Below are 576,716 nucleotides of genomic sequence, written 5' to 3'. Positions count from 1 at the left end.
CTGGAGAGAGATGCACTCCCTCTACTGAGCCATCCAGAGGGTTGCTATGCAGCAAATCAGGAAGGGGCTCACTTACATCCTCGTCTTGCTCTGAAGCTAGCAGAAGGAATTAGACCTCCTCGCGCCTGTGGAAAGGCTTAAGCCTGTTATATAAGTTATTTATAACGCGCTGAACCCAGAGGTTCCTAAGCGCGGACCCGGGGATCGAACCGGTGTTGCTCTGTGTTGGCTTGCTTCCAAGGTGAGCATGTTGTCCCTAAGCTACCCTCATGAGAGGAATGTTGACGTGGAATACCTGAGGGGCTACCCCAGGGACTCCCATTTCAACCAGATAATTGACTTCGCCCATCTTGGAGATTATCCTGAAGGGTCCAGTCCACTTATCTGCCAAAGCTCGAGGCTTGGTAGGCTCCATCACAAGGACCTCCTGTCCTGGAGTCCAATCCACTTGTGATGCTTTAAGGCTGTGCCAGTACTTGTTCAAGTCCTGGCTGGTCTAACGATTCAGTCCACCTGGCCCATCATCTGTGTCATTCTCCGCCCGAGGCCTAACACATAGTCCCCCACTTGCTTCACAGGACCTGGAGGGGTGGCTTCCAAACCTTCTTTGATCAAGGCAAGGGGGCCCCTTCACGGGATGTTCAAAGAGAAGCTCAAAGGGGCTGAAACCAACACCCCTTGAGTCACTTCTCTGTAGGCGAACAGCAGGCGCGGTAGGAGGAGATTCCATTTCCTCCTTAGGGGCTCTTCAAAAGGACCCAGCATGCCCTTGAGAGTGTTATTAAATCTCTCAACCAGTCCATTGGTCTGGAGATGGTAGGAGGTGGAGAATTTACAAGTTACTCTGCATTCCTACCACATCTCTTGCATGTAAATAGATAAAGTTGGATCCTCTGTCAGAGACTACCTCTTTAAGGAATCCAACTCTGGAAAAAATGCCCAGGGGAGCCCTGGCAACCACCTTGGCTGTAATGGTCCGAAGGGGTATAGCCTCAGGGTACCTGGTGGCATGATCAACCAGGACCAGGATGAACCGGTGTCCACCTAATGTGGGAGGGTCAAGGGGACCGACAATGTTGATGCCAACCCTCTCAAATGGTGTGCCAACCACTGGCAAAGGCTGCAGTGGGGCAATGACACTGCATCCTTTCTTGCCAGACAACTGAGAAGTGGGACAGGTCCGGCAGTGGAGCTCCACTTCTACTCCCATCCGGGCCAGTAGAAATGGGCAGAGAGCCTCTGCTTAGTCTTCTTGGTCCCAAGATGACCAGCTAAGGGCACCTCATGCGCCAACTGCAGCAGGAAGGACCTGTAAACCTGGGGTACCACCAACCTCTTGAGGGCACCAGGTTCAGTGGGCTCGCTACAAAGGAGCTCACCCTGCCAATAGATATTGAAAAACCTAGGCACTTCACCCTGTGCCTGGGCCTGTTTTCTAAGGCCCTCGAGAGAGGGACACTCTCTCTGACCCTTACAGAAGTCCCACCTAGAGGGCACCCCTTCAGCCAGCAGGCATTAAAGGTCAGGGTGATCCTATGGGTTGAGCACCTTCCCCACAGGATGGTTGTCTGGCTCTTATCCCTCAGGAGTTGAGTATTGGGTTACCACTGGACCCAGCGCGTCTGGAGCCTGAATCCCAGCAGGTACTGCTTAAGCAGCAGGAAGAGAAGTAGCCCCCTTCACAGAAGTTGCCTTCTTAAATTTCCATCTTACCTTGGGTCTCTGCTTTGGCCTGGGTACCTGACTATCAGTCAGATCCGGTGTGACCTGAGACCTAGAGACTGCAGCAGCAGTCAGGGGTAGTCCATCTGAGATCAACCCCAACCCAACTAGATAATTTCCCAATGTTGGCAGGTACATTGTCCTGAGCCAGGACAGGAAGCTTTGCTGTCTTGTCCGCAACCGTGATTGTGACTAGGGCAACAGGAGATAATTTGGGAGGCCCACCTGCTAACCTGGTAGTTCTCAGAGGAGCACCTACATAGTCCTCCGGCATGAGCAGGGCCCTGTCCACCACTCTCATACTTGCCCCAGTGTCTCTCAAACCAGTAGAAGGCTGGCCATTCAAGAGGACACTTCTCAAAAACCTACGGGTGTTCTGTGGGATAGTCGCCAGTACTTCTGCATACTGGTCCCAGGCCCCAAGGGACACTAATGAAATCTCTACTGGAGCACCAAATGTGATTCCTGTAGAGGAGGAGAGGACAGTGGCCTCCACCTCAGACATGGGGTAAGGGTAGGTCAGGCTGACAGCCTGTACTCCAAGTGCCTTACCTTTACACTTGGAGTCACCCATTCTGTGATCCAGAGCCCCACAATCCCAACAAGTTCTGGGAGTGCGGGGTACGGTATTGGATCCACTGGGAGCTTGCTTTGCAGCAGGAGGAACACTACTCTTACTCCCACCCCCATAAGACTCGGGTCTTAGGAGAGGAAGGTTTTGGTTTACTCGACTGTGATTGCTTCTGGAACTCCTCAGCTTTCTGAGAGTTCCCCTTTTCTTTGTCCTCGTCCTTCCCAGTGGAGTCCTTAGGGGACACCCGGTGGGAGAACCACTTGTCCGCCAGCCTAGCCAGCTTAAAGGGATCCAAAATGTTCTGGTCAGCAACATACTAACACAGCTCTTGTGAACAGGCTTCTGAAAAACGCTCAAAAAACAAAAAGGTGGGACAATTCAACTAACGTTTTTACCTCATATCCATCAATCCACCCCATCATGTTCATATGCGCAGCACGCGCCCAGTCAACCCACGACACATTCTCTCTCTTTTTATAATCCCTGAACCTTTTAAAGGTATTGGGCGGGTGTCTTGCCAAACTTAGCAATCAAAGCAGACTTCATGCACTTATACTGACCCCTTTCTTCCACACTCAGTTTCAGAATACCTTCATAACCAGTCATAGGCACTCTACTTAATAAACACTTAACCCAATCTCTTTTATCAACATCATGAATTGCACAAGCCATTTCAAACGCTTCAATCCATTGGAGGATATGAGAACCCTCCACATAAACAGCAACCAAATCTTTCATAAACTTAGGGGCTGGGGACCTGGCACTCTCAACTGGTTTTGCTGAAGTCTCCACTCTAGCTTTCTATAGCTGGATAATCTGACATTCAGTGTCCTTGTTTTTAAGTTCAAGATCCCTATTTTTGAGTATCACTTGCTGTGCCAACTCCTCCTCTTAAGTTCAGCTTCAGTTTCCAACTTTTTATATTCAAAAGCCAATTTCATCCTTCCTTAATAATTCAAGTTCCAAGAAATCCCCTGAAGAATCAATGCTGGGTCTCGGAATAGAGGCAGCAGGAGTGGTGGCACCCCCAGAAACAGATTCAATAACAACCCCAGGGGCAGGGTCCTCAATGGTTGCATCCCCCCTTCATCAAGATCATCACCATCAGTCTCGTAGTCGACCAGGGCAGCTATCAGATCAGCCCTAGACGTATCCACAAAGTCTAACTCCCTGGCTTCACAAGCACTCTGGAGAGCCTCTAAGCTCATCCTAGTCAATTTACCATTCACAATAGATTCCATTGCTTGTAATGCAGTTATCTTAGCACACAACTAGACCTCAATTTACCAAAGTGTGGATATTTTGTAAGTGGCAAGTTACACACAGATTCTTAAAACCATTAGCATCCCACCACTGCAACCAGTGTAAAGACTGGGGGGGGGAGGGTATCTGTACTCCTGCCCTCTATATGGCAGAGTAGAAGCACAGAGCACCCCAGCCAAGATTCTCTATTGTTGGTAGCAATGGACGAGCAATCAAGGCTTAGCTTAGCTCAGGAGGTGATGCAGGCTGGTTCTTAAGAACAGTGTAGTCCTCAAGCCCCCACAAAGGAAGTCCACAAACTATGTCATGTGATAACACTGTTCTTTATATAAATAAGGTTGAGAATATACACAATCAATAACACACTGTGTACTTTGGCAATACTAATATGATAAATATGTACAATGTCTATGTGGTACCACAGTTAACTCTTTACTCCTTTAAAATGCACCAACTGCTGACAGTTTCAATGGCATACAAATCAAATAGTAAAGTGAATTAACATTAGACATAGGGAGGAAGACAAGTTGGGTTAGACAATGGCAGAATACGTTGTCCCTACCCAAGACACAGTTCTGTGTGAGGATCCCCCCACCTGGGCAACCTGTAAATAAAGTCCATCAACAAGCCCAGTCCATATATGTTTAAATTAGTCTTGTTTCTTTCTAAAATGTTCTATTACCCCAATGTACCTGAGTTTAGCAGAGTTCTTCAATGGGTCGTTGACGGATCCCTCTTGAGTGGACTCCCTTTAAGCCAGGAGCCACAGGTCGTCGAGCTTCCTCGAAGAAAAGGTGAATAATGTCTTCGAGGCAGCGGCTTCGGCCTTTGCGATGCTCGTCGACGATCGGTCGTGCATGTCCTGCGAAGATGAGGCGCGCGGTGCACCTTGATGACAAGAGTAAGTTGCCGCAAAGCAGATCGATGAAGAACGTGGGCCCAGCAAGGGTGTCGGGGATCGGGACTCGACCGCGGCTGGCTTTCGGATATTCGTCAGCATCTGTGGACTTTGGGTGATATGGTATGATATGGCATTTATTGCGCACCTATACACAAGTGTTTCAAGGTGCGATGAGGCAAGGGAGGGGGAACAGAGGGAAGACAGAGACAGCGATCTTACTAGATCAGGTGACATTGAGATTGCGCAAGTGGAGGGGAGGGGGAAGGGGAGAAGTGCAGGGGTAAGGGGGGCAGTGCAGTACGTAAATAAAGATGAATAAATAAAATAAAGACAATAAATAAGAAGTGCAGCCAGCTGGTGTCAGGTGCAAGGGTAAGGGCAGACATCAGGTGTCAAGTGCTGGTAGCGGGCTTTAGGGATAAAAAAAAACAGTCCCCGAGTGCAAGGATTGCCAGGGAGGCAGTGCAGGTGTGAACTGTTGGGAAGGGGACCTGGGCCTGAGTTCGGAGGGTAGCCAGGTAACCAGCACAGTTTCAGTCTCAACCAGGAGATCAGCAGGGAAGCAGAGGAGAGAAAGCAGAAGCAAAGAGGAAGGTCTTAAGGTGCTTCCGGAAACCGGAGATGGTTTTCCTCAAGTTTCAGAGAGGCAGGGAGGCTGTTCCAGAGGGAAGCCCCAGCAGAAGAAAGAGATCTACCACCAACTACCACCAACTCGTTGCTTGGAGAAGCGACTACCCTGAGGGAGTTGGAGGCGGATGAGCGAAGAGCTTGAGAAGGTAGATATTTAGGAAGAGGGAGTTGAAGGTATTGAGGGCCCTGGTCCGAGAAGGCCTTATGGACAATGCAAAGGGTTTTGAACTTAATCCTCGCCGCCACTGGGAGACAGTGCAAAGACTTCAGTCCTGGAGAGATACGATCCCTGGGCTTGAGGCCAAGGACAAGTCTTGCAGTCCTGGTTTGGATGAGTTGCAGAGGGTGGACAGTAGAGAAGGGCAGATTTAGAAAGAGGCTGTTGCAATAGTCCAGTCTAGAGAGAACCAGAGCTCTGCAGAGAGTGAGCTTCTGGTGGAAGGAGAGGAAAGGAAGAATACCTCTGAGGAGGTGCAGCTGGTGGTGTGACTTCTTAGAGACATCAGAGATGTGAGGAGAGAAAGAGAGTGTGGAGTCGAAGATAGCCCAGATTTTTTTAGCCTCACAGGTCGGAGTAGGAAGAGGGCCAAGAGAGGCCAGCCAGACAAGGTGGCGAGAAACCCACCGGTGGATTCGCCTTGGTTCGTCAGCGACCTCTACTTTCTCTGGCGGGACAAAGTGGTTGGCAGTGATGGAAAAGGAGTCCTTGATTTCAAAGTGTCTTAGGCTATGGAGCATTCGGCTCCGGTCGACGAAGGTTACAGCAGTCCTCCAAACTTCAGTCGGCGGTGATGGTCGTCGACGCCTCAACGTCCTGGTGCTTACTTCACTGTTTTTCGGAGGACCCCCGTCTCCGGTCGACAGCCGTTTGGGTCTGACTACCAGAGTACCCTGATGAAGATGAGCTGGTGCACGATGTACCCTCGTAGCTCGGCAAGAGGTCTCCTAGCCAGGTCCTCTCTTGGATCAGTTCTTGGAGACAGCTTTCGGATTGTGTCGAAGGAAAGCAGAAGCAAAAGCCTTCTTCGTCCAGCTGGGCTTCAAGGTTAAGCAACAAGTTTCGACTTCAGCTTCTGAACAATTCTGGTGAGTGAGAGGTCCCCAGATAGCCCCCATCACCATACATGGCCCATCTCTACCATCGCAAAAACTCCTGCAAAAGACACATTCATCAAAGCAGCCTTGGTGAATGTGAGGTCCCTATCCGCCCACGCACTGGACATCGCCGACTTCATAACTCATGGAAAGCTTGATCTCCTCGCAGTTACGGAAACCTGGCTTAATTCAGCCTCTGGACCATCTCTGGCCCTTGCTATACCAAATGACAATGCTATCATAAGATGCGATAGAAACACCAACCGAGTGAAGTGAGGCGGACTTGCCCTCATCTTCAGAAATACCTACGACATTAGTGTCATGCAGGATGCTCAAATTCCCTCTGCCGAATCCCTGTCCATCAAACTGTCACTATCATTTAACCACACAGCAACAGTGCACCTTATCTACCGACCAACAGGACCCATTTCCTCATTCATAGAGGATATTGTATCCCTTGTATCCACCGACACTAAACCTAATTCATAAACTATCCTACTAGGGGACTTCAACCTTGGTTTTAATGACCCCACGAATAATAATGCCCGTGATCTAGCTAAGGCCCTATCAGACTTGGGTCATACCCATATTATTCATGAGCCCACACATATCAAAGGAAGAACATTGGACTGGCTCAACCTTAACTGCTCGATCGATCTTCTATCCAATGATCCATGTATTTGGTCGATCATCATAAAATAACCTTTTCCATCAAAGCCAACACACAACACTCTGCTCCTATCATCGCTCCAGCCACCCGCACTAGAAATAAGAAAGACATTACACCAGATAAACTCCTACCGCTATTACTTCCCCTTCTTGACAACGTGGCCACCTCCGACCCCACAGTCTTAGTAGACATTTACAATCAGGCAATACTGAAAGCCTTGAATACCATTGCCCCCCTAAAATTGCGGAAACCTAAACCACAACGTCACCTGAATACATGGTTCATCTTAGAGAACTACGTAAAACTAAGAACTGCAGAAGCACACTGGAAAAAGGGCCCTTCAGTAAATAATAAAAATGAACCAATTCTAGCAACTTCTAGCTATAAACAAGCTATTATACTTGCCAAAAATGACACCTATAACAAAAGGATAAAACAAGCGGAATCTAATACAAAAGAACTTTTTAAGAGTCTAAAAGAATTAGAATCCCCGATTGCCCCTATTGATAAATGTGTCACAGATGCACTATGGTGCAGCAACATCCAGAAGGCACTTCTAGATAAAATAGCCCGTTTACAATCTAAAATCAATGCGAAAAAAGACCTGTTACCCTGATCACAAACAACTTCCTAACAAGTCACCTACCTTTGAGCCAACCTGTAAACCATTTAGCTTCTCACCCCTCTCAATTTGGGAAGTAGAAAACATCATTAAGAAACTTAAACCATCGAATTGCCAAGGGGACGCTTGTCCTGCTCCGATTATCAAAGCAGCAGCTCATGAACTGGCACCATTAATTACTAACCTTATCAACGCCTCCTTCAAATCGGGAGTAGTGCCTGATAACCTAAAAAGACACCCGGGTCATCCCACTAATCAAAAAACCCACTCTTGACCCAGCCAACCCGTCTAACTATAGGCCGATAACAACTGTACCCTTCTTACTAAAGATACTAGATAGAGCAGCCTACCTGCAAATACAGGCTTATCTAGAAACAAACAATCTCCTGGGACTAAGGCAATCCGGCTTCCGACCTAGACATGGCACGGAAATTGCCCTAATAGATCTCACTACTCAGATTCAAATTTTAAAAGACAATGCCAAACTAGCACTGCTCTTATTGCTTGATCTGTCAGCAGCTTTTGACTTGGTCAACCACCAAACGCTTTGCCACCACCTGAAATCTGCAGCTCACTTTTCCGACGCAGCCACTGCCTGGATCAGCTCCTTCTTGGCTAACAGAACCATGAGGGTCTTTTCTCCTACTGACTCGGCTGAACCCTCACCACTCCCGTGTGGTGTCCCGCAAGGCTCTTGCGTGGCCCCAATGCTCTATAATGTATTTACGAAGCCCCTTTTCGATATCCTTGACTATCTGGGTGTCACGTATACTAATTATGCGGATGACACCCAGATACTCATTCCTATCTCTGGCGATTATGAAACTGATAGCAAAACCCTCAATGAAATATACGCAGTAATACAAGTGTGGATGGCACACCATGGACTTTGTCTCAATGACGAAAAAACTGAGTTGATTATCCTTGGTACTCACGCTAAACTAAAAAAACTAAATACTGCTTTCAAATCGTTCACTATCGATGGTAACCCCCATCCCTGTCTCTAATAATACTAAAACCCTTGGTATCTACCTCAATGCCACATTATCCTTCACCAAACAAACCAATGCAGTAGCGTCTTCAGCCGCCTACACATGTAAACTTATTACCGCATGCAGGCCGTTTATCTCCACTCCCAACTGCATTACTGTTGCTAGAACGTTAGTCTTGTCCAAAGTAGATTATTGTAATGCCCTCTACTTAGGCCCTAGCCGCAAAAATATTCACAAACTACAAGTAACTCAAAATAACGCCATTAGGGCAGCCCTCAACATCCCTAAGAAGTTGCATATCTCTGAGACTAGACGTAATCTGCATTGGCTCCCTATAGAGCACAGAATATCCCTCAAAGCTCTTGCCCTTACCCACAAAGCCAGGGCTAACCTCGCACCATCCTACATCTCTAACCAACTTACCCCACACACATCTACAAGACCACTTAGAGCAGCTCAAGTTAACACGATGTTTATACCAAGATTCAAACTCCATAACTCGGGAGCTGTTAGTTTCCCTGTACAAGCCTCAAAGCTATGGAACACTCAGGTCTGTAACCTCCTTCAACCTATTTAAACGCAACACCAAACGTTGGCTTCATGACCTGGACACATTGACAGTTTAACATCTTAGAGCTTAGATTTACTGCCTACCCACTGTACATATTGTAAATAATATTATCTGTCTCACCTTCGGCCCACCGCCTTAATTGCAACATGTATGCTTGTACCTGTAATACCAACGTATGTATTTATTTGTAACCGCAACTATTGTAACTGTTGCCACTGCTTGCTAATGTAACTGTACTCTTATGTAACATGATCAAAAAACGTACGCGCCCGTATGTCCCTGGGCCTGGTTGCGCTTTATAAATAAACCAAATACAAATACAAATACAGATAAACTGGTCTGTCTCTCATTCACACTGCTGAGCCGAGCTCAGGCAGCCAATCATTCATAAGGGCATTAATGCAGACAGGCAGGCAATCAGGCTCACAGTGCATTCAGGCCATTCACATCCACCCAGACACCCATAACACAGAATGTGGATTGGGGCAAGTACCCAGCCTTTCAGCACACCACACTGCATTCATACCAGTTTCGTGCAGAGGTGTCACACAACAGAAACCAGACACCCATAACATGAAATGTATATTGGACACACACTCCATTCAACCAGGTCTCACCCCACAACATACAGTAATTAGGTAGGCTCCAGCCAGTCTGGTCTGGACTGGACTTCCCCCACAATACCATATATGGAACCTCCACCCAACAAACAGTCAGGGGAAGGGACAGAGTCAGGGCTTCCCAGGACTTTGGGAAAACAAGGCAACAGGCAATAGAAAGTAAGAGGCCACAGGGGCCATCTTGTCGCCTATCAGGAATCCAATGATTCCTATGGCAGGGCCTCGGTATCCCTAAATGGAAGGCTATCAGGGCATCTGTTAATTCAGCACAGAGCTTCCACCAGCCCCTACCCTGCTCTGTGGGCCACACACAGGTGCCCAAAAACATACACTAGGGCTACATGCTTGTACCCCCACCCATGGGTGCCAATAGGATATCCCAAGGGTCTGTTCACCATAACCAAAAAGAGGAAGAGCTGCACTGGCAGGAGTCCCACATGGACTCCTGTGCAGAAAATAACACAGACCACACGATAAAAGGAACACTGGACAAGGACATGGCGACCCTGTCCCTCCAATACATTTCCAGCATCACAGTTGGTTCGGTTCATTCATTTAGTTTGTGGTGCTCTTAAATATTTCTGCACATTTTTGAGATTTATACTGTAGTTATTGCTTATGCCTTTCACACCTTGTCTATGATTTAGAAATAAATACATTATTATATTTTACTGAAAAGCAACAGCCAAACGTGTAACAAAAGGACTACTGCTCTGCAGGAGTATAGGGAATGAGTAATGGCTAAAATGCCTACTCTGCCTTACACTGCTACTAAACCAACAGTGATCACAAATTATAAAAGTAAACAAGGCACAACAGAAGAGAATACCCCCTTCACCTATTTTCGTAAAGTGTGCTCTTAGGAGGGGAAGTGAGCTGGTAATGGTAGCAACCCAAACAGCATTGATACAAAGAATCCAAAATGCAGGAATATTTAATGGAATTTCTATAACAGTAGGCCCTTTAGTCAGACACAAAATGCACACAACACTAACAGCCCATCTCTGTTGGAGAGAAGACGGGGAATGCAGACTTTTGTAGTGAAAGTGCAGCGTGTCTTCAAGTCAGGGGTACGCCTGAAATCAGTTCAGCAGCAATGTCTGTAAGAAGAATGTCACTCTGGAAAAAGGTAGAGCATGAGGTCTTACGAGTCACAGGGGAATAGACAGGGGGGTTTATGAGTCACAGGGGTAGAGAGCGGGGGGGGGTCCTACAAGTCAAAAGAGCCCGACCATTACGACAGAACCACTGCAAAAACCTTTCACCGTTTGCACCACCAGGCCCTTAATAGACACTGTTATGGTTGAAGGAGTGTCTTTCACTACAACGGAAATCCCCGGCCTTCTTTGAGACGTGGGCTCTAGCACGCTGTGATTTTGAACCAGCTCTGGGGCTACTGAAAGCAGTTTCAGAGGCTGTCAGGAGACCGTCCTAGCAAAGTCCCATGGGTGCACTATGCTTTCCTAGCATGCAGCATTAAGATGTTGTGGTCTGATTAGCAGGCCTCACCTCCAGAAACAGAACTACCTGTATCAGGTTATTGATATAACAATCAAAAATGCTCAGGCTTTGCCGCTCTCACAGATGGTGCTCTGTGCCAATGCCTTCATGGCTCATGAGTCTATATTTTCTAGAAATCATCGCCACCTCAATGGTAACTCACAGGACTCATGTAAGAACGAGGCAGTGCTACATTTCAAGAATAAGGACTATCTTGTCAAAGTACTCATTAAAACTCGTAGTAGGAAGAGAAAATCGACACTTCAGCATTCAGAGAAATGCATTTCGCAGGAGATGCAGCCGCATGGGATGCACACCACCTTGGTGTCACACAAGCATCCACTTTGACATTCAGAAATGATACATATCAGTGTTGCATACTCAGGCAGATGACGATTGGAGGAAATGCAGAAAGGGTCGAGATTTCTGTTTCAATGAGATCTAGAGAGGATGCCGACATCCCCTTTAAGTACTACTTTTACTCACTCGTACTTGTAGTAGGTGTGGTGGAGTCCGAGAAGTCATGCTGCGTCCTAACACCCAATTCATGGCCTCCTAGTGCGAGAGGATGCAGATATTTCCAACATGCTCTAGAATTTCATTGGTTTAAAGATGCTACTTAATAAAGCATAACTCTACAGCAACAAGGGTAAACATAAAAGGCTTGGTCCCTGCTAATTGGGCAAAGTATACTTGGGATGACCAGGAGCCTGGCCGAGCTGATCCCGAGATTCCTGGGTGAAAATAGTGGGTTCATATCTTTCTCTGTAATGGTGGAGCATTGTTAAGGAATGCATATGGGATCACACAGTGCCTTAATAGGAACGTGCCCATCTGTCTTCAGTAAGTAGATCTGTGGACCATGCAGGGTGCAGTACATGTGGGTATCAGTCAGCCGGTGGATAGCAGGAATCGAGGTCATTACTGCGACCCCTTTACTGAGACCTCGAAAATGCAGACTTATTTTTCCTTATTTCTACCCCTTTTCCATCACATAAATATGTGGGGGAAGACCCCCCGCAGCCCACCTTCTTTTATTATATACCATACCCCCCTCCCACATATATGTGGTGTAATGGGGGTTGGAAAAAGAAAAGTTTGCATTTTCAACAGTCGCAGGTATGGGGCGCAGTAATGGTATTATTCTGATAGCAGTGGTCTGTAGCTGCTGCAGTCTTTGCCACTTCACTTCTTGGGCTCTGAAATACTCTCTATTGGCAAACGTTCACAGGTCACAATTTCAATCACAGCCTGGATGTGATGTGGGATCGTCAAGAGTGGAAACATTATTTTAAGTTGAAGTGATGGGAGGATGAGTTCCCCTTCTAAGATCTTCCAGATTCTTCCCAATGGTAACTCTGCATTTTGAAATAATGAACCCTTATGGGTGAAGGCCTTGTCATGTTGAGAATATTTATATATTTATCTGCCCCCAGAGGCAGTTCTCTGATGTTCGAGGAAAGCATTCATTTGGCTGCAAGTGGTCACATTCCGAATAGGTGTACGCTTTCTAACAAGGGGAAGTGTTGCACCCTTATGCTGGAAACCACTCTTGCAGTAACAGCAGCTTTATGGTTTCTCACTAGTGTGAGTTTTCTGGTGATACAATAGACTGCCCCTTTTTATGTAAGCCTTGCCACATTCAGAACATGTATATGGTTTTTCCCCAGTGTGTGTTCTCTGATGTACTAATAGGACACCCTTTTGAAGGAAAGCCTTGTCACAGTCAGAGCATTTATATGGTCTCACACCAGCATGGATTCTCTCATGTCTTGATAAATCGCCTTTTTGCCTAAAGCCACTGTTGCATTTGGAACATTTATATGGTTTCTCACCAGTGTGAGTTTTCTGATGGTACAACAGGCCACCAATTTGCATGAAAGCCAGGTCACATTCAGAACACATATATGGTTTTACCCCAGTGTGAGTTCTCCGATGTAATAACAGAGTACCCTTTTGCCTGAAAGCCCTGTCACAATCAGAACATGTATATGGTCTCTCATCAGTGTGGATTCTTTCATGTTTTGATAGCTCACCCTTTTGCTTGAATCCAATGTTGCATTTAGTACATGTATAAGGCTTTTCACCAGTGTGAGTTCTCCGATGGTATAAAAGTCCACCTTTTTGCATGAAAGCCATGTCACATTGAGAACATTTATATGGTCTCTCCTCAGCGTGAATTTTCTCATGTTTTGATAGATCGCCCTTTTGCTTGAAACCACTGTCGCATTTAGTACACGTATAAGGCTTCTCGCCAGTATGAGTTCTCTGATGGTACGACAGACCACCAATTTGCATGAAAGCCATGCCACATTGAGAACATTTATATGGCTTTTCCCCAGTGTGAGTTCGCTGATGTACTAATAGAGTAGCCTTTAGCCTGAAAGCCTTGTCACATTCAGAACATGTATATGGTCTCTCACCAGTGTGAATTCGCTCATGTTTTAATAGATCGCCCTTCTGCCTGAAGCCCCTGCTGCATTTAGAACACGTATAAGGCTTCTCGCCAGTGTGAGTTCTCTGATGATATAATAGACTGCCTTTCTGCATGAAAGTCATGTCACACTCAGAACATGTATATGACTCCCCAGTGTGAATTCTCTCATGTTTTGATAGCTCGCCTTTTTCCTTGAAGCCCATTTTGCATACAGAACATATGTATGGTTTTTCATCAGTGCGAGTTCCCTGTTGTTGCAATAAACCACCCCTTCGCATGGAAGCCTTCTCCCCTTCTGAACATTTGTATGGTTTATCCACAGAAAATTCATGCAGCCCCTCCATTTATCTCCTAGTAAAAAAATCCTTATAAATGCCAGAATATTTATACAACCCTCCCCTTGCACGTGTCTTGGTCAGTCAGTCCCAGCACTTTACTCTCCCCATGCACGTGTCGTGGTCGGTCAGTGCTAGCACTTTAGGCCCATTTCCCATACATGCAATTTTAGGAATTAATGTAAGCAATGCATGGCATTATTATCAGCAGAAATCATGCTCTTTTCACTTTCACATTTTCAGTTTCTAACCATGTGGTTTTTAGATCTTAAGTTTATCAGCAGCCGGAGGTGAACAAGGTATATTACTGACACTGAGGCATCAGCACTGTTACAAACACTTCAATCTATTGGTAGGATAAAGTAGGCGTCGAGCATCATTTTAGGGTGACTGTGGCACACCAGATTAAGAAAGGATTTTGTACAATTATTCCAACTGCATGAAACTGCTCAGAGTGATTTGAGTGTGACAGCCATCTCTCCAGGCAGATTCCCTCCAGGCAGACTTCCTCCTCTCTCCCGCAGACTCCCTCCTCTCTCCAGGCAGACTCCCTCGTCGCTCCAGGCAGACTCCCTCCTCGCTCCAGGCAGACTCCCTCCTCGCTCCAGGCAGACTCCCTCTTCTCTCCCGAAGGCAGACTCCCTTCTCTCCCGAAGGCAGACTCCCTTCTCGCCCGAAGGCAGACTCCCTTCTCGCCCGAAGGCAGACTCCCTTCTCTCCCGAAGGCAGACTTCCTCCTCTCTCCCGAAGGCAGACTTCCTCCTCTCTCCCGAAGGCAGACTTCCTCCTCTCTCCCGAAGGCAGACTTCCTCCTCTCTCCAGGCAGACTCCCTCCAGACTCCCTCCTCTCTCCAGGAAGACGCCCTCCTCTCTCCAGGAAAGACGCCCTCCTCTCTCCAGGAAAGACGCCCTCCTCTCTCCAGGAAAGACGCCCTCCTCTCTCCAGGAAAGACGCCCTCCTCTCTCCAGGAAAGACGCCCTCCTCTCTCCAGGAAGACGCCCGCCCTCCTCTCTCCAGAAAAGATGCCCTCCTCTCTTCACTCTCCGAGCGTGGATTCAATAGTGCAGTATTAGATGGCGCTTTCTCATAGAAGGCTTTTCACACTCAGTGCATGGACACAATGCTGATCCCGTTTGGCACACAGGGCGTGTCTTTAGATGGCCCGTTCTATGGAGATTCGGTACAGTGAAGCTCTCCTCTCTTCCAGCGCATCTCTCCTCATTGGATTATTTAAGGCCTTCAAGGAATCTCACCTGCAGCTTCTCCTGCAATTAGCGTCCCCAGAGTGGACTTTCTGATATCAGGTTGTTTATTTTACCTGGGCAAAAAGCTACAACCTTAACAATAGTGTGTCCGTTCGGATGAGTGTAGAAAGCCTGGGTAAAGCAATTCCATCCAGACATGATGCACAGCACCTCTTCAGCGAATGTTACGGACTGGACAGACGAAAACACGCTTTAACAATCATACACCTTAGTGTGGCACAGTTTCCAGATTGTAGGATATATTTTGAAAGGGTCCATTTTCTAATTTAGGAATGGTCTGCATTGACCCCAAGAGAACGTTGATGAGACCAGTGCTGTCCTGGGAGGAGGTTTCTTCCACAAACACTTGGGTTCTCCTTTTTCCAGGTTTCCTGCTGTTGCCTTCTGTTGAAATGAAAATAGAAGTGTAGAATTAGTGTTTCATGAGCTGAACATTCAGAAGTATTTTGCATAGTGAATAAGAAAAGGAAGAAGGCGGCATGATTTGACTTTACAAAACTGCATGCACAAGAACCTGGCATAAAAATGAAATGTCCAATTAGCCTCCCCCAGTTCATGCCCAAATATATGTGAAAGTCGCTGTTAATGGTATCATCTCTTGCCCTGTGTGTGAATAACTCATACCCCCATAGTGTCGCACACCCGTGTCTAGTAGGCGGTGGTGTGCCGCCTACAAGTGTATGGGAATCCTTGCCCTCAACTCTCTCACTACTTTCCTCAGTCTGAATAGTAGGTGCACTTAGTTTATTAATACCGCCTCCATTCTATGTGTCTTATGGTTAAGATAAAATGATTTGACCAAGGGGGTCAAGTCAAACACTAAAATGAAACTAAAACAGAAGTGTTCTATCAATCAATAAGGGGACTTCATATTGTTTTGATAGAGTTAAAATGATGTGATATAGTTCTTCGAGCCCATTCCTCAAATTGTTGTAGGGTCTCGGAGTTGCGGTCATCAACCTAGCAACTCTTAATAATAGTCAACCGATTTCAGCGGTCCTTGTCACTAGCCGCTTTCTCCAGGACGGAGAATGTTGCATTCTCATTGACAAAATGATTTCTTCACATGTCTCCACATCTTGGAGGGTTTTGAGAGGTGCTTCGGGTTACCCACGGGCGTTTTTGCTTGTGTACCGATCCCTGTGGTTTTACTTTCTGTTCTCTGGTCATGGCGGATGCCCCTATGTTCATGGTGACTTCCTGCGTCAACAACCTGTAAAGTAGAATTGTCTCAAGTTCTGTGGCTAATGGGTCTGGAAGCTGGATACTTGAATAGTTCAGTCTTCTTCTTGAACTGTTATTGGGTACCTCTGCTGCACGCTAAATGTTGTCTCTCGCGTTTGGGCTGCTCATTAGTCAGGGCCACCATGCCTCCTCTTCTTGTATTCTGTAATCGACTGTAACTGGGCGCAGGTATGCTTTCCTGATTTCTTTAATTTTTGTACAGTTCATCAGAAGGTGGCGCACGGTTTTCATTTTGTCGCGTGTTGGAGTCCGGCTGACCTCTGATGTGGAGAATTTCATTTGTGTAGAGCAGATTTAGTCGGGCTCTTAGGAAGGTTTGGCGAAGTGGTCTGTTTGGAAATCTTTTGAGGTATTGTTGCTGTTCATTCAGTTTCATTTGCTGAGCTAGCAAGTGCTTCAGAAGTTTGTTTTCGTTTGCTATTTCTGAAGTGTTAATCCAGTCTAGCTCTGCTAGCTTTCTTTTAATTTTGCAGGGGTTTTTGATAAATTCCTCTTCGGAGCAGGCGATTTGACTGAGCGGTTGGTTGATTTGGGTTGCCCATTTTGTTAGTACACTGCATCGTTCCGATTTCCTTTCTGTGTCAATCATTTTGTATAGTCGAGGCCCATCAGGGAGTCTCGTTTTTCTGAAAAGGGAGATGCTGTTAAAGTTCACTGTGGCTTTGAGTGAAGTCAGGCCCAGTTCTCTCCAGATTGTTGCACCGTTCTCCAAAAGAAGCTTTCTAGTTTTGACCAAAGTGAGTCCGGAATTGTTGGAATTGTTTCACCACCGTACGTTAAGGCTGGGACGACTTTGCCTTATAGAATTTTAACGTTGGGATTAGGGAGAATTGTCTGAATTTCTTTTCGAGCATGCGGGCCTGAGTTGTTAAGGATTGTGTTTTCGCCCAGAGGTGCTTTTGCATGCTTGCTTCCGTTGGTGAACTGTCCATGATTACACCAAGATATGTGAAGTTAGCCACTGTTTCGATCTGCACCTTTTCCAGATTCCATTTGAAGGTTTTTGAACTTTTCACATTTTTCTCCAGAATCAGAATCTTTGTCTTCGATTTGTTTATCACCAGGTTTGTTAATGTACTCTGAGAGGTGGTTCAGCTGTCTTTGGAGGCCAATCTGCGTCTGGTCTATCAATGTTATGTCGTCAGCATACATGAGGTGCGGTACGAGTGTTCCCCCTATTTTTGGGGGGGGGGGAGACTCTGGTGTTAGGGCACTCGTCTTTGTAATCCCCCAAAAAGGCGACAAACAGTGCTGGAGCAAGAGGGCAGCCCTGCTTAACACCTCTGCAGGTTTGCATTTCTGATAAGAGTAGACAGTTTCTGTTTAATTTTACTCTCATAGTAGTAGACGTGTGGTGGGCTCGGATCGGAGTGAGGATGTTAGTTGGGCAGTTCCACGAGTTGAGTTTAGACCATAACTGCTCTCTGTCAACCAGGTCGAAAGCTTGGGTTAGATCTTTAAACACCATGAACATTCTGGAGGAGCTCGCTAGAGTTTTGTTTTTGATAATGCTTAGCAGCATTATGTTGAATGTCGTCGCTAAGTTTTTTTTAAAGCCTGCTTGAAGTGGGTCTGAGCAGGGTGCTGATGATGTCCAGAGTTGGAATCCGTTTAGGAGGAGCATTCCGAAAATCTTGCCAATAGTGTCCAGGAGGGCTATTGGGCGATAGTTACCTGGATCGGATCTGTCTCCTTTTTTGTAAATGGGGACTACTGTTGCAGTAGTCTATGATCTGGGAATCGATCTTGAGCTTGCGCATCTGTTGAAAACTAGGCTGATGAATGGGGCCCATTTTGTCAGAATGTTTTTAAGGTCGACGTTGGTAACTCCATCGGGACCTGAGGCTCTCGAGGCTTTCAATTTGCTGATGATTGTAGTTATGTCCTCTGTGTTGGAGACAGACGCCTGCCCATGCGGTGTCAAAGGTGTCCAGAGATGTAGTTGCAGAAGTTATGGGAGCTTGAAATAGTGACTCAAAATGTTCTTTCCATCGCTCCTCGCTTACACTGTTTGACGGGACGGTTTCGCTCTGGTCAGCTGGCGATTTCATAAGGGCCCAGAATTCCCTGGTGTTTCTGCCAGCTCCTTTTCTGAATATAGCTTCTGAGTTGTTTTGGTAAAGAAGTGCACGGTGATGTTTTAACCATGCTTTGTATTTTTTTGTTTCAATCATTAGTTCAAGTTGGAGGGCCGGAGATTTGAGGTTTCTAGCTCTTCTTTTGAGTTTTCTTAAGGCAGCACGTTTGGAGACCACCTGTTTGTCGTACTGATGGGTGCCGCTATTGCGATGTCCATTGTCTGGCCATGGTTTGTCTTTGAAGGGGATTAAGAGGGGCTGGTAATCAGCTTCCGCTGTTACGCCATCTTAGGCGTCAAGTTTGAGCTGGTAATTCCTGGTAAGTTGTTCAACTCGCGCAGCAGTTATTCTCAGACGGTTGCCCTGAGTGGTGCGTTCTATGTCTTCCTTCATTGATATTTAGGTTGTTGAGAATTCCATGTAGCTCGCAAAAGGTTGTGATCACTTGCATCGGTTCGGATTACTTCAAACGTTGTTATTAATTTCAGCATAGCATCTGTGACAAAGATGTAGTCTATTGTTCCTGTTAGATTGGCTCTCTCATGTGGGGGGGCCTGCCTTTGTTCCGGGAGGGCCAGGTCGATGTTGTGGAAACCGTGCAAGTTCATCAGGTTGTTCCATAGAGTGCCTCTGTTCTCCGATGCAGTTTTTTGTCTCGGCTGCTGGTCTGCAGATGTGTTTGGCTTGCATTTAGCATTGAGGTCGCCGCAGATGATGATATGTGCGATGTCATTTTCTACATAGATGAAGTCTATGGCTTTTTTGATCAGTTTCAGGAAAGTTTGCTCCTTAATCGCCTGTGGGTTCCAATAGGTGTTGATTATTTCCAGATGGGTGGTCCATTTTTTTGCTGAGGACCGGTTGTAGTGCACCCAGCTGGTTATTACCGCCAGGTGGTGGGTTGAAGCCGATATTGTTTCCTGAATTTCAATGCTGCTGCCCACACGTAATGCCAATAGCAGGCCGGAGGAAGGGCGGCCCAACCTGTTCTTGGCGGCTGGTTCAAAGGCGATGTCAAAACCGTCTAGGTGTGGTTTTTCAAACAGCCACAATTCCTGTAAGGCGATTAGGTCGAACTGGCCAAGGTCCATGCCTCCCGTGGTCATCAGATGTCTGTAGCCGCAGGTATTCCACGAAGCAATTTCAGGGTCTTTGCGGGTGTGTTGAAGAAGGGTGCTGTAGTCATTTGCGGTGGCCCATTTTTCTGGGCCTCTAGTTGCTATTTTTTTGTAGTGATGGATAAGGCTTTCGGGAGCCAGGCTCACAGTTGTTTCAGCGGTATTGGTGTGCAAGCCTTTTGCGATGTAGTGAGGGGGGGTCACTTCTGGCATGTCTGGAGTGGGTCTTTCCGATCGGTTTCCCTGTGTTGGTGAGTCTTGAATCTCGAGGGCGCCCCTTTTTGCGACTTCTTCTGTTCCTCCCAGTTATTTTCCGCTTCTTGTGTTGGTCTTGGGTGCTGAATCGGAGTGCTTGTTTGGTCTGGTTTGAGGAGTAATCTTGCATTCTTTCTCTGATCATGTGTCATGGTTTACTTTATTGAGTCTCTCCTCTCTGTATAGGCTTTCTGTTCTTAATATGTATGTGCTGTTTATTTCCTCCCGACACTATTGTTAGTTTTATTTCGTTGTGGAGCAAGTCCGCTTGGTCTTCGCTTGATGGGAAGAATAGTTTTCTTGTTTTTATCTGTAGGTAGAATTTTGCTTTAGCTTCTTTATGATATGGTTCAACTAAGAGTAGATTGCCGGAGTAAAGATGTTGGAAAGCCTTGCTCCGGTTGAGTATTTTTAGTACTGCACCTCTGTTCAGTACTGTGGCCACCCCATTTCTGCCAGTTTGTTCTAATTTTAGGATTGTAGTTGGTGAGTTTTTTCTCCCATTTCTGCTCGTTGCGGGTTTGGCGTGGGCTCTTGGTTTGTATTGATCTGACCGATCTTCCCCCCCCCCCCCAAGTCATCTTGATGTCTGCTCTTGCCGTGATGTTGGCTGTGCGTCTTGTGATGTCGCCGAGGCGATGGTCGTTGTGCGCTTGATGAAGCTCTTTGGGGATGTTGCTCTGGTTTTCCCTCCTGGGTCCGAGAGTGTTTCCCCCAAAATTCTGCTTCTTGGGTTTGCTTTGGACTTGGCAGTCGAGTTATTTTTTATTGGTTCTCGTGTAGTTATTCTTTTATCGTATGGCGGCTCTTTGATTTTTAGTACTGCTTGTGTGTTGATGGCAGCTCGCAGCGTTTTTTGGAGGTGTGTCTTCGGGGATGCAGAGCATTGGGTTGATTTGAATATGAACAGGCCCGGCAGGGTCGCTGTAGTATGAGGGCAGCTGGCTAGTTTGTTAATAAATATGCTGAAAGTTTCTTTCATTTGAGGTACTGGTTGCTTTGCAAAATTAGCGGAGGCACTGCTCGCAGCTGTTGGTGATGTCTGGGTACCTGCATGGCAAGCGACTTTGTCGTTGGTTGGATATGTTGATACGCTTGGGAGTTCTTGTGGAGGAGCTTGAGTCTTTTGTAAATCGTTAGCGTTTCTGTATGTCTGCCTTGTTTTGTCCATGGCAGTCAAGGTAGATCAATTTTGTGTGCATCATGGCAGTTAAGGTGGTATGATCTTTCAAGGTTTTGTTTATCGACTCATAGTTTTCCGAAAGGTGCAAGAGTGATTGTGATTGTGGACATGATGGTGAGCATATCTGGTCTTTTAGATGGAGCTTCCTTTTGTGTGGTGTTCAGTGCTTCAGTTCTGCTTCTGCTCGTTATCAGGGTGTTTGGGAACAGGTTGTGAGTCTTTCGACAGGGTGAGGTCTGACTTATGTTGAGGTCACAAGGTTTGGGGTTTGGCTCCGTGTTTTGGAATGCAGAGCCCATTTCGTGGGTGATTGCCGCTGGCCCGGTGTTCGCTAACGTCAAATAGCCCTCTGGATACGTCGTTCTGCATTTGCCTCTTTAGTGGAGATGAAGTAGCCCCTTTCTAGGGGACAGCGAAGCGTCTGTGCTTTTGCACTGCCGGAAGCAGATTGTGTGTCGTTGATTGGGTGTGCTTGCAGAGTTGGGAGCGTTGAGGGGCAAGAGGCTGGCAAGCTTGGCGAGCTGACTGCGGAGGTCTTAGAAGTAGGAGTGGAATCATCTTCTGTAAGATCTGCCTCGCTGAGTGCTGGGCTTTCCTCTGGGAGTTGGTCGACGTCGAATGATTCAGTAACCACAGGGCACCTTGTATCTGGGTCGGTCGCTGGCGCAGATTCCCGGGAGTCGCCCGTTTTGCAGGTCTTGCGGGGGAGGAAGAGGGTCTTGAATAGCTTCAAGCATCTCAGCGTCCGACAGTTCTAACAGAGAGTATTTCCTCTTGCTCTGTTTTTTAAAGAGGTCTTTCAATGAGTTGCTTTGTGAAGGTTTTGCGAATAGTATTTTTTTTTTTACAATTGTTGGTTTCCTCGGTTTCTTGTGAAGTTGTGTTCCTACTTTTTTTCTACCTGCTCCCGAAGGTTGTCAGGTTTTATGATGTCCATGCTCGATGGTTGAGATTGTACTTGCTCATCTTGTGGCGCGTGTGGTCTCTCTGTGCTTTTTTTCTTTGTGTTTTTATTATTTTTCTTGCTAAACCTTCGTTTGGGGTTTGGCGTGTCTTTGTTCTTGGCCAAAGAGTTGGAGTTATTGGTTGTAAGAGTAGGCTGGGTATTTTCTTTATTGCATTCAAGATCAATCCATTCGTCCTCCTGAGCGGCTTTCTTGAGAGTTGCCGAATTTTCCCCAATTGTAGATTTCTTTTCAGTGGCACTGGTTGCAGTAACCGCTTTGGCCACTTGGGGGCAATCGTCTGGGCCAGCGTGGATCAGTGCAGCGGTGACCACCCGCTTGGAGGGTTCCATGTAATCATGTTGCCACAAAAATCTCGCCGAAAAATGGCCGTTTTTTGTGGCGACATTATTGCATGGAACATGCGGGGGGCACCCCCGCAACCCCCAATCTTTTCTTTTTTTACATTTTTTTTTTGCCCCTGTCGCCATATATATGGTCACCCAAATAATATCGCCACGACATTTTCCCGGCAATATTATTTACGGCGACCATATATATGGGGATAATATTACCTGATACCACTTGGAGGGCGTTGTCTGTGTTCCTTCAGCGGGGAGTTGTTGATGCGGGGGGAGAGCCCGGTTTCTCCTGATGGCTCGGGGAGGCAGCGTGCCCTTTCCGAGCGGCAGGCAAGATCTCCAGCAGCGTGGCACCGTTTCCACTTGGGCGCTGGATCCCTATGGCGTTGTCCTTCTCCGAGGTAAGCGGGTCTGGGAGCAATGGAGGTGGAGTTTTCTCTCGCGACCCACTCACGCTCTCTGAACCCCCCCCCCAAACCGCCCTGCTACCTCCCCTGGGCAGAACCCGGCTCCGTCAGCCCTTCGGTTGGCGGAGGAGGGGGCGAACACGCGACGGATCAGATGAAGGGAGAGGGGGTCAAGGCACTTATGTGAGGTAATTGGCGGCACTGAGGCTGTCCTGTGGGCGTCCAGGGCGCTGGCAGGGGCATCAGGCCTCAGTCTCTCCTGGCGCTGTTTTTTGGTTGTGTCGGCAGGTTTAAGGTCTCGAAATCTTAAGATCGGAGATTTCTGCCCCGTGGACAGTTGCAAAGGCAGGAGTCCAGCTGCCTGACTCCTTGATTCTTCGTAGATGTCCTTGGAGAGGAAAGCAGGCGAGGGCGCTCCAAAGTGGACCCTTGCCTTATATGCATGCCTCGAGCGCTTCTCAGCGATCTTTTTTCCGCCAGGCCTTCTGGCATGATGTTAATGCTCGCCCTGGGCGTTAGTGCATGCTTCTATGTATCTGCCATCTGGCTATTAGGCCTGTCAGGGACTGCAGAGACTACAACTCCCTCAGCGACTGGCTCTGCGGCTGGCTGGTGTCTTATGTAGGTCCTCCCACACTGCTGGTGAGTGGAGCTCGTTGGGAGAGAGTAAACTGCAGAGACTGCGACTCCCTCAGTGACTGGCTCTGCGGCTGGCTGGTGTCTTATGTAGGTCCTCCCACACAGGATTGAATGGAGGCTGTAGAAAGACTGCTGGTGAGTGGAGCTCGTTGGGAGAGAGTAAACTGCAGAGACTGCGACTCCCTCAGTGACTGGCTCCGCACTGATGTCCTTTGTGAACTGCTTGTTGGCCTCATCAAAGAAAACACTGTTGATGGCAGATGCTTTCTCAAAGTGCACAGGGCGGGAGGAAAGCTGCAGGAATAGTATATATATATATGAAAAGAAAGGGTTGGGCTGACAAGCAGTCCAGAACGCAGCGGCACTCAGGCTGGAATTATTCTGTGTTTTAAAGGCTTGATCGAGAGCATAGACGAACAGCAGGGCACGTGTGTGCACCAGACTTAACACACTCAGCTCAATATATTAACACATCCACACATTCCATTTAAAGAAGCCCAAAAGCAGGCATTAAAGACTATAGCGATAGGTAGCGCTTTTGATATTTCGAAGTGTAAATAATGCATGAACATTTGTGGGTGGAGGTGTTCTGTGCATGTGTTCAACATAAAATGCCGACATGTGTAATTCTGCATTCGGATTCCTATGGAATCCACCTGCTTTTTGCAGATGCAAACGGCACGAGGATTGCAAAAGGAATCCAAAGCTCACCTGTCTGTATCAAAATCAGATGTGGGTGGAGATGCTGTCACATTCATGACGTGTGGAGCAGGCAGTCATTCTGACCGTGCCCCGTCCTGCTCCGTCACATATTAACATTGAACAGATGGTCTGTAAAACCCATGTGTTGGGGGCGTGGCCACCTAGTTGCGCAGCTCCGCGTCCAGTGTCATTAAATCACAGAATATGCGATAAAGAAACAAAGACAACATGATGCCAATGCCCTTTCAGGGGCAGCAAGCATCCAGGATTCCAGTGGCATAATGACTGCAGGCCCAGATGTTCCTCGTTTATTGTGTGGAGAAGTGAGGCTTATGAGCCCTGAGGCTACCAGGGCACAGCAGACCGCTGATTCCCGCCGGTGGTGAAGAGACGACCACCCGACCTGGGTGACTGCCCTGGTGACCGTACCTCCGAGGGCTACGGCAGAAGGAGAAGGAGGGCGAGGCTCTGTGGGACATCAGTGTGTGGCCTGCAGTGACAAGCATGATCAAGGCGCAGAGCGGGGGAGATCTAAGAGGCAGAGCGGGGGGAGATCAAGCAGGCAGAGCGGGGGGAGGTCAAGCAGGCAGAGCGGGGGGGGGTCAAGCAGGCAGAGCGGGGGGGGGGTCAAGCAGGCAGAGCGGGGGAGATCAAAGAGGCAGAGCGGGGGAGATCAAGCAGGCAGAGCGGGGGAGATCAAAGAGGCAGAGCGGGGGAGATCAAAGAGGCAGAGCGGGGGAGATCAAAGAGGCAGAGCGGGGGAGATCAAAGAGGCAGAGCGGGGGAGATCTAAGAGGCAGAGCGGGGGAGATCAAAGAGGCAGAGCGGGGGAGATCTAAGAGGCAGAGCGGGGGAGATCTAAGAGGCAGAGCGGGGGAGATCTAAGAGGCAGAGCGGGGGAGATCTAAGAGGCAGAGCGGGGGAGATCTAAGAGGCAGAGCGGGGGGGAGATCAAGCAGGCAGAGCGGGGGAGATCAAGCAGGCAGAGCGGGGGGGAGATCAAGCAGGCAGAGCGGGGGGGGAGATCAAGCAGGCAGAGCGGGGGGGGAGATCAAGCAGGCAGAGCGGGGGGGGGGAGATCAAGCAGGCAGAGCGGGGGGGGAGATCAAGCAGGCAGAGCGGGGGGGGAGATCAAGCAGGCAGAGCGGGGGGGGAGATCAAGCAGGCAGAGCGGGGGGGGAGATCAAGCAGGCAGAGCGGGGGGGGAGATCAAGCAGGCAGAGCGGGGGGGGAGATCAAGCAGGCAGAGCGGGGGGGGAGATCAAGCAGGCAGAGCGGGGGGGGGAGATCAAGCAGGCAGAGCGGGGGGGGGGTCAAGCAGGCAGAGCGGGAGGGGGGGTCAAGCAGGCAGAGCGGGGGAGATCTAAGAGGCAGAGCGGGGGAGATCTAAGAGGCAGAGCGGGGGAGATCTAAGAGGCAGAGCGGGGGAGATCTAAGAGGCAGAGCGGGGGAGATCTAAGAGGCAGAGCGGGGGAGATCTAAGAGGCAGAGCGGGGGAGATCTAAGAGGCAGAGCGGGGGAGATCTAAGAGGCAGAGCGGGGGAGATCTAAGAGGCAGAGCGGGGGAGATCTAAGAGGCAGAGCGGGGGAGATCTAAGAGGCAGAGCGGGGGAGATCTAAGAGGCAGAGCGGGGGAGATCTAAGAGGCAGAGCGGGGGAGATCTAAGAGGCAGAGCGGGGGAGATCTAAGAGGCAGAGCGGGGGAGATCTAAGAGGCAGAGCGGGGGAGATCTAAGAGGCAGAGCGGGGGAGATCTAAGAGGCAGAGCGGGGGAGATCTAAGAGGCAGAGCGGGGGAGATCTAAGAGGCAGAGCGGGGGAGATCTAAGAGGCAGAGCGGGGGAGATCTAAGAGGCAGAGCGGGGGAGATCTAAGAGGCAGAGCGGGGGAGATCTAAGAGGCAGAGCGGGGGAGATCTAAGAGGCAGAGCGGGGGAGATCTAAGAGGCAGAGCGGGGGAGATCAAGCAGGCAGAGCGGGGGAGATCAAGCAGGCAGAGCGGGGGAGATCAAGCAGGCAGAGCGGGGGAGATCAAGCAGGCAGAGCGGGGGAGATCAAGCAGGCAGAGCGGGGGAGATCAAGCAGGCAGAGCGGGGGAGATCAAGCAGGCAGAGCGGGGGAGATCAAGCAGGCAGAGCGGGGGAGATCAAGCAGGCAGAGCGGGGGAGATCAAGCAGGCAGAGCGGGGGAGATCAAGCAGGCAGAGCGGGGGAGATCAAGCAGGCAGAGCGGGGGAGATCAAGCAGGCAGAGCGGGGGAGATCAAGCAGGCAGAGCGGGGGAGATCAAGCAGGCAGAGCGGGGGAGATCAAGCAGGCAGAGCGGGGGAGATCAAGCAGGCAGAGCGGGGGAGATCAAGCAGGCAGAGCGGGGGAGATCAAGCAGGCAGAGCGGGGGAGATCAAGCAGGCAGAGCGGGGGAGATCAAGCAGGCAGAGCGGGGGAGATCAAGCAGGCAGAGCGGGGGAGATCAAGCAGGCAGAGCGGGGGAGATCAAGCAGGCAGAGCGGGGGAGATCAAGCAGGCAGACACGATGGAAAAAGCACCTGGCACGCGGGGCCGCTAAGAAAACTGTACAATCTATTCTTGAGGATTGCGCCCCGATTGCTCCGCTAGCAGAAATTATTAATAAAAAAAAAAAGAAAGACAGGACTAGACCTACCACACAGCTGAACTAGTACAGCACGTCAAGGGGGGCCATATTGGAAGGATCAGTATGTAGGCAGAATAACTCGGAATAGCCCAGTTTATTAGTCGGATGCGGCCTGCATCCAAAGACTTAAAATATCTCAGGAAGACAACATCCTACACGAACAGCTAATAAAACGTTTAGTGGGAAATGAACATAGCAGCGTACAAACTATTTCAAAATAAAAAAGAAAGGGGAGCACCATGGTGGGCAACCATAACAAGCAGGATCACGCACGCCTGAACTGCCCACCCCCAGCAGACTGACACAACATCGTGAAAATCCTGCGAGACCTTGCTGAAATTAAGCAGGTCACTACCGCTGTAGACCAAAGAATGATACACATGCAAAACGGAATAAAAAGTCAGAGAGGACATGCAAAATCACAGTGGCAGGAGATATGGAAGATAGAATGGAAGGCACATATGGATCAGAGAGCTGGAATTAATATGCACACAGGTGGCGCAAAGATGTGACAACATCCATATCTTCGGTCTTCCGGAGAAGTCAGAAGGGACAAACACAGTAAAATTCATGGAGAAATGGATCCATTCACTACTACATATACATAGCTTGGGATTCCATCTCCGGACTGGGAATGCCGGGAGACTATCCCTCATCCGCATAGCTTGGGGATTCCATCTCTGGACTGGGCATGCCGGGACTATCCCTCATCCGCATAGCTTGGGGATTCCATCTCTGGACTGGGCATGCCGGGACTATCCCTCATCCGCATAGCTTGGGGATTCCATCTGTGGACTGGGCATGCCGGGACTATCCCTCATCCGCATAGCTTGGGGATTCCATCTGTGGACTGGGAATGCCGTGACTATCCCTCATCCGCATAGCTTGGGGATTCCATCTCTGGACTGGGCATGCCAGGAATATCCCTCATCCGCATAGCTTGGGGATTCCATCTCTGGACTGGGCTTGCCGGGAATATCCCTCAACCGCATAGTTTGGGATTCCATCTCCGGACTAGGAATGCAGGGACTATCCCTCATCCGCATAGCTTGTGGATTCTATGTTTGGACTGGGCTTGCCGGGAATATCCCTCAACCGCATAGTTTGGGATTCCATCTCCGGACTAGGAATGCAGGGACTATCCCTCATCCACATAGCTTGGGGATTCTATCTTTGGACTGGGCATGGTTGGAATATCCCTCATCCGCATAATTTGGGATTCCATCTCTGGACTGGGAATGCCGGGACTATCCCTCATCCGCATAGCTTGGGGATTCCATCTCTGGACTGGGCATGATGGGAATATTCCTCATATACATAGCTTGGGATTCCATCTCTGGACTGTGAATACCGGGAACATTCCTCATATGCATATCTTGGGGATTCCATCTCTGGATTGGGAATACCAGCAATATTCCTCATAGCATCGCTTGTGATTCCATCTCTGGACTGTGAATACCGGGAACATTCCTCATTGGCATAGCTTGGGGATTCCATCTATGGACTGGGCATGCTGGGAACATTCCTCATATGCATAGCTCAGGATTCCATCGCTGGACGGGGAATACTGGGAATATCCCTCATTCGCATAGCTGGGGATTCCATCTCTGGACCGGGAATGTCAGGAATATCCCTCATATGCATAGTTCAGGATTCCATCTCTGGACGGGGAATGCCAGGAATATCCCTCATACACATGCCTCAGGATTCCATCGCTGGACGGGGAATACTGGGAATATCCCTCATTCGCATAGCTGGGGATTCCATCTCTGGACCGGGAATGTCAGGAATATCCCTCATATGCATAGCTCAGGATTCCATCTCTGGACGGGGAATGTCAGGAATATCCCTCATATGCATAGCTCAGGATTCCATCTCTGGACGGGGAATACCAGGAATATCCCTCATATGCATAGTTCAGGATTCCATCTCTGGACGGGGAATGCCAGGAATATCCCTCATACGCATGCCTCAGGATTCCATCGCTGGACGGGGAATGCTGGGAATATCCCTCATTCGCATAGCTGGGGATTCCATCTCTGCACGGGGCGTGCTTTGTTGATTAGTGTCTTGCACAGGCTTAGCTTAGTATGTGGATTCTTTACTGCTAACTAACTTTATATTCCGAGAAAGGAAGTCATCTCAGACAACTCAAGGTTTCAAAAATGTTAGTGCTAATTTACATGCATGTTGACATCACATGTTGTGGCATCCACTGACATCCCTGTAAGCGATGCCACTGGAAACGACTGAAAACACCCAAAATAACCCTCTATGATATATATAAACAAAATGAAAAAAGCTTTAAAATGTACACTTACATACGATATGACTCAATTCTAGAGTCATGGATTGCGTCAGCAATTTTTTAATTTTGGGGAAGTTTGAAACCGCATAGGAATGTCACTTTTTCAGACGTTAATAATGGTGCCATTAACCGTAGAGTTCTCCGACTGGCACGGACTTCTTTTGAAGTTCAAATTTACAATAATCTTTAGCAGTTTCTCTTAAAATACGGTCAATAAAAATCCAGAAAACGGACCATAAATAGTACGCTTTACATAAGTAAGGGGTGGTTTATAGTGATAGCCTCGAATGCAAAAGCATGCAAAAGCATCGAATGCAAAAGCCTTGGAAAAAAATGCATCGGAAAATGCATTTGTTTTTCTTTTTTTTTATTTTTATTTTTTAATGGGGGGGGTCCCGCGCAACCCCCGTTTTTTTTACCCCTCAACACCCATTATAATAAAAATTGGAATGTACAGGTGCACCAGATGCTTAGCGGGTGAGTGAACCGATTACAGGGCAGGTGACTAAGAGCAAAAGCATGCGAGTTGAGAGGTATGATAAAACTTGAACACATGGGTTTTAAACACCATCTGATCAAGATTAATTTGCGACACAGAGCAAAGGCACGATCAGAATAACTGAATCCTCTGCGTGTGACGAATGCAACAGCATCTCCACCCGCATCTCACTTTCATGCGCTCAGACGAGCTTTGGATTCCTCTGAAATCCACATTTTTTGCACCTGGAAAAAGCAGGTGGATTCCATAAGAATCCCAACGCCTCTCACCATGCGCGTAAATTGCGGGCAACATTTACAAATGTGTGCATTTTAAGGTCAAAACATGCACAGAACACATCGACCCACAGAATTTCATGCATTCTTTTATTTATAATGGATTTGTATTACAATGTATGTATAAAGAAACCTGAAGGTATTCTCTCACCTACTCCCCTGGGATTTTCCATACAGGTGGCCAGGGAAGCACCATCGCTTTTGGATCCCGACCTTGCGGCGGAAAAGTGAGGGAGGATTCACCTGAGTGGAGGGTCTCTGGGGATTGGGAAGAGCATACCAGAGGGCGAGACAGGGTACCCTCCCCTTTCCCAGCTATCCATCACCCCACTCTCCCTCAGCCTTTATGGATATTTCCAGTCTTGTCCCATTTCCCCGCCCCCTGAGACGAGGAAGAGGCGTCAGAGAGTAAGAAAGATCACCTATGGGAAGTGTCCCTATAGTACTGTGAGGAAGATGAATGAAGAGGTCTAATTCACTACACTACCAACATGTACCCTTAATGAAGTCAGGCACTTGACAACAACTATGCACACATGACTTTTATTGAACACTACCCAAAGTATAAAAGGTGGAGTTTTGCCAGAGAAGCTGAGTGAGCCATAGAAGCAGGAGACCGGTAAGCTGCAGCAGGAGGACCCCGAAGTGTCGGAGGAGAACGGGACGCCGATACGCTGACCCAGTGTTTTGTAAGGGTTGCAGTACAGTATCTCCAAAGAGCTGGATTGGGGCATGTAGAGTCCGTTGCCAGGCATAAACTCATTCCGCTGGGAGGCGGCCTGGTCCCAGGGGTATCTGAGGGGCAAGTGATGAGACCCTGACCTCAGCGCTGAAGCCGGCAAGCCTTCTTGACAGCATTGCGCTATCTGGTGAGTTTCTGAATAATTAGAAACCCAGTGAATGTGTGAGACTGGAGTGGGAGATTTGAAAGGAAAGAACAGAAGTTAAAGTGTGCAAGTGACATAAAGGAAATGAAAGAGGCTAAAGTGTGCGACTGGCACAGAAGAAAATGAGTCATTAAAAGAGTGGGAGTGACACGAAAAGCAAAAATTAAAGCGTGCAAGCGAACGACCAGAGAAAGGGAGAGAGAGAAAGAAAGCATGCAAGACGCATCAGGAGAAAAGGAAACGGAATGAAATATAGAGAGTATCAGAAAACCGCAAAGAATCAAAGTCCTAGGTGCTAGAGGCACAGAAGCAGCAAAAGAAAAAGAGAGAAGACATCAGGTATCAGAGTGGTCGCGCGTAGGGAAAAGTTAAGCGATGCACTCTCGAAAGTCTCGGGTACCGACCCATTATTGAAAGAATGATGCAGGCAGCATCACTGGAGAAAAGGATAGCTACATCGAAAGGCGAAGTGGGAGTAAAATCACCAAAGTGTTGTGAAAGAAAGTTTGGACACAAGAGGGAGAATTGTGTTTTGAAAAGTGACCCTTGAAAAGCAGAACTTTTGTGTTTTGTGAACTTTTTGGTGACTGAGCTTGAGAAAGGGGACCCTGCGAGGCCTAAAGACGTTGTGGACGTTTTGAAAACAGAGGGGCCTAAGCTTGGGGAAGAGAACCCCGAGAGGTCTAAAGAAGTCATCAACCTTTTGAAACCAGGGGGGCCTGAGCTTGGGGAAGGGAACCCTGCGAGGCCTAAAGAAGCTGTGGACCTTTTGAGACCAGACAGAGGGGCCTGAGCTTGGCAAAGGGAACTCTGCGAGGCCTAAAGAAGTTGTGGACCTTTTGAGACCAGACAGAGGGGCCCGAGCTTGGCAAAGGGAACTCTGCGAGGCCTAAAGAAGTTGTGTACCTTTTGAGACCAGACAGAGGGGCCTGAGCTTGGGCCTGAGCTTGGCGAAGGGAACCCTATTCATTTTATTTTATTTATTTGCATATGTATAGCGCACTTGCAGCCCAGAGGCATCAAGGCGCTGTTGCATGAAATTGTACGTAGGCTTTATTCAATGGATACATATGGGACAGGTGGTCTCTTGATTGCAAGGCCTAAAAGAACTGTGTGTGTCAAGAAGCTTGGAGATGGGAGTCCAAGCGAGCCTAGGAACATTTGTGAACTGAGTTGTTCTGATGCTACAGGAACCTTGCAAGTTGAACTATTTTTGCACTGACAACACTAATCCTGACAAGAAGACAACCTGAAGCCAGTCTTGGCTTATATTGTTTTTGGAACACCATTTTTCCTTCAGAGAAACCCTGCACAAAATTTGTTTCCAGAGTTAGGGCAAGCATAGGTTTGATACAGATTTTGTTTTGGGAGTTAAGGACCTCGACTACCATTAGAAACATCAGTTATGGGGAAACCCAAATTAGAGATAGGGCAAGTTAGGTATTACACTATCCCTAAATATATTGAATAAAGGTTTTTGAACTGTTATCTCTTGTGTCTGTGTCTCTCGTAATACCATGCCTGTCTCACAGCATATACAACAAATGGTGTTTCAAGGTGCTACAAGACAGATGGGGATGGGGGGACCTTGTGACATTCGGATCATGCAAGTGCAGAATAGGAAGTGCAATGGAGTGGGGGGGTAGGAGAGGAGCACCAGTCAGCGTGGAAAGCACTAGAGCTAAGGAGGGAAAGGAAGTACAGGTAGGAGCAGAGAGCACGCAATTGCTGGGGTGAGAGCAGGAAGGGGTGGGGGCCCGTAGGCTGGGTGAATGCTAAGGGGAGGCCAGGTGGACAAGTGCCAGAGGAAAGCAGAGTGCAAGTCCACAAGCAAGTGCCAGAACAGGGCTGAAAGGGCTCAGGGTGGTGCAGGACCAGCCAAGCTAGTGCATGGGAGGGTTCCCGGGAGGGCACGTGCAGGTTAGGGGACATGTCAGGGGCGAATAAAGTGCTGGGGTAGACTGGGCCAGGATGGCCTGGTGCCCTGTATGAATCGGAAGGAACCAGGCAGCCAGTCACAATGTGTCAGAGGGGGGACATCAGTAGGGGAGAGGGAAGGAAGAAGAGAAAAGGAGGGTCTTGAAAAGGTTCTGGAACTTAAGACAATCCATCTCAAGTCAGGGCTGAGAGGCCATTCCAGAAAGAGGCACCTACAGAAGAGAGAAATCTACCTCCCCACTCTCTGCTTTGAGAAGCGTCTGATCTGCAGAGAATTGGAGCTAGAAGACCGAATGGCTCTAGAGGGAGGTATTTAGTTAGGGAGAGTTGGATGTAGCGGGGCCCTGGCCCCAGAAAGCCTTGCGGATGATGCAGCGGGTCTTAAACTTGATCCTCGCAGCAACCGGGAGCCAGTGGAGAGATTTTCGGGCTGGAGAGATGTGTCCCTGGGCTTGAGGCCAAGGATAAGTCTTACAGTCCTATTCTGGATTAGTTGAAGGGGGCGAAGGGATGAATTAGGCAATGCAATGCAAAAAAATCAATGTGGCATGGAATAGTCTATTGAGCCCTTCTGTGGAATATAGGAAGTCTCCATCAAAATGGTCTTTTATATGATAACAGCAAAACAGTGGTGCCATCGCTCTGGTAGGTGATGAACCTTAAGTAAGCTGCTCTCTGGAAAAAAACAAAAACTTTGCCTCAGGAGTCACAGAATGTAGATTAGTCCTATCTTTTGCAATGTTCCCTGGAACTGGCAAGTCAATGGGCCTCATTAAGAGCATGGCGGTAGCCGTGCCTGTACCGCCAAGCTCGCTGCCGGCCACGCCACCCGCAATTGGGCAATAACCGCCCCATTACGAGTTGAATGGGCCGGTAATTGTCCATTCGCGGGTGGCGGTATTGCCGGGCTCCCGATCCCCATTCTGCCCTATAGGGCAGAATGGGGGTGGGGAGCATGGATGCAGCGGCAATCACGAGTTCTGCTTGCGGGTGCCGCACAGCCCGCCAGGCTGTCAGGAACCCGTGAGCAGAACTCGTAATGCAGCGGGACGGTGTGAACGGTGCCGGTGCCTTACCGGTACAGTTCATACCGTCACCGCCAGGGTCGTAATGAAGCCCAATGTCCTGGCAATATAGATACAGGCTCCGAGTCAGTAGACTTTTGGAATGAATTATCTCCAAGCCAAAGGTAAACACAAGCCAGAGACACTACAGGTAGTTAATTTCCTTCACTCGGTTTTACTGAACAGTACTCGTTTTGCTACTCCTAACACAGATGTGAAATCATGAGAAAAACTGTGAGGACTACAAGGGCAATGGCTTGAGTACAAACTTCCTTCCATATGTCCAACCTAATAATGCCAGTTCTATGTGAATGCTTCATTTGTGCATTCATATTATGTGAGCACAAGTAATGTCAACTGCACGGAAAGTGTTGCACATTCTACCGAATTATGCTGCTCACAGGACTTTGGCTAAACTAGGCGGCCATGTCAGGAGTCGGTGCTGCCAATGGCACAAAATGGAGGTTCAGGCTGCTTCAATGTATTTAGAGTTAGCACAAGCAATCTGGATATTGTTTGTTTTGCTTCTGGGCTATGTGATGTATGTCCTTGAACACTGAACGCGCCTTGTCTTCAGGATAACACCCCCCAATCGAATGGTCAGTCTAAACGCTTAAACAATAGAACAATATCTGTGCTGTTTTTCCTTGGAAACTCACGATTTCTGTCCAGACCTCCTTCCTACAGCCGACTTTTCCCATAACAATTTCTTACAGTCTTCAATTAAGATCAGCCCTTCCCCCTGTTATCACGGCATTCATCCTTGAGCCTTACCCATCAAACCTATCCCTGTAACAGCTACACCATAAGTCAACAAACACATCAAGGAGATCCAACAATGTCATAAGCAAGATATTCAAAATCTTACCACCCAAACTAATGCCAACTAATACGCTGAAAACCATCGTTCTGAAGCCTCGTAATATCACATGGTAGACGACCGTGTTTAACTTTCTGCTTCCAAGCAAGCTCCATGTTTTTTGGGTCCTTTTAAGATTGTCCGACAGATTAATCCTGTGACTGTTGAACTATTGTTACCAAATTCCTGGAGCCATGTGCATCCTGTTTTCCATGTTTCCTTGTTCAAGAAATGTCATCCTAATACCTTTTCTTTTCTCGTACTCGTGGCCCAAAGGCACCGATACTGCGAGGCAGATTGCCCAAGTATGTGACCGATGATCTGTGCGATACCCAGTATCAAAGAGGGACCTTTCAATACCTCGTCCACTGGAAAGGTTAAGACTTTAGTAAATGTACTCGGCGTCAGTGTCTCATAATCAGGCTGCTGCACTCCTTCAGCAGTTTCACAGTTTTCATCCTTGGAAACCCGGCACCTGGAAACTTGGGAGGGGTGCGTAATGTCAGGGAGTTGTCTCTGTGGTGCGACCGGTGCCCATCATCCAGGGTGGGTCCTGCGCTCCCTGCGCACGCCCATAGTAGATGTCGTCCCTGCACATACTAGATGCATCAGATGCTCTGGTATAATTGTTGGAGCTGGGGGCAGATGCGTTCTGGTTTTCTCTGTGTGGTGTGAGAAACCAGAACATGTCTCACCCACTGGTCCCCGGGGATCTGTCATCCAGGTGGCCAGACACGGCCATCACTTTTGGATCCAGTTCCTGGGGGTGGACCAGTGCGGGATGATCACCTGGGTGAGAGGTCTTCGGCGAGTGGAACACAGGATGGTGAGATGCGGTATCCCCTTCCGGATAACACCTTTACCCCATCCTACCAAGTAGGATATTTAGGAACTCTACCCCCTCCCTTTTACAACACGAACACGTTCTCACGTATAGCCCGCTCTGAAAGAAAATGGACTAACATCTGACCCATATTCCTGACATGTCCCAATACAATGGTCAGGCAATTACTGACCCTCACACACACCTGACTTCCATTAAGCTTCCCCACACAGATAAAAGGCGGAGCACGAGAGCACACCGAGCGAGGAAAGCACATGAGGAAACAGCAGTTTCGAGACGGCAGTTTACAAAGAAAGACAGCAAAACCTTGACCTTTTCGACAAGGAACCGTTACTTTCCAGAAACCTCAAGAATAGAAAGCGTAATACCAGGAAACCAGCCTGAAGAATTCTGCATAGTGTGTTAGAGATACCCGGGGCCCTCCTGCATCAATAATCAAGACAGGGAGAAGCATGAGCCACCATGGTACCGACCTTTGCTCCAAGAACAAAGCAGCGTCAATGAAATCAACACAGCTGGTGAGTTGGGGAGACCGATACAAGACCGGTCTGTGTTGAAGCCAAGGTTGCAAGCTGCTCTACTTCAAGCTTCCCTCAACTTCCTCCTCCCCTTCCTGGCTGTCTGGCTGCTATTCAGGCATAGTGTGCTGCTAATGATCTCTGCCTTAGTACCAGAAATACTGAGATCATTCTCATTGGGACCCCAGGTCCCTCCTTCCCCCTACTCTCTGGCCGTCTTCCATGGGCCTCTCCCCTCACCCTCTTGTGAGGCATAAAACATTGGTGTCATCTTATGCTCCTCTCTCTTCTTCTCTCCTCACATCGCGGACCTTGCCAAGAAGGCACACTTTCAGCTACACTTCCTCAGAGGCATTCTCCCTTTCCTCACCTTCCCCCAGATACTCATTCTCTCCAGAGCTCTGGTCCTCCCTAGGCTGGACTACTGCAACAGCCTCTTCCTCAATCCTCCCTTCGTCCCCTTCAGCTAATCCAGAATAGGACTGTAATACTTATCCTTGGCTTCAAGCTCAGGGACAGCATCTTTCAAGCCCTAAAATCTCTCCACTGTTGCGAGGATCAAATTCAAGGCCCTTTGCATCACCCACAACACTTTCTGGTGCCCGAGACCCTGCTGCAGATCAGACGCTTTTTCAAGCAGCGAGTGGGGGGGGGGGGGAGGTGGATAGATCTCTCTCTTCCGCAGGAGCCTCCCTCTGGAATGACTCCCCTTCCCCTCTCAGGCTTGAGCTGGATCTCCTTAAGTTCCAGAAGCTTCTCAAGACCATCATTTTCTCTGTCATTCCATCTCCCCCTCCCCTGCTAATGTCCCACTCGGCCGTAGGAAATTCCTAAACCTACATAATCAATGAGACTGCATCCTGAGCCATCATCAGCACACCTGTCTAGCCCCTCCCTACCTCAACAGCGTCCCGAGCCATCATCAGCACACCTGTCTAGCCCCTCCCTACGTCGATAGCCTCCCGAGCCATCATCATCACACCTGTCTAGCCCCTCCCTACATTGACAGTCTTCCGAGACATCATCATCACACCTGCATAGCCCCTCCCTACCTCGACAGCCTCCCGAGCCATCATCATCACACCTGTCTAGCCCCCCCTACCTCGACAGCCTCCCGAGCCATCATCAGCTCACCTGTCTAGGCCCTCCCTACCTCGACAGCCTCCCGGTCCATCATCAGCACACCTGTCTAGCCCATCCCTACCTCGACAGCCTCTTGAGCCATCATCATCACACCTGCCGAGCCCCTCCCTACCTCGACAGTCTCCCGAGCCATCATCATCACACCTGTCTAGTCCTCCCTACACCGACAGCCTCTAGAGCCATCATCAGCACACCCGTCTAGCCCCTCCACACCCCGACAGCCTCCAGAGCCATCATCAGCACACCTGCCTAGCCCCTCCCGACCTCGACAGCATCCTGAGCCATCATCGGCACACCTGTCTAGCCCTCCCTACCCTGACAGCCTCCAGAGCCATCATCAGCACACCTGCCTAGCCCCTCCCTACCTCGACAGCCTCCCAATTCTCATAAATGGTTGATTTCCTTTACCTAAAGAGTCCCCCAGCATCTTTGCTGGATTTCTAGGATTAATGTGTTCACCTGATAAGAGTGCGAGCCTTTTTTCCCACTCTTACATGTGTTTTGCTGTGTGTATTTCTACTTTCTGTGTGATCGTGGGCACGGTGGGCTTACCTACTCCGTGTGCATCAATTTTTGTGTTTGTTACACAGCACCTTCAGTGCAGTTACACAGGGTTGTCTTTGAGACTTCCCACTGACTCCATTTGTCTGGGCTGACTACTGTCCCCCATAAACAGGTAAAGTTGCCATTAACTTTATATAGTCACTTTAAACCACAGACCCAGTACACCCCATTTTACATGGAGTATTGGAAAGGGTTAACTCTTATCCCTTGTTTGTCTGTGCCTCTTGGGGCCTTGTTTCGCTCCCTTAACATTAAGACATGGCTGGTGGCAGTGGTAGCTACTCTAACTTTTCTACCGCGTTATCTTACATAACGTGGTAATGTTTTAGGCTATTATATTAGCCTCGAACATAAACCCGCTTGACCAAATACATTTTATTTTGGTTCCAGCTCGGTTTAGTCGCCATTTCTTTTTGTTAAAGTCTTTCTCGTGTTTTTCTCTGCGCGCCAAACCTGGGATGACTCCTTTGTTCGCTGTCTTTTTGCAGGCTTCTGCACAGAAGCTCTCCTTAAGGCGCCTGATAGTCTAGGTAGACAGGATGTGAGGGAGGGATCTTCGGACCCCTGCCATGGGTTCCCTTGGTAACTCAAGTCGCACTCTTGTCTGATGCCAGGTCAGCCACCCTGCTGTGTGATTGACAGCCAGGCTGTAAGAATGGGGGAAAACTGCACAACAAGCAGTTCTCTGGGACTGGAAGAGCAGAGTCGCCACTGGAACGAAAGAACCAACAAGGAACTGTAAGAAGAGGACCCCTACCACGACTGAACCGCCCGGTGAAGGCCTGCTGCAGGTCCAAATCCGACGACAGAGAAGATCCTCCAGGAAACTTCTTCCCTTGAGCTCATTGGACCAACCAGTGCGCCCAAACTATAAGCCAGGACCCCTCCTCTGGTCGAATCCGCTGTACAGAGCTAGAGTGGGCCGGATAGCCAGGAACATCGGACCCTGCTTGGGTTTTAAGGAGCGCACCTTTTATTTGTTATTTGTCGCTGCTGCTGCTTTCTTCCCTGGGTAGTGCAGGACAATCCAGTCTTCCTACGGCCGATCAGTCCGACAGTCACTTCAGGAACCGTGAGCCTGCAGGAACTACCAGGAATGTCTGCCTCAGCTACAGCCCCCTCTCCGTTTCAAGGTACTGCGCAAATCCGGTCGCGCGTTCACTCAGCCGCGGTGAAGGGGTTTGAAATCTTTCTCCAATCCGAGGGCTTGTCCTTCTCTTCTCTTTGAACTAAGTTTTCTACCAAACAACCTCTTCCGGAATCTGTGCCACAAATTTTACCGCAATTTACCCTGGACTGTGTGATCTTGAGCAAAAGAATTTTGACCCATTGACTTTGGCCTTAAGCCTTTTCTAGCTGATCTCCTCACTGTAGTTTCTCTTGGTCAATTGCTCAGAGTACTTACAAGTTGGTTTTGCCTAATTTCTAATAACTTAGTCTTTCCCTCCCTTTCAAATTGCTGGAGTGCCATTTTGCTCCCACTTCATTTTGTGAGCTTAACTTGTCTGGAATTTAAGGGAAGTGGTGTGGTGTATTTATGATTGTGGTTTTGACCCTGCTTAGAATAGTGAAATGTTATACAACTGTTGAGTAAATACATATATATTCTTTTACTTAGAAACCTTGAGTCAGTGTTTTCCTGAATCATAGTAATTGCTGTCTTTTGTGTAACTATCTGATACTGCTCACTTACTCTTGAGATAAGTCTGGCTGCTCAGCCATCGCTACCACTTTACTGTGTAGTACAGGCTTGTACCAAAGGTGAAATTGTACTGTCACTCGTAGTTTTAATTGGGTGTAGTGTTCCCAAAGTGTACTGCATATAATTCTGCCTAACACAGGCCATCATCGGCACACCTGCCTAGCCCCTCCCTACCTCGACAGCCTCCCGAGCCATCATCATCACACATGTCTATCCCCTCCCTACCTCTACAGCCTGCCGAGCCATCATCATCACACCTGTGTAGCACCCCCTACCTCGACAGCCTCCCGAGCCATCATCACACCTGTCTAACCCCTCCCTACCTCGACAGCCTCCAGAGCCATCATCATCACACCTGTATAGCACCCCCTACCTCGACAGCCTCCCGAGCTATCATCACACCTGTCTAGCCCCTCCCTACCTCGACAGCCTCCCGAGCCATCATCACACCTGTATTAGTTCCACGCTCGGGGTGGCGGTTGGCTTTTGAAAGGAAGGAGCTGGGAGGGGATGGATGTTTACGGTGTGCGGGTTGAAGAATAAAGCTGACTTCCACTTACCTGTTTCCTACGTTATTACACTGGCGACGAGGGTTCTTCAACCCTAACCCACGCGCCTTTCCAAGCCGTGAACATCATCTGGTGCCTCAGCTGGCCTTCCGGGCTGCGCTCCCGGACGAGGTCGAGCGCGGCCCTCGGCGTGATTGGTTTCAGCTGAGCCAGCGCTATCCTTCACTTTCAGCGATCCGGCCGGCCGCGCTCCCGGACGAGGTCGAGCGCGGCACACGGCGGAGAGTGCAGCCGTTGTCTACGGCTGAGCGGCCGCTGCCCTTAGCCACCGAGGATCCGGCCGAGCCGTGCTCCCGGACGAGGTTGAGCGCGGCTCGAGGAAGTGTGTGCGGCTGCCGCCTTGCGGCTTTTAGCAAGTCGGGGACTGAAGAGCAGAGCAGGTGAGAGGTGGACCCTGGGAGGGGGCACAGCCCTGCGGCTCCTCATAGCCGGGAAGGCGCTCGCATAGACCACGGGTGTTACGCTGTTCGGCTCCGCCCATTCCCTGAGGAAGCGAGCCTAGGGCTTTCGATTCATTGGTGGGCGTGTTTGCACTACATTGACAAGGAGAGGAAGGTTAACTCCTTGAGTGCGGACGTTGCAGGAACTGCAAATCTCTGTTGGCCACTTCTGTTCACAGAGGAGGAAGTGCCTGTTGACTGTCTGTGTAACCATATTGTGCAATCCATTCCACGTATTCTCTTCCAGTAAAGGTATTTTGAGTGGAGTAATCCATCATAAAAGTCTGCTGTTTAGAACAGGGTGTACGTGATAGCACCTTGTGCTCCAAGGAAGTTGTGCAGACATTTCCATCTGTTCCATTGCGCTTGACCTCAGTCAGTGGCTATGTCGGTTCCATTGACCATGCAGCACAGCAATGCTCGCCCACCTCCAGCCTTCCTTCCCAATCCAGGGGAGCCCCCCATTGCGTGGGAGCTTTGGGTGGACACTTTCAAGGTATACCTGAGAGCGTCAGGTGGTTCCAGAATGTCTGATGATGACAAGGAAGCGACCCTGCTCAATTGCCTTGGTACGGAGGGTTTGAGGGTCTTCAGGCACCTTCCGGGCCAGGATGTTTTGGCCTTGTCTTCAGGCGAAGGAGATGGAGAGGGGGGGCAGGCCGTGATTTTGGCATTTGAGACTGCTCTTAAGAAGCTAGAGACACGCTTTGGCAAGAGAGCTAACATTGTGCTGGAGAGGTATCATTTCTTCTCAAGGGCACAGGGTCCTGGCGAGAACATTGATTCGTATGTGACGGCACTGCGCACCCTCATTTCTACATGTAAGTTCACGGGCCTGGCGGATGAATACATTCGTGACCAGATCATGAGGAGGACTAGTGACTCAAAAGTAAGGGAGAGGTTATGGACGGAGAAGGATCCTCCGTTAGAGAAAGTGGTAGAAATAGCTCGTGCCCTGGAGGAGTCAAGGAAGAGCGTCAAGGAAGTGACAGAGAAGGCGGACATTGTACACATGGTTCAGCCACGCAAGAATGAAGAAAATCGTGCCAGGGACAAGGATCAAAGAGCGACGCCGAATAGCAGAGATTTCTGCAAGAAATGTGGTTGGAGGGGTCATGTTGCAGGAGCTAGGGAGTGTCCTGCTTCCGCTGTTGTATGCAGAAAATGCAAGGGAAGGGGACATTTTGCCCGCATGTGTAAGGCTGCTCCACAGAAGGAAGTTGTGCGGATGGTGGACCCTGAAGAAGATGATAGTAATGTAACGGTTGTAGGATATGTTAGTCCCTCTGCTATGGCGGATGTGCTTCCAAAGGAAGGTGCGCTGTTGAGTGTGGGACCGTCAAAAAAGAGTGCGTGGGATACCCTTAGTGTGAATGGAGTTCCCCTCAGTGTGTTGGTCGACACGGGTTCTCCTTACACCATGATTTCTCCTGAGATGTACAAGTCTAAGTTCCATAAGGAGGTATCTAGTTTGAATCCGTCTGACATTAATCCATGTGCGTATGGGCGTGTTCCGATTAAAGTATTGGGATACGAGTGGGTTGATATTGAATTTCATGGCCGGAAAACCAGAGGAAAACTCTATGTAGCTTGTAAGGGTGATCCAGTTATTGGGTGGGATGAGCAGGCTGCCCTGGAAATGGAGGTTCGCCCTAGCAAAGCTGTCCCTGTTTTGTGTGTGAGCAAGGGAAGAGAAGGTGGTTTGAGTCAAGGGAGTGCGTTGACAGCCAATACTCTCCAAGAGAGGTTTCCGTCAGTTTTCTCTTCTGTCCTGGGCAAGTTGCGGGGTTTCTCACACAAGATCGTGCTCAAGAGGAGTGCTGTTCCCGTTGTGCACAGAGTTAGGCGTGTACCCATCATGCCACGTGAAGGTCTCCAGACAGAACTTAAAAAACTGATGGAAGCTGGTGTAATAGAGGAGGTAGAATCTTCAGAGTGGTTAGCCCCGGTTGTATTGGCACGCAAATCCGATGGTGGTATGAGGATGTGCGTTGATCTAAGAGATTTAAATTCAAGCATCTGGATAGACAGGCATCCCTTACCGAATATACACGAAATGCTTTCACTTGTGGGAGGGGCATCTTGTTTCTCCACCTTAGATTTGTCCTCTGCCTATCACCAGGTGGATCTACACGTCGAATCACGCCCTCTTACTTTGTTCATTACGCCGTTTGGAGCCTTCCGTTTCTGGCGTATGCCATTTGGTTTGGCATCTGCCTCCGCTGTTTTCCAGCGAGTTATGCAAAAGTTGTTTTGTGGAGTGGATGGTGTGGAATATTTCCAGGACGATATCTTGGTGTGGGGCAGGTCACGTGAGGAACACGATGAGAGGATTCTACGAGTTTTGGGCATTTTGGAGAAGAGTGGTCTGACGGTCAAATTGAGTAAGTGTAAAATAGGGGTGGAGAGTGTGACTTATTTAGGACACACACTGGATGCCAAAGGGACACATCCCAAGGCTGAATTGGTGAAGGCGTTATGTGAAGTGTCTCCACCCACCAGTAAGGATCAATTACGGTCGTTTTTGGGATTGGCTGAATATTATAGCAGGTTTATTCCTACGTACTCCGACAAGACAGTTGCCATGAGAGCCTTGCTCAAAAAGGGTGTACGTTTTGAGTGGTCAGAGTCGTGCCAACTTGAGTTTGAAGGCTCAAGTGGACCAGGCTCCATCGTTAGCTTCCTTTTCTCCATCAAGGAAGACAGTTTTGACAGTGGATGCCAGTGAGTATGGGGTAGGGGCTGTTCTCGAGCAGTGTTTTGATGGATCGTACCGCCCTATTGCTTTTGCGTCCAGGGTTCTTAGTGAGGCAGAACGTAGGTATGCTGTCATAGAGAGGGAGGCCTTGGCTGCTGTCTGGGCATCCAAACATTTTAGAACATTCTTGTGGGGGGTGGAAAACACTATACGCACCGATCATAAACCCCTGGTGCATGTATTGACATCTAAAGGATTGTTCCAGGCATCCTCTAGGGTGATGCGCTGGATGGCAGACATGAGTGAGTATAATTTTAAAGTGGAGTATTTACCTGGCACTAAAAATATGGTTGCGGATTGTCTCTCTCGTTTTCCCCGCCACGATGTAAGTGTGGAAGACTCAACACGGGCTGTGACGGGTGATGAATATGTGTTGGTGGCCAAGGTGTTTCCGGCCGTCAATGAGCAGGAGTGGGGTAGAGAGTGTGCAATGGATCCTGTGTTAAACAGCATCAAGGCAGCTCTCGCTACCGGTGCTGGCATGGATGAATTGGATAAATCGTTCGGTCAAGTATGGTCTGAACTGTCTGTGGGTCCGTGGGGCATTGCCAGGGGTACCAGGTTAATACCACCTGAATCTCTTAAGGCCAAGTTGGTGGAGTTGGCTCATGAGGGGCACATCGGTAGATCTATGACGAAAAGAAGGCTTAGAGAAGGGTATTGGTGGCCCAAGATGGATGAGGAGGTTGAGAAAGTAGTTAAGGATTATGTGGCTTGTTCAATCAGTGATAAGAGTAGGACAACGTCGCCCCAACCCGTTCAGCCTGTGGAAGTGCCCCAAGATGTGTGGTCAAAGGTGGCCGTAGACATTATGGGTCCCATGGACACTTTGGGTGGAGGTTTCAGATATTTTGTAGTGTTGGTTGACTACACCTCTAGGTGGGTGGAGGCCACGGCCTTGTCCTCGATCACCACTGAGAAGGTGATTGACTTCTTGTCGGCGGTGTTTGACAGGGAGGGAGTTCCTGCTGGAGTAGTCACCGATAATGGTACCCAATTTGTGTTGGTTGCCATGCAAGAGTTCTTCTCCAAACTAGGGATTCATCACCATAGGGTGGCTTTGTACAATCCAGAGGCCAATGGATTAGTTGAGCGGATGAACCGGTTCGTGAAAGGGGCGGTTCAGTTGGCCCCCGCCAATGGTTTGCCGTGGTGCAGTGTAGTGACTGAGGCCCTAAAGGCTTATAGGGTTACCCCTTCATCATTTACTGGTGTGTCTCCGTTTGAATTAATGAGGGGTAGGAAACCAGGCTCTAAACTCCAGGTAGCCGCTCTTGGGGGTGGTGTGCAAAGTTGCATCAACATGCAGGAAGTTCTTGACAAGGTATGCATTAAACAATCCCGTTTTTGGGAATCTCAGCTTGCCAAGAGGAAACCCCTGCGTGTGCAAGTTGGTGATCTTGTGGTAGTGAAAAATCCAAGATTTGTAGCTAAGGGTTTGTCCAAATTTATGAAGCCATGTGTCGTGACCAAAGTAGGTCATGGTTACGTTAAACTGCAAGATGGTACCAGATGGAGTTTGAGGTGGGTGGTCCCTGTTAAAGGAAAGCTGGCGGATACTAAGGACCAGGGTTGTGAGGGTGGTGGTGCTACAGTTGGAGATGGTCCCGAGTGTGCGTCTGAGTGTGTGGTTCCCATACAGAGTGATAAGGGTTCCAGTAGTGCTGTGGCAGTTCCTGGGCAGGCTACTCGGGTGGGGCATGAAAGTGTGGAGGTGCCTGCCTCGGGGAGTGATGGTGTTGCGCCATTTGATGGAGCACCTTTTGCAAAGGGGGCGGATGAGTCTTCTGAGTGTGATTCTGATAATTTTGCTCTTGGCCCGACTCAGGTGGGAACAAGGGTTGCAGAGGAGTCTTCAGTGTTTGTGTCAGATAATTCGGTTTTAGTTCCACATGGAAGGGAACTATGTGAGGACTCTGCTTTAGCGGAAGCTTCCAACAAGGTGAATAATCGCCCGACCAGAATGAAGAAGATTCCAGCAAAGTACAAGGATTTTGTTTTAGAATTTGCAGATGATTAATTCTTGGACTACAGATATTTAGTAATCTTCTATATTATGTCTTCTTCTGCATGTTGCTTTGTTTCTTTCCTATTCCCCATTTTTCCTTCATTGATGTTCACGTGTGAATGTATTTTCATTTGTTTTGAGGTTTACAGGGGGAGATGTGTTGTAGTTGCTTGCGCTTCCGCGAGCCTTTGTCATAGGTTCCAGGCGCGTGGAATGTTTCTTAGTTCCACGCTCGGGGTGGCGGTTGGCTTTTGAAAGGAAGGAGCTGGGAGGGGATGGATGTTTACGGTGTGCGGGTTGAAGAATAAAGCTGACTTCCACTTACCTGTTTCCTACGTTATTACATATAGCACCCCCTACCTCTACAGCCTGCCGAGCCATCATCATCACACCTGTATAGCACCCCCTACCTCGACAGCCTCCCGAGCTATCATCACACCTGTCTAGCCCCTCCCTACCTCGACAGCCTCCCGAGCCATCATCACACCTGTATTGCACCCCCTACATCGACAGCCTCCCGAGCCATCATCACACCTGTCTAGCCCCCCCCTACCTCTTTGAGGAAATTATTCCTCTTCATAAAGTTTGTGAACATGTAATTTATTAAATGAAAAGTGTTCTTACACTGGAACAAATATTGGATGTGATCGCCTTGTTTCAGATTGGCAATAACCACTGGATTGCGACAAATATTTATAAATCGAAAATTCAGTGAATGCGGTTGAACTTAGAACAGGGTTGTTCTTGCAAGTCTGCTTTAAAGAAAATGTGTCATGAAGCAGCGTCCCGTGAAGACCTGCAGCGCAAGGAATGGGGGAAGGGAGATACTTTCCTACATGATGATTCTTAAACATCATAACTGAATCCACATAAATACTCTGAACATTTACAGGACATCTCTGGATCACAGATATTAGAGAAGCAGCTGGCAGGCTCGTCAGTTGCATTGGTGACAGCTCCAGCCAGTAAGATGCATGCTGGGACTTGTAGTTCCGCGTTTCCCATTTTAAGTGGGGTTCCACAAGTCCCAGCATGCAACAGAAGAGGCTTGCGGTGTCGCGAGGCCTCGTCCAGGCAAATGGTCTGTGCGGAGTAATGGGGCCAAAAAGAGGAACATAATGCAGTAAAATAACCACCTCATTCGGCAAGAGTCCGGGGTGGCAGCTGGTACTCACCTGAGGGCCCTCTCCTGCAGCGGGCGGGGTCCGTGTCAGCAGTGGGTGGACAAGAGGTGCCAGACAACACCCCCAAAACAAGTTCAGACTACGGTCGGGTACCTGCAAGAGAAAGGGCCCCCCTAAAACGGGGATCGGGAACACTTACTCGGGCAACACTAAACGGATTCACTCTAGAGCGCATGCGCGCAGAATAAATACTGCTTAGCGGAGCGCGCTCAGAACCAATTTCCTCTAGTGCGCATGCGCATACAACACATGGCACAGAATGTCACGCTCAGAACCAATTTCCTCTAGGGCGCATGCGCAGTGAGAGAATAGATACTGCTCAGCAGAGCATGTGCGGAACCAATTCACTCTAGTGCGCATGCGCGCAGAATAGATACTGCTCAGCGGAGTATGCTCAGAACCAATCCCCTCTAGTGCGCATGCGCATAGAACATATACGGCTCAGCATGTCACGTTCAGAATTCCCTCTAGTGCGCATGCGCAGAAAATAAATTCGGCTGAGGCTCAGCACAGCATGTTCAGAACGGATTCACGCTAAAGCGAGTGGGCACAGAGTGGCTACTGGTCACGGAACATGCAAAGAACACATTTGCTTTAAAACACATTCTCAACGAGGGAGCAGGCATAGAACGGGTTTGCACTTAAACGCATGCGCGTAGAGTCGATCCCTTTTCACGGGGCTTGTCTAGAACGGATCCCACCTCACAGAGCATGTTTAGAAGAGATTTATTCTAAAACGCGTGCACAAAAGCACAATCATGTGATACTATTTCAGCACTAATATGCCATAAGCAAAGTCTAGGGGCCTTCTTCCCACTTTAGAGGTAATTTTTAGTGGTAATTTCGCTGATTTATCATCAAAATCGGTTATCTTTCCCGTCACTTGCAATCCTGTGATAAAACCTCGGTACCACAAGTGGCGGAAAGGTGGTTGTGTGGACATCACATGATCGCAGGAGCGTGGTCTCGCGAGATCTCGGCATAACGAGATCTCGCGAACCCGTGCTCTGCGAGAAAACGTTCCCGCCAGTGTTGGCAAAGCGCCAGACCAAGTGGTCGACCCACAGCGCTGCTCCTGATAAGGAGCCATCAAACCGAGGCCCTGAAGAGCCTGATGATTCTACTTCCAGGGCATAAGTCCAAAGCCACAGGAGGCCACATGGGGGCCCTGGAAGCTTACAGCATGCCATCCTTGTGCACACCTAGCCCCAGTGAAGTAACTGAGAGGCCCTGAACTGTGAGTAATTCCCCTGCCTGCACAAGGAGTTTATGTTCACCTGTTTGTCTTGCAATAAAGACAGAACCCACTGAAGCTTCCTGTCGTCCTTAAAGGCCACTACAGTGGTGTTACTGCCCCTTTTCCTCCGATATGACTGTGGGAAGACTCCAACCCCATCACCCCATACATCACTAGCACAGAAATGCACCACCAACACCCACGGCACACCGGACAAAACAATGAAGTACTAATAATCAACAACCCAACCATTAACCTAACGGACTGATTCAATGAAGCCTCTGCTGATCTTCAATCAATTAGCATGAATGGGGAAGCACCGCTTTTGAACAGCCAAGCTTTCAATCTAACAGACCGCTTCAATAAAGATGCAGCCCTCACTGATCCTCATCCAATCAACACCAATACAGATGCACCGCGACCGAACAACTGCAAACCAAAATAAGGAACAACTAATAAGCAAAACCTCACCAAAAAGATTAATTGCAATTTAATCAATGCAATGTCAATGTCCAAACATGCCTCCGAAATATATAATCTCCTTTGCGACTGAGAGATCGACATCCTATTTGTAGCAGAAACATGGCTATATGACAACTACAAGATCAGCCTCAACAACTGCTTAACTGAAAACTTCAAATGCGTCCATGCGAACAGAAAAACCAAAAGAGGGGGGGGCTGGCAATCATCCCCAAGGAACACCTGGCTATCAAATCGGAAGAGCCACTAAACATCGATAAATGTGAATCCTTAATCATACGCCTATCAGTCAACCCGAAAACAAACCTGAAATTCATACTGATATACAGACCACCAACCTACAATGTAACCTTTGCAGATGCGTTCACGGAAGCAATAACCGTCCTGGCCATCAAACACAATCGCTTGATCGTCCTCAGAGATTTCAGCATCTGGTTTGAAGAAGAACCCACAACCACACAAAAAATCTCCAACCAACTAGCAGCAATGAATCTACAACAACTTGTCAAAGGAGCAACCCACTCGGCAGGGAATACACTTGATACAATCTTCGCGAGCAAATAACTAATTACCACGACACCTCCAATTCAAATACTCTAGAGTGACCCCCTCATCATTCCCTTCGAAATCAAAATGACCACTCCAGTAAATAGGCAACTAGACAAACCACTGACCACCATGAAATGAAACCGGAGAACCATCAAAAACTCCAACCTAATAGAACTCCTGGAGCTCAGCAAACCACACCCAACATTTATGGAAGAAGCAGACCTGAACAAAAAAGTAGCCCTGCTCCACACCTGGATTGTAACAACTATCGACAACATCACCAAAGAAAAACCTTTCACTCCTTCCCATAAAAGAGCAATGTTAAAACGGTTCAGCCCACTACTCAGCACCATGAAAAGAAAAAAAACGAAGACTAGAACTAGATTGGAGAATAAAAAACCAGACTGCGAATAAGCCGAAATTCCTGCAACATAACCGTGCATACAAAAAGGAAATACAAAAAGCAAAGAGGAAACACTATGACAACTGAATCTTCAAAGCACCAAACTCCCAAAAAGAACTCTTCAAAATCATAAATGAAATAAAAAATCCACCGGGCTGCAACAATACACCAATTCCTTCAACAAAACTATGCAATGACCTAGCAGACCACTTCAAAAACAAAATCATCAGCATCCAACAAACCATATAAAGCAGACCACCCGATCATACCACAACCCCCACCTACCCTCAGGAGGAACCCCTGAACAAACTACAAAGCTTTCCCAAAATATCAGTGGAGACTTTCGTCAAACTAGTAAATCAAAGCAACAACTCAGGTTCTCCTGAAGACCCCTGCCCCCCCGGACATATACAAATCAATTCTTAAACAAGGAACTCACAAGAATATCACAGGAACGTCCTCAACCTTTCAATCATGTCAGGCAAAGTGCCACACGCCTTCAAATCAGCGTACATCAGACCACTACTCAAAGATACAGCAGGAACCGTAGAGGACCTCTCCAACTACAGACCCATCTCTAGCATCCCGTACACAGCCAAGCTGCTCAAAACGTACATATACAAAACAACCCAAGAATTCATAGAAGAGCACTGCCTATTAGACTAGGCACAAGTTGGTTTCAGACCAATGAGAGGAATGGAATCAGCTCTCCTCTCAATACGGGACGACCTAAAAATAAACGCAGACACGGACAACAGTACTACCTTGATACTTCTAGACCTATCTGCAGCATTCGACACAGTTAATCACGACATCCTCATAACGAGATTAGAAAGACTTGGGAGTAGACAATAGAACTAACCTTACCAATATCTCCACCCTCTACAAAACTGAGATCACACGTGCTAAGAAAGAATCTCTTAATTCCAGGATCTCACAGGCAGGCTCCAGCACTAAAGAGCTCTTTAACATCTTAAAGGAATTAGAAAATCCCACTCCTCCCGAAGATACCTGCACAAAGGATAAACCTTGGTGCACAGGGATCCAGAATGCCCTTGCCAACAAAATTTCAGGGCTCCAAACTAAAATTGGAAACAAACGGCAACAGCTCACTCATGACCCCACCTCCAGATCCACCCATCCCCCACTCACCGCCACTAGCTCAGGCTTCACCTTCAAAAAGGTTACCATACCTGAAGCACAAAAAATTATAGCATCCTTGAAACCCTCGAACTGCAAGGGGGACAGTTGCCCCGCACAGATCATCAAGGCTGCTACCAGGGATCTCTCCCCCTTCATCACCAAATTAATAAACTTGTCTTTTTCTAACAACATGGTCCCAAGTAATCAGAAACAATCCTGGGTCCTACCCTTGCTAAAAAAACAGACCCTCGACCCAGACATACCCACAAATTATAGACCCATTACCACTGTCCCATTTTTACTAAAGATTCTTGACAGAGTGGCCTATTTACAATTCGATTACCTTGAAACTAACCTATTACTAGGTACTCGCCAATCTGGCTTTCGTCCCCAACATGGGACGGAAACGGCCCTTGTTGATCTCAAGAGCCAGATAGACGAAATCAAAGATAAAGGGAGGGCTGCCATCCTGCTTCTCCTCGACCTCTCCGCTGCCTTTGACCTGGTTGACCACAAAATCTTGTGCAACCACTTATCATCGGCAGCACACTTCTCCCACTCGGCCGTCACATGGATCCAATCCTTCCTGGACAACAGGACCATGCGAGTCTTCTCACCCATAGCAGCAGCCAACCCTATTCCCATTTCCTGCGGTGTCCCACAAGGATCTTGTGTTTCACCCACTTTGTATAATATATTTACAAAGCCCCTATTCGATAAACTGGACCATCTGGGTGTCACCTACACCAACTACGCAGATGACACCCAGATACTCCTCACTTTATCAGGCAACTGCAACGCGGACGCCAACAGGATCGGTGAAGTCTTTTCCATCATTCAGGCATGGATGGCCACACATGGCCTCTGCCTGAACGATGACAAGACTGAACTGCTCCTTTTCGGCTCACCCAATACTATCCGGAATCTCAGCCCTAGCTACTCTAGTTTCATCATTGACGGCAACACCATTCCCACTGCCAAAAGTGTAAAAACTCTTGGTTTCTATCTCGACACTAACACCAACTTCGCCAAACAAATTAATATGACCGCCTCAGCCACTGCTTACACTGGGAAACTAATCAGAGCCTGCAGACCCTTGATATCCCCCAACAATTGCCTTACTCTAGCCAGAGCACTTATACAATCCAAACTGGATTATTGCAACAGCCTGTATGTAGGTGCCAATAAAACGGTTGTCAATAAACTGCAAGTTCTACAAAAAAATCCACTCTGTGCCGCCCTTAATATTCCCAGAAGAGAACATATCTCAGCCACAAGAATCACATGCAAATGGCTCTCCATCCAACAAAAAATAGACCTAAAACTATCTGCCTCACCTACAAAGCTCTTAACCACCTGGTCCCACCTTATTTAACCGATAAATTCACCTTAAGACAGAATATTAGAAACACCAGATCCTCTAATACACTACAACTGACAGTGCCCAAATACTCCCTTAAAAGAGCCGGTGGATCCAGCTTCCCAGTTCTAGCCTCACAATTATGGAACACTATTCCATTGGACATCAAATCTACCCCTACATTTCAACCTTTCAGAACTAAGATCATCACCTGGTTACTCAACAAATAACTAGCACTGTATGTATGTATGTATGTATCCGCTACAATGTTACTAATTCTACTATAACTGCTTTCATAACTGCTTTTGTAACTATACATATGCTGCACAAATGTACAAATGTTCCTACCTATGCCTGTAACCTGATGCTTAAGCGCCCATATACCTCTGGGTCAGGAGCGCTATACAAAATAAATAAACAAACAAACAAACAAACCACCATACTGTGGATCAAATCCTTCCTAATAAATAGAACGGAAACTATATGAATGAAACCTTTCAAATCCAACCCGAGAGACTCCACATGTGGAGTACCACAAGGATCATCCTTCTCCCCACTATTATTCAACATCTACCTATCAAAATCATCAAAAGTCACGGCCTCACCTGCTACAACTATGCCGACAACACACAAATAAATTTCAAAATACAAGACACTCCAGAAATAAACTCAATGCTAGAAAACTGCCTCTGTGATGTATTCAACTGGATGAACTCTAACTACCTCAAAATCAACTCAGGCAAAACAGAAATAATGATCGTCACAAAAAATGGAAGATAAAACCACTTCATCCCTTGACCAAGGGAATTCGGGACAACCCCAGCAACTTCGCTGACTAAAAAACCTGGGGGTCCTGATGGACAATAATCTCACCCTAGAGCCACAAGTAAACGCTCTACTCAAGAAATGCTTCTTTCTCCTGCGAGCAGCAAAAAGGATCCTACTGTTTCTATTATTTTCCAACAAAATAACCACCATCATCGCTCTCGTCAGGTCCAGAGTAGACTACGCCCATAGCCTATACTTGAGTATGCCTGAACAACTTCTAAAAAAACTACAACGCATACAAAATGTGGCAGCCAGACTGCTTCTCAAACTACCCCAAAGAGAACACATCACACCTGTGCTAAAAACACTACATTGGCTACCAATAAAACAACAAATACAATTCAAAACAATGTGCATCACGCACAGAGCAGTACACAAACAAGACGCTGAATTCCCGAGAGACAAATTACACCTACATCAACCAACAAGAATGCTCACATCAAGCAACGAAATCTGCCTGGAACCGAAACCCTACAATAAAGGAACATTTGGAGGATCTTCTTTCTCTCAGCAAGCGCCGAAAACTCGGAACGACCTACCAAAGAACATACGCAACACAAGATACCACCTACTATTCAGGAAACTACTCAAAACCTGGCTCTTCTCTTCATAACTAGAAGACCACCCACAGGGACACACACACACAACCAAAACAACGATGAATGAAGAGACAGATTTCGACTCACACCAAGCAATCGACTGGGAAAAGATTCTAAGGAAGACATTCTACGAAATACCGAACGGCTAACTGAGAGATAGCCATGATAGAACACTAAAGACCGGATACATACCAAACCAAGACGGAAGTAATAGGACAAATCATCAATAGCACCCTGACCCTAAACCACTCCTAAACTCTAACAGACCCTTGTCACAATAGATAGCAAGGGACTAGGGAACACCCATCCCTAAGCTCTGAATCCAGAGGGGGAGGAATAGACATACCCAATCAAATTATACGAAGCTCATTAGGATACAGCTGGGATTGCGCTGCACCATCACACACAAACAACAACCAAACAATAGACTTTAAGGAAGACACCCCACAACATACCGAAAGACCAACTGAGAGATAGCCATGATTGGAGGACACAAAGGCTGAATACATGGGCTGACCAAGACGAAAGTACTAGGATGACTCTTCAATAGCACCTTGGACCTGAAACCACACCAAGCTCCAACAGACCAATGTCACAATAGATAGCAAGGGAATAGGGAGCACCCAACCTAAGCTCCCACAGCAGAGGGAGAGAAATTAGACAGACCCAATCACAGTATACAATGCTCATTAGGATACAGCTGGGACCGCACCATCACACAGAACAGTCAGACGGCCAATAAGAAATCAGCAACAATTCCACCCACAGGAATGCAACTCAAATGGAACAAGAAGTATTAGAACCAGGATACAGACCCCACTAACCCAACATTCAAATCTCTGCATACCCAACCTGCCCAAAACTCACACAACCATCTCTCACCCAGCAATCCACATGCACTTTACCACACTGCATCAACAACATACAAACAGCCCATAAAAAGCACCTACAGCACACAAGGTCTCACCCGGTCCGATACTCGCACCAAAGCTTAGTGCACAGTGTATACCGAACAGAAGCCGTCAACAGCACACCACTTCTCCCACTCTCCTACTCCCCCTCCACCCGACTAACCCTACACGCCCTCCTTGTTTACAGATCAGCCAGAGCACCTGGGGACCAATTCCGTTGGTGACGGTGCACTATATAAGTACCTTTAACATAACTTCACAAAGGGTTGCTATTACTGCAGGATGCATCCATTAGAGTGACAGGATGGGATGGCATTACTCCAGGATGTTTCCATACCAACGAGAAGATGGGATGGCATTACTACAGGATTATACCATAGGACCAACATTACTTCAGGGTGATTCCATAGGAACAACAGGATGGGATGGCATTACTCCAGGATGATTCCATAGGCACCACATGATGTCTTGGAATTTCTTCAGGATGATTCCGTAAAACCAACAGGATGGGATGGCATTACTTCAGGATTATACCATAGGGCCAACATTACTTCAGGATGATTCCATAGGGCCAACAGGATGGGATGGCATTACTCCAGGATGATTCCATGGGAACAACAGAATGGGATGGCATTACTCCAAGATGATTCCATAGGAACCACAGGATGGGATGGCATTACTCCAGGATGATGCTATAGGAATGACGGGATAGGATGGCATTACTCCAGGATGATTCCATAGGAACCACAGGATGGGATGTCATTACTTCAGGAAGATTCCATCGGAACCACAGGACACGGTGGCATTACTCCAGGATGATTCCATAGGAACCACAGGACACAATGGCATTATTTCAGGATGATTCCATCTGAACCACAAGACGCAATGGCATTACTTCAGGATGATTCCATCGGAACCACACGATGGGGTGGCATTACTTCAAGATGATTCTATCAGAACCACAGGATGGGATGGCATTACTCCAGGAGGATTCCATAGGAATGACAGGATGGGATGTCATTACCTCAAGATGATTCCATTAGAAGCACAGGACAGGGTGGAATTATTTCAGGATAATTCCTCAGGAACCACAGGGTGGGATTGCATTACCCCAGTATGATTCCATCAGAATCACATGGTGGGATTGCATTACCCCAGTATGATTCCATCAGAACCACAGGGTGGGATGGCATTAGTTCAAGATGATGCTATCAGAACCACCGGATGGGATTGCATTACTCCAGTATGATTCCAACAGAACCACAGGATGGGATGGAATTACTCCAGAATGACGCCATACGAACCACAGAGCTGGATGGTATTACCCCAGGATGATTCCATCAGAACCACAGGATGGGATGGCATTACTTCAGGACAATTCCATCAGAACCAAAGGACGGGATGGCATCACTCCAGGATGATTCCATCTGAACCACAGGATGGGATGGCATTACTTCAAGATGATTCCATCAGAACCACGGGATGGGATGGTATTACTCCAGGATAATGCCATAGGAACTACAGAATGGGATGACATTACTTCAGGATTATTACTTCAGAACCACAGGGTGGGATGGCATTACTCCAGGATGATTCCACCAGAACCACAGGATGGGATGGCATTACCCCAGGATGATTCCTTAAGAACTAGATGATGGGATGAGATGGCATTATTCCAGGATGTTCCAATCAGAACCACAGGATGGGATGGAATTACTCCAGGATGATTCCATAGATACTACTAAATGGGAGGGCATTAGTCCAGGATAATTCCATAGGAACCACAGGATAGGATGGCATTACTCCAGGATGAAGCCATGGGAACACAGGATGGGATGGCAGTATTTCAGGAGGATTCTATAGGAATGGCATGATGGGATGGCAGTACCCCAAGAGGATTCTATAGGAATGGCAGGATGGAATGGCAGTACCTCAGGAGGATTCTATAGGAATGACAGGGTGGGATGGCATTACTCCAGGTTGATTCCATAGGACCACAGGATGAGATGGTATTACTCCAGGATGATTGTATAGGCCCACAGGATGGGATGGCATTACTCCAGGATGATTCCATAGGACCACAGGATGGGATGGCATTACGCCAGGATGATTCCATACAACCACAGGATGGGATGGCATTACTTGATGATTTCTGAATTTGTTTGTATGACTTAATGATGATTCCAGGAGGAGTTCTGCATTAGACTTTCTATAACTGTCACTTTCGACCAACCAGGTCCTTCCGCTGTGGATTCTCAAATGTTAATGAGCAATTTGACAGATTGATTTATTGTGAATAACGAAAATTGTCCAATAGATAAATGATAGCAGGATGCCGTGTATGTATAGTCAAACACTTTTACCAATGCAAAATATTCATTTCATTTCCTTAAACAATTCAAATAGTTCTGAACCACAGGATGGGATGGCATTACTTCAAGATGATTCCATCAGAACCACGGGATGGGATGGTATTACTCCAGGATAATGCCATAGGAACTACAGAATGGGATGACATTACTTCAGGATTATTACTTCAGAACCACAGGGTGGGACGGCATTACTCCAGGATGATTCCATCAGAACCACGGGATGGGATGGTATTACTCCAGGATAATGCCATAGGAACTACAGAATGGGATGACATTACTTCAGGATTATTACTTCAGAACCACAGGATGGGATGGCATTACCCCAGGATGATTCTTTAAGAACCAGATGATGGGATGAGATGGCATTATTCCAGGATGTTCCAATCAGATCAGAACCACAGGATGGGATGGAATTACTCCAGGATGATTCCATAGAAACTACTAAATGGGAGGGCATTAGTCCAGGATAATTCCATAGGAACCACAGGATAGGATGGCATTACTCCAGGATGAAGCCATGGGAACACAGGATGGGATGGCAGTATTTCAGGAGGATTCTATAGGAATGGCATGATGGGATGGCAGTACCCCAAGAGGATTCTATAGGAATGGCAGGATGGAATGGCAGTATCTCAGGAGGATTCTATAGGAATGACAAGATGGGATGGCATTACTCCAGGTTGATTCCATAGGACCACAGGATGAGATGGTATTACTCCAGGATGATTGTATAGGCCCACAGGATGGGATGGCATTACTCCAGGATGATTCCATAGGACCACAGGATGGGATGGCATTACTCCAGGATGATTCCATAGGGACCACAGGATGGGATGTCATTACTCCAGGATGATTGTATAGGCCCACAGGATGGGATGGCATTACTCCAGGATTATTCCATAGGACCACAGGATGGGATGGCATTACTCGAGGATGATTCCATAGGAACCACAGGATGGGATGTCATTACTCCAGGATGATTGTATAGGCCCACAGGATGGGATGGCATTACTCCAGGATGATTCCATAAAACCACAGGATGGGATGGCATTACTCCAGGATGATTCCATAGGAACCACAGGATGGGATGGCATTACTTGATGATTTCTGAATTTGTTTGTATGACTTAATGATGATTCCAGGAGGAGTTCTGCATTAGACTTTCTATAACTGTCACTTTCGACCAACCAGGTCCTTCCGCTGTGGATTCTCAAATGTTAATGAGCAAATTGACAGATTGATTTATTGTGAATAACGAAAATTGACCAATAGATAAATGATAGCAGGATGCCGTGTATGTATAGTCAAACACTTTTACCAATACAAAATATTCATTTCATTTCCTTAAACAATTCAAATAGTTCATCAAAAAAAGGAAAATTCATCAACAAAAAAAAGATCACAGACCCAATTTCACAATTCTTTTCCATTCAAATGTTAATTCTTAACTCATACGTACCATATTCATACCAACACTCATACATTCATATCATATGATATGGCATTTATAACGCGCCAATACACAAGTGTTTCAAGGCGCGACGAGGCAAGGAAGGGGGAACAGAGGGAAGACAGACAACAATCCTACTAGGCCCGGTGTCATTCAGATCGCGCAAGTGCGTAGGAAGGGGATAGTGCGAGGAGAAGAGGGAGGGGACAGTGCAGTAAAAAGATAATACAATAAATAACAATAAGTAAAGTATGGCCAGCAGCTGGCAAGTGCAAGGGTAAAGGGTAAGTGCTGGCATTAAGTGCTGGTAAAGGACTATAGGGATACAGAAAAAACAGTCCCCAAGTGCAGGGCTGCAAGGAAGGCAGTGCAGGTGTGCAACAGTCAGGGGAGGGGACCTGGGCCCGAGATCAGAGGGTGGCCAGGTAGGCAGTGCAAGATCAGTTTCAGCCAGGAAATCTGCAGAAGAGAAAGCAGAAGCAACAAAGAGAAATGTTTTGGAGTGCTTCCGGAACCGGAGATGGTTCTCCTCAAGTTTCAGGGGGGCAGGAAGGCTGTTCCAGAGGGAGGCCCCCGCCGAAGAAAGAGATCTACTACCAACTCGTTACTTGGAGAAGCGACTGACCCAGAGCGAGTTGGAGGCGGAAGAGCGAAGAGCTAGAGAAGGAAAATATTTAAGAAGAGAGAGTTGAAGGTATTGAGGCCCAAGGCCCCACAAGGCCTTGTGGACAATGCAGAGGGTTTTGAAATTAATCATTGCAGCCACTGAGAGCCACTGCAGAGATTTCAGTCCTGGAGAGATACGATCCCTGGGCTTGAGGCCAAGGACAAGTCTTGCAGTCCTGTTCTGGATGAGTTGCAGAGGGCGGAGGGTGGAAGTAGGCAGATTTAGAAAAAGGCTGTTGCAATAGTCTAGCCGAAAGAGAACCAGAGCTCTGAAGACAGTGAGCTTCTGCGGGAAGGAGAGGAAAGGAAGAATACCCCTGAGGAGGTGCAGCTGGTAGTGTGACTTCTTAGAGACGTCAGAGATGTGAGGAGAGAAGGAGTGTGTGGAGTCGAAGATAACACCGAGGTGTTTTGCCTCACAGGTGTGAGGAGGTAGAGGGCCAAGAGAGGCCGGCCAGAGAGGGACAGGAAAGGAGGATGTGGGTGTGGCGATGAGGAGAATCTCGGTCTTACTGGCATTAAGGCAGAGATCATTGCCGGCACACCACTCCTGGATGGAGGAAAGACAGTCAGATATGAGAGAGGGAGAAGAGGTTGCTGAGGTCAGCCTGAAAATGAGCTGAGTGTCATCCGCATAGCACTGGAAGTTGGGGCATAGCACGGCAATGCGGTAGGCAAGAAGTGCCATGTATTGGTTGAACAGCCAGGGAGAGAGGTTAGAGCCCTGGGGGACACCACAGGTAGACATAGAGGAGAGGAAGAACCCAAGTTGAACCTGGGAGGGTCGATCAGAGAGAAAAGAAATCAGCCACGCCAGGGCCTGACAGGTGATTCCCCAGGTTATCACGGAGACGGTTGAGTGAGATGGCATGGTTGACTGTGTCGAAGGCAGAGGAGAGATCAAGTAAGTTGAGGACACAAGGGGTGTTGGAATCAAGGTTGGAGAGCAGGTTTTCACAGATGTTCAGGACAGCAGTTTCCGTGCTCCTGGCAGCTCTGAAGCCAGACTGATGATCATGGAGACAACCAACAGATTCAGTGTGAAGATTCAGCTGGGAGATGGCCAGCTTTTCCAAGAGTTTGCCCAGGAAAGGAGTAATGGAGATTGGGCGATAGTTAGCCGGACAGGATGGGTCAGTGGAGGGTTTCATATGGGTGTCTATTCTACCCATAGCCAATATTTTTGACACATTTCCTAAATTTCGACTTGTGTATTTTACAGATGTATCCCTCTGGCTCTATATAGGCGGTAACTGTTTTGACGACATGTGTTTCGGTTATATTCTAGTGGGTACAGATCATCTTTCCCCCGATTATTCAGCCAACCTTCCTCAGTACGGAGGACAACAAATAAGTGTTGTTTCCTCTATGATGGAATGGAATGGGCCTTGTGATCTACAAATATAATAATAAACTAATCACTATTTTTGGCATCCATGTCATCTCGAATTCATATACAGTTAATGTGAGCAATATGGTAATCAATCGAATTATTACCGATTCTGGTTCACCCAGGATGCAAATTCCAATGGTGATGCAATAGATAATGAATATGCTCTCCAACAGGTTGTATCACGTGATCGTGGTACACTGTACCAACTCCTACACAGTAGGAAGAAACAAACAAACACAGTGTCCTGTTTTAGGGGGTTGGTTGTGTATTCAATTGTCCATATTTGTAAGAAGAAGGCTACTTGGACATGGAGGCCAAAAATTGTAATTAGTTTATTATTATATTTGTAGATCACAAGGCCCATTCCATCATAGAGGAAACAACACTTATTTGTTGTCCTCCGTCATGAGGAAGATTGTCTGAATAATCGGGGGAAAGATGATCTGCACCCCCATGATCATACAACCGAAACACGTGTCGACAAAACAGTTACCCCCTATATAGAGATAGAGGGATACATCTGTAAAATACACAAGTCGAAATTTAGGAAATGTGTCATAAATCTTGGCTATGGGTAGACACCCATATGAATGTATGATTGTTGGTATGAATATGGTACGTATGAGTTAAGAATGAAAATTTGAATAGAAAAAATTGTGAAATTGGGTCTGTGATCTTTTTTTGATGAACTATTTGAATTGTTTAAGGAAATAAAATAAATATTTGTATTGGTAAAAGTTTTTCACTATACATACACGGCATCTTGTTATCATTTATCTATTGGTCAATATTTGTTATTCACATATTTTCTCACATGTAGAACCATAGATTTATACCAGGCACCCTTTAAGTCTATTTATGCAAAAGATTGATTTACTGGATATGTACAGTGCATTAGGACCAATAGGCAAACACAAGCGGTAGGACGGCCCTGATTACCTTCACTCGTGTGGCCAGTTAAGCTAAATTCAGAACACAGCTTGAATGAGGATACAAGTTACCCTACCCCGGGTGGGCTTTTGGCCGATTCAGCCTTGCTCAACAAATTTATGCTATCCACTCGTGGGGTCTTGCCTTTCTCAGTGAGCCAAGGTCAGTCACCAAGCCAAGCCATCCACCTTAAAGGGGTCCTGCCTATTAAAGACAGGATCACTGCCCACACACCCAACAAACACATGAGTCAGGTAAGGAGAGAGCGGTGGGTGTGGAACCATGACTTTGGTATTCCTTGTCCCCATATGGGGGTGTGACTCCCAGTGGGATACTGATTGACCTGCCCCTTAAGGGCCGTTAAGCTTACAAGGCTCTGCTCCCAGTGCCAATGGGGGTGGCTCCCCATTAGGGAGAAGGGTCAGATTCCCAGCATTTGTCTATTCTCAGTGGCCTTGAAAAATTCCAATGCACTCACGTTACCAAATCCTACAGAAAGCAGTGTACATACAGGAGTTCTGAAAATAAGGTTACTTCCATAGACTAGGTGCCCTATACAGTGCCCTCCTCTCCTCACAATGGCCTTCCCACTACCCCACAGTGGCAGAGCCAGGATTTCAGGGGGTATGTCCCAGGCGTGTCCATTGTGAATTATATGGGAAAATAAACATTTCAATTCCTTTCTTTTTTTAATGTCTCAATTTGTTTTTCTTAAATGAACGACTGGGAAGGCATTCTAATTTTTCATTTTTGCTGCTTGAATTCGTGTTTTAGAGGAGACTTCTCTGACAGTGCACCAGGTTGCGCTGGTGGTTACATCATGCATGGCGGGTAATGTCTGTTCATGAGGCAAGAAAAGATTGTGAGCAAGCTTCAATGTACAGTGCACCCACCAAGGACAGACACATTGCTACAAGATTAGGATTGGTAACAAGTGGAATATAAATCTCTTAGTCTAACGTAATAATGCAGCCAGACATACCACATCACTCACCTGCTTCAATCATATTCCTATACATTCAGGAAAAATAGCTTAGTGGTTAAAGTTCCTGCTGTGGCTATTGTGAGAAACCTGAAGGTGTCTCCCTGACTAGTACCCGGGGATCTGTTATCCAGGTGGCCAGGACATGGCCATCGCTATTGAATCCAGTTCCTGGGGGGTGACCAGTGAGGGAGGATCACCTGGTTGGGCGTCCTCGGGGAATGGAAGTGGGACACCGACGGGTGAGACTCGGTATCCCCTTCTTCTAACACCTTTTTCCCACACTACCATGTAGGATACTCAGAAACTCTAACCCCCCCCCTTTTTCCAACACAAACACATTCGCACATTACAAAAGACAACAGACTAACACCAGAGCCGTTTAACTGTCATGTTCCAGGCAAAGTCAGGCAATTGACCAGAATCTCACACACCTGATGGCCCTTTCCCTTCCCCACAGGGATTAAAGGTGGAGTATGAGAGCACACTATGAGCAAGGCAGACTGCACGATGAGACACTATCTAAGTACGGCAGTTCAAGAGGAGGAGAATGGTGTCGAGAACCAAAGGGGCAACAAGGAGAGACGCAACCTTGTCCTTTCCGGCCTCAACCGCTCTGTGAAAAGAATCACAATGTCACAATCACACCTTATTAGGGAAGAGAGTTCGACACTCCCTCCCGAACTACAGAAGCCGAATGAATCGACCCCTCCCACCGTGGTTGGCACAGGTACCTGATTGTATATACACATGATACCACGTGGCAGCCAATGGGGGGAAGAGGGATTAGGGAGAGGTTGTGGATAGGGTGGGGGAATTAGGAACACCGGAAAAAGGAGTAGGGAGCACCTAGGTTGGCTAGGAATGGGGAAGCACAGGGTAAAAACCTAATCTGCATACACCAGGGAAAATACCCTCCTAACACACCAATCCGTACTTGCTTCCTCGCACTCTTGCAAGGCATATGAACCTACCACCACACTGCTCCTGAGGTGGTTAGGTACACCTTAATACATGCAGCATATTTCATGAACACAGAAAGCAATAGGCTTTCAAGCGGAATGAAAACAAACAAGGGAATAATATCCCTGCATGAAAAGACAAACACATGGCCCTTTTGGGCAAAGCAGCAGAAGCACATTAACATACATAAAGGTTAGCACACTGTAGACAGTCCCAGTTCACAGCACTAGAACCATTGCCCAAACTTGTTTCGTGTCCACTAAGATACTTGTTCTCTGAGCCCAGGATTTTATGCAACCTTTCTCATGCCTAGTTCATGCCCCTTATCAAAGAACAATCAGCATTTCACATCAGAACTCAAAAACGTTTCTTTCTTAGCATGTGTGATCCAATAGAAGAAAACCTTGCTTTCACAAACAGACACCGTGATAATTGATTCCCAATACTCTTGCAATGAGAGAAAACTAGTAGGTCATAAATCACAGCGCCCGGTCCCCGTAGTACTTAGCTTTAGCCCAGGAGCCCTTTGGGACTACCCGGACGAAGAAGGCGCTGCATCAAAGAAACAGTCTGGCAGTGTGTCCCCTCTCCGACCTGCGTGTTCCTCCAGGTCCGTAAATCATCCAGCCGTCGGGCACAGCAAACTTCCTCCGTCCTCCTCCATGGCAAAATAAGCTGCACCGGTCTTGCGCCGTTGCCGGCTGATAAGCCTTCATGATTGTAATCAGCTGGCAACGCGCGCGAAAGACAGGACTACAAAAATGCCCAGGGGCTGCTGGGAATTGAAGTCTCTGCCCCTGTAGCTGCCCAACCATGTTCATCTCTCGCATTGCAGCAACCCACGTCTACCCCACCCTTTATTCCTGACAGTACCTCCTCACCTAGGGCTCTTCCCAGGACCCGGTTTCTTCGGATGTCACAAATGGAACTGTTTCACCAATCAGGGAGCATGTACCCCCTTGGAACACTTGTGGATAGGTGTGTTACAAATGCCATATCATATCATAGCATAGCTGGTTCCCATGAACAATCCTCAGGGCCATAACCTTTCCATTGGATTAAATACCATAGTTGTTGATGTATTCTTTTAGCATCCAAAATACGTCTTACTTCATATTCCATCTGACCTTCTTTTTCAATAGCCGGAGGTCGTTTAGTGATTACCCCTGGATCTGCGGGTTTAAGCAAAGACACATGGAACACTGGGTGTATGGGTAAAGTCTTTGGCAAACATAATTTCATTGCTGTGGCAGACACACATTGTATAATTTCATAAGGCCCAATAAATCAGAGCATGAACTTGCGAGACCCCACCAATGATAGGTTCTTAGTTGATAACCACACCATGTCTCCTACTTGATACTTAGGGCCCGCCTGCCGTTGTTTGTCAGCTTGTATCGTATATGCTTTTTTGGCTTGCTCCAAATTGGCGCATGCTTTCTGTCTGATTCCAAGAAGCAACTGTTTGCGCTCTTGTAACACAGGGATGTGTTCCATTTCCGGTAAATGTTCCAGTATCATGTTCTGTTCGTGGCCATCTAAACATTTGTTGGGTGCCATGCCTAAAGAGGCATGTTTGGTGTTATTATATGTAAATTCGGCCAACCATAATGCTTGAACCCAAGATTCCATACCATCTCCGAGATAACACCTTAAATATTGCTCGAGTTTCTGATTCACCCTTACCGTCTGGCCATCTGTTTGCGGGTGATAACTTGTGGATAAAGCACAGTTGATTCCCAACATCTTACAGAAAGCACGCTAGAATCTGGAAGTAAATTGGGGTCCTCTATCCGATACAATCTCTTTGGAAGACCATGCAACCTCAATACATGTTTAAGAAATAGTTCTGCTAATTTGCCTGCCCCTGGTATTCCCGCACACGGAATGAAATGGGCTTGTTTAGACAAGTAATCTACCACCACCCATATGGTATCGAACTGATGGTCGGGTGGGAGATACGTAAAGAAATCCATGGAAATGTACGTCCATGATTTCTCAGGAGTAGGTAAAGGTTGTAACAAACCCCTCTTTTTCACATGATCCGTGAATGTCCTGCGAGTGGAGAGTTATGGCACCAATACAAAGCTTTATTTTGCAACTCTTTAGTGGGTAAATACAATCGTCCATTATGATAAGGCAGCCCCTCCCACACTGTTCTGGCTGGATGACTGTCCTTCCATTTTCGCATCTGGGGTGGTCGCAAACCTTTCTTTACCTGATCCACTAGCTTCTTAGTGATAGTACCAATAACCTTTTCTGCAGGGATGATTGCATTTACTTCACCCACTATATTGTCTAGATTCTGTTGTCTGGTCAATGCATCAGCCTTTCCATTCCTGCTCCCAGGCTGCAATGTGATGACAAAGTCAAATTCATTAAAGTACTGAGACCAGCAGAGTTGCCTGGGACTCAGGGTTTGCGCAGTCTTAAAGTATTGCAGATTCTTGTGATCAGTCACCACCACCACCTGATGTCTGGCCCCCAACAGGTAATGTCTCCATTCCATAAATGCAGCTCGAATGGCCAGCAATTCTTTATCAGTGATGGGGTAATTCTGCTCACAGCTAGATAATTTCCAGGAGAAGAATGCTACTGGATACCATACTCCTTCCTCATCCTTCTGCGATAAGATGGCCCCTATCGCCACATTACTAGCATCGTTTCTACTTGGAATGCTCTTGCCGTGTCTGGATGTTTCAACACTGGGGCGGTAGTTAACGCCCCTTTCAATTCCTGAAAGGCTTTCTCTGCTTCGTGATTCCACTAATTTCACTGCTTTTTTGAGTAACTGGGTGATAGGTGTTACTATTTTTGAGAAATTGCTAATGAAATGCCTGTAAAAGTTGGCAAATCCTAAGAGGGATTGTATGTCCTTTATGCACTGAGGCGAAGGCCACTCTGTAACTGCCTGTATCTTCCTTGGGTCCATTACAATACCTGCAGGAGTCAGTATAAATCCTATAAATTCAACCTTACTGGTGTGGAAAGCACACTTTTCTAATTTCACATACAGTTGGTACTCCTGTAACCATTTTAACACTGCTCTTACATGGTTTACATGTTGCTCTTGAGATGTTGAATAAATCAAAATGTCGTCTATATAGACGATCACAAAAACATCAATGAATTCTCTCAAAACCTCTTGCATAAAAAACTGAAAAGCTGCTGGCGCATTACATAAAACAAAGGGCATGACCAGACATTCAAACAAACCGAACTTAGTCCGAAAAGCAGTCTTCCACTCATCCCCCTCTTTTACTCAAATCAAATTATATGCTCCCATGAAATCCAACTTAGTATAGCTCTGTGCTGATTTCACCTGATCTAACAAAACTGAAATTAATGGCAATGGAAATCTATTCTTTACTGTTACCTATTTAATGCTCGATAATCAATGCATGTCTGTAAGGTCCCTTCCTTCTTAGGAACAAAAAATAAAGGTGAAGAGACAGGGGAGGTCGAATGCCTAATGAATCCTTTTTCCAAAATGTCATCCAAATACTCCCTCAAATATTGATTTTCCTTTTCTGTGAGCGCGTAGATTCGACTGCACGGCAACTTGGCCCCAGCCTCTAATTCAATTACACAGTCATAAGATCGGTGGGGGGGTAACCTTTCCGCCCCATCCTTATCAAAGACTGTACCAAAATCCCTGTACTGTAGCGGAATCTCTGATCTTGTTGCTCCTACCACCTGCCCTCCATGACACTGGACCGCCAAAGAATCTGCAGGCCCCAATTCTGGCACCATGTGCAACTGACACTTTTGCTCATCAAACCCAACTGTCTGTTTTTCCCAATCAATCCTTGGATTATGTTATACCAACCATGGCATACCCAAAATCAAACCAAACTGCCGTGCTGCTATCAAATCAAAGATAATCTCCCTATGACCGAAGTCACATATCATGCGCAATGCCGAAGTCTGTTTCCTAATAGGGCCTGAAACTAAAGGAGACCCATCGACCGACTGAACTCCTTCCACCAGCTGTTTATCCTGGAGCGGCAATTCCAACTGTTCTGCCATGGTAATATCAATAAAATTGCCTGTAGCCCCGGAATCCACCATAGCTAGTACCACCTGCTTAGTCATTGCAAAACATAGCGTAACCAAAATGTACAAATGTGAGGTCTGCTTCCCCACCGTATTTGCCACACATCTTGGGAACCTTGCAGCTTTTGGACCTGTCACCTCTGTTCCCTCTAAGGCTGGCCCATGTTTCCTGCTTCCTTCTTACTCCTCTCTCCCCTCACACCTTTTTGAGGAGTATTAGGGCATGTGCGAATAAAATGACCTGCCTGTCCGCAATGTAGACACAAGTTGTTACACTTACGTTGCTCTTTTTCTGCAGCAGTCAAGGGCCCTCTTACACTCCCAATCTGCATTGGTTCCGCCTCTCCAGCCCTGCCACCCCGACTCCTGTCTAATCTTACAAAAGGTATTGGATCCGGTCTTTTCTTGTCTCCTTTCCTCGCACTCATTTGATGATCTAATCTCAAGGCCAGGTCTATCATGGCCATACAGTTACCTGGTCGTGGCTCTACCTGGGCGATGGCATCTTTCAACTCTTCCCGTAGGACCTGGTAAAAGACCACTGTCTGTTTTGCCACTGGCCAGTCTGTCTCAATCACCAACCTATTGAACTGGGTCACGTATGTTACCAGATCACGTGATCCCTGTCTTAATTCTAATAATTCTTTATCTTGTGCTAGGGATACCTCCCGCCTATCAAACAACCTTCCACCAGAAAACCATCCCAATTATATAACAAGGGGTCATCTTTTTGAACCAGTGGCATAGCCCAGGCCGCCGCATCTCCAGTTAAATAAGAGATAACAAATGCTGTTCTTGCCTGAATCATTTCAAACGCTGTAGGTTTACATAGGAAATGGAGTCAACATTGAGTGAGGAACATCATATATTTCCTGGGATCCCCGAGAATCGTTCAGGAGCTACCAATGGTACACTACTGCGAGGTTGCACAATTACAGTAGACCTTTGACTGGTAGAAGCTCCCCTAGCCAGCGGTGTTGCTAGGTCTGGAAAAGACCCAGGGCTACACTAATGTTGGAACTGTTGGGACTGGGGGCTAGCTAGCCTTTTGGTTGTAGCTCCTGAGATTCTATCCGGGGCTACAACCAAAAGACCAGGGGCTATAGCCTCCTTAGCCCCCCCCTAGCAACGCCTCTGTCCATAGCTGAAGTTTCACTAGTCCCCTCTAACGGAGTCCTTTGAGCTATTAGACTCTGTACTTGTGCCTTTAATGTGGTAGATTCTTGTCGAGCCTGAGCCAATTCAACCTGAATCTCCTGAAGAGCCTTTAGCACATCGGCCAAAGGCGGAGGAGTCGTATCCATTTGGCTTGGGTGGTTGTGAGTATCCCAATCTGGGGGCGGCTTATTATGTCACAATCACACCTTATTAGGGAAGAGAGTTTGACACTCTCTCCCGAACCACAGAAGCCGAATGAATCGACCCCTCCCACCGTGGTTGGCACAGGTACCTGATTGTATATACACAGGACACCACATGGCAGCCAATGGGGTGAAGAGGATTTAGGGAGAGGTTGTGAATAGGGTGGGGGAATTAGGAACACCAGAAAAAGGATGAGGGAAAACTTAGTTGGATAGGAATGGGGAAGCACAGGGTAAAACCTAACCTGCATACACATGGGAAAATACCCTCCTAACACACCAATCCGTACTTGCTTCCTCGCACTCTTGCAAGTTACATAAACCTACCCCCACACTGCTCCTGACATAGTTAGGTACACCATAATACATGTGCCACATTTCATGAACACATAGAGAGCAATAGGCTTTCAAGCGGAATGAAAACAAACAAGGGAATAATATCCCTGCATGAAAATACAAACACATGGCCCTTTTGGGCAAAGCAGCAGAAGCACATTAACATACATAAAGGTTAGCACACTGTAGACAGTCCCAGTTCACAGCACTAGAACCATTGCCAAACTTGTTTTGTGTCCACTAAGATACTTGTTCTCTGAGCCCAGGATTTTATGTAACCTTTCTCATGCCAAGTTCATGCCCCTTATCAAAGAATAATCAGCGTTTCATATCAGGACTCAAAAACATTTCTTTCTTAGCACGTGTGATCCAATAAAAGAAAACCTTGCTTTCACAAACAAACACCGTGATAATTGATTCCCAACACTCTTGCAATGGGAGAAAACTAGTAGGTCATAAATCACAGCGTCCGCTCCCCGTACTAATTAGCTTTAGCCCGGGAGCCCCTTGGGACTACCCGGACGAAAAAGGCGCTGCAACAAAGAAACAGCCTGGCAGCGTGTCCCAGCCATCGGGCACAGCAAAACCACCTCCGTCCTCCTCCACGCCAAAATAAGCTGCACCTGTCTTGCGCCGTTGCCGGCTGATAAGCCTTCCTGATTGTAATCAGCTGGCAACGTGTGCGAAAGACAGGACTACAAAAACACCAAGGGGCTGCTGGGAATTGAAGTCTCTGCCCCTGTAGCTGCCCGACCGTGTTCATCTCACGCATTGCAGCACCCCACGTCTACCCCATCCTTTATTCCTAACACATAAGACCGCAAACAATAGCCAGCGTGTGTTGCAGCAGATGTCAACAGTACACAGAGCCCTCCTAAACTGAAATTCAGGACAGGGAGAGACGCTTGCTACTGTGGTACTGTCCTTGACTCCAGAAACAAGAAAATCCAAGCAGTTCATCACAGCTATTGAGTCGAGGGGAGAACCGATAAGAAACCAAACTGTGTTGAACGAAAGTTGCAAATGGCAAAGTTAAAGGGAAATTAAAGAACTGTTAACTCTTCAGGGAAAAACCAGCTGCAGAGGGTCCGCCACCACGTGGGTCCTCACTCGGGATACTGTGGTTAATTCCCCCTACTGTTAAAACTAACGAAATCAGAAGGCTGTTGGAGAGCCACAAGGAAAAGGTCAAAGTGGTTATACAGGGCTCTAGCAAAATCCCCTGTACAGTCGAAAGTCTTTGAACGACAAATCTTTGGAAAACTAAGCGAAGCAAATCCTGCATAGTGAGAAAGTAGAAGGAACTGCAAGGCTGGCAAAAGTGAACCTGGCGGAGGGATGCCTGCTGAACCGGGGCGAAGTATAATGCCCAATGAACATTGTGTTGACAAAGAGTGAACCCGACAGAGGGCTGTCTGTAAAGACTTGAGGGGGGTGTCTGTACTTCTGCTCTATATATGGTAGATGAGAGGCACAGAGGACCCCAGCCAAGATTCTCTATTATTGGTACATGGTCGAGCAATCATGGCTTAGCTTCTCAGGAGGTGATGCAGGCTGATTCTTAAGTACAGTGTAGTCCCCAAGCCCCCACAAAGGAATGTCTACACACTGTATTATTTAAAACACAGTCTTTATATAATTAATATTCAAGGTTATGTACACTATCACAATAACTCACTTTGTGCTCTACAATGGCAAATATATACAGTTCTAAAGTGGTACCACAATTATTATCAGATCTCATTAAAGTGCATCAACTATACTCTGGTCAAATGTCACACAGATCAAGGAATAAAAGTGACCAACAATAGATATAAGAGGAAAGCAGTTGGTTAGAACAATAGGCAGAATACTGGCCCCTACCACTACACACAGTTCTGTGTGGAGATCCCCCCACCTGGGCAACCTGTAGAATAAAGATGTACCACAAGCTCAGTCCATATATTGTTTACAAGAATCTTTCCAATAGTTCAGCAACCCCAAAGTACCTGGTGTTGTTGAGTTCTTCTTTGGGAAAATCGACAGCCCTTCTATAGTGCACTCCCTTTAAGGCAGGAGCCACGGCTCGTTGAATGTCTGGCGAGAGGAAGGGTGAACTACGGCGGTGAAGTGGCAGCTTCGTTCCTGGCAGTGCTCGCCGTCGACGGAGCATAGGCGTCCTGCAAGGAAGAGGCGTGCGGGGCACCTCAGTGACAATAGTTCTGGACTGCAAAGAGTTTGAAGAACTGTGGCCCAGCAAGGACGTCGAGTCGTCAGCGTCTCTGTGGTTGGCGGGTGCCGGGAAACCCACCAGTGGATGTTCCTCGGTGCGTCAACGGCCTCAACTTTCTCCGGCGGCAAAAGTGGTCAACGGTGCGGACGAGAACGTCCTTGGATCAAATGCAGTTCAGCAGAGGGTATTGCCATGGATCGCAACAAGGTTCAAGCTATTCTTGACTGGCCTGCCCCTACTTCAGTTCGAGAAGTACAAAGATTCCTTGGCTTATCCAATTTCTACAGACGATTCAAACCAGACTTCTCTGCAGTGATGTATCCCATTGCCCGACTACTCAAAAAAGATGCTCTCCCTTTTCACTGGTCAACTGAAGCTGAACGTAGATTTTCCCTTCTCAAAAGACTCTTCTGTTCTGCCCCTATACTATGGCATCCGGACCAGACATTACCCTTCATCTTGGAGACAGATGCCTCTGCCATAGCCATTGGAGCAGTTTTGTTACAGACAGTTAATGAAGTGGAACATCCTGTGGCTTATCTGTCCAAAACCCTATCTCCCAGCCAACTAAACTACTTGGTTCTTGAAAAAGAACTATTGGCGATGAAGTTAACGTGCAAAGAGTGGTGGCATCTACTTATGGGGGCACGACATTGGTTTACCATTCGGACAGATCACAAGAATCTGAGGGTACTGCAAGACACAGAGTGTTCAAATTCACGACAGGCCCGGTGGGCCTATCTGTTTTCTCAATACGATTTTCACATCACCTACATTCCCAGAACTTTGAATCGCTTGGCCGACGCACTGTCCCGTAAGGATATGAGTAAGGAGAAGTCTTCAGATCGCTCGGACCACTGTTTCGGAGGAACCAAATCCTGGTTCTGGTAAGCTGTTTCCTTCAAGAAGTGAAAGCCGCGGTCAGACGGGAGTATGCTCAATTACCACTTCATCCTAATTCCCATTACCAGGCGAAAGATGGCTGGGTATTCTACAAGAATCGTCTATACATCCCATCTGGTCCATTACGCCAGACGATACTAAACTGGTGCCACAATCCTCGCACTGCAGGCCATAGAGGCTCGGAAGGTACCATGGAGCTGCTCTCAAGAGTATTCCTCTGGCCTAATCTGAGAAGAGACACATTGGATTACGTTCGAGCATGTCCCACCTGCGCCAGAGCCAAATACCCTACAAGCAAACCCCTTGGACTACTGACACAAGCGGAACTCCCCACTCGACCATGGGGACTTATATCCACGGACTTCATAGTGGATCTGCCTCTGTCCGAATCATGTACATGTATAATGGTCATGGTGGATACGTTTTAAAATATGGCACATTTATCTCCCCTTCCGGGTCTTCCCAGCGCAGCGAGAATGGCTGAGGTTTTTGCCAGAGACATCTTCAAATTACATGGCATCCCGGACAAGATTATTTCTGATCGAGGGAGCCAGTACATCTCGAAGTTTTGGAAGGCTCTTTGTATCAGACTAGGCATTGAAAGAGTGCTTTCCTCTGGATTTCATCCTCAAACCAACGGCCAGATCGAACGCCTCAATGCCACTTTGGAGCAGTACCTGAGATGTTACATCAATCAACACCAGGACAATTGGGTTTTTCCGCTTCCCACAGCAGAGTTCACATAAAACAACACCAAGCATTCTGCCATCGGTCTTTCCCCTTTCTAATGTACTTACAGAGTTCACCCCAAAGCATTTCTGCTCAATGTTCCAAGCCTCACCAATTCCCCGGCTGCAGAAGAAGTTCTACAGAATATTGCAGCAGCTCAGACCGCCGCTTTACGAAGCCTGGAAGACAGTAGAAGACACAATAAGGAGCAAGCTGACAAGCATCGCAAAGAATGCCTGAGTTGGAGGCAGGCGACAAGGTGTGGTTGTCCACCAGATTCTTACCCAAATGGACACATCCTTCTAAACTATCTCCTCATTTCTTGGGTCCTTTCCCTGTCCTCTCTAGAGTCAATCCTGTCACTTATAGGCTTCAGCTTCCTTCTACCCTCAGTTACATTCATCCAGTATTTCATTCTTCCCTCCTCAAACCCTTCATACCGGACCCCCACTGCAGAAAGGTTCCCCGTCAGGTTCTCTTTCCTGAGAAGAACAAGGATGAATTTGAGGTGTCTTCCATACGGGACTCTAGGTATTATAGAGTTTGTTTGGAATACTTACTGTCTTGGAAGGGTTACCCTGTGTCGGAGGACTCGTGGGAACCCGCTTCACAGGTACATGCCCCTAGGTTAATATCCAGATTCCACCACTTACACCCTGGTAAGCCGGGGTTTTCACACACTGGAGGGAGGCATACTGTCATCTGCCGCCGCCGAGACTGGCGGATACTTCCGCGGTATCGCTGGCAGTATGGGTTTAGAGACTGGTAGTCCTTTCTCTATTTTACAGCTCTAGCAGCCGTCCCAGTTCCCCCAGCACGGAGCCCGCTGGGAGTATTTATTCCTCCTCCTCCCGGTGGATGCTGCGTTGCAACCCCTCTGAATAGTGTTCCCAGCTTCCGGGTTTACGCTTGCTGCTGACACTCCGTCTGGATCGTCAGTGCTTTTGTTCTGTTACTAACTTCGTCCTCTGCACGAAGTTTTCCTTCTCTTCGTTTACTTTGCCTCTTACCGGTTTCATTCCGGTTCCTTCGCCCGGGTCGTGTCTCCCTCCTTCGAGACCCGGTGCCTTTGCTCTTTCTGCTTTCTCCTCTCCGTTTTACCCTGGGCTCCTCTCCAATTGGATTCCCAGTCTACTTCCTATTATTCAGCTTTCTCTTCTCTTACCTGAGTCCTTTACTTCCTGTGTCCTGCCGGGCTGCATTGGATACCAGCCACGCCTTCTGGCTTCATGTTTGCTACGATCCCTGCCGTTCTGAGTCTGCACCTCTTCCTGCTACATCCTTCATTTCTGTCTGCAACATCACTTCGGAAGTTCATACTTGGAGTCGGACAGAGTGCCGTTCGGCGCCTGACAAGGGTTTTTTCTGCCGTTTGGCTTTTTCCCTTGTGTATCGGCTTGCTCCCGGGGAGGGAGCCACAGGCGTGCTGTACCATCAGCATTCACTGTGGCTTCCCTCCGTGACAGGCAATTACCACCAAAAAAGGAGAAAGACTACCTCGCCAGGCGAAACCTGTCCACCGAAGGCTTCGACTCAAGCAGCTCAGGTGAGGAGAGTGTGGACGCAATGTGGGAAGTGGGAGAAAAAGGATCACAGAAAGGACAGTTATTTTGAACACATCAGACCCTCGGAGGCAAGAGACTTTTTGTAGAAAGAAGACTTAAACACTGGAGGTCCTGATACCTGAGAACTGAACTGTAGGCTCGTGCTGGGAAAGCTCCAGCGTGTGCTGTGCTCAGGAGTCCCACCTTGTCACATGCTCAAAACGTGGGGAAGGGAGACCCCCGGCTACCACATCCTGATTTATCATTTGTGAACACTTCTTTCTTTCTTGTGAACCCGATCCCAGACTCTTTTTGTATTTAGTTGTAAGGATTGGCAATAGGTTTTATTTAGCGTAGGCCTTTTTATTTGACAAGACGCCACTAGGACTGCCTTATTATTTGCTGGTCATCTTAGATTTAGGTTTAGATCAGACATTTTTCCAACCTATCTATACAGTTTAATAAACACCCTTGAACTGTGATCCCTTGTGTCTGTCTTTACTGTTGCCACCATGAGTTCCTTACATATGGTGAGGAGTGGCATGTGACTCAATTGAAACAAATTGGGGAACCCTACAATTTCAAAAACCTAGTTAGAGAGCTTCTAACCTTTCCATCGCAGCCAAGGAATCAATAGGGTTTGATATCTGCAGCAGTAGGGAAGCTATTAATCCCCTGGGGAAAAGAGAAATGATTCCTACAGACTTAGTTTTGATAGCCCCTCCCAGGTGCTACATAAGATTGGCCACGAAATCTGGCCTAGCGGGATAGACTTCTTAGCAGGCGTTATTGATCCCGACATTCAGGGAGATGTGAAGGTTCTCTTACAGAATCATGGTGAGATCCCCTTCGAGGTACGTCGTGGAGAACAAATTGCCCAGGAAATTTTGGAAAGAGCTCTGTTTCCTCAGTTTAAAAAAGTGAACCAGATAAAACAGAAAGAGGTACCTCAGGTTTTGGGGAAGCTGATAAATCTCTTAACATCAAAGAAAGGAAGGGAGAAGAGCCTACCATCTATCCCAACCTAGCCTTCACCCAGCTAAATGTCCAGCTCTCACTGAACCTTTTCTACAAGCAATTCCAGAAGGAGAAGGCTTAGAGAAGGGAAGTCCCTTTTTCTTTTTAAGACAAGGATTGCTTTATAGAAGAGAGACATCTGCAGAAGGTTTAGTAAAAACACAATTGGTAATACCCAAGAGCCACCGAAAGGTTGTACTGGAGATTGTGCATTCCCATCCTAACAGGGGACATTTTTATGACAATCTAAAACCCGGGTGCATATTAATGGGAAGTTTTACTGGCCCGTAATCCACTCCGATATAAAGACCTTCATCCAGACGTGCAAAATTTGTCAAAAGACCAGCATGCACATCCCATTACCTGCCCCTCTAAATCTGTTGCCAATCATACAAGTCCCCTTTTCAAGAATCGGTATGGATATAATTGGACCTCGAGAGACATCCAAACTAGGCAATAAATATGTCATTGTGATTGTGGATTATGCAACCTGATATCCTGGGTCATTCCCAATGCGAAATACTACCACACAACAAATCCTTGAACACCTATCGTATTTCTCATGGGGCGGGATTTACCAAGGAAATACTAACAGACTAGGGCTAGAATCTTATGAGTAAGCTTATGGCGGAAGTGAAAGAGCTAGTCCACATCACCACCTTGTGGACTTCTGTGTACCATCCCCAAACCGATGGTTTGGTAGAAAGATTCAATAAAACCCTGAGGCTAATTTTACGAAAATTGGTAGATAAGGGCGGGAAAAGCCGGCACCAAATGATCCCGTGGGCACTATTTGCTGTAAGGAAAACCACTCAATCATCCACAGGTTTTTCGCCTTTTGAACTACTCTGTGGTAGAGAGACCAGATATGTCCTGGACATGCTCCAGGACACATGGGAAAAAGCAGAGGAGGCCCTCATTTCCATCTCGCAAGACCGCCACCAGAATGTGAGAACATGTGAAATTAGTTCGAGACTTAGTTTGTACTCATATTTAAAAGGCCCAGAGCCAACAAAAGGCCACTTATGACAAAAAAGTGAACTTAAAATTATTCTCCATAGGACAAAAAGTACTGGTCCTCTTACCCACCTCAGAAAACAAACTTGTGTCCAAGTGCCACGGACCATATGAGATAATAGAATGAATGGGAACCTGTACTTTTAAAGTAGCCCAACCGTACAGTAAACAGAAGGTCCATTTGCATCATGTAAATCTCTTGAAAGAGTGGAGGGCGACACCGTTATACCATCATGAAAGTCTTCAGAACCGCTGGCCTAACTGCTAATCTAGCTAAGTACAGATTAGCCCAGTCAGCCGCAAAATACCTTGGCTTCTTCTTAGGGAATGGGAATGTACAACCCAAACATGAGAAGGTAAAAGCCGTCTTAGACACACCAACACCCAAGACCACACGAGATCTTAGAGCTTTTCTCGGCTTAATAGGATATTACCATAGGTTTATCCCCAACTTTTCAGACAAAACAGCCCAGCTAAGAGATAAAACTAAGAATGCAGAACCCCAGAAACTGGTCCCTCTGGGACCACTGCAAAAGATTTAGGACTACAGGTGTTTGGCAGTAAACCCACTTGGTAGCAGTCTGTACCACACAGATTCACTTGGTAGCTGTGGCTGAGCAGTCAGACTTCCCTCAAGAAGAGTTAGGCAGTATACAGAGTATTCACAATAGGTCAAGAGAGCACAACAAAACAAGTAAACACTGACCAGGGCTTGGTGTAAAAGAGATATAATTATGTATTTAAAACCACATCTAGAAAAACACACAGGCACTAATAGTAAGCAATTCAAAAACACGGTCACTAAAAGATGTACACTCCCTTAAAAGAATATTAGACAAGTCTTAAGTAAAGCCCCACTTATTTTCAGACAGCGGTGAGCCCTTAACGTAGATGGCACTCTAATCATTTGTTTTAAAAAGGGAGAGAAAAGCAGAGAATAAATTGAAACAGATCCCAACACTTTTTCACGAACACAACAAGAGAGGAAGGCAAAGTAACACCGTGAATTCAGAGTCAGTAGGCCGGATCCGCTTTAAGAGGATCAAAACGAAATGTGTCCAAGGTCACACAGTTGCAGTGCACAAAAGTCTTGTAACGGTTCAAAAAGGAGTTGGACCAAAGAAAGGGACCAGTTAGAGGGTCAAGGCGGCCAGCCCAGTCCAGAAGGTTAAGGGGTTATTATTACCTTGTAGCAATCTTTAGAAAGGGAGGCCTGGCGGACACGGTACCTTAAAGTGGTGAGAACACTCCAGCGGGGGCAGTTGTTCCTGGCAGCGGATGCAAGTCGGTGCTTCGTCCGGGGGAAGAGAGGATCTCGTCGGGGAGGAAGACAGGAGTCTGTTGCACTGCCAGGGAAGAAACCAGCCATGGAGTTTCTCAGGTACAAGGAGCAGTCCGTTGATTCGCGGTTCAGTGGTAAGTGGCTATCCGGCCGCCGGGGTGCTTTGCACGGGCAGTTAGACCACAAACCGGTCTGGGGTGCGAAGAAAAGAAGGTAAACTGGTTGTGCCCACTAGTCAGGGGAAAAAGCCTCTCCAGCCGGGAGATCTTCTCTGTCGTCGGGAAGTGGTGAGTCGGTTCTGCAGGGCTCCACCGGTGGTGTCGTCGTGGTAGGTTGGCTCAGCTTCTCCCTCGTCGGATTCTCAGGTCCTGTGGCGACTTCTGAAGTTCCAGTCCCCAAAGCCCTGCTTTTACGCACCATACCCCCATTCACTCAGCCTAGCTGTCAATCAAACATGCTAAGTGGTGAGCCGGCCGGCTCACCACTTGGGCCAATCACACAAGAGTGCGACTTGAGTTACGAAGCTAACTCAGTCCAGGGTGCCTAAACCCCCTCCCGCACCCCCTGTGGTACCCAGACAGAGTGGCACCACTTTTGGAGGCTTCTGTGGAGAAGCCTGCCAAAAAGCGGAACAAAGGGCTCGACTTGGGTTGGGGTCACAGAAGAGAACACAAATGCCATTTTAGAATCGAGTCCTGGCAAAAAATACCAACCTGCAAATCAATATTAATTAAATAAACTGGCGGTATGTTCGAGGCTATGAGAATTAAATAATTACAGTTGGTAGCCTCGAACAATGGGAAAATCCCATAGTGAAATATTTGCGGTCGAATATAAAAAGTAGTATCCACTGCCACCAGACAAAACTCGATCAGGGGGGACGGAGACGTGCCCCCCCCGACTAACAGACCCCGGGCCAATCGAATTACCCCGACCAGTACGTCCACAATATGATGGTTTGTACTGGTTTCTGTTAATAATTTGGGACTAGTAAAGCCAATGGTGACTTTACATGCTCTGGGAGACAGTAGTCAGTCCCAGGGTACGGAGTCTATGGTGGGGTGTCACTATGACACCCCTGTGTTACTGCACGGAGGGTGCTGTGTAACACGCATAGTAAAAACACATGAGACCCTATGGAGTAAAGGACCCCATAACCCAGAAAACACATTAACAGTCAAAGGAACACCATAAATCATGTCCAAGAGTGGGAGAAAGAGAGTCTCACTCTTGGCAGGAGAAAAAAATAAACCCGAAAAATCCAGCAAAGCTGCTGGGGGACTCACTATGTTAGGAAATTCAGCCTAAAGAGAGAATTCTCCCTAACACTGATTGGTTATAACACCTTGAAACAGACTCTGTGCAAGAACCCAATCCTATAGGTAGTCGACTTCTCTAAAGAATTTGTATTACAGACAGGTGCCTCCCTTACAGGGTTAGGAGTAGTCCTGTCCCAGGTTTGCGATGGATTGCAACACCCCATATTATTCACTAGTCGCAAACTGTTCCCACATGAAACAAATTACCCTGTGTTGGAACTAGAGGCTCTGGACATCAAGTGGGCCATAATCCATCTTAGATACTACCTCGTAGGACAAACGTTCACACTCGTTACAGATCACTCACCCCTAGTTTGGATTAGCCAACACAAAGACTCCAACTCTCAGGTTATGCAATGGTTCCTAGACCTACAACCCTATTGTTTCACTGTGGAAAGAAAAAGACCAGGGAAATGTAGATTTTCTTTCCAGGTTCCCTTGTGAAACAAATGTTGCTACATCACATGGAGGAAGGATATGTGAGAAACCTGAAGGTGTCTCCCTGACTAGGCCTCAGGGATCTGTCATCCCGGTGGCCAGGACACGGCCATCGCTATTGGATCCAGTTCCTGGGAGTGGACCAATGAGGGAGGATCACCTGGATACTCTGAAACTCTACCCCCCACCCCTTTCCAAGAAAAACACTTGTGCACATTACGAAAGACAACAGACTAACACCAGAGCTGTTTAACCCGACATGTCCCAACACAAGGGTCAGGCAAAGTCAGGCAATTGGGGAAATATGGGGGAGGGGCACTACAGGTTAAGCTATAATTCACGTTTTAAGTGTTGTGTAAATAACAAGATTACGTTCAGGGTTTACATGTAGTAAACTGAAATGTATTGTTGATTGGGTGTGTCCCCACCCAACAACCTCAAAACTAACCTCAAAAGTATATTTATATATTCACTTTTGCTCATGGGACTCCAGAGAAGGGTGTCAACAATTAGTTGCGGTTTACAGTATTTTTTCCTATAGACAATCAACTCCAATTTGGATTTAACATAATTGCTGACGCGTTTCGGTTATAAAATCCATCATCAGGGCATAGAGCTGTCATTTCATATCAATTCAGTAAAACAACATTATCATGTTCACCTGCAAACTATAATACATAACAGGTAAGAATTCCTAAACTTTTAAACTTGTCATTTGGAATCATCAAAATTCTATTAAAAAAACATTCTATTCAAAACAATGCACTCATTTTTGACAAATGTCACTTAACACTAACCTCAAACGCATATGGTGTGGCCTTGAAATATACCCAGCCTGTGTGACAGAATAAATAACAATTGTTTACCCTGCATGTTTCTGTCAATTTAAGTTAATAATTTCTCCTCATGTATTATGTAATGCTAGGCGTCATACTCACCCAGCGTCAGCCATGTTCCGTTTAGCCGCAAGGAAATTAGATGGCCGGATTGTTACTCATAGAGATCTCTTGTCACTCTGTAGGTAATTTAACATGGAAAAGCCATGTTATAGGTGATGTAGCATCGAATACGCGCGCTTCTAGGTGGCATGATACCATAAGTACTAGCATACATTTGTTATTTGTAATGCAGTGGGAAGGAATCTATCCACCGCTATGTCATCCAAAGTGAACTAATCTGCCGAGTAGAAAAGTGTCCCTGCAAGGTCATGGATCATTCGTCAAATCCAACCTGCGGTAACAGGGTGCTTAGCACATCACAGACCATGCGATCTGTCACTTATTAGCCATGTTATAGGTAATGTAGCATCGAATGCTGCTTTCTGTCACCTGCGAACACCTAGGAGTCTCTTGCCAGATCCTGGTGTTCCTACAATGTGTCCTGCTCATGCAGCAGCTTCTCTCTTCTTGATCTCCGAGCCGCCTGGCTCCACCACGCCAGTCTTCGCCTCCTGGGCACAGGTGTATGCAAGCAACAACTAGCACGCTCACTGTGCTTGTGGCCTCCTTCGCTCTGCATTGCTCGGTCCCTCTTCCTCGTCCCAGTATTTTGCCAATTCTGGGAAAAGTCTGTTTTGAATGATTGGTTCGAAAAAACTAGGATTATCCTTTTCAATGTTTTTAAATGGTAAATCAGTCCTGGATGATTGATAGGTGGAACCGGAGAAGGCGGTTTCATAAGTTTCAAAGGGCATACCAAATTTGGAATGTTGGCTTATAGGTCTGGGGATAAAGGTTTTTCCTATTTTTCATAGGTGGAAGAGTAGAGGTATGACAATAGGCCATGAGGGTATTAGACGTGGGAGGGTTATCTTCAAGGGAAAATGGGGGATTCCATGTCTCACCCGATGAAGCCATGACCTCTCTGTGAGGCAGGCATGGTATCACAAGTATGGACACAGACACAAAGGTACAGGTTTCCAAACCCTTTATTGAAATTGACTGGGGTTGGAGACTTCCCATCTTGCCCTATTTCTATAATGGGAGTAGTCTCGACCATCAAAGTAAACATAATGGGTCTAGTCAGTCAGTCAAACAAAAGAAAAGTCTGTGTCAGAACCCTATACTTGCCATCACGCTTCACAATAACTAAGTGTGGGAAAATGTATGAAAACAAAGAGTATCAAATGAATGTCAGAATGGCACTGAAATTGTCTCGCCACTCCCTTCCCAAAGTTCAGTTCACTGGGCTCCTGCAAGGTTCCTTCTAGGTGGGTAGCATGCACAGTTCAAAGATTTCTCAAATCTGTTAGGCTTCCCTCTCCTGTTTCAATGTCAATTCAACATGTATCAAAGATCTTCAATGGTTTCTTTCGGGCTTCCCTCACCCGGCTTTGTATTTCTTAAAGACACAGTTATTCACAAATCTCCTTTTCAAACACTTGCTCAGACCGCCATTGCCCGACTACAAACACTTAAACATGGCTCAAACATCTTCCAGCTAAACAGCCCCACTTAGTAGAGCTCGGGGAGAACTCCCTTCCCCAACCTTTGTACTTCACAATGTTCACCTGCCAGAGACCTTCCCAACCGCATAGTATTCTCATCCTTTTGCGTGACCACTCTGACAAAAGGGCTCTCATCTTAACTGTTGGTGCCTCTTGAACTTACTTAGCAGAATGGGCCCTTGGCCACTCTGTTCCTTATTTCTTCACAAACATAGTTCACTTTTGACAGTAGCCTTTCGGGTTTCTGCACGCTCTCTTTCCTTCGTGCCCTTCCCTTCAATGGCCTTGCAACATATTTCACTTTCTGTTTTCACTTGTTCGACTGTCTTTCAAGAAGCATTTCTTTCAACCACGTGCCTTCACACACGGCACCGCTCCGTTACTTTGTTTCTGGTCAGCTCCATCGCTGGTTTCAGTTCAATGTCTTCACTGCAATGCATAGCCTTGCGTGCAACACTGTAGCTTTTAAACAATAGCGCTTATCACAAACCAAGCTCTCCCTTGACCTGAACTCACCGGTTGTGATCGCTTTCACGTGTTATTTAATTTTCAGGTCGTCGAGGTCATGGTCTAGGCCCTGAAGACCCTTGCGTATGGAAACAAGGCACAATCACCATACACCGAGTGATACGACAGACACAAGGATCAATTTCCAAGTACTGGGGTTTATTGCAAAGCAAATATTCTCAGTCAGCCGACTGGGTCTAACGCCTTGCAACGTGTGATCACCCAGACCTCGTGAGTTGCAAGAGAGCGAACATTCTACAACAGTATCATATATATAAAAAGACAATCATACAATCTCTTTGTGACACATCAAAACCATCCATAATGTATCTTCTTGAGCTAGGGTTCGGTAATTGACAATTATGACAAATATGACACATTATGACACGTTTCTTTCTTAATCTATATTACTTGGTTTAGCAACAGTTGCAATTTGCAGCAAGCAGACATGGTTCTTTGTTATGGAGAACACAAAGCACTTGTTTAGCGAGCAAACTGTGTTCGTAGGAGAGACACATTCCAAAGCATGCTATCTTCTGGTTTCTATTCGTACACTAGGGGTCAGCCTGATCTAAAGAGGGCCCGAAAGGGGGGCTGCTAGGAAAGTATAATTCATGCCATAATGGCCCGTTTCTACAGTTTCAGCGACTCCAGCTGGCACCTGGCTTGGTGATTAAATGCCTTTCTGCTCGCCTTCAAGGACTGGCGAGGGAGGAAAACAATGTATTTCTGTACTGCTTGGCATTTCTGTCTGGGCCGGTCTCCGAACATGTAACTTGTGGCCTTGCTTTGTGTCTGAGCAGAATGAAGGAAATAAAATACATTTTGCAAAGCGTTTTAACAGAAAGGCAAAGAAAGCAAATGGCGGATCTAGGGCACAAAAATGGACGCTCTATGGGTATGCTGATGATTCTGTATTGGCGATGTAGGGCATATGATGTGATTGGTTTTCGGCCAACATAATATACTATCTATGCTTTGGTAGGGTCATTTCTGGACTCACAAACCCTCCTTTTGGCCGTAAACCAAGAGCATCATCCATACATCGCATCTTCCTCTGACCATGTATCTAGTTCTGAGCTATGTATACTACTGTAATCGTCATCATCAATATTAATCGACATTAACTCTGTCATAGTTTCTATTTCGTGGTTTGTATTCGTATCTAATTTGGAAGTTCTTTTTTCTGTTACCATGTGCATACATTCATTTGTTATTCCAGAGCAAACGATTGGCAGGCAGTGTATGCAACAACATGTAATGAGGATTCCGAGTAATGTACTAGGATTGCAATTAGTTTCCATCCCCATGAGTGCACTAACTCCCAAAACCAGGAACTTATATTCAGCTCCCAACCACCTGTTGGGATACGAAGGTCAGAGCTCAGAATGTAATTTCTTTATTGTCCCATAAATCGTAGGGGAGGAGTCACTTACAAATACACAGCACGCTGACCCCACGATTTTGCAAACACCTCCACAGTCGGCCAAAATTATATCAAGAGCCATTCTATTTTGGAGTGTCATTAATCTAACTGCCTTCTCTTCTAGGGTCATATTATACAATATGTCGGTCGTTCCATTTATCGTTTTTTCTAAAATTCGGGTCAATCTCTGTATATTCCAGGAATTTATTGCTTGGCCCGAAAATGGAATAAATGATTTTGCTATGTCTTCCACAATTAATCCTGTTTCATCCCGCCAGGGCCTGGATCTAGACAATTTCGATATGCCTGACATTCTGGAAAGGAATACACCTGGGAAAAGGATCCCTAAGTAACATGTCCCTCCCCAATTTCTAGGCAACCAGGGATAAGCTTTTTCTCAACATAAAATAAACGGGATCACCTACATCTAATGGGACAGTGCGAGGATTGTAATTTACTGTATACGAGGGGGGGGGCACTACATCCTTGTTCCCTACTGGGTTCATGTGAAACGTGATTATAGATGATTTATAAGGCACATACAGTCCATCTACTGGCCTTACCACTGTTTTTATCACTCTTGCGCTGTTAAATATGGAACCTACAGATTCCATTACCACTTTTTCAAACTCGTCTATGTTTGTTCTATCTAACTGATCCGTATCACTCTTATTCCACTTCCATAGAATAGTGCACTTAGTGATGCATAGCATGCTGTATTGAGGGGTAAGGGCTGTACATACCAATCCATTCCTTTCCCGCCATGCTGGGGTGAATGGGAGCAGACCCAGAAATTCGTTCTGTCTAGGATCGAGTGAGTCATATTCATTATCAAAAGCAGCGTGTTATTGCCATAACCTTCCCTGTGTCTCTCTTCTAATGGAGGGAGAGTATAAGAGAGTACATGGACTGGACTGTCTCTGGCAGGTGCATTGGTGACAGGCAAAAGAGGACTTAATGGATGCACGCTCTCCAAATACCATAATACTGGGATCAATGTACTCAGAATGCAAAGTAGTATTATAATCATTAGCATGAATTTTCTACAGCAAATTCTTCTAGAAATTTTTATAGTCTCTATATCTACTACATCATCAGCGTTGGTGCAGGAGGGAACAGAAGCGAGTATGGGCATTGTGTGCAATTCTTCTTCTCCAATAATATTCGTTGTGAATAATTCTTACAGCAGCGCCCGTTAAAACAGTAAAGTGTTCGAAGGGGTCAGCAAAACGTCTAGGCCATTTCTCGGCAGCCCAAATTGCTAAACATGTGGCAAGGTTATTGTGCCTCTGCACAGTGCTCCAAAGACTCCCGAGCAGGCATCAACTGTGTTTTCACCATATGTGCCCCACTTGTCCCCATGGGGTGATCATCATAGGTCATTCACTTTTTCAAAGATAGCACCGGGAAGCCACGTTCCAGAGCTCCCAAATTGATGCAGATTGGTACAGCTCCCACACTCCACTTCCCTAGGCCTCCGATTCCCAATTCATCCGTGTTGGGAATAGAGGCAAAAATGAAACATGTAGATCAGATCACTTCCGATTTTGAGAACCTAGGTTGTACCTTATCGCTCCAGGTACTGTGTGATCAATGAACAGTGCAGATGCAGGTTCAGTGTCAGCCTGTGATGCAATGAGTGATGATGCAGGCTTAGTGTCAGCCTGCGATGATGCAGGTTCAGCTGTGCAAAGTTGGGGCACCTTTAGCCCTTTCCCCTTTGTGGTAATCTTTTCAGGCTCTTTCTCACATTTAGGCAGTGTTTGTGGCAGAGAACTGGCGACCGTGTCTTTCAAATAAAGGGCAGCTGTTTCTTTCTTGTCATCTGGATCAGGCAGCTCTTTCAACAGAAATGGAATTCTTTTCGTGTGGGTGGCATGGATCCATGCCTTACGACCATCCACTCGGACTACAGTCTGCGTTGCCAGGAGAATTTGATACAGGCCCCTCCACCTGGGTGCGAGCGAGGATTTACTCTCAATGTTCTTCACCAGAACCCACTCTCCCGGCTGCAGACAATGCCCTGGGCCTGTGTATCTGACAGGAAGAGCCTCGTGCACGTGCTGATGAATCAAACAGAGTTTCCGAGTTAACACATTACAATAAGTGCTGAGCAAAGGGTATTCTACTTCATTCAAGCGCCTAGGCTGCGGGGCGCACCAAACATTTGCAGGTCTCCCCATGACAATTTCATAAGGTGAGAGTCCAGTCCTTGCTTGCACAGACGTGCACATGCACAACAAAGCTAAGGGCAGTGCATCAGGCCACCTCAATTGACTCCCTGTACAGATTTTGCTTAGTTTGTTGTTTAAGATTCCGTTCTGGCGATCAACAAGACCGGCACTCATTGGGTGTCTGGCCCAATGGAATCGTTAATCAATCTGAAGGCCTGCACAAATCTGTAATATTACGGCGGCAACAAAATGTGGGCCGTTGTCTGACCATATGACCAGTGGCAGGCCGAATCTAGAGAAGTAGTTTTTAGCACATATGTGTGTGGGACTGTAGGCCATGATGACCATCGCGGTTACATAGGAGTTGGGCAGCATCCACTTTCTACTTTCCTTCTCTACCCAGCAACCCTCTACGTCTAATTCTGCTGAACCCTCAAGCCCACGCTTTTATTTAATGTGCAGTTGCTTCCGTCTGCATCTCTTTGACTGTGGCAATCCTATTTTCTATCATGCAGGGCACTTCTTCTGACTGAGCTATAAACATTTTTGTATGTGGATCAGTGGCAGATTGTTTCGCAATTTTGTCAGCAAATGCTTTTCCTATTCCAACGTAACATGTTACTTTCTTATGCGCCTCGCATTTCATTATTGCTAGTCGCTTTGGAAACGTCAGTGCAGACAACAATCTTGCTATTAAAGCACCATGTTGAATCTTGGTTCCATGTGATGTTAGGAAACCCCTCTCAGCCCAGAGTCGACCAAAATTGTGTACCACCCCAAATCGTACTGACTGTCAGTATATATGTTTACATTCAAATTTTCAGAAATTTCACATGCTCTTGTCAATGCTATTATCTCTGCAGCCTGTGCTGAATTATATGGGATCCTTTTGCTCTCTACAATACTCTTTAGTGTCGTGACGACATATGCAGCAGTTGATGTGCCATCGGGCAATTTAAAACAGGAACCGTCACAAAACAGTTCTCCGTCTGGCTCTTTCTGTGGGGTGTCTGTTAGGTCAATTCTTCCTTTCGTTTCTTCTTCAGTAACCACTACACAATCATGGGGTGGTAGTTCCTTCTCACCCATTATTTCATTGGGAGGGGGCATAAACTCTGCAGGATTCAAAGCGCAACATCTCAGAATTTGAATATGTGGTGCAAACAGGAAAATTTCATATCTCGTTAGTCTGGCTGATGTAAGATGCTGCGTCTGCGTTCTATTTAAAAGAACGTCTACTGTGTGGGGCACCATCAAAGTTAAGGCGTGACCCAAAACAATTCCCTCGGTTTGTTTTACTGACATGGCAGCCGCAGCAACAGCTCATAAACAGCACGGCAAAGTTCATGCAACAGTATCCAACGCGGAAGAAAAATAACCGCATGGTCTATTTCTTCCTCCTTGTTCCCGAGTCAAAACAGCCATCGCACAGCCATTATTTTCATGCACAAATAATTTTAAATCCTTTTCATAATTTAGTGTGCCCAAAACTGGAGCTGTGCACAACGCAACTTTGAGCAGATCAAATGCATTCTGACATTCCTCGCTCCATGGTAAAGGCAAAGCAACATCCTTTTTTGTCAATGCCACCATAGGTTTCACAATCTTCGCAAAATTGGCAATCCAGTGCCTACAATATGAAGCCATGCCTATTATGGCTCTGACTTCCTTCTGTGTCTTTGGAATAGGCATACCAGAGATGCTTTCTATCCTTTCTGGTGTCAGTCTCCTTCCCTCTTTCGAAAGTAGGTAGCCCAAGTAGGCCACTTCCTTTCGACAATACTGGAATTTTTTTAATGTAGCTTTATGTCCATGGGCTGCCAAATGTGTCAACAATTTAACAGTACCCTCTTTGCAAATATCTTCTGTGTCGGCAGCAATCAATAGGTCATCGATGTACTGCAATAGTACACAACCCGTTGGCAATTCTAACACGTCTAGCTGTTCTTTTAGTGCTCTGCTATAAATACTCGGGCTCTCAGTGTAACCTTGTGGAATTTGTGTGAATGAGAAAGAACGTCCTCCTAACGTAAAAGCAAATAAATATCTGCTATCTGGATGTACTGTAATGCTAAAAAATGCATTCTTAAGATCTATGACACTAAAATGCGAAGCAGAGGCTGGAATCATTGTCAAAATGGTAGTGACATCTGGGACCAACGGAAATTGGGGATCAACTACTTTATTCAATTGACGCAAATCAATTATAAAACGATATGGTATTTCATTACCTCCTTTCTTATAAACTGGAAGAATGGGACTGTTGTAAGTGCTACCAGTAATCTCTTCTATCACACTTTGTTAAATCAAATCTGAAACAATGCATTTCAATGCTTTTTCACCTTCCACCGAAATGTTATACTGTGGGATACGTGGCAATGTAACTCCCTCTTTCAAAACAATTCTCACTGGCTCTATTTTCAAACAACCAACATCGTTGTCATCCATCACCCATATACAAGTCGGTATGTTACTTAATTCAGTTGGTAATGGTTTAGACAAAAATTGTGATACTGGCATCTTTTGTGGTGATATTGTCAAATACACTCCATCAGGAGAACAATGAATAAACGCACTTAATTTTTTCAATAAATTTAAACCCAATAAATTCACGCCGCAATTTTGTGTCAAAAGAAACAGGCAAGACTCAGTGAATGGTCCTAGTGTTATCGGTACTGACTGTGACACGGGACTAATTACTGGTGTGCCTGCGAACCATACTGAAACATTTTTTTGCCCTGACAGTGGTATCTCCGGAACCAAGTGATGGTCTATTGAGCACTTCTGTGCACCTGTGTCCACTAGAAAAGTGTGCTCTCTATTCCCAACTTTCATCTCTACGTAAGGCCCTTTCTAATCAACGGGAATAGATACTGGTTCCGACCCCTGTCTTGGGCTGTTCTAGTTGAATAATACATCATCCGATGTGAAGTCACCAGAATAGTATGAATTGGGCTGAGTATCAAAGACATTTCCTTCTCCTGCACTATTCTGCTGATGTTGGTTTTGGTTCTGACTCGGGTTATTATTTCCTTGGTTATTCTGATTTTGTGGCATTCTTGTGTTTCTATTTTGTCCTTGCGTTCCTGGGCGACCTCTATTCTGTCTTCTTGGGGCATTTCCATTCCTATTCTGTAAATGTGGGTGCGGTGCTCGCCAATGGCCTTCTTCCTTACAATATGCACATTGATTCAGTCCAACTGGACCTCCATCCATGTTGGAGAAATTCCCTCTCGTTTGTGCATTTCCTCGGCCCCTATTATTATTCGCTACCTTTTGCAGTAACACTCTCGTTTTTAGATTCACCCTTTGTCTCGCGTCTTTCTCTTTCTCTGTATTTACTCTATTCTCATAGTAATGTGCCATGTGTAATAGTTCACTCTGTGATTTTGCTTGCCACGCACTTTCAGACGTCATTATTAAATTTTAAATTTTCGGTAGCAACCCTCTTAAATATTTGTCAAGAAATAGTCTCTTCCCAGGTTCAGTGCTTAAATCTTGGCCACTAAAATCTGCAAACACTTCTTCAAATCTATTGACATAGTCAGTAGCCAATTCATCTTTGCCTTCCACGCATGCCGTTAATTTGTCCCAGATAATTCTCCTTGTTAGGCAGAAACCTGTGCAGTTCCCTTAGGGACCACTGCAAAAAGTTTACGACCACAGGAGTTAGCAGTAAACCCAATTGGTAGCAGTCTGTACCACCCAGATTTACCTGGTAGCTGTGGCTGAGCAGTCAGACTTCTCTCAAGAAGAGTTAGGCAGTATATAGAGTATACACAATAGGGCAAAAAATACAGTAGAACAAGCAAACACTGACCAGAGCTTTGGTATTAAAAGTATATAATTATTTATTTAAAACACACTTATGAAAATACACTGGCACTAATATGTCAAGCAAGTTCAAACACAGTCACTATAAGTATATACACCTCCCTAGTTAATTATTCGACAAGTCTAGGTTAAGACACCACTTATTAGCAAAACAGAGGTGAGCGCGTAACCTTAGATGGCACTCCAATAATTTGTTAAAAAAGGGAGGGAAAAGGCAGAGAATGGAAATAACACAGTACCAACACTTTTAAGAAACCACAGCAAGTCAAGAAAGGCAGGGTCTACTATAGAGCCAAAGTTCATAGGCCAGGCCCACTCTTGGAGAGAGCAAGGAGGAATGTGTCATATATCGCCCATGGAAAGTATGGAGCAGATGGGCGCTATGGAAGAAGGACTAGACTCTGAGTCACTGCAAGGTGCGGTCTGGTCTTTCTGTTGTACTGCCTACAAGTACCTGAAAATGGAGAACACCTGTGCGTTGCAACTTTCTTGCTGCCTACGTGAGTACACCACGCTTGTGCTCTACCTCCATTTGTTTCTCTGTGTTCCCCTTGCCTTCCTTCCCTGTTCGTCTGCCCGTGTCCTTCCGTTACCGCTGTTCGCGGTTTCCTCCTCCTGTTTTTTTTCCGCTTACCTGTTTGCTTTCTGCTTCCGCTGTTTACCCGCGCTCTGCGCTGCCTTCTAGTACTCACTCCTGCTTCAGCGTCTTATCTGCCATCGGATGCTCTCTGCTGGGAACACTTCGTTGTCCAAGTTCTTTGGAGTACTGTACTGTTTGTGCTGTTCCGCACTGGATCGTTATTTCCTTATCCACTAAGAACACTTACCAGTGCATTCTGGTTATTGAAGTACGGATACACGCCGACATCTTCCTGCCAACTACAACTACACAATCTTCCAGGGTTTTTCGGCAAGGCTTTTCCCTGGTTTGGGGTGGGCTCCCCGGAGTCCCTGCTGCTGGGCTAATTGCTTATAGGCAAAGTGGCCTCCGGGGGAGCTCGCTCCTATTTCGTCAAACAGAAGAACAAGATCGTCAAGACAAAGACAAAGACAAAGACAGCCTGGAGGGAAAAGCCGGAAAGCTCATCAGACGAATCCGTGAAGACCCACACAGAATCATCAGGTGAGGAGTGGGCTAGTGGAAAGGAAAGTGTGAGTGATAAACCTACAGAATCTGAGAGATTGCAACGCCAAGAGAAGATGGCTAGTCTTGAACAGTACCAGGAGATGGTTAATGCCATACAAGCTCTGAGGGTTGAAGTACAAACCCTAAAAACTGATAATGCCGCATTGAGGCAACAGAGAGAAGATTCCAGAGGAGAACTACCACCTTTATCCCTACCTTGCGGTAAATTTGAGGGAAACCCCAGGAAATTAAAGGAGTTTCTGGATGCCTGCACAATACACTATACTTTTCGGCCCAAGACATACGAGTTGGATCGAACAAAAGTGGGTTTTCTAATTTCGAACTTAGCTGGTAATGCCCTAGCCTTGGCCACCCCACTAGTGACAAACTCAGACCCAACTTTAAATAACTATGGTGCCTTTGTAGCACGTTTCAAAGAAAGATTCGAGAGACCTGAAGTCTTATTCTCCACCTTTGAAAACCTGTTAGACATACGCCAAGGAAACTCCGACATACAGACATATGTTACCTGTTTTCAGAAGGTGGCAAGTGAAGCAGGTTGCCCGGAAACGGCGCAACAGGCTATTTTCCGTCGGGGTCTGCATGAAGACATCAAGGACGAACTGGCTAGAGTAGCCAGACCTGCTTCATTTCAGGAACTCGTGTCATTGGTATTACAGATAGAATTCCGCATGTCGGAAAGGAAAGCTGAGAAGAAGAAGCCCCGATCTTTAGGACCTTTCACTAGCCTCCCCTCAGTCCCTGAAAGGGTTCGACACGAAGAACCAATGCAGATAGGAACTGCCAGAGGACCACTTACAGCCAACGAACGGAAGAGACGCAAGTATCTTGGGCTTTGCATGTATTGTGGGTCCAACACACATTTGCTGCGAGATTGCCCAGAAGTCCCTCCCAGAAAGCAGGGAAACGAAAGACCCCAACCTTGAACAGGGATAAGGAAGGGTAAACATCTATGCATCCCTGTGCTAGTGCTCAGCCAGCTTTGATCAGCAATAACACACTGATGGTGGTTAAGATTACGTTAGACTGGCACTCTACCAAACCCATTGAATGTTTAGTTATGCTGGACTGTGGAGCTGCGGGCAACTTTGTAGATGATAAGTGGGCTAATGAACACCACCTGCCTCTACGCCCTAAGATCAAACCGATTCCAGTAGAAGGCGTGGATGGCACATCTTTGACATCCGGACCCATTTGTCAGGAAACACAGGAATTACGGGTCAGAGTGTCAAATCATTCTGAGTACCTATCTTTCGATCTCATTCGAGCGGCTCATTTTCCAGTCATATTAGGCATACCATGGCTCAGAAAACACAACCCGGCAATTGACTGGCAACTTAACACAGTAGATTTCAGATCCACGTATTGCTCTCAACAGTGTTTGACTATTGAACCCGCTTTGTCCTGTGTGCTTCCAACAATACAAAATACCGTCCTCAGTGTTAATACAATTCCCATCCAGTACCTGGAATATGAGGACGTGTTCTTAGACACCCAACCGAGGAATCTTCCTCCTCATCGGAAAGAAGACTGCAAAATCGAACTAATTCCGGAGGCTGAAGTACCCTTTGGAAGGATGTTCCCTTTATCTCTACCTGAAAAGGAGGCATTGAGGGAATACTTGTCAACCAACCTACAGAATGGCCTCATACGGGAATCCTCATCGTCAGCAGGGGCATCTCTTTTCTTTATCTCGAAAAAAGGAACCACGGAACTAAGACCTTGCATAGACTACCGGGGTTTGAACAGTCTGACAATACGAGACAGGTATCCTATGCCCTTAATGAAAGACATTATTGAGGCAGTCCAAGGAGCACACCTCTTTACCAAATTAGATCTTCGAGGGGCTTATCACCTACTTCGTATTCGTGAAGGGGACGAATGGAAGACAGCTTTCAGGACTCCCTGGGACACTACGAGTACAGGGTTATGCCCTTTGGTTTGGTAAATGCACCGTCCCAGTTTCAACGCTTCATGGACAAGATATTCGCAGATATGTTGTATTCCTCAGTTGTGGTTTATTTGGACGACATTCTCATATTCTCAAACACTCTGACTGAACATCGTCAACACGTCAAAGAAGTTCTCCACAGGTTAAGACACAATAGTCTATTGGCCAAACCTGAAAAATGTGTTTTTGAAGTTACTACGGTACCCTACTTAGGATTCATCCTCTCCGAAGATCGGGTACAAATGGATCCAGCCAAAACTCAGGCTATAACACAGTGGTCCACACCCAATTCAGTTAAGAATATACAAAGGTTTTTGGGACTCGCAAACTTTTATGGTAAGTTTATACCAAACCTTTCGGACATCATCCTTCCAATTACAAATCTCCTTAAAAAAGGAGTCAAGTTTCTCTGGGACCAGAAGACGGATCAGGCATTCCAAAGGCTTAAGGAAGCATTTGTGACAGCTCCTATCCTGAGACAACCGGATCAATCCTTACCATTTATTGTGGAGACCGATGCTTCAGGAGGAGCGATTGGAGCTGCTTTGTTACAAAAGAAAGAGGATGGGTTGGAACACCCTATAGCTTATTATTCCAGAACCCTTAGTCCCAGTGAACGAAATTACTCAGTGCTGGAAAGAGAACTTCTGGCCATAAGACAGGCCTGTGAGGAGTGGAGGCACTTATTACAAGGAGCTGTTTGTCCTTTCCAAGTTCGTACAGATCACCAGAATTTAAAGGTGTTACAGAAAATGGAATGCCGAAATTCCAGACATGCCAGATGGGCTTATTTTTTTTCTCAATTTGATTTTGTAATCACCTATTTACCAGGAAAGGATAACTCATTAGCAGATGCCCTTTCCCGCAGTCAAGGGAATGACTGTGGAGGATATCAAGGTCCAGAAATTCTTCTAGCAGGGAAAAGGTTCATCAATATGGTTAATACGTTTCTTCAACAAGTACAGAAAGCCCAAAAGAATAACAGGAAGATAGACGACTATGGAATGACCCAAAGAGGAAATCTGAAGTTTATGAAAGAGGCTTTATTCTTACCCACTCAGGATCTACAAGAACAGGCCATGGCTTGGTGCCACGATATCCCATCAGCGGGACACAAAGGTCAAATTGCCACCATGGAACTGGTGTCTAGACAGTTTTGGTGGCCTACCATGAAAAAAGACATCAAAGAATATGTGGCTACGTGCCCCATATGTGCTCAGAATAAATATGCTTACTGTAAGCCATTGGGCTTACTTCAACAGGACGTTCTACCAGATCGGCCGTGGCAACACATTTCCACAGACTTTATTGTAGACCTACCAGTTTCCAATGGACATACGGCCATAATGGTCACTGTGGATTAATTCAGTAAACTAGCGCATTTTTCACCATTGAAAGGTCTACCGACAGCAAGTAGGACTGCGGAGGTGTTTCTGAAAGACGTGGTTAGGATACATGGTCTTCCGCAATCCATAGTCTCGGATAGAGGCTCACAATTCACCTCGAAGTTTTGGACTGCCTTGTGCAAGGCCTTGGGTATAAAAAGATCACTGTCATCAGGATTCCACCCTGAGAGCAATGGGCAAACTGAACGTCTTAATGCAACATTGGAACAATACATTAGGTGCTTCTGTAATCAGGAGCAAAACGATTGGTTTCACCTACTTCCCATGGCAGAATTCTCTTATAATAATACAAGACATTCCTCGACAGGCATGAGTCCCTTTTTCTGTACCTACGGTTTTCATCCTAGACACATTCCTCTGTTTGGTCCAGTGTCTACTAACATTCCCTCTGTGGACCATCTTTTGGACACCCTTCAGACCCTTCACAAAAGAACCAGGTCTAATCTTGAAACCTCCCGTCTAGAGAACAAGAAGTGGGCTGATCTCAAGCGAAGACCCAAACCACAATGGGACATTGGTACCAAGGTATGGTTATCCACCAAGTTTTTGCCCAGATGGGTACATCAAGGAAAGTTTTCTCCCCGTTTTATCGGACCTTTCAAGATTACTGCCAAAATCAATCCAGTTGCCTTTCGATTGGCTCTTCCTGCAAAGCTCCAAAGGATACATCCAGTGTTTCATACCTCTTTACTAAAGGAATATGTTGAAGATCCTCGAAAAATAAGGAAGAGAGGAACCGGTAACCTACCCATTGAAACATCGAAGGAGTATGAAGTATCCAGATTATTGGATTCAAGGTACAAGAAAGGCACCTTACAATATCTGGTATTATGGAAAGGATACCCAAGGTCAGAGAGTTCATGGGAACCGGTCAGTCATATCTCTGCAGCCCAACTTATCCGAAGGTTTCATCGGCTACACCCGGGTAAACCGGGAGGAGGATCGCTGAGAAGGGGTCATACTGTCATATATCGCCCATGGAAAGTATGGAGCAGATGAGCACTATGGAAGAAGGACTAGACTCCGAGTCACTGCAAGGTGCGGTCTAGTCTTTCTGTTGTACTGCCTACAAGTACCTGAAAATGGAGAACACCTGTGCGTTGAAAGCTTTCTTGCTGCCTACGTGAGTACACCACGCTTGTGCTCTGCCTCCAGTTGTTTCTCTGTGTTCCCCTTGCCTTCCTTCCCTGTTCGTCTGCTCGTGTCCTTCCGTTACTGCTGTTCGCGGTTTCCTCCTCCCGTTTTTCTTCCGCTTACCTGTTTGCTTTCTGCTTCCGCTGTTTACCCGCGCTCTGCGCTGCCTTCTAGTACTCACTCCTGCTTCAGCGTCTTATCTGCCATCGGACGCTCTCTGCTGGGAACACTTCGTTGTCCAAGTTCTTTGGAGTACTGTACTGTTTGTGCTGTTCCGCACTGGATCGTTCCTTATCCATTAAGAACACTTACCAGTGCATTCTGGTTATTGAAGTACGGATACACGCCGACAACTTCCTGCCAACTACAACTACACAATCTTCCAGGGTTTTTCGGCAAGGCTTTTCCCTGGTTTGGGGTGGGCTCCCCAGAGTCCCCGCTGCCGGCTAATTGCTTATAGGCAAAGTGGCCTCCGGGGGAGCTCGCTCCTATTTCGTCAAACAGAAGAATAAGATCGTCAAGACAAAGACAAAGACAGCCTGGAGGGAAAAGCCGGAAAGCTCATCAGACAAATCCGTGAAGACCCACACAGAATCATCAGGTGAGGAGTGGGCTAGTGGAAAGGAAAGTGTGAGTGATAAACCTACAGAATCTGAGAGAATGTGCCCAAGATCACACAGTGGAAATGCACTCGAAGTCTTTGCAGAAAATGTCAAAAGAGGTTGGATCAGTTCAGAAAGATGAAGTTAGAAGGTTTGGAGGCCAACCGAGTTGGAAAGTCAAGGATTTACGGGACACCTTGGGCAGTCCGTTGCAAGGGAGGCCAGGCGGGACACAGTACCTGAAATGATGAGAAAGCTCCAGCGGGGGCAGTTGTTCCTGGCAGCGGGTGCAAGTTGTGGCTTCAACCAGAGGAAGAGATGATATCGACGAGGAAGAAAGCTGGAGGTCGTTGCACTGCCAGGGAAGAAACCAGCCGTGGAGTTCCCGATTAAAAGGTACAACCCTTTTATTCGCGGTCAGTGGTGAAGCGTGGCTATCCGGCCGCCGGGGTACTTGGCACGGATGATTCGACCACGAGACATCCTGGAAGGCGAAAAAGGCGAACTGGTTGGTTCCACCAGCTCAAAGGGAAGAAGACTCTCCTGCAAGAAGATCTCCTCTGTTGTCGGGGAAGTGGTGAGTTCGTACAGCACGGCTCCACCGGTGGTGTCGTCGTTGTAGATGGCTCAGCTTCTCCCCTCTTCAGATTCTTTAGGTCCTGTGGCGACTTCTGAAGTTCCAGTCCCCAAAGCCCTGCTTTTATGCAGAAAAACCCCCATTCACCAGCCTAGCTGTCACTCAAACGTGGTAAGTGGTGAGCTAGGCGGCTCACCACTGGGCCAATCACACAAGAGTGCGACTTTGAGTTGCCAAGGCAACTCAGTCCAGGGTGCCTAATCCCCCCTCCCACACATCCTGTAGACCCCAGACAGAGTGGCACCATTTGGAGGGCTTCTGTGCAGAAGCCCGCCAAAAAGTGGAACAAAGGGCTCGACTTGGGTTAGAGTTTCAGAGGCGAACACAAACGCCATTTTAAAACCGAGTCCTGGCAAAAAGACCCAACTGGGGAATAAATCTTAAATAAATAACCCGGCGCTATCTTTAACATTGCACCAAAAAGTGGTGCGTTTAAATTCAATGGGAAAATCCCATAAGAAATATTTTGGTGGAATATTTCGCGTGGTATCCACTGCCACCAGCCAGAAACTCGTCAAGGGGGGACTGGACAGTGCCCCCTTGGAAAACAGACCCAGGGGCAATCGAATTACCCCTGCCAGTACTTCCACAATATGATGGTTTGTATTGGTTCTGTTCACAATTTGAGACTAGTAAAGCCAATGGTGACTTTACATGCCCGGGGAGACAGTAGTCAGTCCCAGGGTATGGTGTCTATGTTTGTGGGTCACTATGACACCCCTGTGTTACTGCACTGAGGGTGCTTTGTAACACACATACCAAAAACACATGAAGCCCTATGGAGTAAAAGACCCCATAGCCCATAAAACACATTCACAGTCAAAGGACATTCTCAAATCATGCCTAAGAGTGGGAGAAAAAGAGTCTCACTCTTAGCAGGAGAAAAAAATAAACCCCAAAAATCCAGCTGCTGGGGAACTCACTAGGTTTGGGAAATTAGCCTTAACAGAGAATTCTCCCTAACACTCCTTTCGGGTACTAAAATCTTTAATTTCTGTACTATTCACACTGGCTTCACGGCAGCCTTTCTGTCCGTATCCTCTTTTATTAAATGTTCCCACGTATCACCCAAAATATCAGTGTCATCTACATTGCTAATTAGCTTCCATATATCTACTGGGAGAATCACAGGAAATAATAAATCAATATCACTCGTTGTAAAAATGGACGATTTCAAATAGGACTCAATATCTTTATAGAATCCTGCTGGATTCTTTCTCAAATCAGAGATTGTTTGTTTTATATTATTCACCTCTTGTCTAGAAAAAGGGACATGCACGTACTGGGCTGTATAATGGGCTTCTGTTACCTGCGCTAGAGCTCCATCAACGCCAGGAACTTCTACTTTTGGCACAAAAGTGGGAGGGACTTCTCTCATGGAAAATATCAAACTGGCCCTTTCTTCGTTCTTTCTCTTATTAAGCACTATATCTAGATCGAGGGAAAGAGCAGTCTTTCCAGTTTCAGGTGAAAACGCTCTCTTGTATATTGTCATTAGTTCAGGGGGACAACAATATTGTTTCTTAATACATTCGTCTTGCAAATACTCAACCATCACCTGCAAAACCTTCCTTTGCATCTCTATCGTATACTGATCGAACGTATCATGCACCTCCATTGTAGGAATGCTAGCATCCGTGATCCACCTAATCGCCTCTCGTGTACATATTTTCATTTCTTCACTAACAGGTTTTGATGACAGAAAAAAATCGCTGCACGACATATGGTACCCACTCTTGCTTCCCTCTTTTCATTTCTGCATGCAATTCATTAAGTTCATCTTTAAACTCAAATAGCCTGTCTACGTGCTCTTTTATTTCTGCCGCACTTTCCCTCATACGTGAAAAAGCATTCAGATCCCGTAACTTTTGCGGTGCTAACATACCAGTTAATTTATTCCATCTGTCTATAAAATACTCCCGCATGCATTCTAACAATACCTGTTTTTCACCGAGCTTCTTATAGTCATACATTGCACTCAGTGTGGATCCCTCGTCATTTCCTTCAATATACATTTCTGCCCATACTTGTTCTTCTCCCCTCTCCCTGCTAACCGTACTATGGGTTACTCTGGTGCTTCCTCTCTGGGCAGGCCCCACCCCTGTAGAGCTGCCTTCTCCGGCAGCTGCTAATTCCTGGTCTGTCGGTGGTGGGGGAAATGGTGTCATGTGCGCAGGGGAAGATGGTGCAGTTGGAACAACAGGAATGGGGGTTGGCAACTGAGGTGGATCAATGGGTACTGGTGCAACCATGTGAATCTTACTTTGAGGGCGTTCTTGTGTTTTTTCATTCAAAATCTTATCTATTAGTTCATCTGATGCATGTAACTCTTGTTGTGGATATATTTTTTTGTATGCCTAATTGGATACTCCTATCCCCCTCTCCTGATATCCTCATCCCATTTTAGCTCTTCTAGTTCTATCGCTTTCTGTGTGTTTGATTTATGCCTTTGCGCATATTTCTCCCTACTTTTTAAATAAATGGAGGTTAGCTTCTTTCCTCCAGTCTCTTATAACGTCAAATGTCACGGGGTGTGCTTTCTTGCACAGCAGTACTGATTCTAAGTGTTCTATATGGGCCATCTCAAAAGTAGCGTCTTTCGCCACTGCAACTCTACTACATGTCTGGTCTGCCTATGCCAACTTTCATTAAACATTATCGCACCTATTCCATATTTCACATACATCTCAAACACTGGCGACCCTATGGGCGGCGCAGCCTGGCCAGTTTCCAAAGATTGTCTACCGCAGTGGAAAAAACCCACTAGACAGGAAGACAATTTCCCAGGCATGTTGATCTTATTCGTACCTTACCCTGGGCGTTTGATCTTGCAAGAGCAACACTGAACCAATATCAGGGCTGTTAAGAATCAGGGCACGATTCACCTGATCAATCTGTTCGTCTCCCAAGATGCATATACAGATGCAACCAAGAATCGTCGTGACTGCGCATCTGGCTCAATCTGCCTTGTTTCCGGACCCTCACCTTCTTGCTCTCTGGCCGTTGCTCGTCGATCAGGGACCGGTTGTGTACAGATCTGCAAAGGAGTCTCTCATCACTTTCACAGGGGCGCCCCGAACACCTTTCTATCCCGGTTAGACGGCCTTGTCCTCGATTCATTTTCGTCTTCTTCAAATTCAACGTACACGATGGAACAAATGGGGGAGGGTCCCAATTCGGGCACCATTTTTGCTAGGCCCTGAAGACCCTTGCGTATGGACACAAGGCACAATCACCATACACCCAGTGATACGACAGACACGAGGATCAATTTCCAAGTACTAGGGTTTATTGCAAAGCAAATATTCTCAGTTGGCCGACTGGGTCCAACGTCTCGCAACGTGTGATCACCCAGACCTCGTGAGGCGCAAGAGAGCGAACATTCTACAACAGTATCATATATAAAAAGACAATCATACAATCTCTTTGTGACACATCAAAACCGCCCATAATGTATCTTCTTGAGCTAGGGTTTGGTAATTGACAATTATGACAAATATGACACATTTCTTTCTTAATCTATATTACTTGGTTTAGCAACAGTTGCAATTTGCAGCAAGCAGACATGGTTCTTTGTTATGGAGAACACAAAGCACTTGTTTAGCGACCAAACTGTGTTCATAGGAGAGACACATTCCAAAGCATGCTATCTTCTGGTTTCTATTCGTGAACTAGGATAGGAGTCAGCTTGATCTAAAGAGGGCCCGAAAGGGTGGCTGCTAGGAAAGTATAATTCATGTCTTAACGGCCTGATTCTACAGTTTCAGCGACTCCAGCTGGCACCTGGCTTGATGATTAAATGCCTTTCTGTTCGCTTCAAGGACTTGTGAGGGAGGAAAACAATGTATTTCTGTATTGCTTGGCATTTCTGTCTGGGCCGGTCTCTCAACATGTAACTTGTGGCCTTGCTTCGTGTATGAGCATAATGAAGGAAATAAAATACATTTTGCAAAGTGTTTGAACAGAAAGGCAAAGAAAGCAAATGGCGGATCTAGGGCACAAAAATGGACGCTCTATGGTTATGCTGATGATTCTGTATTGGTGATGTAGGGCATATGGTGTGATTGGTTTTCGGCCAACATAATATACCATCTATGCTTTGGTAGGGTAATTTCTGGACTCACACACCTGCTCCTCAGACGGTTCTGGCTGAACTTGCAGGCTTGGGGGGGGGGGGGGCATCGAGCAATCTTCTGGCCTTTGGAGGGCAGGTTTAAACATGCCCCTCTCCTCCATTCTCGCAACTTTACCGGCTTCTTGGAGACACAGCTCCGGTCTCTACTGCCTTAACTTTCAGCCTGCCAGCGTCTCATTCTCCCTGGCCTGGTACTTGAAAGCTCTCGCTCAGCTGTTCTTCTGCTTCGCCATCCGACACTCTGTCATGACCTACAGAACGCGCCCCTTTTGGACTTCCTGGTACTTGTCTCAACGGGGCTTACACTCCCTGGTACTCCCAACATGGCCGGCCAGCGTGAAACACCTTCCTCGCTCTACACGTTGGACGTAGCGTGTTCTATTAATAGACCACGCCCCCCGCGGCTCCACACGTCTCAATGCTATTATGAAGTAGCGACCAGACGTGTGCTCAGTAGCTTGCGGTATTGTTTCCCTGATTCTGTCCCTACTAACTCCATTCCGAGTATCTCTCCTTTCCTTCTTACTTACTGGACTCGTGTACTGTGTAGTGCACTTTCTTAATTTCCCGGATTCCTGGATCGTTACATCCCGGAACTTTGAACGCACGCTGGAGTCAGAAGAGACTCGTGCAGCCTTATTCAAGACCCGATCCATCCGCAAGAAGGCATCGACCAAGAATGCAGCAAAGATCGGACTCAGGTGAGAAGGGGGGGGGGGGACTCCTTGACAGTTTGAGACGCCACCCGACCGATCTCGATATGGACATGGAAGCGGCCGTTCAGGGCCTGATGCGTGGCATGCGAGAACTATCAACCGAGGTACAGAATCTCAAGGTGGAAAACGCCGCGCTCAAACAATTGGTTCTATCCCGTGATTCTGCTACAAAAGAAAGTGTGTTGCTGGGCGGCATAGTTGACAAATAGGATGGGTCGGCAAAAGCCCTTCGTGGATTCCTGGATTCATGTTTGGTCCACTTTACTTTTAAGCCCTACTACTTTTCGACTCCCAGGGCTAAAGTGGGTTTCATAATTTCTCACCTTTAAGGAAATGTATTAACCTACGCCCCTCGTTAATTCTGGCGATGCTCTCCTAGATGACTATGATGGATTCATACAGGCCCTTAAAACCATGGTTGATCACCCAGAGCAGGTCTATGGTTCCCAGGAACGCCTGTTAGACTTTCAGCAGGCATCCCAGGATATGCTCACCTTTGTAACCCGATTCAAGCAATTAGCCAAGGAAGCTGATTGGTCCCCTGAGGCGAGTTTTACCCTTTTCAGGAGAGGACTGAATGAGGAGATTAAGGATGAGTTGGCCAGAGTGGCTCGCCCAAACTCATTCCAGGCACTAATGGACCTTGCCATGCAAATAGACTTTCGAATCCAGGAAAGGAAGGCTGAGAAGAAGAAATCCAGAGGAAATCCTCCGAAAGTGTCCTTTGAGAGTACCACCAAGACGGACACAAACCCAGGCTCAGTCACTGAACCAGAACCCATGCAGATAGGAGCCTTCCATGGACCTATATCCCCGCAAGAAAGGATGAGAAGGATTCATACGGGGTTGTGCATGTATTGTGCCTCAGATAAACACTTGGTTAGGGAGTGTCCTCTAGCCCCTCCTCAGCATTCGGGAAACACCAGCTCCCGATCCTAGATAGAGCAGAACTTCGGGAGAGAGATGTTTGCTCCACATCAATTACATCCTTGAACTCTCCTGGACAAAACAATTTGGTGATACTGCAGGCCTTCCTATCGCCCTCCAAGAATAAGACCTATTCCATTTTGGCCTTGGTAGACTGCGGAGCTATGGGGATTTTCATTGATCAAGATTGGGTTGTTAGTCATCATATTCCATACGAGATACGAAGCACCATGCTCCCGGTGGAAGCAATCGACGGAAGACCCCTCACTTCAGGGCCCATAAGCCTGCAGACTAAATAGATCCAGCTTTCTATAAACCATCACCAAGAGCGGATTAGATTCAACATCATTAAGTCAGCTCATTACCCCATGGTTTTGAGTATGACCTGGTTACAGGAGCACAATCGGTACATAAATTGGACAGCAGGATCACTATTCCTAGGCTCCTAGTTTTGTATGTCTCACTGTCTATTCCTGGATCCCTCCTTGACACCCCCTAAAGAACCACCAAGAGACCAGCAAACACCACTCATGGTTTCCAATATCATACAAGTCCCTGAGGCCTATCAGGGATATGCTGATGTATTTTCAACTGCCATAGTCCAGCCTTACCACTGCACAGACCTGAAGACTGCGCCATAAATACAGATCCCTCAGCAGTGATTCCCTTCGGCAGAATGTTCATCCTTTCCGAACCTGAGAAAAAGGCCCTCTGAGAATACCTGGATACCAACCTTGAAAATGGCACCATAAGACCTTCAAAATCTCCAGCGGGTGCTTGTTCTTTGTTCCCAAGAAGGACACCAAGGAACTCAGACCTTGCCTCGACTATCTTGGCTTAAATCAATGCACCCTCAAAGACCGGTACCCATTGCCCTTGATCTCGGATATCCTGGAAGCTGTGAGAGGCGGCGTAATATTCACGAAGTTGGATCTCCGGGGTGCCTACCATTTGATCCGTGTCCGGGAAGGAGACAAATGGAAAACGGCCTTTAGAACACCCTTTGGTCATTGTGAATATCTAGTCATGCCCTTTGGACTAGTTAATGCCCCCGCAGTTTTTCAACGTTTCATGGATAGGGTGTTCTCTGACACGTTATTCCTTTTCGTCATTGTCTATCTGGACGATATATTGATCTTTTCCAAGGACCTTCTAAAGCATGAAGAACATGTAAAGGCAGTATTACAACGACTCAGTGAACACAAACTTTTAGCCAAACCCGAAAAATGCTTGTTTCACGTTAATTCTGTTCACTACCTAGGATTCATCCTTAGCCCAGAAGGAATTGGTATGGACCCTTCAAAGGTAAAGGCCATACTGGCATGGCCCGCTCCCACGTCCGTGAAACAAGTTCAATCCTTCCTGGGGCTTGCCAATTTCTACCAGAAGTTCATATCCACCTTTTACGAGATCGTTCAGCCGATCGTTGCTCACTTGAAGAAAGACACCCCCTTCATCTGGTCTACACCGCAAGATAAGGCATTCCAACGTTTAAGGCATAGTTCACACAAGCCCCCATCTTAGCCCAACCCGACATAAATCGACCATTCCTAGTGGAAACGGATGCCTCTAACTACGCCATAGGAGTTGTGTTGAAGCAGGAATTTGAGGATAAACTGGAACACCCCATTGCTTACCTTTCACGAACCCTGACTCCCAATGAGACACACTACTCCGTCCTGGAAAAGGAACTGTTAGCCATCCGCCAATCCTTCACTGAATGGCGACATGTACTTCAGGGTGCTAAACATCCAATTCAGGTCCGCACGGACCATCGGAATCTTCAAATTCTACAGTCATTGGAGTGTAGAACAGTCGTCAGTCGCATTGGGCCTACTTCTTTGCCCAGTACCAGTTCCACTTCACTCATGTTCCCGGATCACAAAACCTGATTGCTGACGCCTTATCTCGACGTCCTGACTATGTAACTACTGAAGATAGGGCCTACCCTTAGATGTTTCCCCACACAATCTTTGTAGCTCAAGCAGTCAATCTCCTGGAAGAAATTCGAGTGCAAACCCAATGCTCTGATCTGTGGAAGGATATTTCAAGGAAGAATCAATGGAATCCAAGAGTCAAGGAAGGATATTTATTTAAGGACAATGCACTGGTCATTCTCACACAGAAACTACAACAAAGAATAATAAACCTCTGTCATGATACACTTGACTCCGGACATTGTGGCATAACCAACACCCTCCGCCTCATACAAAGACAGTTTTGGTGGCCTGGAATGAAGACCGACGTACAGCAGTACATCCAAGCATGTTCTACCTGTAGTCAAAATAAACATGATAACAAGAGACCGGCGGGTCTTCTACTGCAACCTACACTGCCAACAAGGCCATGGGAATTCATTGCTACAGACTTCATTGTGGAACTACCACCTTCCCGAGGATACACGACCATCATGGTTACCATTGATTTGTTCACTCATATGGCTCATTTTACACCCCTGTGTAAGCTACCATCCTCGTCCGAACTTGCTGGAATCTTTCTGGAACACATATTCCGTCTGCATGGACTTCCTTCCAAGATCATATCTGATCGAGGACCTCAATACATCTCACAATTCTGGAAATATCTCTGTCGCATTTCGGGAATCCAACGCACCCTCTCATCAGGTTATCATCCCCAAGAATCTTGGATGTTCTGGTTGAGATTGAATCTTCTCCTCTGTGGATTGGCCGGATCATCTAAGATTCCATGGTCTACTATCATGTCAGGGGACACAGAGTAGATGTCGGAGAGAACATTTAGCATACAGCAGAAGCAGAGTACATACCAGGCCGCTCAATGCTGGGATGGAAGGCCTGGGGAATTGCGGCTCGCAGGAGCTGGCTGTTCGCAAAAGAGACACAAAGGAGCTCTTTTTGAGCAAGCTAACCTGCAACAGGTAAGCACTCTTTCCTGCAGCACCCTGTCATGATGCCTACCTCCAAGGAGCCAGGCCGGGCCCAGCAACCCCAGAGGCAGACATCATTTTCCCCAGGGAAGTCTCAGCGGGCCCAAGTCGGGGCCCTTTGGACTCAGTCCTGGCGCCAGGCTCATAGCGGACCCCCGTCCTGGCGCCTTAGGCGCCAGGCTCATAGAAGAGGATATGTGTTTAAGTGCTTGGGTGCACACTTACCTGATGCAGACCTTGCTGCTTCATCCAGGCCCTCTTGAGGCCTGAATGGGACTACTTTACCTGTAGGACTACTTCACCACCCGGGTGTGGTCGGGGAAGGATACATACCTGATTGGTGGAAGGATACATACCAGGAACTTCTTCCAAGGCTATTTAAACCCCACCCGAACAGCCACACGTGCTTCGCGTTGTTCTGCACCTAGCAGCTGGACGCTCACCGTGTCAGCTCCTGCATCCTGACTTCAGCCACGCCTGCCAGCACCCTGGAACACCGGCAAGGGGAGAAAGGAAGAGAATAGGAGAAGAAAAGCCCTTACCTACTAAATCTGCATCCCGGAGTCATTTCTCCAACGGCCCTGAAAAGGAAGACATCATTTTAAAGGCATTTTGTTTCGATCGCTGCAGCGCTGCATTTTATTCACCTTTGCAAGTCGCTTCCATCTTCAGCAGCGATCTTCCGGATTCAGCTCCGCCCCGGCGCCTAGAGCAAAAAAGACAAGAACAAAGGTGAGAGGGAGAAAAGGAATAAGGAAAGCTCAGTTTCCTTTTAAGTCTTACCTGTTGGATTATTCCCACTGCATTTCGGGTCCTGCCGCTTCCTGGCATCTCCGGACCCCGGCCCCTATGGGGAAAAAAGACAAAGACATTGAATGAGCGAATGCAAAGACATTACCTGAGCGCTCATCCAGAACTGTTTCACTTCGGGTCGGCGCCATATCTCCGGCACTCCGAACCCCGGCCCCTAAGGGGAAAAAGACATAAGCATTAGCGCTTGCTGCAATTAGACAACGAACATTATTATTAAGCTTGAACTTTTGAACAGAACTTTTACAGCGCCTTACCTGAACAGTCAAGCTTACCTGAACTCCCATCAATCCTCAATCCAGTGAAGTAACTGGGTTTCAACGCGCCCCTGCATCAGAAGCAGGATGGAGAGCTCATCCTTCCAAACCCTAAGGAGGGTATCCAACGAGCCAGGGAAGCCAGAATAGAGGGGCCCTTCCTGTCCATCTTCAGAGTTCTGCGCCTTCGACGCCGCGCCTCCGTGAGAACCAGGTGAGCGTTACAGAACGCGAAGCCTTACCACAATTTCCCACCTGGGCGCTATGGAGACTTCCGAGACAGATCAGCTGGCCCATCTTTTAGGGGAATTACGGGCAGAAGTGCACTCAGCCCGCCAGGAGACTAATGCTCTCAGAAGGGAACTAATCCTATCCAAGGAAAGAACTGATGATCTGGCCAAAAGGTTATTGCAGGGCCAGGCAGAGCACACTCCTTTACCTGTTTCCGGAGATATTTCCACAACAATGGGTTCGAATAACCCGGTACAAATCAATCTACCTGGACACATGCCTTTGGCCCCGCCGGAACGTTTTGCGGGGGATCCCAAGAAATATGCCGTTTTTATGAACCAATGCAGTTTACACTTTTTATGCAGGCCCGGGGCCTTCCCCAATGACCAGACCAAAGTAGCCTTTGTACTATCTTACCTCAGTGGCTGTGCTGCCGATTGGTCTATTCCATTGGTAAATCAGGATGATCCCATTCTCCGGGATTTCCAGGGCTTCCAGGCCAGCATGGAAAGATTGTTCGCTCGACACTCGCAGGGACAGGCCCTTGACAACGAACTGCTATCCTTACGACAAGGTAATCAGGAGCTTTTGTCCTATATCGCCACCTTTAATAGACTAGTTGTGGAAACCGGATGGCCTGAAAATAAAAGGATCACATTGTTTCATCGAGGCCTGCGCGGAGAGCTTAAAGATGTTATAGCTCAGATAGTAGATCCACCCCAGGCCTGCGCAGACTACATAGACTTAGTGGTTCAACTTGATCACAGACTTCAAAATAGAAAAGCAGATCGGCTCAAGTATGAAACCAGAGTACCTATCAAGACCCACGTTAACTCCAAGAGTACTGACGTTTCCGAACCTATGCAAATTGGCAGTGTTAAAGGACCATTAACGCAGAAGGAACGAGAGAGAAGGCGACAAATGCAACTTTGTCTGTATTGCAGAACTTCCGGTCACTTTCTTCAAAGTTGTCCAGTTAAACCACCCAAGAAGGTGGTTGGAGCCACTGATAACGAGTTATTGACACCTGGTTCGGGAAACGACCTAGCCCGACAAGCGTAGGGGTCCGCTTGCCGAGCTTGAAAACAAACTCTTTGACCTCGCATTTTGTCATGCCAATGGTGCTTGTGAACCCAAAACAGCCTCAGCAGTTGCATGCTATAAAAGCATACATAGACAGTGGAGCTATTGGAAATTACATAGACCGTGAATTGGCTTCCAGGATTAAGTTTCCTCTCCGCCCGAAAGTAACCCAAGATGTAATTACTACAGTTGATGGAACCGAAATAGCCTCAGGGCCTGTAACGCATTCCACAGTTGAAATCACTCTGGTGGGTCAGGACGGACATCGGGAAGCAATCATGTTTGATGTGGTCAAGGCCCCACAATTTCAAGTACTTCTTGGTATCCCTTGGTTAGAAACACATAATCCGAGAATAGACTGGCGAGCAAAGAAGATAACTTTTCCTGATTGTGAACCAACCTGTTACCCAAGGAATCCAGCCATGGGTCTAGCCTCTGTAACTTCCACCCCTGTACAGATACCATCTGAATACCAAGAATTCCAAGACGTTTTTCAGAAAGAGCAGGCTAACACCTTACCTCCCCATCGATCTTACGATTGCCAAATCGACTTGGTACCCAATGCACAACTACCTTATAGTAGGATTTATGCGCTTACTGAACCTGAGAACCTGCATTTGCGCCAGTATTTGGATCAATACCTGGCCAATGGCTTCATTCGCCCATCAAAGTCACCAGTCTCTTCCGCTTTGTTCTTCGTACCTAAAAAGGAAGGAGACCTTAGGGCCTGTATTGACTACCGCGCCCTAAATCAGATAACGATTAAGAATCGTTACCCTTTGCCCCTGATACCGGAGCTTATCGACCAAGTAAAAGATGCTCGTGTGTACACCAAGCTAGATCTCCGAGGAGCTTACCACCTGGTACGTATAAAAGAGGGCGACGAGTGGAAGACTGCATTCCGCACCAAATTTGGGCTCTTCGAATATCAAGTAATGCCCTTCAGTTTGTGCAACGCACCTGCCGCCTTTCAGTACTTCATGAATGATGTTCTTCGGGAACTTATCGATGTTTGTGTCATCGTTTATATTGACGACATCCTGGTGTATTCCTCCTCAGAATCTGATCACAGAAACCATGTTAGGGCAGTTCTTGAGAAATTGCGCCAGCACAAATTATTTGCCAAGCTCGAAAAATGCGTTTTTCATACCACAGAAGTGGAGTTTCTCGGATTCATCCTGACACCTCAAGGAATCCGAATGGACTCGCGGAAAGTGGACGCCATTCTCAAATGGCCATCTCCTAGCTCTGTGAAGGGAGTGCAAAGCATGCTTGGCTTTGCCAATTTCTATCGAAGGTTCATCCCGGAATTTTCTCGAACTGTTCAACCCATCACAGCTCTCCTAAAGAAAAATAAACGCTTTGAATGGACTCTTGAGGCTGAACAATCCTTTCAGGACCTGAAAACCAAATTCACCTCTGCACCTGTATTGAAGCACCCGCGCCCAGATCTCCCTTACATCGTGGAAACCGATGCATCCAGTTCGGCCATGGGAGCTGTCCTGTCGCAAAGAGACCCAGAAACTAACCAACTACACCCTGTAGCCTTTTGGTCCAGAAAATTCTCTCCACCTGAACTCAATTACGCAATTACCGACAAAGAACTACTGGCTATTAAATCAGCTTTCAAGGCTTGGCGTCACTATCTTCTCGGTGCAAGACACACCATCACCGTAATTACGGACCACAGAAATTTGCAGTATTTAAAGACGGCCAAAGCTCAATCTTCGCGACAACTCCGATGGGCTTTATTCTTTGCGGAATTTGATTTTGTAATTACCTATCGCCCTGGCTGCAAGAATGGTAAGGCAGATGCCTTATCCCGGATAGGCATGGAAGAACCCAATTCGAGTTTAGAACCTGTGCCAATCATACCGGAACAAAGAATTCTGGGCTTGACTTCATTGCAAACCATTGAGGACATCCAAGCTCAAGTAAAACAGCTTTTTGACTCTTCTGCCTTACTGGAATGGAGTCAAAAGGGTCCTCACTACACCGTTAAGGATGATTTACCCTACTTCCAAGAGTGGTTATTTCTGCCAAGTAAAGAATTGCAGGAACTTGTCATTACCCGTCATCATGAATCATTAATGGAAGGACACCCCGGTATCGTGAAAACAGAAGAAAAGATCAAACGCCACTTCTGGTGGCCTTCTTGGAGAAAAGACATAAAGTCATTTGTGTTGTGTTGCGGAATCTGTGCCCAAAATAAGAGTCAAAAGAAAAGGCCAGCCGGCCTACTTCAACCTTTGGACATTCCACTAACACCTTGGCACACCTTGTCAATGGACTTTATAACTGACCTGCCTCCTTGTGGTGGTTACAACACGATTCTCGTAATAGTGGATCTATTCTCCAAAATGGCCCATTTTATCCCTTTAAAAGGATTGCCGTCAGCTTCCACCTTGGCCAAGGAATTTATGGAAAATATAGTGCGGTTACATGGTTTCCCTTCCATATTAGTCTCAGACCGTGGAAGTCAATTTATCTCCCACTTTTGGGAGAAATGTTGCCAACTAGCACAAATAGACGTGCGGGTATACACCAGCCACCACCCCCAGACCGACGGACAAACCGAGAGAACCAATCGGACTCTCGAGCAATATCTGCGGTGCATGTTACACCAATCCGAGTTAAATTGGAAAGACATCCTTTGGATTGCAGAATATGCATACAACAATTCAGTGCATTCTGGAACCGGACAGACTCCTTTTTATACCCTGTATGGTCACCATCCTCGGACCTCTGACCTAGATCCACCTCTGACCCTGGAGATGCCTGCAGTAAATCACCTACATTCCACAATAACCCAAGCCTTCAAAGAAGCTACAACCCACTTACAGCAAGCCAAGAAAAAGTATAAAGAAAACGCTGATTTGCACCGAAGTAAAACTCCTCCTTACCAAGTAGGAGATCAGGTATGGCTAGCAACTAAACATCTACCCCTCAAGGGTCAGCGAACTTTTAATCCCAGATTCATTGGGCCTTACCCCATCAAAGCTATTATCAACCCAGTGGCCTTTAAACTCGATTTACCATCCAACATGCGGATTCATCCCGTTTTTCACGCATCTCTTCTAAAACCAGTACAACCTGGAACCAGACTGTCTGAGCCCCCAGGCCCTGTCCAAATTGATGGAGAATTAGAATTCGAAGTGAAAGACATTTTAGATTCCAAGATAGTTAAGTCGAAACTCTTCTATCTTGTTGATTGGAAAGGATATGGACCTCAGGAAAGATCTTGGGAACCCAGTAACTATGTTCACGCACCACGATTAATTCAACGATTCCATCGAAGATTCCCGCACAAACCAAAACCCCCGGAGGAAAAGACCTTGGGAGGGGCCTTGAGGGGGGGTACTGTCATGATGCCTACCTCCAAGGAGCCAGGCCGGGCCCAGCAACCCCAGAGGCAGACATCATTTTCCCCAGGGAAGTCTCAGCGGGCCCAAGTCGGGGCCCTTTGGACTCAGTCCTGGCGCCTTAGGCGCCAGGCTCATAGCGGGCGCCAGGCTCATAGAAGAGGATATGTGTTTAAGTGCTTGGGTGCACACTTACCTGATGCAGACCTTGCTGCTTCATCCAGGCCCTCTTGAGGCCTGAATGGGACTACTTTACCTGTAGGACTACTTCACCACCCGGGTGTGGTCGGGAAAGGATACATACCTGATTGGTGGAAGGATACATACCAGGAACTTCTTCCAAGGCTATTTAAACCCCACCCGAACAGCCACACGTGCTTCGCGTTGTTCTGCACCTAGCAGCTGGACGCTCACCGTGTCAGCTCCTGCATCCTGACTTCAGCCACGCCTGCCAGCACCCTGGAACACCGGTAAGGGGAGAAAGGAAGAGAATAGGAGAAGAAAAGCCCTTACCTGCTAAATCTGCATCCCGGAGTCATTTCTCCAACGGCCCTGAAAAGGAAGACATCATTTTAAAGGCATTTTGTTTCGATCGCTGCAGCGCTGAATTTTATTCACCTTTGCAAGGCGCTTCCATCTTCAGCAGCGATCTTCCGGATTCAGCTACGCCCCGGCGCCTAGAGGAAAAAAGACAAGAACAAAGGTGAGAGGGAGAAAAGGAATAAGGAAAGCTCAATTTCCTTTTAAGTCTTACCTGTTGGATTATTCCCACTGCATTTCGGGTCCTGCCGCTTCCTGGCATCTCCGGACCCCGGCCCCTATGGGGAAAAAAGACAAAGACATTGAATGAGCGAATGCAAAGACATTACCTGAGCGCTCATCCAGAACTGTTTCACTTCGGGTCGGCGCCATATCTCCGGCACTCCGAACCCCGGCCCCTAAGAGGAAAAAGATATAAGCATTAGCGCTTGCTGCAATTAGACAACGAACATTATTATTAAGCTTGAACTTTTGAACAGAACTTTTACAGCACCTTACCTGAACAGTCAAGCTTACCTGAACTCCCATCAATCCTCAATCCAGTGAAGTAACTGGGTTTCAACGCGCCCCTGCATCAGAAGCAGGATGGAGAGCTCATCCTTCCAAACCCTAAGGAGAGTATCCAACGAGCCAGGGAAGCCAGAATAGAGGGGCCCTTCCTGTCCATCTTCAGAGTTCTGCGCCTTCGACACCGCGCCTCCGTGAGAACCAGGTGAGCGTTACACACCCATGCACTCCAAAATTGTTTCGCAACAAATACATTTCTAATGAAGTTCCGTGGTATTGGTAGTTAGGGCAAGAGTTCCTGGTGCAGAATAACATGGGTGACCTAAACAGGATATATGTCCCTGCCTTATGTTTAGCCAATACATAAATTCATATAATTGCAGACTCTGCTTGATTAGAGAGGCCAACTGTTTCTGTGAGCCTTTCCAATCCGGGACCTTAGCTGGGTTTAGTTTAACAAAATTGCACTTAGCACAGAGCCTAGGAGGAGTGACCTTTTGACAGCAGAAACCTAAGGAGTGTCGAATAGGTCTGTGGTACAGAACAAGTTCTATCAGCATTGTTAAGTGAAGTGTAGACTATGGACGCGGAGGACGGCGGGCAGCTTCACAGCTGGAGTGCCCGGATGGACATCCAGGGGCAGGCTTTTAGTGCTGCCGGGAGCAAATGCTTGCATCTTGGAATGCACTCATTCTCATACCCAGGTCCCTGCACCAGGCCACGGATCTGCTCCCTACTTCCCAACTGGCACTTCCCAGGCCACGGATCTGCTCCCTACTTCCCAACTGGCACTTCCCAGGCCACGGATCTGCTCCCTACTTCCCAGGCCACGGATCCTCTTTGCGCTACTTACCGCCCTGTGCCTATTCATGCGGTCATCCACTAGCCTACCTTACTGAATTTACTCTGCAGACACTAAACGTACCGGTGGGTTTCTGCCACTCGCCAGCCGCATCAACTACTTCTGGCATACACAGTCACCACCACTGATGCCCTGGCCTTTCCTCTCCGCTTGGTTCAGGTGGCCGTTCCTGGCTCATGTGGCCACCGTTCTCTTGCACTGCTTGCCTGACTGTGGCTGACAGACAGGCTTTCATTATAGAGATACTCTGTCCATAACCCGAGAGTGAGAGCCCACCAAGGCATTGCCCAGTCTTTGGCTTTTTGAGCCATTCCCGTACAGAAACAATGCTCTTTCACTTCTCGATATGAAGGGGTCTTACTTTTCCTGGTATCTAGTAATATGGTCGCTGAAATATTGCAGTTTTTACAAACAATCGCGACAAAAAGGCTGTGGTGTGACTCGGTAAAAGTGTTTCTATTATACCAAACAAGGGGAGCAAGGGTTGCAGGAGTGTCCCCCACACCACTTGTGCAGTAAAATGGGGTCAGGGGTTGTGAGGGTTTCCCCTGCATCCATTACATGGATTGCAGGGCCACACCACAGCACTTTTCAGGGCGACTTTATTACATGGAGCCCATTTCCTGCTCCTGTAGCTCTGACCTGCCTGGTCTTCACTATTCTTAGTCTCAGGCATACTCCAGATCCAGAACTGTCTCTATTAGAGGAGTTACCCACCAGAACCGCCCATCCTGCTGTCCCTGGGGTCCCTCAGGGTTGGGATGGCTGCTAAGGGATTGTAAACTGTGACACCTTGCTCCAAATGAGTCCCACAACAAGGACTCGTCTCAGCTTTTTATTAGGAAAAGAACCAGGAACTTTACCAATTTGAAATCATTTGGGGTTTTCAGACTAGGGGTGGTCCCCGGCGTGCCTCAACCTCCAAGGGGTCTCCCATCTCCCTAGCCCAGACATCCCTCTTCCACACCAATGCTTCTTCAGTCTCTGTGTACTACAGCCAGGGGACCCCTATAGACTGTGGCTATCCCTAAGGGGAGGTCTGAGGGCCATGCACCCAGGTTCATTCTGTGAGTTGCAGTTCTGAAAAAGAGGTGTGATGGGGATTGCAGCAGGGACTGTGGTACCAACATCCCCGCGCATACTCAAGCACCCTGAGGGGGTTACAGACTAGATTCCCTCTTAACACCCCCCTTTCCCTGGCCCCGTCACAATAGACTTTAGAACAGTCCTTTCTTGTTTCCTCAGCCCCACTACTCGACGGCAGCCCCGCTTAGCTTCGCCAGTAAGAAGTATTCACGCCCCACCCATGGAAGTTTTCTGCAGGCAGTTTGGCCCCTGGGTAGGCTACTCCTGCAGTTTGGCCAGCTTTGATTGTGTTCAGGGATTTGAACTGTACCATCATTGTTCCAACTTCCGGGGAGTCTATTCATAATGGGTAGCAATGGCATGGCTACACACTGGTCCATCCTGAAATCCTACAGAGAGCTTGACTCCAGGTGCGAGCTGTCATGATTCACCATTTCCACCCTTTCCGGAATGCGTGGTCTATTAAGCACCGTAGTATCATGTCCAGTATACTACCAACATGGCCGACACTGCTAGGCAAGCCACAGCCTAGTGTTCCAGCTATGTCTGCCACTTCCTCGAAAACAGACCCACCCCTGCGGCTATGCGCATCTCAACGCTAACTTTCCGTTTTGCTGTACCGGCAAGCCATTACTCTGTTATCCTTCCTTCTCCGCCTCCTTCTCCCTTTGGTTTCAGCTGTACCGTTCCCTTCCTTCCTGGTATCCAGTCTGTACCATTCCTCGCATTCTCCACCTCGCGGATTCGTGCGAGTCTCCTGCCCCTTCCTGGACCATGGGCTCAGTTCTGAACCGCTCCTTGCATTTCCGCCTTGCCGATCTGTGCAAGTCACCTGCTCATTCCTGGACCCTGGACTCTTCCTGGACATTTGCCCGATACCCACGAAATCCCTCCAGGAACTCTGAACGTTTCAAACCTTACCATCTTCCCAAGGCAGGAATCCGAACTGCATCCATACACCTGCATACTGGCGATGGAGGAGGATCGTCTTCCAGGATATACAATTCAAGATATAGGAGAGGTCGTCTTCAATGCCTGGTGGAATGGAAAGGTTATCCTCCCAGTGAACGAACACGGGAACCTGTGTCCAACATGAACGCCCCCAGTTTGATGCAGAGGTTCCATTTAACTCATCCAGCTAAACCTGGTGGATGTAACGCTCACCTGATTCTCGCAGAGGTGCCGGTCTTGACTGGGCGACTACCGTATCTTCAAAGGTGATGTGCAGCACCCGGTTGGCTCTTTGGGCTGGACCTCTGTGCCCTGTATGCCTGACGTGCAGAGTAAGATGTCTGCAGATAGAAAATACGGGGTTAATGAACTGGGGTTATTGGGGTGTCCCTATCTCTTTCCTCTTCTCCTCTCCTGTAGACCCCCACAGGTTAACGCTCTCACCTTAGGTAAGTGAATGCCGAGCTCTCCATCTGCCTCGGGGCAGGGTGCTGTAACCAGTTTCTTCACTGGATAGGTAGCGCAGGCCTCTTGACTTCAGAGGACTGCTGTCCGTCGTTTACAGCACGAACGGTAAGTTTCGAGTAACTCAAATGTCTTTAAAGTCTTTAATAATGATGTCTCTTGTTTTGCAGGGTTCCGGCGATGGCGGATGACGGGCTGAAGTGAGTTGAAGAAGGAGCCCGTGTGATGAATAGAAGCGCCTGGAAGCACGTGAGTAAGCGCTTGTTGCCAGCTTCACGATGCGCTCTAGCTGTCTTTTTATTTTGCAGGTACAAGTTCGGAGCGGCTTCAGGGTGCCGGGATACCCACTGGGTTAGATGTAGAAAGGAGTAATGGCACGTGAGTATTAAAGTTCCCCAATGTCTTTAAACGCACCTTGTTTTGTCTTTCAGATGCCGGAATGCAGTGTGAAGACCTCCGGAGCGCACGAAGGGTAGGTAAGCCTTTGCCTTTCAGATGCCGGAATGCTAACCTGTTCTTTCTTGTCTTTATAGGTGTTGCTGAAGACTGGATTCAGGATGGTAAGCCTTTGCCTTTCAGATGCCGGAATGCTAACCTGTTCTTTCTTGTCTTTATAGGTGTTGCTTAAGACTGGATTCAGGATGGTAAGCCTTTTCCCTTAGGCCCAGGATCAGATGCAGAAGACACGATGAGCGTTCTGCTGCAGAGGATGCAGAATAACGCAAAGCAAGATTCATCCACCGGGTGTGGTTTAAATAGCCTCCTGTAGTGCTTAGGTGTCTCCTTCCACAGCCACGCCTAAGTAAGAAAAGAGTTCCTGGTAAGAAAAGAGTTCCTGCCTTCCAGAAGAGTTCCAGTGTTCTGAATCTAGGGAGTGGCTCCAGCCCCACCCAACAGGAAAAGTAGTTCCAAACAGAAGAGGATCAGAGGCTCAACTGGCAGGCAAGTAAGCAGCATGGTCTGCTGCAGGTAAGTCCACCAAGCATTATGAGCCCGGCGCTTCCAGCGCTGGGACTGGGCATATTTATGAGCCTGGTGCCACTGGCGCCAGGACTGGGTCCAAAAGGTCCCAATTGGGACTGGTTGGCACTCGGAACCTGGGTTATGGATCTGCTTCCAAGGGAGTTGGGAAAACCCTGACCTTTTGGAAGCAGAGATCATGACAGTACCCCCCCTCAAGGCCCCTTCCAAACCGGGCTTCTCCGGGGGTTTTGGCTTGTCAGGAAATGTTCGGTGAAATCTTTTGATTAGGCGAGGAGCGTGGACATATTCAGCAGGTTCCCAGGATCTCTCTTGGGGGCCGTAGCCTTTCCAGTCAATTAGGTAGAATAGTTTAGATTTGGAGATCTTGGAGTCCAGAATGCTTTTGACTTCAAACTCGAGTTCTCCATCAACTAGGATAGGTTTTGGAGATTTGGTTAGTCGGGTTTGAGGTTGCACGGGTTTTAATAGAGAGACGTGGAAGACCGGATGTATCTTCATGTGCGGGGGCAAGTCCAACTTGACCGCTACTGGGTTTACTATGGTAGTGATGGAATAGGGACCAAGGTATCTTGGGTTGAATGTGCGTGGCCCTTTTAGAGATAGATATTTGGTGGATAACCAGACTTGATCCCCTACTTGATAGTGAGGGGCTTCCTTCCGATGTTGATCTGCTCCTTTCTTGTATTGTTCTTTAGCCCTTTGAAGGTGAGAAACAGCTTCCTTAAAGGCTTGGGTGATTGTAGAATGCAGGTAGTCTACTGCTGGTGTTTCAAGATCTTGGAGGGGATCCAACTCCGAGGTTCGAGGGTGACTGCCGTACAAAAGAAAAAACAGGGTTTTCCCAGTTCCCGAATGGACAGAGTTATTGTAGGCATACTCGGCTATCCAAAGGATATCTTTCCAAGTTTTTTCAGTTTGTTGCAGCATGCAGCGTAAATACTGTTCCAGAGTTTGATTGGTCCTCTCGGTTTGTCCGTCGGTCTGAGGGTGGTGACTGGTCGATAGTCTTACATCAATTTGAGCCGACCGACAGCAACTTCGCCAAAAATGAGAAATAAATTGACTACCTCGATCCGAAATTAGAACCGAAGGAAAACCGTGCAGTCGGAGGATGTTTTCGAGAAATTCTCGGGCCAGAGTTGCTGCTGTTGGCAAGCCTTTGAGCGGAATGAAATGCGCCATCTTGGAGAATAAGTCCACGATTACTAGAATCGTATTGTATCCGGAGCATGGAGGTAGATCGGTGATGAAGTCCATAGAAAGCGTATGCCAAGGGCGAGGTGGGATGTCAATAGGGCGTAAGAGGCCTGCTGGTCTTTCCTTTTGACTCTTGTTTTGGGCGCATACTCCACAGGACATTATAAAGTCTCTGATATCTTTTTTCCAAGACGGCCACCAGAAGTAGCGCTTGATCTTTTCTGAGGTCTTGGCTATACCAGGATGACCTTCCATTAAAGAGTCGTGATAACAAGAGATTACTTTTTTCTGTAAATCTGTGCTGGGTAGGTATAATCGTTCTTGGAAATACAATAAGTTGTCCTTTACTGCAAAGTCCTTTCCCTGCAGATGCCAATTCTGTATGTCTGCTGGAGTTACAAGTTGCCTGGCTTTATCCTTAACTTCCTCTATGGATTCTGTGGCGATTACACCCAGAATTCTTTGTTCGGGAATGATTGGTACAGGTTTAGGGTTGATCAAGTGTTCTTCCACTCCCATCCGAGAAAGGGCATCGGCTTTACCGTTCTTTGTACCAGGTCGATAGGTAATTATGAAGTCAAACTCGGCAAAGAATAATGCCCAACGGAGTTGTCTAGAGGATTGGGCTTTTGCAGTTTTCAAATATTGCAGGTTTCGGTGATCCGTAATCACAGTAACGGTGTGTCGGGCCCCCAGCAGATAATGCCGCCAAGCCTTAAAGGCAGACTTGATAGCCAGAAGTTCCTTGTCAGTAATCGTGTAATTGACTTCAGGAGGCGAGAATTTGCGGGACCAAAATGCCACGGGATGCAACTGATTGGTTACCGGGTCCTTTTGTGATAGAACTGCCCCCATGGCAAGGCTTGAAGCATCAGTTTCCACGATGTAGGGGAGTTCAGGGCGAGGGTGTTTTAAGATTGGTGCAGAGATAAATTTAGTCTTCAAATCCTGGAAAGCTTGTTCCGCCTCGGTAGACCATTCAAAACGTTTGTTTTTCTTTAACAAGGCAGTGATGGGCTGGACTATTCGAGAGAACTCGGGGATAAACCTGCGGTAAAAGTAAGCGAAGCCTAACATGCTTTGCACACCTTTTACGGAGGATGGTGATGGCCATTTGAGAACTGCATCGACCTTCTTTGAATCCATACGCACTCCGCCAGGTGATAATATGAATCCCAAGAATTCAACTTCAGTCACGTTGAAAACACATTTTTCCAACTTAGCGAAAAGTTTGTGTTGACGCAATCTTTCGAGGACCATTTTCACGTGTTTCCGATGTTCAGATTCCGATGAAGAATAAACAAGAATGTCGTCGATGTAAACAACAACACACACATCTATGAGCTCTCTGAGGACATCGTTCATAAAATATTGAAAGGCGGCCGGGGCATTGCAAAGTCCGAAGGGCATGACCTGATATTCAAATAGCCCATACTTGGTGCGGAAGGCCGTCTTCCATTCATCGCCCTCTTTTACTCGTACCAAGTGGTAAGCTCCTCTAAGATCCAGCTTTGTATATATGCATGCTTTTCTGACTTGGTCCAGGAGTTCAGGGATCAAAGGTAACGGATATCTATTCTTAACGGTGATCTGGTTCAGGGAGCGATAATCGATACAAGTTCTAAGGTCTCCTTCCTTTTTTGGAACGAAGAACAAAGCTGAAGAGGCAGGGGACTTGGAAGGACAAATAAACCCATTTGCCAGGTATTGTCGAAGGTGAAGGTTCTCAGGCTCGGTGAGGGCATAAATTCTACTACAAGGAGGAGTAGATCCAGGTATCAGGTCTATCTGGCAGTCATAAGACCTATGAGGAGGTAGAGAGTTAGCCTGCTCCTTCCGGAAAACATCTTGGTATTCTAGGTATTCGGGAGGTAACTGGGGAGTCTCTGAAGAAATTGCTGCCAGTGCAACACCAGGTGGAGGGTGACAAGTAGAGACACATTCTGGAAACTGGACCGTTCTTGCTCGCCAATCGATCAGAGGATTGTGTTTCTCTAACCAAGGTATTCCTAGAATAATCTGGAACTGAGGGGCCTTGATCACATCGAACACGATCTTCTCAGGGTGTCCATCTTGACTTACTAGCGTCACCTCTTGAGTGGTATGCGTTACTGGCCCGGAGGCTATCTCCGTACCATCCACCGTAGTAATGACGTCCTTTACAGCCTTGGGACAAAGAGTTAGATTCATCCTCAAAACCATTTCATGATCCACATAATTGCCGATGGCACCGCTGTCGACGTAAGCTTCAATTGCATGTAATCGATCCGGATTATCAGGGCTAATGAGGACCATAGGTATCACGAAATGCGAGGTCACGGAACTGGTTTTCACGCTCGGCAAGAGGACCTCTATTCTTGTCGGGCGAGGTCGTTTCCCTGCTCAGAGTTTGTAACTGTGGTAACCGCAGCTCCTACTGCCTTCTTGGCAGGTTTCACCAGACAGTCTCGAAGAAAGTGCCCTGAGTTTCCGCAATATAGGCATAATTGCAACTGTTTTCTCCTTTCCCGCTCCCTTTGTGTTAGAGGACCTTTCAGACCCCCTATTTGCATGGGTTCCCCGGAGTCTACTCCTTTGGAAGGAGTTGGCGGTTTGGAAAATACTCGAGCATCAAACTTGGAACGATCGGCCTTCCTGTTCTGCAGTCTGTAATCTATTTGAACGACCAAGTCTATATAATCCGAACAGTCTTGTGGGGGATTCACTACTTGGGCTAAAACGTCTTTGAGCTCTCCACGTAGACCTCTATAAAACAGCGTAATCCTTTTGTCCTCAGGCCATTGAGTTTCCACTATTAGTCTATTGAAAGATGCAATATAAGCCAAAAGGTCTTGATTACCCTGTCGCAACGAAAGAAGCTCATTGTCCAAGGCCTGCCCCTGTGCATGTCTTGCGAACAGTTTTTCCATACTAAGCTGAAAGGCTTGAAAATCATGGAGAACCGGATCATCTTGATTAACTAGAGGGATCGACCAGTCTGCCGCATTGCCACTAAGGTACGAAAGTACAAAAGCTACTTTAGCTTGATCAGTTGGAAAGGCTGCTGGCCGGCATAAGAAGTGCAACCAGCACTGATTGATAAATACCGCAAACCTCTTTGGGTCACCAGAAAATCGTTCGGGCGGAGCCAGAGGTACATTCCCAGGTAGGTTGATCTGCACTGGATTCATAGAGGATGTTGAAGGAAGATTTGCCCCTGATGCGGGTAGCGGGGTCTGTCCGGCTTGTGACTGTAGCAATTGTCTAGCAAGATCATCTGTTCTCTCCTTGGAAATGATTAGTTCCCTTCTTAGAGCGTTCGTTTCCTGACGAGCTGCATGCACTTCTGCCCTTAGTTCCCCAAGTAACCGGGCTAGGTGGTCAGTATCCGAGGTTTCCATAGCGCCTGGGCGAGAGTTTTGCGGTAGGCTTTGCGTTCTGTAACGCTCACCTGATTCTCGCAGAGGCGCCGGTCTTGACTGGGCGACTACCGTATCTTCAAAGGTGATGTGCAGCACCCGGTTGGCTCTTTGGGCTGGACCTCTGTGCCCTGTATGCCTGACGTGCAGAGTAAGTTGTCTGCAGATAGAAAGTACGGGGTTAATGAACTGGGGTTATTGGGGTGTCCCTATCTCTTTCCTCTTCTCCTCTCCTGTAGACCCCCACAGGTTAACGCTCTCACCTTAGGTAAGTGAATGCCGAGCTCTCCATCTGCCTCGGGGCAGGGTGCTGTAACCAGTTTCTTCACTGGATAGGTAGCGCAGGCCTCTTGACTTCAGAGGACTGCTGTCCGTCGTTTACAGCACGAACGGTAAGTTTCGAGTAACTCAAATGTCTTTAAAGTCTTTAATAATGATGTCTCTTGTTTTGCAGGGTTCCGGCGATGGCGGATGACGGGCTGAAGTGAGTTGAAGAAGGAGCCCGTGTGATGAATAGAAGCGCCTGGAAGCACGTGAGTAAGCGCTTGTTGCCAGCTTCACGATGCGCTCTAACTGTCATTTTGCAGGTACAAGTTCGGAGCGGCTGCAGGGTGCCGGGATACCCACTGGGTTAGATGTGGAAAGGAGTAATGGCACGTGAGTATTAAAGTTCCCCAATGTCTTTAAACGCACCTTGTTTTGTCTTTCAGATGCGGGATGCAGCGCCGAAGAGTAGGTAAGCCTTTGCCTTTCAGATGCCGGAATGCTAACCTGTTCTTTCTTGTCTTTATAGGTGTTGCTGAAGACTGGATTCAGGATGGTAAGCCTTTTCCCTTAGGCCCAGGATCAGATGCAGAAGACACGATGAGCGTTCTGCTGCAGAGGATGCAGAATAACGCAAAGCAAGATTCATCCACCGGGTTTGGTTTAAATAGCCTCCTGTAGTGCTTAGGTGTCTCCTTCCACAGCCACGCCTAAGTAAGAAAAGAGTTCCTGGTAAGAAAAGAGTTCCTGCCTTCCAGAAGAGTTCCAGTGTTCTGAATCTAGGGAGTGGCTCCAGCCCCACCCAACAGGAAAAGTAGTTCCAAACAGAAGAGGATCAGAGGCTCAACTGGCAGGCAAGTAAGCAGCATGGTCTGCTGCAGGTAAGTCCACCCAAGCATTATGAGCCCGGCACTTCCAGCGCTGGGACTGGGCATATTTATGAGCCTGGTGCCACTGGCACCAGGACTGGGTCCAAAAGGTCCCAATTGGGACTGGTTGGCACTCGGAACCTGGGTTATGGATCTGCTTCCAAGGGAGTTGGGAAAACCCTGACCTTTTGGAAGCAGAGATCATGACAGTGGATTAAGAGGGGGGCATGCTGTCATGATTCACTGTTTCCGCCCTTTCTGGAATACGTGGTCTATTAAGCACCGTAGTATCATGTCCAGTATACTACCAACATGGCCGACACTGTTAGGCAAGCCACAGCCTAGTGTTCCAGCTATGTCTGCCACTTCCTAGAAAACAGACATGCTCCGCGGCTCTGCACGTCTCATCGCTAACTGTTGTTGTACCGGCAAGCCATTATTCTGTTATCCTTCCTTATCTGCCTCCTTCTCCCTTGGGTTTCAGCAGTACCATTCCCTTCCTTCCTGGTATCCAGTCTGTACCGCTCCTCGCATTCTCCGCCACGCGGATTCGTGCAAGTCTCCTGCCCCTCCCCGGACCCTGGCTCAGTTCTGAACCGCTCCTCGCATTTCCGCCTCAGGTGCGACAAGAGCACGATTGTGACACGAGCCCCTATACACTGAGCAGCAACCATCTTCCTCTCTAGGATTACTGGGCGTGTAGGCAATAAGCAGTATAATCACAGGTTTAGACGCCAGTGCATTCCGAACAGTCCCTTTCTGTGGGGGGGAAAAGGGGTAACCCAATAGCTAGAAACAATGATTTTCCAACTATTGTCCACCCCACCAAGGAGACCCTACACAGCCAGTAATGGAAGACACAAGTCTTTCTCGATTAACTGACCTGTCCCCTAAGAGGCGGGATTCTTTTAATGAACTCTTCTGCCCCCATTTCCTGTGACGATGAACGTCCTATGACGTGGTAAGTCCCTCCCTCTTCACGTACAAACTTTGAAAATATAACACCTAGTTCAACACATCGGACCGGATTCTCAAACATTCATTTAGCGCTGTTGAGGTGATGCACTCGCTCATCTCCTCACTTGCACCCAAAAAAACGAGCAGCCAATTCACAAAGGGTATATGAAGGAGTCCGTTTTCCCCCCACTTTACACATTTGCACAAATAAGGGGGCGTTGCTGGGTATTTTAAAGTGAATCCACAGACAGGATGCTCGGACCCAGCACAGCTGCTACACTTGCATTTGCACCCCTCAAGCAGAGATGGAGATGCTTTGTTTTTTAATGGACATTTTGTCAAAGCGGGTCCTTTAGCCGCTTGGTTGCTGGGAGCCGGTCATGCATCTTTCTGCTCAGCGTCTCTGGCCCAATGTTCTTGCCATGAGGTTTCACCCCTCCAAGGTCTTTGCCAAGTGGTTGTATTCTTCTAAAGCAGCTTCAATTGCGGGTGATGCTTGCACCTGCCCATTCTGCTGTGAATATAATGCTTTCTTCCCAATCACTTTCCATGGGGTGGTCTCAAAGGCCAGGCACAGCTTGTGTCTCGGATATCTTGCTCGGATGAACACCTGGTCACAACCTGTCAGGTGTGTGTCTCGCAGTCCTCGGCGGACACTCTCCTTTTGGTTGTCGATCACCCGTCTCCTGCGCATCTCTCCCACCTTGATGGCCTGTGTCATAGGATGTTCTGGGATGGTTGATGCCAACGTTTGGTTTCACCCTGCCTTGGCTCAGGACATCCTGGTGGCCATCTGTGGTGTCTTGCACTATGCCATCAAGAAGGACAAGAGCGCCCAGTGGAGGAACTCCCTCTTCTCATGAGCTGTATAAAATATCTCATTTACTGTCCTCATGAACCTCTCGATACCCCGGTTGGGGGAAGGCCAAAAGGGATAGTTTTCCTATTGGTGATGCCAAAACCTTTGCAGTGGCCAAAGTCCACACCTCAGAAGGGTGGACCATTCTGTGATCTTATCAAATGAGGAATGCAATCTGTGGCAAAGATAGGTTTAGCAAGAGTATGACCACCTCTTCAGCCCTAAAAGATATGTATTGCACCTCCGGATACCTAGAAAATTCATCAAGGACCACCAAGAAGTGTTGAGATCTCAATAACACCCAAGTCTACACTGAGAACTTGCCATGGGGTCATGCTTGTCTGAGGTGAAGGATGGGGCATCGCTGGTACCACCTACAGCTTGCCAGGAAAGAATCCATCGTTTCCGAGAGCTGTAAATGAGAGCTTCTTAGCTTCCTCTTAGAAGCTCCTTGCGGCAGTATCTGCAGTCCCGTGGTATGAGATCCGGCAGTATCTGCATTCCCGTGGTATGAGATCCGGCAGTATCTGCAGTCCCGTGGTATGAGATCCGGCAGTATCTGCAGTCCCGTGGTATGAGATCCGGCAGCATCTGCAGTCCCGTGGTATGAGATCCGGCAGTATCTGCATTCCCGTGGTATGAGATCCGGCAGTATCTGCAGTCCAGTGGTATGAGATCCGGCAGTATCTGCAGTCCCGTGGTATGAGATCCGGCAGTATCTGCAGTCCTGTGGTATGAGATCCGGCAGTATCTGCAGTCTGGTATGAGATCTGGCAGTATCTGCCGTCCCGTGGTATGAGATCCGGCAGTATCTGCAGTCCCGTGGTATGAGCTCCGGCAGTATCTGCAATTACGTGATATGAGATCCGGCAGTATCTGCAGTCCCGTGGTATGAGATCCGGCAGTATCTGCAGTCTCATGGTATGAGATCCGGCAGTATCTGCAGTTCCATGGTGTGAGATCCGGCAGCATCTGCAATATCATTCTGTGCAGAATTATCCCTCCAGGGCTGGCTGACAGCTCCACTCTCACTCTCCAGAGGCTTTAGAGAAATGCTTGAAAACAAGGCAGTGTGGTCCACTAAGAAATTCCTGTGCTCCCCATTTTGTATCTGCTTTATACCATCTGCATGCCTTCGTGGTGAGTCGTAAGAGGTGTATGTCCTCTAGAGACATGGTTTTGGGAACTGATGCCTGCGTCGCCATCCTGCATCCACAAACCTATCAACTGTGAGGAGCTTGAGCAGTTGCCCTGCAAGGTAGTCCCGCTGGGTTATCACTGCCAGCGTAGAAGTAGGGTGCTACAGCTCCAAGATTATGGAGTTACGAAAACACCTCTTGAACCTCATGGGAGGTTGTGGTGCTGAGCGGCATGGAATAGCCATGGGAAGCTTGTGGTCGGTGGTAGAGCCTGCAGACCGGCGACCAGGGAGCTCCAAAGCACGCACCTGAGAACTTGCAGAGTGCAGCAGACCCCCATTTACAGACTGTGTTTATCACTGGACCGTCACTACAGAACTCCAGAGGATCAGCGTTTGAAATGGGGAAGGGGCTTCAGAGGCATTTTAAAGCCTTGCACCTATAAGACAAGACCCCAGGGAAAGAACAAGGTAGAGATTGGCTGGTGATCTTGGTGGGCACCAAGACCAATGCAAGGGGGAGGAGGCGTATAAAGGGGGACAATGGAAATGTGGGTTGTCTGGGTGAAGTCAAGGGAGGAGAAGGCAGACAGAGACCAGGTAGAGAGCGTGTGCATGGTAAGGTGAGTGAGACTAAATGGGAGTGAGGATGAGTGAGAAAGTGGAAGGAGGGAGACTGTAGTAGACATTATGGATGAACTGTAATGTTTAGTTCAGTAGGGAGTAGTGGGAGGAACGAGTAGTTGAGAGGTGTAGAAGAGATAGTAGTAGAGTGCAGAAGGGAGAGGAGTGGAGAGTAGGAGAAAGGTGCGAGAGGATAACCGTAGAGAGGAGACAAGTAATGTGAAGCAGGAGAATAGCATGCAGTAGAAGGGAGAGAAGTAGGAAGTGAACGAGAGGAGTAGTGGGTGGATGATCATTGGAAGGACAGAGAAGAAGAAAAAGGAGAGTACGAGGAAGAGAGGAGAGTAAAGGGAAAGGAAGGAGAGAACATCAGGGCAAGGAGTACAGGAGCATGAAAGGTAAAGACCAAGCGAGGTCTGGCTGATTGAGAGAGACCACGTCTTGGGATCTTTTCATTATTACTAAGGTATCTATTTAGCGTGGCCCTCGATTGGGGAAGCAACAGAGTGCTTTACAATCATAGGGAGAAAAACACAGTGAGAGAAAAAGAGACCAGGGAGCTAACGGGGGGGGGGGGGATGTTGAGGGGGAGGCAAGCAAGGCATCTACAAGCAACCAGGGGAGGAAACCATGGGAATCAGATCACCCAGTCTCAGGTGTGAGAAACCGGACGGTAATCGCCCACCTACTCCCCCGGGATCTTCCATTCAGGTGGCCAGGGAAGGGCCATTGCTTTTGGATCCGGACCCTGGGGGTGGACAAGCGAGGGAGGATCACCTGGGTAGAGGGTCACAGGGGATTTGGAGGAGAATAACCAAGGGCGAGACATGGTATTCCCCCTTTCCCAATTATACACCAACCCACTCCCCTTCAGTCTTACAGAGGTATTTCAATTACACCCCATTTCCAATAAGTACTGGGGGAAGAAGAGGTGATCGGGAGCAATGAAGATTACCCATAGAATCAACATAGGGATACAACGTGAGGCTTACCATCTAACACCTTTGAATTGTCCCACTAGTAGAGTCAGGCGAGGTCAGGCACTTTTCTCCAACTGTGCACACCTGACTCCAATTGACTGACCTGCATTATAAAAAGGGTGGTTCTGCCAGTATCATTGAGCAAGCTGGGGTTTCTGGATGGAACCAGGAGGCCAAGGAGCAGAAGGCTGCAATAAGAGGAGTCCAGAAGGACCGGTGGAATGCGGGATGCCGGGACACTAGCCCGGTGTGCACGAGGGGCTGCAGCATGGCGAGGGAGCCGTGCCTCCAGGAAGGAAGGAAGTCTATCAGCCTTGCCTAGGCCAGTGCTCCTTCCCCTAGGACGTGTGCGGATCCCAGGCGTGTCTGAAGGGCAGGTGGTAAGACCCTGACCTCGATCCAAACACATTTGACCTGATCGCCAGCGCAGCGCTGCTGTTTCACAAGACAGAGAGAAACGCTGTATCGTGCCGGTTGCTGGAGCAAGAGCATTGTGGAAAGAAGAGCTCGGTGAGAGAAAGCGGGAAGAAAGCAATTGAAAGCTGTAAAGCGGTGAAAGAAAGCAGAGGGGAATGACAGAAAAGGTGCGCTAGAGGCACGGAAGTTATGAAATACAGCAAAGTGCACTGGCGGCACGGAAACAGCCAAGAGTGGTTGGAATGGACAGAGAGGATGCAGGCACCCCGAAAGTGAGAAAAAGGGTGCAAACAACCCAAAAAAAGAGTGCAAGAGGCACGTTAAAGGGCAAATGAAGATGCAAGAGTGCACAGTGAGAACCTGTCGGTGCAAGTGAAGCATGGTGAAAAGCAAAGCTAAGTGTACAAGAGGCCCAGAAAGGTGGACAGAAGGTGCAAGAGTGCATGACAGGAAAAGAAGGTGTGCAGGAAGCACAGTAAAGTGGAAAAGGGACAGAGTGAAAAGAGGCACAGGAAGTAAAGGTGCCAGAGAATAAGAAGAGAGGTTGAAGGTCAGAGTGGTCATGCATGGGAGGAGCAAAGAAGCCGGCATTCTCGAAGGTCTCTGATACCACCCCCATGAAACACTTGTGTATAGGCGCGTTACAAATGCCATATCATATCATATCATGAAAGAACTGCACAGTCAAAGGTACATCCTGACAAGAGGAACATTGTTTGTTTGCGACCAGAGGGGCCTAGGCTTAGGGAAAGGATCCCTGAGAGGGCTAACAGGAACTGTGTCTTTTTGTTCGAAACTAGCAGAATGGAAGCTTGGGGATGGGCCGCCCCAGGACACCCAGAGACATTTTGAACTATCGACGTACTGCAAGTGTCCTACATGGAAGGGTCCAAGGGCAAGCCTTTTTGAGTTGAACTCCACCTATTGGTAAAACCACCTGAAACAAGCTGGGGTTTACATTTCTCTTCTTTTTAAGAAGACCCCCCATCACATTCGGTATAAGAGTGAGGGCAGGCATAGGTGTGGACACAAATTAATTTTGGTTTTGGACTTACAGACATTGATGGCCCTTAGAATCATCAGTTGAGGGAACAAAGTGTTACTTTTGAGTCTGTATCTCTCTTGATACCATGCCTGTCTCACAAGGGTCTGTGGAGCTAGGTGTTGGGGGCGGGGGGAGGGCATTCCTTGAATAGGTCTTGTGCTCTTTCCTGAGCTGTAGAAGGGATGGGGCGAGTCTGATGTTGACAGGTATGCAGTTCCAGAGCCTTTGAAGACATCTTTTCTGGGTCTTTCCCTCCTGCTCCAGAATGAAAGTCTGCACACGTCCTTGCTTCTGGTGGAACACAGTACTCCAGAGATGCTGAGTTTTTCAGAGAGGTGAAGTCTGCACATGTCCTTGCTTCTGGTGGAACGCAGTCCTCTGGAGATGTGGAGTTTCTCAGAGAAGTGAAGTCTGCACATGTCCTAGCTTCTGGTGGAACACAGTCCTCTGGAGATGTGGAGTTTCTCGGGGACTTCAGGGTGACAGCCTTGTTGATGATGCAACAGGATTTAAAGATGATACAGGCTTGCAGCGGGAGCCAGTGCAGTTCGATCAGATTTGGTGAGATATGGTTAAATTTGCAGAGTCCTTTGATGAGCTGTGCTGCTGCATGCAGAATACATCTCAGGGTAGTCGCCAAAAAGCCATCCAAATGACATTGCCTCCATCCAAGTGGAAGGGAACCAAGGCATGGACAGCGGACCTGAAGTTGTTTTCTAGGATGAAGGGCTTGATTTTCCACATGAGAGAAAGTGGGTACATTTGTGACACAGATCGCCCAAGTGCAGGGGGGAGGGGAATAAGTGCCAGGGAGCAGGGCAGTGCTGTACATGGGATCAAAACAATAAAAAGAAGTGCAGCCAGCAGGTGTCCAATAAGTGCAGGTAATGAGACTGTAGGTTTACAGTTACAGACCCAAGTGCAAGGGATGCCGGGAGGCGGTGCAGGTGTACAACTGGGTGGGTAAGGCCCTGGGCCCAAAATCAGAGTGTAGCCAGGTGTCAAGTGCAGTATCAGACAGGAAATCAGCAGGGGAGAGGAAGAGAGTAGGCAGAAGCAAAGAGAAAGGTCTTGAGGTGCTTCCAGAACCGGAGATGGTTCTCCTCAAGTTTCAGATAGGCAGGGAGGCTGTTCCAGAGGGAGGCCCCAGCTGAAGAAAGAGGTCTACCACCAATTCTTTGCTTGGAGAAGCGACTGACCCTGAGGGAATTGGAGGAGGATGAGCAAAGAGCTCGAGTGGGAAAGGATTTACGAAGAGTGAGTTGGAGGTATTGAGTACCCAGGCCACAGAAGGACTTGTGGACAATGCAGAGGGCCTTGAACTATTAGGGAGTATTCTCCAGAATGGCTAATTTCCCTTACCTTTTGAGTCCCCCAGCAGCTTTGCTAGATTTCTAGTGTTTAATTGTTTTAACCTGTAAGAGTGTGAGCCTTTTGTCCCCACTCTAACATGTGTTTTGCTGTGTGTTGTACATTTATCTGCTCATGGACTATGGAGTCTCACCCACCTCATAAGCATCATCTTTTTACTGTGCATCACACAGCACCCTCAGTGCAGTGACACAGGGTTGCTGTAACGCTCACCTGATTCCCGTAGAGGCGCCGGTCTTGACTGGGCGTATACCGTATCTTCAAAGGTGATGTGTAACACACGGCTGGCTCTTTGGGCTGGACCTCTGTGCACTGTATGTCTGACTCGAAGGGTAAGATGTCTGCAGATAGAAAATATGGGATTAAGGAACTGGGTTATTGAATGTCTCTCTCTTCTTCCCTTTCTCTTTTCCTGTAGAACCCCAAAGGTTAACGCTCTCACCTTAGGTAAGTGAACGCCGTGCTCTCCATCTGCCTCGGGGCAGGGTGCTGTAACCAGTTTCTTCACTGGATAAGGGGAGCAGGCCTCTTGACTTCAGAGGACTGCTGTCCGTCGTTTACTGCACGAACGGTAAGTTTTCGAGTAATTCTAATGTCTTTAAAGTCTTTAGTAATGATGTCTCTTGTTTTGCAGGGTTCCGGCGATGGCGGATGACGGGCTGAAGTGAGTTGAAAAATGGAGCCCGTGTGATGAATAGAAGCGCCTGGAAGCACGTAAGTAAGCGCTTGTTGCCTGCTTCACGATGCGCTCTAACTGTCTTTTTATTTTGCAGGTACAAGTTCGGAGCGGCTGCAGGATGCCGGAATACCCACTGGGTTAGATGTGGAAAGGAGTAATGGCACGTGAGTATTAAAGTTCCCCAATGTCTTTAAACGCACCTTGTTTTGTCTTTCAGATGCGGGATGCAGCGCCGAAGGCCTCCAGAGCGTGCGAAGAGTTGGTAAGCTTTTGTCTTTCAGATGCCGGAATGCAGTGTGAAGACCTCCGGAGCGCACGAAGAGTAGGTAAGCCTTTGTCTTTCAGATGCCGGAATGCAGCGCGAGGCGTTGGTGACAGCCGATGGACCAGGTAAGTGAAGAGCTGTCACTGAAGACCGTAATGCTAACTTGTTCTTTCTTGTCTTTATAGGTGTTGCTGAAGACTGGATTCAGGATGGTAAGCCTTTTCCCTTAGGCCCAGGATCAGATGCAGAAGATACGATGAGCGTTCTGCTGCAGAGGATGCAGAATAACGCAAAGCAAGATTCATCCATCGGGTGTGGTTTAAATAGCCTCCTGTAGTGCTTAGGTGTCTCCTTCCACAGCCACGCCTAGGTAAGAAAAGAGTTCCTGCTTTCCAGAAGAGTTCCAGTGTTCTGAATCTAGGGAGTGGCTCCTGCCCCACCCAACAGGAAAAGTAGTTCCAAACAGAAGAGGATCAGAGGCTCAACTGGCAGGCAAGTAAGCAGCATGGTCTGCTGCAGGTAAGTCCACCCAAGCATTATGAGCCCGGCGCTTCCAGCGCTGGGACTGGGCATATTTATGAGCCTGGTGCCACTGGCGCCAGGACTGGGTCCAAAAGGTCCCAATTGGGACTGGTTGGCACTCGGAACCTGGGTTATGGATCTGCTTCCAAGGGAGTTGGGAAAACCCTGACCTTTTGGAAGCAGAGATTATGACAGTTGCCTTTTCAGACTTCCCACTTGAAACTCCATTTTCTGGGACTGACTACTGTCTCCCAGAACATGTAAAGTTACCATTGACTTTACCAGTCTTTTTAAATGTACAGACCCAGTACACCCCATCTTCCAATAGAGTACTGGAGGGGTTAATAGTTTTCCCCTTTTGTCTGATTCTCATGGAACATTATTATGTTCCCCTTATGTACCCCTTTATCTAATATTTGGCAGGTGGGAGTAGTATTTACCATTTTTATTCCACCGCAGACTACGAAAATAGCCTTTGGGATCATTGAAGGCTATGGTGGTAGCCTCAAACTCAAACCCGGTAATCCACTTTTATTTTAAACTTCGTTCCGGCCAAATAAGGTGGGTACCAGGCATTTTTACGCATGAAAATCTTGCAAATACGACAGCTTTATTATTTTCCTGGGTACATTTACTGTAACGCTCACCTGGTATCCACGAGGACGTCACTCTTACGACCTTGAACCCTTCCCTGGAGGCTATTCGACTGGAGACTGGGCCTGAATGACAGGATTGGTAGAGTTTAACTCCCTATTGTCTCTGTGTGCTTGAACCCCTTCTTCCCCGGTGTCCAACCCTTCCCTTTAATCCACAGCTCACCTTGTTTTCTTGGATAGTGTGCTCTCCATCCTGCTTTCAGCGCAGGGGCACGTTGATTGATGCGGGCTCGTTGCTGCCTAGTTACTTCGCTGGCAAGAGTCCGACAAGTAAGTATAATGAGTCTTTTGAACAGTTCTCTAACTTCGTTCCTTTCCTTCCTTAGATGATGGCCGGCGTCCGGGGATGGCGGCATGCTGCTGAGATGAGTAGCGCTGAAGGTGAGTGAGAGCGCGATGCACCCCTTTCGTATTTGCATTGAACGGAGTTCTTTTTCTCTGTCTTTTAGGTGCCACGACGTTTTCAGCGTGGATGCCGGTTATGAAGAACAAATGCGCTGGGTAAGCGCGGTATGCAGCGCCTCTAGATGTTTCCACGCTAACCTGGAGTGTCTTTTCCCTCTTGCAGATGGATGAGAAGTTCCAGAGACAGAGTTCCCCCAGAGCGGCTGGGATTCAGGTAAGCGTTTGAAGCTCGTACAGCATTTAAAAATAAGCGAAGATTTGCTGAATGCTTACTAATGCCTTTTTTCTGTTCTTTTCCCTTTTCCTTAGGAAGCGGCATGCCGGGATGGGAAGGACACCGCCGAAGATGCCCGCAGAACAGAAGGAGCGATGAATGATGGGGAGAAGCGCCGCAAGGTAAGGCTGTTCCTAACAGTGTTCTTGTTGTTGCAGGAGCTGAGCGCAGAAGAAAGATGCAGACCTACTGGAGACCGATCCGAACACTGCGAGTGTCACGCTACAGGTGCAGAAAACGCAAAGCATGTTTCTCAGCCTGGGCGTGGCTTAAATTGTCTCTGGGTATCCCAGGTGTCTCTGGTGCTGTGTGCATAATCATGCGGAGGCAGATCATTTTTACACTGATAATTTCATTTACTCTCTAATTATAAGTGTGTAAAATGATGACTATGCACAGTCTAGATTACATCCATTCAACCTTGCAGTCAATGGGGTACATTACTACAAATGCTCAGTGGCATTAGAGTCTTTGCTCAAGGGTGAGTGATTGTCATTACCAATCACAGGTGTTCTAGCCTCTCAAATCTTCAAGACTACAATTAAAACATCCAAAACCTGACTCTCCAGGAAGTGCAAGCTCTTTCCAAAAATAAACAAGTGAAAGTTACATTTGTAATTGAAATATAAACTCAGCAAAACCTGTCCCTGTGATAATCCAGATAGGTATTAAACTTCATGTAGTGCTTCATAAATGGTTCGTCCAACATGTAGGTACTGTGATTATTATACCTCAGTCCATACTCAGTTTACCGACCTCTGAAGGATGTTAGCCAATAAGATAGCTCAGCCGGTTGAGCACTCATTGCTCCAATCTGTGCGTGATCTGTAGGTTGCATGCTCGAATCCCAGCCAGTCCAACTCAGCCTTTCATCCTTTCGAGGTCGATAAAGGAGTACCGACTTTGGTTTGGGGATAATTGTGATAAATATGTTCTATGTACAGCGCTTTGCCAAAAGTGCTATATAAATAACCATTTGACCATTAGATTAGATGTAGAATTTAGCATGGAGTCCTTGCCTCTCTGCACTGTGGTATCATAAGATTGGCGTTCCATTAGGTAGTAATAACTCCAGAAAATGAGGACTCATTAAACATCAAATGACAATTCTCCTATCGATCCTCAAAACACACAATACAATTCATGTTTGCCTTACTATGTATTTGGCTAGGTTTTTGTGATTTCAACATTTAAATATATGCAGTAGAGATCAAATGGCCAGACCTTAGAGAAATAATGAAAGGTGTATTCTGTCACAATGCAGAAAGATGCCGCACGGTAATGATTTCCATACAGTTTGAGCATGCGTCGGCTGGATGTCACACGCATTTTACTCTCTTGCAAAGGAAAAAAGTAATTTTTACTCTCTTAAAATCACATTTTCTCTCAAAGTTTAAAAACAGGGAATAAAATACTCCCACCTCAAAATCTTATTTGGAGCACTGCTTCCAGTCGAGTTTCTTTGCCATATCTTTTTATAAAGGTCTTTCTAGTGTTTTACTCTGTGCGCCAAACCAGGTTTGGTTCCTTTGTTCGCCGTCCTTTGGTGGGCTTCTGCACAGAAGCCCTCCTTAGGCGCCTGAGTGTCTGGGTGGACAGAATGTGAGGGAGGGGTTTGAGGCCCCTGCACAGGGTATCCTTGGAGACCCAAGTCGCACTCTTGTTTGATTGGCTAGGTGGCTGCCCTGTCAGGACAGCCACCCCGCTGTGTGATTGACAGCCAGGCTGTGTGAATGGAGGATTTGGTGCATAAAAAGCCACTGGAACAAGAGAACCAAAGAAGCTGAAGGAAGACGACTGCTGCAACTACTGGACACCTGGTGAAGCCCTGCTGCAGGTCCGAATCGCTTGAAACTTCAACAACAGAAGAGATCTGCAAGGCATCTTCTTCCCTTGAGCTTGGTGGGAACAACCAGCTCGCCAAACACCAGTCCTCATCCTGGTCGAATTTACTGTGCATCGCTGCAGTAGATCGGATAGCCAGTGGGAAGAGAACCAGTTTGGGTTTTAATAATAATAATAATAATTAGGCTTTTATATAGCGCTACAAACCCTCAGGTATCCGAGCGCTGCTTATTATTACCCACGGTGTGTGGTGCTCATTTATCGACCTCGGAAGGATGAAAGGCTGAGTTTGGCCCCGCCGGGATTCGAACCTGCGTTAACAGGCTCTGCACGGGTGTCAAAGCGAGCGCTCTACTCGCTGTGCCACTTGACCGGATCGCACCTTTTATTTGTCGTTTTGCCCCACTGCTGACTTTTTCCCTAGGCAGTGCAGGACCCTCCAGCCGTCCTTGTCACCACGACTGAAGCTTCAGGAACTGCAAGCCTGCAGGAACTGCCAGGAACAACTGCCTCAGCTACAGCATTCTTGTGCTTTAAAGGTACTGTGTAAATTTGGTTGTTCTTTGCGTCCTACCGCGGTAAAAGCGTAGGAAATCTTTTGCCTCTCTGAAGGCTCGTCCTTCTCGTCTCCTTTAAGTAACTTTTCCTCTGACCAACTTCGATTTGAACTCTTTGCAAAGACTTAACTGCAAACTACTTTGAACTGTGTGATCCTCTGCAAAGACTCTGAACCATTAACATTGGCCCTGACCTATTGACTTGAATCCTAGTTGTAGTAATCCTTTTCTAGATTGCCCTGCCTATAACTTGTTGGTGCTATTGATTTTGGATAACCTTGTCTTTTCTCCCTTTTAAATTGCTGGATGTTAGGTAAGATTTCCACAGAGCTGGTAAATCTTCCTTTCCTGGTTCAACCCCAGAACTTTTTGCTTTTCTAGTGGGATATTTTTCATTAATATCTCAGTGAGAGGGAAACTTTTCCACACTCAGCTAATCATTAACTCTTTTTATGGGTGTAATTTTAAGACTCTCATAGTGTCTTTTTAAAGTTATCATGTCTAACAACGTATTGGCAATAAGTGCTTGTCGTTGCTGGGTTGCCCCAGGGGCTCTCCATTTAACTTTCTTGTGCTAACCTTGAGAGAACTACAGTTCCCAAGGGTAGAAAGGATCTTTGGATCCCTTTTACATTTTGTTAGGTGAAACCAGCACACCCCACCTTATGTGGAGTGCTGGGGAGATACAATGTATCCCCTTTCACATTTAAACTGTAACAATTCTGTTACAGTGACAAACTTACCTTTAATGGCTGGTGGCAGTGATAACTTTTACTAACTTGGTGCACCTTTACCGCGAGCTGTGATCACAGCTGCAGTAAAGGCACCTAAGGGTGCTCATTTTACCAAAATGGCCCCAGTCATCTTTTTCTGCCATTTTAGTGTTTGTCGTTTCTTGTTCCTTCCCCTAACATCCAGGGTGGAAAATTCCTTTGTGCGATTTTTGTCTTCGGCAAGAGTCCCCTGGAAACCCCGCCCAGGCTCCAGTCAGTCTGTAAGCACAGGAAGTGGGGGAGGAGGCTAAAACTCGCCCATCATTTGTCTTACGCCTTGCTTTAACTGGCACAAATCCCAGTGGGGGGCTGTCTGTCCCGATTGGACAACCAGACGCCACTTTCTTGTAAAATGCAGGGAGAGAATGCAGAGGTTGTGTTGTAGTTCCTTATAAATACTGGAAACCTGGAAGCTGAAGTCATGTCAATCACTGGAACAGAAAACCGAAGAGGATGACGAAGGAAAAGCGGCGGAGATGATTTCCAGCGACTGGAGAGCCTGCTGTGTAACCAGAGCCTGCTGTAGCCCTTCCTTCCAATCGACCTGGGGTCTCCGGAAACAATGACCCAAACCCATAGCCTAATGAAACCCACTAGACACAAGAAGACCTGCACTTTGAGCCATCCCACGGGTTGCTGCGACCTTGCATTCTTGCAATACCCCAATACCCTCGGACCTCCAGCCACTGTGCGGTGCACAGTCTTCCAAATTCCGAATCTCGCTGAAACTTTGTGAGCATCGTGGTGTATCTCCAGATAGATGAATCGAGTCTGAAAAGTCCCCTCACAAGAGTCCTGGACCTTTGTAACAACAAGATTTTAACCGTGATATTCTGTTTTCTTCTGTGCTCCTTGAAAAGGTGCCAAATCCACAGAACCGCATTCAGCCATGAGGGAAACCTTGCCTAGAGCCTTCTTCATCGATCCCTGCTGCAAAGACCCTTCTGAGGTCTTGTGTTCAGTCTCCAGGACAAGGAATCCACTGACCAGGTATTTGGCTGCAGACCCCGAAGTTCTCCTGCTGCATCTCTTCTTCATTGCTGAGGTACTGTTACACTTACCTTAAGCCTGTTGGGATTTTTGTGTTGTCCTGGGGTGTTTTCTGTGATTGGGAGGTCCCTCGTCCAGTGCACCCAGTCCTACTGCTAGAATCCTGCTAGAGTGTCTTCTGTGAAGCCCCTGCACACTATTCTAACTCTAGAAGTAAAGTACTCACCTGTTTGACCAGTTTTCCTAAGGAACTCTGACTTTTCCTACTAAAGAACTTATTCTACCACTGCCTGTTGGTCACTAGTCCTAGTGACCCCCCTTCTGCCACTGAGAACACTCATGCTCCAAGAATAAGGGAAAGACTTTGAAGGGATTGGGACTTCTGCCTAGAAAAGAAATCAAGTGTTTTACTTACTTGTAAAGAGTTGGTGGGTAACTGTAATTCTAAGAGTGAACAGTTACAAAAGTTCTTACTGATCTTGAATTGTCATGACCACTATTAAGGGACACAAATTGTGCCACAATAGCCCTAAGGGCCTTAGAACTTCTGCAAAAGGGCTCCTGGAGCCAGTTCTGGCGCCTCTGGCACCAGGCTCATATGCTGTAAGCAGGTTTGCTTTCAATTATAAACATGAGAACTTTAAGTCCAACATGGAGGCCACGGCATAGCTCAGTTCTTAAGAACCAAGCCATGTGGTCTAGTGCTTTCGGTGTGGCTGGGCCTGGAACTACTTAACTGGGCTATTTAAACCACATCTAAACAGCAGAAAACGCTTCGTGTTATTCTGTATCTAGCAGCGTGATGCTCACCGTGTTCAGCTCCTGGTCTTCAGCAGCTCCCTGCAGTCCTGCAAGAACAAGATTACTCTGCCTTACCTGCGAGTACACAATCCAGCATCTCAACCATCCCTTGCTGGAAGACCGCAACCTGTGGAAATAAAAAGAGAAGAAAATCATCAACATCACTCACCTGTGAGTACTAGCTTGAGGAATTCCTGCAATCCGCTGTTGCAGCCTCCGCCCGAACATCGCGACCTGAAATAACAAGAAAGGGAATAATATTAAAACACGTGCGGTTTCAGAACATCGAATTTCATTATTCTTACCCAAATTCCATCGCGCTACGTTGCGCTTCCATCCAGAACACCACAGCAGCATCCTGCAAGGGAAAGGGAGAAATATTCAGGTTTGCTTTCAACATTTAACAAACGCGCTGCACTCAATGCATTACTTACCTTAACGGATGCCTGGGTCCAGGTTTCATCATTCTCTTGTCCACTCGTAGCTCCACAGTGACCTGTGAGGAGAAGAAGACAACACAGGTTAGCTTAAATAGACAATAAAAGAACGCTGCACTTTGCACTTTCTCTTACCTAAAGCGTGCATCTCCACCCGGCACGCCAGCACCAAAAGACTTTCACACCCGTAAAGAAGGAAATGAAGACATTAATGAAACTTCTGCAAACCACCATATAAGAGCAGATAAACACTGATAAAACATCAAACCTACCTATCTACAGCAGACTTGGGGTCACAGCAGGCCTGGACCCGAAGGAAGGCGCACTGCACCGGTGAAGTAATTCGGTCGGAGCGCCAGCAACCGCTAAGCGCCCCTGCACAAGAAACACAGGACGGATAGCTCACCATACTCGAAAATAAGGTGAGACAGACTCGGTGGGAGGGGGATCGGTTTTCCTACTTCTTGTCAATCCGACAGTCGCTTCAGGAACCGTGAGCCTGCGTTTGCCTCAGCTACAGCTTCCTCTCAGTTTTAAGGTACTGTGCAAATCCTTTTGTCTGTTTCGCTCAGCCTCAGTGAAAGTGTTTGAAATCTTTCTCCAATCCGAGGGCTTGTCCTCTTCTCTTTGAACTAACTTTTCTGCCAACCAACTTCGTCCGTAATCCATGGCACGAACTTTACAGCGAACTACCCTGAACCGTGTGATCTTGAGCAAAAGACTTTTCATCTATTGACTTTGGCCCTAAGCCTTTTTAACTGATTCTATCATTGTAGTTCCTCTTGTTCAACTACCCTGAGTACTTACCTGTTGGTGTGATCCAATTTTTATTAACTTCGTCTTTCCCTCCCTTTTAAATTGCTGGAGTGCCATTTTGCTCCCACTTCATTTTGTGAGCTTAACTTGTCTGGAACTTTTGGGAGTTGTGAGGTGTATTAAGAGTGTGATTTTTAAACTGCTTATAATAGTGAAATGTTATACAACTGAAGAGTAAAATAAATGTATATTCTTTTACTTGAAAGAGTCAGTGTTTGCCTGAATCATAGTAATTGCTGTCCTTTGTGTAACTATTTGATACTGCTCACTTACTCTTGAGATAAGTCTGGCTGATCAGCCATCGCTACCACTTTAACTGTGTAGTACAGGCTTGTACCAAAGGTGAAATTGTACTGTCACTTGTGGTCCTAATTGTGTGTGGTGTTCCCAAAGGGTACTGCATATAATTCCGCTTAACATGTACGTCATCACAAACAAAATGCGTTTGGCCTTCTTTAATTGTGGTGTTCAGGCGAGAGCCAGCATAACCTGAAGACAAAGAGATTGAATAAATGTCACTATTTGGCAAGTCCAAAACAGAATTAACAGTTTTTCCGATTTGCATGTAGGCAGACAATGTCCTCTGTACAGGGATTACCTTACAGGAATGACTCACCAAGAGGGGATTCACTCCCAGTGAGGTCCCACCAGCCTACACCACTAGGGAGAGTTTGGATGAGCAGGCCGCGCTCCCTAGCCTCAAAGGTCACAGAGACTAATCAAGTGAATCCTGAGAAATCGGAAGACTAAGAAACGTGAACAAGTAAATGCTGAGAAGATCGCGGTCTGTCAGAGACCTGAGCAGGTGAATGCTGAGAAGCTCGAGGTCTGTAAGAGACCTGAGCAGGTGAATGCTGAGAAGCTCGAGGTCTAGAAGAGATCTGAGCAGGTGAATGCCGAGAAGCTTCAGGTCTATAAGAGACCTGAGCAGGTGAATGCGGAGAAGCTCGAGGTCTGTAAGAGACCTGAACAGGTGAATGCTGAGAAGCTCGAGGTGCTGAGAAGCTCGAGGTCTGTAAGAGACCTGAGCAGGTGAATGCTGAGATACTTGAGGTCTATAAGAGACCTGAACAGTTGAATGCTGAGAAGCTCGAGGTCTATAAGAGAACTGAGCAGGTGAATGCTGAGAAGCTCGAGGTCTATAAGAGACCTGAACAGTTGAATGCTGAGAAGCTCGAGGTCTATAAGAGACCTGAGCAGGTGAATGCTGAGAAGCTCGAGGTCTATAAGAGACCTGAGCAGGTGAATGCCGAGAAGCTTGAGGTCTATAAGAGACCTGAGCAGGTGAATGCGGAGAAGCTCGAGGTCTATAAGAGAACTGAGCAGGTGAATGCGGAGAAGCTCGAGGTTTAAAAGAGACCTGAACAGGTGAATGCTGAGAAGCTCGAGGTGCTGAGAAGCTCGAGGTCTGTAAGAGACCCGAGCAGGTGTATGCTGAGAAGCTCGAGGTCTATAAGAGACCTGAGCAGGTGAATGCTGAGAAGCTCGAGGTGCTGAGAAGCTCAAGGTCTGTAAGAGACCTGAGCAGGTGAATGCTGAGATACTCGAGGTCTATAAGAGACCTGAGCAGGTGAATTCTGAGAAGCTCGAGGTCTATAAGAGACCTGAACAGTTGAACGCTGAGAAGCTCGAGGTCTATAAGAGACCTGAGCAGGTGAACGCTGAGAAGCTCGAGGTCTATAAGAGACCTGAGCAGGTGAATGCTGAGAAGCTTGGGGTCTATAAGAGACCTGAGCAGGTGAATGCTGAGAAGCTTGGGGCCTACAAGAGACCTGAGCAGGTGAACGCTGAGAAGCTCGAGGTCTATAAGAGACCTGAGCAGGTGAATGCTGAGAAGCTTGGGGTCTATAAGAGACCTGAGCAGGTGAACGCTGAGAAGCTCGGGGTGCTGAGAAGCTCGGGGTCTATAAGAGACCTGAGCAGGTGAATGCTGAGAAGCTCGGGGTCTATAAGAGACCTGAGCAGGTGAACGCTGAGAAGCTTGAGGTCTATAAGAGACCTGAGCAGGTGAATGCTGAGAAGCTCGAGGTCTATAAGAGACCTGAGCAGGTGAACGCTGAGAAGCTCGAGGTCTATAAGAGACCTGAGCAGGTGAATGCTGAGAAGCTCGAGGTCTATAAGAGACCTGAGCAGGTGAATGCGGAGAAGCTCGAGGTCTGTAAGAGACCTGAGCAGGTGAATGCTGAGAAGCTCGAGGTCTATAAGAGACCTGAGCAGGTGAATGCGGAGAAGCTGGAGGTCTATAAGAGACCTGAGCAGGTGAATTCTGAGATACTCGAGGTCTATAAGAGACCTGAGCAGGTGAATTCTGAGAAGCTCAAGGTCTATAAGAGACCTCAGCAGGTGAATGATGAGAAGCTTGGGGTCTATAAGAGACATGAGCAGGTGAACGCTGAGAAGCTCGAGGTCTATAAGAGACCTGAGCAGGTGAACGCTGAGAAGCTCGAGGTCTGTAAGCGACGTGAGCAGGTGAATGCTGAGAAGCTTGGGGTCTATAAGAGACCTGAGCAGGTGAACGCTGAGAAGCTCGAGGTCTATAAGAGACCTGAGCAGGTGAATGCTGAGAAGCTCAAGGTCCGTAAGAGACCTGAACAGGTGAATGCTGAGAAGCTTGGGGTCTATAAGAGACCTGAGCAGGTGAACGCTGAGAAGCTCGAGGTCTATAAGAGACCTGAGCAGGTGAATGCCGAGAAGCTCGAGGTCTATAAGAGACCTGAGCAGGTGAATGCTGAGAAGCTCGAGGTCCGTAAGAGACCTGAACAGGTGAATGCTGAGAAGCGTGGGGTCTATCAGAGACCTGAGCAGGTGAACGCTGAGAAGTTCGAGGTCTATAAGAGACCTGAGCAGGTGAATGCTGAGAAGCTCGAGGTCCGTAAGAGACCTGAACAGGTGAATGCTGAGAAGCTTGAGGTCTATAAGAGACCTGAGCAGGTGAATGCTGAGAAGCATGGGGTCTATAAGAGACCTGAGCAGGTGAACGCTGAGAAGCTCGAGGTCTATAAGAGACCTGAGCAGGTGAATGCCGAGAAGCTCGAGGTCTATAAGAGACCTGAGCAGGTGAATGCTGAGAAGCTCGAGATCCGTAAGAGACCTGAACAGGTGAATGCTGAGAAGCTCGGGCTCTATAAGAGACCTGCGCAGGTGAACGCTGAGAAGCTCGAGGTCTATAAGAGACCTGAGCAGGTGAATGCTGAGAAGCTCGAGGTCCATAAGAGACCTGAACAGGTGAATGCTGAGAAGCTTGGGGTCTATAAGAGACCTGAGCAGGTGAACGCTGAGAAGCTCGAGGTCTATAAGAGACCTGAACAGGTGAATGCTGAGAAGCTTGAGGTCCATAAGAAACCTGAGCAGGTGAACGCTGAGGAGCTCGAGGTCTATAAGAGACCTGAGCAGGTGAACGCTGAGAAGCTCGAGGTCTATAAGAGACCTGAGCAGGTGAACGCTGAGAAGCTCGAGGTCTGTAAGAGACCTGAGCAGGTGAATGCTCAGAAGCTTCAGGTGTATAAGAGACGGGAACAGGTGAATGCTGAAATCCAGAGGCGTATGTCATGAAGGTGGTAAAACCAGTCATGAATGCTAAGATTCAAGAAGTCTAGAACGGACTGAGCTGGTTTTGTGACAGACCGAAGCTTGGGGATCAACCCAGTGCAGCAAGGAGTGTTGAAGAACGGGCCAGTACAAACTGGAAAACAGAAGTTGAGGAGAAGCTTAAAAGATAAATCTGTCAGAGGTCTGAAGGTGCACTAGGACAGCGGGAAAAACAAAAAAGTGTCCAGACTGAGCAAGCTCTAGAAAAGCCTTCGAGGAGAGATTCCTTTCTTTTGAGGGATCTGCCCTAGGTGGCGGCCCACCCTGTAGGTATCAACCCGCCGCTCAAGTTAAGGGCCGAGCGTAGCAAGGGTCACTTAACAAGGGTGGTGGAATGCTACCTGCAGGGTGGGCCCACAACCGAGGGGCATATCGCCATTAGCACCTGTGTAGTTGTCTGGTGTACCTTAGAAGCGCGGCCCAACGCTGTGCAGGCCTGTTTGACAGGAAGTCCGTTTCTCGCATCGGGTCGCTCTTCTAAGGCAAGTTTCTTTTTTATTAAAAAAAAAAGAAAAACACTCTTAGCACCTGTAATTGTAATTAGTTATTTATTATGCACTTAATACCCAGGGGTTTCTACCCACAGACCCCGGGGACCGAACCTCTGTTGCTCTGTGTCGTCTTGCTTACAAGGCAAAGACATTGCCCTGAACTAAGCTTCTAGGATTGTGTAGGAAACTACGTGGGTCGTAGGAGATGAAGTGGGAGGGGAAGGGGCCGCCGGCTGCCCAGGCAGCTGGGAATGCTAATGTATTCTATGCTAGGACTGGAGATTTCAGAATAGTTCTCAACACTTCAGTTGGCCAAGGATTGGAACCTTTCGCATTTTAGCTTAGGTTCAGCTAGCGGGCTAAGGACCCGTTAAGACTGGGTTTGGATCTTTCTGTTGGCCACATCTGTGGACATTAATTGATAGACAAGGATGTCCCTGGAGGGGCAAGTAGGTCTAGGTTACAAATGTTATGATACTGAGACAGGAGTTGATGTTGACAGAGTGTGGATCCAGGTTGGCGATGCGGCATGAGACGGGCATTCGTCCAGGAATTGTCCTGGTTTTGTTTTGGCTTTGAGGTGATACAGTTGTCTTGGTTGATGGCATGAAATGTGTTCCATGTGTTGGAGGTTAAATAAGCACTGTAGAGGTTAGGGTGTGTCTTCTGTTGTGTATTTTGGAGTGGAAGTACTCCATAAAGGAGTTGCATATTGAGGTGTAGGGGTGTGTGCAATGGGCTGATAGTGGTTTGGCCAGGAACTGGACAATAAAACGTTTCTGTATGCGATTGGCGCAGACTGGAGCACTTGGAAGTAGTGTGCAGGTTTGGTGACGTGTATAGTCATCTTATATTTTGAGTGGCAGTCTGAGGGATGGCCCCATGGTGCGGTATGGATTATTTCGCCAGACTCTTCATAGTTGACTGGTTTCCTGTTGGATGATGAGGGGTAGTGTTGTAATTGTTGAGCAGTGTGGGGAGGGTGTGAGAGGAGGCTGTTATGAGTGGCGGTGGGGGGGCTGTATGGGGTCCGGTGGGCTGGGGGGGGGGGGGGGCACCAGGGTATCATACATGACCCTCAATCCTGGTTAGATATAAAATAGAAAGGAAGGTATATGAACACCCAAAGTATACACTCGAACATACAAGACACCAATTCTAAAAGTGGCGAAGAGAAAAAAATCAATTTGCTTCACTCCTTGTATAGTTACAGATCACATTAGGAAATGTATTAATAAAATCAATAAAAGATTTTTATAACCTTTATCAATAATAAAAGGCTAATCATTTAAAAAGAAATGTAATGATGGATTCATTTTTTGTTGAGTAATATGGGATATGTAATCTTGCCAGACTAGCTTATTTTATCTGTGAAAACACCTAGAGGTTTTATAGTTAATGCACAAATAATGTTTTCAGAGTGGTTAACCTTTTTTCAATATTAACAATCTTTTATTGAGTCTTATTAATGCGATTTGTAACTCTACAAGGAGTAAAGCGAATTGAGTTCTTTCTCGTCCCCACTTGGTTTAGATTTGGTTTCTTGTATATTAGTGCATACATTCGGTCTTCATACACCCTGTGTTGTTTGGGCGGGAACCATTAGGGTTGGAATTGGCAATATACATGCTTGTGAAGGGTGGGGATGCTCTCTGTGGTGGTTAGTATTGAGGTCAGGACATTCAGAGTGCAGGTAGGGAGTGCAGGACATTCAGAGTGCAGGTAGGGAGTGCAGGACATTCAGAGTGCAGGTAGGGAGTGCAGGACATTCAGAGTGCAGGACATTCAGAGTGCAGTTAGGGAGTGCAGGACATTCAGAGTGCAGGTAGGGAGTGCATGACATTCAGAGTGCAGGTAGGGAGTGCAGGACATTCAGAGTGCAGGTAGGGAGTGCAGGACATTCAGAGTGCAGGTAGGGAGTGCAGGACATTCAGAGTGCAGGTAGGGAGTGTGTGCGGGGGTATAAATGAGGTGGAAGCGTGTGGGATTGATGGAAGGAAGCTAGAGAGAGCACTTCAAAGGATATGTATGAGGGGTGTTTGGGGTTTGCCGAGTGTGAGCGAGTTGCTAGATTGTTTGGTGTGGATGAGGGAGTGTAGGGAGAGCATGACGGGAATCGGAGTAATGTGGTGGGGTTTGCGGCATGTGTCTGTGAGAAGGAGCATGCCCGGGCTGTATGTGTGCCTGTATCTTTGGTGCTTCTTCTCGCCTTTGCTCATCCTCCCAACTAAGACCCACGCACTGGAACTCGCACTGGAACTCTTTTCCTCTGACTGTCCGCTTCTCTCTGTTTTACCACATCTTTCACACTCGCTTAAAAGACTATCCCCTGATCTCTTCTCACCGGCGCTTCACTATTTGGTAACTTCTCTATTGTCACTATTATTGCACCGTTTTGCACTTCTCCTGTAAACTGTTTTGGTGAAAGAGCCATGCAAATAACACATACCCAGAGCATTACGGATCCGCGGGCAACTCCAGCCACCCCTTATATTGACATGTTGCCGGATTTCCACTGTGTGGTGCATGTCCTCATGGAGAACAGTGGATCCTTCACACAATCTGCTTTGCTCCTACAGAACATACAAATCTAAGAGTGTGCAGTAACATTCTCCTTTTTGTATTCAATTATGAAAACAATCTTTAATTCGCATAAGATTACAATAATTTCTACAAACTTGGTGACCGATCAAAGTGACTGTGGTGTGTCTTAGAAAATGCAGTGTCCACCTTGCAGTAGGTCTTGACATGAAGAAGGACCCAGTATGTTCGATATCTATTCTATGTCATCAGATCACAGGGAGAGTAGGTAGAGCTAAGAAAAAAAATCAACATGAATAAGAGCTTTACTTCCCCAAAAAACAGGACAATAGGAAGCAGTTCCTTGAGGTCAAACCATACCATTGCCGGGTCAGGATACACCAGCCTGGAGAGTACTACTGGAAACCACAAAGCCATCGTTGATGCCTAAAATGATTGTCTACAACCTGAAGCTTCGGTCACACCTCCCGGGCAGGCAGAGATTTGAAAGTAGAAGCTCATGATTGTAAATCCTGCTGGCAGCTTTTCCTGACTGCTCTGGTCACAATGCCATTGGGGTCTTCAGGCAGTGCTGTGTCTACGTAGACGTGCTTGTGTCGGCTTTGGAATTACTCAGTGGACTGCTGGTGATAATAATGACATTGGTGTCTTCACACAGCGCTGTGTGGACGTGCTTGTGTTGGCTTTGCTCCGTGGACATCTGGTGATCACAATTACATTGGTGTCTTCACGCAGTGCTGTGTGGACGTTGTTGTGTCAGCTTTGGAATTGCTCCGTGGACTGCTGGTGATCACAAGGACATTGGTGTCTTTACGCAGCACTGTGTAGACGTTGTGTCGGCTTTGGAATTGCTCAGTGGACTGGTGGTGATGACAATGACATTGGTGTCTTCACGCAGTGCTGTGTAGACGTGCTGGTGTCGGCTTTGGAATTGCTCAGTGGACTGGTGGTGATGACAATGACATTGGTGTCTTCACGCAGTGCTGTGTCTACGTGGGCGTTCTTGTGTCGGCTTTGCAATTGCTCAGTGCAGGTCAGGTTCATGGCCAATCTCTTCTGTGCTCAAGTTGAAAGATCCTTTGCTGGCAGCACATTTCTGGGAAAAGCGCAGGTTTATTCAACAGCAACCAGGGACATCAAATGGCACTTCACTTTAAACTGCCAGTTCCCTGAAAAGGAAACCATGTCACATTATTAAAGTGTAGAGTGCATGCAAAAATGCAAAGTAACTGATCTTTCAAATGGCATTAACAACTCTTCCTCATCACAGCCTTTATTCAAATAGTTGCTCCCGTGCCCTGGAGCCAGGCAGCCTGCTTGGGCACCCATTAAAACTCTCCCATCACGAGTCCTGTGCAATGAGCAGCCCCTTCATACCCCAGATTTTATTCTCTGAAGGGGTCTTTGCCATGGCAAGGCAGGCTGGGAAAGTGGATCCTGGCAAAGGTTGCGGAAGGCCCATTGGGACCCTCTTGGTAACAATGGTCCTCTGTGCAAGTTGTGTTACATGTGTGCCTGTCTGTTGGTAGCCCAAAGAGTCCCCCGGGGAGCGAGCATGAGGTGGTTGTTGGGTCTGATTTTGGGTTAACGTTTCTGTTGTGCCTTCTCCCTGGAGTTTCTAGAGCCGTCTCTGTGCGTCAAGTCAGAAACACAGGATGTGAGAGGCAGAGACATTGTTGTAATATAACAGATACAGGAAGGCGCTACAAACCAAACAGCATGTAAGTGCTACTTTCAGAATGATTCTTTTATAGGCGCGAGATTGCCATGGTGCAAAGACATGGTGCAAAGAGGTAGCCACAGGTGCAAGGAATCGGTTTAGAAAATCTTTATTCACAAAGAATGGGTTGGGGTAACTCCCATCTTGTCCTATTCTATATGGGAGTAATCTCAACCACAAAATAAAAAGAATAATTGTTCACAGCCTGTCCTGTTAAAACCAAAAGGAAGTCCGTGCCATGCCTCAGCAATGGCGTTTATGGAAGAGATGGACATATACCCGTTGAGTCTCTTCGGGAACCGGCAGACCAGCCTTCTGGAAGAACTATGTCTAACGGTCTAGTCCTCCACCAACATGGCCGCCACAAGATGGAGAACTGATCTATATCTGAATCACGTGACCAACGCTCTACGCGTTGTATCAGTCTCTGGTGCCCTCTGCCGTGACTACAGATCCCGGACTGTATCCCTGTTTTTTTTCCATTCTTCAGCCTCCCTTTGCCTTCCTTTTGCCTCCCTCTTGCTTCCAACCTTCGACCTCTCCTCGTAGAGTTTTCCGCTCTCTCTCCCACTGGCTTTTCGCGCTTCTGGCACCCGGCGCTACCTTTTCCTACCCGCTTCCGGGTTAGGTTGTCTGTCTCTCACCGTCTTACCACTACTTACTTCCCTCTTTGTTTCTGACCGGCTCCGCTGGGAATGGTTTGTTTCCGTCTGTCTGTTCCTATCCATTTCTTCCGCGGTCGGATTCACCCTTTTACTTACCTTCGATTCTTAGGGTCTTCGTTATCCTCCTCCGATTACCCTTCCTTCCGTTCTGCTGTGATTCACGTTCAGACTTTCCTCCGTTATTCCAACCCACTTCCTAATTCCGTTGCCACCGGACTTAAAGATACCGAAGAGTAAGCTGTGGCTGTTGGAGGACCTTACACAGGACTACATTCAGGGTTTTTTGGTGCCTCCAGCTTTTTCCCTGACTTGGGGTCGGCTCCCTGGAGTTCTCTTTGGCGTGGGTTCTCATCCCTACCAGTGCGGCATCCAGGGGACCTAGACCCTACCTCCACAACAAAAAGGACAAGAAACCTAAGGGCGATGAGAAAGAGGAGAAACGAAGAAGCAAGCAAAGGATATCTTCTGAGATTACAACAAGACTCTTCAAACACAGAAGGTGAGGAGAGGTCTCGGGAGGGTACGCCGGATCCTCCGATTCAGGACAGTATACAACCCCAAGAAACCACTATGGCCTCCATGGAACAATACCACAAGTTGGTAGCTCCCATCCAGGGGTTGACAGACGAGGTCCAGTCAATTTGCGCAGAAAACACAGCCTTAAGACAACAAGTGGTGGCCCGCAACCAGAGGAGATTTGCCCCATATGCCTCTGCCGTTCGGGAAGTACGATGGCAGTCCAAGAACACTTAAGGAATACATCGATGCATACCAGATGTATTTTACCTCCCGTGCCAAGGCATATGAGACAGATAAGGCCCAAGCAGGTTTTCTGATATCTAATCTGGTGGGGAATGCACTGGCCCGGGCCACCCCCATGATGACCAACAACGATGCCACACTGAACGATCCCAGTTCCTCCAACACTTCAAGGAGAGGTTTGATCGACCGGAAGTCTTATATGCATCCTACGAGGCAATGTTGGATGTCAAACATGGCTCCTCAGATGTCCAAACATATGTGGCCAAGTTCAAGAATCACCGGGTGGCCCGATTCTGCACAAATGACATTGTTCCGCAGGGGCCTCCAGGAAGATCTCAAGGACGAGCTGGCACGAGTAGCTCATCCCTAGTCTTTTCAAGAACTGGTCACCCTAACACTCCAGATAGAATACAGTTTAATGGAACGGTGACAGGAGAAAAGAAAGGGTCGGTTGGACCTTCCCCCGTATGACCTCCCACCACAAGTTAAAGACTCCTTGTCAGCTGAAGAACCCATGCAAACTGGAGCGGCTCGTGGTCCTCTCGACTCCGGAAGAACGTGCCCGCCGCCCCACACCCGGCCTATGTATGTATTTCAGATCATCTAAGCATCTACTACGGAACTGTCCAGAAGTTCCTCCAAGGAAAAAGGGAAACTCCTACCCCCGATCTTATGCAGGAGAGAGATCGGGAGAGGCAGTAGCAGTCCCTGCAACCAAACCCAGCCAGCCAATGAGCAGAGAAGAAGATGCCAGACTGATGGTATTCCAGGTTGAACTCCTGGTATCCCCAGGTCAGACTCTAAGTGTGCTAGCTATGCTGGACTGTGGAGCCGCCGGCAATTTCGTTGACACTACATGGACAGAGGACCCGGGTATCCCCTTGGTGCCAAAATCGAAGCCCGTACCTGTTGAGGGGGTTGATGGGTTACCCCTTTCCTCTGGTGCCATAATTATGGAAACAAGGGTGCTACAGATCAGCCCAGGGGAGCACCAAGAGGAAATAGCATTCAACATAATAAGGGCTGCATACTTCCCGGTCATTCTGGGAATGCCATGGCTAAGAAGGCATAACCCAAGTATCGACTGGAATCTCTACACAGTGACCTTCAACTCCTCTTATTGTCAACCTTGTGTACAACAGATCGTGCAGAAGAAGCAGGAAGGTATGCCCGTAATGGTCAATGTGGTGGGTGCCTTGATCCCTTCTCATTACTTGGAATTCGCTGAGGTATTTGAGGACAAGAAACCTCGGTTGCGGCCTCCACATAGGCCAAAAGACTGTTCCATCTCGCTGCTGCCAGACAATCCAGTTCCCTCTGGACGAATGTTACCCCTTTCTCTCCCGGAAAGACATGCCTTAAAGAGTTATCTAGAGGAATACATGCAGAAATGACTCACCGAGGAGTCCCGGTCTTCTCAATGAGCCTCCTTGTTCTTCATTCCGAAGAAAAGATCAACAGAATTAAGGCCCTGCATTGACTACCGCGGTCTCAACCACATAACTGTGAGGGATTGTTATCCCATGCCCTTGATCCAGGACATCCTAGAGGCAGTACAAGGGGCTATGGTATTCACTAAGCTGGACCTTAGAGCAGCCTACCACCTTCTGACGGTAAAAAGGGGAGAAGAGTGGAAGACAGCTTTCTGGACCCCTTTGGGATTATATGAATACCAGGTCATGTCCTTTGGGCTATCAAATGCACCTGCGGTTTTCCAAAGATTTATCGATAAGATCTTCTCAGACTTGCTATACTTGTCGGTAGTTGTCCATCTTGATGACATTTTGGTGTTTTCCTCGAACATTACCAAACACCACCAACATGTGAAGGAGGCGTTACGTCACCTCCAGACCAACCATCTACATGCCAAACCAGAAAAATGCTAGTTCGACGTTGCCAAGGTCTCCTATCTTGGGTATGTCCTTTCATCCGAAGGAATACAAAATGGACCCAAGCAAGGTCTCAGCCATTTTAAATGGGTAGAACGCCGAAATGTCAAGGAACTCCAGAGATTCCTGGGGGTGGCACCTTTTTACCGCCGATTCATCCCAAACTTTGCGGAGGTCATGTTGCCCTTGGTAGCCCCCCTTAAGAAAGGAAGGTCTTTCAAGATGGATACGGCAGCCAAACAAGCAGTTGCCTACTTGAAGACGCTGTTCACTACTACCCCATCTTGATGTAGCCAGACCTTTACCTTTATCCTGGAAACAGACGCCTTCGATAAGAGCACTGCTCCGAGTGCCCTTACAGATGGTAAGTGATGCTACCCTTCCTTCCGTTCTGCTGTGATTCACATTCAGACTTTCCCTCGTTATTCCAACCCACTTCCTCATTCCGCTGCGACCAGACTTACAGACACCGAAGAGTAAGCTGTGGCTGTTGAAAGAATTTCCACAGGACTACATTCAGGGTTTTTTGGTGCCTCTGGCTTTTTCCCTGACTTGGGGTCAGCGCTCTGGGGTTCCCTTTGGCGTGGGTTCTCATCCCTGCCATGGTGGCCTCCAGGGGAGCTAGACCCTACCTCCACGACAAAAAGGTCAAGAAACCTAAGGGCGAGAAGAAAGAGGAGAAACGAAGAAGCAAGCAAAGGGTATCTTCTGAGATCCAACAAGACTCTTCAAACACAGAAGGTGAGGAGAGGCCTCGGGAGGGAATGCCGGATCCTCTGATTCAGGACAGTCAGTGTCTAGCCTAAGCTTGTAAAGTGTTCAGGTTTGGCCAACATAAAATAGGGTGCAGCAAAGTAATGTCAGGATAGCACTGCAGTAGCTCTGCAGCTTTCTTCTGCAACATTCTTTCAACGATAATCGAGCTGCCAGAGATCACCAAAGTTCTGTAGACTCAAATAATTCTCATAACTTGCTTTTGGGCTTCTCCAGGTTTTAGTGCTCCCCTCATTCAACAGCCCTCTTGGGTTTACAATTTACAGTCCCAATATTCTTCAGATGCTTTAGCCGTCAATCAATGTTTCACACTTAAAAGTTTTACCACAAGATTCTTTCACTTTTGCTTCAACAGGTGGTCCCTTCCCCTACAATTGCACCACTTATCCCAGTTCACCAAGTCTTCGTGTCAGAGACTTTCGAGTGCGCACAGTTTACTTGGCTCTTTGCGTGACCACTCCAACACCTCAGCTCTTATGGAATGGTTCCCTCAGCACAATTTTTGATATTTCGGGTCTCAGCATGCTCTTTCTTTCTCGATCAGCTCCCCACTCAGACTTTACTTTTAACTCCACTTTGAGCCTCACACAGCTCCCCGGAACATCAAAGAGATTTCAACACAGTCTTTTCATAATGTGTCAATGTACACGCTACCATTTTGTTTCCTTCACTTTCTTTCTTAAACACATTTACAGCTCATATCGGACAATTGTAGCTTTCTCTTCAATGCATCTTTCATCCTACACTTGTCCTTCTGAGGCTACATTTTATCTCTCACACTTCACGTCTTTCACCAACCAGGTTCGCTTCTAACTCTAGACTCAACGGTTGTGATTAGCATAGCTGTTACAGTTACTGATGTCGAGGTCACGGACTCCTCGCTTGCCCCTCCGACACTCCAACAATTCAACACTCCTGGGTGGCATCTCAGGCCCAAGGGAACAAACGCTTTCATGGATTCTGTCCTTAGACAGCAGCTTTCCACGCCATCCCCTTCTGGCTCCCTGGAGAAACAGCTCCCTGAACACGCTCTCTCTGGTGCTCTCAAACCACGGCCTCCCAGTGTCTCGGCACTGTTCTCTGACAGCCTCTCTCGGGGTGCTCAGGCCTTCTCAAAAGCCTCTTAGCTCAGTCACTGACTCAGTTCCCTGCTCCGTCTCCAACTCACTTTCCAACTCGCTTTCCAACTCAGGAGTATTAACAAGGTTCAGAAGGCTACAATGTTCATTCAGTGCCTGACTTCGCCTGACCTGCTCAACGGAACATTCATGGAAATAGAGTCCCTGTAGCTGTTCCGTCTTGATGATATCTTGACTGTTTAGACAAGGAGAGTTCAGGGAAAAACAGGCGGTCAGGGTTACAGAATGTCATGTCTGCTGAAGGGATGATGGGTAGGGTGGGTGTTTGGAAAGGGGGGATATCTAGATCACCGGGGATAATAGGGTGACCTATTTGATCCCTTTCATCCCATCCCCTTCTTGTAATGATGGTGGGCGGGATAATAATAGGAGTGTGTTATTTCTCCTCATCAGTTTTGTTTTAGATGGAAATATTAAAGGATGATGTGACAGATTTCTACAATAGTTTGGAGAGGTTGAGGGAGGAGAGGATATATTCAAATTGGTATTAGCATAAAGTGGTTCTCCGGTGTGAGAAACCAGAGGGTGTCTCACCCACTAGTCCCCAGGGATATCTCTCTCTCTCTCTCTCTCTAAGGTGGGCAAGGCTCAGCCATCGCCTTCAGATCCAGAACCTGGGGTGGAGGGGTGGACCAGTGCAGGAGGATCACCGGGGCACGGGGGTCTTCTGGAAGTGGGGGTGAGGCAACCGGTGGCGAGACGCGGTATTCCCCCCTTCTTTCGTCTATCTGATCCCTCCTATTTTTTAGGATCATCCAAAGTACCAACTCCCCCACCCCCTTCTTTACACAAACACTGGGCCGAGGAAGAGGGTGACTGAGAGCAACCAGACCAACTCTCTCACATCATATTTATAGTGTTGGAAACTGAGCCAGAGTGTGTCATCCTGCCTGCAGGGACTGCCTTACTCCGTGTTATCTAACGTGGGGAGGAGAGCTGGTTCAACCACATTTATCCTTTAACACTGATTTTTCCTTTGCCTGCATTTATCCTCTTTTCACTTTTTGTATAAGAGATAGGGCAGGCATTAGGTTTTGTTAGCATAGGCCATTTTGATTTGACTGACTCCACCAGGACTGCTTTGTTTATTGTTTGATGGTCGACCCTACTCCCATCTTTAATATAGGGGAAAGTAGGAGTTTCTACACTCCCAACATTTTCAATGAAGTTTTTAAAAATTGTATCCATTGTGACAGTGTCATACTTGCGATTGCCATGCTTTCTCTACAATGGCTTTACCAGGAGAAGGTCTTGATAGTCTTGTTTTACTTTTAGGATCAGGTTCTAAGGGACAGGCGTTTGAATAGCTTATAAAATCCTTGGGATAAGTCTTATCCCCTTCTCCTAGCAAAGTGGAATACTGTATCTTGTCCGAGGGTCCTCCACGTGCACACCCCAAAGATCCCCCATGCAGGTTATCCTCCCTCGCTCGTCCGCCAGCAGGGTTGGGATCCAAGAGTGATAGCCCTTTCCAGGCCTCCTGGAAAAAGGAACCCTGGGGACTACACATGAACAGACCCCCAGGCAGGAAAATAACTGACCATGAGCCCTGCTCTACCTCCTTTTACCTCTAGCACAGTGCCTTCCAGCCTCAAGAACGCCTGGGTCCTTCTGCTTCTCGAAAGTCCAAACCTGGATCCCAAATTCTCCACCAATTACTGGCCCATTACTACTGTCCACTTCTTGCTAAAAATCCTAGATATGGATGCATATCTCCAGATCCAAAGCTTCTTAGAATTACACAATCTAATGTGATTACAACTATCTAGCTTCTGTCCAGGGCACATCACTGAATCAGCCTTACTGGACTTAAAGATTCAACTAGACGACATCAAGGATGCCGGCAAGTCAGCATTTCTCTTGCTATTTGCCCTGTCTGCAGCCTTTGATCTGGTGGATCACATAATGTTATGCCAACATCTGGCCTCAGCAGCACATTTCACAATGGATGCCATCATCTGGATAGCTTCTTTCCTCTCGGAGAGAACCATGAGGGGCTTCTCAACCAGTGCAGCAGCCTGCCAGCCTGTCGCGTGTCGCGTGTGGCGTCCTGCAAGGCTCCTGCATTTCCCCAACACGTTACAATATATTTACCAAGCCACTATTTCACCTTCTTGATGCTAAAGGATTCACCTATACGAACTATGTAGATGAAACGCAGGTCCTGTTCCTCCACACTGGGGATTATGACACTGACTCTCGCAATGTCCGCATCATCTACCACATCATCCAGACTTGGATGGCCACCCACCATCTCTGTCTTAATGATGAAAATACAGAGATTGTGCTGGTTGGTTAACTCCATGTTTAGGAAACTCTGCTTACTGTTAGGAATCCACCTACCACTAGGCTCTGTTCACGCACACAGGGTTTAAGGGGCTCTGCTAAGCTACAAGATACCTCGCAATATAGCAGGAAACATACTCTCTTCGCACCCAGGTCTCACGTAACTGCCAAACGCCTCGTTCTGCATAAGAACCTGCACCGTTTTACACATAGTCCTTACGTACACTACATTTCCCAGAAGGCTCAGCATATGGGACGTTACGGGCGTTCCTGGCGGTTGGCCTGGAAACTGTGGTGCCCGTGATGTTTTCGTCATCACGTTCGCATTCCTGTCATGTGACTTGGTGATACTTAGTCCCCGTTTGCTTTGGATTCAGCGCTTCTGATTTAGGCGGATGTGCGCTTTGTTTCCTGCTTCGTAAACCGTTTGGATTCCTGCTGCCTTGACCTCGGATTTCGTTTTTTGGATTTGTCCTTGCTTTATCCTTGTCTGCTTGTTTGCCTGGATTATTTCGGAACGCTGGCTCCTCGACCTCGGAACGTTTTCCTGGATTGCCTGGCTACTTCCTTGTCTGCTTCGTGTGCTGCTCGTACTGTGCAGTGTTTTCTGTGCTTCCTATGGATCAAGTGTACTGGACCCGTTTGACCCTCTCTTCACTACGACCTTTCAAGCTTGGTGCCTGTATCCCAGCGTTACTTCAGCCCTTTACCGTTTTCCCCCAGACATACACCTTGGACTAGAGACTTCTTTGGGCGCATTTTCTGTGCGTCCTCGTTTCGTCGGGTTCTCAATCTGGAACTAGTGACTCTACGAAGGCGTCCTCTTGTCGTCAGGCACAGTTGGGCTGTTGCTAACTGGATACAGCATCTCCTGATTAACCTCTCTTGCTGACTTCCTGGGGTCCATGCGAAGGTACATCATACACAATACACATTGTACACTCGAAGGTTTAGGATTTCCTCCTCTTAACATATTTGTCTTTGCTTACTTTGTCGCAGAATTTTGGAGGATAGATTTCCTTGTACTTCTTACCGGCTCCTGTTTTCCTACCATAAAAGGTTGGTTCTAATACTTTGTACTCTACGACTGTTGCCTTGCATTGTGCTGATAATTAATCGGGGTGTTTTCTATAGGTTTCTGGAGTTGGCTGACATCCCTTGCGGTTTGTTCCTCGGGACTATTCGTGGATTTCCATCTTTCAAAGAATGTCTCGGTCTGTCCGATATTTGGCGGCCCGTCAGTGACATTGTTAGGAAGATATCTTCGGCTACACTACGTGGTCAAGTATTTGCAAAGGAGATCTGACACTTTGGCATCGAGGATATATGCATCCAAGTCTTTAGTAGCGTGAACACCTTGGGTGTTCACCTGGACTCCACCCCCCCTCTCTCTCTATAGACCTGTCAATGCTATCACTCGTCTGCTGGCCACACCTTCAAATTAATCAACGCTTGCAACCATTCCTGACTGCTTGAACTTCCATCTCTAGAGCACTTCTAGGATCCAGGTTAGACTACTGTAATGCCCTTCTTGCTGGGACCTCTCTCACAACCTTAAAAACTGCAAATTATTCAGAACAAGGCCCTCAGAGCAGCTCTCAACATCTCTAAGCAGGACCACATCTCAGCAGTAAGGAAAGGTGCTCATTGGCACCCTGTCCAAGAACGTATCATCTTCAAGACACTAGCCATCACGCACAAGTGTCTCCCCAACTCCGCACCCAAGTATCCGTCACCAATATTCTCCAAATCCCACACAACTAGACCTACACGCATAGCATTCTCAAGCCTACTGTCCATTCCAAGATTCCAAAGAATGAAATCAGGGTGCTCCAGCTTCCCGGTTTCAGCTGCTAAAAACCGAAATGCTGTCCCCCCTCAACTCAGATCTAACTAATCCTACTGGACCTTCATGAAACACCCCAAGACTTTACCATTTACCAACTAAGCAGACTGAACAAGACTAATAAGTTGACCTCCTGTAACCTTTTAGGTTTCATTTAGTAACACTAACCAGTGCATTGATGCCGACGGGTTTACTGTGCTTAATAAATGCAAATAAATAAAGGAAGAAGAGAAATCCACATTGATCTTCACAGATTTCTGCCTCTTTACTTTAAGGCAACGTAAGAGATGCAATGTGCATGCACACCTGTCCCTCGATTGCAGGAGGTGCATGCAAATTGGCTGATATTTTTAACATGCACGCTCATGTTCAGGATTACTCTCATATTGCAATGGAGCACAGATTCCGGATGCCTCCTACTGCCCTAAGAGGTGTGACGAATCCTGCAGAGTCATCATCGATTTCCCATGATGATCTCCTCCCACATGGCCTGGTGAGAGCAGCCGCTACCTGATCATGACCCTGGGGGTGGTATTATGGGGGAGGATCAAGTGGGAGGGCACAACTATCGGGAGGAAGTGATGACTTCAATGGAAGAGACATAGCACTGCCCCAGCCCCTGAAACTATACCTTCTGAAGCACTGCATGGACAACACTGCCCCGGGCTACCTGTCTGAAAGACTGTCCAAACCAGTCACGACCAGGCCAACTCAGTCAGCCTATGCCAACCGCCCCTGTATTCGGAGATTCAAGCGGATAAAAGCTGGAGGCTCCAGCTTCCCAGTCTCTGCTGCCACTCTGTGGAACATTCTACCCACCCTGAGATCTGGGCCCTCCTGCACTGTGTTCCACAAGAAGCTGAACCCCCCCTATTTCACTAGCACCCCCCTGCTATCTGACTAACATGTTCAGCGGTCCTCATTAGCAGCACCCGTCCTGATACCAGTCTATATCTTACTTCGATGCAATAAATTACCCAGCGTTAAGCGCGCTATACAAATGTTAAAATAAATAAATAACGAGGATTCCAAGATGGCCGCCGGAGCGAGTGGACGCGAGTGAGTCTCGCTCCCGCCGGGCCACTAATTAGCACCTTGAAGCTGCGAACCGGAGGGCGGCCGTACCGCACATAAAGCTTCGGATACGGCTCCTGCCACGGGCCACTGGAGGAGGTCACGTCAACCCCCTCCCGCGCCGAGGAACGGAGCTCCCCCTCCCCCATTGAGACAGGGAACGGCCCGCGCGCCGCGAACCACCATCGCATGCTCCCCCAGAAGACGCGAGGCGGAGGCCATCGGCGAGGGTGGCGAGGTTCGGGGAGGCCCCCCGGAACGGAACCCCAGCATTGCGGCGCCCATGGGCCGGGCAGACCTCCGGCACCTCCGAGGAACGGGATCGGCGACCCTCGGCAGCAGCGGACCACGCAGGAGGAGCGGGACGGAGCCGGGCGCGTCGCTGAGCGCCCACAGCCGCCCCGAGACGTCGGTCTCCAGCGGCGGTCCCCAGTCCGGCGGACCACAAGGTGAGGCTCCCTCCCTGGTGCACCCCGCGCCCCCCTGGGACCCCGTGAATTTGGAGGGCCTGCCCCCCCCCCCGCACTAGCAGCAAAATCGCACGAGGGCCCACCCGGCCGAGGCGGGGAGGGACTATTCCCCCCCCCCCACCCCACAGCAGAGAGAATTAGTGGAGGTGACCACAAAACAGACCCACCCAAGGCAACGGAGAGCGGCGCATTCTCCGAGGGCTGCACGAACCGGAGCCCCAACCCTGCAGCACACGTGGGGCCTTCACAACAGGCGCAACAGCTAAGGGGACTTTTCGCCCCCCTTGCCCCCTGAAGCCACCCCCTACTACGACAAGCAACTCAAGAAGGGATACATAATCACCAGGACGCGCCAAGGCCCACCTGCCAAGAGACTTCTCCCCGGCCAAAGAAATAGAAGAGGGGACAGGCTCGTCCGGGGGGACCCCAAGACAAGAACATTTAAAGGAAGTCATGTCTAAAGCGAAGGGGAGGGGGGGGATCCCTACAGTCACAGCAGCCCCCCAAACAAGACTCCAACCTGATACAAATGTGGGCAGGGGACACCCCAGTGTCGACCAGGAGCAGGATACAGGAGGACTCTACTCAACAGACCGCAAACTCGTCCGAGTCGAGGGACTTGGCCCCCGGCTCCCAACCTCCAACAAAAGACGATATGCACTCCTGGTTTAAAGAACTGCAAGATAAATTAATGTCAACGGTCCAGGACCAGTTTGCAGCTATTAAACAGGATATGCAACAGGCAATACAGGGAGTTCAACATGACATAGTCAACCTGGAGGAAAGGACGGACACCCTAGAAAAGATAGTGCAAAACGCAGAAGAAGAGGCCCTTCAGCGCGCCGAAACACAAGAACACCTGGTGCGCCTGACCCATAATCTAGAAATTCAGTGCGAAGACCTCGAGAATAGATCCCGCAGATCAAATATTCGCATCAAAAATATGCCAGAATCGGTCCTGGACGGGGACCTTAAGAAGGCTGTTCAGGAGGTCTTCGGGGATATCATCGAAGCTCAGGACCCGGAGACAGTGGGGATCGATCGCATACATCGAGTAGGACCGAGACGCGCGGGGGCACCGGGAGAGAGACCCAGAGACGTCCTGGCGGCGGTGTCATCTTATCCACAAAAAGAGCTTATTCTACGAAGAGCAAGGCAGTTGGACCAAATCAGGATGAATGGGGCAGACATTCAGCTGTTTCAGGACTTATCAGCCGTTACACTCCTAAAGAGAAGAGAGATGGCCCCTCTCACGAGGGAACTGGTCACAAGAGAGATAAAATATAAATGGACATTCCCCTTCGGTCTCCTATTCGACTGGGAAGGGAAACAAAGGAGGGTGACCACCACGGAAGAGGGGCTATCCATTTTGGACATCCAGCCAGGGGAATCCTTGGCCAGAACAGACAGGAAAATGGGGGAACCACACAACAGGCCGGGGGGATGGGAAAGGATCCGACAGAAAAGAAAACGGCGTGGAGGGGGCAGGGATGGGTCCACCGTAACAAATTAGAGGATGCAAATATGAAAACACATAAGACCCGGGGCTCAATAACAGAAGACAGCACATGAAACGGCCCCCAATGATGGAAGTCGCAAACGAGAGATTTAACTGGCTCGGCACGGAGCTGGAACAACCCACATTAAGGTCAAGGAACGATGAGGGGTTTAGGACTCCCCACTAAGTTAACCTCGAGCCTACAGAGGGCTGGGAGCGATAGGCGGAACGCCAGAGCTACCTTAGGTACCCGTGCCCTCCTCGGGTGTAAAGTTGAAACAAAGTTTTTGGTTGGGGGAATTGTTTATCGTTTGGGAAGGGAGGGTAGATCTTCCGGAAGCAAGAAGGGGAAGCACAACTCGAGCTCAACACATGCACAATCAGACCAGTGGAAATGGGGAAGATTCGACTCGTAACTTTAAATGTAAGGGGCCTGAACTCCCCAGTGAAGCGGAAAAAAATGGAGATCATGCTACGAAGAGAAAAGGCGGATGTCCTTCTGTTCCAGGAGACCCACATTAAAGCTCAAGATAGGGGGAAAATTCGCCTGAGAGGATACGAGATAATAGCACAATCTAACGCTGCCGAAAAAAAGGCAGGAGTGTTGATCGCTGCGAAAGCAAACTTAGAAGTAAAGGTGATCGACAAAACTTCAGACAAGGACGGAAGGTTTGTCTTTGCCAATATCAAACTTCACAACGCCCTTATGACACTGGCATCCATTTACGCCCCAAACTCGGGCCAAGATGGCTTTCTGAGGGACACAATGGGGAGGCTGGAGGGGTTCGCAAAGGGGGAAATGATTATAGGAGGAGATCTAAATATCGCCTGGCACCCCCAATCAGACCGTAGTGCGAGTGGACCCCTCCACCAGAGTGCCCCCTCTCAGCGTCTGAGGAAACAGATGGAAGGCATGGCCCTGTGGGACGCGTGGAGGGAACATAAAGGCCAAACCAAGGGTTACACCTACTTTTCACACGTTCACAACACAATGTCTAGAATTGACTACTTCTGGGTGTCAGTGGGGATCCTGGGTAAAATACATGATCTGGAGTTGGGCCCCATTTCACTGTCGGACCATGCACCTATCTGGCTGGAACTGTCGACTCCGGGGAACGAAAGGAGAATTTGGAGGTGGACACTCCCACAAGAAATTCTATCCGACCCAGTGATGGGAGATTCCATAAGGGAAAAATTGGAAGAATTCTTTGAGCATAACGACACGGGGGAGGTCCCCTTGAGCACCGTATGGGAGGCGTCCAAAGCTGTAATCAGAGGCCATCTAATTGTCCTCAAAGTGACCAGGGATAAACAAACACGGCAGTGGGAATCAGAACTGGAAAAGAAGCTGTCGGATATCCGGGAAGGATTACTGAAAAACCCCACAAGAGACCTAAAACGGACTCTCAAACACACAGAGGGTCAACTCGAACATCTCCGAAGCAAACAAGCCCAGAGATCTCTCCTATACCTCAAACAGAAATACTACATAAAAGCCAACAAGGCAGACCGTCTTCTCGCCCGACTGCTCTCGTCGAAGAGGAACGCAACGACCATCAAGAAAGTCAAAAATGCACACGGGGAAACGCTAACGAACTCCGAGGATATAGGGAACACATTCAGGGAATTCTATCAGAATCTGTACTCCACAGAGAACCCAAACGAAGCAGATCAAAACAGCTTCCTGGCATCGATCCCCTTCCAGAAAATTTCAGAAGAAACCAGAGCAGACCTTGAGGCCCAGATAACCGAAAGTGAAGTGAAGAAGGCGATAATGAGCCTCCCGCTCAACAAAGCACCAGGCCCGGATGGTTTCACAGCCCTTTTCTATAAAAAATATGTAGACATCCTCGCCCCATTCCTTACTAGACTTCTAAACACCTTCAAAGATAGTGGGAATGTCACTCCATCCATGAACGAGGCAAAAATTCTGGTTTTTCATAAACAAGGGAAGGATCCCTCCCTCCCGGGCTCATACAGACCCATTGCCCTAATGAATATAGACTCAAAAATCTACTCCAAAATCCTGGCGGCCAGGCTCTCCCCACTGCTCCCCTCCTTAATCAACCCAGATCAATCGGGTTTCATCCCGGGGAGACAGACACATGACAATACCAGAAGAATAGTCCACCTTATAGAAAAAATTAAATACTCCCGCACCCCAGCAATACTACTTTCTCTAGATGCAGAAAAGGCGTTCGACCGTGTAGAATGGTCAATGCTTTTTAAAACCCTGGCGCACATGGGATTTGGGAATCAATATATTAATATGATCAAAGCCAACTACTCCTCCCCCTCAGCCAGGATAGCGGTAAACGGAGTAATTACAGAGAGGGTGGAAATATCCAGGGGAACGAAACAGGGCTGCCCACTTTCGCCACTCTTATTTGCGCTATTCCTAGAACCCCTACTTATTAAAATCAGGGAAACAGATCAAATTAGAGGGATTGAGATGGCGGGGAGACAACACAAGGTTATAGCCTATGCGGATGACATGCTTTTGGCACTGGAGGACCCTACACACTCAGCCCTAGCGGCGTTCCACCTGCTGGAGCTATTTGGGAACATTTCTGGCCTAAGAATAAATAAAAAAAAATCAGAAATGCTTATATTGGCAGGGAACAGCGTAACATTGGGCAGAGAGGCAGACCACTGGGACATAAAGGTCGCGGAAGAGGGCATAAAATACTTGGGTATAACACTTACACACAAGGTAGAGACATTGTATACCAAGAACTTTCCCCCACTCCTAGCCAAGATTCAAAAAGATCTAGAGAAGTGGAATCCCCTAAATATTTCCTGGTGGGGGAGAATACAGTCGATAAAAATGAACACTCTCCCTAAAACACTGTACTACTTCCAATCCCTCCCGGTTGGGGTCCCCGACTCCTTTTTCAGAGCCCTAGCCAAGTCGGTCTCTTCCTTCATTTGGAGCAGGAAACCCCCCAGAGTATCCAGAACAATCCTCACATCCAACATCAGGGAAGGGGGTCTAGCACTCCCACACTTTAAGAACTACTACCATGCGGCCCAGCTCAGGATTCTGAGAGAATGGCTAGGAGACAATCAACGAACGATGTGGGTGACACAGGACAGGGCGGTCGCCAGAACACCACTAGAAGACTTATTATGGACACCTAAACTGCACAGGCACCCGAATCTTCGCATTAGCGAGATCATGAAGACCACGCTGAACGCATGGGACGAGCAGACTCGGAGAGAGATCATCACCACGACTATGGCCCCGTTCACCCCAATCTGTAGAAACCGGCAGTTCCCCCCGGGGACTGAGCAAGGGGCTTATGGGAACTGGGAGGAAGCTGGATGCAGGAAAATAGGGGAGATGTTCGTGGACGGGGAGCTGAGATCCTTTGCCAACTGCAAATCACTTTGGAACCTCACCAATGCGGACAGGTACAAATATGAGCAGCTTAGACACTGGCTGGCCACGCCGGAGATCACCCAAGCGGCGACAAGAGAACTTACGGCCTTTGAAAAGTTTCTCCTCACCAACTCAGGAGACAGAAAACTAGTCTCCAATCTATATAGGTTCATGAATACCCAGGGAGAAGACATCAAGTGGGCATACATGAAAAGATGGGAAAAAACGCTGGGGTTAGTCATCACCGCACAGCAGTGGCAGTCGTTGTGGTCCGATATTCACAAACTGACCAGAGCAGTTCAAACCAAAGAAATGTGGATCAAGATTGTCACGCAATGGCACTACACCCCGGAGAGGCTAAACAGTATGTACCCACTTACACCTAACCGCTGCTGGAGAGGCTGTACAGAAGCAGGCTCGTGGAGACACGTGTGGTGGGACTGCCCCAAGGTTAAACTCTTCTGGACAGGAGTAATAGTCGAACTGAAGAAGATCTTCCCAGAGGTGGACCGGTACTCGGAGCGGACCTGGCTCTGTGGATTCACGGACCACAATGTCAACACACTCACCAAGGCGCAGCGAAAAAGCTTCATGAGCCTACTCATTGCGGCCTGGGCAACAATCGCACAGGGATGGAAAAATAGAGACCCACCGATGCTGTTCACCTGGCTACACAAGGTCTGGTCCCAAATGACCATGGAAAAAATCACACACAATCTCCAGGGTACACATGGCTCCTTCATAAAAGAATGGGGTGGAGTGCTAGAATATCTCCAGTCAGACTACATGGCACAGTGGTGCCCGCACTCTATAAAAATCTCGGACTTATTCACCTAGTAAATGGCCACGAGTACTTTGGACCAAAGACTATTCTTCCGGAAGAGGGTGGGTGGGGGAGGTGGGAGGGGGAGTTGAGGGATTGTTTACTTTTTGTATCACTTACAAAATAATAAAAACATGTTTAAAAAAAAAAATAAAAATAAATAACTACTGATTGCATATTGTCCATCTAAAGAAGACACCATTCCCACTTCATATGCACATGATGCTCACTTAACATCTCCCGTCAATGTTGGTTTTGATGGGAACAAAAACCAAAAGCAAAATAGCTTTTAAAAAGTCCAAAACTCCTTTGGACTTCAACTCCCATAAATCCTTCAGTACTGGGGTGAAGAGGAGAAAGGAGTTATTGTGGAGCAGAAGAAACACCATTGTGCAGAATAGTTGGTGTAATGCCAATCAGCTGTGCGGGATATTTAGAAATGCTGTGCCTTTTCACGAGAGCTGTGAAGGAGGAAGAAGAGAGATGCAGAGCGGGCGCCGCAGAACGGAACTGAAGGTAGACACATGGAGCAAACTCCGTGGAGGAAAGCAAGCGCTACCCACTGGAAATATGAGAGACCGTGAGAAGCAGAGTGGGTGCCACAGGACCACCGTTGACAAGCCGGCAGCAGTGGAGAGACTGTCAAGAATGCTGTCATGCAGGAAGGCAGAGATTACACTGGTGGATAACAGAGAAGCCGACAGGAGAACCGCAAGGGGTCTGCAAAGCGAGGAGCACCTCCGAGGCACGTTCATCGCTGCAGCCATAGGCCATGCGTCGGACACACCAGCGAACTCTGGTGAGTCTGCAAAAGAGTATTGGGAGCCCAGCGCATACCGACAATGAATCCTCGTTGAATGGGGCTGGATGGCGCGTGTCTTTCTTGAAGTGCTTTTGGGAAGTCTCGTTCATGGTATGGGTGAGGACTAGGCCCTCTCAGTTGTTCGGGTCTCCCGGCAGGGTTGGACAGCGGAATCAGCCTGTAGGCAGGTAGCAGGGGTGATTTTTCCCTGCAAATCACCTGGAAATGGTTCTCTTGGCCACATCTCATACACATCTACCCTATGGACAGTCACTGGCCCCTGTCGGGGAATTCAAATCTTCATCTGTAGCATTGTCCGTCTCCTTGAGACCGGCGGTGTGGGCTCCGGGGTCCTCGTCTTCCTGGCGGCCCTGGGTAGCAGGCATATCCATGGGGTCCGGTGCCCACCGCCAATATGATTTCACCCTTCTTTGGGTTTCTATGGCTCCCACCTGAACGTCAACTGTTAGGCAAGATTTGGAATAGTACCCTTTGGGTGCACTACAACAACCTTGACTTCCGTTCAATAAGAACCCAACCTTTGGTATAAGTCTGTACTACACAGGTTGGTAGTGTGCGGAGCAGCCAGGCTTATCTCAAGAGGGGTCAATGTGAGCAGTAGGGGAGTTACACAGAGAGTCACAGTGACAAGTATTCAAATAAACTCTTAACACAAGGTCGCTTGATTTGACAATCATTAATTTATTTAACAGTCAGTTCGAGTAAGCCTTCTTCAGAGGGGGCAATATAACAGTAACACACAAATACAATCCAGAATACACACTCTTAGTTTCTCTAAATCAGCAGACACCCATTGGGGCAGCACAGACACTTCCTACACCTTCGGGGGACTTCAATAGCTAGGACACTGTGGACATTAATATATCACTGTTGCATTTAGAGCAATACTGAGAGGAATGTCAAAGAAAAAGGGTTATTAGAATCAAACAAGAGATCACACAAAGATTCTGAAGCAGGTAAGTACTTTTGAACCCCCCAATGCAGAGTAAGTTAACTCTTTCCTGGAAGGAAGGTAAAACACACAATCCGAGGAGAGAAGAGTCATTCAGGGAGCCAGGCCAGGCCAAAGTCAATTGGGCAAAAGTCTAGGTGAGCTGAAGCACTTCTTACAGGCAAGTAAAAGTCTTGTACAATGTTTTAGAAGTCTTTGTAGAAAAGAAGAATCGATGTAGGGCCACAAGCTGATTAGTCTTGTGAGGTAAAGAAGCAGTGAGCAACTCTACAGGGCAACCAAGACAAGTCTACTGAGAACAAGTGAGGCTACAAAACAAGAGGCAAGTTCTCTTAGACTGTACAGTACCTTTGGTTAGAAGAAATTATTCCAGCTGGCTTCTGTTCCTGTGTGGGTCTGCAGATCCTGTATTTCCTGTGCCTCGGTCGTGGGGACAAGAGGGAGGACTTCTGGTGACTCCTGCAACACAATGGGACGATCAGCAACAGCAAAGGATACATTTCTATTCAGCAGCACTTTGCGGTTTCAGCTCCTCACGTCTCAGCAAATAGCACCACCACAGACTCTCGGATACCACTTCGGACTTTCCTTGCATCTGTGGTCCAGCACTCTTGAGGTGGCTCAGGCTTGGTCAGTCCTGCTTACTAGGAGTCCGGAGGATCTTCCAGCAGCTCACGTCTGACTTAAAAGTGAGGCACTCCAATCTGGAATACCTCTCCCTGACACTTCGGATCCTGCAGCAGCAAGGAAGTACAGCCAGCTCAGAGAGGATGTGCGGACAAGTTCACTTCGGAGTCGATTGGTCCCAACAACTCAAGAGGAGAAGTTGTCCTTGCAGGGCTTCTCTTGTCGAAACAAATTCGGAGCTTCAGCACAGCAGCAGGGCTTCACCGGGTAAACCAACGGTCCAGGAGTTGCAGCGGGCGTATCTTCCAAGTTCTTCTTCAGATTCCTTCTTCCAGTAGTCGACTCTGCTTTCCAAGCCAAAAAGCCTCGCCTTTTATGCAGGTTTCTCTCATTCATTCCAGCCTAGCTGTCAGTCACCCAGCAGGGTGGCTGTCCTTGCCGGACAGCCAGCCGGACAATCACCTTTGGGTGCATCCCTGTAATTAAGGGGATTAAGCACAGGGGGTTTCGGGTTCCCCCCTCACTTCCTGTCCCTGCCAGACACTCTGGAGCCAGAGGCAGGCTTCACTTGTGAATCCTGTCAAAGACAAAACGAACAAAGGGACCAAACCTGGTTTGGCGCACAGACTAAATCCCAAGAGGGACTTTTCCACAAAGAAATGGCGAAAAAAGAAGACCAGGGCCATTTTGAAAAAATGGGCACCCATGGGTGCTTTACCAAGGCTGCAATTGCAGCCCGCGGTAATAACACACAATGGTAGTAAAAAGTAAACTACTGCCACCAGCCATTAACTGTAGAAAGGGTAACAAACATTTTACATGGGAAACTAGACAAAGGGGATACCAAGTAACCATTCCAGCACCCTATGGTAAGATAGTGTGTGCTGGGTCTAGAAAGTTACAAACTGTAAGTAAAGTCAATTTCACTTCACTGCTCTGGGAAACAGTAGTTTACCCAAGAGAAGAACAAGTTACTTTCTTACCTGGTAACGTTCTTTCGATGGGATGGTCCGACGACGTATTCCATATCTATGACATGTAATCACCACAGCTGTGCTGCTTCGGAAACTTTTTTTGGCGTCTGCGTCCTGCGTCGATGACGTCGATGCACCGTTGTCGAGGACCTCCTCCGACGTCCGACGTCATCCGATGTGATGAGTAGGACGCACGACACCCGTAGCCTCTGTTGTAGTTTTTTCCCCCAGAACGTGTGACATTAGTCAACTGCCAGTCAGACACCAAGCCTTGCGGAACGTAAGCTGCAATCGCAAAAGAAATTCTGCAGCGGGGAAGGCAGGGAGGGAGCGATATGGAATACGTCGTCGGACCATCCCATCGAAAGAACGTTACCAGGTAAGAAAGTAACTTGTTCTTCGAGGGGATTGGGTCCTCCGACGTATTCCATATCTATGACAGACTCCCAAAGCAGTACCAGAGCAAGGAGGAGGGAAAGAATTTAGAATCAAAATTTAGAATTGCCAATCAAATAGCAGAGCAAAGGACCGCCTTGCCAAAGGCCAGATCCTGTCCTCGGATGGAATCGAGGGAATAGTGACGTACAAATGTATGTACTGAAGCCCAGGTGGCTACATCACAGATGTTGCGAATAGGAACACCCCTCTGCAGGGCAGTAGATGCAGCCATACCCCTGGTAGAGTGGGCCCGCAAGCCAGCCGGTGGGTCCTTACCCGCCAAGCGGTAACACTCCGAGATGGCCAAAATAATCCAGCGAGACAAAGTCTGTTTCGTCACAGCCTGTCCCAAACGCTTTCCAGCGTAACCAATAAAGAGTTGATCGTCCACTCTGACCCGGGACATGCGTGAAACATAAAAGCTTAAAGCTCGCCTAGGATCAAGACTATGGAGCCTCTCCTCCTCCTTACCAGGATGCGGAGGAGGATAGAATGCCAGAAGAACAACCTTCTGGGCCAAATGAAATTCCGTCACTACCTTCGGAAGAAAAGAAGGACGAACTCTAAGGACAACCCTGTCCTTGTGAAATACAGTGAAGGGTGGCTTAACTGAAGTGCCTGTAACTCACTCACTCTGCGGGCGGAAGTAACCGCAACTAAAAACACAGTTTTCAGCGTTAACAGCCTCAAAGGGCAAGAATGTAAAGGCTCAAACGGAGCACCCATAAGAAACTTAAGAACAAGGTTCAAATCCCAACCGGGCACCAGGAAAGGTGACGGAGGGAACACATTAGTGAGCCCCTTCAGAAACTGTGAAATCAAAGGGATTTTAAAGTAGGAACACTCTTCAGACGAGCGCTTAAAGATGGACAGCGCCGCCAGGTAACCTTTAATGGTACCCACTTGCAAGCCCCTGTGGGCTAAAGAAAGTAAAAAGGACAGAACCATGGGGATGTCACATGCAAAAGGATCCACATTCTGAACTCTGCACCAGTCGCAGAACTTACGCCAACGGCAACGGTACTGTCACATCGTGGGGCAGATGGCGAGTCTGGGATCGATATCGACGTAGTCTGTCGTAGAGTCTGCCGCCACGTTCCCCTCCCTCTACGTGCCTGCAGGTCTAGTCTTTCTCCGATCGCGTACGCGACCGGGAGCTTTTAGCCTTCAGCTTCCGGGTCGCGTACGCGTTGCATCGCTCCCTGGTTTTTCGCTTGTCGTTGCGTTGCTAGGAAGCCTTCTGGGTATCCTCCGCTCACTCCTGCTGTTTTCTTTCTCTCCTTCGCTTTTCCTTCTTCCCGTTCTGCCCTCTTTTACCTAACCCATTCTCTCTCTTCTTGTCCCCTCCTTTCTAATTTTCACTCCTACTTATTGTACTGCCTCTGCCTCCCGCTGCTTAACATTTTGCCTTCCCGTGTACCGACCTAGCCTGCTATTGGACTACTTCTGCCTCCCGCTGCTGTTCAATCTTGCCTTCCCGTGTACCAACCTTGCCTGCTATTGGACTGCCCCTGCCTCCCGTTGTAGTGAACTTTGGATCATCCTGTGTTCCGACCCTGCCTGTTTTATTGGACTGCCTCTGCCTTCCGTTTTGGTGACTTCGATCCTTCAAGTATACTCCGTCTGTTTACGGACCACCACCTGAACTCTCCCGTAAGGGGTTTTTTGTGCCTTTGGCTTTTTCCCCTCATACGACGGTCGCGGAGGATCTTTCACCGCCTTACCTATACGGTATCGCGGTGGCGTCCTTTCGCGGCCGTCCCTATCTTCACAAAAAAAAGGAGAAACCAGGAAACCAGGAAGAAAAGAAGATCAGGAGAAAAGACAGAGGTGAGGAGGAGGGGGAGGGGTTTGAGACTTCCTTTGAAGAAGAGGACATTGCTGACCTTTGTGATAGTTTTGCAACGCACAATACCAAGATGGCAACTCCCCAACAGATTCAAGAATTAGTAGCCGCTGTACAGAACCTGAACCTGGAGGTTCAGAATTTAAAAAGTGCAAACGCAACATTGCTACAGCGAGTGACAGAAAGAGAACGCCTTTCAACAGATCTACCTCCTCTTCCTTTAGTCTCCGGCAAATTCGATGGGAACCCCAAAAGAGTCAAGGAATTTTTGGATGCGTGTAATCTTCACTTCTCTTTTCGTACACATACTTTTGACTCCGATCATGCCAAAATTGGCTTTATGATTACTCATATGACTGGCAATGCCCTTGCTTGGGCCACCCCCCTAGTGAACCGAACAGATCCAGTGCTGCAAGATTATAACGCCTTCAGGACTTTGTTACAACAAACCTTCTTACGAACCGAGAGTACTTATTTGGCGTCTGAAGATCTGCTGGATATACGCCAGGGCGAGTCAGAATTGCTTACTTACATCACGAACTTCAAACAAGTTGCTTCAGAAGCAGGATGGCAGGAACAAGCGCAGTATGCCATCTTTCGACGGGGGTTGAGAGAGGATCTCAAGGATGAACTGGCCCGTATCGCTCGTCCAACAACGTTTGATGAACTCGTGACTGCTACACTTCGTATTGATTTCCGTTTGGCTGAACGACGCGCGGAGAAAAGGAAATCCAAACCCTATGCGTCTCTTCCTTTGGTTCCCCTTCCTCCCGTCCCTACATCCTCTTCAAGATCCACTCGAGAAGAACCAATGCAGATAGGGACTACTCGTGCTCCACTTACTTCTGAGGAGCGTAAGAGGCGCAGAGAAGGAAACCTGTGCATGTATTGTGGGGCTTCGACTCATCTCCTTAGGGACTGCCCAGATGTCCCTCCAAGACGGTCGGGAAACGGTCGCCCTCGGTGAGTGTCAGGACTAACTTCCGAGGGGCTTCGAATAGTCCATATGTTACTCTTTCAGTCTCTACCCCTGCGATCCCAGAAGATGCTCGCCTTATGATTTTATCAGTAACTCTATTACTGGGTGACTCGGAGATTCAGGCTCAGGCTCTATTGGATTGTGGCGCCGCTGGCAATTTCATGGATACCTACTGGGCCACTCAGAAGTGTGTGCCTCGTATTGCCAAGAAGGAGGATCAGAAGGTGGAGGGGGTCGACGGCGAACCTTTAAGCTCTGGCTTGATAACACACACCACGGAAGTACTAGTGATGTCAGTCCAACAACATACTGAAAAGATATCATTTGACCTTATCCGTGCGGCTCACTTCCCCATCATCCTTGGGATTGGCTGGCTACGAAAACATAACCCCAAAATAGATTGGACAAAGAACCTTCTTAGCTTTCACTCCGCTACCTGCAAGTCTGAGTGCCTGCCTGAACCTAGTTATGAAGTTGTCAAGACATCAAGTTGTTGTGAGACCAGATCTGTTCATTGTTTGCCCACTGATCTTCAGGAATACACCGAGGTAGTCACAGAAAAGATACCTCTGGATTTACCTCCTCACCGTCCTGAAGATTGTGGGATAGATCTCATGCCAGGGGCTCTGGTCCCTTTCTGTCGGATGTTCCCCCTTTCTCTGGAAGAAAGACGCTATCTCAGAGAATACCTGGACAAGAATCTAGCCAATGAACTCATCAGACCTTCAAAGTCTCCGGCAGGGGCCTCGCTATTCTTCATACCAAAGAAAGGGTCACAAGAGCTACGTCCCTGCATTGATTACCGGGGTTTAAATAAAGTAACCATCAAAGACCGGTATCCCATGCCACTTATAACAGAGATAATCCAAGCTGTACATGGGTCCACCATCTTTACAAAACTTGACCTAAGAAACGCATATCACTTACTTCGAGTCCAAGCAGGAGATGAGTGGAAGACTGCCTTTCGGACTCCATACGGTCTATTCGAATATCAGGTAATGCCCTTTGGCTTAGTCAATGCTCCTTCCATATTTCAACGCTTCATGGATCGCCTGTTTTCAGATCTCCTATGCCATACTACCATCGTTTATCTGGATGACATTTTAGTGTTTTCTCGAACACCAGAAGACCACAAGGAACATGTTAGAGAAGTCTTTCAACGTCTCAAAGATAATCATCTTTCCGTCAAACTGAACAAATGTGTTTTTGCTGCATCCTCTATCTCCTATTTGGGATTTATCCTTTCTAGTAAGGGTATCTCGATGGATCCACAGAAGGTCACATCTATTCTAAATTGGCCTTCGCCAAGATCAGTAAAGGAGGTACAGAAGTTCCTAGGATTGGCTAACTTCTATCGGAAGTTCATTCCAAACTTCTCCCAAAGAGTGTTACCCATTACATCTTTACTTAAGAAGTCTTCTATGCCGTTTACTTGGTCTGATGCAGCCGAGGAGAGTTTTCATCTTCTCAAAGAAGACTTTTGCTCTGCTCCCATTCTACGACAACCGAATCAGGATCTCCCCTTTATACTGGAGACTGATGCGTCGGCGATGGCGGTTGGGGCAGTTCTACTTCAAGCTCATGACAATCTCGAATATCCTGTCTCTTATTTTTCAAAAACACTCAACTCTAGTCAAAAGAATTACTCGGTCATCGAACGAGAACTACTTGCCATGAAACTAGCGTGTGTCGAATGGAGACATCTGTTACAAGGAGGCATTTATCCATTTACCATCAGGACTGACCACAAGAATCTACAAGTGTTGAAACAGTTTGAGTGTTATAACACCCGACAAGCAAGATGGGCACACTTTTTTGCCCAGTTCGACTTCAACATCACATACATTCCTGGAGAACAGAACCTGGTGGCGGACGCACTTTCTCGTCGCAGTGATTACCTTACAGAGACAGAGGGCAACCGAGATTTGATGTTTCCGAAAACCAAACAAATCGGAGAACTGTCTACATTCCTTAAGCAAGTCAGAGATACTTCTAAAGAAAATTTCGAAGGGGATCTCCACCCCATAGATACCAAGTATAACATCAAGGATGGGTTCTATCTAGTAAAAGATAGATTGTATCTACCCACATTTGAACAGAGGAAGAAGGCACTGTTATGGTGTCACGATTCTAAGATTGCAGGACATAGAGGCATCAGAGGTACCCAGGAATATCTTCTAAGGCACTTTTATTGGCCAAATTTAAAGGAGGACGCTAAGAAGTACGTACGGTCCTGTCTTATTTGTCTTCGCAACAAAGTATCTCATCAAAGACCAATAGGATTATTGAAGTCCGATGCCGTTCCTGCAGGACCTTGGTACACCATCTCCACGGATTTCATCGTAGAGTTACCCCGGTCTCAGGGTTGCACTTGTATCATGGTGGTGGTGGACTCTTTTTCCAAACTGGCCCATTTTTCCCCCCTACTTGGCATTCCCTCCGCTGCAGAAATGGCAGAGGTTTTTCTAAAAGATGTATTTCGTCTTCACGGAATACCCGCTAAGATCATTTCGGATCGGGGGAGTCAATATACCTCACGCTTCTGGAAGACCTTTTGTGAAAAATTGGGCATAGAGAGAGCCTTATCTTCGGGTTTTCACCCTCAGACCAATGGTCAAACGGAACGACTTAACGGAACCCTCGAACAGTATCTAAGGTGTTTCATCAACCGACAACAGGATAATTGGGTTCCTCTTTTACCCTTGGCAGAGTTCTCATATAACAATTCCGTTCATTCTGCACTTGGTATAAGTCCTTTCTTTTGCACCTATGGCTATCATCCCCATTCCATTCCACCCATCTCTTTAACCCCCTCACACACACCTTCGGTGGATTCTTCTCTTTCTCACATACAGAAGGTACATGAAGAGGCTAAGTTGAGCCTTCAGGAGGCACAAGATCGTTATGAGATCCAGGCTAACAAACATCGTAGACAGGTTCCAGGGTGGGAAGTAGGATCCCAAGTCATGCTCTCTACCAAATATCTACCCCGGTGGGTTCATCCCTCTAAACTCTCTCCTAAGTTCTTAGGTCCTTACAAGATTACGCACAAGATAAATCCTGTGGCATTTCGTCTCCAACTTCCTGTTAGTCTACGAAGGGTGCATCCAGTATTTCATACTTCCCAATTGAAACCATTTGTAGAAGATACCTGGTCCCGTAAGTCTCAATCCAATCTTCTTCCCACTGATCCTACTCCAGAAGAGTATGAAGTCGCTCAGATATGCGATTCACGGTATCATAGGGGTAGCCTCGAATATTTGGTAAGATGGAAAGGATTTCCCTGTTCGGAAAACACTTGGGAGCCCAAATCCCACATTCACGCCACTCGATTGTTACGCCAGTTCCACCGTTTCCATCCGGGGAAACCGGGGGGAGGATGTTTTCGGAGGGGGCATACTGTCACATCGTGGGGCAGATGGCGAGTCTGGGATCGATATCGACGTAGTCTGTCGTAGAGTCTGCCGCCACGTTCCCCTCCCTCTACGTGCCTGCAGGTCTAGTCTTTCTCCGATCGCGTACGCGACCGGGAGCTTTTAGCCTTCAGCTTCCGGGTCGCGTACGCGTTGCATCGCTCCCTGGTTTTTCGCTTGTCGTTGCGTTGCTAGGAAGCCTTCTGGGTATCCTCCGCTCACTCCTGCTGTTTTCTTTCTCTCCTTCGCTTTTCCTTCTTCCCGTTCTGCCCTCTTTTACCTAACCCATTCTCTCTCTTCTTGTCCCCTCCTTTCTAATTTTCACTCCTACTTATTGTACTGCCTCTGCCTCCCGCTGCTTAACATTTTGCCTTCCCGTGTACCGACCTAGCCTGCTATTGGACTACTTCTGCCTCCCGCTGCTGTTCAATCTTGCCTTCCCGTGTACCAACCTTGCCTGCTATTGGACTGCCCCTGCCTCCCGTTGTAGTGAACTTTGGATCATCCTGTGTTCCGACCCTGCCTGTTTTATTGGACTGCCTCTGCCTTCCGTTTTGGTGACTTCGATCCTTCAAGTATACTCCGTCTGTTTACGGACCACCACCTGAACTCTCCCGTAAGGGGTTTTTTGTGCCTTTGGCTTTTTCCCCTCATACGACGGTCGCGGAGGATCTTTCACCGCCTTACCTATACGGTATCGCGGTGGCGTCCTTTCGCGGCCGTCCCTATCTTCACAAAAAAAAGGAGAAACCAGGAAACCAGGAAGAAAAGAAGATCAGGAGAAAAGACAGAGGTGAGGAGGAGGGGGAGGGGTTTGAGACTTCCTTTGAAGAAGAGGACATTGCTGACCTTTGTGATAGGTACAGAGACTTTGTTGCTGGCCTTCGGGCCAAGAGCAACACCTCCATCACGTCTTCAGGGAGGTCCCAATCCTTATACCTCAACCTTTCAGAAGCCAAGCGTGAAGGTTGAGGGATCTGACCTCTGGATGGAGAACCTGACCCCCCTCCCGTGAGAGCAGATCGTCTCGGTAGGGAAGACGACGTGGAGGGCAGATGGACAAGTCGAGAAGGTCCGGGTACCACTTTCATCCGAGCCCACGCCGGAGCAATGAGGATCATCTGGGAACCGAACTTCCGTAACCTCCGCAGCACTTGCGGGATGACAGGGACTGGAGGAAACGCGTACAGCAGCGGGAATGACCACTCCACCATGAACGCGTCTCCTAAGGCTCCTTTTGGAGGAAATTCCCACGAGCAGAACCTCTCGCATTTCCGGTTGACAATGGAGGCGAAGAGATCCACTTGAGGGGTCCCCCAAAGGGCGAAGATCTCCAGGAGAATCTCCTGAGCCAACTCCCACTCGTGAGAGATCGTGCTCTGCCTGCTCAGAGCGTCCGCCGTCACGTTTGCGTCTCCGGCCAGATGAACTGCCGAGATCGAAACTTCCTGCTGGATGGCCCAGAACTCGAGCTGCATCGCCTCCCTGCACAGAGGAAGTGACCCTGCCCCCCTCCCTTTTTGTTGAGGTAGCGCATGGCCACTGTGTTGTCCGTCAGGATCAGGACATTCTTTCCTCGCACAGTCGGCAGAAAAGCCTTCAGGGCTAGCCTGACGGCCCTCAGCTCCAACAGATTGATATGGAGTCTGGACTCCGACGGAGACCAACGACCGCTGCTGACTGTCAGCCCGTTGGCATGAGCTCCCCATCCCGTGAGGGATGCATCCGTCACGATCGTCACCTCCGGCCAGGCAAGCCAAAATGGAGCCCCCTTCATCAAGTTGCCTTCGACGGCCCACCACAGAAGGTCCCGGGCGACCGATGGCGGCACCTGAACCGGGTCCGACATCCTGCCGGAGGACTGCGACCATTGCATCTTGAGTGCCCACTGCAAAGATCTCATCCGCAGGCGAGCCTCTGGCACCAGAAGAATGCAGGATGCCATGAGGCCGAGCAACCTCAAGAACTCGAACGCTGGGAGCGTCTGGGCAAGCTGAAACTTGTGCACCATCTGCTGAATGTGAAGAGCCCTCACCTGGGGAGGAAAACACTGCCCCAGGGAAGTGTCGAGCACTGCTCCGATGTACTGGAGCCGCTGTGTTGGCGTCAAATGGGACTTCTTTAAATTGAGGAAGAAGCCCAGCATGTGAAGGGAGTGGCAGGCGACGGACAGATGATCCAGGACTTGCTCGGGAGAGCTCCCCCTGATCAACCAATCATCCAGGTAGGGGTAGACGTGAATCTCCCCCTTGCCTGAGATGCGCTGCCACCACCACCATGAGCTTGGTGAAAACCCTCGGGCGGAGGTCAATCCGAACGGCATGACCCGAAACTGAAAGTGCGAGTCGCCAACCGCGAACCTCAGGTACTTCTTGTGCTTGGGATGGATCGGCACATGGAAGTAAGCATCCTTGAGGTCGAGAGACACCAACCAGTCCTGAAGCTGAAGGGCCTGGAGGACTTGAGAGAGAGTAACCATCTTGAACTTGTCCTTCCTGAGGAGTTTGTTCAAACGGTGCAAGTCCATGATGGGTCTCAATCCCCCGTCTTTCTTCGAAATAAAAAAATAAGGGGAATACCATCCCTTGTTCCTCTCCGCTACAGGCACCAGTTCTATGGCGCCTTTCTCCAGCAGGGCTTGAATTTCCTGCGCAAGGAGCGGATCCGGACTCTGCAAAGAGAGGTTCCCTGGTGGATTGTCGCGAGGCCTGTGCCGAAAGGGAAGACAGTAGCTGTGGGTTATGATCTCCAGAACCCACACATCTGAAGTAATGGCACGCCACTCTACAAGATGCTGCGCCAGCCTTCCCCCAACCGGCGAACCATGGGACATGGCCTCATGACTGAGTGGTAGCGGCTGCAGCGTTACCTGAGGGCAAAGAGGCAACTGCCCAAGCGGCCTTGGCACCACGGGTACCCTGTCCACCTCTAGTACCCCTGCGTTAGCCTCTTTGACTGCCAGCTCCTCTCGCTTTACTGAAGGACAAGTAATAGCGAAAGGAACTACCCCTCCATTGCTGTCCCCTAGGATGAAAAGGCGGAGGTTGGCGAACTGCAGCGCCCAACGACTTCGCTGCAGCTTTTTAGGTCTGCAACCTCTCAAGGCTCTCGTCAGCCTTGCTGCCAAAAAGGTGTTCACCGTCAAAGGGCATGTTGAGTAGCCGGGACTGCACATCAGGAGCAAACCCCGACTTCCGCAACCACGCAAACCTGCGTATCACGGTGCTCGCCGCCATGGACCTGCTGACGCATTCAGCCATGTCCAAACCCGTCTGAACGGACTCACACATGGCATCCTTACCATCCTGGACCATAGCAAGGAAACCATCCCGTTTGTCCCCTTCGGGAATATGTTCAGCCGCTAACGCAACAGTTCCACAGAGTGTGTGTGAAACGAGACAAGGCACAAATGGAGTTGGCCGCCTGAAGCATCATACCACCAGAAGAAAACACTTTCTTCGCCCAGCCATCAAAACGTTTGTCGTCCCTATCAGGAGGGATGGTAGGGTACGACGCCTGCTTTGCCGGGGCCGTGGCCACCTGCACCACCAAACTCTCCGGAGTGGGGTGCCTGGTCAAGTAGCAGGGGTCGCTACAGGCTGGACGGTATTTTCGTGACAAGGACCTGCCCACCGCCAGGAGACTCTCCGGAGCAGTCCAAGCTGGCGCCACCCTTCTCTGTAAAGCCATATGGAACGGCAGTACCGGGTCAGTTGGGGGACCAACATCAAGGATGTCCGTGAGATCATCCTGCACAAACTCCCCTGGGGGAGCAGACCATCCCAAGTACTCGGAAACCCTAGCCATAAGGCCCCGGTACGAGGAATCGGCATGAGAGCCAGGCTCAGGCCTACAAAACTCCACCTCCGGAGAGGTGTCCAGTCCACTGGCATCATGCAGTGACTGCCTCAAATCGTCAAACTGACTATGGCCCGAGTCAATTTCATCTGGAACCTGACTAGGAACCAGGCCATCAGAATCCTCATCCACCTCCGAAATATATTCCAGGTGGCGAAAAGAAGGCACCCGAGAGTGCTTGCTCTTAACCAGAGCCTTCCTAGGGGGTTCCCCCGTGCCACGGGGTACCTCCGACACCCCGGCCTCGAAAGGCGTCGAGTGAATCGGCGCCGGCGTCGAGAGGATCGGCGTCGACGTCAGATGCAGCGCCGCCAGCATCGACGGCGTCGACACAGTCCTCGAAGCCAGAGCTCCGAGCGTGTCCTTCGACGACCTGAGCGTCGACAGCTTCGACGACTTCCTCGGAGCCGGAGCCTCGAGAAAGCCTGTCGACGCCCTCGACGCCTCAGACGTCGATGTCTTCCTCGAAGACATCACAGGTGCACGCGGTCTCGAACGCGTCGAGGACCGGGACCTGGAACGGGTACGTCGAGAACGAGTCCCCTTGTCCGAACAGGACCTCTCCCGTGACTCTTGCGAGCGGTGTCTCTCGACCTCTCACGACCGACCCCACTCGGGGGCGCGGACGGCTTAGTACCCTGCGACTCGAGAATCGCCAGCATTTTCTTCCCGAAGGAAGCCCATTCCTCCGGCGTCGCACGGTGTAACGCTCACCTGATTCCCACGGAGGCGCAGGTCTGGCTTCGAGTGCTGATGCTTCTTCAATGGTGAAGCGCAGGACTCTGAAGATGGACAGGAAGGGCCCTCTACTCTGGCTTCTCCGGCTCGCAGGAATATTCCCCTGTGCGTGAAAAGGGAGTATTACCTATTGACTGAGTTATGCTCAAGCCTCCCACTCTCTTCCAACCCTCCACGATACCCTTCCACGATTCCCCGTGAAGTCTCACCTTAGGGCCAGGAAGGATGAGCTCTCCATCCTGCTTCTGATGCAGGGGCGCGTTGAAAACCAGTTACTTCACTGGATTGAGGATTGGTGGGAGTTCAGGTAAGCTTGACTATTCAGGTAAGACTCTGTAAAAGTTCTGTTGCAAGTTCAAAAGTCCAAGCTTAATAATAATGTTCATTGTCTTTTGCAGCGAGCGCTAATGCTTATGTCTTTTTTCCCCATAGGGGCCGGGGTCCGGAAAATGCCTGGAAGCGGCAAGACCCAAAATGAAAAGGGAATGACCCAACAGGTAAGTCTTATTCCCTTCCTTCTCTCACCTCTTATTCTTGTCTTTTTCTCTAGGCTCTGGGAAGTGGCTGTGTATCCGGATGATCGCTGCTGAAGATGGAGGTACCCAGGAAAGGTGAGTTAAATGCAGCGCTGCAACGATCGTAACAAATGCTTTTAAAAAATAATGTCTTCCCTTTCAGGATCGTCGGTGATGTCTCCGTGGTGCAGATTTAGCTGGTAGGTCTCTTGTTTCACTTTGCAGGTGACCCAGGATGCTGACAGGCGTGGCTGAAGTCCAAATGCAGGAGCTGACACGGTGAGCGTCCAGCTGCGAGGAGCAGAACAACGCGAAGCATGAGTTGCTGATCGGGTGTGGTTTAAATAGCTTTGGAAGAAGTTCCCAGTGTGTATCCTTCCACCGATCAGGTATGAATCCTTCCCCGACCACACCCGGGTGGAAAGTAGTCCCACAGGTAAAGTAGTTCCATTCAGGCCTCAAGAGGGCCTGGATGTAGCAGCATGGTCTGCATCAGGTAAGTGCACATAAAAACACTTGAACACATGCCTAGCTTTATGAGCCTGGCGCCTAAGGCGCCAGGACAGGGGTCCTACATGAGCCTGGCGCCTAAGGCGCCAGGACTGCGTCCAAAGGGCCCCAGCTTGGGCCCGCTGGCACTCTCCTGGGGGAAATGATGCCTGCCTCTGGGGTTGCTGGGTCGGACCTGGCTCCTTGGAGGTAGGCATCATGACACACGGCTGGTGGGGTAAGCGACGTGCCGGGCAGAGTCCTCCGAAGAGGATCTGGAAGACGACCGCTGTCGGAGCTTCAGAGAATGCCTCGAAGTGGCCGAGGAGTGGCGAGACCGACTCCTAGAAGGAGTCCCACGAGACTTCCGATGATGACGAGGAGAGTCTCCTCTCAAGTCATCCGTCGAAAGCCCCGCAGACTTCAACTTCCGGGGCTTGGACACCCGACCTACCGACAACAACTTCTTACGTTCACGTAAGGCTTTGGACGTGAGCGACTGGCAGTCGATACAGTCATCCGTGTCGTGGGCCTCCCCGAGGCACCAGAGGCAGGCGTCGTGAGAGTCCGTCACCGACATCTTGGACCCACACTCCCCGCACTTCTTGAAGCCCGGACGCGGGGTCGAAGACGAAGTAGAAGACATCTTCACACGAAGGATTTTCTCACAAAAACAAACAGGATCGAAGAACCGAGAAGAACAGAACTCCAAAGAGTCGAGGCGTTAACCGAGATTCACGAAGCAACATGTTCGCGGAAAAAACGGAACTGAGGCTACGGGTGTCATGCGTCCTACTTATCACATCGGATGACATCGGAGGAGGTCCTCGACGACGGCGCATCAACGTCATCGACGCAGGACGCAGAAAAAAGTTTCCGAAGTAGCACAGCTGTGGTGATTACATGTCATAGATATGGAATACGTCGGAGGACCCAATCCCCTCGAAGGTATCTAAACCTTTGGGAAATCTAAGAGACTTCCCTGTGCCACTGCACTGAAGGTGCTGTGTGTCACAATGTAAAAGATGATACCTATGGAGTTTATCAGACTCAACAAGCAAAAGAAACGCAGAGTTCAAATCACATTAAAATACATGAGTGGGAAAAAAAGGGTCTCGCTCTCTCCAGGTTGAAAATTAAAAGTCCTAAAATCCAGCAAATGTGCTGGGGGTCTCTAAGGTAGAGAGGAATTAGCACATTTCTGAGAATTCAGCCTAACATCAACTCTTTCATATATTCTTGCTAAATTTCTTGCAGTGGAAGGTTTTTTTAGCAGGCGTTTCCTGAACTGTGACGAGGTGCAGCCTTCCATTACCCTGAGTCTGTTTGCTTCACCGTCATTGAAGTTGGCAAAGTTGCAGTAGGTCATTTTCTTTTGAAGTCGGAGGACACATTCTCGGATTGTTTCATGTGGTGGTTGTGCACACTGATTGAATGTGCATCTCTCAGTCTCTGTTGGGGAGGTTAGTTTCCTGCCGACGGCGGTGATTAGACATTGGTAGGTGTTCTTTTCTTGTGCTGGGATGGTCTTCAAGATTCCCTTGATCTCTTTCCCTGCACAATTTGCAAAAATGTCTGTTTTGTAGGTTGAGTCTTGGTTCCCTATGGCCCTCAAAGTCTTCGAACTCCTCCATCCATTCCTCCCATCTCCGACCTGGGTGCTGCGTTAGTGCAAATGGGTTGGGGCGCCGTAGAAATGTTGCCCTAGATATTGGTTCTGTGGGGACTTGTGCTGCTGCTTCTGCCGCTCCTTGTGCACCTTCTGACATGTTGGCGGGTATAATTGTCTTCTCGCTGTCTGTATGGGTTTGACTGTGGTTGTTTTGTCAGTGAGGTCTCTCCTGTGGATGCACAGTCTAGTGCGCAGATGTGCTGTTGTCTCTTTTCCAGTGAGTGCGTTGCGCATTGCCCCCTCTGTTTTCTTTTTGTTTTGTTTGGGTGGGCCTGATTTGTGGATCAGTTGCCCTTATGGGTGCATTCGCAAGGGTCCCTCCTTTTGTGGTCTCGTGGGTGCTGTGTGTGCCCGGGCAATCCCTGTATTATGTGCTTTAACTTGTTGGCCGCGTGGCATCTCTGCTGGTATTTGAGCAGGGCCTGGCTGAAGTGTTTTAGGGCTTTCCCCCAGCCTCCTTAGTTGGCCACCTTACCAATGTACCGTCGTGTGACTGGTGCCTCCTCCACCGCACACAGCGACTCCTCTGGCCTGTTGGTTGGTCTTTCTGTTCTCGTTAGCTGCTTGGCGGGTGGGTCTGTCTCTCCTTGCTTAAGCATCCTCGACTGCGTAGCACTCCTGGCACTCAGGCCGGTGGGCAGGCCCAGTGCAGCCACTTCCTCTCTGGTCCGGTCGTCTCTGCCGGCCTCTTTGTTTCTCCGTGATGGCCTGCAGATCCCCTTCAGGTATGCACCTTCTCCCGGGCACTGTGTTGGCAGTGGTAGTCTGCCTGTGCCCACCATGAGCCGTGGCGCCTCATTGCCAGTTGTTGGCCCCTTCCCACCCCACTTACAGAACACATACACAGGAGTCTCTGTAGTTCACGCCTCGATCTCTTTATGCTCATACAACAGGTGCCCCTTTCCTGTCTCTGACCCTCCCCTTCCTCCCTCCTCCTTCCTCCCGCCCCACGCTCCATTGCCCTTCCCTCTTAAAGGGGATATGTCCTTTTTCCAGCCATAACATGACTCTAGTTATGAAGCCCTATTGAACCCTACAAGCCCGCTAAGGCTCACTGCTCCTTTGTTCTGTCCTTTAAGGGTTACTCATGGTCCTCTGTCTCTTCTTGCTCCAACTCTCCGGCCACATGTTCAGCTACCTCCTACTCTCCCCAGACACACATTCAGCTACCTCCTACTCTCCCCAGACACACATTCAGCTACCTCCTACTCTCCCCAGACACACATTAGCTACCTCCTACTCTTCCAACACACCTTGATCTACCTCCCCTCCACATGTTCAGCTACCTCCTACTCCACTGCCACATGTTCAGCTACCTCCTACTCTCCCCTGCCACATGTTCAGCTGCCTCCTACTCTCCCCTGCCACATGTTCAACTACCTCCTACTCTTCCCTGCCACATGTTCAGCTACCTCCTACTCTCCCCAGACACACATTCAGCTACCTCCTACTCTCCCCAGACACACATTCAGCTACCTCCTACTCTTCCAACACACCTTGATCTACCTCCCCTCCACATGTTCAGCTACCTCCTACTCCACTGCCACATGTTCAGCTACCTCCTACTCTCCCCTGCCACATGTTCAGCTGCCTTCTACTCTCCCCTGCCACATGTTCAGCTGCCTCCTACTCTCCCCTGCCACATGTTCAGCTGCCTCCTACTCTCCCCTGCCACATGTTCAACTACCTCCTACTCTTCCCTGCCACATGTTCAGCTACCTCCTACTCTCCCCAGACACACATTCAGCTACCCCCTACTCTCCCCAGACACACATTCAGCTACCTCCTACTCTTACAACACACCTTGATCTACCTCCCCTCCACATGTTCAGCTACCTCCTACACTGCTGCCACATGTTCAGCTACCTCCTACTCTCCCCTGCCACATGTTCAGCTACCTCCTACTCCGCTGCCACATGTTCAGCTACCTCCTACTCTCCCCTGCCACATGTTCAGCTACCTCCTACTCCGCTGCCACATGTTCAGCTACCTCCTACTCTCCCCTGCCACATGTTCAGCTACCTCCTACTCCGCTGCCACATGTTCAGCTATCTCCTACTCTTCCCTGCCACATGTTCAGCTACCTCCTACTCTCCCCAGACACACATTCAGCTACCTCCTACTCTCCCCAGACACACATTCAGCTACCTCCTACTCTCCCCAGACACACATTCAGCTACCTCCTACTCTTCCAACACACCTTGATCTACCTCCCCTCCACATGTTTAGCTACCTCCTACACTGCTGCCACATTTTCAGCTACCTCCTACACTGCTGCCACATTTTCAACTACCTCCTACTCTCCCCTGCCACATGTTCAGCTACCTCCTACTCCGCTGCCACATGTTCAGCTACCTCCTACTCTCCCCTGCCACATGTTCAGCTACCTCCTATTCCGCTGCCACATGTTCAGCTATCTCCTACTCTTCCCTGCCACATGTTCAGCTACCTCCTACTCTCCCCAGACACACATTCAGCTACCTCCTACTCTCCCCAGACACAAATTCATCTACCTCCTACTCTTCCAACACACCTTGATCTACCTCCCCTCCACATGTTCAGCTACCTCCTACACTGCTGCCACATTTTCAGCTACCTCCTACACTGCTGCCACATTTTCAGCTACCTCCTACTCTCCCCTGCCACATGTTCAGCTACCTCCTACTCCGCTGCCACATGTTCAGCTACCTCCTACTCTCCCCTGCCACATGTTCAGCTACCTCCTACTCCGCTGCCACATGTTCAGCTATCTCCTACTCTTCCCTGCCACATGTTCAGCTACCTCCTACTCTCCCCAGACACACATTCAGCTACCTCCTACTCTCCCCAGACACACATTCAGCTACCTCCTACTCTCCCCAGACACACATTCAGCTACCTCCTACTCTTCCAACACACCTTGATCTACCTCCCCTCCACATGTTCAGCTACCTCCTACACTGCTGCCACATTTTCAGCTACCTCCTACACTGCTGCCACATTTTCAGCTACCTCCTACTCTCCCCTGCCACATGTTCAGCTACCTCCTACTCCGCTGCCACATGTTCAGCTACCTCCTACTCCGCTGCCACATGTTCAGCTACCTCCTACTCTTCCCTGCCACATGTTCAGCTACCTCCTACTCTCCCCAGACACACATTCAGCTACCTCCTACTCTCCCCAGACACACATTCAGCTACCTCCTACTCTCCCCAGACACACATTCAGCTACCTCCTACTCTCCCCAGACACACATTCAGCTACCTCCTACTCTCCCCAGACACACATTCAGCTACCTCCTACTCTCCCCAGACACACATTCAGCTACCTCCTACTCTCCCCAGACACACATTCAGCTACCTCCTACTCTCCCCAGACACACATTCAGCTACCTCCTACTCTCCCCAGACACACATTCAGCTACCTCCTACTCTCCCCAGACACACATTCAGCTACATCCTACTCTCCCCAGACACACATTCAGCTACATCCTACTCTTCCAACACACCTTGATCTACCTCCCCTCCACATGTTCAGCTACCTCCTACTCCGCTGCCACATGTTCAGCTACCTCCTACTCTTCCAACACACCTTGATCTACCTCCCCTCCACATGTTCAGCTACCTCCTACACTGCTGCCACATTTTCAGCTGCTACCTCCTACTCTCCCCTGTCACATGTTCAGCTACCTCCTACTCTCCCCTGCCACATGTTCAGCTACCTCGTACACTGCTGCCACATGTTCAGCTACCTCCTACTCTCCCCAGACACACATTCAGCTACCTCCTACACTGCTGCCACATTTTCAGCTACCTCCTACTCTCCCCTGCCACATGTTCAGCTACCTCCTACTCTCCCCTGCCACATGTTCAGCTACCTCCTACACTGCTGCCACATTTTCAGCTACCTCCTACACTGCTGCCACATGTTCAGCTACCTCCTACTCTCCTCTGCCACATGTTCAGCTACCTCCTACTCCGCGGCCACATGTTCAGCTACCTCCTACTCTCCCCTGCCACATGTTCAGCTACCTCCTACTCTCCCCTGCCACATGTTCAGCTACCTCCTACTCCGCGGCCACATGTTCAGCTACCTCCTACTCCCCCTCTGCCACACGTTCAGCTACCTCCTAAACACTCACACCTCAAACACAGCCCTAATGGTAACCTTCTGCAGCCAGTGTTAACAGTTTCCATTATAGGACTCACTTCTAGTTGCCCGAGCTGTTCATTTATCTCTCTTGCTTGGTGTACTGTTTTGATATTCTTTGCAGCTCCCTTTGGATAAAAGCGCTATATAAAGTTACAAACGTAAAATAAAAGACCAAGCTGGTGCTTGTTTAAATAGGATTAAGTCTTCAGAAAGAAAATGAGTTTATCTGTCTGAAAAGGGTTAATGATGTCACACTACATGGCAGGGACCGGCTCATTCATATGCGCAGCCTTCTACTGTCTGGAGTTACTCCCATGAGGGTTCCCTGTATTCTTTGCCACATAGACACGGTGCCCATTCTAATGGAGGAAAGAGGGAAAGAAAACTACATGGAAGTGGCCGAGGGGTCGCATGAGAAACCAAAGTCCTGCCTCTATTAAATAGATCAACGGATGACCCCAGCAAATGCCTTTTCTATGGGCCAGTAACCCTCTTACCGTCCCACTCTGAAATCCTTGAGTGTGGTGTTCACCTACATTGTCGTCTCCACCCGAGCCTGGTCCACTCTACTCCAAAAGCTGGTTTAAAGGGGATTTCAGACACTACTGAAGCGGCTCTCGCTCAGGTTTACAACTTTCTGAACACAGTTCACCCACAGGTCTCTCCTCCACCCTCATTCTACTTGGAATCTCTGCTGCTTTTGGCACTGTGCTTCACCCCTCCCCTCAAAACTCTCTCAAGTGCCTTAAGAAATACCACTCAACTGGATGGCAGCTTACCTTTCGGACCACTCCTTCTGTATGTCATGGAACTCAACCCCTCCCGCAAACAAACCCTTCCCAGGGGGAGTCCTTAATGGTTCAGTCCTTGGACCACAGACCGCTTCACACTCAATACCTCTTCCCTTGGAAAACTAACCACATCATTCGGCCTCCAATACTAACGCTCTGTTGACATCACTCATATGTTCTCCTTTCCCTCCTTCTCGCCCGGCTTGCTCAGAAAACACCACTGTTGTATATTGGTTTTATGTATAATTGTTTTGCTTGTTGCTGTGGTTACTAAAGCAGCCCATGTTTGTGTTTGCTTATGCTAGGCATGCTACTGTACCATTCCAGAATAGATCTCCCATACACCATCTATTCTGGAATGCCATTCCTTCACTATGTTATTGCTTAACTTTTGTCAGTTGCATTCTGGATGTTGCCTGGGTAGGGGGTCTCTTGGTATGTTACATGAAAAAGACAATAAAGCTGTCTCCCACATACGTGGTCGCTTGGTTTATTTCACAATGGCGATGAGGATGGGATGTAATGTGTAACCCCTGTTGAAAGCGACTCTGGATTGAGACCCCCGACCACCACGGCATATCAGGGGGTCGTGTGTGACCATCTAAGGACTTAGGCCGTGTCCTGAGGGAAGGTGTGAACATCCAGGAGGTGTGGTGCTCCTCCGGCGTGTGCTCCTTTGGATTTGCTGGTGGCACCCGAACCCGCAGCCCCACCTGCTTCGGCAGAGCTGGAGTGACCTGGGCCCCGACTGGTGAGGGCTGCCAGGTGCTGAGTGTTTGGAGCCGCCCACAAGAGCGGCCGCCGCTGGGATCAGTGCCGGCAGCCGTGGATCGAGCACACGGCGCTGCTGTGGCTGGGCTCCAGTGAGCCACAGAGAAAGGAGGACACGCTGCCGCACCAACGCCAGCTGCCGCAAGATAAGCCACCGGCGCCGCGCCGGCCTAGACTGCGGTGCCAGCGGGGCTGCAGGGTGCCGGCGAGGGGGAGCTGTCTGGAGGCAGTGTCGATCCCGAGTGACGTGCGCGCGACGAGTAACGCCCCCCCATATCACGTGGCTGCAAGACAACGTGCAGAAAATCGATCCGATGCCAGTGTGAATGTGGCTGTGGCGCCACAAATTTTGTTTTTATTATTTCCTCACGGCTAATGCGATGATGCGTTTTCTCTAGTTTGAACCTTAAGCCTTGCCTAGGGCCCCTTGCGGGAAGGCAACATTTATTAGGTGGCAGCAGTGAACACCACAGGTGAGAATTTTGGACCTCACCGCTTATGTGACATGAATTGTAATACACTGGATGAATAAGGGTCCACAATCCATAACAGTTAACTGTACTTTGGAACCAATTTGTGTACTGCATTGTGTAAGCTGTGGACATAATCTGCCACTGGTTGTGGGTTCAGTCTTCTTATTCAGGTGAAGGTTACCAGTGCCGCATAACGTATCAGGAACAGAAGTCATGGCTCTGTCAGGAGTCCCTGGTCAGCAAGTGTTTATGCCTACACCAGGTCCACCAAGAATCAAGTGGGCACCTTGGAAAAAAGGTTTTATGCATTATGTTAAGGCTACGTGTGGAAATGGAATGTCGGTAGAGCGTAAAGTAGCAATGTTAATGCATTTCTTGGGTTATGAAGGTCAGAGAATATATGATACTCTTCCTGATGTTACAGAATTGGATCTGGAAGAGGGAGCCAATGACTTTGACCAAGCTTTGATCAAACCTGATAAGCATTTTGAGTTAAAAACCAGTACGGTGTTAGAACGATATCATTTTGGCATGAGATGCCAACATGAAGGAGAATCCGTTGAAGATTACATCACTGCTTTGAGACACTTATCTCTAAACTGTAAATTCGGTGGTGGGTTGGAGGAACACATAAGAGATCAATTTATGATTCATTGTTCAAATGACAAAATACATGAGGAGATTTGGCTGAAGGATGATCCAACTTTAGATGAAGTTATTAGTATTGCAAAAAGGATTGAGCATACATTGCAGTGTGTTGCAAGGTTGTCCGTCAAGGAAAATAAATCAGTGCCAGGTATTGAGGTACTGAGGGTTGGTGACAAGAAGGGAGCTTTTCCTAAAGAAAAGAGGAAACCGAGGACCAAGCCCAATAGACGCTTTGAGAATACCCAAACTAAAGGTGGGGGGTGCGAACAAGGTAATAGACATATCCCAAAGGACAATGTCCAACCTAACATGAAAAGGGAAGATAGGTTATGCTTCCATTGTGGGAGTGCATGGAATTTGTCTACATCCCCCATTTGCCCTGGAAGGCGTGCAAACTGTAGTACATATAAGAAATGGGGCCATTTCGACAATTGTTGTAGAAATTATCGGATTGGAGGTGGTAAGGGAACGCTCCTGATAGAAGAATATGATGGTGCATCGTCTGAAGAAGCTAATGTCTCAGAGAATGACATTGTTACAGTACATATGGTCAAATGTATAGGGTATAATGAATGTGAACATCCTTCAGCATAAATAGAAGTGAATGGTCACTTAGTCAAAATGCATGCTGACTCATGCTCCAAAATCACATTGATGTCCAGAGTGGTTTTTGAAAATGTGATTGGTGGTGCCGTTTGACATCTGTTCCCTTCTAATAAAATGCCGGGGGGGGGGGGTACAATGGAGACAAAATAGAAATTTTAGGGTGTTGTGAACGGAGTTCAAGTTTAAAGGAAGGATGACGCGTGGAAAAATCTATGTTACAAAGAAAGGAGAAACCTTGTTAGGTTGGAAGGAACAGAGGGGTTTGGGAATTAAGTTGGATCCAAACAGTGAGGAACGGGCACTCAATGTTGTCAACTCCCCAGAATCTTATAGAAACAGAACTAAATATGAAATGGTAGCAAGGTACCCTGAAGTATTCAGCAGCAAAGTAGGATGTCTCAAGGGGATGGTCCACAAAATTGTGATAAAAGAAGAGAGCGCTCCAGTTGTGTCAAAACTTAGACCGTTACTGTTGTCAATGCGGAAGGCTGTGCATGATGAATTGTTAAAATTGGAGAAGGAGGGAATAAGTGAGCCAGCCAAGGCAGTGGAATGGATATCTCCAGTGGTGGTGGTGAAGAAGGGTAATGGTGATTTGAGGGTATGCATTGACTTGAGAGAACTAAATCGGTGTGTTGTGGCAGATCGCCATCCACTTCCAAATATGGGAGAGTTGCTAAGTAGGATTGGGAGTGCCAAATATTTTGCAAAACTTGATATGGCAAGCGCCTATCATAAGATAAGTTTAGATGCTGAGTCCCGCAAATTGACTGCTTTCATCACCTATGAAGGAATATATCAGTTTAAGCGCATGCCTTTTGGATTGATATCAGCTTCCTCTGTGTTCCAAAAGGTGATGGACAAATTATTGAAGGAAGTCGGTGGAGTGTGGTGTTTCTAGGACGATGTCCTGATATGTGGGAAGGATGAAGAAGAATTAAAAAATAGACTTGATGTGGTCCTGAAAATATTTAAGTCAAGAGGAATAACTTTACGTGGTGAGAAGTGTGTTTTATGACTCAGGTGGTGGAGTATTTGGGTCATGAGATATCTGAGCAAGGACTCAAACCAAAAAGAAATTTGGTAAAGTCCATTTTGAAAACACAATCACCAAAGAATAAGGCTTAGTTGAGATCATTTTTAGGTACCATTGAGTTCTATCATCGATTTGTTGAGAATTATGCGGATTGCATAGCCAGTTTAAGGGCATTGCTAAGGAAAGGTAGTGAATTTGTATGGAGCAATGAATGTGAAAAGGAATTTGAAGACATGAAAAGAAAAATTGATATAGCAAAACCTTTATCGATGTTTGACACGAGAAAAAAGACAATCTTGGCCGTGGATGCCAGTGACACAGGCATAGGAGTGGTGATGATGCAGCCAGATGTTGATGGCACAGAGATGGTAGTAATGCATGCATCTCGCATGCTGAGAGGTGCGGAATTGAATTATTCTGTGTTGGAAAAAGAAGCTTTGGCGTGCCATTGGGGCATAGAAAAAATGAATTTTGTATGGGGCCAGGAATTTATCCCAAGAACTGATCACAGACCTCTTAAGTCGATTTTTGAAAACAAGGGTCTTGACAAAGTTTCAAGGAGAGTGGCAGGTTGGGTAGCCAGACTACAATGTCATAAATTTGTTATAGAAGTTGTCGCTGGCAAAGAGAATATTCAGGCTGATCATGCCTCAAGGGTGAAGCTGGAGGATAGTGTGAGTGATAGAGGCAATAGTGTGTGTGGTGAAAACAATATGGTTTTTGCAACTGTGGAAGGTATCATACAGAAACAAGAGTGGATTCAAGTATTAAAGTCAAGCGAAATGTGGAGACGGATCATGGCTTTTGTAGAAGGAGGATGGCCAGAGAAAAGATTGTTGTCCGGTGAGGAAAGGTCAATGTGGGAGGTGAGGAATGAATTGTCAGTAAAAGGAGAGTTGTTGTATCGGTGGGACAAATTGGTAGTCCCAGGGTGTCTGAGAGGAAAATTAATACGTTCTGCTCACCAAGGACATATTGGTGTATGTAAAACAAAGGAAGTGATTAAGGCTGATTACTGGTGGCCAGGGATTGATCGGGAGATTGAGAAAGCATTTGGTGCAAGCACTGATAATATCAAATCAGGAAAAAACCGGATTGCTGTGTCCCAACCAATGGGTAAAACAAACACCCCTGAGGGAGTGTGGCAAGACTTATCCATGGATGTTCTGGGTCCAGTTGACATGGGTGTGGGTAGAGGAAAGTTCATTCTCGTTCTGGTTGATACTTTTTCAAGGTGGACTGAATTTAAGATCTTGAGAGAAGTGACGTGTCAATGCATAATAGAATTCCTGGAAGATGTGTTTGAGAGGGAGGGTTTACACAGGAGTATCCTCACTGATAATGGTCCACAATTCATGGGGAAAATATTTTTAGAGTATCTTGATAAATGTGGAAGTAAACACAAAAAGACCCCATTATATTATACCCAAGCAAATGGTATGGCCGAAAGGGTGAATCGATGCATTATGGAAGCTATTCGTGGAGCGAATGCATGTGGTCTTGACAGGAGGGCGGTTGTGAGAGACAGGTTATATGCGTTGCGGATGGCTCCACGAATTGAGACAGGGATTAGTTCTTTCGAACTAATGAGAGGACGAAAGGCAAATACTTGTGTGGCACCAGCCTGGTTGGGCAGGGCGAGAGCAACAGATGTAATTGTAGCGGCTGCGAAGAAAAAGATGGATGCTCGCAAAGATAAGTGGGTGGAAAATGTCAATAAAAAACACCCAAGGAGAAACTTTTTTTGAGGTTGGAGATTATGTGCGAATAAGGAGAGCGGTTGTCTCCAGGAAAGGAGAGCCTCTCTACACAGAACCAGTTAGGGTCGCACGGACCTACAAAAATGATGTGTGTGTGGAAAGTGGTCAAATCTGGAACATGTCCAGAGTTGCAAAGGTAAAAAGATAGATTTATGCTTTTTAATGTGTTCATATCCGTTAATAAAGAAATGTATTTCATAGGGGGGAGGGAGGTGTTTTGTATATTGGTTTTATGTATAATTGTTTTGCTTGTTGCTGTGGTTACTAAAGCAGCCCATGTTTGTGTTTGCTTATGCTAGGCATGCTACTGTACCATTCCAGAATAGATCTCCCATACACCATCTATTCTGGAATACCATTCCTTCACCATGTTATTGCTTAACTTTTGTCAGTTGCATTCTGGATGTTGCCTGGGTAGGGGGTCTCTTGGTATGTTACATGAAATAAGACAATAAAGCTGTCTTCCACATACCTGGTCGCTTGGTTTATTTCACAACCACCAACCGTCTCACAGGGATCAGGAGCCTCCGTTGCCCAGAGAACGCAGCTGGATCTGCGAGCAAGCAAGAAGAGACGTGGAATGCTGTCTGCGTCTCTGGAGTCAGGTTGCAGAACTGTTGGTGTGTGCTCTGAAGCACCCGAAATATGAGCGGGGTTCACAGAGACCGGCCCGCTCGCCTGTGAAGCAGAACAGAAGCTGTGTAGTAGCCGGAGGAGGAATGCTGTGTGCCGGTGAGTGGAAAGAGGAGTCACTCAAAGCCAGGGGCACTCCTAGGAGCTATGCATGAATGCTAAAGTGTTGAATCCCCAATATTGAATCCCGAACTGAATGAAAACTCGAAGAAGAGTTAAATTATGCAAATTGAACACCGTACTGAATGAAATCTTAAAACAAAGTGAAACTACGTACATTGAATATTGAATTGAATTAACGGTGTAAGAAACCAGAGGGTATTCTCCCAGTTAAGTCTCAAGAATTCCTTATTCAGGTGGCCAGGGGAGGGCTGGCACGCTCAGATCGCAACGCTGGGGGTGGATGAGCGAGGAAGGTACACCTGGGTAGGGTAACCCAGGGTTATGCTCTGGGAAATCCCCCATACGAGACGTGGTATTATACCAGGGAAAGGGACAAGGAAGATTAGCTTCTTGAAGCTTTTACAGGTTGCACCAACTCAACCTCCCTTTCACCTCAAGAATCTTCCTTATCCGAAACCCACAACCCCTCTGCGTCTGGAAAACCCATTAAAAACTGCAACTCCCAGAGTCCCTGCTATCCGGTCTTCTACTCGGATATTCCCAATCATTCTACTTCACGTCCCTCTGATAATCACTTTCTGAACTCCCAGTCAAATGTGACCAACACCTACAGTTTCCACAAACGCTCTTTCTCATTCCACAAATCCTACCCGAATACTCCCAGTTATTCTCTTTCCCACCCTTCTGATTATTATTTTCTGCATTCCCAACCGCTCAGATAAAACACTACCATTCCCACAAACCCCCTTGTTTATTTTATGTTAAAAATCCTGGTCATTCCCGTTTGTCTCACAAACCCCCTGATACAAACGTAATTCCCTATAGAACCTTTCCCCTTTCAGACATGAACACTTCATTCATTCAATATGACAGTCAACAGATTAATGCAAAACCTGTTTACCCGACACGTCCCAACCCATGGGTCAGGCAAAGTCAGGCAACTGACCAAAATCACACACACCTGACGGCCCTTTCCTTTACCCACATGGATAAAAGGTGGAGCAAGAGAACATACACCGAGCGAGGCAGACAGCACGACGAGACAGCTATCCAAACCCGGCATTTCAAGAGGAGGAGGAAGACAGCAAATATCGAGAGGCTGACGAGGAGAGACACAACCTTGCCCTTCTCGACAAAACCCTGCGAACCCTCCACTGAGGGAATCACAAGACCGAGGACAATAGCCCAAGGGTCCTGCAACAGGTGTCAAAAGGTACACAGAGCGTATCGACGATAAGCCGGAGCGAGGAAAACTCCAGCTACTGCGGTACCGGCCTTGACTCCAGATCCAAGGAAAGTCAAGTGGTTCATCACAGCCGGTGAGTCGAAGGGAGAGCCATTAAGAACCGGGCTGTGTTGAATGGAAATCGCAAAGGGGCATATGAAGAAGAGTTCAAAGAAATGTATAAGTGTTAATGGAAGACCAAATGCAGAGGGAACCAGCACCACGTGGTTGCTGACTCGAGAAACCCTGGTCGATCCCATGTCAAATATGACTAAAGATACCAGAAAGCTGTAGGAGAGCTGCTAAGAGAGGTCAAAGTTGTCATACAGGAGGTCGAGCAAAATTCCCATAAAATCAAATGTCTTTGACCGACTAACTGTTGTGAAAGAAAGGGAAACAAAACCCGCTTGATGAAGTGAGCCCTATGAACAGTGAGCTGATCGAGTGAACTGTGAATGTGAAGTTGGCAAGAGTGAATCCGGAAGAGGGATGCTGACGAAAAGGGGGCAAAGAATGAAGTCCCAAGAAACAGTGTGTTGACAAACGTGAACCCGGTAGAGGGATGTCCACTATGTACTCTTTAGAAAGACGTTGAGAAATAAAGGGGAGTGAATCCCGCAAAAGTGAAAGGAAAGCCATAGTGAACCCAAATGAGGGAGGCTGAGATTTGAGAAGGGTCTGCACCCAGAGGAGGGGGACTCAAGGGTGAAAGACCACCACCCTAAAAAGCCATACCGATGAAGATTGTGTTCAAAGTCATAGTGAACCCGGTAGCGGGAGGCTAACAGTCGATAGGGAGCCGAGACCAAACGAGGCATGGGACAATTTTTAGATTAGAGTTGGATCCCGGCTGGCTCTACACTACAGTTATCAGAATTCCCTGCTGCTACTGCCTGGTACATACCAGAGGGATTCAACCCTGCACACCTGCATCCAATCAGCCTCCCTGAAGATTGCTGAGGCATGAAAGCGCGCTAGCAGGAGAACATCTTTTCACTGTTTGAGCAGATTGCAGCTGGGACCCAGAGTAGCGCCGCGGCCACCACTCAAGTTTTGTTTGCATGTATAGATCTATATATAATGACGGGAGTAGGGCAAAATACCTAACAACCCCCTCAAAAGGAAGGTAAGTATTACTATGCAGCACTACAGGTCCACAGAGATACCACACCAACTTTAGAAGTCAATCCCAGAAGTCCATTCCTAAGAAATATGGGGCCTTGTGCCCAAAGGTTCACCGAAGTGCCACAGTTTTGCGAGACGGGAAACAATTAGTGTTGGGCTTCTGGGGTCCAATGAAGAATTCCAAGTAGTAGAGGACAAGTTATTCTGACTAACAAAAGTGTCTCCAACATTCAAAGTGCTTGCACGAGCAAGCATTGGCAAAGCCAAACTGTTGTAAAAGTTACTAAAAGTTAACAAACTTAAAATGGGAGATAGAGGCTCAAGTAAGTATCGTTAGAACTCATCCCCCATACACCGATTCTTCTTAGGTCCTCTGAAGAGGGTCCAAGGTCGCTTTTCCCACATTCAGCTACGGCCCTGGATGCAGGGGTAGCAGGTTCAAGCCCTTCTCCGGTTGGCAACAAGGGCCAGTGCAAGGTCTTCAGGGTGAAGAATGCAGAAGAACTTGATGCAGGGCCCCTCTTGCCACAGTACTGGATGCAGGGAAGCTTTTTGGGATGACAGCCACTGATGCACAGTCATGCAAGGGGACACACTTGCCGCGGTCAGACTTCGCCTCCTATCTCGGGTCCCCTTGATGCTGGAACCACAAAATATGACATAAGTGAATCTAATAGCATAAACTGGCCATCCCCCAAGTTCCAGGCCTCAACGTGGAACGGCGACGTCTGCAGCACGGTAGCCCAAAGTCTGAGCTGGGCAGCCACTGGGTGATCCAGGGACACTTCCAAAAGCTCTTATTCACAGGACTCCGACCTGACGTCGAGAATGGATGTTCCCTCCACTCCAAGAGTAGCAAGTCGTTTGCAGGACTGCTGGAGATCTTCAGCACGACAGGGCTCTTCCGGAACAGCAGAAGTTAGTTGCCAGGCTGTCTTCCAACGGGTCCACGGTCTTCTTGCAAGTCTTCCTGCTGGACAGGATACTTGGCTCCTTTGGTTTCTTCCAGGATCCCTCTTCAATGGGTGCAGTGGTCATCTCATCCAAAAGCCAGCCAATATTTCCACTAGCCAAAGACCTGGCCCACACACACACACTGAATCCGTGGTCCAATCAGGACCTCCGGTGGCCCAACTCATGCATACCATTCAGACACACTGAAACCAGTTTGTGGATTGGGACCAGGCAGTCCCAACCCACTTCCTGGCAACAAACACACATGGCCCCGCAGTAGTCCACCAAGAGCTTCTGCTTTCCCGGGCACTGGAAGTCCTTATAAGAATTTACCTGGCCTCACAGGACAGGAAGAAGGGTTAGTGAGAAGATGGCCAAGGGACAAACAAAAAACCTTGCGGCATGGCCATGTTAGGACACTAGCCGCGTGTCATGCATCGAGAGGTACACTTACCAGCTGCACCACCACATGTAGGGGGTCCATTCCGGCGGAGGTGCGGGCCGCGGGTGTGCTCTGATTCTGCCTCCATCTAGAGACTTGCTGAACTCCGTGCGTGACGATGTTGGCCCCGCCCACATTGGGGATTACCATGGCGGCTGGGGACGCACCGCCTTGTTTCCCTGCCGCTCACATGACCCGCGTCTTCTGCCGGGACGGCAGCAACGTTCACGTGACACCCGTATAACAAAGGGCGATCACGTGACCAGGAAGTGCTAGATAAAAGACTCCTCTTCCGGATACTCAGAGCTTCTCAGCTGTTTTACTACGGTGTTTGGCTACTTCAGTGCTCCTTGTATTCCTGTGTAACTTCCTGGGTTCTAGACCTCGTTTTCTGGTTTTCTGGACTGCCCTTGGTTTTTGCCCTTTTTGGATTTGGTGCTGATTATGGACCGATTACCTGAACTGCTACTACCTTGGATTTTGCTCAAACTGGATTGCTGTTTCTCTTACCCTTTGGCTTTGGCATTTAAGGACTTTTGATTAGCTAAGAACTTCATTGAACTCCGATTACAGTACCACGCAGATGGCCATCATCCAAGCCACGGTGGACCCTGAACATAGCACAACAGAGGTACCCTCCAATCTCCTTTCTGATATCCTACGACACCTTTCAGGGGGAACACTTAGGTTACCAAGTGTCGTCGGTCATTCCCACGGGTAGGTGCTCTTGTACCTGTATCACTGTAGACCTTTGGAGATCCCTGTATCTATTGCACACATAACCTTGTGTTTTTCCTTGCAGCCACCTGGGGATCCGGTGTCTTCTCTGTTCCTGCCACCTGTTGCCCCAATAATCGGTCAGCGAGTTGTTTTACTTTCTCTGACTGGTACTTGGGGACGGAGGTATTCTAAATCTACGTGGACCTCGGTTCTTGACACCGCAGTTGGTAGCCAAACGCGGTATGGCTTAAGTAAAATACCCTCACCAAATAGCAAAAAAAAGTAATTGCTGCCACCAGTTTGTCCCTTAGGCACGCCTAAAGTAACCAAAAGTCCTCTGAGTGTTAGTCTAGAGTAAAATAAACTGCATCCCATTGTACTGCATTGGAAGATGCCTTGTAGAATGAAAAAAGTTATCAAAAGTGATAAGTTACCAAAAGTGGCAATAAATGAACAAGACTAAGAAAACAATGTTTCCTAGTACCAACAGCCTGACGGGCATGTCAGTTTCCCCATGATATAATATTTTATTTATAGCGCGCCCATTCGCAAGCGTTTCAAAGCGCAATGACAATTGAGCAAAAGCCAGTTTAGTGAAGTTTAAGGCTTCACTGAACTGCAAAAAGAGCAGGTCAGATTCAAAAAAGCAAAATGTTTGGGGGTCCATTAAAAATGGAAGGAAAGGTGCTGTACAGAGAAATCTTTCCTAACACTGGCTCCAAGTGACTCATTACTTACTGCTCCAAACGGCTAATCACACTGAGCATGAGTTCAATACCATTGAGGGGGAAATGAGAGCGATTACGCTAATGACGCTCCAAAATAGGTATATTCTGGATATCCAGACCGCGACGGAAAAGAGGGGGTGCCAGAAAATAGGCAGCTCTTGATGCACATATGTTCTCCCTAATGATCTGGACAATGTCTCTTAGACCCATGCAATCAGGGCATTGCATAATTTACGTGTTGCCAGGGAGACCGAGGCTGGAATACAAAGACAAAAATGACTGGACTCTTTGCTTTGATGGGTACCTTCTTCATTGGACCCAACTGTCAAAATGGTATTGTCCATTGTTGTCTTTCTGCTTGTGATTTTGTGTTCCTGCCAGGTACTTTTGAGGTGCTGTTCTGTAAAGTTACCTAGAACTGGCACAATGAGGTTGGTTACTTTGACCAGAGGTAATGCCACTCCCATCTTAAACCATGTAGGCACATACATTGATTTGGGAATGGATAGGAGTTTGATTGGTCCTCCATGTACTCTCTCTTACCCTCCACTCAATGTGGGTAATTATGTGGAGTTTTGGGTAGATTGTGCAAGGAGTTGGAGGGTGGTTGTTTTTGTCTTGTATCCCAGAGGAGTGTGCTCGTCGTGGGGAAAGCATGCACAATGTTTGTAAGGTTTAGGCCACCAAGGATGATTCTATCAAAGAAAGATGAATAGATTAGTTAATGTAGTAACTAAAGGGGGAATGTTGGGATGCACATACAGCATACAGAGGGGGAAAAGAGGTTCACGCTGCATATCCTTTTGTAAGCTGTATGTGGCTTGTTTAAAATGCGGTAATGTGCAGTTAGTGTGTATTCTATGTAATTTGGAGATTAACGTGTTATTTTGTACATATTATTTTGTAGCTAGTTTGAATACATTTTAGTTTGCATCATGTAGCAACATAACAAGCAACACTACAATGACAAATGTCCTCATGTGGGGTAAAACTTTGTAGCGCATAGAAGTGGGTTGAGGTAAACTTGTGAAGTAGATACATGGGGACTTGCGATAAATATGCAGTTAGATTGCTATGGTATCAAGAGTTCTGCCATCTTTACATAAAAAGCCTTCTCAAATATATCAGGCTCATTGTAGTTAGAGCCTTAGACCGCAAAGTTTTTGGTTTGCAGCAGTTGAGTGCCCTTCCCTTCCGCAAGTGTTTTGGATGAACACGGTCAGGAGAAGGGGGTGGAAGCAGAGCACATCGGGAGATGGCATAGCAGGTCAAATGGTTGCTGAGGCAAGAACGGAATGAACTGCCATTAGGATTATTTGTATGGTTCGATGGATGTGCAGATGCGAGGGACCAACTTCCAGGGAACTGTAAGTAACCAGAAGGTGTCTCACCCACTAGACCCCGGGGATCTGTCATCCAGGTGGCCAGGACACGGCCATCGCTTTTGGATCCAGTAACTGGGGGTGGACCAGTGCAGGAGTATCACCTGGTTGAGGGGCTTCACGGAGTGGGAGTGTGACACCGGATGGCGAGACGTGGTATCCCCTTCCCTGTAACACCTTTACCCCATCCTACCAGGTAGGATACTTAGGAACTCCACTCCCCACCCTCCTTCCCAACACTTTCTCACTCACAGCTCACGATGAGAGAAAACAGACTAACACCCAAGCCGTATACCTGACATGTCCAAATACAATGGTCAGGCAGGGTCAGGCAATTACTGCTCATTCTCCAGCATGGGGTCTGGCATGGATTCACATGCTCATGAATATTCCCCGTTGTATTTTAGTTCTGAATAAGCCTGTGTGCTCTTCTCTCCATCTGCCGACAGGGGGGATCCATTGTCGGTGAAGTTCAGCGCCCCTCAATTGTGAGATATGCTGCAGCTTCTCCAAGAAGACGACAAAGGACAGGCACAGTAGACTGGTCAAGGGCATGCCTCACCCAAGGCCAGTCGGTCCGAGGAGCGGTCTTCTCAGTCCTGTGAGGGCACCTCATTCGTGGGTCCCAAGATAAGGCCAGGACACGCAAGTCCTGGTCCACTGGAGTCGTTGTGGAAGCGGGTCCCACGGCAGACAGGGCACGATCAACATCACCTTTTGTCTCCATTGCCAGCTGGCAATCGAGCTCCTCCTCAAAGAGAAAGTTGTCCAACCCGGATAAACTGAGGAAGAAGCCTGAGAAGCCAAGAACGGAGGAGAAGAAGGCTGAGCTTCCCAAGAAGGCCCAGGTGGCACAGGATGAGTCTTCGTCGACAATAGAGCTAGTGGCGGCTGCTCTCTCGAAAGCTAAGGGGGCTGACCCTGAGAAGGTAGGCCCTTACAGCGCTAAGGTATCCCTCCCTCGGAGGCATGAGGCCACAGTAATGACTTTGAAAAGGTCTGCCGGTATGCAGGAGAAAGGGACCCTGTCTCAGAACCTTGGTTCCAGCCCCTCAGGGTGGAAATAAAAGGGGGAGCAAGGAGGCCTCGGATCAGTCTCAGGCCGTGGCTCAAACCATGGAAATTTCATCCACGGATGGCGAGGACCTAGAATCCTTAGACACGGTAAACGAGGAAGTGGAAGAGGAGGACGATGGCGATGACGGTGCAAGGCCTAGTGTTCCGATCACACCAGTACCACCTAGGTGTCTCTGGACATCCTATCAACCCTTCACACCTTGGTGTTGGAGATCCAGAAGGGGATGCCACAGGGGCCGGTTCCAATGGCCCCCAGACCCCTGACCAACTGCCAGCAAAGAAGAGGAAGTGCCATCCGACACCCACATTTCAATCTCCACATCCTCATTGAGGCCCCCCTCTCACCCAGCAGACCCAGGTACAGCGATGGATACGGCCACAACGATATCATCCGAGTGGGCGGCAGGTCCCTGCATCCTAGGGCGTCCCCACCGGACGAGGTGAGCTACTTTCATTCCATGATCACCAGAACCTCCGAGCTGTTACAGCTTGTGCCGAAAGAAACCAGGAAGGAGGGTTTCATGTACCAGAGGCGCGAGGCCAAGAGGGAGACAATCATGCTGGTGCCCCTCCTGGACGACATGTGGGAGGAGGGCCTGGCCCTCTTGAACCCTTGCACAGCTCCAGCCAAGAGAGATAGGCTAAGAAGTACCTGGGTACCGGAATGCGCACCCTAGTGCCTGAGGTCGCAGCCATCACCAGATTCTTTGGTTTTGGCAACCGTGAAGAAGCAGACCTTTAGTCCAGTCTCTTCGTCTCCCGTCCCTCTGGGCAGGAAGGGCAAGAAGTTGGATGCCATAGGGAGGAAGGTAATCTACACTGCGGCATCCACCATCAAGGCGGCCAACGCACTGGCAATCCTAGCCAGGTACGACAGGGAGCTGTGGTACAAGATGGGGCCTATTCCAGAGCTCCTCCCAGACGAAAAGAGGATGGAGGCGATCGCCCTCTTCCAGGGGCTGGGGGGGGGGTGCGTAAGAGAGCATCAGATCCCACCATTACAGTGGCACTGGATGCTGCCAACACAGGTTTCCACCAGATGGGGAACCGTGTCTGCCTTCATCGACAAGGCTGGATGAAGGCCATGAATTTCTGTCAGGGGGTCCAAACGAAGGTACTGGTCATGCCTTTCGACTGGGATAACCTTTTTGGAAAGGCTGTCGATGAGTCCCTACAGGCCATCAAGGCAGATACGGCACGCTCCAACAGCACCGCTCTTCCTTTCGTTCTTCCAGAGGAAAGTCGGACAGGTCGTCAAAAGGTTTATCCACCTTGTACAGTCAGCCATCCAGATCCATGACCCAGGAAGCACACAGAGGCCGTTCCCAGGCCTACATAGGTCTGCATCGTCGCCAGCAAGGCAGGATGCTGACGCAAGCCTAAACCGGCCGGGCTCCCACCCGTGCACCCCTGTGGGAGGCCGGCTGACTAGATTTGTCAGCGAGTGGGAAAAGATCACCACTGACAGATGGGTGCTGGATGCTCTCAACCAAGGACATACCCTGGAATTTCAGCACAGGTGTCCGCGGATAACGTCAGTGGCCGCCAGGAGCAGTAGGTCCTTCAGCTCTTGGAGGAAGTATAGGCCATGCTGCCAAAATGGGCGATATAGTGTGTTCCCCAGAGACTCTGGGGCTCCGGAGTCTACTCCAGATACTTCTTGGTAAGAAAAAAGACGGGGGGCTGGAGGTGCATTCTAGACCTGCGACATCTGAACAAATACTTCAAGTCTAAAAAATTCAGGATGGTCATGCTGGAGCATGTGCTCGGCCAACTGGAAAGAGGAGATTTCATGACTTCACTGGACATGGAGGACGCCTACATCCACATTCCCATTGTTAGGGAGAATTCTCCAGAATGGCTAATTTCCCTTACCTACTGAGTCCCTCAGCAGCTTTGCTGGATTTCTAGGATTAATTACTTTCACCTGGTAAGAGTGTGAGCCCTTTTTCCCAGTCTTACATGTGTTTTTGCTGTGTGTTGTACATTTTTGTGTTCATGGACTAGTCTATGGAGTCTTAACTACTCCATAGGCATCATCTTTTTACTGTGCGTCACACATCACCTTTAGTGCAGTGACACAGGGTTGTCTTTTTAAACTTCCCACTATTTAAACTCCATTTTCTGGGACTGACTACTGTCTTCCAGAACATGTGAAGTTGCCATTGACTTTACTGGTCTTTTTAAATTTACAGACCCAGTACAAACTATCTTCCATAGAGTAAAGGAAGGGTTAATAGTTATCCCTTTTGTCTGTTTCTCATGGAACATTATTTCATTCCACTTTCTCTAAGATTTGGATGGTGTCAGTGGTATCTATCATTTTTATTTTACTGTGGGCTATGAAAATAGCCTCGTAACGTTAGAGGCTATGGTGGTAGCCTCAAACTCTAAACCCGCTGGACCCCTTTTATTTTTATTCGGTTCCGGCTGGGTTTATTTGCCATTTCTTTTTGTAAAGGTCTTTCTCGTATTTTACTCAGCGGGCCAAACCAGGTTTCGTTCCTTTGTTCGCCGTCCTTTGGTGGGCTTCTGCACAGAAGTGCTCCTTAGGCACCCGAGTGTCTGGGTGGACAGGATGTGACGGAGGGGTTTGCAGCCCCCTGCACAGGGACTCCTAGGAGACCCAAGTCGCACTCTAGTTGGATTGGCTAGGTGACTGTCCTGCCAGGACAGCCACCATGCTGTGTGATTGACAGCCAGGCTGTGTGAATGGGGGGAAAACTGCTTAAAAGCAGGTCTCTGGGACTTGGAAGTCATAGTCGCCACTGGATCGAGAGAGCCAACGAGAATCTGAAGGAAGACTGCCGCTGCAACTACTGGACATCCCGGTGAAGCCCTGCTGCAAGTCCAAATCGCCTGAAACTTTGACGACAGAGGAGCTCCGCAAGGCGTCTTCTCCTCTTGAGCCTGGTGGGCCCAACCAGCTCACAAAGCCCTTGGACCTCCTCTTCAGCTTGGTCCAATATGCTGTGTTATATGTTAGGAAACCGGATAGCCAGTGAAAGAGAGTCCCTTCATGCTTTTAAGGAGCGCACCTTTTATTTAACGCGCTCTGCTGCTGGCTTCTTCCCTGGGCAGCGCAGGACCCTCCAGTCTTCCTCCGTTTTGCCAGTCCCACAGTCGCTTCAGGAACCGTGAGCCTGCAGGAACTATCGCCTCAGCTACAGCTTCTTCTTCATCTAAGGTACTGTTCAAATCCAGTCGTTCGTTCCATCCGACCGCAGTGAAAGTGTTTTAAATCTTTCGCCTCTCCAAAGGCTTGTCCTTCACTACTCTGTTGAATAACTTTTCCTCCAACCAACTTCGTTTTGAACTCTTGGCAAAGACTTAACCGCAAACTACTCTGAACTGTGTGATCCTCTGCAAAGACTCTGAACCATTAACATTGGCCCATTGATTTGAATCCTAGTTGTAGTAAGCCTCTTCTAGATTGCCCTGCCCATCACTTGATGGTGTTGTTGATTTTTGATAATCTTGTTCTTTCTCCCCACTTTTTAAATTGCTGGAGTGCCATTTTGCGCACACTTCATTTTGAGCTTAACTTGTCCAGAATTGATTGGGTGTTGTGTAATGTATTAAGATTGTGATTTTCTGCTGCTTTATATTAGTGAACTGTTTTATAACTGATGGTGTAAATAAATGTATATTCTTTTACTCAGAAACCTTGAGTCAGTGTTTGCTTGAACCACTGTGATTGCTAGTCCTTTGTGTAAACTCTTGTACTGCTCACTTTACTCTTGAGATAAGTCTGGCTGCTCAGCCATCGCTACCACTTTACTGTGTAGTACAGGCTTGTACCAAAGGTGAAATTGTACTTGCACTTGTAGTCTTAATTATATGTGGTGTTTCCAAAGGGTACTGCATTTGATTCTGCCTAACACCCATTCACAGGAAACACTGCAGGTTTCTACGCTTCGTAGTGCAGGGACAGCACTACCAATTCAAGGCCATACCCCGCCAGAGTGTTCGCGAAGGTCCTGACACCAGTGGCGGCCAGTCTCCATCTACAAGAGATTTACGTATACCTGTATCTCGGTGACTGGCTCATCCAGGCCCACTCGCAGGAGTTGTCAGTCGCACACACGGAGGTGACCGTCACACTGCCCATGGATCTGGGATTCTCCATCAATTATCCAAAGTCCTGCTCGACACCATTACAGAACGTGTGTTCCTGGGAGCCAGGCTCAATACAGTGTCCTGCCTAGCATAACCCTCGGAGGAGAGGGTAGCAGCCATTCAGGGGAAGGTGCAGCAGCTGTTGCTGATTAAGACGGCCACGGTGCGGACCATCAAGTCATTGCTCGGCGTGATGTCGTCCTGCATCTACCTCATCCAGCTCTGTAGGTTACAGATGCACCCTCTTCAGGAGTTCCTGGATGCTCGCTGGGGGCAGGTGTCCAAAAATTCACAGACATGATCACTCTGGACGATGAGTTCAGTCGGGCGATAGAGTGGTGGGGTGTCCACTCCAACATCACCGTGGCATGGGCTTTCAGAACCCTCCATTCCAGGAGACTATCAGGACGGACGCTTCCCTGGAAGGTAGGGGAGCCCACACCAGACGTCTCCACGCCAGAGGCCTGTGGCTGCCAGAGGAGAAGGATCTCCATATCAACATCCTGTAGCTGCGGGCAGTGTTCTGGGCCCACAAGTTGTTCCTGCCATCCCTGAGGGGCAAAGTGGTGAGGATATTCACAGACAACACCACCACAATGCCCTACATCAGGAAATAAAGGGGCCCTCGCTCCCTGGCCCTCTCTAAGGAAGTGTAGACAATGTGGCACTGCGCTTTCAGACAAGACATTTTCCTCGTTCCCCTTCACCAAGCAGGAGTCAAGAACACCATTGTGGACTCCCTCAGCAGAGAGTTGCGCTCCTGCCACGAGTGGGAACTTTGGCAGGACCAAGTGGACCACATCTTCAGTAAGTGGAGCAGGCCCCAGATTTACCCGTTTGCGATGGCGGCAAACTCCAAATGATAGCAGTTCGCCAGCAGCTTCCATCAGCCGAGGTGCCTGGGGGACGCTCCTGTATGTGTTTCCTCTGTTGCCTCCCCTGCTACGAGTCATCAACACACTCAGACAGTGCACCTTCTCAGCCTGTCAGCGCTGCAGCCCATCAAGCTGCTGGCGGTCACGGATCTTCTCTCCAGAGAAGGAGGCACAATCCTGCATCACGACCCAGGATCACTCAACTTGAGGGTTTGGCTCATGCAGCGCTTAAGTTTAGAGGATACGAGTTGCCGGCAGACTGCAGGGAGGTCCTCGCCAAGGCCAGGGCAGCGTCGACTCTGAAGTGCTACGGTCACAAGTGGAAGCGTTTCACTACCTGGTGCTGGTCGCAGAAGATTACCCCTCAGAGGGTCACAGGCCCACAGATTCTTCTGTACTTATTATCCTTGGCCAAGGACGGTCTGGCACAAGCCTCTATCAAGGTCCATCTGGCGGCTTTCTCACGCTACACCAGGTCTCTAGGAAGATCTTCACTTTGGTCTCATTCACCCATCAAGCAGTTCCTCAAAGGACTTTTTCTATCTTTCCCGCCGGTGAAGGCTCCTGCCCTGGCATGGGAACTGAAGGTGGTACCGACAAGGCTCATGGGAGCCCCCTTCGAGCCTATGCATCTGGCCCCTCAAGTTTCTCTCGTGGAAAATGGCCTTCCTCATAGCCATCAACTCTGCCAGGAGGGTAGGTGAGATACAGGCCCTGTCCTGCAAACAGCCATACCCGACTTTCCACAAATTTAGGGTGGTGCTGCGGATGCACCCATCCTTCATGCCGAAGGTTCCGTCGGAATTCCACCTCAACAAACCTTTGATGTTACCTGTTTTTTTCCCGAAACCTTTGTCTCCGGCTGAGAGGGCTTTGCACTCGCTGGACGTCGCTCGTGCCCTGAAGTTCTACATGGCACGCACAAAGAGTTTTCAAAAGACTTCACAGCTGTTCGTGAATTTTGCTCCTGTGAACCATGGTAAGGCTTTGTCCAAGGCTTCAATCTCAAGTAGGCTATCCGGCTGCATCATACACGGTCATCAGTCGGCGACCGACCGCTGCCCGGCCGTCCGAGAGGCCATTCCACCAGAGCGATCGCTGCAACAACGGCGTTCCAGGCCTGTGTGCCCCTGCTGGACACCCACAGAGCTGCTATGTGGAGATCCACACACACCTTCACAAAGTTCTACTGCGTCAGCAGGGATTCCAGGGAGGAATCCAGAGTCAAGCAAACAAGCAGTGCTACGCAACCTGTTTGTTTGAGGTGAGTCTGTTCCAGAGGTAAGAGTTAATTGCTTCTATTGAGCCTTGCCACCTCGCGTGGTTGTATAATGTTGTACTGCATGTGAATCCATGCCAGACCCCATGCTGGAGAAGTAACAGGTTACTTACCTGTAACTCTTGTTCTCCAGCAAGGGTCTGGCATGAATTCACATGCGAACCCTCCTTCCTTCCCCTCTGTGGCTCTTCTTGGTCATATTGCCACTTTAGATGCTTACCAAATCTGAAGATGGCTGCCAAAGCAGGGGCTTAGGGAGATGGCTGTCACAGAAAAAGAACCCTGTGGTTGTCAAGTCTGTGGTGTTGTAGAAACTGTTCCAAAGGAGTGCAGTCACAGAGCAGACGTACCAGGAAGGATGTTATCCAAGAACATCGTGGGGTCCGTTCCAGTCCAAGGTGTAGTGAAGACTGATGACAGGAAGAGAGTCTGAGTGAAAAAGGTAAGTTTCAAAGCAGCAGTGCCTAGGAAGGCAGATGGAGCCCGAAGCAGCCAGATCAGAGGAACGCCAAGAGGGAGAATGGATGCAGTCCGTGGTACTGCACAGCTTGCAGGAGAGAGAGCTCTCCAGTGGAGGGGGGAAAGGAGAGAACCTCAAAAGAGGAGAAAAGAAAAAGGAATCGGGTTGGGGACCCGAGTGGTGTCAGAGAGGAGTGAATCAGTGTGACGCGAGAGCCACACACCAGCGGAGTGCCAGAGAGAAGAAAAAAGGAGGATACTAACGGGAAAAAGATACCAAAGAGCAAGGAATAACGAAGCCAGCAGGAGAGCAAGGAAGGATAGCGGGCTTAGCAAAGACAAGGGAGAATAAGCGAAACAATTGGACCGCGTGTGTAGTGCTGAAGAAATGTAGTGGAACCATCAATGGAGGACCTTTCTCCACCTATCCCATAGGCGCCAAGGGGGCGAGCGCATGACACCGACAGCTGCACCAGATGTATTATGGGACTCCGCTGTGTGTTGTGTGAAACAGTAGTATATGCAGCATACATGCATAGCGAATGATATGCAGTCACATGCAATAGATGTTGAGCAGATTCCTTATCTGGACTCCTCAGCGCTGTTTCAGCACACCTTAGCCGAGCGCTCCTGGATTCATCTCCCATTGCACGGCCTCCCTTACCCGAGACATGGAAGTCCTCCCGACACACCGATCAGGTCACTCCACTGCACCAGAGCGAGCCTTGGGTGCCGAAGCCCAGTGGGGTGAGGCTGAAGTAGCACAGGGTCACCTCTCACAATGGCTTGTTTAGCGCCCTCGGTAGAAGGAAGCTCCCCCACCCATCCCCAGACATCTTGAGCAGTGGTGCTGGGCTCCTCTCACCTTACACAGGTCTCGGGAGCGGCTGAGCAGCTCCTCTCCTCCTCTCTCCAGATGGACCCCCAATCTCTGATAGACTCCAGCACTTTGCATCGGTTAGCCGAGGACGGTGAGAAAGAGCTAAACGTGTTAGTGCTGATGTGCTAAAGGCAAGGCCTCTGGTGGCATCTGTGAGGGGTTTGTGCGAGTAGGAGATCTTAGCGGGAAGTCGGTTAGTGGAGGCAAGGGAGGAGTAGGCCTTACAAGGCCAAACAACCTGTAGTTCACTAACAGAAATAGAGAAATAATGGCTGTCATTTGGAAATGGAGGTAAGGGGTGATGCCATATTCATCTGCACAGGGGCCTTCACAAGGGCCACCTTCCCTCTCTGGGGTTGAACAGGCTCTGGCTTCCACCCTGCCCGAGAGGGGTCACTATCCCTTCCCGACAGGACCAGGCTACTGCTCCTGTCCCACCCTCATCTCTCACCATCTCCTCCTCCCACCTAATCTCTGTAGTCCTTCTCCCTCCTTGTGTCTCCATCTCTCTCTCCTGACACTTCTACTCCTCTTATGTCTCTCTGGTCTTCTTACACCTTTCACTACCACTTCCCCTTCACCACCTACCACACCCTCCTACCTCCACCCTTGCCCTTTACACTCGTCCTTATCCCTTCTCCCTACTGCTTCCACCAATCAATTTCTTCCTCTTACTACTCTCACTCTCGACTCTCTTCTACCCTCTACACTTTCACTTCTACTACCTCCTACACCCCACTGCCCCTCACTCGCACAAACACCTTCAGGCTTTCTATTTAGTGTACACACACACACACGCACACACGCAACCTCACTTGTCAAACTCCTCCACACACTCCTTAGCACTCCATGCCACCTCCAGTCCTCCTCCTGGCCGCTCAGTCCACCTTCTGACCTCAACCAACCATCTTTCACTTTTTCTTTCTTTCACTGGCCTTTTATACTCTGGGTTTATTATTCTCGTCTCCCCACCCTTCATTAGCTTTGTATCTCACGTGACTGTAAGGGTAAATTACAGCTAGATGTTCCTTCGTCCCTCCCCCCGTGGTAGGGTCTTAACATGGTGCAGTTTTCAGACAACCTCCTATGTCTGCCCACTTTTCGTGCGAGTTGGTTTGCTAAGTGCTTGCTCGGATGGTAAACTGTTTGGCCTTCTGCTGCTGCTTTATCTGGAGTTTGACTTGCACAGGAGATTATGTTTTGGTATATGGTGCAGCGGCTTAATTCCACCACGCATCCTATGTTTGTCACCACACAGCATCATGGTACTTGTGGTTAAATAGAACACTGATCCAAATTAAAGGTGTACAGCATTGGGAGTGTAGAGAAGGAGCAAGTAGCTCTACCGGAAGTCTCAACCTCATACTGCCTATATGTTGGGAACCAGAAATTCTGACATGCGCAAAGCCAATAATGATACCTATACTGCGAAGAATTCTTGAAACAAGTTATCCATTAAGAATACTCTATATGTATCTATATGTACGGTCTTCTGAAGGAAGTTCCGGAAGAAGTATGAAGATATGTGAAAGAGAAGATTAGTGACATCACATGACGCACCAAGAAGAGATCCTGATGAAGAAGGTGAACAGATGGTATAGAATCTGATGGTGAAATAAAGAATTGTGCAACATTTTGGGAGCAAAATGAAGATTAAAAGTGCAAAGAGCACCGAAGAAAATATACAAGTCGTTTTATAATTGTACAGATGCAGTAACGCAAGTAGACCAAGTAATCATAAGGCTGGCTATCATAGTGAATAGGCTACAGGCGATGCACCAATATATATAAGTGTGTATGGAATAGAATCTGGATGTTCCACGACGCATTTTAGCAAACTAGGAACCCATAAATGAAAGGGCTGAAAGTGTGGCGCAGTTGAATAAACAGCTGGCGGTGAAGGAAGACTCGAGAAGGCCTGGCTGGCCCAGTGTCAAGAGTCGGGGCTGCCGAGAGCCTAGTTAACTACTCGAGGAGATACAATGAACGTGAGAAGTAAGTCATGCTCCTGTTTGAGGTGTAATGGAAAAACACTAGAAGTGCCAGGTATTCTTCATTTAATAGTATTAAATACAACGAAGGAGCTCAAAAAGTTCACTCTAGTCACATGATCAGATGAAAATAGACTTTGGGTCGAGCTACACCAAGACCAGAAGATAAGGCCATGTTCTCACTCCCTTTTATTCCCAGAGATGAGAGGCTTTTGCAAGGCCGAGTTCAAAGACTTAACTGAATGGCAGAGCGCAGGAGCGATGACCGATGTGGGACTAAGTGGGTGGGGAGGCATGACCAGGCCAATCCTCCAGCACCTGGGGTACCAGCTTGCATGCTGCTAGCAAGTGGAATATTCCAGAAGGATACAAGCGTGCCAACCAATTGTAGAGGGCCACGTAGCAAGGAGCCCTATAGTTTGAAAAGCCAATAGAATACTCTGTATTAGTCTAACACAGAAGATGACTTGCACTTGGGGTGGGCTTAGTTGTCCACCTGACCTTAGAGACCCAATCACAATCCCTGCCCTTATGGAAGTAGATTTAGATGTTCCCTTTGAGTTCATCACATCCTCTAGTAGGTCTTCTTATTTTGCCATGTAGTATGACATCAGTAATGGCGAACTTTTAGTATAAAGTTGTGATTTTTCATGTAATGCTTCGAGAACTCGTTGAGCGAGCTCTGCGGCGTCTGTAGATGTCTGTTGTACTCCCCGTTTTAAAGACTTGTTACTAAAACAGTTGATGTTTGCCAACTTCCTGAGTCTGTTTGATTAGTGATGAATGAGTAAGACCAGCATCCCAAGCCATCTCACGGTTACCGTGAAACACTTGTGTATAGGCGCGTTATAAATACCATATCTTATCATACCTCATCTTCAAAGGACCTACGTGGGTTCAGTAGATTGATAGTGTTGCCAAGGTCAACAATCAGGGGCAAAGAGGGGTTTTAGGGACTGGGCCCCCTGTTGTGCGAGGGCTGGCTCTGGAATACTACTGGTATGCCTCCTAACCCAGGTTGTGAGGAGTCTCTGCCCCCCCAAAAGGGTTGTGCCCCAACCCGGTCACACACAGCTGCGCATGCCCAATGAGCCATGCAAGACCAGAAGCATTTAGCGTCTCAAGCCTTTAATTGTACATTGACCATCCTGGCCATCCTGACTATCCTGGCCATCCTGACCATGGTAATGCGCCCTGTTAAAAGTGCCGGGTGCACTCGATAACCTCCTCATTGGTTAGGGCCTGGGGCAGTACGTTCCCGCCTCTACGTGCCCGAGACAGGAACCTCAACTCAGGGAGGGGTATGACACTTCTCTCCACTTCCTGGTTCCTTCTAGAAGGGTTTATTTGGTGGGCCTTCTGGAGCAGCAGAGACGTGAATAAGAGTGCAGAGCAGGCAAGCAAATCATGTTAAAAATACAGTGAGTCCATGTGTGTATGCATGTAAGGTGTTGTGTATGTTTGAATGTGTGCTTGGGTGTGTAGGCGGGCTTTGTGGAGGTGGCTGGCCAATGCACAAGTGGATGAATAATGCTGGTGAATGCACAAGTGAATCAGGGTGGGACAGGAAGCTTTCAAGGGTGCAGAAATTAAGATCAGCCGAAGGCAAGTCTCGGTTCAAAGGCGTAGATTGTTTTTTGGGAAACGCTCAGACAAAGCTTATGGCTGCACAACCCATTGAAAATGATCCTGGTCTGCTGGCAACAGGGATGGCACTTTTGGGGGTACTTACCACAACCTTCATGGAGCTTAAGTTTCTAAAGGTTTTCGTAAAATGTATAAGAAAATAGGTCTGTGGCAATAAGGACCAGGATTCCTGGGCATGATATGAGCTTGTGCATTAGATTCTAAAATGCATTTATAATCCTTCATTAAAGACTAAAATAGCCATATTTAACTAAAAGTAATGCTAATTAAGAAAAACTAAATAAAACTTCTTCCAGAACATGTCTTTGACAAATGTCAAACAGAAAAGATTCACACCAGAATAAATGCCATTCTTTGATGAACATGTAGTTGGGGTCTAATATTTGCACTAATGTTTGGGCACATAGAGATGTCGAACAGGTATCTAGTGAGAGGTGGGCCGGGGTGGGCTCCCCCCTTTTCTCCCCCTCCCCGGAACTATGAAGCAGCCTCCAGATGTAACCAGCACCTGCATGAACCACAGCCCCTGCGCTTCCACGCTCTCTTCAGAAGATCAAGTGAGTGATGGCTGAACTTTCCACTGCCTTCTTCTCTAACAGACTCTGAACCAGAAAGAAACTCTGCCCATTTCACTCTGCCTTCCTTGACTCGCCTATTCTACCTCTTCTGCATTCATTGTGTGCCCTTTGAATGCAAGTGTGTGTGCTTTTAACATCCTGCACCCCACTGCTGCATTGCATTCTGTGTCCCTCTTGTAACTACTAGGCCACCTGGTTAGTTTGGGCTAGGACTCTCAAGTGCAACCACTCCTCTATCCTCATCCGTCCCCTGCCACCTTCATGGCACTCACCATCGCTCCCATCTTCTCCAACTGCTACACTATCACCTACCCCCTCTCTCTCACACAGAGTATGGAAGAAAAAAAAGCACAGAAAAAGACACCTGACCGCCAACCCTGGCCTATATATATATATATATATATATATATATATATATATATATATATATATATATATATATATATCCCCTCCTCCCCTCTCCCTCTCCCATTAATGGTGGCACCAAGTGGGAAGTTCCCTTGGCAGGCTTATCACTGTGTATCATTAATGTCTACCACACTGGCACTATCTTGGTTCAGGGTCCTCAACCCAACCTCATCCACTTTGACTGGCGCCTGCCGGCCCTCATCAACTTCCTTCAATCTCTCTCTATCTATCCCTCCCCCTCCTACTCCACAGCCCTGTACGCCGCCTCGGAAAACCTTCAAAAAGGTGGAGACCTCCTGCATCTAGCCACACTTCATGCTCGTTCAGCAAACAAACACTCCGCTGACCTCTGCTTACTTCTTGAAGACTTGGAACCCATTTAGGTGCTGTTTAGGGCGCGGTGGAGAGGAGCATTCTCTCCCATAAACAGGAATTCCGAGCTTCTCAAAACAATGACTAGAAGGAAGGGGAAAGGGAGACCACAGGGATCCTCCACACACCCTGGTTCTCTTCCTGCCACTTGCCAGTGCCACCGCCCCACCTGGAGACACCACAGGGACATGTAATGTCTACGTGTAGTCGATAATCAAACATTGCGATGACGTCTGTGGTGGACCACCTTACTGGATGAAAGCAAAGATCAACTATAACCAGACAGAGGCCTTCAATGCTTCTTCAACGCTTCTTCAACCTACCTGCCCAACTTTCCTGCGGCTGAAGGCCAGGGTGGCAGCGTCGCTCGGGATGCCAACATACACGCCCCCGTAGTTCCTGGATGAAAGAAGGCATGTACAAATTAACCATTACTGCAGGCACTTCCTTATCTTGCTGTGTTCGGAATGAACGTCTTGAAGGGGGCGGGGACACTAGCAAACACTGCAAGGCGTACATATTTGAAAAAGGTTATACACAGGTGTGGGTTCAGAAGGAAGGGGTGTGGTGTTTGTGTTCCTTAATGAATGCAAGAGGTGCCAAGGGGGCTGGGATCTGTCGCACTACATAGACAGTGACACTGAGATCCCTACTCTGGTTATAGAATGCCACGTCTCATCTGGACCAAGCAGCAGCTGTAGAGGACACTCCAGAAGGCGTCTCATCAGGGCGCTCATCCAGGAGAGGTGTCCAACCTACAGGAGCCCACATCCAGGAGATGTGTCAAACCCACAGGAGCCCACATCCAGGAGCGGTGTCCAACCCACAGGAGCCCACATGAGCCCACATCCAGGAGATGTGTCAAACCCACAGGAGCCCATATCCAGGAGCGGTGTCCAACCCACAAGAGCCCCCATGAGCCCACATCCAGGAGATGTGTCCAACCCACAGGAGCCCACATCCAGGAGAGATGTCCAACCCACAGGAGGCCACATCCAGCAGATGTGTCCAACCCACAGGAGGCCACATGAGCCAACATCCAGGAGCGGCGTCCAACACACAGGAGCCCACATCCAGGAGCGGTGTCCAACACACAGGAGCCCACATCCAGGAGCGGTGTCCAACCCACAGGAGCCCACATCCAGGAGCGGTGTCCAACCCACAGCAGCCCACATCCAGGAGCGGTGTCCAACCCACAGCAGCCCACATCCAGGAGCGGTGTCCAACCCACAGGAGCCCACATCCAGGAGAGGTGTCCAACCCACAGGAGCCCACATCCAGCCCACATCTAGCCCACATCTAGGAGCGGAGTCCAACCCACAGGAGCCCACATCCAGCCCACATCCAGGAGCGGTGTCCAACCCACAGTAGCCCACATGAGCCCACATCCAGGAGAGGTGTCCAACCCACAGGAGCCCACATCCAGGAGAGGTGTCCAACCCACAGGAGCCCACATGAGGCCACATCCAGGAGAGGTGTCCAACCAACAGGAGCCCACATGAGCCCACATCCAGGAGCGGTGTCCAACCCACAGGAGCCCACATCCAGCAGAGATGTCCAACCCACAGGAGGCCACATCCAGCAGATGTGTCCAACCCACAGGAGCCCACATGAGCCCACATCCAGGAGAGGTGTCAAACCCACAGGAGCCCACATCCAGGAGGGGTGTCCAACCCACAGGAGCCCACATCCAGCCCACATCTAGGAGCGGAGTCCAACCCACAGGAGCCCACATCTGGCCAACATCCAGGAGCGGTGTCCAACCCACAGTAGCCCACATCTAGGAGAGGTGTCCAACCCACAGGAGCCCACAATCAGCCCACATCCAGGAGAGGTGTCAAACCCACAGGAGCCAACATCCAGGAGCGGTGTCAAACCCACAGGAGCCCACATCCAGGAGTGGTGTCCAACCCACAGGAGCCCACATCCAGGAGTGGTGTCCAACCCACAAGAGGCCACATCCAGCCCACATCCAGGAGCGGTGTCCAACCCACAGTAGCCCACATCCAGGAGAGGTGTCCAACCCACAGGAGCCCACATCCAGGAGAGGTGTCCAACCCACAGGAGCCCACAATCAGCCCACATCCAGGAGAGGTGTCCAACCCACAGGAGCCCACATCCAGGAGAGATGTCAAATCCACATGAGCCCACATCCAGGAGAGGTGTCCAACCCACAGGAGCCTGCAATCAGCCCACACAAGCCCACATCCAGGAGAGGTGTCCAACCCACAGGAGCCCACATCCAGGAGAGGTGTCCAACCCACAGGAGCCCACAATCAGCCCACATCCAGGAGAGGTGTCACACCCACAGCAACCCACATCCAGGAGAGGTGTCCAACCCACAGGAGCCCACAATCAGCCCATATGAGCCCACAACCAGGAGAGTTGTCACACCCACAGGAACCCACATCCAGCAGAGGTGTCAACCCCACAGGAGCCCACATCCAGGAGAGGTATCCAACCCACAGGAGCCCCACATCCAGCCCACATCCAGGAGAGGTGTCAAACCCACAGGAGTCCACATCCAGCCCATATCCAGCAGAGGTGTCAAAACCACAGGAGCCCACATCCAGGAGAGGCGTCAAAACCACAGGAGCCCACATCCAGGAGAGGTGTCAAAACCACAGGAGCCCACATCCAGCCCACATCCAGGAGCGGTGTCCAACCCACAGGAGCCCACATCCAGGAGAGGTGTCAAAACCACAGGAGCCCACATCCAGCCCATATGAGCCCGCATCCAGCCCACATGAGCCCACATCCAGGAGAGGTGTCAAACCCACAGGAGCCCACATACAGCCCACATGAGACCACATCCAGCAGAGGCGTCAAACCCACAGGAGCCCACATCCAGCCCACATGAGACCACATCCAGCAGATGTGTCAAACCCACAGGAGCCCACATCCAGCCCACATGAGACCACATCCAGCAGAGGTGTCAAAACCACAGGAGCCCACATCCAGCCCACATGAGACCACATCCAGCAGAGGTGTCAAAACCACAGGAGCCCACTTGAAACCCACATCCAGCAGAGGTTATCAAACCCACAGGAGCCCACACCCAGGAGAGGTGTCAAACCCACAGCAGCCCACATCCAGGAGAGGTGTCAAACCCACAGCAGCCCACATCCAGGAGAGGTGCCAAACCCACAGCAGCCCGCATCCAGGAGAGGTGTCAAACCCACAGGAGCCCACATCCAGGAGAGGCGTCAAAACCACAGGAGCCCACATCCAGCCCACATCCAGGAGCGGTGTCCAACCCACAGTAGCCCACATGAGCCCACATCCAGGAGAGGTGTCAAAACCACAGGAGCCCACATCCAGCCCATATGAGCCCGCATCCAGCCCACATGAGCCCACATCCAGGAGAGGTGTCAAACCCACAGGAGCCCACATACAGCCCACATGAGACCACATCCAGCAGAGGCGTCAAACCCACAGGAGCCCACACCCAGCCCACATGAGACCACATCCAGCAGAGGTGTCAAAACCACAGGAGCCCACTTGAAACCCACATCCAGCAGAGGTTATCAAACCCACATGAGCCCACATCCAGGAGCGGTGTCAAACCCACAGGAGCCCACATCCAGCCCACATCTAGGAGCGGTGTCAAACCCACAGGTGCCCACATCCAGGAGCGGTGTCAAACCCACAGGAGCCCACATCCAGGAGCGGTGTCAAACCACAGGAGCCCACATCCAGCAAACATCCAGGAGAGGTGTCAAACCCACAGGAGCCCACATCCAGCAGAGATGTCAAACCCACAGGAGCCCACATCCAGCTCATATGAGCCCGCATCCAGCCCACATGAGCCCACATCCAGGAGAGGTGTCAAACCCACAGGAGCCCACATCCAGCAGAGATGTCAAACCCACAGGCTCCCACATCCAGCCCACATGAGCCCACATCCAGCAGAGTAGTGTCAAAATCACAGGAGCCCACTTGAAACCCACATCCAGCAGAGGTTATCAAACCCACAGGAGCCCACATCCAGGAGAGGTGTCAAACCCACAGGAGCCCACATCCAGGAGAGGTTTCAAACCCACAGGAGCCCACATCCAGCCCACATCCAGGAGAGGTGTCAAAATCACATGAGCCCACATCCAGGAGCGGTGTCAAACCCACAGGAGCCCACATCCCGCCCACATCTAGGAGCGGTGTCAAACCCACAGGTGCCCACATCCAGGAGCGGTGTCAAACTCACAGGAGCCCACATCCAGGAGCGGTGTCAAACCACAGGAGCCCACATCCAGCAAACATCCAGGAGAGGTGTCAAACCCACAGGAGCCCACATCCAGCAGAGATGTCAAACCCACAGGAGCCCACATCCAGCTCATATGAGCCCGCATCCAGCCCATATGAGCCCACATCCAGGAGAGGTGTCAAACCCACAGGAGCCCACATCCAGCAGAGATGTCAAACCCACAGGCTCCCACATCCAGCCCACATGAGCCCACATCCAGCAGAGTAGTGTCAAAATCACTGGAGCCCACTTGAAACCCACATCCAGCAGAGGTTCTCAAACCCACATTAGCCCACATCCAGGAGAGGTGTCAAACCCACAGGAGCCCACATCAGGAGCGGTGTCAAACCCACAGGAGCCCACATCCAGGAGAGGTGTCCAACCCACAGGAGCCCACAATCAGCCCACATCCAGGAGAGGTGTCCAACCCACAGGAGCCCACATCCAGGAGCGGTGTCCAATCCACAGGAGCCCACAAACAGCCCACATGAGCCCACATCCAGGAGAGGTGTCCAACCCACAGGAGCCCACATCCAGGAGAGGTGTCCAACCCACAGGAGCCCACAATCAGCCCACATGAGCCCACATCCAGGAGAGGTGTCCAACCCACAGGAGCCCACATCCAGGAGAGGTGTCAAACCCACACGAGGCCACATCCAGGAGAGATGTCAAACCCACACGAGGCCACATCCAGGAGAGATGTCAAATCCACATGAGCCCACATCCAGGAGAGATGTCAAACCCACAGTAGCCCACATGAGCCCACATCCAGGAGAGGTGTCCAACCCACAGGAGCCCACAATCCGCCCACACGAGCCCACAATCCGCCCACACGAGCCCACAATCCGCCCACACGAGCCCACAATCCGCCCACACGAGCCCACAATCAGCCCACAATCAGCCCACACGAGCCCACAATCAGCCCACACGAGCCCACAATCAGCCCACACGAGCCCACAATCAGCCCACACGAGCCCACAATCAGCCCACACGAGCCCACAATCAGCCCACACGAGCCCCGAGCCCACAATCAGCCCACACGAGCCCACAAGCAGGAGAGGTGTCACACCCACAGCAACCCACATCCAGGAGAGGTGTCCAACCCACAGGAGCCCACATCCAGGAGAGGTGTCCAACCCACAGGAGCCCACAATCAGCCCACATGAGCCCACAACCAGGAGAGTTGTCACACCCACAGGAACCCACATCCAGCAGAGGTGTCAACCCCACAGGAGCCCACATCCAGGAGAGGTGTCCAACCCACAGGAGCCCACATCCAGCCCACATCCAGGAGCGGTGTCCAACCCACAGGAACACATATCCAGGAGAGGTGTCAAACCCACAGGAGCCCACATTCAGCCCACATGAGACCACATCCAGCAGAGGTGTCAAGCCCACATCCAGCCCACATGAGACCACATCCAGCAGAGGTGTCAAAACCACAGGATCCCACTTGAAACCCACATCCAGCAGAGGTTATCAAACCCACAGCAGCCCACATCCAGGAGAGGCGTCAAACCCACAGCAGCCCACATCCAGGAGAGGCGTCAAACCCACAGGAGCCCACATCCAGCCCACATCCAGGAGAGGTGTCAAAATCAAAGGAGCCCACATCCAGGAGCGGTGTCAAACCCACAGGAGCCCACATCCAGCAAACATCCAGGAGAGGTGTCAACCCCACAAGAGCCCACATCCAGCCCATATGAGCCCACATCCAGCCCACATGAGCCCACATCCAGGAGAGGTGTCAAACCCACAGGAGCCCACATCCAGCAGAGATGTCAAACCCACAGGCTCCCACATCCAGCCCACATGAGCCCACATCCAGCAGAGTAGTGTCAAAACCACAGGAGCCCACTTGAAACCCACATCCAGCAGAGGTTCTCAAACCCACATTAGCCCACATCCAGGAGAGGTGTTCAACCCACAGTAGCCCACATCCAGCCCACATCCAGGAGCGGTGTCAAACCCACAGGTGCCCACATCCAGGAGCAGTGTCAAACCCACCGGAGCCCACAGGAGCCCACATCCAGGAGAGGTGTCCAACCCACAGGAGCCCACATCCAGGAGAGGTGTCCAACCCACAGGAGCCCACATCCAGGAGAGGTGTCCAACCCACAGGAGCCCACATGAGCCCACATCCAGGAGCTGTGTGAAGCCCACAGGAGCCCACATCCAGGAGAGGTGTAAAACCCACAGGAGCCCACATCCAGCCCACATCCAGGAGAGGTGTCAAACCCACAAGAGCCCACATCCAGAGAGGTGTCAAAACCACAGGAGCCCACATCCAGGACTGGTGTCAAACCGACAGGAGCCCACACCCAGCCCACATCCAGGAGAGGCGTCCAACCCACAGGAGCCCACATGAGCCCACATCCAGGAGATGTGTCAAACCCACAGGAGCCCACATCCAGGAGATGTGTCCAACCCACAGGAGGCCACATCCAGCCCACATCTAGGAGCGGAGTCCAACCCACAGGAGCCCACATCCAGCCCACATCCAGGAGCGGTGTCCAACTCACAGTAGCCCACAGCAGCCCACATCCAGGAGAGGTGTCAAACCCACAGCAGCCCACATCCAGGAGAGGTGTCAATCCCACAGGAGCCCACATCCAGGAGAGGCGTCAAACCCACAGGAGCCCACATCCAGGAGAGGCGTCAAACCCACAGGAGCCCACATCCAGGAGAGGTGTCAAAACCACAGGAGCCCACATCCAGGAGCGGTGTCCAACCCACAGTAGCCCACATCCAGGAGAGGTGTCCAACCCACAGGGCCCACATCCAGGAGATGTGTCAAAACCACAGGAGCCCACATCCAGCCCATATGAGCCCGTTTCCAGCCCACATCGAGGAGAGGTGTCAAACCCACAGGAGCCCACGTCCAGCCCACATGAGACCACATCCAGCAGAGGTGTCAAACCCACAGGAGCCCACATCCAGCCCACATGAGACCACATCCAGCAGAGGTGTCAAAACCACAGGAGCCCACTGGAAACCCACATCCAGCAGAGGTTATCAAACCCACAGGAGCCCACATCCAGGGGCAGTGTCAACCCCACAGGAGCCCACATCCAGGAGAGGTGTCCAACCCACAGGAGCCCACATCCAGGAGAGGTGTCCAACCCACAGGAGCCCACATCCAGCAGAGATGTCAAACCCACAGGCTCCCACATCCAGCCCACATGAGCCCACATCCAGCAGAGTAGTGTCAAAACCACAGGAGTCCACTTGAAACCCACATCCAGCAGAGGTTCTCAAACCCACATTAGCCCACATCCAAGAGAGGTGTCAAACCCACAGGAGCCCACATCCAGGAGAGGTGTCAAACCCACAGGAGCCCACATCCAGGAGAGGTGTCAAACCCACAGGAGCCCACATCCAGGAGAGGTGTCCAACCCACAGGAGCCCACATCCAGGAGAGGTGTCCAACCCACAGTAGCCCACATCCAACCAACATCCAGGAGCGGTGTCAAACCCACAGGAGCCCACATCCAGGAGCAGTGTCAAACCCACAGGAGCCCACATCCAGGAGAGGTCAAACCCACAGGAGCCCACATCCCGCCCACATCCAGGAGAGGTGTCCAACCCACAGGAGCCCACATGAGCCCACATCCAGGAGCGGTGTCAAACCCACAGGAGCCCACATCCAGGAGCAGTGTCAAACCCACAGGAGCCCACATCCAGGAGCAGTGTCAAACCCACAGGAGCCCACATCCAGGAGCGGTGGGAAGCCCACAGGAGCCCACATCCAGGAGAGGTGTCAAACCCACAGGAGCCCACATCCAGCCCACATCCAGGAGAGGTGTCAAACCCACAGGAGCCCACATCCAGCCTACATCCAGGAGAGGTGTCAAACCCACAAGAGCCCACATCCAGGAGAGGTGTTCAACCCACAGGAGCCCACATCCAGGACTGGTGTCAAACCCACAGGAGCCCACACCCAGCCCACATCCAGGAGAGGTGTCCAACCCACAGGAGCCCACATCCAGAAGATGTGTCAAACCCACAGGAGCCCACATCCAGGAGATGTGCCCAACCCACAGGAGGCCACATCCAGCCCGCATCTAGGAGCGGAGTCCAGGAGCGGTGTGAAGCCCACAGGAGCCCACATCCAGGAGAGGTGTCAAACCCACAGGAGCCCACATCCAGGAGAGGTGTCAAACCCACAGGAGCCCACATCCAGGAGAGGTGTCAAACCCACAAGAGCCCACATCCAGGAGAGGTGTCAAACCCACAAGAGCCCACATCCAGGAGAGGTGTCAAACCCACAAGAGCCCACATCCAGGAGAGGTGTTCAACCCACAAGAGCCCACATCCAGGAGAGGTGTTCAACCCACAAGAGCCCACATCCAGGAGAGGTGTCCAACCCACAGGAGCCCACATCCAGCCCACATCCAGTAGAGGTGTCAAACCCACAAGAGCCCACATCCAGGAGCGGTGTCCAACCCACAGGAGCCCACATCCAGGAGCGGTGTCAAACCCACAGGAGCCCACATCCAGCCCACATCCAGGAGCGGTGTCAAACCCACAGGAGCCCACATCCAGCCCACATCCAGGAGCGGTGTCAAACCCACAGGAGCCCACATCCAGGAGAGGTGTCAAACCCACAGGAGCCCACATCCAGCCCACATCCAGGAGAGGTGTCAAAACCACAGGAGCCCACATCCAGGAGCGGTGTCAAACCCACAGGAGCCCACATCCAGCCCACATCCAGGAGCGGTGTGAAGCCCACAGGAGCCCACATCCAGGAGAGGTGTCAAACCCACAAGAGCCCACATCCAGGAGAGGTGTCCAACCCACAGGAGCCCACATCCAGCCCACATCCAGGAGAGGTGTCAAACCCACAAGAGCCCACATCCAGGAGAGGTGTTCAACCCACAGGAGCCCACATCCAGGAGAGGTGTCAAACCGACAGGAGCCCACATCCAGGACTGGTGTCAAACTGACAGGAGCCCACACCCAGCCCACATCCAGGAGAGGCGTCCAACCCACAGGAGCCCACATCCAGAAGATGTGTCAAACCCACAGGAGTGCACATCCAGGAGATGTGTCCAACCCACAGGAGGCCACATCCAGCCCGCATCTAGGAGCGGAGTCCAGGAGCGGTGTGCAGCCCACAGGAGCCCACATCCAGGAGCGGAGACCAACCCACAGGAGCCCACATCCAGCCCACATCCAGGAGCAGTGTCCAACCCACAGTAGCCCACATGAGCCCACATCCAGGAGAGGTGTCCAACCCACAGGAGCCCACATCCAGGAGAGATGTCAAACCCACAGGAGCCCACATGAGCCCACATCCAGGAGAGGTGTCCAACCCACAGGAGCCTGCAATCAGCCCACACGAGCCCACAATCAGCCCACACGAGCCCACAACCAGGAGAGGTGTCACACCCACAGCAACCCACATCCAGCCCACACCCAGGAGAGGTGTCCAACCCACAGGACCCCACATGAGCCCACATCCAGGAGAGGTGTCCAACCCACAGGATTCACACATCGCATCCTTGCCATCCTGCACAAGAGCAAGGAACCCATCCCTTTCCTCCCCTTCGGGAATATGCTTAGCCGCAAGAGAATCACAGTTCCACAGTGTGTGTGAAAATCTTGCCAGCGCACAAGTGGAGTTGGCCGATTTCAATGCCATACTCCCAGCAGAAAACACCTTGCGAGCCCAACCGTCAAAGCATTTGTCGTCCCTATCCGGAAGGATGGTAGGGTACGCCGCCTGCCTCGAGGTGGCCATAGCCGCCTGAACCACCAAACTCTCAGGAGTGGGGCGAGAAGATAAGTAGCTGGGGTCGCTACCGGAAGGGCAGTATTTTTTAGTTAACGATTTGTTAACAGCCGGAAGAGATTCCGGTGACTGCCAAGCAGCCGCCACCTTTTCTGTAAAGTGAGATGAAAAGTTAACACCAGGTCAGAGTACGGACCTTGATCTAAAATGTCCATTAGATCATCTTGCACAAAAGCTTCTGGAGGACTTGACCAACCCAGATACTCCATGTCCCTCGCCATGAGTCTCCTGTAGGACGACTCTGCATGAGCCCCACGCTCAGGCCTGCCAAATTCCACTTCGGGAGAAGTGCCCAAACCACTGGCATCATGAAGAGTTTGCCTCAACTCTTCCAAATGACTGTCTCCAGAAAAGACAGGATCCTCATCAGGCTCAATAGGGTCCACATCAAAGTCTGGCCTTTGCTCCTCCTCCTCATAAATGTAATCCAGAGGGAGGTAAAAACCCTGCCTCTGGACAGAAGAGGGTCTGGAGTCCACCACCGGCCTCACAGACTTGGAAGTAGCCTTCCTAGGAGGATCCACAACATCAGGGATTTCTGAAGGTACATTTCAGCCAAAAAGCCCCAAAGTCGTCGAGGGCGTTGACGGCTTTGGCAAGGGCACCAATGGTGCCGAGGGCTGATATGAAGGCACTGCTTCGACGTCCATATCCGATGGACACAGCGCTGACGCCGACTTCGAGCCCTTAGCAGGATTCTGCGGTCTCGCCGGGGACAAGGACCAAGACCTGGAAGCACGTCACTTGCGACCATCCTGAGCCTTGTCCGAACAGGACCTCGATGATTCACGATGAGGATCGCGCCAAGGACCCGAACCTGAAGGCGTGCGAGCCACAGTTCGAGACCGTTCTTTGCCGGCTTTGTGAGAAGGCGCGGACGTAACTGTGCCTACGATTGAAAAATCACCAACATCTGCTCCCTAAAGGCAGCCCATTCCTCTGGAGTCGAAGACTTTGTCGGGCAAGCCACTTTCCTCAAGGCACCATCCTCCGAGGAGGACGGGGAAGGTGACCAGTGATGGTGCTTCCGTGAATGCTGAGAAGGACGAATGGCGGGAACCATTCCGGGACTGAGACCCCCGAGAATCCTTCTGACGCAGCGTCGCCCCTCGAATCGTCGGTGGACATACACTTGGACTTGGAAGTACGTTTGGACTTACTGGGGTTAGCACCCCTACCTACCTGAAGCTTTCCCTTACGCTCCCGCAAGACCTTAGCAGTCAGCGACTGGCATTTAGAACAGTCGTCGGTGTCGTGACTCTCGCCCAAGCACTACAAACAAATGCGATGCGGGACGGTGATCGACATTTTACACTTGCAGTCCCGGCAAGTCTTTAAGCCAGACCATGGAGTCAGAGGGGTCGAAGAAGAAGACATCTTCACAAAGTAAAACACGAGGCACGCCAAGTCTCCGAAGCAAACACGTTTGTGGAAAAAACGGAACTGAGGCTACGAGCGTCGTGCGTCCTATTTATTACATCCGGTGACGTTGTCCTCGACCGAGGCTGTCGAGGGACATCAACCCGACGTCATCGTTGCAGGACGCCCTCTGCTGAAAATGTTTCCGAATTACACAGCTGTGAACATTACATGTCAAAGATGTGGAATACGTTGGAGGACACAATCCATTTGAAATAATGTTATATACATGGCCGAATATTAGCGAGTATACAATATTAGGGTACTCTATTGATGTATTTATTTTATTTATTTTAGACATTTGTATAGCGCGCCTAACCTCGAGGCATCTGGGTGCAAGTTATGACATGTACAGTGAGATTTAACAGTGGTTAGGTAAATGCAGTTAGAAGCAGTATTAACTTACAATTGTAATAGGAGTGAGTTAACAATTCTGAGCAGAATAGAGCACACAGATAGATGGTAATGGACCATCTATGTAGAGAGTAGAGCACACAGAGAGATGGTAATGGACCATGTATGTAGAGAGTAGAGCACACAGATAGATGGTAATGGACCATGTATGTAGAGAGTAGAGCACACGGATAGATGGTAATGGACCATGTATGTAGAGAGTAGAGCACACAGATAGATGGTAATGGATCATGTATGTAGAGAGTAGAGCACACAGAGAGATGGTAATGGACCATGTATGTAGAGAGTAGAGCACACAGATAGATGGTAATGGACCATGTATGTAGAGAGTAGAGCACACGGATAGATGGTAATGGACCATGTATGTAGAGAGTAGAGCACACAGATAGATGGTAATGGACCATGTATGTAGAGAGTAGAGCACACAGATAGATGGTAATGACCATGTATGTAAAGAGTAGAGGCCACAGATAGACGGTAATGGACCAAGTATGTAGAGAGTAGAGAATGCAGTTAGGTGGTAATGGACCATGTATGTAGAGAGTAGAGCACAAAGATAGATGGTAATGGACGATGTATGTAGAGAGTAGAGAATGCAGTTAGGTGGTAATGGACCATGTATGTAGAGAGTAGAGCACACAGATAGATGGTAATGGACCATGTATGTAGAGAGTAGAGACTGCAGTTAGGTGGTAATGGACCATGTATGTAGAGAGTAGAGACTGCAGTTAGGTGGTAATGGACCATGTATGTAGAGAGTAGAGACTGCAGTTAGGTGGTAATGGACCATGTATGTAGAGAGTAGAGCACACAGATAGATGGTAATGGACGATATATGTAGAGAGTAGAGCACACAGATAGATGGTAATGGACGATGCATGTATAGAGTAGAGAATGCAATTAGGTGGTAATGGACCATGTATGTAGAGAGTAGAGCACACATATAGATGGTAATGGACCATGTATGTAGAGAGTAGAGACTGCAGTTAGGTGGTAATGGACCATGTATGTAGAGAGTAGAGCACACAGATAGATGGTAATGGACGATGTATGTAGAGAGTAGAGAATGCAGTTAGGTGGTAATGGACCATGTATGTAGAGAGTAGAGCACACAGATAGATGGTAATGGACCATGTATGTAGAGAATAGAGCACACATATAGATGGTAATGGACCATGTATGTAGAGAGTAGAGAATGTAGTTAGCTGATGTAGGGGAGATTTATTTATATTTATTTATTTATATAGCGTGCAGAGAGCCCAGGGTCATTGTGGCGCTGTTACTTGCAGGAGCTTAGTTACAGGGGGTACAGGATTGGTAGCAGTCGTTGGCACATTATGATTGCTACAAACAGATTAGTCACAGGGAAGTGACGGGAAGCACATTTCATTGCTCTTGTGTGAAAAGCCAAGTTTTCAGACTTTTTTGAAAGGTCCAGAACGAGGGTTCGGCTCTTAATGACAGTAGTAGAGTGTTCCATAGTTTAGCAGCTACCACTGGGAAGCTACTGCCCCCGGCTTTCTGTAGTTTGCATCTAGGAATAGTGAGTAGATGCGCAAGAGCTGAGCGCATGAGTCTGTTGGATTGGTTTTTAGAGGATTTGTTGGATAGATACTTGGGAGCTGAGCTGGAAGGGCACTTGTGCCTCTGGGAGAGGGTTTTGACTAGAATTCGATCATGCACCGGCAGCCAGTGGGCTATCCATCTCGACGTGGTGATGCGATTATTTTTAGGGATGTTAAGGGCTGCTCTTGGTGCATTGTTTTGAATCATCTGAAGTTTTTTTTAGGTTGTGGCTGTTAGTGCCTGTGTAGAGGGCGTTACAGTAGTCTAGTCTCATCTGGATAAGGGCTCTAGCTAGTGTGATGCGGCTATCGGCTGTTCGTACCCGCATAGAGGGTGTTACAGTAGTCTAGTCTGGGTAAGATAAGGGCTCTATCTAGTGTGATGCGGCTATCGGCTGTTCGTACCCGCATAGAGGGTGTTACAGTAGTCTAGTCTGGGTAAGATAAGGGCTCTAGCTAGCGTGATGCAGCTGTCGGATGACATGAAGGGTCTACAGGTATTGATGATCTTTGATGTTTAAGCTGCCGCAGATGCTGTGACGTTGACTTGTCTAGATATTGTGAGAGCTGAGTCGAGATAGATGCCTAAGGTTTTCACTCCCTTGGAGACATTGATAGTAATGCCGTCAATAGCAAAGGATTGAAAGTGGTCCCCTAATATATTTAGGCGGTTTTGTGAGCCTATGAGGAGTAGCTCTGTTTTTTTGTCGTTTAGGCATAAGCATGTATAGCCACCCAAGCCTGGATAGTTTGGTAGATTTCATTTAGTAGTTTAGAGTCTGTCATAGGTGCCTGTAATGGGTACGAGGATTTGGGTGTCGTCTGCATAGTTGGTGTAGTTGACACCCAAGTCATCCAGATGTCAAATAAGGGTTTTGTAAAGATATTGTAAAGTGTGGTGGAAACGCAAGATCCATGTGGAACTCCACAGGAGACCAGGGCTGGCTCTGCTGCTGCGGTAGGCACGAAGACCCTATGACCTTTGATATAAGCCACTTGAGTATTTTTGACATTTTTGACTTGAATTACCCGATTTCAAACCATTAGCTCTTCCTGATCCAGACATTAAAGACTGGAGGGGCTGTACTAGGCAGTAATGGCCCTGGAGGTGATTTACAGGCCAGAGTGAAGCACTGTTACTGCTCAGTAAAGCTATTCCCCATGAAAGGCTTTATAGCAATTACTGACCTAGGACAACCCACGCTGAACAGGGGCCACATGGTTGCAATTGGGAGACCCACAAGCGGGGCCGAGCGAACGTGTCCTGGGTTAGGGGGGTGAAGCTACAGGAGATTAGGCGGGGGGAAGGACTAGGACATCTGGTGGGCTTTGGGGCATGGGAGCGGCGGGGACAGCACAGGGAAGCGGCGGGGACAGCACTCGGAAGCGGCGGGGACAGCTCAGGGCATTTACCTGGAGGAACCAAAAGGAAGGAGGAGGAGGAGGAGGAGGAGGAGGAGGTGGTGGTGGTGGGTGAAGGCGGCGGACAAGCCAGAGGGAGCAGAAAGCAGGCCAGCAAAGTTACTGCAATTCCCTGGTCCTTCAGGGAAGGCTTCACAGTGAGCCAATAACGTAGAGCAGTGATGCGGCTACTAATACAGGACAAAACCCAAATGTACCATAACCGACCTACATGTTACAAAGCTAGGGCCCACCCAGACCACTCCGTACCCTCCCCCATATGTTATGTTTGTAACATTTGTAAAGCGCACCTGTGACCCGAAGGTATCCTGGCGCTGTAGGACACAGGGTTGCAGGACATTCCTTACTAGAAAAGGAACATTTTAAGAGTTTCCTAAAGCAGAGATGGTGCTCAATTGTGTGAAGAAAAACAGGAAGTGAGTTCCAGAGTGTCGGAGCAGCCACAGAAGACGCTCTACCCCCTAAGGTCGCTTTTCGGATCCGGGGGACCTGAGGCAGATGGAGACTGGCAGATCGGAGGCTTCTGGAACCTGGGTATCACTGGTCAGGCTCTGGCATGGCTGACCTCTTTCCTTTCCGGTCGACCCTCCCAGGTCCAAATGGGCTCCTTCCTCTCTGACATCTTTTTCTCCACCTGTGGTGTCCCCCAGGGATCCAACCTCTCTCCCTGGCTTTTCAACCAGTATCTGGCACTCCTTGCCCACCGCATCGCCGCTCTCTGCCCCTACTTCCAGTGCTATGCGGACGATACCCAGCTCATTTTCAGGCTACCCTCGGCCTCCTCCTCTCCTTCCCTCATCTCCGACTGTCTGTCTGCTATCCAGGAATGGTGTGCCGCCAATGACCTCTGCCTTAACGCCAGTAAGACTGAGATTCTACTCATCGGCACACCCACTCCCTCCTTCCCTGCAGCTCTCTGGCCGGCCTCCCTTGGCCCCCTTCCTGCCCCTACCTGCAAGGCTAAAAACCTTGGGGTCATCTTCGACTCCACACTCTCCTTCTCTCCTCATATATCTGACGTCTCTAAGAAGTCACACTACCAGCTGCACCTCCTCAGAGGTATTCTTCCCTTCCTCTCCTTCCCCCAGAAGCTCACTGTCTCCCGAGCCCTGGTTCTCTCAAGGCTGGACTACTGTAACAGCCTCTATCTTAATCTGCCTGCCTCCACTCTCCGCCCTCTGCAACTTATCCAGAACAGAACTGCGAGACTTGTCCTTGGCCTCAAGCCCAGGGACCGTATCTCTCCAGGACTGAAATCTCTTCACTGGCTCCCAGTGGCTGCGAGGATTAAGTTCAAAACCCTCTGCATTGTCCACAAGGCCTTCTGGGGCCTGGGGCCTAAATACCTTCAACTCTCTCTTCCTAAATATCTTCCTTCACGAGCCCTTCGCTCATCCTTCTCCAACTCCCTCATGGTCAGCCGCTTCTCGAAGCAACGAGCTGGGGGTAGATCTCTCTCCGCAGCAGGGGCCTCCCTCTGGAACAGCCTTCCTGCCTCCCTGAAACTTGAGGAGAACCATCTCCGGTTCCGGAAGCACCTCAAAACCTTCCTCTTCGCTTCTGCCTTCTCTCTCCCTCTCCCCTGCTAAACCTGCTTAACTCCCCACTGAATTCTGCACTAAACCTGCATCTGAGCCACTCTCAGCGACCTCGGTCCAGGTCCCAGCCACTCTCCACTTGCACTGCCTCCCTGGCTCCCCCTGCACTGTGGGACTGTCACTGCATCCCTACAGCCCCCTTCCCAGCACTTGCTCTGCACTTACCTCGCACTTGCCACCAGCTGGCCCTTTTATTTATTACTTATTATTTATTTATTTTTTACGCTACTTACCTTGTACCGCACTTCCCCCCCACCTCCTCCCCCTGCACTTTCTCCTTTTCCCCTTACCTCTGCACTTGCGCGATCTGAATGACACCTGGCCTAGTAGGATCGTTTGTCTGTCTTCCCCTTGTTTCCCTCCCTCCCTGCCTCGTCGCGCCTTGAAACACTTGTGTATAGGCGCGTTACAAATATCATATCATATCATATTATCATATCACATATAGAATAAGGTAAGGCGCTCCCCATCTATGGCTAGCATGGGGGGGGCCACACAAAGACTTATTTAACCCTGCTTTCCACTGAGAGCCAATGCAGTCTCTGGAGCGAGGGAGAAACACAAGACCACCCTGCCGCTAAAGTCTGCAGGACTTGTAGGTGATGTACATGAAACTAAAGTCCTTAGGTAGAAGATGAAACATTCCACGGAGATTCACAGGGACACATTGGATGATCTGGGGGAAACCCTGGGGCCAGAGAAGGGGATGGGGCAAATTATCTGGGAGACTTCGTAGAGGTCAATGGAATCTCTCCTTATATGAAAACCTCCATATTAGCAAAGGGGACATCCTCCAGAGACTGACATGTCCCAAGAGGTGGACATGCTGTGGGAAGACCGCCTTCTCCACAACTCCAATATTCACCAGGGCCACACCCCCGGGTCTTCAATGTAACCACTGAACCAGCCCTCTGGACACACTGAAGCCCATTCCTCGGTCAGGCACGCATGGAGAACTCACCCTGGCCCTCCAGCAGCAGAGCAGGTGCCCTCTGGACACATTGAAGCCCATTTCTAGGTCAAGCACGCATGGAGAACTCACCCTGGCCCTCCAGAAGCAGAGCAGGTGCCCTCTGGACACATTGAAGCCCATTGCTAGGTCAAGCACGCATTGAGAACTCACCCTGGCCCTCCTGCAGCAGAGCTTCACCGGGCAGTTCAGTCGTTGTAGGGGTCCTCTTCCGTCATCCCCTCTTTGGTTCTTTCGTTCCAGTGGCGACTCTGCCTTTCCAGACCCAGAGACCTGCTTTTTATGCAGTTTTCCCCCATTCACACAGCCTGGCTGTCAATCACACAGCAGGGTGGCTGTACTGTCGGGACAGTCACCACAGCCAATCAGATCAGTCCTAAACCCCTCCCTCACATCCTGTCCACCCCCAGACATACAGGCGCCTAAGGAGGGATTCTGAGTAGAAGCCTGCGAAAGGACAGAGAGCAAAGGAACCAGACCTGGTTTGGCGATCAGAGAAAAACACGAGAAAAGAAGTGGCGAATAAACCCAGCCGGAACCGTATAAAAACATATATGGTCAAGCGGGTTTAAGTTCGAGACTACCAAGATAGTCTACAACAATACCAGGGCTATTGAAGATAACCGCGGTATGAAAAATAGGGTATTTACCACTGCCATAAACCAAGTCTTAATGAAAAGGGAGCGAAACAGTGCCCCAAGAGAAACAGAGAAAAATGGATAAGTATTAACCCTTTCCAGAACTCTAGATAGATTATACTGGGTCCATCAGTTTTAAAAGAGACTCATAAAGTCAATTGCAACTTAACATGTTCTGGGAGACAGTAGTCAGTCCCAGAAAATGGAGCCGGAGTTGGGAAGTCTAAAAGACAACCCTGTGTCACTGCACTGAAGCTGCTGTGTAACACAGTAAAAAGATGATGCCTACGGAGTAGGTGAGGCCCCACAGTCTATGAACACAAACAATGCAAAACACACACAGCAAAACACATGTAAGAGTGGGAAAAAAGGCTCACACTCTTACCAGGTGAAAAAAAATAAATCCTAGAAATCCAGCAAAGCTGCTGAGGGACTCCGTAGGTAAGGGAAATTAGACATTCTGGAGAATTCTCCCGGACAATGTCGTCATATCCAGCTACTTGATAATTGCTTTGATACACATAGTTTCTTTTTACTTTGCTCCTTGAAAACCTGAACACACTTTTCTGTGAGAACGCCACCCCCTTTATTATTATGAGAAGCTGTATTTCTCCTGTCACTTTTTTTGTATTAGATTGAGGGCAGGAAATTGGTTTATTTAGTTTAGGCCTTTTATATTGACGAGACAGACCAGAAGTGGCTTTTATTTGTGTTGATGGTCGAGAATACTCCCATCATATTATTAGGGCAAGTTAGCAATTCTCCAACCCTTTTAAAACTGTTGAATGAACACCCTTGAACCACTTGTGTTACATTTTTACTTGTGATACCATGCCATCCTTACAACTCCCCATCTGTCTGTACAGAGCATCCCTGCTAACTCTGCCCTTTCCATCCCAGCTGTGCCTTCCCTCACCCTGGTACTCTCTACCCTCAGTCTCTGCCTGACAATGTACAGAGCATCCTGCTAACTCTGCCATTCCCTCCCCTCCCTGCCGTGCCTCTACCCTCCGTCTCTGCCTTGTCTCGCCTTTGACTCTCCATCCTCCCTCCCTGCCTGTACAGGTAAATAGCATTGCACCAACACTGCCCTTTCCCTCCCCTACCTGCCTTCCCCTGGTACTCTCCGTCTTCCCTCTGCCTGTCTAGGTACATAGCATCCCAGCGAGCTCTGCCCTTTCCCTCCCTGCCATGCCTCACCCGGGTACTCTCCACCCTCCCTCTCTGCATGTACAGAGCATCCCAGCTAACTCTGCCCTTTGCCTCCCCTCCTGCCATACCTCCCCCAGTACTCTCTACCCTGCCTCTCTGCATGTACAGAGCATCCCAGCTAACTCTGCCCTTTGCCTCCCCTCCTGCCGTGCCTCCCCCAGTACTCTCTACCCTGCCTCTCTGCATGTACAGAGCATCCCAGCTAACTCTGCCCTTTGCCTCCCCTCCTGCTGTGCCTCCCCCAGTACTCTCTAACCTGCCTCTCTGCATGTACAGAGCATCCTGCTGACTCTGCCCGTTCCCTCCCACGCCTCCTTCCCTTGATCCTCGCTCCTATTTACCAGTGCCTATAACAAAGCCACAAAGATTGGCTTCGATCTGATGTGGCATTTATAACTCCCCTGTACACAAGTGTTTGGCAATGCTGGTTCATATTTCTGGGAGGGGAACATCCCACGGGCATGGAGGCCTCTACACACGCTTACCTTCCGGAGGTGGTCTGTCTGGAGCCGAGTTGGGGCTTGATGGCCGGGGACTCCACCACAGACCTCACTTCCACTGGTAGCTTTGCGTCCTTTCTGTGGATAAATGCAGACCTTCAGTTTCTATTATTGATAATATGCCAATTACTAGTAAAGGTATACTTTAGATGCTGTAGTTGTCAAGTTTACCTATATAACAGTTTGGATAAGGTGACCATTACCTGCACGCCCCTCTTCCTCGTCCCAGTACTTAGCTTAGAGTACATTCCGTGCTCACAGGAACCCAAGCTGACCTCCTCTGGCCCCTCCCCTCCCAAGTGGTATCACCTCCTACTTCCCCAAGTGTATAGTCCTATGGATGCCCACTGAAACCCGGACCAAGGTCTCCTCCCTAAGGTCTCCTCCCAGGAAGCCAAGAGAGGGCAGATGGTCCACGATTCCAATACTAGGGTCGGTATCTTGTGGGAGAATCACCTGGGTGGAGGGTCCTTGGGAATTGGGGAGAGTGTACCCATGGGTGAGACATGGTATCCCCCCTTTCATGATGAGGTTCCACCCCATTTACCCTCAGCCTTCATGGGCCATTGCCAACCCCATTCCATACTTCCTATTCATTTTGGCCAAGTACTGCAACGAGGAAGAAGGGACTAGGAGGAGTGTACACTTCCAAACACCACTCTAGTACTAGGATGGGAAAGAGGGGTATAGAGGAATCACACATTACAGGTATAAGTAAGGCACTGTATCAACAGTGAGACAGACACAAGTGACCACAGTTCAAGTGTGTTAATTGAACTTCACCAATGGTGTGACACGCCCATCTAATCCTCAATCTACAGATGGGGGCAAACTACGACCATCAAATAATAATAATGCAGTCCTAGTGGAGTGGAGTCAAAATAAAAGGGCCTATACTAAAAAAAAAAAACAATTGCCAATCCTTACCGCTAAATACAAATAGTGTGGAGTGGTGTTCATGAAAAAGAAAGAAGTGTCACAAAATATTTCAAGATGTTCAGGACCGTTGACCTCCATTCGCCAAATTTTCAGCACGGGACAAGGCGGTTCACTCTAGCGTAGCACACTCTGGCTTCTTCGGCACGAGGACACGGTTCAATTTACCAGCATCAGGGCCTTCTTTGCCCAAGTCTCTTTACTTAACAAAGTCTCTTGATTCAGAGGGCCTGATGTACAAAACAAAGTTCTTTTCCTCTCATAAGTACTCAATTCAGGTGATTCACTCTTCACCCCGGATCCCCCTCTTCCAGGCTCAGATCCCTTGTTACAATGTTCAAAGAATATTCTTTCTTGGGTGACTCCAGATACCCCTAAACCGGGGCTCAGGTCATTCCTCTTACACAATTAGTCTCCTTCAGCCGGGCTCGGACCAATTTCAGTTTGCATTAAACTATTGAAGACTTTCGAATGTGCACAGGGCTTAGCTTGACCCGTTGCAGGACCACTTCGATCACAAAATTCCTTTTTCACATTTCCCGACCAGTTGGATACCTAACGAAGACCTTCGAGTGAGCACCCACATGGCGCCGGACCAGTCGGTCTATGGTATCTTTTGTGGCCTCAAATGTTCAGTCACTCCTCTGGTTTTCAATTATATCAGTTTTATTTTGGGTGCCGAGCCTTTCGATAAGGTGATCCCTAATTACCGGACCACTCCGCTATACCAATCACAATGTTTCAAGCTTCTCTAGCAGCTTTTCATCGCATGCACAGCCTCTGCATTTCTCAATCTGGTTGCAATATATTTTCTCGCGGCTTCACAAAACCTAGCAAGACTTTCAAACACTATTGTTTGTTTCACTCGTTAACGCAAACCAGTTTTTAAGTTCACTCACCGGTAGCGCTCGATACAGTTTATCAAGGAGTTCCTTTGAAGTCAAGGCTATTGGCGTGGTATGGCTCGCCTCCTTCCAACTCCGTCATTTCAACAGAAAGAGGTGCTGCCTTAACCTTGTGCATTAGCAAGGAGGTTTCCCTTTCAAAGTCTGCAGCGACCTACGCTATGCAGCTGGCAGGACCACAGCCTTTCCCTCGCCTTTCGGTCCCTCCTGCTCCATTTCCTGTATCTCTTCATTTCCACGGGATCAGTTCTCCTGCCACTCTGCATATGGTTCTGTTTGCCTTTCTCGCCTGGCTTGCCTTGCTCTTTGTGTGCTTCCGTGCTCCGCCATTTCTCCTTATGGGGAAGAGAAATGGAGGCGAGATGTGTGTTGTCAAGGTGTAGTGCCTGATCTCATTAGCGGGACAGGCTTGCAGGAAAAAGCCAGAGGCATTTCTTTTAGCTTTGTCTCAGGGTTTTGTATCTGGGTCATGGTATAAAAAGGGGTGATTGTGGGAACTTGTTCTGACTTGAGTGTCGTGTAGACCGATGAGACCTCTGTCCCCAAGTGACGCACAGGGGAACTAATAGAAACCCGCTGTGCGACCTTTGAGGCCACAGGTGAGAGATGTCTTCCCGGATCCACCGGACCTCTGGAACACCGATGCTGCTGTCAAGAGGGAACGAGGTTAAGTACCAGGCAATCACAACACAATCAGGTAAACAAAAGGATCTAAAGTGTCTTACCTATCTGGTGTTAGGGAAACCCAGGTAACCTAGTAGAGAGGTTCGAGACTCAGATGATGCGGCGGTCCCTGGAATGGTAGAACCGCAGGTTAGCGTGGATGTAGGATTAGCCACTTGTAGGAGAGAGGGCTTGACTTGAATCCCAAGAAGGGAAATGGAGTAGAAGTTCAGCAAGGTACCAAGGGATGATCCAAAGACAAGTCGAGGTGAAGTCCAAAATCCGGCAACAGGTAAACAGTTCCAAGCAAAGGTACAAAGGGGTATCCGAGGGAGTCCGAGGTAGAGTTCCGTGATCAAGGTAACAAGGAGCAAGTAGTAACGCCAAACAGGGTCTGAAGCCAGGTAAGAAGCAATGAGCGTTCTGTCTCTCAGACCTTTATACTGTGTGTCCCTGGGTCATGTGACATCTCTGGGTCATGTGACGTCCACCAGGATCACGTGAGGAACGCCACACTGTATCACGTGACCGACGTGAAGACGTAACGCCGCCCCTTCTGCTATATGTTCTCCAAGGCAATTGCCAATGCAGAAAGGGTTGTAATCGAGCCCGTACACCAAAGCTGGTACGGTGTTTTCGGTCCTTTGGGTTCACCGAATCACTTGAGCCTCGAAGCTTGGGAGGAGATGTTGAGGGAATGTGAGCAGTGTTCTGATGTGGAGTGGCCTGGTGTGCAGAGGATAGCCTAACATAGCCCCCCCCCCCCCCAACGGCCCACGACCCCGTGGGCAGGACGGATGATCCTTATGGAAGCGGGCCACTAACCGAGGGGCGTTCAGATCTGAGGCGGAAACCCATGAACGCTCCTCTGGGCCGTAACCCTTCCAATCTACCAGATATTGGAGCCTACCCCTAAACCATCTGGACCCCAAAATGGCCGACACCTCAAAAACATCAGGAGAGGTCAAGGACACCGGCGCAACAGGGGTTTGAAGACGGACAGAATCAGGACAAGGTTTGAGGAGGGAGACATGAAACACAGGATGGATACGCCAAGAACTGGGAAGCACTAGACGAAAAGCCACCGGATTCACAACCTGAGAGATCACATACGGGCCGACAAAGCGAGGTAGCAACTTCCGGCAACACACTAGGCGAAGATGACGTGAAGACAACCAGACCCTAGAACCCACCACCAGAGGGGGAGCAGCTCGAAGTTTGCCATCCACACGGGCCTTCATAGAAGCATTTGCTTCAGTGAGATGAACCACAGTACTAGCATGTACAGCAGATAGATCCCTAAGACATGTCGTGGCCGCAGGATTCGAAGAACTAGAAGCATCAGGGACCGGCAAGACCTTGGGATGTTGGCCGTAGAGGGCGTAAAAAGGAGAATAGCCAGTAGCTGAATGAGCCGCATTATTGTACGCGAACTCCGCAAGCCGTAAAACGGCCAACCAGGAGGTCTGATGTTGCAATATAAGGCAGCGAAGGTACTGTTCCATGGATTGATTCGTCCTTTCGGTCTGCCCATCGGTCTCAGGATGATAGGCCGAAGAATACCTGGTATCAATGCCCAATAATTTTGTCAACGATCTCCATAACCGAGAGGTGAACTGTGATCCTCGATTGGATATAATGACCGAAGGGAGGCCGAATAACATGAACACATGTTCAAAAAACAAGTCCGCCAAGACAGGGGCCGAAGGAATGCCTTTACAAGGAACAAAACGAGCCATTTTTGTGAACGTGTCCACCACTACCCAGATGGAATCAAAGCCTTTCAACTTGGGGAGATCGGTAACGAAATCCATAGTCAACGTATGCCAGGGCCTGGGAGGTACCGGAAGCGGAAGTAACAACCCAACCGGTCGACCCCTTCGATGTTTAGCCTGAGCACATACTGCGCACGAATTGACATAACATTCTACATCGCGCTTCATAGAAGGCCACCAACACCAACGCTTGAGAAGATCTAAAGTGCGCTCTTGACCGGGATGGGCATTAAAGGGAGCATCATGAGACCACTCAAGGGCCAGATTACGAGTGTCAGGTGTGGGAAGGAACAGGCGTTCATGTACGAAAGGTAATCCATCAGAATACACTGGATCCCATTCTCGCAACTGATCGGAATGATTGCTAGTCCAGGATCGGACCGAGTCTAATAGTGACAATGAGGGTGTACAGAGACAAATCACATGACTCTTTCCGAGAACAGTGTCAGGGAAGGTAGGCAACTGGACCCCCCCGGGGAACGTGACAAGGCATCTGCTTTCCCATGTGAAGTGCCAGGACGATGCATAATATGAAAATCAAAAGAGGAAAAGAAAAGATGCCATCGGACCTGTCTGCTATTAATGCACTTCAGTGAAGCCAGATCCTGTAAATTCCGATGATCTGAGTATACTGTGATGGAGTGTTTAGCCCCCAGAAGATGATGACGCCAAACACGGAAGGGTTCCATGACAGCCAAGAGTTCCTTCTCCGTAACGGTGTAATGAGACTCAGTACTGGAAAACCTACGGGAATGGTATGCCACTGGGTGTAACTTGCCTGTTGTAGGACACGTTTGAGACAGTACCGCACCGAGGGCAAAGGAAGAGGCATCCGCCTCAACTATGAACGGAAGATCAGGATTGGGGTGCTGGAGTACCGGTGCGGTAGTAAAGGCGGTTTTCAAAGGCTCAAAAGCCTCCTGATGTTCTCTCTGCCAACGATAGGGTACCTGAGGACTGGTCAGAGCCGTGAGCGGGGCAACAATTGTGGAAAAGGAAGAAATGAAACGTCTATAAAAGTTGGCGAATCCCAAAAAGGCCTGCAAGGACTTGAGTGTTTGAGGTACTGGCCAATCTAATACTGCTTTGACCTTAGATTCGTTCATGGATAACGCCCCAGGGGTGATGTGGAAACCCAGAAACTCAACAGAAGTTTTATGGAACTGACATTTCTCAGGTTTGGTGAATAAGGAATGTTCTCTCAAACGGGATAGTACTTCTCGGACATGCTTTACATGGTCATCAAGATCACGAGAAAAGATTAAGATGTCGTCCAAGTACACAACCATGTATACATCCAGAATATCCCTGAATATGTCATTCATGAATCGTTGGAATGTGGCCGGGGCATTACATAGGCCAAAGGGCATGACTAGATATTCGTACAAGCCGTAACGAGTACAGAAAGCAGTTTTCCACTCATCTGCCTCGCGAACGCGTACTAAATTGTATGCGCCGCGTAGGTCAAGCTTGGTGAAAATAGAAGCATGTGTTAAGTGATCTAGAAGTGGGGTGATTAACGGGATTGGATATCTATCCTTTTTTGTGATAGCGTTAAGACGCCGATAATCCACACAAGGACGTAAATCCCCCTCCTTCTTGGGTACAAAGAAAATAGGGCTTGCCGCTGGTGAAGTGGAGGGGCTGATATTTCCTAAACGAAGGGCGTTCTGTACATACTCTTTCAACGCTTGTTCCTCCGAAGGGGACAAAGAATAGATCCTTCCCGAAGGAATAGTGGAATCAGGGAGTAATTCGATTGGGCAGTCATATGGTCTATGTGGAGGAAGTACCTCGGAAGAGCCACGATCGAAAACTGATTCGAATGCTTTGTACTCAGGCGGAATCCCAGACACCAACCCCCCAACAGTATGTGAATGCACAATCTCTGGTTCGTCAACAGTCAGTGTGAGTTGAGCTAAGGCTCCCAAGGCCCAAGAAGGTGTGTCAGGGGCTTGATGGACCGGGAGACAATAATTCTGACAGACCTCGGACTCGAAGAGCACAGTGCCTGACTGCCAATTGATCGGTGGATTGTGTTCACGTGACCATGGAATCCCTAAAATGATACCGAATTGAGGTGTGGTAATCAAATCAAAACTTAAGGTCTCTGTGTGAATTTCTTGTATGTTCAACAAGAGAGGTGCAGTTTGGTGTCTAACAGGACCAGAAACTAACGCAGAGCCGTCTACGGCTTGGACATGTTCCGGTCGTGTTTTTACCACTAGAGGTAGGTTGAGGGAATGGGCCAAATCAATATCTATGTAATTACCAGTAGCACCTGAATCAATGATGATATTGACTGCATGAAGAAGGCCTGTAGAGGGACATAGAATAGCCTTTACAGAGATGGGTTGAACACGAGCAAAGGCAAGAGGGGTACCCGGAGATGATGACGGGACACTCGACCTGTTCTCCGGATCCAAGGTCGAGCCGTCCGAAAAACCTGGCTCTTCTTGGGACGTCGAGGACACTCTTTCACAAAATGTCCAGTGGTGCCACAATAAAAGCATGCATTATCCACCCTTCTACGTTCCCTCTCAGATGTTGTAATAGGACTACGTAAACCTCCCACTTGCATAGGTTCTTCTGTACTGGAAGCAGAGTACTAGCAAGAGTAGGATGGGAAGAGACCCCCAATTCGGCTCTACGCTCTGATCGTCGTGCATCTACCTGCAGGACGAGATCAACCAATTCCTGATACTGAGTAGGCATAGAAGGGATCACTGCTAAAGCATCTTTCATGATGTTACTCAACCCCCTATAAAAGACCACCGCCTGCTTGTTTTCTGGCCAAGATGTTTCAGCAACTAGTTGATTGAACCGGGTGATGTAGTCTATTAAAGTCCTTCTACCCTGAGTCAATTCTAACAACTCCAAATCCCTAGACTGTGCCTTGTGTCGGGTATCGAATACTCGAGACATTTCTAGAACCAACAGATCAAAGTCCTAAAGGACTGGGCTATTATTCTCCAGCAGGGGATTAGCCCAAGCGGCAGCTGTCCCGGCTAAATGGGAAAGGGCGAAGGCGGCTTTAGCAGTGGAAGTAGGAAAGGACAAAGGTCTGCATAAGAAATGTAACTTGCACTGATTAACAAAGGTTCTGAACTTCTTGGGGTCACCTTGATAGCGTTCAGGAGCAGCCAGGGGGGAAGGGGTTGGGAGGATCACCGGAGTTGGGACTGTAGAAGTAGCCAAGGGAGGGGGTGTAGTGGAGGAGCTAGCATCTCCAAACTCAGGGTCTGCAGGAAGGGAATGCTGAACACTCTGTATGGAATCTAACCTTTGGTGGATCACCGTGTTCACGGCGGCCATATCTGCCCTTAATACTGTAATTGCCTGGACTAAGGCAGCTATGGGTTCTTCCGTGGATCCCTGCATCGTCAAACACGACTAAACGGCTTCTCAGTCTGTTCTGACTTGAGTGTAGTGTAGACCGATGAGACCTCTGTCCCCAAGTGACGCACAGGGGAACTAATAGAAACCCGCTGTGCGACCTTTGAGGCCACAGGTGAGAAATGTCTTCCTGGATCCACGGAACCTCTGGAACACTGATGCTGCTGTCAAGAGGGAACGAGGTTAAGTACCAGGCAATCACAATACAATCAGGTAAACAAAAGGATCTAAAGTGTCTTACCTATCTGGTGTTAGGGAAATCCAGGTAATCTAGTAGAGAGGTTCGAGACTCAGATGATGCGGCGGTCCCTGGAATGGTAGAACCGCAGGTTAGCGTGGATGTAGGATTAGCCACCGTAGGAGAGAGGGCTTGACTTGAATCCCAAGAAGGGAAATGGCGTAGGAGTTCAGCAAGGTACCAAGGGATGATCCAAAGACAAGTCGAGGTGAAGTCCAAAATCCGGCAACAGGTAAACAGTTCCAAGCAAAGGTACAAAGGGGTATCCGAGGGAGTCCGAGGTAGAGTTCCGTGATCAAGGTAACAAGGAGCAAGTAGTAACGCCAAACAGGGTCTGAAGCCAGCTGAGAAGCAATGAGCGTTCTGTCTCTCAGACCTTTATACTGTGTGTCCCTGGGTCATGTGACATCTCTGGGTCATGTGACGTCCACCAGGATCACGTGAGGAACGCCACACTATCACGTGACCGACGTGAAGACGAAACGCCGCCCCTTCTGCTATATGTTCTCCAAGGCAATTACCAATGCAGAAAGGGTTGTAATCGAGCCCGTACACCAAAGCTGGTACGGTGTTTTCGGTCCTTTGGGTTCACCGAATCACTTGAGCCTCGAAGCTTGGGAGGAGATGTTGGGGGAATGTGAGCAGTGTTCTGATGTGGAGTGGCCTGGTGTGCAGAGGATCGCCTAACAGAACTGTAGTGTTTTATAAAAGCAGAGTGGAAGTTGGGAAAATAATAGTCAGAGGGACAGGGAGAGGAATGACGGGGATGGTGGGATGGTAGGTGTTATAGTATTCCTGAGTAGGCAGAAAAGTAGTTGCATCAGAGAGACTAGAGAAGGTATATTGCGAAATAGAGGGGTTTCATGTTTTTCTCCCTTGCCTTGATCCTCCTCCCTTCCTTCCAGTGGATGTTAATTTCAACGGGCAGAGGTCGGATAGATTATTGTCAAGAGGTCTGGTTCTAGATTTCAAAGAAGGACATGGTTGGGATGATGATGAAGTAGAACGACAGCATCCTACACAAGCTGAGGGACGTCAGGCAACAACATTATAATAGAGAGGGGGGTGGGGGGGGACACCCAGTCTCGCCTCCTCTTTTGGAATTCTTCTCCAAGCTTTCCACTCCTATCGGCAGAAAGGGGGAAAAGACCCTTGGGTTTTTCACACAGGTCAGGCATGTCCTATTGATTGGTGTAAACAGGGGCAGGCAAGAAAGCCAAATGACTTACACCTGCGGACAATTAACAGAGCCCATGTGTATAAAAGCAGGGAGCCACGACAGGGAGAAAGAGGGAAAAGAGGGAAAAGAGGGAAAAGAGGGAAAAGAGGGAAAAGAAGAGAAAAGAAGAGAAAGAAAGGGGGAGGAGAGGAAGGAGAGAGAGAGATTTAAACTAAATCTGTTTTTAATGGGGACCCAGTGCAACTGTTTCAAGAGTGGAGCAATGTGTGTTCGTGCTGGAGGGGTGGGGGGGGAGGCGTAAAATCGCTCTAGCTGCCGCATTCTGGAACTTTTGAATGCAGTTTACAAATAGCGAGGTTGGCCATAGTACAGTAATCAACTGTACTAAGGACCAAATTCCGCAACCACAGGGGAATGGAAATGGCAAGGTATGAAGGGGAGAACCTTCCGCAGGGTGCGTCATTTAAAGTGCCTGATTTACAGACAGCGTCAACCTTCTCTGCCATAGAAAGAGGATGAAAATCTTACCCCCAGATTTCTCACTGAGGAAGACGGAATAGGGAAAGGTCCAAGAGAAAGAGGCCAGAAATCGGGAGTCCAGAAGGAGAGAGCGTAAGTCGTGCCAACCACCAAGACCTCGGTCGTACTGCCATTTAATTTAAGTTTTTTGCCATCCAGGCACCTAAATCCTCCAGACAACTAAGCCGAACCGCAGTTTCAGGATGAGATCTGTGTATCGTCCGCATAGGAGTAAAAGTGGAAACCATGTGACATGATGAGAAGTAGAAGAGGACGTATATAGACGTTAAACTCCGCAGGACAGAAAGACAGAATTAGAACAAAAAGGAGGCAGAAATACTGACTGGGACCGATCCGCCAAAAAGGCGTTGAACCAGTTTAACACCTGTCCCCCTAGGCCAGCATCCGACAACCATGAGATTAGAGTGGAGTGATCTTCTCTATCGAACGCTGCCGAGGGAACCAACAGGAGAAGAGCTCTGAACCCGCCCTGATCGACTAGACGGATCAGATCATCGAGCACAGAGTTAAGGACCGATTCAGTGCCTCTCCCTAGTCGAAAGCCGGATTGAAAAAATATCCAAAAAGCCAGACGTCTCCAGAAAGGAAAAGAGGAGAGGGGAAGCTAGACTCTCCAGAACCTTCATCAGGGATGGGAGAAGAGAAATAGGTTGAAAATTGGAAAGCATAGCCGGATCCACAGAGGGCTTCTTCAGGAGGGGGAGCACACAAGCATGCTTCAAAGGATTAGGAATAAACCCCTCTTGAAATGATAAATTCACCGCCGATGTAATGAGAGATCAGGTCTCCAGAGATGTCTTAAAGTGCGGACAGTGGAATGGCATCGGCAGGAGAAGCCGATTTGAGGCCATGGATGGCTTCAGAAATATCTTGTTCAGAAAAGACAGGAAAAGATCGCCATGAAGCATTAGGGGTTGGCAATTCAAGAACGATCTCATCACTTGCCATCCCTATAGCAATATCACTGATATCCATACGAATGGATTCAATTTTAGAAAAGAAGAAGGAAGAGACAGTCACAAAGCTTGTGAAGGTACAATAGAGCCCCCAGCCTTAGATGGATGAGAAAGAGTGAACTAGCTCAAATGACGCTTTAGGTCTATTAACCGCGTGTTCGATCTCGTCACTAAAGAAGGACTTTTTTGCAGCTAATTGCTTTTTTATAAACTGTTAGGACTAACCGGAAGGCAGCTCTAGTAACGGTCGCGTAACACATCCACTGGCAAGGTATGGCCATCAAATAATAGTAACGCAGCCCTAGTCAAGTGTTTCTAACAAAAGGGCATATACAAATAAACCTACTGCCAATCCTTACTTCTAAATACATATAGGGTGGGAAACAATGTTATGCAAAAGAAGTGTGTTCAAGAAATGATATGTCAGCATATTCAAGCCATTGGCTTCCCCTTCCCCATGTTTTCCGCACGGGACAAGGTGGCACACTCGAGTTTAGCACACTCTCTGGCTTCTCTAGCGCGAGGATGCCATTCAAAAACTGAAAGTCAGGGCCTTTTGTGCCAAAGTCTCTTTGCCATTCAAAGTCTCTTATTTCAGAGGGCCTGATGCAACACGACAAACATTAAAGTTCTTTTCTTCTTTAGGATTTCACATATAGAACTTCACAGGTGATGTTCTGTACACCCTGGGTGCCCCACAGCCGGGCTCAGACCAAATTAATCAACATTTCCAGACTTTCCTTATTCATCAAAATCGAAGACTTGACTGTGCGTGGGATTTTGCTTGACCAGTCGCTGGACCACTTTGATTCACAATTACTTGTTCTTTTCTTGATATAACCTCTTTCTCATTTGTACTTTTGCCACTTCTGCTTTGCTAAGACTCAAATGTAAGTACTGGGACGAGGAAGAGGGACGTGGAGGTAATGCTTGGATTACTCTTTGGTAATCTTAACTCCTAATCCTACTCTTCCTCGTCCCAGTACAGACTTGCCTTCCCTCCCGCCCGTGGGCGAAAGGTGCCCATGACCTGGCTTTGGATGTACTGCCATGTGCTGGGTAAAGGGCTCATTAGAAGACCCGACGAAAATGGCTAGCAACCCTGTCCCCCTCTACAAGGCAGCCATGCTCCCTAGAGTCGCAGTCACACCCTCGCTGCAACCACTCCGGCATCCTGGATTTAAAACACACAGGCCAGCAGAGATCAGCCAATAGGAGAAGAGGGTTAGGAAGAGGTAGTGGATAGGATGAGGAAAGCTGGGAACACTGGAAAGAGGTCTAGGGAAGAAAGGCGGATTTCTGGGAACAAGCTAGCAGAGTTTCCTGGCACATAAAGACTAGCACATACTTAACATGTGTAGCATGCTGCTTGTATTGGTGCACAGATGCAAGCAGTGGAATGTAGCCTGGTGACTGGAACCTGCACTACATCAAAGTTCTAGTGGAGACAGTTAGAGCACACAGGATGGGAGAGAGATGGATAAAGATGTTTCTACTTTGTACCACCTAAACAAACATTCATCACCCTCACAATTACTAACCACTTTCTGAACCCTCTCAGCGTACATCTACATTCGCGTAACTAACATTCCCCAACCATCATAAATATCACAAACCGACCATATATCCAGAACTGCCACCACTGGATCTCATAACTGCCACTTACGAGCACAAACCACATACTAACCACATTCCATCACCTTAATGGCTCATACAGCACGGCTTACACTCCTTCCACTCCGCCTGCCACACGGAGTCTCGGGTCTGCCACACCTGCAGCACTAACGCAACCAACCAAATACACAAACTAACATTCTTTAACCTTAGCAATACACCACATACCATACAACACCACCTCTCATTCTCACACAAAGAACCTGCCCCAAGAAACATGAAAAAGTAGGAAAATAAAGAAAAGATACAAACTAAACAAAGATCACATATAAACAGCGTAACTGAATAGGCACAGTACGTGAAAGGAACACTAGAATAGGAAGTTGGCCATACAACCCATCAAGTGTACCGATCTTGCAGACACAAATACACCCGGAAAACATTTGCGCAAAAATCCATACAATTTCATTTCACTTTCAAAAGTGTGAATCCTTTTCATTTTATCACCAGACACACCACATGCTCTGGATACAAACTCCTCATACTCTTCAAAGAGCTTATCATTAGGGCCTATTACACCCAAATCCACTCATACCAGAGGCGCGACCTCCTTTACTACAACTGCATATGCCATTCACCAAAATGGACTGTGGAGACTCATACACTCCATATAATCAGAGACCTGCACTTCACCTAGCTTAATGTCCTACCTATTTCATGCATTTAAAACTTTTTGTTTTTAAATTCTAACATTTGCCAACCGGACTTAAGAACACACAGGATGGGAGAGAGATGGATAAAGATGTTTCTACTTTGTGCTCCCACGCTCTTTCCATAACTTCCCTGTAACTCGATAAAGCTAACTTCTTTTATATATATATATCTGCCTCCAGCCTGGTCCCTACATACATTAAGAACCCCTAAATGCTACAACATGCTTGTAGACACTTTCGGAAATTACAATATAGGCAGAATAAGGAAAATGTAAGCAATTTGTAATGCCGTTTGTATAGTGTCTTTTCGCATTGGTATAGCCTCAAAGCACTGTAGGTGAATGGCCTTGCGGAACCGAAGTCCAAGGTATGGGAAATTCGTCTAGGGAGTTTAGAATGCAAGAAAACAGCAATCTGCTCCATGTTGCCACAATTAACTCGTGCTCTGCTGTCTAGCTCTCCTCTGATATCTGCAACCTCCTTGAACTCCTTGATCTCAATGTCCTAGCCCTACCTCTCAGAATGGGCTGGCCTGGCCTCTTCTCTCCTTTCCTCCTCCTCCCTCCCAACTCCTCCTGCTGGGAGATCTTAACATCCATCTCGACTCTCCTGACTCTTCTGGTCCATTCCAGAACCTATGCGACTCTCTTTCTCTCTCCATTCTACCTTCTGGCCCGACGCACAACGCAGGCCACACCTTGGATGCTCTTATCTCTACAGACCTCCCTCTCTCGATCCCTCTCACTACCTCACTCTCCTGGACTGATCACTCTCTTCTCTCCCCTCACTTGAAGCTCTCTTCTCCTCTAGCACTGGCACACCCTTCATTGCCTCCTGGCTTCAAGGTCATCCGGCCCATGAAAAGAGTGACAGTGGCTGCCTTTGCCTCCACCTACTCTCTTCCATCCACTCCGGTGGCTGACTCCCACCCTGACACAGCCCTCGCTAACTTTCACTGTTCCATCTCCAACACTGTTGACATTCTTGCCCCTGTCATGAGGCCCGTCTGAAGCCTTCCAAAAAGTGCAACTCTTGGTAGGACTCCGAGCTGGCTGCCCTTGAACGAATGTGCAAAGCAGTGGAATGGAAATGGGGATCTTCAGGTGCACCCTCTGACAAACTGGCCTGCCGCCTTCTTCAAAGGCAATATATAGACTGCATCCGCCCCAAGAAAAGTCTATATTCAAGCCCGCATCTCAACGTCCTCTAACAACACGGCTGAACTCTTCAAAGTCTGCACAGAACTGGCCAATCCTACTGCAGCCTCTTCCTCCAGTGCACCCACCCAGACCCTTTCCTCGGCCCTGGCTACACATTTCACTGCCAAAACACAGAACATCTGGTCCTCTCTACCCCCCCCTGCACCTTCGCATGCACCTAAATCTCATGGCAACCCAAGTTTGGTCCATGAACGACTCTTACAAACAGGTTGACCCATGCCCTCCTAAAACCATCAAGGACAACATTGATTCTCTTGCTCCAGCCTTGGCTGACCTCTGCAACCTCTCATTCACCACTGAAGTTTTCTCCACTGCTCTCTGGCACTCTTGTGCACCCTCTGCTAAAAATTACCTCTGCTGATCTCTCTATCCCGGCAAACTATCGCCTGATCTCCATCACTCCTTTCTTTGGCAAACCTCTGGAGAAATTAACTATCGCTCAGCTTACCCTCCACACTGAATCTGTTTGGGTTCTCCATAACCATCAGTCTAGCTTTAGAGCATCCAGAGGCACAGAAACTGCTCTCCTGAACACCTGTGAAGACCTGCTCTCAAATCTTGACTCTAACTCTCCTTCTGTCCTCATTCATCTCGATCTCTCCTCTGCCTTCGACATGGTAAACCACAACATCCTGATCTCCAGTCTCTGTGATACCCTGGGCATCTCAGATCTGACCATCTTTCCCAAGTGTAACTTGGGTCCTTTCTCTCCTATCACTTTCTCTACTTGTGGTGTCCCCCAGGGATCTAGCCTATTCCCCTTGGTCTTCAATGTCTATATGGCCCTTCTGGCCCACAGGATCTCTACCTTCACCTCTAACTTTGTGTTATGCGGATGACACGCAGCTCTCCTTCAGGCTAACCTCGGCCTCTTCCTCCTCCTCGCTCATTCCTGACTGTCTGTCCAGAATTTAGTCTTGGTGTGCTGCTAATGATCTCTGACTTAATGTCAGTAAGACAGAGGTCATCCTCATTGGGACCCCTGCTCCCGGTTTCCCACTTTCTCGCTGGCCGGCTTCCCTTGGCCCTGTGCCCCACCTGTTAGTGAGGCTAAAAATCTGGTGGTCATTTTCCACTCCACTCTCTGCTTCTCTTCTCACATCTCGGACATCTCCAAAAGTCCCACCAACAGCGGCACCTCCTCAGAGATAGTCTACCTTTTCTGACTTTCCCCCAAAGGCTCACCATCTCCAGAGCCCTGGGTTCTCTCTAGGCTAGACTACTGCAACAGCCTCTTTCTCAATCTTCCTACTTCCACTCTCTGTCCGCTACAACTCGCCCAGAACAGAACCACAAGACTTATCCTTGGCCTCAAGCCCAGGGACTGCATCTCTCTGGCGCGGAGCTGGCATGTGGATGGGTGCTGTGAGGTAGTCTGGAATTATGCAAGTACAGGAGACTCCATCTCTCCAGACCGAATCTTTGTCGTAGCGATTGCTGCATTCTTATGGTGTAGGTGTTGGCAATGCATCTTAAAGATGGTGTATGACAGCAGATTCGTGCGGGTGGGTGGGTGGCGGTGCCCTCATCTATCTTCCATAATTACCTGCGTGTCCTGGAAGGTTTCAGAATGCAGCTCAATTTAACGCAGTGGCAAAATTCAAAGCACAGCTACATTTGAACACCGTGCCTATACTCAAAACGTAGAAATGCTGAGGTTGGACTCCTCCTTCACCCAACCCCCGTCTTTTGGATCTTGTATCTCTCCATGTAACCAAAATGTCCAGGCATGGGTGCCATGCCCTGGTGAAGCTTTTGCCAGTCCCACTAATTTATTTATTTATTGTTCGCTTGTTAGGCACTTATAGAGGAAGCAAATACTGTTTCAAAGCGCCCACAGGGCATCAGGGAGGGGACAGGGGATGATGGACAAAATGATGATACATAAAAATAATAAATAAGAAAAATCAATGGGGAGGGGAAGACAAATCTAAGTTCCAATCACGGTGGCCCTAGGCCCAGTCCTGCTCCGCTGGTTTGGACTACAGTGTAATCGGAGGAATAAATGGCACTTGTCACTGTATGCGTTTAATCTCACATGCTGCATCCAACAATTTCCAAATTAACGACTTCTTTGGGAGTGTTCTACACCCCGCAACCCCCAGCACCTATGAGCACTAAACTGAGGCCCCAGAACCCACGGACGAGCTCAGAGGCAAAGACATGAGCGAGTGCAGAGGCCTCTCGGGATCAGCTTGCCACAGTCTACTGACCACATGGAGAAGGAGCCGTCGCCAATGGCCCCCAGAGGACTCGCCATTGTGTTGGTTTCGCTGCCACCATCCCACTCGCTGATGGGGAGCACAGGCGCAACCCACTCACTGACGAAGTAAAGGCAGCAGCTGCTCCGATTTATCTTCGTGTACGGCAGGGGTGCACAACAAGCCGCCCGTGGGACATTATTTAGAGCCCTCCAAGCAGAGGTGGAATTAGCACTCGGATGACAGACAAACGGCGAGCGGGCCCAGCTGTGTCCTGGTCCACCACCTTCCCGATCTCCTCACATCAGCCACAACACCACAGGGGGTAGCCAGGATGGTCTAATACGTGGGGCCTGAAGCTAATGTAGTTGGGTCCACTGCAGTGACATGAACATCTGTAAATGCCCACACAGCACTGCAGAGAGGGCATTCACAGATTTTGGGTGGGCCTTGCCCGCTCAGGCCCTACCCGTCTATGCCCCTCTGCACAACACACACGCCCTCATTCCTCCTTACCGGCCGTCAGGCACTGCAGAATTACAAAGCAAATTCTTAGTGCTCGCGCACAAGGCCCGGCTAAACATTTCAGGCCTTGCGGGGGCCCATTTCAATATGATTGGACCTCACCTGGTCTATAGTTAAGGAGGTGGACACAGTCTGTGGCACCCTTGGGTTGCTTAAATAGGAATGGCTGCAAAGGACTGCTCTTTACAGGGGAGCTAAAACACTAAACTGCCACTGAGACGTTACCAATTGCTCAGTCAGCAAGGTGCGAACGCAGATGAAACCAGAGTAAAAGGCTAAGAGGTGATAACGCTGCTGGATGCCAACATAGGAAGTGTGTAAACTGCTGCAAAGTGCACATTGAAAGTCTCGAGTGAATGTGGCAGTAGCCAGCAAACGGAAGCCTGGCGCATGCACGCAAGGCATAGTACACATTTAATTCCATGAACTAAGAAATATGCTGCTGTGTAGTAGCCAAAGTAGGGAGAGCTGCTTGGGCCACTTCCCCTACCGACAATCCCTCCCCCCTCCTCCATAGGCAAGGCTCTTGAACACATGCACAGAACAGAAACAATTGCTATATCATATACATGCAAGAAATAATAGAAACAGCAGGAACAGAAGAGACAAGAAACAAAAACTAGATCTGGGCGGCTTCTACCCTTCACATTCCATCGTCAATCACCTTAAACACGTCCATAAAGAGCCTATGAAGAGCCGCCATTAATGAAACACTGTCTCCCGACTAGGCCCGGCTACAGCAGGGAGCCCTGGGGGGCCAGGTCCCCCCCAAGGCCACTCCCTGGCCCCCCTAGAAAGGAGGCCTTGAATGTGGAGCCCAAGGGAGTGGGGATCCCACAAGGGCTGGGTGGGGCAGAGGTTTGGGGGATGGGCGGTGCCCAAGGAGGCAGGGTTTAGGGGGCGGAGTTGCAGTTGACCTACGACCAAAGGAAATGTCCAAAATAATAGTTTCAAACGGCGCTATTTCTTTCATGCTGCTTCTTTTTCAAACTAAATATCAATTCCACTTTAAACCACTTCCATGGCACTGGTGATGAGTTACTTCACTATGCGGATAAAAGTTTTGACCAGTGTTGCTGAGTAAATATTCATTAGAATGCACAGTTTGCATCCCATTTTATTAAAAAAACACTCCCCCCTTGGGTACTATTCAAACAGGGTGATTTCTGTTGCCATAAGCAACATTTTCTTTTACTTGAACACACCCAGCACAGCTCCTGCAGCTCCCCTCCGAAAGCAGTTGGGTGGCTGCATTGTGTTAATAGGGGTATTTATTTATTCATGCAATGTTTGTCGGTTACCTGCATATTTATTTATGCAATGTTTGTCGGTTACCTGCATATTTATTTATGTAATGTTTGTCGGATAAGGGTATCCAACAAACATTACATAAATAAATAAATATGTAGGTAACCGACAAACATTGCATAAATAAATAAAACCGGGTCGTGGCTGAGGACTATAACTCCCTTTTGTGAACCCTTGCACAGGGTCACCAGAGGAAGTTATAGTTTGCGCACGGGCGCTTCTTTATTTTTTTCACCCAGCGCTGACTCTGGCCGGCTCCCGAGATCCGGCTACACATCTGGTGCAGGATCTCGGATCCGGCGGGAGCCTGCCCAATCGCCGGCACTGGGCATTTCACTCTAAATGTGCAGCAGGAATCTGAGAGATTAGCATTCCAAGAGGCTGCACTGCAGGAAGCCCAGCCAGGATTTGTTTGCTTGCCCTGGAAAATGATCTATTCCTCACAGACATGAAAGCACAAAGGACCAGGGAGATGAGGGGCCATTCACACCTCATAAGTGAGGTGGCACACTTACTTACGCATACTTACTCAAGCAGACCTATAACTATTTTCTCAAACCTAAAATCACATAGTTGGTTTCTGTCATTTAAAGCATGTATATTTTGTTGTGGGTGTAAAGACCGGAGCGGGGGTCTGTACTTCCGCTCTCTATATGGTAGAGGAGAGACACAGAGACCCCTGCCAAAATTCTCTAGTATTGGTAGACGTAGTCGAGCAATCAAGGCTTAGCCTCTCAGGAGACGATGCAAGCTGGTTCTCAAGTACGGTGTAGTCCCCAAGCACCCACGAAGGAATGTCCACACACTGTATTGGTTAAAACACAGTCTTTATATAATTAATATTCAAAGTCATATACACGATCACGATAACTCACTTTGTACTCCAGAAATCAACAATGGTAAATATATACAATTCTAAAGTGGTAACACTAACGTTATCAGATCTCATTAAAGTGCATATGTTTAGAATGACACAAAGATCAAAATAAAGGGGAAACCAGCAGTAGCAAGGGGCAGGAAAGCAAGATGGTTGAGCAATTGACAGAATACTGGTAACTACCGTTAAACACAGTTCTGTGTGGAGATCCCCCCCCCCCCACCGGGGCAACCTGTAGAAGAAAGATACAAGCCCAGTCCATATATTGTTCACACTAGACTTTCCAATAGTTCTGCAACCCCAAAGTACCTTGGCGTTGTAGCGTACTGCGTCGGGGAATCGCCAGCCCTTCTTGAGTGTCCTCCCTTTCAGGCAGCAGTCACAGGTCGTCAAACGTCCGACGGAGAACAGGTCGAGCTACGACGGTGAAGTGGTTGCGTCGTTCCTAGCGGTGCTCGTTGACGGGGAAGCGTAAACGTCCTGCTAGGAAGAGGCGTGCGGGGCACCTCGGTGTTGATAGTTCTGGACCGCAAAGAGTTGAAGAACTGTGGCCCAGCAAGGGCGTCGAGTCATTGGTGTCTCTGTGGTCTTTGGGTGGCGGGAAACCCACCGGTGGATACTCCTCGGCGTGTCGACGGTCAGGCTTTCTCCAGCAGGATACAGCGGCGACGATGCGGACAAGAGCGTCCTTGGATCAATGAAGTTCTTAGGTAACGGGAGCACGGCGGCTCCAGTCGGCGACGGCGGTCGGTGACATTGATGGACAACAGTCCGGGCGCTTCTCCTTGGAGTTCCGCAGCAATCCCCGTATCTGGTCGGCAGCTTGTCGAAGGTCTGCTACCAGGGAGCTTAGGCAAAGATCAGCTGCGCACGATGGTCCCTCGTAGCTCGGGAAGAGGGCACCTTACCAGGTCCTCTCTGGGTCAGTCCTTGCAGCACAGCAGCTTTCAGATTGCGAAGGAGAGCAGCAGCATTTCTTCTCATCCAGCAAGGCTCAAGGTGAAGCTTCAGTTACTCCAGTTACTCGTCGTAGTGGACTTCAGCTTCCGAACACGATTCCTAGTAATGAGAGGTCCCCAGATATACTGTTGATCTCCCATTCATTCCGCTGGGTCACACTCAAGCATCCAATCACGACTACGGGCATTCATGCAGGCAAGCAGCCAATCAGGCACACGGGCATTCAGGCCATTCACTTCTCTCCAGACACTCACAACAAGTTATGTGTATTGGGACAAGTACCGAGCTATTCAACACTCCAAGCTGCAGTCATACCGGTTTCGGGCAGGGCTGTCTCAACCCTTGTGTCAAACACCAGATACTAGACAGCCACAACATAGAATGCATATTCGTCATATACTCCATTCACCCAGGCCCCACCCACAGGCGTACCCACAACATACGGTCATTGAGAAGGCTCCAGCCAGTCTGGTCAGCACTTCCCCACTCTACCATATACGGAACTTCCACCCAACAGCCAGTCAGGGGGAAGGGACAGAGGCAGGGCTTCCTGGGACTTCGGGAAGATCAAAGTAACAGGTGATGGAAGGCAAGAGGCCATGGGGGCCATTTTGTCTCCATCAGGAATCTACCGATTCCAATGACAGGGCCTGGGCATCCCAAAATGGAGGACACTCAGGGCACCAGTCATTTCAGCACAGAGCTGCCATCAGCCCGTACCCTGCTCTGTGGGTCACACACAGGTGTCCAAAAACATACATTCATGCTGGAGTTTGTAGGCTATCATTCAGGAGGGGGAAAATAAAGCTACACAATCAGAGTGGATCATTTTCCAAGTCAAGCAAAGTGGGAAAAGTCACGCTAAAAGCATTTATCACCACTTTTTGTTCACTGCAGTAATTTGGATGGTTTGGCAGGTGAAGTTGGAGAGCAGATCGGACTTAACAAGTTTGCCTGCTCTTAAAGGTCCCCCTGCCGAATCAGATTGGTTTTCTACCAGCATGTATTTTTATGTTGGTGCAAAACCAATGGATTTCTATGTAATCCGCCTGACTTTTTCACACTGGTAAAAGCAGGCAGATTCCAAAAGAAACCATTGTGGATGGATCCCACAATCGTTAATTGTGGGAGGTATTTACACTTTTCCAGACACATAGTGGAAAAGTGAAGATCAAAAAGGTGATATTTACCAGTGTTTTATTTATTTTACCAGTACTTGGTGGAAACAATTACAATTGCATGGCGGTGCACTTTTGCAAAAAACTGCAAACAGGAGTGTTGCAATTTAGATTTGAAAACAAAATGACTCCCTTAATTTTTTTCATGAAAACGTTTCTACAATGACGACGTTGCAAGGTTGGTTTATCATGTGACTTTTTAAAGCAATTGTGATGGACGGTGATTCGGTGTGCAAGGTGAAGGAGAAGTGGATATAATAGAAATGGGAGGAGCAGATGGGAAGGGAAGATCGGTAGATTGATGTTGCAACACTATTTTCCTAGTTTCTCTTTTGCTCTGTGCTATTTTTATAGACCGGTGCAAATTTATTTTTGCCTGGATCTGGGAAGACATTTTCTTCTGGATCACGGATCTGGGAAATCTGAATAAATACCAGCACTTTGTTTAGGGAACTCAAACACCCACACAGAATAGAAATTGATCACAAACCTGGTCCACCCAGATGAACATTCCTGGAGCCGGGTCTGCTCCCCACATTCCAGAGTAGATGGGCATGTACAGAGTCTGCAGTTTAAAGACAAGTCTACTCCTGTTTTACTAGATCTAGTGTTAGCAGCCGATTTAATCGAAAGCATATATAAAAGCTGTGATCTTTGTTGCATGGAAAACGATAGATGTTCTTAAAGGGAAAGTGCTCTCAAAAATTGCATTGTCCCATAAAATGGGCAACAATCAAAAATATATATAAAACATATTGTTAAAGAAAGTTCCTATGTAAAATTTGGAGAAAATGAGGCTCAAAGTGTTTACATGGAGGCATCCATTTTGTGATTTCAAGCAGCCTCCTCTGTGCATGTTAAACTCTGCTCTGGCAGCTATAATTAAGCAGCAGAAGCCCCCTACTGGCAGCTTTTGCTTACTGCAGCCAGAGCAGAGCTGAACATGGAGAGGAGGCTGCCTTGATTTTCACTTTACGTTTTCTGTGCTCCCAAGCCCACGGAAGCACAGAACACGTAAAATGAAAGGCTGAGCTATTATAAATACATCACCGGCTGCCGGCAGAGTGTTCATAATTGCTACAACTTTCTAGTTTCCCATGCTCGGGAAACTAGAAAAGAAAGTTGCAGCAATTATGAATACTCTGCCGGATGCCAGCAAAGTATTCATAATTTTCTGGTCTTGCCTACAACAAAAGGCGCAGCAATTATAAATATGCATTGTTCTAGTTGTGATTGCCGTGGTTCGAAAACCAAGGAAAACATAAATACAACAATGCTGTATTTATGATTGTGGTGGCTTCAGCTTTGAGTCGCCCAGCGGAGCCCGGAAGACTCAAAGCGAAAGCCGCTGCAGTCATAAATACAACACAGTTGTTTTTATAAATGCCATGGTTTTCAAAATAAATACAACATTGTATTAATATAGGCCAGTATTTTCACTGAGTCTCCCGGGCTACCCCGGCTCGGGGGAGCCTGGGAGATAAAGTGAAAGCCACCGCAATCATCAATACAACAACGTTGTGTTTATAATTAAAGTGATTAGATCGAAATTAAAAAATCTAAAGCACTTACCAGCAGACAGGATCCTGACTGCATTCTCTGCTCTCCGGCAATAATGAAGCAAAAGCCACCTACTGGTAGCTTTTGTTTATTACAGCAGGTGGCTTTTGCTTCACTGTTGCCGTGCGGGCAGAGCTTAACAGAAGCACAGGAGGCTCATCCATTTCACAAAATGGATGCCTCCTAGTGCTTGAAATGTTTGAGTTTGAGCCTCATTTGCTCGAAACTTTACATAGGAACTTGGTTTAAAAATATGTATTATATATATTTTTGATTATGGGCCATCTTTTGAGCCAACATTTTTGAGAGAACTTTCCTTTTAAGTAGAGCGGCCCTTGACCTAGGGAATCGCGCCTACTCCTTATAGGTGTGGAAGCCATTCAAGCCTTCGATTGTTCATGACCAATCCAAAACAAATAGTTTAGCCTTTATCTTAGATGGCCTCGACACAAGTTCTTCTGCTGACGAGTGGATGGCTTCCAGGAGTTTGGTCATTCTCTTCCCAAACAAATGTACGGTATGCAAGGACTCCGCTCTCATGATCATCCCCAAAGCCAAGTATAGCGAGTTCAACGGAGGACACTTGCCTCCAGAGGACCCTACTATGAAGCGAAATCAAACCCAACTTGTATCCAAGTACCACGTTAGTGATAGATTTGGCCAAACCCAGGGTTTCTTTTCAAATTATACCCTATAGAGGATCAAACAAAGTCATGTCCAAGCCATAGAGAATAGATGGCTCCACCTGGGCCAGATAGAAACGGACAGCTGGAAGAAGCGAGTACTTACACAAATTATATATTCTTATTTGCTGTGAAATCAAGGGACTGGATTTGACTCTCAAGGTATTCTTCCATTGGTTGAGTTGCATACCAGGTATCAAATGGAAAGAACTCTTTCCAACCTCTGGTCTCCAACCTACCAGAACATGATCTTTGGTGTAGACTTAGCTGTGAAAATAACTATGTTCGATTTTTCATCATTTAACAGAAGATGGTTTTCTGTTGCGTTGTAAAACGAGGGGTTTACTTTGCTCTTTGGCCTGATGCACGTTTTGTCGAAGGAAATCAGGTCATCAGCAAATGCCAACCAGTCGAGCTTTATATGTCCCAGCTTCACCGGGTAGGTAATGCCAGATGAGCATAGACAACCAATATCCAAAATGTTAGCATTGAAGAGGCCAGGGGCTAGGACACAGCCTTGCTTTAGGCCAACAAAGGTCTGAATCGGTCCGGACACCATATCCTCCCCCGTAAGCCTTACCCTAATGGAGCTCACGATGTAGAACTGTCAGTAATTAGATCCGTTTCAAGCCAGCAATGTATTGCAAATTCTTTCTGTATTGACCCCTATCAAAAGCGCTGCTCATATCCAAGGCTGCCATATAAGCACTATCAGAGCGGCTTTTTTTTATGGCTGCTTTTAAATAGGTCCTAATTGTTGCATTTAAAGCAGTGCCCATACAGAGTCTGAATCCAACTTGCTTCAACCAACTATTCAGATCCCTTATAAATATGAGATGTAAACAATTTGCTCAAAGCATCCGAAAGTTGCGATTGGCCTATAGTTACGGGGGTCATTGATCTCGCTCTTTTTAATATAGGGAGGATAGTAGACTCAGACGAGTTGCAAAGATCCAATTGAACAGCACTTGAAGCAGACCCATCCAGAGTTCGGGGTCACTCTTAATACCACCAGGAGCAAGGCCCTCTGGGACAGGGGCTCTAGATGCTGTTCCTTTTCCTATTGCACAAGCGATATCTGCGTCCCATGGACGTGCTCCCAGGCTATGGGCCCTGCTATTCTATGGTGCAGTTGGGTGGCTTTCCATAGATGGGGCCTGGGACAAGACACATGCACTCTCGCACTGCCCAGCCGATCATTCGCAAGCACCCAGAATCCAGATGTATTGCTAGAATCTCAAGGGCTGGCAGGATCGCTATTGTTATCTTCTCCCTTGTCTCCCCACCCCAATTCTTTTGTCTTGTGGTGCCGCGAAACACCATTTGTTGAAATTGGAGTCTTACAACTATCCAATAAAATGAAAATAAATAAATAATTCTACTGATTATCATTATTATTCATTTGCATCTTAAGAGTCTTGATTTTCTTTTTTATACTTTTGCTGGATGGTCTTCTTTCTGAAACTGAGAATTGCTAAGGTGAGTTGCTCGTGCAAGAAATCTCTTAATTGTTTTCTCAGATTTTTTTTGTTTAGCCTCAACAACCCGAATATATATATGGGTATGATTCGTTTGGGCCCCCGCATCTTACCCTTCTCCACCATAACCTTCCAACACCCCAGTAATATAGCACCAAATCTTTCTGCAGAGAATATGAAACTTATTGATTCCCCCTTTGATGTTCCCATAGTAATTACTTCCCACAATATTTCCAAGAAAGACCGACATGATGTTAGGTTCCACGATACCCTACCTAGAGAAAACATAGCTGCATGAGGAATACAATTATGTAATGTGGCTGGTAAGTGTAAGCTTAATTGAAGGGCTGCATGGTCACTTAACAGTAAACGGTTGTTAGGCAGAATCGTGTGCAATACCCTTTGGAAACACCACACACAATTAATACTACAAGTGACAGAACAAATTCACCTTTGGTTCCCCCCTGTACTACACAGTAAAGTGATAGCGATGGCTGAGCAGCTAGACTTATCTCAAGAGTAAAGTGTGCAATACAAGAGGTTACACAAAGGACAACAATTACTATGATTCAAGGTTTCTGAGTAAAAGAATATACATTTATTTACATCATCAGTTATAAAACAGTTCACTATTATAAAGAAGCAGAAAATCACAATCTTAATCCACTACAACACCCAATCAATTATGGACATGTTAAGCTCAAAATGAAGTGTGAGCAAAACGGCACTCAAGCAATTTAAAAGGGAGGACAGGCAAGGTTATTCAAAAGCACCATCACCAACAAGTGATAGGCAGGGCAATCTAGAAAAGGCTTACTACAATTAGGATTCAAATCAATAGGCCTGGGCCAATGTTAATGGGTCAGAGTCTTTGCAGAGGATCACACAGTTCAATGTAGTTCGCAGTTAAGTCTTTGCCAAAAGTTCAAAACGAAGTTGGTCGCAGGAAAAGTTATTCAAAAGAGAAGAGAAGGACACGCCTTCGGAGAGGTGAAAGATTTCAAACAATTTCACAGCGGTCGAACGGAACGAACGACCGCATTTGAACAGTAACTTCGATGAAGAATGCTGTAGCTGCGGCGGTAGTTCCTGGCAGTTCCTGCAGGCTCACAGTTCCTGATGTGACTGTCGGACTGACAAGAAGGACGACGACTGGAGGGTCTTGCGCTGCCCAGTGAAAAAGCCAGCAGTGGAGCAAAACGTCAAATAAAAGGGGCACTCCTTAAAAACACGAATGGACTCTCAAGCTGGCTATCCGGTTTCCTGTGGCACAGCAAATTTGACCAGGCTGAATAAGAGGTCCAGGGGCTTTGTGAGCTGGTTGGTCCCACCAGGCTCAAGGGGAGAAGACTCTTTGCAGATCTCCTCTTCGAAGTTTCAGGCGATTCAGACCTGCAGCAGGGCTTCACCAGGATGTCCAGTAGTTGCAGCAGTCGTCTTCCTTCAGCTTCTCGTTGGCTCTCTCGATCCATTGGCAACTCTGCCTTCCAGTCCCAGAGACCGGCTTTTCATGCACCAAATCCCCCATTCACACAGCCTGGCTGTCAATCACACAGCAGGGTGGCTGTCCTGGCAGGACAGTCCCCTAGCCAATCAAACTAGAGTGCGACTTGGGTCTCCAAGGAGACCCTGTGCAGGGAGTCCTAAACCCCCCCCCCTCACATCCTGTCCCCCTCAGACATTCAGGCGACTAAGGAGGGCTTCTGTGCAGAGGCCCGCCAAAGGACAGCGAACAAAAGGAACCAAACCTGGTTTGGCGCACAGAGTAAAACCCGAGAAATACCTTTACAAAAAGAAATCGCGAATAAACCCAGCCGGAACCAAAATAAAATAAAAGGGGTCCAGCGGGTTTATAGTTCAAAGCTACTAAGTTAGCCTAAAACAGTACCAAGGCTATTTAAATAGACCGCAGTAGGAAAAATAGGGTAGATACCACTGCCACCAGCCAAATCTTAAAGAAAGGCAACGAAACAATGTTCCACGAGTGACAGACAAAAAGGGATAACTATTAACCCTTTCCAGTACTCTATGTAAGATAGTTTGTACTGGGTCTGTGATTTTAAAAAACGAATAAAGTCAATGGCAACTTTACATGTTTCTGGGAGACAGTAGTCAGTCCCATAAAAATTGATTTTCAGTGGAAAGTCTGAAAAAGACAACCCTGTGTCACTGCACTGAAGCTGCTGTGTAACACACAGTAAAAAGATGATGCCTATGGAGTAGGTGACGCTCCACAGTCAATGAACACAAATAAAATGTACAACATATAGCCAAAAACACATGTAAGAGTGGGAAAAAAGGCTCACTCATATACCAGGTGAAAAAAATAATCCTAGAAATCCAGCAAAGCTGCTGAGGGACTCAGTAGGTGAGGGAAATTAGCCATTCTGGAGAATTCTCCTAAACAGTAAACCACAAATAGGTAACAAATGCAGATGTAAAGATATGCAAAAATGATCAATCCATGAGAAGGTCACCCCCCCCCCCCGCTATGCCACATAAAGATCATAGCATCATCAGACAGCAGCTCTGGAGAGCATAAGGTCAATCCCCTCCCCTGCATATAATGATTGCAATCAATGCCCTGGTTTACGGCGCTCAAGGAGGCCGACATGTTTGGGCCCCCTCGGGACACTCAGCGTTAAAGTCTCCTCCAATAAAGATGTGATGCAAGTGGCCTGCTTCTAGCCAGTTCTTCATACTTTCATCCAAGGCTGCTTGCAATAAGAAACGTAATGTCTTAGTTGGATATGAGAAATTCCACCCTTGCAGATTCCATAGTCAACCCAACGGCCAGAAAGCTTTAGTGGGCAGCAGAGATTTCATGGAAGGTTGCCTTGAGATTTAGGTCAATTGATTTCGCCAATCCTCCCGAGGGACGCCCCGAGGTTCTTCTAGTAGCCATTTTGTTATAAGTTGGGTATGCCTCCAGCTCCGAATATTATGCTGGCATGGTCTCTTGGAGCATCAACAAAAGTTTGTTCACGAAGAACTCAGACTTCGGCGGCTCTTGATATGTTGTTAAATCCACAAACATTGCAGGAGGCACCGGGTAAAGGCACCGGGTAAAGGTGCTTTGTGCCAATTCTCGCAGCCTCCAGCCAGGACCAGTCATGTGCTACCTCTGGGTTGGGAGTTCCCCGATATGTTGGCTTGATTAGCCAATGACTGCTTGATTACCTGATCACCAAACCCCACTTTTTGGTCGGGCACAGAGGCTGCGAGAAAGGACAAAACTTCAGTAGGGTTATTTAGCTCATAAATAAAAACCCAATGTTCCAAGGGTAGGTCACTCATCCAGGACCATCTGGGCGACTATAGTGGAATAAACGTGGCATACAAACGATCACTGCCTTGGTCCGGAAATAGCACATGATCAATGTCACCCGTATGTAGCGCTCAGAAAGCAGAGATCGCTTGAAAGATGTCCAAAGGTCTTCCACTGTTCAAAATGAGATCTCCACTGATGAGCTTGAGGTTTCTACATATGGTAGTCTTCATAGCCTTCAAGATTTCATGAATGCAAACTTGTAGGTGTAATCAAAATCATAGGGTCACTTGGCGTAGCACCTGCACCATTAGGATAGTCAGGCTGCACTGTGCTTAGACAAGTAGTAGAATGTACACATTGTGAAGTAGTCGCAACAGTGTCTGCCACTCCTTCCACGATCAAATAATTACTGGTCAGTTCTGTGTCATGCAAAGCCAAATCTCTTGCCGTTCTCAGAAATGTGGTAATTTTGATCTGTGAGACCTTGTCCACCTGGAGATCTGGTGCATCCTTCGCAGATCCTGCCCAACAAGGACGACTAAGGGAAGCAGCTCTTCAAATGTCCACATTTCCATTCCATTGTCACATGTAACGCCAGCCCTGTTGTGAAAAAGGCCCAAGTGGGGCCGAAACACGCGTTATTAAAGAGGGCAAAAATCCTGATCTTGTAACCAACAATTTCTCATCTATTGACTCGGATCCAATTGATCACATAGTATGCAGAGTCAGAAGAATACATGGTTCTACCCCCAGGGTGTCCCCTGTGTCCTTGACTGTATTTTCTGATCAGATGCTTGAAGTTTGCTGGCATTACCTTGCACTTAATCCTTCATGCTATTGTAGAGTCTTAGCAGGAACTCCAATACCAGAGCAAGGGCCAAAATGGATGCTGGGCCTAATGTTCCCAATACACTAGAGTCGCGCCTAATTTGGCTGTTCCTTGCAGTAGAGAGATCAGTGGTGCAGGTTGTTTTGAGGGGTGATTGCCACATTGCTGCTTGGGGATCCCACCCCAGCTCATCGGGTGGAACCATATAATCCGTGGTGTCTTCAGTACGAGCCGGCCCACTTTTATCCCCAAAATCACCCATTTTCCTACAAAGTTGTAAAAATGACCCATCGAATATAATTTAGTCATCCAGCCTTTGGGTATACCCTTCTCCATCCTGTGGACTAACACAATGGTGTTAATAGGAGGTGTGTTCGGGACCGTCAACACAGCAATATCAGTAGTCGACTGTGCGCCGACACCAATGTTACGAACATCTGCATTAGCAGCTAGTGTTTCGTCCTGGTCTCTGGCAGTAGTGGTCGGAATTTCAGTTTGAATACCGGATGTTGGTTGAATTTGATGTATTGTAGCACAACCTGTATAGGCAGGGATTTCACTGTAAGCACTTGTTCACTTCTTGGAGGTGCCCTCAGAAATGAAACTGGTCCTGCCTGCTGGTCCGCTTGTGTAGTTTGGCAAAAGGAGGCGATCTAGAAGTTATTGTGGCTGTGTGTTCAGTGCGGCATGATTGACTATTGTACGTGGAGCGTGCTTCACCCTAGATGCCTTCCACTAGCTTTCCTAGAGCTGAGGCGAACAAGTCTATGAGTCTTGGGCGGACGGACGCAAGTTGCTGTGGGCTGCTGTGGGCTGCTTGTGGGTGACCGGCCCGGTGTCTGTCTGCCTCTTCAGTACCCTGGTCGAGAGCGTGGAGCGGACTGTGTATTGCACCTAAAGATCCTGTGCAACACACGCGTCGTCTTCTTCTTACTGATAGATTTTTATCCATCAGCTGTGATTTTTTTAATACTGAGGCTTGCGCCTCATTACTCCATCTTCTCGGGTTGAGTATGTAGTGGCGGGTTAGTATTCTTCTTGGTCTGTGTGGTCTTGTCACAGTAGGGCTGGTTTCATAGGGTCTTCGCAGTGCAACACACGTGGTCCGGCGCTCCATATATATATATATATATATATATATAGTAAGTGTAGCGCAGCGAACGTCCAGCATTTCATGGTATCAGTGGCCCCGGAGCAGGAGGGCATATAGTTATTGGAACAACGAAGGTCAAAAGTGCCTAGGAAATCTTGTGTGTTGCCGACTACAGACGGTGCCGTGGGTGAGGCTGTGGTTGATCATTCGCCCCACAGTGTTCGCTAACATTGCAGTCTTTGAGCCAACCTTCTACATCTTACACTGGGAAGAGGAATATTATTGGAACTGATCTCTTATTTTCTCCTCCCAACTGAAATCATTGTGCCGGTGACTGCGGACTGCGCTGTCCAGGAGCCTGGGCCGACTATTTGTCCCACCGTGTTCGCAGACGTCGTGATTTTTGATCCAGCATGTTGCACTTTGCTTTCCAGGTAAATCATATTGGAATCATCCCTGTATTCTTCATTTTGAAATCATTGTGTGTGCCTCTGGAAACATACTGTGCTGGTGACTCTGGACTGCGCCGTCTGTGACCCTTCGACCTGTGATGTTTTGAGGACGTCGTGGTCTCCGAGTCAACAATTTACACTTTGTGCGGACTAATAAACACTATTGGAATTAAGTAATCCTCCGGCATAGTCTCATTTCGGGCGCTATTGTCTTGAGGGCGATTTCTCAGATTACAAATCGCCCTCATCTGTACTTTGGCGCTCGATAGAATATAGCCAGTGTGGGCCGGTGCCCTATAGAGCAGTGATGAAACTGCGCAGCAAAGTCAAAGGTAATAAGAAGAATAAAGGGGGAGGGGATGAAAGAGCCACAGCTAACATAAGCACACAAACTCTTCTGGCAAAGGATAACAAGATTATAGATGTTTTCTCTGAACATTCAGTCGATGCAATGGTGCACAATGAACACAATCATATTGACTTAATCCCTAATGATGTTATGTGTTCCTCTGCCGAATTCGATAATAGCAATTCACTCCTGAAGCTCTGTCATAGCTTGGAGGGTCAGATTGCTAATATTGAAAAAAGTAAATGTGATATACAGCAGCCGAATGAAGGAACCACGATGAATGCAAGTGGCGTAGATGTGGGTCAGCCTGATCCCACGGAGCGATGGTCCTGCTCGCCACGTCTTACTGGTGAGATCGCGGGCTCTGGGGGTACTAATGAGGATCTACCGATTATGGCTTATGCCAGTACTAACCTTGCTGTGGCAGTTGTAACACTGAAGTGAAAGTTGAGGAACTGGAAGCTCATAGTGTTGCTACCAGTTTCGCACTAAAGATCCTGGTAAAGCTCTGTCATAACATTGGCTGCCAGGTAAAGTCACCTACTGATGAAATACACAAAGCACATGTAAACGTGGATCCAGATGTGGGCTCTAGGCCATCCTGTATACCTGAAGCGACTATACCTGGGAAACCAAAACAGGATGATGTAGGAACTACACTCAGAATCTACCCTGGTGGCAGCTCTTGCAGGTAGTGATTGTGAGGACAGTGTGATATGTCCACTGTCTAAGAGGGAGAAAAGGAGAAGAAAACAGCGACTACTACACAAAACCACTGAGCCAACCAAGGCACAGATGGTACCGGATATAGAAATAACTCAATCCCAGGTTAGGCCCAGAACATTATCCAAACGTGGTAGAAAGAGGGCAGCTAGGAAAGCTAAAAACATGCCCTGAAAATAATCCCATTACCCCATGGCTACTTCCGGGAAATAACGGGGCCAATGCCCAAAGATCCAAAGATACCCCCCCCCCATCTCTCTGGATGCCGAGAGCGATATGGAGGAATGGAGCGCAAGCCTTACTAACAGTACTGTCAGTAGTCTAGAGAGCAGTTTAGTTTCTTTAAACATAAAAACACCTAAAAATAAGAACAAGGTAACATTTGGAACAGACAAACGAGAAACCACAGATGGTGATAAAAGCAGAAATAATAAGGGCATTACTATGGGGGAAGGGAAAACAAAATAAAAACCTCCCTGGCAAAATGTTTACCATATCAGCCCTTGCAAAGAAACACAGAATGCCCATAAAGCGAAGTTAGTTGCTGGATAGTCTTGGTGCTCAATTACCGCCAAGGATATTAAAAAGCAACGACTTCAAGTTTGTAGAACCATGCCCCGATAACATAAGAAAGTTACACTGCTTCTCAGAAGCTGTAGTCTGCCTAGTTAGGGTGCTTAGTGACGAACCCAAAAGTAGTGGCTATGTTCTTGACATAGGCCATGACGAGGTAGTAACTTTAGGGAATAATGGTGGGCCCAATAAAATCACTATGAGGAGCTATGCGAAGAATTTGGGGGAAAGTCAAGATCTAGTAAAACCCCACCGGGAATGGCTATCCTTTTTCCTACCGATTGTCAACAATGGCCAGTGAGACGATTTGTCAATTTTATCTTGGAAGACACGTGGTCGTGTACATCTCTTAGCCGAACCAGGCTCATGTCACATTTTTATAAGGCTCAGATTGTGCTTTTGCAAGAGGCATTGCTTATGCCTACTCTTGAATATGAGGGCTTTACTGCATATCATAACCATGCTAAGAAAGGTATTTCAGGGAGACCATATGGCGGGTTAACTGTTCTGGTATCTAATGTCTTCGAATCTTGTGAACTCTGTATGGTTACTTCGAACCCGAACCTCCCGATTGTGGAGGTGCAACTGAGGGTATTTAACATATGTGATGCGCCAGGTGATGAATGTACTGCTCCCATCAATATACTCTAAAGGGGGAATCCCAATTTTTACTACAGGAGTAGTTACTCTACCTTTTATCAGGGAAAGCAATCTAATTAGACGTGATAGGTAGTTAGTTTATATCAACAGATTACAGACAAATTAAATTAAATAGCGCTGTAAAACAAGTAGTTCAATCATTTTTTAATATTCATTTATATTAGAAAAACACATAATAGCTTAAAAAAGCGGTGGGTCAATCCCATTCACAATTCTGTTTTGACGCTTTGTTCCTTCTCTGTCCAGGTCCAGGCCACATCAGGCCTGGTCAGAGCCCGCAAGTCCAGGCCAAATCGCGAATAAATCGTCCACAATAATTGACCATCCCCAGGAAGCTCCTTATCTCTGCAGTAGACTCTGCCGGTGCCGCCTCTTGAATGTCCCGAACCTTCTCCGGGTCAGGTGAGATGCCCCCGGCATGGAACACAAACCTGAAGAATTCTATCCGGTCTTTCAGAAATTCACACTTTTGCCAGTGCAGGGTCAGCCCCAGGCTTCGGAGTCTCTCCAGTGTCCGCTCCAAGCGCTTCAGGTGCTCTGCTTCCGAGTGTGCGAACACCAGGAGGTCGTCCGACATGTTGATCACCCCTTTCAGCCCCGACAGAGCTCCCCGGATGGCGTTCTGGAAAACTTCTGCTGCCGACGAGACCCCGAAGCGGAGTCTCTTAAACTGGTACAACCCCTCGTGAGTCGTAAAGGTTGTAATGTATCTTGACTCGGGGTGAAGCTCCAGTTGATGGTAGCAGGACCTCAGATCCAGTTTGGAAAATACTCTTGCTCCCTGTAGCTCGCCGACAATGTCATCCAGGGTGGGCGTGAGATGACGTTCCCCTTTGATCGCCATGTTCGGCAACCTCATGTGCAGATGCAGACTGCTCCTGGCTGTTTGGGCTTTGGGGCAACCACAATCGGAGAAACCCACGGAGTCGGGCCTTCCACCCTCTCAATAATTTCTAAGTCAATGAGCGATTGTAGCTCCTTCTCCACCTGTGCCCTCAAGTGGAACGGGATTCGGTGATGTTTGAGGGCTGTTGGTCTCACTGATCCGTCGATATGAAGCCTTATGGGGTCCCCTTTCATCTTTCCGATCCCTTTGAAGATAGTGTCAAAACGTTGTAGTAGGCGTTCTATATCAGTGTGATAAATGGCCAGCATGAAGTGCACTATAATGAGGCCTTCGGAGGCAGCACAGCTATGGTGAGAGTGCGGGCTTACACTTGTCACGAAGAACTGCACCTTAATCTTGCTCTGCCCATGAGACACTGGTGCCACAAACACTCCCTGGATCGGACGCGGGGTGTCTCCTCCAAAAGCATACATCAGCGCCTTGGAATCCGACAACACGGGAGGGCCTGGGAGAGCTTCATAATGTTCAGTCGCTAGCACGCACACTGACGTGCCCGTGTCTATAAGAACCGGAGTGGGGACCTCCCCGATGTTCACCGTGCACGTCGGATGTCGGCTTCCTCTGGGACCAGTGGCAATGCTCGAGATGAAAAAGACCTCTTCCGCTATGTCCCGGTCCTGCATGCCTTGCTCGACCAACGACACACCCCTCACTCTCCGGGCGTAGCTCCCTCCTGTTCTCGCTGGCCCCCTCGATGCCGTCACCGGGGTGGATGCCCTGCACACCCTTGCGTAATGTCCTGTGTGCCACACCGGCCGCAGACTCGCGTCTTTGCCGGGCACTTTACCACATGTGGCAGGTCATAACCACAATACGGGCACGACTGTGCATTGCCAGTCGCAGGAGGACCATCCCCCCGCCTTGGTGTCCATCGCACCCTCCCTGGGGCAGATCGCCCTATAGCAAAAGCTTCTACGCCCTTGCCAGGGTGCATGGCCGCATCCATCTTCGTCCCCCTGGACTCGGTCAGTTCGTAAGCTTTCCCTGTGTCAAGGATTTGCTGTAGGGTCAGACCAGGCTCTCTCAACACTTGCCTCCTTACCTTCCCTGAACTGCACCCTTGCAGCAGCTGGTTCCGTACCATCTCCTCCTCGTTCACCCACCTGCAGGTGCTCACTAGGTGCCTCAGCCACTCACACGATCCAACGACTCCGCTTCTTGCTGCCTCTCCGCACACAACGAATCTGTCGAAATCGACATTTGCCTTGGGAAGAAAATGATCTCGGAGAGCCTGTTTCACAGCATCATACGTGACCACCGGGATGTTGAGTTATAAATTCTGTGGACCTCCGTGCCTGCAGAGTACAGCATGGTGGCGATCTTCGTGTCATCATCCTCTTCCCCTGAGGCCCTGAAAAACATTTCCAGTTTCTTGACCCACAGAAGCCATTTTGGCCCCAGCTTGGATGGTGGGCCAGTGGTGTCAAATTCGGGCATGGGGGCTAATCTGCTGTGCATCCTGCATGGGACAGGCGAAGGGGCACCTTCTTCTTCTCCCCCCTCACCCATGATAGCAGCAGGGCAAAGTACTTACAGACTGGCGCTCTTCAAATGTGGAACAAAAACAGCCCAGTCACTGGATGGGAGTGCGGGTGTCCAGCACCAATGGATGATAGTAAAAGGCCCTGTGTGCTTGGGTGTAGAAAGTTCCGGGCACTTCCTTTGCACAGCCAGGGACAACCTCCCTTTGTCCTTCTTTCCTTCTTGATTTTTTTTTTTTGATGCCACAGCCCTTTTGCAAGCAAAGGGCTGTGGAAAGTTCCAAAAATTAGCTTCTCAGCTGAGGGAATCGCAGCCGGCGCACGAGCACCCTCCTGGGCCGCAACCGCTGCGATCTGCGTATGAACAAAATGGCCACTGGCCGTACACGTGGGTCCGTGCCGACACGGAGTAGAGCCTCTGTCTCCGACACCTTCGGATCGGTGATACAGGGCTCCGGCGTCGTCCTCATCGCCAGTGTTATATGGTGTGGGCTGCCCAGGGCCCACACCTGCACTCACACACAGGCATTCACACACGCTGCAGAGAACACACTGGACGCGTGTGTTGCTCAGGTCCCCGGCCGCAACTGCCGGGTAGACCGTCTTTATTCCAAACACGCATGCGCGAGCCTCATTCCCGGCCGCGCATGCGTAACACTGCGTAGTCACTACGCAACACCCCCCAAGCCCCTGCAAGGCTGAGTGTGTTTACTGCATGCCCGTCGGTTACACTGCATCAGCAGACTCCAGAGGCACAGTGTGCATGCGTGCATGGCCGTGGCATGCAGTCTGACCGCAATGAAATGAATGATGGCACAGCCAGGCGGGAGGCATGGGGCGGAAAAAAAAAATATATAAAATAATCGCACGGGGGTCGGGAGGGCAAGCGCCCCCTTTATTCTCTCCCCCTCCCCCCCCCTTGAGAAGGACCAGCAGTAAATGTCTGGACATCTCCCTCATCACTTGTCAGCCTCACATCCTTTTAAAGACACAGCAACTTTCCTGCGACATGCTCTCCATCAGACCACTTCCGCTTCATGGCCTCGACTTGACTCCACAGTGGGGTAGAGTCCATCATTGAGCACAAGGCTTGCACCTGGGGGCAAATGCGGACTCATGCAGAGTACATCTTAGAGCTAGGGGAAGCCGCCCTGTGCAAGAGCCAGAGTCCTGGGCATGGCGGATCCTTGGGGGTATGGCTGGGTCATCATGCCAGTTGCATGCTGTTCCTTGCCAGTGGATCTGATGGTGGCGGCTATGCAAGATGGCAGAGAAATGCAGGAGCACCCACAGTCAGTCTGTCAGAGAGCGAGTTAGTGCCGCCTATGGGCCCCGAAACCAGACTGCAGCTCCCCTCAGCAGAGCACATGGACTGCAGGTGTGAGATGCCACCAGGGAGGGAGTCCTGCTGTGTGGCAAGGACTCTGCGGGGAACTGGTAGCTATGCTGGGGCGCAGGGGAACTGGGAATTCGTTACTGGGATGTGTTTAAGAGTCTTTGCCTCCTTCCCAGCCTAGATGAGCTGCATTCACAACCTCTTTCCACCTGTGGGATGAGAGCTGCACACCACTTCTCAGGCAGCAGGAAGCACGAAAGCTAATACCCTGATAGCAGGATGCAAATGGCCAAACAAACAAAAAAGCCAGCAAAGATCCCCAAAAGAACTCATCATTGGGCAAAGCTCAATAGCAATAACCCCAAGGCAGCCTTCTACCACCTTGCTTAATCGCCTTCATTATGTGGTAACACCAAGGGGGTAATAAAGCCACTCCAAGGTCCCAGTGCTAATGTGCTCCACTTGTAATGGAGGCACTTACAGCGCTTGGTTTAAAATTCTTCGCATCTAGGGGCCAGACTACTGAAACTTTGCACCAGTGCAAGTGTAATTTTGCAGGGCATTAGCTCACTAGAGCAGGCACGCGTCTGCAACCTTTGACTCTCCAAGGGCCAGACTACAGAAACTTTGCACCAGTGCAAGTGTAACTTTGCATGGCATTAGCTCACTAGAGCAGGCACGCGTCTGCAACCTTTGGCTCTCCAGGGGCCAGACTACAGAAACTTTGCACCAGTGCAAGTGTAACTTTGCATGGCATTAGCTCACTAGAGCAGGCACGCGTCTGCAACCTTTGGCTCTCCAGGGGCCAGACTACTGAAACCTTGCACCAGTGCAAGTGTAACTTTGCAGGGCATTAGCTCCCTAGAGCAGGCACGCGTCTGCAACCTTTGGCTCTCCAGGGGCCAGACTACTGAAACTTTGCACCAGTGCAACTTTGCAGGGTATTGGCACGAGGGCAAGGTTTCTGTAATCTGGTTCCTGGCAGCTGTGGCAGAGCCCGTCATGTGACTTGGAAGGAGTGCATTAACCTCTGGTATTGTGTGCATTTCCAGTCACCTCTCTGGCCATCTCATTCAGATTTAACATCACGTTTTTTGTGCCCCTTCCAACGGTGCAGCGTGCATTTTCATCTGCCCTCCATCGTGTCTGCCTCTGCTCCTCACTCTGCCCTTGAAATGGAAAGTCTTTTTTGACACAGCTCCCACTTGAACACTTCAAGAACAGACTCAAACTCTGAAAGGTGAACCCCTCCACCCCCTCTCTCGTCCGACTCCAGGCCCCCCCCAGCTACAAAACTACAGTCCTATTTTCAGCTGCAAATATTTGAACATGTTCATTGGATGTAGAGTAGAACTCTGCCTATATTAAGCATTCTAGGAAGACTTGCATTGTCCATTGGCTGGTCAAACAACTGGCTACTCATTACCATACACCCCAATATATTGAGACGGCACCCCTTTACGGTAATGCATGTTTCGCCTGTAACCCTTTCCTACGTACATTTCTGGTCAAAATGACACCCCTCCATAAATAAATGTAAATATAAGATTCCCTTCCTAGGAGCTCACCTTTGGAGGTCCCTTTCCTTCTGTGACTAAACCATCTGCTGTCAGAGTCTAGCTTTTCCAGCAGCAAGACCGCTTTCCCTTTTGCGAATACTACTGTAGCCCGAAAGAGGGGGGGATACACAGGCCATTAATGGCACTGGAGACTGCACGACTGACCCTGGCTATATATTCAGGAGGATTGTGATTCGAGTTAGAGTTGGGAGGCAGCGAAGGAGTCAATGCTGAGGACAAAGATGAATGGAGTTTTCAGAAGAGCGGCGGGATGGGGCAAAGAGGTTGCCATAGGCATGGGTTGGTTGATTGATTGTGGAGGACAATCAGAACGAGGCCCACATGGAAGCAGTCCATTGGCCTTTGTCCTATTTGAGAAGCTTAACAATCTCCCCTGATAATGGAAAGGACAGCAATGTGAAGAGATTGATGTAGGAAGCCAAGGTCACTTAAGAGTTTGAGAGTGCCGGGATCTCCTTCAAAGATTTCCTTTGCATGGCCACCCAACCAGCCCTGGTGACTGTGTGTGGGGTCATTTGCAACACTGCTTCGTGTGGGCCAATAGGGTGCGAGCTGGTGCGTCACAGGGCCTTCCGGGGTGATGACCTGCAAGGGTCACAATGAGTGCAGTACCCGCTTGACGTATATCTTCTGATTTAATGCTGAGGCAGCACTCAAGCAGCTCTGAGTCACCTCAGTCACCCAGTCACCTGTGGGCCAACAGAGTGCCCACAGGAGGTGCCAGCTTCATGGGCGATGTTCCTGCGGGGGCGACTCTTGATCTGAATGCAATCAGTCTGTTTTATCCCCAGTGATTCTAATTATATTACAATACAAGGACTGGATCACTCCATGGGTGAGTGGGAATCTCATTAGAAGTTCATTCCACATATGATGAGGCAATAAACAAAATAAGCAAAATAACGGCTTCATACGGGTGCTGTGGACCAGTTTCTGGTCCGATTACAAGCTCCCAATGCTGTAGATCTGCCCACCCAGAGCTTTTGGCGGATGAGGGAATGTTTTTTCGGTATACTGTTTGGCACCCTACAGCTGTATCAGCAATGTAGGTTTGCCAGATGGTTGGCAAAAGGAGGTCTGCCAACACCATGGGCGCCCCTGAGCAAGACCCATTTGTCAGGTATCTGGACACAGACGTCATTATATGCATTAGAAGCGCCGAGGTTGAGCTCAGGAATGCAGTGGTACTCTGCTGGTCTGGTGGTCGCTGGAAGTGGCAGCAGATGCCCTTCTTCATATTTTCAGTTCAAGTTGGCAACTGAGTTTCTGTTCCAGGACCCTCACCATTTATGCAGGAAAACTGGCTGAGCCCCCCCCAATCACCTGACATGCATTCATTAAAACTTGGGGGGGGGGGGCTATCCAAAGGAGCCAGCCAGTCTCCAAGCAAAAACTGGTTCCAGGCAGGTACACTGCAATACAAAGGCTTTGGGAGTTTCTATCACTTTCCCCACTTCCTGTCCTTTCAGGAGCGTCTTGGCGGGCTTTTCAAGGGAAGCCCGCCAAAGACAAAAGACCCTTCAAGACCTCCCCAACCCAGGCAGGTAGAAGAAGGTTCAAGAGGAATCACCAAAAAAGACAGGATTTAAAATCCCGAACAGGAGATTTGGCCAAATTTCATCCGTTCAAAAATTATGAATGGCCGAAATGTTCAACCAAATCCCCCATTAGGTGGCAAGGGCTGCGGACGTGTTCCCTGTACCCTTCTTCACTATATTGTGAGTGGAGGTTGCAGGGGTGTCCCCAGCAGCCGATCCTGTAAAAAAGAAGAAAGAAAAAAAAAAAGAAGGGTAAGGACCCTGCAGCGCCGATTGCTGATCACGGAAGTGAAAGGGCACAGGCATCGCAGGGACACAGCGAGTCAGCGACACATAGCAAAGTGTGCTGCCGCAAGCTAAGTAGGGGGTGGTGGTGGGGGTGGACAAAGTCTGAAATGTTATGGGGAGAAGACCGAAAGTTAGTTTCAGAAAAATAACTTTTGGTCTTTTCTCACCATAACATTTCAGCCGCAGGCTTCCAACCCCAGTTTTAAGAAAGACCAAGTCATCAAGAAGAGGGCTTAAAAAATGTACAGCCACCATTCTAGGCAAACGCTGTCCCTTAATGCAGCTGTAAAGGCAGCCTGCAATACAATTCCACAAGAGGTCATGTATAAAGGCACTCTGCTACCTGCCTGTCAGATTATCTTGGAACAGTAACTAAAAGTTAGTGGAAAAGCGACAAAAGGGGGACCATGTTTCCCCTTAGCACTCCACTAGAAGTGGAGTGTGCTGATCTCAAAATAAAATACAGGTGGGACAAAAAGTGTCCCCCTGCCCTGGTAACAGGTGTTAACACAGGTAAAATAAAAATGGGAGCTCTAGGAACGCACAGCAGCACTGCACAGAAAGTGGTGCGTGCTGCCATAATAAAATGCAGATGCCAAAAAAATGGTGGAAAGCAGAACTCCATTAGAAAGTATCTAAAAGGCGTAAACGGGGTTCCCATGGACAGAGTAAAAGAATGAGCGAGCGTGGAAATAGGGTCCCACTCACTCAGGAGAACCAGTATCGTAGGGATGTCACCGCTGCTAAGCAATCCCACTCTGTCACTATTCATTGGTGCTTCCATCAATCGTTCAAACGATCTGTTCAAAATTGTTTGCGGCCCGTCGTCCCCGCCTCCTGTGCCCATTCTTCCGTCACAGCACCTCTGACCTCTTTATCTACTTTCTTTGTCGAGATAATCAACACAATTCGGGCTAATATTTTCCCTTCGCTCTCCCCACCTTCTTCCTCGGGCCTCCCTCTTCAATCAGGTTTGTCCTCTCTGGCTTCTCTGCCAGTCAGCTCTTGGTTCACTTTTCCCATTTTCTCCTCCAGTGAAGTATCAATGGCGATTTCTAATTTAAAATCTGCCTCTCTGCAGGATCTGATGCCGATTAAAGACGTACTGCCCCAGGTGGTCCATCCGTTCACTGATGCTGTTAACCTGTCATTTCACACTGGAGTTATCCCTTTTTTGAAACATGCAACTGTGAACCCGCCATTGAAAAAGCCTTCTCTTGATTCTTCTGTTATTTCTAATTTCTGGGCTATTTCTTTGTTAACTTTTCCTATGAATCTTGTGGAGCATTTGGTCTGTTCTTTACTTACCTCTTATTTGGAACAATCCTCTTTTTTTCACTCCTCACAATCAGGGTTCCGGCCAGGGTGTGGGATCGAAAGTGTCTTGGTTTCTGTCATGGACGATATGGTTTGTCCTTGGATGGAGGTATTGTCAGCGTACTGCTTTTACTTGATCTGTCGGCTGCGTTTGACACCATCGACCATAGGATCCTGCTGGATCACCTGGCGGGGGTTTGGGATCTTGTGCACCTTCCTGGCTTGCTTTTTGTCTTTTCTTACTGACCGCTGCCAAACTCTCCTTTTCTGTCCTCAGCTCCTTTTCCCCGGACGCATTCAATGTATACATTCAACCTCTGACCAAGATCATCTTCTCTCATGGCTTCTGCTGCTACTTTCGTGCCTTGAAAACACTGGGGTATAGGCGCGATATAGATATATATATATAGTGAAAAAAACTTTGGTAAAAGGGACGTTATGATTAAGTTGCGCTACTAAAAACCTATGAAATTCAGTAAAAAAAACTTTGTTAAAGGGACGTTATGGTTCCAAGTAAAACCGAAAAACCCTTGCAATTCACCAGTTATGGTAAGCTAAGCATGTGTTATAAATAGGTAGTAAAGTACCCCTACTCAACACAAAAAAAATCTATCTCCACCAGCAGGGAAAAATAATATGTTTCTATAAAGGAGATGAGATTGGACAACATATAATTTAACTAGACCCTTCAATCCAAAAAGAAACTCCCTGATTATCCGGCATACTAAATCTGTAAAAAATGGACTGCATGCTGTAAAGTATTAAACAATATAATATACATTTATTTAGAACAATGTAAATTCAAAATAAAAACAAAAATAGACCCAAAAACTTGAAACACAGTGGAACAAATGACCCAAACTAGACCTATCGTCTAAAAGCTCCTAACATGATTACACAAACACAAAAGACATGTAACTAAAACAATAAACATTCTACATGTGTTGTTAAAATGATTCCCAACATTTTTTCTGTTCTTTCAAAGCCTCAAACGGGTGAACATTCTTCAGGGGAAAACTTCTGTAAAATACGTTGTAGACTGCTTCAGCACTGTGTATAATGGGTCCACAAGAATGGATGTACCTAAAATACAAAAACAGGGAAGGATCTTGAGGATGAGGTCAAAGGAATACTAAATATATAACCCCATACTACAGTATACATTTCTGTAGCATGAGGAACCAAAGGCAAGACCAAACAAATAACATCTACCTCACTTTCAGTTTTAAGAATGAACTTTCAAATTACCTTCACTGTGTAATTTCTTCAATGGTGTGCTGGCAGTTAAAGCTACACCAAATGCACCAGTCACTAGGTGCATCTACTGTTCCAACAGGCGCATCAAGTTCGCCCCAATATTCGGTCAAGGACACTGCAGAGACAAGAAAAACACACAACCCGCTATTAATACGAGTATTGGCTAACTTTTATCCAAGATAAAAACAAGGAAGGGACTTACTCCCATCCGTTACCTTCAGTCAAAAAAAAGAGACTCCCGATAGAAAATTCACCGGGGATCGCATGGAGTCCAAGAATCAAACGATCAATCACAACAAGGTATCCAAAGGTTCGTGTCACCATCGTCTAGAATCACAAACAGCAAAAATAAACGTATTTATTTATTGCCTAATGCAATTGGAGGACTACGAACAGGCTACAATAAGTGGTCACAACACCTGTGAGCCCTGCATGCAGCAGTATGAAACGCCAATCACCACCTGTGTCATGAAACTCAGAAGCCAAACACCACCTGTGTTATAAAAATACATATACAGATGCTGTGATCTAGTTTCCCATGTGCGGCACTCGCTAGATGTCGAAGGCATTCAAGGAAGAGGAATTAGCATGAAACGGATCAACTGATTCACGACACCATAAATCCTATGTTAGTTGGTAACAAACGAAATGTCCGCGAGGGAGTGCGTGGCGTGACACCAGTGAAACAAACCCAGCCAACTGCGCAATCAAATCACACAAGTCACTTACCAAATAGTACGGCAGTAGAATCAACCACGCGTCCGTTCGATCAGACACACCCGGCAGGTACCAAACCCGGAAACGTTACCAGAGATCAACATATAAAACAGACTAGCCCATTAAATCGAGAGTACCAATCATAAACAAAGGACTAAATACGTCCGGCATGAATGTCTATGGCAAAGAGAGCTAACAAAAGAATTTACAGGGTACACAAGCCGCTGTGGGGATTAAGCGTGGTCATAACCTGGCCAACCTGTACGTGGAATTATTTGAAAAATTGGTCATATATCAGGCCACCAAGTGGTTTCGGTATATTGACAATGACTGTACAGCATACAGTCTATTTTATACGGACCTAGATAGTATTGTTGTCCAATCGCATCTCCTTTACAGAAACACATGGTAAACTAAGCAACCATAACTCGCGCCACCACCGTGCACTGCTAAAACTAACACGCAGGACATCAAAGATGACATCACAAATGTCATAACATCACTGATGACATCATATGTCTGGCTCCCTCCTTTTTCCTTTACTGACATATCTAGGCCAGTAACAGTCAGGAACTAAAAATTCAAAGGTACTAGATTTGTAGACTTAAACTTCAAATATGTTCTTACAGTAGCTCACTTGGAGTTCACTCACAGTATATGAAACATGCATAGGGGAAAACACAGATTTGGAAAACAGCAATGCTTTCTATGTATGAAGATAATCAATAAGGTTATCAACACTTTCTTATAATTCTGCTTTTTAAAAAAAATTAGTTTACTTTCCTGGATATGCTCATATTTGTATACATTGTATGCACAATTCTTTCCTTAGGGTCCAGTCACATTATATGATAGCTATACATCGTGAATTAGTAGCTTTGAAGCATAGCAATCATTTCTGTGTATAAAGTTAATCAGTTAGGGTATGAAGATTGGCTGAGCCTTCCGTTTACTCTATTTTCCCTGTATATGCTCATATTAGTATGTGTTTTCTATTTGTGTTTTATTTCGAATAATGCAATTATGTAGTAAGTGATTTTTATTAGCTAGTTATTAAATGGTTCACAGTAGGCAAAACTGTAATAAGAAAACATTTATCATTTTACTATTCAACATGGTAAGATTAATATTGCACATCCATCATGTATGTTGCACACAATGCCCATGTTTTTACATGGAGTAGCTTAGTATACTGGAAAGAAGCGGATAATAGAATGGTATTCGTATCAATGCATTACTTAATGCACTATGTACCTCATGATATTTATTCCAATGATCCTTCACACATTATCAACATTACTGTAAGAATCCCTTGTACAGACTTTTCATGGAAAGTAAATGCACTTGTGATGTCATCAGTGAGGTCATCAATTACATTTGTGATGTCATCTTTGATGTCCTGGGTGTTAGTCTTAGCAGTGCACGGTGGTGGCACAAGTTATGGTTGCTCAGCTTACAATAACTGGTGAATTGCAAGGGTTTTTTGGTTTTACTTGAAACCATAACGTCCCTTTAACAAAGATTTTTTACTGAATTTCATAGGTTTTTGGTATCTCAACCTAACCATAATACCCCTTCAACAAAGTTTTCTCACTGAATATAGATATAGATAATATAAATTTGATAAGTGTTTACTAGGATTCCCTTAGTTTACCTACATATAACAGAAAATACTGAATCCCCTGCCCCCGCTAGTGATTTTGATGTCCGCAGACCGTGCGCATGTCCGCGGATGGATGCGGTTACCATCAACCCTATTAAAAAATTCAGGAGGTATCTTACATTATTGTATAATACAATAAAAACACTGAACATGTTCAAAAAGCACCACATAAATACATTACATTTAATAATAAATAAGTGGAAACTGTATATGTAAGACACCAACCATCCACTAAAATAGCATTTGCAATATAATGGAATATACCAACAAAAAATAAATATGCCTCTGACAGAATTACCTCACAGAAACTTCACAGCAAAAAGCAAGAGCATACCTACACAGCAGTAACACCAAATGTTTGTAATAAACTAGTAAGTACACTACATGTATTTCATATTTTTATACATTTTCTGTATTAGGTACACAAAAACAAATGTTTTTTTCCTTTTTTTTTATTTTTTTTATTTTTTTACACAGAAATGTCCAGTACTTTGGAATGGTTGAAAGAACATTTCCCACGAGATGAAATGAGTGAAGACAGTGGTATAATGGTAGACACAACATTTCTCTATGCAAGCCAATTAATAAACATTACTTTATGTGTACTTGACACTTTAACAGACCATACAGACAATAAATATAATATACCAAGAGAGACATTAGAAGATCCTCTGAAAAAAATGGAACTAAAAATGGATATGTTAATGAAAAATGTCAATCTTCTAAAACAGTTTGTTGAGGACCACATTAAAGAAAACATTAAATATCACTGTCCCACATGTACCTGTACCCCCCCTCTCCATGTCCAAGCCAACTATCCCCAAACCCTCCCCAGCAAGAAAAACGTTACGATGAGACTTCCATCCCTTCCTCCCCTCACATACATCATGTCCAAACCCTAATTCCCCTGTATTTGTTTCAGTTTCTGCTTCCCCCTCTCTTTTATAATGTTTATACTGTACAATAATAAAATGTTAAGTGTGTTCTTAGTATATGTCTGTGTCTTATTTTTTTTTTAAAGGCAGTTAGGATGTCTGCGGCCAGCGCAGGTGTCCATTAAGTCTGCAATTAACCAAAATGGGGGTGTCCTAAGGACATTATACCCGTTTGTATTGTTCGTAATTAAAATGGAGGTGTCCTTTAGAACACACAAGATGTCCGCAATTAACCAAAATGGGGGTGTCCTAAGTTCACTATACCTGTTCACACTGTCCGTAGTTAATGAGGGTCTCCGCAGGACACCAAATCCATCCACATGTCCGTAACTATTCAAATTAGGGTGTCTTAAGAACACCCCCCTGTTCGTAATGTCTGCAACCAGAATTAATATATCCACAGAACACATATCTCCTCTGCCTGTCTGCAAAGTTTTGACGCACATTTATTTCATTCTGGGACTTCAACACTGTTTGTAGAACACCCGCACACATGCGCATCACACCAATGGGCCCTATGAACACTGTGCCTGTCTGTAACTGTCCGCCGCACGTGTGTCGCACTTTTAATTAGTTCGAGGATCCGAACACTGTCCGTAGAACACCCACGTGCATGCGCACAACCGTCTCCACGCATTTGGTGTCCTGCGGACAGCCATCCCATTCGTGAACGTCTCCGTGACGTCATCATGTGACTGCACGCACACTGAGCGTGTATCTTTATTTGCGGACACTGTCCAGGCCCCCGAACATTTAAAAAGTGTTTTTTGGAGCAATCCAAGGTATTTTACAGTAAATGTTCACCATTGCACATGTCCCAGACAATGTCCCTGGCGATCTACATGCTTTGTGGAACTTTTTTGAGCTCTTTATTGGTGTTCGACGTATCCGAGGACAGCGCTGGTGTTCGCGGAGCACGCACCTGCACCCCTATAAAAGGCCACACCCCAGAGCTGCTCCTCATTCTGCTTTTGGATTTCCAAGATTTACAACCGGACAATTGTGCAGGTTGCTTTTCTTGGTTCCTGGCTGTATGTTATTAACCTTCCAGATGGCATCCCAAATTGCTTCTGCTGCTACTGCCTCGGCATCAGCACCCCCCACCCCCTCCACCTCCACCACATCCCCAAGGGCCTGCAGAGGGGAACAGGTATGAGGATGCAGAGGAGAGAGATGAAGAGGATGAGGATGAGGTAGTGGAAGTATCTACTACCAGCACTCATCGGGAGTCTTGGGTGTGGCAGTTATTTACCACTCTTGATGGAAAGCCAAAAGCTTGTGTGAACAAGGTGATCTGCACTCAATGCCGCATGGTGCTGAGTCGTGGCAAGCCTGATTTGTATAGCTATGTTACTACATCAATGAAGCGACACCTAAAGTCATTCGACTGTGGGGCTATTCGTAAGGTTGTACCTTGCGATAAATGTAGTAGGTCGAGTTCCTCTGCAGCATCCTCCGTTTCCGCTCCCGTCACCACAAGAGACACTCCTGTGGGACAGTGCATCCCTCCAGCAGCCTCGCAGGCCATCCATTAATGCTGTTGACCCTTACCTTTTGAGGGTCACAATATTGTGCATGTATTGTGACGCAGTACTCTGCAGGGGGGAGAACCTTCGGAGTGCTTTCGAGACTGCAGTCAAGGAGCATCGGCGACCTACCTCAATAAGGCCCACCCTACATCTTCCTCTCTCTACCTGCCCTTTCTTATCCCCGTGGTTGGTGTTCCTTCCTTACCCTCCTTTCCCCTCCTTTTCTTGTGTGTCACGTTATATAAAACAACAAAAACCAAAAATGCTCTTTACAGAGCCGCCTTTCACAGTTTAAAAAGGGAAGTGAGAAATAAATAGTCCAGGGCTCTGTGCATTTTTTAGAAGTCCACTGACATTTATTTTTTTGGGGGTGCTGCCCTATCAGAACCTTTGCACTTTTCTATGGGAGGAAGTGGTGGCTCTGAAAAGAGCCTTTTTGTGGTATTTTTTTTGTTTCTCAAAAACTTCAAATAGTCAACACCTACTGCAAAATGGATTGCTGTAATTCCAAAAAAAGTCACAATGCATTTTGTATATTTCGCAGAAAAATCCGATTGCCGGCATAAGTAAGATGTACTCCATCTCTGCGAAAAATGTGTGTACTACAAAACAGAATGTTTTGATTCTGAAAAGAGGACATACCAACATCTCTCAAAAAGGCACAAACAACCTTGTCTCTGCGCAATACAGGAAAAAATAACTCTGGAGTTTGCATAAATGTCCATGACTTTCCCAAGTCCCTCTTTCATTGCAAATTGCAAAGAGATTCCAGACAAATGTCCTAAACTGTTCCCTCCACAATGAATAATAATAATGTCTGGATGACGCTGTGTCACGAAAGTAGCACAGAGAGGTACCAAATCAAGCCACTTCATTCCACACACTCCATGCCAGTGCACTTCCACATGAGAGAATCCAAGATGTGCAGCCAGTTCAGAGCGATCTGCATGCACCTCCAACCAATTTATCCACAAATCTACCAAAATCCAAACAATCTGCTTTCTGAAACACACAGCCATATATCTGGTCTTCTCTCAGGAAAAAGACTTTCTGACAAACTCTCTCCTTACACAACACACCCAGTAAACCTTATTGACCAATCCCTTGCTCTGCTCAGTCTCATTTGCCTGACTCTCAACCCCAAAATCCCTGTATGTAATACGCGCTGTCCACGGACAACCGCAGTGTCCATGGACAAAATGAAAAATCTGAGCGTGGGGAATGAAAATTTAAATAGTGTGCCCCATTTCCCCTTTGAGGTTAGCTCAGAAAAGAGCCTTTTTTGGGGGTTTTTTGCAGATGCTTCAGAAACACCTTTTATTTTGTGTTTTTTTCTGATTTTCCTCCAAAAATCTTCACATTAGCTTCTCCAAAGCAATCCTTACGTTCCAAAACAGCATGGCATTTCCCATAAAAGATAAAGAAATGCCATCTTCTTTAAAATAAACAACATTACCAGAATCAATGTTCTCATTATTACAAAAGAACATACCAGCTCTAAGCATGACAGCAAACATCCCTCTGTTGATTGCACACTGCTAAGGACAAAAAAAAAAGAACTATCGTCCCATATTGCCCTAGGTACTAAACCAGAAAAAATAACCTTGGCATTTGGAAGTATTTTCATTACTGCCTGAACCAAGTGTTTCAAATCTGCCAACAAAGTAGGGGCACTGACATAGCCCAAGTGCAAAGCACCGCAGTGCAAAACAACTACATGTGGACTGTTTACCGTGCCCATATCTCCACAAACGTGTAGAATTCCGTGCACATTGAAACCAGGTACAGTGCTCCAAACCACCTCCACTCCTTTAACATCAAAATTGTTTGCCAGATTCCTGCATTCAGCATACTGCTCCAAACCATGCACAAACATATCTCCAACCACCAACACCCTGACTTTCTCCACTTCTGCCATCTTCACTACACACAACCTCTTTCAACACAAACCACAGCCCCAACACCTGATTGGCTGATCCTTACAGTCCCCTTTCCATGCTGGATTTGCTCAGAAGTCTCGGATGTGGAATGCCCTCTCCGCGGACAGCCGCGGAGCGCGTAACACTGGGGCAGCCCTTCTACCCTTTCAACTTCACTCTCTGCACCATTTCCTCATTGGCTACTGTTAAGCAGACATACAATCATCCACCAATCAGATCCAAGAACTCTACATCTAACTCCATCATCACAGATCAGCACTTTAGATGTACTATTGATCACTCTCAGTACAATTGGGCTGTGACTGCATAGGACCTAAAGCAACAACTACTATAAAACTCCCCAAGATTTCTACTTGCAGATTCATGCACATCCACATGCATGAACACAGACTACAGGTATGAATATGTTCTACACAGTACATGTACAGCTCTTCCGGGAATACATATAAACCGAGTAACTGCCACTTACCCTGTATAAACTGTAAAATGAATTTACTGTCATTTCTCCCATCTGCTATGATGAAGAGTCACTTGCAAACCTGTCTGCTCTCCAGATTTTTGTTTACACACACAGCCATCTAAAGAAATGTTATTTCATATTAAAAGATGGGAGAAATAACAGCATAATTATTAAAAAGGACATCTAGTGTATTATAAAATTACACGCAGCCAGGATGAGTACATACATCTTCATTCATGCACACACATAGACAATATCATTAGAAAGGCTCCCAGCTGAAACAACACCACTGCCTCTATATCAAATCCTTCTGATTTATTTCCCACACCTTCACAAATGCATACGTTGCATGTTTTCTGTACAATCTCTGCCATTTACCCTGTAAAAATAGCAAAAAATGTATATGATGATTATTTCTTCTATCTCTTAACATCCAATAACATAGCCTTAAAAAAACAAGTGTGCTCTATATGTTTACTATTAGACTCATTTGTAAAACATATTCAACTAACAGATTCTGTAAAATATACAGGATGCACATAGGCAAAGTAAAGTGCATGTGCATACTATGCTCAGTTATAAGAAAACACTACTATTACTACAAAAACCAAGAAAATCAAGGTCTACATTAACAAAAGTGCTATAAACGCACATATTCACTAACTTCTTTCTTTTACAATTGCAGTGAAGTGCTCCACTCTCCTGAAAAGCAGCAGTGTCTGAAGTACGAACAAGAACTTAGAAGAAACCTACTCTTTCCATACAAAAAAGTAAGTACAATACAAACATAATATTCTAACTGTTACTCAAAAACACTAACATTTTAGTATTGTAGAACAAACAAGTGTATTAACCCTCTCCCATTAGATGTAGTATTAGTGCTTCCCCTTACCAGCTGCATACTTTATATTGTCATCTGAAGCCCAGTATAATAACACACAAATCCAAGAATAGCCTTCCCAACTTGATGTAGCTGCCCATTGCACAATCACACACCTCCACAAACATCCTTACCATCATACTCGGACACTCATGCACAAAGCATGCATACACTGCACAACAGCCCAACCCACACTTTCTTTTTTTCTCCAACAGACCCCAAAGAATGCCTACCGAAAAGCAATGCAGAAGTAGAGCAAATCAAAATAAAAAAAAGTGTCCAAAATAAGCATCCATCTTTAGCAGTATTTGTACAAAAAGTTCAAACAAAACAGCTAATACAGTCATTAAGCGAAACAAAACAAGCTTCCAGTACAGAAACTTTGCCTCCTCTATCAAAATGTAAAACGAAACAGAAAGTGATTAACAAGGCTTCAGCTACCACTACTGCTAACGCTGCACCTATAAATCTTTATGTAGTGGCAAGTAACCATACCAAAAGAAATATTTTACAAAAAATGTTCTGCCACAGAGTCCTTCAGAACCTTATAAAAACAGGAGAGAAATCATGCACCACCCTTAAAACCTACCGTAGAAAATTTATCCTAGAAGCCTTCATAGACAGTGCAATCCTTCTCAAAAGGAAGTTATTTATTTTAGTTTTAAATAAAATGAAACCACTAACAAAACGAACTACTAAACTACAAAAAGGACTTCAAAATAAACGGAATATCAACAAAAATAGCTTCTTAAACATCTGTAGAGGTGAATGGAGTCACACCATGAGCACAGAACCATATTTATGAAGAAGCATATAAACAAAAGCAAACAAACCCCATTGCCATACATAGCCGTGGACGATGGGTATGAAAAACGTGATAACACCATTATGGAACAAGAAACTCTGCTCACAAAAATATCCCCAGAAAACGCTGTATCACCTCTCCATTCTACTGAATCAAAACGTCCAGTCTACAAATGGCCATGCACATCAATGTGTAACATTGCCAAAAATCTTTTAAATCTTTACGCCAGTTCCTCAATCAGTATGTAAAAAGCAAAGACAAATTCAAAATGAAACTACTACAAAATATAGATGCCCGTCCAGTGGGCAAATACACAGGACTACAAGGACATTCATTAGCCTGCATTTCAGGACCCATTTGCAAAAGCACCTTCCATCATATCAAAATATCAACACATCATTCAATTATAAGAAATCTGGTCCATAAACACTACTATGCTAAAAGTCCTGCTTTAGCACTAGCCAATTTAAATAACAATCTTCTACATGGTACAGCCAAACAAAAAATAGAGCATATCCAGAGAAAATATTTTGGAAGTGAAAGCCACTTACAAAATGCAATAGCTATACTACAAACTAGCAACTACTGTACAAATAGCAACCTTCTATTAAACACATACAAAAAAGAAATACTAAAGTTTAAAAGTACCTCCGCTGAAGTACCAAACCAGGTGTGTGTGTGTGTGTTGCTGCGGGACTTTTTAATAAAAGAAGCACAAAAGCTGTAGACATAACATGAAGATTCCACGTTATAGCAGAAAACGTTATAGCAGAAAACAAATCCTAAATTACTGACCCTTTAATACTTTGCAGTTACTGCACTGCAAAACTTGACAACCAAACACCTTCACATGCTATCACAAATAACTTGGAATTATTCCCACAACCAAAGCCCCTGCAACAACTACATTTATATGAGAGCATCATAATTCAAACAGTGCACCCATTTCAACAATAGCCACAAATGATCCCAACAGCCTAGACATTTTGAAAAACAATTCACTAGAGACATACTACCCAAACAAGAGTACCACTTTGGAAACCATGTGTCTCTACCACGTAGCCCAAAACTTCACATACAAAAATAATATTAAACCAGATGAAAAGAAAGGTAGATACAGAGTAGCAAATTGTGAAGGCAGTTTAGTGAAACTTACCAAACACAGCTTAATTAATCATAACAAATTGTCATTAAAAACTCTCAACATAAAGAACTGTATTACATGTCCCAGCCACAACTTTTTAAGCAATGGAGAAAAGAAGAAGAGTTACTGGATACATAGGACCCCTATGAAGATGCTTTCAAAGCAAATGAAAGCACTATAACAGACGTAAACTTTACACAGTACCAAACAATGTTGCACAATAAACCGCAACACAAAGAACTCCAGGCCCAACTAGAACTGGACACTCCCAACAGTAGTCAACCTTCTGTAACAGGAAGCCAAGAACCACTTGGACAGCCACTAATAGCAAATGAGGCAGAATTAGCCATGACAGAAGTAGAAAACACCATGTGTCAGTGTGAAGAATATACAGGAGACTTCACTGTACTGAAATCACAACTGAACAAAGAACAGCGTAGCATTTTCCAAGAAGTAACAAAACAAATTAAACATGGTGTGCAACATGACAATAGAAACTGTACCTGCCAAGACTGCAAACCTATACTGCTATACATGAGTGGTCAAGCTGGTTCAGGCAAAACAGTCAAAATCATCAGCAAGTTCCTCCGACAAACAACAAACTGTCAGCTGCATTAACTGACCCCCACAGATTTAGCTGCCTACAAAATAGACAGTGTCACTTTACACCGATTACTACTCCTTCCAGTAGAACACCAAAACAAATTAAACTATTACAAACTTTCTACAGAAGCTGCAATGGAACTACGCAGAGTTTCGAAACAAATGAAAATGCTACTAATAGATGAGGTGAGCATGGACTCCAACCTAATGAAGGCTTTGATTCATGTCAGATTACAAGAGGTACAAGAGGTACTCAAAACAGACTACGAAGAGCTCTTTAGAGGAAACCACATTGTTTTCAGAGATCTTCTTCAATTGACACCAGTGAAAGGTGCACCTATTTTTAAAACCTTACGGCACAAACTATGCCTTAAACTGTTGGCAGCATAGGAAATGTCAACCGTTGGCAACATTTCCAATACAGACAATTAACACAAAACATGCGCCAGTCTGCAGACCTCACATACGCCAACATTAAAAATTAATATTAGTTGGTGTACTATCTCAAGAAGCACAATCAATATTAAAAACCAGGCACATCCATGCACTCTATGGCAATACCTCATGTGCTACTGAGGTCATGGAACAATTAGCACACAAAAACGTCAATTGTATGTCCTTGATGCCAGCTCTTGCAAGCTGTTCAAAATTCAATGAAACAATGTTGAAAAAGAAATAAAACCAATTATTGAAATTTGCTCCACAGATAAACTGGACGTACATGGTATGACAATACCCATGTGTCAACATGCCACAACAAGACTAAATACCTTAGAAAACTATCTCCAACACAGCTGGTTTGGAGAAAATATTAAAATGATCTTTAAACTGTAGAGTAATGCTTAAACATAACCTTGGCGTGGAGCAAGGACTAGTTAATGGAGCACTTGGTACAGTTGTTGGCTTTCAAACATACCCACATGACAACAACATTCAGTTTGTCATTATTCTCTTTGACAAACTATCAGAAGTTAAAAGGATAGGACGCTCAATAGCCCGCTTCCTTCTTTTCAAAGACATGTATGTACGCAGAGAACAGTTTTCTCTAACTCTAGCTTATGCAGTCACCATTCACAAATCACAAGGTCTTACCCTATATAAAGCATTAATGGATATTGGTAGCACCGTCTGAAGAAGGCATGAGCTATGTAGCACTATCACGCTTATGTGCACTTGACAGGCTATTTCTAATCAACTTTGATGCAAGTAAAGTAAACGCGGATATTCCTTGCATTCTAGAATACAATAGACTGTCACTCTACACCCCCATCTAAAAACCTATCCTGTTCCGCAAAAAGCAAAACGTTGTAAAAGAAAACTACTTCAAACTGAAACGATACAGGATCTCACTGCAATTCCTCCAAAGAAAGTAAAAGAAGCTAATACTTCAAGTACCACAACCAAAGAACAATCTACTGCTCAAAGTAACTCAACTACTTCTTAAAAGAAGCAACACACACTCCGAACAAATGACTTCAACACAGAACTGTCAGGTCCATTCAAATTTCAAATACAACTGGTATAAATTGCTACGCAAATGTAGCAATAAATACTCTATTCCAATTGCCACCAATTATTGACAACATTTACTTACACAGTACAGACCAATTGTGTTTGCAAATGTTAGTCCTTCATAGAAATGCAACCAACAATCCGGACAACACTTACAGTGTTCATGGAATAAGACAAGAATTGGACTACTGTGCTGGAATGGTCAAATTCACTATATACTCACAAGAAGATCCACAAGAACTTCAAATGTACTTACTACAAGTACTGGAAAACAAAAACATACCTATAAATGAAATCTTCCTGATTTCATACATGTGGAAACATACATGCACTCTCTGCAGCCATGTGGCACAGGAACAAGTCCCTAATGAGCGCTTTGTGTATGTATCCATACCTAACTGTGAATCCATTCAATTTCAGCAACTTGTACAAAATGCAAACCATGGCAGATTATGTACTACCTGCAATTCAGATAATCGCTCCACCTTACAAATACAGACACATAGTAAATCCGTAATAGTTATGCTTTTACATTACAATGCAGATGGTACCGAAATCAACTGTAAGCTGACTGGATTCACACACTGTCAAGTATCACTTGGTAAGAAAACCTTCACAACAATAGGTATAATCTACCACGCAGGAGCCACAACCAATGCAGGTCACTACACTGCATATATAAAAAAGAATTGTGGATGGTTTGAATGTAATGATAGTACCATTCAGACCAGGGGCGTTGCTAGGGGGGGGGGCTAAGGGGGCTATAGCCCCTGATCTTTTGGTTGTAGCCCCGGATAGAATCTCAGGAGCTACATCCAAAAGACTAGCTAGCCCCCAGTCCCAACAGTTCTGACATCAGCTTAGCCCCGAGTCTTTTCCAGACCTAGCAACTCCCCTGATTCAGACCATCCACCTTATGGCGATTTTGCGATTTGCAAAAAAAAAACATTGCAAAATGTGCCATTTCCCGCAATTGCCGTTATAAACCATTAAATGAGCGCGAAAAAGACACGTTAGCTTAGTGTGTCTTCTTTCGTGCTCATTTATTGATAGAGCGAACACAGCGGGCTGCTGATTGCAGCAGCTTGAGGGTTAACACCTCTGCGCTCACGTTGCAGGAGGGTCACGCAGGCCTGAGAGATGCACAGCATTTGGCTGTGTCCCCAGGCCCCTTCCACGCCCATTAGTGAGTGCCTGCCTTGCCGAGCTGACAGTTGGTGAAGCATAGCCAGGTAAGCACTGGCCTGCCCACCAATCTGCCCCCAACTAAGGCAAGAGCACCCAAACCGGCCAAATTGGTGTTTTCATTACACCTTCCTGTCGAGCGCCGGAAAGCATAAACTTAATGCTTTCCGACGCTCGTAGCTACGAGCGTCTACAATTGGTATGATGCGGCTGGGCTGCATCATACCAATTGTCAGACGCTCGTAGCTGTATTCGTTTCAAATTGTTTTACAATTGGTATCATGGGCTGCATGATACCAATTCTGGCATATAGTTGAAGGGTCGCGCACACTCAGCTTGCATGTTCATATCTGTGGTGCTGGTGTTCCAATTTTTATTGGGACATGCCAAAGCGAAATAAAATCATGATAGCACCAGAAGTGTTACATGCCATTGACTGATCCCATATCCGCTCCTGGCATTGGCATCTTTTCAGCCACCAAAGACATCAGGACCCTTGAATCAAGGCTGGGCTGCATGATACCAATTGTAGAAACTCGTAGCTGTATTTGTTTCAAATTGCTTTACAATTGGGCTCATGCAGCCCAGCCTTGAATCAAGGCTGGGCCGTATGACAAACAGTTACGCACTAAATTGGGTGTTTTTATGAAAGGCAAATGCATTTCGTCCTGTGCAATTTTGGAGGTTATGCAAAGCCAATTTAATGAAATATGCATATTTCACCTTGATATGCTAATTTCTGGTGACATCACATGCCATTACATTTGTTGATGAGTCCCCACACTTTAATTTGTAGGACTTGACCCCTGGTAGTGTTCTGAAGTTTCATTTCTGTTTGTGGGTGCATCAAGTCACCATGTGTGGGTGGCATAGCCAAGGAATGATGACCCCCCCAAGAGAGTTCATTTTTTGGCTAGGTATTATGGGCTCTTGCAGTTACTGCTACTGCATTGCCCCTGTGTCTTGGGCCCCATGACTTCCTTCCATGGAGAAGTATAGAGTTGTCCCCCCCCTCTCTCCTGGGGTCATAGGACGAGCGAAAAGAAAACTGAGGGGCTTCAACCAGGGTTACACCTTTGAATTCAAGCCCCTCTGTTTCTTTGCTTTCCACTTGTCTGCTGGAAGTAGTGGCGCAGCACCATTTCCATGGAGCTGATCAGACTATAGCCCTCCTCCCCCACCACAATCCAAAATGTTAGGCTGTGGTGAGTCGACCTGGCTGTCCTATAGAGCGTGGCCAGACAGAACAAGACACAACATTTTGTTCCTCACTGACAAAGGCCTTGCAATTACCAACTAACAGCAGCACCTGGCAATTCCTATACACAGTTGTGTTAAAAGCAAGTCAATACTGTTGGATTAGCGATTGCTCGTTTTTAATAGGACTTCAGTGACATACACTCATAGTGCTTATAAATCAACTTGCAGAAGGCATTAACTCAGAAGACTGCTTTGAAAAAAAACTGACGGGCACTTCTGTCTCACAGTTTCAATGTAAGGCTTGATAAACTTACCTCGAAGAGATTCCAGGAGGATGTGTTCTGGGCAGGCTGGAAATGGCCATAGGGATGTGGGGGGGAATTAAGTCTGGATTTGAAATGCAGCGTGTATCGTGTGTGATGCACTAAAGCCATGAAGTTAGATATATTGCTGTGTAATGAGACGCCAACATATTCCAATTGTACTTTTTACAGTAGACAACGAAAACTAAACTTCCTGGTTAAAGAAGAGTGCCAGAGAGCAAAGACCAGTTAGCAAGGTTAGTCTTCCATGCCACAGTGGGCAGGTGGGATGTCAAGGGTAATGTGCAGATCACTGCTGGTTGGGGATGTGGCATTTTGAGGAGTTAGAGTAAGTAATCAGGATCAGGCAGTTATGGTTGCGCCAGTCACTTCCCTAACCTCGAGCATTCTCTACTACTAATCAGTCACTCCATAAACATACCAAAATAAGGAACCCACACAGTCTGTTGGATGCAACCTGGAGAATTAATTTGTTTTCCGTTTGAGCAATGACAATACAGTGTTCAGAATGTAATTGTTTGTGCAACCCTGGCTGCTCCAACAGTCTGCATACTCTGTTGGGTTGGAGCAGCAAGGGAGATTGATAATTTGTTTTCTGCTTGCAAAAGTACGCAATGTGCAGCCTAGGAAGGATGCATCTTTGTTCTGTATTCCACCAGGAACATATTTTGACATTCCTGAGCTAAGAAGCAGGATCTGTGCATCACACAAGACACCACTGCAGCTGACACCGCAGCTGACTTTTTCCAGACCGGTCAATTGGGAAGGAGAGCACCACACTGCAAGCGAAGACTGCTAGCCCCGTCAAAGGACACAATGGAGAAATTCTTGCAACCGTCGAAGCCTGAGAAGAATCGCTCCCATTTGGCCACACAGATAAGTGCAGCTGCCAGGGCAAAACTGTACAGCAAGATAATGTATGCAGATGGTGGAGTCATGTTTTGCTCTCTATGTAATGTAGCTGTGGACCACGTTCGTAAATACACTGTTGATGTGCACATGCGCTCAAAAAAGCACACAAAACATTGCGGAGATGATGCTGAGCCTCATTCAACCTCAAAATGTCCCAGGCAAACTACTGTTACCTCAAGCTTTGGAAAAATGACAGCTGCTAGGGCAGCCAATCATGATCTAATCATTGACTGGACCAATGTGTGCGCAGCCCTAAATAGCCCGCTAAGCAAGACCGACCACCCTGTGTTGCGCAGGTTCCTTCATGACAAAGTCCTCAAAGGCGGCGCCATCCCTGGAAGTCACCAGCTCCAGGAGAGGCATTTGCCTGAAAGATGCAGGCAGGCCAAAAATGACCTCAAGGAGAAACTGAAAAATCAAGACATATGCGTCATATTCGATGAGACACCGGCGGATGTTGAAGGACGCTGTGTCCTCAATATATTATTTGGAGCAGTTTGGATGATTGATGGCAGTCAAAGAATACACACATACCTTGCTGAAACAGTGTTCCTAGCACAGTGCAACCATGCCGCAGTTGCACAGGCAGTTGTGAGGGTTCTCACTGACTACGACATTGCATTTCAAGATGTTCTGTGCTTCAACACGGACAATGCCGCATACATGCTTAAGGCATACAAAACTGTTCTAAAAAATCTATATCCAAACTCAATCCACATCACATGCTTGGCACACATCCTCAACCTTGTTGGGGAGTCTTTCCGAAAACTATTTGTTGAGCTGAATGCGTTTATAATGTACTTCTCTAGGATTTTCTATATGGCTGGTAGCAGAAAGCGGACATTCTTACAACACCTCACTGAGACGCATGGAATGCAACCCCGAATGGCACCCGACCCATGCAGTACCCGTTGGAATTCTTGGTTTGCTGCAGTCCAGTATCACTGCAAACATTTCCACATATTCTGGTTTTGTGGGAATCTGAGATGCATCTCAGCAAGTCACCCCCCGATTCCTTAGAAAACCTTCAAAGGATTCTCAGAGTTCAGCTGGAGATGGCGGCTGACAAGTGCCAGAGCATCCTGTTTCTTACTGACATCTTTCAGAGTCAGAGACCTGTTGCCATGAAGGTGTACGATTATCTTGAAGAGCTACACATTAACTTTACCAACAATTCTGTGCTGACATTGGAGTCACTGCAGCCTTTTCTTGACTCCAGAGAAGGAACTACATTGAGTCTGAATCAGAAAGAACAGCTCATGGATCAGCTTACTCAGGCTTTTGAAAATGTTCTCGACAAGCTAGGCAAATATATGGATCGTGGTCAGCCTGGGATAAACTTCTTAAAACAGGTACGCATATTTAATCCAGCACGCCTTAGCATTCTAACACAAGACAAAAATATTATTCTGCTATCCCAGGACTAAGTGAGGTTCCTGATCAGGAGTTTCTTCTGTACTTTGAAATTTTAGGTCCAGAGGCAGTTCGTGCATCCGTCTCTGGAATAATTGACACAGACATTTTCTAGCAAGGGATGGCTGACCGTCTACCTGTACTATCAAAAGTGGCTAGGGCATACAAAGGCTGTGTCATAAGTTCTGCCGATGCAGAGAGGAGTAACAGCATTTACAAAATTATTTTGTCTGCTAGGTGTCGATCGTTTGTCGGGAAGACAATACAAGCACTTGTGTTTTTGCACTACAACCAGCAGCAACGGGATGTTGGGTTTGATTCTGGTTCATCCGAGGACTTGCAACGAAACTGAGTTTTAGAAGCAGAGTCTGAAGATGAGTCTGATGAAAACTAAAATACTATTTGTAGGTTTGTTAAAAGTTCCCCACACCACCTCAAACGTTCCCGTTTCAATGTTCGAGTTCTTGGTTTTAGGCTAAAAAAGATGTTAAATTATGTATTTTTCAACAATAAAAAATGCAGCAAAAAACGCAGTTGTGTGCCGCAATTTTTTCATTTTTGTGCTGCAATATTTTCCATTTCATGCCGCAATATTCTGGAGGGTCTGACCACCACTCGAAAGCAGAGACTACCAGCAAATCTTGTAAACGCTTACTTAATATTCTTAAAACCAAAATTTAATACGTAACCTGTGTATGAACATAAGCAAAACTTCAACCTCAAAACTATGCACAGTTAGAATACGCCAACATGTATCTAAGTGCCTCAAGATTCTGCAACAAGCAAACCGATAAATAAATACCACTAACATCAAACAAGAAATATACAGTTAGACTAAGCCAACAGGTATCCAACTGCCCCAAAAATCTGCAACAAGCCAACAGATAGGAAATTAGCAAGAAACAAGAAATAAACAGTAAAACAATGAAATAAATATATTGTACCAGAACATAGAAGTTTTTTTTAATCCAGCATGGATTTTCTTTTCCCACAGATCCAATGATTTAGAAAACAAACAAAGAAACTGAGCAAATTGCGCAGTATACTGGTTTGAACTATACTACTTGTGAAGTACTAAATATGAGGGTAAAAAAATACAGAAATGTCTATTATGCAATGCAATAACTCATTATGAACTACTTACACTAACATATGATATTTTCTTTTATCACAGAGATCGAAAAAGAATGTCTGGTCCAATTACCCATGTCATGAAAAAAGTGCATACAACCACAAAAAACTCAACCAGTAAGTATACAATAAATGGACTCACAAACACTGCTGCATAACACACCCATTCAAGCAAACATCTAACCATACACCACTATCCAAAATGTTTACTACCATGGCTATCTTATGCCGCAGTCCTTGTTACAAACTCTACAATCTTAACTGCATAGCCAAGCCAAAGCCTCACATACAAACTACAAATGAAACAGTACACAAACTTTTGGGTTGTGGATATTTTATGGGTGTTTGGTTCTATGGGTGCGTTATGCTGCGGTGGTTGTGGCGATGCACCCAAGACGCTAGGTCCTGGCCACAACCACCGCAGAATAACACACCTATGCTACCAAACATTTTGACTGTGGTATGTGAACTGCTTATAGGGGATATTAATTACAATCAAAGCTCTACTAACAACCCAAAACCAACATCATACTAAAGTAAAATAGCTAGTAGTGCATTTATTATGTCTGCGGACAGCCGGGATGACTGCAGACATGGCAAACACATCAGGGGTACCTGCCACCTAAACACATACAGTATTTGACCCATCTCTTACTCCCCAACCCTCCCCAAGCACGCCTACACACCAACACACTCCCCAAAATTGCATTTTGCCTCTGTTCGCCACTGCGCTGTCCGCGGATCCAAGATGGCAGGCGCATCGAAACAATGTGATGCACCTCACGCCTCAGTTCAGCCAATCAGCAAACACATTGAGTGTCCGCAGACATGAGGCAAGCCGATTAACCAATCAGTGTGCTGTCCACGGAGCAAACAGGAAATGTGTCCTTAGATATCACTAATTGTTTTGCCTTACATTTTGGTCATTTAAAAAAAAAACTGCTGGACGGATTTACACCAAATTAACAAAAGCACATAAGCCGCCGCTCCGGCCTCAAATTTGGTGAAAATTAGTCCAGCGGTTTGGGTTGTAGGCGTGAGAAAAGTTTTTTCCCCATTATGTCTATGAGGAAAACAAAAAATTGGGACCCCCCCCCTATAACTTTGCCCCCACTGGACCAAGCCTCACCAAACTTTGCAAAATAATTCAGCATATACTTTTTTTGCAACGTTTGGTGAGGATTCATCCAGGGGGAGCTAAGTTATTAGCCGCCCAAAAAGTGCTCTTCCTATGAGATGAGCAATTAACCTTAACTACATGGCCGCTACCGCAGGCCATGTCATTAATAATATATATATTATCATATGATACTCCTATAACAAAGACTCAGATTTAGGTCTGGCTTGACTTGTTTATCCCGGAAATAGCAGCTAGGCTTCAGGCCTGTTTGGAAGCCGTGGGAGACTGGATGCGGGACAACTGGCTCAATTTGAATGGGGACAAGACTGAGGTGCTGGTGGTGGGCCCTTCTGCTTTGGTTCATTGGACTTCTGACTTCTGTCCTCCTCCTTTTGGCCGTGTCCGTCTCCTGTCTCAGTTTTCAAGGACCTGGGGATCAAGCTTACCTCTTCTCTTTCCATGGAATCTCAGGAGCGTTCCATTTCTCAACGGTGCTACTTCCAATGTCTGCGTCGGGTGTTACCTTTTATACCCAGTCCTCACTGAGCACATGTGGTTTCTGCCTTGGTGACCTCAGTGATTAACCATTGTAACTCATGGTTTCTGGCTCAGCCTGCTTACATTAACCAGCGTCCCCAGGTCCTTCAGAACTCGGCAGCATGTCTGGCTACATCCACCACCAGTCCTGCTCACATCCCTCCCATTCTTAGGGATCTCCATTGGCTCACTGTTGCCAAGTGGATTCAGTTCAAGGCCCTTTGTTTAGTTCATCTTGCCTTTCACGACCAGGGTGCAGAATATCTCCAGGCTACATTCAGGTAGTTTATTCCCATTTGGGCATTGCACTAGGCTAATGCTTACCTTATTTCAGTCTCTGCAGTGAAATACTGCTGCATTGGGGGCCGTTACTTCTCGGGGGCAGCTGCCGTTTCTGGAACAATCTCCCTCCGCCAGTTGTAATTGGTTATTTATAATATGCTTAATACTCAGAGGTTTCTACGCGCGGGCCAGGATCGAACTTGTGTTGCTCCACGTCGTCTTGCTTCCAAAGCAAGCACGTTGCCCCTGAGCTATCTTCCCAAGTTAGAGCCACAGTGCCACACACGGTTTTCTGTAAACTTCTGAAGATCTATTTGTTCTAAATGAGTACTCTCCTATCCTGCAGGAGCGCCAAGATACACTCGGGCGAACACTCATGCTTTATAAATATCGATTACATTACGTTACCAGACACTGCCTTCCCCATCACTTAGAGATACTTAGTCTAAACCCGAGTCGTTGGCTCCCTACCTGTGCCAAGCCAAGTCCTCCAAAGCCCCCTCTTCTCTGCTCACCCACTCCATTGAACATGCCTTGATGGAGTTCAATCACACTTACGTACTCCCTTAACCATCTTTCTCACTCCTTTACCCACCACTCACCACCCCAACCATCGATAGCCCCCGAAATCCAACTACATGTCGCTGCTGCCTACCCTCACCACTGCTCTGCAATCTGCCAAATCTACCGACTACACTGAACTACCACCGTTCCCTCCTTTGCAAGCTCTCCCTGACCCTCCAAAGCCATGGTCTCTCCTCAAAAGAAACACTCCCCATTTACCTCCGTCTGCTGATTACTGCCTTTGACTGTCATCCAGTATCAGACAAATATGCAATCCCTTAACCCTTTCTATCCTCCCACTTCCTTCTTTCAACTTCCTAAAACTCCCACCCTCCCACTTTACTCATATTTATCCTGCACTAACCAATCCCATGCCTTTATTGACCCCTATGCCCCGCCATGCACGTATCACCTCCTATCGCCACTCTTCATCCACTGACATTTGATTTGCCAGTGTAGAACCCCATTCTCAAGAACCTTGCTGCTGACCCAAATGATCCCGCCATCTACAAACCGCTCTCCCTTCTTGCCCCACAATTTAAGTCTGTGTGTGAGTGTTCAACCGGATATCCAGTCATTTTTTTGAAAACAGTTTCGAATGACAAAAGTTTCAAAAAAATTGCATTAAAAAAAATGCATTTATTTGTACGTAAAGTTTTTTTTTTAAATGGGTGTTAAGGGGTAAAATCACGGGGATTGGGGGTGGGGCTCATTAAAGAAGATTTTTTAAAAAATGAATTTTTTCAATGCATTTTTATTCAAAACTTTGCCATTCGAAACTATGGCATTCGAAAATATCACTGTAAACCAGTCAACCGCACTGTCAGCTACCTTGAAGACTACCCTTTTGTTGGGAAGCAAATAGTCCTATCCCCTCTACCCCCCACCCCTCCAAGTTTCGAACAAATTAGGTAAACTCGTTACGCAGACAAGAGGGAAATAACCCCCCACCTCCAGGGAACATCTAAAGGACCAATAGTGTATAGCAGTGGTCTTCAAACTTTTTTGGCGTGGGCCCCCCCTGAGCAAAGTTTGGGCAGGCCACCCCCCCCCAAAAGTGCCAGATGGACAGTATGTAGAAATCGCTATGAACTTTTGCGTGCCATCACCGCACCCTACTACCAGTACAGACCCTGGGCTCTCCCCACCCTACTCCCACCACTATCCTAGTGCTGCCGCCCATTCTGCTCCCACCAAGGTCCCATAACAAAAGCATACACACATCCATACACATTTAAATAAAAAATAAATCGCCATAAACGTACCTCGCGTGGTTGCTAAAATGCCCCGCTCCAGGTTGCTCTGCCCGTATGTGCGAGGAGGCGCAGGAGCACCCCCTCGCACATACATACATACATACAGTGCCCCAGCCAGCATTTCCAATGAGCTATGTAAGGCTGGCGAAGCAAAACACCCCCAGCGTTGCATGGCTCAGTGATCATGTGCGGCTGGGGAAATGAACTGTCAAAGTCAAACGGAGTTTCCCTTTGACAGTTCAGCCAGCCCAGGAGCACTCCCTCAGATGGAAAAAGCAGCTGAGGGAGTGCTCAGTGTTTCACTGGGCTGGCTCCTCGGCTCCTCCATAATGGGTGAGGTGGCCAGTAGGTGGATGCCCCCTCACCCATTATGGATGAGCCGGCAGGCTTGGACTGGCCTATAGGGCAAAAGGGCGACGACCGTACCAAAAATGCAAAATGCTAGTGTAGGCCAGTAAAAATGGGCCACTTTTTTTGGCCAATGTGGGCTAGTTTGAGGAGTTACTTCACTATGCAGCCAGTAGTTTTGACCATTGTTGCTGAATAAATATTCTTTAAATATCACCATTTGTTTACATTGGAACAAAAACAACCCCTTGGGTACTATTCAAACAAACAGTCTGTGACTAAACGCTGAATATCCATTTGCAACTGCTGGCCATTTTTTCATTGGTGCCTAAAACCGTTTTATGGCCCAGTCTGACCATGTGAGCTGGCCCTTTCCATTTCTGCCAATCTAAAAAAAAAAAAAAAGTTCTCTTTTTTTTTTTTCTTTTACATTTCAGGATGGGTTCTGGCGCCCCCTTGGGATGCAGCCGCGCCCCCCCTGAGGGGCGCACCCCACAGTTTGAAGACCTCTGGTGTATAGAGATGGGCGAACAGAGCCAACCATGCCCCTGTCCTGCGACTACATTTTCTATTAGGTCCAGATGCCATCTTATTATTAGGCCCACAACAGCCGTGCTGAAAGCCGCAACACTCGCGTCCCAATTCACACAGGGTGCCAAGCCATTTACCTCACCAGGCCAGCTCCGCATGAGCCTTGTTCCCATGGATGTCCATTCTCCGTCTCTCCCTCCATTGTTGCAAATATCTACTATCGCATTCAGGAATGTGCCGGGGCCCAGAGCTTGCGACAGTACCACGCCCTGTGATGCACCCATCCATCCTCACTAAAACTGCCACGGATCCTCTGACCCCCACCCGGCCAGGCTGGAGCCAATAGCCTTCCCCCTGGCCCCACCTCCAGACCATAACCCCTCCAAGGTGCCCACCACAGATCCAATGACTCGGTTGACTGTAAATCTTCCCAATAGCAACACACGTCTCCTGTATCGTGAGGTAGCAGGGAGGATCACTCAGATCAGCCCCTGGGGGAAGACGTTGGATGCGGGAACTGCGGTATTAAAGAAGCCATAAATGTAGGGATCATTATAACTCTATTTTAACTCTCATTCGGTCTGATGCCCCGTCCCTGTGAGTTTCAGGTGCCTGCCATAATGAATGAATATCTGGTTCCCGTTTAGCTTAGAATTAAATAGGATGTTGCTGTTAGTTGTCCTGACCTTCACCCCAACGATGAGCCCAGCTGACCCATGTGCACCAAGATCGACTGGGAAGAAGTAGCCAATTAACGCCAGGCATCCCCTTTGGAGCAGGCCGAACTATATGTTCACACCAACCGGCTGTGTGAATTTTGACCCTATGTAATATCGTCACTGTCGACGCATTTGGTCCTTTTGGTGTGCTGCCCGTGTAATTTTTAGCAGAGCGCTCTCGGGCAGCAGAGTTCTTTGCTGGCAATTTATCTTATATAAACATGGTTATCCTGCAAAACTAGCTCTTAGTCGTATTCCCTAACAGGGTAGATTTAAATTGGAATGCGTGTTCAGAGGTCGGTGCCTTCACTTTACATGACCCCTTGCAATCAGGACTCACCCCGTCTCGAATTTTCCATGTACAGCTTAGCACTTCCAGCTCCTCTAGTCTCGTCATAACCCATCCCTCCACAGGTATTGCCACTTTGGACCCTCCCTATCCTGTCTTGGCTTTAAAGGAGTGTCACTTAGATGGCTTGCATCTTACCTCCCTAACAGCTCATTCTCCATTTCCTGCAACTCAAATGCCTCTGCTCAGGCCCTCATCCTGTGGGCAACCCTCTAACCCCAAAGATCCAGTCCTTGGACCACCCCTCTTCACGCTCTACACCACCTCCCTCGGAAAGCTCATCTCCTGCTTCCACTCCTGCCTCTTAGCAGAGAACATGCAGGTCTTCTTCACATCCGTCACTCCTACCATCGCTCATAGCATCACCAGTTGCCTCCCAGCCATCCGTAACTGGATGACTTTACGTTGCCTGATGCTGCCATCGCTCATATCAGCACCAGTTGCCTCCCAGCCACCCGTCACTGGATGACGTTACGTTGCCCGATGCTGCCATCGCTCATATCAGCACCAGTTGCCTCCCAGCCATCTGTCACTGGATGACGTTACGTTGCCCGATGCTGCCATCGCTCATAGCAGCACCAGTTGCCTCCCAGCCATCCGTCACTGGATGACGTTACGATGCCCGATGCTGCCATCGCTCATATCAGCACCAGTTGCCTCCCAGCCATCCGTCACTGGATGACGTTACGATGCCCGATGCTGCCATCGCTCATATCAGCACCAGTTGCCTCCCAGCCATCCGTCACTGGATGACGTTACGATGCCTGGTGCTGCCATCGCTCATATCAGCACCAGTTGCCTCCCAGCCATCCGTCACTGGATGACGTTACGATGCCTGATGCTGCCATCGCTCATAGCAGCACTAGTTGCCTCCCAGCCATCCGTCACTGGATGACATTATGTTGCCTGATGATTTGATAATTTATAACAAGCTTAATACCCAGGAGGTTTCTAAGCGCAGACCCGGGATTAAAACCTGGGTTGCTCCATGTCGTCTTGCTTTCAAGGCGAGCACGTTGCCCCTGAGCTATCCTCCTGAGACCATTGCTCATAGCAGCACCAGTTGCCTCCCAGCCACCCGTCACTGGATGATGTTTTGTTGCCAGTTCCAAACACTGCACATCGCTTCACCAGTTGCCTCCCAGCCACCCATCACTGGATGACGTTATGTTGCCTGATCCTACCAACGCTCATGGCATCACCAGTTGCCTCCCAGCCACTCATCAGGTTACATTTCTTTTCTCCCAAATCTACTCCACCATACAAATCAGGATGGCAACCAATGGTCTCTGCTTAAATGGAGACAAAACCGAGATCATCCTCCTAGGTGACGGTCCCAAGGAAATTCTACCCAAACTCAACCAAAGCTATTCTAATTTCACCATTGACAACACCAACATTCCAATTGCCACTTCCATCAAGACCCTCGGAGTCTACATCGACTCAACCCTTTCCATGGCCCGCCAGGTCAGTACAATCGCCTCTGCCTCGGCCCATACCACCAAACATAAATGGCATCAAACCTTTTTTATCTACCCAAAGCTGCCTCTCCATCGCCCGCGCCACGATTAGAGCTAAACTGGATTGCTGTAATGCCCTCCTTGCCAGCACCTCAGCTAAAAATCTCAACAGGCTCCAAATAGTTCAAAACAACGCGCTCCGAGCAGCCCTCAGCATTTCCAAAAGGGACCACATCACACAGGCTAGACGAGCCGCCCACTGGCTCCCGGTCAAGGAAAGGATCCACTTCAAGATCCTCACCCTAACACACAAATGCATCAATCACTCTGCCCAACCTACTTATCAGAAACCATCACTAGAGCCACCTCTAAACGCCTCAAAAGAAGTCAGCACGCCAACCAACACTGCGTTTCCGCCATCAAAAGAGCAAACGCTGGTGGCCTAGGTTTTCCACACATTGCACCCAATCTCTGGAATGCCCTACTCAACGCGCTCAGAGCTGAACCATCCCTATCCACCTTCCACAAAACCCTCAAAACCACTCTGTTCAACTAACACCATCCTACATTCTCACCCTCTCTCCTTATCCCTTAATCCATGTAACTAAGCTCTTGTGCATATCATGTATGTTATCGCTAAGCTTTCTGTACCTTCTGTAACCAGCAAGTATTTCTGTAACAGCGCCACGATGCCCAAGGGATGCTGTGCGCTTTATAAATGCTAATAAATAAATTAAACCTCCCATCGCTCAAAGCAGCACCAGCTGCCTCCCAGCCACCCATCACTGGATGACGTTATGTTGCCTGATGCTACCATTGCTGATAGCTTCACCAGTTGCCTCCCAGCCATCACTCACTGGATGACGTTATGTTGCCTGATGCTACCATTGCTGATAGCTTCACCAGTTGCCTCCCAGCCATCACTCACTGGATGACGTTACGTTGCCTGATGCTACCATTGCTGATAGCTTCACCAGTTGCCTCCCAGCCATCACTCACTGGATGACGTTACGTTGCCTGTCCCTTCCATCGCTCATAGCAGCACCAGTTATCTCCCAGCCACCCGTCACTGGATGAAGTTATGTTGCTTGATCCTACCATCGCTCATAGCAGCACCAGTTATCTCCCAGCCACCCGTCACTGGATGAAGTTATGTTGCTTGATCCTACCATCGCTCATAGCAGCACCAGTTATCTCCTAGCCATCCATCAGTGGATGCTGATATGTTGCCTGATTGTGTACTAACCAGATTATATTTTTCCTGCCTCCATTGCTAATCCCACTCTCCCATCTCCTAACGGAAATCCTGACTCTTTCAACCCAAGGTTCGCAACCTTTGGGGTCCTCGGACAGCAGACTTGAACAACTGTCATGCCTTTGAGAAACAACCTTCTCAAAAATCAAAAAAGGTTTTTCCCTGCCATTCAGCAAGAACAGTAATCTACTATTGTGCTCAAGAAACTGGATTACTGCTTGGTCTCACCCTCTTCCGTAAAGTCCTGCACATAAGAAGGGTAATTTTTAACGCGCCTGTACACAAGTGTTTCTAGGCGCGACAAGACAAGGTAGGGAAAGACAGAGGGAGGACAAAAAAGATATTACTAGGCCTTGTGTCATTCAGATCGTGCAAGTGCGGGGGAGAGGAGAAGTGCCAGGGGGAGGGAAGGGGGAAATCGCAATCATAGCAGCATTGCTGTACTTCAGTGCAGCCAGGGTAGCGCGGCTCTGGGTAAGTGCAAGGCGGTAGGGGACTGTAGGGTTACAGATACAGCCCCATGTGCGCGTCAGGCCCGGATTCCGGGCTGAGGCTACTGGTAGCAGAGTGGCCTGGTGCCCATTAAGATTCTGAGGGTAGCCAGGCAACTAGTCAGCGCAGCAGACAGGTAGGTCAGCAGGGGAGAGAGAAAGCATATGCGAAAAGGAAGGTCTTGAGCTGCTTCCGAAACTTCAAGTGGTCTCGATCAAATTTGAGAGGGCCAGAGGGAGGCACCTGCAGAGGAGAGAGATCTACCACCCACTCTGCCTGTACAAGCGTCTGACCCTCAGAGAGTTGGAGGTGGCTGAGCAAAGGGCTCAAGAAGGAAGGTGTTTAGGAATCGAGAGTTTATGCAGTGTGAGCCCCGGCCTCAGAAGGCCTTTTGGACGATGTGGAGGGTCTTGAACTTGAGCCTTGCAGTCACCGGAAGCCAGTGGAGAGATTTCAGGGATGGAGAGATACGATCCCTGGGCTTGAGGCAAAGGATAAGTCTCGAAGTCCTGTTCTGGATTAGTTGTAGAGGGTGGAGAGTAGAGGAAGTCAGATTGAGAAAAATGCTGTTGCAATAGTCCAGCCTAGAGAGAACCAGGGCTCTTGAGATAGTGGGCTTCTGGGGGAAAGTGAGAAAGGGAAGAGTCCTTTTGAGGAAATGCATCTGGTAGGGGGACTTCTTAGTGAGGTCCGTGATGTGAGGAGAGAGTGGAGTCGAAGTTGACACTAAAGTTTTTCACCTCACAGGAAGAGGTCCCAAGTAGGGTGGCTAGAGTGAAAGAGGGAAAGCAGGAGCAGGGTCCCAATTAAAAGGACCTGCGTCTTAAGCCAGAGATTGTTGAAGGCACACCACTCCTGAAACATGGATAGGCAGCAGGAATGAGCGAGAGAGGAGAGGTGGCTCAGAGGAGCCTAGATAAGAGCCGAGTGTCATCCGCGTAACACTGAAACTTCAAGGAGAAGTTAGAGATGAGGTTGGCCAAAGGAGCCAAGTAGACGTTGAAAAGACAGGGTGAGAGGTTAGAGCCCTGGGGAAAACTGCATGTGGAGAGAGAGGTGGTGCAGAGAAAGGACCCAAGACGGACCTGGGTGGGTTGGCCCAGGAGGAAGGAGGTCAACCAAACAAGGCCTGTTCTGTGATGCCCAAGTTCTCACAGAGACGATTGATCAGGATGACATGATTAAGGGCATTGAAAGCGGAGGAAAGATCAAGGAGGGTGAGGAAAGTGGGAAGGCTAGAGTCGAGATTAGTGAGCAGATCTTCGTGGGAGTTCAGGAGAGCAGTTTCCATGCCTCTGGCTGCTCTGAAGCTGGACTGATGGTCATGGAGGCAACCAAGAGATTTAGTGTGGGGAGTAAGCTGCGACATGGGCAGCTTTTTCAGGAGTTTGTCCAGGTGAAGAGATGATAGAGATCAGGGGGTTGTTTGCAGGAAAGGAAGGATCGGCAGAAGGTTTTTTGCAGGAGGGGCAAGTTCCAGTGGCAAAAGAGTGATTGCAGAAAATCAGCCAAGGCTTGAGTGAGGGTGACGATATGGTCCTTGATGGTTCTGGATGAGCAGGGGAGTACCTGCTTGGAAGACACTTTCATAGATCGGACTGCTCTAGAAACATTGTCAGGTGTGATCGGAGAGAAAGAGGAGAAAGGAGGAGGATGAGAGGGAGAGTCGGCTGGAGGGTGGCTGAGAGAGGTAAAGGGAGAGCGAGAAGAGAGCGGGGACAGTATGCCCTGGGTGTTAGTGGTGAAGTGAGAAACCAGAGCTGTGTAGAGGGCCTGGGAGGGAACAGGAGAGGAGACTTCAGTAGGATTGGCCAGCTCCTTGCAGATTTTGAAGAGTTTGGCTGTGTTAGAAGCTGCAGAGATGCAGGCTTCGATGTGAGCTCTCTACTTGGACAGAGACTGTATTGCCATTGGTGCAGGCGGCAGGCCAGTTTGTCAGACGAAGTGCCGATGCCCTCCACAGCCTCACAGCCACCCTGCAATTGCGTTTCGTGTTGGTAAGGTCAGAATCATACCAAGAGATGCACTTGGAGATAGGCTTCAGGCGGATTTCTCATAACAGGGGCAAGGACGTCCAGAGTGTTACAGATAGAAAGATGCAGATTTGGAGAGGGCTGTGTCGAGTTCGAGTCAGCCGTGGGCATAGGAGGAGGAGATAAAGTAGCAGAAAAGGCCTCCATTGACACACTTCGTGGTCCAGATGACCGAGAAGGTAGGTGCCAGTGCTTGGATCGGCTTCGCCTGGGGGACAGAGAGCTTGGGGTGGGACGAGAGCAGGAAGTGGTCAGTCCAAGAGAGAGGAGTGGTGAGAGGATTATAGAGGGTGATGTCTGAGGAGATAAGAACATCCAAGGTGTTGACGGCAGAGTGTGTCGGGCCAGAAGTGGTAATAGTAAGAAAGAGCGAGAGTTGCAGAGATTGCCGAAGAGCCCCGAGGAGGGATTAGAAGCATCCGAGTGGAAGTTGAGGTCTCTGAGGAGAAGTTGAGAGGTAGAGGCAAGGAGAGAAGAGGAGAGGTCAGCCCACTCAGAGGAAGAGGGCGTCTTGGCCAGGTGACTTGTAGATGGTGGCTACAGTCAGAGAGACGCCAGGAGAGATAGAAAGCCTGAAGACCAGGCTTTCAAAAGGAGGAGTAGGCCTACGCAAGAATGACAGAAGCAGGAATCCACTCTGGAAAGATCAGAGTTTCACCACCTTCTGTGTACGGAGAGGATATTTTAGCTGTCAAGGAGGAGTGTGTCAACACTTGTGACAGAGCTGGCCGTGAACGAAGTCTCAGTGAGTGAGGACATCCAGGTCCAGTTAATTAAAGAGGTGGCAGATGTCAGAGGAGAGTTTGACATCAGAGTGAGTGTTGAGTAGCGCCATGGAGCAGGTTGCCACATTTGAAAGACTTCCAACGAGGGGTAAAGGCTTGAGGTAAACCCTGCGGAAGTGGTAGAGGAGCCCAAGTGGGCAGACAAGGAAGTACGAGATGGCAGAGCAGCCAGAGAGGATGAGGAGGGTGGCCAAGAGGTGGCAGAAGGAGGAGGCGGTGGAGCCAAAGAGGTGCTGGTAGGAGTAGCAGAAGAAGGAAGGAAGTTGATAAGATGCAGGAGACATCGAAAAGGAGGAGATTGGGCTGAGGGCCCTTGACCAAGACGGTACCAACAAGATAGACATTAATGATGGTCTTGGAGGAGTGGAAGGGGGCCAAAAGGACCTCCCACTGAGTGCCCCCATTAATGGAAGAGGAGGAAAAAGGAGAGAGAACAGAAACCACATGATTGGTCCATAGATCTGGAGAGGGAATGACAAAGAGGAGGTCAGTGAGAGTCTGTACGGAGGAAGCACTGACATAGGTATCAGCAATGGAAAGACCTGGATTGGAGCCCAGGATATCCCTTGGATATTCCTCTTGAACATTTTCCTAACAGACTCAGTGAGAGGGATAGGATAGGAGAAAGAGCAGTAGTTGGAGAAGATGGGAGAAACTGAGAGAACTATAGAGGGTGTGAGGAGAGGAGGAGGGAGTGAAGAGATGAGGTGTGCACCGCCAGGGCTGCACAGGATGTACAGGGGGTGGAGGTGGGTCACACAGTAGCGAACACACACACACGGGGCTGGTAGGTACAATCAACAGTGTGCAGGAACTTCCGACAGGGAGGGGGGGGGGGACAGGGGAGTGGGAGAAACCCAATAATGCACAGTTATCACAAAGCAAACCAGATTCACCTTTCCTCAAAAAAGTGAAAAGGCCTAGTTTTCAAACAATGCAGACCACCCAGATTCAACCTTCCTGAACAGTCGCAACATATTGGCAGCTGCTGGCTTCCTGCTTCCCCTGCTGACAATGGCAGAGAACAACTGGAGCTGCAAAACACTGGAACTGTCCTTGACCTCTGGGTCCTTCGCAGGAGGGGCTGCAAAGGGCAGGGGCTGCCCTAGGTGCCCCATAAAAGACCGATAGCGATGGGGACCGGGGGGCAGGACACAGGTGGGAGAGGCACAGAAGAAACACTTATAGCACAAAGGCAGGGTCAAACGAGATGGAGTCACCGGAATCTTGCAGACTATAAGCAGGTAACGCAGATAGTAACGTTGCCATTCCCTCAGCGCCCGGGATGGAAAATCATTGTTGCTCGCACCTTCTGGAACCTACCCCATCGTTTCCCGCATTCGCAGATTGAAATGAAGCTATGCAGAAATCAGAGGACTTGGTGGAATCGCATCATGTGCCACCATTGAGCAAATTATCCAAAAAGGACCAAGCTGAACCCTGCTGCGTCGTTATTGTCAGCACCATGCTGGCACTGCACGGCATGCAGAGGACCTACCTGTGTGGCCCTGCATCAGGACGGTGCCGTCCCGCTGATATTCTGCTGTAGCCGAGTCCCTGAAGGGTAACTCAGCGTGTGTGGGCCGGTGCCCCTGCCGATAGCCTGGGTGCCCACAGGCACATGAATCGCGCATGTGCTCATGGCCGGTCAGGGAGGCCCCTGTCCCACGATGTCCGCTTGGTGCTCCCAGCACTGTTAAGCGGGCCTGGTGATCCATGCCCTGCAGGGTGCCCCCTGCGGTCCGACCCGTTGCATGAACGCAGCCTTATTGTCCATCAGGGTGACCCCGGTGTCCTGTGTGTTTTGTGCATCCCGCTCCCGTGCCCCATGAGTGGGACGCCACACTGAACACACCTGGATGTGGACAGCTCCCCTGGAAATAAGCCAGACATCTGGGGTGGCCACTAGAATTGTGGGTGCATCTTCCACTTCACCCATGATTGTTGCACGTCCCAGGCCTGAATATTAGCCAAAGCTGTGCACTTTAGGGATTCCTCCCCCTGCCCCCACTAGGAGCAGCCGCGAGCCTCTTTGTAGGGAAGTCCAGGTTGCTTTACTTATGTATGTACAGCTCATCAGAACCGCTACTTTTGTAGTCAGTTGTGTGGGGTGGGCCTGGTCCAGGTCAGGCCCCGGAGCTGACAAAAGGATGCGGACACCAGTCTGATGTTTGCCGGAGCCGCCTTTATTGGCCTAACAGATGACGCAGTCTCTTAAAGGGGACATAACACTCCTCCCTTTTCATATTTTATTTTTCAAACCAACCATAAACAGAATACAGTCACATGTCCCAGAACATAGACAATTTTACTTTATCAGATTAAACATATCAAACTTAAAACGTAACCATCACAGTTCAACGATACTACTTGAAGCCTTGCACCAACGGGTGCCCTCCCTCCTCAGGGACAGTCCACTAAGTCCTGCAGGTAATGATAATGATGTGTTATTTATATAGCGCCTTGATCCAAAGTACTTAACAGAGCACATATTTACATACAATATCACCCAACCGAAATTGGTACTCATTTATCGACCTCGAAAGGATGAAAGGCTGAGTTGGCCGTGCCAGGATTCAAACCTGCGACCTGCAGAGAACGCTCAGATCGCAGCAGCGAGTGCTCAACCCGCTAAGCTATTTTACCGGTGATAACTAGGTAGGTGAGCCATCTGCGATGTTCTCTTGCAGGGTACCTCCTTTCACCCCTGGGTCATCGTCTACCGAGGTCAGACCTCCTTGGTCAGTAGGGTTGTCTCCCCAGTCGCTAGACGTCTGGCCCTCCTGACTTGTCTCTTCTCCTGTACAATCCATAGTTCGCCACCCCTGCATGGAGCCAGTCCCCCAGTCCTCGCTCAGGGCTCGACTCTGGGGACTGCCCCAGCTTCTGGAAGAAACACGAGTTCCTGGTCAATGTCGTATTTCCGTCCGACGCAGTTATCTTTGATCCGTTAGTGTCCACCACTTTGAGGGGAGTTGGCTCGTGAGGCAGCAACATTTTCCCCCGGGCACTTCTTGTTCTCACCAGCACACGATCGCCTATCTCAAAACTGTCGCTTTGCAGATTCCTGCGGTCGTTCACCCTTTCATTTGCCCTTATCGTTCCTTCTGCTACGGCGTCATCATCAATGACCCCCAGTGAGCGTGGTAGGTGGTCTGGGAGAAAACCGTGCAGGCACCATTGAAATAGTGCTTCAGCGGGGGCCATCCCCGTAGAGCAATGAGATGTTGTATGATATTCCATTCCGCCAGAAACTTATATAGAGCGCGCTCCTTGCACTCCCCCTGCCCATGGGCTAGCCGGAAAACCTTGTTCAATGTCCTCATGACTCTTTCGATGTCCCCGTTTGCTCTCGGGCACAGTGGTGTGATTTTGCAGTGGGCAACACTGTGGTCAAGCAAGTATTCTGCAAACCATCTCCCCTGAAAGGAAGGTCCGTTGTCGGAGTATATTTCCACTGCGAGTCCATGCGTGGCAAAGATCCTCTCCAGAGCTGGGATTAGGTCTTTTAGGGCTGTGGAGTCCAGAAACTCGACCTCCGGGTACCTTGACCACTGATCGACAAGGACCACCAAATGGCTGTCTCGACAGGTTGACCCCATGGCACACAGCTAAATTATAAGGAGAGGAATCCCGGTAGAGCACTGGCTTGAGCAGGTAAACAGTGTCGACTGTCTATATCCGGGTGGATAGTAGTCAATATATAATAGGAGACAAAGCTAGTATACAGGTGCTAGAGTTGAAAGTTCAAACTAGGGAAAGGGACCAGTGGCTGTTAAAAGATCAACATCATTTTTAACAGTAAGTCATAAAAGTTAAAACATAATTAAATTCAGTGGTCCACAGTACAATACTTCACATCCAATATAAAACAAGGAATACGTAACAGACTATAAATGCAAGCTAAAACAAGTTCACAGAAAAAACACATACAATTGGTACATATAAAACAATTAGCAGCGTACCAGATTCAATTAGGATTTATGTATCATAGATTTATGTCTCTGTTTTTAATCCAGAGAACTGTCTCAACATGTTTCTGTTCTTCAGACATAAGTATAGAACATTCATCAGGGGAAGGTAGTTATTACGACAAAACCTAACTCTTATTGGGTCATTGATAGGATCAATGTATGTTTCATAGCACCTGTAGGGTTAAAAACACATAAAACAAAGGGTCAGCTTGTGGGTAGCTAAATACTTTGATGGGTTCAAATGAAAGAACTCGAGTATCACGTAACAAGGGTATATTACCTTGTCTGGTGCTGGTGGGGGCTCTATACTTCAAACGGTAAGTAGATGTAGGAGGTACGTTCAGTCCTACAAAAATATATAGTATACATAAGGCATCTAGGTATGCTTATAAATCGAAGCCCTATTTGTGCTCACAACACATAAAAAAAAATCAGTAGGCTGTCCTACCGTGGATAGCAATGTTAGGCATTTAGGCTCTGGGTCTCTCTTGCAGGAGGATGGTTAACCAGTGCAGGATCGGTATAGTCAATAAAGAATGATACAGCAGTAATAATCCTGTGGATCGCTGGTGCCCAAAAGGTGACCTGCAGATGGAATATCAGTTAGGGGCCATGATAGCGGTGCCTTAAGGACATGGCATACAGGTCCTGTCTATGTCCTCAATCTGGGGTTCTCATCTGTGTGGCAGCAATGCCCGACACCACACACAGTTGCAGACAAACTCCTCCAGCCACTCTTCTAGCCCCGAGAACCGCACCTTCATGCAGAGCCGAGCCTTGGTCTTGGCAACACACTGGTGACCTCTGTGTGCCAGTTCTAACGCCTTGTCCACCGGGCTGGCGGGGCTGACCAATTTCGTGCCCCTTAGTACCAAACCATCGTCCAGGAAAGTGGGTTCCCCTCTCACTCTCCACAACTGCTCGAGCGCTCTTATCGCCTCTGCAGTCCATGCCACAACCTTCTCAAGGACTCTCTGCCATTCCCCCCTCGTTCCAGCCATCTGGAGAATTCTGAAACGCTCGTCATCGGCTGACGCCTTTCGAATGTCGTCGATTGACATGAGGATTGGGGCCATCGCCTCTGCAATGTTATTTATGTATTCCGCCGTCTCCGCCTCTTCCGTGCTCTCTGTCTTTGGGCTGGGGTGGCGTGACAGATAGTCTGCAGCATTGGTGTTCCTGGAGGGCAAGAAACCACTTTCCTATTCACGCTGGTGGAGGATACAGTCATGATCGGGATCAGGGGTTTGTGGTCCGTGATGACATTAACCGGTTTGCCATAGATGTAAAGATACTATTGTCAGCACCCCCAGAGTACCGCCAAGGCCTCCCGTTCAATCTGGGAATATCTTTGCTCGGTTGCCAAGAGTGCTCGGTTTGGCAAATACCACTGGACGGTCCACGCAGTTTCACCGGGCTGCATAAGAACAGCTCCCAAACCGAACGGGCTGGCGTTGACTATTATCCCCGAATCCTTTTGTGGATTGAAGAACGCCATTGTGTCTGCTGCTGTCAGGGCTCCCTTGATCTCGTCGAATGTGCTCTGTTCAAGCACTGTCCATCTCCATGCACACTCCTTTTTCGTTAGGCTTCGGAGCGGTTCGGCAAGGGTTTACATTTTTCATATAAACCGGCCACAATACGTTGCCATGCCCAGAAAGCTGCACACCTCCGACACATTTATCGGGGTGCTTCCTCCCTGATGCCCTCACCTTTTCTGGGTCAGGGGATATGCCACCCTCTTGGAACACAAATCCAAAGAACTCTTTTTTCTGCATCAGATCGGATTTGTCCCGGTGAAGCGTGAGGCCAAGATGTTGGATGTGCTGCAGTACACCTTCTAGCCTCTCCAGATGCTCCTGCTCAGACCTCGCGTATACCATGATGTCGTCACCGATATTACTTGCTCCTTCTAATCCCGCCAGCGCCCCTCTGTTGGAATTTTGGAAAACCTCTCTGGCTGAGGAGACCCCGAAGCTCAGGCGTTTGAACCTGTATAGACCTTTATGTGTGCTCAAGGTCATAATATAATGCGACTCTGGATCCAGTTCAAACTGGTGATGTCCAGCGCGGAGGTCCAACTTGGAAAAGTAACGTGCATCCTGTAGATCTGCCAGGATGTCATCCAGGGTCGGTGTAATGTGACGCTCCCGCCGGATTGCTCTGTCCAGGAGGCGCATATCCACACAGATGCGTATGGCATCCGGCTGCTTGGGTTTTCTTGCGATTACTATAGGAGAGATCCACGGAGTCGCACCTTCCACCTTCTCTATGATGTCGAGTCGGATCAGGTTGTAGAGCTCTTGTTCCACGTGTTCTCTCAGGTGAAATGGCACCCTGTGATGCTTCTACGTGACCAGTTGTACCGTGTTGTCAATGTGTAGCCGCACCGAATCACCTACTAGCTTCCCAATTCTGGAGAACACCTTTGCATATCTGGTGAGCAGAGTCTGGACGTCCTCCAGGTGTACACCAAACGCAAAGTTCACAATGTGCAATGCCTCGGCGGAGGCGTTTCCTAACAGAGTCACCTTGCTGAGTTTGGTTACAAAGAAACGGGCCTTGATCGATGTGTCCTCATGAGTGACCCGGGCTACAAACGCGCCCTCCAGAGGTAGTGGTTGCTTCCCGCCGAAGGTAAAGATGTGGACATTCGTCGTTCTTAGCGGTGGTTCACTTTGCAGTTGCTGGTAATGGTCCTTGGCCATGACGCTCACAGAAGCCCCAGTGTCTATCAACACAGGTATCGGGGAGTCACAGATGCGAATGACACACCTTGGCTGTAGTCTTTTGGACCTTTGTAGGACCAACATGCTGGAGATGAAAAAACATCTTTTATTTTTATTTTTTGGTAGCAAAAATAAATTTACACCTTTACCAAAAAATGTTGAGTTTCACATTGGTAAGGCGACAGAACTTCATTCCTAAACAACAAATACATACATCCAATATACAATTTTCTATTTTCTGAAGAATGTCCAACACATATTTTAAATACTTAAAAATGACCTCCAATTTAAAACAAAAATCATCATCTCATTCTATAATAAATGCATTTGCCATGTGATGATTTAAACAGTTTCTTTGATCTTCAAAAGAGTTTTTTCCAACATTGTAGTTACTGATTGCTACAATAGACCACTGTTGACTCCTACGTTAGTAACAACTTATTTAAATACAGAAGATCTTTCTCAATTATATTCACCAGTCTTACTATGGCTAACATAATGAAGTTGGACTGACCCCACATGCAACGTAACCAAACCAACTGACACTCCATGCTAGTGTGTGATACAAAGTAAGCTCCCAGACAGAAGCCTTTGAGGAGCAAAGTGGGTACATTACATAGTTAAGTGTTCCAGGGTTTCTCGCACCCCCACCCTAGAACAAAACCAACAACTGTCCCCCAACCCTAGACCTTTATAACAAGTCCAATTGCCAATTCGGGCTCCAATATGAATAAGATCCAAACGAAATCTCATGCAAGTCCTGCGGGCATGCTGGTCAGGGAAACACAATAGATATGGCAAGCAGGGCACTACAGCTTGCCTAAATTTTGCATATGTATGGAAGGTAGAATAACCTGAAATCCGGTCGGTGTTTCGGGCCCACGCATTCCGAAAGAATCCAACTTTGACTTTCCTAGGGGTGTCAATTAAATCCTGTGGGGACATATTCAGGGAGCTCAGAGTCGCCCCCATATGGAACTTAAATTCGGCCATCGTAGATGGAAGGGCAGCCTTTATCATGGAGCTAAAATCCTCATTCAAAGAATTGGCGGGGGGCGAGATCATTTTTCTAAATGAGTTCAGCCTGCGCCACTCATGTTTGTCTGATAAAGAATAGAGTCCCAATTCATGTAAAATAATTGGGTTGGGCAAATACCCAGGAAGCCCCAGAACCCTTTTCCAAAGCTTACCTTGCAAAAAATTCAGAAGTGGCCCTAGCTGTACTAAACAGATAGCCAAGGTATAGAGTAGAATGGGTTCTACCTTCATAGTGTAGTAGTTCAATAGGGGCAGAAGCGAATATTTACAGTATCTTGAAAAAATAATCTGCATCTGTGCTGACAAGTGGTTTAGCTTAGTCTCCAGCACTAGCCGCCACCTACCGACGGACATACTGCTGGACACTGGGTACCCCAAGTACATGATCTCTTCCCTCATCATAATCTGCTGCGAATTGATATACTTAAATCGCAGATTTTCTTTTTTGGAGAGAACGCTATAATATGAGATTTATCCGAATTGATGGTTAGGTTGTTCTGTTTACAGTACTCATAAAATGTGTTTAATTTATTTTGAAGGCCAAAGGGTACACTGTCAAACAGGATGACATCGTCAGCAAATGCCAACCAGTGCAGACGCAGCTTACCCAGTTTTACTGGGAATGTATGTGTACCCTCCCAAATATGCTCGATGTCAGCCAAATACAAATTCAAAAGTACAGCAGCCAAATTTCAACCCTGCTTCACAACGATTTTTAATCGGAATGCTGTCAGATAAAAGACCCTCCGAGTTGATGCGCACCCTGTACAAGGCGTTTTGGTGGAGGGGGCTATTATCACAACCATCTCAGAGGGAATGCCATAGGACAGCATTTTCTGACAAAGGCGGTTGCGCAATAAGCTATCAAATGCCGCTGATAGATCTAGAGATGCCATATAGATCGTGCAATTAGGCTGTGTGCACGAAACTGACAATAGATGGGCAAGGATGGTGGCATTAAGCAGCATGCCCATAGATTTGCGAAAGCCAACCTGAGCTTTTGAGAGGATACAGGCAGTATTAACATAAGATTTCAATTCACACAAAACCAGCTTTGCAAATATCTTAGCTGAGATATCAATTAAAGCTATTGGCCTAAAATTTTGTGGTTCGTTTAACACACCCTTTTTGTGGATTGGAATCAGAATTGCCATAAGCCACGAGTCAGGAATTTTCCCAAATTGAAATATTGACTGGAACCACGACAGCAAATACTTAGATTGTCCTTAATTACGCAGGGTGGCGGCCCGTCAGGACCAGCAGCCTTTGCGAATTAAAGTTGGGAAATTGCCCATATGATGTCTTTAATGGTCCATGGACAAACCAAAGGAAATTTTAACTTTAGATCGAGGGATTCCTGCCTTAGATGTAAGTCAGGCAGCGCAAATTTCTGAAGAAAAAATGATCTCCATTCAGAGCCAGATATAGTGGCGACCATACGATTGTCCGTTGAACCCAACGGATTACGTAGGATAAGCCATTGGTCCCTCGTGTTCTTTTTGCGCAGCAATTCAATCATATGTTGATTGTGAGGTTATGGGCAGCATGGCGCACCAACTTTAGCTTTGATCTAAAGCAAGCAACAATGCGGTTCTTTTCTCTTTTTAAGTCCAATATGCCCATTAAACGGCCTCTTAAGTTCCGCAGCTCTCTGTTTTTTGGGGTTTTTAGTTTGGCCGCCTCTACCAAGTATGGACAAGGAGCTTTTAGTTGGCTTGGTGCGTACAATTCCTTGGATAAACATACCAAGTGAGAGTGGATCATCTTCAAGGTTGTTTCATTAGCTTGTTCCAAGGTCCGCCAAGCCATGTTGGTGTCATTGATCACCAGCAAATCTCGATTTACACGAAAAACTATTTTGCGACAGGTATTAGGATTGCACCTGACAGACAAAATATGCCCGTTGCTTTCGACCATGGCAGCAGTCTCCATAAATTGGTATGTAGGAGCCCTCAAATGTAGACCGGTGTACAGCATCCGGTGGCCACTCACGCCCGTGCTCAAAACTTTGATGTGGTCAAGCAGGTCAGTACATGCTACAGATGCAAGCATGTAGTCAATAAGAGATGATGAAACCCCATGCTTCCATGAAATTTTAATAGCATCTGTGGCAAATTGGATAGGATAAATACCCCATCCTTCAAAAAGCTGGCCCATTTATTCCCTCTACAAAAAGCTTGCAGTGCATGGGACGTGGAGTGGACCGTCGGCCGATTGGTGCCTTCCAATTCGATATACGAGTTGAAGTCACCTCCAATTAAAATGTCATGCTTCGGACAAATCCAGGCTGCTAGGCCCAACATTCGATTTATGTCCACTAGGGCCGAGTCCAAGGCGACCATACTCGGGTTCCAATATATGGACATCAAGAGTAGTGAATGAATCATGCCTTCAGTGAAGATCAACTCAACCAATATGCATGACTCTGTTTCCCAGAATACGTGTGTCCACCTTCAAGGCGTTATTGACCAGTATCGCAATGCCACCAGAAGGACGTCCAAGACGGGACCAAAAAGCAGGGACACTAAAACATGAGTACCCATCAAGCGTAAGTGCCCCTAACGCCATTGTTTCCTGTAGGAATAAAATATGGGGCCTCTGATAAGGTGCTACACTCCCATGCCATGACCTAAGATTGTTCACGCCACAACAGTTCCAGGATGCAATAGCGATCCCATGGTGTTATAATTCCGATAAGGGAGGTTTCATAGATGCAGCGACTTTAATCAAGGGCTCAAGCAACGACAGGCCACAACGCCTGTGCGAGTGACGCAAGCTGTAAGGTCAATTGGCCGGTATGGGATTCAAATGGGGCCACTAAAGGCCCATCTGCACGTGCAATCGGAGTTGGCATCACAAAGTCCAAAAAGGCCCAAGCGCACTCCATGTCCACAAAAAGACAAGGAGTGAGTCCCAATAACGCAAAGTCGTCTTTGTCGTCTAGGATCAATTTCGTTATTATCTGGGATTGGACTCTACACAGCACTGTATGATTATTGTGTGCTGCCAGCTTTACCCAGTCTAAGTCCTTTGATGATAAGTTTCTTAGAGCGGGAATCTGAAAAAAGAATTAATCAAGAAGGACCGATTGATCCTAGCAGGGCCATTGATGTCCGGATTACTAGTCCATCCAAGTATCATTTTCATGTCTTCCGGGATTTCTGATAGACAGTGGAGCGACCAAGGGCTCGCCCAGCTGGATATTGCATTCACAGTCCTCGTCAACAGGCATGGCCTGTGGCAAAGCCTCAGATGCCTGCATACACATTGGACTTTGTGAGACTACTTCCTCCTCGTTCCCCCTCTGGGAGGCATTATCCTGACCTACTAGGGCTCGGGACTGGGTCTCTGGCTTTTGTACAACCGGAGGCGTCTCATGATCAATTTTTGTGGTGGCTGCCGATTCTGCTTGGCCGGTGGTCCACCTGACCACTTTTTTGCTTTCTATATTAGGGGAAAAGCGGTGTAGTTGCAACTGCGACTTTACGGGAGGAGTCCTAGATGGTTTCAGGACAGCTAATTGCAGGTTACCACTTTGTAGGGCTTTAATCTGCTCTCCTTATTCAGATCGCGAAGATCCAGGGCTAAGTCGTCCTGGCCATTCTCCGTGGCGGCGCTCAGTCCTGGTTTGAGAGCTCAAAGCTGTGGACACTTTCTTTGCCACTTGCTTCTGAGAGGCCTTTGCCAGTTTAAGAAGTTTTCAGGCTCGTAAGAAGGTCTTCTTCGCCATTGCGAGACAAAGTGTCCTCCAGCTTGCTCAACGTCTGCCACCTCAAGCTTACATGGTGATAGAGGAGCGACGACCTCTAGAGTTGTCCGACTATCAATAATCTCCGTCAAGGCAGAAGGGCTGTCAGGAGTAGCCTGTACAATGGTACCGGATTCCAATCCTCCCGTTAGGTGTGGAGAGTCTTTAGAGACTGATGGCTTCACCGACTGGTTGAACAATATATGTTCAACCTGGAGGAGCCGGTCATGATGGAGTTTTGCCACCTCCAATAGATCTATTATCTCACCATCAGTAGACTCCAGTTCAACCTTGTGCGCCCCTTGGAGCACCTGCGAATATGATCTATAAGGCAAATAAGCCTTTAATGGCTCATTATCTGTCTGTGAGCCCTGTGACCGTAGTAGAGGGGGTAAAGAGACAGGTGGTGGTTGAGCTACCGCATTTCCCAACATTTTTTCCACTTGTGCAAAGAAGAATGCCTTTGATTGCTCTTCTGCAAAAATAAAACCTTCCAGTTTCGACATCTTTTCTTTCATAAAGGTTAAAGAACCTTGCATTTCCCTCAAGGAACAATGGGTGAGTTTGTGTCCCTTGTCCAAGAGGTTAAGTATGCGTGAGATGATGGGAAAATTGAAAGGGTCATTTGCAAAGGAGCCAGAAAGTGAGGCTTCTGGAGTTGAGGATGCCTGTACCTTCTCCTTGGGTACAGATGAGCCTAGCTCTTCATTCCCCAAGGAAAACTCATCTACAATACGGGGGGGCAGAGTACCAGATGAGTCAAGGTGGGCCACATGAACTGTCTTGGCCCCCAGCAACACCTCCATTCCCACTCCCCTTTCAGACGCGCATGGCAAGATAGATCCAAAATCACCAAAATGTTTATAACTTAAGTCGTTGGAAGATGGAAGTGAACTTGTTCACGAAATGGCAACGACCTAGATGCAGGTGTCGAGGGGCCCAGAGATCGCCTCACTCTTTTTCCCAGTTCAGTCATAATTGTTGGTGCCAACATTGAAGTATCTGAGACGTAAGGGAAACCAACCTGATCATATCTAGGAGTGCAATTGATGTTATAAGCGTGTGTAGCCTCACAAACCACCTCCCTTCCCCCATCATTATCGTTTGCTTCCTGCACACTAAATGTGGAGGGCTTCGACCCCAGAACAGAGGCATGTACCAAGGGCATCGAGCACCGGACCAGGTCCCCCAAACGCAGGGCATCCAATGGTCCTTCTTGATCTGGGGTAACATCCTCCACGTCAGAGGCGGATGGCATTGATAATAATGATTTTTCCAGGCACAAGCGAAAGGGGTGTGATGTTCATTGGTAATTTTTGGCCCCCAAGCTTCCCAGGAGCTTTTGATGGGATGCCAGACTTAGAATTACTTCTCAGCGCACGGCTCATTATCAGTGTCAAAACAAAGGTTGACAAATGGCAGTTAAAAGTAACGTATGAGTGGGCGCATATGCGACAGCCCTGCACTCCACCCTCCGTAAAGCCCAGACGTAAAGTACCCCTCCCACCTGCTAACAGGCTCAAGTCTTGTAGAGAAAACAATAATTAAGCAAAACATACAGATGCTCTAAATACAAACTAGTCAACACAGAGACAATTCTCAATGGATACCACAAGTAACAGAGCTGTCAAACAGTGCTGGGCAAGGTTATCAGGTAGCCATACCAATGTTTTTTTTTTTGGTTTTTTTTTTTCCTCTTTCTTTTCCTTGTAGAATTAAAGAGGTGAGTACCTGGGTGTATTCAAGCCCTGTCCCACACTCCAGTCCCCACCATACCACTGTGCCAAAGTTGATTCATAGGCACCAATGACCCAAGGTTCAAGATCGTGAAGCCCGGAGACTCCCTACACAGACGTGCTCAAGTAGTCTCACCATCTATTCCCCTCTGACTGCGATAGAACGGAGCCCACGAAGCCCCGCGGCCCGCACTGCGCACCGCAAACAGCCAACAGTACTTAGCTCGTACTTGGTGCGCGGCGCGGGTGCGCCGGCTCGTGAGTATTTAAAGATGAAACAGGAGACGTTGCACGTCAGAGGGGGCGGGCCTCCCCAAACAGGAAACACCTTCAGGAAATGGAAAAGGGACGTTAAACTCACAGTATAGCCAGTTAGTGAGTAAACACAAACACAATGAGCCACACAACTTCCGTGGCGCACAACTTCACAACTTGACGATGCTCCAGGCATGCAACACCAGGAGCACACAATCACCTCAAAGTCAGGCAGGCTGGTGTTACCAGCTATGACTTCCTCCAGAGGAAAAATCAGTGCTGCAGCTCCAGCGCTTCTCCGCTTAGACAACGCTATGAAGTGGCGTCAATCACAGTCCAGGACCAAACGCAGTGGCAGACAACAGACAGCCAACAGTACTTAGCTCGTACTTGGTGCGCCAGCTCGTGAGTATTTAAAGAGGAAACAGGAGATGTTGCACGTCAGAGGGGGCGGGGCTCCCCAAACAGGAAACACCTCAAAGTCAGGCAGGCTGGTGTTACCAGCTACGACGTCCTCCAGAGGAAAAGTGAGTGCTGCAGCTCCAGCGCTTCTCCGCTTAGACGACGCTATGAGGTGGCGTCAATCACAGTCCCAATAGTCCGAGACCAAAAGCAGTGGCAGACAACAGACAGCCAACAGTACTTAGATCATACTTGATGCAAAAAAACATCCTCTTCGTCTTCTTCTGGCTTCTCGGGCTCGTCCTCCGATGCGGGTTGTTTGACCTGGGCAACCTTGCGCTGTGACCTCTGCGGCATCGGTCTCGAGGATACTGGGACTCTTGAATGCATTGCTGGTGCCAGTGCCCTGCAGACACGCGCGAAATGGTTTGCTATGCCACAGCAACTGCACACATGTCCTTTCCCCTGACATTCTTTCGGGTGGGGCAGGTCATACCCGCAGTTAAAGCATTGGGGGCTGCCCCCCCTTTCTTCTTTCCTGATCCACTGCTGGCGTCTATCGCTCCTTTGGAACCGTCTCCGTCCCACCGCACACACGTCCTCCAGCTTGATCGCCTTCATCGCAGAGCACATCTTGTTGGCGCGGACATCTGCAAGCTTGTGGGAATGCCCAAGCTCCAGGATGCGCTTAAGGGTGATCCCGGGCTCAGGCAGTAGATGGCGTCGCAGTTTGATCTCGAGACAGCCCTGTATGACTTGTTGTCCTATCTCGTGTTCCACGTCTGGCCAGGCACACACCACTGACATGCGACGCAGCCTGCTGTGAAAAGTGTTGAGAGATTCACCTTCTTTCTGCACAGCAGTCCTCATGAGGGTCCTCTCGTAGTCTACATTTGCCATGGGTGCAAAGCACTCCAGCAGGGCTACTTTGGCCGCAGCAAACGAGTCATCCACTGGTTGCAAGGTCTCAAAAATATTGTGTACCGCCGGTCCGGCTGAGTACAGCATGATGGACCTCATGGTCTTGTCATCTTCTCCGGTGGCCTTGAAGAAGCTATCCAGCCTCTTCACACATGCAATCCATCGGGGACCCAACGAAGACGGAACACCCGAAATGTCGAACTCCTGCAATGGGGCGATTTGCGCCAACGCGTGTGGCAGACTGGCAGTGTGTGGCAATTCTCCTTCACCTGCCATGTCCACGAGCAGTGGTGGTTGTATGTAAAGAATAGTCTCAGATGGCGATGGTAGCTGTGGGGCAGGGCACACAAGCACTCACCTCTCAAGCTGGAACCGTACCCAACCATCGGCTGCCTGGGTTGCATCTGGGTGCACAGGCACTCCCCTAAGGAGCTGCAACCCACAAAGTTGTCAGTGCGTGGCACTGTAATGGTGACAACGCGTGGCTCTGAAAGAATGGTGGGGCTGGCTTGCCCAGTCACTGATACTGGTGGTGCGCAGTGCCCAGTGGTGAGGAGGGGGTCCTTCCAGAAAGGTGCTGCGAGGGTCTGTCCATCAAGCCTCGCCGGGTTTACCGTGTGTAAACAAATCCTGCCGCGGGCAGGAACAGCCGCTGGTGTGGAGGTTTCCCCCTCATCGCCAATGTTGTGTGGGGGTGGGCCTGGTCTAGGTCAGGCCCCGGAGCTCACAAAAGGACGCAACACCAGTCTGATGCTTCCGCAGTCTGTTAAAGGGGACATAACAGTAAATAGATGAAATAGGAACCATCCCGGCGGCCACCCTCATCACTCCAGCTCAGGCCCCCGACCCACACAGCAGTCTGCTACTGTCTCCCGAGCTGTCAGTTACACACATGCACCAGCATTGCACCAGCATTCACAATGCAACACCTACCAAGTCATTGAGGTCTAGGTCAGGCCCCGGAGCTCACAAAAGGACGCAACACCAGTCTGATGCTTCCGCAGTCTGTTAAAGGGGACATAACAGTAAATAGATGAAATAGGAGCCATCCCGGCGGCCACCCTCATCACTCCAGCTCAGGCCCCCGACCCACACAGCAGTCTGCTACTGTCTCCCGAGCTGTCAGTTACACACATGCACCAGCATTGCACCAGCATTCACAATGCAACACCTACCAAGTCATTGAGGAAAACTGCTCAGCAAAGCGTAGCAAAGTGCACGTCTGCGGGACATTTAAGGAAAGCGTTGATACTCCGTCCAAACTCACGCGGTTAAAATGTTAAAGGTATTTGTACCGCACACCGTCACCAACGGAGTTGGTTCCCAGGCGCTCTGGCGGATCTGTAAACGAGAAGGTGGAATGGGTTAGTAATGTGAAGAGGGAGTAGGATAGTGAGAGGAGTGGTGTTCTGTTGGCAGCTTCAACTCCGTATACACCGGGTGCTGAGCTTTGGTGCGAGTATTGGATCGGTGGCAATCTGCGTGTGCTGTTGCTCCAGCTTATGTGTTTTTGAGGTGTGGTGAAGTGAGTGCGGCTTGTTGTGCGAGAGATGGTTGTGTGAGTTTTTGAGTGAGATAAGTATGCAGAAAGTTTGAGCTTTTTGGTTAATGGGTTATATGACATTTTAACCTGCTACAATTCACAATTCCGTCTAAGTGTGGCACATGCTAACCTTCCAAATCCTATAAACGCGGATCAGGGTGATGTTCACAATTCCATCCAAGTGTGGGACAAGCCAACATTTCCAATTCCATCTAAGGGTGGGACAAGCTAACATTTCCAATTCCATCTAAGGGTGGGACAAGCCAACCTTTCCAATTCCATCTAAGGGTGGGACATGCTAACATTTCCAATTCCATCTAAGTGTGGGACAAGCCAACATTTCCAATTCCATCTAAGGGTGGGACAAGCCAACATTTCTAATTCCATCCAAGTGTGGGACAAGCCAACATTTCCAATTCCATCTAAGTGTGGGACAAGCCAACATTTCCAATTCCATCTAAGGGTGGGACAAGCCAACATTTCCAATTCCATCTAAGGGTGGGACAAGCCAACATTTCCAATTCCATCTAAGGGTGGGACAAGCCAACATTTCCAATTCCATCTAAGTGTGGGACAAGCCAACATTTCCAATTCCATCTAAGGGTGGGACAAGCCAACATTTCCAATTCCATCTAAGGGTGGGACAAGCCAACATTTCCAATTCCATCTAAGGGTGGGACATGCTAACATTTCCAATTCCATCTAAGTGTGGGACAAGCCAACATTTCCAATTCCATCTAAGGGTGGGACAAGGCAACATTTCTAATTCCATCCAAGTGTGGGACAAGCCAACATTTCCAATTCCATCTAAGTGTGGGACATGCTAACATTTCCAATTCCATCTAAGGGTGGGACATGCTAACATTTCCAATTCCATCTAAGGGTGGGACAAGCCAACATTTCTAATTCCATCTAAGGGTGGGACAAGCCAACATTTCCAATTCCATCTAAGGGTGGGACATGCTAACATTTCCAATTCCATCTAAGTGTGGGACAAGCCAACATTTCCAATTCCATCTAAGGGTGGGACAAGTCAACATTTCTAATTCCATCCAAGTGTGGGACAAGCCAACATTTCCAATTCCATCTAAGTGTGGGACAAGCCAACATTTCCAATTCCATCTAAGGGTGGGACAAGCCAACATTTCCAATTCCATCTAAGGGTGGGACAAGCCAACATTTCCAATTCCATCTAAGGGTGGGACAAGCCAACATTTCCAATTCCATCCAAGGGTGGGATAAGCCAACATTTCCAATTCCATCTAAGGGTGGGACATGCTAACATTTCCAATTCCATCTAAGGGTGGGACATGCTAACATTTCCAATTCCATCTAAGGGTGGGACAAGCCAACATTTCTAATTCCATCTAAGGGTGGGACAAGCCAACATTTCCAATTCCATCTAAGGGTGGGACATGCTAACATTTCCAATTCCATCTAAGTGTGGGACAAGCCAACATTTCCAATTCCATCTAAGGGTGGGACAAGTCAACATTTCTAATTCCATCCAAGTGTGGGACAAGCCAACATTTCCAATTCCATCTAAGTGTGGGACAAGCCAACATTTCCAATTCCATCTAAGGGTGGGACAAGCCAACATTTCCAATTCCATCTAAGGGTGGGACAAGCCAACATTTCCAATTCCATCTAAGGGTGGGACAAGCCAACATTTCCAATTCCATCCAAGGGTGGGATAAGCCAACATTTCCAATTCCATCTAAGGGTGGGACATGCTAACATTTCCAATTCCATCTAAGGGTGGGACATGCTAACATTTCCAATTCCATCTAAGGGTGGGACAAGCCAACATTTCTAATTCCATCTAAGGGTGGGACATGCTAACATTCACTACCCTGTCTAGTTGAAACGCAGGCTGATGTTCACAATTCTAGGTTTGGGATATGCTAACATTCGAATGCCATCTAAGTGTGGCACGTGCAACACAAGAATGAGGTATTCATTCAAGGTACGTGTCACATGCCCAGAGGCCCGGAGGCCCGGAGGCCCGGAGGAGGCCCAGAGGCCGAGGCCCTGCCGCAGGAGCAGGAAACACGCAGGGCAAGATTTTTGCAAAAGCTACTTGAAGCTTCGAGTTGCAAAAAGGTATCTTTTTAATCAAGCAGTTGGTCCAAAATAAATTATTATCTGGACAGAAGAGTTCAGCAAGGAGGCGCTAGACATGGAGACTGCCTTCTTGTTTCGGTACCTATAGGTGTGCTCCCCCCCACCGGCCCCCACATTAGCAGCTCGCTGCCCGCGGTCAATACTCGCCAGACCCCCCCAGGACCCCCAGGCACCTCCTTGATGGCTCCACTTAGAAGGAGCGGCCGTTTCCAATAAGGATCAAAGCGCTGCGCTGTTCCCGCTGAGCCCTAACGAGCAGCGAGGCGAGGGGTCCCTCCCAGTGGCCCCCACTCTCCAGAAATCATTACAGGGACGGGGCCCTCGGCCAGGAAGGTGTGAAGTGGAAAGGGGGGGGGGGTCGATGGCGAGAGGCAGCAGCCCCCGCTCAGCCACAGAGCGGGGGGGGCACAGAGCGGGACACACGTCCGCGATCAATGCAGAGGGTCCACGTGGCGGGGCCGGGGGCTACAGGCCAGCAACTCTCCAGCAAGGCAATCCCCCCCCCCCCCCCAGGGCGAGAGCTAATGCGCAGCCCACCCTGGGAAGGGACCGGCCTTCCCCACAGCTTACTATAGGTCCCCAGAGGGGGGCATACACACCCCCCACCCCCCTAAATTCCCATCTGAACGCCAAGACGAAGGGCCGCTGCCAAGCCCAGATTCTACAGGAGTGCCCTGGATGGACCCCCTTCTGGGAGCACACACTTATTTATTTATTTATTTGTATTTAGCCAATTTAGGCTTTTACAAAAAGTGGTAAAATTCTTAGGAGTGGAGTAGATGAGGCAGAGAAACACTAAGGTCGCCCCTTTCTTAGTTTCTCTCCCAGAGCGTATTCCCACATCTTTCTCGCTGCAATGGCCCACCTCTTATTTCCCCCTGAAATGATTATTTATTTGCATTTATGAAGCGCGCAAACCGCCCAGGGGCTTCATGGCGCCTTTACAAGGAAACGAAACGACCTAGTTACAGTTGCAGGTGAGTGGGTGGGGATACAAGCTTAAGCACAGGAAGTGTTACATAGGGGGCGATAAGCTACACAAAGGTTACATGGTGCATAGCAGATCTTGGCAGAGCACATTACATGTAGTTTGTTGTTAAAGGTGTACACACATGGTCCTGGCCTGGGGGCAATGCTGGGGTGCGCAGAGGATTAGGAGAAAAGCCTGGTTTTGATTTCTTTGCAAAACGCCCCATGCCAGGGTTTGGAGCAGAGGGCAAGTGGAAGGGAAGCCTACACCCACTCCTCTGGCACGCTTAACTGTGGGCACAAGCAGCAGGGTGGAGTAGGGTATGCTAGTAGGTCTGGAGGAGTTGGGCCTTTAGACTCTCTGAGATAGGTAGGGCGGGGCCGAGTGATGGATGCACTAGTGGGTAGGTAGGGCCGGGCTGAGTGATGGATGCACTGGTGGATAGGTAGGGCGGGGCCGAGTAATGGATGCACTAGTGGGTAGGTAGGGCCGGGCCGAGTGATGGATGCACTAGTGGGTAGGTAGGGCCGGGCCGAGTGATGGATGCACTGGTGGGTAAGTAGGGCGGGGCCGAGTGATGGATGCACTTGTGGATAGGTAGGGCGGGGCCGAGTGATGGATGCACTTGTGGATAGGTAGGGCGGGGCCGAGTGATGGATGCACTAGTGGGTAGGTAGGGCGGGGCCGAGTAATGGATGCACTTGCGGGTAGGTAGGGCGGGGCCGAGTAATGGATGCACTTGCGGGTAGGTAGGGCGGGGCCGAGTGATGGATGTACTTGCGGGTAGGTAGGGCGGGGCCGAGTGATGGATGCACTGGTGGGTAGGTAGGGCAGGGCCATGAGGGATGAACTTGCGGGTCGGTAGGGCAGGGCCGAGTGATGGATGCACTGGTGGGTAGGTAGGGCGGGCTGAGTAATGGATGCACTGGTGGGTAGGTAGGGCGAGGCTGAGTGATGAATGCACTTGCGGGTAGGTAGGGCGGGGCTGAGTGATGGATGTACTTGCGGGTAGGTAGGGCGGGGCCGAGTGATGGATGCACTTGTGGGTAGGTAGGGCGGGTCTGAGTGATGGATGCACTTGTGGGTAGGTAGGGCGGGGCTGAGTGATGGATGCACTTGTGGGTAGGTAGGGCGGGGCTGAGTGATGGATGCACTTGTGGGTAGGTAGGGCGGGGCCGTGATGGATGCACTTGTGGGTAGGTAGGGCGGGGCTGAGTGATGGATGCACTGGTGGGTAGGTAGGGCCGGGCTGAGTGATGGATGCACTGGTGGGTAGGTAGGGCCGTGTTGAGTGATGGATGCACTGGTGGGTAAGTAGGGCGGGGCTGAGTGATGGATGCACTGGTGGGTAGGTAGGGCCGGGCTGAGTGATGGATGCACTGGTGGGTAAGTAGGGCGGGGCTGAGTGATGGATGCACTGGTGGGTAAGTAGGGCGGGGCTGAGTGATGGATGCACTTGTGGGTAGGTAGGGGGGGCCGTGATGGATGCACTGGTGGGTAGGTAAGGCGGGGCTGAGTGATAGATGCACTTGCGGGTAGGTAGGGCGGGGCTGAGTGATGGATGCACTTGTGGGTGGGGCTGAGTGATGGATGCACTGGTGGGTAGGTAGGGCGGGGCTGAGTGATGGATGTACTTGCGGGTAGGTAGGGCGGGGCTGAGTGATGGATGTACTTGCATGTAGGTAGGGCGGGGCCGAGTGATGGATGCACTTGTGGGTAGGTAGGGCGGGGCCGAGTGATGGATGTACTTGCGGGTAGGTAGGGCGGGGCCGAGTGATGGATGCACTGGTGGGTAGGTAGGGCAGGGCCATGAGGGATGAACTTGCGGGTCGGTAGGGCAGGGCCGAGTGATGGATGCACTGGTGGGTAGGTAGGGCGGGCTGAGGAATGGATGCACTGGTGGGTAGGTAGGGCGAGGCTGAGTGATGAATGCACTTGCGGGTAGGTAGGGCGGGGCTGAGTGATGGATGTACTTGCGGGTAGGTAGGGCGGGGCCGAGTGATGGATGCACTTGTGGGTAGGTAGGGCTGGGCTGAGTGATGGATGCACTTGTGGGTAGGTAGGGCGGGGCTGAGTGATGGATGCACTTGTGGGTAGGTAGGGCGGGGCCGTGATGGATGCACTTGCGGGTAGGTAGGGCGAGGCTGAGTGATGGATGCACTTGTGGGTAGGTAGGGCGGGGCTGAGTGATGGATGCACTGGTGGGTAGGTAGGGCCGGGCTGAGTGATGGATGCACTGGTGGGTAAGTAGGGCGGGGCTGAGTGATGGATGCACTGGTGGGTAGGTAGGGCCGGGCTGAGTGATGGATGCACTGGTGGGTAAGTAGGGCGGGGCTGAGTGATGGATGCACTGGTGGGTAAGTAGGGCGGGGCTGAGTGATGGATGCACTTGTGGGTAGGTAGGGGGGGGCCGTGATGGATGCACTGGTGGGTAGGTAAGGCGGGGCTGAGTGATAGATGCACTTGCGGGTAGGTAGGGCGGGGCTGAGTGATGGATGCACTTGTGGGTGGGGCTGAGTGATGGATGCACTGGTGGGTAGGTAGGGCGGGGCTGAGTGATGGATGTACTTGCGGGTAGGTAGGGCGGGGCTGAGTGATGGATGCACTGGTGGGTAGGTAGGGCCAGGCTGAGTGATGGATGCACTGGTGGGTAAGTAGGGTGGGGCTGAGTGATGGATGCACTGGTGGGTAAGTAGGGCGGGGCTGAGTGATGGATGCACTTGTGGGTAGGTAGGGGGGGGCCGTGATGGATGCACTGGTGGGTAGGTAAGGCGGGGCTGAGTGATAGATGCACTTGCGGGTAGGTAGGGCGGGGCTGAGTGATGGATGGACTTGTGGGTGGGGCTGAGTGATGGATGCACTGGTGGGTAGGTAGGGCGGGGCTGAGTGATGGATGTACTTGCGGGTAGGTAGAGCGGGGCTGAGTGATGGATGTACTTGCATGTAGGTAGGGCCGAGATGCACTTGCGGGTAGGTAGGGCGGGGCTGAGTGATGGATGCACTTGTGGGTGGGGCTGAGTGATGGATGCACTGGTGGGTAGGTAGGGCGGGGCTGAGTGATGGATGTACTTGCGGGTAGGTAGGGCGGGGCTGAGTGATGGATGCACTTGTGTAGGGCGGGGCCGAGTGATGGATGCACTTGCGGGTAGGTAGGGCGGGGCCGAGTGATGGATGCACTTGTGGGTAATGGAGTGTTTTAAGGAGGACACCTTTGTGAACGGGCAACCAATGGGCTTGTCTGGCTGCGGACATGTCTTCCCTTTTTGGGATTCCTAAGGCAGCGCATAGGGCGTCATTTTGAATAGTTTGAAGTTCGTCAAGGTTGGTCACTGAGGTGCCCGTAAAGAGGACGTTACAGTAGTCCAATCTCGAGCCAATAAGGGCTCTTGTAATAGTCAGGCAGTTTGCGGAGGTGTGAAGTGGCCTTGCTGTGTTTAGGAGTTCGGTGTAGTGGACTGCAGAAGAAGTAATGGTGCCGACTTGTCTGGACATGGTTAGGTTGCCATCCAAGTAAACCCCAAAAGTTTGGACTGCTTGGGTGACGGGGATGGCGGTGTTGTCAATGTTGAAAGAGGAGTATCGGTTGTCAATTACTTTCAGAGTGACAGTCGATGCTAGCAGAAGTAGTTCTGTCTTTTTGCCATTTAGGCAAAGCCAGTTTTCAGCCATCCAGGTGTGGATGGTAACATAAGTGGACATAAGGGTCTTGGCATCGGCCTCATATTACCCAGAGAGGGGGGGGGGGAGAGGAGGACTGGAGTATCATCGGCATCGTTGGTATACACGATGCAGAGCGAGTCAAGTAAGTTGAAGAGGGGTCTGGTGAAAAAGTTGCATAGCGTGGGGGAAATGCAAGACCCTGAGGTACTCCCCATTGGATGGAGGCTGGTTCTGTCAAAGCTCAGTCAGAAAAAACGTGCATGGCTCTACCTTGGAGGAGGAAGTGGTCCAGGTGATGGCATTGGCAGAGAAGTGTGCTGAGGAGGAGAGGCGTTGGCAGAGTAGCGTATGGTCCACAAAGCCGAATGCCGCCGAAAGGTCCTAGAAGAGGAGTAGAGTGGGTTTGCCTGTGTCTCTGATGTCATCAATTTGATTTTTGAGGTCAAGCAGGGCAGTTTTGGTTCCGTGATCAGGGTGGAACCCGAATTGGCAGCACCCAAGGATGTGATTAGATTCCAGGAAGTGTTGGGCTTGTAGGTAGGCTGCCTTTGCCCAGGATTTTTAGTAGGAAGGGGACTGTGGTTATGGGTCTGCAGTTGTTGGGATTGTTAGGGTCGAGTGAGTTTTTTTATTTTATTTTTTAGGAGGGGGCATACCCATACTTCCTTAAGTCTGGGTGGAATGGAACCTGAAGCAAAGGAGGCGTTAATGAACGCAGTGAGGAAGGGTGCAAGCGTGTCTGCACACTGTTTGAGGAGGGTGGGCAGACAAACGTCCCCTTTGCAAACGGAAGGTTTAATGTTCTTCATGAGTAAAATAACTTCAGTTTCATTGACATCCCTGAATGAGTCGGTGTGTTGGGGGCCCATGGTTGAAGGCGGGGGTGTGAAGGACTTCCGGAGGGTTATGGGAGTGTTGGTTGGCTAATATTCTGATGTGGAGGGTGTCTAGCTTTTTTGAGCATGGCTGATTGCATGTCCGAGCACCAGGCTTCATCTCTGGGTATAGCTGGGGGAGGGAAGAGCAGGGTTTTCCGGTTCCCTGAATATGGCAAAACTTTCATTAGAGTCAGAGTGGGCGTTGCCAATTCTTGTATTGAAGGAGTTGGCTTTGGCCTGGATGATAGCTTTTTTTGTACTCCTTGGAGAGTTTTATTAACTTAAGTCTGGCTGAGTACGAGTGGTTGGATTGCCAGGCCGCTAGAGCGGCCCGTTGCTTGGACCGAAGGTCTAGAAGTTCTGGGGAGAACCAAGTGTTAGAGTGTTTGGTAGGTTTGGCTTTCCGGGCCACTAGTGGGCCAATGGCCTCCACTGCCTCAGATAATGTAGTGTTGAAGGCAAGTGCTAGTGTGTTCGGGTCGTCGGAGAAAGGGGCCCTTAAGGCTGGCACTAGTAGGTAAGGTACAAGTCTCTCTTTGGTGAGAAGGCGAGAACATCTAGCAATGGAGGAGGGGAGAGATATGGCGGGCGGTTTCTGGTATTTGTGTGGGTAGAGGGTGACTTGGATAAGATGGTGGTCAGACCAAGGAGGGGGTTGTTAGCACCGACATCTGGAGGGCAGTTGTGGTGTGCTAGCAAGTCTAGAGTATGGCCTTTGATGTGTGTGGGATCAGAGATGGAGTGTTGGAAACCTAGGGTTTCTAGAGCCTTTGTGAGGGTTTTCTCTGGGGCGTCACTGGGGTCGTGGAGCCCTAGGTTAAGGTCACCTGCCAGGATGACCTTGGTGGAAGTCTTCAGGTTGTCAGAGAGGAGGTGTGTGAGGGTAGAGCGACGGTCAGCAAGCAGACCAGGGGGACGGTAGACGATGTGTAGCGTGATAGTGCAATTGTGGGAGGTGTTGAGTTTGAGGACTAGGAAGTCGCAGTTGCTTGGAACTGATTTTTCAATTTTCCTAATGGAAATTGATTCCTTGGCTATGAGGGCTACCCCGCCACCCTTGGAGTGAAGGCGGTCTTGTTGGAAGATAGTATAGCCGAGGGGGAGAACAAGTGCTATGGCTGGACCGGAAGGTTCATGGAGCCACGTTCCCTGAAGGCCAAGAGATCGAGGTTGTGAGCAGGGATCAGGTCGTGCATTTCTAAAGCGTGTGCTGGGAGGCAGCGCAAGTTGATGAGGGCACAATTGAGGGTGGTGTGGATGGGGTGGGGTTGGGTGCCGGGGTGGGTGACTGTGGGATGGGGCTGGGTGGGCGAGAGAGGTGAGCTGCGAGTATGATGGGCACGGTGGACACAATAGGCAGAGTGCTAGTAGTCACAGAACTTCACATGTGGGTATGGTGGTCACCGTAGGCGGCAGAGAGGCTAATGGACATGTAACACTAGAGATGACATATATGGGCAGGCTAGCAGCAGTGGTGGTAGCCTGCACAACACGCGTGGGTGTGACGGTGGACTTGCTGGTTGAATTGGGTGGGGTAGGCGCCTGGGTGTGCACTGGAATGTGCAGGTCTATCTCTGAGGGGTTGGATTCTGACGCTTAGACTGTAGTTGCGACGGGCCAGCTTCCATGTCTGTGGGCATGTGCTGCACGGAGGAGCGCAAACCTCTGGGCATGTGCGTGCACGGAGGTGCGCAAACCTCTGGATTAATGAGAGGACGCTTCATGCCAGTCGTATGGGGTGGAAAGAGGGCCTCTGGGGTGCCGAGAGAGCAGTGGGGGCCGGCTCTTCGTGTATGGTAGGTGGCTCATCTATGATCCGCTGGTGCGTGGTGGGGGGGGCAAGGTAGAGTGCGGCCGCTGTGAGCAGCGGGGTGGGTGGAGGGGTGCAGAGAGCTTTGTAGGTCCTTCACCCCATGGCTTCGCCTGCCGTCTGGGAGTTCGCTGGGGAGGGCTCCTAACAAGGGAGGGAGTAGCAGGACTAGTCAGTAGGACCGAGGCTTCAGTAGAGCTGTACACTTGGGTGGCAGATGGTCGTGAGATGGAAGGAGGGGTGCAGTGAATGGGGGAGCTTTAGGGAGAGGGTGTGGCGTGGACAGTAAAGGCGGGGCAGGCCGTTTCTAGTGCTGTACAGCGCCAAACTTTGGGAGCACCTCGGTGTGTGGTAGATATGAGGCTGGAAAGGGCAGGAGGCAGGCAGCTATTAGGGGTCGGCTTACCGTGTTGTAACTGTGTTCGAATTCTGCTCAATGGTGTGAGGAGGGATGTGTTAATGCCCTCGGCACCGGCAGGGCCGATCTAGGAAATTAGATGCGTTATGCCTCGGGCATGGGTGATACGCTGGTAGCCATCAGGGATGGGCTTCCACCGGGATGGACACACTCAGAGGGTTTGACAGTGAAGTGGGTTTTATGTGTCGGTGACTGAACCCAAGGGTGCAGGTGGGTAGTGGGTTAGAAACCGAGGAGAGCGTGGGCTAACTACAGCAGGTTAGTAGTCACTATGTGAGAGGTGTGGTATCCTACATCCCACACATGCAGAACCTTCTGCACTACACAGCTGGCTGTGGGTCTCTACACATTCCACACATGCAGAACCTTCTGCGCTACACAGCTGGCTGTGGGTCTCTACACATCCCACACATGTTTATTTTGTTTAATTAGCATTTATATGGCGCACATCAGTCCGCGGACATCGTGGCACTTGTTACAGTACATGCTTAGTTACATAGTCATAGGCAATATATATACAAAAATTACAATAGTTATATTACATTTCTGATTATGATAATACAATATACATGGCATGGGTGGAAGAGGTGGTAGTAGTATTGATTAAGAAATGTGGATTTGAGGTTATTACGGAATGCAGAGATGGATGTTTCAGCTCTAATGGTGGTAGGGAGAGAGTTCCAGAGTTGTGGTGCAATGTAGGAGAAGCCTAGGCCTCCAGCAGTCGCTCTCTTGATGCGTGGGATGTGTAGCTGGTTGGTGTACTGGGCTCCTGTAGGGCGGGTGGAAGTGGTCCTTGATATTGCTTCAGAGAGTTATGAAGGAGCAGTGGTTGTTCATGCATCTGTTTGTGATGGTAAGGATTCTCAGCGTAATTCGGTCTTTGACCTGAAGCCACCGTGCCGAGCGTCTAGCATGAGATATGTGGTCCCTTCTGGGGATGCTCATAGCGGCTCTGAGGGCGTTGTTCTGAGTTATCTGCAATTTGTGGATGTTTTTGGCGGAGGTGCCAGCTAGGAGAGCATTACACTAGTCGAGTTTAGCGCCTATAGTTGCTCTAGCTATGGCCACAGGGTTAGGGGAGGATAGGTAGGGTTTGATGGCATTGATGAGTTTGGTGCTGAATGCTAATGCAGAGGCTATGGCGCTGACTTGTTTGTTCATCGTCAATGTGAACACCCAGGGTCTTGACGGATAATGATACCGGTATGGTAGAGTTGTCTAGAACCTTGTACACTACACAGCTGGCTGTGGGTCTCTACACATCCCACACATGCAGAACGTTCTGCACTACACAGCTGGCTGTGGGTCTCTACACATCCCACACATACAGAACCTTATACACTACACAGCTGACTGTGGGTCTCTACACATCCCACACATGCAGAACGTTCTGCACTACACAGTTGGCTGTGGGTCTTTACACATCCCACACATGCAGAACCCTCTACAATACACAGCTAGCTGTGGGTCTCTACACATCCCACACATGCAGAACCTTCTGCACTACACAGCTGGCTGTGGGTCTCTACACATCCCACACATGCAGAACCTTCTGCACTACACAGCTGGCTGTGGGTCTCTACACATCCCACACATGCAGAACATTCTGCACTACACAGCTGGCTGTGGGTCTCTACACATCCCACACATGCAGAACCTTCTGCACCCCACAGCCAGCTGTGGGTCTCTACACATCCCACACATGCAGAACCTTCTGCACTACACAGCTGGATGTGGGTCTCTACACATCCCACACATGCAGATCCTTCTGCACTACACAGCTAGCTGTGTGTCACACATCCCACACATGCAGAACCTTCTGCACTACACAGCTGGCTGTGGGTCTCTACACATCCCACACATGTAGAACCTTCTGCACTACATAGCTGGCTGTGTGTCACACACATCCCACACATGCAGAACATTCTGCACTACACAGCTGGTTGTGGGTCTCACATCCCCACACATGCAGAACATTCTGCACTACACAGCTGGCTGTGGGTCTCTACACATCCCACAAATGCAGAACCCTCTGCACTACACAGCTGGCTGTGGGTCTCTACACATCCCGCACATGCAGAACCTTCTGCACTACACAGCTGGCTGTGGGTCTCTACACATCCCACACATGCAGAACCCTCTGCACTACACAGCTGGCTGTGGGTCTCTACACATCCCACACATGTAGAACCTTCTGCACTACATAGCTGGCTGTGTGTCACACACATCCCACACATGCAGAACATTCTGCACTACACAGCTGGTTGTGGGTCTCACATCCCCACACATGCAGAACATTCTGCACTACACAGCTGGCTGTGGGTCTCTACACATCCCGCACATGCAGAACCCTCTGCACTACACAGCTGGCTGTGGGTCTCTACACATCCCACACATGCAGAACCTTCTGCACTACACAGCTGGCTGTGGGTCTCTACACATCCCACACATGCAGAACCCTCTGCACTACACAGCTGGCTGTGGGTCTCTACACATCCCACACATGCAGAACCTTCTGCACTACACAGCTGGTTGTGGGTCTCACATCCCCACACATGCAGAACCTTTTGCACTACACAGCTGGCTGTGTCACGCACATCCCACACATGCAGAACCTTTTGTGCGACACAGCTGGCTGTGGGTCTCTACAAGTTGCACACATGCAGACCTTCTGCACTACACAGCTGGATGTGGGTCTCTACACATCCCACACATGCAGAACCTTCTGCACTACACAGCTGGCTGTGGGTCTCTACACATCCCACACATGTAGAACCTTCTGCACTACATAGCTGGCTGTGGGTCTCTACACATCCCACAAATGCAGAACCTTCTGCACTACACAGCTGGCTATGTGTCACACACATCCCACACATGCAGAACCTTCTGCACTACACAGCTGGCTGTGGGTCTCTACACATCCCACACATGCAGAACCTTCTGCACTACACAGCTGGCTGTGGGTCTCTACACATCCTACACATGCACAACCTTCTGCACTACACAGCTGGCTGTGGGTCTCTACACATCCCACACATGCAGAACCTTCTGCACTGCACAGCTGGCTGTGGGTCTCTACACATCCCACACATGCAGAACCCTCTGCACTACACAGCTGGCTGTGGGTCTCTACACATCCCAAACATGCAGATCCTTCTGCACTACACAGCTAGCTGTGTGTCACACACATCCCACACATGCAGAATCGCTACACTACACAGCTGCTTGTGGGTCTCTACACACCCCACACATGCAGAACCGTGTCTGTGCATTAAAGGTCGAGCAGCCACCAATTCAGATTCACTTTAGCTTAAACTCCAGATTTCATGACATAATCACTAATACACTGGCTGAAAGGAGCAAAAACTAGAATTATTACCAACATCCTCTACATTCAAAGCAGGAAAGAACTTGTAGTAGCCCTCCAAATTCACACAAAATGCGATATAAGGAAGTGAGACGTGTCCCCAAACGGCTACTGCAGCTCCCTACAAAGAAGTGTGAACGAGGCAAACTATGCAGAGCCTACCTAACTTGACAGGTGGGGGGCGGTCCACCAAGGTCACACTCACAGGTGGGAGGTGGTCCACAAAAGGTCACACTCGCAGGTGAGAGGTGGTACACAGAGGTCACACTCGCAGGTGGGGGGTGGTACGCCAAGGTCACACTCGCAGGTGGGGGGTGGTACGCCAAGGTCACACTCGCAGGTGGGGGGTGGTACGCCAAGGTCACACTCGCAGGTGGGGGGTGGTACGCCAAGGTCACACTCACAGGTGGGGGTGGTACACAGAGGTCACACTCACAGGTGGGGGGGTGGTACGCCAAGGTCACACTCGCAGGTGAGAGGTGGTACACAGAGGTCACACTCGCAGGTGAGAGGTGGTACACAGAGGTCACACTCGCAGGTGGGGGTGGTACGCCAAGGTCACACTCACAGGTGGGGGGTGGTACGCCAAGGTCACACTCACAGGTGGGGGGTGGTACGCCAAGGTCACACTCGCAGGTGGGGGGGGGTACGCCAAGGTCACACTCGCAGGTGGGGGGTGGTACACAGAGGTCACACTCGCAGGTGGGGGGTGGTACACAGAGGTCACACTCGTAGGTGGGGGGTGGTACGCCAAGGTCACACTCACAGGTGGGGGGTGGTACACAAAGGTCACACTCACAGGGAGTACTAAATGGAATGCAGTGACTATTATAGACCCAGGAGAGCCAAGCATTTCTGAAATATCAAATTAGAAACATCTTCTGGAAGCAGATGAGGAAATGAACCAGTGTGAGGTCTATTTTAGTTGGACCGCGACTGTACACTTTACTGCTTAGGCTATCGGGTGTATTTTGCCTCCGGAGGATAACTCAGGGGCAACGTGCTCGCCTTGGAAGCAAGACAACACGGAGCAACACAGGTTCGATCCCACGGTCCATGCTTAGAAACCTCTGGGTATTAAATAACCTATCATATCCTACTTTCTTTGGGACAACGAATCTCCAGTTTGTTGAATTTCCAGTTGCAAGAATGATTCCCCACTAAACCCTTCTTTAGAGTGAATTGGAGCATGAACACAGAACACTGGATTTTCTCAACTTGTAATACCAGTGCAAAGTAAGCACCTGCGCAGGGCTGGTGCTAGCAGGCAAGGCAAGGCAAGGCGCGCGTTTGTAGGCATACATGCATTATTATCTCTGGAGTAGTCATGTGGGGGGCTCTCAGGCACCGCGGGGTTTTGGTCGGGACTCGGGTGTGGCACCGTGCGTAGGGCCTCAGGCCGCACCTGTGAATTGGTGCCGTTTCTAAGATGTGAGCTGGGTTTTCTCTGGGTCTATTCACTGTTGGAGGCTCCGCCTGCACATTGCCCGCCTTACCTCATTTTCACCCGCGAAGCAGCGAGTTAAGTGGCCAGTCTGAGGGCGCTGGTCCCCCCCAACCCCCCACTCCGGGCCGGAAAAGCTTGCCTGCCCTGCACGTGCGGAGTGGTAAGTGGCAGCAATATACCTGTGTGGGTGGGCATATGCCAGCAACAGACTCTTAGGATTCTCTGAGAGATTGGCTCCCCAGAGTTTGAGCTGGGATCCCTCTCTGTTCTGAACTCAGTACAGCCATGGCAGACAAACAGCCTTTTGAATATACCCTAGACTGTGGGGAGACTGCCTCCCTTTGACATGGGCTAGCTGCCATCCTTTGCTTGCTTGATTTACGTGGCTCATCTGAATTTGTACAATATATAAAGGGGGAATCCCAGACTACCACATAGGTGGTAGCTCTATCTTATTCTGGGAGGTAGAGACTGATTAAACGGGAGATAGATAGCTTTAGATAGCACAACAGTTATGAGCATTAAAGATCAACTGCTATTTACGACACATTTAATATTTTAATAAAGACATAAAAACATTTTTTACAAGTCCGTTGCAAATCACTAAATAAAACACTCTAAAACAGTGACAGTATCATACCCTAATGGTCTGGATTGACATCAATGTTAACCAGATCAATAATAATCCAGAGTATCTAACGTTTAGTTCTCTAGTATTGTCCTTATCTCAACATTTCTCGTATTACTATGGTCAAAAAATCTAACCATTGTATGTATGTATTGTAATAAGTGGATGTTTAATGCTTATAACTGTTGTGTTATCCAAAGCTATCTATCATCTGAATGTGCCCATTTTCTCCGGACAAATCCACTTTCTCACGCCGGATACATTTTGCTGTGATCTGCAGGGCTCTATTGGCTGGACCTCCAAGCTACCATGCGATAGGGCCTGCAAAGTCAGTCAGGCCAAGAGTCCCACCTGGGCTCTGAAACTTCTGCTTGACACCGTCTCCCCACCCGGCCAGAATAGCCTGGTGCTCCAGACTCCGCAGGTGTCTTAATCGCGGTGTCTGTTCTCCCCATGTAGTAGCGCGGATACGCCGCGGCAGGTGCTCTGTAGGGAAAGAATACAGGGCATACAGGACTGCAACCACTTATAAACACGGATGACCAGTTGAACCCAGTCAAGCTACCTAACACGAATACAGCATTTCCTGCTATTGCTCAACCGGAAACGGGCAGGAACACTCCATTTAAACCGCCCCAACCCCCCAAGCTAATTCTGCTTATCTGATTATCCCAGGACAACACTTTCTGGAAACTTACTTTGTGAAAACTGCGGCAACAAGTACTGAATTGAAAGCTGTACCCCTGGTTGAGGTAAAGTGATTTTGGATCATTCAGTAAAGACTGTTCAGGATAATCTTGGTGTGCAAATGATCTTACAGACATTAGTATCGTCGAATTTGCTGACCAAGTTGTGGAACAATACGCTATCCGGGACCAGCGTTATCCAACCAACATGTGACGCATCCCTGCATGGCTCCCCATCATATCTTACCAATATAATTGATAAGTATTCGATCATCGATGAACCTGATGGCTATGCCCGGGAAGAATCAGTCTGACCCATCCGACTGTCTCTGCCCTTAACATGGTTTGGAGCCCTTTTGTATCCCTTTATGATAACATCTGGGGGGAGCTTAAGTCAACAAATTCTGTGTCATCAGAAGTGAATGGTAAACTGGATTTTCTTGGATCCAAGTACACTTCCATCCAATAGGATTGGGCAAGAGTGATTTGGGAGTCCCTCCTGGGGGGCCATATACGAAGTCTTCTAATGTGGAGGATATCATTGAAATTTCTGATATTACAATTCTGTCGGCTATTGAACAGGCCTCTGTTAATGGTATTCCTTCAGTGCCAAAGCAGTGCCCCACCTCGGACAACTTGCTTGAGCGGGTCAGCATAAGCGATGCCCCAATGATCGACCTGACGGATGAACCCTCCGTATTTGTGCAAGATCCTCTGGATTCTGTGGCAGCTGCTAAGGAGCCGTGCACCAACAAAACACCCCAAGGGAAACCAACTAAACCCATAAAGAAATGACCCTTGCAACGAAAGACTCGGCAAAGTAGCCCAAGATCCAATTATAAACCTCTTTTTCAAACCAACATGCCTCCGCTTTTGGAAGAAAGTGCTCCACTTGAATTGGTGATGATTAAGATATCAACTACTGATTCTATTGTACAGACTGACCCTGGTCCTGGTGATCCTTTTTTGCCTGTATTCTTACCCCCTCTAAAAGGGGTGATGGGCCTGCCTGCGTCCATCAAGTATGAGAGTGGGAACACCTTGGGAGGTTGACCCCTCAATGCTAGGTCATCCATCTGCAGGAGGCCACCCTAGGAATTATGTTGATACTGGTGCCCCCCCGCCCCCTGTTGTCTACCTGCTTGGCTAAGCAGCCACTTACTTTACCCCCCAATCGGGTTGGGGTTCTTGTATGATTGATAACCAAACTGAGGAAAATGGGGAGAGTTTGTTTGGACCATGTCTGATTGTAAATCACATTGAGGGTAGAGAGGGGATTCTGTTAAGTTGAAGGGACTCGCTGCTAAGATCCATCGGTCTTCCATCTCTGGAGGCGAACGAGGAAGCTCTGAAACCAGCTGACCCAGGCCCAGGGCACTGGGTTTCTGGACTCTAAACTTGGGCTGGAGGAGCTCAGACCTTGAGTAATTTGCCATAAAATCTTTATCCAACTGTAGCGGCGGGTGTGGGCCATCTGCTGCAACGTCTGCATGTATCTATCTGCCACGGGAAGGCTCCCCCGAGTGACACGCCCCACAACGGTGCAAATCATATAGCATCTTGCAGCATGCAAAAGGATCGGATGTAATGGGGGAGAGGCCCAATGGGAATCCAGGAGCGAGGATGAATCAATCATTTGTGGGCAAACAAGAGCTTCGACTTAAAATAGCGAGTGTCCTTGGCTCCAACTTTCCAGTCTGCCTCAATCAATCCAACATCTTGTTGATTTTTGTGGAAATCCCTTCCCTGGGTCTTCTTTCCTCTTCAGGCATTGATAGAGTGTCTTGCCCAGATAGGAGTCACCCGGATACCAGCATCATCTACCTTACCTCCCCTCTGGTAAAAGAACGCGTCCTTTCCCAACGACCCTGTCTCTTAGACCTGTGCTTTGAAATCAGCCCTATTAAGTTGGAGGAGGGTGGTTTCTTGGGGTCCCGAGAAAGCCTACGCATTGCGGTCCGACCATTTGGTGATGAGTCTAGAAGAGCTGGTACGGTCAATGAACAGGAGCATGTGAGTAAAATTGACTGGGCAGCAGTTGTGTCAACTTTGTGGTGAAAGCCAGTGCCATAATCGACTGAGAGTTTTGAGTTTGGGGTGCAGAGAGAGAACCCTTTGCATCAAGTCCTGGAACACATGTGGAAGCAGACACCTATTCACCAGTCCCTCTTGTACGACTAATTTAAGAGAGGCAAACTATACATGTCTACAAGAGATTTGGTGGGCTAGTGCACCCGTTCTAGATGGCTTCCAAGTATTCACACAACCAGCGAAATCTAGTATTGGGGGAGAGCATCTGGAGGCCTGTTAATTGCAGTAGAGACTGCCGGGACTTCTCTTGATAATCTACCCTTTGGGGCCATGGGGGTGGCACTGAATGTTCCACTGACTGCTCATTGAAGTTTGTGCTAATTAACATATACTGGCATACGCGAATCCTAGAGATTACCCTTTTTGTGAAGGCGGTTAGTGAGTAGTCTTCTAGTTACCCAACTGGCATTGTAGCGGGTGATTTTAATACTAACTGCCTGGGAATTGTGGGACTCTGTAGTGGACAGTGTGCCATTGATCATCAAATGTCAAGCTGGGAGATCTTGGTATCTGGGGCTTAGGGGCACTTGGGTTGCAGCCTCTTGTGGCAAGATATCTAGTGGGCTACATGAGAGTGATTGGCACACTTGGCATAGAGGGAGTAGCTCCTCTCTATTGGATTGCTTCTACATTGATGACTACTTGTCCAATTGCCGTGTCTCATTCTCCGCGTTTAAGTAAATCTGGAGTAGTCATTGTATTCCGAGGCGGTATCTGACATCGTATTGGCTACTGGAGAATTTAGAAGTCAGTTGCATCCAACCACGATTTCAGCAGGCAATGCAATCCGCTGGTCCGATTCCAATATTCACATCTTGAATCAAAAGCTTAGTGTTCTTATGAACACTACTACTCTGGACAATTTATAACTTGAACGTGAATGGGACCCAGAGTTTTATCTGTGATCTGGTATCTGCGGTGCGCTCTCAAGCGGGCTTTAAGTCCAGTAGATCAGCCAGGCCTTTACATTGCTCTAATGAAGATCTAGCTGCCGCTAAAACCAATGCGAGGAGGGAGATTAGACAACTCTGTGGCTCCTCTGTGGAGGGTCTTGCTTGTTTTGGGCTCATTAAAAAGATTAGCAGAAGCTTCTGATTAATCCTCGTGTGAGGGCCTTTTGGTCACTTATCAATGGGCAGGACCCTGATTTTTTTCGTCACATAATTAAATGCCATCTCAGAGTCGGAATGTATATTTTTCTTTCAAAATATATTTGGGACTCTTAGGAGTAATATCATGGAAGATTTGGGCCCTGATCCATCTCCATGTAATCCTATGTGGCAACCGGAGTTGGAAATTACAACCATCCACTCCCTCATAAAAAAGGTGCAAAAAAATCTCGAGCCCCCGGCCCGAATGGCCGAACTAATAATACCTTTAAGGGTGATCAATTCAATTGGGCCAATCTGCTTTATCTTCAATTTGCCGATATCATCCGTACGGGAATTACACCTCCCTCATGGAGAACCACACATGTGGGTCCGATTTTTAAATGCGGTAGCAGGTCCCATTCTAAAAACTTACGGACCCACGTCAGTACCCTGCTACCGGTACACACTTCTGCTCAGGGTGTAATAACCTTACCTTGCAGCCCACAGGCGCCCTTCTGGGCCCACGTCAGCACCCTGCTACCGGTACACACTTCCTCTCAGGGTGTAATAACCTTACCTTGCAGCCCACAGGCGCCCTTCTGGGCCCACGTCAGCACCCTGCTACCGGTACACACTTCTGCTCAGGGTGTAATAACCTTACCTTGCAGCCCACAGGCGCCCTTCTGGGCCCACGTCAGCACCCTGCTACCGGTACACACTTCCTCTCACGGTGTAATAACCTTACCTTGCAGCCCACAGGCGCCCTTCTGGGCCCACGTCAGCACCCTGCTACCGGTACACACTTCCTCTCAGGGTGTAATAACCTTACCTTGCAGCCCACAGGCGCCCTTCTGGGCCCACGTCAGCACCCTGCTACCGGTACACACTTCCTCTCAGGGTGTAATAACCTTACCTTCTAGCCCACGGGCGCCCTTCTGGGCCTATGGTTCATCTAAGAATTTTCAATTTTTCGCCTTATGCTTCTGGGTTTTGCCGGACCCCTTCTGCTACCAAAGGCACAAGTGATATAAGCGCCCGTTTCCAGCAATATGTCTCCTGGTCACCGACGCCTCCTCTTCCCTGCGCCTGGTCTTGAACGTGTGCTCCTCCTTGCCTAAAGTTACTACATGTCTGCAGCCCGGTCTTTGCCCCCAACTGCAACAACCTGCACATACTTACAAGACTCAGTTGTATTTAGTAAAAGCTTTTAATTGTGTAATCCCTAATCTTACTTTATTCCTAGTTCAGGATTGGCAATTCTCTGCTTTCACTTGTTACCTTAAGTGTTGGCCGTCTTATAAAGGATCACCCCCACCCCCCTATGCCTTTCATTCCACTCTGTTGGTAATTGGAGTCTTCTGCCACTGGTTTGGGGACGGCCAAGAACCTAAAAGGTTTATCTGCCATGTTGACATCAGGCGGAAGTCAGGCAGCAGCCACGCCCACGTCCAACAGTTCTGCACTGGATCCCAGCAGCTCAGAGGCATGGAGACCGCTTGCCTCAGAGCGCCTCATTCACAAAGGTGAATGCCACAGGGACCAGAGCCGCAAGGCTCAAACAAGTCTCTTATAAAAGTAAAATTGGTTCTAAAAATCTATTGGTCGCCCAGTTGACGTCAGTCCAGAAAAGGCAGCTTTTTTTGCCATCTCGGAGTAATCTCAAACTGGCCATAGACAGAAAAGCTTTTTAATACAGGGAAAGGAAGGGTCCCCCCCCAAGCCCTGAAGTCCATGTGCCTCCACCCCATGATGCCACGCCACTCTTCCTCCCTCGCCATGAAACCTTCCTCCTCTGCAGCACCGGGTGTGGCATGAGCTGGGTGGAGTTACCATCAAATAATCTGGGACCCAAACGACGGGACAGAAGATGGCAAAATACTGTTTTATCATTATTCCAAATAAAACAGGGAAACTGGCAAAGAGCAAGTAGCAGCTCACGCACCTCGCAAAAGGTCTTATATGTTAATGTTAAAGGACATTTGTACCGCGCACTATCACCACCGAAGTGGTCCCCTGGCGCTCTGGCGGCTCTGAAAAAGGGGAGCAGAGGGGGTGGGTTAGTGGGAATAAGCTGGAAAAGTGCAAGAGAGCAGTCATGTGCTGTTGGCAGCCTCAGCCCGGTGGGTCCATTGGCTGGGCTTGGGGTGTTTTACGGTCGGTAGTCGTCGTGTGCTGTTGTGCAAGTCTGTGTGGTTTGTTTTGTTGTTGCATTGTTGTGAAGTTTGTGCGGATTGCTGCGTTTAAGGCTTGTGGTTGTGTTTGGTTAGAGTTTGAGAGGTGGATGCAGAGGGATGATCTAGTTAGTTGGTTGGTTAGTTGGCATTGCTGTCCTATGGGATTCCATCTAGATGCGGCACATGCGGACATTCACATTCTGAAAGATGATGTTAGGAAAGGCAAAGAAGCGAAATGAGTGCAGAAAAAATTGTCAAAATACGCCATAAAAGGGGCGATGTTGACTCGTGGGGAAGGGTCAGGTTTGCAGCAAACTATAGGCATGCCACAGGTGAATAACCAAAAGGCAGTTTGATCAGCGTAATAATGGATTCATACCACAAGGTAGGGGAGGCTTCCGAGGCAGAGGCTTCCAGAATAATCAGGGGCATTTCCAGAATAATCAAAGTGGATTTCAAAACATACAAAACGATAATGAAGGCATGAAGGGAGGGCAAGTTGGGAGACTTCCTGTATGTTAGACATGTGGAATGGCAGGACACATTGCACGCAAGAGTTTGTGCAAAACGGGCAATTCTCAAGAGGGTTTGCCCAAGATCAGACATAATATCAGACATGAGCGCTGGGAGAGCAGCAAGTACAGCAGCTTAGGAAAAGTGCAAAATGGATTTACTGCAGAGGGCAAGTGCAGTGAGCCCATATACAGACTCAGCAATATACAAACATGGAATAAATAGTGACACGCAGGAGTGAAGGCGTCATTATGAAACAAAGGAATCCGTTTATAGGAACAGGTGTATGCGTGCACTCACAGTGGGACAGCCTCACAGGGCGACTTGATGTGCTCAGAATTGTTAGTGGCACTAAGCCTCAAGGAGTACCGAAAATGAAAATGCCAAAGGGAGAACAATGTTTGTTCTAATGGTAGACATTGGGACTGTGTGTCCATACAGCAAAGACAGAAAAGTGTTGAATGAATATTAGAAGATTGAGGGTTTTTATTGAAGACTATAAATGCAGTTTTTTGTCTAGTGATGAATTAGTAGTCTCTGGAGGAGAGTGTGTTATGGCAAATTTTTGTTATATGTGCGACAGACATGTGTTAATATTTTGAGAAGGGAGTGAGTGACAAAGCCTAAACATGATGATTCTATTTAGGTGATTAAGGGAAAGTGTGGTTTTTTTGGGAATGTTTAATTTGAATATGGGTACATTTATAGTGGCATGCACAGGGCAAGAGGCCCTATGAGGTGTCTTCTGGTGAGACCAGAGGTTTTGGTGTTATAAAATAAGCATAGTGTTGCACATGGCTGTGTGGCCTAGTGGAGGAAAGAGGTGAGGAGAAAAAGCGACTTACCAACTGTAACGTTATTTTGACTGGATGTTCCTCCCACGTATTCCCCACCTCCGACAAATCCACCTCCAGCCCGCCGGCCCCGGAAACGTCCTCCCAGTAGAGGGCGCCGCGCATCGACATCCATCGAGTCGGTGCCCCCCGAAGGCCCCCGCACCGGCGCCGACGTCACCACAGGCACAAATAGTCTCGCGCAGCGTCCGCCGCTCAGCTCCGTCTTGAGGCGCTGTTTTGCCTTGTATGAGATGGTTAATACCCTTGAAGGAGCGTAGGCTGCAACTACAAGGGAAGTTTTACTGTGGGGAAGGATGGGAGGTGCGATTAGGAATACGTGGGAGGAACATCCAGTCAAAAGAATGTTACAGTTGGTAAGTAACTTGTTCTTCTAATGGATTGTGTCCTCCCATGTATTCCTTATCGTTGATAGACTCCCAAAGCAGTAATGTGTAGAGGAGGCGGGAGTAAAAAGAAAGGTTTCCCCTTAAACATGCACAGAGTGCAACACAGCTTTTCCAAATCTTGTCTCCTGGCTAGAGGAGGAATCAAGACTGTAGAATTTAGTGAAAGTATGTGCGGACGTGCGGACGACCATGTGGCAGCCGCACATATGTCCTTAATTGGAACTCCTCTTTGGAGAGCTGAAGAGGCTGCGATACCCCTGGTTGAATGAGCCCTGAAATGTTGAGGGAGCTCTTTTCCTGCCAATTCATACCACTCTATAATGGTTAATATAATCCATCTTGAGATGGTTTGTTTTGTAATAGGTAAACCTAATTTGTGCCCTGCATACCCCAGAAACAATTGGTCTGCTTGCCTAATCCTCGCAAGTCTGCTAATGTAAAAACTCAAGGCACGCCTTGCATCCAGCCTGTGCAATCTCTCTTCCTCTTTCCCTGGATGGGGAGGAGGATAAAACGAGGGTAAGGTTATCTTTTGTGTGATGTGGAATTCTGAGGCCACCTTTGGGAGAACATTCGCTTTCACTTGGAGAACTCACTACCTTATCTTTGTGAAAGATTGTATGAGGAGGTTTGCAAGACAAAGCTTGTAATTCGCTCACTCTTCTGGCAGAAGTTAAAAGCCACTAGAAAGACTGTTTTAATAGTGAGAAACCTTAATGAACAGGAATGAAGGGGTTCGAATGGAGTACCCATTAGAAATTTCAAGACTAGGTTTAGGTCCCACAGTGGAACCTGAAAAGGAGTTGGGGAAAAACATTAGTTAACGCTTTCAGAAATTGAATTACTATGGGAAATTTGAAGAATGAAGGCTCCTCCACAGTGCGCTTGAAGATTGACAGCGCTGCGAGGTAGCCCTTGATTGTGCCAACTTGAAGACCTGAATTTGCCAAATATAGCAAAAACGATAACACCATTGGTGTACTACATGAAAAGGGTTCAATATTCTTTTCTCTACCCTAGCTGCCAAATTTATTCCAACGGCAGCGGTATAAATATTTTGTTGCTGGCCTTCTGGCTGAAAGCAACACCTCATTACGTCATCCAGGAGATCCCAATCCCTGTATGTCAGCCTTTCAGAAATCAGGCGTGAAGGTTGAGGGTCCTGCTGTCCGGATGGAGAACCTGACCTCCCTTCTGCGAGAGAAGATCCTCTCTTTGCTGAAGACGAAAACGGAGGACAGATGCACATGAAGATCCGGGTACCACTTTCTCCTGGCCCAATCTGGGGCAATTAGGATCATGGGTTTCCGGAATCTTCTCAACCTCCTGATCATTTGAGGAATGACGGGGACTGGAGGAAACGCGTACGGAAGTGGAAACTCCTAGTCCACTACGAACGCGTCCCCTAGAGCTCCTCTCGGGGGGAAATCCCTTGAGCAATACTGATCGCACTTCCGGTTGATACTGGTGGCGAACAGATCCACCTGAGGGGTTCCCCAAAGGGCGAAGATCTCTTGAAGGACTTCCTGAGCTAGCTCCCACTCGTGGGAGACTGTGCTCTGCCTGCTCAGAGCATCTGCCGCTGTGTTCTGCTCTCTGGCTAGGTGAACTGCTGATAGAGAGATTCCTTCTTGAATTGCCCAAAATCAGAGCTGCATTGCCTCTCTACACAGTGGCAGTGACCCTACGCCTCGCCTCCTCTTTTACCCCAATGTACGTCAGCTTTGATGTCATCCTATGGGGCAAATAATAAAAACCTATTGGGGGGAGATTGGTAGAGGGACACATCTACATATACATTGATATATGGTTAATAGCAACTACTGGACGCCCTTCATCAAGTAGGCACGCCTTGAACCACGTCTAACTATGTACAGCAGAGAAACTAGCAGCCGATTGGCGGATGCAACTCTGTATAGTCCACCATCGCATAGGCCCTTACGACTGGTGTGGCACGCGTGCACCAACCTTGAACATCGACTCATTGGCAGCACATAAGCTACGAACCCCAGGTGCAGATGTCAGACAACTGCCTTCTCAGCAAATAAGCCTACCATCTCCCATCTCCTAGGCCTCCAGCCAAGGCCTCTCCTTTGTAGTTGACCTTGGTGGATGTTCTCTTCCCCGGACATCCAACAGGAGGGAGGGTGCACCGCTATATCATATGAATAGATCCTCTTTCCAGCTTCTGGACCACGTGCGAGGAGACCATGATTTTGTCCAAATTGTCTCTTATTAAATTCCATTTACTTCAGGTGAGTTTACCTTTTTCGGCCTTTGGAGACTTTTCTGCAAGCCCTTTCCATGTCTTTAATTGTGCAATACTTGCCATCACAATGTTCTCTCTTCTACCTCGTCTAAGAGAAATCTGTCCTATGCACACGGCTTATCCCCCGATTCTTTGAAGCCATGCGACTTGTTCTTGCTGCAGCATCCTTGAATTTGAGCGAAACGGCCTCCTCTGTATTCCAGTGCCCGTCAGCTCCTGCAACTCGACTTCTCTCCCCAAGGTTTCCTGCTCCTGCAACTCGACTTCTCTCCGCAGGGTTTCCTGCTCCTGCAACTCGACTTCTCTCCGCAGGGTTTCCTGCTCCTGCAACTCGACTTCTCTCCGCAGGGTTTCCTGCTCCTGCAACTCGACTTCTCTCCGCAGGGTTTCCTGCTCCTGCAACTCGACTTCTCTCTGCAGGGTTTCCTGCTCCTGCAACTCGACTTCTCTCTGCAGGGTTTCCTGCTCCTGCAACTCGACTTCTCTCCACCGGGTTTCATGCTTCTGCGACTCGACTTCTCTCCGCAGGGTTTCCTGCTCCTGCAACTCGACTTCTCTCCGCAGGGTTTCCTGCTCCTGCAACTCGACTTCTCTCCACCGGGTTTCCTGCTTCTGCGACTCGACTTCTCTCCACAGCGTTTCCTGCTTCTACGACTTCTGTCCCCAGCATTTCCTGCTCCTGCGACTCCTCTCCCCAGGGTTTCCTGCTCCTGCGACTCGACTCCTCTCCCCAGCATTTTCCGATTACTTTATACGAAACCCACGCCCATGATCCCAAGATGGCGGCTTTGCCTGCGCTCCATTTCCTACTTCAGCAAGCCTGGTCTTGTCTACCCTGGGTTTCTGCACATGTACATCCGTTTCTTCTGTGGTCCTTTATCTACTTGTTGCACGTGACTTCTTCACATGCACATGTGCGTTCACTCCATGTCTTCAGTAGGTCCTCTAGCGTCACCATCAGCGCGTCCCTGTGTCGTCTCTTTGGGACGTCACTTGGCCTCTTGTTTTATTCTGTTTACAGGTCTTTGCTCAGTGCTCGTTACAGGCCTGCTCCCCTCATATCCATTCGAGGGCACATGTGGTGCGGTTGTCTTAGTGGGAAACGCCTCTGGAACATTCTTTACGGTATTGGCATTATAGCGGGTGTTGTGCATGGCATGGTCCTGTTTCTTTCTCAATATGGCGGAGGTGAGGGGTGGGATCTGGTGATAAAGTGGACAGCTCCTCCTCCACACTGGGCACACCTGCCTCTGAGTGACCTGTCCACGAACCCCTTTTTGTGCTCTTCACCCCCGCTGAACCACTTACCTCCTCATCCATGTAGGTGCCCCTCCAGCGCCCTTCTCGGTCAGTCTCGTCCGTGTTGGCAGTCTTCTGTGGGCGGTATTTCTTGTGCAGTCTCTTTGGTGGTCGACCCACCAGCACTGTATGGAGGTGCTTCACAGAGCAGAGGTAGAAATTTGAGGCCCATTCTGCCGCAGGTCACACTGGCCAGGCTTTACCTTCGGTTTACACAGTATGTGTTCTGCAAAATATGCTCCATTATAGATCCAAAAAATGTCTACAGTGCTTTGCAGTGTAAAAATGGCCACAAGTATTATGACATGGAAATGCCTAAAAGACACATAACCTGTAAAATTCAGTAGCACATATTTTTACAGGCAAGTAGTTGGAGCTATTTTAAGATGCTAAAAACGTGTTAAAACCAGCAAGTATTTTAAAAAGAAAGTTTTACGAATCACATCCGTGTCCTTATAATGCTTAAACCACTATAGCTAAGCAGGTAGGTAAAATGACCAGCTGTGAGTAACTTTGTTAGTCTTGTAAATTGGTACAAAGTGTTTATTTTGGCAAGAAGATTTGAGTCAAGATTTATGCAAATCATTGTTGCAATGGTCTTAGTACTGGCCCAATACTTTTAGCCCTTCGGCAACCATGTAAAATGAACTTGGGATGAAGGCAACAGAGCGGATCCGATCAAGACTGTGCTCGGGGTTTGGGGGGGGGACCGGGTGCATAAAACATCTGTTTTATAACATTTACGCTTTAGGTTGAAGGTTTCCTAAATCATTTACTCTGGTAGACAAAGCACCAGGATCTGAAATGGGCTTTGGGGTGTGTTGAGAAGGAGCTAGTGGCCTCCCATACTCCCAAGCACTGACTGATTCTAGGCACTACAAGGCATCAGAGGGAAGGGGGCACTGAGAAAGCTCTCTCATACAAATATAATCATATGTACAGACACGGGTAGGCACTAAAAGAAGGCAGTTATTTAAATATGAGGTACAAATAACTATAAACTGAATACATTTGTAAATGTAAAATCCTATGCAGTTCTAAAATCTTAGCACGGTGTGAATCAAAAATCCCCACTCCCTTCCCGGAAAGAATGCAGACTGTGCTAAAAATGGACTACAGGCATTGCCACGGTGTTTGTGCTAGCACAAGCACACCGACCAGCTGTCTGCTAAGAGCCCATGCATGCTAAAATGGGATTTACATGCTCAACAACATGCAGAATTATGAAAACAAGGTTTAAAGGAAATCACAGGACCAGATAAAAACATGATTAGAATGAGTGACGTATGGAAAGAATGACGGGAAAATGTTATTATATATAAATGTTCATAGGTAGCAAAATGAAGGAAAACATGAGTTACATTGTATTTTTGCATAGGCTAGCAGTATGTAAAGTAGCATGTCCTGACAGAAATCGCTGATGAAGAAAGGAAGGCTGAGGCATCCCTTGTATGGAAGCAGGACGGTGTGGGATGGAGCCATAGCTGGTATCCAGTGACCAAGTCAGGAGTATATAAACCCACTGTGGAGGAGAAAGGAACGGTTGAGGGACAGAAGAGACCGTTCAGACAGCAGGGTTCTTTGCTCCTATCCTCATTTCTTTAAAGAGTACATTTATTATCCTTACAAGATAGACTCTTGGCCTCATTTCCCTAGAAGGGTGTATTTTTACTCTGGTGCGAGTGTAATTAAGGGACACCCTTATAATTAGGGATACCCTTACAGGTGTCCCCCCCATTTAGCTCTTCCAGGTTGCACAATGCATGGAGGGAAGGCATACGTCACAGAGCACAATGGGGTTTGGCGGGTGTCCATGATGCTTTGTATGTTCATTTGATCCTAATAAAACTTAAAAACACATTACAAGGAGGCAGACTGCCCAGCCCCACACACAGCCCTACATGTGTAGTGTGAGTCCAGCCACCGCCGGAAGGGTCCCCATGCGTGTGTTGTAGAGGGTCTTTTGTGGGTAGGTTCTGGGCAGGGGCAAAGCGTAATAGGGTAGCTTGGAATATGAAACCCAGAGGCTGGGGGGTCCAGTTTGCAGAAGAAGGAGAAAGTGAGAGCACCGTCACTGGGATCATTGATGTGGGTCAGGATTCTGGGGACTTTATAAAAAACCCTTTGACAACATCAGCCAAAAGCTTTGTCCTTCTTGCTGCGATTCCAAATTGCGTTTATGATAATTGCATACATTTCTCAGAAAAAGCAATCATGCATCTTACCACGCCTGAAGGACCCGGCGCAGTGTGTGTGTGTACATGCTTATAGAGTCAATTTCTCACAACATTTTAAACACTGGGTTAGTAAAAAAAAAAAAACATACTTACACAACCTTGGATGTTTCAGCAGAACCTGCAAGCAAACAAAGGCCAAATGGATTAACTTTCAGGAATGTGACTTCCATTAAAATTTCTAGAGTCATATATATGAGAGTCAAGGGTTCTGGGAGCAAAGGAGGCCTAGGACAACCCAGCTCCAGGTGGCAGGGAGGCAAGAGTGCCGTACCCCACTTTTAGCAAGCCTCGCCAGCACCTCAAAAGAAGGCAGGACTCTGCTGAGCAGTCCAAGAAAGCCTACATTGACGAGTGGGTTTAACGCAGCAAAACTCTTGTAATTTGCTACCTTATCCATGACAAAGCAAGTCAGCGCCATCTCCTCCGCCTCAGCTTACACCATCAAACTTATAAATGCAGTAAAGCCATACCTCTCCAAACCCAACTGTCTATCTATATCCAGAGCAACAGTCGGTGCTAAACTTGACTATTGTAATGCCCTCCTGGCAGGTACTTCAGCTAAAAACATTTACCGACTCCAAATCACGCAGAACAATGCTCTAAGAGCAGCACTCTGCATCCCAAAAATAGACCACATTACCCATGCCAGACAAGAAGCCTACTGGCTCCCAGTCAAAGAACGCATTACATTCAAAATGCTCACTCTCACCCATAACTGCCTCACCCACACAGCACCCACATACCTATCTGAGACCATCACCAAATCCACCTCCACAAGCCCAGTCAGGACGCGCTACGCCAACCTATTACACACCCCGCACATAAACAAAGCCAGAGCAGGGGGGCTAGGCTTCCCCATATATAGCATCCAAGGCATGGACCTCACTACCTGCTGACAACTCTCCCCTCGCCTTCCGAAAAAAACTAAAAACCCCCCTCTTCAACTAATCCCACTCCATCTCTTCTACAAATGTCAACGCAACTGCAGCCAAGAACATGATCAGTAATTAAACAAAAAATGTCTAACTAGCGCCACGATGCCCCCAGGCTGTTGCACGCTCAACAAATGTGAATAAATAAATAAAACACCCCTATTAAACTCTGAGCTCACTGTTGCACAGCAAGTGAGTGCACTGGTGACATCACTGATGACATGACTGGAACTAGCGCACACTGATAATTTCCTCAAGATGTTCTCTGAGGTCACCAGGGATGTCATTATTGAAATCCTTGGCCCCCTGCTGACATGCCTCATACCCAATAAAGGTACTCCAATTTCCCCATCCACCTGACCCGACAGTGGCCACTTTACCCCCATAGCCATTCTTTAACCCAATGGCCATGGTCTGTGTGCCACCCAAGCACCCAAAGCAGACACAGCACATGGCCTGCAGCCTGGCCAAGGGGTCAGTTCATCTCATGTGTCCAAGGGCCGCTGGCAACACGACTTGGAACACAGAGTTTGGCAGAGCCTCAAGTTGCAAAACCACACCCAAAGCAGCCACCACTTTAGCCCCATAGTGGGTTAGCAGGCATCTTCCCTGCGGTGGCGGGTACTACACACATGCCCTACGTCGCCAAAGGGAGCATATTTTTATGTATTGCGACACGTAGTTCCTCTTATAGTCCGATATGATGTTGAGAATGCAGTCACCTGAGGTGATCAGTGTGATGATGTCATAAGTGAGGTCATCGTGGTGATAGACCTTTGCAAGGGAGGGGGGCCTCGGACTCACAGCGCATTGCTTCAGACACTTGACGGATGTCAGGAGCTTTGCTGCATTAAACCATCAAGTCAAGGTCACTTCAGCTCATTCTGTTACGCTACATCTCACCCCACATCAATGGCAGAGCCAGGGATGAAGGGGGGAGATCACCCTCCTTGACCCCCCCCCCCTCCGCCTCCTAAAACGGGTGACATATGTATAACGATAGCTGGTCATTTTAACGCTCAATGCACAGACCTAGAAAGTGGAGTAATGAAAGGTGAACAGTGGAGGCCATTATCAGAACACACCGGGAATTAATGTGAGAGGCCTTGAGGTGTTCGGAAGCATTGCTTGAATTGAGCCCCACACCCCGGCTGTCCTGTAAGAAAGACGGTGTTCGCATGGACCAATGGTAATGAAGCTTCATGCCTGGATTATATGTGTGTGTAACCGATACGTGGCAAGTAGGAAGTTGTATTCACATCACTTGGTGACCGCGCAATGCTGGGCGTGACGTGCCAACGGGATCATCGCAAGAGTCAGCTCATGTCCAGGGCAACAGAATTGTAGGGTCAGAGGCTGTTAGGGAGAATTCTCAAAATATGCCAATTTCCCTTACCTGTTTAGACCCCCAGCAACTTTGCTGGATTGCTAGGATTTGATTTTTTTTACCTGGGAAGAGTGTGAACCTTTTTTTCTCACTCTTCCATGTATTTTGTTGTGTGTTTTACTTTTGTGTTTTTTGGTTATGGAGTTTTAAAACAACTCCATAGGCATTATTTTTTCTGTGTGTCACACAGTACCTTCAGTGCAGTGACACAGGGGTGTCTTTCAGACTCCCAAGGTTTAAATACCTTCTCTGGGACTGACTAGTAAAGTCAATGTAACTTTACATGTCCTGAGAGCTGCTAGTCTCTTTAAATTTAAAGACCCAGCACACACCATCTTCCTATAGAGTGCTGGAGGGGTTGCCTAGCTTCCCATGAGTTAAAACACTCATGTAACAGTCAAATATTACCCTTTCCTACTTTAAATGGCTGATGGCAGTGGTTTAGCTCAAACTTCCAATATTGTTTCCCGACCGCGAACACCGGTAGCTAAAAAAAAAAATCGGGTCAGCCAGGTTTTCCCAATATGGCGCCCAAGACCCATTTGTAAAAACAGACTCCGGTCGACTTTTTTCCCCCGTTTCCTTTAGGAAAGGTCCTTCTTGTGTTTAACTGCGCGCCAAACCAGGTTTGGTCCCTTTGTTCGTTGGCCTTTGGCGGGCTTCAGTGCTGAACCCCTCCTCTGGCCCCCGATGTCTGGGTTGGACAGGTTGTGAGGGAGGTTATTGAAACTCCCTGTGATTAGACTCCTTGGATACCTGAATGTACTCTGGCGTTATTGGCTGGCTGACTGTCCGGCAAGGACAGCCACCCTGCTGTGTGAGTGACAGCCAGGCTGGAATGAATGGGGAAAACTGTTTAAAAACAGGTCTCTGGGACTTGGAAAGCAGAGTCCAACACAGGAACGAATTAACCAAAGACGAGCTGAAGGAAGAGGACTGCTGCAACTCCTGGACGACTGGCGAAGCCCTGCTGCAGGTCCGAATTGCATTAAACTCCATCAACAGAGAAGCCCTTAAAGGATAACTTCTTCCCTTGAGTTTGGTGGGAACAACCAACTCGTAAGCCGCCTGGACACCGTCCCCAACTGGTCGAATTTTCTGCAGAGTGCGGTGGAAAACCGGATAGCCAGTGGGAAGGATACCAGTTTGTGGCCTTTAAGGCACTCACACCTTAAACCAATGTTTTGCCAAGCTTGTGGCCTATTCCATGGGCAGTGCATGAACCTCCCGACGTACTTGTCTCCACGAGTGAAGCTCAGGAACAGCGAGATCGGCAGGAACTGCCAGTAACAACTGCCTCAGCTCTAATTCACTTAAAGGTACTGTGCAAATGTGGTCAAGAAAACTTTTCGGCCACGGTGAAAGTTTGTGAAACTTTCCCGACTTTGAAGGCTTGTCCTTCCCTAACCAACATCTAACTTTTCGTCCGACCATTTTCTACTAAGAACCATGGAAAAGACTTAACGGTTTACTACCAGAACTGTGCTATCCTATACAAGACTCTGAACCATTGACTTTGGCCCAGGCCTATGAACTGAATTGCTGGTTGTAGTTTACTGAAACCCTTTGCCCAGCCTATGAAAGTATTTGTGCCTTGATTTATTTTAAGGTTTCATAAGTTCTTGGCTATCGAGGTCTGGTCTGACGTGGCAACATGTTTATTCTAGTGCTATCTGTGTTCCTTACATCCGTAAGGTGCAGTAGGTCGAGTCTCACTGGGTTCGTGGTTTAGCCAAGTGAGGACCACATAAACAGATAAGTATGATGGATGAACCCAGAAAAGAGCCTGCGCCCAATGTTACAAGGTGATTTAATATAAGTGCCCTTTCTGACGACACGTATTTCGGTCTCCCTTGAGACCTTTCTCAAATCAGGGCTTGCTTCCTTAAGTGCCCCTAAATAGGTTAACAAACTTGTCTGCTCGAGTCAAAGGAATCACGCGATTGAACGCCTGAAAGTATTGCCAAGGGATCTAACCTGAGTACTGATGAGCAGACAAGTTTGTTAGCCTATTAGGGGCACTTAAGGAAACAAGCCCCGATTTGAGAAAGGTCTCAAGGGAGACCGAAACACGGGTCATCAGAAAGGGCACTTTTCTAAATATATTAAATCACCATGTAACATTGGGCGCAGGCTCTTTTCTGGGTTCATTCATCATACTTACTGGATTTATTTTAACCTTGTCTTTTTACCCCTTTTAAAAGTATGTGAAGTGCCATTTTGCTCCCACTTCAGGCGAGCCTAACTTGTTCAGTAACTTATTGATTGTATATTTGTAGTATATTAGTATATGATATTGAGCTGCTCTTGCTAGTGTAATGTTTTCCAAATGACTGTGTAAATAAATGAATATTCTTTTACCAAGAAACCTTGAGTAAGTCTTTGTTTGAATCACTGTATTTGTTGGTCCTATGTGTAACTTGTTCTACTGCTCGCTCAACTCTTGAGATAAGTCTGGCTGCTCAGCCATCGCTACCATTTTACTGTGTAGTACAGGCTTGTACCAAAGGTGAAATGGTACTGACACTTTTAGTCCTAATTGCATGTAGTGGTCCCAAAGGCATGTGATTGTGCCTAACAGAGGCCCATTTAAAAAGTGCCAATGAATATAGCGCACATATAGCTTGTCCCCCAGAAGAAGTACTTAAAGACTGTACAGGACACCGGTTTGAATTCTGTGCATTAATGAAGCCCCTGCTTCACATGGCGGGTAAAATGAGTGTTATGGGAAGGGGTAAATCCCCTATTTTTGATCATAAAATCTCTATGGAAAAGCATCAGTCGCATAAGAAACAGTAAGATCGTGAGTTGGGACATTGTGCACTAAACATAAGACTGGGTTAGGTAGCAACAAACCCAGTCTCCAATCAGCCAATTGGAAAACTGTGTATGACCTGATCCACATGCGCAATTCCCGCATGTTTTGGCGCCTGTACCGCACGTCTCTGGCCGCAATGGCTCCCAAGGAAACGCGTACTGTTGCAGAAGAAGCCTGGAAGGTACATGTACAGGGGCCATATCGGGACCACTGTTATAGGAAACATGAACTTCCTTATGCATGTAGTATGTATGTACGGGCGGAGGACCAATCTTGAGCATGGAGCTTGCTGATCTACTGACACCTTGGCGTGGCCGAGACCCGCCAGGGCCCCTGGTCGCACGGTTAAGACAATGATCCATTGAAGTCCAATCCCCAGTTTTGGGCCAGAATATTGCATGAAATGTACATTAAAGTATTCACTTTCTGCACACTCCCCCCCCACCCCCCCCCCCAACTAGCTGGCTCAATTCAATGCTGGCCCCGATACACATGGGAGGTTCCCGTGCAATCCCAGCACATATAGGCTGCTAGCCACACTAGACGCAAGCAGCACATCTTTGCTGCTACATCACTAGAATTGCGGGATACCTGGAGTTGCGCCACTTGGACATTGCGCCCATTGACAGCGATGTTCTCATTGGGTGGGACGCAGAACTTTACCTGCGTTTGGTCGGTTATGCGACTGCACTAAGCGGCATATTTTAGTTTCCACACTGGAAAGATGGGGTATTGATAAGCATAAAGAACAGAACCTGGTACGCCGATGGCATTTGGGTCATGATTTTCAGAACATGGGATCTATCCCAATATACTAAGGAGCTATTATTCAGAGTGCAAAATCGAGAGCATAACAACGAATTACAAGGTCTTCCTCATCACAGCAGCACTGCGAGTTGAGCTCTTGCTGCCACCCTCGCTTCCTGGAGGGGGCGGAGCCCTTGCCGAGTACGTGACGGACCACGTGACTTCCAGCCTGCACAAATTGCCGGCCCAACCACCCTTGCAGCGTTAAGCCCTGGAGGCAGTAAGGGCTGGAGCTCCCGTTTTGCTATTTGGCTGCGACCTGTGTCTGTGCAACGGCTCCGTGAGTAACCCAGCTTGAGATCATATGCCACCACCTTACTTGCAACATTTTAACCAGTCTCAAGGGTAAGGGTGGTGGGGGGGGTGTCGGACTTAGGCAGCTCCTCAAGCTGTCGGGCGTTCCTTACCCGAGACTAGGTGCTCCTTGAGTTCTATGCTGATTTATGGGACCATTATTCAGTTAATGAGTTCTTCGTCCAAATAATTAAAGGACATACCTGATGATACATTTATACCTTATCCTCTCGATTCTAGAAAGAGATCTATATCTATTTGTATTATATTCTAAAGTGTACCTGGGGTAGTGTTTGATGCGTTTTAGCTACTCCTTGTATTCAGTGCATTTTTAAATTACGGTCTGCTATTCCATAGGTCTCAGTATTTGTGATTTTTCCTGCTTGTGATATCTATTTTAACATTAACTCTAGGAGTTCCCACACTCTATCGTCCATAGAGCTACTCTGCTGTTACCCCTCCTGTTACCTGCCTTTCGCCCCTGCCGGATTTCCACTTGTTTGGATGACACGTAAGGGTCTTAGGAGCCAGGCAGCTATGGAGGTTTCTTTTGATTCTACTTTTCCTGCTGTGGTGGCTCCTTCTCCTCCTTTGATAAATTGTATCCCACCAGTGAACCCCATCCCTGTTTCTCTGGGCAAGCCACAACATACACTAGTAGACAGCTCCCAGGATTCTTCTCTTCAAAAACCTTTGGTCCATGCCCAAATCCACTCACAAGATAGGACTGATCTGTTCAATATGATGGGTATTACCCCACGCACTCCAGCTATTAACAGCTGCATCTTCAGTGGAAAACAAGATATATCCATAGATGCGCAGGAAGCATGCCTAGCAGCCTCTATAGCTTTGAATTTGGAGGAAGGGGGTAGTTTACCAAGGGCAAGGGTGCGCATTGATCACCCGAATAACAGTACAGTGATCTCTGCACAACCAACCCCGTCCCATTACAACCTAGGCTGCCTTTACCTGTCTCAGTGCTGGGTGACTCTGTTGCGAGTGCTACAGAATCTCCTGTCCTGTCTAAAGAGGTTATTGTTCAACAACTTCCCCCACCAGAGGGCAACAGAAACTATGGTATTCCTCCCATCAATCTATCACCTGAGGTATATTCTTCTAGTAAGGGGGTTAACCATACTTCTATTCATGTTACTCTCTCTGCTACTTCTGATGGTGTTGCCAATACTTCCACAGTGAAATCCATAGTGTTTAAAACTCCACTCACAAAACCCCCAACTTATACCCCTAAAACAAAATCTAACATGGGCACTCTGGGTAAACCTATCCAAGGGAAAAAAATCTCCAACTTCTTTGGTAAAAGGACTGCCACTAGTACCCTCATCAAACCTCCGCTTTCAGTTTCTACAGTGGCTACCCTGGACCATACGCATCTGGCGGATGTAGCAAAGAAGTTGGAGACTGAAGATCCTGTAGATAATGATATTGATGACATTGGTATTATGGAATGTGCAGATAAGGCAATAGATGAGTCAGTTGGATCCTACTTCCACTAACACAAACAATGTAACCCAGCAAACTTGTGATGCCTCCTACGTGGGTTCTCCTTCGGAACTCACTAATTTTATTGATGAGTATACAGAGAAGCAAATGTCTTAGAGAAAGGGGTTTACTCCCAAAAATAAAAAAAGGTTCATGCCAGTGAGTCTATTCTGCATCATACCCTTAAAGAAGCGGACAACAGAATAAAACTAACTCAACCTACACTCTCTGCATTGAATATGGGTCTTAGTTTCTTTGTGAGTCTCTATGACAATATATGGTCAGAGGTTAGATCACACTCCCTCTTACTCTCTGAAATCTATAATAGGCTAGAAGGACTAGACAGATTTGAAGAGTTGGTTAAAATTATTAAGGAAGACCATCCCTCAATAATAAAACATTCTCCAGACTCTGTCCTCCAAAGCCAACCCATTATGGAAGGGCCTCTGGTTAAAAAAGCCACCAATGTGGAAAAGGATAGTTTCCCACGGGACGTTCTTGATATGGTCCCTACTGACCCTCATTGTTCGGACAGGGGTACTTGTGATCAATCTTCTCTGATTCCCCCCACAAACGTTGAGGGTGTCCAAGCGGACCACGCCCCAGATGTAAAACTCCCTATCACTTCCAAAAAAGCGATTACTAAACCCCTAGTGGAGAAAGCCCAAGAGGGGCTGATCGTCGATTCTCCTTCCTCCACTTCCCAGGGATTATCTGGTGAACCTACTACCTTAGAAATGGTTGAATCACTTAAGGGAGACAATGTTGCCTCCTCTCTTGTTTCTAAATCTGATCTTACTCTGGAGAAGCCGCCTGACTTCATTGACCTCATAAAAGAAGCGGAACACTTAAAGGGCTTTGCTCACATAGTAAAAAAAAAAACATAACCAACAAATAAAGAAAACTAAAAATCTGAAGTATATGAAAAGAATAAACTCTTTTTCCCAATCAATTCCTTAAACGTCTTTTTCTGGCAAGTGCTCCCGTGTGTGCAACAACTCTTACCCCTTCTAAGGAGATTAAGACTCTGGTGGAACCAGCGCTACCTGTGACCGCTATCCCTAACACGGCTGATGTTTCTGTCGCTTTAATCCCTCTACATATTACTCCAGCTGTACCCAGTCAGTCCGATCCTTCGGCAGTCAGTTCTATGCCAAAGGATAATATTCCTCCTGCGGTGGTGGGCAATATTGGGCGGGCTGAGGAAATTCTTGTCACCTGTCATCCAAAAATAGTCTCAACTCAACTGGAGCCTATAAACAACTCTGCTCCAACTATATTGAACACCCAAACCAATGAGTCAATAAGTCAATGGAATCCTCTCTGGACGCAGAACCCTCAACTATTCTGTGCAATTCATTATCCAGTTTAGATCCTACCTACCCTGAGTCTACTACCACTCTGATTCCGGCAAATATGGTTAACCTCGACATGGTGAAACAACTATTTCTGGAGCTCCTTAGCACAAATTCACTTACTGGGGTGGTTCTTAACCGAACTACAGGCTCATCTCAGGATAGGGCCCCCACTATTCCTTCTTCCTCTATAGATGACCACCCTTCTTGCCATCTTGATGATCACGTGACAAACAGAGTCTATAACGGGGGAGCGTGTTATGGGATTTAGACCAGTGGGGGGTCTCTATGTTCCCAACTCTCTTAATTCAGCTCAACCTAAATTGCCAAATGGAGGCTCATTCAATGGTCATGAAGGCCCTACCACCAGGCCCGAACCTTTTCAAAATAGGAATTCTCCCAATCTGTAAGAAAGATTTCCTGTGGGATCACATGCAATTCAAAATAGGACCATATTAAGGGGTGCAAGGGGTACTGATCTGGAAGTTGACTCCTTAACTCAATTTACAAAAAGTATAACTGATTCATTACTTCACTCAGTGGAGGCTAAAGATCCCTTGGACACCCTGCAGCTTACTAGCCTTTGGGGTCAAGACATGCCAAGACATGCCTATCTGTCTCAACCGTGGAAATATATTAAAAATCTTCCACCAACTTCCTTCTCTTTCACTTATCTCTAGTTACGACATGGAAAGAATTTTCTTTCCCACTCAACGACGTGTAGATATGAGCAATATTCTGAAATCAAGAGTGGTCTTAGAACTAATAATGGGCCAAAGGGAAAGTTTAATGCAGTTTGGTTTTGAAGCAAATCTGCTACAATCTAATCAGCCTCCCGGTAAATATGGAGGGTGTGAAGAGTATAGGGGAAACCTTACAATGGTGTATCACCCGGAAAGAGCTCCACAGCACTAACGGAGGCAATTTACGCCCAGATTCAATGGAAATGCAAGAAACTGGGCCCAATGTCACCTCAGGTCTGTGGAAATGAGCACTCCTCTAAGTGCTCTGCTGTACCCTTTAATGTCTTGGTCCCGAATAAATTCACTTTTCTTTCCTGGAATTCCAGGGGAAATAATCATCTCTTCATGAATACTGACACAGTACTTAAGATCTGTGTTTCACACTGTGTTTTTTCCTACAGGAAACCTGGTTGCTCTCTCCTCCCGTTGTAGATGGATTTGATATCCATTCTCAAAATGCTAAATCTAGCTGGGGAGGGAGGGCCTCTGGGGGCCTTCACATTGGAATTAGAGCTTCCTTTGGCTTCAGGAACAAGGTCCTTGTGGACACGCCATTTGGGATTTTGGCTCTGGAGGTCAGTTCCCTTGATCGACTGGTTAACCTTCTTTTGATTAATGTATATTGGCAGAAGAGCATTGCCGCCCTCGAGCCATTCTTGGAAAGTCTAACGGATATGGTACTTGCATGGAGATCTGTATATCCCAGGTGGAAATTGATTTTGGCTGGTGATTTTAACTCCGGCTGTTCTATTTCGTCCGAGGCCAACTATGACGACCTGGGTTTGGCTTCGGAGGATGACAATGGGCGAGGCCCGAAATACGTATGGGGTGGAATGTGGAATCTTGCTTTGGACTCAGTTGGTCTAACATGTCTTAATGGCTCTTATGATGCTACTCTCCCACCTTGGCCTACATGGAATAGAGGTCTGTCAATGTCTACTTTAGACTATGTCTATGTAGATCACTCTCTGTCCGTTCTTTCATCGGAGGTTGAGGTTTCCTTCAACCCATGGAGTGACCATGGGTCACTATTGGTTACATTTCTTTCTCCTTTTCCCATGAAGCTTTTGCCCGCTGGGGGGCCACGTAATCTTAAAACTGTGGGACAAGGGATAGGGGTACGTTGGTCACCTGCGAATATCAATCTCCTCAACTGTAAACTGATTTCTTCGTTTAATCATACCTCTTTTTCCTGGAAACCTGCAGTATTCAACACACTGTATTTTTATAGCTTTCTCAATGCTCTCCACAGCAGTATCTCTGGCTCTCTTAGGAAGGGTATCTTTAAGAAATCTCAAGCTCATAGGTTTGATCAGGAGTTGGCCAATGAAAATGCCTACACTCGGAAACTTATCAGAGAGGCTCAAGTTCTAGATACTGACTGGGATAACAAAAAAACAAAAATTAAAGCTATCCGCCAAAAATATAAAAACTACTGCAAATCAAGAAAATCCAGTTTTCTACAAAATGATGCAGAGCTTATTCTTAAGAGTCCTTGTCAAAAGAGATCTTAGGGCATTCTGGGCTATTTCTTCCAGCCAAGATGATGTGGCGGTGGTTGACCAGTTGAATGCTATCCCAGAGGTTCAATGGGTAGAGCACTACACCAAAACTTTTGGTACAGGGGGAGAGGGGCTAGAACCCTGTATAATGGGGGAGAATGCTCTAAATGATACCTGGGAGCACGTCATGGACTATGAGACAAAACTTGGCCTTATTGCCAAAGCTAAGAACTCAAGGGCCTCCCGACCTAATGGCGTAACAAATAATACATTGAAGTGGAACCAGATATCTGGGCTAAACTCTTGTGTCTGCTATTCCAAGATGTTGTTAATTCTGGTAATGTCCCAACCAGTTGGCAGACCGCACACATTGTCCCCATCTTTAAGAGAGGCCAACGAACTCTAGTCAAGAACTATAGACCAATCTCTCTTAACGATGCGGACTGTAAGCTTTTTGCCTCCATGCTTCTCTCCCACCTTAATGTCTGGATTAAGGAAAATCATATCCTCCCAAAGCAACAAACAGGCTTTAGGACTGGCCATTCAACCAATCTCAATGGCATCATTCTAACTGCCCTACAAAGTTCAACCTGGGGAAAACACGGTGGTTCTCTCTATGTTGCTTCAATCGATCTGTCGAATGAATTTGATCTGGTAATTAGGTCGAGGCTGTGAGGGATCCCGGCAGGTCTGTCTTTAATCATGGCAATGTATGAGAACTCGGGGGTCCATATTAGGATAGATCTTGGAGGAACGCTCTCTAGAAGGATAAGGACTCGAATTGGGGTCAGACAGGGCTGTTCATTAGCCCCATGCCTTTTTATCCTTTACCTGGCAGATGTAGGGGAATTTCTTGGAAATTCAGGCATGGTCAATGCTAAATTGGGGGATCTCAGGCTCTCATGGTTGGCATATGCCGACGATTTTCTTCTCTTTGACCACACTAAAGTTGGCCTGCGGAGGCTTATCTGCAAATTTGAAGAATATGCCACTCTTAACAGGTTAAAAGATCAACCCGAGTAAAACCTGAACGATGGTCTTCTCCAGGGGGAGAAAAGGGAACAAAAAAGTGTGGAAAAGTGGTGGTGAAAATATCATCAGAGCACATAAAATTGTCTATTTGGGATTCCTTATTCTGGCCCAACCTTCCCTTAGACACAAAATACTTCCGCTTATCCCTCAATTTATTAAGCTAGACAATAAATATGGCATGTTTTCCTTTAAACCTATTGTAGATTTCTTCAAGGGAAAGGTGATCCCAAAACTAATCTATGGAACGGACCTGCACTACTTAGACCTCCTGACCTTTTGGGACACCCTTGAGGGTATCTATTGGAGAAAAGTTATGAAGCTGCCTAATTGTGTCCCAATAGTGGCCATGAGATATGAACTGGGGTTAGTTTCTCTGCGAGCTAGAATTCTTTGGAGAGTTCTTACACTTTTATCTGTCCGGCTCCCTCCTAAACACAATAGCCTCTATGTTGATGTGGGTAAAACGTTCTTCTCGCAGGGATCCTTAGACCAAAATCTATATCTTTCAAGATTCTGTGACCTCTGCGACAAGACGCTATTAGATCTCTCCACTGATAGGGATACCCTGTTAAATAACCCTAAGAAAGTTAAGGAATGTCTTTTTAGCTGTGATTGGAGTAATACGCTTGAAAAATTGCATGCTTACCCATCCCTCAGTGACCTACAATTTGACCATAAGAAGAGAGGCTGCCTGTCCTTTATATTGACTCAATTCCCTAACCGCCACTACCGCTCACTTCTCCTCAAGCTTAGTTAGAATGTCCTCCCTACTAGGGAAGTCCTCCATAGAAGGAAGGAGATTAGTGATCATGCCGTTTCTGTCACACTCCTGGGGTAATTGAAACTACACGCCATTTCTTCTTAGATTGCGTTGCTCTGAAAGGTCCTAGGGACATCTATTTAGGTAGATTCAACACTTTGGGTCTACTGGGGGCAGAAATCCTTACTTGGTTTAAGTGTCTTGCCATTTCTAAAATCAAAGATGGGCTTGCTGTGGCGGGATTTATCAAATCATTGGATCTGTTTGTCTCTTCCCTTTGATTAACTTGTATGATGAATTTTACCTTCTTATATCACCAACTATATTATGTATGTATATAATCATTTTAAATCTTTTATGACATTCTTGCTAAAATTTGTCTATACGTAATGGGAAGCTGCTTTTTAATCACTAAACACTGTGTTGAATTTTACCTTGCACTGACATTTTTTAAATTGATTTGCGGTATGTCTCTTATTCTTAGAAAAAGGATATTTGGGTCTTTATGTATCTTTACCATATGTCTAATGAAATCTATTTGTAATGCATGTTTTTTTTCTTCTTATTCAATGTATTTGTAAACCATATACAATAAAGATAAGCATTTACTAGACTCCATAAAGGCCCTTTACACGGACACAGCAGTCACAGTTCGACTCTCCCCAGAGGGGGGCAGTACTTCAGCCATGCCCTCGAAGAAGGGTGTGAAGCAGGGGTGCGCCCTTGCAACCCTAATTCAACCTCTATGTGGCGGGCATGGGAGAGAACCCTCGGTCGTTTCCCTCGTGTGGGTGGGCTCAAGGTGCCATGGATCATGCATGATGATGGCGCGGGTTAACTTGCCCCTTGGGGTGCAAAGAGTGGGACATGAGGCTGTATTTGCGGAAACTAACCGATGAAACATTAATTCCGTGAAGACCGAGGTTATGCATATAGGGGGTGGGGGTGAGGCCTGGACCAGCTAAAATGTGCGCTCATCTCAGCTTAAGGCTCTTTAGTGCCCCTCCACCCTCACAATACCACGCCCATATTAAGCACTGGCCCACAGCTGGGATTAAGGGGCTTCAGTAGAAGAGTGGGCGTCACCCCAATAGAGGGACACCATGAAGTGTCTCCCAAAGCGATCGCCCCCTCTGTTTCGGTGCAGAAACTATTCCAGAAAAGCATGTGGGCTGCCTAGACCAACTGGAAGGGCACATACTCGGGTCACTTTTGGGCTTCTGACGTCAGTCCCAGTGGCTGCCAAGAGAAGGGAACCTGGTATTACGCGCCTTTATGTCCCACTAGAAAACTCACCTGCAGCAAAGTGTTCCTACAAATAAAGAGTGCCCGCAACGCATCGGGTGCCTGGCGGAATCAGCGCATCGGGTGCCTGGCGGAAGCAGCGCATCGGGTGCCTGGCGGAATCAGCGCACCACGGTTCCCTGATGGAATCAGCTCAGGTTAGTTTGGAGAATATTGGATTAGCACTGGTGGAGCAGGGGACATTGGTTACTGCTCACACAAACTAAAGTAGAAAACACAAGAATAAGACAGATTGAGATCTACTGAGACACTTGAGAAACCGAGGCGCTATGGCGAGATAGCGAGGCGCTATGCAGAAAAGAGAAAGCAATGCGCTATGGAGAACAAGCAAGGCGCTCTGGAGAGCGAGCAAGGCGCTATGGAGAGCGAGCAAGGCGCTATGAGTGCAAGTAAAGCAAAGCTTTCAATATCTTAATCTCATAACTATTTGACCAATTGCTCTAAGGCGCTTTATTATGTATTTGCGCTTAAATATTTTGCCAGACACAGAGTACCGATATACTCCATGACTGGAAAAATACTTAGATTGCAGAGAATTACTCATGAAGAAAAGAGGATATCGCCTGTGTGCAAAGTCTATTGACACTAGTAGACACACATGGACCGCATGCGAAAAGGCAAAAAACCTTTATTCTAAAAGGATAGGCGCGCTTTTGCACACAGCGAGGGAGTATCACAACAGGTCAGTTTTGCTCCATGATTGTAGCTGCCGATTCTTTAGCGAACTCCGCAGCAGCAGTGCACCTCTAAGTGACCAGACTAAGCACGCGGCCCAGAGCCAAGCACGCGGCCCAGGCCAAGCACGCGGCCCAGGCCAGGCCAAGCACGCGGCCCAGGCCAGGCCAAGCACGCGGCCCAGGCTAGGCCAAGCACGCGGCCCAGGCCAGGCCAAGCACGCGGCCCAGGCTAGGCCAAGCACGCGGCCCAGGCCAGGCCAAGCACGCGGCCCAGGCCAAGCCAAGCACGCGGCCCAGGCCAAGCCAAGCACGCGACCCAGGCCAAGCACGCGGCCCAGGCTAGGCCAAGCACGCGGCCCAGGCCAGGCCAAGCACGCGGCCCAGGCCAGGCCAAGCACGCGGCCCAGGCCAAGCACGCAGGCCAAGCACGCGGCCCAGGCCAAGCCAAGCACGCGACCCAGGCCAAGCACGCGGCCAGGCCAGGCCAAGCACGCGGCCCAGGCCAGGCCAAGCACGCGGCCCAGGCCAAGCACGCGACAAAGCAAGAGGCATGGTTATGACTGCATTTTTTTTCTATAGTTAAAATGTGTCATGACCACCACAAATAGCATTGGTACGGAAGTACATATCAGCCTAGCCTGACCAAGGGGAGGAGGGCTGGTGTTGAATTTGTTTATAACTTTGGTGAATTGAATTTTTAATTTTTAATAACAAATCTTTTAGGTATTCATGTTATCCCATGTATAAAATGTAGGAGGATTTTTTTCCTTGCATTGTTGTTTTTAAATGCAGAGTATATGTTGTTGTTTTTAGAATGACAGTATTCTGGAGTGTATGCTTAAGGCTTCATGAGCCAAACGCATTAAATACAAACATCAAATGCATTTTTCTAGCGATTAGAACTGAAGATTTCAAGTTAACGCTGAGACAGAAGGACTCATCCAACTGAAGAGTCAAGATGTCCAGACTGGTTTATCATGAATACAAGATCTTCTAGAGCAGCGTTTTTACACACCATAGGTTTTACTACTAAGATACAATGGGGTGTATTAAAAGGAGATCGTGAAGTTACTCCCAGGGTGTTACGGGCTGCGATAGGCTGCTGCAGGGTGTTAGGGGTGCAATGTTGCTTGAAGGAAAGTTGTAGAACTCTCACAGTAACATAGATCAGCTAACCCAACCTCTTGCAGAAAAATTACATTTAAGTCTGTAAAATGGACTCCACCAACTGGTTCACTAGGTTCACCGGGCCGTCCATTCATGGAAAGGCACCCACTGGTCTGTCCACTCAAGGAACGTCACCCACTCGGTTCATCAGGCCACCCACTCAAGAAAAAACGCCTACCGAGTTCCCTGTGCTGCCCATTGAAGAAAAGCCATCCACTGGGTTCACCGGGCTACCAACTCAAGGAAGGTTACTGTAGTATTGTATACTACAGCTGATGCTGGAGATCTAGAATGGAACATGGAGAAGTGGAGAGGGAGCCCACGGTTGGAAGAGAGAAGAGCCTTCTGTGCGTTATCTGTTCATATCCCCTTATATTAGAGCTGTATCTTTAAAGCAATTAAAGTCATTTATAATCCCTTTCATCGTCTGCGGGAATACTTCAAGTGGCGACGAGGCATGTTAGCCCACCATATGAAACTACAGAACTTCAATAACTTCTAGCGGCCTGCTGATCGGAACGAGAGCACTGTGGACAACGAGACAGCAGAAGAGGACTCTGCGGTGCACGGACTATTTTAATAATTGTGAAGTGGATACTTGATTGTGGCCGTTTTTCAGAACCGCGCGCTCGCATCTTGTGAAGGTGTTTCACGAGTGTACGCGCGAGTTATCAAAAAGAAAAAGGACCTTACGCAATGTCGCTTTCGCCCCCTGCACCATATTCGTTTCTCTCATATATACATAGTAACGGATAAACAGTACAACAGAGCTCCGCAAACAATACTCAATCACACGCACTAATAAAAAGAAGGGTACCGCTGCATACCATGAGACCGCAACCTGTAAAAATACACACGCGCAATCAATTTGTTGTACGATATAAAAAAAAAGAAAAGCAACTGAAAGAAAGATTACTGCATATCGTGTGAATGCAACTTGCAAAGATACACACGCATCATCATTTTGTTGTAATATATATAAGAAAAGACAGAAAAGACAGTGAAAGAAAGACTTTAAAAGAAAAAAAGAATAAGAATACGTTATAATATTATGAGAAACAATATTGGAATTGTAGGGTAACACCCAAGCAAAACCAAGATATATTAAAGCAATCGCATCATTGAGCGAAGCGGAGCAGGGGACTACAGTCACACAGAAAACAAGTCCGTGCACGGTGTCCCACCACCTGCCATGTTCTTGCTAGAGGCAGGTGAACCAATTTTGCCATGGAAAAGATGGTTGAAGTCATTTGAACATTATGCTAAGTGGTACAAATTACAGTGTAGAGGGGAAGAAATCACTAATTTTGCATTGCCTAGGACCAGCAGGTCAAGAGAAATACGAGCACCTACCAGACTTGTCAGCAGAGGAAGGAGGGGATATGAACGAATATGAGAAATGTATATCCAAAATGAACAAACACTATAAGAAAAAATTAAGTACTGTACTAGAAAGATACAGATTTGGAAAACAGTCACAACAAACAGGAGAGAGTGTGGAACAGCCCTGAGGAAACTAGCAAAGAATTGCAAATTTGGACATCAATTGGGGGAGAGATTGAGGGACCAATTCATGTTGGAATGTGGTAGTGGCAAGATCAGAGAAAAGTTGTGGGCCAAAGATGATCCAACTCTCAAAGTGTTGCGCATTGCAAAGGAAGTAGAACACATGGAGAACTGTGTTAAGACATTGGAGGAAAGGATAAAAGACAGTTAGACAATGTAAACAACCACAATAATTATGGTACGAGAAAGAAGGAAGAACTCAAGTCTCATAACATATCAAGATATAATGGAGATGCAAGAGGTCGAGGTTATGGAAGTGGATACAACCATGGTTGTTATTTAGGAACTCGCAGACCCCAAACCAGTCAGAGGCAGGAACAGAACTTGCTTCAGATGTGACAGCCCATCACATTGGGCTAGTAGCCCCAACTGTCCTGCTCTACACATAATATGCACAAATTGTAACGGGAAAGGACATTTTGCCAAATGTTGCAGGATAACAAAGAGCAACATGAACTGGATTGGTAATGTAGGAAGTGATGAAGGAGAGGAATGTGTCTTTGTGATCAGCGACCGTCACAATCAGTTTGAATTGGAAAGTCCGAAGACCATCAGCATGGTAGATGGAAACCCAGTCAGGATGATGACGGACTCTGGTGTGAAATATACACTATTACCAGGAGCGATTGGTCCCAAGTGGCTGAACGAAGCCGACATTAATCCCAGTGCCTATGCAGGTGTAAAAATGTATATATTGGGATGGTCCAGGGCCACTTTAGAATTCAAAGACAGAACAACAATAGGAAAGGTCCATGTATCAAAGAGAGTTGCATCACCGTTACTCAGTTGGACGCACCAAGCGTGGCTGAAGGTACGACTAGATGCCAGTGCAGAAGAATCCATATATTCAGTTGAGCCTATGGAAAAAAATGCAGAGAATATTAGAGCTGATGTGTTCAGAGATGGAATAGGGTGTGTCAAAGGTGTTACACACTGCATACAACTCAAAGAAAAGTCCAAACCAGTTGCCCAAAAATTAAGAAGTGTTCCATTGGCCATGAGACAGGAAGTCAAAAGAGAATTAAAAAAGCTAGAAGAGCAAGGTATCAGAGAAAATAGATGCTGCGGAATGGGTATCACGGTTAATAATTGTGAGGAAGAGCTCAGGGAAGGTCAGAGTATGTATCGATTTAAGAGAACTGAACAAACGTGTTATTCCAGAAAGACACCCATTGCCAAATATTCAGGAATTACTATCGACTATGGGATCAGCAAAGATATTCTCCACATTAGACCTCATATCGGCATACCATCAAGTACAACTACATAAAGACTCAAAACATTTAACTGCATTTATCACGCCAGAAGGGCTATGTCAGTTCTGTAGGATGCCATTTGGACTCATCTCAGCGGCCTCTGTATTCCAGAAAATCATGCATCGCATATTTGATGGAGATGAAGGTGTCATTTTCTTTCAAGATGATACACTCATATATGCAGATATTGAGCAAGAGCACAATAGAAGATTGGAGAAAGTTTTGAGTAAACTCTATAAAGCTGGTATGACCTTGAGCAAGGAGAAATCGAATATCAATAGAAAAGAAATTGAATATTTGGGCCATGTCATATCAAACGGTATTGCACCTAAACCAGAATTAATGGCGGCCATAGAGGAAATGGCTACCCCAAACAATAGAGAGCAGCTAAGGTGTCAAATCACCAAGATATCTTTTGAAAAGGTTACGGTAACCAAAAAGGATAAAATTGGTAGGGCTCTTCCGGATCCTTATTCACACGACTTGATAGTAGTGAAGTCAAATTAGACCTTCCAAATGATACCACTCTCTGACCGATGAAACAGGCAGAGAGAGGGATCACTGGAAAGGGCGTGGGAGCTTTATAGGAAGTCAGCCTAGGATAAATAAAGTATCATAAGAAATTGTCCCAAATCAACTGACTATAGAACAGCAATATCACTAGTTAACAACACTGACCTGTGGGCTTAGAACGGAAGTATTCACCAAGTCTCTGAAGAAATCCAGGAGTTGAAACAACGAAAAGGAAGGGAAGGTTAGTAAGGGAGACTTATCCGGCACGAGGCTTACGCTAGATACCGGGTTGGTGCACCACAGGATAGCGTCCAAAGTACTGTGCACAATCACCTTCAAAAGAAAAACTTCCTTTCCCACGTAGAAACAGAAATATGATGAACTGAGTCCACCTGTTATCTCCTCACAGGTGCCAGGGATTCACTCCAAAGCAAAGAATAATATACGTGGAATTACACGTTCAAACAGAGATCAAAAGCCTGCGTGCAGGATTACACGCGACAGAGTTCATTCACACAGCCGGGACAGCCGCTTTTGCCAGCGTGAGGATTCACACGCAACACAAGGACACTGTCAGATTCAGGTGTTCCCTTCACCCCTTCTGAGTCACTCCAATCCCCTTCCTCCTCACCTGTGAGTTCTGAGTGTAAGGTTCCTCCGAACCGCTTCTTCCACAGCTCTTCTTTCTTCTTTCCTTTTTTTTTGTGGAAGGGATCTGCCCCAAAGGGAAGCCACCCTGACCTCAAAATAGAAGGTCTGGGGGGGCCCCTCCTCCGGTTCAGACCAGAGGGGAAAAAGCCATAGGCATAAAAAAAAACCCTGGGTGATGGTCTGTGATGGTCTTCAACTTGAAATAGCAGAAGGTAAATTCCTGGATGGGATGCCGGCAGGAAAGTAGCATACGGTAAAGAGTGGATTGGAGAGCCTATAGAGGAACCCGGGGGCAGCCTTAGAGACAGACCGCAAAACACTGTAGCAAGACAGAGGGGGAAAGCCGGAGGAAAAGGGAAGGGAAATAAGGAATAAGCTCCCTGCGAAACCTGGCGAGAGCCTGCGAGTCCGAGGAGAGAGGACAAAAGAAAGACAAGAGGAAGGGCGCCAGCAGCAGGGAAGAGAAACCGGCACCAAGAAAAGGCGCAGGGCAGCACACAAAGGGAGAAAAACCTACGAGCGCTCCAACCCGAAAGCCTGACGCGAGTAGGTTGCAACGCGCAGACTTCCGGGTTGGAGCGGCTAAAAAGCGGTCTCCCCCGGCGGCCAGCCGAAAGACTAGACCGCCGCTGAGCATTGCATGGGGACGTGGCGGAACGGCTAATGGCCGCTCCAACGCCATCGGCTCCATGCACGCCAGTCGTGGCGGTGTGTGACAGTATGCCCCCCTCCACGGCCCACACCCCCCCGGTTTACCCGGATGGAGTCAATGAAACCGCCGAGTCAGCCTGGGTGCATGTACATAAGAATCAGGCTCCCAAGAGTCCTCAGAATGAGAAAACCCCTTCCAGGCCACCAAATACTCCAGCCGCCCTCGTCGATACCTGGAATCCAGAATACTCGAAACTTCATACTCCTCGGGGAAAGGCTGTTGGTTGGGCTACAGGTATGGTTAGTTTCCGCTTGCAAGGAGTATCAGGATCAACCGGTCGGAGTAAGGAGGAGTGAAATACAGGATGAATCCGATGCATACCTCTGGGGAGTTGTAGTCTAAAGGCCACCGGATTTATCTGTTTGACAATCTTAAAGGGGCCCAGAAATCGGGGAGTTAGTTTGGTCGGGTGAACCCATCGAGGTAGATATTTGGTGGACAGCCATACCCTGTCACCTATCTTCCAATCGGGACAAGGTAGGCGAGATCGATCCGACTGCTCCTTATACCTACTGCGGGATTGGCGTAGACTTTGCTGAGAAAACTTGTGAGCGGTGGTATCTCAGCTAAATGGGATTCAAGCGTAGGTATATTGGAGAAGGATTTGAAACAGGGAAGCAATCCCCGTGGGTGTATTCCATAGGTGCAGAAAAAAGGACTGAGACCTGTAGCTGAGTGCGTGGAATTATTATATGCAAATTCCGCAGTAGGTAGGAGGGTTACCCAATTGTCTTGTACGCTATTAACATAACACCTAAGATATTGTTCAAGTGAGGCATTAAGCCTCTCAGTCTGTCCATTAGTCTGCGGATGAAATCCCGAGGAAAGGGCACGTTCTATTCCCAAACGCTGACACAGTGCCGCCCAAAATCGGGAGGTATATTGACTTCCTCGATCGCTGATAATCTTCTCAGGTAACCCATGTAACTTGAAAATGTCCCTAAGAAAAACTTCCGCCATGGCTGAAGCAGATGGCACTCCGGGTAGAGGGGAGAAATGAGCCAGTTTGGTAAAAGAATCTATAGTAACCATCAGACAGGTACAGCCCTGAGACGGGGGTAGATCTACTATAAAATCTGTAGAAATATGGGACCACGATTGAACAGGGGTCTCCGGTTGTTCGAGGAGGCCATAAGGTTTGTGAGTTGGATTCTTATTCTTGGCACAGGTCAAACAAGTTCTACAATGTCTCTTGACATCTTGGGTAAGAGTGGGCCAGAAAAAAGAACGGGAGATAAGATCTAAGGTACCCCTTATCCCTCTATGACCTGCTGTCACATGGTCGTGGCCCCAACTTAGGATCTTGGATTGTAGGGTCTTGGTGGGGATGAACAACTTCTGACCCACCAGCAATAAACCATCAGACCATCGGACCTGGTGTTGTTGGTTCCGAGGTATCTGAGTCTCCGATTCGGACGTAGTGACCATTCTGACCTCTTGGAGAAAGGCGGAGACCAGGCCCACAATACGGTTCCTAGGAAACATATACTCAGGTGTGGGTTCTGGTAGTACTTCGGGGACATCGCGCCTAGATAAAGCATCTGCCAAACTGTTTAAGGTTCCAGGAATATAGGTAATGATGAAATCGTATGGACTAAAAAAATGAGCCCAGCGTGCTTGTCGAGAGTTCACACACTCCATATTCCTGAGGATCTGTAGGTTTTTATGATCCGTGCGTAGGGTGAATGGATGCAAACTTCCTTGTAGTAAGTGTCTCCATTCCTCGCAGGCAGCCTTCAATGCCAGTAATTCCTTCTCAATCACCGAATAATTCTTCTGACTGATAGTGAGGGTCTTTGAGAGGTAAGCCACTGGATGTTCCTTCCCATCTCTGGTCTGTAGAAGAACAGCTCCTAAGGCTCTAGCCGATGCGTCTGCTTCTACAATGAAAGGCTTGGTTTGATCTGGCTGACTCAAGACTGGAGCAGAACAGAACCTCTTTTTAAGCGTTAAAAAGGCTTGGTCAGCTTGTTCTGTCCAGAGAAAGGGTTGCGACTCCTTCTTGAGAAGGGCGGTGATGGGTAGAACTATTTGGGAGAACTGACCTATGAACTTCCTATAAAAGTTTGCCAACCCCAGGAAGCGCTGAACCTCCTTAAGGGAAGTAGGAGCTGGCCAGTCCAGGATGGCCAACACCTTCCTGGGATCCATCGTGATGCCTTCGGAAGAAAGGATATACCCCAAATACGGCACGGATGAGACATTAAAGAGACATTTCTCTGGTTTGACCTTCAAGTGTTGAGTTTGAAGACGGTTAAGTACTGTTCTCAAGTGCTGGGTGTGTTCTTGTTGAGAGGATGAGAACACTAGGATGTCATCGAGGTAGACTATGGTATTCAGAAAGAGTAAATCCGAGAAGAGACGGTCCATGAAGCGCTGGAAAATGGCTGGTGCATTAACAAGTCCAAAGGGCATAACCCTATACTCAAACAGACCAAAAGGAGTTCTAAACGCCGTCTTCCATTCATCCCCTTCTCTGATACGGAGGAGATGGTAGGCGCTCCGTAAATCCAATTTGGAGAAGACAGAGGCACCTTGTACGGCCTCAAGGATGTCTGAAATAAGCGGCATAGGGTAGCGATCCCGGATGGTGACCTTATTAAGGCCACGATAGTCTATACACGGTCTTAGTTCCAAAGAATCCCGTTTGGGTATAAAAAATAATGAGGCTCCAGCAGGAGACCGCGAAGGTTGAATGAGCCCATTAGTCAAATGAGTGTCCAGATAGGTACGAAGGGCCTTCTTCTCTGTCAAGGATAACGAAAACATGCGCCCAAAGGGTACCAGAGCTTCTGGGGCCAGCTCTATGGCGCAGTCTTCCGGCCGGTGTGAAGGCAGGTCCAGGACAGGAGTTTCCTTGAACACTTCTTGGTATTCCGACAATTCTGGAGGAATCCGACACACAGCACAAACATTCTTATCTTCAGGAGTAATGATCTGCACTGTTTCAACCTGCGGCTGTATGAGGCAATTCTGTCTACAAAAATCCGATTCGAAAGCCATAGTGTTGCGGGTCCAGTCTATAGTTGGATTATGTTTCCTAAACCATGGAATTCCGAGAATAATCGGAAAATGAGCCGCTCTGATGAGATCGAATTGTATCAGTTTGGAATTTTGAAGGATGGTCGCAGTTAGAAACTCAGTAGACTGAGTAATAGGTCCGGAGGAGAGTGGGGTACCATCCACTCCTTACACCTTCTGAGCATCTTCACGTTGCAAGAGGATGAGACCTTGCTGGTTGGCCCATACAGTGTCCATGAACACCCCAGCGGCCCCACAATCAAGCAGAGCCATGGTGGTAAATTCTACGTGTCTTGTCTTCAACTGGATAGCTACTACCATGAGACGCGCATCCATTGCTGGGACTTGGGGCGAAACAGTAACAGAAACATAGGGACTAAGGTTTAGACCTCGGATGCTAGTCCCCTTTAGGTCCGAGGTCGATCGTTTCCCGCCCGCCTAGGTGGTACATCTGGGCAGTTTCTAAGTAGATGGACATTGGATCCGCAGTACATGCATAGACCAGATTCTCTCCGTCGTCTTCTTTCCTCTGGTGTCAAAGGAGGCCGAGCGGTTCCAATCTGCATTGGTTCTTCCTTATGGCACAAGGATGGTATGGCAGGTAGAGAGGAGGTTCCAGCGGGATGGGTGACTGGGGACTTTTGCTTCCTCCTTTCAGCCTTTCGTTCAGAAAGTCTATGTTCTATCTGCAGAACAATCGACATGAGATCTGATAAGGTTGTGGGTCGAGTTATGCGAGCCAGCTCGTCCTTGAGTTCCTCCCCGAGACCTCGACGAAAGAGGGTATACTGGACCTGTTCCGGCCACCCTGCTTCTGTAGCCAAACGTTTGAAAGAGGAAATGTAGGAAAGCAGATCACTGGATCCCTGCTGCACTTTGAGTAGCTCTTCAGCCGCTACAAGTGTTATGTCGGGCTGTTCAAATGTCTGTTTCAGCAAAGACAGGAAGGCATCATAATTCCGAAGAACTGGGTCGTTGGATGTGACGAGAGGTGTAGCCCAAGCCAGGGCATTACCTGTCATATTAGACACCATAAATCCCACCTTTATGTGGTCTGTGGAATAGGTCTGTGGACGAAAGGCAAAATGGACAGAACATGCTTCCAAAAATTCCTTCAAGCGTTTAGGGGCTCCATCAAACTTGCCGGAGGACAAGGCCATGGGAGGCAAATCAAACTCCCATGCTTCTTGGTTAGTGAACAATTGCTTCAGGGTGGCATTCTCAGACTTGACGTTCTGTAGTTCTACATTCATAGCCTGAACAGCGGCTACCAACTCTTGTAACTGCTCAGGGGTAGCCATTGGAATCTTTTGGCGTTGCAATCTGTCAGATTCAGGTGTTCCCTTCCCCCCTTCCGAGTCACTCCAATCCCCTTCCTCCTCACCTGTGAGTTCTGAGTGTAAGGTTCCTCCGAACCGCTTCTTCCACAGCTCTTCTTTCTTCTTTCCTTTTTTTTTGTGGAAGGGATCTGCCCCAAAGGGAAGCCACCCTGACCTCAAAATAAAAGGTCTGGGGGGGCCCCTCCTCCGGTTCAGACCAGAGGGGAAAAAGCCGTAGGCATAAAAAACCCCTGGGTGATGGTCTGTGATGGTCTTCAACTTCAAATAGCAGAAGGTAAGTTCTTGGATGGGATGCCGGCAGGAAAGTAGCATACGGTAATGAGTGGATTGGAGAGCCTATAGAGGAACCCGGGGGCAGCCTTAGAGACAGACCGCGAAACACTGTAGCAAGACAGAGGAGGAAAGCCGGAGGAAAAGGGAAGGGAAATAAGGAATAAGCTCCCTGCGAAACCTGGCGAGAGCCTGCGAGTCCCAGGAGAGAGGACAAAAGAAAGACAAGAGGAAGGGCGCCAGCAGCAGGGAAGAGAAACCGGCACCGAGAAAAGGCACAGGGCAGCACACAAAGGGAGAAAAACCTACGAGCGCTCCAACCCGAAAGCCTGACGCGAGTAGGTTGCAACGCGCAGACTTCCGGGTTGGAGCGGCTAAAAAGCGGTCTCCCCCGGCGGCCAGCCGAAAGACTAGACCGCCGCTGAGCGTTGCATGGGGACGTGGCGGAACGGCTAATGGCCGCTCCAATGCCATCGGCTCCATGCACGCCAGTCGCGGCGGTGTGTGACAGACACGGAACTAGGACCAAAGCGTGTAAAGAGTAGAATAGCTCGCGTGCGACAAGCAAACAAAAGTGCACGCAGTCAGAACAGCCGTACCTGAAGAGTTCCAAAATCCGGTGTAGGTTTACACGTGACAGAGTTCACGCAGCCCAGGACAGCCGTGCTTGGAAACAGCGTCCGCGTGGGATTACCACGCGACCAACTTCACGTAGTCAGGAAAGCAGCATGCGAATAAATCAGGAACCCGCATGTCAGAATACACGCGACTGAAGAGCACACAGACAGTGCGGCCAACCTGTGACTTCCAGACAGCAGCTCCAGGAATTCGCGTGTGGAAGGAAACATGCCAAAGATGCCAAGGAAGTAACTGAAGAAAATGCGAGGACGCAGATCAAGGGTTTCAGCTACCAAACGCCATAATAGTTCGATCAGAAGCAGCGAGCGACGTATTCACGCTGCTTATGAACGTACTGCCAAAACACACGTGACTAACCTAAATCACCTGAATTTAACAACGTGAATAATGCAGACGTCGTTTTCCCGGCAGTGCATCAAACAATCTCCATTTAGAATAGAACAGTCTAGCAGTTCTATGAGCATAACTCGTTCTGCATGAAGATGTTGTTCCAGGTCCAGGGGTTCTATGTCCAGCATGCATGACGCAAGGACATTTTTAGGGATGGCCGAATATTATTCGAAGTATGTAAGAAGATTTTCAGATCACACAGCAATATTGAGAGATATAACCAAATTTAACAAGAAATTTGAGTGGAATGAAGAATGCGACAAAGAATTCAAATACATCAAGAATGCTTTAGGAAGAGCACCAGCTCTAAAAAATGATGTGCGAGGTCGACAGACAATGACAACGACAGATGCAAGTAACGTTGGATTGGGGGCAGTGTTAACACAAGTGCATGATGGAAGAGAACAAGTCATAGCATTTGCCTCACGTTTACTAAAAGGAGCAGAAAAGTCATGTGTGACTATAGAGAAGGAAGCATTGGCTATTGTATGGGCAGTGAGAAATGCAGGAGTTTTGTTTGGGGGAACAAAATTTGAACTCCATACTGACCACAAACCGCTTGTAGAAGTGTTCTTGACTAAAGGATTGGTTAAGGTATCAGGGAGGATTAGACGGTGGGTCTCTTGAAAGCAAGAATTTGATTTTGTGGTAAAATATATTCCCGGTGTGAAGAAACTACGCTGCGGATTGCCTATCTAGGTTGACGAACCTGGAGGAAGATAGTGATGAAAGGGAAAGTCAACAAGAAATGGTCTGTGTACTTCAAGACACAGCTGCCTCGAGAGAAGAATGGGTAGAAGAGATGAAGAACGATGAAAAGATGATGTTTTTCATGAAGAATATTGAGAGAAGAACAGTCCATATGAGTGAAATCCACAGAGTAGGAGTGGAAGGATTCTGGAGTGTCAGGGATGAAATAAGTTGTCAGAATGATTACCTGCTGAGAGGAAACACACTGATCCCACCCATAGGTATTAGAGAAAAAATTATGTAATTGGGACATGAAGGACATCAAGGCATTTCCAAAACAAAGAACAGGATAAGGAATACATATTGGTGGCCTGGTTGTGATGCACAGAGCTAAAGAAGTGTCAGGAACTGTATCCTTTGCAACAAATCGAATAAAATATCCGATGGTAGTAACTGATATACCAGATAGACCATGGAAGAAAATGGGTATAGATGTTCTGAGTCCGGTGTGGAGTGATGGTTATCAAACATATTGTGTTGTGGTGATTGATTTGCTTACCAGGTGTGCAGAGATCAAAATTTTGTCAAATGTTACAACCATAAGCATTATTAATTTTTTGGAAGAAGTGTGTGGTCGTGAGGGTTACCCGGAAGTGATCTTGTCTGATAATGGATCTCAATTTAAATCGAAGGAGAAATATATCTTATAGGAAAGTCCATTACTCATTTAACCAGTGCAGTATATCACCCACAGACGAATGGTATTTTACAGAGATATAATAGAATACTCAATGAAGCCATCAGATGGGCTTGGTCGAACAGGAAGAATTGGAAGGAAGTAGTAAGAATGACTGTTGTGGCACATATGTTTACTCTGCATAGTACAACAGGAGTATCGCCCTTTGAGTGAAGTAGAGGGAGGAAGGCCACTACAAAGTTCCCAGGATGGATGGGTGATGTGTTAAGTATGGAAGTGGCAACGAGTGATATAGAAACAAATATCAGGAAGAAACAAATGAATAACAAAGCAGAGCATGATAATAGAAGATTTAGAAAAAAAAATAATAATAAGCCTTGTGTGGGTTGTTATGTGAGGATTAAGCTACCAGAGGCGTTGAGGAAGAATGGAAATAAGTGGTCAAGTCCCTTTAAAGTGAGGGAAGTTTTTAAACATGCTGCGAGAACATGTGATGGGAGGGTGTGGAATAATGAGAGAATAATGGTGATGCCCAGAGGAAGTGAGGATGGAAGCGTGGAAGTAGATGTGGGTAGGAATCTGATGAAATGCAATTTTCCTTTATCAAATGCCACACGCATACGAAATGGAGTACAACCTGCAAATGCCAGACACATAAAAAATGAAGTACGACCTGCAATGTCACGTTGTAGAAGGTGTTACAGGAGGCCAACTTATCTATCGGACTTCCCTGAGTGAGAGAAGTCTTGTGGAAGAAGAGGTATGTGTAGTATTGTATACTACAGCTGATGCTGGAGATAACGTTGAGATCTAGAATGGAACATGGGAGAAAACGTACAGAGAAGTGGAGAGGGAGCCGACGGTTGGAAGAGAGAAGAGGGCTCTGTGCTCATCTGTTCATATCCCCTTACATTAGCACTGTATCTATAAAGCAATTAAAGTCATTTATAATCCTTTCATCATCAACACAAGGAAGGTTACCCAATGGGTTCACCGGGTCAACCACTCAAAGAAAGCCACCCACTAGGTTCAGGGGGCCGTGCACTCAAGGGAAGTTAAATAAAGAATCGCTCCACTTCTGGCTCCGCTCTCAGTCTCTGCTCCCAGGGCTGGACTTCTGCTTTATGAAGTGGCCAAATGCAAGATCTTTAGATCTTGAAGTGAGGTTGGGAATCTTTAAATAAAACATGTTGAGATAAAGTGACTGTTAGGAAAAATGTTGTCATTTTAGATGTAATTTTCCCTCCAGTTATGTAACCCCTCCCCCCCAACCAAGCTTCTTCCTGCTCTTTAGACACCTTAGTCTGGCTTTACCAGGGGAGCACAGCCCTCAGCTGCACTCCTCTGGGCTTTCGCTCACTTTTTATGGGAAAACATGACATGCCTTAAGACAGTCAGTACAGGGGGACTGTTTCCCTTAGTCCTTTTCCAATGTTGCAACTTTTCTGCAACATGTAACAAGTGCACAATGTACCTTCCAGTACAGCACACTTGGGCCTCTTTGTCATTTCCAAAGGCCCTAGATACTCCCGAAGGATTTTTTAGAAGGTGTGCAGATGTGTCATAGACCGGGATGGTGGCAGCTATCTTTTTGCATATTTTTTAACACTTTCCTGCCAGGTAAACCGCTATTACCGCATTTGGCAGGAATAGGTGGCCTAGCTCCAAAATGGTCATGCCGCACGGTTCTTTGTCCTGTCCTTTGGCCATCTTGCCCCTTCCACTTCCCCAGGTCGAGCCGACCCAGGGCAGTCCTCATTTGGTCATGCATTTTCCCGCAAAATGCCAAGCTTTTGCGGGCTTCTGCATGCCTTGTGTGTGTGCCTCCAGGATGTGGGCTGGGATGTCTGTTCCCAATACACATCCTGGGTGCCAGAGAGTCTGGTGCGCTGTGAATGCCTGGGACCACCGTGGTCCATGATTGGTCCACTTCTGCTCACATACAGGCACACCAGAACTCCCATTGGGTCCTCTTCGTTTTGGCGTGAAGGCGATTCTGGATAAGACGAGACCCCAAACACCCATACCTTGCCGATCTCTGGAGTTCTCACTGAACGAAGGATAGGATCCAAGTATCCTGAAACTAAGAAGCAGAGTCGAGGAACCGCTGGTGATCTGCTGGAAGGTTTGGCACCCTGAGCCCGCTGTCGTCCCATGGGACCCCTCTGCATCTGGTCGTCCTAGAAGGTCTGCGAAGACGCTTCGACCCATTAGAATAGTGGGACCAACTATTCTCTGCACCTTCATCAAAACCGGCAACTAAGCCTTCTCGGAAGTGTCCCTGGGCCAACCATTGGGCTGACCATTTTATGCAGGACCTTTGCTCCATCTCTGCTGTTGTTTCGAGGAGGCCCTTGAAACTTGGTGTACTGCTAGCTCTGTGTCCCCGGCACCCTCACACCGAATTTCAAACAGTTGGCATTCCCAGGTCTGAAGTGAGACGAGTGCGCCAGGACCGGAGCTGACGCAGTACCGTGTCGCTTAGCCGCGGCAACGATCTTTGCAGGTGCACTGCATTTGTGCTCCTCTTGCCCCAGAAGCCTACTGCAGTGAAACTGGCCTGATCCATGCACCAGGAGCGGAGAAATCACCACTGTCTGCTTAGGGAATCATCGCAGTGTCCTCGGAACTGAAGGCCGCTGAGCCGTCATATTGTCGCATTTGAACCTGCAACCAAAGGGGACTCGACTGGCGAAGTTTGGTCCGTAGTGCGCCGGGGGTCTGTGAATCGCATCCCGAACCGGTGGCCCCTAGCGCCTACATCCATTTTTACACAGTAGTGGCCCCTGGGGGTCCCTCTCCTTTCCACTGCTAGTGCGAACTAGCAAACTATTCCCGAACCTTGGAATCACCTCTGCCTTCAAGTGGAGGCCCTCCTCGAATAGTGGGAATCTATTCTTCAACGCCTCACCCACCTCCCTGAGCTGCTTAAGACCCCTGAAGAGATGCCGTTTTGCCCATTGGAAGAACCGCGTTCGCCAGCACTAGATGTACTATTGAGCATAAGGCTCCTCTCTTCTTAGGGTTTGGACTGCCTCTTAGTTATGTGTATTATTGATGTTGAACTGGGTCTACAGATTACCTGCACTGCCCGTTTCCTTCCCATCTAGGGTTTAGACATATTTCATGCACCTGACCCTTTAGACCCCAATGGTCTTGTATATATATTGTATTGAGTGTGGTGTATTGGTTTACTTAGTATTACTGTGATTCTTTTGCTATGGTCTATGTTACAAAGCCTTGTAATGTGTCTGTATTTTTGATAGAACACCTGTCTGGAGTAATTTTTAAGTGTCCTTGCTTTGTGTGCTCATTGATGTCCTTCAGTCACCCTCACCCCTCCTGAGACCTAGTCTTGACCGCCGCCATAGCTACCCTGATTGGTCTGGCTTGTCCAGAGGTGACCCTGTTCCAAGAAACTAGGCTGGCCTTCTGAACCTCTGCCCCTCCAGGTCAGAGTTCAGAAATCCATCTTAACAGTGACTTCTCGGTATTGACTTTTTACCTGCCTCCAGTGGCATCTCTAGGGTGGGGTCAGGGGGGGCACATGCCCCTCCTCAAATCCCGTGAAACCCCCCCCCGCCACCCCGGCTACTCTCTGCAGCGCTGCCTGTAGTGTTGCTGCCAAGTGCACATATTATAAGTGACTTCTGGGCTTGTTTTTTCCCTAAAGTCGCTTGTAATAGGTTGGGGTCGCTTGTCGCAGTTATTGTCTGCTTGGTTGATGAAAGGTGGGAGTGTAATTGGGCGCAGTGAGAAAGCAGCCAAGCCCATTACACACAGTCCCAAGCTGAGTGCGCGCTTCTTTCTGCATTTAGGGGACTTTACAAATGAAATACCCCTCACTCATCAGTGCCAAATGCCCAAACATAAGCAAAACAAGAGAAAGACCCCTTTTAAAGTTGTCATGTCTGTGATTCACAAATGTTCCTAGCAGTAACAGTGAGCTGGGAGTCTGTCACATTCCCCTGGGAGTCTGTCACATTCCCCACATGCTCCTAACACTAACAGGAAGCGAGCTGGTCGTCTGTCACATGCCCTGCCATAGATAGCACATGCTCCTAGCACTAACAGCGAGCTCGGAGTCTGTCACATGCCCTGCCATAGATAGCACATGCTCCTGGCACTAACAGCGAGTTCGGAGTCTGTCACATGCCCTGCGAAAGAGAGCACATGCTCCGTGCACTAACAAGGAGCTCGGAGTCTGTCACATGCCCTGCCATAGAGAGCACATGCTCCGAGCACTAACAGCGAGCTGGAGTCTGTCACATGCCCTGCCATAGAGAGCACATGCTCCTAGCACTAACAACGAGCTCGGAGTCTGTCACATGCGCTGCCATAGAGAGCACATGCTTGCTCCGAGCACTAACAGCGAGCTCGGAGTCTGTCACATGCGCTGCCATAGAGAGCACATTCTTGCTCCGAGCACGTCACATGCGCTGCCATAGAGCACATGCTTGCTCCGAGCACTAACAGCGAGCTCGGAGTCCGTCACATGTCCTGCCATAGAGAGCACATGCTCTGAGCACTAACAACGAGCTCGGAGTCTGTCACATGCGCTGCCATAGAGAGCACATGCTTGCTCCGAGCACTAACAGCGAGCTCGGAGTCTGTCACATGCGCTGCCATAGAGAGCACATTCTTGCTCCGAGCACGTCACATGCGCTGCCATAGAGCACATGCTTGCTCCGAGCACTAACAGCGAGCTCGGAGTCTGTCACATGCCCTGCCATAGAGAGCACATGCTCAGAGCACTAACAACGAGCTCGGAGTCTGTCACATGCGCTGCCATAGAGAGCACATGCTTGCTCCGAGCACTAACAGCGAGCTCGGAGTCTGTCACATGCGCTGCCATAGAGAGCACATGCTCCGAGCTCTAACAGCGAGCTCGGAGTCTGTCACATGCGCTGCCATAGAGAGCACATGCTTGCTCCGAGCACGTCACATGCTCCGAGCACTAACAGCGAGCTCGGAGTCCGTCAGATGCCCTGCCATAGAGAGCACATGCTCCGGGCACTAACAGCGAGCTCGGAGTCCGTCACATGCGCTGCCATAGAGAGCACATGCTCCGGGCACTAACAGCGAGCTCGGAGTCTGTCACATGCCCTGCCATAGAGAGCACATGCTCCGAGCACTAACAGCGAGCTCGGAGTCCGTCACATGCGCTGCCATAGAGAGCACATGCTCCGGGCACTAACAGCGAGCTCGGAGTCCGTCACATGCGCTGCCATAGAGAGCACATGCTCCTAGCACTAACAGCGAGCTCGGAGTCCGTCACATGCGCTGCCATAGAGAGCACATGCTCCTAGCACTAACAGCGAGCTCGGAGTCCGTCACATGCGCTGCCATAGAGAGCACATGCTTGCTCCGAGCGCTAACAGCGAGCTCGGAGTCTGTCACATGCGCTGCCATAGAGAGCACATGCTTGCTCCGAGCACTAACAGCGAGCTCGGAGTCTGTCACATGCGCTGCCATAGAGAGCACATGCTCCGAGTTCTAACAGCGAGCTCGGAGTCTGTCACATGCGCTGCCATAGAGAGCACATGCTTGCTCCGAGCACGTCACATGCGCTGCCAGCTCTAACAGCGAGCTCGGAGCTCGGAGTCTGTCACATGCGCTGCCATAGAGAGCACATGCTCCGGGCACTAACAGCGAGCTCGGAGTCTGTCACATGCGCTGCCATAGAGAGCACATGCTCCGGGCACTAACAGCGAGCTCGGAGTCTGTCACATGCGCTGCCATAGAGAGCACATGCTCCTAACACTAACAGCGAGCTCGGAGTCCGTCACATGCCCTGCCATAGAGAGCACATGCTCCTAACACTAACAGCGAGCTCGGAGTCCGTCACATGCCCTGCCATAGAGAGCACATGCTCCGAGCTCTAACAGCGAGCTCGGAGTCCGTCACATGCGCTGCCATAGAGAGCACATGCTTGCTCCGAGCACGTCACATGCGCTGCCAGCTCTAACAGCGAGCTCGGAGCTCGGAGTCTGTCACATGCGCTGCCATAGAGAGCACATGCTCCGGGCACTAACAGCGAGCTCGGAGTCTGTCACATGCGCTGCCATAGAGAGCACATGCTCCGGGCACTAACAGCGAGCTCGGAGTCTGTCACATGCCCTGCCATAGAGAGCACATGCTCCTAGCACTAACAGCGAGCTCGGAGTCCGTCACATGCCCTGCCATAGAGAGCACATGCTCCGAGCACTAACAGCGAGCTCGGAGTCCGTCACATGCGCTGCCATAGAGAGCACATGCTTGCTCCGAGCACGTCACATGCGCTGCCAGCTCTAACAGCGAGCTCGGAGCTCGGAGTCTGTCACATGCGCTGCCATAGAGAGCACATGCTCCGGGCACTAACAGCGAGCTCGGAGTCTGTCACATGCGCTGCCATAGAGAGCACATGCTCCGGGCACTAACAGCGAGCTCGGAGTCTGTCACAGGCGCTGCCATAGAGAGCACATGCTCCGGGCACTAACAGCGAGTTCGGAGTCCGTCACATGCCCTGCCATAGAGAGCACATGCTCCGAGCACTAACAGCGAGTTCGGAGTCCGTCACATGCCCTGCCATAGAGAGCACATGCTCCGAGCACTAACAGCGAGTTCGGAGTCTGTCACATGCCCTGCCATAGAGAGCACATGCTCCGAGCACTAACAGCGAGCTCGGAGTCTGTCACATGCGCTGCCATAGAGAGCACATTAGTCACATTCCCTTGCAGCCAGTTGGGAGTCTGTCACAAAGGCATCACCACTCCTTTTTTTGGTTGATGTGATTCTCAAAGTATTTAAAGAACAGCAGTGGTGTTAAAAAAATGGTTTTCCGGCTTGTACAACCTAAAATAATTTGTTGGGGGATGAACTGTTTTCTCTAAGATTGTAAACATTACAAGTTTGCTTTCCGATAAAATGTGTATTTTACAAGTAAACTAGAGCTGTGAGGGCCATGCGTGAGATCACCCAGTCCTGTGTCCCCCCCCCCCTTTGGATTCTGGAAATTGTAGTTTTCCTAAATTTTAAAAGGGTAAGAAAAAAAACTGCAAGTAGAAGAATTCCAAGTAAAAGCAGGACTGGATCGCTTTCTCAGGCATGGCCATGGGAAGCTTTAGAGCACTTTTCTGCAAGACCCTGCCCACGCAGCACACACACACACGTCAGATGCAGTGAAGAACACCCCACGAAGGCGCACACAGGACAGTGGCATAGGGGTGAGGGTCAGCAGTCGGGGTCCAGGGCTTGCCATTGCTACTGCACGCATGTGCAGCTATGTGAAAAGGCAAGCCCGGTCCTCTGCCCTCTGCCCTGCCTGAGGGAGTGAGGACAAGGTGGAAAAAAGACCAATTTGAATTTCAATAACCAGGCAGGCCCAGTCGCCAATTGTTGAAATTCAAATTGGGGTCTTGGCGGGTAGCTCGCCCCTGACAAGGGTTTCCTGGCCGAGCCCCCAGCTTTGCTGAGGGAAGGAGGGGGCTTGGGGGTCTAATCTGCTGTCCTCCTTTCCCCAGCGTCACTTGCGCTTTTGCAGGGGTTTTGCCCAGCCAGTTTTTTTTCTTCTGGCCTGAAAGGGACTCACCGCCCTCGAGACATCAGAGCGGCTCCATCTCTGCAGTAGACACTGCCCGAATCAGAGCGGCTCCATCTCTGCAGGACACACTGCCCGAGAGGGACACACTGCCCTGGAGTCATCAGAGCGGCTCCATCTCTGCAGGACACACTGCCCGAGAGGGACACACTGCCCTGGAGACATCAGAGCGGCTCCATCTCTGCAGGAGACACTGCCCGAGAGGGACACACTGCCCTGGAGTCATCAGAGCGGCTCCATCTCTGCAGGAGACACTGCCCGAGAGGGACACACTGCCCTGGAGACATCAGAGCGGCTCCATCTCTGCAGGACACACTGCCCTGGAGTCATCAGAGCGGCTCCATCTCTGCAGGAGACACTGCCCGAGATGCACACACTGCCCTGGAGACATCAGAGCTGCTCCATCTCTGCAGGAGACACTGCCCGAGAGGGACACACTGCCCTGGAGACATCAGAGCGGCTCCATCTCTGCAGGAGACACTGCCCGAGAGGGACACACTGCCCTGGAGACATCAGAGCTGCTCCATCTCTGCAGGAGACACTGCCCTGGAGACATCAGAGCGGCTCCATCTCTGCAGAAGACACTGCTTTAAAGGATCATATCTTGTTGCTGGTTGACCGCTGTTATAGCACGCACACTGACACACACTGTGCTCCTCTAGTTCACATGCCCGCTCTGGGTATTCTCTGTGCTTTTGCTACATTTGCACTATAAAATGTCCACACAAAGACACTGCTGAGAAAGGCACCCACAGCCCCAACTGCGATCTGCACAGACCTTCCAGAAAAGCACCTGCAGCCAGATGTGAGATGCACAAAAAGGCATCGCGAACTGTGGGTATTAATGGCGCACGTGTGAAAGGCCCCCTACAGCAGATGCCATCGGGACACAATGTGGGCACTGTATCATCTCAAAGTGCAAGAAATGGCAGGTGTCCGTTACCAGCCAATGACCACAGCAACATCTGAACAAATTGCCCATGAAGGCCCGAAACCAGGAGCGAACTTAACTGGTGCTGTGTGTGCTTTTAGAATAAAAATGTCCCTTTGCATTTGTTAACACAGAAACATTAAGAACGTCTTGTCCAAATGAATGGTCTCTTAAATGGGTCATGGAGGTCAGGAGGATAGCTCAGGGGCAAAGTGCTTCCTCTGGAAGCAAAACAACCGGAGCAAAACAGGTTAAAATCACCAGGTCATAGAAACATCTGGGTATTTGCACGTTCCCACTTTAAATGCTCTGCCAGAAGAAAGAACGACTCCCTCCCGTTCCCCCACCAGCGTCTGCCGCTGGGAGGGGGTATTTAGAAAGTGATCAGCAGTCAATAACGACTCCCTCCCGTTCCCCCACCAGCGTCTGCCGCTGGGAGGGGGTATTTAGAAAGTGATCAGCAGTCAATAACGACTCCCTCCCGTTCCCCCACCAGCGTCTGCCGCTGGGAGGGGGTATTTAGAAAGTGATCAGCAGTCATTAACGACTCCCTCCCGTTCCCCCACCAGCGTCTGCCGCTGGGAGGGGGTATTTAGAAAGTGATCAGCAGTCAATAACGACTCCCTCCCGTTCCCCCACCAGCGTCTGCCGCTGGGAGGGGGTATTTAGAAAGTGATCAGCAGTCAATAACGACTCCCTCCCGTTCCCCCACCAGCGTCTGCCGCTGGGAGGGGGTATTTAGAAAGTGATCAGCAGTCAATAACGACTCCCTCCCGTTCCCCCACCAGCGTCTGCCGCTGGGAGGGGGTATTTAGAAAGTGATCAGCAGTCAATAACGACTCCCTCCCGTTCCCCCACCAGCGTCTGCCGCTGGGAGGGGGTATTTAGAAAGTGATCAGCAGTCATTAACGACTCCCTCCCGTTCCCCCACCAGCGTCTGCCGCTGGGAGGGGGTATTTAGAAAGTGATCAGCAGTCAATAACGACTCCCTCCCGTTCCCCCACCAGCGTCTGCCGCTGGGAGGGGGTATTTAGAAAGTGATCAGCAGTCAATAACGACTCCCTCCCGTTCCCCCACCAGCGTCTGCCGCTGGGAGGGGGTATTTAGAAAGTGATCAGCAGTCATTAACGACTCCCTCCCGTTCCCCCACCAGCGTCTGCCGCTGGGAGGGGGTATTTAGAAAGTGATCAGCAGTCAATAACGACTCCCTCCCGTTCCCCCACCAGCGTCTGCCGCTGGGAGGGGGTATTAGCAGTCAATAACGACTCCCTCCCGTTCCCCTGTATAAATGCACGATTTGTACCCCCCTCCCGTCCCCACCACACACTTTGGTCTGCTTTCCTGTGTCCATTTGGGAGAAGCATGCACACTGCCCTGTTATAGGCCGCCCCACTACTTTTGTCTGTGGCCTCTCTGTGTCCCCCTAAATTTGATTCCTGGAGATGGCACTGGCCCCCACCCCTTGGAAATGTTGGGAGGGAGTATTTAGAAAGTGATCAGCAGTCACTTACAGGGGGTAAATCTCCGGGAATGGAGGGCCTACCAAGTGAATTTTACAAAATTCTGCCAGAATCAGCCACACAGCTCTTACGTGACGTTTATAAAGATGCTTTTGAATCTGGCTCACTACCAGAAACGATGCGGCATGCGTCAATTACTGCTCTAAGGAAAAAGGACAAGTCCCCCAGTAGATGTGAAAACTACAGGCCGATTAGCCCGATTAATTGTGATTGCAAAATTCTAGTGAAAATGTTGGCAATTTGTTTGCAATCAGTAATTACAATTCTGATACATGAAAACCAGGTAGGATTTGTTGCTGGTAGGGCGGTTGCTGATAATATGCGACGCCTACTGTTGTCAATTGAAACAGGACATAGACAGCAAGTAGCCACTGCCGTTATTTCATTGGATGCCGAAAAGGCTTTTTACCACGTGGAGCGGGCCTTCCTGTTCTCTTGTCTGAAGAGGATGAAATTTGGTCGGAACTTTCAACTACTGTACAAAGATCCATCCGCAAGCGTGTGACCTCATTTCTGACGCTTTTCTACTCCGAAGAGGCAGGGTTATCCTCCCTCTCCTTTTTATTCATCCTATCTATGGAACCGTTAGCATCGCGTTTGAGAGCGGATGGCAATCTCAAGCCTAGAATTGGTAGCGGTTATGAAAGTTTGCTCTGGCTGTATGCAGATCTATTGGTCGCCCTCCATGATCCAGTTAATGGTGTACCACACATGATGCAAGACATCCAACAATTCTCAGCTGTCTCAGGCTAGAAGGTTAACTGGCCTAAGTCCAAAACGTTACCACTCAATCTGTGTCAACGCCGCAATGCATGTGCACGCTTCCAGTTCAGATGGTGTAATGATGAAATCAAGTACTTAGACATCTGGATTGGTGCAGAGGTGGTAAAATTGCCAGCGATGAATTTCAGAAAACTCCTCCCAAAATTGAGATCTGACCTGGAGAGGTGGGGACTCAAATCTGTCCACTTGCGGGAAAATCAACTGTATGAAGATGAACCTGGCGCCTCGAGTAAACTATCTTTTATCAATGTTGCCAATAAGGATTCGAGCCATAAATAGACAAACTTATGCAAAGGTTTATCTGGAGCGGAAAGCCTCCAAGGCTCGCAATCTGGAAATTGCAACTCCTTCTGAAAAAAGGCAGGGGGGGGGTGAACTTATCAAATTTCTTTGATTACCATCTATCATTTTCCACCTGGCATCTATGCAAAATCATCGATTCTGATCAGGAGCATTCGCACTGTGTGACATGGGAGTGTGGCGCTGTATCCCAATTAGACCCGAGAGCGTTGTTTATTTAAAAAATAGATCGAGGGAGGCGAATCCTTTCAACAGTTTTTTACAAGATTGCTGATGTCATATCTCAAAGGGCATGAATGCAGATCCTTTCTTGCACATGGATGCCTCCATTAGGCTAAATCCGGCCTTGAAATGCCAGGGAAAGGTTTTTTTCTGGTCAGAATGGTTCTTGGCAGGTATCAAATACTTCTGTGATCTGATACATGGGGGAATTTGGATCCCTTACACACAATTGAGTCAGATTCACAATATGATAGCTGATTGTTCATTTGCTCGGTACAGGAAGTTGGAGGCTACTGTTGCCTTGGCGTGCCTGAACTGCCGAGTCAGAATGTTGCCTGGTCTGCGCCGCAGACATGTGGGAGCGCTTCTCACCCGGCTGCAATGATGGACGGTTTCTTAAAAGCTTGTCGGAAAGCTGATCCTAGTCTGCAGGCCATTTGGGCAGAAGAGCTGGGAGAGGACATTGATCACATGTGCTGGCGACGTTGCTGTGAGAACACCCGGTTGGTGAGTCTGGATTGGGCTCTTAGGGCATCACAAACAATATTGCTCTTTAGATCCTACTGGACACCTGTTAGGTTATTTAAGAGGCAACTCATGGACAATGAGCCGTGCTGGAAATGCAAGGTTGCACGAGGATCCCTCAGTCATCCAATTTGGTTCTGTCCTAAGACGAGGAAGTCCTGGGAGAGTGTATGTGAGCGGTTGGGGCTGGTTTTGAACGCTACGGCCCCACTCTCAGCCGCTTTATTGATTCTAGGAGACGTATCTGTGACAGATGACATTTCTTTTGGACAGATGACTTTGCTAAAAGGATAATATTGAGATCTTGGAAGTCAAGCAACTCCTTTAACATCGATGAGTGGGTTGTGGAGGGTCTAACTATTTCAACCTACAAAAAAAACATCTCCAAGAATGCAGGTGACATTGAGAAATTCTGGAACATTTGGAATAGTTTCCTTGAGGTCTACGGATGACTTAGATCCCTTATTAAAAATGTTGTGTCTCTGAAATGATTCATATTATTGTTAATTCATTTAAATTGTCAATTTCTAGATTGTTATTTATTGATTTAATAATTGTTGATACTGTTGATTGATAATGTTGCTGTAGGTTTCTCTGTCCATGTTTTATTCCTATTTTCCTTTCCTTTCTTCCTTCTATCCCTTAGACCCGCCCCGTTTATCCTACCCCTAGCATCCCTGGGCCCTCAACCTCCCTCCCTCCTCCCGCCTCCTAGTCTGCCCCGTGATCAGGTGACTAATCAAACTCACCAACCCTGGGCAGCCCCAGCGGCTAAGGGACCCGAGGTCAAGGGTGGCACCAAGATGTGTCTGCAGGTGTCCGCAGGGGAAGCAAAGGAAGCCAGACACCAACAAAACTGTCAGTGTGGTAGGGGTGGGGTGTAGAGCAATCACTCTACTCCAGAAAGCCCTCGCCACTCTACCTTACATAGCGTAAACAGGGTGAGACGATACATGCTGAGGGGGGGGATGTACTGTGGTTGTACGACAATGTTTAGCCTCCCATTTATGCTGTGTATACTAGACTGTGCATGGACACAGTAGACACATTGGCACAGTTGCACTCCTGTTTAGTCATGCATTGCTTGACATACACATGGTGCGCAGGTTGTGCGTCTTACATGTGGTCATTGATATGCGTTAATGGTCAGATGTGTGCCAATGATGTGTCCTGTTGGGGTGTTCAGGTCAGGTGTCATTAGTTCAGCGTGCATTCTCCACTCACCGTCCATTCCCACGCAGGTGGTGTATGCATCCCCCCCATTCACCCAACCAGGTGGTGTATGCACCCCCCCATTCCCACCCAGGTGGGGTATGCAACCCCCCCATTCCCACCCAGGTGGGGTATGCAACCCCCCGCCATTCCCACCCAGGTGGGGTATGCATCGCAACACATCCCTAACCGAATGCACTGCCATGGCCCACTCAGGCAACTCACCAAGCAGCCAGTCACGTGGTCCAGCATGTCGCTCCATGTGACGGGGTAGCGTGGAGTTACACCGCACCATGGCATCATGTGTTGATCCGGGAAATCGGGCGCAGCAATGTGTGATGATCTTGCTGGAGTCACATACCATCTGCACATTGATGGAGTGGTATTGCTTACGGTTGTGGTACAGCGCCTCAACGGCAGGGGGGACTACCAATTCAACATGGGTGCAGTGCAGGGCACCAACACAATTGGACATGCCTGCCAGTGCATGGAAGCCTACTTTGGTGTCGGCTATCTCCTGGGCAATCTGTGGTAGGCATATGTGGGTGCTAGCATACTTCAGGAGGGCATCCAGCACTTGGGTCAGCATGCATGAAAATAGTGGTTGTCAAATGCCATGCAGCTGGCCCACTGTGTGTTGGTAGGTGCCTGTGGCCAGGAAGTTGAGCATAGACGCCACCTTTAGTAGCGGGGGGATGGCAGTGCGTAATTGTATGAGGCTGGAAATGTCGTTGCCTATCATGTCCACTATGGTGGTGATGGTGTCCCGGTCCAACCGGTCGGTACAGGGTGTGGATCTGCTAAGGGGTTAGGTTAAAAGGGCTGGGTCTGGTGCAAGGGATTGGTGGCTGCCTACGAGGCACTGCTGTCTGCACTGGTGGTAATTGCTGGGCCTGTCTCACCCTCCTTCTCCTCCTGCCTCTCCGCGTTGCTGCCTGTTGTTGTTGTTGCTGTAGTTGTTGTTGCTGCTGTAGTAGTAGCAGAATGGGCATGTCCTCCAGCCCCATGATTGCAACAGCTAGTGGTAGCATTTTGGTGTAGGAAGGGGTGTGGTGTGAGGGTGTACTCCTTTTATACTGGGCCAGACTCCATTGAGTGCACCTGTGGTGATTGTGCGCACCTGTGGCAGTTGGCTTGATTGCCGATTGCTGTTTACGGGTGGTCCGCAATGCCTGTATGGCCGCCATCGTGCAGGCCCCGATTACCGCCTTCGGGATGCCGGTATTTGCATGTCCGCGTGGGTTGTGATGTCCTCCTATTACCGGCATGCCAGTATTTCCGCCCCGAAGGGCCGCGTGTGCGCACCCATGCCGGTATGAGGGGGCCCGGTACGGGCGATAGCGGTATTGGCGGGTTGTAATGACCCGGACCCGTTAACGATGCCGCCATTACCATTCCGCCTTCCTTTTTTCATTACCTCCATTCTCATAATGAGGCCCTAAATGTTGCATTCCACCACACACCAGAGTACTAACCAATGTTAATTAGTGCCACACATATAGAGACCGGTCACGATTACCCTGCGTCACTTTTGACAGGTGTAACAATGTTAGCATGGGCCACACTCGGATGAAATAGTGTGATAGCAAGCATCACACCTAGACACACTAGCGAGGACAGCAAGCATCACACCTAGACACAATAGCGAGGACAGCAAGCATCACACCTAGACACAATAGCGAGGACAGCAAGCACCACACCTAGACACAATAGCGAGGACAGCAAGCACCACACCTAGACACAATAGCGAGGACAGCAAGCATCACACCTAGACACAATAGCGAGGACAGCAAGCATCACACTAAGACACAATAGCGAGGACAGCAAGCATCACACCTAGACACAATAGCGAGGACAGCAAGCATCACACTAAGACACAATAGCAAGGACAGCAAGCACCACACCTGGACACAATAGCGAGGACAGCAAGCACCACACCTAGACACAATAGCGAGGACAGCAAGCATCACACTAAGACACAATAGCAAGGACAGCAAGCATCACACCTGGACACAATAGCGAGGACAGCAAGCATCACACCTGGACACAATAGCGAGGACAGCAAGCATCACACTAAGACACAATAGCAAGGACAGCAAGCATCACACTAAGACACAATAGCAAGGACAGCAAGCATCACACCTGGACACAATAGCGAGGACAGCAAGCATCACACCTGGACACAATAGCGAGGACAGCAAGCATCACACCTAGACACAATAGCGAGGACAGCAAGCATCACACCTAGACACAATAGCGAGGACAGCAAGCATCACACCTAGACACAATAGCGAGGACAGCAAGCATCACACCTAGACACAATAGCGAGGACAGCAAGCACCACACCTAGACACAATAGCGAGGACAGCAAGCATCACACTAAGACACAATAGCAAGGACAGCAAGCACCACACCTGGACACAATAGCGAGGACAGCAAGCATCACACCTAGACACAATAGCGAGGACAGCAAGCATCACACCTAGACACAATAGAGAGGACAGCAAGCACCACACCTAGACACAATAGCGAGGACAGCAAGCATCACACTAAGACACAATAGCAAGGACAGCAAGCATCACACCTGGACAAAATAGCGAGGACAGCAAGCATCACACCTGGACACAATAGCGAGGACAGCAAGCATCACACCTAGACACAATAGCAAGGACAGCAAGCATCACACCTAGACACAATAGCGAGGACAGCAAGCATCACACCTAGACACAATAGCGAGGACAGCAAGCATCACACCTAGACACAATAGCGAGGACAGCAAGCATCACACCTAGACACAATAGCGAGGACAGCAAGCATCACACCTAGACACAATAGCGAGGACAGCAAGCATCACACCTAGACACAATAGCGAGGACAGCAAGCATCACACCTAGACACAATAGCGAGGACAGCAAGCACCACACCTAGACACAATAGCGAGGACAGCAAGCACCACACCTAGACACAATAGCGAGGACAGCAAGCACCACACCTAGACACAATAGCGAGGACAGCAAGCATCACACTAAGACACAATAGCGAGGACAGCAAGCACCACACCTAGACACAATAGCGAGGACAGCAAGCATCACACTAAGACACAATAGCAAGGACAGCAAGCATCACACCTGGACACAATAGCGAGGACAGCAAGCATCACACCTGGACACAATAGCGAGGACAGCAAGCATCACACCTGGACACAATAGCGAGGACAGCAAGCATCACACCTGGACACAATAGCGAGGACAGCAAGCATCACACCTGGACACAATAGCGAGGACAGCAAGCATCACACTAAGACACAATAGCGAGGACAGCAAGCATCACACCTAGACACAATAGCGAGGACAGCAAGCACCACACCTAGACACAATAGCGAGGACAGCAAGCATCACACCTAGACACAATAGCGAGGACAGCAAGCATCACACCTAGACACAATAGCGAGGACAGCAAGCATCACACCTGGACACAATAGCGAGGACAGCAAGCATCACACTAAGACACAATAGCGAGGACAGCAAGCATCACACCTGGACACAATAGCGAGGACAGCAAGCATCACACCTAGACACAATAGCGAGGACAGCAAGCATCACACCTAGACACAATAGCGAGGACAGCAAGCATCACACCTAGACACAATAGCGAGGACAGCAAGCATCACACCTAGACACAATAGCGAGGACAGCAAGCATCACACCTAGACACAACAGCGAGGACAGCAAGCATCACACCTAGACACAATAGCAAGGACAGCAAGCATCACACCTAGACACAATAGCGAGGACAGCAAGCATCACACCTAGACACAATAGCGAGGACAGCAAGCATCACACCTAGACACACTAGCGAGGACAGCAAGCATCACACCTGGACACAATAGCGAGGACAGCAAGCATCACACCAAGACACAATAGCAAGCATCACACCTAGACACAATAGCGAGGACAGCAAGCATCACACCTAGACACAATAGCGAGGACAGCAAGCATCACACCTAGACACACTAGCGAGGACAGCAAGCATCACACCTGGACACAATAGCGAGGACAGCAAGCATCACACCAAGACACAATAGCGAGGACAGCAAGCATCACACCAAGACACAATAGCAAGGACAGCAAGCATCACACCTAGACACAATAGCGAGGACAGCAAGCATCACACCTAGACACAATAGCGAGGACAGCAAGCATCACACCAAGACACAATAGCAAGCATCACACCTAGACACAATAGCGAGGACAGCAAGCATCACACCTAGACACAATAGCGAGGACAGCAAGCATCACACCTAGACACACTAGCGAGGACAGCAAGCATCACACCTGGACACAATAGCGAGGACAGCAAGCATCACACCAAGACACAATAGCGAGGACAGCAAGCATCACACCAAGACACAATAGCAAGGACAGCAAGCATCACACCTAGACACAATAGCGAGGACAGCAAGCATCACACCTAGACACAATAGCGAGGACAGCAAGCATCACACCTAGACACAATAGCGAGGACAGCAAGCATCACACCTGGACACAATAGCGAGGACAGCAAGCATCACACCTAGACAATAGCGAGGACAGCAAGCATCACACTAAGACACAATAGCAAGGACAGCAAGCATCACACCTGGACACAATAGCGAGGACAGCAAGCATCACACCTGGACACAATAGCGAGGACAGCAAGCATCACACCTGGACACAATAGCGAGGACAGCAAGCATCACACCTAGACACAATAGCGAGGACAGCAAGCATCACACCTAGACACAATAGCAAGGACAGCAAGCATCACACCTAGACACAATAGCGAGGACAGCAAGCATCACACTAAGACACAATAGCAAGGACAGCAAGCATCACACCTGGACACAATAGCGAGGACAGCAAGCATCACACCTAGACACAACAGCGAGGACAGCAAGCATCACACCTGGACACAACAGCGAGGACAGCAAGCATCACACCTAGACACAATAGCGAGGACAGCAAGCATCACACCTAGACACAATAGCGAGGACAGCAAGCATCACACCTAGACACAATAGCGAGGACAGCAAGCATCACACCTAGACACAATAGCGAGGACAGCAAGCATCACACCTAGACACAATAGCGAGGACAGCAAGCATCACACCTAGACAATAGCGAGGACAGCAAGCATCACACTAAGACACAATAGCAAGGACAGCAAGCATCACACTAAGACACAATAGCAAGGACAGCAAGCATCACACCTGGACACAATAGCGAGGACAGCAAGCATCACACCTAGACACAATAGCGAGGACAGCAAGCATCACACCTAGACACAATAGCGAGGACAGCAAGCATCACACCTAGACACAATAGCGAGGACAGCAAGCATCACACCTAGACACAATAGCGAGGACAGCAAGCATCACACCTAGACACAATAGCGAGGACAGCAAGCATCACACCTAGACACAATAGCGAGGACAGCAAGCATCACACCTAGACACAATAGCAAGGACAGCAAGCATCACACCTAGACACAATAGCGAGGACAGCAAGCACCACACCTAGACACAATAGCGAGGACAGCAAGCATCACACTAAGACACAATAGCAAGGACAGCAAGCATCACACCAAGACACAATAGCAAGGACAGCAAGCATCACACCTAGACACAATAGCGAGGACAGCAAGCATCACACTAAGACACAATAGCAAGGACAGCAAGCATCACACCTGGACACAATAGCGAGGACAGCAAGCACCACACCTGGACACAATAGCGAGGACAGCAAGCATCACACCAAGACACAATAGCAAGCATCACAGCATGCGCAACACTGGGGGCCGGTGCAAGAGAATTCCGGTGTAAACTGGATGCTTCCATTACTGTAGATGTATTGATTTTTCTGATTATGTATTAAGTGCGTGCACCAGCTCAAATGAATATAGTGTTGGACAGATTGGGGGGAGGGGGCTGTTTGCCATATAGTTGCACCGCACGGCATACACGCATGTGTGTCTGCACGCAGCCCCCACACCGAATCCAACAAAGCTATGCCCCCCCCCCCCATTAAAAAGGGCGTTGAGAAGATTGTGTCCTAAATAAGTCGCGCTCCCCTGCACGCTCTGTCCCGCGGGCAGCGCCTCTGAGACGCGGCTGGTTCCCTCTAAGCGCTGCCCTTCATCCGTCCATGCACCCATTCGCGGGGGACTCCTGTCCGTGGTCACCACTAACCTCTCGCCTGAGGGAAGGCGGGACCCCAGCCCTCCCAGCCCGCGGTGGAGGTTCACAGCAGGAGGAAGATGGGGCGAAAAAGAAAGCGCATTCGGGTGCAAAGAGATCACCTGCCCGGGCGCTGCACCCTGCAGCACCGGCACCTTCTAGGCACTACTCGGCGCCCTTAGAGAGGTGCAACACCTGCACTACAGATAGTTTCCTCCCCCCGCCCGGTTAGTGGCGCCCACCCAGCAAAAGTGCACCCCGGAGTCCACTGGCCTCCAGCCACGCATGCCCCCCTCACCTGCCCCCGGCGGGACGGCGGCCACGGACTTCCCGCAGCCCATGGCTCCCAGCTCCGCACTTTGCCTCCGGCCGAGAGGTGCAGAGGATCAGACGGCAGTGGGAGGGCCGCGCCGCAGCTGTGCACCCCTGGGGGAGGAGCCAGAAGTGTGGAGTCTGGCAGCGCCTGCACGCCCACACAGAAGACCCCCGCCCCGCCCACCTGCTGCTCCCCAAGCACACATGGGGGACGGGGGTAGGCGGGGTGCACCCCACCTGTGAACCACTCTAGCACCCCACCACCTGCTGCCTCCCTAGCACCCATGGGGGACTGGGGAGGCGGGGTGCACCCAGGGCTTTAAGTGGGGTAAAAAATCGAGGGGGGGGGGCCTCATTTGGGGGCGTGGCTTGTGGGAGGGGCGTGGCCTAAAAAGGACACAAATCGTATGGTGTACACACATATATATATATAAAGGTTATATATTTGTGTTTGCATACCCTACGGTTTGCCTAGTTTTCAGGCCATCTTTTTTTAAACATTTCAGGTTTATAAAAGATGGCTTTGAAAGTACACAATTCAAGCCATCTTTTATAAACCTCGAAGTATGTCGAGGAATCCCCAGGTTCGCCGAGGGTTAAAGACACCTCGGCGACCTGGGGAAACAAAGGGACAGTAACTGCCTCTGGTGATCCTCGCGCGAGGGGTCACCAGAGGCAGTTACTATGACTGACGGAAGTAGCAGCCAGTAGCAGCCAGGCACAGCGTCGCTGTGGCTGGCTGCAACTTCTGTCGGCTCGCCTGACTTCATTGCAGGCGCATCTCGGGACAATGTTGCGGTAGGACCGGGCCCCGGCAGGGCCCCGGCTCAGTCCCACTTTTTTGAGATTGCCGGGGCCGGCCTCGGCAGGCCCCGGCCCACTTTAAGCACTGGGTGCACCCCACCTGTGAACCACACTAGCACCCCACCACCGGCTGTTCGCTGAGCACCCATGGGGGGTGGGGGTAGGCGGGGTGCACCCACCTGTGAAACACCCTAGCACCCCACCACCGGCTGTTCACTGAGCACCCCAGCACCTGCTGCTCACCTAGCACCCATGGGACCAGCAGGGTACGAGGGCTCAGGGGCTCCTCCCCTCTCCCATCATAATCACGGGATGAAGGGGGCCTTCTTGGAAGTGCACTCAGCTTGAGGGGAGCCTGGTGTGTGCGCACCCCACCTGTGAACCCAGACTTCAGACATGGGGTGCGGGTGTGGTGGGGTGGGTGTCTACCCCTAACTCCTCGTGAAAGGAAGCAGCGCCTTCGCCTTCCTGTTGCTGCGGTTTCCGGGGTCCCCAGTAGCGCCCGAGCCGTATAAAGCCGTAGAAGACCCCCTCCCCCGCCCCCAGCCCCCCGACCTCCAAGAGACGGGCCTTCACTGCCCGTCATCAGAAGTGGATTAAACGGAAATGAGTGGGAATTTATTAATGAGAATATTGGACTCCCTAGAAGTTATGATTCCATCGCAGAGTTTCCCGACAAACACACATTGCCAAAGCCAGTAGTGCCGGTGTTTGGTTCTCTCGGAGTTTCCCGAGGGGGGGCTCCTAATGGGGGGAGGGGGTATATTAACGCTCGCTCTGCAGCCGCGAGAAGAGGCTGGAAGGTTGTGTTATGTGAAAGGTTTGTTACACCCGCATTATTCCGACCTGCGGGGGCCCCGGGCGCTCTGGTGGATCTGCAAAGCAAGAGGGTGGGGGATTGGGGGTGATTTAGTGGGAATGGGGGGGGGGCTAGAGAGCTGTGATGGGCTGCTGGCAGCTTCAGGTCGGCTTGCACCGTTCAGCAGCATAGTGTAGGGTGTGCGGTTTCTTGTGCTGTAGAGGTATGGTTGTGTTTGGTTCAGAGTTTGAGGGGTGTATGCAGAGGGATGGGGTTGGTTGTGTTTAGTTCAGAGTTTGAGGGGTGTATGCAGAGGGATGGGGTTGGTTGTGTTTGGTTCAGAGTTTGAGGGGTGCATGCAGAGGGGTGGGGTTGGTTGTGTTTGGTTCAGAGTTTGAGGGGTGTATGCAGAGGGATGGGGTTGGTTGTGTTTGGTTCAGTGTTTGAGAGTTGTATGCAGAGGGGTGGGGTTGGTTGTGTTTAGTTCAGAGTTTGTGAGGTGTATGCAGAGGGATGGGGTTGGTTGTGTTTAGTTCAGAGTTTGAGAGTTGTATGCAGAGGGGTGGGGTTGGTTGTGTTTGGTTCAGAGTTTGAGAGTTGTATGCAGAGGGATGGGGTTGGTTGTGTTTGGTTCAGAGTTTGAGGGGTGTATGCAGAGGGATGGGGGTTGGTTGTGTTTGGTTCAGAGTTTGTGGGGTGTATGCAGAGGGGTGGGGTTGGTTGTGGTTTTAGTTCAGAGTTTGAGGGGTGTATGCAGAGGGATGGGGTTGGTTGTGTTTGGTTCAGAGTTTGAGGGGTGCATGCAGAGGGGTGGGGTTGGTTGTGTTTGGTTCAGAGTTTGAGGGGTGTATGCAGAGGGATGGGGTTGGTTGTGTTTGGTTCAGTGTTTGAGAGTTGTATGCAGGGTGTGGGGTTGGTTGTGTTTAGTTCAGAGTTTGTGGGGTGTATGCAGAGGGATGGGGTTGGTTGTATTTAGTTCAGAGTTTGAGAGTTGTATGCAGAGGGGTGGGGTTGGTTGTGTTTGGTTCAGAGTTTGAGAGTTGTATGCAGAGGGATGGGGTTGGTTGTGTTTGGTTCAGAGTTTGAGGGGTGTATGCAGAGGGATGGGGGTTGGTTGTGTTTGGTTCAGAGTTTGTGGGGTGTATGCAGAGGGGTGGGGCTGGTTGTGTTTTTAGTTCAGAGTTTGAGGGGTGTATGCAGAGGGGTGGGTTTGGTTGTGTTTGGTTCAGTGTTTGAGAGTTGTATGCAGAGGGGTGGGGTTGGTTGTGTTTAGTTCAGAGTTTGTGGGGTGTATGCAGAGGGATGGGGTTGGTTGTGTTTAGTTCAGAGTTTGAGAGGTGTATGCAGAAGGGTGGGGTTGGTTGTGTTTAGTTCAGAGTTTGAGGGGTGTATGCAGAGGGATGGGGTTGGTTGTGTTTGGTTCAGAGTTTGAGGGGTGTATGCAGAGGGGTGGGGTTGGTTGTGTTTGGTTCAGTGTTTGAGAGTTGTATGCAGAGGGGTGGGGTTGGTTGTGTTTAGTTCAGAGTTTGTGGGGTGTATGCAGAGGGATGGGGTTGGTTGTGTTTAGTTCAGAGTTTGAGAGTTGTATGCAGAAGGGTGGGGTTGGTTGTGTTTAGTTCAGAGCTTGAGGGGTGTATGCAGAGGGATGGGGTTGGTTGTGTTTGGTTCAGAGTTTGAGGGGTGTATGCAGAGGGATGGGGTTGGTTGTGTTTGGTTCAGAGTTTGAGAGGTGTATGTAGAAGGATGGGGTTGGTTGTGTTTAGTTCAGAGCTTGAGGGGTGTATGCAGAGGGATGGGGTTGGTTGTGTTTAGTTCAGAGTTTGAGGGGTGTATGCAGAGGGATGGGGTCGGTTGTGTTTGGTTCAGAGTTTGAGAGGTGTATGCAGAAGGGTGGGGTTGGTTGTTTAGTTCAGAGTTTGAGGGGTGTATGCAGAGGGATGGGGTTGGTTGTGTTTAGTTCAGAGTTTGAGGGGTGTACGCAGAGGGATGGGGTTGGTTGTTTGGTTCAGAGTTTGAGAGGTGTATGCAGAAGGGTGGGGTTGGTTGTGTTTAGTTCAGAGTTTGAGGGGTGTATATAGAGGGATGGGGTTGGTTGTGTTTAGTTCAGAGTTTGAGGGGTGTATGCAGAAGGGTGGGGTTGGTTGTATTTAGTTCAGAGTTTGAGAGGTGTATGCAGAAGGGTGGGGTTGGTTGTGTTTGGTTCAGAGTTTGAGGGGTGTATGCAGAGGGGTGGGGTTGGTTGTGTTTGATTCAGAGTTTGAGAGGTATATGCAGAAGGGTGGGGTTGCTTAGTGGCTGCATCTTATCGAACCGCCTCAGTTTTGGTAGCCTGCGGCACATAGCCCCTCTAATATCGGACATTGTGCAACACCTCAGTTCCGACTTCTATTGTCTGTGGAGGGGTGTGTGTCATTAACAGGGCTGTTTAGAGGTGGGTCCCTCTCCACCCCCTGTGTTCAAACGAATGGAAGTCCACATCACTTTACCACCTGGCACATCCCGGTGTGCAGCAACCATCGCCCCCACAGGTCTGTCATGTAGGGGGAATCTCTTCCCTTTGCCCTTGAGCTCTCTGAGCCCCGGGGTCCACCTGTTCGGTTGCCATTCTCTCCGCTTTTATTCTAATGCTCTCAGTCTGTGGTTCGATTAGGTCAGTCCCATCTCTCTCCTTTGTTCCCAGTAGGGCCCCTATATTGGAAAGGTTGCACCTGGGCCTCCCTCTCAGTCACAGGCCTCTCTACTTCCCTGCTCTTTGCTGTGGTCTGGCCTAGTAACCCAAACTTTCCAGTTCTGTGTTCATTTCATGGTGCGTGGGTGTTGCTCATTCTTTTTTGTCCTGTTCTGAGTTGAAGAGTCATGTTTTTAGGAGTTTCTGAATTTTAGATGGTCCTTCATGGTTTGTATTTCTCTGGGGAGTGTGAGAAATGTGAAGGTCTCTCACCCACTAGTACCCGGGGATCTGGCATCCAGGTGGCCAGGACACGGCCATCACTTTGGGATCCAGTTCCTGTGGGTCGACCCGTGGGGGAGGATCACCTGGATTTGGGGTCTTCGGGGAGTGGAAGTGGAACACCGGATGGTGAGACCAGTATCCCCTTCCCTGTAACACATTTACCCCATCCTACCAGGTAGGATATCTAGAAACTCAAACTCCCCCCCACCCTTCTGCTTCCCGACACAAACACTTTCTCATGAACAGTCTACTGTGAGCGACAACGGACTAACACCAGAGCCGTATACCTGACATGTCCCAGCACCATGGTGTAACGCTCACCTGGTTCCCCCGGAGGCGCCGGTCTTGATCTGGCGAGGATACTGTCTTCAGTGTTAGGCGCAGGGTTCGCTTTGCTCCCGGACTGGGCCCCCTTCCCACCGACAGTTTAAGTTGAAGAGTGAGATGTCTGCAAGGGTAAACCAAGGTATTAGTGTTTGGAAGATTCGGAAAGTTCCTAGCCCCTCTCGCCCTTTCTTTCCCCGTGGAACTGGGTTGATATTGCGCTTACCTTATATAGGTAAATGCCGGGCTCTCCATCCTGCGTCTTGTGCAGGGGCGCTGGATCCAGTTGCTTCACTGGATGCGAGCTCTGCCTCTTGATAGCAGAGGATTTGCTGAGAGCGAAGACGCCGTTAATGCACGAGCGTGCCTTGTAAGTATTAAAGTTCCTTTCGCATTGTTCTCTTCTCCTTTAAAAGTCTTAAGTCTGTAAAGTCTATGCCTTTCCTTTTTCAGATGCTGGGACGACGATGAAGATTATCCTTCTAATGGCACACGTAAGTAGAAAGACTGCACTAGCGCTGGAGAATGCTCCGTAATGTCTCTTTTGTCTTTGCAGGTGCTGATGTGCAGCGCGAACAGATTGAAAGCGACGGGTAAGCAGTCTTGTAACTAAGCGTTACTAACCAATGTATCTTGCCTTGCAGGTGCCGGAATGCAGCGCGAGCTGAGTTGGAACAGGCGCAACACAGGTAAGCAGAACTTGTCGTTGAATATTACTGACCGATGTTCTTTCTCTTTGCAGATGTCGGATGCCGGAAGAGAAAGGCAGAAAAAGGCGCCTTGGATGCTGCCGTTGGATTAGGTAAGTAGATTTGCTGTCTTTACTTTTGCCTAACCTGTGCCTTTGTTTTGCAGAAGCTGCAGAAGACTGAAGAAGACTGAAGATTGGATTCCAGCAGGTTATTTCGTGTTCACAGGATCTGGAGCTGGAGGTTTCCTGGAGCTGACACGGTGAGCGTCCTGCTGCAGATGCAGAATAACGCGAAGCACGTGAAACCAATCGGGTGTGGTTTAAATAGCCTTCTGTAGTGCTTAGGCGTCTCCTTCCACGGCCCCACCCAGGTAAGAAAAGAGTTCCAGATTTCTAGAAGAGTTCCTGTGTTCTGCTTCCAGGGAGTGGCTCCTGCTCCACCCAGACAGTAAAAGTAGTTCCAGGCAGAGAAGGATCAGGAGACCAGTTTGCTGGTAAGTAAGCTGCATGGTCTGCTACAGGTAGGTCCACCAAGCACTCTTATCTAATATGAGCCCGGCGCTTCCTGTGCCGGGACCAGTCACCATCATGAGCCTGGCGCCACTGGCGCCAGGACCAGGTCCAGAGGGTCCCTATAGGGACTGGCTGGTTCCTGGGATCAGAGTCATGGGCCTGCTTCCAAGGTCGTGGGGCAAGTCCTGACCCCTTGGAAGCAGGGATCATGACAGCACCCCCCCTCAAGGCCCCTCCCAAGGTTGACTTCTCCGGAGGTCTTGGTTTGTTAGGAAATGTCCGATGAAATTTCTTGATTAGACGGGGTGCGTGTACATGTTCTGCAGGTTCCCAAGATCTTTCTTGGGGGCCGTAGCCTTTCCAGTCAATCAGGTAGTGTAGTTTTGATTTGGAGATCTTGGAATCCAGGATATTTTTGATTTCAAACTCAAGTTCTCCGTCAACTAGGATAGGTTCAGGAGATTTAGTCAATCGGGTTTCCGGTTGAACGGGTTTTAGTAGTGAAACATGGAAGACTGGGTGCATTTTCATGCGAGGGGGTAAATCCAACTTGACCGCTACTGGATTTATTATGGCAGTAACAGAGTAGGGTCCTAGGTATCTTGGGTTAAAGGTGCGTGGTCCCTTTAGGGGTAAATATTTGGTAGATAACCAGACTTGATCTCCAATTTGGTATTGAGGGGCTTCCTTTCGATGTTGATCTGCTCCTTTCTTGTATTGTTCCTTGGCCCTTTGAAGGTGGCTAGTAGCTTCCTTGAAGGCTTGGGTGATGGTTGAATGTAGGTGGTCAACTGCTGGTGTTCCAAGATCCTGAGGTGGATCCAGGTTAGAGGTTCGAGGATGATTACCATACAAAAGAAAAAACGGGGTCTTTCCGGTTCCAGAGTGGACTGAGTTATTGTAAGCGTACTCGGCTATCCAAAGGATGTCCTTCCAAGTTCCTCCTGTCTGTTGCAGCATGCAGCGTAGGTACTGTTCCAAAGTCTGATTGGTCCTTTCGGTCTGACCATCGGTTTGTGGGTGGTGACTGGTGGAAAGCCTCACATCAATTTGAGCTAACCGACAGCAACTCCGCCAGAAGTGGGAGATGAATTGACTTCCTCTGTCTGAGATTAAAACTGAAGGAAAGCCGTGCAACCGAACGATGTTTTCAAGAAATTCTCGAGCCAGGATTGCTGCCGACGGTAACCCCTTTAGTGGGATGAAATGTGCCATTTTTGAAAATAAGTCTACGATTACCAGGATTGTATTGTATCCGGAACAGGGAGGTAAGTCGGTGATAAAGTCCATGGAAAGGGTATGCCAGGGATGAGGTGGGATTTCAAGTGGTTGTAAGAGGCCTGCTGGTTTTTCCTTAGGACTCTTGTTCTGGGGGCACACTCCACAGGACATGACAAAGTTTCTGATGTCTTTTCTCCAAGATGGCCACCAAAAGTGACGCTTGACCTTTTCCGAGGTCTTGGCCATGCCCGGGTGTCCTTCCATTAAGGAGTCGTGATAACAAGAGATGACTTGATTTTGTAAGCTGGTACAGGGTAGATAAAGTCGTTCCTTGAAGTATAATAAGTCATTCTTTACTGTGAAGTCTTCCCCCCGAAGCTGCCATTTTTGTATGTCCGTTGGAGTTACAAGTTGTTTAACCTGGGTTTCAATTTCTTCAATGGATTGCATGCTGATCAAACCCAGGATTCTTTGTTCAGGAATAATAGGTACGAGCTCAGGGTTAACCATGTGTTCCTCTACTCCGATTCGAGAGAGGGCATCCGCTTTACCATTCTTATTGCCTGGTCGGTAGGTGATTATAAAATCAAATTCGGCAAAAAATAATGCCCAGCGAAGTTGTCTGGAGGATTGAGCTTTGGCTGATTTAAGATACTGTAGATTACGATGGTCAGTAATGACAGTGACTGTGTGTCGGGCTCCTAAGAGATAATGCCGCCAGGCCTTAAAGGCGGACTTAATAGCCAACAGTTCCTTGTCGGTAATGGTGTAATTGATTTCTGGGGCTGATAATTTACGAGACCAAAACGCAACGGGGTGCAACTGGTTGGTTTCTGGATCTCTTTGTGAAAGCACTGCTCCCATAGCAAGGCTGGAGGCATCGGTCTCGACGATGTAAGGTAGTTCCGGGCGGGGATGTTTTAAAATCGGGGCTGAGGTAAATTTAGTCTTTAGCTCCTGAAAGGCTTGTTCTGCCTCGGTAGACCATTCAAAACGTTTGTTTTTTCTGAGGAGAGCTGTAATGGGTTGGACTATCCGAGAAAAGTCTGGAATAAACCTGCGATAGAAGTTGGCGAAGCCCAACATACTTTGAACCCCTTTTACAGATGATGGTGAGGGCCACTTGATTATTGCATCTACTTTCCTCGAGTCCATGTGAACTCCGTTAGGTGACAAAATAAATCCCAGAAATTCGACCTCCGTAACATGAAAGACGCACTTCTCTAATTTTGCAAAAAGTTTGTGTTTGCGGAGCCTCTCCAGTACTGCGGTTACATGTTTTCGGTGTTCTGCCTCAGAGGACGAATAAACCAGAATGTCGTCAATGTATACAACTACACACACATCAATGAGTTCACGGAGCACGTCATTCATAAAGAACTGGAATGCGGCCGGTGCGTTACACAACCCGAAGGGCATCACTTGATACTCGAACAGTCCATACTTGGCACGAAAGGCCGTCTTCCATTCATCGCCCTCCTTTATTCGCACCAAATGGTAGGCTCCTCTGAGGTCTAACTTAGTATATATGCAGGCGTTTTTGACTTGGTCAAGTAGTTCTGGAATCAATGGCAACGGATACCTGTTCTTAATTGTAATCTGGTTCAGGGCACGGTAGTCTATACATGTTCTTAGGTCTCCCTCCTTTTTTGGCACGAAGAACAGAGCTGAGGAGGCCGGGGACTTCGAAGGACGGATGAATCCGTTAGCCAGGTACTGGTCCAAATATTGCCTTAGGTGGAGATTTTCAGGTTCAGTAAGGGCATAAATCCGACTGCACGGAGGAGTGGATCCGGGAATCAGGTCTATCTGACAGTCGTATGATCTGTGAGGAGGCAAAGAATTAGCTTGGTCTTTCCGAAAGACATCTTGGAATTCCTGGTATTCAGGAGGCAGTTGCGGACTCTCAGAAACAGTTGCAGCTAGTTTGGTGGAGAGCTGAGGGTAGCAGGTAGAAGCGCATTCTGGAAACCGTATTGTCTTTGCTCGCCAATCAATTTGAGGATTGTGTTTCTCCAACCAAGGAACTCCCAAGATGACTTGAAACTGAGGGGCCTTGATCACATCAAACACGATCTTCTCTTGATGCCCATCTTGGCTTACTAACGTTACTTCCATGGTGGTGTGAGTTACGGGTCCGGAAGCTATTTCCGTCCCATCCACGGTGGTAATGACGTCTTTCACCGTCTTTGGACAAAGAGACAGATTCATCCTGGCGGCCAGCTCACAGTCCAAGTAATTCCCGATTGCGCCACTGTCAATGTATGCTTTAATGGCATGCATACTATTAGGTTGTTCAGGACTCACGAGGACCATGGGCATGATGAAATGCGAGGTCAAAGAACTGGTTTTAACGCTCGGCAAGCGGACCTCTACACTTGCCGGGCGAGGTTGTTTCCCGGCTCAGAATTCTCGGTACCTTTATCAGACGCCCCTACTATCTTCTTCTTGGGCTTCACTGGACAATCTCGAAGAAAGTGCCCTGAGTTTCCGCAATAGAGGCATAATTGCAGTTGTCTCCTCCTTTCCCTCTCCTTTTGGGTTAAAGGTCCTTTTACACCCCACTATTTGCATGGGTTCCACTGAATCAGTTCCTTTCGTAGAACTTTGTGGCCTTGAAAAAAGTCGGGTTTCAAATCTGGATCGATCGGCTTTCCGATTCTGAAGTCGATGATCCAATTGCACTACCAGATCGATATATTCGGAACAGTCTTGTGGAGGGTTTACCACTTGAGCCAGAACGTCTTTTAATTCCCCACGCAGACCTCTGTAAAACAGTGTGATCCTCTTATCCTCCGGCCATCTGGTTTCCACTACTAGTCTGTTAAATGATGCAATATAAGTCAGAAGATCTTGATTGCCCTGTCGTAGCGAAAGAAGTTCATTGTCCAAGGCCTGTCCCTGATAGTGCCTTGCAAACAGTTTCTCCATACTGGCTTGGAAGTCCTGGAAGTTATGGAGAATGGGGTCATCTTGAGACACTAAAGGAACGGACCAATCTGCGGCACTGCCACTGAGATAAGAGAGCACGAAGGCCACTTTAGCCTGGTCCGTTGGAAAAGCGGCGGGTCTGCACAAAAAGTGCAAGCGACATTGATTGAAGAACACAGCAAACCTTTTTGAATCACCTGAAAAGCGTTCGGGCGGAGCCAAAGGTATATTTCCTGGTAGATTGATTTGTACTGGATTCGAGGAAGCTGGAGGAGCGTGGCCCCCACTTGGGGTTGGTAGAGGAATTTGTCCAGCTTGGGCTTGCAGCAATTGTCTAGCCACATCGTCTGTTCGCTCTTTGGAGACCACTAACTCCCTCCTGAGGGCATTTGTTTCCTGACGTGCAGCGTGTACTTCCGCCCTCAACTCCCCGAGTAATTGGGCCAACTGGTCTGTGTCTGAGGTTTCCATTGCGCCTGGGCGGGAATTTTGTGGTAAGGCTTCGCGTTCTGTAACGCTCACCTGGTTCCCCCGGAGGCGCCGGTCTTGATCTGGCGAGGATACTCTCTTCAGTGTTAGGCGCAGGGTTCGCTTTGCTCCCGGACTGGGCCCCCTTCCCACCGACAGTTTAAGTTGAAGAGTGAGATGTCTGCAAGGGTAAACCAAGGTATTAGTGTTTGGAAGATTCGGAAAGTTCCTAGCCCCTCTCGCCCTTTCTTTCCCCGTGGAACTGGGTTGATATTGCGCTTACCTTATATAGGTAAATGCCGGGCTCTCCATCCTGCGTCTTGTGCAGGGGCGCTGGATCCAGTTGCTTCACTGGATGCGAGCTCTGCCTCTTGATAGCAGAGGATTTGCTGAGAGCGAAGACGCCGTTAATGCACGAGCGTGCCTTGTAAGTATTAAAGTTCCTTTCGCATTGTTCTTTTCTCCTTTAAAAGTCTTAAGTCTGTAAAGTCTATGCCTTTCCTTTTTCAGATGCTGGGACGACGATGAAGATTATCCTTCTAATGGCACACGTAAGTAGAAAGACTGCACTAGCGCTGGAGAATGCTCCGTAATGTCTCTTTTGTCTTTGCAGGTGCTGATGTGCAGCGCGAACAGATTGAAAGCGACGGGTAAGCAGTCTTGTAACTAAGCGTTACTAACCGATGTATCTTGCCTTGCAGGTGCCGGAATGCAGCGCGAGCTGAGTTGGAACAGGCGCAACACAGGTAAGCAGAACTTGTCGTTGAATATTACTGACCGATGTTCTTTCTCTTTGCAGATGTCGGATGCCGGAAGAGAAAGGCAGAAAAAGGCGCCTTGGATGCTGCCGTTGGATTAGGTAAGTAGATTTGCTGTCTTTACTTTTGCCTAACCTGTGCCTTTGTTTTGCAGAAGCTGCAGAAGACTGAAGAAGACTGAAGATTGGATTCCAGCAGGTTATTTCGTGTTCACAGGATCTGGAGCTGGAGGTTTCCTGGAGCTGACACGGTGAGCGTCCTGCTGCAGATGCAGAATAACGCGAAGCACGTGAAACCAATCGGGTGTGGTTTAAATAGCCTTCTGTAGTGCTTAGGCGTCTCCTTCCACGGCCCCACCCAGGTAAGAAAAGAGTTCCAGATTTCTAGAAGAGTTCCTGTGTTCTGCTTCCAGGGAGTGGCTCCTGCTCCACCCAGACAGTAAAAGTAGTTCCAGGCAGAGAAGGATCAGGAGACCAGTTTGCTGGTAAGTAAGCTGCATGGTCTGCTACAGGTAGGTCCACCAAGCACTCTTATCTAATATGAGCCCGGCGCTTCCTGTGCCGGGACCAGTCACCATCATGAGCCTGGCGCCACTGGCGCCAGGACAAGGTCCAGAGGGTCCCTATAGGGACTGGCTGGTTCCTGGGATCAGAGTCATGGGCCTGCTTCCAAGGTCGTGGGGCAAGTCCTGACCCCTTGGAAGCAGGGATCATGACACATGGTCAGGCAAGGTCAGGCAATTACGGATCATTACACACACTGACTTCCATCACACTTCCCCACACAGATAAAAGGCTGAGCATAAAGCACACTCTGAGCAAGGCAAAACACACGAGGAAGCAGCAGTTCAAAGAGAGGAAAGTTTAATACGAGGAGAAAGGCAACGAGATCGGAGAGTAAAACAAGGAGTGAAATACCCTTGCCCTTTTCAACACAAAGCAGCAACTTTCAAGAAGCCTCAAGGAAAAGAAACATAAGACTGGGGATTGCAGCTGACGAGTGGTGTAGCATGTGTCAAAGGTACACAGGGCCCTCCTGCATTGACAAGGAGTTTGCGTGTGTGCTGGGCTAAGGCCTCTTTGGGACCTGAACCAGTTAAGGAAGGGGTCCCTCTAGGCGCATGCTTACCCCCAGCACTGCTCAATCTATCCATCAGACCATATGTGACTTGCTGACATCACAATGTATATTTATCCAACTATGCAGATGTCACTCAACTCATTCTGGAGTTGAGTGGAACTACAACCAAGATCTGGAACAGGTAGAGCACATCCTTCGTACCATCAACAACTGGATGGATTCCAATTCTATATGCCTTAACTCATCTAAAATTTAACTGCTAGTTTATGGCTCAGCGGACACTAGAAATAAACTTTCAGATACCTATGCCTGTATGCTCACCCATCCGAAAAAAAAGTGAAAACCCTTGGTGTCTATATAAATGCAGACGTGGACTCCACAGCTGTAGTATACGGTATTACTCACGGCACACAATACCACCTAAATGTGCTAAAAGAAAAGGTCAAACCGCTCGTATTTCAAAGAAATCGAGCCACCCTGCCCAGGCCAATCATACTACCACACCTTGACTACCGCAACACACTGTTGTTGGGGGCCTCGTCCAGTTACATTGACCAGCTGCAGATTGTACAGAACGATGCTGTTCGTTTTGTGTTCGATTGTGTTTGATCCAGCGGTCATAAAGAGCTACACTGGCTTCCCGTTTTGGCAAGGATACACTTCAAGGCTATGACTACGACACAGAAATGCATATCTTGCCATGCCCCAAAATACATGAAAGAGCACCTGATGTCACACACCACATCAAGGCCCCTCCGTTCCGGTACCAAGGAACTGGTAGTGGTACCCAGAGTCAGAAAAAGCAGGGGACTGTGAAGATCTTTCCCATTCCAGGCACTCAACTCTGGAATGAATGCCATTCCCCTTAGATTAAGGAAAGAAGTCCACCTGCCATGTTTTAAAACCCACCTCTTCACTTAGTTTCATTTACTGTCCACAGGCTTTGTGCGTTGTCCCATTGTTTTCCATGTCCTGTGTGTTTTTGTGGTGCCTTTTGCCCACAGGCTTTCGGTGCTTGATAAATATAGAAATTAAATTATAAATAAATAAGGTGGTGAGAAGCGATTGCCACAGTGGTACTGCCCTTGACTCTGACAGCAAAGCAACGCCAACGAGTTCAGCACAGCCGGTGAGTTGGAGAAACTGATAGCAGAATGGACTGTGTTGTGCTCACGGTTTTAAACGGCTTCACGCTGGCTGCTCTCTCTATTTTGCAATTCCTTGTCAGTGTTTATTTCCTGTGGCTGGTCCTCCTCTGAAAAAAGTCAAAGTCCTTCTTTACTGTTGTTGGGAGAACCGTGGGGCCAACTTTTCTCAGTACTAGGGTAAGGCAACCTGTTATTACTCTGCAGGTTTCTTTGGCTCTTCTTCGTCTTGGTCATATTACTTGGTGGATCAAAGATGGAAATGACATTACCCTAACAGACAGTAGTGTTCTCAGGGATTTCTGGCAGGGTCTTGGCCCCAGGGGCAGGAGGGCTAGGGAGTTCCATCACAGAATGGAGGTCTTTAACCCCATGCGGGGAGTCCTTCCCTGTGCGGTCCTGCCTTCCACCACCCCTGAGGTGACTATTGGGTAGTGGCCTCACCTCTCTAACATCACAGGGAAGGGCTCACCCAGGGGAGAAGTGACGAGATGCTGTTAATCGTAATTAGGCCCTAAGTGATCACAGTGGTTTACCACCGGAGGTCATGCATTCTCTGTTGTGGCAGCCAGGGCATGGAATGACCTCCCTCTCGAGCTAAGGAAGATGGCTGACCACCTTGCTTTCTGGCGTAAACTGAAAACTCTGCTATTCTAAGGCACTCCATGCTACTAACTACACAGGCTCCCTCAGCGCCAGGATGCCCCTGGGCGTCTGTGCGCTCTATAAATCCCACTAACATAACATCTAACACCTGACATGGACTAATTTTAGATGCCTTTAATCTTGCCGCTGGGTTATACATGTGATAGTTACCTGCTCTTAGTTGTTTGAAAAAGGCATGCAGTTTGTTGTTATGTGTGATGTGCATACAAGCAAGAGAGTGGATACTAAGAGAAAGCTGCGGACGTTCTCACATGTACTCCCCTTGGATCCTCACTGCAGGTGGTCAGGGAAGGACCATCGCTTTTGGATCCCAACCCTGGGGGTGGACAAGCGAGGGAGGATCACCTGGGTAGAGGGTCCTTGGGGATTGGATGTGGGATGCACTTAGCTGAGACTTGGTATTCCACATTTTCCTTTAAGGAAGAAACCCCTGCCCCAGAGGTGGTTATGGGAGATTGTTCCCCGTGCTCCCTTGTCCAGGAGGGGAACAGGAGATATTATTCACCCCGACATATCAGAGAGGAGAAGAAGAAGAATAGGGGATGAGATATCTTGGGATAGACCACAGTATCCCCCTTATCCTCATAACAGCCCACCTAACCTTTGCCCGACCCTTTTGGGTCATTGTAAGGCAGTTCCCTTATTCCCCTTGTTAGGCAGAAACCTGTGCAGTTCCCTTGGGGACCACTGCAAAAGATTTAAGACTACAGGTGTTTGGCAGTAAACCCACTTGGTAGCAGTCTGTACCACCCAGATTCACTTGGTAGCTGTGGCTGAGCAGTCAGACTTCCCTCAAGAAGAGTTAGGCAGTATACAGGGCATACAAAATAGGTACAGAATTACAGTAGCACAAGCAAGCACTGACCAGAGCTTGGGTGTAAAAGCACATATTTATTTAACACACACTTATAAAACACACTAGAACTAAATTGGTAAGATAAGTTCAAAACACAATCACTATTATCATATGTACATCCCTGATTACTTGTTGGACAAGTCTTAGTTAACACCACTTATTTCCAGACAGAGATGAGCGCTTAACGTTCGATGGCACTCCAACAAGTTAGATAAAAAAGGAGTGAAAAGCAGAATTATGGAAGCATGCACACTAAACACTTTTTAAAGAACCACAGCAAGTTAGGAAGGCACAGTCTACTGGTGAGCAAGGAAGTTTTGGTGCCAGGCCCACTTTCAAGGGAGCCAGCCGGAAGGTGCCCAAGATCAGACAGTTACACAGAGTCTTCAAAGTTTGTGGAGGTAGTTCGAAAAAGGTTTAGTTCAGTTCAGAGAAGTTAGCTAAGGTGTCCCAGGCTAACCCAGGTTCGAGAGACGAGGATTTAATACACCACGTTCAAACGGTTGCAAGGGAAGCCAGGCGGAACACGGTACCTTAAATGGAGAGGATCCTCCAGTGGGGGCAGTTGTTCCTGGCAGCGGGTGCAAGTCACAGCGTTGTCCAGAGGAAGAGAAGATCTCGTCGTGGAGGAAAGATGAAGGTCGTTGCACTGCCAGGGAAGAAACCAGCTGCGGAGTTCTCCGGTACAAAGGTACTACCCTTTTGGTTCGCGGTAGTGGTGAAAACGTGGTATCCCGGTTGCCGGGGTGCTTGGCATAGGCAAGGCGGCCACGAGATGCTCCTGGAAGGCGAAAAGAAGGTAGACTGGTTATCCCCACCAGTCGAAGGAAGAAGACTCTACGGGCTGGAGATCTCCTCTGTCGTTGGGAAAAGTGGTGAGACGGTTCAGCAGGGCTCCACCGGTGGTGTCGTCATTGCAGGCCAGCTCAGCTTCTCCCTCCTCGAATTCTTAGGTCCTGTGGCGACTTCCGAAGTTCCAGTCCCCAAAGCCCTGCTTTTATGCAGCACACCCCCATTCACTCAACCTAGCTGTCACTCAATCATGCTAAGTGGTGAGCCTGCCGGCTCACCACGTGGGCCAATGTTGTAACTTGAATGTCATGTAGATATGTGAGACCTCAGTCCCCAAGTGCCGCACAGGGAGAATGATAGATTTACTCCCTATACAACCTTTGAGGCCACAGGTGGAGAAGAATCCAAAACCGCGAAGTACTGGAAGCCCCACGGAAGCTGTAAAGGAAAGCAGCGTTAAGTGCCAAGCAAGCAGGGTAATGCACAGGTAACCAAAAAAACAGGAAGGATCTTACCAGGAGTTGACAGAAGTAGGGATTCCAGGGCTCAAGTAGGCAAAAGGTTCCGAATAGGAGACACTTACTGGTAGTCACACCAGACCCCACCTGGGGAAGACCTGCAGGCAGGACTGAACCAGATTGTAGATAAGGGTGGTGATGAGTCGTAGTTCATACAATGCTGTCATGATCTCTGCTTCCAAAAGGTCAGGGTTTTCCCAACTCCCTTGGAAGCAGATCCATAACCCAGGTTCCGAGTGCCAACCAGTCCCAATTGGGACCTTTTGGACCCAGTCCTGGCGCCAGTGGCACCAGGCTCATAAATATGCCCAGTCCCAGCGCTGGAAGCGCCGGGCTCATACTGCTTGGGTGGACTTACCTGCAGCAGACCATGCTGCTTACTTGCCTGCCAGTTGAGCCTCTGATCCTCTTCTGTTTGGAACTACTTTTCCTGTTGGGTGGGGCAGGAGCCACTCCCTAGATTCAGAACACTGGAACTCTTCTGGAAAGCAGGAACTCTTTTCTTACCTAGGCGTGGCTGTGGAAGGAGACACCTAAGCACTACAGGAGGCTATTTAAACCACACCCGATGGATGAATCTTGCTTCGCGTTATTCTGCATCCTCTGCAGCAGAACGCTCATCGTGTCTTCTGCATCTGATCCTGGGCCTAAGGAAAAAGGCTTACCATCCTGAATCCAGTCTTCAGCAACACCTATAAAGACAAGAAAGAACAGGTTAGCATTACGGTCTTCAGTGACAGCTCTTCACTTACCTGGTCCATCGGCTGTCACCAACGCCTCGCGCTGCCTTCCGGCATCTGAAAGACAAAGGCTTACCTACTCTTCGTGCGCTCCGGAGGTCTTCACACTGCATTCCGGCATCTGAAAGACAAAAGCTTACCAACTCTTCGCACGCTCCGGAGGCCTTCGGCGCTGCATCCCGCATCTGAAAGACAAAACAAGGTGCGTTTAAAGACATTGGGGAACTTTAATACTCACGTGCCATTACTCCTTTCCACATCTAACCCAGTGGGTATTCCGGCACCCTGCAGCCGCTCCGAACTTGTACCTGCAAAATAAAAAGACAGTTAGAGCGCATCGTGAAGCAGGCAACAAGCGCTTACTTACGTGCTTCCAGGCGCTTCTATTCATCACACGGGCTCCATCTTCAACTCACTTCAGCCCATCATCCGCCATCGCCGGAACCCTGCAAAACAAGAAATATCATTACTAAAGACTTTAAAGACATTAGGATTACTCGAAACTTACAGTTCGTGCAGTAAACGACGGACAGCAGTCCTCTGAAGTCAAGAGGCCTGCTCCCCTTATCCAGTGAAGAAACTGGTTACAGCACCCTGCCCCGAGGCAGATGGAGAGCACGGCGTTCACTTACCTAAGGTGAGAGCGTTAACCTTTGGGGTTCTACAGGAGAAGAGAAAGGGAAGAAGAGAGAGACATTCAATAACCCAGTTCCTTAATCCCATATTTTCTATCTGCAGACATCTTACCCTTCAAGTCAGACATACAGTGCACAGAGGTCCAGCCCAAAGAGCCATCCGTGTGTTACACATCACCTTTGAAGATACGGTATACGCCCAGTCAAGACCGGCGCCTCTACGGGAATCAGGTGAGCGTTACAAATGCTCCAGATTCCTTGAAGAGGGGTAATCCACAAGAAGTCCGTGACAACAATCCAGGGTCTAGAACCAAGGGTAGCAGTCCAAGCTGACGGAACAATGAAGAGCGGGATCCAAAGAGAAGTCCGTGACAACGATCCGAGGTCAAGAGCCAAGCGTATCAGTCCAAGACGGTAAAGTACAGATATAACGTAATCCACAAAGAGTTCCTAGAAGAGTTAGCTGGGTCCAAGATCAATCGTGAAACAAGGTAAGAATTGCAGGCCAACCAGGGTCTCCGAAAAAACAGCTGTGAAGCGCGGTACTGAAGCCCTCCACTGCTTAAGTACCGTTGGCTTCCTGATCACGTGATCGCGAGTCCGGGTCACGTGATCGCGAGTTCCGGTCACGTGACCGCGAGTTCAGGTCACGCGATCGGATAGACCCAGCAGCACGATGCAAAGAAGTGATCTTGATCTTTTGATGGCTTAATCTCCACGTCAGCTGCCAATGAAGAAACGGTCGCAGTCGTGACTGTGGAGTGGTAGCGTGAAGCTGCTGCTGTAGCTGTGTGCGAGCCGGTCTGGACCGCCAACGTGAGCCCCGGAAGGTAAGTGGGGGGTGTATTCGGGCCGAGGGGAACTGGGATCACTGGTGGGTCGGATGGAGGGCAGGACAGCCAATCACACAAGAGTGCGACTTGAGTTACCAAGGTAACTCAGTCCAGGGTGCCTAAACCCCCTCCCGCACCCTCTGTGATACCCCGACAGAGTGGCACCACTTTTGGAGGCTTCTGTGGAGAAGCCCGCCAAAAAGTGGAACAAAGGGCTCGACTTGGGTTGGAGTCACAGAAGAGAACACAAACGCCATTTTAGAATCGAGTTCTGCCAAAAAATACCAACCAGCGAATTAATATTAAATAAATAAACCGGCGGTATGTTCGAGGCTACTAGAATTAAATAATTAAAGTTATTAGCCTCGGACAATGGGAAAATCCTATAGAGATATATTCACGGTAGAATATAAAAAGTAGTATCCACTGCCACCAGCCAAAACTCGACCAGGGGGGACGGAGACATGCCCCCTCGAACAACAGACCCCGGGGCAATCGAATTGCCCCGACCAGTACGTCCACAATATGATGGTTTGTACTGGTTTCTTGTTACGCTCACCTGGTGTCATGATCTCTGCTTCCAAAAGATCAGGACTTGCCCGACTCCCTTGGAAGCAGACCCATAACCCCGGTTCCGAGTGCCAGCCAGTCCCAATTGGGACCTTTTGGACCCTGTCCTGGCGCCAGTGGCACCAGGCTCATAAAGATGCCCAGTCCCAGCGCTGGAAGCGCCGGGATCATTATGCTTGGGTGGACTTACCTGCAGCAGACCATGCTGCTTACTTACCTGCCAGTTGAACCCCTGATCCTCTTCTGTTTGGGACTACTTTTCCTGTTGGGTGGGGCAGGAGCCACTCCCTAGGTTCAGAACACTGGAACTCTTCTGGAAAGCAGGAACTCTTTTCTTACCTAGGCGTGGCTGTGGAAGGAGACACCTAAGCACTACAGGAGGCTATTTAAACCACACCCGATGGATGAATCTTGCTTTGCGTTATTCTGCATTCTCTGCAGCAGAACGCTCATCGTGTCTTCTGCTTCTGATCCTGGGCCTAAGGGAACAAAGGCTTACCATCCTGGAATCCAGTCTTCAGCAGCACCTGTAAAGACAAAGAAAGAACAGGTTAGCACTACGGTCTTCAGTGGCAGCGCATCTCTTACCTGGTCCATCGGCTGTCACCAACACTTCGCGCTGCATTCCGGCATCTGAAAGACAAAGGCTTACCTACTCTTCGCATGCTCCGGAGGTCTTTGCACTGCATTCCGGCATCTGAAAGACAAAAGCTTACCAGCTCTTCGCACGCTCCGGAGGCCTTCGGCACTGCATCCCGCATCTGAAAGACAAAAGAAGGTGCGTTTAAAGACATTGGGCAACTTTATTACTCACGTGCCATTACTCCTTCCCACGCCGAATCCAGTGGGTATTCCAGCACCCTTCAGCTTCTCTAAAGCTCCGAACTTGTACCTGCAAGATAAAAGGGACAGTTAGTGCGCATCGTGAAGCAGGCTACAAGCGCTTACTTACGTGCTTCCAGGCGCTTCTATTCCTCACGCGGGTTCGATCCTCAACTCTCATCAGCCCGCCATCGCCGGAACCCTGCAAAACAAGAGATATCATTACAAAAGACTTTTAAGACATTTGAAGTGCCCAGAACTTACCGTTCGTGCAGTTAACGACGGACAGCAGTCCTCTGAGGTCAAGAGGCCTGCACCCTTATCCAGTGAAGAAACTGGTTACGGCACCCTGCCCCGAGGTAGATGGAGAGCTCGGCGTTCACTTACCTAAGGTGAGGGCGTTAACCTTTGGGGTTCTACAGGAGAAGAGAAAGGGAAGAGGAGAGAGGCACCCAATAACCCCAGTTCATTAATCCCATATTTTCTATCTGCAGACATCTTACTCTTCGAGTCAGACATACAGTGCACAGAGGTCCAGCCCAAAGAGCCAACCGTGTGTTACACATCACCTTTGAAGATACGGCATTCACCCAGTCAAGACCGGCGCCTCTGCGGGAATCAGGTGAGCATTACAGAACGCAAAGCCTACCGCAAAACTCCCACCCAGGCGCTATGGAAACCTCGGATACCGACCAGCTAGCCCAGTTACTTTGGGAACTAAGAGCAGAAGTGCATGCAGCCCGTCAGGAAACGAATGCTCTAAGAAGGGAACTGATTATTTCCAAGGAGCGAACAGACGATCTCGCTAGACAATTGCTACAGTCACAAGCCGGACAAACTCCGTTACCCGCATCAGGGGCAAATCTTCCTTCAACATCGTCTACGAACCCAGTGCAGATCAACCTACCTGGGAATGTACCTCTGGGTCCGCCCGAACGATTTTCTGGTGACCCAAAGAGGTTTGCAGTATTTATTAATCAGTGCCGGTTGCACTTCTTATGCCGTCCAGCAGCCTTTCCAACTGATCAAGCTAAGGTAGCTTTCGTGCTTTCGTACCTTAGTGGCAATGCGGCAGACTGGTCGATCCCTCTAGTTAATCAAGATGATCCGGTTCTCCATGATTTTCAAGCTTTTCAGCTCAGTATGGAAAAACTGTTTGCAAGACATTCACAGGGGCAGGCCTTGGACAATGAGCTCCTTTCATTGCGACAGGGTAATCAAGACCTTTTGGCTTATATTGCGTCTTTTAACAGACTGATAGTGGAAACTCGATGGCCTGAGGACAAAAGGATTATGCTGTTTTATAGAGGTCTACGTGGAGAGCTCAAAGATGTGTTAGCCCAAGTAGTGAATCCCCCGCAAGACTGTTCGGACTATATTGACTTAGTCGTTCAAATTGACCACAGACTGCAGAACAGGAAGGCCGATCGTTCCAAGTTTGATGCTCAAGTATTTTCCAAACCACCAACTCCTGCCAAAGGAGTAGACTCCGGGGAACCCATGCAAATAGGGGGCCTGAAAGGACCACTAACACAAAAGGAGCGGGAAAGGAGAAAATAGCTGCAATTATGCCTCTATTGCGGAAACTCGGGGCACTTTCTTCGAGACTGTCCGGTGAAACCAGCCAAGAAGGCAGTAGGAGCTGCAGTTACCAGGGTCACAAACTCTGAGCAGGGAAACGACCTCGCCCGACAAGAATAGAGGTCCTCTTGCCGAGCGTTAAAACCAGTTCCGTGACCTCGCATTTCGTGATACCTATGGTCCTCATTAGCCCTGAACATCCGGATCGATTACATGCGATTGAAGCTTACGTCGACAGCGGTGCCATCGGCAATTATGTGGATCATGAAATGGTTTTGAGGATGAATCTGACTCTTTGTCCAAAGGCTGTAAAGGACGTCATTACTACGGTGGATGGTACGGAGATAGCCTCCGGACCAGTAACGCATACCACCCAGGAAGTGACGCTAGTAAGTCAAGATGGACACCATGAGAAGATCGTGTTCGATGTGATCAAGGCCCCTCAGTTCCAGATTATTCTAGGAATTCCTTGGTTAGAGAAGCACAATCCTCAGATCGATTGGCGAGCAAGAACGGTTCAGTTTCCAGAATGTGTCTCTACTTGTCACCCTCGACCTGGTGTTGCACTGGCAGCAATTTCCTCGGAGGCTCCCCAGTTACCTCCTGAATACCTAGAATTCCAAGATGTTTTCCGGAAGGATCAGGCTAACTCTCTACCTCCTCATAGGTCTTATGACTGCCAGATAGACCTGATACCTGGATCTACTCCTCCTTGTAGTAGAATTTATGCCCTCACCGAGCCTGAGAATCTTCACCTCCGACAATACCTGGATCAATACCTAGCGAATGGGTTTATTCGTCCTTCCAAGTCCCCTGCTTCCTCAGCTTTGTTCTTCGTTCCAAAAAAAGAATGGGAGCTTAGAACTTGTATAGATTATCGCGCCCTGAACCAGATCACCGTTAAGAATAGATATCCGTTACCTTTGATCCCTGAACTCCTGGACCAAGTCAGAAAAGCATGCATATATACAAAGCTGGATCTTAGAGGAGCCTACCACTTGGTACGAGTAAAAGAGGGCGATGAATGGAAGACGGCCTTCCGCACCAAGTATGGGCTATTTGAATATCAGGTCATGCCCTTCGGACTTTGCAATGCCCCGGCCGCCTTTCAATATTTTATGAACGATGTCCTCAGAGAGCTCATAGATGTGTGTGTTGTTGTTTACATTGACGACATCCTCGTTTATTCTTCATCGGAAACTGAACATCGGAAACACGTGAAAATGGTCCTCGAGAGATTGCGTCAACACAAACTTTTCGCTAAGTTGGAAAAATGTGTTTTCAACGTGACTGAAGTTGAATTCTTGGGATTCATTTTATCACCTAGCGGAGTGCGTATGGATTCAAAGAAGGTCGATGCAATTCTCAAATGGCCATCGCCATCCTCCGTAAAAGGTGTTCAAAGCATGTTAGGCTTCGCTAACTTTTACCGCAGGTTTATCCCCGAATTCTCTCGAATAGTCCAGCCCATCACCGCCTTGTTAAAGAAAAACAAACGTTTTGAATGGTCTACCGAGGCAGAACAAGCTTTCCAGAATTTGAAGACTAGATTTATCTCTGCACCGATCTTAAAACATCCTCGCCCAGAACTCCCCTACATCGTTGAAACTGATGCTTCGAGCCTTGCCATGGGGGCAGTTCTATCACAAAAGGACCCAGTAACCAATCAGTTGCATCCCGTGGCATTTTGGTCCCGCAAACTCTCGCCTCCTGAAATCAATTACACTATTACTGATAAGGAACTTCTAGCTATCAAGTCCGCCTTTAAGGCTTGGCGGCATTATCTTCTGGGGGCCCGACACACCGTTACTGTGATTACAGATCACCGAAACCTGCAATATTTGAAAACCGCAAAAGCTCAATCCTCTAGGCAACTCCGTTGGGCACTATTCTTTGCCGAGTTTGACTTCATAATTACCTATCGACCTGGTACAAAAAACGGTAAAGCTGATGGCCTTTCTCGGATGGGAGTGGAAGAACATTTGATCAATCCTAAACCTGTACCTATCATTGCCGAACAAAGAATTCTAGGTGTAATCGCCACACAATCCATAGAGGAAGTTAAGGATAAAGCCAGGCTACTGGTAACTCCAGCAGACATACAGAATTGGCATCTGCAGGGAAAGGACTTTACGGTGAAGGACAACCTATTATATTTCCAAGAACGGTTATACCTGCCCAGCACAGATTTACAGAAAAAGGTAATCTCTTGTTATCACGATTCTTTAATGGAAGGACATCCCGGTATGACCAAGACCTCGGAAAAGATCAAGCGCTACTTCTGGTGGCCGTCTTGGAAAAAAGATATCAGAGACTTTATAATGTCCTGTGGAGTATGCGCCCAAAACAAGAGTCAAAAGGAAAAACCAGCCGGCCTCTTACGCCCTATTGACATCCCGCCTCGCCCTTGGCATACGCTTTCTATGGACTTCATCACCGATCTACCTCCATGCTCCGGATGCAATACGATCCTAGTAATCGTGGACCTATTCTCCAAGATGGCACATTTCATTCCACTCAAAGGCTTACCAACAGCAGCAACTCTGGCCCGAGAATTTCTCGAAAACATCGTCCGATTGCACGGTTTTCCTTCAGTTCTAATTTCGGATCGAGGTAGTCAATTTATTTCTCATTTTTGGTGAAGTTGCTGTCGGTCGGCTCAAATTGATGTGAGACTTTCGACCAGCCACCACCCTCAAACCGACTGACAAACCGAGAGGACCAATCAAACTCTGGAACAGTATTTGCGCTGCATACTACAACAAATTGAAAAAACTTGGAAAGATATCCTTTGGATAGCCGAATATGCCTACAATAACTCTGTCCACTCGGGAACTGGGAAGACCCCGTTTTTTCTTTTATACGGTAGTCACCCTCGAACCTCGGAGTTGGATCCACTCCAAGATCTTGGAACACCAGCAGTAGACCACCTGCATTCTACAATCACCCAAGCCTCTAAGGAAGCCGTTTCTCACCTTCAAAGGGCTAAAGAACAATACAAGAAAGGAGCAGACCAACATCGGAAGGAAGCCCCCCAATATCAAGTAGGAGATCAAGTCTGGTTATCCACCAAATATCTACCTCTAAAAGGACCACGCACATTCAACCCAAGATACCTTGGTCCCTATTCCATCACTACCATAGTAAATCCAGTAGCGGTCAAGTTGGACTTGCCCCCTCACATGAAGATACATCCGGTCTTCCACGTCTCTCTATTAAAACCCGTGCAACCTCAAACCCGACTAACTACATCTCCAAAACCTATTCTAGTTGATGGAGAACTCGAGTTTGAAGTCAAAAGCATCCTGGATTCCAAGATCTCCAAATCTAAACTATTTTACCTGATTGACTGGAAAGGCTACGGTCCCCAAGAAAGATCCTGGGAACCTGCAGAATATGTCCATGCGCCTCGTCTAATCAAAAGATTTCATCGAACATTTCCTAACAAGCCCAAACCCCCGGAGAAGCCCGGTTTGGGAGGGGCCTTGAGGGGGGGTGCTGTCATGATCTCTGCTTCCAAAAGATCAGGACTTGCCCGACTCCCTTGGAAGCAGACCCATAACCCCGGTTCCGAGTGCCAGCCAGTCCCAATTGGGACCTTTTGGACCCTGTCCTGGCGCCAGTGGCACCAGGCTCATAAAGATGCCCAGTCCCAGCGCTGGAAGCGCCGGGCTCATAATGCTTGGGTGGACTTACCTGCAGCAGACCATGCTGCTTACTTACCTGCCAGTTGAACCCCTGATCCTCTTCTGTTTGGGACTACTTTTCCTGTTGGGTGGGGCAGGAGCCACTCCCTAGGTTCAGAACACTGGAACTCTTCTGGAAAGCAGGAACTCTTTTCTTACCTAGGCGTGGCTGTGGAAGGAGACACCTAAGCACTACAGGAGGCTATTTAAACCACACCCGATGGATGAATCTTGCTTTGCATTATTCTGCATTCTCTGCAGCAGAACGCTCATCGTGTCTTCTGCTTCTGATCCTGGGCCTAAGGGAACAAAGGCTTACCATCCTGGAATCCAGTCTTCAGCAGCACCTGTAAAGACAAAGAAAGAACAGGTTAGCACTACGGTCTTCAGTGGCAGCGCATCTCTTACCTGGTCCATCGGCTGTCACCAACGCCTCGCGCTGCATTCCGGCATCTGAAAGACAAAGGCTTACCTACTCTTTGCATGCTCCGGAGGTCTTCGCACTGCATTCCGGCATCTGAAAGACAAAAGCTTACCAGCTCTTCGCACGCTCCGGAGGCCTTCGGCGCTGCATCCCGCATCTGAAAGACAAAAGAAGGTGCGTTTAAAGACATTGGGCAACTTTATTACTCACGTGCCATTACTCCTTCCCACGCCGAATCCAGTGGGTATTCCAGCACCCTTCAGCTTCTCTAAAGCTCCGAACTTGTACCTGCAAGATAAAAGGGACAGTTAGTGTGCATCGTGAAGCAGGCTACAAGCGCTTACTTACGTGCTTCCAGGCGCTTCTATTCCTCACGCGGGTTCGATCCTCAACTCTCATCAGCCCGCCATCCGCCATCGCCGGAACCCTGCAAAACAAGAGATATCATTACAAAAGACTTTTAAGACATTTGAAGTGCCCAGAACTTACCGTTCGTGCAGTTAACGACAGACAGCAGTCCTCTGAGGTCAAGAGGCCTGCACCCTTATCCAGTGAAGAAACTGGTTACGGCACCCTGCCCCGAGGCAGATGGAGAGCTCGGCGTTCACTTACCTAAGGTGAGGGTGTTAACCTTTGGGGTTCTACAGGAGAAGAGAAAGGGAAGAGGAGAGAGGCACCCAATAACCCCAGTTCATTAATCCCATATTTTCTATCTGCAGACATCTTACTCTTCGAGTCAGACATACAGTGCACAGAGGTCCAGCCCAAAGAGCCAACCGTGTGTTACACATCACCTTTGAAGATACGGCATTCACCCAGTCAAGACCGGCGCCTCTGCGGGAATCAGGTGAGCATTACACCTGGTGTCCACGGGGGCGTCGGTCTGAACTGGGCTGTTGTTACCTCTTCCAGCGACACACGGGGCGCCGAAATGATGGACTGGACCGGACCACCCAGCTTAGCTTGTTTTGCCCGTATGAATATTCTTCTGTAATGGAGAAAAGGGAATTAGCCACCTGCGGGGACTGGGCGCCAACCCCACCTTCCCCCACTCCTGCGATCTCTTCCCACAAATTACTTCCGAATTCTTGCTATGTTCTCACCTGATAGTTTGGAAAGATGAGCTCTCCATCCTGCCTCGAGCGCAGGGGCGCGTAGATGACCAGTTACTTCACTGGTGTGGGATGTTGGAGAGTTGCAGAACGGTATTGACTCCGTAAGGAAATAGTTTGAAAAAGAGTTCAAAAACGTCTGGCCTTCACTCTGTCCAAGTTCCCTAGGTTGCCTTAATAGTTCTTGAGAAGAGTCCCAAGTGGCAACCAGTAAGATGCAGGTAAGTGTTTATGGATTCTGTTCAGTTCGATAATGAGGACCTGGTCTAACCTGTGACCCTTTCCTTTTGCAGGCGCTGAATCGGTGGAGGTTCCGGTGATTGCGGCCTCAGGCAGTAACCAGGTAAGTCTGTAGCAGAATTCGGTTTCCCCTACTTGGGCTTTTGTGTTGCTTTTGTTTCCCCTTTGGGGCCGGGGTACGGCGGAGAAGCTGTGGAGGCCGTGCCGACCCAAGATGAGGTAAGTACCCCCTGTGGTATCAGGTAATTCCTGGGGGTTGCCTTTATTGTCTGGGAATGCTCCCTTGCTCACCTTATTGTCTTTATTTCCACAGGTGTTGGACAGCGGCCGCTGGATGCTGAAAAGCGCGATGGAATGCGGAGGATTGCTTCAGGTGAGTTCCCGCACGGCGCTGCAGGATGCGAAGCGGCGCGCGTCTGATGATTTCTTCCTTCTAGGTCAGAGCCAAGAAGATTCAGGATTCAGGTAAGGATTGCAGGTAAAAACTCCGGTTCTAACCTTCCCTCTGCTTTCTTTCAGGTTTTCAGGAGCTCTGGCATCCAGGCGGGCGTGGCTGAAGACTGGAAGCTGCTGCAGGCACGGTGAGCGTTACGCTGCAGGTGCAGAATAACGCGAAGCATGGATTGCTGTCAGGGCGTGGTTTAAATAGCCTTGGAAGTAGTTCCAGGTAAGTATCCTTCCGCGGCCCCACCCGAGTAAAAAAAATAGTTCCTAGGGAAAAATAGTCCCTCCTAGGCCTCATTTGACTTCTGGTCACTGACAGCATGGTCTGCCTCAGGTAAGTTAGCAGCATGGTCTGCTTCAGGTAAGTCCTTGACCATGAGCCTGGCGCCCATGGAGCCAGGACTGATTCTGAACTTATGAGCCTGGCGCCATAGGCGCCAGGACTGCACCCAAATAGCCCCTAATTGGGGTTCATGGGCTTGCATTAAATGGCATGATGCCTGCTTCTGGGGTTGCTGGGCCAAACCTGGTTTCCCGGGGGCAGGCATCGTGACAGCACTCCTCCTCAAGGCCCCTCCTAAAGTCGTTCTTCCTCTGGGCTTTGGTTTGTTAGGGAACTCCCGGTGGAATTTCTTCACCAATTGGGGTGCGTGCACATGGTCACTACTTTCCCAGGACCTTTCTTGGGGTCCGTATCCTTTCCAATCGATTAGGTAAAAGAGTTTTGACCTAACCCTCTTGGAGTCCAAGATGTCTTTAACTTCAAATTCAGGTTCCCCGTCAATGAGGATGGGATCTGGTGGTTTGGTTAATCTAGTTCCTGGTTGGACTGGTTTCAAGAGAGAGACATGGAAGACGGGATGAATTTGCATATGGGCGGGCAGGTCCAACTTGACGGCCACTGGGTTGATAATGGTCTTGATCGACTAGGATCCCAAATATCTAGGATTAAAGGTTTGTGTTCCCTTGAGTGGGATGTGTTTAGTAGATAGCCATACTTGGTCTCCTATCTGGTATTGTGGTGCTTCTCTCCTAAATTGATCAGCGTTTTTCTTGTATTTATCCTTAGCTCTCTGTAAATGTTCTGTTGCTTCCTTGAAGGTTTGTGTAATGACGGTGTGGAGATGGTCTACTGCAGGCATCTCCAAACGCTGGGGCGAATCCAGGTCCGAGGTTTGTGGATGATGTCCATATATAGTATAAAAGGGGCTGTGTCCAGTTCCTGAGTGTACTGAATTATTGTACGCATATTCAGCAATCCATAAGATGTCTTTCCAATTGCTCTCAGACTGATGTAGCATACAACGCAGGTACTGTTCAAGAGTCTGATTGGTCCTCTCAGTTTGACCATCGGTCTGGGGGTGGTGACTAGTTGAAAGCCTAACATCTATTTGTGCCAGTTGGCAACATTTTCTCCAGAAGTGTGAGATGAATTGACTCCCTCGGTCGGAAATTAACACGATGGGAAGCCGTGTAGGCGAACAATGTTTTCAAGGAACTCCTTGGCCAGGGCTGCAGCTGAAGGTATCCCTTTTAATGGAATAAAGTGGGCCATTTTAGAAAAAAGATCCACAATAACTAGGATAGTGTTGAAACCATAGCACGGGGGTAAGTCCATGATAAAGTCTAATGACAAGGTATGCCAAGGAATCGGTGGGATGTCCATAGGTTGTAATACACCAGCTGGTCTTCTTTTTTGACTCTTGTTTTGGGCACAAATGCCACAAGATAGGACAAACGACTTACTGTCCTGCCAGGTGGGTCACCAAAATTGTTTCTTGATTTTAGCTTCCGTTTTTGTAATACCAGGATGCCCCTCCATTAACGTATCATGGTAACAAGAGACGACTAGCTCTTGTAGTCCCGTTTGTGGCAGAAATAGACGTCCTCGGTAATATGGTAGCTCATTGGTGACGGAGAAGTCTGGGCCTTTCTTAGCCCAGTCTTGTAAGGCAAGAGGATCAAAGAGTTGTCGGATGATTCCTTGAATGTCTTCCAGCGTCTGTACAGATGTTATGCCAAGAATTCGCTGTTCAGGAATTAAAGGTACGGGTTCCAGGGTCACTTCTGCTTCTCCCATCCCTTTTCGGGATAAGGCGCCTGCTTTACCATTCTTACAACCGGGCCGATAGGTTATTACAAAATCAAATTCGGCGAAGAATAGTGCCCAACGGAGTTGGTGAGAAGACTGGGCCTTAGCTGTCTTTAGATATTGTACATTTCGGTGATCGGTGATGACTGTAATGGTATGTCTAGCTCAGAGTAGATAATGCCGCCAAGCCTTGAAGGCGGACTTGATAGCTAACAGCTCCTTATCAGTAATGGCATAGTTTAATTCAGGAATCGAGAACTTTTTTGACCAAAAGGCCACTGAGTGAATCTGGTTAGTATCAGGGTCCTTTTGAGAGAGGATGGCTCCCATTGCCAAGCTGGATGCATCAGTCTCCACAATGTACGGGAGTTCAGGACGTGGGTGCCTTAGGACTGGTGCAGATGTGAATTTAGCCTTTAACTCTTGAAAGGCGCTTTCCGCTTCGTCTGTCCACATAAAGCGTTTGTTTTTTCGTAAGAGCGCCGTAATGAGATGAACAATATGCGAAAAGTCTGGGATAAACCTGCGGTAAAAGTTGGCAAGGCCGAGCATGCTTTGCACACCTTTGACAGAACTTGGCGAAGGCCATTTGAGAATTGCATCCACCTTTCGTGTATCCATCCTGATTCCTCTCAGGGTTAGGATAAATCCTATGAATTCCACTTCGGTGGCGTGGAAAACGCATTTTTCCAATTTGGCATAAAGTTTGTGCTGGCGTAATTTTTCTAAAACTGCTCGGACGTGTTTGATATGATCAGATTCTGATGAAGAATATACTAGGATGTCATCAATATAAACGACAACGCAAACATCGATGAGTTCTCTAAGGACATCGTTCATGAAGAACTGGAAGGCTGCTGGTGCATTGCACAGTCCGAAAGGCATCACCTGGTACTCAAATAGTCCGTACTTAGTGCGAAAAGCTGTTTTCCATTTGTCGCCCTCTTTGACACGTACCAAATGATATGCCCCCCGGAGGTCGAGTTTAGTATAAATGCAAGCTTCTTTCACTTGGTCTAGTAATTCTGGGATCAAAGGCAACGGATACCGATTTTTAACGGTTATCTGGTTCAGTGCGCGATAGTCTATGCATGTTCTGAGGTCACCTTCTTTTTTCGGCACGAAGAACAAAGCGGATGATGCAGGGGACTTAGACGGGCGAATAAAACCATTAGCAAGGTACTGGTCCATGTATTGGCATAGGTGAAGGTTTTCGGGCTCCGTAAGGGCATAGATTCTGCTGCAAGGGGGTTGTGCGCCTGGGATGAGATCTATTTGGCAATCATACGATCTGTGCGGAGGTAAGGTGTTTGCCTGTTCTTTTTGGAAGACATCTTGAAACTCTTGATATTCTGCAGGTAATTGCATGGCAGCTGGGGTTACAGAAGCCAGGGCTGTGTTCTGAGATTTCCTGGGCTAACAGGTGTGCGCACATTCTGGGAAGGTGATTCTCTTCTCTCGCCAATCAATGCAGGGATTATGTTTTTCCAACCAAGGTATCCCCAGTATTACTTGGAACTGCGGGGCCTTGATTAAATCAAACACCAAAGCCTCTCGGTGCCCATCCTGCGCCAGCAATGTCATCTCTGTGGTGGAGTGAGTTACGGGGCCAGAGGCAATTTCCGTTCCATCAACTGTGGTGATGACATCTAAGGTGGTTTTTTGGGCGAGAGGTAGGTTCATCCTGGAAGCCAATTCACGGTCCACGTAGTTTCCTATGGCTCCGCTATCAACGTATGCTTTTACCGCATGCATCCGAGATGGCTGTTCTGGATCTACGAGGACCATTGGAGTGATGAAATGCGAGGTCTGAGTGTCCTTCTTTAAGCTCGGCAAGCGGACCTCTACGCTTGCCGGGCGAGATCGTTTCCCGAGTCAGAGTTTTTATCTGCTGCCCCCCACGACCTTCTTAGGTGGTTTTATAGGACAGTTCTGCAGAAAATGACCAGTATTCCCGCAATATAAGCATAGCTGCATTTGCCGTCTCCTTTCTCTCTCTTTTTGAGTCAAGGGTCCTCTCACCCCACCGATTTGCATATGTTCTGAGGCTTCTGCTCCCTTGGAACTGACGTGGGTCTTGACCAACACTCGGTTCTCAAACTTGGCTCGATCGGCCTTCCTATTTTGAAGTCTGTGATCTAGTTGGACCACTAGGTTGATGTATTCCGCACAATCTTGAGGCGGGTTCACAATTGGGCCAAGACATCTTTGAGTTCTCCTCGAAGCCCTCGATGGAACAATGTGATTCGTTTAACTTCAGGCCATTTGGTTTCTACTTTTAGTCTATTAAAGGTTGCAATGTAAGAAAGAAGATCCTGATTCTCCTGTCGTAGGGACAAAAGTTCGTTATCCAGGGCCTGACCCTGGGAGTGTCGGGCAAAAAGTCTTTCCATGCTTGTTTGAAACCCCTGGAAATCCCGAAGAATTGGGTCATCCTGATTAACTAGAGGAATGGACCAATCTGCTGCACTGCCGCTGAGATAGGACAGTACAAAGGCTACCTTGGCTTGATCGCTTGGGAATGCTGCAGGTCTGCATAAAAAGTGTAAGCGGTACTGATTCATGAATACGGCAAACTTAGGGTCCCCAGCAAAACGTTTGGGCGGAGCCAATGGAACAGTTCCTGGCAAATTTATTTGTACTGGGTTACTTGATGGTACAGGAGCTGGACTAACCCCGAGTCCAGGTAGTGGTGTTTGCCCCGCCTGGTTTTGCAGTAACTGTCTGGCCAAATCATCTGTCCGTTCCTTTGAAACTATCAGTTCCCTTCTAAGGGCATTCGTTTCCTGGCGGGCGGAGTGCACTTCAGCTCTTAGCTCCCCTAATAATTGGGCTAACTGATCCGTCTCTGAGGTCCCCATAACGCCCAGGTGGCCTTTTGTGGGTAGGCTTCGCGTTCTGTTACGCTCACCTGGTGTCCACGGGGGCGTCGGTCTGAACTGGGCTGTTGTTACCTCTTCCAGCGACACACGGGGCGCCGAAATGATGGACTGGACCGGACCACCCAGCTTAGCTTGTTTTGCCCGTATGAATATTCTTCTGTAATGGAGAAAAGGGAATAAGCCACCTGCGGGGACTGGGCGCCAACCCCACCTTCCCCCACTCCTGCGATCTCTTCCCACAAATTACTTCTGAACTCTTGCTATGTTCTCACCTGATAGTTTGGAAAGATGAGCTCTCCATCCTGCCTCGAGCGCAGGGGCGCGTAGATGACCAGTTACTTCACTGGTGTGGGATGTTGGAGAGTTGCAGAACGGTATTGACGCCGTAAGGAAATAGTTTGAAAAAGAGTTCAAAAACGTCTGGCCTTCACTCTGTCCAAATTCCCTAGGTTGCCTTAATAGTTCTTGAGAAGAGTTCCAAGTGGCAACCAGTAAGATACAGGTAAGTGTTTATGGATTCTGTTCAGTTTGATAATGAGGACCTGGTCTAACCTGTGACCCTTTCCTTTTGCAGGCGCTGAATCGGTGGAGGTTCCGGTGATTGCGGCCTCAGGCAGTAACCAGGTAAGTCTGTAGCGGAATTCGGTTTCCCCTACTTGGGCTTTTGTGTTGCTTTTGTTTCCCCTTTGGGGCCGGGGTACGGCGAAGAAGCTGTGGAGGCCGCGCCAACCCGAGATGAGGTAAGTACCCCCCTGTGGTATCAGGTAAGTACTGGGGGTTGCCTTTATTGTCTGGGAATGCTCCCTTGCTCACCTTATTGTCTTTATTTCCACAGGTGTTGGAGAGCGGCCGCTGGATGCTGAAAAGCGCGATGGAATGCGGAGGATTGCTTCAGGTGAGTTCCCGCGCGGCGCTGCAGGATGCGAAGCGGCGCGCGTCTGATGATTTCTTCCTTCTAGGTCAGAGCCAAGAAGATTCAGGATTGAGTTAAGGATTGCAGGTAAAAACTCCGGTTCTAACCTTCCCTCTGCTTTCTTTCAGGTTTTCAGGAGCTCCGGCATCCAGGCGGGCGTGGCTGAAGACTGGAAGCTGCTGCAGGCACGGTGAGCGTTACGCTGCAGGTGCAGAATAACGCGAAGCATGGGTTGCTGTCAGGGCGTGGTTTAAATAGCCTTGGAAGTAGTTCCAGGTAAGTATCCTTCTGCGGCCCCACCCGAGTTAAAAAAATAGTTCCTAGGGAAAAATAGTCCCTCCTAGGCCTCATTTGACTTCTGGTCACTGGCAGCATGATCTGCCTCAGGTAAGTTAGCAGCATGGTCTGCTTCAGGAAAGTCCTTGACCATGAGCCTGGCGCCCATGGCGCCAGGACTGATTCTGAACTTATGAGCCTGGCGCCATAGGCGCCAGGACTGCACCCAAATAACCCCTAATTGTGGTTCATGGACTTGCATTAAATGGCATGATGCCTGCTTCCGGGGTAGCTGGGCCAAACCTGGTTTCCCGGGGGCAGGCATCGTGACATTTCTGTTCATAATTTGGACTAGCAAAGCCAATGGTGACTTTACATGCCCTGGGAGACAGTAGTCAGTCCCAGGGTATGGAGTCTATGTTGGGGGGTCACTATGATACCCCTGTGTCACTGCACGGAGGGTGCTGTGTAACCCACATAAAAAAAACATATGAGACCCTATGGAGTAAAAGACTCCATAGCCCATAAAACACATGGAAAGTTAAAGGAACACCTCAAATCATGTCTAAGAGAGGGAGCAAAAGAATCAGTTCACTCTTAGGAGAGAAAAAAATAAACCCCAAAAATCCAGCAAAGCTGCTGGGGGACTCACTAGGTTTGGGAAATTAGCCTTACAGAGAATTCTCCCTAACACCCCTCTTGGGGTATCTAATGGTACTGAGATGAGGAAAGAACAACTAAGAGTTAGAAACATTACACACTCTTCACATTCTAATGCTGACATGAGGAAGAAACCCTTGAGAGTTAGGAACATTACACACATTCCCCACTTTAGTACTGAGACGAGCAAGAGGCAACTGAGAGTAATGGACACCTTTTATTCTCACCGCTCTGGTACTGGGACGAAAAGATAAATGAAGGTCAGGCATGTCCCTATAATCAGAACAACCTTAATTAATGAAGGAAACCTGCATTTCATTACAGGACTGAAGGTGTATAAGAAGTGACTGCAGAGGCACGAGAGAGAAGGAGAACCAGGGGAACAGGACAACACAGCAGCAGCAGCTCTGCTTGGTTGTCCATGCTGACTCCCAACCACCCACTGCCGATTGGCCTGTACGGTCCCTTCGGTGACCCGGAATCAGTTCTTCACCATCAGTCTTAGAGCAGCCTTGCTCTGGGCAGCCGGCGGACGGCACAAGGCAGAGGGCAGCTCCTGAAGACGCAGCTCCAGTCCGTGTTTGCCCGTGTTCACTGCGGAAGCCAGTAGCCAGATGTCAACCAGCAATGACTGCCAAGGAGCCATAGATTCACATAAAATTCCAAGGCCTGTGCTAGTTCCTTTTTTAAGGCAAAGAACATCCCCATATGGTGTCTGCCGGTGTCAGCCAGCGAAGCAAGAAGCCTGCAGCCGTGAACCTGCTGCGACTGCTAAAGTAAGTGCAGTGGGTCAGGGGGTGCAGCAATCACTGCACCCAACAAATCTGACCCACCCCTCTAATTACTCTATTGTTCATATTGTAACGTGCCTGGCCATCTCTCTAGGAAAGTTTGCTTTTGCCTTTTTTACATTGCTATCTGTGTTGAAAGTCGGCCTCTTTTTAGGAAAGTTGAATCTAGATATTTTTACAGTTTTTCCACCCCCCTGTTACACTTCAGCAGAAAACTACCCTGCGGCGTACGTCCCATTCGCAGGCTCCTTTGTGGAGCAGATACAGGTTGCCATGGCATCTGTACAAGCTACGGCAGAACCTGTGTCAGCTGACACGTCTCGTACGTGAACGACGTACATCAAGGCACGCCCCTCCTATGAGTTTAAAACTGCCGTTTTCCAGCAGGCTTGTTGCTGCTAATTAGTGTTTCTTACTATTTGCGGTTACGTCCGTTTACCTTGTGAAATCCTGTCACGAAATTCCAACATGATCTCCTGGTTCCGACCCTTGCCCGAACCTTTGGATTGTTACGTCTCCCATTCCATTAGCACTTCGACCCGGACTGTCCCTGGACTGCTTTCTCTATGCTCTAATCATTGTCGTGATCTTCTGGTATTCGACACAGAACGTTATTTGGATTGTTCTTCCTGCCTCTGCTGTCTTTTGCAACTCAGTCGTCAGCAGTACTCGGAACACTTCAGTTGCTCCAATCTTCGTTTGGGAAGCGTGTGTTTCAGTTAACCAACTGTGTTTATTTACTTCCATTTCGACCAGCGCCATCTTTGACTATTTACCTGCTGTTCTGTTGGTATTCCTCTCTACTGGATTTGGGACATTCATTGAACTATAACATTCAACAAACTTATTTTCAAAGTGCATATTGACGCTCTCCTGTTCCTGCACCAACCCAGCTCTAGTGTGACCCTCGTGCCGCCTGGGTTTACTTCCATGTACTAATTTCCCTGTTTATTATTTTATCCTGTCGTTTTCTCCAATCCTGGAAATCGTTTAATCTTGAGAGTCCCACTAGTCAGGTCTGTAGTTTTGGCTAAAACTCTCTATAGGGAGAATCCATTAGATTAAATCACTCAATTGGGTTTACTTCTTTACTTTTAGGACCATTCCGGGGACAGTTCCACTCCAATCCCTGCCTAGGTATTTAATGTCCCATACTGTGCTTGATTGGTTACTTGTTTTCTCAGCACTGTCTAATATCTTTGTATTCCTTTGCAGCATTAGTATTGGCGGTGTGTGTTCTCCCCGCTCTTTTATTCAACTGACATCTCTGCCTGTTCCACTAGAAACAGCAGAGAGGTACGTTGTAAAGAAGATCCTCTCTCTTGAGGAAGCCTGAGTCTCGAACTCAGGGGAGCGGGCATTGGAGGCTGAATATCGATTCCTGTATACATATCGTCTCCAAGGTCAACTGTCTATCTTCCTGACCTGTTCATGCAGCGGTGAGTAACAGAATTAGCAGCCTAACAATGTCCACGCAGACCAGTGATGCGTTCAATCAGATTGTGCAAATGGTCATGGATCTACGAACTGACTTGACCAATGCACAAGAGGCATTACGTCAATGTATGGATGCTATCCAGGCCTTGGTAACTACCCCAGCCTCAGGCACTAGTGCTACTGCTTCGGGGTTCGGCTTTCCAGCTACCGCACAGGAATCAAATCCTATCATGCTTACCACCCAGTTCCCTTTGGCTCCCCCGGAACGCTTTCTGGGTAATCCTAAACAATACAGGACCTTCATCAATCAATGCAAGTTGCACTTCTTGTGTCGGCCTGCTTCGTTCCCTACTTCCACAAGTAAGGCAGCTTTGTTTTGTCACATTTGGGTGGCACCACTGCCGCCTGGGCAAATCCATTGTTAGAATCAAATAGTCATGTTCTCTACATTTGCGATGCCCTTTTAGGTATGATGAGTAAGGCATTTGATACACGTTATACTACTCAGGCTACCGACTTAGAACTGTTGAAACATCGAGAAGGGAACAATTCTCTATTGGTTTATTTGGCTGGCTTTAATCAGCTGGCAGCGTAAACGGTTTGGCCCGAAGAAAAGAAGACTGCAGTCTTCTATCAAGGTCTCTCTGACGAACTAAAGGACATTCTTTCCACTGTCCCAGTGGTTCCCACAGCATTCAGGGAAATGCTTGATTTAGTCCTTCAGATTGACTCCTGTAAAGCTGAAAGGCGTGGAGAGAAGAAACCTGCTCTACTCGCCTCAGCTCCTGCGGATGCTTCATCCTCAACTCTTCCTGCACCAGAACCTATGCAGATTGGTGTGGTTAGGGGTCCACTCACGCCTGCTCAAAAAGAATACCGCAGATCGCACAATCTTTGCATGTATTGTGGGGCTTCAGATCATCTACTGCCCGAATATCCCAAAAAACCCAAGAGAAAAATGGGAAACGCCAAATCCCGACAGTAGATGCAGTCCCTACGTCGGAAGCACCACCTTTGGACTCTCAGATACAGAATCCGGTTCAGCTGGTCCGCCTTCCTGTTACGTTTTCTTTGAACCAAGATCGTTCATTTCAGGCAATGGCAGTGATAGATTCAGGAGCAACTGGTAACTCTGTTGACCAATGCTTTGCCTCTATGTCAGGCATACCGTTAATTTGCAAAACCATACCTAAAACTGTTAATGCGGTGGACGGTTCGATCCTTGTCTCTGGAAAGGTAACACATCAGACGGTTCCATTGCATATGAGCACTGATGAAGGCCATACAGAAATTATATCATTCGATATTATCAAAGCTCCGGCCTACAAAGTCATCCTGGGTATTCCATGCCTGCAGTTCCACAACCCTGTCATTGATTGGTCTACATATCAGATTCAGTTCCTTTCCAACGTTTGCAATAGTCAATGCACTTCATTGCCTGGAATCAGCCAGGATAGCCCTACCAGGGCGTTGGTATCTCCTACCATGCATATTGGAGCAATATCAAATAACATTGCGTCTACAGTTCCTTCTCATTATGCAGAATATTTGGACGTATTTGACAAAGGTATGGTGGAATCTCTAACTCCACATCGGGCCTATGATTGTCCGATAGACCTGATACCAAGAATAAAGATGCCTGCTTGAAGGGTGTATTCACTCACTCTCAAGGAAGATGCAGTACTCAAAGAGTACATAGACAAGGCTATTGCCATGGGGTTTATTCGTCCTTCTAAATCCCCAGTTGCATCCCCGCTCTTTATTGTTCCAAAGAAAGAAGGGGATTTACGTCCTTGTATTGACTATCGCGCCTGGAATGCAGCTACCATAAAAAACCAGTACCCCCTGCCCCTGATCTCTGTTCTCCTTGATCAGTTGGGTTCCTCAAAAATATTCACTAAACTCGACCTCAGAGGGGCCTACAATTTAATCCGTATGAGAAGAGGGGATGAGTGGAAAACTGTGTTCAAGACACGTTATGGTTTATTTGAGTACTTGGTGATGCCCTTTGGACTCTGTAACGCACCAGCCACCTTCCAGGCATTTATGAATGATATATTCCATGACATCCTTGATCAGTACGTGGTAGTTTACCTGGATGATATTCTAATCCATTCGCAAAACCAGACAGACCATGTACTACATGCAAAACGGTGCTCCAACGACTGAGGGATCACAATTTATTCGTAAAAGCCGAAAAATGCATCTTTCTTGACTCAGAGGTGGAATTCGTGGGTTACGATCACACTAGCAGTGGGGTTCGTATGAGTCAATCTAAAATCACTGCCATTTTGGAATGACCAGGGTCCAAAACTATCAAATCACTACAATCATTTCTGTATTTGTATTTGTATTTATTTATTTAAATTGCGCAGCCTGCCCACGGGCATCAGGGCGCATGTTTGGAAAGGTTACAGAGGGGTACAGAAGGCAGTTACAAATTACATAATATATATACATACATAGAATAAGGACATATACAAATATATACAAAGGTAGTTAGTCGTCTCAGTATATACAGAGGTAATCGAGGTTGCAAATCATGCGATAGGTGTTTACCAAAGGGTGGCCAAAGCTTCGTCTTGCTGGGTTTTGCAAATTGTTATAGGCGTTTTATCAACGGCTTTTCAGAGATTTCTGCGCCTCTTACCTCTCTGACCAGTGCCAAGGTGCCACATGTTTGGTCATCTGAAACCCAAAAGGCTTTTGACCAGTTAAAAGCTGCTTTCACTTCCGCACTAAAAGGGGCCCCTAGAGGTCCCTCGCGTTATGGAAACAAAGCAAGTCACCACACACGATAGATACGCCAGACACGAGGTTGTATTCCCAAAGCTAGGTTTTATTGCAAAGCAAATAGTCTCAGTTGGCCAACTCGGTCTCACGCCCCGCGACGTGTATCTCTAGACCTCGAGGGACGCAAGAGAGCGAATTACGTACATCAGTTACATATATAAAAAATGCATAATCATACAATCAGCTGTGACATGTTTAACACCCCCTTTATTGGGTTTCTTTGAACTCGGTTTGATGATGGACAATTTCGACGAGTATGACACCTTCAAATATCTATTCTAGCAACAATATGCAACCTTGCAAGTGTGGAGACATCTTTTCTCTGTTGAACAGAACACAGTGCTTCTGTTCTTGTAAGCGAGCTACATACGGGGGAAGAGTCACATTCCAGAGCTTGCTATCTATGAGGTGCTATTCGTGTCCTGGGAGCCGACACGCTCTACAGGACTCGGGAAAGGGGGGCCGTAAGAAAAGCATAATTCAAGCCTTTAGCTGCTTTATTCTAACATTCTCTACCATATAACGAGACTGGCTGCAGCTGTGAAATGATTAAATGCCCTGCGGCTCTCCTTCAAGACTACATTCGGGATGGAACCGGGCATTCCTCTCCGGAGCTGCCTACGTTGTGTTTCAACAAACTCTTATTAGCCTTGCGGCCTTTGCGGCCTTGTCCTTTTACGTTCAGACAACAATGTTAACAGTCGAGCAGAGTAAGCAGAAATGTGCTGCAAAGCAGTTTGAACGGAAAGCAATGAGCAATCGTTAGAAAACAAAATGGCGATCCTTGTTACATCAAAATGGCCGCTCATTGGTCAAACTCGGAAACCTGTATTTCTATCGTTATGTACATGAGACGGTTGGTCTTCGGCCACCAAAATACATTTGCCGTCAATCGTGAGAGGTGTCCATTTTTCTAGACTGACAAATCCTCCTTTTGGCCGTATGCCAAATGTCTCATTCATTCATTGTATCCTCCTCTGATGACGATAAGTCTGAAGTACCTATGTCTGAATTTTGCATGCTATTATAAGCATCATCATCGTCATTAATATCTATAGCCATTAATTCTTTCACTGTTTTCATTTCATTCGTGTCTCTGTCATCCCGGCCATAAATTTGTTTTCTATTTGTTATCATATGCATACATCACTTAGTACATCCCTCACTTATCTCAGTGCAAACTATCGGTAGGCAGTGTATGCAACAACAGCACGTTATGAATATTCCAAACACTACTACTAATATTGCAATCAACTTCCATCCCCAAGAACGCAGTATTCCCCAAAACCAGGACCCTATTCCACAGCCCCCTTCTCCAGTAGGGAGTTCAGAGCTTAGGACATGCATTTTTTTTATTGCTTCAAAAATCGTAGGGGAGTAGTCATCTACGAATACGCAGCACGCTGATCCCACAATTTTGCAAATTCCCCCACGATCAACCAAGATTACATCGACAGCCATTCTATTTTGCAGCATCATTAACCTAATTCCCTTTTCTTCCAACGTCATGTTAAATAGTAAATCTGTCGTTGTGTTTATCGTATCCTTTAGTATTCTGGACAGCTGCCTTATGTTATAGGAGTTCACTATCTGGGACAAGAATGGTATGAATGATTTTGCTACATCCTTCACTATCAAATCACCTTCGCTACTCCTTCGGTTTCTAGATCTGGATAGCCTGGCCATGTCTGCTGTTTCTAAGAGGAACACTCCCGGGAACAGTAGACCTAGGTAACATGTACCTCCCCAGTTTCTGGGCAACCAAGGATATGCTTTCTCTCCACAAATAAAATAAACAGGATCTCCCACATATACTGGTTCTATTTCCCATTTTAGTACCACTGTATTCATGCATCCAGTAAATGTTCCTACTGAATAGGAGCCTTTCTTTTTTTAGAGAAAAAGGGACAGTTCTCGGGTTGTAATTCACTGTGTAAGAAGGGGGGATTGCATCTTTGTTCCCGTCTGTCCTTACACGAAACGTCATCACAGATGTTTTAACTGGCGGGGACAATCTATCTTGTCTATTTTGTCGTGTTATTTTTCACGTACTTTGAGGCGTAGGTTCTGGGGCCATCACTTGCGCTTTATGGAATATGGAACAACCCACAGGCCTCAATTATTTCCTCAAACTCATTCATGTTGGTTCTATCTAATTGACCCGTACTACTCTTATTCCACTTCCCATAAAACATTGCACTTAAAGATACACTGCATGCAGAACTTAATGGTAATGGTTGTACATACCAGCCTATACCTTTCCCCGCATGCTGCGGTAAATGGGCGCATACCCAGCAATTATTTTTCTTTAGAATTGCATGTGTCACATTCATAATTAATAACAAGGTGTTATTCCCAAACCCTTCCCTGTGTCTTTCTTCCATTGGGGACAAGGTATAAGTAATCACCTGAACCAGGCTTTCTGTAGTGGATATATTAACTATTGGTAAGAACATTCCCAATGGGTGTATAGATTCCACATACCATAATACTAAGGCTGTCGTTATTGGTGCTACCACACTCATGAAGCACATGATTAATGTCAAAGCCAGCATACAATTTTTTTTACCATGCGTTTTCCCTCAGTTTACAGTCTTTATAACTAACTCATTCTCAGCAGTGGTGCAGGAGGAGGCTGAAACCAGTCCCAACATTTTTCTCACCGTCCTTCTTCCCGACAAAGTGTTGTGGATATCTCTCTTCGTCGCACTTGTCCGGATGTCAATAAGTTCAAAGGAATTGTCAACAGTTTATTCTGCCAGCTCTTTGCAGCCTGGATTGCTTATTCGTTCTAGGCAAGATCACTTGTCCTCTCTCACACTGCTCAGAGGACTTCTGAACAGTTCTCTATTGCCTTTGTACCATGTGCGCCCAGCTTGTCCGCTCTGGTTCAAGACAAATGTACTTTTTATGATCGCACCGAGGAGCCGCGAGTCTTGAATTGTCCGACTTGCACAACTCTCACGCTTCTCTCCTCTACACCTCTAGTTCCTTCTCCGTCCATAAGCGGAACCAGAGGTTAGCATAAACACCAAAGAACTCTGGATCACTCTGACTTTCGAGGTCGCAAATCATATCGCCTCACTCCTGGTATTGTGTGATCCGTGAACAGTGCCGGTGCACTTCCAGATCCAGGCTTAGAGTCAGCCTGTGGCACAATGGCAGGTGCTGGTGTGTGCCGCGACAGTGATGCAGATTCGGTCTTTGGCTCTGGCGCAATGGCAAGTGCTGGTGGGCGCCAAATGGGTACACATTTAGTGTCTGCCGTTATTTGCAATGCAGATTTTGTGTCGGCCAACAGTGATGTAGGTTCTGCTGGGCAACGTTGGGGCACTCTTTGCCCTTCCCCCTTTTTGGCAATCTTTTCAGGCTTTGTTTCGAGTTTTACTTCTCGCTCTGACAGATTTAGCGGCAGTGGACTGGCAGCAGTTTCTTTCGTTTCTGGGACCGCTGTCTCTTTCCGGTCATCTGGATTGGGCAAGTCTTTCAGTGAAGATGGGATCTTTTTGGCATGGGTGGCATGGATCCCAACTTCCTCCCATCCACCCGTATTGCCGTCTGCGTTGCCAGAAGCACTTGATAGGGGCCGTGGCACCTGGGTGCTAACAATGATTTTCTCTCAAAGTTCTTAAGCAGCACCCAGTCTCCTGGCTCCAGCGCGTGCCCCGGATCAGTATATCTTACGGGTAGAGCCTCCTGCACCTGCTGATGAATCAAACGCAATTTCTGCATTAAAAGGCCATAATAAGTGCTAAGTACAGGATGCTCCACTTCACTCAGTCGCTTTGGCTTAGGTGCGCACCAAACATTCGCCGTCCTCCCCATCACAATCTCATACGGGGAGAGCCCAGTTCTAGCCTGTACAGACGTACGCATGCACAATAGCGCTATCGGTAATGCATCCACCCAACTCAACTTGCTCCCTGCATATACCTTGCTAATTTGTGACTTGAGGATTCCGTTGTGCCTCTCAACAAGACCGGCCGAACTCGCATGCCTCGAACTATGAAATCTCTTATCAATTTGAAGACCTGCACATATCTGTAATACCACTGCGCCCACAAAATGTGGACCGTTATCTGACCATGTGACATGGGGCAGGCCAAAACGGGAAAAGTATTCTTTAAGCATTACTTTTGCCGTACTCATTGCTGTGCAGTCTTTTAAGGGATATGCCTCCACCCACTTCCTGAATGCACAGATCACCACTAAGACATATTGCAAGTTTTGGCACCTCTCCATCTCTATGAAATCAAAATGGATTACCTCAAAAGGCATAGAGGGCGGGCCAAAACTGCCTATTGGAGTCACTGTTCCCTTTCCTACATTGTGTTGTAAACACGTAATGCAGTTCTGCACCAACCTCTCTGCATTCTTCTTTATGTTTACATTCTTCCATACCGTAGATAGGTGCTGTATTATTTTCTTGACACAGATGTGAGTAGGGCTGTGAGCCATTGTGACCATTGCAGTTACATAGGAATTTGGCAACATCCAGTTTTTAGTTCCCTTGTCCACCCAACAACCCTCTAAATCTAACTCAGCAGAGCCCTCTGCCCACCCTCGTATCTCATCGGCCGTGGCTTCGGCCTGCATTTCTTTGACAGTGGCAATTCCATCTTCTATCATACAGGGTACTTCCTCAGTCTGGACTGTCATAATTTTATTATTCAAATCAGTGGCAGTTTGTTTCGCAATTCTGTCTGCAAATGCGTTTCCCTCTCCCACTTTGCATGTTACCTTTTTATGTGCCTCGCATTTCACTATTGCTCAGCGCTTTGGAAACGTGAGTGCAGACAGCAATCGTACAATCAAAGAGCCATGTTGAATTCTGGCCCCATGCGATGTCAAGAAACCCCTTTCAGCCCAGAATCGACCAAAGTTATGAACCACCCCAAAAGCATACTGACTATCAGTATAGATATTCACGTTCAAATTTTCAGAAATCTCACAGGCTCTGGTCAATGCTATTATTTCTGCGGCTTGTGCCGAGTTGTAGGGGATTCTATTGCTTTCTACAACGCTCTCTAGGGTAGTGGTAGCGTATGCGGCAGTTGACGTGCCATCAGGTAGTTTAAAACAAGAGCCGTCACAAAATAACTCTCCATCTGGCTCCTTTTGTGGGTTGTCACTTAAATGAACTCTCCCCTTTGTTTCTTCCTCAGTGACCACTAAGCAATCATGCGGTGGTGATTCGTTGTCACCAATTTCTTCTGTGGGCAGTGGCATTAATTCTGCAGGATTCAAAGCGCTACACCTCATAATTTGGATATGGGGCGCGAACAAGATAATCTCATATCTTGTCAGTCTAGCAGAGGTGAGGTGTTGCGTCTGTGCCCTATTTAATAGGACATCTATGGCATGTGGCACCATCAGAATTAAAGTGTGCCCCAATACCATCCCTTCTGTTTGTTTCACCGATGCAGCAGCCACCGCGACAGATCGCAAACATCGTGGTAGTGCGCGCTACAGGGTCCAGCGCAGAAGAAAAATAGCCGCACGGCCTATTTCTTCCACCTTGTTCCTATGTCAAAACAGCCAATGCACATCCTTCATTCCCGCATACAAACAATCTAAAAACTTTTTCATAATTCGGCGTGCCCAAAACTGGAGCAGAACATAATGCAGTTTTCAATTGATCAAACACTCTCTGACATTCTTCATTCCACTGCAAAGGCATCACCGCATCCTTCTTAGTTAATAGCACCATCGGCTTCACAATCAACGCAAAATTACTGATCCACTGCCGGCAATAAGAAGCCATGCCTATTATGGCTCTGACTCCTTTCTGTGTCTTTGGAATAGGCATACAAGAAATACTTTCTATTAGTCTGGCGTTAGCCTTCTCCCTTCTTTCGAAAGTAGGTAGCCCAAATAAGCTACCTCCTTTCGATTATATTGAAACTTCTTCAAACTAGCTTGCTGTCATGATCACTGTTTCCAAGGAGCCAGGACCAGCCCAACGTCCTTGGAAGCAGGCCCCTAACCCTAATCCTAGGCACCAGCCGGTCCCTACTGGGACCTTTTGGACCCTGTCCTGGCGCCGGTGGCACCAGGCTCATCAAAACCATAGGTCCCGGCACTGGAAGCGCCGGGCTCATAATTGGTGTGAAAGTGCTTGGGTGGACTTACCTGCAGCAGACCATGCTGCTTACTTACCAGCCACTTAGAAGCCCTCTGTGAAACAGGAACTACTTTCTTACCTGGGTGGGGCAGCTCCACTCCCTGGATACAGCACTGGAACTCTTCTGGAAACTGGAACTCTTTTCTTACCTAGGCGGGGCCGTGGAAGAAGATGCCTCATCACTCCAAGGCTATTTAAACCACACCCGATAGATGAAACGTGCTTCGCGTTATTCTGCATCTGCAGCAGAACGCTCACCGAGTCTGTTCCAGCCTTTCTTCTTTTGATCCTGAACCTGCAAGAATTATACTTACCATTCCTGTACCCAGTCAACATCAGCACCTGCAAAAGACAAGAAACAACAGGTTAGCAAGACGAACTTTATACGCAGTGCTTACTCACCTGATCCATCGGCAGCGGCCGTGTCTCACGCTGCACCTTCGCCTGCAAAGACAACAGCATTGTTATACTTACCGGCACGCTGTGCGTTCCGGATTCTTCACGCTGCATCTTCGCCTGCAAAGACAAAAGCGTTGTTACACTTACCGGCACGCTGTGAATTCCGGATTTCTTCATTCCGCATCGTCGCCTGTAAAGACAAAGAAAAAGACATTAAGCAGGTATTTACTCACGCCCATCACGCTCGTCGCAATCAAACGCCTGCGAATACTCCGGCGTCTCTTTAACACGAACTAAGCTGCAAGGAAAGAGACAGTTAGAGCGCTTGCCATACTTACGAATTTCCAGGCGCTTCACTCCATCTTCCATCTCAAGAGTCCTGCAATACATAAGGGAAAAGCATTATACAGAGTCTTCTATATTAACGTGCCATGCATTTAAAGACTATAAAGACAAAAGGTGTCCAGAAACTTACCGCTCGTGCAGACAACAACGGTAACCATCCTCTGAAGTCAAGAGGTCAATGTTTCACCAGTGAAGGAACTGGCAACGGCACCCTGCACTAGACGCAGATGGGGAGCCCAGCATTCACCTATCTAAGGGGAGCACGTTGACCTGGGAGGGGTGCTCTACAGACAAGCTGGGAAGAGAGAGAGAGAGATAGGGACATTCAACAACCCAGACCTTTAATCCCCATATTCTTTCACCTGCAGAAACCTCACCCTTCGAGTTCGACACACAGTGCGAAGAGGTTCGACCCCAGAAGCCAATCGAGTCCTGCACATCACTTTTCGAGTCACAGACACCTTCCTGCCAAGACCCGCGCTTCCGTGGGAATCAGGTGAGCGTTACACTTTATGGCCATGTGCCGCTAGGTGTGACAGTAGTAATACGGTGCTCTTTTTACAAATCTCTTCTGTATTTGCAGCGATCAACAGATCATCTATGTATTGCAATAGTACACACCCCACTGGTAATTCTAGCATGTCTAGCTGCTCTTTTAATGCTCTACTGTAAATACTCAGACGTTCCGTATATCCTTGTGGAATGCGCGTGAATGTAAATGATTGTCCCCCTAATGTGAACGCGAACAAATATCTACTGTCCTTGTCCGCCGGAATGCTAAAGAAAGCATTTTTTAGATCAATTACGCTAAAGTATTCTGCTGAGGCAGGTATCATTGTCAATATTGTAGTGACGTCTGGGACCAAAGGAAATTGTGGATCTACTACTTTGTTTAGCGCGCGCAAATCAATTATGAAACGATATGGTACTTCATTGCCTCCTTTCTTATACATTGGAAGAATCGGGCTGTTACATGTACTGCCTGTAATTTCTTCAATTACCCCTAATTTCACCAAATCTGAAACAATACTTTTCAATCCTTTCTCTCCGTTTGCCAAAATTTTATACTAGGGAATTTGCAGCAGTGTAACTCCTTCTTTCAAAATGATCCTCACTGGCTCTATCTTCAAGAATGGTACATCGTTATCATGCATCGCCCATATACAGGTTGGCACTTTTCTTAACTCTCCAGGCAAAGTTTCAGACATGAATTCTGACACAGGGGAATCTTGTGGCCAAATCTTCAGAAACACCCCATCTGACGTGCAATGTATAATCACACCTAGCTTTTTCAACAAGCTTAATCCCAACAAGTTCTCCCCACAATTTTCTATCAGGAGAAAGGGACAATGTTCAGTGAATGGTCCTATGGTAACTGGGACTGGTTGGGACACTGGGTTTATGACTGGTGTACCTGCGAACCCTACGGAAATATTCTTTTGCCCTGACAGTGGTATATCCGGAACCAAGTGATGGTCTATTGAACACTTTTGCGCTCCTGTATCTACAAGGAAGCGGTGCTCCTCATTCCCGACTCTCATTTCTACATAGGGTCCTCTCTGATTCACGGGAATAGACACTGGTTCCGGCCCCTGCCCTGGGCTGTCCTATTGGGGAAATAACACATCATCCGATGTGTAGTCACTACTATTACTGTAATACGTATTTGGCTGTGTATTGAAAATGTTCCCATTCTTTCCTCTATTTCCCCCACTCTGATTCCCATACTGTTGGTTTTGCTGTCCCTGACTCTGGTTAGGAGCACTTTGGTTTTGGGCTTGGTTTTGATTACCTTCATTATTGTGGTGCTGCTGCATACTATTCCTATTTGTTCCATTCGCTCCTTGGTGCCCTCTGTGCTGTCTTCTCTGGCCAGTTCCATTTCTATTCTGTAAATGTGGACATTGCGCTCGCCAGTGCCCTTCCTCCTTACAGTATGCACACTGATTTGGTCCCAATGGCCCCCCATGCATATTCGAATTACTCCTCCCTTGTGCGTTCCCTCTTCCTCTATTATGTCCTGCTACTTGCTGCAGTAACACCCTTGTTTTCAGTATGCATGCTTTCAAGTCTTCCCCCACCTGTTTTAACAACAATAATTCGTCCACCATCGCCTTTCTCCCCGGCGATGGTAACTGTTGCCGTCGATTATGTGGCCCTGGCACTTCCTTCCTATCTCTCCTTATATCCTTACCCCTGTACCCAGGTGCAGTAAACATTTCAGCATAATTATTATCCAATTCATTTTTAAGCTCAAAAAGTCCATATACATGTTCCCTTACTTCTTCATCTCTTTCTCTACATCGTGCTAATGCATTAAAATCTAACAATCGCTGCGGTGGTAATTTCCCAATTAACTGTTTCCATCTCTCCACCAAATATTCACCCATGCATTTCAACACTACCTGTCTTTCGTTGCTTCTTCGGAAGTCATACATCGAAGCCAATGCTGCCGTCCCATCATTCCCGTCTATATACATTTCTGCCTGTTGCTGCAATTCCACCTTCCTTTCTTTGCTGATCGCACTGCGAGTTACCCTTGTGCATCTACTTTGTTCAGCCCCGCCTCTCGCCCCCGTGGTTTCAACTTCAACCCCTGGAGGGACGGACGGTACCGAGTCTGTATCTAGGGCGGGAGGTGCAGATGGGACAATAGGAACGGGGAGTGTCTGCTGTGGGCCTGGTTGGCTAATAGGAAGTGTTACGTGTGCGGTCTGTGGCTGTGGGAGGGCTTGAGCTACGGGAGGGAGAGTTTGAGCTATGGGAGGGGCTTGAGCAATAGTTACTGGCGTGTTTGGCCTCGCGTCTGATCTTGGGCCTTGTTTTGTATGGATCAATATGTTTTCCATCACTCCATCTGCTATGTGCAATTCTCGTTGTGGGTATATTTTTTCTATATTCAACTGGTCACGTCTACCTGACCTCCTTAGACTCTCCATCCACTCCTCCTCCTCCTTTTCTTCCGCTACTTCACCTTTTGATTTATGCGTGCGCGCATGCTTCGCTCTACTTCTAAATCGGAGCATTGCTTCCCTTCTCTAGTCCTTAACGATATCAAATGCTGCGGGACGCGCTTTCTTTCTTATCAACACCCTTTCCAGGTTATCTATTCTCGCTATCTCAAAACTACCATTTATCGGCCACTGATGGTCTTGGTTCTTTCTGGTTTGCCTATACCAAGTCTCACAGAATATTATCACTCCCACACCATACTTCACATACATCTCATACGCCGGCGTTCCCCCAGGTGGTGCAATTTGACCATCTTCCAAAGATTGTCTACCGCAGCGAAAAAACCCCGCTAGGGTGGACAATACCCCAGGCAAGTTTCAACCTCCCCTTGGTTAATCAACATTACCCAGGGCGTTTGATTTTGCAAAGTCAACTCTCAACCAATATCGGGGTTATTTTGAATCGGGGTATAACTCACCTGATAAATCAATTTGTCCTCCAGGACACAAGTCGTCTGTATACTGACGCAACCAATGACATCGTGTCTGCGTTTCTTGGCTTCTGCCTCGTTTCGGGACCCTCGCCTCCTTGTTCTCTAGCCAGATACGTCGATCAAGGATCAGATGTGTGCAGATCTGCAAAGGAATCTCTCATCACTTCTACAGGGTGCCCCGAACACCTCTTGATCCCGGCTCGATCGTCCCGTCCTCGTCGTTCTCCGCCTTTACTCAATTACAACGTACACGATGGAACAAGTGGGGGAGGGTCCCTATTCAGGCACCATCTTGAAAGGGGCCCCTAGGGGTACCTCGCGTTATGGAAACAAGGCAAGTCACCACACACGATAGATACGCCAGACACGAGGTTGTATTCCCAAAGCTAGGGTTTATTGCAAAGCAAATAGTCTCAGTTGGCCAACTCGTTCTCACGCCCGCGATGTGTATCTCTAGACCTCGAGGGACACAAGAGAGCGAATTACATACATCAGTTACATATATACAAAATGCATATCATACAATCAGCTGTGACATGTTTCACACCCCCCTTTATTGGGTTTCTTTGATGATGGACAATTTCGACGAATATGGCACCTGTAATTATCTATTCTAGCAACAATATGCAACCTTGCAAGTGTGGAGACATCTTTTCTTTGTTGAACAGAACACAGTGCTTCTGTTCTTGTAAGCGAGCTACATACGGGGGAAGCGTCACATTCCAGACCTTGCTATCTATGAGGTGCTATTCGTGTCCTGGGAGCCGACATGCTCTACAGGGCTCGGGAAAGGGGGGGCCGTAAGAAGAGCATAATTCAAGCCTTTAGCTGCTTTATTCTAACATTCTCTACCATATAACGAGACTGGCTGGAAGCTGTGAAATGATTAAATGCCCTGCGGCTCTCCTTCAAGGCTACATTCGGGAGGGAGCCGGGCATTCCTCTCTGGAGCTGCCTACGTTGTGTTTCAACGAACTCTTATTAGCCTTGCGGCCTTGCGGCCTTGTCCTTTCACGTTCAGACATTAATGTTAACAGTCGAGCAGAGTAAGCAGAAATGTGCTGCGAAGCAGTTTGAACAGAAAGCAATGAGCAATCGTTAGAAAACAAAATGGTGATCCTTGTTACATCAAAATGGCTGCTCATTGGTCAAACTCGGAAACCTGTATTTCTATCGTTATGTACATGAGACGGTTGGTCTTTGACCACCAAAATACGTTTGCCGTCAATCGTGAGAGGTGTCAATTTTTCTAGACCGACAGCACCTGTCCTCAAACATCCCTATCCTGATCTCCTGTTTTTTGTGGCGCTGATGCCTCGGGTTATGCACTTGGTGCTGTCTTGTCTCAACATTGTCCTCTCTCTGGCGATCTACATCCCGTTGCTTACTTCTCTCGCAAGTTGACACCTTACGAGAGGAATTATCCCATTACGGAACGTGAACTCCTAGCCATCAGAGACGCTTTTATGGAATGGAGACATCATCTCTTGGGGGCAAAACATCCAGTAACGGTATACTTGGACCATAGACGATTGTTAGCTTTCAAATCAATGAAATGTCCTACTACCAGGCAGGCGCGGTGGCACTTATTTCTTTTCACAATATCACTTTGTTATCACCTACCGTCCTGCCAAGGCCCAAGTATCAGCAGACTCTCTCTCCCGCCTCCATGCGGGGAACCAGTTCCAGCGAAATTAAGCATTACCTCTCCTACCTAACAAAGTTGTTTGTGGATGTTCTGTTCAACCGTCCTTACGTTCAATTATCACTGATTCGGTCTCAACCCATCCAACGGAAATTGCTGATTTCAACTTTGAACTGGTTCAAGGTTTGCCATTCATTCAAGGATGTATCTTTGTTCCACCGGGTCAGGCTCGGACCTTGACACTCCAGTGGTCCCATGATTCTCTGGTTGCAGCACATCCAGGAAGTCAGAAAACCCACGAGGCATTACGTCGTTGGGCTTGGTGGCCTTCCATGGCACGCGATGTAAAGGACTACATCATAACCTGTGCCGTTTGCACCCAATGTAAGGTCTCCAGAGCCAAACCTGTGGGTTTGTTACAGCCCCTGCCAATCCTGTACAATCCTCGGCAGATGGTGTCGATGGATTTCATTGTTGATTTGCCTGACATCCAGGGGCACGACACCATTTGGGTGATTGTGGACTACTTCCCAAAGTTTGCTTTGTTCATTCCTTGTTCCGGTTTGCGCTCAGCTCCTGGTCTGGCTAGATTGTTCATGACAAACGTATTTCGTTTCTTTGGCTTGCCATCTGTCATTGATTCCGACCGTGGGACGCAATTTACCTCACGATTCTGGAAGACTCTTACTGCTTCTCTAGGTATTGAGGGTAGGTATTCCTCGGCATGCCATCCTCAGACTGATGGGTAGATGGAACGAACCAATGCTACTATTGAACAGTTCCTATGCTGTTTAGGTCTTCAGTTTCAACAGTCATGGGTCACTTCATTGCCTTATGCTGAGTTTGCATACAATAATTCTATGCATATGTCCACAGGGGTGTCTCCCTTCGTTGCCTTGTATGGTTGCCACCCTAGGGCACTCCCACTTGATCCGACCTTGCCGGATACCAACCCGGCCGCAAGAGATTGTGTAAGGGATCTGGACCAAGTTCATCGGGATGTTCGCTGTCATTTGCTTCGGGCTCAAGATCGTGCAAAGAAGTACGCAGATGCTCATCTTCGCCGGCTGTCAAATTCAGCAGCCTTAGAAGAAGTATCGGAAATATCCACAACCTCCTCCCCTTCCTCCTCACCTGAATCCTCAGAAGAAGTTAAATGGCGGATAGACTTCTTCCTGGTGTTCTTTTTTGAGAAGAGATAGGGCCGTCCGCGGTGGGAAGCCACCCTGGTTCCCTGCCAGGCAGGGAAGCAGGAGGCTTCCTTTCCGCAGGGACCGAATATAAGAGGGAAAAAAGCAGAAGCTCAAAAAAACCCTCTGTGAGTAGGAAGACAGTTCAACAGGTCCAGAAGGTGAAGCGAAGAAATCCTGCAGACCCAGTGACAGATGGAGGCTGCCTGATGGAGCTTTTCTGGACTGAAGACCGAAGGTAAAGCAAGTCCTTCAAATGGTTCCGGGAGAGACGGATGATGGAAACAATCCGAACGTTGGAGCAGGAGCGTCCACAGGAACAAGCAAGAAAGGAAGAGAAAGCAAAGGGAGCTAGCGGGAAGACAGGAGGACCAGAACGGCAAAGAAACGACGCGGAAAGAAGGTAAGAAAAACGGAGCGGCGAGGGGATGCCGCGAGGTAGAAACAGGAGAGAAGGGACGGCAAAGGAATGCCGTCAGAGGGCCAAGGGGCTGAGCGAGAAGCACGGAGGAAAAAACACACGGAGCAAGCAACAAAGTAGAAAAACAAAGTTGCAACGCGCCGAACCCGGAAGAGGGCAGAGCTTAAGTAGTGAAAGCCAGGAAGACAGAGCAAAGACTAGAGCGGGAAACCCGGAAGTGGACATAAAACCCGGAACATTCTAATGGCGCCGCCAGCGCCAGGCGTTCCATAGCCCCCACCGGCGACTAGAAACCGGTGGCATGACAGCATGCCCCCTCCCCATGGAGACCCCCCCAGGTTTGCCTGGAAAGAGACGGTGAAACCTCTGAACCAAAGATGGGGCATGGACAAGAGAGACCGGTTCCCAGGAGTCCTCAGAATGGGTGTACCGCTTCCAATGGATGAGATATTCCAGGCGACCTCCCCGAAAGCGGGAGTCCAAAACGGAGGCCACCTCATACTCCTCTGGGGGTAAAGCGGCAGGGATCGGCACAGCCGGTAGGGAGTGATGATAGGGGTCCGGCCTATACTCCCTTAAGAGAGAGGAATGAAAGACAGGGTGAAGGCGGTGCATATGTTTGGGTAATGAAAGCCGATAGGCAACAGGATTGATCCTGCGCAGTATGGGGAAAGGTCCTAAGAACCTGGGAGACAATTTAGAGGGATGCAGCCAACGCGGGAGGTATTTGGTGGATAACCATACCTTAGTCCCCTTCTTCCAAGCGGGGGAGGACAAGCGCTTGGGGTTACTCTGATCGCAATAGCGCTGGCTACTAGCCCGTAGACTATGGACAGCAGTTTTGTGGGCCTCTGTCAAAGTAGTGAGAAGAGAATCCACAGAAGGAACAGTAGAAGGCACAAGAGACAGGGAAGGAGTAAAGCTGGGATGATACCCATAGGAACAGTAGAAAGGACTAAGACCAGTGGCACTGTGTACAGAGTTATTGTAGGCAAACTCAGTAGTAGGGAGAAGGCTAACCCAATTGTCCTGCTGATTGTTGGTGAAGCAGCGTAGATATTGCTCAAGGGTGGCATTCGTTCTTTCCGTTTGTCCATTGGTTTGGGGATGGAAGCCGGATGATAAGGCACGTTCAATGCCCAGCCTCTCACATAATTCCCTCCAGAAGCGTGATGTATATTGCGAACCCCTGTCAGAGATTATCTTGTCAGGAGTGCCATGCAGGCGGAAAATCTCTCTGGCGAACACGGTCGCCATCTCAGCAGCGGTGGGTAACCCAGCCAGAGGTGTGAAATGGGCCATTTTAGAAAAACAATCAACTGTAACCATGATGCAGGAACATCCCTCGGAAGCTGGTAGTTCGACGATGAAATCTGTCGAGATAAGGCTCCAGGGTCTTTTCGGCACCTCACCTTGCTGTAGGAACCCAATGGAACGTTGAGTAGAATACTTAGATCTACAGCATATCGGACAGGAGCGAACATACCAGACCACCTCTTTAGACATGTTAGGCCACATAAAACTTCACCGAAGCAGTTCCAGGGTGTTCTTTACCCCCCTGTGCCCAGCCACAAGATTGTCATGACACCATTTTAGCGCAGTGCGCTGAGTCTGTGAATCGGGTAGGTAAAGACGTTGTTGTTTGGATCCCAAACCATCCTGGATGGTTATGTCTTCCGAGCGTAGAGTAGTAAGAGGAAGACCATCAGACTGAGTGACTTGACGTACCTTCTCCAAGAAAGCATTGACGGTACTTATGAATTTGACGTCAGAAAGCAACAAACTGGGAAGTTCCCGGGCAGGACCACCGGGACATGGTCTCCTGGAAAGGGCATCTGCTAGAATATTCTTGGATCCCGGCAGGTAGGTCAGAAGAAAGTCATATTGTGAAAATAAATGGGCCCATCGGGCCTGGCGGGAGTTGACGCACTCCATATTCTGCAGGACTTTGAGATTTTTGTGGTCTGTTCTGATCTCGAATGGATGAATAGCCCCCTGCAGAAGGTGTCGCCATTCTTCACAAGCTGTCATGATGCCTACCCCAGGAGCACCAGGCCAGGCCCAGCACCCCCGGGAGCAGGCATCATGCCCCCGGGTAAAAGCCCAGCGGCCCCTTATAGGGGCTCTTTGGACTCTGTCCTGGCGCCTTTGGCGCCAGGCTCATGTTGGACATCAGTCCTGGCGCCATAGGCGCCAGGCTCATAAAGGAAGGTGTTTTGTGCACTTACCTGATGCAGACCATGCTGCAAGATTCAGGCCTCCCTGAGACCTGAAAGGGACTATTTTTTCATTGGGACTATTTTGCCACTCTGGCGTGGCCAGGGAAGGATACTTACCTGGAACTACTTTGGGGGCTATTTAAGCCACGCCCAGACAGTAGCTCACGCTTCGCGTTGTTCTGCATCCAAGCAGCTGAACGCTCACCGTGTCTGCTCCTGCATCTGGTCTCCAGCCACGCCCGCCTCGATCCTGGAACACCTGTAAGGAAAGAAGAGAAGAGAAAGGTGAAAACCAAGAATTTTATCAAACTTCTTACCTGCATCCGGAACCTTCACGCCAGCGTTCCTGAGAAAAGACTTTCATTTAAAAGCACCGCGTTGCTCGCTGCAGCGCCGCGCTTCACTCACCTGTCCTCTGGAGTTCTTCTGGCTCCACCGTGACTGTCTGCACCGGTCGCCACATCTCTGCGCCTAGGGGAGAGAAGAAGAGACAAAAGGTGAGCAGAAGGAACATATGAGGAAAGCCTAATTTTCCGCCATAACACTTACAGGTCTTCTGTTGGTGGACCATTCCTCATTTCGGGTCGGCGCCACTTCGTTGGCAGGTACCGCACCCCGGCCCCTATGGGGAAAGGACAAAAGACATTACTGGAGGAATATAAAGACATTAAGAGGGATCGCCCCCATCGCTAACTCACCTGAGTTTACCATCGGCAATTCAATCCCTCAACACATGGCCTTCATTCTGCACCTGAAATAAAGGACAGATCACAGGTTAGGAAGGCAACAGAAAAGGAGGCTCAACACTTGAACTTTTGTAATCTTCATACTTACGGCGTTCCGCTCGGAAAAGTCAAGTGGATTTTGCCAGTGCCATTCTGAAAACCAGTGAAGTAACTGGACAAACACGCGCCCCTGCACCAGAAGCAGGATGGAGCGTTCATCCTTTCAAACCATAAGATGAGCTTCAACCGGGGATTTCGGAGGAGGTTAGAGAAGAACGAAGGGGGGAAGGGGAGAGCAAGCACACTATTCTGCAGACTGTTAATCCCCTTTCTCATCTACAGAAGAATATTCCTACGGGCCAGACAAGCAAGATTTGAGGGTCCTGTTCAGTCGGTGTTCCGAGTTCTGCACATCACGCTCGAAGAGGCCACAGCAACCCAGACTAGACCAGCGCCTCCGTGGGAGTCAGGTGAGCGTTACAGAACGTGAAGCCTTCCTACAAATTCCCACCCAGGCGCTATGGAAACTTCTGAGACTGATCAGTTGGCCCAACCATTGGGGGAATTACGGGCCGAAGTACACGCCGCTCGTCAAGAGACTAATGCTCTCAGGAGGGAAGTGATTGTATCAAAGGAAAGAACTGATGACCTGGCTAGACAGTTTTTGCAAGGTCAAGCTGGACACACTCCTCTACCCGGTTCCGGGGGGAACCCCGCTCCTGTGGTTCCCAGTAACCCTGTGCAGATTAATCTACCTGGAAACATGCCGCTGGCCCCACCCGAACGCTTTGCTGGGGACTCCAAACGGTTCGCCGTATTCATGAATCAGTGTCGTTTGCACTTCCTATGCAGACCTGGGGCCTTCCCTAATGACCAGACCAAGATAGCCTTTGTATTGTCATATCTCAGCGGCTGTGCCGCCGATTGGTCAGTTCCACTGGTTACTCAAGATGACCCGATTCTCCGTGATTTTCAAGGATTTCAAGCAAGCATGGAAAGGTTATTTGCTCGACACTCTCAGGGGCAGGCTCTGGATGACGAACCTCTATCCCTGCGACAGGGCAATCAGGACCTCCTATTCTACATTGCAACCTTTAATAGACTAATTGTGGAAACTGGGTGGCCAGAGGATAAAAGAATCACGTTATTTTATCGAGGTCTACGCGGAGAACTTAAAGATGTCCTGGCCCAAGTTGTAAATCCGCCACAAGAATGCACAGAATATATAGACTTAGTGGTCCAATTGGATCACAGACTTCAAAACAGAAAAGCAGATCGGTCCAAGTTTGAGACCCGGGTGTTGGTCAAGACCCACACTAACCCTAAGGGTGCTGATGTCTCTGAGCCTATGCAAATCGGAGGGGTTAAAGGACCTTTAACTCAAAAAGAACGTGAAAGAAGACGGCAGGTGCAATTATGTCTTTATTGTGGGTCCTCTGGACACTTTCTACGAGATTGCCTGGCAAAACCGCCCAAGAAGGTGGTAGGAGCCGCTGATAAAAACCATGAAGACTCTGTTTCGGGAAACGACCACGCCCGACAAGCGTAGGGGTCCGCTTGCCGAGCTTCAAAACTAACTCTCAGACCTTGCATTTCATTGTGCCAATGGTCCTCGTAGATCCGGAACAGCCTAAGCAGTTGCATGCAATAAAGGCATACATCGATAGTGGGGCTATAGGAAACTATGTGGATCGTGAATTGGTCTCTAGGATTAACCTCCCTCTGCGTCCTAAAACCAGCAAAGATGTCATCACCACAGTCGATGGAACCGAAATTGCCTCTGGACCGGTAACACATTCCACTGCTGAGGTGACACTTATAGGTCCGGACGGCCATCGGGAGGCAGTTGTGTTTGATGTAATCAAGGCTCCACAGTTTCACGTTATTCTCGAATCCCTAGGTTAGAGACACATAATCCTCGAATTGATTGGCGAGCGAAGATAATAACCTTCCCGGATTGTGCACAAACCTGCTACACAGAAAATCTGAAGATTAGTTTAGCGTCTGTAACCTCTGTCTCCATGCAACTACCTCCGGAACACCAAGACTTTCAGGACGTCTTCCAAAAGGAACAGGCCAACACGTTACCTCCCCACAGATCGTACGATTGCCAAATCAATCTGGTGCCCGGTGCACAACCCCCTTGTAGCAGGATTTATGCCCTTACTGAACCTGAGAATCTGCATTTGAGACAATATTTAGATCAATACCTAGCCAATGGTTTCATTCGCCCGTCAAAGTCTCCGGCATCCTCGGCTTTGTTCTTCGTGCCCAAAAAAGAAGGCGACCTTAGAACTTGTATCGACTACCGCGCATTGAACCAGATAACTGTTAAAAACCGTTACCCTCTGCCTCTGATCCCTGAACTCCTTGACCAGGTGAAGGACGCTTGCGTATACACCAAGTTAGATCTCCAGGGGGCTTATCATCTGGTGCGAGTAAGAAAAGGTGACGAATGGAAAACGGCCTTCCGTACAAAATATGGATTATTCGAATACCAGGTGATGCCTTTCGGGTTGTGCAACGCGCCTGCTGCCTTCCAATTCTTCATGAACGATGTCCTTCGGGAACTCATCGATGTTTGTGTTGTCGTATATATCGATGACATTCTTGTGTACTCCTCTTCAGAATCCGATCACAGAAAGCATGTCAGGGCCGTCCTTGAGAAATTGCGCCAGCACAAGCTGTTTGCAAAGCTGGAAAAGTGCGTTTTCCATACCACCGAGGTTGAGTTTCTTGGATTCATCCTGACACCTAAAGGGGTCCGAATGGACTTACGAAAAGTGGATGCCATCCTCAAATGGCCATCACCTAGTTCGGTGAAAGGTGTCCAAAGCATGCTTGGTTTTGCCAATTTTTATCGCAGATTTATCCCGGAATTTTCACGTGTGGTACAGCCCATCACTGCACTCTTGCGGAAAAATAAACGCTTCGAATGGACCGAGGAAGCCGAACAGGCCTTTCAGGAATTGAAAGCTAAATTCACGTCCTCACCTATTTTGAAGCACCCGTGTCCCGATCTCCCATATATAGTCGAAACCGACACGTCCAGCTTAGCCATGGGAGCTGTCCTGTCTCAGAGAGACCCTGAAACCAACCAACTGCACCCCGTAGCATTTTGGTCCAGAAAGTTCTCGCCGCCTGAGGTAAATTATGCAATCACCGACAAGGAATTATTACCCATTAAATCCGCCTTTAAGGCTTGGCGGCATTATCTTCTTGGCACCAGGCATACCATCACCGTGATCACTGATCACCGAAACTTACAATATTTAAAAACTGCCAAGGCTCAATCGTCACGTCAGCTCCGATGGGCTTTGTTCTTTGCTGAGTTCGATTTTGTAATCACTTACCGCCCCGGCTGTAAGAATGGCAAAGCGGACGCGCTATCTCGAATAGGAATGGGAGAAATAGACACAAACTCAGAACCTGTGCCGATAATTCACGAACAAAGAATTTTGGGGATAACCTCTTTACAAACCCTTGAAGACATTCAAGCACGGGTAAAACAATTCCTGGACTCTACAGCCTTGCAGGATTGGATCCAAAGGGGGTCTTACTTTTCGGTCAACGATGGCCTACCTTACTTCCAAGGACGCTTATTTCTGCCAGAAAAGGAATTGCAAGAACTGGTTATTTCCCATCATCATGATACCCTGATGGAAGGACATCCTGGCATTGATATGATATGATATGATATGATATGGCATTTGTAACGCGCCTATACACAAGTGTTTCAAGGCGCGACGAGGCAGGGAGTGGGGAGCAGGGGGAGGGCAGACAACGATCCTACTAGGCCAGGTGTCATTCAGACCGCGCAAGTGCAGGGATAGGGGGAAGGGAAAAGTGCAGTACAAGGTAAGTAGAATAGAAATAAATAGATAAATAAATAAATAGGGCCAGCTGGTGGCAAGTGCAAGGTAAGTGCAGACAAGTGCTGGGAAGGGGGGGCTGTAGGGATACAGAGACAGTCCTGCAGTGCAGGGGTTGCCAGGGAGGCAGTGCAAGTGGAGAGTGGCTGAGCCCAGGACCGAGGTCGGTGAGAGTGGCCAAGTTTCAGATTCAGTGCAGAATTTAGTGAAGAATTTAGCAGGGGAGAGGGAGAGAGAAAGCAGAAGCAAAGAGGAAGGTTTTGAGGTGCTTCCGGAACCGGAGATGGTTCTCCTCAAGTTTCAGGGAGGCAGGAAGGCTGTTCCAGAGGGAGGCTCCTGCCGCGGAGAGAGATCTACCCCCAGCTCGTTGCTTCGAGAAGCGGCTGACCCTGAGGGAGTTGGAGACGGATGAGCGAAGGGCTCAGGAAGGAAGATATTTAGGAAGAGAGAGTTGCAGGTATTTAGGCCCCAGGCCCCAGAAGGCCTTGTGGACAATGCAGAGGGTTTTGAACTTAATCCTCGCAGCCACTGGGAGCCAGTGTAGAGATTTCAGTCCTGGAGAGATACGGTCCCTGGGCTTGAGGCCAAGGACAAGTCTTGCAGTTCTGTTCTGGATGAGTTGCAGAGGGCGGAGAGTGGAGGCAGGCAGATTAAGATAGAGACTGTTACAGTAGTCCAGCTTCCAGAGAACCAGGGCTCGGGAGACAGTGAGCTTCTGGGGGAAGGAGAGGAAGGGAAGAATACCTCTAAGGAGGTGCAGCTGGTAGTGTGACTTCTTAGAGACGTCAGATATATGAGGAGAGAAGGAGAGTGTGGAGTCAAAGATGACCCCGAGGTTTTTTGCCTTGCAGGTAGGAGCAGGAAGAGGCCCAAGAGAGGCTGGCCAGAGAGCTGCAGGGAAGGAGGGAGTGGGTGTGCCGATGAGTAGAATCTCAGTCTTACTAGCATTAAGACGGAGGTCGTTGGCAGCACACCATTCCTGGATAGCAGACAGACAGTCAGAGATGAGGGCAGGAGAAGAGGAGGCCGAGGGTAGCCTGAAAATGAGCTGGGTATCGTCCGCATAGCACTGAAAGTTGGGGCAGAGGGCGGCGATGCGGTGGGCAAGAAGTGCCAGATACTGGTTGAAAAGCTAGGGAGAGAGATTAGATCCCTGGGGAACACCACAGGTGGAGAAAAAGATGTCAGAGAGGAAGGACCCAAGTTGGACCTGGGAGGGTCGATTGGAAAGGAAAGAGGTCAGCCACGCCAGAGCCTGACCAGTGATACACAGGTTATCGCGGAGACGGTTGAGCAGGATGGCATCATTGCCAAAACTGAGGAAAAAATTAAACGACAATTCTTGTGGCCTTCCTGGCGAAAGGATATTAAATCTTTCGTGATGTCTTGTGGAGTTTGCGCCCAAAACAAAGGCCAAAAGACAAAACCCGCCGGTCTTCTTCAGCCTTTAGACATTCCACCAGCACCTTGGCACACCTTGTCACTAGATTTTATCACGGACCTGCCCCCTTGTAATGGATACAATACTATTCTGGTTGTGGTGGATTTATTTTCCAAGATGGCCCATTTTATTCCGTTGAAAGGATTACCTTCAGCTTCTGTCCTAGCCAAGGAATTCCTCGAAAATATCATCCGTTTGCATGGATTCCCGTCCATACTAGTCTCCGACCGGGGAAGCCAGTTTATTTCTCATTTTTGGAGAAAGTGTTGTCAACTGGCACAAATCGACGTAAGACTCTCAACCAGCCACCACCCACAGACCGATGGTCAGACGGAGAGAACGAACCAGACCCTTGAACAATACCTACGATGTATGTTGCACCAATCGGAGGGTAATTGAAAGGATATTTTATGGGTGGCCGAATATGCATACAATAACTCGGTACACTCTGGAACTGGACAAAGCCCCTTTTATACCCTATATGGACATCACCCTCGTACTTCAGACTTGGACTCACCTCTGAGCCTTGAAATGCCCGCAGTGGACCATTTGCATTCCACGATAACTCAAGCCTTCAAGGATGCAACTGCACATTTGCAACAAGCGAAAGGGTAATACAAAAAGAATGCGGATCTGCATCGGAGTGAGGCGCCTCCATACCAAATAGGGGATCAAGTATTGTTGGCTACCAAACACTTATTGATCAAGGGACCTCGAACTTTTAATCCAAGGTATTTGGGCCCTTACTCGATCAAAGCTATAATTAACCCAGTGGCAGTCAAGCTCGATCTACCAGCTAACATGCGGATTCACCCCGTTTTTCATGTGTCACTTTTGAAACCAGTGCAACCAGGGACCAGATTAATAAAGCCACCAGAACCAATCCAGATAGATGGGGAGCCTGAATTCGAGGTGAAGAACATTTTGGATTCTAAGATCTCAAAATCAAAACTTTTCTAACTAATTGATTGGAAAGGGTACGGGCCTCAGGAAAGGTCTTGGGAACTCAGCGACCACGTACATGCCCCTCGGCTGGTAAAAAGGTTCCATCGGAATTTCCCAAACAAACCGAAACCTCCAGAGGGAACGACCTTGGGAGGGGCCTTGGGGGGGAGTGCTGTCATGATGCCTACCCCCGGAGCACCAGGCCAGGCCCAGCACCCCCGGGAGCAGGCATCATGCCCCCAGGTAAAAGCCCAGCGGCCCCTTATAGGGGCTCTTTGGACTCTGTCCTGGCGCCTTTGGTGCCAGGCTCATGTTGGACATCAGTCCTGGCGCCATAGGCGCCAGGCTCATAAAGGAAGGTGTTTTGTGCACTTACCTGATGCAGACCATGCTGCAAGATTCAGGCCTCCCTGAAACCTGAAAGGGACTATGTTTTCATTGGGACTATTTTGCCACTCGGGCGTGGCCAGGGAAGGATACTTACCTGGAACTACTTTGGGGTATATTTAAGCCACGCCCAGACAGTAGCTCACGCTTCGCGTTGTTCTGCATCCAAGCAGCTGAACGCTCACCATGTCTGCTCCTGCATCTGATCTCCAGCCACGCCCGCCTCAATCCTGGAACACCTGTAAGGAAAGAAGAGAAGAGAAAGGTGAAAACCAAGAATTTTATCAAACTTCTTACCTGCATCTGGAACCTTCACGCCAGCGTTCCTGAGAAAAGACTTTCATTTAAAAGCACTGCGTTGCTCGCTGCAGCGCCGCCCTTCACTCACCTGTCCTCAGGAGTTCTTCTGGCTCCACCGTGACTGTCTGCACCGGTCGCCACATCTCTGCGCCTAGGGGAGAGAAGAAGAGACAAAAGGTGAGCAGAAGGAACATATGAGGAAAGCCTAATTTTCCGCCATAACACTTACCGGCCTTCTGTTGCTGGACCATTTCTCATTTCGGGTCGGCGCCGCTTCGTTGGCAGGTACCGCACCCCGGCCCCTATGGGGAAAGGACAAAAGACATTACTGGAGGAATATAAAGACATTAAGAGGGATCGCCCCCATCGCTAACTCACCTGAGTTTACAATCGGCAATTCAATTCCTCAACGCATCGCCTTCATTTTGCACCTGAAATAAGGTTAGGAAGGCAACAGAAAAGGAGGCTCAACACTTGAACTTTAGTAATCTTCATACTTACGGCGTTCCGCTCAGAAAAGTCAAGTGGATTTTGCCAGCGCCATTCTGAAAACCAGTGAAGTAACTGGACAAACACGCGCCCCTGCACCAGAAGCAGGATGGAGAGTTCATCCTTTCAAACCATAAGGTGAGCTTCAACCGGGGATTTCGGAGGAGGTTAGAGAAGAACGAAGGGGGGAACGGGGGAGCAAGCACACTATTCTGCAGACTGTTAATCCCCTTTCTCATCTGCAGAAGAATATTCCTACGGGCCAGACAAGCAAGATTTGAGGGTCCTGTTCAGTCGGTGTTCCGAGTTCTGCACATCACGCTCGAAGAGGCCACAGCAACCCAGACTAGACCAGTGCCTCCGTGGGAGTCAGATGAGCGTTACACAAGCACTCTTCATGGCCAGTAGTTCCTTCTCGATGACTGAGTAATGAGTCTGACTGACATTCAGGGTCTTGAAAGGTAGGCTACCGGGTATTCGAGACCAGCATGTTCCTGTAAGAGAACTGCCCCCAAGGCAGCTGAAGAGGCATTGGTTTCCAGTTTCCACTATGAACCTTAACCATTGGTCTGGTTGCCGGAGAATGGGAGAAGAGCAAAACTTCTCCTTTAACAGTAAGAAGGCTTGGTCAGCTTCTTGAGTCCAGGAAAAAGGGTTGGAAGTTTTCTTAAGTAGTCTAGTAATGGGAAGAACCGTTTCCGAGAATCCCTGAATAAATTTGCGATAACAATTCGCAAAACCAAGGAACTTTTGAATCTCCTTCACTGATCCCGGAGGAGGCCAATGCAAGATAGCTTCGGTATTGGCTGGATCCATGCAAATGCCTTCCGAGGACAGTATGAAACCAAGGTAAGATACTTGAGGGACTCCAAAGACACACTTTTCTGCATTGGCTTTGAGGTGGTTGTCTTGTAGCCTTTTAAGAACTTGGAGGAGATGAGTATTGTGGATCAGGGCGGATTTCGAGTATATCAGAATATCATCGAGGTAGACAATAACACAATGAAAGAGAAGATCCGAGAAGGTTCGATCCATAAAGCGCTGGAAAATTGATGGCACATTGACCAAGCCGAAAGGCATGACACAGTACTCATAATGTCCAAACGGAGTGCGGAACGCAGTCTTCCATTCGTCTCCTGAATGGATGCGCAGAAGATGGTAGGCTCTTCGGAGGTCGATTTTGGAAAAGATCTGCGCTCCCTGGACCGCCTCCAGAATATCCCTTATGAGAGGCATGGAGTAACGATCTCTTATCGTTACTTGATTGAGGCCCCAGTAGTCGATGCAAGGTCGTAATTCATCAGAGCCTTTCTTCGGAACAAAAAACAGGGATGCCCGTGCAGGAGAGTGGGAGTGTTGTATGAGACTGTGTTGTAGGTTGGAGTCAAGGTAGTCCTTTAGTACTTTCTTCTGCTTGAGGGAAAGAGAGAACATACGTCCAAATGGTACCACTGCATTGGGTACCAGGGTGATGTGGCAATCCTCAGGCCGATGCGGAGGTAGTTCTTGAGGACCCTCATCATGAAAAACTTCCTGAGAGAGAAGATACTCCTTGGGAATGTTGTTCACAGATAACACTTCTGTCAGGGTATGAGGATCAGGCAGTGTGTGGACTGTAGCAGCCAAAGGTTGTATTGAGCAAGATCTTTTACAAAAACTAGAAGAGGTAGTAAATTGGTTCTTGGTCCAATCAATTGTAGGATTATGTTTCCGGAGCCAGGAAACCCCCAGAATGGCGGGGAAATTAGCTGCTCGGATCAAGTCAAATTGGATGGTCTCGGTATGATGGAGCACCTTCATTATCATGGGAGAGGTAGCGTGAGTGATGAGACCGGAGCTTAAAGGCGTACCATCAACACCCTCAACCTTTTGGTCTTCTTCGATCTCTAGGCGGCTAATACCTGTCTTGTCTGCCCAGACAACGTCCATGAAGCATCCTGCCGCCCCGCAGTCTAGTAGCGCTAGGACTTTGAATGTCTGATGTGAGTGGTTCAACTGGACTGCGATAACCATGAGACGGTTGTCTTCGGTGGCGCTGACTGTTGGTGTGATAGACAAAGAGACGTAGGGACCGGAATATCCCCCTCGGTAACTGGTCCCCACTAGTTCTGAGGTATGGCGTTTCCCGACCTGCGGGGTGGTACATCTGGGCAATCCCTTAAGACATGGGTGTTGGAACCGCAGTACATGCAGAGATTGAGGTCTCTGCGCCGCTTTCGTTCTTCGGCCGTAAGTGGTCCTCTAGTGGTTCCAATCTGCATGGGCTCATCTTTCGTTGAACCTGTAGTAGAGGGGCAAGACGGAGCTGGGTCAGCAAAATTTTGAGACCCACGTTGCCTCCGACGCTCAGACCATCTTTCAGATAGCCGGAAGTCGAGCTGGATGACAGTAGCCCAGAGTTCCGAGAGTGTGGAAGGACGATTAACCCTGGCTAGTTCATCCTTAAGGTCTTCTCTCAGACCTCAACGAAAGATAGTACACTGAGCATTCTCCTGCCAACCTGCATCAGCGGCCACCCTCTTAAAGCGGGGTATGTAGGACAAAAGGTCCATGTTCCCCTGACGAATGTCTAGTAGCTGTTCACTGGCTACTAGAGTAGTCTCTTGTCGTTCAAACGCCAGCTTGAACTGGGCTGTAAACCCAGCATAATTCTGAAGGAGAGGACTGGCACTAGTCACCAAAGGGGCTGCCCATGACAGGGCATTCCCGGTAAGATTAGAAATCAGAAACCCTATGCGGGCTTGCTCTGCAACATAAGTATGGGGTCTAAATGTGTAAAAGATCACACAAGCCTCCATGAATTCCTTGAATTTGTTGGGTGATCCGTCGTATTTACCGCAGGATAAAGGCATGGGAGGAAGGTCACTGCGAGACTGTTCGAAACGGTCTAACCTCTGTCTGAGGGTAGTATTTTCCATTTTGACTGCCTGTAAATCCAGTGTGAGAGTATGCACAGCTGCGAGCAGTTCTTGCACCTGCTCGGGAGAGGCCATATCCCTTAACTGTTGGCGTTGCAAACTGTCAAACTCAGCAGCCTTAGAAAAAGTATCGGAAATATCCACAACCTCCTCCCCTTCCTCCTCACCTGAATCCTCAGAAGAAGTTAAATGGCGGATAGACTTCTTCCTGGTCTTCTTTTTTGAGAAGAGATAGGGCCGTCCGCGGTGGGAAGCCACCCTGGTTCCCTGCCAGGCAGGGAAGCAGGAGGCTTCCTTTCCGCAGGGACCGAATATAAGAGGGAAAAAAGCAGAAGCTCAAAAAAACCCTCTGTGAGTAGGAAGACAGTTCAACAGGTCCAGAAGGTGAAGCGAAGAAATCCTGCAGACCCAGTGACAGATGGAGGCTGCCTGATGGAGCTTTTCTGGACTGAAGACCGAAGGTAAAGCAAGTCCTTCAAATGGTTCCGGGAGAGACGGATGATGGAAACAATCCGAACGTTGGAGCAGGAGCATCCACAGGAACAAGCAAGAAAGGAAGAGAAAGCAAAGGGAGCTAGCGGGAAGACAGGAGGACCAGAACGGCAAAGAAACGACGCGGAAAGAAGGTAAGAAAAACGGAGCAGCGAGGGGATGCCGCGAGGTAGAAACAGGAGAGAAGGGACGGCAAAGGAATGCCGTCAGAGGGCCAAGGGGCTGAGCGAGAAGCACGGAGGAAAAAACACACGGAGCAAGCAACAAAGTAGAAAAACAAAGTTGCAACGCGCCGAACCCGGAAGAGGGCGGAGCTTAAGTAGTGAAAGCCAGGAAGACAGAGCAAAGACTAGAGCGGGAAACCCGGAAGTGGACATAAAACCCGGAACATTCTAATGGCGCCGCCAGCGCCAGGCGTTCCATAGCCCCCACCGGCGACTAGAAACCGGCGGCATGACACCGGCACCATTCTATCGGATTAGTATGAAGGTGTGGTTGTCATACCGTAACTTACGGATTGCTGGTAAACGCTCTCTTCTGCCTAAATTTGTGGGGCCCATTAACATTTCTGATGTTATTAACCCTGCAGCGGTCAAGTTGTCATTGCCACGTTCTTGGCGCATTCACCCGGTCTTTCACGTCTCTCTGATCAAACCCTTTGTCCGGTCTACTCGTCTACCGACGCGTCCTTCACCGAATTTGGTGGGCGGCGAAGAGGAGTATGAGGTCTCACGCATTTTGGACTGTAAAGTCTCTAAGGGTACTGTGTTCTATTTGGTGGATTGGAAAGGCTTCGGGCCTGAGGATCGTACCTGGGAACCTTTGTCCAACTTGCATTGCCCTGTTCTTTTGAGGGATTTTCATTCCGCCCGGGGGTTGCCGGTGTCTTTGGGGGAGGATGCTGTTACACTTCGGCAGAAAACTACCCTGCGGCGTACGTCCCATTCACAGGCTCCTTTGTGGAGCAGATACAGGTTGCCATGGCGTCTGTACAAGCTACGGCGGAACCCGTGTCATCTGACACGTCACGTACGTGAACGACGTACATCAAGGCACGCCCCTTTTACGAGTTTAAAACTGCTGTCTTCCAGCGGGCTTGTTGCTGCTAATTAGTGTTTCTTACTATTTGCGGTTACGTCCGTTTACCTTTATGTAATCCTGTCACGAAATTCCAACTTGATCTCCTGGTTCCAACACTTGCCCGAACTTTTGGATTGTTACGTTTCCCATTCCATTGGCACTTCGACCCGGACTGTCCCTGGACTGCTTTCTCTACGCTCTAATCATTGTCGTGATCTTCTGGTATTCGGTTTAATCTTGAGAGTCCCACTATTCAGGTCTGTAGTTTTGGCTAAAACTCTCTATGGGAAGAATCCATCAGATTAAATCACTCAATTGGGTTTACTTCTTTACCTGTAGGTCCATTCCGGGGAAAGTTCCACTCCGATCCCTGCCTAGGTATTTCCTGTCCCATACTGTGCTTGATTGCTTACTTGTTTTCTCAGCACTGTCTAATATCTTTGTATTCCTTTGCAGCTTTGGTATTGGCGGTGTGTGTTCTCCCCGCTCTTTTATTCATTTGACATCTCTGCCTGTTCCACTAGAAACAGCAGAGAGGTACGTTGTGAAGAAGAGCCCCTCTCTTGAAGAAGCCTGAGTCTCGAACTCAGGGGAGCTGGAATTGGAGGCTGAATATCGATTCCTGTATACATATCATCCCCAAGGTCAACTGTCTATCTTTCTGACCTGTTTACGTAGCGGTGAGTAACGCCCCCCTGTCACCTGTCCACACTGCTCCTGCGTTCCCCTGTAGTTGCCTGCTTGTTGCCTCCTAGGTGCCTCTTCTGTGTGAATCCTCCCCTCTGTTGCCTCCTGTGGTGCTTGACTTTGGGCTGTGCTTTGTTTGTGCCTCACATTTCCTTCTTGCCTCCTTGCACCCTCTATGGTGCTCTCAATTTCTCCCATGCTCTAAAACTGCTACCCTATCTCCTATCCTATCCCTCTCACTAAGTCTGGTAGGAAAATGTTCAAGAGGAATATCCTGGTTTCAAACCCTGGCCTGGGCTCCCTTTCGCGGATATCCACATCAGCGCTACCTACAGACAGACCCTAACCGACATCCACCTTTATTTGTTATTTAGTTTATAAAAACGTTTACAAAACCAAAGATAAAACAATTTTACATTTTTTCTTTTGATAAAATCAAACATTTTCATCTTATCCTTACTTTTACAACAATATTAATTTCATAAAATTCATTGATTTGTTACATCGTTTTTACATTTTGATCTATTTTGCATACATTTAAAAAAAAGCTAAAACTCGTAATCTCAGGGTCATTGATTCCCCGTGTAACATTCTTAGCCATAGGAGATCTCTCAATAGCCAGACATTATGAATACATTCTCCAAAATACCTTTCTCTTTGTATTAACAATTCCGGACATTCAACCATTAAATGACTTAGTGTTTCAAGCTCTTCCTTATCTTTGCAGAATCTGTCACAAGTCTCTCCCCTTCTCACCTGTTTTTGTTGTTTGCTTGCGACCTTCTGTGGCGTCTTCTTTCTCACAGTCCGGGATTTGTATAAACCTGTGTGCTGGTCCTCGGATTCCAGCGTGATGTTCACAATCCATCTCCAGGATACGTTCAGATGACCAGGACAGAGACCAGGAAGAAATGATGCTCGCACTCGAAGGCACGGAACGCCGTGACCCGAGCGTGGGTGAAAATCCAGGAAAATTGGAGGTAAGACAAAGGAAAGGGCAGAAGGAAGGGGAATTCAAGGAACCGGGAACCAAGAATCAGAAGAAAGCTCCGAGCGAACTCCGGCAACACACATCCAACTACAGCAAGCGGTAGGGTTGAGACGCACAGAGCAGAGGGGGCGTGTCTGTTTTATAGAACATAGAGCGTGGAGCGCAGAGACTGGCAAGCAGTGTTCCGTATCAAGCGGCCATGTTTGAAGGATTACTGTATTCAATCCCCTATGGGTCAGGGACCACGAAGTCCAGAAGGGACGCAGACGACGGTTCATGACAGTATGCCTCCTCTGAAGCCCAGCTCCTCTGGGTTTGCCCGGATGGATAAGATGGTATCTTCGAACCAGCCTGGGTGTCACAATCACACTTGAATGAAAAGGAAGAGAGATCGACACACTCCCACGAACCACGGAAGCCGAATGAACTCAACCCTCCCACCGTGGTTGGCACAGACGCCTGATATATAAAACAGGTCACCACGTGGCAGCCAATGGGGGGAAAAGGGGTTAGGGAGAGGTTGTGGATAGGATGGGGGGTTTAGGAACACCGGAAAATGGTAAGGAACTCCTACTTTGAATGGGACAGGGGAAGCACCAGGAAAGAACCCTACGCTGTCTAGCATGTAACACTGTCCACAACTAACACCTACTTCCTTCCTAACTAGCACACCTTAATACGTGTACTAACCCTGGCTGGTTCACAAGAAAACACATAAGCAAGCAAAAGCAACAGGATGAAAACAAACATTAGGAAAACTTCCCATACTGATTAGACAAGAAACATGGCCCTTCGGGCAGCAAAGCAACATATAGCATAATGATGTCCCCCTCCACTAGTTTACTGCACCAGTGACGATTAGTTGACTTGGTTAACGTAATTCCCATGTATCATATAGAGTCTTTTGTCCATGATTATTTCTTTGTACATAGGCACCCATGATTGAATCAGATTAACTATTGCTCGATACACCCTGGAATTTCCCAGCACAACATTCAAGAGCATTCGCTGTTACTTATCTTAAGTCTGGGAGCCCCTTGGGACTTCCCAGACAAAATGCGACCTGCTGTAAATCACTCCAGACAATGTAAGCAATGACCGTGCCTTTCCCCATACTTATCTTTGGTCTGGAGAGCCCCACGGGACTTCCAAGACAATGACCGTAGAGCTATGATCCTTATCTGCACTCTCCTGCTCCTTCCGAAATGCGGCCGTCTGCAGTTCATGAAGTTCTGATTTCCATCGCTCCTTTCTGCACGCGGCCTACCTGCCTCCAACGCTGAATCACAATAAGCCACACCTGCCTGCTGCCGTTGCCAGTTAATATGCTGTCCTTAATCCCAGACAGCTGGCCAAGCGCGCGCGTGTTGAACTACACGCAGACCCAGAGGATGTTGGGGATTGTAGTTACCAGTCTTATCCCGCTTAAGAGGCATGTTTAAACACTCCCCGTCTTTGCCAGCCCCGAGTCCTGACACTGGGGGCTTTCATGTTTGACATGGGTTTCCAGATGCACTCACTGGGAGGGTATCCTTTCCATTCGACCAAATATTGTAGTTGAACACGTCGGTACCTAGAGTCACAGATTCTGGAAACCTCATATTCGAGTTGGTCATTGACAATCACTGGAGCTGTTCGAGATGACTGAAGATATGGTTTTAACAAAGAGGTGTGGAAGACTGGATGGATCCCTTTCCATGATTCTGGTAGTCGAAGTTGAAAGGCCGCTGGATTGACGATTTATTTTATAGAAAAGGGCCCGTAATATCTGGGAGCCAATTTATTTGGTCGCAGATGTCGGGGAAGGAGCTTCGAGGATAACCAGACTTTATTGCCTACTGAATAGGAAGGCCCAGGCCTTCTTTTAGAGTCAGCATAATGTTTAACGTCTCTTCGGGCCTTTTCAGAGTGTTCTTTTGCTTCTTTGTGTACATAAATAAGGATTTCAATCCAGGAATCAACCGCAGGAATTGGGGTAGGGTGTGGAAGAATGGATGGTAGAATTGAAGGATGAAATCATTGACTACAGAAGAAAGGACTGGTTTTGATAGCTGAATGATCCGAATTGTTGTAAGTGAATTCGGCCACAGGTATTAAGAGTGACCAATCATCCTGGACCTTAGTGGCGAAGCAACGAAGATACTGTTCTAGAGTTTGGTTTACACGTTCAGTGGCTCCATTGGTCTGTGGGTGATAACCTGAGGACAAGGCACGTTGGATTCCCAGTATACAACATAATTGTTTCCAGAACTGGGATATGTACTGGGGTCCTCGGTCAGAAATGATCTTGGAAGGTAGCCCATGATGCCGGAATATGTGTTCCAGGAAGATTCCGGCAAGTTCAGATGAAGATGTGTTACTCACCACTCGGAAATAGGCCGAAGATGCAGAGAAGTGACCTTGGAGATGATGGTGGTACAAGAATCGATATTCAGCCTTCCATCTCAGCTCCCCTGTGTACAAGACTCAGGCTTCCTCAAAGAGGGGCTCTTTTCCACAATGTACCTCTCTGCTGTTTCAGTTGGGACAGACAGAGGTGTCAATTGAATAAAAGAGCGGGGAGAACACACACCGCCAATACCAATGCTGCAAAGGAATACAAAGATATTAGACAGTGTTGAAGTTAATGCAAGTAATTAAAACAGTTGAATTAAATGGGCAACTACCTAGCTAGGTATTGAGTGGAGCTTCCCCGGGGTGGATCTACAAGGAATAACACAAAATGAGTGGAAATGGTCTAATTCAATATCGGTCCCAACTATATATAGAATTGATAACAACTAACCTGAATAAGGATATATTGAGGAAAGGAATCCAGGAAACAGAAGACAACGACAGGAGAAAATAACAAACAGGGATGTTAGTATAGGGAAGTAGCCCCGGACGGCACAAGGGTCGCACTAGTGCCGGGTTGGTGCAGTTTCAGGAAAGCGTTTATATGCACTTAAGGACAATCTCACAGGAAAGTCACTCAATGTCCCAGAATCCAACAGAAGACAAATATCCAAACAAGTCGTGGAGATAAATAGTAGCAGAGATGGGGATAGCCAATTAAGTATGTACCTGAGCACACATGTATCCAGAGTAGCTGTAGAAAAGTTCCAGATAGTCGACAGCAATTTGGTTCCGAGTGCAGAAGCGGCAACCTGGAATGAAGTACCGCAAGAGACAGAAGGGAGCCGGATCCAATAACGTTCCGAGTCAAACAACCAGATGAGCACGACAGGAATAAAGGAGGAGACGAGGCAATCCAGTAGTCAGGCAAAAGTCAAAACCAGGAGTTCAGATGAGGAATCATGTAGGAAGACACGAAGAAGTAACGGACGTAACCGCGTGTAGCTTGTAACACTAATTAGCAGCAACGAGCCCCTTGGAAGACGGTGGTTTTATAGTCGTAAGAGGGGCATGTCTTGCCGTACGTCTTCCACGTACAAGACGTGTCAGCTGACCCGGAGTCCGTCGTAGTTTGTACAGACGCCATGGTAGCCTGTATCTTGTCCATAGAGGAGCTTGTAAAGAAGTCGTATTCTGCAAGGAGGCCCGGGGGGAAGCCTGAACTGTAACAGGATGGCAGTTTGTATAAAGGTGTAAAATGAGCCATATGAGTAAACAAATTAATGATAACCATGAAAGTTGTGTAGCACCTGGAAGATGGTAGTTCCACGATAAAATCCGTGGCGATGATTTCCCAGGGTCTTGTTGGTATTGCTGGTTGGAGCAGGAGACCTGCCGCTTTCTTATTATCATGTTTGTTCTGATTGCAGATTGCACATGCCTGGATATGGATCCTGATATCATCCTTCATCTTCGGCCAACAAAACTGTCTTTGTATTAGATGGAGGGTGTTGGTGATGCCACGGTGTCCTGAATGAAAAGTATCATTACATAGGCTTGTGATCCTTTGTCTCAGTCCAGGAGTGGGAATGACCAAGCGATTGTCCTTGAACAGATATCCGTCCTTTGTTTTGAGATTCCATCAATTGTTTCTCTTAAACTCCTTCCAGGTTTCAGAGGACTGAGTTTGAATTCTAATATCCTCCAGGAGGGTGATTGCTTGGGCAACAAATATTGTGTGGGGAAACATCTTAGGAAAAGTCCGATCTTCAAGGGGTTTGTAAACAGGATATCTGGATAAGGCGTCGGCTATTATGTTGTGTTTTCCCGGGACATGGTGAATTTGAAACTGGTATTGAGCAAAAAAAAGGCCCAACGGGCTTGACGACTGTTTCTACATTCTAGGGATTGCAGGACTTGAAGATTCTGTTAGTCCGTGCAGACTTGCACCGGGTGTTTGGCTCCCAGGAGGAGATGACGCCAGTCAGTGAAGGCTTGACGGATGGCTAGTAATTCCTTTTCCAGGACGGAATAATGAGTTTCACTGGGAGTCAAGGTGCGAGAAAGATAGGTGATGGGGTGTTCTAGCTTGTCACCCAATTCTTGTTTTAGGACTGCCCCAACGGCGTAGTTCGAAGCATCAGTTTCAACAAGAAAAGGTTGATCAATGTCGGGTTGAGCTAGGATGGGAGCTTGTGTGAACTCCGACTTCAACCGTTGGAACGCCGTATCTTGGGCTGAGGTACACTGAAAGGGGGTTTCCTTCTTTAACAATGTAATAATAGGATGCACAATCTCCGAAAAGGCTGGTATACATTTCCGATAGAAGTTAGCAAGCCCCAGGAAGAACTGAACTTGTTTTACAGTAGTTGGAACGGGCCAGGATAGAATGGAGTCTACCTTCGATGAGTCCATTCCAATCCCCTTTGGACTAAGAACGAATCCGAGAAAGTGAACAGTTGATACATGGAAAAGGCACTTCTCGGGTTTGGCCAGGAGCTTATGTTCACGTAGACATTGTAAGACTGCATTTACGTGCTCTTCATGTTTTCGATGGTCCTTAGGGTATATCAGTATGCCGTCCAGATATACAATGATGAAGATGAACAGCATATCAGAAAACACCCGGTCCATAAAATGTTGGAAGACCGCTGGGGCATTAGCAAGTCCAAAGGGCATAACCAAGTATTCAAAATGACCAAAGGGTGTTCTAAAGGCTGTTTCCATTCGTCACCTTCCTTTATACGAATAAGATGGTAGGCACCCCTTAGATCTAATTTTGTGAAGACTACTGCACCTCTGACTGCTTCCAGGATATCCGAGATGAGAGGCAATGCTTAGCGGTCTTTGAGAGTACACTGGTTAAGGCCACGATAATCTAGACATGGTCTGAGCTCCTTGGTGTCTTTCTTGGGAACAAAAAATAATGAAGCACCCGCCAGGGACTTAGATGGTCGTATGGTGCCGTTTTTCAAGTTAGTATCCAGGTATTCTCAGAGGGCCCTTTTTTCAGGTTCTGATAAAATAAACATCCTCCCGAAAGGGATCACTGCTGAAAGTTCAGTATTGATGGCACAATCCTCAGGTCTGTGAGGAGGGAGAGCTTGAACTATGGCAGTCGAAAATACATCTGTGTAAGCCCGATAGACCCTGGGAATCCGGACGATGTTAGAGACGGTGACTGGACTTTGCTGAATCACTTGCGAGTCTCCAGAGGACTTTGGTAAGGAATCTAGGGATAAGCAGTGGGACATACAGTGTTCAGAACCAAGAAACAAGGAGCCTGCTGCCCAATTGATGTAGGGGTTATGCTTCTGTAACCAGGGTGTTGGTGTTCCAAGATCTTGGAGTGGATCCAACTCCGAGGTTCGAGGGTGACTACCATATAAAAGAAAAAACGGGGTCTTCACAGTTCCCGAGTGGACAGAGTTATTGTAGGCATATTCGGCTATCCAAAGGATATCTTTCCAAGTTTTTTCAGTTTGTTGTAGCATGCAGCGCAAATACTGTTCCAGAGTTTGATTGGTCCTCTCGGTTTGTCCGTCGGTTTGAGGGTGGTGGCTGGTCAAAAGTCTCACATCAATTTGAGCCGACCGACAGCAACTTTGCCAAAAATGAGAAATAAATTGACTATCTCGATCCGAAATTAGAACTGAAGGAAAACCGTGCAGTCGGACGATGTTTTCGAGAAATTCTCGGGCCAGAGTTGCTGCTGTTGGTAAGCCTTTGAGTGGAATGAAATGCGCCATCTTGGAGAATAGGTCCACGATTACTAGGATCGTATTGTATCCGGAGCATGGAGGTAGATCGGTGATGAAGTCCATAGAAAGCGTATGCCAAGGGCGAGGCGGGATGTCAATAGGGCGTAAGAGGCCGGCTGGTTTTTCCTTTTGACTCTTGTTTTGGGCGCATACTCCACAGGACATTATAAAGTCTCTGATATCTTTTTTCCAAGACGGCCACCAGAAGTAGCGCTTGATCTTTTCCGAGGTCTTGGTCATACCGGGATGTCCTTCCATTAAAGAATCGTGATAACAAGAGATTACCTTTTTCTGTAAATCTGTGCTGGGCAGGTATAACCGTTCTTGGAAATATAATATGTTGTCCTTCACCGTAAAGTCCTTTCCCTGCAGATGCCAATTCTGTATGTCTGCTGGAGTTACCAGTAGCCTGGCTTTATCCTTAACTTCCTCTATGGATTGTGTGGCGATTACACCTAGAATTCTTTGTTCGGGAATGATAGGTACAGGTTTAGGATTGATCAAATGTTCTTCCACTCCCATCCGAGAAAGGGCATCAGCTTTACCGTTTTTTGTACCAGGTCGATAGGTAATTATAAAGTCAAACTCGGCAAAGAATAGTGCCCAACGGAGTTGCCTAGAGGATTGAGCTTTTGGGGTTTTCAAATATTGCAGGTTTAGGTGATCTGTAATCACAGTAACGGTGTGTCGGGCCCCCAGAAGATAATGCCGCCAAGCCTTAAAGGCGGACTTGATAGCTAGAAGTTCCTTATCAGTAATAGTGTAATTGATTTCAGGAGGCGAGAATTTGCGGGACCAAAATGCCACGGGATGCAACTGATTGGTTACTGGGTCCTTTTGTGATAGAACTGCCCCCATGGCAAGGCTCGAAGCATCAGTTTCAACGATGTAGGGGAGTTCTGGGCGAGGATGTTTTAAGATCGGTGCAGAGATAAATCTAGTCTTCAAATTCTGGAAAGCTTGTTCCGCCTTGGTAGACCATTCAAAACGTTTGTTTTTCTTTAACAAGGTGGTGATGGGCTGGACTATTCGAGAGAATTCGGGGATAAACCTGCGGTAAAAGTTAGCGAAGCCTAACATGCTTTGAACACCTTTTACGGAGGATGGCGATGGCCATTTGAGAATTGCATCAACCTTCTTTGAATCCATACGCACTCCGCTAGGTGATAATATGAATCCCAAGAATTCAACTTCAGTCACGTTGAAAACACATTTTTCCAACTTAGCGAAAAGTTTGTGTTGACACAATCTCTCGAGGACCATTTTCACGTTTTTCCGATGTTCAGTTTCCGATGAAGAATAAACGAGGATGTCGTCAATGTAAACAACAACACACACATCTATGAGCTCTCTGAGGACATCGTTCATAAAATATTGAAAGGCGGCCGGGGCATTGCAAAGTCCGAAGGGCATGACCTGCTATTCAAATAGCCCATACTTGGTGCGGAAGGCCGTCTTCCATTCATCGCCCTCTTTTACTCGTACCAAGTGGTAGGCTCCTCTAAGATCCAGCTTTGTATATATGCATGCTTTTCTGACTTGGTCCAGGAGTTCAGGGATCAAAGGTAACGGATATCTATTCTTAACGGTGATCTGGTTCAGGGCGCGATAATCTATACAAGTTCTAAGGTCCCCTTCTTTTTTTGGAACGAAGAACAAAGCTGAGGAAGCAGGGGACTTGGAAGGACGAATAAACCCATTCGCTAGGTATTGATCCAGGTATTGTCGGAGGTGAAGATTCTCAGGCTCGGTGAGGGCATAAATTCTACTACAAGGAGGAGTAGATCCAGGTATCAGGTCTATCTGGCAGTCATAAGACCTATGAGGAGGTAGAGAGTTAGCCTGATCCTTCCGGAAAATATCTTGGAATTCTAGGTATTCAGGAGGTAACTGGGGAGCCTCCGAGGAAATTGCTGCCAGTGCAACACCAGGTCGAGGGTGACAAGTAGAGACACATTCTGGAAACTGAACCGTTCTTGCTCGACAATCGATCTGAGGATTGTGCTTCTCTAACCAAGGAATTCCTAGAATAATCTGGAACTGAGGGGCCTTGTTCACATCGAACACGATCTTCTCATGGTGTCCATCTTGACTTACTAGCGTCACTTCTTGGGTGGTATGCGTTACTGGTCCGGAGGCTATCTCCGTACCATCCACCGTAGTAATGACGTCCTTTACAGCCTTTGGACAAAGAGTCAGATTCATCCTCAAAACCATTTCATGATCCACATAATTGCCGATGGCACCGCTGTCGACGTAAGCTTCAATCGCATGTAATCGATCCGGATGTTCAGGGCTAATGAGGACCATAGGTATCACGAAATGCGAGGTCACAGAACTGGTTTTAACGCTCGGCAAGAGGACCTCTATTCTTGTCGGGCGAGGTCGTTTCCCTGCTCAGAGTTTGTGACCCTGGTAACTGCAGCTCCTACTGCCTTCTTTGCTGGTTTCACCGGACAGTCTCGAAGAAAGTGCCCCGAGTTTCCGCAATAGAGGCATAATTGCAGCTGTTTTGTCCTTTCCCACTCCTTTTGTGTTAGTGGTCCTTTCAGGCCCCCTATTTGCATGGGTTCCCCGGAGTCTACTCCTTTGGTAGGAGTTGGTGGTTTGGAAAATACTCGAGCATCAAACTTGGAACGATCGGCCTTCCTGTTCTGCAGTCTGTGGTCAATTTGAACGACTAAGTCAATATAGTCCGAACAGTCTTGCGGGGGATTCACTACTTGGGCTAACACATCTTTGAGCTCTCCACGTAGACCTCTACAAAACAGCGTAATCCTTTTGTCCTCAGGCCATCGAGTTTCCACTATCAGTCTGTTGAAACACGCAATATAAGCCAAAAGGTCTTGATTACCCTGTCGCAATGAAAGGAGCTCATTGTCCAAGGCCTGCCCCTGTGAATGTCTTGCAAACAGTTTTTCCATACTGAGCTGAAAAGCTTGAAAATCATGGAGAACCGGATCATCTTGATTAACTAGAGGGATCGACCAGTCTGCCGCATTGCCACTAAAGTACGAAAGCACGAAAGCTACCTTAGCTTGATCAGTTGGAAAGGCTGCTGGCCGGCATAAGAAGTGCAACCGGCACTGATTAATAAATAATGCAAACCTCTTTGGGTCACCAGAAAATCGTTCGGGCGGAGCCAGAGGTACATTCCCAGGTAGGTTGATCTGCACTGGGTTCGTAGAGGATGTTGAAGGAAGATTTGCCCCTGATGCGGGTAACAGAGTTTGTCCGGCTTGTGACTGTAGCAATTGTCTAGCGAGATCGTCTGTTCGCTCCTTGGAAATAATCAGTTCCCTTCTTAGAGCATTTGTTTCCTGACGGGCTGCATGCACTTCTGCTCTTAGTTCCCCAAGTAACTGGGCTAGCTGGTCGGTATCCGAGGTTTCCATAGCACCTGGGTGGGAGTTTTGCGATAGGCTTTGCGTTCTGTAACGCTCACCTGATTCCCGCAGAGGCGCCGGTCTTGACTGGGTGAATGCTGTATCTTCAAAGGTGATGTGTAACACACGGTTGGCTCTTTGGGCTGGACCTCTGTGCACTGTATGTCTGACTCGAAGAGTAAGATGTCTGCAGATAGAAAATATGGGATTAATGAACTGGGGTTATTGGGTGCCTCTCTCCTCTTCCCTTTCTCTTCTCCTGTAGAACCCCAAAGGTTAACACCCTCACCTTAGGTAAGTGAACGCCAAGCTCTCCATCTGCCTCGGGGCAGGGTGCTGTAACCAGTTTCTTCACTGGATAAGGGTGCAGGCCTCTTGACCTCAGAGGACTGCTGTCCGTCGTTAACTGCACGAACGGTAAGTTCTGGGCACTTCAAATGTCTTAAAAGTCTTTTGTAATGATATCTCTTGTTTTGCAGGGTTCTGGCGATGGCGGATGGCGGGCTGATGAGAGTTGAGGATCAAACCCGCGTGAGGAATAGAAGCGCCTGGAAGCACGTAAGTAAGCACTTGTAGCCTGCTTCACGATGCGCACTAACTGTCCCTTTTATCTTGCAGGTACAAGTTCGGAGCTTTTGAGAAGCTGAAGGGTGCTGGAATACCCACTGGATTCGGCGTGGGAAGGAGTAATGGCACGTGAGTAATAAAGTTGCCCAATGTCTTTAAACGCACCTTCTTTTGTCTTTCAGATGAGGGATGCAGCGCCGAAGGCCTCCGGAGCGGGCGAAGAGCTGGTAAGCTTTTGTCTTTCAGATGCCGGAATGCAGTGCGAAGACCTCCGGAGCATGCGAAGAGTAGGTAAGCCTTTGTCTTTCAGATGCCGGAATGCAGCGCCAGGCGTTGGTGACAGCCGATGGACCAGGTAAGAGATGCGCTGCCACTGAAGACCGTAGTGCTAACCTGTTCTTTCTTTGACTTTACAGGTGCTGCTGAAGACTGGATTCCAGGATGGTAAGCCTTTGTTCCCTTAGGTCTAGGATCAGAAGCAGAAGACATGATGAGCGTTCTGCTGCAGAGAATGCAGAATACGCAAAGCAAGATTCATCCATCGGGTGTGGTTTAAATAGCCTCCTCTAGTGCTTAGGTGTCTCCTTCCACAGCCTCGCCTAGGTAAGAAAAGAGTTCCTGCTTTCCAGAAGAGTTCCAGTGTTCTGAACCTAGGGAGTGGCTCCTGCCCCACCCAACAGGAAAAGTAGTCCCAAACAGAAGAGGATCAGGGGCTAAAACTGGCAGGTAAGTAAGCAGCATGGTCTGCTGCAGGTAAATCCACCCAAGCATTATGAGCCTGGCGCTTCCAGCGCTGGGACTGGGAATCTTTATGAGCCTGGTGCCACTGGCGCCAGGACAGGGTCCAAAAGGTCCCAATTGGGACTGGCTGGCACTCGGAACCGGGGTTATGGGTCTGCTTCCAAGGGAGTCGGGCAAGTCCTGATCTTTTGGAAGCAGAGATCATGACATTAACATGAAAACCAATTGAAAGTAATTGAAGCATAAAATAATGGCAAACATTAAATGAAATACATGTCCAAATAAAAATAAAAAAATCCTCAAAAAACCCAAGTAATCCAAAAGAAAAATGGCCAAAACTCTCTGTCCACCAAACCAAATCCAAATGAAACGCAAAAAGGTAAATCCATTCATTCATGGTGAAATGAAATCAAAATGTCCAAATAAATCCAGGGTCCAACTATGTACAGTCCAATTTTCAAGGGTCCATGAGCCCAACGAAACAAATGAAACCATCTATATACAAAAGTGTGGGGCATAGTCCAAAAGCCCCAAAATAAAAAAAATAAAGGAAACCTAACACTATAAACTATTTACAATGGCGACGGGCAAGTCCTGCGGCTCACTCAGTGATGTTTTCGGCCAGGGCATCATCAAACTCCATGTCTATTTGCTGGAGACGGTCCTCTGTCCTGGCCCCGAGGTCTCGCAGGGAGGCACTCATGGCCTGTTCCAACTCCCTGTGAGTCGCCTCGAGGCACTCTGCCCGCCTCAACGCCCGACGCATGGAGAACTCCACCCTGACCATGGTGATCCGAGCCTCTTCCGCCCGCCGCCGCTCCGCACCTTTTCGCTGGCCCAACCGCAGCCACACGGAAGACACACCCATTCCAGGGTCCTCCTGCCCTCTGGCCGATGCCTGCCCCCCTGATGTCGATGGCCCCGAGCCATCATTGCTCCCTGTTAGGCGGAAACCTGTGCAGTTCCCTCTGGGACCACTGCAAAAGATTTAGGACTACAGGTGTTTGGCAGTAAACCCACTTGGTAGCAGTCTGTACCACACAGATTCACTTGGTAGCTGTGGCTGAGCAGTCAGACTTCCCTCAAGAAGAGTTAGGCAGTATGTGGAGTATACAAAATATGGCAATCTACACAGTAGAACAAGCAAACACGGAAGAAGGCTTTGGTGTAAAGATATAAAGGCATTTATTTATAGCAACACATCTATGGAAAACACTCTGGCACTAATACGGCAAACAACTTCAATCACAATTACTTATACGAAGAAACAGATCAATCCCCCTAACAATAGTTTGACAAGTCTAGGTTCACCGGCATCACTTATTTGCAGACAGAGGTGTATGCTTTAACTTAGATGGCACTCTAGTATTCGTTAGGACGGGAGAGAAAAATAAGGCAGGTTATGAAATCAACTCGGTACCAATACTTTACGGACAAATGCAAGGCAAATAAGGCAGGGTCTACTGTAGATCACAAAGTTCAGAGGCCAGGCCCACTCGGAGAGAGGCAAGGCGATAGGTCCCAAAAGTGTCTCAGTGGAAATGCGCTTCGAGTCTTTATCGCAAATTGTTATGGAAAGATTGGACCAGTTCAGAACAGAAAGTTAAAGAACGCTTGGAGGCGACCCAATGGAAAGGCGAGGATTAAGACACCTCACTCTATCTGGCAGAAAGGGAAGCCAGGCGGACACGGTACCTTGTTTGTGGAGAGACAGCTCCGGCGGGGGCAGTTGTTCCTGGTGGTGGATACACGTCGGGTCTTTGCCAAGAGTAGAGATGATCTTGTCGACGAAGAAAAGTGAAGTCCGGTGCACCACCAGGGAAGAGACCAGCCTCGGAGTGCTCCGTCGGGTCTTTGCCAAGAGTAGAGATGATCTTGTCGTCGAAGAAAAGTGAAGTCCGGTGCACCACCAGGGAAGAGACCAGCCACGGAGTGCTCCCTCACAAGGCACCACCTTTTGGTTGCGGTACAGGGGTAGTGGCTATCCGGTTGCCGAGGTGCTCTGCACGGGAAATTCGACCACTGCGTCCTGGAGCGAAGAAAAAGCAAAGGGGACTGGTTGTTCCCACCAGTCAGGGGCAGAGACTCTCCGGCAGGGAGATCTCCTCTGTCGTCGGGAAGTGGTGAGTCGGTTCAGCAGGGCTCCACCAGAGGTGTCGTCGTTGCAGGTCGGCTCAGCTTTACCCTCGTCGGATTCTTAGGTCCTGTGGTGACATCTGAAGATCCAGTCCCAAAAGCCCTGCTTTTATGCAGAAATCCCCCATTCATTCAGCCTAGCTGTCAATCAACACATGCTAAGTGGTGAACGGGGTGGCTCACCACTTGGGCCAATCACACCAGAGTGCGACCGGAGTTGGCAAGGCAACTCAGTCCAGGGTGCCTAAACCCCCTCCCACATCCCTGTGGTAACCCAGAAGGAATGGCACCACTTTGGAGGGTCTCTGTACAGAAGCCCGCCAAAAGTGGAACAAAGGGCTCAACCTTTGGTTTAGGAGTCACAGAGACAAACACAGACGCCATTTTAAAAACCGAGTTCTGGCAGAAAATACCAACCGATAGATTAATTTAAGATAAATAAACCAGTGGTACGTTAGAGATTAACGAGGAAAAGTATTAACCTCCAACAATGGGAAGAATCCCATAGGGTTATATTCAGGGTCGAATATAACAAGTAGTTTCCACTGCCACCAGCCAAAACTCGACGAGGGGGGACGGGTCAGTGCCCCCTCGAATAACAGACCCAGGAGTAATCGAATTACCCCTACTAGTACGTCCACAATAGGATGGTTTGTATTAGTTCTGTTAGTAAATTTAGGTCTAGTAAAGCCAATGGTGACTTTACATGTCCGGGGAGACAGTAGTCAGTCCCCGGGTATGGAGTCTATGATGGAGGTCCGCTAGGACGCCCCAGTGCTACGGCACGGAGGGTGCGGTGTAACACACATAGAAAAACATATGAGACCCTATGGAGTAAAAGACCCCATACCCCATAGAACACATTGACATTTAAAGGAATTACACACATTCATGTCCAAGAGTGGGAGAAAAAGAGTCTCACTCTTGGCAGGATGGAAAAAAACAAACTCCAGAAATCCAGCAAAGCTGCTGGGGGACTCACTAGGTTAAGAAATTCAGCCTAAACAGAAAATCCTCCCTAACACTCCCCCCACCCCCCAGACTAAGGGACAGGAGGATTTAATCCACTCCTGGATGAATCTCATACCTCTAGTCGATGACATACATCCTAGAGAGACCATCAGCTTTTTGGTGGTGACACCCTGCCCTGTGCTCAATAGTGAAATCAAACCTTTGCAGGCAGATCGACCATCTCAATAGTTTTGGGTTTTCCCCTTTCATTTGCATTAACCATCTCAAGGGTTGGTGGTCAGTCTGAATGACAAAAGTAGAACCATACAAGTATGGCCTAAACTTCTTCAGAGCCCACACGATAGCAAAGCACTCTCTTTCGATTGTTGCCCACGGGGCAAACGGGGTGCTCCCTACCTTTCCCATCAAGTTTACTGAGTACGGCACCTATTCCTACATTTGAAGCATCTGTCTGCACAATGAAGGGTTGGCGGTAATCAGGAGCTCTGAGTACTGGGGTTTGGCAAAGAGCCTTTTTCAGGTTTTCAAAAGCCTGATTGCACTCCTCGTTCCATCTAACCTTTTTAGGAAATGTGGGCGAGGAGATGACATTCAGTGGAGAGGCTATGGTCCCATAGTTCTCGATGAAATTCCTGTAATACCCAGTGAGGCCTAGGAAGGCTGTCACTTGGGTTTGAGTAGTAGGTGTTGTCCAATTTTGCACAGCTTCAATCTTACTGAGCAAAGGCCTTATTTCTCCACCTCCTACCTCATGTCCAAGATAGACTACCTTACTCTGTCCAATTTGGCATTTACTCGCCTTTATGGTCAGATTGGCTCGTCCAAGAGCCTGCAAAACATCTCTCAGGTGGGTTACATGTTCTTCCCAGGAATTGCTGAACACTGCAATGTCATCCAAGTATGCCATGCAGAAGTCCTCCATCCCAGTCAGAACCTGGTTTACCATCCGTTGAAATGTAGCAGGTGCATTCTTCAATCCGAAAGGCATTACCTTAAACTGGTATAAGCCAACGGGGGTAGAAAATGCAGTTTTCTCCTTGGCATGGTCTGTCAGGGCTAGTTGCCAATAGCCTGACGTCAAGTCAAATGTGCTGAGGAACTTGGCGGCGCCAAGTTTGTCCACCAACTCATCTGTTCTTGGCAAAGGTTGGGCATCAGTCTTGGTGACTGCATTAAGAGCTCTATAATCCACGCAGAATCTAAGTTCTTTAGATCCGGCCTTTGGTACTAACACAACTGGGCTAGACCATGGACTAGTAGAGGGCTCTATTACCCCGAGATCGAGCATCTTGCTGACCTCACCTTTGATGTGGGCTCGTACATTTTCTGACATTCGGTATCCTCTGCTTTTGACTGGCAGACAGTCACCAGTGAGTATGTCATGCTGGCCCCAAGGGGTCAAGCCTGGCGAAAGCGAGAACAGGGAGGCAAACTGATTCAACATAGATTTGCACTCATCTTGTTGCTCGGTGTCAGATTTGAAGAGAGATTTACTCCTTCAATTTTTTCGTCTAAAGGTAAGCCTCTGAGGAGATCCGGAAGAGCTTCACTCTCTTCTTCTTCCTCGGATGATGCTAGAAGCAACGCTCCTACATCAGGTCTTGAGACATACGCTTTTAGTCGGTTGGTGTGGAAGACGGTCGGAGCTTCCTTGGGATTGCCCAAGTCCAACAGATAGTTGATCTCTCCGAGTTTACCCACAACTCTGAAGGGTCCCATCCATTTGTCTTGCAAGGCCCTCTGCCTTGTCGGGATCATAACGAGAACGAGCTGGTCTTGAGCAAACTCAACCATGTTAGCCTTTTGATCGTGCCAGTGCTTGACCAATGCTTGTCCAGCTTTCAAGTTATCGCTTGCTTCTGTCATCATGGCCGACATTCTCCTCCGGAGACCTATCACGTAGTCAGTCACTCTGACTGGCTTGGGGGAAGGAGCACTCTCCAACCCCTCCTTAATCAGGGCCAATGGACCTCTGACGGGATGACCATAGAGAAGCTTGAAGGGAGTATAACCTACTCCCTCCTTAGGGACTTCTCTATAAGCAAATAGAAGGCATGGCAGTAGAAGGTCCCACTTACGCTTAAGGGGTTCTTCTAAAGCACCTATCATGCTCTTCATGGTTCGGTTGAACCGTTCTACCAACCCATTTGTTTGTGGGTGATAAGCTGTTGAGAACTTGTAAGTAACTCCACAGGTTTTCCACATGGCTTTCATGTAGTGGGACATAAAGTTTGACCCCCTGTCAGCGATTACTTCATTAGGAAACCCGACCCTAGTAAAAATACCAAGGAGGGCCTTAGCCACAGCCGGAGCTGTAAAAGTCCTCATAGGAATTGCCTCAGGATACCTAGTAGCATGGTGTCAGGGATGGCACTCTATAAAGAGTGGCACAGGACACCCAGAAAGGGTTTGGGTGGTTGTGCCAAAAATAAGTGGACAGATAGGTACACACACAGCAGAAAGGAAAGAGAACGAAGAGTAGGCAAGAGTAGTAAGGGGAAAGGTACAGAATGAATTCCCTCTTGGGGTGTATGCAGATATAGGAAAAGAGTATTCCACGAACCTTAGGAAATACTCTAGCCTTCTGCACAGTTTGCTATAACAGAGGCCCACGCTGTTTGCTCATGGCTTGGAACAGCAGCTATGGGTGTCTGTAATGTAGAAACGAGACAAGGGAAGGGGCAGAGGTTGACTGATGGGAACCAACAGACAAGCTCTGTACAAAAGGGTCTACAAACAGTACAAGAGAAGATACTTACAGACAAATCCAGGAAAGGAGGTTGATAGCAAACTAGCAGAAGGAAAATGAAGGGAAAGTCGTGTAACAGGATAGGATAGAGAGGACAGTAAAGAACAAGGTTGAGAGCTTAGAGGAGCAGGAAAGCAATGAGCAAGCCCACAGGAGCAGGGCTGTAAGGTAGAGAGCCCAGAGGGAAAGGGCTTAGGGCAGCAGAGTAAAGCAGGCTACACGGCAAGGAACCCAGAAGGACCGGGCAGCAAGGAGTGAGCCCTGAGGGGCAGGGCCGCTGACCGTAGAAGGTTGCAGAGGACTGTAGAGGCCTGCTAGGCCGAGAACCTAGCGGAAAAAGGTAGGTAGTAAGCAGCGGAGCGTGATCAGCTGCAAAGTAGGAAGCCCAGAGGACAAGGGCTGTAGGCAGCCGGAGTGAGGCAGGCTGCAGAGCAGGGAGCCCAGAGGACAAGGGCTGTAGGCAGCCGGAGTGAGGCAGGCTGCAGAGCAGGGAGCCCAGAGGACAAGGTCTGAGGCTGGAAAGCAGCAGAGCGTGATCAGCTGCAATGTAGAGAGCCCGACAGGACAAGGGCGGAGACTGGAAGGCAGCAGAGCGTGATCGGCTGCAATGTGGAGAGCCCGCCAGGGCAAGGGCGGAGGCTGGAAGGCAGCAGAGCGTGATCGGCTGCAATGTGGAGAGCCCGGCAGGGCAAGGGCGGAGGCTGGAAGGCAGCAGAGCGTGAACGGCTGCAATGTGGAGAGCCCGGCAGGGCAAGGCTGTGAGGAAGAGAGCCTGGACGGCTAGGGCTGTAGGCAGCGAAGAGTAACAGGCTGCAAGGCAGGAAGCCCAGAGGAGCTGGACTGAGGCAGGGAGCCCAGAAGGCTAGGGCTGTAGGCAGCAGGGTGTAGCACGCTGCAAGGCAGGGTCCAAGCAGGAGTGATGGTAAACAGCATACAAAGATCCGTAGAAAGACACGAAAGGTGGAGGAAGGTCTCTCAATGCAAGAGGCTGAGCCACTGCAGGCAGCAGCCTTTTATACTGCCTAGCCCAGCACAGAGGCAGGCTAATTGGTTGCACCTGGCTAAGCACACCTGCAGACAATCGGCCACCTCCCTCTCTGTTCCTGAGCTGGTGGAAGCAGAGCCAATCCCTAGGGCTTCTGGGGGGTGTAGTTCCTTTGATGACCAATAGGAACAGCCAGGAATCGATGCATATAGCCAAGTTCATTGTGGTATGCGTAGTTTGTTGGAAAAAATAATAAAGCACCAAAGTCTCGCAAATGGGAAATAAAGTCCCCAAAGTAAATATAGATTGATCCAAGAGTCTGTTGTAAATAAATGATAAACAAATAGTCCATATTGAGTGCAAATGGATGCGTCCATGGCGCAGGCATGACACATGGTCTACTACAACAAGTATAAACCTGTTGCCTGAGGAGGTTGGAGGATCAAGGGGACCAACAATGTCAATCCCTACTCTCTCAAATGGGACTCCCACAACTGAGAGAGGCACTAAAGGTGCCACGTTCTTGGAGCCAACCTTACCAGATGTCTGGCAGGTTTGGCAGCTCCTGCAGTGTTTTTCTACTTCGGCCAACATATTTGGCCAATAGAAGTAGAGAGAGAGCCTTTCCTTAGTCTTCTTGAAACTCAAGTGACCAGCCAAAGGAATCTCGTGGGCTAACTGCAAGAACTGTGGTCTGTTCTCTTGGGGTACTACAAGTCGTTTGTAGTCTCCAGGTGCAGACTCGGTCGGTTCACTGTAGAAGAGGCCATCTTCCCAGTGCAACCTGTATTTCCCAGGCTCTTGCCCTTCAGCCTGAGCTTCTGCCTGGTGACGAAGACCTTCCAGAGTTGGACATTCTCTCTGTCCCTTACTGAAGTCTGCCCTGCTGGGTCCACCTTCTGCCAGTAAAGACTGCATCTCAGGATGGTCAACAGGATCCAGATCTCCAATGAGTTCCTGGCCTTCCATTAGCTCCTCTTCAGAGTCTAATTCTACCACACAGGGTTGTACCTCCCTCTCAGCCTCAGCTGGAGGTGGAGTTACGGGTGTAACTTTGGACAACCGCGGGGAAGTCCTTGTTGGCTGCACTGAAATGCTGGCTGCTGGTTTCGGGGTAGAAGTCTTAGGTTTCCCTTTCGCTTCTGGTTTCTTCGAGACAGCAGCCGACAATTCCAGTGGAGCAGGAGTGATTTCTTTCTTCATCATCTCCTGGAGAGTAGCGTGCATGGTCCTCTCTCTTGCAGGTCTGGTTAGCTCCTGTAACCGTTTACTAGGAGGTCTGGGAGTATGCGATACAACTCCGAGAGTTTTCAAATCGTTACCCAACAGCACGCGTCCTGGTACCTCCCTCTGTATGCTGACAGGGATCTTCACAGTCATGTCGTTACACTGGATGAGAATTGGTAATTGGGGAAGCATCTGCACAGGCCCTCCAGCTAACTTGGTGAGGCATTTGGGTGCCTTCGCAACCTCCTCAGCCTGAAAAAAACGATTTATCCACCACAGTTATGCTGGCCCCAGTGTCCCTAATGGCAGGAGTCTCCTGACCATTCACCTGGACACTGTCCTTATAATACTCTTTAGTATTATCGGGGATAGAATTATAGACGTCTAAATTCTGTTGTTCCCCCAACCCCAGAGATACTAAAGAAACGCTGGCTGAGACTCCAATGGGTTCGTCAGCTAGCAGTAGAAAGTTTCCACTTGCCATTTGGACTTCCTCCTCTGGAGCGAAGGCTAAGGAGACAAGTTGGACCCCTGAAGGTTTACCCTTACATCTGGGATCTCCTTTCACATGGTCAGTCGAGCCACAAACAAAGCATTTACTGAATGCTTTTTGGAATGGTGGCTTGTTCTGGCCTCCTTCCGGTTTGGCACCAGAAGACAACTATTCTGCTGCGGTTTTCCTTGTGGCTAACCCTTCTGGTTTTGTTTGGGGCCCTCTTTGGAATTTGCAGTATTAGAATTCTCTTTGGAGTCCTTTTTTGGCTGTTTCCCCTCATACTTTTTCTGAGTTACCCCAGATTCCTTGTGAGTGGCCCTGTTGGCAACCCACAAGTCAGCAGCCTTAGCTAGTTTTCGGGAATCTAATTCCTTTGAATCAGCCAAGTGCTGTCTGAGCTCAGGAGAACAGGCATCATAAATCGACTCCAACATAAAAAGATTCTTCATACCCTCATAAGTGTTCACTTTGTAACCCTTAAACCATCCCTCTAAGTTTTTCAACCCTTCACTCACCCAGGTAGCCCAAGGGGTACCATCAGTGCTTAATTTGTAAAAAAATAAGTGCCAGTGCCCAAAAAATATTGGCCCCATAATGCCAGGCGCTGCACCGCTCGCAGTGCACGTGCGGCCTGCGCCAGTTCCGTGCTAGACCTAGATCGGCCCACCACCAGCCCATCACACTGCTGCTGCTCCATGTCACATGTTTGGTGCTGCAGCAACTGCTCGCATAAGCTAGTAGTGGGATGGATGGGGAGGGGCACACATGGGTTGAGAAAGTATAATGCTTTAAAGTTGGAAAACACTCGTTATGGTAGGTGTAGTGGTTCCAGCATTCCGTGAACCCCAGAGGATAAAGAGTGCATTTGAACACACTTCTAAGTTCTAGGCCACACTTGTTAGACGTCTGGACCATACTTGCTGTCCTTGCAGTGATGATGCATTTGATAAAATTGTTGCAAACCTGTGGATGTTATCTTATTTGTAGAATGCCCCCCCCCCCCCCACACCGCCCACCACTGCCCTGTTTCCCAAATGGCTCTGGGTGGAGTTGGGGTCTCTTGTGAGACTCACAGTGAGAGTATATTTCTGTTTTGACGTACACTAGGAAAAATAATAGACTGTATTTAAAACATTAGGTTTGATTGAATGAAAGTTAACAGATGTTGTAGTAATTATAAATCTGAGACATCCTCAAAAACACTTTTTTATTTAACCTCACACTGAATAAATAATTGGAAGCAAGACGACACGAAGCAACACAGGTTCGAACCTCGATTCCTCGCTTAGAAACCTCTGGGTATTAAGCGCGTTATAAATACACAACTAAGACATGCTCCTGCTGTAACTGCGCCTCGATGCCCCCGGGCTGTGTGAGCGCTTTAAAAATGCAAATAAATAAAAAAGCAAACTGTTTCAGTCCCTGTTGCACTGTATTTGTCTCTACCCCTTCTGCCCCATCTGACAGTCTGTTAAAGTACACCCAGTATTGTTAATCGGTTACCTCAGGAAGAGCACCCTCCCTTAACCCCGTTCTTCAGTCACCTCATCCAGGTGTTTTGTGTAATCAATTTACTCTCAAGCCCTTATCAGTCATCACATCTCATACATGCATCCCCCTTCACCCTTCCTTCAAGCATGAGCGTGGTGTTATATAACTTGGAAAAAGTCATTTCTGCAAGACATTGTTGTGAAATCAGCGGCCTGTGCTACTTCTGCTTTAGGGCCTCTTTCCACTTTAACACATATTAAAAAACGAAATATGTTTTGTCACCCAATATTCGGGCGCCAGAGGAGAATGCATATTCGGATATCTCCTTCCCACTGGCATGTTCTTGACATACTTCACTAAACTGCGGGTGTAACAGACACCCACCTCTATCTCAGGATTCCTATCTGAGGATTGCATGTGCTCTCATTCGTAGCACATGCTCGGAGCGTATTGTACCCAGGTTAAGGGGTCACATCTGGTGTATAAACCACACATCTGGATAGAAAACATGCGCTGGAATTATGTAAAAAAAAATGACAGCAAAAGACAGTTGAGAATTTTACACAAATACTCAACTAGTGCTTTTAATTATGACGACTGTTAGGCAGAATCCTGTGCAGTTCCCTTAGGCAGCACTACAGAAGATTAGGACTACAGGTGGGTGACATAAATCCCCTTTGGTATCAGTCTGTACCACAAAGATATAGTTGGTAGCTGTGGCTGAGCAGCCAGACTTATCTTAAGAGGGAGATGAGCAGTATTCAGGGTTTACACATTAGGCCTACAGTACTATGGAACAAGGAAACACTGACCAAAGCTTTGTATGAAAAAGTAGATATATATTTATTTTATACACTTCTTATAAAACACATGCATCACAGACATCAAGCAAGTTAAATTAAGTCAAAGGAAAAATATACACACTCCCAAGTTAAATTGTAGACTAAGTGAACCAGAGTGAAAACTGAGCAAAACGGCACAGTGACAACCATACACAAGGGATCCTCTAACAATTCCTCACAAGGGAGGGGAAAGCACAAGTTATCTAGAAATAGGTTCTTATTCACCCTAGCAACACTTACCATCAAAATGTGAACCAGTTCAGCAAGACAGTGCATCAGTATAGGCAATACCTAAAATGAAAACTGAGCTAAATGGAATTTCACAATGATTAGAAAAGGGAAGGAAGGGGTGGTTGTAAGAATTAGGTGCACCAACACAGTTCTCAGTGAGAATCAATCTAAAGAAAGCAGGTCTAACAAATGTGACCAGAGTCAGTAGGCCTGTGCCAGAGTCAGTGGTACTGGGTAAGGGCCCAGGAGCAAAATGTTCTTGTAGCTGCAGTCAAGTCTTTGGTTAACGATTTTGAAAATGTGGATGCAGAGGGCGAAAGACAATGTTAAGAGAGAGGGGCAGCCAACCCAACAGGTAGGTAAAGGATTTAAAACACCTTTAGTGCTACCGCGAAGAAAGGGCAGCCTGGCTGAAAAATGTACCTTAAAATGAAGAAGTTGCTCCTGCGGTGGCGGTTGTTCCTGGTAGTTCCTGCAGTTCGGATTATCCAGCAGAGGAAGAGAAGCTCTCGTCGTGGAGGAAGGTTCGAGTTACTGCACTACCCAGGGATGAAACCAGCCGCGGTGCTGCCCGACGAATAAAAGGTACTCTCCTTTAAATCGCGGTCCGGGTGGACTGGTGCCTGGCCAGGGTAAAGGAGATTCGACCAAGGCAGGTCCGGGAAGGCAATTGGCAAACTAGTTGGCCCCACAAGCTCAAGGGAAGAAGGCTCTTGCAGATGAAGATCTTCTCTCGTTGTGTGGAGAAAAGTAGTGAGACGCTGCAGCAGGGCTTCACCGGTGGTTCAGTCATTGCTGATGTGTTTGGCTTCTCTCCTCTTCGGCTTCTTAGTTCCAGTGGCAATGTCTTGCTCTTCCTGTCCTCAGGACCCTGCTTTTATGCAAAAAGAGCCACATTCATACAGCCTAGCTGTCACTCACACAGTGGAGTGGTCATCTTGGCGGAAGACCCTCCAGCCTATCGGGATAGAGTGTGACATGTGTTGCTGAGGCTCCCCCTCCGACACAACGGACACACCGCAGACTCAGTGGCGCAGAAAGGAGGGATTCTTGGTGAAAGTCCGCCAAACGGACGAACAAAGGATCCCCAACCTGGGTTAGGAGTTTAGAGAAAGACACGAGAAAGAAGTTATATTAAAGTTGTAGCAAATAAAACCTATCGGAGTAAAATGCACCGGCGGTATGTTAGAGGCTGTCAAAAAAAGTGGTAGCCTCGAACAATGGGAAAATCCCATAGGGAAATATTTGCGGTCGAATATTTATGGTAGTAACCACTGCCACCAGCCAGAAACTTTAGAGAGAGGGACTTTATGGTACCCCCTCGAAAATGAACCTAAGGGAAAAACTATTAACCCTTTTCAGTACCTCCATAGTAAGATGGGTTGTACTGGGTAAGTTCATAAGAATTGACTAGTAAAGTCAATGGGGACTTTACATGCCCTATGAGACAGTAGTCAGTCCCAGGGTATGGAGTCTATGTTTGGGGGTTGCTATGACACCCCTGTGTCACTGCACTGGGGGTGTTGTGTAACACATGTGAATAAAGATGGTTCCTATGGGGGAGAGAAAATCCCATAGGCATTAAACACAAAAATAGCCTAGAACACACATCGCAAAAGTGCCTAAGAGTGGGAAAAAGAGTCTCACTCTTAGCAGGAGAAAAGAAAAAAACCCTTCAAATCCAGCAAAGCTGCTGGGGGACTCTATAGGTAAGGGAAATTAGCCATAGAATGAGAATTCTCCCTAACAACAACATATTAGTGGGCACGTGGACCATGTTTATCCCCGTCTAGTTTCCATGTGTGTATCTTTAAACCTGGAATGGCATTTCAGAAGTTCGTCTTTGCATGGGCTTTTCTCGCAAAGTGCAGCCGGTTCGGTTTCGGCTCAATACGTGCACCGTTCCGGGTCCCCTCGCTGAAGCTCGTTTGCTGTGAACTAATGAGGCTGATAATATTAAAAGGAAGAACGGAAACACCCAGGCGAAAATTCACAGTTCATATTTCGCTTAGATGAATGCTATCCAGGGTCGGACTGGGGCATACAATTGTATCGAGTCGGGTTCGGCAGCAATGAAAAAGTGGCCAAAGTTGCCAACGACAATTAATTCCTTTTGTGACAGACACTAGTGGGACCACGCTGCCGCCTGTGCCCCACCCTGTCCTGGGCTTTGCCCTGCCTTGCCTCAATCACTTAGGCTACCTTCCGTGGGGCAACCACCGCCACAGCCATGCGGATGACAAAAATGGGTGCACGGCGCAGCAGCCATACGGAAGGTAAGATTTTAAAAGAAAAAACGTATATTGGGTGGCTGGGGCCCATCACTTTCGAAGTGATGGGGCACAGCTGTCACTCAAAGTAAGTTATTTCTTTTAAAACCTACCTTCCATGGGGCAGGGCCCCAGCCACCAGCCCCACGGAAGGTCTGGTTTTCAAAGAAAAAAGTAAAAAACATACTTTTGGGCACAATCCACGGGCCCGGCTGCCCGCGGCAGAGTCATCCGACTCAGTCTGCGGCAGCCAGCAGCTCCTGGTCACAGAAATTGGCCTGGGCTTGGCACTGCAGTCAGCAGCACACTGCACACAGGTCACACAGACAGAAGCCCGGGCGCGGACGGGCCCCTGGTGTGTTCATGACTCCCGGGCATTCAGGACACCACCAGGGGATCGTGCCGCTGTCCGGGACGCACCCTGGGCCTGCCTTGCCTGATCACTTGACTGTGACAGGCTCAGGCTGCACCGCACGCAACAACAAGTGACCTACCTGCTTTGCCAGCTGGGACTTGGTCTCCTGTCAGGGCCTCAGGGTGGGGGTGAGGGTGAGGGGCTGGGTACGCACACTGGCACCCGCACAAATGAAAAAGCAGGCAGAGGGGGCCCCAGGAAGCAACTACACCGCACCACGCAGTGCAGCAGGGCAGGCTCTCTCTCTCACAAGTCAGGACCGACAACGCCACGCCTCGACACCTTCACTTCACAGTAACTTGTGAAATGAAGGTGGCGCCGGGCTGCCTCCTGTGGCAACAACAACACATCACCATGTAATTTCACTGGCTCAGAAGAACAGCCAATGAAAACTGCACATTCTGTGTTACTATACAGGATGTATCAAATACTGCATAGTAACAACAGAATGGTAGTTTTCATTGGCTGTTGTTTGTAACAGTTTGCTGTTCATTGCTATTTCTGGCCCCTCCCAGGCCCAGCCAGCCATAGCCTGCAACCTGCAAGCACGAGAGAGATCGAGATCGGAATGACAAATCCCAATGATTTATAATCAAAGCAAAGCGAAGTGGAAGAACAAACAAAGAAATTGCACGTGCGCTGGCCCCGCATGAGTTCCGGTGCCCAAAAAGAGTGCCGGTGTTGGGCACCGGCAACCACCCCCACAAATTAAGCACTGGGTGCCATCATGCTTTTTGAGGGTTCTAAACCTCTTAAGATACTGGGAAGGGGTCTTCCCGAATCTAGCTATCAAAGCTAGTTTCACACTTTCGTAATCCTTCTTATCCGCCTCCCCCAACTCCATTACCACATCAGTTGCAACAGGGGGAAGCCTAGAGAACAACCAGGGAAGTAACTCATTCCCTGTGATGTCCTGGAGCCCATGATTGTACTCAAACAGTTTTAACCAATCCAACACATCCAATCTCGGTTCATACATACCCACTAATTCCTTCGGCATCCGGGGTCTTTTGGGACTGGAGCTCTGGAGCTCCTAGAGGAACCAAAGGAGAGAGAAGCATTTTCCAGGGACAACTTTTTCATCTCTAACTTGTGATTGGTGGAAACCAGTGCTATTCCCTCTGGGACCACTGCAAAAGATTTAGGACTACAGGTGTTTGGCAGTAAACCCACTTGGTAGCAGTCTGTAGCACACAGATTCACTTGGTAGCTGTGGCTGAGCAGTCAGACTTCCCTCAAGAAGAGTTAGGCAGTATGTGGAGTATACAAAATAGGGCAATCTACACAGTAGAACAAGCAAACACGGAACAAGGCTTTGGTGTAAAGATATAAAGGTATTTATTTATAACAACACATCTATGGAAAACACTCTGGCACTAATACGGCAAACAACTTCAATCACAATTACTTATACGAAGAAACAGATCAATCCCCCTAACAATAGTTCGACAAGTCTAGGTTCACCGGCATCACTTATTTGCAGACAGAGGTGTATGCTTTAACCTAGATGGCACTCTAGTATTCGTTAGGATGGGAGAGAAAAATAAGGCAGGTTATGAAATCAACTCGGTACCAATACTTTACGGACAAATGCAAGGCAAATAAGGCAGGGTCTACTGTACATCACAAAGTTCAGAGGCCAGGCCCACTTGGAGAGAGGCAAGGCGATAGGTCCCAAAAGTGTCTCAGTGGAAATGCGCTTGCAGGTCGGCTCAGCTTTACCCTCGTCGGATTCTTAGGTCCTGTGGCTACTTCTGAAGATCCAGTCCCAAAAGCCCTGCTTTTATGCAGAAAACCCCCATTTATTCAGCCTAGCTGTCAATCAAAACACGCTAAGTGGTGAGCGGGGTGGCTCACCACTTGGGCCTATCACACCAGAGTGCGACCGGAGTTGGCAAGGCAACTCAGTCCAGGGTGCCTAAACCCCCTCCCACATCCCTGTGGTAACCCAGACAGAATGGCACCACTTTGGAGGGTCTCTGTACAGAAGCCCCCCAAAAGTGGAACAAAGGGCTCAACCTTTGGTTTAGGAGTCACAGAGACGAACACAGACGCCATTTTAAAAACTGAGTTCTGGCAGAAAATACCAACCGATAGATTCATTTAAGATAAATAAACCGGTGGTATGTTAGAGATTAACAAGGAAAAGTATTAACCTCCAACAATGGGAAGAATCCCATAGGGTTATATTCGGGGTCGAATATAACAAGTAGTTTCCACTGCCACCAGCCAAAACTCGACGAGGGGGGATGGGACAGTGCCCCCTCGAATAACAGACCTAGCAGTAATCGAATTACCCCTACTAGTACGTCCACAATAGGATGGTTTGTACTAGTTCTGTTAGTAAATTTAGGTCTAGTAAAGCCAATGGTGACTTTACATGCCCGGGGAGACAGTAGTCAGTCCCCGGGTATGGAGTCTATGATGGAGGTCCGCTAGGACGCCCCAGTGCTACGGCACGGAGGGTGCGGTGTAACACACATAGAAAAACATATGAGACCCTATGGAGTAAAAGACCCCATAGCCCATAGAACACATTGACATTTAAAGGAATTACACACATTCATGTCCAAGAGTGGGAGAAAAAGAGTCTCACTCTTGGCAGGATGGAAAAAAACAAACTCCAGAAATCCAGCAAAGCTGCTGGGGGACTCACTAGGTTAGGAAATTCAGCCTAAACAGAAAATTCTCCCTAACACTCCCACCTAGAGCTGCTCCTGCTGCTGCTGTCCATGTGCCCTGTCCGATGATGCCTGCACATCCTCCATCAGCTGGTCTCCAGTTGTGGTGTCCACCCCTGCTGGACCGCCGACTCCCGACTGTGGCAGGGATGGGATCTCCACCAAGCTGGCTGTGTTGGTCAGGCCAGGTCCACAGGGGGCCCTGGTGGAATCTGGGCCGGAAGACGGCAGGGAGAACGACTGGCGCATAGTCTCCACAGAGGAGGAGAGGTCCGCCAGAGTGCGCGTCACATGTAGGAATCCACCGACGAGGGCCCCTCCCAACAGTGCCACGTCGCGACGTTGCTGTTTGTGATGGCGTGCGTTCTCCGCCCCGGAAGAACGCATGTCATCACGAATGTCATGCGTGCGCAACGCAACACCAATCAGGACGGAGCCCATACGTTCATGGGACCCCTCGTCCGCAGGTAGTGGAGAGGCAGACGACATGGCACTCTCCCCTACCTGCGGACGGGCCTAGGACGGGGCATCCCTGCTGGTGCATGGTGGTGCAGTCACAGGGTCAAGGACAGCGACATGCACAGGCCCCTCCGCGGTGACTTATGCTGCCTCCTGACCCTGGCCCTGGACTGCACCACTTGCACCAGTGGTACTATCCCCACCAGGCCCCATGTGCGGCTCAGTAGCGGGCTCCTCCTCCTCTGCGGAGACCACCAACCTGGATGTCTCTACACCGTCTTCCGCCATTGCAAGCCCCTGTGGGGGCTCACCCGGCCCTTCCTCCCCGCCGCTTGGCTCCACAGCGCCGTCTCCGCCCTCTTCTTCACTTGACGCTGCGTAGAGGGAGACATAGAACACAAGCATCAGGGTACAGTACAATATTCCCCTAGACAGGAAGCAATAACACATGACTGGCAGTGTCAAACGTCACTTCCATCCTGTCCCTCCACAACACATGGGTGAATGCACGCAACACACATGCAGAAACAGGCACGGCGCCTGCAATCAACATCAGCATCCATGTACAAGGGCCTCTATTAACCAAAATGTTGCCTTCAAACTCTCATGCATCATGGCTCACACTGATCCCATGCACACACATCACCGGAGGGTCATGCATCATGGCTTGAACACCACAGAAACAGTGGATAGACACAGTGCATACAACGGGGACCGCACTGCATGAGCGAATGTACACATCATCACGGACATGTGTCATGCATCCATGGCATTTCAAAGTCACACACACACTTCTCAGACACACACACATGTGCACCATACATGTACATGACAGCAGCACCCATCCCACACACCCCCTCCATGTCTAAGAACAGAGACTGGCATGCTTTCATGTGTGCATTTGGCATACAGCTCCCCATGTTGCATTCTAACACATGCACCAACCATGTGGTTCACACATTACTGGTCTCACATGCATGACCATGATGTCCCTGCACACACACATCCATACATGGCCTATGTCACACATACAGGCAAGTATCAGACTACCAGCACACTGCAACATGCCTTGTCTCACACAGCAATGCTTGGCCACTTACCGCTCAACTCCAGACAGGTCTTCCTCCGAAGGATCTGGGCGTGGAGCGCTGGGCATACGCCTTCCAGGACCCTCATCTGGATGTCACTCATGCTGACCCGGCCCCCCTCCGTGAGGCGCCGGGCTTTGTAGAGGGTCCTGGACCTGAAGTCCTCCCAGCGCTTCTTGACGTGCTTGATGTTGCGGGTTGCCACCCCCTCCGCATTGATGGCAACCACTATGTCCTCCCAGATCCTCTCCCGTCCTTCCTTGTTGGCGCGTGATGTTCTGAAGAGGGCATCAAAATGCCCCAGGACATGCTCCACCAGGACACCAACTTCCTTCACACTGAAGCTGGTGGCCCTCTGCCTCTCTGGTGTCATGATCACTGCTTCCAAGGGGCTAGGACCAGCCCAACGACCTTGGAAGCAGGCCTCTAACCTTCATCCTAGGCACCAGCCGGTCCCCATTGGGACCTTTTGGACCCTGTCCTGGCGCCGGTGGCACCAGGCTCATCAAAATCACTGGTCCCGGCACTGGAAGCGCCGGGCTCATAACATGTATAAAGATGCTTGGGTGGACTTACCTGCAGCAGACCATGCTGCTTACTTACCAGCCATATGGGAATCCTCTACGAGCCGGGACTAGTTTCTTACCTGGGTGGGGCAGGCTCCACTCCCTGGATACAACACTGGAACTCTTCTAGAACAGGAACTCTTTTCTTTCCTGGGCGAGGCAGTGGAGGAAGACGCCTCATCACTCCAAGGCTATTTAAACCACACCCGATTGATGCAACGTGCTTCGCGTTATTCTGCATCTGCAGCAGAACGCTCACCGTGTCGGTTCCAGTCTTCATTCTTCCAATCCTGAACCTGTGAGAACAAAAGCTTACCTTTCTTGTATCCAGCCTTCAGAAGCACCTGCAAAGACAAAGAAACAACAGGTTAGCACAGCAACCTTCACTCGCAGCGCTTTCCTCACCTGATCCATCGGCAGTTACCAACTCTTCGCGCTGCTCCTCCGCCATTATAAAAGCCTGTGAAGACAAAAGCATAATTATTCCTGTGGGGAATTTACTTACCGGCACCCCTCGAATTCCGGTTTTCTTCAACATTTCTCTTTCAGCTGCATTCCTGCACCTGAAAGAGAAAAGGAGAGACATTAGGCAGGCTATTTACTCACGCGCCATCGCGCCCTCCACAATTAGGCACCTGCAAATACCCCGGCGTTTTCCAGAGTCTCTTCAGCATCCGAACTCATACCTGCAAAAGAAAAGAGACAGTTGGAGTGCATTTCGAAAGCAGGCAACAGGCACTTACTTACGCACTCCCAAGCGCTTCATTCCTATGCGCTGGCTCGAACTCCGGCTCTCTTCAAACCACCATCTTCCGCCTCAAGAGCCCTGCAAGACAAAAGGCACCATTTGAAAAGAACATTATACAGAGCCCTATTCCATACTAACGTGCCCACGCACCTAAAGACTGTAAGGACATTCAAGGTGCCCGGAAACTCACCGTTCGTGCAGTTAACGACGGTTAGCAATCCTCTGAAGTCAAGAGGCCTACGTTTCAACCCAGTGAAGGAACTGGTAACGGCACCCTGCACCAGACGCAGATGGAGAGTCCAGCATTCCCCTATCTAAGGTGAGCACATTGACCTTGGGGCTCCACGGAAAAGTGAGAGGGGGAGAGAGAGAGACAACCGACAATCCCAGGTCATTAACCCCATATTCTTTCACCTGCAGACATCTTACTCTTCGAGTTAGACACACAGTGCGAAGAGGCCCAGCCCCGGAAGCCAATCGAGTCCTGCACTTCACTTTTCAAGATACAGTTACCACCCTGCCAAGACCAGCGCCTCCGTGGGAATCAGGTGAGCGTTACATCTGGCTGGGTGTTGCCAGTGGTCTCAGATGGTGTTTGCCCCGACATGGCGACCCCCGAGGCAGGCGTGGGTGGGAAACTGGGTCCTGGGGCTGGGCTGTGGAGCAATGGTATCCCAGTCGGGAGTCTTCTGTTCCAGCAGGAGTGGACACAGCAACTGGAACCCTGGCTGACGTGCAGGCACCAAATAGCAGGGCACGTGGGCAGCAGGCAGGCAGGCAGCAGCAGATGGCAGGTAGGAGCATGCTCGGGAGTCTGGGGGGCAGTAATTCAGCCTTCTGGGCAGAAGCGTAGTCTTCCGTGTGTTGTTACGTGGCCAGCTTGATACGGAGTGATTTGGCACGTGAAAATCTTGCACGTCTGCGTGTGATTCGAGGAAAGGCCCTTAGCATGTAAGCGCATCTGTGACATTACGCGCGCGGGCGTTTCCCTCATGACGTGGGCATAGTGGTTCAGGGCACGTGAAAAAACTGCACGTCCGCGTGTGAATGCGTGTAATCCGAGGAAAGGGCTTAAGCGTCTGTGACGTGATGCGCAAGGGCGTTTCCCTCAACACGGGTGCATGTTCATCGTACACATGCAAAAACTGCGCGTCCGAGTGTCAGCTCGTGTAATTGGAGGAAAGGGCCTTAGCGCGTACACACGTAAGTGACGTTGTACGTGTGGGCCGGTTTAAAAGGTACGTGTAGGATGCCATTTCCTTGTACATGCTTTTCGTGGAGAGCAAGTGGGTGAATTCTGTACTTCTTGTCGGTTCACACGCGATTACTTCACAGCGTTTCAAGTTGTTGGGCCTGTTTTCTCAAACAGCGTTCACTTCTTCTTTTGTCCTGTCTCCTCAGACAGCGTACAATTCTTCTTTTGGCGGGGTGTTGCCAACGCACACACACGCGTCTTTTTCACTTTCTTTTTCCAGGCAGACGGTCAGTCGCGCACGTATTTACCAACTGTGCTTGCCCCGTGTGTCGCGTTCCCCTTCAGAGGTCATTGTAGGCTGCGTGTATTACGCATACGCTTAATTTTGTGTTTCTGGGTGCCACAGCAAAGTGCAGGTTCATTTTTCCACGCACGTGGTCTATGAGGGGTTGCGTGCACGTTATTTTTTGTTTTCGGGGTGCCTGTGTGTTGTGTGACCCATCATCTTCCCCCAGGGGTCACAGACCATCTAGTACCCTACCCCTTTCACCCCCAATTGCCCAGGACAATCGTTTACTGCTACTCCCATACGCATAAGAACATCAGTGCCATGGTTGGGAGGCGACCAAGCAGTAAGGGAGGCAAAGGTGGCTGACCTCCAAAAGGTGGGCGTGGTGGGCGCGGTAGGGGACGTGGCCAGGATTTGCAGGGTGCCCCTAGACCCCCATGTGTGGAGGAGCAATCGCGGACACCCATGCCCCCCCCATGGTTGTGGGAAACGTAACTGACACCATCCCAGCTCAGCCCTTGTTGGACCAGCCCATTGTGGCACCTGAATCGGCACAGGATGACTCCCAGGCCGACTTCCAGGTCAGCAAGTCTAAGCCACGTGTGGCGGTGCAAGTTGGTGTCACCAGGCCACGTGGATCTGGGGCAGCTATGTCATCTGCTGCCCCAAGTAGGCAGGGTGGGGAGGCTGCAGGAGCAGCTGCAGCTCGATCCACCCCAGCTCTGAGCATCCCAGCCGGGACAGTGTTGGTCCCGGTCCATCATACCGACGTTGCCCCTGCCAACATCAGCCTGCAGCCAATGCCTGCACCAAGACCTATGGTCATTGTGCATTCGCACACTCCTAGTACCCAGTCCACCGGCGCTTCTGCCCCTACTGGCCAGAGCGGCGTAAGCCACTCAGGAGCCACACCACCTTTGAAAAAGAGGAAGAAGGGTGCTCTGGCACTACAGGCTGAGACCCCAGACACGGCTACACACTCCGGCACGTCAAGGAAGCCTAGCTTTAATGACGCCGAACTTGATGCACTTGTGGCCTATGTGTCAGCACATAGCCGCAAAATGGTGGTGACTGCAGGGTGCAAGACCACACCTGGTAAACGTAAGGCACACTGGCAGACCATCGCGGACATCAATAGTGCTCTTGGATTTGTGAGGCGCACAGCTGATGATTGCTACAAGCGGTGGAATGACCTGAAACGCAGAGCAAAGAACAAGCTGGCCTCAAATCATGCTTCTACTCTGTTGACTGGCGGTGGGTCTCCACAAGAGGACAACCAACTCACTGAACATGAGTCTGTTGCTGGAACCTTCGTCACAGAGGAACAGATCCAAGGCGTGGGAGACCTACCAGATTACGACGTATTGTCCGGTGAGTGCCCATGCATGTGTGTGTAATCCATGTGTATGTTGTGTGGGTGACGGGTTCTGATTGAGTGCCAGGTGAGGATGTGTGCACCTGAGTGGTATGGTTTACCCATGTGCTTCCTCCAAAACATTCACTGGCCTTGGATTTGGGTATGACAGTATCCCTTCTGCCCACAGTAGCCATTTAGCGCCACATTACTGAAGTTGCCCTTGAACTATCATTTTGCAACAACATTGTTCAGAATTTTTCAGTGTTCATTCAGGCTTATAGTTTCAATTCTCCCACTTTTGCAACACATTTTTCAGCCCTATTGTCACATATGTGACATGCTTCTGTCATTGATTACACCCCACATTGACCCACATTTGTTACCTTGTTATGTGAATGATTAGACCATTCAGGCTGATTGAGTATTGGTCTGCTCACATTGATTTTTGGTGCCTGTTTGTATGTGGTACATGATAGTTGTTTCCTGTCAAGTTTAAGTGACCAACCATTGATGTGTACATCTGCCTGCAATCACTGTATTCTTGTACACTGGATGTGTTGCAGAGTGGCACATGCGTATTTTGTCACACTATGTAGAATTTTTCATCTCATCATGTCCATCTCACATGGATGGCTGACAGTACTCATTCACTGACATATCGCTGTACTTGTGGAATGTACCATGGCTATGCTACATGCCATCTGTGTGATGGCATGTGTCATGTATGTGTATTGGACATGCCACTCACAGGCTAATGTGTGATGCCAGTGCTACCCAGCATGCAGCAAATGTCTTGCTTTTCCATCTTGGTGTCATCAGTGTGTGCTTTTTGCCTCCCCTTACAACTCATTGACAGTGCATGCATGCCAGGGTTATAGTCATGTGGGACATGTGTAAATCATGTACTGGATCGCTGGCTTGTCAGGCCTATGTGTGTGCTATGGTGCTCATGCCTGTTTCCATTTGTTGTCTTTCATGTTTTTGCAGGTGATGACGCACTTGATGCTGTTGAGGTGGAGGAGATGGTGCAGACCCAGGAGGAATCTCGGGCACGACCGGGCACCAGTGGGAGACGTGGTGTGGTGGTGGGTGAAAACCCAATCTTACTGCAGACCATACTGTCCAGGGGTGTCTCTGGGTGCACCTCCCAGACCTCTATTCAGGTGCTGAATTGGATGATGAGACTTATGTGCCGTCGCAGGCGAGTGTTTCTGGCAGGGATTCTGTTCTGTCCAACCCACCTGCACCAGGGGTAGAACCCTCTATGGGGATGTCAGTGTTGGTTACTCCGCCTTTGGCGGTTACGGATGCAGGGTCACACTCCACAACATCTGATCCTGTTCCTGGGCCAGCAGATCAGAGGGGGAATGCAGTCCTGCAGCCTCAGGCAGTGCCAGCACAGCAAGGTGCAGATCGCCTTGCCCCAAACAGGTGTGATGCCCGCCGACACGGTGGCCGTGTGCCCCCAGGCAATACTGTATGGGAAAACTCCATGTACAGTATAGCAGCACAACAGGGAGCATTGTGTGAAATGATGGCTCAGGCAATGGATAGGTGGCCACTTCCATTCTCCCACCTAAAAGGCAGATGGAGCTCCAACAGCAGGCAACAGACTCCATTTGCAAATCACACAGGGAGGACATGTTGGCGTCCAACAGGGCCCGACGGGCGGCACTGGAGACTCTGCGGGAATAGAGTCACAGGGCCACAGGGAAGCCCTGAGGGTAGAACTCCATAACCTCAGGGAGACTCTTGTTGAACTTGAGGCTTCCACAAATTTGAGGACAGAACAGTAGCTGGAGCGTGTCAGGAAATCAGGAACTAGAAGCTCCTCTTCAAAATCATTACATTACTCTAAACATGAACTTTTGGCTCGTCCAGGCAATGCTAAGCTGACTTCGCCTAAGCCTGTATGTAAACGCAACGTTACTCCACGCTTTCGCTCATTCAGACGTTGTTGGGGCTTGGCGTGGAAACGTTGGTTGCCAGGTTACCTACGTGCTGAGCTACGGCGTTCACAGCGTCCTGCTGAACGATCACGTGGCATTCCATAAAGCTCCGCCCATGACTACCGAACGCCGCTTCTGATTTTGTTTGGAGCTCCCTTGTATCATTGACTATTCGCTCATGTGTATTTTGACCCTTTTTCTGCTGACCGGATTGTTTTTTGCATTTTCCCTTGGCTTCATCCAACTATTATACCTAGTTTACCTTGACTACGGAACGCTACAACCACTTGCATTTTATCTACGTTTTGCTGTGTGTTATCTTGGAACCTGCCTGTCTTCTGCCTGACACTTGGGCTTCTATCGCTTCAGGATTCCTCTTTGCCCGGCTGTTTGCTCACAGAACTTTGCTTTTTCACAAACTTTTCTACGCCGGATTGGATTCTGACTTGGGGAACTTACACTCTAACTGTTGTGTGTGGACTAGAGACTTCCTTACACACATTGGGCTTCTGCGTTCCGGCGGGTACAGCTATAGGTTGGATTGTTCTCTGCTCTGGATTTATTTCTTCACAGACACTTGGTTTTCATCGGACTACGTCTAACAACATCACTGGCTACCGGAACCGAGAGGGTAAGCTCATGGGCTGTTCTGCAATTTACAAGTATTATCCTTCTTCTACTACAGTCATCTAAGTTTCCTCTCCTGTGTTATCTTTGCTACAGGATTACGCCACGAACTTGCCTGAAATCCCACAGCCAGAGGTTTTTTCCATTACGTGAGTTAGTGAAACCTTTTCTGAAGGAATTGTCTAAGATTTATCCTGTTACCAGTAGTCTGATATTGTTTTCCTTTCTGTGCAGACAGCTGTGTTCTGGGGCTTATTCCTTCTTCCGGACAATCTCCATCCCAAACAGTCCATTGGTACTATTGGGAGTTACATTGTCAGGAAGAATTCGTCGGCTACACTACGTGCTCAACGTGCACCTGATCTTGTCAAACCGGTCTCTTTGGAGATTCGTAACAGAGCGGCTCAAACGTTTGCTCTCAGCTGAGCTGCAGGCAACTCGGGAGAAGATCCGGGCATCATGGGAGGCCATGCGTGCAGAAATGCAGGCAATCTGTCAGGTGCTGCATGGGGATCTCCGTACTATCATCCTCCAGAATGAGACCTTTCACACCCACATGCTTGCTGCCATGGAGGACCATACCAGGGCTTTGCGTGGGCTGCCTCCCATAGCACCACCACCTCCTGATGCAGCAGCAGAGGGTGATGAGAGCGACAGCAGCACTTCTCCCATAGTAGCGTAGCCGTGCAGGCCATGAGCCCATGGAGGTGTTTTTTTTCGCAACACCCACACAGGTGGGTGTTGGTGTGCACCCTGTCCTCAGACCTCCTGGGTGGCCTCCCCCCCTGGCTCCCACATGGCCATTTTTGATATTTTTTTTTATTTTATTTACAGTGTGTTGCCTTGTGTGGCTCCCGTGGGCATCCACTGTGTATTCCGGCTGGGCCCATGCAGGCTTGTCCTGTGTTTGGGTTAGATACTTGTGTTCCTGACACACACACCCACCCCTCCTACTTCCCGTTTCCATGGGCTCGCAAAGGGTGTGACCACGCGTTGGCCCCGTTCAATTCCATGAATACGTGTTGTAGGCGCACGTGTGGGCATTCTGCGCATTTGCCTCCTGTACTTCCCCCGTGACGCCCACATTTTCACGGGATGTTCCGCATTCCGCATGTTACGCCCCGTGCTACGCCTACTTTTGTTGTGTGCGCTGCGCTATGTGCGCTTTCGCTGTGCGCGTAGCGCACGCTGTTTGAAGACGTGTGCGCCAGCATGCGCCACACAGGATTTTAGCGCACATCCATGGATTTACACGCGCACGGACTTCCATGAATCGCTGTGCACGGGTTACGCTGCGATGTTCGCACGCTTTTGCACGCTTGCGCGGAAATTTTCAGCACACATTAAATCCATGAATCGGCCTGAAAATAGAGTAGGGCCCAGTATGCAGCCTTGTCTAATTTCCTTGTCTGTGATGCACTCTCTTGATAGATAACCTTCTGAATTTAATCTTACTTGGATTCTGGATTAATTGTGAAGAAAGATTATCAGGCTCAACAGACCCTTTGGTATTCCATTTCTATCCAACTGTTGCCAAAGAATGTTTCTATTCACACAGTCAAAGGCTTTGCTAAGATCCATAGATGCCACGTAGATTGGGGCATCCCTGGATTTCCACACCTTGTTCTGCAGGCACTTTATCAAGAGATCCCCACAATCTGTACCTATGTGTTTTCAGAACCCTATTTGTCTATAATCTAAAATGTTGTTCTCTTCAGCCCATTCTTTAATTCTTTCCAGCACCACAGAGGCAAAGATTTTTGAGTCTGCATCCATTATACAAATTGTTCTATAATTTGACGGTTCTTCTTGTGAACCCCTTTTAAAAATGGGTACCATAAATGAACGTTTCCAAGTTTCCGGAATTGATTGTGTTTCAATTATATTTCGGAATTGGACATACATCTTAGCCCATAACAAAGGGGCTTGCTTAAGAACATTATTTGTTAGTTTGTTGGGTCCAGGGGCCCTTGATGGATTATCCTTCATCATCTTTGCCTCTATTTGTTGCGTGGTTACCTCTAATTCCCATTTCTCTAATTCATGTATTTAAGTCCCCCACTTCTTTGTAGTAAACATTTGTTCAATGTATTTTAGCCAGACATCCTCAGCTATTGGATTAGTCATACTACTCCAATTCTTTTCCTCTTTTTTATTAATTAAATCCCAGAAGGCCCTAGGGTGTTTTCTTTGTAAACTCTCTAATATCTTGTCCCCATCCTCCTGGGTTATTCTAAACTTCTCGTGCTTTAACCAATTTGTGTACTTTTGCTTCTTTAATTTCCTTATTGTTTCTTCTTTATTCATGGATGTATCTGTGCTCTTTGTGGTGTTTCCTATGTCCCTTCTTAATACATTATTTTTCCTTCTTATTTCGGTACTATAGTTATGCTTGTGTAACGCTCACCTGATTCTCGCAGAGGCGCCGGTCTTGACTGGGCGACTACCGTATCTTCAAAGGTGATGTGTAGCACCCGGTTGGCTCTTTGGGCTGGACCTCTGTGCACTGTATGCCTGACTTCAAGAGTAAGATGTCTGCAGACAGAAAATATGGGATTAATGAACTGGGGTTATTGGGGTGTCCCTATCTCTTCCCTTTTTTGCTCTCCTGTAGACCCCCAAAGGTTAACGCTCTCACCTTAGGTAAGTGAATGCCGAGCTCTCCATCTGCCTCGGGGCAGGGTGCTGTAACCAGTTTCTTCACTGGATCGGTAGCGCAGGCCTCTTGACTTCAGAGGACTGCTGTCCGTCGTTTACTGCACGAACGGTAAGTTTCGAGTAATTCTATTGTCTTTAAAGTCTTTAGCAATGATGTCTCTTGTTTTGCAGGTTCCGGCGATGGCGGATGACGGGCTGAAGTGAGTTGAAGATGGAGTCCGTATGATGAATAGAAGCGCTTGGAAGCACGTAAGTAAGCGCTTGTTGCCTGCTTCACAATGCGCTCTAACTGTCTTTTATTTTGCAGGTACGAGTTCGGAGCGGCTGCAGGGTGCCGGAATACCCACTGGGGTTGATGTGGAAAGGAGTAATGGCACGTGAGTATCAAAGTTCCCCAATGTCTTTAAACGCACCTTGTTTTGTCTTTCAGATGCAGGATGCAGCGCCGAAGGCCTCCGGAGCGTGCGAAGAGTCGGTAAGCTTTTGTCTTTCAGATGCCGGAATGCAGTGTGAAGACCTCCGGAGCGCACGAAGAGTAGGTAAGCCTTTGTCTTTCAGATGCCGGAATGCTAACCTGTTCTTTCTTGTCTTTATAGGTGTTGCTGAAGACTGGATTCAGGATGGTAAGCCTTTTTCCTTAGGCCCAGGATCCGATGCAGAAGACACGATGAGCGTTCTGCTGCAGAGGATGCAGAATAACGCAAAGCAAGATTCATCCACCGGGTGTGGTTTAAATAGCCTCCTGTAGTGCTTAGGTGTCTCCTTCCACAGCCACGCCTAGGTAAGAAAAGAGTTCCTGCTTTCCAGAAGAGTTCCAGTGTTCTGAATCTAGGGAGTGGCTCCTGCCCCACCCAACAGGAAAAGTAGTTCCAAACAGAAGAGGATCAGAGGCTCAGCTGGCAGGCAAGTAAGCAGCATGGTCTGCTGCAGGTAAGTCCACCCAAGCATCATGAGCCCGGCGCTTCCAGCGCTGGGACTGGGCACATTTATGAGCCTGGTGCCACTGGCGCCAGGACTGGGTCCAAAAGGTCCCAATTGGGACTGGTTGGCCCTCGGAACCTGGGTTATGGATCTGCTTCCAAGGGAGTTGGGAAAACCCTGACCTTTTGGAAGCAGAGATCATGACAGTACCTCCCCTCAAGGCCCCTCCCAAACCGGGCTTCTCCGGGGGTTTTGGCTTGTCAGGAAATGTTCGGTGAAATCTTTTGATTAGGCGAGGAGCGTGGACATATTCAGCAGGTTCCCAGGATCTCTCTTGGGGGCCGTAGCCTTTCCAGTCAATTAGGTAAAATAGTTTAGATTTGGAGATCTTGGAGTCCAGAATGCTTTTGACTTCAAACTCGAGTTCTCCATCAACTAGGATAGGTTTTGGAGATTTAGTTAGTCGGGTTTGAGGTTGCACGGGTTTTAATAGAGAGACGTGGAAGACCGGATGTATCTTCATGTGAGGGGGCAAGTCCAACTTGACCGCTACTGGGTTTATTATGGTAGTGATGGAATAGGGACCAAGGTATCTTGGGTTGAATGTGCGTGGCCCTTTTAGAGGTAGATATTTGGTGGATAACCAGACTTGGTCCCCTACTTGATATTGAGGGGCTTCCTTCCGATGTTGATCTGCTCCTTTCTTGTATTGTTCTTTAGCCCTTTGAAGGTGAGAAACAGCTTCCTTAAAGGCTTGCGTGATTGTAGAATGCAGGTAGTCTACTGCTGGTGTTTCAAGATCTTGGAGGGGATCCAACTCCGAGGTTCGAGGGTGACTGCCGTACAAAAGAAAAAACGGTGTTTTCCCAGTTCCCGAATGGACAGAGTTATTGTAGGCATATTCGGCTATCCAAAGGATGTCTTTCCAAGTTTTTTCAGTTTGTTGCAGCATGCAGCGTAAATACTGTTCCAGAGTTTGATTGGTCCTCTCGGTTTGTCCGTCGGTCTGAGGGTGGTGACTGGTCGATAGTCTCACATCAATTTGAGCCGACCGACAGCAACTTCGCCAAAAATGAGAAATAAATTGACTACCTCGATCCGAAATTAGAACCGAAGGCAAACCGTGTAGTCGGACGATGTTTTCGAGAAACTCTCGGGCCAGAGTTGCTGCTGTTGGCAAGCCTTTGAGCGGAATGAAATGCGCCATCTTGGAGAATAAGTCCACGATTACTAGAATCGTATTGTATCCGGAGCATGGAGGTAGATCGGTGATGAAGTCCATAGAAAGCGTATGCCAAGGGCGAGGTGGGATGTCAATAGGGCGTAAGAGGCCTGCTGGTCTTTCCTTTTGACTCTTGTTTTGGGCGCATACTCCACAAGACATTATAAAGTCTCTAATATCTTTTTTCCAAGACGGCCACCAGAAGTAGCGCTTGATCTTTTCTGAGGTCTTGGCCATACCGGGATGACCTTCCATTAAAGAATCGTGATAACAGATTACTTTTTTCTGTAAATCTGTGCTGGGTAGGTATAATCGTTCTTGGAAATACAATAAGTTGTCCTTTACTGCAAAGTCCTTTCCCTGCAGATGCCAATTCTGTATGTCTGCTGGAGTTACAAGTTGCCTGGCTTTATCCTTAACTTCCTCTATGGATTCTGTGGCAATTACACCCAGAATTCTTTGTTCGGGAATGATTGGTACAGGTTTAGGGTTGATCAAGTGTTCTTCCACTCCCATCCGAGAAAGGGCATCAGCTTTACCGTTCTTTGTACCAGGTCGATAGGTAATTATGAAGTCAAACTCGGCAAAGAATAATGCCACACGGAGTTGTCTAGAGGATTGGGCTTTTGCGGTTTTCAAATATTGCAGGTTTCGGTGATCCGTAATCACAGTAACAGTGTGTCGGGCCCCCAGCAGATAATGCCGCCAAGCCTTAAAGGCAGACTTGATAGCCAGAAGTTCCTTGTCAGTAATCGTGTAATTGATTTCAGGAGGCGAGAATTTGCGGGACAAAAATGCCACGGGATGCAACTGATTGGTTACCGGGTCCTTTTGTGATAGAACTGCCCCCATGGCAAGGCTTGAAGCATCAGTTTCCACGATGTAGGGGAGTTCGGGGCGAGGGTGTTTTAAGATTGGTGCAGAGATAAATGTAGTCTTCAAATCCTGGAAAGCTTGTTCCGCCTCGGTAGACCATTCAAAACGTTTGTTTTTCTTTAACAAGGCAGTGATGGGCTGGACTATTCGAGAGAATTCGGGGATAAACCTGCGGTAAAAGTTAGCGAAGCCTAACATGCTTTGCACACCTTTTACGGAGGATGGTGATGGCCATTTGAGAACTGCATCGACCTTCTTTGAATCCATACGTACTCCGCCAGGTGATAATATGAATCCCAAGAATTCAACTTCAGTCACGTTGAAAACACATTTTTCCAACTTAGCAAAAAGTTTGTGTTGACGCAATCTTTCGAGGACCATTTTCACGTGTTTCCGATGTTCAGATTCCGATGAAGAATAAACGAGGATGTCGTCAATGTAAACAACAACACACACATCTATGAGCTCTCTGAGGACATCGTTCATAAAATATTGAAAGGCGGCCGGGGCATTGCAAAGTCCGAAGGGCATGACCTGATATTCAAATAGCCCATACTTGGTGCGGAAGGCAGTCTTCCATTCATCGCCCTCTTTTACTCGTACCAAGTGGTAAGCTCCTCTAAGATCCAGCTTTGTATATATGCATGCTTTTCTGACTTGGTCCAGGAGTTCAGGGATCAAAGGTAACGGATATCTATTCTTAACGGTGATCTGGTTCAGGGAGCGATAATCGATACAAGTTCTAAGGTCTCCTTCCTTTTTTGGAACGAAGAACAAAGCTGAAGAAGCAGGGGACTTGGAAGGACGAATAAACCCATTCGCCAGGTATTGATCCAGGTATTGTCGAAGGTGAAGGTTCTCAGGCTCGGTGAGGGCATAAATTCTACTACAAGGAGGAGTAGATCCAGGTATCAGGTCTATCTGGCAGTCATAAGACCTATGAGGAGGTAGAGTGTTAGCCTGATCCTTCCGGAAAACATCTTGGTATTCAAGGTATTCGGGAGGTAACTGGGGAGTCTCTGAAGAAATTGCTGCCAGTGCAACACCAGGTGGAGGGTGACAAGTAGAGACACATTCTGGAAACTGGACCGTTCTTGCTCGCCATTCGATCAGAAGATTGTGTTTCTCTAACCAAGGTATTCCTAGAATAATCTGAAACTGAGGGGCCTTGATCACATCGAACACGATCTTCTCATGGTGTCCATCTTGACTTACTAGCGTCACCTCTTGAGTGGTATGCGTTACTGGCCCGGAGGCTATCTCCGTACCATCCACTGTAGTAATGACGTCCTTTACAGCCTTGGGACAAAGAGTTAGATTCATCCTCAAAACCATTTCATGATCCACATAATTGCCGATGGCACCGCTGTCGACGTAAGCTTCAATTGCATGTAATCGATCCGGATTATCAGGGCTAATGAGGACCATAGGTATCACGAAATGCGAGGTCACGGAACTGGTTTTCACGCTCGGCAAGAGGACCTCTATTCTTGTCGGGCGAGGTTGTTTCCCTGCTCAGAGTTTGTAACTTTGGTAACTGCAGCTCCTACTGCCTTCTTGGCAGGTTTCACCGGACAGTCTCGAAGAAAGTGCCCTGAGTTTCCGCAATATAGGCATAATTGCAACTGTTTTCTCCTTTCCCGCTCCTTTTGTGTTAGAGGACCTTTCAGACCCCCGATTTGCATGGGTTCCCCGGAGTCTACTCCTTTGGAAGGAGTTGGCGGTTTGGAAAATACTCGAGCATCAAACTTGGAACGGTCGGCCTTCCTGTTCTGCAGTCTATGATCTATTTGAACGACCAAGTCTATATAATCCGAACAGTCTTGTGGGGGATTCACTACTTGGGCTAAAACGTCTTTGAGCTCTCCACGTAGACCTCTGTAAAACAGCGTAATCCTTTTGTCCTCAGGCCATTGAGTTTCCACTATTAGTCAATTGAAAGATGCAATATAAGCCAAAAGGTCTTGATTACCCTGTCGCAACGAAAGAAGCTCATTGTCCAAGGCCTGCCCCTGTGAATGTCTTGCGAACAGTTTTTCCATACTAAGCTGAAAGGCTTGAAAATCATGGAGAACCGGATCATCTTGATTAACTAGAGGGATCGACCAGTCTGCCGCATTGCCACTAAGGTACGAAAGTACAAAAGCTACTTTAGCTTGATCAGTTGGAAAGGCTGCTGGCCGGCATAAGAAGTGCAACCGGCACTGATTGATAAATACTGCAAACCTCTTTGGGTCACCAGAAAATCGTTCGGGCGGAGCCAGAGGTACATTCCCAGGTAGGTTGATCTGCACTGGATTCATAGAGGATGTTGAAGGAAGATTTGCCCCTGATGCGGGTAACGGGGTTTGTCCGGCTTGTGACTGTAGCAATTGTCTAGCAAGACCGTCTGTTCTCTCCTTGGAAATAATTAGTTCCCTTCTTAGAGCATTCGTTTCCTGACGAGCTGCATGCACTTCTGCCCTTAGTTCCCCAAGTAACCGGGCTAGATGGTCAGTATCCGAGGTTTCCATAGCGCCTGGGCGAGAGTTTTGCGGTAGGCTTTGCGTTCTGTAACGCTCACCTGATTCTCGCAGAGGCGCCGGTCTTGACTGGGCGACTACCGTATCTTCAAAGGTGATGTGTAGCACCCGGTTGGCTCTTTGGGCTGGACCTCTGTGCACTGTATGCCTGACTTCAAGAGTAAGATGTCTGCAGACAGAAAATATGGGATTAATGAACTGGGGTTATTGGGGTGTCCCTATCTCTTCCCTTTTTTGCTTTCCTGTAGACCCCCAAAGGTTAACGCTCTCACCTTAGGTAAGTGAATGCCGAGCTCTCCATCTGCCTCGGGGCAGGGTGCTGTAACCACTTTCTTCACTGGATCGGTAGCGCAGGCCTCTTGACTTCAGAGGACTGCTGTCCGTCGTTTACTGCACGAACGGTAAGTTTCGAGTAATTCTATTGTCTTTAAAGTCTTTAGCAATGATGTCTCTTGTTTTGCAGGTTCCGGCGATGGCGGATGACGGGCTGAAGTGAGTTGAAGATGGAGTCCGTATGATGAATAGAAGCGCTTGGAAGCACGTAAGTAAGCGCTTGTTGCCTGCTTCACGATGCGCTCTAACTGTCTTTTATTTTGCAGGTACGAGTTCGGAGCGGCTGCAGGGTGCCGGAATACCCACTGGGGTTGATGTGGAAAGGAGTAATGGCACGTGAGTATCAAAGTTCCCCAATGTCTTTAAACGCACCTTGTTTTGTCTTTCAGATGCAGGATGCAGCGCCGAAGGCCTCCGGAGCGTGCGAAGAGTCGGTAAGCTTTTGTCTTTCAGATGCCGGAATGCAGTGTGAAGACCTCCGGAGCGCACGAAGAGTAGGTAAGCCTTTGTCTTTCAGATGCCGGAATGCAGCGCAAGGCGTTGGTGACAGCCGATGGCCCAGGTAAGTGAAGAGCTGTCACTGAAGACCGTAATGCTAACCTGTTCTTTCTTGTCCATATAGGTGTTGCTGAAGACTGGATTCAGGATGGTAAGCCTTTTTCCTTAGGCCCAGGATCCGATGCAGAAGACACGATGAGCGTTCTGCTGCAGAGGATGCAGAATAACGCAAAGCAAGATTCATCCACCGGGTGTGGTTTAAATAGCCTCCTGTAGTGCTTAGATGTCTCCTTCCACAGCCACGCCCAAGTAAGAAAAGAGTTCCTGGTAAGAAAAGAGTTCCTGCCTTCCAGAAGAGTTCCAGTGTTCTGAATCTAGGGAGTGGCTCCTGCCCCACCCAACAGGAAAAGTAGTTCCAAACAGAAGAGGATCAGAGGCTCAGCTGGCAGGCAAGTAAGCAGCATGGTCTGCTGCAGGTAAATCCACCCAAGCATCATGAGCCCGGCGCTTCCAGCGCTGGGACTGGGCACATTTATGAGCCTGGTGCCACTGGCGCCAGGACTGGGTCCAAAAGGTCCCAATTGGGACTGGTTGGCCCTCGGAACCTGGGTTATGGATCTGCTTCCAAGGGAGTTGGGAAAACCCTGACCTTTTGGAAGCAGAGATCATGACAGCTTGTGCTTCGTGTTTTGGGTAGACTGATGCTTCTGATTGCCCTGCACACTCTCAACCATAGTTTCCAGATATTCCGGGAACCCCTTTACTGAGTATCTCACCACCTTCTCTTCTAATGTGCTGTCGTTGAATTCATTTAACATACACGTGTTAAGATTCCACACTTTCTTTTCCGACCACCTTACCCGGTTACCTCTGTTATTGATACATACATTTTGCAAGTTTCTTTCCTCTCTGTTGCAGTTGTTATTCTGCCACTCTAGGTCCACCAATAACATGGCGTGGTCACTGACACTTGTCTCTTTTACTTAAAATCTTTTCTTGCTTTCAAATGTTCTAACAGACATAAAGACAAAGTCAATATCTGGCTTAGATCCTCTAGCTGACCATGTTTACCTTTCATTCTCAAGACGTTTCAATCCCCAACTAGCCACCCAGTTTATCCACATACCTCCTTCCACTTTCTTTCTTTTACCTTTCTCTACATGTGCATAGTCGGAGGAAAAACAATCCATACTTTCCATTCTTTCCAGATTACAACTTGCATTTAAATACACAACCAGTATTATTTCAACTTCCTCATTCCTCGAGAAACATTCATACAATGTTCGATCTAGCTTTTCAAGAATTTCTTGCAGGTGGGCCTCAAAGGATCTATAAACATTTATCAGCAACAATACCTTATTTTCATCCCTCATTGTTATTTGCCACCCAGTTCCGAGTATTTCCCCGTCTATATTCCACTCTTCACATTTCTGCAGTCAATTTCCTGCGTTAATTAGCGTTGTTTTCCCTCCCTTAGTTGTACCCATTTTACCTTGTGTGTCAGGTATACAGCTAGGCTGGAACCCGTCCCATATCAATTTTGCTGTGGACCATGTTTCTTGTATGTGCAGCACATCGGATGTTTTTAGTTCTGCACAAATATTACTGTTGCCTAGCAAATGTTTATTCCCCCTAGAATTCCAGCTTAAAATCCTTAATGTTCCAGTAGGTCTAAAGAGGTTCACTTAACGCTCTTAATTGCACAATGGAGTCTTCCAAAGCGTCTGCTAAGCGTTTCAATTTTTGATTTTCCTTTTTATTCAATTGGATTTCGTCCTGATTTTCTGATGTTTTCTCATTACTCCTTCTTTCCAGTTTTCTTCTACTTTCATCTTTTGAATTGTCCCAGAGGCATACGTCGTAACCTCATTTTTGGAGGCTTTCTGCCTCCCTCATGATAATGCTCCTTACTAAAGGTGAGTATATTACAAGTCTTACATAGTCGTACCTCCACCCATGAAAAAAAATCTAAGAGTTGAATATCCGCCGAGGTAATTAATCTTAGTTCTGGAATTAATTCGAGTAGCTCCATTATTGCCCTCCTATTTAATGAATGGGGACCTCCTTCTTCAAACAAATACTGAACGATCAGACCTGGTGCCTCTGGGTATTTGGGTTGACAGACTTTCCATCCATCCCCCCCTCTCTTTCATCTCCTTCACCGGATCCTGTCCCCCTCTCCGTATTCCCTTCGGCCCTTCCTCCTTCTTATTCACTACTTCTTCTTTCCTCCATTCTTATTTCTACTTCATCCTTTGTCCCTCTTCCTTTTGCATCTTTCTCTTCACACCAGTTATTTTCTTTCAAAATTTCCCTTATAATGTTCCTAACATTTTCCTATGAGGTCATTGTTTCTGATTCCTTTCTCCCATCCACCTTTCCTTCTTCTTGCTTTCCCAATTTTTCACTGATTTTTCTCACTCTACCTTCGGGGTACCTGTATTCCTCTAGTTTGTCGTCCTCCTCACTAAGTTCCAAATACTTTCCCCACTTACACTCTGAGGGATGATTTGCTGCTTTTGTTGTTTCTGTGGGATGTGTATTGTTTGTTTAAATATTTCAAACAGTGGTCTTCCTTCTTTTTGCAATCACTGTTTTTTCCCCTGTTTTTATTCTGGTTTAGAGCATCCTTTAGGCTTATCTCTGAGTTACTGTACTCCGGTTGATCACCTTTTTCAGCACTTGGTACCTCATTCCTATCCCTTTTCTGTCCCTCCTCCTCGTTTTCTGTTATTGCCTGCTCTGCAGTTAATCCCTTACCCATATTTCTCAGGAATTTTAAAGATGAGGACTTGCCCATCTTCAATTCTGCGGCTTTTAGAACCCTTTGGTTTTTTTTTCTCCCTTTTTCTTGCGTTTTTGGAGATTACAACCCGTAACTCTTCCTTATCACCATTTGTCTTTGTGGTTTCTTCTTCTTGGTCTTCTATCATATGTATTGCATCCCCTATGTCTGCCTTTTCTTGATCTTTCAGACATATTTCCACCTTCTGCTTTTCCTCTCTTTTTCCAGTTTTGTCTTTTCCCCTTCCTTGCTCATTTTGAGGTTCCCCTTGTCCTCCACTACTCACGTTACCCTTCTTTTCACCCAATAGTAGTTCATTCCCATTTTTCCCTACAGTTTCCATCCTCATTATCCTGTCTGACATTGTTGTTAAACAAGCTGTTTGTTGTGTCATTTCCTTTGGTATCCATTCTTTAATTTCAAATAATGTGTGTAAAATAAATTCTCTTTCCATACTTGCATTTGTTCCCCTCTCTTCTTTTTGCACCCCCTTCTCTTCCATTTCTCCTTGCTCTTCTTCTGTCACTTTGTCCCTCATTGCTAGTCGTGTTATTATACCTTTTGTGAATATAAGTGAGTATCTTGCATCGAGCAGTCTTGTACATGTTCGTTATGTAACCCTTCCTCTCCCTGTTCTTTCCCCATTTCAGGTGGACCATCCACTTCCCCTTCATCTTCAAACAAGAGTTGTGATTGGCCCGGTTCCACTTCTACACAAACCCCTTTCCCTCCTTCCAGGTTTTCTATCATTTTGACCATTTCTTTATCGGTACTGTTGTCAGTACTATGTGGGAGTACGCAGTCTTCAGGCTCTATTTCACAGTTATTATTTTCCTTGTGACACGGTGAGGGTGGTAGAGTCATTGCTAAAGCCTTTGCAATTGTACTTCTTCTTGTGGTAAAGACTATGGGGCCTAATACTGTTTCCTTCCTTGAGCAAATCATTTCTCATTCCTATTCTTCAGGCTTCTGTTTTTCTCCTATGGTGACACGTTTTTCACCCTTAGCAACTTTCTTTACCCTTTTACCATTCACCATTCACATAGGTACTCCTTTCGCAATTATCTAAGCAATGATTTTACACAAGCCTAACTCAATTGTTAATTCTTCCTTAACATACCCAACCTTTTCATTCCCCAGCCAGTTTCTTACTATAGGTAGCATAAATTCAGTGCATACAGAAGAGAAGAAAGAAAGAAAGAAAGAAAGAAAGAAAGAAAGAAAGAAAGAAAGAAAGAAAGAAAGAAAGAAAGAAAGAAAGAAAGAAAGAAAGAAAGAAAGAAAGAAAAGAATATATATAATAATATTTTCCCCCTCCTCTGAACCCAACTTCTCCCCGCAACAGAATTCAAATACACACGTTTTTGGCTTTGTGCCCTCCTCAGTTGCTGCTTTGTGTTACTCACCCCCTTGCGGACTGGCCGGGGCGTTGAGCAGAAGTAGCCGCTAAGGAACGGATACTTCATTCTCTGCTGAAAACCGCCTTAAAAAGACACCTCAGGCCAGACTATCTCACTTGAGGCTACTCTTTATGGTGACAAACCAACCTGGTGTGCCGATAAAACAGGCAGGTTAATGGATTACCCTAAAGAGCGAGGGAACCACACTGCCACACCAAGCTGCAAGGAAAAAGCAAACAATGTTATATCCAAATGTATACAACTGATTTGATCTCTAGAGGAGGGGTATATACCTGAAAGATGTTAACAGCTAGTTCTAAGGAAAGGGTCTGGAGAGAGAGAATGGAAATACTTTAGCAATGGGGAGATTGCACAGGTGAGAAGAAGAAGAAGGAGAATAGAGAACGTCTTACCCCTCTAGTTGTGGAAGGGCAGTCAAAAAGAACAAACAACGACAGGATAACATAAAAAACAGGGTGGTTAGTATAGGGAAACACCCCGGGCGGCACGAGGGTCGCAACTAGGTTCAGGATGGTGCAAAGAAATCAGCACAGCGTTCAGCTTGCACGAGTAACAACCAAGAAAGTTCCTTAAGTCAATGTAGGTCCTTAGTTCGATGGCAAACAAAGGTACAAGTACTGGATAATGAAGGTACAGTTGCTATTCCTTAAATCACTGTGGGTCCCAATCTAGATGGCAAAAGAAGGACAACGTACTAGAAACAAAAGTATAGTTGGTTTGATTCTTACCGGAGGCAGTAATGACATCCGTATCTCTGGGCAGGAACAAAGCAGTTCAATGGTGTTGTTGAACACAGGTGAATTCCTCCGTGTTAAAGAAGACGTTCTTGCAGAACGAACATGCAGTGAAATGCACGGCCGCATGATATGTTAACGGCAAGCACAAAAGAAACAGTAGAGAGTTCGGAGGCCGCACTGGATTGATTCCGGGAATATATCCACTGGGAGTACCCGGAGTAGGCGAAAAAGGTTGAGAAAACGGTCCGAGGTCAGGATCGGGCAAGCAGATCAAAAAGCCAGTCAAAAGAGTGGTCAAAATACAAAATCCGGAGTCAGACAGGAGTAGATTCAAAGCACAAGGATCGAGAGGAATTGAGAAACGCTAATGACTAATCCCCCACACTAACGTGAGATGGGGGTTTAGATTCTATTAAAGACAAGGAGGCGATTATTATACTTTACAATCTTTACTCTGAAACCACAGCAGCAAAGAAAAAACTTTTACAAACAAAAAAGCTGTAACAAACAGAACTAAATAGAGTTCAATGTCAATGTAAGGGAGCTTCCCAAACCATCATGGAGGACAGGTCATGCCCTGTAGGGGACCAATGGGCAGGGACCGTTCCTTATATAAGTCCATTACTCTAATCCCAATTCCTCTTTCTGTAGCTGTCTTGAACCAGACGTCCACTGCACAGATCAGACGATAAACGATGAAGGCAAATCCAGCGAAGCTCTCGTACCACGCACTCCATAACTTGTAATTGCGAGCCACACGCCTGATCAGAACCTCAACTCGTAGCTGAAAGAACAACAAGCAAGAACGGTGGGTGGATGGGAAGAACAACCCTCGTACCACGCACTCCATAACTTGTAATTGCGAGCCACACTCCTGATCAGAACCTCAACTCGTAGCTGAAAGAACAACAAGCAAGAAGGGTGGGTGGATGGGAAGAACCAAAAACCAAAGAATTTTCTCTCTTGAACCACCTGTGTACATACGTGTCATAACTGTCATATCATATCATATCAAGGGTGGGTGGGTAGGATAATAATCGCCTCCTTGTCTTTAATAGAATCTAAACCCCCATCTCACGTTACTGTGGGGGTTTAGTCATTCTATGACAAGACAGGAGGCTCATATTATGCAGGTTCAAAGCCCTTGCATCTCATTAGTACAACATGATCAATATAATAGAGCAATAAAATAAAATAATAGGAAAGAAAAGGTTTTAAAGGCTTTCATTAAGTCAGTCAGCAGACCGCAAGAGAATTGCCTAAGACTAGACTGCCCAAATAAGTGACTTATAAGGCATAGACAATTCCACTGCAAGAAAAACAGGAAGATGTGCCAATTCCAGCGTTCCTTACAGGCCACCAAAACCAACTGGTTAAAAGAGGGGAAACCTTGAACAAAGTTCTCCTATATCAATAGGTTAGGAAAAACCCCCATCTGAAATAAACGCGTTCGTTGTCCCATCAAACATTAAAATACTTAAATTCATACCCTCTTTGGGAACCTAGATAGCAAACCAAAGAAAAAATAAGCACCTAGCTCTCCTAGAGATAAAGAAAGAACCCCATAGGGGTGAAAGTTTTGTAGGCTCCATCCCATGCGTTAAAGGAAGATATCGCATTGGAAACAGGGCCTGTCACATAACTACACTGGGGAACAAGTGGGAAAGACAAATCTTCATGAAAGGTAAAATGGGAGTAAAAGGTCATTTTATTAATCTGTAATAGGACGACCCATCCTGAGCGGAGCTGAAAAGCAATAGACTTAACCCACAATTGTCTTCAGACATATGTGTATACTAAGGAGGGATGTCTTCTGGAGGCAGAAGCAAAATGGAAGAGAGGAGCCCCACCTGAGAAGCTAAACCTGTCGAACTGCCAACACAGAAACCTTCAGACTTCCTGAGCTCTTAAAGAACTCTGTTACCATGACCAAAGGCAGATATTTACAAACCTGACCCTTAAGAGGCAAAACCTGGCAAGGAGAAAAATGTATCTTACATCCAATCGCTACCATATAGTGGCATCTGAACCCCCTTGTAGATGTGCCGGTGCTTGAACCTTGTTCCCTCCTCCATGGTTGAAAAATCCCCTAGAGGATCAAAAACTAACCGAAGGAGGACTCCTAAATTCCAAAGTCTTAACAAGACTCTAAACTGCAAAGGACTGATCACCAAACAGTTAAACTGAAGTTGCTCACCAGAAGAGGTCTAACCTCTATTTCAGCTAATTTGAAGATCCCTGGAGCTCACAGCACCCTTAGCTGGCACCTTATTGCAAAACAAACTTGTGAAAGCCCAAAGGTCCACCCGCCATGCAGGTGACTTGGAGAATCAAGTCATTAAGTAAATTTATCTCCCAGCCCTCTGGAATCGCACTGGTAGACACCATCTGATAGTTAATGTAAAGACGCAGGAACGCATCGTGAAAGAGGGTCGTAATAACTTGGATGGGAGATTAGTATCACTCCCAGACCCCTCTATCCCCCCAAGGGATATTGGGCCTTCCCAAAGGCGGAGAACCCTCCCACACTTATCCAGGGGAAAACCTTGCAACCCAGAAGAAGGCTACCCTGAGGACCACATTAAAGCCCTGCTTTACACCCTTAAGAGAAATAAATACACTCTAGCCTCTAACCAATCCCCTGACGGGCTCCACTTAACTTATTGAAATACCAGGAATTAGGCAAAGGAAAGTAACTGACGGGAGGGAAATGCTCAGCGCGAGTCTGCACTGGTCACGCGTCAGAACTCCTGTAAAAAAGGAACCCGAAACCATCGGGAGACATTCCAAGAGGTGTATACCATGATGCAATCTCCCCCAGGGATGGCGGGAAAGGGAACGAGGGGGAAAAGGACTCTGGGATAACTATCAATGCCCCGCAAATGAAAGGTTGTGAAAGAAACCTGGGACCACTGTCCCCTCAACCCCTGAGGTCCGAGTCTCTGCATTCGTGTGAGGCTGACTGGCCATAAGGGAATCAGGGGAAGGAAATGAAGCACATGGTCCATAGCAAACAGCACTAATATAATACTACGACCCTCAAGCATACGAGTGGTGCTTATCACTACTATGAATGGGGTGTGGTGTGAGGTGTTCACTTATCGATCTCAGCAGGATAATAGACTGAGTTGGACCTTTCGAAATTAGGAACCTGTATCAGTAGGGTCAGGCCAGATGTGAAAACCAGCACTCTATTCGCTGCACTGTAGACAAAAAATATATATAACAAAAGAGGCTAAACAACGCTCTTGAGGGTACAGAAACCTGCTTGAACTCCCCGGGCACAGGAGAATTGCAACACACTGTTAGACGGTTAGCTGAACCACAGGCCAAGCTTTGAGAGGAAAACCATGGGCAGGCATCATAAAGTTATTATTTGGCAACACATCTATCTGATACCATCAAGTGTTTCCAAACACCTCCTCCAAGTAGAAAATGGTTGCTCAACTTACCATGCAACAAAACTGAACAGTTACCCTCGAGCTGACCCTGTCTCCACCAATAGTCCAATAGAATAATGAATGTCCAATGCGACAAATTGAAAGAGAAAACACGTCCGCACCAAAGAGCCTCAAGCCCTGCAGACCTCAATAGAGGCAACGCATCATCTTTTCCTTCCTCATGTTGAGAGAAAATACTGCGGCTTAAGCAGCACAGGTATTAGGTGGAGAGTTGATATCGGGAAAGCAAAACCTAAGGAAAGGACTGAGTTGTCCTGAAACTAACTAAAGGTAAAGGGCGACAGAAGTTTAACTAAAAGACGAAGGTTAACACCAGTGTCTAGAGAGGAAGGTACAACCCCCCACATGGGTCTGTTTTACAACAAACTACACACACTCTTTTCTTTAAAGTACTTAATAAATGATATAAAATTGACATATAAAACATCCAAAGAAGAGGGGTTACGCCCACACAGGGGTCCGAACCCCCGGCCCTTCTATAAGCTGCTACTTACTGAGCTATCCGGGCTACTGACAATTCTGAAAACGCAAATGTGTTCCATTCATCACTTAAACATATTGTTTAGCAAAAGAGTACACTGAGCAAGTGCACCTTAACTGCTCACCCGAGCAGGGTGTGGCAACCAGCCGTACTCGAGGGGGTCCCTCGCAGTAGAATCCAGGCAAAGCCTGAAACCGAGCAGGTTATGGCGTGCTTACAGAAATAATGACATCTGCCATATGCAGCATCTAAACAGACTGCTAACTTTAAGGGAGGAATACCCTGAGCAATTGTGCCTCCAACTGCTCGCCCGAGCAGGGCGTGATAACCAGCAGTACACGAGGGGTAACCTTGCATTAGAACTCAGGTAGAAACATGAAACCAAACAGGTTATGGCACACAAACTGTTGAGGTAATCACCAACGCCATATGCAGCACGCCAACAAAGTTGCCAACTTTAAGTGAGGAATACACTTAGCAAGTGTACCTCAAACTGCCCACCCTAGCAGGGTGTGGAACCAGCAGTATACGAGGGATCACCTTGCAGAAAAACACAGGCCAATCCTGCCACCGAGCAGGTGAAGGTACCTATCCAGGGAGGATAATGCCATCTGCCACCAGCAGCACCTAAACAAAAAACTGCCAAGTTTAAGGGAGGAATATACTGAGCCAGTGTACCTGAAACTGCTCACCCCAGCAGGGTGTGGAAACCAGCAGTATACGAGGGGTTAACCTCACCATAAAATTCAGGCAGAACCTGAAGCTGAACAGGTTATGGCACCTACCATGAAGGCAAATCACCTATGCCCTGTGCAGCGCTTAAATAAATGAGAAAATAAAAAACAGCATATTGGCAGCGTATGATGCTCTTCAGTAGGCGAACTGGTGTTAATATATACTGAAAATATCAATTTAAACACAAAATAAAATATCAATTTTTAAATATATGTATATACATATTACATGGACGTGGTAGCGTAGTTATTGTTTCCATAGGAAGAGCATTTTTTGGGTGGCTTATAACTTCGCTCCCTCTGGACGAATCCTCACCAAACTTTGCAAAAAAAGTATATGGCCCACTCTGAATTGTTTTGCAATGTTTGGTGAGGATTCGTCCAGGGGGGGAAAAGTTATAGGGGGGTCCCAAAACTTGTGTTTTTTCCTATAGACATAATGAGAAAAAACTTTGCGCACGGCCACAGGCCAAACCGCTGGACGGATTTACACCAAATTTGCGGCAGGAGCGGGGGCCTGGTCTTGGCTTGGGCAAATTTGGTGTAAATCTGTCCAGTAGTTTTTTATAAAATGACCAAAACGTAAGGCAAAAAAATTAGTGATATCTGTGTTCGCTTCGCGGACGGACTTCCCTGTTCGCTCCATGGACAGCACCCCGATTGGCCCATGGCCTTGCGTCATGTCCATGGACATGCAACGTGTTCGCTGATTGGACGGCGAGGGGCGTGGAGCGTGTCAGATTTTCTGTGGCGCCCACCATCTTGTATTCGCCGTCGACCGCGTACAGCGTGGTGAAACGTGGACAAAAAATTGGATTTAGTGCCGTGTGTTGGTGTGTAAGAGTGTTTGGGGAGGGTGGGGGAGTATGAGATAGGTTCAATGTTTTGTTTTTTTATGTGCTAGACGTTTTTGTTGCGTTCAATTTGTCCGCGGAGAACACGGCTGTTCTGACATTTTGTAAATAAACTAAAGGGTGGGGTATTTAGAGGATGGAGTATGTGTCATTTTTGTTCGCAAGGAAGGTAAAAATGAGCTATGAACACTCGCGGTGTACTTAATTGTTCGTAAATACACAAACTGGGGGTGTCCTCAGGACGCTGTCCGTATTGTAATCTGTCTAGTTGAATGTGTTCTAAGAACACTCGCTGTGTCCCGAAATGGTTGCAATTACACAAAATGGGGGTGTTCTGAGAACGTTGTTTGTATTGTTCGTTGTCAGGGTGAAAGTGTTTTAAGACCACTCCTTTTGTCTGCTAATAGTACAATTTCCTATGGGCGTCAACCGACTTTATGTCCACTAAAGAAACAATAAATCTGGCTGGTGTGCGCCGACATTATGTGATAATCCTATGACTGGCGCTATTGACCTGGCTGACTTGCTTTTGCGACACTAAATCATATCTCCCGCCCCTAAGCCTGATATTATCAAAGCATTCATATTCCCCGCCTCTCTCCGTGACGTTACAGAGTGCGTCATCAAACGCGCCCAGTCCTCTGCAGTCCTAAGTGACTTTACACAGAACCCGGAAGACAACACATTTTATGTCACAACACAGCTCGCCACAATTCGGAATATGAAACAATGATTTAAAAGCAAACAGCAAGATTGTAAATTTTGTAAAGTACATTTATTTGACATCAAATGTTTAGAAAATATTCAGCAATTTGCATTTGTCTTTGTTGTCGATCCGCAAAAGTTCATGTTGAGGCACGCGATGTTCCTTTGCGGTACAGAGGGTGTTAGATCAGCTTACATCTCAGTGCGCCACAATTCGGAATATGAAACTGTGGTTTAAAAGTAAACAGCAGGATTGTACATTTATTTCACATGAAATATTTAGTGAATATTCAGCGATTTGCTATTGTCTCTGCTGTCGATCAGCAAAAGTTTATTTTGAGCCACGCGTTGTTCCTTTGCGGTAGATAGGCTGTTGGTTTATGATAAAAGCAGTAAATGGTCGCTCTGATAATCAGAAGGTTGTCCAACAACGAGCCATTAGACCACCCTATTGGTTGGTATGTTGTTTGTAGCCGCTAGTACTTCGTAAGGGCATATTGGTCCTTGGCGATTGTCCCATAAAATGGAGAGGGTCATGAAGTTGCATATTTGGACCTGCACCTGGCAGTTGAAGACCCCATCCGCTGAAGTCTGTAAATCGTGACATAGGTAAAATGGGGCCACATACCTGTTTTAAAAAACATAAATTAGTCTCACCAGCCGGTCTTCATTAAAAATCATCATTTTATTTATTAGGGCGTGAAACTATTTGCTATCGAAGATAGTGCAACTGAGTATGTTAATAATAAAATAATAATATTTTCCCATTCATATAGCACTAAGAACCGTGAGGTATCTAAGCGGTGCTTATTATTAACCACGGTGTGTGGTGCTCATTTATCGACCACGGAAGGATGAAAGGCTGAGTTTGGCCTTGCCGGGATTCGAACTTGCGTTAGCAAGCTGTGCACGGATGTCAAAGCGAGCGTTGTACTCGCTGTGCCACTTGACAGGCTACAGTGAAGTGGCACAGCGAGTAGAGCGCTTGACCGCCTATAGACCGGTTAAATTATTTCTATTAACCCACCCTGTGTCGTCTGCCTTTTTCAGAGCCCTCTAAACGACAGGGGATCAATTCTGCGGTGATAGTGCGCGGTAGAAAACATTATGCCACTTTCAACGAACAAGTTCAACTTGAGCGGTCTTTAATGCTATGCTATTGTAATTATATTTGGTATAAAATAATCTAAAGAGTTACTTACAGTACAATTGCAATTTCCATTGTCTACGAGTAGTGCAGTCCCAAAATACGGCTCCGCGTGTGCGAACGATCTTTCGCATAGTAATATAATATATAAAAGTGGTTTCGTTTCAGAAATTTCATCCTTATCTTCTCTTACGTTTTAGCAACACTCCTTCAAGAGAAGTCTTTCATCACAATCTCTGTCTGTCAAGGTCAAAACACAATACAACCTTATAGTCCGCTTCGTGAGCCTCTCCGGGGCCCGAGAAAAAAATGGAAGCAGCTGACCTTCACTGTGAACGAGCATAAATTCTTACTTTGCAACATTCTGTGTAAAGCCATCTGTGAGAAGTTGGTTTTTGCACGCCATGTTTGTATATTGTTTGCGTGATATTAAAAAAAGTTTGTTTAAGGGACGTTATGGTTCTAAGTACAGCCGAAAGACCCCTGAAAATCGCAAGTTATGGTAAGCTATGAAAAATAACTCGCGCCACCACCGTGCACTGCTAAGACTAATACCCAGGACATCAAAGATGACATCGCAAATGTCATTGATGAAATCACTGATGACATCACATGTGTATTTACTTTTCATGGAATTTGTGTACTAGGGATTTTTATTATAATGTTGCGAAAAAAGTGTCAAGGATATTGCAATAAATATCATACCGTTATTAGTGCTTTGAACGATGCATTGATATAAATAGCATTGTATTATGGGATTCTATCTAGTATACTGAGCTACTAATGGAGAAACATAGCATTGTGTGCAGAGTACAAGATGAAAGTATAATATTTGTAATGTTAATATGTTGAATAATGAAATGATAATTGTCCTGAAATGTTCGAAAATTCACAAAATGGGGGTGTTCTGAGGACGTTATTCGTATTGTGTGATTGCTTAGCGGTATGCAATGAGGGAATGGCACAGAGAGTAAAGTGGACGCCGTCCTCGGACACCGCGGCTGTTCGTGGACAGAGCGTGCTACATCTGGGTTTTTCCAGGAAATCCAACATGGAAAGAAGACTGTACGGATCAGCCAATCAGATGTCGAGGTTGTGGATTTGTGTTGAAAGAGACTGTGTGTGGTGAAGATGGCAGAAGTAGAGAAAGTCAGGGTGTTGGTGCTTGGAGATATGTTTGTGTATAGTTTACAACAGTACGCTCAATGCAGGCATGTTGCAAAGAACTTTGATGTGAAAGGAGTGGAGGTGGTGTGGAGCACTGTGCCTGATTGCAATGTACAGGGAATTGTACAAGTTTGTGAGGATATGGCCACAATGAACAGTCCGCATGTGGTAGTTTTGTACTATTGTGCTTTCCATTTGGGCAACGTCAGTTCCCCTACTTTGTTGGCTGATTTGGAACGCTTGGTTCAAACCGTATTGAAGATCGTTCCAAATGCGAAAGTATTTCTTTCTGGATTACTACCTAGGGCAATATGGGACAATAGTTCAGTTTTTTGTCCTCAGCAAAACATTGCTAGGTGTGTCATCAACCGAGGCATGTGTGCCTTCATGCTTAGAGCTAGTATGTTCTTCTGTAATAATGAGAATATTGATGCCAGTAATGCTGTTAATTTTAAAGAAGATGGCATTTCTTTATCTTTTACGGGAAATGCCTTTCTATTTTGGAATGTAAGGGTTGCTTTGGAGAAGGTTATGTGAAGATTTTAGGAGTAAAGTAAGAAAAAAAAACAAGAAAAAAAATACAAAATAACAGGTGTCTGTCAAGCATCTGTAAAAAAACAAAAAAAACGGCTCTTTTCAGAGCCAACTTCAAAGGGGAAATGGGGCACACTATTTAAATTTACATTCACCACGCTCAGATTTTCGATATGTCCGCGGACATGGCGGTAGTCCGCGGACATGGCGGTAGTCCGCGGACATAAAAATCACTATGAGGGGGTTAGTATGTTCTATGTTACATGTATATGAAGTCAGGGATATTATGGTTAAGTTGTGCTACTAAAAACCTATGAAATTCAGTGAAAAAACTTTGTTAAAGGGACGTTATGGTTAAGTTGCGCTACTAAAAACCTATGAAATTCAGTAAAAAAACTTTGTTAAAGGGACGTTATGGTTAAGTTGCGCTACTAAAAACCTATGAAATTCAGTGAAAAAACTTTGTTAAAGGGATGTTATGGTTCAAAGGAAAACCGAAAAACCCCTGAAATTCGGCAGTTATGGTAACATAAGCAACCATAACTCGCGCCACCATGCACTGCTAACACTAACACCCAGGACATCAAAGATGACATCACAAATGTCATTGATGACATCACTGATGACATCCCATGGCTGGCTCTCCCTTTTTATCCTTTACTGACATATAGAAGCCACATAGTTTTCTTCAGTAACAGTCAGGAAGTAAAAATTGAAAAGGTACTATATTTGTAGACTTAGGGTCAAGTCACATCATATGAAACATATACATAGCGGAAGACACAGGCTTGAAAGAGAGCAATCCTTTCTGTGCATGAAGATAATGATTAGGGTTATCAGCACTTTCTCATAGTTTTATTTTTATTACTCTACCTTCCCTGTATATGCTCATATTTGTATACATTATACTCCCTCTCCTTTCCTCTGGGTGCAGTCACATCATATGATACACATACATATGGTAAGTAGCAGCTTTGAAACAGAGCAATAGTTTATCTGCATAAAGACAATCAGTTAGGTTATGAACTCTTTCTGCTACTACTTCTGCTTTTTTGTTTACTTCACTGTCCCTGTAGATACTCATATTTGTATGTGTTGTTGTCTCTTTGTGTTTTGTCTGTAATAATTATGTATTAAGTGGGTTTTATTATCTACTTATTACATGTTTCACAGTACGCAAAACTCTAATAAGAAAGCAGTTATCATTTCAGTATTCAACATGGCAAGATTATGAATATGGCACCTTCATCATGTATGCTGCACACACTGCCTATGTTTCTGCATGAGTAGCTTAGTATACTTGATAGAACTTCATAATAGAATGCTATTTATACCAATGCATTGCTTAATGCACTAATTAGCTCATGATATTTATCCCAATGATCCTTGACAGTTTTTGGTCAGCATTATAAGAATCCCTTGTACAGAGTTTTTATGAAAAGTAAATGCACATGTGATGTCATCAGTGATGTCATCAATGACATTTGTGATGTCATCTTTGATGTCCTGGGTGTTAGTGTTAGCAGTGCACGGTGGCGCGAGATATGGTTGCTTATGTTACCATAACTGCCGAATTTCAGGGGTCTTTCGGCTGTACTTAGAACCATAACGTCCCTTAAACAAAGTTTTTTCACTGAATTTCATACGTTTTTAGTAGCGCAACTTAACCATAACGTCCCTTTAACAAAGTTATTTTACTGAATATATATATATATATATATGTAAATACATGTACATAAACATATATATAAATACACATCCATATGTGTACACTGCCAATGGCGGGCAGCGAACCCAGGTCCCTCTGCATGGTAAACCTGCAACCTTCCCTTTGAGCTATGTCGCTTGTGTGCTGAAACAGAAGCCTTTCTGGAACCATATACATATAAATATATTAATGAATATAACAAAGAAAACATGGAGGTGTTCAACTTAAAAGGGAGAGGGCACAGCTGCACGTTGTAGGAATGCTCAATAAAGAGCTTCACCAACGAAATGAGGGTCTATCAAAACTGGCTCCCAGCCGGGTCCCAAGAACAGGCATAGCCTGTGTGCACATGATTTCATACGCGGGCAGCGTATAAATAGAAAAAACACACACACGTCGCGTGTGAAGAAAAATGAAACTACTCAGAACTGCTTTGCAGCCGTGACGCGCATCGGTAAGAAGCTGAGCTTCTTAAACAGACCGCGCGCGCCACCAACGGACATGTGGGCCATGCGCGCTGGCTCCGGGGACTGGAGGCAGCCACACAAGAGAAACCAACTTCCCCCGGGAGAAAAAGAATTCAAATAACATGTGGGCAACGCGGGCGCTGACTCCGGGGACTGGAGGCAGCCGCGCGCAAAGATAAACAAACTTCCCTGCGACGCCGCCTGAGTTCAATGAAGGCAGGCAAAGCGATTAAATTGCAGTGAACGTGGCAAAAACTCTGCCCAGGAAGACTAAACAAACAAACACTGTAGAAGTGGAACGTCCCCAGCGGAGCGCCACCATGTCTCAACATGACCTGGCAGTCAGCGTTTGAACGCGAACACGGCACTCAGCCAATTACCAATATGACATGAAAATACATGACCTTTTTACTGGCACAGTGCAATAAATCACCAAACTCTTTCCATATACATAAAATAACACTCTAAACTCCATAAATTCAACACTAGGGCAAGAACTAGGAGGAGTGACTTAGCTGTGGATTTCAGCAGCAAAGAAAGAGGAATTGGGATTAGAGTAAAGGACTTATATAAGAAAGGGTCCCTGCTCATTGGTCCCCTACAGGGCGTGACATGTCCTCCATGATGGATTGGGAAGCTCCCTTACATTGACATTGAACTCTATTTAGTTCTGTTTGTTACAACTTTTTTGTTTGTAAAAGTTTTTTCTTTGCTGCTGTGGTTTCAGAGTAAACATTTTAATGCATAATATGAGCCTCCTGTCTTGTCATAGAATTAGAAGCGCCGAGCCCCGGATCACGTGACCTTTTATCGAAGCCAATGCGTGGCCTGCATACGCGCGTTGGCTTGCTGAAACGTGACTGGGTCAGCTGATTGGAGACACGCCTCATGGCCCTGCAACGTGGTTTCCCCAGCAACCGCCAACCCTGCTAGGACAGGGAAGATAAGGAAGTTACCCGATTCTTTAGGCGGCAAAACTGATGCGGGCCAAGGTGAGCGGACTGGAACGCAGGTGTAACACTTTGCAGCTGCTTTTGTTTTTTTCTTAGTGCATTAATCTCTCAATAACACCCTATATACTCCTATGCTTCTGCTTTCCTTCTTTCCGAATGCTTGTACATTATTACATTCATCCCGCCCAACAGCTCTCTTTCATGTTCTCGACCTAACCAACATGCTCTGACAATAGTCGGCACCACTCACGAGCAGATTACCTTCGCGTTCTCTAGGTGTTATGCATTTAAATGTCAGAGCGTGACATAAGCCATGAACAGCTGTTATTTGTTTTACACAACATTTTCAATGATTACTCCGCTCCTTACGGCTTTCCCACCGCAACAAATGAACTGCTCCAAATATGCAGCAGAGCGACTCAAGACAATCAATATATCCTAGCGTCAAGCAATACGTATAGGCTTTCAGCAGAACAACGTGTTTTCAGAGTACTTGTCCACGCATCACATGTAGTGTTATTACGGCTTTCGCACTTTGTTCATTTGAAGTCCCACCATGTATGCGATTAACTAAATCAGTGAGAACCAGTTGCATAGCCACTCATACTACTGCTCTTCATATTCAGAAATGTTGTTACAACTAAATACCTCAGCACTGCGTGTATCCGTCACCAGATGACATTTCTACTCTTAAGAAGTACAGTGGAGAAAGGAGTAGTACGGTTATTTGTAGCCTACCTCCCTCGCGGCTGCAGCTTCCCTCCCTTTAACGATTTCCTGCACGTTTGTGTAAATAAAGAGTCAGTGACTTTCCCCCTGCCCCCGGCTAACAGGCTAACAGGCACTTCCGGGCACTTCCTAGGTGCGTGCACGACCCTCTCTTCTTATGGAATTCTGGGAGCCAGTGGGCTGGGCTTATCTAGGACAGAGAAACAATGGATTTTAACTACTTATAAGTATGTAAGTTAGTATTTACATTGATATAAAGTATTTTTCAGTCCATGGGTAAGCAAAGAGGCTCACCCTTGCAGGAAAAAAAAGCTTTTAAAGTTCATATTTTCATGTGATGATCACGGATCCCAGGTGCTACGTCGATACTCTCCCCAGGCTAACAGGCACTTCCGGCTACTTCCTTGGTGCGCATCCTCGTTGTCGTTCCCTCTCCACACCTATGGACCCCTCCTATGGTCTCTGTTCTCTCGCCTTTCTCCTCCTCTCCCATTAATGGCGGTACTCAGTGGGAAGTCCTTTTGGCCTCCTTCCACTCCTCCAAGACCACCATTAATGTCTATCTGAATGGCACCGTCTAAGTCCAGGGTCCTCAGCCCATTCGCCTCCTTTTCAATAGGTGTCTCAAGTGTCTTTTCAGCTTCCTTTCTTCTCCCGCTACTCCTACTAGCACCTCTCTGGCTCCTCTGCCACCCCCTTCTTCGGCCGCCTCTCTGGCACCTTCCTCCTCCTCTCTGGTATAAGGAAGGAATGCTATCAACAGTAAGACAGACAAAAGGGACCACAATTCAAGGGTGTTTATTGAACTTCAAAAAGGGTTTGAAAAATGCCTATATAATCCTAAATCTACAGATGGGAGCAAGCTACGACCATCAAATAATAGTAATGCAGTCCTAGTGGCGTCTTGTCAAATAAAAAGGGCCTATACTAAAAACAAATCTATTGCCAATCTTTACCTCTAAATACAAATAGTCTGGGAAATAATGGTACAAAAAAGAAAAAAGTGTTCACAAAATGATATGTCAGGATGTTCAGGCCGTTGGCCTCCCTTCCCCACGTTTTCAGCACAGGACAAGGCGGTTCACTCAGGCATAGCACAGTCTCTGGCTTCTTTAGCACGAGGATACAGTTTAATCATTAGCATCTGGGCCTTCAGTGCCCAAGTCTGTTTTCCTTTCAAAGTCTCTTCATTCAGAGGGCTTGATACGACAAACAAACGATAAGTTATTTTCCTCTTTCAGATTATCACAAGTACTCAAGTTCTTAGGCGATTCGCTATTCACCTCGGATCCCCCTGTGGCAGGTTCAGATCCTTTCACCACAATGTTTGTACATTATTTATGCATCTAATTCCTCATTGTCAAGCCTCGCACACGCTTCATGGAAGCCCGGGCTTTACCTTACAAACACCGTAATCCAGGTGTCCCGGTGTGTACTAAACAAAGTGTTCCACGTTCTCAGCCCGGCGCCTGGAAATTGGCATGGCAACGCTGGAAGCCTGTTTTCCGTCACATGACACGTTCGACTCGAGCGTGGTTGCCGGTTCATGTGACTTAAGCACCTCCCACTGCAGTCTCGGTGCTTCTGAATTTCGTTTCGAACAGTTAGCGCTTCCCTTGCTTGGTCCCTTGTTAACCCTTGCTCCTGTTCTCTCGTTCTTGCTCCTGTTCCTACCCGCACTCCTTCCTTCCTTGCCTTTCTACTGCCTTCCTCCTGCCGACTACGGAACTCCAAACGGACTGCCTCAGGACACGTTTTTGCCATTGTTTGCTGTCCGCCCCCTGCCGACTACGGAACTCTGAACGGACTGCAATTGGACACGTCCTGCTTTCTGCTGCCCGCATCCTGCCGACTACGGAACTCATACGGATTGCTTTCGAACTTTCTGCCAAGACCCACAAAACCAATCAGTGACTTTTTTGACTTCGGCACACGGACTAGAGACTTCTTTGGTGTGCCTGAAGTCTAGAGGCGTCCTCGTGCCGTCGGGAATAGCCAGTTGGGTTTTCAGCATTTGGAATTGCTTGAACATTTCTTCCAGCGCATCGTTTGATCTACAACACCTAGACAGGAAGCTATTGCACAGACTTCAACCTCCCTGGTTGCTTCCGTATCCTGCGGTCATCAGGTCAGTGGTAACTTCAGTTACTATATGGTTACACTTGTTTTCCAATTGGTCTTGTTGTTTAGTGACGGTAACCGTTTGTTGTTAAACCATTGTTTGTAACAGCGGAACCGCAGAATCCCGAAATCCAGGCCTGCACCTCCTGCGTCTCGTCTTGCATCCTGTCTTTCATGGAATGGATCCCTCAGCTTGTCTATTTGATTATTCAAGTTAGAGGGGTACATTGTAGGGAAGACCTCTTCGGCTACACGACGGGGCAAGTCACGGCCGGACATAACACTCATAGGGTATTCTTTCTCGGGTGACTCACGGTTCAACCCGGATGCCCCTCAGTCGGGCTCAGATCTTGGATCCCTCTCAGTCGGGCTCAGATTCCTTTTAACACAATGTTCATAACTTTACACAAACTTGCTTTAACCCAAAGCTTTTTAGCTGATCTCCCTCCGCCAGGCTCGGAACTAATTTCCTTTATGATTTCATCAACTGTCGAAGACTTTAGAATGTGCACAGAGTTTTTACTTGACCCGTTGCAGAACCACTTCGATTTCACAATTCTTTATCACTCTTCACATTTGCCTCCTTCCAGCTGGATACCTAACAGAGACAATAGAAAATGGTGCGATTGTATAGCTAGGATTTTGTATAATATGAATTGATGGTTGTTTGGAAAAGTAAAAAGATTTTTTTGTGAAAAAAAAGGGATTGGAGCTTGTGACGATTGGTGATATGATATGATATGATCGTTTATTTATATAGCGCCTATACACAATGTGTTTCAAAGCGCTTCAAGGCAAGGGAGGGATCAAGGGAAAATACAAACAATCTTACATGCCGTGAACAGTAAGCATGTGAAATTAACTATCGTACTCGGCCTGACAACATTTCTGGTAGAGCCGGAGAAAAACAAAAGGTGAGGGAGAGGGGTACAGAAAGGGAGAGGAGGAACAAAACAAGCGACTATCATATTAGGCCTGACGACATTTCAGATAGTGCTGGAGGGGTGGTGAGGAGGAAAAAAACAGTAATGGGAGGGTGGAGGAACCAGACGAGGTTGCTATCATATTAGGTCCAGGGACAATTCTGATAGAGTAAGTGCATAGAAGAAAGTAAGGGGAGGAGATAGGAAAAGGGAGAAGGGAAAGGAGGAGAGAACAGACAGTAAGCATTCAAAAAGAGTGGATAATGTTGCAAGCCAGGATACAAGATGAAGATGGGAACAGCATGATTCAGGGTGACCATGAGTACAAGACGCAAAGGAAGTCCAGCATGAGAGTTGAGAAAGAGTGACGCACCGTGAATGAATGAAGTCCATAAAAGTCAAATCCAGCAGTGGCCACAAGACGGTGATGGTGAAGGAAGGCACCAGGTGGCCGGGGCTTGCTAAGTGGTGAAAAAGAGCAGCAGGCAGGAAGGCACCAGGTGGACAGGGCTTAGGCCAAGTGACCTATATCCACTTGCACCTGCTCCCCATCTGCAAAGGAAAAGAAGCTGGAGGGCTCCTTAATTAGGGAAACAGCGGCAAGCAGGAAGGCACCAGGTGGGCGTGGCTTGCTAAGTGGTGAAAAAGAGCGGCAAGCAGGAAGGCACCAGGTGGGCGTGGCTTGCTAAGTGGTGAAAAAGAGTGGCAAGCAGGAAGGCACCAGTTGGCCAGGGCTTGCTAAGTGGTGAAAATTGTTGGTTTTGTTTAAGAAACGTAAAAGCATAACAAATTGTTATACAATGTGAAGGTAAACAGATTTAAGCGTGGAAGACGTTACACCGTTAATACACTTGTGCAAACAGTTGCCAAAACATGCACCTAAGTTGAAAAAGTACAGTGCAGAATGGGTTAAAGGAACCGCCCATAAAATGTTTATGGCATGGCCCCAGGGCGGATCGCTATCTAAACCTGTCCTGCAACACATGATGACATATTTGCACGCCACGTACACTGGCAAAAAGTTAGACAAACGCCTAGTGAGTTTAGAACTTTGGAAGATGTACCAAGAGGATAAGGAGGAGGAGCCGCCGTTAGAGTGGATACTTAACATATGCACAGAGGGGGTGAAATGCCTTCTGCGCCATCCGCCCCGTCTGAAACAAAAATCGAAAAGCCAGTAAAGACAAAGGATTATACCTGTTGAGGGAACTTAAAGCAGCCACAGGATATAGCAACCCTGCATATGAGTCACCTACGCAAAGTAGTGACGAAACCCCTGACAAAGATAGAGATAGAGATATCACCTCCAAAGTCCCAAGGGACAAGGAGAGGTGCGAGAAAGAAAAAGGAGACCAGGCATAAGCAAGTACATCTCTAAATACAGAGAGAGAGGGCAAGAGATGGAAAGGAGATGAGGACAGAACTGATGAGAGGAGCATTTACACAGAATGAATGGATGGGAGGTCAGATTCTATTGAAACTCGATGGTAAAGGCAATGAGGACATGAGACAAAAGGGAGAGCCAGACGATTCAAAAAGAAAAGAGAAGGAAAAGGAAAAAGGATTGAGAGAAGAGAGGATCAGGAAAAAAGATAGACAGAGAAGAGAGCAGTTGTATTGCAAGGAGCAAGAAAGGCAACGCGATCATAAGCCAAGAACAGTTAACGATCCGAGCAGGCAAGACAACGAAGAATAGAGGCAGAAGAACAAAAGATAAGAGAGAAGAGAATAAAAAGACTAAGGGATGAGGAAATACAAAGGGCAAATGAATGAAGAGATGCAAAGAAACATGAAGAAGAGAGAGTCGAGAGGAAGCAAGGAAGCGCAGAGAGTTCGATGATGACATAAAACGTAAGCGAAGACAGAGGGCACGGGATCTTGAATATCTGGAGAGAGAGGTTAAAAAACCTGATCCAGTAGTAAACTGGGAAGACATAGAAGAATTCTTTCCTGAGTACGATTCAGTACCAGGCACGTCCAGGGCAAATATCGAAGATGACTTCGACACCAGAAGCATTGGAGAAACGATCAATAGAATATATGAATGAATGGGACAGAACAAGTACCCCAAAGAAGAGGAGAGGATGAACGTTTTGAGAGCACTCAGTTGTACGACACTGAGGACGCCTCTCGTAATAGCAGAAATAGAGAATTTTCCCTAGACAGGTTGACACTAAACAGACACGATGAAGATGAGAGGAGTTGCATGAGTTGCGCACAGACAATATCAGATGCAGAAAGAGAGGAATATGAGGAAAAGGAAGAAGAGAGAAGACGCGAAAAACACTTCTCTGGAGGAAAAGGGATAAGATGGTCAGATTCTACCGAGTCTGCACCTAAGGCATCAGAGTCAGCCACCCAATCGGACAAATACGAAGGAGTATTTTATGGTCAGAGGGGGGTGTTTCCACCGCCCTATGTGAACCGTCTAAGGACATTGCCAGGCAGACTGCGATGCAGGACTATCACTGCTGCAGTGGATAGAAAAATGATGAGAGAGGAAAAGGAGTGCCATGTGTTACTATTCCTGTTGCTCGAAAGAGGAGGAACGAGGCCGCAGTATAGTCTATGGCTACACATGGATCGAGAAAATCTGAAAAATAAGCTTCCAATGTTAACATAGGGAGCAGGAAAAAGGATACATGAGTTAGAAAAAATGACGGGAGGGAACACGTTAGCTATAGGGGATGTTAAGGGTCTTTTAATCGCCATACTCAGTGATAGAGCTGACGATGTGTGGACACGGGCAGGTTATCCTGGCGTGACTACAGTTAATACTGCACATGATGGAGCTCCATTTAACAATTGCAGAGCCGCGGTATGGAAAGCATTACGATTGCTATACCCGGATACTTCTGACATGGGAGCCATAATGACACGAAAAATGAAGGTGTCAGAGGATCCTTTGCTTTACATCCAGAATTTCCAAGACGCATGGGTGTTGGAAACACGGGAATCTTGGGGGAAATCTATACCCGTGTTTTACCACATATTATGCCAAGGGCTGCCAGATCAGGTGCAGAAGCAGCTCAAAAAAATTGGTAGAAATTGAGGCCAAACCTTGGTCTGAATTACAGTTGACCATAGCTCACTATTGCAGGCTGCGACAAGAAAAGAATCGCAAAAAAGAGGCTGCACGAAAAGCTGAAGAGGCAAAATTATTGCAGAAAAAATTGTCAAAATATGCCATTGAAGGGGCAATGATAACTAGCACAGACGGATAGAACATACAGCAGGCCAATAATCAACAGCAGGTTAATCAGGGCAGTAATGGATTTTACCCAAGGGGGAGAGGCTTTCAAGGAAGAGGATGGCAGAGTAATCAAGGAAGTTTCCAAGGTAATCAGGGAGGTTTTCAAAACATGCAAAATGGCAATCCGGATATGTCAAATGGGCAAATAATCAGACCACCGCCAATATGTTGGACGTGTGGGTTGACAGGGCATCTAGCACGCACATGCGGAAGTCAAGGCATGGTGCAAAAAGACCAAGGATCAATAGTAGAAATGGTGAATCCACCTGTGTTTTTACAGCCGGGTGGAAATGGAGTTGCACAAAATCACACGGTGCAGCAGCAAGCGTTGGGAGCACAGCAAAGCTTGCAACCTCAGAATATGACACACTTTCCACAAGGACAGTCTCAACAGTCACCTCTGAAACTGTCACAGATAACAAGTACGGGACAGGTACTGAATTCTGGAATGAGAAATAACACTGGTGATAGAGGAAGTCCATTCACTCAGCATGGGACAAAGTCATATATGGATTAGGACAGCTCACTGGGAAACCTGATGTGTTCTATCCTATCAGTGACACCAGACCCTCACGAGGAAACAAGGGTAGATGTCGTTATAGATGTTAAGCAGAAACCTGTGCAGTTCCCTCTGGGACCACTGCAAAAGATTTAGGCCTACAGGTGTTTGGCAGTAAACCCACTTGGTAGCAGTCTGTACCACACAGATTCACTTGGTAGCTGTGGCTGAGCAGTCAGACTTCCCTCAAGAAGAGTTAGGCAGTATGTGGAGTATACAAAATAGGGCAATTTACACAGTAGAACAAGCAGACACGGAACAGAGCTTGGGTGTAAAGATATATAATTATTTATCTTAAGGACACATCTATGGAAAACACTCTGGCACTAATACGGCAAACAACTTCAATTACAATTACTATAAGTGAATCAATCCTCTAACAATATTCTAGGTCTAGGTTCAATAGCACCACTTATTTGCAGACAGAGGTGAATGCTTTAACCTAGATGGCACTCTAGTATTCGTTAGAACGGGAGAGAAAAGGCAGGGTATGAAACCAACTCGGTACCAACACTCTTACGAAGCAAATGCAAGGCCCGCAAGGCAGGGTCTACTGTGGATTACAAAGTTCAGAGGCCAGGCCCACTCGGAGAGAGGCAAGGCGATATGTCCCAAAAAGTATCACAGTGGAAATGCACTTCGAGTCTTTGTAGCAAATTGTCACAGAAAGGTGGGACCAGTTTAGAACAAAAAAGTTAAGAAGGTCTGGAGACGACCCAAGGGATAGGAAGGGATTTAAGACACCCCACGCTAACCGTCACAAGGGAAGCCAGGCGGACACAGTACCTTGTAAGTGAAGAGCCAGCTCCGGCGGGGGCAGTTGTTCCTGGTGGTGGATGCAAGTCGGGGCTTTGCCAAGAGATGAGATGATCTCGTCGTCGAAGGAAAGTTGAAGATCGTTGCACCACCAGGGAAGAGACCAGCCGTGGAGTGCTCCGTCACAAGGCACCACCTTTTGGTCGCGGTATGGGCTAGTGGCTATCCGGTTGCCGGGGTGCTCAGGACGGGCAATTCGACCACTATGCCCTGGAAGCGAAGAAAAAGCAAAGGGACTGGTTGTTCCCACCAGTCAGGAAGAGAAGACTCTCCAGCGGGGAGATGTCCTCTGTCGTTGGGAAGTGGTGAGTCGGTTAAGCAGGGCTCCACCGGAGGTGTCGTCGTTGCAGGTCGGCTCAGCTTTACCCTCGTTGGATTCTTAGGTCCTGTGGTGACTTCTGAAGATCCAGTCCCAAAAGCCCTGCTTTTATGCAGCAAACCCCCATTCATTCAGCCTAGCTGTCAATCAAAACACGCTCACACAAGAGTGTGACTTGAGTTGGCAAGGCAACTCAGTCCAGGGTGCCTAAACCCCCTCCCACACCCCCTGTGGTACCCAGACAGAATGGCACCACTCTGGAGGGCTTCTGTGCAGAAGCCCGCCAAAAGTGGAACAAAGGGCTCAACCTTTGGTTCGGAGTTACAGAGGTAAACACAGACGCCATTTTAAAAACCGAGTTCTGGCAGAAAATACCGACCGGTAGATTTATTTAAGACAAATAAACCGGCGGTATGTTAGAGACTAACGGAAAAAGTATTAGCCTCCAACAATGGGAAGAATCCCAAAGAGTTATATTCGGGGTCGAATATAACAAGTAGTTTCCACTGCCACCAGCCAAAACTCGACGAGGGGGGACAGGACAGTGCCCCCTCGAATAACAGACCCAGGGGTAATCGAATTACCCCTACTAGTGCGTCCACAATAGGATGGTTTGTACTAGTTCTGTTAGTAAATTTAGGTCTAGTAAAGCCAATGGTGACTTTACATGCCCTGGGCGACAGTAGTCAGCCCCAGGGTATGGAGTCTATGGTGGGGATCCTCTAGGACGCCCCAGTGTTACGGCACGGAGGGTGCGGTGTAACACACATAGTAAAACACATGCGACCCTATGGAGTAAAAGACCCCATAGCCCATAGAACACATTGACATTCACAGGAATTAACCACATTCATGTCCAAGAGTGGGAGAAAAGAGTCTCACTCTTGGCAGGATGGAAAAAAACAAACTCCAGAAATCCAGCAAAGCTGCTGGGGGACTCACTAGGTTAGGAAATTCAGCCTAAACAGAGAGTTCTCCCTAACAATAGGGGATAAAGAATATACCTTCTTAGCTGACACAGGTGCGACGCAAGTTTTCCTTGTCCGGCAATGCCATAAATACTCAGGGCTTCACAGGAGCAACAAGTCGTGTTCCTTTTACAAATGAACTTACAGTCTCTATAGGAGAATGTGACATGAAAGTGTCAGTGCTATATTCAAGGCAGACCCTAGTGAATTTATTGGGACGAGACCTAATGACAAAGTTAAACATGACAATCCCGTACACAGAGAAGGGCATAGTATGTTCGACTCCAGGAATGCATTATTTGAACATATGCGAAATGATTAGAGCATACGCGGGACAAACAGCTATGAGGGCTGTCCCATTGGAACCAGAAATATTTGCGTATGGAGTGTGTGTATTAATGGCAGGGCTACCAGGCCTTGCAGACAAGACCATGAGGACCCTCGATTAGTTTCTATTCAGGCCAAGAATACCTATGCTTGAAGAAAAGGGAAAAGTATTTCCCTTGGCAATACACACAGCCACGGTGCCAGGTAAAATGGCTTTGATCGATGGTTGCGATGATGAAGGCAGACAATGGTGCACAGTAATCGCCATTGAGGAAGGGTACAGATTGACTGACGTCATTGATGACGATCTGTTTGACGAACAAGCAGGTGTAGATGAAACAACAGTTGAGGTAAATCTCGTTTTCTGGGTGAGAATGATCAAAAGAGAGGTGCCCCAGAGAATGATGCTGGCACAAAACCGTCCTGGATTGTTTGATGACGACATGGCACAGGTGCCTATCTCAGTGTGGACTACAGGCTCCTATGACGTAGGCTTGTTAAAAGGAGTAGGAGAAGTGAGGATTAAATTGAAACCAGGAGCAATTTTACCAAAATCACGACAATATCCCATGTTTAGGGAAGCAGATAAGCGGATTTTCAAGACAATTTCTGCCATGATGGAACAGGGTATCTTAGTGACGTCAGAGTCATCATGCAATACTGCGGCGTACCCTATCAAAAAATCAAAGGGAGTGTCTTGGCTTTTAATCCAGGACCTATGGTCAATAAATGATATTGTAGAGGCCGAGTTCCCTCTAGTCTCTAACCCATCCACAATCCTATGTAATATACCTGTTGAGGCAAATTCACGTTCAGACAGATGCGTCTGAAAAGAATGAGGTTACCCCAGGGGTACTGTGAGTCTCCTTTGATTTTCAACACAGTCCTGCAGATGGACTTGAGCAATATTGCATTAGAGAGTGTTGTCTTGCAATATGTGGATGACATCTTAATTTGCAGCACGACAGAGGAAAAGTGCAGGCACGATTCTATTCAGCTGTTGGCTATATTGGCTGAAAAGGATATAAAGTTGACAAAGCGAAGTTAAAATATTGTCAGCAAGAAGTGCTACACATAGGCCAGCTGATCTCACATGAGGGTAAAAGGGTTACCCCTGAAAGGGCTGAAGCCATATTAAACACAGCCCCAAGCCACACATGATAAAACAGATGCAGAGTTTTCTAGGTCTTTGCAATTATGTCAGGGCATGGGTCTTTGACTGCAGCTTGTATACCAAGCCCTTGTTATAGGCCCTAAAGAAGGCACAGGTGACGAAACAAAAAATTGAATGGACTGAGACCATGGAAGAAGGGTTTGTTGAACACAAGAAAGCCATTTGCACAGCACCAGTTTTAGGGATTCCCAATTATGCAGAGGAATTTTCCCTGTTTTCACACACTAATGGCAGTGTTATGACAGCAGTACTCACACAGAGAACCACGTTGGGGTACAAGCCCATGGCAAACTACAGTGGGAATTTGGACCCAGTGATGAGAGGTCACTTCGCTTGTGAACAAAGTTTAGCTGCCGCATTTTTCGCCATAGAGAAAGCTACAACCATTGTGATGGGATGCTCAATGACGTTCATCGAGCATGCATTATTTGCCATTCTAGAGAAACCGAAAGGCACATTGAAATCTCATACAGCTTCTGCTTATAAAGTGATCATATCAAATCCATCGATTAAAATAATTTGATGTGAGATAGTGAACCCAGCTATGTTTATAGCAGAGCCAGTCACTGACAGAGATCCAATCCATGACTGCGCAAACTATGAAGAATTCTAAGATGAGATTCCTAGAGTGAAAGAGAATGCATTGGCAGGAGAAATTGCCTTCATTGACGGTTCTTCGAGAATCTATCAAAATGATGGGCAAAGTTATACAGGCAGTGCTGTGGTGAAGCACACAGCAAATGGAGAATTTTGAGTATTCATTAGTGCACGATTGCCATCACATATTCAGCGCAAGCTCCAGAATTATTGGTGTTAATACTCGCGATTGAGAATCACGAAGACACAGGAAGTGACGGTGTACAGTGACTCAACCTATGTGATGTCGACAGTGCACGTAGGCCTAGCATGCTGGAAAAGGAGGGGCTACCTCAGAGCGGACAGCACGCCAGTGCAGCAGGCAGCCTTATTGGACAGGCTCGTTAAGGCACTACAGCTCCCAGTGGGCATAGCAGTCATGAAATGCACCGCCAACACGAAAGGGGACAGATTTTATCTCACGAGGAAATCAAGCAGCAGACACGGATCGACCAAGGATGAAATAATAATGAATGTGCATGAGAAGATGATTGTTGCACGAAGCGAACCTGACAGTTATAGTAACATGGGGCAAATCTAGTTAATGGAACTCCAAGGGGAGGCACCATAGGAGGAGAAAAGTCTCTGGAAGCGTCGAGGGTGTTCTTTAAACCCTGTTACGCTCACCTGGACCCCACAGGGGCGTTGATCGGACCCGGACAGCTGGCTGCGGTCTCCTTCAACGTGATGCGTAGTGCAGAGATGACTGTCTGGACTGGCCTGCCTAGTCTTGGCTGCTGGACCCGAAGAAGTATTTTCCTGCAAGTGGAGACAGGGATTAACCACCTGTGGGTTTTAGTGATGGCCTCCCAACTGTTCTCGCTCTCCCCCACTAATCACCTCCGATATCCCCTTAGTAACCTCACCTTATGTTCGTAAAAGATGAGCTCTCCATCCTGCGTGTCTTGCAGGGGCGCGTAGATACCAGTTACCTCACTGGTTTGAAGGCGTTGGGAGAGTTCCGGTAAGTACTGACTCTAAAGTCCCTGGCGGGATTGGTAAGTATCAAGTTCAAAAAGTTCAATGTGCCTGATGTTCACGCTTGTCCCCTTCCTTCCTTAAGTTGCAACTGAGTTCATGAGAAGAAGGTCTTGTAGCTGCTGCTGGGGCTCAGGTAAGAGTCTGTGTTACCCAACGCTGTCTGGTAACTATTGCATGCGTTAACGTGTTGTTTTTCTCCCTCTTTACAGATGCGGCATATGAAAATGTGGAGAGTTGTGGAATAATACCGCCGGTGGTAAATCAGGTAAGTCTATGGTGGTAAGAGGTTGTATTTGTTGATTCCCTTGGCTCACCTTGTTTTTTCTTGTATCCCCTAGGTGCCGGATTACGGCAAAGAAATGATGGAGACAGTGCCGGATCGAAAGATGCTGTGAGAACTAGTGAGTATGGCGCCGTGCTGGAGCTGGTGAAGCGACGCGTGCAGGACTGATGTACTTTCCAGGTCCAGAGATGAAATGGTTCCGGAATTAGGTGAGGAATTTGAAATAAGTTTGTTTTCTAACCTTGTCCTTTTCTTCTTCTTTATTCTAGGAGCTCCGGATTCGAGGCGGGCGTGGCAGAAGACTGGATGCTGGCTGCAGGCACGCGGGCGTGGCAGAAGACTGGATGCTGGCTGCAGGCACGGTGAGCGTCACGCTGCTGGATGCAGAATAACGCGAAGCATGTGCTGCTGTTCGGGTGTAGTTTAGATAGCCTCCAAAGCAGTTCCAGGTAAGAAGTTCCCTAGAGCCACGCCCGAGTAAAAAATAGTCCCTGTAACAAAATAGTCCCATCCAGGACTCATGTAGGCTTGAACTCTTTTGCAGCATGGTCTGCATCATGTAAGTAAAGTCTATGAGCCTGGCGCCTATGGTGCCAGGAGTGATTTCTATGATGAGCCTGGCGCCTAAGGCACCAGGACTGAACCTAGACAGGCCCTAGCCGGGGCTGCTGAGGTTTAAACAAATGTCTGGTTGCCAGCTCCCAGAGCTGAAGGCCTTGGTCCTGATGCCCCGTGGTAGGCATCATGACAACCCCTCAGATAGCTTGTGGCGATAAGACAGCATTGGTAAACTGGTGATGCCTATAGCCCTGTTAAAAATAGCATTGGAACAATTGCATTATCCAGCGCACATGTCAAAAGAGAATCTAGCAGCAACGATCGCTGAAGACCGGTTTATACCAAACTTAGCAGAACACGTTGCCTTTTATATGGTCAACTGTATAATCTGCCAACAGTTGACGGCTGGGCATACACTAAGAGTAATTAGAGGAGTCATCCCAAGGCCCAATGGACCTTTTCAGCACTTGCATGTCGATTATGTCGATATGATTCGAGTATGTAATGGGTACAGGTATCTAATTGTTGTGGTGTGTCCATTCTCTAGATGGATAGAAACAGGTCCATGTACACACCCCGAATCTTCCTGTGCGGCCACATTTCTGGTGATTGATTGATTGATTGATTGATATTTTATTTCTATTGCACTCGTACACAAGTGTTTCCGAGCACGACAAGGCAAGGGAGGGGAACAGGGGAGAACAAAACAGCGATCTTACTAGGCCCAGTGACATTGAGAACGCGCAAGTGCATGGGAGAGGGGGGAGGGGAAAAGTGCATGGAAGGGGGAGAGGTGGAAAGTGCGAAGCAGAGGAGAAACAGATAAATAACAATAAATAAATAATAAAGGCAACAAACAGTGGTAATGCAGCCAGCAATCTGCAAGTGCTAGGTTTAAGGCAGCAAACAGGGTAGGTCTGATAAGTGCAGGAAGAAAAAGGGGGCTGTATGGGTACAGATACAGACCCCAGTGCAAGGGGTGGCCCGGAGGCAGTGCGGGAGGGTGACAAGATGAACAGGTACCTGGGCCCAAAAGACAGAGGGTGGCCAGGTGCACGGTGCCAAGAGAGAACAGATCAGCAGGGGAGAGGGGGAGCGAAGGCAGAAGAAAAGAGGAAGGTCTTGAGGTGCTTCCGGAACCGGAGATGGTTCTCCTCAAGTTTTAGAGTGGCAGGGAGGCTGTTCCAGAGGGAGGCCCCAGCCGAAGACAGAGATCTACCCCAGCTCGTTTCTTAGAAAAACGACTGAGAGAGGTATTTCCCAGGTGGGGAGTATGTGAGGTAATGAGATCAGATAATGGGCCTCACTTTGTTAATGCAGTCTTTGAACAGATTAGCTTGGTGCTTGGTATAAAGCACAGGTTCTCATCAGCGTATCATCCGCAAGGTAACAGACTTTATGAGAAGCTCAATGGCTTGTTAAAGGAAAGGAAAGGATAGCCAAGTTGAAGATTACTCTAAAGAAGGGATGGCTACACTGCCTTCCACTGGCACTGTATGCACTCAGAAACCAGCCTGGTTCTGACCATCATCTTATGCCGCATGAAATAGCAACAGGCAGAAGGATGCACACTCCATTGACACCCCGAGATAGAGCTAGATGTGATGCTCAGCCAACAGTGGAGGTTTTAGGATCAGAAATGCAAAATTACTTGAATTGCATGACATCTTGTCTTACTATAATTTCAGGACAGCTGCAGCAACGACAAAAAAGGATGCAGGGCAGCACAGAACACAAAAGGAGATACTACAACAGACCTGATTCAAAGTTTACATCTACCACCAGTTTTCCCTGGGGACACGGTCCAGGTGAGGAACCACATAAGAAAAAAGTGGGATGAGCCAAGGTTCAATGGACCCTTTAAAGTAGAAGACGTCACTCCCTCTGCAGTCAAGCTACAAGGAAGAAGGCCTTGGCTCTTCCTGGGTGACATCAAGCCATACAACAGAGAAGGCCCCCTGCCCACACCCCAACGTGTAGAGACTACAGATGACGGGGAAGAACCTCAGCACGTGCAGACGAGATCCATGACGAGGAAGAAGGATGCATGACCAACAAAGCAAAGACAAAGAACTCTTGTGTAAAGTTGTAGCTTGATTTTGGACATTTCCTCTGAGCAAAAAAGGGGATAAGGACATAAAGATGGACACTCTGTGGATCCTAGTTGCAGGGTGAAGAAGAAAATTGCATGCATAAAGCCACAACACAGGTTATTGACTTTGAACTTTGGACTGAGGCACACTGACGCCTTGATAAGAAAAGGATATGCCATATTTTGATTGAGGACACACAAATTGGAAGAAAATACAATATGCAGACTTGTTTCAAACAGGAGCATTATTTGGACTCACTTATGGTGTCCCACAGCAGTGACATTACTAAAGACAGTGTAATTTACTTTGAGTTAGTATTGAGATCGTACCCGTCGTTAGTGGGAAGGCACACTAACATCACTGAATTTCTTCAAAACACTGAAAACGAAAAGACAATAAGGAGGCAGCTCATTGTGATTACCAAGCAATTTCTTTTGCTTGCGGAGTACAGCGGGGACAAGGCGAATATCCCAAGCAGAAGAAGAAGCAAATATGCTTGTTAGAGTGCTATTCTTCCGCTTAATTGAAGACTGCCCAGATCTTGTTGGGAGAGACACTGACGTCTTGACATTTCTTCAAGATCCAGCAAACACAGAACGTTTGAGTATAATCCTGAATGGAATCATAATTCAGGTTGCTCTTCATGCTCATCGAAATCACAGAAGCTGCTCATTGTAATTGCTGAGCAGTTCCTTTTCACGGCAAGGACAAGACAAATGTCCCTGTCACCAGGAGATAGCAGACTAGCTAGCAACATCTTCTTTCGCCTGATTGAGGATTTTCCAGAACTTGTGGGGAGGCCCGCCGGTGTTGACGTCCTCACTTTCATCAGAGACCCAGCAAACTCTACACAGATGAGCATGCTCCTGCATGGTATTGTGATGCAAGTCAAACTTTCTAATCATCATCAGAATTTCTGGAGAAGACTGTAAACTTTCCGCCGAGGGACAGATCGAGGAAGTGTTGACAAAGAGTACACTTTTGCTGGCAAATAAGCAACATGTCTTCTGGAGTGAAACAGATAAGAGGCATTGACTGGGAGCTTGTTTATTTTGAACATGCCAACTATAGACTTGCTGAACTTCTTACCTTGTTTTGACAATTTCATATACGACAAAGAGAACTCTGTCCAGAGACAAGAGACAATGGGCCTCATTACAACCTGCCAGTCCGGGACCGTGCAAAATCCGTGACGGCGGTAAAAACGTTTCCGTGTCTGCAAGGTTGCGGAAAAACCATCTGATTACACGCTGTCGGTCGCGCGCACCACACGGATTCGGAAACGTTGTTACCGCCGTCACGGAAAACCCCACGGAAATGGAAATAATGCAGCCACAAGTGGCGCAAAACCTGTGTCCGCCTCCGCCGCCACGGACACGGAACCAGAAATACCATGATCGCCAAAACAGGAAACAGAGAGGCGGCCATCATATAAAAGCAGACCCCCCCATTAACAACCCCCCCCAGGCAATGCATGTGTGGGCCAAAGGACCCATTAACAACCCCCCCCAGGCAGTGCATGTGTGGGCCAAAGGACCCATTAACAACCCCCCCCCCAGGCAGTACATGTGTGGGCCAAAGGACCCATTAACAACCCCCCCCCCAGGCAGTGCATGTGTGGGCCAAAGGACCCATCATGATCTGTATGGCAACCAATATCACAGAATGCATACACCAGCAATCAGATGCATGTGACCAACACTATTCAATGTACAATCTTAATGGCGCATGTGATGCACCCATCTGCCACCACAACAACACTAATTGCATGCCCTTTGTGTCCCCACAGCCGTTTCAAGTGACAGTGATACTGCACAACAGGCCAGCCAATCTGCACCGGCAAGTACACAAGCCACTGCCACCACACAGGAGGATGCTGCCGGCAGTTCTGCACCTCTGGCCACATTACCAGCCACTACAGATGTGCCGCCCACCACCACCACCGACATCCCCACCATCTCCACACTGCCTGAGTCTAGACAGGTGCCAAGGGAACCTATCATGGCCACCCAACACAACACCGAAGGTAGCAGCACTGCAGAGGGGGCGGCCTGCAGTGATTACAGTGCCCCGCAAGAGCACTCGGAAACGGGGCCACAGGGAGAGATGCCCACATTGGAAGACCTGGGCTCCTTCCATGAGATGGATTTCAGCCCCATGTCACTGAGGAGTCCCATGAGGTCACCCACCCCATCCATGGCCGAACTGAATGCCCGCATGCAGCGGATGGAGGAGCAGCAGGCTACCCTCACCCAGCTGGTGGAGAGGCAGCTAGAGGAATCCAGGCTGCAGAGGGAGAGCTACAGCGCCTCAGTGCGTCGCCTGTCGAGGTCCATCGGACGCTTTGCAAGCACTATAGTAACCCTTGCACGCCATGTGCGGGAGGGCAACGACCACACCTCCAGGCTTGTAGAGGCCATGTTGGTTGGCCAACAGGCAAATCTGGCACGGATGCCCTCAATCCCAGATTCTGCCCAATCAAACACAACCACCCCATCCAGCTCCACTACTGCCAGTCCAAGGAGGCGCTCGAGTCGGCTAACGGGTCCCTCGGGCAAGGTTCCACAGGCACAGAAGCGCTCACGGAAGTGATGGCATGTGTGTGGGGCAGTGCAGGACACATGTGGACTACAAGAGTGTGAGAGGGGTGGGCACGTTTGGGTGGTGGGGTAGGTAGTTTTGGGGGTTTGAACAATGGGGCCTGGGTGGGCACGTTTGGGTGGTGGGTGGCCCCGGGTGTACAGCTTCCCTAACCAATGCACCTCCTTCCCTGTTGTTATTACATCAATACATCACCATTTCGAGTCAAGACATACATGTGTGGACATTGATCATTTATTTTGCAGTGCAACTATTAATTCATTGTCGTCACCATGTTCGTGCATGTCTGTGAATGTGCTGTGACTCAAAAGTAAATGCGAATCAGGGCATCCCATGCTCTCTGGCCATCATGTGGACCCCCAGGGGGAGGCGGTGCCATCCCATCCCCATCTCCATCCCCATCCCCATCCCCATCTCCATCCCCATCCCCATCCCCATCCCCATCTTCCTCATCTGCGTCTGGTGGCATTGGGATGTTCCTGCGCAGGCATATATTGTGCAGCATGGCACATACGAGCGTGATTTTACCCGTCTTCACTGGGCTGTACAGCAGTGATCCCCCAGATCTGCTCAGACAGCGGAAACGGGCCTTCAGCATTCCGAATGTCCTCTCAATCATTCCACGTGTGCGGACATGTGCCCTATTGTATGCCTCTTCATGCCTGTTCCTTGGTCTCCGTACAGGTGTCATCATCCATGGCGTGAGTGCATATCCCGCATCACCTACATGGGATGTAGATGGGGGAACATATCAGTGTTTGTGGCTTCATGTCCTCATCTGCTGCTGTGCATTCTTGTATCATCATTCATTCATTCATGCATATGTACCATGCAGTGTATGGAGGTATGTTTTGGGCATCACGATGTATGTCGCTAACTGGATATGGGCCTACACATTAACTTGCATGTTTACTGTGCCCTGCGTGTGACATTTGATTGTGTTCATGTCACGGTGCAGTGCTGTCCACACATGGCAGAGTGACTCCACTGTACGGAAGTAGTAAATACACGTCGTCTCATTTACACGCCTCTCGTGCCTTTTGAGGCAGTGTTTCAATTGAGGGTGGGTGTCTGCAGTGGCACAAGGTTCATGGGACAGTGACGGGATTGGCTGTGCCAGCGTGTGCACGGACACATTGTGGTGCCCTGTCATGTCTTCCTTCATGATGTTTGGCATCCGCTGTGTATTTGGTAGATGGAAGGAGGGTGATGCATGTGCGGTCACAGCGGCACACTCACAATGCTCATTGGCCTGGACACACACACACCACTTCGACAGGGTTGTAGCATCATCAGCTGTACTCACCCAATAGCCATGTGCTTTGTCCGGCATAGCGTTCCATGTACCGTGGCAACGTGGAATTCCGCAGTACCATTGAGTCATGTGATGAGCCTGGGAAACGTGTGCAGCAGTGTGTAATCAGTTGCATAGCATCACAAACCATCTGGACATTCAAAGAGTGATACTGTTTCCTATTGCGGAACACCGCCTCAATTGCACGTGGTACTGTCAGCTCAACATGGGTGCAGTCAACTGCGACTATGCAATTTGGCACGCCTGCTATGGCATGGAAGGCCAACTTGGTGGCAATGACCTCGGGGAGGGTGCGGGGTAGGGCTATGTGTTCCGACACATGGCGCAACAGGGCATCCAGTACCTGTACCAGGATTTTTGAGAAACAGGGTTGTGATATGCCGTGCAGCTCACCAACCGTGTGTTGATAGGTGCCAGTGCCAAGGAAATGCAGTACTGAGACAACCTTCAAGAGGGGGGGATGGCGGTGGGGGTGTCAATTTGGCTGCTGATGTTGTCCTCAATCATGCTGGTGATGTGCAGGATTGTTGCACGGTCCAGCCGGTATAGTATGTGGATCTGTCCTGGGGTGAGGTTCCAGGGTGAGGCCCTGATGCGTGGTATTGCTGGCTGGCGGCGGGGTCGGGCTGGCTGGGCAATGGGGTTTGCCATAGCTGCAGGGTTGGCTGGTTGCCGCCTGCGCCTCCTCCGCCTACGCCTCCTCCTCTGCGCCATTACTGCCACCATGTGCAGTGCTGCCTGTTGGTTGAGTAGGCCCAGTCCCAGTGCTACTAGACCTGCTGCCTGCATGGTTCTGTGTTGTGTTGGGCTGGGTGTGGCCCTTTTGTAGGCTCCCAGTGGCCTGCTAGGTCCAGCTGGGCTGATTTGGTGCACCTGTGCCCTGATTCAGTTCAGCAGGCAGTGTATAACGCCAAGTTCGCGGTGGCGGCTGTTCCGCTACCGTGATCACGGTATTTACGCCATTTTTTTGCCGGTATTTCCGTGTCCGCGCTAGTTGTGATGCTCACGGTGTTTCGTGTTGACGGTAACAGAGGGGTTTCCATGCAGACGGACTTAACGGGACCCCTATTTCCGCAGTGGCGGTTGAAGGTGGTGCTGTTACCGGGGCCGCGGGTCATGATTGGGCGGACATGGAAACGGTGCCGGTATGGTTTTACCAGCAGTGTTAATCCGGACCGGAGTACTTGTAATGAGGCCCAATCTGTTAGTCAGGCACAGAAAGACAATCGTTCTAGTACCTGCAACCCACAAGCAGAAACGGCAGAATCCAGAGATAATATTGCCTAGAATGTATTAAAAGTTAGTTTTCTTTCCTTAAATGATTGAGATGGGCAACCAAAGCAGTAGTATCGTCATCCCTCAGGAGGAGAGATGCTATTATTGTTCCAGAACTAAGTGTTGTAGGTTGACATATAGAGGTATAATGTGCCTATCCATTGTATTCATTGTTGTTTTACTGTCACTGACGATTCGAACTGTATTTTTCATTGGTGCACAAAGTGTTCCGATTCCAGTGCACCCACCTAATGATGTACGCATGACACCCACAAAGGCACCCAGACCCTTTATAGTGATTCCAGTCCCTAGAAGGTCTGACAAAGGAGTGAGTGAACTTGAAATGGATGTGATTAGCAATGACACACACACACATTTGGTAACAAGTAAATTGAAAAGCCGAAGACAGGGTCGGCAGAGTAAAAATGAGAAAAGGGTCATGAAAACCACATACACGCAAACGATGAGTGCACATACACCAGGTCTTGTGTCAATAGCTACAGAACCGCAATCCAAAGAATAGGAGAAGGCTGGACAAACAACAATGAGAAGTTCTACTACAAGCGAAGTCAAAAGACAAATGGAAAAAGCTGAACTTTTAAAGAGACAAAAGGAGTTGGAGAAGAAACCAAAAGAGACAGCTTTGATAAGCACCCCTGACCCAGCACTGAAAGGGGCAAGTGCAAGCCCAGCAAAACTCTCACGTGCACAGATGGCCGTTCATAGCCAGAGGGAGGAAAAGACAAGAGGACAAGGAAAGAATTGCCAGACTTTCTCATACTCAACTGGAACAGATGAAGATGCCTGAACCATGGATGGAAGTACTGGAGAATCCTCCAGTGAGAAGAAGTTACATGGATGCTATTAAAGATGTGATGATAGCAAACTACATGAAAACTTTGAGAATCAAGAGAAGCACACAAGAAGATAGAAACAAACAAAACGACTACCTAGAGGGCACTGCACACTTGGGGAATAACATCTGGTACCAACATATGAAAGAAGGAGGAATGCTTTGTTTGTGCACTCCTGCCTTACAGCATGGGGAAATCAAAGATCTTTGTAGCTGTTGAAAAAGATGTGCAGACAGCGCACTGTCTATCACACGTAGCAATGTGCAAGACCAGAGGCCAGTTAATGGGGAGTGATGCTTTGTTGAAATGGCAACTGAAGCAACGGATCCAAATGAAGACGATTATGTCCAGGACATAAAGACAAGAAACAATGGAAAAACAAAGCACATAGTAATCAGATAGGAGAAGCCTGGAATTAAAGGAGCAGAGAACACAAGATAAGCAAATCAAAAACTGAATGTTCAAGGGAAAACTCCAGAAGAAGCTTGGAAGTGGAAGAACAGAGGCCAAATGCAAATTTGGGGAAAGTGCTTTCACCAGACGGATGTAGTGATCTGCAGAGCATGGGTGGTCTTTGGGCATTACGAGCCCACCATTGACATAGTACGAATTGGATGCAAGCCATTATGGCCAAAACCTGCTAAACTATTGACATGTGTCGAGGACAGAGGAGAACCCTTGCAGATAGTGCCATTGGAGAGCCCAAAATTCTGCTTCAGGAATAATGGCACAAGGAAAATGGGGGAGAAACAGAACTGTGGGCGAGTTTCTGATGCCCCAGGAATGGTACATGGTACTGCAGTGATCATAGATCATTATTGGGCATTTGGAACCAAAGCATATATCAGGCTGCCGAGAAACTGGGGAGGTATATGCACACTATTGAATGTCCATGTTCCAGCGTTGGTGATTCCAAAAAGTGATCTGAATATTGACAGTTTCCCGAAAGCAGATGCTCACCTGAGGAAGAAGAGATCTGTGGAACTGATGAATCGATTGAAGAGAGAATTACTTTTCTGCCAAATCCATAGAAGCTTTCAATGCTATCCCATATGAACATAGACTGTTCAGTCAGACTTCTTCAAGTTGGAGCAAATACTATATGGTTGCAAATAACCAGATGTTAGTTGCTGCAGACCATCAACATGACCATAAAAGGATTGAACGCAATCAAAGAAGAGTTAAGAGCAATCAGACTAATGTCCCTCCAGAACAGATATGTCCTTGATATGATCACAGCAATGGATGGAGGTGTTTGTGCAAAAATAGGAGACTCATGTTGCAAATTTATACCATCCCACGATGAAGAAAATTGAACTTTAACCGAGGCCATACGTATGCTGGCAAAACTAATGAATCAAATGATTGATGAAACTGAAGAAGTGGACGACGACAGCTGGTTTAGATCATTATTCTCATGGGTCCCACAATGGATGGCAAATGCATTCAAATTCCTAGGAGCCCTGCTAGTGATGATATTGCTTGGATTCTGTGTTATCAAGATAATAAACTCTGAGTGCCAGAAAACTGCGAAAAAGGCCATAGGGCTGAAGATCATGATTGATGTCGAACCAGGATGGAAACCCAAGGATCTGACTGATGAAGAAATAAGAGACTTTGTAAAAGCCAGCATTTATGCAACAAAAGGAATAAAGTTTCTATATCCCAGAAAACATAGAATCTAGGTGGGAAAATGGATCTATTGTAGTCCAAGTGGACAATGTCAACTAATGACTTGGAACAAAGATGAGCACGTGAGGACAGCAGGAAGCCTAAAGGGAGTCATAAAGATATGGACCCCAAAGATGTATTTCTTCAAACCTCTATGTGTGAATCCAGAGAAGGAAGTAAAAGTGGACCCAGAGGATGAAGTAAAGGTAGATACCAAGAAAGAAATGAAAGTGGTTGATGAATCGCCCAGTGGGGGGAGTGTAGAGGAGGTCCCAAGCACGACCCGCACTCCGGCAATCCATTTTGAAGTACCAGCAACATTCACGCCGAAATATGTGATGTATGATGAGCAAATAAACCAGCAGAGAGCCGCAGTGGGGATCTGTCCAGTACCTAACAGAAGAACAGCACCTGTTGAAGTACCGATACCTATGAAAACCTGGGGAAAATAGTGAGCCAATTAAGAAAGTGTCCTCTTTTTTTGATGTAGGGGCTGCTCGTGAGGAGAGGACTGAGTCACAATAGAAAAAGAAAGGGAGCCCACAAGCTACCTAAGAAAGTGGACACTGGAGGCTTTTAGAGCTTGTTAAAGCAACCAAGTCAAAAGTGAACGTACATCTCTTTTAGCAAATATAAAAAGATGACGGGGTCAGATTAGGAAAAATGTATTACAATTTATTTTTAGCATATCATAAAATAAGTTAAGTTGACCCAATGGTCATACTTCAACATAAAAACAACATAAAACATAAATGTTAAACACAATTCTTATAAGAGAAACAACAAAAAGCTGATTGTTTGACAATAGTTGCCTTAGAAATTTGATGGTGTGTCATGAGAGACACTCTAGCTAAAAGTGGTATTAGTAGCTAATAGGTGACTTCAATTTGTCAGCTGGTCAGATAGCACAGCGAGTAGAGTGCTCGCTTTAACATCTGTGCAGAGTCTGATGACACAGGTTCGAATCCCGGCAGGGCCAAACTCACCCTTTCATCATTCCGAGGTCGATAAATGAGCAAATAAGCAGCGCTCAGATACCTGAGGGTTCGTAGCACTATATAAATGCACAACAAACAAACAATTATTGTAATTAATAACACAAGTCAAAAAAATCCCTGTACTCAATGCTATTGTAGAGTTGCCTCAGACGTGCGTTCTTAGCTTGCGGTATTGTTTCCTTGTCTCAGTGCTATACCTGCTCCTGACCCTTTTCCCCTTCCTGATTCCGAGCATTTCTAGCTTTCAGACTCCCGGATTCCTGGACTCCGCGCTGCCGGAACTAAACGCAACCTGGAACCAGACGAGACTCGAGCAGCGCTGTTCAAGACCAGGAGCGTTCGCAAGAAGGCAGCGATTGAAGACACCGGCAAACACCGTGCCCAGGTGAGAAGGTGGGAACTCCTTGACAGTTTGAGACGCCACCCGATCGAACCAAAAAACGAGATGGAAGCCGCCGTGCAGGACTTAATGCGACGCATGCAAGAATTATCAACCGAGGTCCAAAATCTTAAGGCGGAAAACGCAGCGCTCAAACAATTGGTCTTATCCCGGGATTCTGCTACAAAGGAGGGTGCTCTGTTGGGCGGTATTGTTGACAAGTATGATGGTTCGGCAAAAACACTTCACGGATTCCTGTATTCGTGCCTGGTCCACTTTACCTTTAAGCCCTATTATTTCTCTACTCCTAGGACTAAGGTGGGTTTCATCATATCCCACCTTTCCGGCAACACCCCTTTTTAACTCCGGCGATGCCCTCCTAGACGACTATGATGGGTTCATACAGGCCCTTAAAGGCATGTTTGACTGTCCAGAGCAGGTCTATACAGCCCAAGAACGCTTGCTGGACTTTTAACAGGGCTCCCAAGATATGCTCACTTATGTGACCAGATTTAAACAATTGGCTAAGGAAGCAGGCTGGTCCTCTGAGGCTAGTTTTCCCCTGTTTAGGAGAGGCCTGAACGATGAGATCAAGGATGAACTGGCCAGGGTGGACTGACCAAATTCATTCCAAGCACTAATGGACCTGGCCTTGCAAATAGACTTTTGCATCCAGGAAAGGAAAGCTGAAAGGAAGAAATCCAAGGGAAACCCACCCAAGGCTTCCTTTGAGAGCACAGCCAGAACGGATGTAAACCCAAGTCCAGCCCCAGAACCTGAACCCATGCAAATTGGAGCCTTTCATGGACCCATATCACCTCAAGAAAGGTTGAGAAGGATCCATACGGGTGTGTGTATGTATTGTGCTTCAGACAAACATTTGGTCAGGGAATGTCCTCTGGCACCTCCTCAGCGTTCGGGAAATGCCAGCTCCCGATCTTAAATGGAGCAGAGATTCGGGAGAGAGATGTTTGCTCCACATCAATTCCATCCTTGAACTCTCCTGGACAAAACAGACTGGTCGTTCTCCAGGCATTTCTTTCACCTTCGAAGAATAAAATCTGGCCCTGGTTGACTGTGGAGCTATGGGAACCTTCATAGATCAGGAATGGGTTGTCAGTCATCAAATCCCATATGAGGCACAAAGCACCATGCAGCCTGTGGAAGCCATTGATGGAAGACCCCTCAGTTCAGGGCCCATAAGCCTACAGACTAAGGAAATCCAGCTCTCAATAAACCACCATCAAGAGCTAATCAGATTCGATATCATTAAGTCCGCCCACTACCCCATGGTATTGGGTATGCCCTGGTTACAAAAACACAATCCGTATATCAACTGGACAGCAGGATCATTATTCCTAGGTTCTGAGTTTTGTATGTCTCATTGTCTATCCCTGGAATTTCCTTCGCAAGAAGGCAGCGATCGAAGACATCGGCAAACACCGTGCCCAGGTGAGAAGGGGGGAACTCCTTGACAATTTATTGTTCAAAAAGGCTTTCTTCAGGACACATTAGGCAAAGATTTTTCGAGTCTGTAATATCGTGTTAGCAAACACTATTGTATTCAAATCACAGCATATATGTAATAAAAACATACATTTTAGCTGACCAATTATTCAAATTCATACTTGTTATTTACATTTTTACACTTGAGCAGAACGTGCCGCCTGCCTCAGAAAACTTTCAGTACAGACCCTAGTTATATATTTCATTTGCATTACCCATGCAAAAGCACATTTATTTCTTTTACCTGCAACTAATTGCAATCTTTAATTACAAAGTTGAAATTTTGCTAAGTTTGTCACAGGTTTCCCCCTTCTCACCTGTCTGTGTTGTTTGTTGGAGTTCTTCAATGAAGTCTTCTTTTGCACAGTTCGGGTCTTGTATAACCCTGTGCGTGGGTCCTTGGGTTACAGCGTGAGTTCAGCGTCCCGTCTCCAGGGAGCGTTCAGATGTCCGGGAAAAAAGTCCAGGAAATGGTGAGGAGCGCACTCGAAAGGCGAGTGCAAAGGAGATCCAGGAAGGCACACAGACCCGAAGACTGCGCAATTGAAACAGAACCCTCGGCAGTGATTCCTTTCGGTAGGATGTTAATCCTTTCCGAACCTGAGAAAAAGGCCCTCAAAGAATATCTGGATCCAAACCTTGGAAATGGTACCATAAGACCTTCATAGTCACCAGCAGGCGCATCATTGTTCTTTGTTCCTAAGAAAGACACCCAGGAACTTAGACCTTGCCTCGATTATCGTGGCCCAAATCAATGCACTCTTAAGGACCGATACCCACTACCCTTGATATCGGATATCCTGGAGGCAGTGAGGGGTGCAGTATTATTCACCAAATTGGATCTCAGGGGTGCCTACCATTTGATCCGTATCCGGGAAGGAGACGAGTGGAAGACCGCCTTTAGAACACCCTTTGGCCACTACGAGTACCTGGTCATGCCCTTTGGACTAGCCAATGCCCCAGCAGTATTCCAACGTTTTATGGATAGGGTGTTCTCTGACATGTTGTTTCTCTTCGTCATTGTCTATCTGGACGACATATTGATTTTTGCCAAGGACCCTCTGAAGCATGAAGGACATGTTAAGGCAATTCTACAAAGACTCCGGGAACATCACCTCTTAGCCAAGCCTGAACAATGTTTGTTTCACGTTACTTCTGTGCACTATCTGGGATTTATCCTTAGTCCAGAGGGGATTGGCATGGACCCTTCAAAAGTAAAGGCCATTCTCGCCTGGCCTACTCCCACGTCCGTGAAACAAATCCAATCCTTCCTAGGACTAGCCAATTTCTACCGAACGTTCATAACCACCTTTTCCGAGATTGTACAACCTATAGTGGCTCTGCTAAAGAAGGATAACCCATTTGTCTGGTCAACATTACAAGAAACTGCATTCCAGCGTTTGAAGACCGAGTTCACACAAGCTCCCATTTTGGCTCAACCCGATACAAGTCGACCCTTTGTAGTGGAAACGGATGCCTCTAATTACGCTATTTGGGCAGTGTTGAAGCAGAAGATGGAGGACGATTTGGAACATCCTGTTGCTTATCTTTCAAGAACCTTAACTCCGAGTGAAACACACTACTCCGTCCTGGAAAAGGAACTCTTAGCCATTCGCCAAGCCTTCACTGAATGGCGACACCTACTTCTGGGAGCCAGACATCCTGTCCAAGTCCGTACTGATCATCGAAACCTTCAGATTCTACAGTCACTGGAGTGCAGGAACAATCGTCAGGCACGTTGGGCCTACTTTTTTGCCCAGTATCAGCACCACATTACTCATGTTCCTGGATCACAGAACCTGATCGCTGACACCTTATCTCGCCGTCCTGACTATGTGACCACTGAAGATAAGGCATTTCCTAAAATGTTTTCTCCCACGATCTTCGTAGCCCAAGCAGTTGATCTCCTGGAAGAAGTCCGATCGCAAACCCAATCCTCAGAAATATGGAAGGACATTTCAACAAGAAATCACTGGAAATTGAGAGCCAAGGAAGGCTACTTATTCAAGGACAATGCACTACTCATTCCTACACAGAAGTTACAGCAGAAAATAATAAACCTTTGTCATGACACACTCCATTCCGGGCACCGAGGTATCACCACCACCCTCCGTCTTATACAGAGACAGTTCTGGTGGCCTAAAATGAAGTGTGACGTACAGCAATACATCCGGGCTTGTATAACATGTGCCCAAAATAAACATGATAACAAAAGACCGGCGGGTCTTCTTCTGCAGCAAACTCTACCCTCTAAACCATGGGAAATCATCACTACAGACTTCATAGAGGAGTTACCACCTTCCCGAGGATATACTACCATCATGGTCACCATAGATTTGTTTAACCATATGGCCCATTTTACGCCACTGATGAAACTACCTTCCTTTTCAGAGCTAGTTGGAATATTTCTGTAACACATATTCCGACTACATGGGCTTCCTTCCAAGATCATATCTGACCGGGGTCCACAATACATTTCACTATTCTGGAAACACCTCTGTCGGGTACTAGGAATCCAACGTGCCCTCTCTTCAGAATATCACCCCCAAACCAACAGAGCCACAGAATGTGCAAATCAGATCCTGGAATAATATCTCCGATGTTTCGCCACCAAGGTCCAGGATGACTGGTCTCTCCTGATACCCGTTGCTGAATTCGCTTACAACAACTACGAACATTCAGCGCTACAGACCAGCCCTTTTTATTGTAGTCAGGGGTTCCATCCATCGGTTTTACCCTCGATTCTTCCTTGCCCTACACCAGTACCTACTGCTGACTCCTGGATCCAAACTCTTATCAACATTCATCGGGAGGCTAAAGAACACTTAGAAAAAGCCAGATTACAGACGAAGAGGTATGCGGATTCCAAGAGAAGACCAGGTCCTTCCTATACGGTCGGTGACCGAGTGTGGTTGTCATCAAAACTACTCCCCGACACTTGCGACCAAACAAGCTGGCTCCCCGCTACTAGGGTCCATTTCCCATCAAAGAGATTATCAATCCTGTCTCATATTGAATCAAGCTACCTGACTCCTGGAAAAGAATTCATCCAGTTTTTCACACATCCCTATTGAAGCCCTACGTCCAATCCTCTCAAAGATCCAGTAGACAACCCCCTCTACTGGTTGACAACCAACTGGAATATGAGGTGTCCCGGATTTGTTACTCCAGGTATAAGCGGGGCCATCTTCAATACCTAGTGGAGTGGAAAGGATATCCTCCTAGCGAAAGGACCTGGGAACCTGTTTCAAATATCAAGACTCCTTGGTTACTCAGAAGATTTCACCTAATACAGCCGGGCAAACCTGGAGGAAAAGGCCTTCGGAGGAGGCATGCTGTCATGAACTTCAGATCACGCCCCTTTTGGACCTCCTGGTCCTTGTCTCAATGGGGCTTACATTCCGTACTACTTCCAACATGGCCGTCCAGCGCTGACGCCCTTGCTCGCTCCGTGCGCTGAACGCAGCCTGATCTATTTATAGACCACGCCTTCCGCGGCTCCGCGCGTCTCAATGCTATTGTAGAGTAGCCTCAGATGTGCGTTCTTAGCTCGCGGTATTGTTTCCTTGTCCCAGTGCTATACCAGCTCCTGACCCTTTCCCCCTTCCTGATTCCGAGCATTTCTAGCTTTCAGACTCTCGGATTCCTGGAATCCGCGCTCCCGGAACTAAACGCAACCTGGAACCAGACGAGACTCGAGCAGCGCTGTTCAAGACCAGGAGCATTCGCAAGAAGGCAGCGATCGAAGACACCGGCAAACACCGTGCCCAGGTGAGAAGGGGGGAACTCCTTGACAATTTATTGTTCAAAAAGGCTTTCTTCAGGACACATTAGGCAAAGATTTTTCGGGTCTGTAATATCGTGTTAGCAAACACTATTGTATTCAAATCACAGCATATATGTAATAAAAACATACATTTTAGCTGACCAATTATTCAAATTCATACTTGTTATTTACATTTTTACACTTGAGCAGAACGTGCCGCCTGCCTCAGAAAACTTTCAGTACACACCCTAGTTATATATTTCATTTGCATTACCCATGCAAAAGCACATTTATTTCTTTTACCTGCAACTAATTGCAATCTTTAATTACAAAGTCGAAAGTTTGTCACAGGTTTCCCCCTTTCTCATCTGTCTGTGTTGTTTGTTGGAGTTCTTCAATGAAGTCTTCTTTTGCACAGTTCGGGTCTTGTATAACCCTGTGCGTGGGTCCTTGGGTTACAGCGTGCGTTCAGCGTCCCGTCTCCAGGGAGCGTTCAGATGTCCGGGAAAAAAGTCCAGGAAATGGTGAGGAGCCCACTCGAAAGGCGAGTGCAAAGTAGATCCAGGAAGGCAAACTGAGGACAAGAAAGGGGAGGATGAAGGAGGAGGAAAATTAGGGGACCGGGAACCAGGAATCAGAGGAATCCGCAGTACCAACTATGGCAGCACACGTTTGGCTACTGCAAGTGGTAGCGTTGAGATGCGCAGGGTCGTGGGGGTGTGTCTGCTTTGTAGAACGTAGAGCGTACAACGCGGAGATTGGCAAACAGCGTTCCGCGTTCGGCGGCTATGTTGGGAGTACTGCTGAGTTCAGTCCCTTATGGGTCAGGGACCATGAAGTTCGTGAAAAATAAGCAATGGGGTGTTTTAAGACTGCTCCGATGGCGTAGTTGGAGGCGTCCGTTTCCACTAGGAAGGGTCGATCAATGTCAGGTTGAGCCAAGATGGGGGCTTGTGTAAACTCCGACTTCAATCGTTGAAACGCTTCATCTTGGACTGTTGTCCAGAGAAAGGGAGTATCCTTCTTCAACAATGTAATGATCGGTTGTACTATCTCCGAAAAGGAAGGTATGAATTTTCGGTAGAAGTTGGCAAGCCGCAGGAAGGATTGAATCTGTTTCACAGTAGTTTAACAGGCCAGAATAGAATGGAGTCTACTTTTGAGCGGTCCATTCCAATTCCTTCTTGTCTAAGGACAAACCCGAGATAGTGAACTGTAGACACATGGAAAAGGCATTTCTCGGGTTTAGCCAGGAGCTTATGTTCACGTAGACGCTGTAAGACTGCCTTGACATGTTCTTCATGCTTCAGATGGTCCTTGGAGTATATCAGTATATCGTCCAGGTAAACTATGATGAAGAGGAACAGCATATCATGTTGGAAGAACGCTGGGGCATTGGCGAGTCCGAAGGGCATGACCAGGTATTCAAAGTGACCAAAGGGTGTTCTAAAGGCTGTTTTCCATTCGTCACCCTCCATTATACGGATCAGGTGGTAGGCACCTCTGAGATCCAATTTCGTGAAGACTACAGCTCCTCTCACCGCTTCCAGGATATCCGAGATTAAGGGCAATGGGTAGCGGTCCTTGCGGGTGCATTGATTAAGACCACGATAATCAAGACAAGGCCTAAGCTCCTTGGTATCTTTCTTGGGAACAAAAAACAACAAAGCTCCCGCCGGGGATTTGGATGGTCATACAGTGCCATTTTCCAGGTTGGTATCCAAGTATTCTCGGAGGGCTCTTTTCTCTGGTTCTAATAGAATGAACATCCTTCCAAAGGGAATCACTGCTGAGGGTTCATTATCAATAGCGCAGTCTTCAGGTCTGTGAGGGGGAAGGGCTTGAACTATGGCTGTCGAAAACACATCTGTGTAAGCCTGATAGGCCCTAGGAACCTGGATTATATTTGAAACCGTGAATGGGCCTTGCTGGTCTGTCAGCGTTCCTTCAGAGGGTCTTGACGAGGAATCCAGGGATAGACAATGAGACATACAATGTTCCAAACCAAGAAACAAGGATCCTGCCGCCCAGTTCATGTAGGGGTTGTGCTTTTGTAACCAGGGTATACCCAGTACCATTGGATAATGGGCAGATTTTATGATCTCAAATTTGATCACCTCTTGATGATGGTTTATCGAGAGCTGGATCTCTTTGGTTTGCAGGGTTATGGGTCCTGAAGAGAGAGGTCTTCCATCGATGGCCTCTACTGGTTGCATGATGTCTCGTGTTTCATATGGAACTTGGTGGGTAGTGACCCAATCATGATCTATAAATATCCCCATGGCCCCACAATCCACTAATGCCAGGATGGGATAAGCTTCTTTCTTGGACGGCGATAGAAAGGCCTGCAGGATCACAAGGTTGTTTTGTCCAGGAGAGTTCAGGGATGGGATAGATGTGGAGCAAACATCTCTCTCCCGAAGCTGTGCTCCATCTAGGATCGGGAGCTGGCGTTTCCCGAACGCCGTGGAGGGGCTAAAGGACATTCTCTTACAAGGTGTTTATCAGAGGCACAGTACATGCATAGCCCGGTGTGAATCCGTTGCATCCTTTCTTGCGGAGAGATGGGTCCGCGGAAGGCCCCTAGTTGCATGGGTTCTGGGTCTGTGGTTGAGGCAGGAGCGGGCTCAGGTCTAGAGGAAGGTCCTGAAGAGGACACCTGTCTGTGTTGTTTGTTGGAGTTGTCCGATGAAGTCTTCTTTCGCACAGTTCGCGTCTTGTATAACCCTGTGCGTGGGTCCTCGGGTTCCAGCGTGCGTTCAGCGTCCCGTCCCCAGGGAGCGTTCAGATGTCCGAAAAAAAGTCCAGGAAATGGTGAGGAGCGCACTAGGAAGGCGAGTGCAAAGGAGATCCAGGAAGGCAAACTGAGGACAAGAAAGGGGAGGATGAAGGAGGAGGAAAATAAGGGACCGGGAACCAGGAATCAGAGGAATTGGCATTACAAACTACGGCAGCACACGGCTGGCTACTGCAAGCGGTAGCATTGAGACGCGCAGGGCCGCGGGGGCATGTCTGCTTTGTAGAACATAAAGCGTACTACGCAGATACTGGCAAACAGCGTTCCGCGTTCGGTGGCCATGTTGGGAGTACTGCTGAGTTCAGTCCCCTGTGGGTCAGGGACCATGAAGTCCAAAAAGGACGCGTCCGATGGTTCATGACAAAGTTATAGTTCACATGCTATACAGAATCCCACTTAGATTTTCCTTTAAGCATATTGTAGTTCTAAACAGAACAGAGAATACTGCATCATTTTTGTGTTTTACAACCCAGATTTCTGCTACACAAAGTAGACCGTAGGTGCATACCTTTCTGTTTTCAATAAAGAGCCAAAGAGTATCTGTCGTATCTGGCAAGCATACGAGATCGTATTATATCAGCTATTCATGAAGCTGTAATTCAAATGAAACCTCGTGTCACATATATTATTTTATTGTACACACCTGACGGTACTAGTTAAAGACAATTGAACGCTCCACAGGAACCTACCTCGTAATTTAGGTGAGCGACATGCAATAGAAATGTTTCTCTGTTTCTGTCATGCGCCCCTTTTTCATCAGACATTGGGACAGATGGAAGATGAGCCGCCATTAACCACTCCGTCACATTTGATACGCTCGGAAGCAGCGGTCTAGTCTTTTTCCAATATGGCTGCCCACTGTTTATCTGTGCACAGTAGCCGCCGGCTCCTCGCGTTTCAACTGTGAGTTTTGCTCTCTCCCTTTGTTGCTACGCTTCTGTTATTTCCCTTTTCTTTGCTAAGCCCTGCTTTCTTCCGTTTCTTTCCCCCTTTCCTCCCTGCTTCCTTGTCTCTCGCTCTGTCTCCTGTCCGCATCATTGATCGCTGGTTCCCCTACCTCTCTTCTCCTGGTTCTCCTTTGGCTTCTTTACTTGTTCGGAGCCTCGTCGGATACCTTCCAGGATACTCCGCTCCGATCGACTCTCCATCTGGATCTTCAGTGTCCGTTCCGAGGATCCTTCCGCAACCGGAGGATTCAGGGTTTTTTGCCCGGGTGGCTTTTTCCCCTTTTTTGGCTGTCACGGTCCTGGGGCCCTTGGTTCCTGGAATACTTCCGCAATCAGGGTGGCGTCATTCCGTGGCAGACCATACCTACTAAAAAAGAAATCATTAATCAAGGAAAGAAGAAAGAAGTCCTCCAGGATATTATCTTCAGGTGAGGAGGAAGGGGAGGAAACTGAAGTCGAAAGTGATTTGGACATTTCTGACAAACCAGCAATTTGTGACAGTTTGAAACGCCCAACACCAACCGAGATGGCCACACCGGAACAACTGCAAGAATTGGTTTCTGCAGTTCAAACCTTGAATGTGGAGGTCCGAAATCTCAATCATGAGATGCAGAACCTTAAAACTGAGAATAATGTACTCAGGTAATTGGTGTCCAATCGAGAGACACGCCCTGATTGCCCTTCGCTTCCCCTGTCTGTGGGGAGATTCGATGGCACACCCAAGCTACTCAAGGAATTCATAGAAGCCTGTAATGTATACTTTGCCTTTCGACCCACAGCCTTTTCTACAGATCTGAACAAGGTGGGATTTGCAGTCTCTAATATGACTGGAAACGCTCTGGCCTGGGCTAATCCTTTGGTCACTGGGAATGATCCAGCAATGCAAGATTGGAATGCATTTCTTACCAAATTGCGGCAAACATTTGAGAGACCCGAGGTAACCTATTTGGCCTGCGAGGAATTTTTGGAAGTACACCAGGGTCAGATGGATCTTTTGTCTTACATCACGAAATTTAAACGACTAGCTGTCGAATCTATTTGGTCAGAACAAGCACAATTTACTATTTTTCGCAAACGTCTCAAAGAGGAACTTAAAGATGAGCTGGCCAGAGTACCACGACCTGCCTAGTTCTCCGAACTTCTTTCAGTGGTAATTTAAATTGAACATAGAATGAACGAGCGCAGACAAGAAAGAAAGAGAGGGAAGGGAACATCAAGCTATCCTGCCCCTATTCATCCTCACTCACCTTCTCCAAGTACCTTGAATAAGGAAGAACCAATGCAAGTTGGATCCATGAGAGCCCCACTAACGCAAGAGGAACGGAAGAGACGCAGAGACTCCGGTCTTTGTATCTATTGTAGAGCCTCTTCACATCTACTCAGAAATTGTCCCGATGTGCCTCCAAGACGGTCGGAAAACGGGACACCTCGAACCTAAGGGGGACAATGGTTCGAGGTAGTGCCGATAGTCCCTATGTCTCATTATCCATCACACCATCCTCGCAGTCGGAGGATACTCGCTTGATGGTAGTAACCATACAATTGGATTGGAGAGACAAATCAGTAGAAACCCTCGCTCTGATTGATTGTGGAGCAGCGGGCAATTTCGTTGACACCCTGTGGGCGGAAAAGATGGGAATCCGTTGCATTCTCAATCAGGAGAATCTCAAGGTGGAGGGAGTGGATGGAACTCCCCTTTGCTCAGGTCCCATTACACATTCTACGGAAACCATCAACCTTACCATCCAACAACATAAAGAGGACATATCTTTCAAGATTATTCAAGCAGCACATTTTCACATCATTTTGGGAATCGCTTGGCTGCGCTTACACACCCCACCATCGACTGGTCAAAGAACACTCTCAGTTTTCTGTCTACTCATTGTCAACAGTCCTGTCTGCAATCTGCCAATTACCTTCCAGCGATCCTTCAGTCAGTAGACACCCAACCACGAGCCATACATCTGATACCTCCTCAGTTCCAAGAATATGGTCAAGTCTTCCTAGAAAAGGTCGATCACGACCTCCCTCCACATCGTCCAGAAGATTGTGCCATCAATCTGATGCCAGAGGCCTTAGTGCCCTTTGGCAGAATGTTTTCACTTTCTCTGAAAGAACAGGAAGTACTCCGGAAATATTTGGACGCCAACCTGATCAACGGTCTCATTCAGCCTTCCAATTCTCCTGCAGGTGCTCCGTTGTTTTTTATCGCCAAAAGAGATTCCACCGAGCTGAGACCCTGTATTGATTATAGAGGTCTCAATGCTATTACGATTCGGGATCGGTTCCCTATGCCTCTGATTGCTGATATAATAGAGGCCATGAGAGGGGCCACTGTTTTTTCCAAACTTGATTTAAGAAATGCTTATCATCTTTTGCGCATTAGAAACGGCGATGAGTGGAAAACAGCATTTCGGACACCTTATGGTCTGTATGAATATAAGGTCATGCCTTTCAGGTTGGTTAATGCACCCGCAATTTTTCAATGATTCATGGATCGTACATTCTCTGATTTGCTATTTCATTCGGTGATCGTCTATCTGGATGATATTCTCGTGTTTTCCAAGACCCATCAAGAACACATCAGCCATCTCCACCATGTTTTTTTCGACGCCTTCAAGAAAATCATCTTTTGGTTAAACCCAGCAAATGCGAATTCCTGGTGTCCTCTGTCCATTATTTAGGATTCATACTTTCTAAAGAAGGAATAAGGATGGACAATAAGAAGGTATCCGCCATCCTGGATTGGTCATCTCCCAAGACCATAAAAGAGGTACAAAGATTTCTGGGGTTCACCAACTTCTACAGAAAATTCATTCAGAACTTCTCCGCTACAGTAGCTCCCATTACCGCTCTGTTGAAAAAAGAGAACCAACCTTTTACTTGGTCCTCGGCAGCCGAGGAAGCTTTCTTGACTCTCAAAAGCAAGTTCAGTTCTGCTCCCATCTTAGTCCAACCCGATCAATCCAAGAGGTTTGTTGTAGAAGCCGATGCTTCCACCAATGCAGTGGGAGCAGTCCTTCTACAGGAAATGGAGGGAGAAGAGCACCCCATTGCATACCTTTCCAAGACACTCACCTCCAGCCAACGCAACTACTCAGTTATAGAACGGGAGCTTCTAGCCATAAAATTGGCATGTGAAGAGTGGAGGCATCTGTTACAAGGAGGAGGTCAACCCTTTCTCATCAGGACCGACCACAAGAATCTTCGTTCATTACAAAACCTGGAATGTGTCAATACACGCCAAGCCCGATGGGCACATTATTTTGCTCATTTCAACTTTGAAATCACTTATGTACCTGGAACCCTAAATGTGATTGCAGATGCTCTTTCCCGTAGAGACACTGCAGAAGATGCATCACAGAGCTACAAGGAAAGTCTGTTTCCCAATCGAGTGTTTATTGGCTCCGTCTCATCGTTCCTTTCTCAAGTAAGGTCCGCTACCTCCAAGAACTCATTGCCATTCAGTTCTTCACCCCGTGTCAAGGTGGGCCTTAGAGACGGCTTATGCTTTATTGACAAACGATTGTTTGTGCCTCTGGTCAGTTTGCAGCAGAAGGTTATCTCCTGGTGTCACGATCACCCTACTGCAGGGCATAGGGGTATAAAGAACACTGCAGCTCTTGTTCAGAGATCTTTCTTCTGGCAGAAGATGTCTTTGGACATTAAGAAGTATGTCCAGGCGTGTGCGCTATGTCACCGGAACAAGAATTGTTCTCGAAAACCCGTAGGACTCTTCGAGCAAATCCCTCTACCTCGGACCCCTTGGGAACAGATTTCTATGGATTTCGTGGTCGATCTACCAGAGTCTCGAGGTCATAGTTGTATCATGGTTACCATCAATACCCTCACCAAACTGGCTCACTTTTCTCCTTTCCCAGGGATTCCTTCGGCCCCCCTGATGGCTGAGGTATTCATACGAGATACATTCCGCCTTCACGGATTGCCAACTAAGGTCATTTCAGATCGAGGAAGCCAATATACCTCGAAATTCTGGGCTGCTCTTTGTCGAAGATTGGGCATTGAACGGGCATTGTCCTCAGGGTTCCACCCCCAGACTAATGGTCAGACCGAGCGTCTGAATGGAACTCTGGAACAATACCTGCTGTGTTACATTAATGATGCTCAGGACAACTGGTACGATCTACTACCTACAGCGGAATTTGCTTATAATAACAGTGTCCATTCTGCTACGGGACTAAGTCCTTTTTTCTCTACCTTTGGCCATCATCCACGAAGTATCTGTTAAGGTGTACGTCTCGCAACTTGGACGTACCTCTGTTTCCGGATGATGTCCGCGTTGGGGAAGCCAAGTTGATGGAGAGAGTCCAGGCCCAGGCACATCCGGAAGGTGTTGAGGTTAAATTGGAGCAGGCAGGTAAGCAGGTAGACTGGTAGACTGGTACCCCAGTAAGACAACAAGGTAGGTACACCAAGGAGGCGGCAGATAGACCTCAGGAAACCTCAAGGATTAACCAGGGGAAGGCAGTAAGGGAAGAACAGGGAGGCCAGCCAAGGAATAGGGAGCAAAACTGGGAAGTTGGGATTCCAGGCGAAAGGAGGGAACCTGGCAGGGAAACCAAGCAACAGGAGGCAGTGGGTCCGGAGGTAATTGCTAGAGCACCAGACTGAAGGACTGGACGGTCTGGCAGGAAAGCAGGGACCCAGGCGGGCAAAACAGGAAGGTCATGAAGGGGAACAGGAAGTCCAGGCAAGGAAGGGCAGGGATCCAGGCAGGGAAGGGAAGCAAGACTGCAGAGTCAAACAGGAGCAGGCGGCGAAACAACGGTGAGTCAGGAGCGAACCGCTTTAAGACGCGATTCGTTCCTGCACCCGATCGCTATTTACGGCCGTGGTGCGAAACCGAGGCTTGGAGCGCGAAGAGAACCGCGCATGCGCCGCGGTCCTTCCGAGGCGAGAACGAGGCTTGAAGCGCAAGCCTACGATCGTCTTGGTCCGCGGCTCACGCGTGCGCCCGTAACCTGGACCACACAGCTGATTGGGACATCGGAGAGTCTCCCTCCCACTGATCCGATACCTAGAATAAAGCTGCCAAGGAATGTAGCGACCCGCAGCCTTCCAGGTACGTGTCCTAACACCATAACCCCCTCCAGAAAGGCCAGGAGCCCCAGGTTTCCAGGGATGACGGCGATAAAACTCTCTCACTAAACGAGGAGCATGGACATTACCCACAGGTTCCCAAGTGCGATCACAGACAGGGTAACCCTTCCAATCAACCAAGAATTGCAATCTCCCCCTAAGGTAACGGGAATCACATATTTCCTGAACCTCAAATTCTGGCATACCCTCAACCTCAATGGGTGCTGGACGTGAAGGGGAACGACCATAGGGGTCGGGGCGATAGGACTTCAACAAGGAAACGTGGAATACAGGATGTACACGCCAGGACGTGGGAAGGGCCAATTTGAAAGCCACCGGAGAAACCCATCTGATTATTTGGAAGGGACCAAGAAATCTAGGAGCCAATTTCAATGGTAAGTTACGGGCCGGTAAGTACTTAGAAGACAGCCACACCCAATCTCCCACTTGAAATTGAGGCGCAGGACTCCGATGTTTATCGGCGGTCTTGCTCATGTATTCTTGTGCCTGAGCTAGGGTACCAGCTGCTCGAAGGTGGAGGGACTGAATCTCGGCAACCAACTGATCCGCAGACGGGACTGGACTGAGTTGAACAGGAGAGAGAGGCAGCAGCTTGGGATGAAGTCCAGAAGAACAGTAAAAGGGGCTGAATCCGGTTGCTGAATGGACAGAATTGTTGTATGCCACTTCAGCCAACACAAGGTGAGAGGCCCAATTAGATTGAGATGCGTTTGTGAAACATCGCAGATATTGTTCCAAAGTCTGATTCGTCCTCTCAGTCTGCCCATTAGTTTGAGGGTGATGACCAGAACTAAGAGCTCGATGAATACCCAGATGTCGACACAGCGGCCCCCAAAAGGCCGAGATGAACTGAGAGCCCCGATCCGAAATAATCTTCTCTGGTAACCCATGCAGGCGAAAGATGTTTTGTAGGAAAGAGTTAGCCATCTGAGTTGCTGTTGGTATCTTCTCAAAGGGAATAAAATGGGCCGTCTTGGTGAAACAGTCCACCACCACCATGATACATGTGTTGCCTTCGGAACTTGGTAGGTCCACAATAAAATCTGTGGCGAGTGTATGCCACGGATAAGGCGGCCTTTCAGTAGGATGTAATAAGCCCAAAGGTTTCCTGCGTGGAGTATTGACTTGGGCACAGGTGGGACAGGATTCTACGTACTGCTTGACCTGAGTCGCCCAACCAGGCCACCAGAATTGGCGTGCTATCACTTCTTGTGTAGATCGAACTCCTCGGTGTCCCCCAACCTTGGAATCATGTAAACCATGCAATATTGCTTTACGTAGAGCTTCAGTGGGTAAGTACAGTCTATTTTGGAAGAGCAGCAAGCCTTCTTTCTCACGCACTTGTGGATGTGTTAGCAAAGCAGGCCGTTTGGAATCCACTGATGTTTCTTGAGCTACTCTCTGTAAGAATGGTACCAAGGCCAGAAGGAAATGTTTCGGGGCCAGCACTGGCTGATCTCTGCCTTCATGTTCGATGCCATCCTCAAGGGATCGAGACAATGCATCTGCTTTCACATTCCGAGAGTTCAGTACATAGGTGATGTTGAAATCAAAATGTGAGAAAAAGAAAGCCCAACGGGCCTGCCGAGAAGTCCTGCATTGAAGAGATCGTAGAAATTGTAGATTGCGGTGGTCTGTGCGTACCTCCACCGGAAACCGACCCCCTAAAAGGTGGTGACGCCATTCTTCAAAAGCGATCTTGATGGCCAGAAGTTCCTTTTCAATAGCCGGATAATTTCGTTCACTTGCCGAGAGTTTCCTGGAATAATATGCTACTGGGAATTCCATATTCAGTCTGGGATCATGTTGTAACAAAACAGCTCCAATCGCAAAGTCGGAGGCATCGGTCTCCACTATGAATGGTCTATCCTCCTGAGGATGACAGAGTATCGGGGAGGTGCTGAAAGCCTCCTTTAACTGTTGAAAAGAAGTCAAGGCTTCTGATCCCCACTCAAAACTCTTCTTGGTACTGGTTAAACTGGACAGTGGAGCAGTCACCTTAGAAAAAGCCGGTATAAAACGGCGATAGAAGTTGGCGAAACCGAGAAAGCGTTGGAGAGAACGTCGGTCCTTGGGAGTCTTCCATTCCAAGATAGCACGAACCTTTGCCGGATCCATATTTATCCCGGAGGCACTGATCACGTATCCGAGAAATTCGATGTGATCCTGATGAAACTGACACTTTTCTGGTTTAGCATATAGATGGTTCTGTTGTAGTCGCTTAAGGACCTCCCTCACTTGAGTAGTGTGTTCCTTCAAGTCTTCAGAGAAAACCAGAATGTCATCCAAGTACACCCATACAGAAACTCCAATTAAATCAGCGAATATTTGATCCATCAGACGCTGAAAGACAGAGGGGGCATTACATAGGCCAAAAGGCATCACCCGATATTCGTAATGGCCCAATGGTGTCTTGAATGCTGTCTTCCATTCATCTCCATGCTTTATGCGCACCAGATGGTAAGCCCCACGTAAATCTAGCTTGGTAAACACTCAGGCTTTGTGCAAGGATTCCATAATAGTGCGAATCAAAGGAAGCGGGTATCTGTCCTTTCGGGTGATTTCATTCAGCTGTCTATAATCGACGCAAGGCCGTAAGGTACCCTCCTTCTTCTTGACAAAGAATAATGGAAACCCGGCGGGAGAATTTGAAGGTGAGATATAACCCTTCTGAAGACATTCCTGCAGATATTCTCGTAGTACCTCCCTCTCTTGGGACGTCAAAGAATACACTTTACCATGTGGAATCTCAGAATCTGGTAGCAGGTCTATGGTGCAGTCCAATGATCTGTGAGGAGGTAGAGGAATAGCCCCAGGTTCAGAAAAAACTTCTTGAAATTTGGTGTACTCAGATGGAATTGAAACAACAGAATATACAGCCTCATTACACGGATGGTGGTAGGGATTTACCGTTACCGGTAATGGAATACCGGTAACGTTAAATCCCCATGCGGATCACGACCCGGCACACCGCTATTAGCGGCATCGCAAATTACGGTGCCACTAATAGCGGGCAGGCCGTGTGCGCGCGACCCTCCATCCCGTAAATTACGCCATGCCGCTATTAGCACAGCATCACAAGGCCAGTGGACATGCTAATAGCGGCATGGTAAATCCACCCAAACCCCTTACCGCCATGGTGCTAATACCGGCATCGCGGACCACCCGTTAAGAGGAATGAGCAGTGTTCCCACCTGCCACAGGTGGACACAATCAGCACAGGTGGAGGCAATGGAGACTGTGGCAGCTCAAAAGGAGCACACCACACCCCTTCCCACACCCCTTCCCACACAAAGATGGTTCCAATACTGGCAGCAATACATGGCCTGGGGGACCTCATTGCAGCGCAGCTGCTACTACAACAGGCAGCACAAAGGAGACGCAGGAGGAGGAGGAGGAGGAGGGCAAGACAGGCACAGCAAGCACCACAACGGCACCTATTCATACCACAGAGGCACCCACCAATCCCCAGGATCAGAGCCAGTCCAGTCAACCTAACCCCTGAGCAGATACACACCCTGTACCGTCTGGACAGGGTTACCATCACCAGCATCGTGGACATGATCCACGACGACATTGTGAGCCTCATAGACATCAGAACTGCCATCCCCCCGCTACTGAAGGTGGTGAGTGTGCTCCACTTTCTGGCCACAGGCACCTACCAGCATACAGTGGGACACATGCATGGCATCTCACAACCAGTATTCTCACGCACGCTGAACCAGGTACTCGATGCACTCCTGAAGCATGCACCTGAACACATATCCATGCCACGGACTGCCCAGGAGATTGCAAACACAAAAGTTGGCTTCTATTCACTGGCAGGCATCCCAAGTTGCATTGGGGCCATCGACTGTACACATGTGGAATTGGTGGTCCCACATCACAATGAAGTAGTGTACCGAAACAGGAAGCAATTCCACTCTATCAATGTCCAAATGGTATGTGACGCCAACAAGATAATCACACATTGCTGTGCCAGATTTCCAGGATCAACACATGATTCCATGGTCCTGCGGAACTCAACTATCCCACGCTACATGGAGCGACACCCCGGACAACGTTTGTGGCTACTCGGTGAGTAGCAGGGCAAGCACATGGCAACGTGATTGGGGGGGGGGAGAGAAACATACTGCAACTGGGAGTGATTGGGGGGGGGAGATACATACTGCAACTGGGAGTGATTGGGGGGAGATACATACTGCAACTGGGAGTGATTGGGGGGGAGATACATACTGCAACTGGGAGTGATTGGGGGGGAGATACATACTGCAACTGGGAGTGATTGGGGGGGGAGATACATACTGCAACTGGGAGTGATTGGGGGGGGGAGATACATACTGCAACTGGGAGTGATTGGGGGGAGAGATACATACTGCAACTGGGAGTGATTGGGGGAGGAGAGATACATACTGCAACTGGGAGTGATTGGGGGGGGAGATACATATTGCAACTGGGAGTGATTGGGGGGGGAGAGATACATACTGCAACTGGGAGTGATTGGGGGGGGAGATACATACTGCAACTGGTAGTGATTGGGGGGGGAGAGATACATACTGCAACTGGGAGTGATTGGGGGGGGGGGAGATACATACTGCAACTGGGTGTTGACTGTCGTCCGTAGGAGAAATGGACATACAGATGTACACCAATGTGCATCCGGGAAGGCCACGATGTACTTGAGAAGAACCCACATGCAATTTGAAGCTGCACAACATCGACAACAATGCAGGTTGCTAAATATCACACATCCATCCACATTGAACATCCTACCACGCCACATTTCACACGAATCTGCAACATGGCGTCAAGATAGTAATACACAATCAGCGCAGCACAACATCAATCCAGCAATGCGCACTTGAATGCATGCAAAGGGATCACCCCTAGACATAGCACTGAACCACACACCTATAGCACCACTGAAGTGATGCCTCACAGCATGGTCACATTGGTGTCAGAATGTCAGTACACTCGCAGTGTGGTACCAAATTTGCCTGGGACAGGGACACCTAAGACCTGGCCTCACCCAGGACATGTCAAATACTGTTGGAGGCATTAATGTTGCATTACTACTTGCAGGGTCAACCTCCCCCTTGCACGTTGCTGCCACACAGACCATCTGCATGTATGCTGTCAATTCAGTACTTGAATCACAATGCAATGTCAATTAGTGTGATGTGAACAGGCCGCTCTTGAGGTGAACAGTAACAGGACCCTGTTCATTCCCCCATACAGGTGATGTGGGCTATCCCCTGAAGACCTGGCTCCTCACACCTGTACGGAACCCACAGAACAGGCACGAGGAGGAATACAATCGTGCACATACCCGTACCCGCATCGTGATCGAGCAGACTTTTGGACTTTTGAAGTCACGTTTTAGGTGCATTAGCAGGTCTGGTGGTGCTCTCCTGTATGGACATGAGAAGGTGGCCAAGATCACCATGGCATGTGTCATGCTGCACAATATGTGTATCAGACGGAACGTGCCACTGCCCCCTGACGTTGAAATCGAAGCACCTGATGAGGATGATGATGGTGATGAGGACGGAGGTGAAGGGGATGCAGGTCTTGCAAGAGGGGATGGGCAGGAGGGACGTGCTGTGAGACAGCATCTGATCAACCAAATATTCTGAGGAACATGTTTTCGTACTGTCACATGGTAATGGGGAGTAATGCACTGGTGTATGTTTTCGAGCACACAATGGACCCTGTCCCCAATAAAGTACACACACACAATGAAGTTGTCCAAGCCAGTGTTTAGATCAGAAACCAGTGTATTGAGTAACATTAAGGTGTGAAAGTGCAAGTCCCAAAACATCCCACCACCCTTCCCCCCACCCCCCAACAGACCCATAACACCCTTCCCCCCACCCCCACAACAGACCCATAACACCCTTCCCCCCACCCCCACAACAGACCCATAACACCCTTCCCACCCCCCCCCCCACAACAGTCCCTCATGTGTTTGCCAAGTTTGCCCTGGCCTATGCACACATAGGGATCTCTATCGACCCCCTATTTTCAATACTCCTCGGGGGGATTCAGAGGGTTGGCAGATGTGCGCCTGGTGGTGCGCGTTGAGCGACGGAGGGGGCTTGTTTGTCTCGACCCAGAAGATGAGGATGGGGCAGACTGGCCTTGTTGGGAAATGTGGCGGTCCATAGTGTCAGCCATGCGTACCAGGACCTCCCTGAGCCTCCCTATCTCATCGCACAGCCTGTTGGTGTTGGCGTCCATCCGCTCTGTGGAGTGCCTCAACGCCTCCACGATGTTCTCACTGCGATTGGCAGCCTCCTCAACATGCTGGCCAACAGCACAGACAGCTCTTGTTGGCGCTGCAGGATGGTGGTCAATTTGAGGCCAGTGCTGGGTGACTGTGCACTTGAGGCTGTGCCCTCGGATGCATCCACTACAGCAGGTGATGCCAACATGGGGGACATGATTGCAGGGTTGGTGTCCTCAACTGTGGAATCAGACGCAGGGGTCTGGAATGGCACTGGCTCTGGTGATCCAGGGGGGCTTGGGGTGTGCATCTCCATGGCCTGGTCTAGGGTGTCCTCCAGATCGGATAGGGGGGCAGTGGCGGCTGCCTCACCAGTGGAGCTTGCCGCAGCTGATGGTGGGCCCTCGGTGGCTGGCATCGGTGCGGGTGGGTTCACCACCGGTGGTGGGGCCGCAGTTGGTGGTGCAGCTAGTACTGCCGTGGCAGTGGCACTCCGACGAAGTTTGGCACTCGTCTGGTGGGGCCTGCCCCCCTTGCCCCTTGATGTTGTTGGGGTATCCGCCGGCTCCTGTGCCCTTGGCCTCTTGCATGTAGCTGTTGCCTGTGTTGCATCAGCGGCATCCTCCCCATCTGTATGTGAGCCTGTCAGGGACGAGACGGGGGATGGCATTGGTTGCGTTTCAATATACTTGATGCAGATTACATGAATGATGCAGTTGTGGCAATTGGGACTTAGTGGTTGTGGATGCAGGTGATGTGCCAGTTCAGTGCCTCATCCATGCATGGTTGTGTTTGGGACTTGTCTGTGGTGTTGTGTGCATGTGTGTGTGTGTGTGGGTCTGACACAGGCATGGTGAGGGATGGATGCATGTGTGGATGTGTGTCCATGCATGAGAGGAGTCTGTGCTCACATATGGGGGGTACAGTACATTCACATCGCATCCTGTCATGTGTACACTCACCTCCATCAGAAGTGGTACCCACGCCGAGCTCCATGCTGCCTACTCCCTCTATTGACTCGATGGCAATCATGTTAGCGCACGTCTCCTCCCATTCCTTCATCCGGATTGGGGATCCATCTCCACCAGCACTGGCAATGCGGTGGTTCTCAGCCAGGATGCCCCTCACCCGCAGCCTGAGGTCGTCCCACCTCTTCCTGCATTCGCGCACAGTGCGCGTGCTGGTGCCCACTGCACTGACTTTGGCAGCGACCTCCTCCCAGATGGCTTTCTTCCTCAACAGGGTTGGCCGGCGCATGTCATTCGCGAAGACCACCTCAGCATTCTCCGCAAGGGTCTGTGTCAACATCACCAATTCCTCATTGGTGTATTTTTCTTTGCGCTGCCTGTCAGTTGATTTCTTGAGTGCCTTAGGCATGATGCAGGTGTCCACAATTGTTTGGCACGGCTCACGAATCAATACAGGTCCAGGGGGCAGAGGATGGCAATGGATTGTGTTTTTAAAGATGGCCGCCGGGCTCTTTCCCGTTCCGGCGCGATGACGCTATTTCCGGTTCCGCAATTTTACGGTCACCGCTAATAGCGGTGACCGCTAATGGCGGTCACCGCAATTTGCATGTAGCGTGAGGGCGGAGGTGCTATCTGCACTTTCGTCAAAGCCGGTAAGGGACTTTTTTGGGACTTTTGCGGCATGGCGGTAGGGTCATTACCGGCATGGCGCTATGCTCGTGTCCGCGTACTCGTAATGGTACGTAATTAGCGCCCTCTTACGAGGGCGGACACGTTAATAGCGCCATGCCGCTAATATGCGGTTTTTAGCGCACAACGTGTAATGAGGCCCATAGACTGATTCTGTTCTCCCCATCGGTCTGTGTTGAAGCGGGGGCAGTTGTTTGAATGGGATCACAAATACAGCATTCCTTAGAGCAACGATCAGAACAGAACACCAACGTTCTAGTCTCCCAATTAATGTTAGGATTGTGATGCAACAACCAAGGTAACCCCAAAATTATGGGGTACGTAGGTGTCTTGATTACATCAAGTGAAATCCGTTCCCTATGCCCTTCAATCTGTAGATGCAAAGTTTCAGTATGTTGGTGAACAGGGCCTGAAGACAGAGGAGTCCCATCGATTACCTCCACCATAGAGATGCGCTTCTTTTCAAGCAAGGTGATTCCATTTCTGGCCACAAAATCGACGTCAATATAATTACCAGAAGCTCCGCAATCCAACAAACCTAGCACTTCAACTGGTTTGTTACCTGACCAAGAAACTTTAATAGGCAGAGCCATAAGAACCACAGGCTGCATGGGCTGTCTCTCCTGTGTCTTCACTGGAAGGTCTGGAAAAGAAGAGGGGCATGACGTAGCCTTCCCTACATACGACAGGCCATTTAGTTTTCCGACTTTCGGAGTGGTCGAAGCGGGCAGGTACTGAGGTAATGTCTTGAGGCCCCACAATACAGACACAATCTGAGATCTCTTCTTCTCTTCTTCTCCGCCTCTGATAAAGGGCCTCTGACGGCTCCGAGTTGCATCGGTTCTGGCGTTGATTCAGTGGAACCCGAAGCCTTGGATGGAAGATTCGGGAATCGAGGAACTGTTTTCTCCGAACGCCGTCTTTCATTTCTTCTCTCGGCCAGCCTATGATCAATTCGTAAGACCTGTTCTTGGAGAGACTGTAAGGTATCTGGTTCTGGAATGTGAAGTAGCTCATCCTTGTACTCTTCTCTTAAACCCCTTCGGAAGAGTGTCTTCTGGGTTACCTCAGGCCATTGAGAATCGGTGGCCAATTGCCGGAAACGACTGATGTAAGAAATAATATCGGTTGACCCCTGTTTTAAGTCCATAAATTGGTTCTGAGCGGTAGCCGCAAGGTTTGGTGATTGAAATACTTCCAAGAATGCTTTCTCAAAAGCCACAAAATCTTCAAGAATGGGACTCTTGGCTACCACCAGCGGGGTTGCCCAGGCCAGTGCATTCCCAACTAAGTTTCCCAAGATATATCCAATCTTGGCCTTGTCTTGATTGAAATGCGTTGGACGGCACAAAAAATGAATCCTGCAATGGTTACAAAATTCGGCCACTCGGCGAGGATCACCATCAAACTTAACTGGACTAGTCTGAGCCATTACAGACTCTGCAGAGATGACTGAACTAGCCCCATGTGCCACTACTTGCTGCAAGGTGAGATTCTCTTGACGTAAGGCTGACATCTCAGTACGTAGGGCTCTGATTTCGTTTCTTAATTCTTCGGTTTCATCCATCTCAGAATCTGAACTGGTGGTAAGGCGTCTTAATCTGTTAAGGTGTACGTCTCGCAACTTGGACGTACCTCTATTTCCGGATGATGTCCGCGTTGGGGAAGCCAGTCTGAGATTCGGATTAACCAGTAGAGAATATGGTAC

General features: G+C 48.1%; 3 protein-coding genes across 3 annotated transcripts; 1 reads left to right on the top strand and 2 right to left on the bottom strand.

Moving 5' to 3' along the window:
• Positions 1-10,578: 10,578 nt before the first annotated feature.
• On the bottom strand, positions 10,579-46,497 carry LOC138514433 (zinc finger protein 271-like). Its single transcript, XM_069629946.1, has 2 exons — positions 46,332-46,497; positions 10,579-15,582 (listed from the first exon to the last, which is right to left on the bottom strand). The coding sequence occupies exon 2, from the start codon at positions 13,939-13,941 to the stop codon at positions 12,730-12,732; it is 1,212 nt and encodes a 403-aa protein (XP_069486047.1). The 5' UTR covers positions 13,942-15,582; positions 46,332-46,497; the 3' UTR covers positions 10,579-12,729.
• Positions 46,498-138,462: 91,965 nt separating this feature from the next.
• LOC138514771 (flagellar attachment zone protein 1-like) lies at positions 138,463-141,596 on the top strand. The gene is made up of 4 exons (XM_069630149.1): positions 138,463-138,516; positions 139,119-139,370; positions 139,573-139,908; positions 139,968-141,596. The coding sequence occupies exons 1-4, from the start codon at positions 138,463-138,465 to the stop codon at positions 141,594-141,596; spliced, it is 2,271 nt and encodes a 756-aa protein (XP_069486250.1).
• Positions 141,597-144,738: 3,142 nt separating this feature from the next.
• On the bottom strand, positions 144,739-396,983 carry C12H12orf75 (chromosome 12 C12orf75 homolog). Its single transcript, XM_069627774.1, has 5 exons — positions 396,827-396,983; positions 349,312-349,336; positions 231,307-231,399; positions 211,873-211,948; positions 144,739-145,833 (listed from the first exon to the last, which is right to left on the bottom strand). The coding sequence occupies exons 1-5, from the start codon at positions 396,867-396,869 to the stop codon at positions 145,813-145,815; spliced, it is 258 nt and encodes an 85-aa protein (XP_069483875.1). The 5' UTR covers positions 396,870-396,983; the 3' UTR covers positions 144,739-145,812.
• Positions 396,984-576,716: the final 179,733 nt, after the last annotated feature.

Source organism: Ambystoma mexicanum, chromosome 12, assembly GCF_040938575.1.
Source record: "Ambystoma mexicanum isolate Mex_15411 chromosome 12, UKY_AmexF1_1, whole genome shotgun sequence".
NCBI lineage: Eukaryota > Metazoa > Chordata > Amphibia > Caudata > Ambystomatidae > Ambystoma > Ambystoma mexicanum.
Note: the sequence above shows the minus strand (reverse complement) of the source record. Positions and strands in the feature narration are given on the sequence as shown.

Excerpts from the sequence above, each read along its gene's own strand:
- LOC138514771 (XM_069630149.1), top strand. The coding sequence starts at position 138,463 with ATGTACGTCATCACAAACAAAATGCGTTTGGCCTTCTTTAATTGTGGT. Across the intron at positions 138,517-139,118 it reads TCTTTAATTGTGGTGTTCAG|TTGAATGCTGAGAAGCTCGA; the intron begins GCGAGAGCCAGC and ends AGACCTGAACAG. Across the intron at positions 139,371-139,572 it reads TCTATAAGAGAACTGAGCAG|GTGAATGCTGAGATACTCGA; the intron begins GTGAATGCGGAG and ends AGACCTGAGCAG.
- C12H12orf75 (XM_069627774.1), bottom strand. The coding sequence starts at position 396,869 with ATGGGCTGCGGGAAGTCCGTGGCCGCCGTCCCGCCGGGGGCAG. Across the intron at positions 349,337-396,826 it reads CGCCGTCCCGCCGGGGGCAG|GTTCTGCTGAAACATCCAAG; the intron begins GTGAGGGGGGCA and ends GTTTGCTTGCAG. Across the intron at positions 145,834-211,872 it reads GCCGCAGGAAAGTTGGGCAG|GGAACTGGCAGTTTAAAGTG; the intron begins GTAGGTTGAAGA and ends TTTCCTTTTCAG.
- LOC138514433 (XM_069629946.1), bottom strand. The coding sequence starts at position 13,941 with ATGGAGGGGCTGCATGAATTTTCTGTGGATAAACCATACAAATGTTCA.